Here is a 576,716-nt window from a genome sequence, read left to right on the forward strand (position 1 = left end):
GATCAAGAGGGAATCTTCTTCAAGTTAGAGGTAGGGGATGTAGTAATACAGTTTATACACAAATAGTTGTAAAAAGAACAGTTGAATACATCCCCCCAATGTGTATGGGGACACAAGAAGCTGCAGATACTGGAATCGTGAGCAAAGACAAAGTGATAGAGAAATTCAGCAGATCAGACAGCATTTGGGAAGGCAATGGACAAGACGGTGTAATTTCAGGTCAGGACCTTTCTTCCAAAGGAACAAGCATTTAGACCCAAAGTATTGTCTATCCGTTCTCTCCACTGATAGGTCCCGACCAGTCACGTCATCTGTCATTCCCTCCGCAGTTGCTGCCTGATCTGCTGAGATCCTCCAGCATTTTGTGTACTCCCTAATGTCTATTGATGCTCAGACAAGACAGAGGATCATAGACTTTTGTTAAGGAATGGTGTTAAGCAACATTGGACAAATGAAGCTCAAGGAACTTGGTGGACTATTCCTGTTTTTATTGTTCTGAGAACTTAAAGATGGAATATTTGTAATTGTCACAGCAGAAAATGTAAAGTAAGTCTTCTCTCAGGTGGTAAGTGATAGGTTGTGGGGAATGGGTGGTGGTTTGTTGCTGAGGGAGTGTAAAATAATTACAGAAGCTGATTCAGACTGGTGTAATCCAGCCTCAGGCTAAATCAAATCAGAGTTTAAAACAAAGCAGTGAAATGGCATCACTTTCTTCAGCTGACTCATTTAAATAACTCTCTCAATGAGGGTGTCTCACCATTGGAGCTTTTTAAGAACTAACCAATTAAAAGAATTAACATCAACGTTGACATCCTTTTGGGGTACCTTTTGCGTGCGTCTGAGTGTGTTTAATCTGATTTATCTTTGTTTAAACTGCAAGTGTCAATGACATAATTGGAGGATTGCTCGTAGGAGTTACCAATCTCAACTCTGAAATTTCATTAGCATTAATGAAGCTACACAACACTGGGTAATGGCAATGCCAACTGGTTTCATTAAATATCCTTACCCTCTTAAAATTAGCAATTTCAAATCATACCAACTTCCCCTTTGATGATGTTTTAATAGCATTTTTAGAATTCATTGCAACAAAGCTCATATATATTCATAAGGATTGTTTACAAAACATCACATAATCTATTACACATTGAGTCTTTAAGTTGTAACTACGTCTGAATATTCCAGGCTGTCTATACTATTATTAAGGTTGTCTATTTACTACTAAAAGTGCACACGGATTAAAAGGAAAAGATGACTGTGTGTAATAGGATAACAATATAAATAAATAAGTTGCAGAAGGAATAGCACTAAATTACAACCCAGATGTTCTTGCATGCAAACCTGCAGTGGTGCGAATAAATTCTATATGATAGATGATCTGCCTAATTGCTGATTACCCCCGACTTTCACTGCACCAAGTAATGTACTTTAAGTGATCCTCTCGATTACCACTCTAACACCTCTCCTCAGTTATTCTTGCAGCTCTGAAGGGGATCATCAATTTGATTACTTGTTATCCACAAGCCACCCATTCACGAGACTTCCATGGAGAGGAATGCTTGATTCGTAGGAACTTCAGATACATTTGGTATTTGTGCCTTAACATTTGTCAATGTACAATATGAAAAGAAAGGGAAAGCTTCCTCTTTATGTAAACAAGGCCGAAGGATTTCAGAGTTCTGTTTTTGGTAAAACTGGACATTCTGCTTAACTGATTCAATCATGCACCTTCTAGATTTTAGTTCAGAGATACAGCGTGGAAACAGGCCCTTCAGCTGACCGAGTCCGCACCGACCAGCTGTCCCTGCACACTAACACTAACCTACACACACGAGGGACAATTTTACGCATACACCGAGCCAATTAACCTACATACCTGGATGTCTTTAGAGTGTGGGAGGAAACCGAAAATCTTGGAGAAAACCTAAGCGGTCACGGGGAGAACGTACAAACTCCGTACAGACAGCACCTGTAGTCGGGATCGAACCCGGATCTCCGGCGCTGCAAACACTGTGAGGTAGCAACTCTTCCGCTGTGCCACCGTGACATCCTGTCGTATTAAAGTGTACCAGTTGGCTGATGCAAACATAGGTGGACTCTGCATGATTTTAGCACAAGTACTGCAGATAATGAGTACCTTCGCCACCTCAATCAAAGCCCAGTTGAGAATGACAAGAGTTTGTTTACTTGAAGATTTGTGAATCTTTGACAATTACTACACCAGCAAGCCATGGAGGTGTTGTTGAATATATTGAAGAACGTAGAAAAGAGACGAGTACAACAGAGGAACAGGCCATTCGGCCCACAACGTCTGTGTTGAACATGATTCTGTTAAACTAATCTCCTCTGTCTGCATGTGTTCTATATCCCTCCATTCCTTGCATATCCACGTGAAAGGCTGAGAACAACAGATTGTTTTAACTGTATGGGAATCAAGGGTTGCAGAAACAGGTTGGATGGTGGATATGAAGCTGAGATTAGGAGCATTTACAGTATTTGAATCAACACCCTGTATTTATTGACAGGTTTGAATGCTGAAATATCATTTAACAAAAGATGGCTTTTCCCAATATAATTCATTTAAAGTTAAAAGTTCATTCTAATGACATGCCTCAGTGTAAGTAACAATAATTAAACAGGTAGGCAGCTGGCCCAGATACACGTGTATTCCAAGATTCCTTCTTTTTGCCTATCTTTCATCCACAAATGTTAGCATTGAGAGTCACTTTCGACCACTGACTCCTATGAATTTTGAAAAAATGTATTGGCTTTCAGGATGAGGGCATTGTTGGAAATGTCACTAGTTATTGTTGATTTGCTCCTGGACTGAGAGGGACCAGAAAGAAGCAATCACATTGGTGGGTCTATAATCACAGGTAAGGGTAGCATACAGGGTATATCCCTCTGAAGGATATTAATAAACAAGGTGGGTTTTTATGACCATAAAGTAGTTTCCTACTTACTAAGATTAGCTTTGGTTTTGTCTTAAATCCATATTTATTTAATTACTTGAATTTAAATGACCCTGAAGTAGGCAGCTTCCACTGGAAGTAAGTTTGCAGTTGACATCAAAATAGTTGGTATCGTAGACAGTGAGGACTTTAGGACTGAAGTTAGGACTTTATTCCTGGAGCAAATAAGACTAAGCGGTGATCTTATAGTAGCGTATAAAATCATGAGTGATATAGACAGTGTGAATGTACAGAGTCGTTTTCCCAAGCTTGGGGAATGAAGAACGAGAGGGCATAGGTGTAAGATGAGAGGGGGAAAATTTAAGAGGAACTTGAAGGGCAAATATTTCACACTGAATGTGGGGATGCACACAGAATGAGCTGCCAGAAGCAGATACAATAACCATTAAAAAAATATCTGAAAAGGTACATGGATAGATAGGATTTAAAGGGATAAGGGCCAACTGCAGACAAATGGGTCTAGCTTTGATAGGCAACCTGGCTGGCATTGATGAGTTGGGTTAAGGGTCCCATTTCGTTTAGTTTAGTTTAGTTTAGTTTAGTTTAGTTTAGTTTAGTTTAGTTTAGTTTAGTTTAGTTTAGAAATACATCGCAGAAACAGGCCCTTCGGTCCACCGAGTCCGCACTAACCAGTGATCCCCGCACATTAACACACTGGGACAATTTTTACAAATATTCCAAGCCAGTTAACCTACAAACCCGTACATCTTTGGAGTGTGGGAGAAAACCAAAGTTTTTGGAGAAAACCCCACGCGTGTCATGGGGAGAACATACAAGCTCCATACAGACAAACACCCATAGCCAGGATGAAACCCGGGTCTCTGGCGAAGTAAGCACTGTGAGGCAGCAACTCTACCGCTGCACCACTGTGCTGCCCTTGCCAATTATTTTGTTTCAGCCTCCTGCATTGCAATACACAGGTATGGAAGTCAGGAGCAAACTGCTATTAGCCAGCGGTTTCCATGAGCCCGTTGAATGAGGATCCATATGATCTAAACCAATGAACGGACTTTCCTATGCTGATATTCTGTGATTACGTTCAAAGTGAGATTAATAGCCCTACTTCAACTCCAGAGTGGCTGCTGCCTGACTTCCAGAACATTGAATCTAAATGGACAGCAGATGCATGTCTTGGAAGGACTGTCTTCCATTGTGGCTTCTCCCAATGGGAGTTTGCATCCTGGGGTAATTGGCAGCAGAGCACTGTGTGGGAACCAGCATTGGGAGGAGAGACATTGATATCCTGAGGGAGGACAGCACTTCCACATTCCACACTGCTGGCAGAACTCTATCAGGATTAGGCTTTGGACCTGCAGGATTGCACCACAACTATTAAAGCCTTCTGACCGATGCTGACACTGAAGACCAAGTACAACAATCTGCCCCTCAAGAGCAATAATGTTCTTCTCTTTGCCAGTCCTGCCTTAGCTTAAAACAGTAATTAGCTACGGCTGGAAAGAGTGCCATTCCTGGGTGGCATCTCTCTGCTCTTAAACAATTTGATCTGCACCCAACTAACAGCAGAGCACACAGTGTCGGAGTAAATCAGCAGATCAGGCAATATCTCTGGAGGAAATAGATAGTACAGATAGTAGACTGATAGCAGTAGGGGAGAGAAAGCTGGAAAAGTGGTGGGGGGTGGGAGAAAGCCTGGCAAGTGATAGGTGGATACAGAGGGGTGTTTAATTGGCAGATGGTTGGAGTAATTGACAAAGACTAGAGAGGAAAAGGAGGCAAAAGGATGTTAGATAAGGAGTTATAGCGTGTCACTGAATGGTATATTATTTCCTTACCATGGCAACCTGTTCTCAGAGGACAATAAGTAGAAATGTAGAGGCACAAGGAACTGCAGTTGCTGGAATCTCGAGCAAAACCCAAAGTGCTGGAGGAACACAGATTGACTCATGCTCCACATAGGCATGAAGGCTTTAAATACTGTTGCCTGTTCCATGGAAGTAGCAACGTATACTTTCAACATAAATTCACATTGCTCTGCTAATTTTGTGAGTTTATTTTGTGAGATTTTGAGACCTCCTTTTCTTTCCCCTTCACCATCTCCACCTTTTGTTTGTGATTAGCGGGCCGAGTAAGGTGCTACATAAATTGTGTAGTATCCAGAGTGGAAATCATCATCACCATTGACGACCACTCGAAGCCGAGTACGATTGTCCTCCTGGTGGTACCTTTACGTGAGGGATGTGCAAGTGGTATGTCCCTCCTGCTGGATGCCTGTGCGTGACATCATTTAATGTAGGAAGACTAGTGTATGGACAGCCAGTACACGGTCATTTACAGATGCTGACCCTGGTCCAGTGGCAAGGACTCCACGATAGTTGGGAGTCTCCCTGCTTCAACCTTCATCTGCCTTCTGCTGTGCTGCTCCACCTGATGGCCAGAAACCATGCTCCACGTGTTCCAGCGTTGAAGTCTTCTTCTTGGGCCACGCTTTGTCAGGTACCTCAGCCCCCCCCCCCCCCCCCCCCCCAACTAGCCACCATGGGAGACCCGGCCAGAAGCATTGATCCAGATGGTTTAGCTCTCAGGATCTTAGACACAGGCAAGCTTTTTCACCACGACAAGGAAGAAGTTTTCCACCACTGACCCTCGGAGAAGGGAATGGAAATAACGCACTCCTGGCTCTGTGTGAATCTCTGTATTAGAGATGGCCTCCTGAATACTCATTGTCATCGTTAACAATCTGACAGAGAGGGAAGCATGTGATAATGCATTGCATCATTGTTCCTATGTGTGTTCCCCTACTGTGGTCCCCAACTGAGTCCTAAGGGAAAACTAATGATTAATCTTTCCTTCAAAACACATTAGTTTTCAATGTCTTTGGTCTGGCATATTACTTGGTCTGAATATAGTCCGTTATTGTCAGATGTTGTTCCATGTGAAAGTCTCTGCTAGCCTTCGCACACGTGGTTACTGAGCTGGTACCCAGTGGTGTCAAGCACACTGATGCCTTCCTAATTCTTCCTCCTCTTTCTTCTTACCATCCCTCCTTGATTGCAAGATTAAGGACATGATGCACAGAGAGTGCTGTGCTGAGTGCTAAAATAATTGCTTATTAGTTACAACTCATACAGCTCGACTTTAATCAAACAATTGGCCAGTGAAAATGTGCCAGGCCATTCACAAGGGTTGTAATGATAAATTCTGTTTGCCTGTTTCTAAATGGGGGGTGATTGCCTAGCTGTCTTTGAGTGAGTGAATGTGTGTGTTTGAGTGTGCGTGTATTTCTGCCTGCCCATCTCCATGGTTGTATGTTCTGCCTGCTTGTCTTTCAGTATGTATGTATGGGTGTCTGTTGTCTGAATGTATGTGTTTGAACGTGAGTGTGTGATAGTTGCCAGCTGTGGAAAAGTGTGAGGTTATCCACTTTGGTGGTAAGAATAAGAAGGCAGTGTATTATCTGAATGGTGTCAAGTTAGGAACAGGGGACGAACAACGAGATCTGGGTGTCCTAGTGCATCAGTCACTGAAATGTTGGCCTTCATAACAAGAGGAGTTGAGTATAGGAGCAAAGTGGTCCTTCTGCTGTTGTACAGGGCCCTAGTGAGACCGCACCTGGAGTACTGTGTGCAGTTTTGGTCTCCAAATTTGAGGAAGGATATTCTTGCTATTGAGGGCGTGCAGCGTAGGTTTACTAGGTTAATTCCCGGAATGGCGGGACTGTCATATGTTGAAAGACTGGAGCGACTAGGCTTGTATACACTGGAATTTAGTAGGATGAGAGGAGATCTTATCGAAATGTATAAGATTATTAAGGGGTTGGACACGTTAGAGGCAGGAAACATGTTCCCAGTGTTGGGGGAGTCCAGAACAAGGGGCCACAGTTTAAGAATAAGGGGTAGGCCATTTAGAACTGAGATGAGGAAAAATGTTTTCAGTCAGAGAGTTGTGAATCTGTGGAATTCTCTGCCTCAGAAGGCAATGGAGGCCAATTCTCTGAATGCATTCAAGAGAAAGCTAGATAGAGCTCTTAAGGATAGGTGGTATGGAAAGGAGGCAGGAACGGGGTACTGATTGAGAATGATCAGCCATGATCACATTGAATGGCGGTGCTGGCTCTAAGGGCCGAATGGCCTACTCCTGCACCTATTGTCTATTGTCTATTGTTTATTTATTTTGTCTTGTACCATTTAATTTATTTGAACCAATGTTATTATTCAATGGATGTGGTTTACAAGTTTACAAGTTATGCAAGCATAATTCTTCTTTTTCTGCATAACAGTTCAGTTGATTATTTTAGCTTGAGATTCCCCATGGATAGTTGCAGCATGCTGATGAATATCCCTCTTCATATATTCTCTGTACAAGGTCTCTTTGGGGAAACCAAATATGTAATTTGCATACTGAATTGGTTGAGGCACCTGCCAACTGAGTACATGTTTGTAAACCCAAAACTCTTTTAATCTTTACAAACCAGATGTTCAACTCATTTAATCAACTGGATAAAACATTTTTTTAAAGGTTTTCAATATTTTCTGAGTCAAGCCTGTATGTTTTACCTGTCCTACATTACATTATTTTTATTTAGAATTTGTAAGGACCTTGCATTAAGCTGGCAAATGTACAACAAATATTGCAGATGCATCTAACATCAGCACTTTAAATTTATATGTTGGGGCAAACTGGAGAAGAACAATATAGTTTCATTTTAAGATTTATTTACATTTTATTGTTGAGATATGTTTTTCAGTGCTCATTATAGTTAAATGTCATTATGCGAACAGGAGGGACGTGAAACTGATTTACTGATTCAAAATCTCAGTTTTAAGATTAATACTCAATCTGTCAAAGCACAAACAAAAAGGATCACAGCTCCGACATAGCACCTTGTAAGAATTTCTGGAGTGAGATTAGTCTTCGGTAATGGCACAAAACCCCACTGTGTGACAAGAACAATCACCTGCCTGTTTTACATATGGCGCTTCTTCTCCATTGCCCAAAATGAGTTATAATACAATCAGACATCATCTTAAGAGTGTAAATTCTTTCAAAGGTCAAATTTAGTATTTGTGTTAAAAAAAAAAAGAATCTTCCAATTTAAAAAAATGCATTGCTGATAACAATATTATAATATGTTTCTTTGATTATCTTTGATTATCTTAATGCAAAATTTCTAACAATTTTTTTAAATATAAACTATGTTTCCATATTCATTTTGTGCTAACTATACCCATTTCCAAATGCTGTGAAATACCTCCACAGAGGTTACTACATCCAGAGCTTCATCCTAATAATAAGTATAAAGAAGATAGTTAATAACTGCTATTTGAGGTGTACAGTGAATTAATTTAAAATATGCAGAACCAATAACCACATTCATTATTTTGGAATACTGTTTTCTGCTATAAATTAAATAGCAATTTAGCAGCTTTCGTATCTTTAATCTTCTCCAACAACTTTAAGGTCCTTTTAAAATTAAATACATTTTATTCCTGTATTTTCCAAAGTGTTTAAGATTTTTTTTAAACAGGAATAAGTCGAGCTGGTGTGCACCTTGATTAATATTAAACTTTGGTGTATATATTTTTTTAATTGTTCAAAATTCTGCGTTAAGATCATCAAAGAGGCTTTTATCTCAAATGCTCAAATTGTCAGAATATAATTCCCTGGCACCAATGCTGTGGATTTTTTAACCTGTTGTTGAGATATAATGTGGTTTTCAACCACTCGTTAAAAAAGGTTCACTTCACTTTCATTCTGTTGACTTCAACCAAATGCGAATCAAGCAGCTTGTAGAATCTCAGATTCCACAACACTAGCTTTAACACTTGGTTGAAAAGCTGGCCCAATAATTCAAAGTGTTAGTTGACTGTATAAATAAACTTTTATTTTTCAGTTCTGGTGCTGTTCTATCAATTCTGATTTTGTGTTAATTTCATAACAACTTCCACTAGTAAGGTCTTATTTAATTATACAATGTCAGTTATTAAAAAGGCAAGGAACAAATCTTTATTCCAACTAAAGCTACAAGATAATTTTCTTCTAGAACCGTTGAACTTTTGAATCTGGTAATTGATTTTATTGCAAAATGAAAAATTATTTTTTCCTCTGTGTTTTAATTACAAATAGCACAAAGATAAATTTGAAACACGATAATGTGAGCTCACCATGCTGCTGTAAACTTAGCAGACTTGATTGTTTCGGAATAGTGTTTGTTCAAGTGTATTGGATTCCCTCCAAAAAACATGCTTACTTTATCATATTTGACTGACTGCTTTTTACTTGGTATACATTTCTTTGCAATCACAAGTGTGTGTAATTATTGTATCTTAAACTCAAATAGCTTTATTTGAGTCTTTATACATAGAAAATTGTGTTGTAACATTTTCCTATTTTTCCTCTAATTGACTTTGTTTTTCTGGGCTGCAATTCTTGAAACATAGTCGCAAGTTGTCTCAGCTGGTATTATAGAATTGTCTTCTTACTTTGATATCACAGCACATTTCACGATGAAAATGATCCTAATGTCACATTGTAAGAATAATCTTAATAAATCTTGATGGAAAAATGAAGGAACCAAATTGTTACTTACGGTGCTTCATCCTACTTCAAGACTAGATTTATATGCAGGAACATGAATCAGCCACAGAAACTAAAGGGAAGCAATTTTTAGCGATATGTGCTGAGTTTGAGAAAATAAAATTTTAAAGGCTCTTAGCTTTTGAACTGAGTGACTACCTGTCAGGTATTTATACATTTAATGTAACTGCATAGGTTCTATCCCCAATTATATATCTTCAGTGTTTTCACCATATTGGCTAACATAGATTAAACAAAGATTATGCACAAAGAACAAAGGCAGCTTGTCATATCTTGTGGCTTCCTAAATGTCATTAAAGCCGGGTAAGATTTAGCTTCGAGATATTAAGAAAAAGTGTGGCTGTTATTTATCTTAGTAAAATTTCAGGACATTAAGACAAGCTGTTAGTGGAGCACAGAAGCTGTGTTTTGGCTGTAATGCCCTCTGGCTCTGCTGCCAGTCTCATCTCTCAGATCACAGCCATAAGCCAGACTGATCTCGAATACCAATCACCTAGCCCAGAACTAGTCCTTTGAGTTCTCTTTAGCATCTACTCCTTCTGCCAGTGTCCTCTTCAGCTGCTTGCTTTCCGTCTGAAGTTGACAACAAAGACATCCTTAGGGTCTTCATTGATGTAAGCCCTGCTCTTGATGTTGCTGCATGTTTTTTCTGTACCTTAAAGTTAGAGTACTTTTATATTCAACTAGCACAATATTTGCACACCACAAGTCTAAGAAAAAAGTAAAGCTTTTCATGTTAGGTTACATACTACAAGTCTCTTTATGCAGTTAAGCTTTTTTAAAGAAAAATATATTTCTCATCTATACAAAGAATAAACTTGAAAACAACTGTACAATTTGGTGACCAAGTTGTACATTGTTTACCTAAATTAGTTTGAACTGTCATTTTAAATATTAAATCATAGCTGCACAGAATAGATGAGTGTGGAATTTCATTGATCTGCAAACTTTTGAACAGTTCCTGCCCTCTGTGATAGCAAGTTTTAAAAAGGGAAATCTCCAAAGAGCTAATTAGTTCTGAAATAGAGCACAACATGAACAGAGCAGCACATATACCAGATAACTAAAAGGACCTGGCCAAAGCTGACAGATATCAAAGGCATGACTGTGCACTAGCAGTAACCTTAGGCTGCTTACTGACAGGGACAATCAAAAGATTATAAACATGGTGCTGAGTGACAGCTACTACCACAGGGTCTCAGAAGGGTATGAGACCTTTTGGCAAATGAGCTAATCTCACTATTGACAGCTGCCGTAGGACAGAGACGGGCAGTCAGTCTACACATTTGAGAAAACCTCTGTAAATAGATCAAACAGAGTGGAACAAGGTTCACACTGAAACAAAATGACAATGAATTACCGTAAAACAACATTCAAATTATCCTATTTTCTTACTACACGTGTTAAATGGATTGGTTGGACTTAACACAATCGAGCAGATCACACACCAACAGACGGATGTAAGACTGAGATTGAAGGAATGTTTTGCACCTCATAGCTTCTTTCAAACTGTTAGAAATATATAAAAATATGCAGACATTGGCAAGACTAAAAAAAGAGCTTAAAATTCTTGAATACAAAATTAGGTGAAAGATAGAAAGAGTTTGTTTTTCTGACTGCAAAAGAGTAAGCAGATGTGTTCCCCAGGAGTTGGTATTAGGTCCACTAGTAGTTTTGATCCATATTACTGTCCTGCACTGAGTGATGTAAGGCATCATTTCAACGTTAGTAGAATACATGAAAGTCAGAAATGTAGTCAACAATGTGGATGATTGGAACCATCTTAGGAGGACATTGACAGACTGGTTGGTGAATTGGGCTGGATAAGATTTAACACAGAATTGTGAAGAGTTACATTTTGGTGGGAAGAATGAGGAAGCAGCATAAACTGTATTACACTACATAAAAGAAGTACAGGAGCAGAATGAGCTGGAGGAATATTTACACATGCTTTTGAAGATGGTAGGACCAGGCTATTAAAAACACACATCTTTATTAATAAAAGCATTGGGAAACAAATGAATAATTATTGTTAAACATGTATAATATTCTGGCGCAGCCTAGCTAGAGCACTCTCTCCAGTGCTGAGTACCACAGACTAGGAAGAATGTCATGGCCATAGAAAGGGTACAAAGTAAGGTTATTATAATGGTACTAGAGAAGGGTTTCAGTTTTGTGGGGAATCTGCAGAGGCTGGGGTTGTTCTCTCATTGTCGTGGAGGTTGTAGGATATTATCGCAAATGATTATGCAAAAAGACGTATATAAAATACTTCCAGTTACAAACGAATCTGTAGCCAATTGGACCTGATTGACAAAAGAACCCAGAGGAGTCAGAAGGAGCTTTTGTTTACATAGAGAACTGCTTTGATCTGGAATGCACTGCATGAGAAGATGGTGAAAATAGATTTAATATTGATATTCTAAATTCATTTACCAAATTCTGAATGTGAAAAACTTTGTGAATTTTAGGACCGAGCAGAGGAATGAACAGAACCTGCAACTCGCAGAACAAGCATGATGTGCCAAAATTGACTCCCTTCTGCACTGTGCAATCAATGGTTCTATCTAGAAGTATAGTGTCTATGTATCATGGAAATTAATGGCTTTATTTCTTGCTATTATCATGTGTGTGTTTTCAGAAGTAGGTTGACTTTTAATGATGAGATACCATTGGCAACAGCCAAACACTCACCAGGGTATAATTTTTCAGTTTGTTCATGGTTAACATATACTATATTCTGCAGCAATACCAAAGGCTAGAGTTATCCCCTTCAAGTATAGGTATTTCGAACTGTCAATTAGATTTTAAGCTTTGGATCGTAAACATTTAAATAAACATTTTATACCAGAGTATCTATTTTCATGAGGGTGATGATGGATTCCTATCTTTATGCATCTCATTCCATATATGAAATGCACCTTGCTATTGTAGATTGAGGTCCTCTTCTGAACCTAGGACCAAGGCATATTATTGAAACCATGAATGGGGAGCTTTGCAGTGCAGACAGTTGCATTTTAGTTTATTTGAGTGTATGATGCACATATTAAATATCTAAAGGCAAAAAAAAATGCCTAGTCCAAACATTTAAAATAATTGCTTTGATGAACATGTACATTCCAATTCATCTAAATATATATATTATACTACTAAAACTCAGATCTTGTTTATAAATATATATATATATTGGGTGGGAGGGAGGGGGGGTTGGTGGTGGGGGGAAGAGAGAGTGGGGGAAAGGGGGGTGGTGGGGAAAGGGCGGGGTGGGGGAGAGTAAGAGTGGGGCTGGGGGAGGAGAGAATGGGGGGGGGTGGGAGAATGGGCCCAACTTTGTCTCGTACAAATTCAAATTCAAAATGTTTATGATAGGATGTCAGAATTTATTTTAGTGGACACAATTTTACCAAAAATAATTATGTCTCTTCATGACAATTTGATTATGTTTCAGTCTGTTAATGCTCCTGTTTCTCGTTACTTAGCTGACTATTATTCCAGAATAGATTTTTTATTTCCTATTTATTTTGATGATTCCCAAATCATGGTTGTCAAAGATTTTCTTCCAATTACAAACTCCCAGCTGTTTTCAGGCAACTGAACAGATTTCTCATCAACTAGATTGTGGTCTTAACCTCCCACTTACCTCATTGGGGACCTTTGAACTTTCTTTAATTGGACTTCACCGGACTTCAATGTTATATCTGTGCACTAAAAGTTCTTATCCTTTATCATATATCTTTGCACTGTGGACGGCTTGATTGTATTCCTGTATGGTCTTTTTTTTCTGGATAGCTTGCAAACAAAAGGTTTTCACTGTATTTCGGTACACGTGACAATGATAAACTAAAGTAAACTGATTTGCTTGATTATTTGTAATGCACAAAAATTCCCAAGTGTATAGCCACAATATTAGTTCTCAGTCTATTAAATACAACCAAGTTATTGGTTATATAATATAGAAGCTATAGAAAAATGAATGAAATTTTTCCAGAACCTTTGTCCAACAACTGCTCTAGTGTTCATTCTACATTACTGGCTATAAGTAATGAATAGTCAGTTCTATCAGATTATTGCACACAATAAAGTTCAAAACTTTATTGGCAAGTAGAAGCCCATATTCAAAGGCTGAATGTTAATAAAGAAATGAAAGGGTACATCTTACATGTAGGATCAGCCAGGTTTCAGAGAACAAATCCGGGAACATGGGTATACCTTGGGGAGGAAAAACTGCCGTTCTTGCAACTAGAGGACAGGTTCAGAATAAAGGGGTGTCCAATTAACAAGGAGTTGTCAAGGATTTTCATCGAGTGGAGAGTGTGAATCTTTGGAACTGCCACAGAGACGTGTGAAGGCAGAATAATTTAGCATATTAAGAAGGGCACAGTGGTGCTGTTGGTAAGGCTGCTACATCACAGTGCAGGAGACCTGGGTTCGATCCTGACCTCAGGTGCTGACTGTGTGGAGTTTGCATATGCTTCCTGTAACTGCATGGGTTTCCCCCAGGAGCTCCAGTTTCCTCCCACATCCCGAAGGCAAGCAAATTTGTAGGTTAATTGGCCTGTGTAAAATTGCTCCTAGTGTGTAGGGTATAGATGAAAAAGTGCGATAACATTGAACAAGTGAGATAGACACAAAATGCTGGACTAACTCAGTGGGACAAGCAGCATCTCTGGATAAAAGGAATGGATGACGTTTCGGATCGAGACCCTTCTTCAGACTGAGTCAGGTAGAACAAGTGAGAACGGGTGATCAATGAATGACATTGGCTCTGTGGTCCAAAGGGCCTATTTCCATGCTGTATTTTTAATTTTTTAAATATTGAAAGCTGATCTGGGCAATTGTTGGTCTACAGGGCAGACAAGGGTTATGGGGAACAGGCAGGAAAGTGGAGTTAAGGCCAAGATCAGATCAGCCATGATCTCATTGATTAATAGAGTGAAATCAAAGGGCTGTATGGCCTCCTCCTGTTCCTATTTCTTAAGCCTGGTCGTGCTAACAATGTGTTTGACTTCACTCACTTGGCAAGACACTCATTTGTCAAGAGTACCTTTGATTTTGCACAGTCCACCTCAATTTGACATTTAACTTTGGTAACAAAACTTTGGGACAAATAGCAAGTGAATTATATCTGTGACCAGGGTAGGTCCAAGTTTTAGTTCCAACATCTTGAACCATTAGTTTGATTGAATTCTGTATCAGGAGATAATTTGTTTTCTGAACTGGTCGAAAAGAAACCTTGGTTTCTAGACTTATTGCTCAATAGATTATGACTGTGAAATAGTGATGACTTCAGCCCCTGTGTCTACAATCCAATCAAAAATAAGGACCTTGACTAATGGAAGCCAAGCAGTAAGGAATAAAGAGGGAGAGACAGGTGCTATTGTGGGATGTGGAACGGAAAAGTATGTGGCAGGACAGGAGAAAGATGGACATTGTTATAGAACTCTTTTATCTCAGTGTGTTTCTTCTCTCTAATTGTTGACATCACAAGCAATGATGTTTTCAAGGCAATTATAGTCTCCATGCTTGCACAGACATTACCCATCCCCCTCCTCCCCACAACTTAAAACCTGTCTATTTTCTCATATTTTTCACTTTGATAAAGGGTCAGAAATTTGAAGAGTTGATTCTCTTTCCATCTCCGCTCAGATCACTTATCGAGTGTTATTGGCATTTTCCATTTTGTTGGAGAGAGACATATTCCGTTGAAAAAGATTGACCCATTTTTGGAGGGGACGAGAGAAGGGCTGCAGCATGTCAGATATGGAATTGGTGCAAGTTTGTAAAGAAATCTTAATACAGGAGAGGGAACATCAATGACTATGCTGGGAGTGTGAAACAAAGTTACAGTTTGGGACTTTCTGGGCCCATTTATTTATCCTGTGTCTCACTGTGATTAACATAAATTTGCTGCAAAAGATAACATGGAAAGATGCCTTTGTGATGCGAACTGAAACCTTGGCAGACTATTGCTCTGACTTTCATTATTAATAATCTCAGATCCAGGCACCAGACATGAATTTAATTTGAATCCATTTTAACAGTACTTATTTCAGCAGGCTACACATTATTAATCTAACAATATTAACTGTTGGTTTTAGAAGATATAATTAAGGGATTAAGATAAACCTGTCTTAAAGTCATTATTCATAATTAATGTACACCATAAATCTCATTAGTCTACAACATGTTTATTAATACAAACATGATTTGAATAAAATATACTTTGAAGGATTTACATTTATATTGTTGAATCCAGCAAAACAAAAATCTTTAAAATGTATTAGAACTCAGGGATACTTGTGATGTTTGTTGGCCTGATAGATACCAATTAAGACTCTGCAGAATGGAGAGGGGTGGAGGGGCAGTTGCAGGGTAGAGAGCAGAATAGTAAAATATTACAAAACAAAATCCTTCTACAAGTAAATCTGTTGTTGTCAATCTCTTATAAACGTTTTCAAGAAGGACACTGTTCAAAAGTATGAAAAGTTGCACCTTCATTTCAAGAATGAAGCCTGGCAGTGTTGATTGGATTCTCCACTGCAAACCACTTACATCTGATCTCGGTGCCTTTGAATCGTGAGAAGAGCATTAGGGCTATGAGGCCTGTGACTGACTTTCTGCCCGGTACTCTGCTGATGCCAGGGATTTAGATGGAAGCACTATTAGAAGTCAAGGTCAGGGAAGAGAGTATCAGCTACCGATTCTAAATTGGAGAAGTCCCACCAGTGCATCGTTCATCACTTTGTTTCCTCAGTCCGATCATTTGCACCTTTTCTTTTTATTCATACCTGATAGAGTTTTTGGCTGGTGTTCATGAACCTACAATGATATTTGGAAATGCAAAGTTAGTTCGGTCTAAAAATTTAGTTAATCCATAAAGCCAGTGAAAATTTGTGACTTAAGAAAAATAAACTGGAACTGAAATCTTTCAGCTTACATGCTCCATATTTAAATCCTTGTGGTTCTGCGTCAGACAATCAATCCCTCACCTTGTTCTTTAAAAAAAAAGCCTTCATGAATGTGATAATTACATGGATGCACAGAGTCTCTTGCCCAGAGTGGGGGAATCGAGGACAAGAGGACATAGGTTCAAGGTGAAGGGGAAAAGATTTAATAGGAATCTGAGGGGTAACTTTTTCACACAAAGGGTGGTGGGTGTATGGAACATGTTGCCAGAGGAGGTAGTTGAGGCTGGGATTATCCCAACGTTTAAGAAACAGTTAGACAGGTACATGGATCAGACAGGTTTGGAGGGATATTGACCAAACGCAGGCAGGTGGGACTAGTGTAGCTGGGACATGTGGCTGGTGTGTGCAAGTTGGGCTGAAGGGCCTGTTTCCACACTGTGTCACTCTATGACTCTATGACTTTAATTACTGAAAAGGCTCTATCTTCTAAATTATCTTAATAAGATGGTGGTGAGATGGTTTCCTCAGCCATCATAGTTCATGATGAAGCTCATGGCAGTCGTTTGTCAGTGGTTTGTCAAACATGCTTCTGTCATATTTAAGGCAGACTAAGGAAGAACATGAGACCTTAAGAAATAGGAGCAGCAGTAAATTATACAGCCCTTTAACCCTGTTCGGCCATTCAATGAGACATGATTGATCTGAATGTGTAAGAAGGAACTGCAGATGCTGGGTTAAACCGAAGATAGACACAAAAAGTTGGAGTAACTCAGCAGGACAGGAAGCATCTCTGGAGAGAAGGAATGAGTGACGTTTCGGGTCGAGACCCTTCTTCAGACTGGTTAAGGATAGGGGGAACGAGAGATATAGACGGTGATGTGGAGAGATAAAGAACAATGAATGAAAGATATGCAAAAAAGCAATGATGATAAAGGAAACAGGCTGTTTGTAGGGTGAAAATGAGAAGCTAGTGCAACTTGGGTGGGGGAGGAATAGATAGAGAGGGAATGCCAGTGCTACCTGAAGTGAAAGAAATCAATATTCATATCACTGGGCTGCAAGCTGCCCAAACCAAAAATGAGATGCTGTTCCTCAAATTTGCGTTTGGCCTCACTCTGACAATGGAGGAGATCTAGGACAGAAAGGTCTGTGTGGAAATGGGAAGGAGAATTAAAGTGTCCAGCAACCGGGAGATCAGGTTGGTTCATGTGGGCTGAGCGAAGGTGTTCTGAGAAATGATCACCCAACTGCGTTTGGTCTCGCCGATGTATAAGAGTCCACATCTTGAACAATGGATACAGTAGATGAGGTTGGAGGAGGTGCAAGTGAACCTTTGCCTAACCTGAAAGGACTGTTGGTCCTTGGCCAGAGTCGAGGGAAGAGGACGAGCAACAGGTGTTGCATCTTCTGTGGTTGCAGGGGAAGGTACCTGGGGAGGGGGTGGTTTGGGTGGGAAGGGATGAGTTAACCAGGGAGTTGCAGAGGGAACGGTCTTTGCGGAAGACGGAAAGGGGTGGAGATGGGAAAGTGTGACTAGTGGTGGGATCCCGTTGCATGTTGCGGAAATTTTGGAGGATTATGTGTTGTAAACAACGGCTGATGGGGTGGAAGGTAAGGACTAGGGGGACTCAGTCTCTGTTGCGACTAGGGGGAGGGGGAGTAAGGGCGGAGCTACGGGGTGCCGAGGAGACATGAGTGAGGGCCTCATCTATGATGGGTGAGGGGAACCCCCGTTCCCTAAAGAATGAGGACATCTCAGATGTTCTAGTATGGATCACATCATCTTGGGTGCAGATGCAGCATAGACGGAGGAATTGGGATTAGGGGATAGAATCTTTTCTGAACGTGGGCTCGTTTCCACTTTCCTGCTGGTTCCACAGACATAACCTTAGTAGATCAACAGTTGTCTATCTTAGCTTTCAATATGGTCAATGAATCTGCCTTTTAACTCTCTGGAGTAAATAATTCCAAAGTGTCACACCCGATGCCCCCTAGTTGCAGTGTGACAGCTTTTCTTCCATGAAAGATACATATAATTAGCTGGTCCCAATGTATCCTTAACTCTGCATTTTTGCAAGGCACCAGTAAACTCTCATTTTATTATTAATCAAGAATTTATCAATATCAGGGAATATCAGGCCTTAAAAATATTCAAAGACTCTTTACAAATTTATAAGTTGAGGTCCAGCACCAATCCTGTGACACGTCTTATTAACCAGAAAAAGATTCATTTATGTCTATGCCATTTATGTCTATTCATTTATGCCTTTTATCTCAAGGCCACGCTTCAATGTCTTTAATCACAGCTTCTATAATTTTCCCTACAACTAACAGTCCTGTAGTTCCTGTTTTCTGTCTCCCTTTTTGAATAAAGGAGTTGCATTTATGATTTTCCAATCCTATGGGACAGTCCCTGAGCTGGGAACTTTTGGAAAAGTAAAACCAATGTATCAACTATCTCGTTAGCCAAGATTATAGGGCAGCATGGTGGCGTAGCGGTAGAGTTGTTCCTTACAGTGCTTGCAGCGCTGGAGACCTGGGTTCGATCCCGACTATGGGTGCTGTCTGTATGGAGTTTGTACATTCTCCCCGTGACAGCATGGGTTTTCTTCGAGATCTTCAGTTTCCTCCCACACTCCAAAGATGTACAGGTATGTAGGTTAATTGGCTTGATGTATGTGTAAATTTCCCTAGTCGTAGGATAGTGTTAATGTGCGGGGATCGCTGGTCGGTGCGCTCTCCGTGGGCTGAAGGGCCTGTTTCCACGCTGTATCTCTGAAACTAAAACTAAAATAACTAAAATCAGAAACTTGTTAGCGGGCAGGTCCCTGGAGTTTGCAATTTTCCTTGGTCATTCCTTCCATCTAAATGTTGATTAATAGCTATTTCTGTAAAGTTACTCACTAGTGAAGACTGAGGCAAAAAATACTTGTTTAATTCATTGGCCATGGCCTTGTGTTCCATTATTAATTCCCCAGGCTGACTTTCTATAGGACCAGTGCTCACTTTGTTGAATCTTCCCTTTTTAAAAGTCTGCAGAACCCCTAACAACCTGTTCTATTTTTCTATCCAGCTTTATCTTGCACTCAAAATTTTCCTGTCTTATTAATCTTAGTCAATCTTTGTAGTTGTTTTTGTGTTCAATGCGGTCTTCTGACTAGTGACTTATCTATGAGATTATATATAATTTCTTTAAATTTCATATCCTAAGCATTTCCAGCATTTTAAATTTTTTATTTTTAAATTTTTTATTATAGACTTAACATATCCCAATTTTTATACCCGAGCGAGAGGTATAACAAGTAATTTTCAATTTTTAAAAAATTTAACTGAGTTGACTTAAATTTATTTAAAAAAATTATTTTGTGCTTTTTTATTTTAAGATTGATTTTTTTTGCATTGTTTTAATAATCATTAATAGCTTTATTTTTGCTATCTTTAAGGAAACTTGTGAATGTTTGTCAGCTATGATGAAATTGTGTCTGAACTCCGCTGATTTTCATCAATTAGGTGCGTGTCAGAAGCACTCGTGGAACGAGTGGGTCTTGTTGACCTGAGAGCCAGTTAATGAAAGATCAGTACAATGATTTTTGTACTTTTCGAATTTCCTTCTTTTTATGCTCAGGTAAGCTCAAAGAACATGCTTCAAATAAAATAACTCAGTTGCTGTCTTTTTTCTGAGAGCATTCATGTTGTTTTCTGAGAAAAATGTCTAATCTTTTTTCTCTTAATTGAAAGCTTCTCTATGAAGGTGCCACATACTTTGTTATCTCAAAAGATATCCTAGGATTGTGAATGCACTTTTAAGGTACGGGTAGATCGACTGGTCCTAAATGAATGTAATAGGTTGGATTGTAATGTCTTTAGCTGCTGTAGTTCTGAATGGAGTGGTTTATATTTTGCAAATCTCATCAAATAAATCATGGTTTAAAGCAGTCTGTTTACTCCTGTTCCACAAGGAGTACAACAGTAGAGCCCAGACTTGCTGGAATTCCACAGCATTACAATGGGGAATCAACTTCTCCAGTCCTAATGCAGACAGATCTGGCCCTGAATCAGAGACGCCACAGAATTCTCAGCCCAGAGAGCAAGGGGAGGCGAGTGATTTTTCAAAAAATTACTTTGGTCCAATACTGTTGTCTATATTTAGACAACATTTAGACAACATGGCTCACAATGTGACACTGCACATAACAGCTCTAAACCTCATTGAAAACTGTTCATACATCGTCTAAAATTCTTAGACTGTGCTCAAACTAGCAAAGGATGCTGTTTGGAGTTTAGCTGCCCAGAAGGAAAACTCTCTCCACTAGTCCAGTCAGGCACCACACATTGCCATCTGTGGGGCTTCTCTTCAATTCCTGCTTTCTGTCTCAATGGAGTATAGGAAGCAAATATATTTTTTAATGATACTGAAGTGTGTGCATATGTGTGCGTCCGTGTGTGCATGTTTGGAGCATTGCTCAATTGTACACTAGCTATCCTTTTCATCCTGCATCTCACTCACCGGCACATGAATTTCTTAAAGAATATTAGTAATCACCACATGTCCTTTTCAGCTCTCACTCCTCCATGGCAGCTGCTGTGTGTTGTGACTGTAGGAATCTACAGAGATAAATTAGAAATGGCCAAATAAATGTCCTGTATGTAATGTATGATCAACATGTGTCAATTCAGTGTTATACAGATCACACATTACATTTGTGTCTCTATACTGTCATGGTTTCAGCAAGCTACTTTGCTAACCAAATTGTTCATTCAATTAACATATTTCGCTGGGTAGTTAGTTAATAGTGATTAAGATAACATGGGGAGGTGTATTTTGTTGGCACCAATGGTGGGTATTCAGTTACGGCGCATGAAGTCTTCGCAGACAAGCTGGAGAGGGAAAGAGAAATCCACTTTCACACCATTCCTCCATTAGCTTCACATACTGTTCGATGCAAAACACCCTCATAATTTATAACAGTTTCTTTCACCGAGGCACCAAGATAACATTTGACAGCACTGGGCCTATACTTGCTGGGGTTTAGAAGGATGAGGGGGGACCTCATTGAAACTTACCGAATAATGAAAGGCCTCGAGAGAGTGGATGTGGAGAGGATGTTTCCACGAGTGGGAGAGTCTAGGACCAGAGGCCATAGCCTCAGAATAAAAGGACGTACATTTAGAAAGATGAGGAATTTCTTTAGTCAGAGGGTGGTGAATCTGTAGAATGTATTGCCATCGAAGGCTGTGGAGGCCAAGGCATGGATATTTTTAAGGTGGAGATTGACAGATTCTTGATTAGTATGGGCATTAGGGGTTTAGGGGAGAAGGCAGGAGAATGGGGATGAGAGGGAATGATAGATCAGCCATGATTGAATGGCGGAGTAGACTCGATGGACCGAATGGCCTAATTCTGCTCCTATCACTTATGAACATACCCAGTACATTATCACAAACTCACCTCCTGTCCTAGCACCGCATTTATAACTCACAGATTCCTTGGACTACCATCTTTTTAGCCACAACTGGCATATAGACTTTGTCTACATGGACTTCAGCAAAGCATTTGATAATGTTCCACATGGAACCAACTCTTTATCCTAGCTCTCCCTGAATCCCATGAGATGTAACTTTCCAAACAAAGTTTTTCACTGTATTTTGTCAAAGGCTCAGCCTACAAAAAGGCATGCACAAGAAAATGTCTGCTGCATTGGATGACTTACCATGAAGCCCATTAGTAATGTTAAGACACATGGGGGAATCCAGTTCCAAACATGCAGAGTTCAGAGACGTGTCTAGAGCCCATCCGCTCCAGCCTTGATGTTGTAGCTGTTCAGTCTAGGCACACAAGTACCCATCCACCTTGGAGATGCACTCTGTGAATGCTGTACCAATGCAAGACATTCCATGTCTGAACGTTGTACCTAAAGCTCACATCCCTGCCATACAAACTCTCCTGCTTCAAGCTTCTATGGGATTGGCATTCTGCGATCATATATCCAAATCATGCAAATTTCTAGCTATTTAAAATGGGTGCTGAATTCATTCCTCCTTTACCACTGAATTTCTGCTTGAAACTGCAAATGCCTGTTGAATACACAGGCAGCAGATTTGACTGAGGCAGAAATGGGGAAATTACATTTTCCATCACTAAATCATTCCGACATTTATGAGGATGTTGTCAGAACTATGTTTCTATGTTTCTATGACTTGAGGGCCTGAGCTATAGGGAAAGGTTGAGCATGTTAAGACTTTGTTCCTTGGAGTGCAGGAGGATGAGTGTTGATCCGACAGAGGTATTGTAAGATCATAAGAGGAATAGATAGGGTACATGCACAGGGTCATTTGCCCAGAGTAAGGGAATCAAGAACCAGAGGGTATAGGTTCAAGGTGAGGTGGGAAAGATTTCATAGGAAACTGAGGGAAAAATATTTATGTAAAAATATTTTACATAAAAGGTGGTAGGTAACCATGAGCTGTCAGAGGAGGAAATTGAGGCAGGTTTTATCACATTTAAAAACATTTGGACAGGGATATGGATAGGATAGGTTTAGAGGGATATGTGCCAAACACAGGCAGGTGGGACATGTTGGTTAGCATGGGCAAGTTGAGCCAAAGGGCTTGTTTCCACACTGTACGACTCTATGACTCTCACACCAATGATGCACTTCACATTCATCGCTCTCTTCACAGGATCCAGTATTGTTGATCAGCGCAGAATGAACGTTTTTTAAATTTCAATAGAAGGACCACTGCTTTCTTGTCCCATGCTTATTGTTATATCTTTATTGAAGCAGGAATCTTTTTTTTTTTTTTTAAGTTGTTAGGCCCTTTAGGCAGCAGTTGGCATCAAAATCCTACAGGAACAGCCATTGCATTCAATGTTTGCCTGATTTCCAAGTTGTGCTGCCAGCAGGCAAGCACCTCCCTGGGCAGAGTGGATTCACAAAATTACCTCCCATATGTTCCGTTCAGACATGCCAACTGCAGTATTTTAACCTGTAAATGCTGCAATGTGTAGTAACTTGTCAGTTTTTCACTGTAAAATCAACTCCTTTCATTTCATACGTGGCAACTCTGCATATGGTGTTCCTGAAGGGGATCTATTGTACAAATATATGCTATGATTTGACTGGCGAGGTTAAGCATTTCACTGTATCTCTGTACACGTGACAATAAATAAACTGAACTGAAAATCAAATTTGTCAATTTGTAAAAACATAAATTTGAATTGTTGTGATACCTGAATTTTTAACTCATTCATTTTTTAAAAAGTATTTTGTGGTACATACCTGACTAGTCTCCATGGTAGGCTTCAAAATGCTGGAGTCATGAAGAGCTACAACACCAAAGCAAGCCTTTCGGCTCACTGAGTTCGTACAGATTACTAGCTACCTACTTACTTGAATCCTCTTTATTTTTATTCTCCACTGTTCCTCATCACTTCTCACCTACTATTCACCTACATGCTTGGGACTATTTACAGTGGCCAATTAATTGACCAACCTTGGGACATAGGAGTAAACCGCAGCACTCTGGTATCATGCGAAGAATATACAGAATTCACATAGACAGTCCCCAGAGATTAGGATTGAACCCAGGTCTCTGGCACTATGAGGCAATAGTTTTCCTTGATGCATAACTGGGCTACACTAGAAGTTTGAAAGGTTGCATCAAATCCAGTATTAAAAATTTGTAGGAAGGAACTGCAGATGCTGGTTTAAACTGTAGATAGACACAAAAAGCTAGAGTAACTCAGTGGGTCAAACAGCATCTCTGGAGAAAAGGAATATGTGACGTTCCATGTCGAGACCCTTATTCAGACTGAGAGTCAGGTTAAAGGGAAACAGGAGATATAGGCATCCATCCCTTTCCCGACAATCAGGCTGAAGAAGAGTATTGACCAGAAATGACAACTATTCATTTTCTCCAGAGATGCTGACTGACCTGTTGAGTTACTCCAGCTTTTTGTGTCTATCTCCAGTATAAAAAATAATCAGCTTTCAGTTTATTCTTCAAATTTAATACAAGGTTTACTTTTTTTTAAACAATTATGCCTTTGAGGACTTTTCCTTTGTAATCTGCTGACTTCACTTTTATCAGGACTATTTGATGCATCACTCACTCCAATGATGCTTTGATGTCAAGGGCAAACATTCTTATGTTCCTTTGGAATTCACGCTTTGGTCCATGTTTGGACCAAAACGCTGTAAGGAGATTTGGAGTTGAGTGGTGCTGACCAACCCAAATTGAGCATAGATCAGTCTGCGAATAAGCTTGATTTTACTATTGGAAACACCTTCAATCCTACTGGCTGATGACTGAGATTTCTATTGATTGGGGATAATTGGCCAAATTGGATTTATCTTGCATTTTGTGAACAAGACTCATCTGGGGAATTTCCACATTGTTAGATTGCTGCCCATCTTCTAACTGTACTGCAATATCTTGGCTGGAGGTATGACCAGTCTAGCTGTTTAACAATTCAGTTCCAGAGATATTGTCTGGCCCCATAGCTTTTGCTGTATGTAGCGCTGTTAGTTACTTTTTGATTTTACATGGATTATATTGAATTGGCTGAAGACTGACTTATGATTACAGGAGGTATCTGTGGTGGATCATCCACTCCACAATTTAGTCTGAAGAAATGATAACTTAAACCTTGCATTAGCATTCACATGTTGGGCTGTAACATTTTTGAGGATAGGGATGGGATGTTCCTAGCTGTTTAATTCACGATCAGATGTGGCAGAACTGCAGAGCTTTGATCTCATCCATGGGTTCTGGGACCAGTTATTTCAATGTGTTGCATGCTAATGACAATAGAGCTGGGGAAACACCAGGCCACGAAGCTGCAGGGTGTGGTGCTGTATATTTCTTCAGCTGCTGTTGGTCCAAGGAGCCTCAAAGATGCCCAGATCGGAGATGCCAAGTCCATTCAGAGCTCTCCACATTGAAGACCATTACAACCACTGCTATTTCCTGAGTGTGCAGACAGGATTTTATCTATGAGAGGCCTAATGCTGATGGCAATGGTAAAAATGTAACATTCAGCTGTAAGATATATAGAGAACCCATACGGATGGTATTAAAAGATAACAAGCTATCTATCATTTTATTAAGTTTATGTTATGTAGAAGCATGCAGTTAAATTTGTATACAGAGAAGCCAATACATGCTTTTGTTAAAGAGTTCTAATATCTACAAATAAACTTTGAGCAAAAGTAGTGGAAGGTGAAAACAGAATGAACTGTTTCCAATGCGCACAGGATATTCACTTAATCAAACAATCGGTCTGCAATATGTTCAATGTTCACTGGCAGATCTTATAATAACTGATTAAGCTGAACAGATGGGAGATCAAAGAGTGGGAGAGCCGGAGTAATGGTTCAAGATTAAGAGTCAAGAATGTTTAATTGTCATATATACCAGGAATGGAATAATTAAATTCTTACTTACTGCAGCTTTACAGATCCATTAACGCAATACCTCAACAAATATATAAACAATAATTAAAAATACAGTAAATTAATTATTAGTAATCGGAGGCAACCAGACCACAACAGCGCAAAACTGAAATGCATAATGTATCCAAAACAAAGTCCTTTAGTAGATCATAAAATAGTAGCTAGCAAAGGCAATTAATATCATTAAGGCGCACACCACTGTGGCCATGCTTTCATCTCACTGCTACCATTGGGAAGAAGGTACAGGACTCCGGGAACCATGACCTCCAGTTTCAAGAACAGCTTCGTCCCAGGAACAATCAGGCTCTTGAACCACAATGCACAGCATCAGCCACAAACCTCCCTCAGCACTGATCTACTATGAACTTAATTTTGGTTGCACTGCATACTCTGGTTTTGCGCTCTAATGGTCTCGTTACCTGATTATTCATTAATTGTATTATTGATTCTTGCATACTTATTTGCGGTGTTATTGTGTTAATGGGCCTGTAAAGCTTCAGCAAGTAAGAATTTAATTGTTCAGTTTTCGGTGCATATCAAACTCTTGAACTCTTCAACATTTACGCTTTTATGGATACCCACATCATTCCCCTGATGGATACTATGGTTTTATCTGTCAAGGTGCTAAACCTCCCCTGCCGTCCATTAAAATGCTCCATAAAATCTATCTCTGTTCTAATATTAGTGACAGAAGGCAGAGGGTGATGGTAGAAGGGTGCTTCTGTGACTGGAGGCCGGTGTCCAGTGGGGTGCCGCAGGGATCGGTGTTGGGTCCCTTACTGTTTGTAATCTACATAAATGATCTGGATGTCAACGTACAGGGCATGATCAGCAAGTTTGCAGATGACACAAAGGTAGGGGGGGTGGTGAATAGCGAGGAAGGGATCTGCAAGCTGCAGGAAGATATAGATGAGATGGTCAGATGGGCGGAGCAGTGGCAGATGGAATTTAATCCTGAAAAGTGCGAGGTGATGCACTTTGGCAGAAATAACTTGGAGAGGGAGTACACCATGAATGGAAGGACCCTAGGGAAGACAGGGGTACAGAGGGACCTTGGAGTACAGGTACACAAGTCCTTGAAGGCAGCAGGACAGGTGGACAGGGTGGTTAAAAAGGCATATGGGTTACTGGCCTTCATTAGCCGGGGCATCGAATATAAAAGTAGGGGGGCAATGATGGAATTGTACAGAACACTGGTGAGGCCACAGCTGGAGTATTGTGTACAGTTCTGGTCACCACATTATAGAAAGGATGTGATAGCTTTGGAGAGGGTGCAGAGGAGATTCACCAGGATGCTGCCAGGGATGAAGGGCCTCGGCTATGAGGAGAGACTGAGCAGACTGGGGTTGTTTTCCCTGGAGCAGAGAAGGCTGAGAGGGGACATGATCGAGGTGTACAAGATCATGAGGGGCATAGATAAGGTAGATGGCGGGGAACTTCTTCCACTGGTGGAAGGTTCAACAACGAGGGGACATAGATACAGAGTAAGGGGAGGGAGGTTTCGGGGGGATGTGAGAAAGAACTTTTTCACCCAGAGGGTGGTTGGAGTCTGGAACTCACTGCCTGGGGTGGTGGTGGAGGCGGGAACACTCACACCGTTTTAAGAGGCATTTGGATGGGCACTTGAAATGCTACAACATTCAGGGCTACGGTCCAAATGCTGGAAAATGGGATTAAAATTAGACTGTGTTTGGTAACGGGCAGCACGGACACGATGGGCCGAAGGGCCTCTTTCTGTGCTGTAGGACTCTATGACTCTATGACTCTATGACTCCGTGGGTGTCAAGTTTTGTTTAAAAATAACAAAGCTTATAAGGGTGCGTCACCATCTCGAAGCTGCACCATGTTATCTTGGTTGTGGGACAAAAAAAGGGATGTTAATACTTTCAATTATTATTTTTATCTGCATTGCTTCTCAATTTTTCAAAGAATATTACCATCTCCAAGGTTGTTATCGTTCTTGTCGAGAAATGTTATCTAAATAATTGTTTAATTAGGAATTTCTGTTTGTTTTTTTGTCTGCTGCAAAGCAAAATTTCATTATCCTTTTAATTTTGTGCAGCAAACAATAACTGTAAATTCCCAGTGTCACTGAATATGGAATTCTATATCTACGAGGAAAAGCTTAACAAATATAATTATTTTACTGTAAGTAAATCTGAAGTTTCGAAACAAACATGAAAAAACGTGTTTTACTCCAAAATTATATTAAAAATCTTAAATAGTAATTAAAGTCAACATGAAATTGTTATGTAATTATGATATTCTCATAGCAAACAATATCAGGTAACAGAGATTATGTTATCTATTAGAAGCTATTATTCCAATCATGCTCTGGGCTAGTAGTTACGGCATCAAGAAACTAAAAAGGATGATTCAGTCTGGCAATATAAAAAATCCTCAAAGATTGGCATGTATTTTTTTAATAAGGGAAATAATTGATTGATCACAAGGTTCATTTAAGAATTGAGCTCATATTTTACGCAGTTGTACAACAAATTCTATTAATTGTATATTTTTAAAAATGAACTGACCTATATAGATCCAATTATATAAGATATACATGAACCTTTTTCAGCACAGGGTAATTACCAAACCTGTTCACAGACATTTCAGCAATGTATTGATTGTGGCCTTGGTTTTGCTTAGTTTTAAAATATTTGATGATTTCTCAAACTTCAACTCAAGTTTAGTTAAGCTTTCTGTATTGTGCGCTGGATGTGGATGGCATTATCAATTTTGAGATAAAAGACAGCTTTGAATTTCACTAGGCAGTGCGTGTTATCCAGAGATTCATTAACACACAGATGTAAATGTGCACAGAGAAGCATCATCCCCATATCTGCTGACCTATATATTATCTAATTAAACAGCTCAGTTTTTAAATTACCATCCACTATTCCGAAACACTCGAGCCTTACAACATCTTATATATCTACCAGACCCAGTTTCAATCCACTATTGACAATCAAGTCTTTAAGATCTTAGATCTTAAGCTCTAGATTTCTCTCCTTATGAGGAAATTAATATTCATTTGCAATAATTATTCTCAGCGAAGAGTTGAAATATGATGGCAAGCAATGTTGCCCTGGCATGCAGATCTTCACCACATATGGCACAAGCAACAAGAAGAGCTAAGCAGTTGCATCTTCACAGCTAAATATTTAATGGGAGTATTGGAAGAATTAATAAAGTAGATTATTGACATGGAAGTCCTAAGCATTGGACGTTTGTCTGCAGGGCTTGCTTTGGACTGACGCACCGTGGTAGTAGCAATGTGGAGTAGAATAAAGATCAGTTATTGTCACATTAGTATTGATACATTCTAGCACGTGTCATCCTGATCCATCTATATACAAAAACTCTCATTTATTTGTTTGTTTGTTCCTGAACTACAGTCAAAACGAAACAAGATAGCGTGTCAATTTTAGGCCCACCTTACTCACTGTCATCCCTTTGGTGCTAATGGAAGAAGTTTCATTGAAATCAGTGTTATATTTTTAAAGTTATTCACATTTTAAAGTTTAAATCTATCTCCTAGGGAGGGGGGGAGGGAGAGAGGGAGGAAGGGGTGTGGATGGAGGGGGGAGGAGGGGAGGGGGGAGGGAGGATAAGGGGGGCTGAGGGGGATGGAGTGGGGGGGAGGGGAAGGGGGGAGGGGGAGGGAGGAGGGAGAAGGGAGGGAGGGGAGGGGGGAGGGAGGGGGAGGGAGGGGGAGGAGGGAGGGAGGAGGGGGGAGAGGGAGGAGAGGGTGCTGCACTAATGCAGGAGGATTTGGGTCCAACGGGTCCACTTGGTCTAGTCCCAGAATAAAAGCTGAGGCCAAGTGTAACATCATTATTTCAATAAGCGACCACTGTTGTAAAATTCTAAATTAACATAAACAGTTGGAAAAAAATTGATACTGGGGCAATATTCACAGTCATCCTTTTTCAGCATGTGACTATTTATGATATTGCACCATTGTATGTGTTAACAGCTGATAGACATTTGTTTCCAATGTCTGATATTGTGATGTGTATGCCACAGGAACAGTTCATAAAATATTTTGTTGGAAAGCGTCCGCAAGAAAATAAACAGAGGGTCCTGGCACACCCTTCAAATAAGAGGTGATATCTTAGTAACAGCAATAACTCGGATTAGATAATACAGGCCCTCCCCAGGCTGTTGCAGAGTTCAGTTCCTGAGAACCGTTCATAAAGATGTTGTACTTCGTGGTCCAAGGCCGCCTGGATCCAGAGTGGCCGCCTAATCACACCAATCACTTATATACACAGGCATACAAAGTAGTCCTTGGGATACACAAAGTAGTCCCAGCAATATCACAACAAAAGACAGACACAGGGCCTCCAACAATAAATTTAGATGAAAACATTGGCCAACCATGGGTAGTGTGTAGTTAAACCAGAGAGTTTACCTCAACCATCCAAATTTCTCTGCAAGATGCAATGATATTGCCGCTAACAGCTCCAACATGGCAGAAGATGCCTATATCCCAAGCAGCTGTCAAAGCCATCTCACCACTATCTCAAACACTCGTTCATTTGTGCAGGTTGTCCATATGTTAGGTATTTAAAACCTGGGAGGACCTGTACTTTGAAATTTACTTTCATTGTTGAGCACATGATTTACCTGAGAAAAATGTTCACAATAATCAAATACATGGATAATTAAATTATAGGGTGGCACAGAGGCACAGCAGTAGAGTTGATGCCATACAGCACCAGAATCTTGGGTTCCACCCTGACTCGGGACGCTGTCTGCATGTTCTCCCTGTGGCCACATGCGCATTTTCTCCTGGTGCTCCGGTTTCCTCCTACATTCCAAAGCGGTACATGTTTGGAGGTTAATTGGCTTCTGTAAACTAGCTCCCGAAGTATGGATAGAGCCAGTGCATGGGTGATCACTGGTTGGCGCGGACTTGTTGGGCCAATCGGCCTCTTTCCGTGCTATATCTCTAAACTAAACTGAACTAGTATCTGACCCACTGTTATGTTAAAGAATACTTCTTTCTGCTTGTTCAGACACCTACAGTAATGTACAAAGCAAAGGTCCTGGGAAACTGACCTTCATCCATATATACAGCTGGTTATCCAAAGAAGTCATTTATTTACCGTGCACATTAATTGATCTCCCATAAGTTTCAACTAATTGTAAGATATTGAAGCTGGCATTTCACAGTTGCATAAATAATTACTTGGGAGGAATATAAATACAGAATAGAGATGGATCGATAATCCTCCAGGAGCTTAATTTTTAACACAATTTTAGGGTTGAAAATAGGAAAAAAAATCTGTGCTCATTTTCAGATATTTTGTTTCTGAATGCACTTTATCATAAGGTCATAAGTGATAGGAGCAGAATTAGGCCATTTGGCCCATCGTCTATTCCACCATTCAATCATGGCTGATCTATTTTTCGCTCCCAACCCTATTCTCCTGGCTTCTCCCCATAAACCCTGACACCCGTACAAATCAATAATCTATCCATCTCTGCCTTAAAAATATCCATTGACTTGGCCTCCACAGCCTTCTGTGGCAAAGAATTCCACAGATCCACCACCCTCTGACTAAAGAAATTCCTCCTCATCTCGTTCCTAAAGGAACGTTCTTTAATTCTGAGGCTATGACCTCTAGTCCTAGACTCTCCCACTAGTGGAAACATCCTCTCCGCATCCACCCTATCAAAGCCTTTCACTATTCGGTATGTTTCAATGAAGTCCCCCCTCATTCTTCTAAACTCCAGCGAGTACAGGCCCAGTGCCATCAAATGCTCATCATATGTCAACCCACTCATTCCTGGGATCTTTCTTGTAAATCTACTCTGGACCCTCTCCAGAGCCAGCACATCCTTCCTCAGATATGGTGCCCAAAATTGCTCACAATAATCCAAATGTGCCTGACCAGCACCTTATAGAGCCCCAGCATTACATCCCTGTTTTTGTATTCTAGTGCTCTTGAAATAGATGCAGGCACTGTTTACCTTCCTGACTACCAATTCGACTTGCAGATTAACTATTTGGGATTCATGCACCAGCACTCCTTTGCACCTCTGATTTCTGGATTTTCTCCCCATTTAGAAAATAGTGTATGCCTTTATTCCTACTACCAAAATGCATGACTCTACATTTTGCTACATTGTATTCCCTCTGCCACTTCTCTGCACACTCTCCCAACCTGTCCATGTCCTTCTGCAGAGTCCCTGCTTTCTCTACAATACCTGCCCCTCCACCTATTTTCGTATCATCCACAAACTTGGTCACAAAGCCTTCAATCCCCTCCTCCAAATCAGGCAATTATTTTCATTGGACCACAAACAAGAACATGGTTGCAATAATCCTGCTAGTGTATGATTCTGCTATTGTATGATCCTGTTATTGTATGATCCTGTTAGTGTATAGTCCTGTTAGTGTATGATCCTGTTAGTGTATGATCCTGTTAATGTATGATCTTGTTAGTGTATGATCTTGCTAGTGTATGATCCTGTTAGTGTATGATCTTGCCAGTGTATGATCTTGCTAGTGTATGATCTTGCTAGTGTATGATCCTGTTATTGTATGATCCTGCTCGTGTATGATCCTGTTAGTGTATGATCCTGCTCGTGTATGATCCTGTTAGTGTATGATCCTGTTAGTGTATGATCTTGTTAGTGCATGATCCTGCTGTTGCATGATTCTGCTAGTGTATGACCCTGCAAGTGTATGACCCTGCTAGTGTATGATCTTGCTAGTGTATGATTCTGCTATTATATGATCCTGCTATTATATGATCCTGCTCGTGTATGATCCTGCTAGTGTTTGAGCCTGCTAGTGCATGATCCTGTTTGTGTATGATACTCATGTTAATAGACCCATGATATTTCTCAAATCTTAAAATATACTCCTTTTTTCATTTATGCTATCAGCTAAAGACTTGCTAAAATAAATCTATGTGCCTGTGATGCTTCTGCATTAATTTACCTATTCATGTTCTCTAGAGATGCTGTCAAACCCGCTGAATTAATCCAGCACTTTGTGTCCTTTTGACCAGCATTGCACCTTATTTTCTCCATTGCTCTTCAAATGACCGGTTTTGTAGATCTGGGCCATTCCATACCACAGCTGAAATTACTGTGCTCTCTGCAACCCTTGCATGACAATTGTGCATTCAATTATTGTATTAGTTTGCAGTACATGCAGTGGGACTGTTCTGTTCCGGATCAATACAAATGCAACAGATTGCTTGGAAATGGCAGCGAGTTAAAAACCAAGGATGTGCAAGTAACACTTATTTAATGAACTCTTAGTGAAGCAAGTGTAAATTAGACCCTCAGGAAATAATACCTAATTCGTACATAAAAGGGTAGGTATTTATGTAGGTATTTAGGTATCATCATAGATCTTTAAAATGACACCTAGATGGGATTAAAAGATGAATTATATGAGGAAGGAATAATAAATAAAGAAATACCTTACAAAAATGTAAGTAAATCTCAAATAGCTGGCAAAATGAGTGAACTCTTTAATCTCATAATAATTTTATTATACTCAGGGAATAATCAAAAGTGGGATTTCACTTTTCCACTGGATTAGCTCTGCTGTTAGCTGCTTTGTATTCAGAAATCACAATTATATTGATCTTTTTACCTCATGCAAGGGGCTGAAATTAAGCTGCTTTAGTTAAATTTGTTCCATTAGCAATTGCTAATATTGATTTAAAATTATTGCTTTCCCTAAATTATTTCAAATAAGGCAGTTTTCGGTCACATCTTTTCCAGCTGCAAGTGTGAAAAATATGATGAAACAGTTTTACAGCTAATGAGTCCATCTGCTCCCTTCTGAATCAACTTGCCTATGGCCATTTCTATCTTACCTGAGGCCTTGGCAAGCCAAGTCTGATACTTGAATTCATGTGTAGCACTGTCCATTTTATTTTTGCTTCTGTGTGTTTATGGGGATCTTGGTTGACACAATTTTTGACGATGGACAATGTGAACAACATTTAACCTTTTAGAAAGATAACGGTCCTGGTGTGAAGAAATGTGATAAACCTCCACATGATAATAAGTTTCAAATGTAGGCAAAGCTGACATGAAAGATAAAACTGAATTTGTAGGAATGCAGAAACAGGTGGTAAAAAGAAACACCAAGAACAGTTATTGACCATGGTACCACTGACATGAACAAAACTGACTGCCCTGAAAGGGAATGGGCCATTTTTTACCTCCTTCTACCAATAAGGAACCTCACCAACAGAAGAACATATTAGGAAATTTATTTGCAGCAGCATTTGAATTTCTGATAGCATTTTAGTGCCAAGTTGGAAACACTTGCTTTCCAAACACCCAAATAGTTAATAAATATTAAATGGATATGTATGAGGGAGATCTACATACATGTCAGCGTAGACTCATTAGCAGTCCTCTGTCAGTAGGTGTTGGGTTCAAGCCTCATGTCAGCATTGATTCATTGGTAGAACTCAGTTGGTAGGTTCTAAGCTGAAGCCTCACTTCATATATTTGTGAACAGAAAAACAGAAAATGCTGGAAATGTTCAACTAGTCGGTAGCATTTACTGGAAAGAAAAACTGAATATTTAAGGGTGGAGGAAGGAACTGCAGATGCTGGTTTACACCGAAGATAGACACAAAATGCTGGAGTAACTCAGTGGGACAGGCAGCATCTCTGGATAGAAGGAATGGCTAACGTTTCTGGACGAGACCCTTCTTCAGACTGAAAGTCAGGGGAGAGGGAGACACAGAGATATGGAAGGGTATGGAAGGGTCAAAATGAGACATCAGAAATTGCTCAAGGAAAATGTAGAATAAATCATTGTTAGCTAGGGGAAGGTGACAATGGATCATACAAAGATAAAAATTTAATCAGGAAACAGTCAGACTGGTTGGAGAACTAGGAAAAGCAAGGGTTAATTGAAGTTAGAGAAGTCAATACTTATATCGCTGGGTTGTAAGCTGCCCAAGCGAATATGAGGTCCTCCAATTTGCATTGGGCCTCACTTCCTGATTTAATTTTATTTTTATGTTTTGTTGTCACCTAACAGCCCTTGAAGAAGCAGCTCCTGAACCTGGACATCACAGTTATACCTTCTTCCCAATGGCTGGAGTGAAATGACAGCATGGCCAGGGTGGTGTCAGTCCCTGATGATGGTGGCTTTCTGAGGTGGCAATTTCTGTAGATCCTTTCAATGGTGGGGAGGTCAGTACTTGTGATACACTGGGCAATGGTCACCACTTTTTGCAATATTCTTCATTCTTGGGCATTTGAGTTGCCGAACCAGACCATGATGCTCTCTACTGTACACCTGGAGAAGGTGAAGAGAGTATTCATTGGCATACTGAATCTCCTCAATCTTCTAAGGAAGTCAAGGCGTTGATGAGCTTTCTTTATGATTGCAACAATGTGCCGAGTCCAGGACAGGTCTTCACATATAAGCACGCACAAGAATTTGAAATTTTTGACACGGGCCACCACTGTCCCATCGATGAAGACAGGTTTGTGGTTCCTCGGCCTTCCTCTTCTAAAGTCAACAATGCCAACACATAATTCTCCAACATTTCAGCCACCTTCAACATGATCCCACCGCCAATCACATCTTCCCATACCCACCCCAATCTGCTTTCCACAGAGACCATTCCCACCATAATTCCTTGGTTGACTCATCCCTTCCCACCCAAACTAGCTTCTTCTTTGGAACTGCAGGAAATGTAACATTTGTCCTTATATCTCCTCTCTCACACCCATCCAAGAACCACAGCAACCCTTCCAGGTGAGACAGAAGTTCACATGCACCTCCTCTAACCTTATCTACTGTGTTCGGTATTCCTGATGTGGCCTCCTTTACAATGGCAAGACCAAGAGTAGATTAGCGATCATTTCTTCAAACACTTAAACTTGGTCTGCCAAGCCCTGCTGTATCTCTTGGTTGCTAAACCATTTTAAATCCACTTCCCATTCCCATACTGACCTTTCTGTCCTAGGTCTCCTCTGTTATCAGAGCGAAGTCACATGCAAACATTCACTCTTCTCTCCTTACCTTACACCCTTTGGTCTCCTTTTCATTTCTGGCGTTTGTTCACACAAGTCCCAATCAAAACCCCCCTCACCTGTATCTACCTCTCACTTGGCAGGTTTGTCCCGACTCCAGCTCTTTTCCAGCTTTCTCCCTCCTACTACAATCAGTTTGGCGAAAGGTTTCGACTGAAACATTGCCCATCCACATCCTCTGAGATACTGCTTGCTCCATTGAGTTACTCCAACACTTTGTGTATTTTTAATATAAATGCATGCCCTTTCTTTCTAATTGGAAAAGTAGAATTAAATATGCGTGTCCTTTTGTGAGAAAAAGGCCATACTACCCTACATATGAAAATATTTGCTTTACTTTACTAACTTTGGATTCTTTTCAAAATCTCCGTCAACTGCATTTTAAGCTTAGAATTCCTGTTCTGGTGAACTCCTGAGTCTAAGTTTGACACTGTAGAATATGTGCCCATGTGACCATATCACATTTTCCAGAATCAACCTCAGCTGAATATGAGCCTTCCAAATTCCTTGCCTGGGAAGAGAGTGATGGAGTATGTTGCCTCTGTTCCAAGTGTTAAAAGCATGAAAGAGAGGCAGATAGAGGGAATGCCAGCAAGATTAGTGCTGGACACAAAATTGATTGTAGGCTGCCCATGGGTCAGAAGCCCAGAATTACTGCAGAGAATTCAGACAAGGGAGGAGATATTTCCTGACACAGTGTTACAAAAACACAAGGGGAACCCAACAGGAGTGGCAGGAGCAACCAAGGTAGAAGGTAGCAATAGGTATACAGTTGAATTCAATAACGAGTTAAAAATCCTTTTGAGGGTAACTAGATAGAGCCTATGCTCTATTAAATTAAACCTTACAAATACAAAATAACTTCTCTCTCGTCAATGTTCATCTGGAATTATTTCCTTGCATATATTCATCCTACCAAACATTTCATCGGATAGGCCTGATTTTGGAAAACTTTATTAATTGGAAAATTGAACACCCAGTCAATTCGTGGAGGCCCTCATTTTCCAGTGAGTTACTTGGAACTAGATCACTAGGAATATGGCAGACTCCAGAGGCTGATTAAATAAGAATCTCACATTTGTGAGTGACGTTCTACTGGACAGGGAATCCCAAGACTTCAGATACTGAATACACCTATGAAAGGAGATGTTTGTCTTATTTTTCTACATTTGTGCAGAGACAATTCTTATTTGCTGCATGAAAGGTGTTAATGTTCAGAATGACCTGGGTTACTTGTACACAAATCACTAAAAGTTAACTTCCAGGTTCAACGAGAAATTAGTAAGGCAAATGGCATTTTGTCCTTTATTGCAAGGACGATTTGAGTATAAGAATAGAGAAGCCTTGCATCAGGTATGTAACCCCGGTGAAATGAAATCTGGAATATTATGTATATTATTGGTCCAAGGAAGTATATAATTGCAATTGAGGGTATGTATTAAATATATACTAGATTCTGGGATGGCTAGTTTATTGTATGAGGAGAGAATTCCGTTTAGAAGAATGAGAGGTGATCACATTGAAACATACAAAGTTTTTTAGGTTTGAGGGCCAGATGTAGAGGTGAGGCCATTATTAGGTACTGTATGTTACTTCTTAGTACCTTCAAGTACAGAAATAAAACTGGAAGCCTTTAAACTGATCTTTTTCAAAATAATGAATAATAAACCTACACCTACTATGGTCATTATCTTGAAATAATAAGCAAGAAAGTGACTGACCGTCTCCTCCACTAGCCGCAGGAACGTAAAATCCTGAAAGTACTAGACAGACAACTGACAAATGATCTAAAATAAAAGATACAGGGGAAATACTGGAAGTACTCAGCTAGATAGGCAATGTAAGTGAAAAGAGAAACTAAGTTCAAGGTCCTAAAACATTCACTCTATTCCTCTTTTCACTGGCACAGCCTGGCTTGTTAAGTGTTTCCAGCTTGTTCTGTTTTCATTTCAAATTTCTATCATGTGGAGTTTTTCTGTTCTCCACTGATCTGCTTCTGGGAATCCAGATGAGTTTAGATCAATTGCCACTCACCACTTCCACGTGTTTTCTAATTGCAGCATACCGAGATTCAATAAAATCATGGCTGATGTTTTACTCTGTGTCACTTTCCTGCACTAACCCATTAATTATTTTAAGATCTTGAACACACTCAATAGCGGAGTCTTCATAGTCCTGTTTGGTAGAGAACTCCAGAGATCTATTATCCTCAGGGAAATTTCTCTTCATTGTTTTGAATACGAACTTCTTACTTTGAAGCTGTGAATCTACCCTGCAAATCCCCTTACATATGTTGTCCTTTTTGAAAGCAATAGCCGTTTTCATAAACCTCTTGCATGAGTATTGAGCTGAAAACTTTGCACTCTCCAGCTGGGAAAGTGCATGGGGGGGGGGGGTCAGTAATTAACCTGTTATGATTATTATACAATGTCAATTCTAACATAATGAAACTATCCAATGTTATAAATGTAACATGGAGTGAATGCTAGAGCTCTGTAATAAAAATGCTGGAAATATTTTGCAGATCAGATAGATTGAAACAATAACTGCACCTGATATTTCGCTTGGGCAGCTTACAACCCAGTGATATGAATATTAATTTCTCAAACTACAAGTACCCCTTGGGTTTCCCTCTCTCTCCGTCCCTCCCCCTCCCTAGTTCTCTGACTATTTCTACTGTCCTCCTGATTATTACTGATTGTATACCTCATTGTCCCCTTCCTCATAGCTAACAATGAACCATTCTACATTTCCTGTTCACCATCTGCTTTGATCTGTCATTTTCACACCCTACCCTTCCATATCTCTAGACTACCTCTCCCCTGACTCTGTCTAAAGAAGGGTCTCGACCCAAAACATCACCCATTTCCTTCTCTCCAGAGATGCTGCCTGAGATGTTGAGTTACTCCAGCATTTTGTGTCTATCTTCAAAACAATTAATACTTTGGGTGGATAAGCGTTCATAAGTAGGAAAACCTCTGATAATGGAAAAAGGTATATTTTTCTTCAACTATATTAAATTTTGATGGAATAATTAGAACATTAACATTTTTTTTATCTCCACACTAGTTATGTAATTTCCTGAGGGCAATTTTAAACAGTGTTGCTTCAGGGAATGACGTCGAGTGCAGGAGTGACGACAACTACACTCGCAGTCGGGTGAACTCAATCGTATATTTTATTTACATCGGTAAGAAATTACAGAACCCCAGGGGTCCCTGTCCCTCACTGTCAGACCATGGTCTGGCGATTTTGGGCTTGGTCCAGCAGCTCAGTCCTGATTTTCAAAGGAGGAGGCGTGGCGATCTCCAGTTTCTCCCTGTAGTGCACCCTTGCCTGTCGAGGGATCACAGCAGCATTCAAGGGAGAGGAAGCTGTCACAACAGATTCTTAAATCCGTAAAAATAAAAGTTGTGAAAGCAAATATCCCCCATGAGATATGTCTTTTAAAAGGTAATGGTGGGAACTATTTGGCCTTCGACCACCAAATAACCATCTGACCCTAAAAGAATACAGAGGGGAAATGAGCTCATCTCATACATGAGGATTGCGATCATAGTGAATTACCTGCATAATCCACTATGTTCATTGGATGCATGCTTCAACAAGGAACCTAATGTTGTGGGGAATCAGAAGCTAGCCTGTTATGCTAGCAAATACCCAGATCCACTATGCCTGATCCTACAGACTGAAGGGAAATTAATATATTTTCTGCTCTTTCAGTAAGGAGCTTCAGTGATGTTCGAGCATGAGGTTGAAAATCTCGTTGCAGATGAATTTTGAATGTCGCATAACTAGTGACATCAATAAGAGGATCTGGTTGAATAGTTATTGGAAGAATGAAGATCCCACCAAGAAATGAAGAGACAAATTTCCTAGGAGGCATCCAGAGCTCCAGAGAGTGTGCAAAGCTGTCCGACTCTGTGGTAGACCAAATTCCAACAGCAGAGCAGTGATTTTAAAAAAAATGGTGTGAATACATTTCTAGTTATTTGCCTTTTTCTGAATACTGCTTCTCCTACTATTATTTTCTGTGGGTTTTTTAGTCTTTTTTTCTGAAGAAAATCCTGTGGCATTACTGATAAAACAACACATTGTATTCCCCACTATCCATACCATTGGAGCCTGCCTTAGGTATATTTTAACCTCACCACTTGTCCTTTAATAGCCATGCCTTTCAGAAGATCGGCAAGGTTGTTTTGATTTCATGCTATAATGTGAAACAGGCAAAATCAGACCCGTCAACATTAAGCATCTCTCTTAATTTTTCTTCCCATTGAAATCAATATAAATCAAATGTGGGCAGATTATTTTTGATCAGAAATCAATGATCATTTGTGTCAACAACTTAAATCTCATTATTTCAGAAATGGCAAATACTTCCATTATTTTTCCTAATTGTAACAAAATAAACTATGTATTTTAATAGCAATGGCATTAAAGACAATAAATACCCATATATATAGTGTTATTTGTATGTATCTCTGAAATGCACCAGGACCTGTTTTTCATTACGACCAAACCCACAACAGTTCTGCACTATCTCTCTGCCTTTGGTTTCCTACATGGTTACAATATAGCTTATTGTAAGGTTATGGAACACCAGATCATTTTCTAATCTGGCACATTACCGCCTTCAGGACTCAACGTGGAATTGTTTTGTATTTTGTTTGTAAGGGCAACACGGTGGCGCAGTAGAGCTGAGTCCCAGGTTCGATCCTGACTGTGGGTGCTGTCTGTACGGAGTTTGTGCGTTCTCCCGTGACCTGCGTGGGTTTTCTCCCAGTGCTCCGGTTTCCTCCCACACTCCAAAGACGTACAGGTTTGAAGGTTAATCAGCTTGGTATAAGTGTAAATTGTCCCTCGTGTGTAGGATAGTGTTAGTGTGCGGGGATCTTGGTGGGCGGAGGGGCCTGTTTTCTCGCTGTATCTCTAAACTAAACTAGATTAAAATTTCATATTTACAGAATTCTTTTTTTTGTATCTGTCCTTTTGGCATATCAGATTTCAGTCTGCTACTATTTACACCTTATTCAGATGTATTTTTTGGTATTCAGTTGCCCTCACCACAAACATTTGTGTCACTAAATCCATTTGTCTATTGTCTAATGTCTATTGTGGTCTCCATCCTATCAATGACCTTCCATTTTGGCCATTGTGCTCGTCTCCCTGTGCTGATCTGTTGAAATTACAATGGCCAAACCAGTCCCACATTGGTGCAGCACCCTCTCCTCCCCCACTCCCCTCACCCCCCCAGTTTCCCCCCACTCCATCCCATCCCATCCCCCTCTCGCCCCCCTCCCCTCGCCCCCTTCCCCTCCCTCCCCCTCTCTGTCCCCCCCCTCAGATTGCCTCTCCTGCATTGGTGGAGCACCCTCTCCTCCCCCACTCCCCCCTCCGCCCTTTCCTCTTCTCCCTCCCCCTCCCTCCTCCCCCTCCTTCACATCCTCCCCCCGTCACCTCCCCCCCTCCAACCCCCCTCCTCCACCCCCACCCTCCCACCCCTCCCCCTTCCCCCCTCCTCCTCTCCTCCACCCCCTACCTCCCCCACCCCCCACCCTCCTCCCTTGCCCCTTCCCCTCCCTCATCTCCTCCCTCCCAATCCCCCCTCCCTCTCCCTCCTCCCCCTCTCCCTCCCCCCACCCTCCTCTCACCCCCCTCCCTCCCCACTATTGCTGAGCTGTTGGACTGAGTGGCATGGGGAAGGTGCTGAGCCGGCCGGGGAGAGGAGGGGGGGATGATGGAGTTGAGGCCCAGCGCCTGGCCCAGGCCTCGGCCTCCAACCCCACCAATGCCTGACCAAACCGCCGCTGCTGCTGCTGCTGCCACCTTTCCCTTGACCCAACTCAGGCTCACGGTTATCCGGTCGCTTCCAGGCCCAGGCCCAGGCTCAGGCTGCTTCCCCCGGTACCAGGCTTGGCTCACCCGCCTCCAAGAGACAGGCGGCCGAGCCCTGCTCAACGGGCCCCAACTGCTTAGGCGCGGACACGTTCTTGTACACATGCGCGGATACTGCGGCCTTCTTACGTAAGTACCAGATCAACGGAGCCCCAACTGTGCAAGCGCGTTTTTTTAAACATTAAAATGTGAATAACTTTAAAAATGTAACACCAATTTCAATGAAACTTCTTCCATAGGACCACGGGACAACAGTGAGTAAAGTGGGCCTAGAAAAGTCGCGCTATCGTGTACCGTTTTGGCTGTAGTTCAGGAACAAGCGAACAAACAAGAATTTTAGTATATAGACTAGACCAAGTGGACCCATTGGGCCCAAACCTCTCCTGCATTGGTGCAACACCCTCTACTCCCCCCCTCCCCTTTCCCTCCCCCTCCCTTTCTCCCCCTTCCCCCCTCCCTCCCCTCCACCTTCCCCTCCCCCTCCCCCTCTCCTCTTCCCCTCCCCTTCCCCCCACTCCATCCCCCTCAACCACCCTTATCCTCCCTCCTCCCCCCTCCATCCCCCACTCCCTCCCTCCACCCCCTCCCTCCCTAGGACATAGATTTAAACTTTAAAATGTGAATAACTTTAAAAATATAACACCGATTTCAATTAAACTTCTTCCTTTAGCACCAAGGGACGACGGTGAGTAAGGTGGGCCTAAAATTGTTGTACTATCGTGTACCGTTTTGGCTGTAGTTCAGGAACAAACAAACAAACAAACAAACGAGAGTTTTAGTATATAGATGTCTGCTCTCAATCATCATTTAAGTGATGGAAGGGATTGTTAACAGTGTCTTCAAGCATCACAATCGGCATTAAGCTGTTCACTAATACCAGTTTGGAGTCTTGCCTGATCATAGCTCTAAGTGTCTCTATAATTTGGTTCATGCATGAACTAAAAGTTGAATTGTACAGGTCAAGAAGGAGCCAATGCAGCATTTCACTAAGTATTTCGAATATTTCACTCACGTTTAAACTGTAATGTTTTATCTTAATGTTTTAATGTTTTGTGTTTTATTCTTAATTGTTTACTGTTTGTTCGTGTTGTTACTTGCGAGCGGAGCACCAAGGCACATTCGTTGTATGTGTACATACTTGGCCAATAAACATTTTCATTCATGCTGTTAGTCACTCCCCTTCCTGAAACAGCAGGGATACACCTGTTCTTTAATCTATACAATTCCTGCTGTCCAGTATTCTGAACACAATTTACATATAAAGCAGTGATTTACTTGTACTCCTTTCAATTTAGAATAGATCGCTCACTGCTCTCAAGATGACTGCTCCATTTAGATTGGCTAGCAGCTTTACAGAACTGCACTGTTCAGTTCACAAACGTGACCCCAAGCTTCCCGTCACCTGTTACTTTAAATCTACATGGTCCCTTCCACACTGACCTCTCTGTCGTCTGCCTCCTACTCTGACAATGCAAGCTGAAGGTACCAACTATTCAGAATGTAGTTAAATGAAATCTATTTAGGGCTGAGTTATGTTATGATTCTTAGAACTACAATGACATAAAGTAACATTAAAGCAACAGCAAAAGCAATTGCAGACCCATGTCTCTTTGATTCTACAACAGATCAAACTCATAATTTATCTGTTAGTAGGAAGGCCAACTTGAGAAATAACTAGGGCCAACATTCTCATCCCAAAATATGGGTTCATGGGCATAACCTGATCTTTCCCTGAGAAGGGAGTCCATAGCCCTCCATAACCTGGCCCCATCCTACCTGACCGACCTCCTCCACAGGCACACTCCCACCTGCACCCTCCGCTCTGCCGCTGCCAATCTCCTATCCCCCCACATCCGGACTAAACTCAGATCCTGGGGGGACAGGGCTTTCTCCATCGCTGCTCCCACCCTATGGAACTCACTACCCCAAACCGTTAGAGACTCCCCCACACTCACCACATTCAAAACATCGCTGAAGTCTCACCTGTTCAGTACTGCCTTCAACCACTGAAGGTCACCTCACCTACTGTCTCCTTTCTCTGTTCATTTATTTATTTACTTATTTATCTATTTATTAATTTCCCTATGTTCTCAAAATCTCTGTAAAGCGTCTTTGAGTATATGAAAAGCGCTATATAAATAAAATGTATTATTATTATTATTATTATAGTTTCCTGCTGATGCCCAACCCCGGTGAATATGTCACTGAGAAATAATGAAAGAAGCTCCACTTTCCTGCTGTTTTAATACCTTGTCCTTTTAATACCAATATACTCTGAGGAGATACAGTATATATATTTTTAAAGAGCAAACATTTTTCCCTTTGTCCTTGTTGACTATAGTCAGCAGAAATAAAATTGTTCAGTATAAACAATTTGTGGGATGAATCATTATGTTTCTTATTCCAAATGTAGTTATAAAACACAGTTTATTTGTAATTTTGTTGGTGGAAGTGGTACAAATTAGAAGATGTGCAGGGATCAGAAATTTCCTCTATAACTTACATGATATCATTGAGTTAGAATGCCATTTTGCAGCAGCTTCTAGTTATGGTGTGTTAGTTGTTCAGTTTTATTATTATTATTTTGATTTGGGCTAGATTTAAATGCAGTTCATATAAATGAATGGTCCTCACTATAGGCAGTTGTTGCTGTTACTAACTATTCAACGTGCATCTCAATCAAATGTAAAAACATTAAATTGCATAATGTATCTACTTGTTCATCATAGTGTGGTTTACCTTACTTTTAAGCAATATTGAAAACATTTATCATACAATTAAGGCAAGAAAAATAAACTTAAGAGGTAATTCAAGAATGTAGTTTGCATTTATCAAACTGGTTTATCTGTCTGGCTGCTAGCATTTTTTATTCTTTTTTTTAGATGAATTTGTAGTTGAAAGATCAAAAAAAATCAGTGAAGATTTTCGTCAGTGGACATGACTCTTCAATACAAAAAATGGTATCATGTATTCATTTTATTTTAATATTTTCTAGTCTTTTTGAGTTCTTCGCTTACCTAGAGAATTATAATGAGATGGCATGAATGAGATCTACTGGGAAACCACTGGACCTTGAGACTGGAAATAAGGAAATGATTGATGGTATGAAATTACCATGAAAGTACAGCCAGCTTTAGTTTATAAAAAAGAATTATTAAGTTGGCAAAGAGATACTCTTCGATTTGTCATCCAACTGGGTATATAGAACAAGTCTATCACAAGGCAACGTACATGGCTTCTGATTTTTTTGCTAGATATAATACAATCTAGAACGGACTTCGTTTCTGTTACATTTTATGTAATTGATACCTTAAAAGCTGTTTTATTATCAAGAACCTGCAAGCCTTCAATTGTCAATCTTGAAACAAAAATAAAGAATAAATTCTCGAAGCTGAATTTTTTTTGAAAAATGTAACATTCTTGACTTCAACTTTGTAAATCATTACAATTAAAATCTATAGATTTTTAAATATGCATTCCAATATGAAATCATGCTAAAATAATTCAAGATGAAAATTTGAATAAGTGAAATGTAAACACAATTAATATTTTGGAAATGCACACTTTGAAGAATATTGAAGATAAAATTAAATATTTTGGCACTTTGTTTACAACATTGTATGTATGAATAAGGTGCAAGGTACGTGTGATCAAATTACCAGAGGTAGAAATAAAGGAAGCACAAATGATAAATATATTCAATCAAATTTCCTCAAACTCAACTGCAACAAATCTGAAATCATCATCATTGGTCCAAAAACGCTCACCAAATCCACCCAAAACTTCATCCTCAATATTAATGGTCTCCCAGTATCCACCTCCCCTCACATCCGGAATCTTGGAATCATCTTTGATCAAACCCTCTCCTTCGACAAACACATCAAACACATCACAAAGACAGCCTTCTTCCACCTCAAAAACATCGCCCGTCTCCGTCCATCCCTCTCCTCCACAGCTGCAGAAACCCTCATCCACGCCTTCATCACCTCCCGTCTGGACTACTGCAACAGCCTCCTCTATGGCTCACCCTCAAAAATCATCAGTAAACTTCAATACATTCAAAACTCCGCTGCCCGTCTACTCACCCACTCCCCGATCAGTGACCATATCACCCCCGTCCTTTACAAGCTCCACTGGCTCCCCATCCCCCAGAGAATCCAGTACAAATTCCTCCTCATGACCTACAAAGCCCTCCATAACCTGGCCCCATCCTACCTGACTGACCTCCTCCACAGGCACACTCCCACCTGCACCCTCCGCTCTGCTGCTGCCAACCTCCTGTCCCCCCCCCATCCGGACCAAACTCAGATCCTGGGGGGACAGGGCTTTCTCCATCGCTGCTCCCACCCTCTGGAACTCACTACCCCAAACCGTCAGAGACTCCTCCTCACTCACCACATTCAAAACATCACTGAAGTCTCACCTGTTCAGCACTGCCTTCAACCACTGACTGTCACCTCACCTTCTATCTCCTTTTTCTGTTTGTTTACTTATTTATCTATTTATTTTCTTCTCTATGTTCTAGTAATCCCTGTAAAGCGTCTTTGAGTGTTTGAAAAGCGCTATATAAATGTAATGCATTATTATTATTATTATTATTATATATAATTTTATCTATCTATCTATCTATCTATCTATCTATCTATCTATCTATCTATCTATCTATCTATCTATCTATCTATCTATCTATCTATCTATCTATCTATCTATCTATCTATCTATCTATCTATCTATCCCCCCTCCTCCCCCCCACTGACCCATTCCATCCCCCCTACCCCACCCCCACTTGTCCCTCCCCTGCCCCCACCCCCACTCCCCCAGCTCAGCTTCCACCCCCATTCCCCTCCCACCCCTATTCCCCCCTTCTCCTCTCCTGACCCCCACCTCCCTCCCCCACCCCCACTCTACCCTCCTCCTCACCCCCACTCTCTCTTACCCTCCATTGTCCCCCTTCCCCCCACCTCCACTGTTCCCCCCACCCCCACAGCTCCCTCCACCCTGCTGCTGGTTCTTACCCTTAACAACTTCTCCTTTGACTCCTCCCACTTCCTCCAAACCAGAGGCGTAGCTATGGGCACTCGCATGGGCCCTAGCTATGCCTGCCTCTTTGTCGGGTACGTCGAACAATCCTTGTTCCGGCCGTACACTGGCCCCATCCCCGAACTCTACCTCCGCTACATCAATGACTGTATTGGCGCTACCTCTTGATCCCATGCAGAACTCACTGACCATACACTTCACTTCCAATTTCCATTCTGCCCTTAAATATACCTGGACTATCTCCGACATCTTCCTCCCATTTCTGGACCTCACCATCTCCATCACAGGAGACAGACTAGTGACTGACATCCACTATAAACCCACTGACTCACACAGCTATCTGGACTACACTTCTTCCCACCCTGTCTCCTGCAAAACGTCTATCCCCTACTCCCAATTCCTCCGTCTACGCCGCATCTGCGCCCGGGATGAGGTGTTTCACACTAGGGCATCAGAGATGTCCTCATTCTTCAGGAAACGGGGCTTCCCCTCTTCCATTACAGATGAAGCTCTCACTAGGGTCTCTTCTACATCCCGCAGCTCCACTCTTGCTCTCCCTCCCCCCATTTGCAACAAGGACAGAATCCCCCTCGTTCTCACCGTCCACCCCACCAGCCAGCGTATCCAACAAATCATCCGCCAACATTTCCGTCACCTACAACGGGACCCCACCACTGGCTACATCTTCCCATCCCCTCCTCTTTCTGTGTTCTGCAGGGACCGTTCCCTCCGTAACTCCCTGGTCCACTCATCCCTTCCTACCCAAACCACCCCATCCCCGAGCACTTTCCCCTGCAACCAAAGGAGATGCAACACCTGTCCCTTTACCTCCCCCCTCAACTCCATCCAAGGACCCAAACAGTCTTTCCAGGTGAGACAGAGGTTTACCTGCACCTCCTCCAACCTCATCTATTGCATCCGCTGCTCTAGATGTCAACTTCTTTACATCGGCGAAACCAAAAGCAGGCCTGGTGATCATTTCACTCAACACCTTTGCTCAGTCCGCCTTAACTAACCTGATCTCCCGGTGGCCGAGCACTTCAACTCCCCCTCCCACTCCCAGTCTGACCTTTCTGTCATGGGCCTCCTCCAGTGCCATAGTGAGGCCCACCAGAAATTGGAGGAACAGCGCCCCATATTTCGCCTGGGCAGCTTGCAGCCCAGCGGTGTGGACATTGACTTCTCCAACTTTGGATAGTTCCTCTGTCCCTCTCTTCTCCTCCCGCTTCCCAGATCTCCCACTGTGTTCCTGTCTCCACCTATATCCTTCCTTTGTCCCGCCCCCCTGACATCAGTCTGAAGAAGGGTCTCGACCCGAAATGTCAACCATTCCTTCTCTCCTGAGATGCTGCCTGACCCGCTGAGTTACTCCAGCATTTTGTGAATAAATACTGTAGCGACCATAGAGAATGGTCCAGGCCGTCGAACCCTCAGATTGGCCAGCAAGGTCATGTGTGAGCGCGACCGTAGGGATTGGTCCAGAGAGCGACATCGCTGATTGGACAGCGTTGTCATGTGCGCTTTTGGCGCCCGAAATGTTCAGTTCAGAGGAGTCTTCGAAGAAGACAGTGAGTTTTTGATGGTTGTCCTTTACCTTGTTGTTTAACCTTTGTATTCGAATATTGCTGCCGCAATAAACTTCTCCTACAACCAACAAGTTTCCGGACTCGCCATATTGGTGACCCCGACGTGATCTGGACGATCACCGACTATGCAGGAACACGACGCCCCGTTGTTGGATGCCGCGCCTGGCACACCGGAGTTAAGCGCAGTAGGCGTTCACCTTCCGTTGTTTTGGACACATCAACCGCAATCTTGGTTTGTCCACACCGAAGCCCAATTTCATATAAAGAACATATCGGCCGACGCGACGAAGTATTACTATCTCGTCAGCGCTCTATCACCGGAGACGACCACACGCGTGATGCGGTTCATCGTTAATCCGCCTGCGGAAAACAAGTACGAGGCAATGAAGAAATTGTTACTGCGAACCTTCGGGTTTAATAGGCATGATCGCGCTGAAAAACTTCTGCACCTACCGGACCTCGGAGATCGACGACCGTCCGTTCTCATGGCCGAGATGATGATGCTAGCCGGTGAGCATACGGATTGCCTCATGTTCGAACAGGCATTCCGAGAGAAGCTTCCTGAGGATGTCCGACTGCTGCTCACGGATTGTTCTTTTAAGGACCCCGAAGCATATGCAGAGAAAGCGGACGCGCTCATAGCGGCTAAAAACAAGGCAAGCGGTTCGATCAACAAGGTCTCGACATCAGTGACCACGCCACAGCGACATCAAGATGGCGCCGCGTCTCCCGCCAGTTCTCCGAAAGCCCGCCAAAAAGATCCGCACAAGCGCGGCTGGTGCTATTATCACCTACGATGGGATAGAGAATCCCGCAACTGCCGCTCACCTTGTACCTTCGCGGGAAATGCCTCGGCCGATCGTACATAGGGGCAGTTGCGATTGGCCAGAACCGACGCCTCTACGTCCACGATCGATTCACGGACACAGAATTTTTGGTGGACACGGGAGCCATCGTCAGTATAGTGCCGCCGACCGACCTCGAAACCAGAACGGGTAAGACAGGTCCCACCCTCATCGCGGTTAATGGCAGCCCCATTCGCACTTTCGGTATACGGAAGATGTCCCTTGTGTTAGGCCTCCGCACGTACGAATGGCCATTCATCATAGCAGACGTCAGACAAGCGATCCTAGGCGCAGATTTTCTCTGGGCTTTTTCACTGGTCCCTGATGTCCGCGGTAACGACCTCCGACCCTCCGCCAGCGAGGAGCCCGTCGCTCTGACAATGGCCTCCCCGCCCAGCCCTACTGTCCAGGCCGTCGTCGCGGCCCCTGACTCGTATGCTGAGATCCTGGCGGAGTTTCCAGAGCTGCTCATCCAACGTTTTGACACGCCTTCGGCCAAGCACGGCGTGGTCCATCACATCCGCACCGAGGGCCCTCCCGTTTTCGCTCGGGCCAGGAGACTACCGCCAGACAAACTGGTGGTGGCACGGGCGGAATTTAGGAAGATGGAGGAAATGGGAATTGTCCGTCAGTCCGACAGCCCATGGGCCTCGCCGTTGCACATGGTCTCCAAGGCATCTGGGGGGTGGAGACCATGTGGCGATTATCGGCATCTCAATGCTGTCCCCACGGCTGATCGCTACCCCATACCGCACCTACAGGACTTTTCATCTGGGCTGGAAGGGGCGGTGGTGTTCTCCAAAATCGATTTGGTGCGAGGATACCACCAGATTCCGGTGCGGCCGGAGGACATACAGAAAACTGCCACGATTACTCCGTTCGGGTTGTTCGAATGGTTGCGTATGCCTTTCGGTTTAAAGAACGCGGCACAGGCTTTCCAACGACTGATGGACCGTGTGGGTCGGGGTTTACCCTTTTTGTTTATTTATTTAGACGACATCCTGGTCGCCAGCCCCTCAGTGCAGGAACACCAGGTCCACTTGCAGACTGTGTTCCAGCGGCTCCAAGACCACGGGCTCATTATCCAACCCTCCAAGTGTCAATTCTGCCTCCCTTCTCTTGATTTTCTAGGGCACAGAATTACCCCTGCCGGCGCCTCCCCTTTGCCCGAGAAGGTGGAGGCTATCCGGGCATTTCCCAGGCCCACCACAGTAAAAGGACTACAGGAGTTCGTAGGTATGGTTAACTTCTACCATAGGTTCGTTCCGGCAGCTGCGCGGGTCATGCGCCCGCTCTTCCAGTGCCTTGCGGGAAAACCAGTAGAGTTGATATGGTCCCCGGCCGCAGAGTCGGCTTTTATAGCAGCTAAGGCAGCTTTGGCAGACGCCACCATGTTGGTCCACCCGAGCCCCTCCGCCCCCACGGCCCTGACGGTTGACGCCTCTGACGTGGCGGTGGGCGGGGTCTTGGAGCAGCAGGTCGGTGGCCGTTGGCAGCCCTTGGCGTTTTTCAGCCGGCAACTAAATTCGGCTGAGCTGAAGTATAGCGCATTTGACCGAGAGCTTTTGGCCCTCTATTTAGCTGTTCGTCATTTCAGGTACTTCCTTGAGGGCCGCCCATTTGTGGCCTTTACGGACCACAAACCATTAACATTTGCATTTTTCAAATTGTCTGACCCATGGTCGGCCCGCCAGCAGCGGCACCTGACTGCCATCTCCGAATTTACCACCGATGTCCGTCATGTCGCGGGTAAGCTTAATGCCGTTGCTGACGCCCTGTCTAGACCTGCTTTTTCCCCTATTTCGGCGGTCGACTGCGAGGTGGATCCCCAGGAGCTTGCGGAGGCACAGCTTCTAGCGGATACCGCCTCGGCATACCAGTCCACCACTTCGGGATTGAAGTTGGCTCAGGTAGCCTGCGGGTCGGAAGGCACAAAAGTCTGGTGTGATGTTTCTCTTCCCCGTCCCAGGCCGGTAGTACCGCCCTCCCTTCAGCGCCGGGTTTTTGATGCCATTCACAGGCTGGCACACCCGTCCATCCGCTCCACCTCTGCTTTAGTAGCAGCTCGGTTTGTCTGGCATGGCCTCCGGAAACAGGTAGCGGGTTGGGCACATTCCTGCGTTCCCTGTCAGACCGCTAAAGTACAGCGCCATGTCCAGCCCCCCGTACAGGAGTTCGAGGTCCCAGCAGTTCGTTTTTTCCACATCCACGTGGATTTAGTCGGGCCTTTGCCTTCCTCCCGGGGCTACACCCACCTCCTCACGGTGGTGGATCGGTTCACCCGGTGGCCAGAGGCTTTCCCATTGTCTGATATCTCGGCAGCCTCTTGTGCCAGAACTTTGGCCCTCCATTGGGTAGCTCGTTTCGGGGTCCCGGCAGTTATTACCACTGACAGGGGGCCGCAGTTCACTTCGTCCCTCTGGGCCGCGCTAGCAGAACTGTACGGTTCCAAGTTACAACCCACTACTGCATACCACCCCCAGGCAAATGGACTTGTAGAAAGGTTCCACTGTCAACTTAAGGCGTCCCTCAGTGCAAGGCTTGAAGGCCCGGACTGGGTAGACCAACTCCCCTGGGTCCTTCTGGGCATCCGGACGGCTCCTAAGCAGGATCTCGGTGCGTCGTCCGCGGAGCTAGTATATGGCTCGCCACTTCGAGTACCCGGGGATTTGTTTCCGGACCCCTCAGACCAGCTGCCTCCAGTCCCATCAGTCTTAGCATCGCTCCGGGCACGGGTGGGTTCCCTGGCTCCAGTTCCGACTTCACGTCATGGGTGTTCCATGGTACATGAACCGCCTTCCCTGAAGGACTGTGAGTTTGTGTTTTTGCGAAAAGATTCCCATCGTGCCCCGTTGCAGAGGGTCTATCAAGGGCCGTTCCGGGTTTTGCGTAAGGGAACGGCTACCTTCACCTTAGACATGTGCGGCAGGAGTGAGCTCGTCTCGGTGTCCCGGCTTAAACCTGCACACTTGGATCCGGATCAACCAGTCCTGGTCGGCCAAACCCCATGGAGAGGCCGGCCTCCGTCAGTTCCGCTCAGTCCAGGACCCCCCGTTCCGGCAGTTCCTCCAAGTCCGGAATCCCCTGCTCCTGTGGTTCAGGCTGCCCCTCTCCGTACTCGTTATGGTCGCGAAATCCGGCTCCCTGCTAGGTTCCGTACCTCGGGTTCTGGGGGGGGTCATGTAGCGACCATAGAGAATGGTCCAGGCCGTCGAACCCTCAGATTGGCCAGCAAGGTCACGTGTGAGCGCGACCGTAGGGATTGGTCCAGAGAGCGACATCGCTGATTGGACAGCGTTGTCATGTGCGCTTTTGGCGCCCGAAATGTTCAGTTCAGAGGAGTCTTTGATGGTTGTCCTTTACCTTGTTGTTTAACCTTTGTATTCGAATATTGCTGCCGCAATAAACTTCTCCTACAACCAACAAGTTTCCGGACTCGCCATAATACCTTCGATTTGTACCAGCATCTGCAGTTATTTTCTTACACTCTGGTTCTCAGACACTTCGCTACTTCTTATTCATTCAGTTATGGTGGTATTGTTGGAAAATGTAAAGATGGTGTTAAAACTGTACCTGGCTACAGAATCTTAAGTATCGAGAGAGTAGAGCATGGGACTGAGCACAGTCTTCAGCAGTATCAGTTTGCATGTCACCATACTGTTTTTTTTTTACCAATTGCTTGACTTGCAAGTGTCTCTTTTTTCGGTCATTACAGCTGGTGTACAATCGTAGTTGTTTGAAAGAACATCTGAGGTATTAAGTTCTTTGGTTTGTTTCCATGGGTTTTGAATTGTTTTGGTTGCTTAACTTGGTCTTGGATCTGTAGGTTTTTGAAATATGACCTTTTATTTGGTAACTGAAACCTTGGCTATTCTAAGTTGACAGGCACTTAAACAATCGGAACTGACTGACCTGGTCTCGCCAGTATGCTTTGGACTCTGTTTCATAGCTTTGGACTGTGCTATATCCCAGCGACTGTGGACTACAGTTCTACCGGTTGCTTAGAATTCAGAGCAATCCTCGGGCATTCCTAGGTGCTATTTCCATTGACATAGCAATTTTAAATGTATTTTCAAATGTTAGATGATGCATGCACAACAGCTTTAATTTAATTTGTTTATCTACTCACCGCATGAAAAACACGAGGCAAGGTACAATCTAAAGGCACCAAAATTGAGGGAGTGCAGAACAGTGGAGCTCACAAAGTTAATGGGCAACTTAGATGGAAGTGCTTTCTGAGGTAAAGGGCAATGGAAAATTGAAAACTTCTCCCACAAAATGCTGAGTGTGTCCAGGCTAATTGAAAGTTAAAATTAGATTCAATATTTTTCATTAAGCAAGGGGTTTCAAGGAATATGGAACCAAGGTAAAACCTGATTAAATGTGTGGGAAGGAACTGCAGATGCTGGTTTACACCAAAGATAGACACAAAAAGTTGGAGTAACTCAGCCGGTCAGGCAGCATCCCTGGAGTAAAGGAATAGATGACGTTTTGGGTCAAAGAAGGGTCTTGACTTGAAGCATCACCTATTCAGACTGAGAGTCAACGAGAGATATAGATATCCATACCTCTCGTTTACCTTTCCTGGCACTCAGGCTGAAGAAGGATCTCAACCCGAAACGTCACCTATTCCTTTTCTCCAGAGATGCTGCCTGACCCGCTGAGTTACTCCAACTTTTTGACCTTTTGTCTGTAACTTGCGTTGATGTCTGTAGATATGGGGTCAGCAAATTGTAAAGTCATGATGGGAAGTGTCAAAAAGATTGACAAAATATATAGCAAGAAGTAAGGTTCAGAAACTGCATGTTACATGCAGAAAATCTTAATGGATCACTCAAAAATTATTCCTGGTTCTGCCTGGGATAATTAGGACAATAAAGTCAATTTCAACATAGAAGATGATGCCAGTGTTTAGCAATGTCAAAATTTCACTCCATACATCCACCTAGTGGCCACTGCCTGCAATTACATTTACAATTCGAGTGACACTGAGTCGAAAAAATCCAACTCTTTAGCTCCAAACAAATAAAAGTCTGAAATCAACAACTATGCTGCAAATCAATTAAAGATACACTGGTCCTGCACTGTAATTGTTGACCAGATCCACTCAGTTGGGGGTCATGTAATATTTGGAGACACCTGTATGGAACAGTGCGTGCATTTTTTCAGACTTCTTCAAACTTTAACACATCTGGCTGGAACAGGAATGGCGGTCATCTTCCTGAGGCAAAGCCTTACCAGACCGCTTGTTCTGACCTGGCCTTAATGTTGTTCCCTCCATCTGTATAAACTATGATTCACATGAGGCCAATTGTCACTATATGGGTGATACAATCATAGTTTGCCACACAAGCACTGAAAGCCTTCACATCCAACACATAATTCTCTGACATTTACACCACCTTCAATGTGATCCTGCTACCAGTCACATCTTTCCATCCCAACCCCATTTCGCTTTCCGTCGATACCACTCGCTCCTCAACTCTTTGGTCCACTCATCCCTTCCCACCAAAACACTGCTCCCCTCTTGAGGTACCACAGGAAATGCAACACCTGTCCCTACATCTCCCCACTTACCTCCATCCAGCGACCCAAGCAACCCTTTCAGGTGAGATAGAGGTTCACATGCTCCTCTTCAAACTTAATCTACTGCATTCTGTGCTTTGGCCTTTGATATGGCCTCCTTTACATTGGTGAGACCAAGCATAGATTGGGCAAACATTTTGCCAAACATTTGGGCTCTGTCTGTCAAGGCCTGCAGGATCTCGTGGTTGCCAATCATTTTAATCCCCTTACCCACTCCCATACCAACCTTTATGTCGTGGGCTTCCTCCATTGCCAGAATGAGGCCACATGTAAGCTGGAGGAATAGCACCTCATATTCCACTTGAGTAGCTTACAACCCAATGTTATGAACATTGAATTGTCCAATTTTAAGTAACACCCCCTACTTCCTCTTTCTTTCATGTGCCCCCATCCCTAGTGTACACTAATTTCTCCCACTTTCCAGACCCTATTCCCCCCCCCTTCCTCTTCCACCTATATCTCTCCATCAAGCTTTATATTTTGTTCCTCTTCTCTCTTTATCTAACACCTTTTTGTCTTCTTTTCACCTCTAGCCTTTATCCATCCAACTACCCTTACCTATATCCACCTAATTGCTTGACTTTGTCCTGCCCCCACCTTGTTTCCAACTTTCTCTATCCTACCACAATCGATCTGAAGGATTCTGACCCAAAATGTCGCCTATCCATTCCTTCTAGAAATGCTGGCCCACCAGCTGAGTTACACCAGCACTATTTTACTCAAGTACTTTGGGCCAAATATAATATTTGGTACTCTAGATTGTCCTTATCCTACTTGGCTCACTAGCCTTTGCTTTGAATGATTTTGTAAAGCTTATCTGAGAAATGGACAAGCATCGCACAACAATACAACTTTATCACTTGATTACCGAATACAACTTGTATTCATTTATAAAGGTATACATCTTTTATGTGCAGGAACAACAGCAAAAGATTATTATACAGCGGTGTTTAAGTGAGATTAAGAAATTGAAGGATAAACAGCATCTATAATCAGATAATCAGATAAACTAATTAGCTTCCTTCAACGTGGAGCAACAATAACTTTGATAGAATAAAATACTTGGTTACAAAGGAAATTATGACAAGCTCATCCACTTGCTGGGCAAACTCCGGACAACAACTGGTATGTCTGCAATGGCGAGCAGAGTGCCCGAAAGCCTGAGGTTGTAGGAGAGATCCAGACATCTAATAATTGTTTCTCTGCTGCAAAATGGGCCCTTACGATGGGTGCAGCAGTGCCGTCTGAATTGCTTAACTCTTGTCATAGCCTTCAGAACCTTACAAAGGCTGGCAAATTAATCAAGGGAATTTAGCTGACTGCAGCTTGTTAACAGTGCTGATGTTCTGTGCAGCAGCTATCTGGTTCAGGATAGCAGTACGCTAGAGGGTAGAAATCAGCTCCGTTAGCTGCTGTGTTTCCTTGGCAGTGCCATTTTCTGCCTTTGGCGTGAATTACTTCTAAAGTGGGAGTAAGGTTCTCCTGGCTCTGCATCAGATCGCCAGAATAAGTGGACATGGAGTGGTCCATAGTAAATCCATTTTAGGGAGACAGTGTGACAAGGCATATATTACTCCGAATGTTTTAGAGTGCTTAGCCAGAGCCTTCTCCTGAATCCTTCCCCACTGTAGCACCACCACTGGATTCAACTTTCACTCTCCTCTCAGTATGGATCACCCCACATTCAACTCATTTCAGTTCACAGAGCTAGTATGAGGGACTCCTCCAATTTAAGAATGATGTACCTAAATCCTCTTCCGACCCTGCGGATACAAGGATAGTCTTTGGTTCTGATAAGGATTGGCATTGGCGGGAATTGTAGTCAGAAGAAAGATCACCATTGCACTTCCAAAGGTGCACCCCTTGGTCTTGAGTAAAACATAAAGTGCTGGAGGAACTCAGCGGGTAAGCATCGTCTGTGGAGCGAATGGACAGATAATATTTTGGGTTGGGGCCTTTCTTCAGACCGATGTTACCTCATTTCCTCCAAAATGCTGCCTGACCTACTGAGTTCCTCCGGCATGTTGTGTTTTGCAGTTCCTTGTGCCCCACTCTTCAATCTTGCTCATTGTGGGATGTTGAGAAAATGTTATGGTTAGAAGGTACAAGCAGCAGAAACAGTAGAGGATGCCTTGGAGTATTAAACTTCCAAGTGCAGACATGGTATATGCACTTGTGTGGGTACCTCTTTATCAATTCAATGACAGAGAAAGAGTGAAAGAAAGGAAGAGAGATGTGACTTATTAGCAACAGCAATTACTTTAGGACTGCAAGTCATGCTCAAAACCACATCAATTTTAAAGTAAAAATTAAATGAAGGCAGGTATTATCAGTCTGAAACATAGTGAGACACACTGGATGTAAAGTGAAAGCACACAATGTATTTAAGTACCAGGGCAACAATTTACCAGGAAAAGAAAGAAAAAGATGACTCTTAACACATGTAAGCTTCATAGGAGCTGAGGGCATTCAAATAAGGTGCAAACAATGGATGCAGATGCTTTTCATTGTTAAGCATACTCTTGAGGTCGAAGATATTGCTGAGAATATGCAGATAATGAAAGTTGCAATGAGCGAATGAAAAAAAATGATTTTACTAACAAAAATCAGCTCTAAGGTGTACTGCACATATCATATCATATATATACAGCCGGAAACAGGCCTTTTCGGCCCTCCAAGTCCGTGCCGCCCAGCGATCCCCGTACATTAACACTATCCTACACCCACTAGGGACAATTTTTACATTTACCCACAATTAACCTACATACCTGTACGTCTTTGGAGTGTGGAAGGAAACCGAAGATCTCATAGAAAACCCACGCAGGTCACGGGGAGAACGTACAAACTCCTTACAGTGCAGCACCCGTAGTCAGGATCGAACCTGAGTCTCCGGCGCTGCATTCGCTGTAAAGCAGCAACTCTACCGCTGCGCTACCGTGCCACATGATTCCATAATTCAGCAAAAATGCCAGCAGTATGTTTTTTGCTCAATATTCCAGCATCTGCAGTCTCTTGTCTCTCCTTAGTAATTCTGCAGTATGCTAAAGATATCCCATTTTATAAAGACAGTTCAGAAATTAGAAAAACATATCAAACCATAATTATTTTAGATAATGGAGAATAAAAACACACCTGCAGAAAATGATACAGTTAATGATTATATCATTGTGTTCAAAGATAGGGCAACTTTCTGCTCAGGAAGTGCAAAAGATGAACTGCAAAATTTTGCAATCAATATAGATGACACAGAACTTACTTTATACTGCATTTTATATGTATTATAAGCAACCACATTTGAAATAATAGGTATTTAAGATCACAGTTCTGATTGATTCCAAATAATTCGGGATGGAGCTTGACACAGTATCATATTGTTCTATTATGGGATAGGGTATCTAGTAAGGAGCATGATCCGTCTCCTCGCTGGAGTTTAGAAGGTTGAGGGGGACCTCATTGAAACTTAGAAAATAATGAAAGACATAGATAGAGTGGATGTGGAAAGGATGTTTCCACTGGTGGGAGAGTCAAGGACTAGAGGTCATAGGCTCAGAATTAAAGAGCACTCTTTTAGAAAGGAGGTGAGGAGGAACTTCTTTAGTCAGAGTATAGTTAATCTGTTGAACTCATTGAAGGCCAAGTCAGTGGATATTTTTAAGGCAGAGATAGACAAATTCCTGATTAGAACTGGTGTCAAGGATTATGGGGAGAAGGCCGGGAAATGGGATTAGGAGGCAGAGATCAGCCATGATTGAATGGCGGAGTAGACTTAATGGGCCAAATGGCCTAATTCTACTCCTATAACTTGTGAACTCGTCTCACGGCTTATTCAGGAAAAGTTTTGAAGGCTATAGTGATGAAATGCATGGTATCTCACAATAGAAATCATCCTGAATTAACATCAGCTGTAGCAGGATATAGAAACATAGAAACATAGGATATATGTAGCAGGATATATCAAGCTTTTCTTCCGTCACCTCCGCCTCCGTGGCTTTTTTTATGGGAAGGAGTCCTCACCACTCAGTGATGACCGCTTCTCCCGTCTCCACCGGTCCCCCTCCTCTTGGACTACCCAGAACGGCCTTCTACCATCTCTAGACCTCTTTATTTCTAACTGCTGGCATGATAACAACCATCTCAACTTTTCCACTTCCCTTACCTACTCTAACCTCACCCTCTCTGAATGTACTGCCCTCCGCTCACTCTGCAGCAAGCCTGACATTACAATCAAACACGCCGATAAGGGAGGTACCGTGGTAGTCTGCCGCGCTGACCTCTAGCGGGCTGAGGCCAGGCGACAACTCTCAGACACCTCCTACTTATCCTTGGACCATGATCCCACAGATCAGCACCAGGCCTTAATCTCACACACCATTTCTGATTTCATCACTTCTGGCTGTTTGCCTTCCACAGCCTCCAACCTTATCGTTTTTCAACCCTGCACAGCCCGGTTTTGCCTTCTCCGCAAAATCCACAAACACAATCTCCCCTGGTCCAATCTCTCCTGACCTATGTCCAAGATACCTCACATGCCCTTCATCTCTTTAATGGCTTCTGCTTACTGAGCCCCCACTCCCTCATCTTTACAATGGACGTTCAGTCAATATACACCTCCATCCCCCACCAGGAAGGCCTTAAAGTCCTCCGTTTCTTCCTCGACAGCAGAGCCATCCAATTTCCCTCTACTAACACACTACTCTGCCTAGCGGGGCTGGTCCTCACCCTCAACAACTTCTCCTTTGACTCCTCCCACTTCCTCCAATTCCAAGGCTTAGCTATGGGCACCCGCATGGGCCCCAGCTATACCTGCCTCTTTGTAGGGTACGTTGAACAATCCCTGTTCCAGCCATACACTGGTCCTATCCCCGAACTCTATCTCCGTTACATTGATGACTGCATCGGTGCTACCTCCTGCACCCATGCAGAACTCCTGGACTTTATCAACATCACCACCAATTTTCATCCTGCACTCAAATTTACTTGGACCATCTCCAACACCTCCCTCCCCTTTCTTGATCTCACAGTCTCCATCACAGGAAATAGACTATTGACTGAAGTCTATTACAAACCCACTGACTCCCACAACTATCTCGACTACACTTCTTCCCACCCTACTTCCTGCAAAGACTCTATCCCCTACTCCCAATTCCTCTGTTTACTCCGCATCTGCACCCAAGATGAGGTGTTCCATACTAGGACATCCGAGATGTCCTCATTCTTTAGGGAATGGGGTTTCCCCTCTCCCATCATAGATGAGGCCCTCACTCGTGTATCCTCGGTACCCTGCAGCTCCGCCCTTGCTCCCCCTCACAACAGAGACAGAGTCCCACTAGTCCTTACCTTCCACCCCATCAGCCATCACATATGAAACATAATCCTCTGGAATTTCTGCCACCTCCAACAGGATCCCACCCTAGTCACATTTTCCCATCACCACCCCTTTCCGCCTTCCACAGAGACTGTTTCCTCCACAACTCCCTGGTTAACGCATCCCTTCCCACCCAAACCATCCCTTCCCCTAGTACCTTCCCACCCAGAAGATGCAACACCTGTCACTATACCTCCTCCCTCAACTCTGTCCAGGGACCCCAACTGTCCTTTCAGGTTTGGCAGAGGTTCAATTGCACCTCCAACCTCATCTACTGTATCCGTTGATCAAGATGTGGACTCTTATACATCGGCGAGACCAAACGCAGACTGGGCGATCATTTAACGGAACACCTTCACTCAGCCCACCTGAACCTACCTGATCTCCCGGTTGCTGGACACTTTAATTCTCCTTCCCATTCCTCCACAGACCTTTGTGTCCTAGGTCTCCTCCATTGTCAGAGTGAAGCCAAACGCAAATTGGAGGAACAGCATCTCATATTTCGCTTGGGCAGCTTACAGCCCAGTGGTACGAATATTGTTTTACTCACTTCAAGAAGCCCTGGCATTCCCTCTTTCTCTCTATCCCTCCCCCACCCAAGTTGCACTAGCTTCTCATTTTCACCCTACAAACAGCTAACAATGGCCTGTTTCCTTTATTATCATTACTTTTTTGCATATCTTTCATTCATTGTTCTTTATCTCTCCACATCACTGTCTATATCTCTCGTTCCCCTTATCCCTAACCAGTTTAAAGAAGGGTCTCGACCCGAAACATCACCCATTCCTTCTCTCCAGAGATGCTGCCTGTCCCACTGAGTTTGTGTCTATCTTCAGGATATATCAAATGTCTGAATCTACTAGAAAAGGATTGGGTCACAAAATTGAGACTTATTTGGAAAGCTGTATGTAGCATTCACACAGAAATGCCAACTTTTGCCCAAATACAATGCTAAAAAGATACCTCTATAAGAATCACTGGATACGTCTCATACTTTGGTTAAACCTGGTGTCAAATCAGTTTTTTCCCCAAATTATAACCACTGCATCGAACCAGGAGATGGTTTAAAAAATTGCCGAGAATTTGTGTTTTGTTCAAAGTAACATGTAGTAACGTCGCTCATCGCCACCGCTGAGAGGCTTCACCACTGCTGAGGCCCCATCACCGTGAGGTCTCACCGCCGCCACCGAGGCCTCACTGCTACCGATGCCCCACTTCATGTGTCTGTCTTGTCCATCTGTTGGTGCCATCAACAGCCGCAGCACTGATCTCTCCACAGCGCTGCCGAGTCCTCCGTGGTGCTAACCCAAGCCCCAGCCGGCTCCGTCAGCCGCGGGCTCCACTGACATAGGCTCCGACCCGCAAGGTGAAGATCCTCCGAGCAACCAAGGAGGCCCCTGCCGGGCTCTGACCCAGGCTTCTCTGCTGCCGTCCGGGAGGCCTCGAGACCATGGTGCCTCAATAAAGGCCTCCGGCTGCGTTCCCAGTCCAGGAAGCCTTCTGGCCGCGCGGCTTGAATGATTATATGTGATCAAAGTAAAATGTAATTTCTGATGTTCTGTCTGAATTATGAAACGCATCCAAGGTCTGCTTTAGGATACATTTAACTCATTCCATCCCAGACATTCCTCAGACTCCTGCCACTGGAAAATTACTGCTGTTCTTCAGCAGCATAGTCTATCAAGCACACAGTTTTGATCAAGAAGTTGAATTCTGCCATTCAAGTTGATCAGGTATATTAACATGGATTTGAAGACAGCAATGTTCATGATTTTCATAGCCTACTGAATCACTGGGCAGCTTCCAAAACATACCTCTGTAGTGCTGAGTTAATGAATAGTCTTTCAATGAGTATTGCTGCAACAAATGAAACACTGTGAAAATCTGGTTCCCTCAATGTTTCTCCACACCATTTCCGATGCGGGAGCTTGTGACTTAATGGCATCGCTGCATGCCTGCATTAAACACCAATTATCACAGGTGCACTAAGGCGTACATTACTGGGAATGCTGCATTGAATTTTACAAAACGTCGCAACTCATTGCTTTTTTTTTAGTATGGCTGTATAATAATTCGAATTTCACTGTACCTCAATGGTACATGTGACAATAAACTGACCTTGAAACCTTGAACCTTGAACTCATGCAAAACAACAGAATGTTCAGAATATAAATTCAAAAATTAGGTTAAATCATACAATACTCAAAATCAATGCGAGGTGATAGAATTTTTCAACTTTTATGTTGCAACTTTTATATACAACAAACATCGTAGACTGACATGAATTCAGCTTTTCTGGTTTATAATTATTTCTCTTTTCTTGAGAGAATATGTTTCTCCTTACCTCTTTCATTAGAGATTTTCCCTCATCTTAATCAGGATAATGGCAATAGAGAGCATAATGGTTAGATCGTTAGTCATTAAATAGATTTTCATTGGCCTCAAAGTGCCCATTCTCACAAACAGTGGCAAGGATGTGTATGCATTCTTAATAGAAAGGTGAACAGCAGAGTCTGAACAAGGCTATTTACTAGACACCCAAAAGAACCATTTCACTACGGACCAGCGTTCTCTACATGCACCAGCGCATGAAACATCAATCCCTCATTCTTGGAGACTTGCATCCGAAGCGGGAGTGTTAGCAAATATCGGAAATTTCCACATGGTCATGGAACGTGGAAACAGGACCTTTGCTCCACCAAGTTAACCACTCATTTACACAAATCTTACATTTTTAAATTCACCATATATTCCCATCAATTTCACCCAGTTTCCATCACTCATGTGCACACAAACAAAAATTTACAGTGGCCAATAAACCTACCAACTGCATGTGTTTGGGACATGAGAGGAAACCAGAACATCCGGAGGAAACCCATATGGTCGCGTAAAGAACCTGTAAACTTTACGCATCTAGCAGCTGAGGTCAGGATTGAACCCGGGTGGGTCTCTGGCACTGAGGCAGCAGCTTCACCAACTGTGTTGCTGCTCAGCTGAGATAACAGCCTCTGTATAAAGATTAGAGCCTAAAACAAATAAAGGCTTTTGGGCTCCTAATCAACTGAATTTACACATTAAATGTGAATATAAATATAACATTGTTACCATCCTTTCATAGAAACTTTTTTAGATGATGTCATGACATGAACAGTGTTAAATTTTAAAGCAGAATTGGATATACTAGGAAGAAATTCATGGAACGGATTCTTCAAACCTGGCATATTTTATCCAAACCCATAAGGACCAACAAAGCTTTGAAGTCCTGCAACATTACTACAGTTCTAATCTTGGTCTATTCTTTATTTTTGAAACAGCAACAATATTGCTGTGTTCAAAGGGTTAAGGAATACTGTATGGACAGAGGTTAAAGGTCAGTGTGCTATAAATCTCAAAGCCTTTAGGCTTTGTTCATTCTTCTGGGCTTCACTGCTGAAGAATCATCTTTGAAGCTCCAGTCTTCCTATTTCTGCTTCTGCCAGCTGTGATCTCCCTCAAACCCCACTACCACCCCCACCCCAGACCTTCAATTATGTTATTTCCCTTTGGTCACAATTTAAATTCCTTGTCTAAAGTCAGAGAGAGAAACTGGAAGATTCAGTCCATTGATGATGAAACTTCAAAGGTTAAAAAAGAATTGACTATATTATATCACCAGCTGCAGCACCAGAATAGTATAGAAGCTAACTTTCACACTTCGGCTTTACTTGGTTGTTCAAGCAGATTTGAGATTTTACACACCTGGCAAAAATAAGCACATTCTGAAAGGACATTATTAAATTTGCCATCCAGGAAACCACAAAAAAATCATTGAATTTTATGTTCTTAATAATGGTAAAAGGAAATAATGTATTATGTCATAATTTTAATAAATTGTTACATATCCTCAAAAAAAAAGCACAGTCACTTTTAATTGCTTCTCCAAACCTAGCCACTTTTCGTTTAGTGAGCAGCCTAGGTGGATACTGCACTGAAGTGGAAATTTTATTTACTGGAGGTAAAAATGTGTTACTTTGCCTATAAAACAATTTCAGTTGTTTGGTGTTCTGGAAATTTTAGTCAGTCAGGAAAATAGGTATATGGATTTCCAAGTAGGAATTGTTCTATAAAGAATAGACAATAGACAATAGAAAATAGACAATAGACAATAGGTGCAGGAGTAGGCCATTCGGCCCTTCGAGCCAGCCCCGCCATTCAATGTGATCATGGCTGATCATCCACAATCAGTACCCCGTTCCTGCCCTCTCCCCATACCCCCTGACTCCGCTATCATTAAGAGCTCTATCTAACTCTCTCTTCAAAGCATCCAGAGAATTGGCCTCCACTGCCTTCTGAGGCAGAGAATTCCACAGATTTACAACTCTCTGAGTGAAAAGGTTTTTCCTTATCTCCGTTGTAAATGGCCTACCCCTTATTCTTAAACTATGGTTTATAAGAAATAATTCTACAAAGTTGAAACTTTAATGTGCTAGTGAATATAGGTCTACTGCATAGACTTCATTAGTGGAACAGGAATTACAGTTACTTCAAAAGAACTAAAGCGACCTGAATTATTTGTGGACCTATGATGTCAAGGTTTGGCATTCATAGGTTAGAGCCATGGAGTTATACAGGACAGAAACAGGCCCTTTGGCCAAACTCATCCATGCTGACCAAGTTATCGAGTGGAGCTAGTGCCAGTGCCTATGTTTGGTCTGTCTCCCTCTAAACTTTACATGTTCAGGCACTGTCCAAACGCTTTTAGGCATTGTTTAGTTTAGTTTAGTTTAGTTTAATTTAGAGGTACAGCATGTGAACAGGCCCTTCGGCCCACTGAGTCCACGCCAACCTACGATCACCCATACACTCGTTCTATCCTTCACACTAAGGACAATTTACAGAAGCCAAATAAAAGGGTCTCGACCCGAAACGTCACCCATTCCTTCTCTCCCGAGATGCTGCCTGACCTGCTGAGTTACTCCAGCATTTTGTGAATTAACCTACAATCCTGCATACCTTTGGAATGTGGGAGGAAATTGGAGCACCTGGAGAAATCCCACATGATCACAGGGAGAATTACAAACTCCATACAGACAGCACCCATAGTCGGGGACTCGAGTGGTGCAAGACAGCAACTACCGCTGGCCACTGTGCTGTCCAGTGTAATTGTACCCATCTTTACAGCTTCAGCTCATTCCATATATCCACCACGCACTGTGTGAAAAAGTTGCCCTTCATGTCCCTTTTAAATCTTTCCTTTCTCACCTTAAAGCTGCGCCCTCTAGTTTTAGTCTCCCCAACCCAGGAAAAAGACTGTAACCATTCCTCTTAACTTTGTCCCTCATGATTGCAAATATCTTTATACGTTCAGCCCTCAGCTTCCTCAGCTCCTTGAAAAGAAATCTTCGGCTATCCGGCCTCTCATTACAACACAAGCCCTCTGGTCCTGGCAATATGCTCATGAATCTTTTCTTCATCCTTTAAAACTTAATGACACCCTTCCAAAAGCTGTGCAACCAAACCTGCACATAATACTTCATGTATGGTCTCACCAATGACTTGTAAAGTTGGAGCAGCTTCCTCTTTATTCTCACATGGTCGGGGTAATCGAACCATTCGCAGTCAGAGCGATCAAAACTCCCGCGTCGGGCGATTGAAACTCCCGCGTCGGGGCGATCAAACTCCCACGTCGGGGCGGTTGAAACTCCTGTGGTTCGGAGTCCCCGGTCAGTCTCTAACCAGAGACCGCGGGCTCCGCGATGTTAAAGTCCCGCAGGCTCCCACGGTTGGAGCCCCAAAGTCGACCCCTGACAGGCATCGCGAACTCTGTGATAGTAAATTTGCAGGCTCCCGTGATGGAGCTCCCGGTCGATCTCCAGCAAAGGCCACCAACTCCACAATGTTAGGCCGCAGTGTGAACGGAGATAAAATATGGAAAAAATCGCATCTCCGACGAAGTAAGAGATTAGAAAACGTTTACCCCAACTCCCCCCCACCACCCCCCACATAAAACAAGCTAAAGAACACTAAAAAACATATTTGGCACATACAAAACAGACATAAAGAAGGAAAGGACAGACAGATTGTTGGCGAGGCAGCCATTGCTGGCGCCACCCGGTGGATAGTTTCATGCACCCTTTCTAATTACCTGCTTGAGTTCTTTCCTGCTTCCTTTATATTTTTCAAAGGCTCCGTCTGATTTCTTCTTCCTAAAGCTTACATATGCTTTCCTTTTTCTTTTGACCAAATTTACAACCTGTATAAGTGAGTTTGGTATTACAACTGCCTCTTCTTCTTTTTCTTGCGTATGGCGTACACAGCCCAAAGTTGTAGGTCAAGGGTAGACATCCAGGCCTGGGCAGCATCAGTTGCTGGGTGGATTGCCTTGATGCCACCAGGGAAAAGCGTCAGTGAGAAGTCATTCACGATGTGTGGGATGATCTGGTCTGGATATCTGCAGTCGCAAGCAGGGCTTACAACTGCGCATGCCCAGGTCATGACGAAGGTATCACAAAAAGCTGGAGTAACTTAGCGGGTCAGGCAGCATCTCAGGAGAGAAGGAATGGATGACGTTTTGGGTCGAGACCCTTCTTCAGACTTAGCAATATGCCCAGGTCATGGTTCATTGGGATAAACATTCTCACCAACTGAGCTACTGTGTGTACACAGACCTGCGTTTCATACGTATTTTCCAGTTTTGCTTCGTTGAGGTAAGAAAATACTGTTTTCAAAACTATTAACTAGGTGTATTTATGGTTAATTTGTACAAAACTACGATGATTTTGATGGTGTGATTGGCTTTTCCTTGGTCGCTTGCTGGCTCGCTTCGGTGAGTGAGCAAGATCGTGACAATTAATAACAACCATTTTTTATTATATTTGTTTTGGGGGGGGGGGGGGGGGAAGAGAATGAAATGAAATGTATGATTTCTATAACTATCAATAGATAATTGAAAAGTATTTGTGGGGTTTTCACCTCTTACTATACTAGTCCACAGCCACGGGCTGTATGCACGTTTGTTGACTGCTGAATGAGTTCTGCATGTACGTGTGTAAATAAAGTTGTGTAGTACAAAACTTAGTCACGAGTCTCCTGACTAATCATGTCTCTTCTGATTCCCATTACATTTGATAATTTTAATCAATATTTGACATTCTAAATTTCAGTTATAATCTTGTGATGGCATAAATTAGTTCAATATACTTGCACCATTTTCTTTTGCATTGTAACTTGTACTGGTATGTAATGGACATGCTTACAGATCGTGATTTGATAAGGTCCACGCAGCCAAAATAGATCATAAATAAATGCCCAACACTGAGATGCATTCTCGACTGCACAGAGATATTTATAGAATGATTACGGCATCTACAGTTGCAGGCTTTGACATGGTCCGACTACAAGAAACACAACACTGTGAAACTATTGGTTGGAATTGCCCCAAAAAGCATGATCACATTCTTATCAAAAGCTTGGGGTGGGCGATCATCTGATACACACATTGTTAGGAAGAGTGAATTTTGGAACTTAGTTGATCCTGGGGATTGCATAATGGTGGGTAGAGGATTTTCCATTTAGGCAGAATTGATGCTTCACCAAGCCTATTTAGGGATTCCCCTTCCCAGCAGTGGTTATCAGCAAATGACCAGCGAAAAAGTACACAAAACCAAGAAGGTTGCCAATGTCCGCCTTCATGTTAAACGGACCATCGGACGTCTAAGGTGGTTTAACATCCTGAGAAACGCTTTACCAATCACTATAGTTCTGCATATTGATGATATTTTCACCGTCTGCGCAGCATTATGTAATTTACTACCTCCATTGGTGTAAATGAGATGTTGTTGCACTTTCAGATCATTTTGATCAGAGGTTCAACTTTATGTTCAACCAGATTTGACATGAACCGAAATCCAGAACTCAATCAGTAAATGTACAGAAGTTCATACAACTCTTAATTTCTTTCATTTCATTTAATCATTTATCAACCATTGTTTCAGTGTACATTAGCCATTAAGTTCACTGGCAACGCTCTTTGTTTATCCCGAATGACCTTTGTCAAATCCCATGATTCCTTGCGGTTATCGAGATACCGAAATCGCTTATTGTCATCCAAAGTTGCTTCAAGCTGATCTTGGAGGATTCTGTGGGACATGGTCTTGCAGTTAATTTTCTCTTTTGCGCTACTTGATGTACCCATGTATAGTATTATTTACCTGGTTAACACACAAAACATAATTTTTCACTATATCTTGTTTTATAGGACAGTAATACGCAAATATGAAGATCAAAACCAGGGCTTTAATTTTTTTTGTAACTGCATCATCCAGGCAAAAGCAGATGTTCAGTGACAATTCTTTAGGCGATGCTTTTAGCAGGCTTCATAAGTCTGGTCCTGCAAATTGCCATCCAAAGAACAAAGTGGCAAAGACGTCATCCATAGGGTCATCGAGCATTGATGATCAATTCTACACAAAAATCTGGACTAACTCAGCAGGTCAGACAGCATCTCTGCAGGAAATGAATCAGTGACTTTTCGAGTCGAGACCCTTCTTCAGAATGTTCCAGTAAGGAGAAGTCTTGACCTGTAACATCACCTATTCCTTTTCTCCAGAGATGCTGTCTGACCCGTTGAATTTTTCCAGCTTTTTGTGTCTATCTTCGGTGTACACCAGCTTCTGCAGTTCTTTCCTGTACAATTCTACAGATGGGCAATGTTCGTAGAGATGCAAGTGACCATTGGTGGAGCATTCCCTTCGGTTTCAAAAGTAAGGAAGGTTCTCAATCATTTAATGGGCGGCCATCTGCAACGTCAATCACTTTATTCTGTGAATTAATGCTTTACATTCTGAAACCTAACATGATACATTCATCATAAACAATTTACCACATCAGTTATATTACTCTAAACCAATTATCAAATGAATTGATTTGTTAATAAAGGCAAATTCTTACACTCATGACACAATTCTGGTAAGGTATCTGGGGAAAGGAGAGGACAAATAAAATAAGTCTATGAAAACTTTAAGAGAGTCAAGAGTCAAGAGTGTTTTATTGTCATACTAGACCAAGTGGACCCGTTGGGCCCAAACCTCTCCTGCATTGGTGCAGCACACTCTCCTCCCCCCATCCCCCTCTCCCTCCCCCCTTCCCCCCTCTCCTCCTCCACCCTCCCTCCTCTCCCTCCCCTCAAATAAGAGTTTTAATATACAGATATCCCAGATAGAACAATGAAATTCTTACTTGCAGCAGCACAACAGAATATGTAAACATAATATACTGGAAACAAACCAATAATAGTGCAATAATAACAATAATAGTCTGTGTAATTGAGAGCTTATTTGAGGTTGCAGTGTTTAATAGCCTAATGGCTGTAGGAAATAAGTTATCCCTGAACCTGGACATTAGTTTTCAGGCTCCTGCACCTTCTTCCTGATGGCAGGGGTGAAATGAGTGTGTGGCCAGAGTCGTGTGGGTCTCTGATGATGCCTTTTTGAGGCAGCGACTCCGGTAAATCCCTTTGATGGTGGGGAGGTCAGAACCCGTGATGGACTGGGCAGTGTTCACAACCTTTTGCAGTCTTCTTCGGTCCTGGGCATTCAAATTGCCGAACCAGACTGTGATGCAATTAGTCAAAATGCTCTCTACTGTACACCTGTAGAAGTTCAAGAAAATCCTCTCCGACAAACCGAATCTCCGTAACCTTCTCAGGAAGTAGAGGTGTTGATGTGCTTTCTTTATGACAAAATCTGGTAATGCACAGCATTACCACAAAGCCAATAGTCTACATATTTATTGTATCTAACTGTGGCCCATATAATGTTACAATGAAAAAAGGCTTGAAACATTCAGAAGCTGAAGCAGTTGATGACAAAGATGGTGGCAAGAGCTTCCATACGACCATCAGGGGTGGTGAACAAATGCCAGAATAGAGCCAATTTGTAGCCATAGCTTCTTGTGCAGAAATGTAAACAAATTCAATGTTAAAATGTTTCTCACTTTCAAAGCCATCTCCCTATTTCCTTCATTCATCGAAAATAGAAAACTCATACGCCACATTTCAATTCATGAAAACAGCAAGTAGGGAAAGGAATTAAATCTGAATTTATCCATAGAATGAATAGAAGTTTCAACATGAAAACAGAACATAAGGCTCAGCCAATCCATCCCAATAATGAATAAATCTTAATTCAAACTGTTATATTAAATATGCAGGCAGTTTGACCAAACTAATTATCTTTTGATCATCTTTACCTCTAACTAAGTACCTTTTGATCATCATTCTCAGGAAAACAGCCAACATAATCAAAATTAACTCATCCCTTCCCACCCATACCACCCCCTCCCCAGATACCTTCTTCTGCAACCGCAGGAGATGTTCCTATACCTCCTCCCTTGACTCCATCCAGGGACTCCGACAATCCTTTCAGGTTAGGCAGAGGTTCACTTGCATCTCCTCCAACCTCATCTACTGTATCTGTGTTGAAGGTGTGGATTCTTGTACATTGGCGAGACCAAACGTAGACTGGGCGATCGTTTTGCTGACCTTCGCTTAGCCTGCCTGGACCTACCTGATCTCCCAGTTGCTAAACACTTTAATTCCCCTTCCCATTCCCACACAGGCCTTTCTGTCCTAAGTCTCCTCCATTGTCAGAGTGAGGCTAAACACAAATTGGAGGCACAGCACCTTAGATTTTGCTTGGGCAGCTTATAACCCACGGGTATGATTATTAATTTCTCTAACTTCAAGTGACCCCTGAATTCCCGCTCTCTCCATCCCTCCCCACCCGTCACATCAGCTGTTCATTCTCACCTAGCAAACAACTAACAATTTATCATTGTTACTTTTTTGCACATCTTTCATTCATTTGTTCTACAGTAAATCTCTCTACATGATCGTCTTTATCTCTCATTTCCCTTTCCTGTGACTTGTTTCGAAGAAGGGCCTCGTCCTGAAACATCACCCTTTCCCTCTCTCCAGAGATGCTGTCTATCCCACTGAGTTACTCCAGCATTTGTGTCTATCTGCAACATAATCAAAGACTTGCCCCATCACGGTCATTCTTTCTTTTCCCTGTTCCCGTTGGGCACAAGATACAGAAGGTCGAAAGAGACTCAGCAACGGCTTCGTCCTCTCTGTTATCAGGCTTCTGAATGGTCTTTCCATAAGCTAGGGTATTGTCTGATTCATCTCTACTCCATTACTGACATCGGACATTGACAAGAAACTCAAAGCTAAGAACTAAATTATGTACTCTGCATCTACCCCTTTGCTACACCTATTGTTCTGAGATTGACTTGATTGTGTTCATGTGCAGTAGTATCTGATTTGGTTGAATAGCATGCAGAATAAAGCCTTTCACTGTACCTGACTGCAAGTGACAATAATAAACCTAAGCCTCTTTAGTTATGCAGTTCTTTCCTACATTCTTTAGTTATGATGCAGCTTTCCGGACTCAAGATCAAAATGAACAATTTCAAGAAACTCCCTCCTGTGTGTATCAGAACTGACCAGTTCTGCTGTAAGGTTAACCTTCTCTGATGTTAACTCAATATTTCTTTCGTAAATACTGGTTGATCTGTTGGGCATTCCCAGCAGCCAAAACATCCATCAACTCCGGAGATGCTGTCTAACCAGCTGAGTTATTGCAGCACTTTGTGTCTTTTTTTTGTAAACTAGCATCTGCAGTTACTTGTGTCTATGTTCTTTTTATTTCTGGTTTCAACGGCAACTTTGAGCTGCATTTCAAAGTTTTAGCAAGTCCTTATATTTCTTTTCCTTCTATTGAACTGCTCTCATTAAATTATTAATCAGAGGATTTTGCTAACAATGGAATCATTGAATTGTCTCACCCTAACAATTATGTTCTCTTTGTCCTATCCATTCCTTGGTCATTGGATCTGAAACTTAAAACTAACTGGATTTGTCACTTGCCAAGTTCTGACAAGGAATTTCCTACCTGAAATGATAACTCTGCTTTTCTGTCCTCATATTCATTTAGTTTAGAGATGCAGCATGGAAACAGGCCCTTGGGCCCACCGAGTCCTTGCCAAACAATGCTCACTCATACATTTACTCTATCCTAAACACCGGGAACAATTTACAAAAGCCAATTAACTTACAAACCTGCACATCTTTGGAATGTGGGAGGAAATCAGGGCACTCAAAGAAAACCCGCGTGGTCACAGGGAGAACGTACAAACTTCATACAGACAGGACCCGCTGTCAGGATTGTACCCGGGTCTCTGGCACTGCAACTCTATTGCTGTGCAACTGTGCTGCCCATATTCTTTGGTTGCACATGTCAAAATGAAAGGTCTCAGAAATATTCAATGGTGTTGTGTTAAAATTTGTCTTCAAACTTTTCACCCTATCCTGATGTGGTATCATATTTATAATTCATGGTGTTAGTAAAGGGCCTGTCCCACTTAAGCGATTTTTTAGGCGACTGCCGGCGACTGTCTGAGTCGTAGCAGGTCGCTGAAAAAACGGCGACTGGACCCCCCTACGACAATGTCTATGACAAGCTACAACAAGTTACCAAGTTACCTAGTCGATGTCAAGCTACGGCAAGCTACCAACAACTGGCGACCCAATCGTCGCGAGTAGGACGTCCAACTACGACCACCTACGATCACACAAGCGACAACCTACGGCGACCGAAGTCAATCTACGTCCACCCGCGATAAGCTACGACATGCTACGACCCTGTCGGCGACAACTGAAGACAATTCATGTCATTTTGGCCTCCGGTTTTGACGCCGTTAACCTGTCGCCAGTTGACGTAGGTAGTCGCCAATGGAATTCACCGAAGTCAGCACCGGCGACAACCTACGTCACCTAGCGTCAACCTATGACAGCATCTACGACAGGAGACATCAAGCCAGCGGCGATCAGAAAGACGCAGCGACTCTTTGGAGACTACTCATGACCATACAGGCGACACACCGGCGACCATGTGATGACAGCCTAGTCACCTGTTGTCGCCGAAAAAATTGCCTAAGTGGGACAAGGATTTAAGACTTTGTGTGTCTCACATGTTGCTGTTCCTACCATTATCCACAATAACCATTTATTTTCACCCACATCACCATGCAATTCTGATCTGTGTTATTTCCCAGGCTGAATGGTATTATTCACCTTCAGAAATGTTTTCATGAATTTCATATACAACAAAAATGGCTGAGTTTTCTCACAGATTTCCAGTCCCGTCACAGTCAGCAATCCATTGCCTCCCACTATCAACTCAATGCCATTGTAATGTCTACGGGTTCTTCTCTGTTACTACTTGCATAAGTAAATTATAGAGACAAAACTATTAATAGAATTCCTTTGGTGAAGAAAGTAATTTACAACTAAACAATGTACAACAATAGCATAAAAATGTATCAAGGAAAAGCACATTATACACACAGGTCATGAAATTATGCCTCCTATAAAATTCTAAGTATCTCTTGTTTTTTAAAAACTTTATTTATGATCAAAAGCTTAGAATCTATCTCTGTCAAGTTATCACCTATATATTAGTTCCTTTGTAAAACAAAATAGGGGAACATTTTTGATATACGCAGTGACCAAGAGTTGCCAACTTTGCTCTGAGCTGAACTGAACCTTCAGCATGAATAATTTCTTGAGATTCTTTTTATCTTCAAAAATTGAGGAGGGTTGGTGAGCAGCCATTTTCAGAGCAGAGCAAGCGCTTTTGAAAATTTGACGGCAGAGTTGAGAAAACAGCTGTTGCAATAACAACAAGGCTTTTTTTCCAAAATGAAGGCAAGATATTTAAAAAGCAGATGTTTGATTGGCTCAGTTGGATAGTATCACAGCTCCATAGATTTTAAGACTGTTTTGAATAGAGATAAGTCTGGACCTTGCGGCAAGATACTAAATGGAATAAAGGCAAATTAGAATGTTATTAGGTAGGAGCATGGGGAGCTGTACATTGGGAGCAGTTGTTAGATTGTTTAAAGGCTAGTTGATCAAAGTTCAGCTGTGGCATATTCTGGTAACGAGGAGTGATAAGGATGGCAACGTAAGTGACCGTCAGTTGTTGGAAGATTGGTGTGCAACCTGTTGTTTATTTGCTTGCCAAATGCATTAGGTAGCTTTCCAAACAAAATGTTTTGCCTTGCCAACGAGAGTGCGTTGCATCATTGAGAGTGTGGTATGCAATAATCTCTTTTTTCCAAGCTCTCTAATTGGCATTTTTGATTTTAGGAATATATGCTAAACACCAGGTGAGGTACTAAGGTAATATTTAAATGTACAATCACTCAGGGATTGCACAGTGTAGCTGTAAGGACGGTTTATGCACATTCATAGGTGAAGCACAGAAAGCAACTACGGAAAATAACTAGGAGTCAAATGGAATTTTGGTATTTATTTGAAGGATGAAATATAAAAATAGGGAAGAATTGCTTCAAAATACAATATTAGTGAGAAATACGTTATACTGTGTATGATTTTTGGTCTTTTTACAAAGGGATATTCCTCCACTATCGGTAGTTTAAAGAAGATTTGCGAGACTGAGCCCTGAGAAGAAGGATTTATAAGGAATAATTCAGCAGGATGGGGTCATAATTACTGGATATTAAGAAGATGAGATGTTCTCCCATTGAAACATAAGATTCCCGAGAAGATTCTCAGGAAATGAAACAGCAATTTTTGCTGCTTTCACTTTAGATACCCAGCATCTGAAATATTTTGCTTTTGTAAATTCTGATGGGTCTTAAAAGCATAGATGTTAAGAGAATGGTTCACATTGAGATGGGTATTTAGAACTAGAGGGCAGAGTTTCAGAATAAAGTGCTAACATGGTAATGAAACATAGAAACATAGAAAAATAGATCCAGGAGTGGGCCATTCGGCCCTTCAAGCCAGCACCGCCATTCAATATGATCATGGCTGATCATCTAAAATCAGTACCCCTTTCTAGATTTTTCCTCATATCCCTTGATTCCTTTAGCCCCAAGAGCTAAATCTAACTCTCTCTTGAAAACATCCAATGAATTAGCCTCCATTGCCTTCTTTGGCAGAGAATTCCACAGATTCACAGCTCTCTGGGTGAAGAAGTTTTTCCTCATCTCAGTCCTAAATTCTTAAACTGTGACCCCTGGTTCTGGACTCCCCGAACATCGGGAGCATTTTTCCTGCATCTAGCCAGTCCAATCCTTCAAGAATTTTATGTTTCTATAAGATCCTCTCTCATCCTTCTAAATTCCACTGAATACAAGCCCAGTCGACCCATTCTTTCATCATGTCAGTCCGGCCATCCCAGGAATTAACTTGGTGAAACTATGCTGTACTCCCTCAATAGCAATAATGTCCCTCCTCAAATTAGACCAAAACTACACACAATACTCCAGGTGCAGTCTCACCAGGACCCTGTACAACTGCAATAGGACCTCCTTGCTCTTAAACTCAAATCCTCTCGCAATGAAGACCAATGTGCCATTAGCTTTCGTCACTGCCTGCTGTACCTGCATGCTTACTTTCATAGACTGATGTACAAGCACACCCAGATCTCGTTGCATCTCCCCTTTTTCTAATTTAACACCATTCAGATGGAGATATGCCTTCCTGTTCTTGCCATCAAAGTGGATAACCTCACATTATATTGCATCTGCCATGCAACTGCCCATTCACCCAACCTATCCAAGTCACCCTGCAGCATCATAGCATCCTCCTCGCAGCTCACACTGCCACCCAGCTTTGTGTCATTTGCAAACTTGGAGATGTTATATTTAATTTCCTTGACTAAATTGTTAATATATATTGTAAATAACTGGGGTCCCAGCACTGAGCCTTGCGGCACCCCACTAGTCACTGCCTGCCATTCCGAGAAGGACCCGTTAATTGCTACTCTTTGCTTCCTGTCTGCCAACCAGTTCTCTATCAATACCCTACCTGCAATACCACGTGCTCTAATTTTGCACACTTATCTCTTGTGTGGGACTTTGTCAAAGGCTTTTTGAAAGTCCAGATACATCACATCCACTGGTTCTCCCTTATCCATTCTAATTGTTACATCCTCAAAAAATTCCAGAAGATTAGTCAAGCAATATCCCCTTCATAAATCCATGCTGACTTTGAACGATCCTGTCAAAGCTTTCCAAATGCACTGCTATTACATCTTTAATAATTGACTCAAGCATCTTCCCCACTACTGATGTAAGGCTAACTAGTCTATAATTCCTAGTTTTCTCTCTCCCTTCTTTCTTAAAAAGTGGAGTTACATCAGTTACCCTCCAGTCCACAGGAACTGATCCATAGTCGAGAGAAAATTGGAAAATGATCGCCAATGCATCCATGATTTCTGGGGCCACCTCCTTGAGTACTCTAGGATGCAGACCATCAGGCCCTGGGGATTTATCTGCCTTCAGTCTCAACAATCTACCTAACACCATTTCCTGACTAATGTGGATTCCCTTCACATCCTCCCTCCCACTAGATCCTTGGTCCCCTAGTATTTCTGGGAGATTGCTTGTGTCTTCCTTAGTGAGGAGAGAACCACTGATTGAGTGGTTGAGAGCTAATGTTTGAGAGCTTCATTGATGATCTACTAATCATTGGGAGCTTCAAGTTTCTTAGGTGTTTAAATATTACCAACAATTTGTCCTGGACCAACTACATTGAATCTATAGCCAAAAAAACATACCAATTACCCTATTTCCTCTGGAGACTAAGGTTCGGTATGTCTCCAACGGCTCTTACCAACTTCTACCAATGCATTATAGAAAGCAGACAACCAGGTTGCATTACAGCTTGGCTTGGGAGCAGTTCTGCCTAAGACTGCAAGAAATTACAGAGAGTTGTGGATGTAGCCTAGCCCATCACATAGATCAGCCTCCCCATCATCGACTCCATCTACACTTCATGCTGTCTCTTTTCCATCCTGGTCAGCCCCTTTTACAAAAGTGTCTGTCCCCTGATATTTTTCTCTTAGTCTCTGTTGTACTTGTGTATGGCTTGTTGTACTCATGCTTTTCACTGTATCTCAGTACGTGACAATAATAAACTAATACCAATAGCATTGTTAATATACCCACCAGTTCGTTTTTTCTCACTTTAATGTGGAGATTGACAAGCCCTCGTCACAGAAAATGTTCTAATCTCTTTAAAACAATTCAGCACATACAATTGGTAAAATGGACCAATGAATAAATCCCATGTAAACTATCTTGTAAAAAATGAACATTTACTGAATCTTCTGATTCATTTGTAAGAAATTACATAGATTAGTTATAACCATGTTCTAAAAGTAATTATTACAATGTTTATGCATAATCTTGTTAATAACATTAAAACCTGGAATTTATTGAAGTTTTAAGTCAGAACAGTATTAGCAAAGAATTGCCTGAGCTTTGAGAAGAATTTGAGAAACCTGCTGTATATGCAATAATCTTTGCAACTCCAACTTTGTGGCAAGATTTTATGAAATTAATAGATCTTTCATCTGAAAAGATCTTTAGTGGCTGGAGGCACAAGCAAGAAAGTGTAGGCTGTAATAATTGCTGTCAACCCTGGAAAGTGCTATCAAGGCTCGTACTGCAATGTTCCAAACCTGCACACGATCTAATTATTGGAAAGCTCAACACAATGTTGATGTTAATCAGTCTCCTGAAGAATTCTGTTTTAAATTTATGGCAGCTTTTCTGACTTGTATTAAATGCGATTTTTCACATGTAAGGAATCTATGTAGTGGAACACTTAAATTGAAAATTTGCCTCGTTGAATGTTTTGCTATTTTCGGAAGTAAGGATCTTAAAGCTTCCTTCAAACTAGTACTAGTGAATGTTTTGTTTTCATAATACAATAATTATAGGTGGCAAAGACTGGCTATGACTGAATACATTAATTTTAATTATAGGATGTTAAAGTCATGATGATCATCAACAACCTGCATCAATAAAGTGCTTTTAATGTAATAAAATAGCCTGACAGCATTGTCAAAAAAAATGAAGAGCTGTCTCGTTCAATTAAAATCAAGTACTGCCTCAAACAAAATTATTGTAGTAAATATGTTGACTGCACGTTCCTTTAGTCTGTCAAAGGAATGTGAATTAAATATTGTGTTATTGTGTTAAGCTGGAAAATGAAGATGGCATTAATTAATTTTTTTAAATCTATATATCACTAAATCTCCTCCCACATTTTCACTGATGACCATGAAAATGCTGTGGGAAGTGTAAGCTGATAATGTTGCTGCAGATCAAATCAGGTCTCAGCAATGTGACCAAACCTGGCAAGCAATTGTGCATTTCCTTAATCAATCAGATCGAGTAATTTCCACACAGATGGTCCAGGGGCAAATTATGGGAAGCTAGTTAAGAAAGAAAAAAGAGAGACAGGAGGAAAAGTAATTACTTAATTTATCCTTTTATATTTCAAACAGTGAAATCCTGAAGGAATGAGCCACAGTATTAGTCATAATTAAATTTCAGAGCCAGATAGTTGATATGCAGTTGATAGTAAATGTTCTTAGTTAGAAATTTTCAGACCTCAAATTATGACACTACTTTTGCAAAGTTTATATTGAAGGGCCACAAACTGAACAACATTTGGATATTAATATTTAACCCTGGGTCTCCTTACAGATGATATTTCAAACAGATTATCTAAGAATAATTGCTTTGGTGTTTGTTAGATCTTGCTGGCAATTTTTCTATTTTGAAGGTGATTACTGACCAAAATTACTTAATTGGTTATACATCGGTTATGTACAGAATGTGATGTAAATCATTCTAAAGAATTGTATGTTTTGATTGATTTATTTATTTACAATTCCTTTCTTAATGTGTGCACCTAATTTTCAGGCCTTACACTGCAAATTACAAGTCTAAGCAGTTTCAAAAAAAGTATGCGTCTTGTAGCAACCATAGGGATTGGTCCTGAGAGTCGAACCCTCGGATTGGCCAGCAAGGTCACATAGTGGTGCGACCATAGGGATTGGTCCTGAGAGTCGAACCCGCTGATTGGCCAGCAAGGTCACATGGTGGTTTTGGGGCCCAAAACCAGGCAGTGGGAAGAGAACTTCGATGTGAACAGTTTGAGTTAATGGTTGTCTGTAATCTCGTTTGTTATCCTTTGTAATTGAATATTGCTGCCGCAATAAACTTCTTTAACAAAGTACAAGCCTCCAGACTCGCCATATTGGTGACCCCGACGTGATCTAGCCGATCATCTACCATGGAGGGACAAGACGCCCCTGCTTTAGTTCTAACGCCCGGCGTACCGCAGCTAAACGCGGTCAGTGTTCATCTTCCTCCGTTTTGGGCGCATCAACCACAACTTTGGTTTACCCATGCTGAAGCTCAGTTCCACCTGAGAAACATCTCGGTGGACGAGACAAAGTATTATTACCTGGTCAGCGCTCTACTGCCTGAGACGTCCGCGCGGGTGATGCAGTTCATCACCTTCCCTCCTGCAGACGGCAAGTACGAGGCGCTGAAGGTACTCTTGCTTCGAACCTTCGGATTCAGTAGGCATGATCGAGCTGAGAGGCTTATGCACCTGCCGGATCTCAGAGATCGGCTGCCGTCCGCCCTCATGGCCGAAATGTTGGCGCTGGCAGGTGAGCACAAGGATTGCCTCATGTTCGAGCAGGCATTTCGAGAGCAACTTCCAGAAGATGTTAGGCTTATGCTCACGGATTGTTCTTTTAAGGACCACGTGGCATATGCGGAGAAAACCGATGCGCTCGTGGCGTCCAAATTGAAAAAACACAGTTCGATCAACAGGGTCTCGGCACCATTAGGCAGCCCGCAGCGGCACCAAGATGGCGCCGCGACTCCCGCCATTTCTTCAAAACCCCGCCAAAAAGATCCGCACAAGCGCGGCTGGTGTTATTATCATCTGCGATGGGGTGGAGAAGCCCGCAACTGCCGCTCACCTTGCACCTTCTCGGGAAATGCCTCGGCCGATCGTACATAGAGGTGGTTGCGATTGGCAAGAACTGACGCCTCTACGTCCGAGATCGATTCACGGACACAGAATTCTTGGTCGACACGGGAGCCATAGTCAGCATCGTGCCGTCGACCGACCTCGAAGCCCGATCGGGTAAGAGAGGGCCTACCCTCATCGCGGTTAATGGTAGCCCCATCCGCACGTATGGTACGCGGGCAATGTCTCTGGCTTTCGGCACCTGCACGTACGAATGGTCGTTTATCGTCGTGGAAGTCGGTCAGGCGATCCTGGGCGCAGATTTCCTCTGGGCCTTTTCACTAGTTCCCGATGTCCGAGGTAAAGGCCTTCGATCCTCCGCTAGCAGCAATGAGCCTGCTGCTCCACCGCCGGCCACCCCGCCCAGCCCGACTGTCCAGGCCGTCGTCGCGGCCTGCGACCCGTATGCTGCGGTCCTGGCTGAGTTTCCGGAGCTGCTTGTTCAGCGTTTCGACGCCCCTTCTGCCCGGCACGGCGTTGTCCATCACATTCCCACCGAGGGGCCCCCCGTTTTCGCTCGGGCCCGGAGGTTGCCACCGGACAAACTGGTGATGGCGTGTGCAGAATTCCAGAAGATGGAACGAATGGGCATTGTCCGTCGGTCCGACAGCCCGTGGGCCTCTCCGTTGCATATGGTCTCCAAAGCATCTGGGGGGTGGAGACCATGTGGAGATTACCGACGCCTTAACGCCGTCACCACAGCAGACCGCTACCCCATACCGCACATCCAGGACTTCTCGTCTGGGCTGGAAGGTGCCATGGTATTCTCCAAAATTGATTTGGTGCAGGGCTACCACCAGATTCCTGTGCGTCCGGAAGACATACCAAAGACTGCCACGATCACTCCGTTCGGGTTGTTCGAATGGTTGCGTATGCCTTTCGGTTTGAAGAACGCGGCACAGGCATTCCAGCGGCTTATGGACCATGTTGGTCAGGATTTGTCTTTTGTTTTCATTTATTTGGATGATATCCTGGTCGCCAGTCGCTCGGAGCAGGAACACCTGGTCCATTTGCGGACTGTGTTCCAGCGGTTTCAAGACCACGGGCTCATCATCCACCCCTCCAAGTGTCAATTTGGCCTCCACTCTATTGATTTCTTAGGACACCGGATCACCTCTGACGGCGCCACTCCTTTGCCCGAAAAAGTGGAGGCTGTCCGTGCCTTCCCGCGATCCACCACAAGCGGAAGTGGCGGCGCCTAACGGCTGCGGCTCGCTAGCAGTCTGTTCGTCTTTTTTCCTTTTTTGTTGTTGTGTGTCGGTGTTGGGATGGGTTTTTTTTTTTTTTGGTTGTGTATGTGTGGGGGGTGGTGGTGGTGGGGGTGGGGGTGTGGGTGGTGGGGGAAACCTTTCTCTTTTAGGTCTCTTCCTCACGGCGCGGGGTACGGCTCGGCCGCGGGGCCTAATATCGCCCGGTGCGGCTCGGCCGCTGGACTTAACATCGCCCGGCGCGGCTCGGCCGCTGGACTTAACAGTGCCCGTTGCGGCTTGGCCGTGGGGCCTTCCATCGCCCGGTGCGGCTCGGCCGCGGGGCATAACATCGCTGGTGCGGCTCGGCCGCTGGACTTAACAGTGCCCGGGCCGCGGGGCCTAACATCGCCCAGCGCGGCTCGGCCGCGGGACTTTTCATCGCTGGTGCGGCTCGGCCGCTGGACTTAACATCGCCCGGTGCAGCTTGGCCGCGGGGCCTTCCATCGCCCGGTGCGGCTCGGTCACTGGACTTAACATCGCCCGGTGCGGCTCGGCCGCGGGGCCTTCCATCGCCCGGTACGGCTCGGCCGCGGGGCCTAACATCGCCCGGCTCGGCTCGGCCGCGGGGCCTAACATCGCCCGGCGCGGCTCGGCCGCGGGACTTAGCTGCGCACGGCTCGGTCGCGGGGCCTTCCATCGCCCGGCTCGGCCGCGAGACGTTTCAGCGCCCGGTGCGACCCGGCCGCGGGGCCTTCCATCCCCTTGCGGGGACTGTGCGGGTCGGTCGGGGACGAGCTGTCTGTCCGTGGGCGTGGGGAAGAGAGTGGAAGTTTTGTTGCCTCCATCACAGTGAGTGGGTGTTTGGAGTCACTGTGATGGACGTTTGTGTTGGGGTCATGTGTCTTGTGTTCTTTTTTGTGTGTGACTGCTATGTAGTTTCGTTCGGTACCTTGGTACCGAATGACAAATAAAGCTCTGTTAAAGGGGCATGGTGAATTTCTACCATAGGTTCGTACCGGCAGCGGCACGGATCATGCGCCCGCTCTTCCAGTGTCTCGCAGGCAAACCTGTCGAGTTGGAGTGGTCCGCGGCCGCTGAGACGGCCTTTGAGGCAGGTAAAGTGGCTCTGGCAGACGCCACCACCCAAGCACCTCCGCCCCCACGGCCCTGACGGTCGATGCGTCGGACGCGGCGGTGGGAGGGGTTTTGGAACAGCAGGTAGATGTCAGTTGGCAGCCCTTGGCGTTTTTCAGCCGACAGCTTAATCCGGCTGAGCTGAAGTATAGCGCCTTTGACCGAGAGCTTCTGGCTCTCTATTTAGCTGTCCGCCACTTTAGGTATTTTCTAGAAGGCCGCCCATTTGTGGCCTTTACGGACCACAAACCATTGACTTTTGCTTTTTCGAAAGTGTCCGACCCATGTTCGGCCCGCCAGCAGCGGCACCTGACTACCATCTCAGAGTTTACTACCGATGTCCGACACGTCGCGGGTAAGCTTAATGCCGTTGCTGATGCCCTGTCCCGGCCAGCCATTTCCCCAATTTCAGCGGTGGAATGCGAGGTGGATTTTCAGGAGCTTGCGGAGGCACAGCACTTGGCAGACACTGCCTCAGCATACCAGTCCACCACTTCGGGGTTGAGGTTGGCCCAAGTGGCTTGCGGGCCTGCGGGTACAAATGTCTGGTGTGATGTTTCCCTTCCCCGCCCTAGGCCGGTAGTGCCGGCCGCCCTTCAGCGCCTGGTGTTTGATGCCATTCATGGGCTGGCAAACCCGTCCATCCGCTCCACCTCTGCCTTAGTGGCCGCTAGTGTGGCATGGCCTGCGGAAACAAGTAGCCGCTTGGGCCCGTTCCTGTGTTCCCTGCCAGACCGCTAAAGTTCACCGGCATGTCCAACCTCCGGTGCAGGAGTTTGCGGTCCCTGCGGTCCGTTTTTTTCATATTCACGTTGATTTAGTTGGGTTTTACCTTCCTCCAGGGGCTACACTCACCTACTCACGGTGGTTGACCGATTTACCCGTTGGCCGGAGGCCTTCCCGTTATCCGACACCTCCGCCGCCTCTTGTGCCCGGGCCCTGGCCCTCCATTGGGTGGCCCATTTCGGTGTTCCGTCCGTCATTACCACCGACCGGGGGTCCCAGTTCACCTCTGCCCTTTGGGCTACGCTTGCGGAGCTGTACGGTTCCCGGTTGCAGCAGACCACGGCGTACCACCCACAAGCTAATGGGCTCGTGGAGAGATTTCAGAGGCAACTTAAGGCGGCCCTCAGTGCGCGGCTGGACGGCCCTGACTGGGTAGACCAGCTCCCCTGGGTCCTTTTGGGCATCCGTACTGCTCCTAAGCAGGATCTCGGAACTTCGTCCGCAGAACTGGTATATGGCTCGCCACTCAGAGTGCCCGGGGATTTCCTTCCAGAGTCCTCTGGTCAGCAGCCCTCGGTTCCGTCGGTTTTAGCATCCCTCCGGGCGCGAGTGGGTTCCCTGGCTCCGGTTCCTACTTCACGTTACGGGTGTTCCATGGTGCACGAACCGCCTGCCTTGAAGGACTGTGAATTTGTGTCTGCGTAGAGATGCCCATCGTTCCCCGTTGCAGAGGGTCTATGAAGGACCGTGCCGCGTGTTGCGTAAAGGGACGGTCACCTTCACCTTGGATGTTGGGGGCAGGAGTGAGCTCGTCTCTGTGTCCAGGCTCAAACCTGCACACTTGGATCAGGACCGCCCTGTCCTGGTCGGCCAACCGCCTCGGCGGGGCCGTCCTTCTGCAATTCCACCTGATCCAGGACCCCCTGCTCCTTTGGTTCCTACAGCCCCTCTCCTTACTCGTTCTGGTCACGAAATCCGGCTCCCTGCTAGGTTCCGTACCTCGGGTTCTGGGGGGGGGGGTCATGTAGCGACCATAGGGATTGGTCCTGAGAGTCGAACCCTCGGATTGGCCAGCAAGGTCACATGGTGGTGCGACCATAGGGATTGGTCCTGAGAGTCGAACCCGCTGATTGGCCAGCAAGGTCACGTGGTGGTTTTGAGGCCCAAAACCAGGCAGTGGGAAGAGAACTTCGATGTGAACAGTGTGAGTTAATGGTTGTCTGGAATCTCGTTTGTTATCCTTTGTAATTGAAAATTGCTGCCGCAATAAACTTCTTTAACAAAGTACAAGCCTCCAGACTCGCCATAGTCTCCTGTTTTTTTTACAACTTTGTCTTAAGCTTATGTATTCTATCCATCATCTTCAGTTGGTGGGGAAAACATTTCTGATTTATGAAAATACTTTGTTAGATCTCCCATGTATTTCTCTTCCCTTTCAGCTATACAGATGCTCCCCGACCTACGATGCTTCGACTTACGATATTTCGACTTTACGATGGTGCAAAAGCAATACATATTCAGTAGAAACCGTACTTCGAATTTTGAATTTTGATCTTTTCCCGGGCTTTTCCCGGACTCACAAACCTCCCCGTAATCTCCTCAGCCCGGCCACAGGATCAACATTTACCCGTTGCCGCAGCTGCAGCAGCGTCACTCAAAAGGCCTCCTGGGCGCATGCGCCAATCCAGCGTGGAGGCTTCTGGTAGTATTAAATGCATTTTCGACTTACGGTACTTTCGGTTTATGGTGGGTTTATTGGAAAGTAACCCCATTATAAGTTAAGGAGCACCTGTAATTTTGAGCGATGTCAGCTTTCCTGATCTCTGTATATACATGCATTTAATTGTATTTAAAACTCAGATAAGATGGCAAAATAATGGATGACATGCTGTGGATGGGTTCCAGGCAGTAAAATTTAGCATAGGGGTGAAAGAATATAACCTGGAGTTCAATGGTACTTTATTGTCACATGTGCCAAGGTACAGTGAAATTCATTTTGTATACAGCTCAGTACAAGTATCACTATACATAAGCACTTAGATACATCTTAGGTAAGCATCTCAAATACAGTACAAGTGTGCGGTAATAGTCTGAAGAAGGGTCTCGTCCCGAAACGTCACCCATTCCTTCTCTCCCGAGATGCTGCCTGACCTGCTGAGTTACTCCAGCATTTTGTGAATAAATGCAGTAATAGTACATTGACTCAGTACACAGAGTTGTTGGATTTGGCGCCATTATCAAGTCCCAGTGGTTATGGGTGTAGAGTTCTTAACCTGATCAAGCAGGCCCATTGTCCTGGTGGCATTGCAGGGTCAGCCTTGCCAAGCGTGGCCATGGCTCTGTGCTGCTGCAAGCCATATCCGGTCCACGCACCAGGCCTCTTGGGCCAACTGAGCCCCAGGCTGTTGCAGGGCCTCCAGCGGCCCACTCCTACATCGAGGCCCTGCACTGCCTCCTGCAGCTGGTCTGCTTACTGGCCCTCTGCCCGACTCCCTCCTCTCCGGTCCATGAGAGAGCAGGGGCCGGGCTCAGGGTCTTCAATCTGCGGGCGTGTTCCCGATTCTGCAGTGCGCGAGCCAGGCCTGCTGTTGTGTATCGTCGTGGCACACCGGGACGACCTTCTGCCGCATGGCATGCCGGGAGTTCTTTGAAATGGTTGGAGGCAGCGGTTGAGGGCATTGGGAATTGAGTATTACAGATGGGACTCCTGAAACAGCAGAAAGCTGCAGAGATGGCATTACAAGGGGCAGTGCTGAGGATACTCAGGGGCCTGGCTAGAGGTTCAATAAATTTTTCTCTGGAAACCTTGTGAGGAAAAAACCAATTGGAATGAGCTGTGAACATTCATCAGTTTAAGGCAGCTGTTTGAGAGAAAGGAGGATATGGATGAAGGTATGGTGAAATGAGACTTCAAAGTGTGGATATTCCCAGGTGATGTAAGAGTTAAAAGCAATCTGGGTCATTCGAGTACCCTGATGTGTAAAAGCAATAGGATAGGGAGGACATAGGACTGACAGCTTATGGCGTACTGGGTACGAGGAATGAATCTTAAATTATTTAAGTAAGAGGAAAGGCAGAGTTCTATCATTTTTCAATACTGGATGTGTCAAAACTGATTCTTATAATAAACCAGTACAGGTCTATTTGCTAAAAAACAAGTTTATTCACAAAAGATAGCCTGATTCATTTTGATGCAAAAGTCTTAGAAAATTCAGTTTGTAAACAGTCAGGTAACTGAGAAGTTTATTATGTACATTTAATTACCAGATCTTAATTTTTTTCTGGTTTACATTTACATTTTGTTCTAAAGCAGACAGCTGATACAAACTCATCTCCTGAAATGTTAACTGTTTCTCCATCCACAGATGTCTTCTAACTTCCTGCCTTCTGTTTTTATTTCAGATTTTCAACAACTGTTGCACCTTGCTTTCAATTATTTTACCTTGTAATTTGTTCAAATCAAACAATCTCACTAGATCGGAGAGATTAATAATCTAGAGAAATGCACCAGTGATGGTGAGCAATAAATCAAACAAAGGGCAATCTTCAGGAGCCTTGTGTTCAGTCAGTTAACAATGCAATTTAGTGCTAGATATCTAATTTTTCTTCTTCCTAGAAATATTTGGTAAGCCTTTAGCTCAAGGGCAAAATAAATTGCAATGATCTAACCTATTTTAGGTCCAGCTAATTTATGGTTAGGTTTCTTGAAGTTAGTGACTGTTGTTGGTGCTGGTCAAGAGATAAATGTTACCAAGAACACTGGAAAATCCCCCAGCTCCACTTCAGCAGGATTAATATCTCAACGGAAAGTTGACTCAGTATCAGATTAAACTGTCAACATCAATTTATATGCTGGATTTCTAAACTGCAGTAGAATATGAGATATTTTGATGTAGAAGTGAGACTTTTCTTACTGAATGAAGGTACTTTATATTAATTAAAAGATAACACATGTTTACATTGCATTTAGGAATTTAATGATACTCCTACAACCAATTTAGGTGAGAGCACTCCATCAAAATAAGCTTGGCCACCATTTGAAATTATGCTCCATCTAAATCACAAACCACTAAATGCATTAATCCTTAGAAAAATCCTAAACCCAAAGACACAATATCAATTATGCAAAAAGTCCTTTGAAAAATGTACTACTTCCAGTAGATTGTGAGTAGCTCAGGCTGCCGACATTCTGAAAATGACAATTGCGTTATGTGACTTGCCTAAAAAGGGATAATTTCAGTAAAATCATTTATAAATATTAGCAGCTGCATCTTTTTCTTCTGAACAGTAAGCCACACAAAGTTCAATAAGTGTTTTCTTTGAATCCAATGCAGGAGAAGTTTAAAATATCCAGACATTTTTCTGGATATCTAGCTATAGAAATCCCGCATTGCTCATTTCTAACTTGTATTTCTTCTTACGTTCGTGCTGCTGGCATTGTGTTTTTAGTAATAATTACTCTAATTTGTTAAACTTTAGAATAGAGAGCACCAACTGCAAAATTCGTCCTATTGTGAGCAAAAGGTCATTAGCAAGATCCACTCGAACTGTCAAACACAGAGAATATATTTAAATTTTTTCAAGGCATAAACTTCTGCTCTACACCAGTCAAGTCAACATTCTAAAAATAAATCATCAATAAATCTGCAAGTAATCAATAGTCCCTCTAAATAGCTGAAGTGAGGAGTTTTTCTTTCCTGTTAGATCACAAAATCAACATGTTCACTGAACACAAGGTACCAGGGCCAGATTAAGCTAGTGCATATGTTGTAAAGTGGCCATAAATATGGGACAAGGTGACCTCACCCAGCCAGCAGCCACGTGCTCCCACTCCGGGCCTACAGTGTCTGGAGGTGGACACAAAATGCTGGAGTAACCCAGCGAGACAGGCAGCATCTCAGGAGAGAAGGAATGGGTGACGTTTCGGGTCGAGGCCCTTCCGAAGGGAGAAGGTCCTTCAATTTAAACCAGAATCTGCAGGGTTTTTTTCCCCTACCTTATTCGAAGTATCTCGACCCGAAACGCCGCCCATCTTCTGCTTGGACCTTCATGAGGCACTAGTCTCTTGGGGGCGGGTTTGCCGGCTCCGTAGTGGCGGGAGAGCCAGGCCTGGTGCCGGGGTAAGCAGCCGGAGCCAGGGCCTGGACGTGACCGGGTAACCGTGAGCCTGAGGTGGGCCAGGGGGAAAGGTGGCAGCAGCAGCAGCGACGGTGAGGCTGGGCGTTGGTGGTGGTGGAGGCTGAAGCCTAGGCCTGGCGCTGGGCCTGCCCTCGGCTCCCCCGTCCCCTCGCCTCCCCCCGGCTGACTCAGCGCATTCCCCAAGCTGCCCAGAGTCCAGCGGCATCGGCGCAGTGTAGTGAGTCCAGACGAGTGGTATTATCCAAATACTTTATTGGTATAAAACCCGTAACAAACGCAACAGACTTCTTTCTGGACGAACACTAACTTCACTCACTAATCTAATCTCTAATCTAACGTTTGGCGCCAAGCATTTAAATACCCCGCGCTTCCTCACCCCGTGACCATAACCCAATCCGAGGGTTCTATTACCTGGCCAATCCATATGTCCCTACATGACCCCCCCCCAGAACCCTCGAAACCATACCTCACGGGCGGCCGAACCTCCCGCCCAGAACGTGTACGGATGGGGGAAACCGATACCCCCAGCGTGACAGGAGGCGGGGTGGACGCCGCCGCTGGAGGCGATGGGGGGTCCACTGGAGCGGAGGGTGCAGGTGACGGGGGGCACTTGATGAACAACGGCAGCCCGGGACCAACCATAGGCGGCGGAGGCCCAAGAGGTGGTAAACTGGGCGCCGCTGACGGGACCAGTCGAGCAGCCACAGGCCGGCCCCGGCGCGGCGGCTGAGCCACCGACACGGGGAGGTCCTGGTCTAAATGGGCCGGCTTGAGACGGGACACTGAAACCAGCTCCTGACGATTTCCTACCTGCAAGGTGAAGGTTACAGTCCCTCTTTTGAGCACCTGGAACGGGCCCTGGTAAACCGGCTGGAGAGGGGGGCGGTGGCAATCTTTCCGAAGAAACACGAAATCACAACTCCGCAATTCCGAAGGAACGTGAACTGCTGTGCTTCCGTGACTAGAGGTGGGGACTGGAGCCAGAGAACCCACCCGTTCCCGGAGGGAGCCCAAGACTGACGTGACGGATGGCGGCAAGGCGGGAGTGGAAAGGAGAATGTCGCCCGGCACCCGCAGGGGCGAACCGTAGACGAGCTCGGCCGAAGATGTGCCCAGCTCAGCCCGCGGGGCCGTATGGATGCCGAGGAGGACCCAAGGCAGCTGGTCAGCCCAATCGTAGCCAGTCAGGCGAGCACAGAGGGACGCCTTCAGCTGCCGATGGAAACGCTCAACCATCCCGTTGGCTTGGGGATGATAGGCGGTGGTCTGCTGTAATCGAGCACCATACAGCTGCGCCAGCGCGGCCCAGAGAGACGAGGTGAACTGGGCTCCCCGATCTGTAGTGATGATAGCCGGGACCCCGAAATGAGCCACCCAATGCAACGCCAGGGCCCGTGCACAGGAGGCCGCCGAGGTGTCCGACAACGGGAGCGCCTCCGGCCAACGAGTGAACCGATCAACCACCGTCAGTAGATGAGTGTAACCCCTAGAATAGGGCAATGGACCCACCAAATCCACATGGATGTGGAAAAAACGGGCGGGGGGAACCTCGAATCTCTGGTATGGGGGCTGGACATGACGATGGACTTTGGAGGTCTGGCACGGAATGCAGGCGCGTGACCAGGCTGCCACCTGCTTTCGCAGGCCATGCCAGACAAACCGGTCAGCCACCATGGCTGAAGTCGCCCTGATGGACGGATGTGCCAGGCCATGAATGGCCTCAAAAACCTTACGCCGCAGAGCAGCAGGCACCACCGGGCGAGGGCGTGGGAGAGTAACGTCGCACCACAACTTGATACCTGTGGGGCCACACGCCACCTGCTCTAAACGCAGTCCCGAGGTTGTGGAGGCGTACACCGCGGCAGTTCCTTCCAGGCACTGAGCCTCCGCTAGCTCCTGGAAATCCACATGTTTACCAACCACGGCTACGGAGGGAATGGCCGGCCGGGACAGGGCATCAGCAACGGCATTCAGCCTACCCGCAATATGACGGACATCGGTCGTAAACTCCGAAATGAGGGTTAGGTGCCGCTGCTGGCGAGCCGACCACGGATCAGAAACCTTAGCAAAAGCGAATGTCAAAGGTTTGTGATCCGTGTAGGCCACGAAAGAACGGCCTTCTAAAAAATAACGGAAGTGGCGGACTGCTAAATAAAGGGCCAGGAGCTCTCTATCGAACGCACTGTACTTGAGCTCCGCTCGAGAGAGCTGCCTGCTGAAAAACGCCAGAGGCTGCCAATTACCGTCGACCTGCTGCTCCAAAACCCCACCCACCGCCACGTCTGAGGCGTCCACCGTCAGAGCTGTGGGGGCGGAGGTGCGCGGGTGCACCAGCATGGTGGCGTTGGCGAGAGCCTGTTTGACCGCAACAAAAGCCGTCTCCGCAGCTACGGACCATACCAACTCCGCGGGGTTACCTGCGAGACATTGAAAAAGGGGGCGCATAACCCGAGCTGCTGCAGGCACGAACCGATGATAGAAATTGACCATGCCCACGAATTCCTGCAAGCCCTTGATGGTAGTCGGGCGGGGGAAAGAGCGGACCGCGTCCACGTTAGCTGGTAAAGGAGTGGCACCGGCCGGAGTAACCCGGTGACCCAAAAAATCCACCGCGGACAGGCCGAATTGGCACTTGTCCGGATGGAGAATCAGGCCATGGTCTTGCAGCCTCTGGAACACCGTGCGGAGGTGGACCAAGTGCTCCTGGACCGAACGGCTGGCAATCAAAATATCGTCTAGATAAAAAAAGACAAACGGCAACCCTCGGCCCACCCGGTCCATCAAACGCTGGAATGCCTGAGCTGCATTTTTAAGGCCGAAAGGCATACGCAACCACTCAAACAGTCCGAACGGGGTGATGGTCGCTGTTTTCGGAATGTCCGGCGGGTGGACCGGGAGCTGATGGTATCCCCGCACCAAATCAATTTTTGAAAATATTGTCGCCCCCTCCAGGCTAGCTGAAAAGTCCTGAATGTGTGGAATCGGATAGCGGTCCGGCCGTGTTGCCGCGTTGAGTCGACGGAAGTCACCACATGGTCTCCACCCCCCAGATGCTTTGGAAACCATGTGCAAGGGGGAGGCCCACGGACTACTCGAAGGCCGAATAATTCCCAACCTCTCCAGGTTTAGGAACTCCTCTCGCGCCCTGGCCAGCTTGTCGGGTGGGAGGCGCCGTGCCCGGGCAAAAACCGGCGGCCCTTCGGTTGGAATGAAATGGACGACCCCGTGCTTCTCCGAAGGTGAATCAAAACGCTGGACGAGGAGCTGCGGGAAGTCGGCCAGGACCGCATCGAACTGACCGGGAGCCGTGGTAATGGACTGGATAACTAGGCTGGGTGGGGCGGCGCTTGCAGAAGCCTCTGGCCCAGTACCCCGAGGCCGTACATCAGCCGAGGGTTGTAGGCCCCTCCCTCGGACGTCTGCGACCAAGGAAAACGCCCATAGGAAATCTGCCCCCAATATGGCCTGGCCCACATCCGCAACGATGAATTCCCAACGGTAAGTCCTGGACTCGAAGGACAGGGACATGGTCCTTTTACCGTATGTACGGATGGTGCTACCATTCACTGCAATTAGGGGCGGGCCCTTTTCCCCCACTCGAACTTCACAGTCATAGGGGGGCACAATACTTACGACCGCTCCCGTATCCACTAGGAAAACGATCCCGGTACTCTGATCCGTAGCGTAGAGGCGGTGGTTACGGCCAACCGAGAATGCCTCTGCAGTCGATCGGCCCAGGCATTTCCCGGAAACGAACACGGGGATCTACAGCTTCGTGCCTCGCTGCCCCACCGCCGATGGAAAGAGCACCAGCCACGCCTATCCGGCTCTGTTGTTCGAGCCCGCTGCCAACGAACAGGCGCCGCCGCCCTCTCTTGGCGGGCCGGCTGCGCAATAGCGGCCGATGCGTCGCTCTCCCGGCCGCACCCCCGACTGCCGCTGGGCCTCGAGACCCGGTTAACGGAGCCGTCTCGGGCGTTGCGTTCCCTCACGAGCGTGTCGGCCTTCTCGGCGAACGCTACCGGATCTTCAAAAGGGACGTCTGCCAACACCAACCTGACGTCCCCAGGTAGCTTCTCCCGAAAGGCCGCTTCGAATATCATGCACGGCTGATGGTCGCCCGCCAAAGCCAGCATCTCGGACATCAGCTCCGACGGCAGCCGCTGCCCCAGGTCTGGCAAATGGAGGAGCTTCAGAGCCCGCTGGCTCTGGGCCCAGCCGAAGGTCCGCAGCAGGAGCTTCTTGAGCCCCACGTACTGGTCCGTTTGGGGTGGACTGGTCAGGTATCGGCTGACCCGCGCAGCCACCTCCGCCTGCAGACAGCTCACCAGCTGGTGGTACTTCTCCTGGTCTTCCTCCACCTTTTTAAGATGGAACTGTGATTCTGCCTGCACAAACCACAGGTGCGGCTGATGGGCCCAGAACGGCGGTAGATGAATTTCGCCCGCGCTCGCTCCCGCCTGCGACATGCTGCTGCTTTCTTCCTACGTTCGAGGTCACCAATGTAGTGAGTCCAGACGAGTGGTATTATCCAAATACTTTATTGGTATAAAACCCGTAACAAACGCAACAGACTTCTTTCTGGACGAACACTAACTTCACTCACTAATCTAATCTCTAATCTAACGTTTGGCGCCAAGCATTTAAATACCCCGCGCTTCCTCACCCCGTGACCGTAACCCAATCCGAGGGTTCTATTACCTGGCCAATCCATATGTCCCTACAGCAGCAACTTACTTTGGCCCCCCGAGGACCGTCAGTGGGAGCGCCGCCGCCATCTACCCAGCGCACTGAACATCCCCACACTGGGACGGGACAGGACTCTTCCTAACCCTCCCCCCGCCCCCACTCCGCTAATGGTGGCCGCCCGGGCCGGGAGGCGGGTTGCTACACAACCTCCGTTGGGCAGCGTCTGGGTACAAGCTAATTTAGCCCAAAATAAGGGATGTCCCCGCTAATACGGGACAGTTGGCAACCCTAGTTAGCCTACACTGTTTGGGCCTACAGTGTCGGGGCCTACAGTGGCTAAACGTTTCTCTTCTTATAATATTGCCTGTCTGATTGGGTGTTTACAGCATTTTTTACATTTTTATTTCATATTTCAAGCATCTGAGCTTTTAATGCATTTTAATCTCAAATTTGAATCAGTGTACAAAAAATGAGTTACAAAGCACGGCGGCTCTTCCTTTTGTCCCCCCCCACAGCGATCCCCCCAGGCAGGGTCCTCCATTGTTCTTCCCCTACGTCCCCTCATGGCGGTCCTCCACGCTCTCGTCGACCCGCGAGGCATCACCGCGGCGACGGTCCCATCGCTGCAAGGCTTCACCGCTGCCGCCGCCGAGGCCTCACCACTGTCGACGCCCCACTTCACACCTCTGTGGTGCCAACTGTGGAGTGCCGTGGGCTCCGACGATCCAGGCTTTTACACGGCTATCTGGGAGGCATCGAAACCGCAGTGTCGCATTCCCAGTCCACAGCTACGGCTCGTCGGGAAACACCGAAGATTGACACAGAATGCTGGAGGAACTCAGCAGGATCTCTGGAGAGAAGGAATGGGGATTTTTCAGATCGAGACTTTTCTTCAGACCAGAGGTGCCGGAGTGACGCTCAAGTGAGCTTCTGCAGCACTGCACCCCTGGTGTGTGTGTGTGTGGGGGGGGGGGGGGGGTGGGGGATGATGGTCTGTGTCTCAGGGTTGGCGGTTGGGTGGTGACGCGCTGGCTGCCCATTGGTCCGCGCAGCCCCGCTGCCAACACATTCTAACTGCGGCGTTGGCAACATATTCTATCCGCGGCGGTTGGGAAGCGGCACGCGCAACACAGCGCGGGGCCTTCGAAAGCGCAGGGTCCGTAGCAAATGCTACTTTTGCGACTGTGTTAATCCAGCTCTGCAAGGTACTGGCCACAACACCCTTTTTGATAGTGCTCACATCAACTCAACATCTCACATTGACAGTCACTTGTTCTGCAAATCTCTGGGATTCGATTTCAGTGCTATCTGCGACCATCTTTCCCAACATTACTGCAAGTTTAGTACAAAAGAATATACACGTAGATGCCACTTTGAAACTAAATCAGCGGTCATAGAGCCTAAAAAGTCTGCTTAATATAGCCTAATTCTGTGGCTAATGTCCCTTATAATGCAGGATACAGGAGATCAACTCTTCCTTCAAATTATTATGTTTAGGATCCTTGACAACTGTCTACCCCAGTGAGTGAGGTGCTATCTGGTCAAATAGTATTGAGTGTGTGCTGTGGGTAATCATACTTCTAAATCTTCATCTACTCATCTCATTCTTTATTGAAAGACAGGATTGGATCGATGTAGATTCATGGAGTTATACAGCACAGAAGCAAGCTGTCAGCCAAATCCGTCCCTGCCGACTAAGGTGCCAACCTGAATTAGTCCCGTTTACCTGTTTTTGGCCCACATCCCTCAACACCTTTCCTATTCATGTATCTGTCCAATTGTCAATTCATTTTGCAATTGTACTCGCCTCTGTCTCGTCATCTGGCAGTTCATCAACGCCCCTCATGATTTTTCGAGTTAAGATCATCCCCTCAGCCTCCTTCGCTCTAGAGAAAACAACCCCCATCTCTCCATTCCCTCTTCTAACACACTATTTATTCCTGGCAAATTCCTTGTGATTTTTTTCTGCACCCTATTTAACTTAATCACATCCTTCTTTTCGGTGGTAAGCAGAGCTGCACACAATACTTCAAGGGCAGTGTCACCAACAACTTGTGCAGTTGTCTCATAATGTCTCAATACTTCTAGTCAGTGACCCAGCCAATGTGGGCAAGTGTGTCATACACCTTCTTCACTACCCTGTGTTATCATTTTCAGAGAGCTATCTGCCCACACCCATAGGTCTCTTTGTCCTACGACACTTCCCAGGGCCCAGCCATTCACTCTGACCTTATATAACTTTCTAACAAGTACCAATTTGCATATGTCTGAGTTAAATTCCATCTACAATCTTTGGCCCATTTTCCCCAATTGATCTAGATCCTGTTGTAACCTTGGACAACCTACTGTACTATAAACCAAATTTGTTCTCATCCACAAACTCATTCATCAAGCCATGCACAGTCTCATTCAAATCATTGTGTGTCTTGCTGCTTTTTTTCGTATGGCTCTATGGTAATTCGCATATCACTGTACCTTAATTGGTACACATGACAATAAAAGACTTTTGAAACCTTTGAAGGAATGGGTGACATTTCGGGTGGTCCACAGATCTGTTGCACCTGGCTAGAGGCGCTGTCTGGCTCGGTTATTTTGCGTGGCTTTACCTTCTTTAAGGAAGCTCTAACTTCATTCCCAGACTTGAGATTACAGGGTCGTTAAGTGCTGTGCATGTGTGTCACTGTCTCTTTCAATGTGTTCATAAAAAGCATTGAGTTTATCTGGAAATTATACATCATTAACACTTAAACTATCCAATTTCATATTGTAGAAAATGATGGCGTTCGAGCCCTGCCAGAACCACCATGTGTTCGTCCATGATCTCAGTTTAGCCCAGAATTATCTTTTTGTGCTCTTGTTGGCCTTCAGGAGTCATACTGTGCACTGCGGCACGGTGGCGCAGCGGTAGAGTTGCTGCCTTACAGCGAATGCAGCGCCGGAGACTCAGGTTTGATCCTGACTACGGGCGCCGTCTGTACGGAGTTTGTACGTTCTCCCCGTGACCTGCGTGGGTTTTCTCCGAGATCTTCGGTTTCCTCCCACACTCCAAAGACGTACAGGTATGTAGGTTAATTGACTGGGTAAATGTAAAAATTGTCCCTAGTGTGTGTAGGATAGTGTTAATGTGTGGGGATCGCTGGGCGGCGCGGACTCGGTGGGCCGAAGGGCCTGTTTCCGCGCTGTATCTCTAAATCTAAAAAAAAATCTAAATACTTGGTTCAGATTGCAACATGATCTTTGCTGCAACCATTCAGTAGTCCCTCTTTTTACCAACAAAATTACAATAAGGGTTATTCATCCTTGGAGACAAGAAACTGCAGTAATATGCAGCAAGCAAGCAAGCAGCAGGACAGCAGCATCTCTGCCGGCAAAGAGATAGTTGATGATGCTGCTCGAGCTCCTCCAAGCGCTTTGTGTTTTGCTTTAATCACTCGAGTTTAATCACTCTGGTCTCTTGCCCAGAGTACGTGAACCGGGGACCGGAGGACACAGGTTTAAGGTGAAGGGGAAAAAAATTAATAGGAATCCGAGGGGTAACATTTTCACACAAAGGGTGGTGGGTGTATAGAACAAGCTGTCAGAGGAGGTAGTTGAGGCTGGGACTATCCCAATGTTTAAGAAACAGTTAGACATGTACATGGATAGGACATGTTTGGAAGGATATGGACCAAATGCGGGCAGGTGGGATTAGTGTAGCTGGCCAGCGTGGGCAAGTTGGGCCTGATTCCACGCTCTACTATGACTCTACCTACTATGCCACAGAAGGTAGTTGAGGCCAGTTAATTGGCTATATTTAAGAGGGAGTTAGATGTGGCCCTTGTGGCTAAAGGGATCAGGGGGTATGGAGAGAAGGCAGGTACGGGATACTGAGCTGGATGATCAGCCATGATCATATTGAATGGCGGTGCAGGCTCGAAGGGCCGAATGGCCTACTCCTGCACCTATTTTCTATGTTTCTACGAGTTGTACTTGTGTAAACTTTGCTGCGTGTCTTTTTTTTGTTCTCAACGCGTTATACTTCCACTCAAGTTGAGCGAGGTTCCCCAGGATCTGAGCTGCACTCACTTGCATCCTTGTCGCTGTCTGCCCGGTGCAGAGAGGTGGGTGACCGCCCCCCCTGTCTGTGGTCGTGGGCGACCGTTGGCCGGGCATCGCCCAGGCCTCCCTGTCGTGTCACCGCGCCGCTCCCGAGAGCGCCCGCGCGGCCGTTGTCATGGAGATGGCGGCGGCAACGGCGGCGGCGGGCCTGGTGATCCACGGCAAGCACAAGTGTCGCGGCAAAGTGGCTGCTCCCGGTCCGCACTGAACCTGTCCTCAGCGGACCCATCTCTCTCCACTCCCTCCCCACACCGGTGAGACGATGGCAACATTTTTACTTCCAGCTATTTTTTGTTTCTCTCGTCTCTGGAGAATGGGTCCAAGTGTGAACAAGTTGTTGCAGGCGCTGGAACATGGCACGGGCCCGAGGTCGGGGTGAAGGGATCATAAATTCCTCATCGGCGAGGTCGAATGTCTAACACTGTTGATCCATTCCCATCAGCAGCGATTGCATCGCTCACTTTCTTGCACCTTCAACGTGAAGCGTTAACTGTTTCTCTTACCGCAGATGCTCTCCGACCTGCTGAGTATTTCCAGCATTTTCTGTTTCATTTTAACATTGCCTAAAGTTGTCGCCGCATCTTCTTTACAATTTAATATTTAACTTTCTTTCCTAACCTTTCCTTTTAATACTCACGCATCTAATTTATTTAGTTGTACTTTTTAAATTTATTTAATTACTGTCTACCATTCAAGTGAATGGTAGGCCAGCAGTTATTTCAAGGGGAATATCAGTTATTGATATGTATGTTACCCATCAGCGCGATTTTGTGTTATATGCAGTTGGGTTTATTGTCTGTTGATAGGAATAGCGTGGCTTTCTATTAAGTGGCATTAGTTTTTGAAATCTGTCAGTGCAGTTTTGACATATGGAGTATTATAGATCCCCTGACTGATTTAACCAGCTCCTGTAAACCTTTCTGGTAATACATACCCATGTATTCAATTTACTTTTATTTATTATATGCCTTTCCATTATTCCCTAATTTCTTGCTGGTTTAATTTTCTATTTTTATTGGGTTGATTTATTTTCAGGTTGTTCCTATACACCTAGTATTTGTAGAGACGACACCGTTCCTGCCAGTTTTTCCTGACCATCCAACTTTCACCCACGTACAATTTTTCCCACAACTAATAGAGTTTCCATACCCAAGTATGTATGTACCACCACCCCCTTCTCAGGTACCTTCCCCTGCAACCGCAGAAGATGCAACTCCTGTCCCTATACCTCCTCCCTCGACTGTCCAGGGACCCCGACAGTCCTTTCAGGTTAGACAGAGGTTTGCTTGCACCTCCTCCACCTTCATCTATTATATCCGTTGTTCAAGATGTGGACTTATACATCGGCGAGACCAAACGCTGACTGGGCGATCGTTTTGGTTAACACCTTTGCTCAGTCCGCCTGAACCTATCTGATCTTCCGGTTGTTAAATACTTTAATTCTCCTTCCCATTCCTACACAGACCTTTCTGTCCTAGGTCTCCTCCATTATCAGAGTGAGGCTAAACGCAAATAGGGGAAACAGCATCTCATATTTCGCTTGGGCAGCTTATACCCCAGTGGTATGAATGTTGATTTCTCTAACTTCAAGTAGCCCCTGCATTCCCTCTCTCTCTATTCCTCCCTCACTTGTCGCACTAGCATCTCGTTTTCATCTAACAAACAGTTAACAATGGCCTGTTTCCTTAATCTCGTTACTTCTTTGCTTGTCTTTCATTCATTAATCTTTATCTCTCTACATCATCGCCTATATCTCTCGTTTCCCTTATCCCTAACCAGTCTGAAGAAGGATCTCGACCCGAAACATCACCCATTTCTTCTCTCCAGAGATGCTACCTGTCCCGCTGAGTTACTCCACATTTCTGTGCCTATCATCCATACCCAAGTAAATCTGTAAATTTCTTGTATTCTGATCTTGATAACAAGCAATAGTTTAAAAATACAGAGAATAAAGATTATTTTAACCATGGATATTTTCCCAATTGTCATGAAATATTGAAGTAGTGAACATTTTTCCAATCAGTTGAACTGACTATGTTATATTCTGTGTATTGCAGGAGTTCAGGATTTGCAGAGTTCTTAGCCTAGCTTGTCACAGTTTACAATGTCACTAGTTGAAAAGCAGTATGCAAAAAGGACACAGCCTACTCTGCAGGAACATGAACAAAAGTGTGATTTTCCACATTCTAAACAATTTCAGAGACCAACCTCTCGGTAAGTGTTCATTGAAATAACAGCCATTTTTTAATGGATTTACATGTACATGATAGTACTCTTAATCTATAAATATCTCTTGAATAAAACATGTCGAAACAGTGGTTAAGTTTTTTGTTCATGTGTTTTATCATATACCGAATGGCATGATTGCAAATTTTACCGGCAAAAGAAAATGCTTAATTCAATTGTAGGACCACAGCATGAAATAAAATATGTTTGAATGCAACAAGACACAGAGCATGTTTAAGCATGGGTTGATAAATGTCTTAGATTTGTCGAGAAACAGGTCCTTTGACTTACCATGTTTATGCCGACCATTAAGGGCCATCAAAACTAATCCCATTTCTGTGCACTTGGTCTACATTGCCTTCTTTACCTCGGAGATTCAAGTGCTCCAGATACTTTAAAGTGGCAAGTGATATTTGTGTCATATTAGTGCCATGTAATCATCATTACACAAAAACGTCCAATTTCCTACCCTTACCATTCATAGGATTACCTTTGCTGAATTCACCAGGTCCCTTTATCTACACTCTTTTAAACACACTGGGGCTTCATTCCTATGTTCCTTAAACTAATATATTATACTGCTGTGACTCTAAAAAAAGTGAATTGCAAGTGTGTTTGAGTATTAAATTAAATTTAATATCATTAAATAATCTGGAAAATCTGCCAGTCTGGCACCATCAGTGAACCCATGATGTGAGATGAAGAGGAATTCTATGTTATGAAGTGACTTAGTGTGAGGGCATCTCTTTTACAATGGATAGTTTGTTGAACGTTAACAATAGCACTCTTTCTCCAATATAGTTCACAAAGCTAGGCTGTAGAAACAGATTCACGGGATATAAAGTGAGAGACTGAGGGGAAAGAGTTGAAATGAACTTAAGAAAAATGTTGACAGAGGTATAAAAATTGAGGGTTTGAGTTGCTTTGCAAAATGATCCTGCAATAATGTCGAGTCAAGAGTGTTTTATTGTCATATATATGAAACAGAATATTGACATTCTTACTTTCAGCAGCACAAAAGGTTTGTAAACATGGTGCTTAAATGTCCATGTCCATGGTGCTTAAATGTAACGCTATCCATAGTGCAACCAAAGTAGTTCGGAGTTTAGTTGGAGTTTGTAGTGCTCAATAGCCTGATGGTTGTTGGAAAGAAGCTGTTCCTTTGAGGAGGTAAAAATGATGATTGATGAGATAGGGCAGTGGATGTTGTTTACATAGATTTTAGTAAGGCATTTGTCAAAGACCTCATGATAGATTGACCCAGAGGATTAAGGCATACTAGACTGAGGTGGATCCGTTGGGTCCAAATCTCTCCTGCGGGCCTCTGCTGGGGCAACCCTCCCCCAACTGACGATCCTGGGGGGGGGGAGGGAGCGCATCTATTATAGTTAGCGGCAGCTCGTGGGCTCAGCAGCCCCCTCCCCCTCATTTGGCCCCAAGCCTCTCCTGCATTGGTCCAGCACCCTCTCCTCCCCCACCCTCACCCACTCCATCTCCCCTCCAACCCCCTTATCCCCCCTCCTTCCCTCCCCTCCCACTCATGCACTCAATCCTCCCTCAACCCTCCCCTCCCCCTCGAGCACTCAACCACTCCAGCCCTCCTCAACCTCCCTTATCCCCCCTCCCTCACCCACCCACCCACTCCATCCCCCCTCAACCCCCCAAACCTCTCCTGCATTGTTCTAGCACCCTCCCCTCCATTTCCCCTTCCCCTCCATTCCCCCTTCCCCTCTTCTCCCGCAGTCACCCACTCCATCCCCCCTCAACCACCTTTTCCTCCCCCTCACTCACCCATTCCATCCCCCCTCAACCCCCCTTATCCCCCTCCTCCCCTCCACCCCACTCACCTAATCCATCCCCCTCAACCTCTCTCCCCGCACTCACCCACTCCACCCCCCCTCAACCCCCTTCCTCATCTCCCCTCCTCATCTTCCCCCTGCCCCTCCTCACCCACTCAACCACTCCATCCCCCCTCACGTTGCCGAGCAGTCGAAATATCGTAGATCACCCCAACTGCGCACGCGCGGAGTGACGTTGAAAACGCAGCTCGTCCTCCCGGGGGGGGGGGGGGGGGGGGGGGTTAGAGGGGGGTGAGTGGGTGAGGGAGGGGGTGCTGAAGGATAAGGGGGGGTTGAGGGGGGATAGAGTGGGTGAGGGGGGAGGTGAAGAGGGGGTTCAGGGGGGATGGTGGGGAGGGGAGGAGGGGGGTTCAGGGGGGATGGAGTGGGTGAGTTAGCAACGGCTCGTCGGCCCGGAACGGAACCCCCCCCCCCCCCCCATTGGCCGCCACACCCATCGCTCTGGCAGGTCCCATTGTGACGTCAAACGCGTCTGACGCCCAGGGACATGGAAAAGGTCTTTTTTTAACTTTAAAATGTCTCTAGCTTTAAAAATATAAGACCAATTTGAATGAAACTTGCATTAAGGTGACCTCAGACCAATGATGAGTAAGGTGGTCCTAAAATTGTCGCGCTATCGTGTGATGGGGGCACATAAATAAGGAAGGATCAAACAAACAAGATGAGAGTTTTAATAATATAATATAGATGAAATACACAGTGACTTGGTAGATTAGATTCAAAATTGGCTTGGCCCTAGAAGATAGAGGGTGGTGATGGAGGGGTGTTTCCTTGACTAGAGAGCTGTAACCAGTGATGTGAAATAGACACATTAGTGATGATTAAGAGGTATTTCGATGGGCACATGAACACACAGGGAATGTATTGATACGGATCACTTGCAGGCAGATGGTTTTTTAATTCGGCATCATGTCGACACAGATATCGTAGGGCAATGGACCTGTTTCTGTGCTGCACTGTTCTATGTTCCATGTAAGGTGAGTTGAAATGTAAATCATTGGGACATTTTGCAGACAGTCCATCTGAAAAGAGGACAATCTTTACCTGAGCATACAAATAAAGGCACTCTACCGATTTAAGAATAAGTCCGTACTTACAACAACATTCCTGTATGTTAATTAGACTCTACCGGGGTTAATTCAACACTCCTTAAAGAAAGTGCTGATGAGTCCCACAAAAACCAGTAATTTTTTTAAACAGTCTTAAGAGAGTAGATCTTTTGGATGCTTGCTTACACATCTGGGAAACCAGAAGCATTAATAAGGTTATCTTTGTGATAATCCTACTTTAAATTCATTTTCTAGAGTACCACCAAGAAAAGAACGACGAGCAGAAGCAAAACGTTTAGAAGCACGACATAAGAGTCTGAAAGTCAGCAAACAAGTCATTAATGAGTAAGTCAATTTTAATTAACAAGGTATGTTATTTGAAATATCTTTAGCATTTTTAAACAATGTTTTAATGAAAGTATGTTGAGCATTCAGAAGTAGCAATTTTGGAACCAACATTTATTGTCCATCCCCAATTACCCTTGAAAAGGTGGTGTTGAGCCACCTTCTTTATCTGCTGTAATTATCCCTATAGTGTTGATGGGTAGTTTTCCACAATATCTTATATGGATCAGTGTCAAATTTTGATCACTAGCATTCCTAAGGAGCACTTTACAAAGTTATGTTAAAGGCAATAAATATGATGATAATGATTAAAAAAATGCATATCTTAAATGGCACGACTTCTTTCCAAGTAGTTGCAAGCAATCTCTCACTTTTTGCTAAGTGACTAGATTGAACCATATTCATTAGGTTCGATACAAATCCATCTGCATAAGTCAGCAATGATATAAGGCAGGATAGCTTTAAAGATAGACACAAAATGCTGGAGTAACTCAGCGGGACAGCCAGTGTCTCTGGAGAGAAGGAATGGGTGATGTTTTGGGGTTGAGACCCTTCTTTAGACTTTGAAGTTCTTCAAAGGGATGCACTGGTGGAGCTATGTTAAATTTTATACTTCGCAGAACATCGAGCAATAATTTCCATTTATGTAATCAGTATATATATTAAAGCCATAGGTAAAAATTGTCAAAGTTATAAAATGTAATTGATCTGGTTTAAGAGGCTGGTTGGTTTAGTTTAGAGTTTAGTTTGGAGATTCAGCGTGGAAACAGGCCCTTTGGTCCACCGGGTCTGTGCCGACCAGTGATACCCGCACATTAACACTATCTACACACACTAGGGACAATTTTTACATTTACACCAAGCCAATTCACCTACATACCTGTACGTCTTTGGAGTGTGGAAGGAAACCAAAGATCTTGGAGAAAATCCACGCAGGTCACGGGGAGAACGTACAAACTCCTTACAGACAACACCCATAGTCGGGATCTAACCCGGATCTCCGGCACTGCATTCGCTGCAAGGCAGCAATGCTGTAAGGCCGCCTGCTCAACAATGTTTAGAGAGGAAAATTCCTTATCTTAAGCTTAAATAGCTGAAGAAATGCTTATGATAAGTGAGGAAATAAGGATGCAAAATCGACTAGAATTGAAGCAGGACATCTGAAATTTGACTGGAGATAAAAGAAATATGCAAGATGGTAAGATGCAGAAGGAGATACTAATACTGGCCTAGAAATTGGTGGTCCATGTGTTGCAGAGGATCTGTTTTGGGTTACACGCTCAGCTTGGTCAAATAGGATGCCTGAGATTTCACCGTGAAGTGATGGTGAAAAAAGTGGAGCATAGAAACGATGTTTGGAAATTGTCCAGGAAGTTAGTCAATGACCACTTTGACTAAATATTCCAATATTTATTCAAATAAATTTCTACTCATTCAACTCAGTTATTTAAAAAAGAATTTGCACTGCTGTAACGTACACATTCTATACAAAAACCACCATCTTCCAGAGAAGTGCAGAAATTTGCGTCATTCTCGTGATCTACATGCCATTTATATTGCTCTGTGATATGAAGAAATTACTAAGCATACAGGATACAGCTAGGATAATGTCGCATAATCACTGAAAATGTCCCATTTGCAGTACTGAAGATATGCCCTAGGGTCAGCCGCACTTCTCGCCAAGTTGTTGCAGTAAAGCTGCAAAACTGGTAATGACCTGTAAAATGAAATGCCCAGTCCACAAAAAACAATGTTGGTGGTTCATCACTGCTCCACCATTTCCCCATTAGTCCACACTCAATTATCAGCAGGATGGTCAGAAAGATCATTTAAAGCAGAGTCATTTGTTCACCAGACTAGTTACTAATGCTCAGTTTTGGTTTTGCTTGAACCACAACAATGAGCGATAGACAGCAAAAAAGAAGCACACATAAATTGACCTCCTGCCTGATCATAATCCATTTCCTTTTCCATAAATGGTAGAATCTGCAATGCTCACAAACACTGTGGTGGTTTGTTCTGCATTGTTATTTCAAAACGGTATTTTACTTTCCATGTGGTCCAACATTTCATATGTGGAATAATTTCTGCATTATCTCTTTGGACAACTGACAAGTAAAACCAATTTAACAAATTTTGTGGCAATTCACCATAAATATAAATATTCAAGTCGATGATTTGTTATTTTACTAAATCGATAATAATAAAGATCACTGATTTGATGTAATTAAAAAAATCACTTGTTCAATCATTATAACTCAGCATACTTAATTCTAAAAGGATAAAATTGCTTTGTGCAATTCTCCAAACATTGCTTTACGACTCTGGATTCTATATAATAAAATAAATAATTTGTCTTCTTAAGTTAGTGATTATAGCTGAAAGAAACATTTTGCACTATCAGACACAAATATTTGGATGCAATTGGACAGTTTCCTTTTTTTATTTGTTGTAGATATTTATTCAATAGGATTTTGAAATAATGTGACAAAGGCAGCACATATTGATTAGTTAAAGATAAAGAAATATATTTATTTTAGCTTGTTTAACTTGAAGTACCAATAGTTGTTTTATTCTTCAGGCTATGTGATTATTATTTTACTTTAAAGGAACATTCAGCCTACAAACCTAAAGTACTGTTGAGAACGTAATTTAGCCTTGATTAACATTGACAGGTTTTAGCATGCTGTTGGTATTTGTTTTCTTTTTATGGTTGTCTCTTCAGCATAATTTCAGCTGCAGTGTTTAAGCAAATGTCAGAAGCATACTGGTGGCAATAGATAATAGTGTGCAAGAATTAGGTACATTTGAAGGCAGTGTTGCAATAGGGAGTGCCAATGGGCAGAAAGCCTAAAAAAATACAGCAACCTTTGAAAAATTGAACTTGTGGAAAATTGAAAAAAGGCAAATGTAAAGAAAATAAATAAATGCTTAGCAAGTAACTCATGCAATACTCTGCCGTGATGGTATCCAACTTGGAGGTGACAGAAAATGAGCTACATGCAAGGAGGTTATCACTTTGTAACAATGCATGTTTTGTTGCCTCCATCACAGTGAGGGGGTGTTTGGAGTCACTGTGATGGACGTTTGTGTTGGGGTCGTGTGTCTTGTGTTCTTTTTTTTTTGTTTTCTTTTTTTGTGACTGCTATGTAATTTCGTTTGGTACCTTGGTACCGAATGACAAATAAAGCTCTGTATATCCATATCCATGACATCTTACCCTTAGATGAACATGCAGAATATCTAACAGGAAGTAAAATATGATTTCAGATACATATGATAGTAATTGAGTCATAGAGCTATACAGAAACTACTCATCCCTACTGGTCAAGTTGTCTCACTGAGCTGGTTCTACTTGCCCGCACCTGGTCTACATCCCTCCAAATTTCGCTTATCCATGTACCTGTCTAAATGTTTTTTAAATGTTGTAATTGTGCCTGATTGTACCACTTCCTCCGACAGCTTGCTCCGCATATGTCCCAACCTCTGTTTGAAAAATATATTCCTCACGTTCTTCTTAAATCTTTCCCCTCTCATCTTAAACCTATGCCAACTAGTTTTAGACATCCCTATCCTGGGGAAAACACTGGTTGTTCACCTTATTTATGCCCCTCATGATTTTATAAATTTTTATAAGGTCGCTCCTCAGTCTCCTGTGCTTTGGGGGGAAAAAAGATACAGTAACTCAAACCCATATAACTCAAACCCACCAGACCCAGTATTAACTCCGTAAATCATTTTTGCATGTTTCCAATTTCATGACTCTTCTTGTAGCAGACTGATCAGAACTGCACACAGTGCTCCAGATGTAATCTTACCAGCTGTAGCATGATGTCCCAATTCCTCCACTCAATACAGGAATGCATTCCTGCAATCATTGAAAGAAAGCTTGCCAAATGCCTTCTTCACCACCCTGTTTAGTTAGTTGTCACTTTTATGAAATGATGTACCTGCACCCCTGGGTTTCCCAGGGGCCTACCATTTATTCTCTCCTGGTTCATCAAACTGCAACACCTCACATTTATCTGAACTCCAAATTTATCTGAACATAAACTCGATCTGCCATTCCTCGGCTCATTGGTTCAGTTAATCTCGATCTCATTATGATCATCTTTACCTTTGTCCATGCACCTACATACCTACATTCACAACCAAGGAATGAATATAAATAATGAACCACAATGGACCCAGCAGCAATACCCTGTGGTACACCACATGTTGCAGGTCTCCAGTCTCAAAAACAACCCTGTACCACCACCTTCTGTTACCTGCATCCAAGCCATGTGACCTAAACTTTCAGACCAGCTTACCATGCAGTACCTTGTCAAAGGCCTTGCTAACATCTGCATCGACAATGATGAATATACTGCCCTCATCAATCTTCATAAAAAAACTCCATCATATTGGTGAGACATGATTTCCCATGCACAAAGTCCTGCTGGCTATCCCTTATGGCGGCGCGCACGGACGCAGCGGCTCACAGCTCTCCCTTTCGGTGCGTTTTATGTGTGTTATCTGTGTTATGTCTGTTAGTCAATTTTAGTCATGCAAACCAGGCAAATCAGGCAAATCCTACCTACAACCGAAAGGATCTTCTGATCATAGGATTCCAGTGCAATCGGGACCTTGTGCGCGAATTTCCACACCCGCGAAATATACCGGAAGAGATAGCCAGGACACCGGGCGCTCCGTGGATAGTTGTCGGCGCGAACAGGCGTCGCAGGCGGAGGAGAAACAGGAAGCAAAAGCGAGGATGCCGGTCCGGTATACTTGCCAAGCTAAAGAGACAGCCACACAAACCACCGCTACCCAGCATGTTTCTCACCAACGCCAGATCCATCATCAACAAAATGGACGAACTAAAACTACAGATATCAGCAAACAAACTCGTGGAGGACTGTTGCATTCTCTTAGTAACAGAGACATGGCTTCGTCCACTTATCCCAGGCGGAGCCATTGAGCTAGCCGGGCGTACAGCGTTTCGTTGGGACAGAAACATCGACTCCGGTAAGAGCAAGGGGGGGGGGGGGTTATGCATTTACGTGCACAACAGCTGGTGCACTAACATCCAAATCATAGATAGCCACTGTTCTCCTGATCTGGAGTCCCTAACAGTTAAATGCAGGCCTTTTTACCTTCCTCGCTAATTTACAGGGGTTATAGTAACAGCAGTCTACATCCCACCGAATGCTAACGCTAGCACAGCTTTAGGCTACCTGCTCGGTGCAATAAACTCACAACAGAGCACATATCCAGAAGCAGCCCACATCATAGCCGGGGACTTCAACCATGCAGACCTAAAGTCAGTTCTCCCGAAACTTGAACAACACATAAGATGTGCTACCAGGGGGAAAAACACACTAGACAAGGTTTACTCAAATATTAAGAAGGGTTTCAGGTCAGCACCACTACCACACCTGGGGCAGTCAGATCACCTGTCCATATTCCTAACTCCAGCATACACCCCACTCAGGAGGAAAGCTCCAGTCACCATAAAGACTGTTAAGACATGGCCTGAAGGAGCTTCCTCGCAGCTGCAGGATTGCTTCGAAAGGACCAACTGGGATATTTTTGAGGATCAGGACTTGGAGGAGTACACATCAACTGTACTTTGCTACATCCAAAACTGTGTTGACAATGTCACCGTCGACAAACGCATCCGGTTGTATCCCAATCAAAAACCCTGGATGACAAAGGATGTCAGGTCTCTCCTCAAGGACCGTAACACCGCCTTCAGGTCTAGTGATAGAGCTCTATACAGTGCTGCTAGAACCAACCTGAAGAGAGGCATCAAGGATGCCAAAGCATCCTACAAGAGGAAGATTGAGGACCACTTTTCCAACAATGACCCACGGCGGGTATGGCAAGGCATCCAGCACATCACCAACTACAAGACCAGCAACCGCACGACTGCCGACGGCGACGCCTCGCTGGCAGAGGAACTTAACTGTTTCTTTGCTCGTTTCGAGGTGAAAGCTACAGTGGCAGACATAACACCCTCTCCAGCACCTGACAGCAACACCTTCACTGTGCAGGAGTATGATGTTAAGCGCGTGCTCAGAGCAGTGAATCCCAGGAAAGCTGCAGGCCCCGTTGGTGTGACGGGCAGAGTGCTGAGGGAATGTGCAGACCAATTATCTGAGGTCTTCACAAAAATCTTCAACCTGTCCCTTTTAAAATCCACCATCCCTCCCTGCCTGAAGTCCGCCACAATCAACCCACTGCCGAAAAAGTCTGTCATCAGCGGTCTTAACGACTACCGTCCGGTAGCACTCACACCGGTCATCACAAAGTGCTTCGAGAGACTGGTCCTGCAGCACATCAAAGCCAGCCTCCCACCCACCTTCGACCCACACCAGTTTGCCTACAGAGCAAATAGGTCTACAGGGGATGCCATCGACACTGCTCTTCACACTGCACTGACCCACCTTGAACACCAGGGGAGCTATGTGAGGATGCTCTTCCTCGACTTCAGCTCTGCCTTTAACACGGTCATCCCGAGCAGACTGGTCACCAAACTTTCCGACCTTGGATTTTCCCAAACCATCTGCCAATGGATCAAGGACTTCCTGACCAACCGCCCCCAGACCGTCAAAATAGGCCCTCACCTCTCCTCCACCATTACACTGAGCACCGGCTCACCACAGGGCTGTGTGTTGAGCCCCATCCTTTACTCCCTCTACACTCACGACTGCGCCCCCACCCATCCCACCAACACCATCATCAAGTTCGCGGATGACACGACTGTGGTTGGACTCATCTCAGAAGGAGATGAGACAGCCTATAGGGATGAAATCCAAAGGCTGGCAGCATGGTGTTCAGTGAACAATCTGGTCCTGAACTCCTCCAAAACAAAGGAACTTATAATTGACTTTAGAAAAACCAGTGTAGACTACGACCCACTCTACATCAATGGGGTCTGTGTGGAAAGGGTACCAGCTTTCAGGTTCCTGGGTACGCACATCGCAGAGGATCTTACCTGGTCTACCAACACCATCACCACAGTAAAGAAGGCACAGCAGAGACTCCACTTCCTGAGGATCCTCAGGAAAACCAACCTGCAGGAGAAGCTCATGATGTCCTTCTATCGCTGCTCCATCGAGAGTGTGCTGGCATACTGTATAACCACATGGTATGCCAGCTGCTCAGAAAAGGACAGGAAGGCCCTTCAGAGGGTCATCACGACGGCCCAGAAGATCATCGGCTGCTCACTGCCCTCCCTGGAGCACCTGTTCAGCCTACGCTGCCTCAGTAGAGCAGGCAAAATAATAAAAGATCCATCCCACCCCGGCCACCGTCTGTTTGTTCATCTGCCCTCTGGTCGACGTTTCAGGTCGATCAAATCCCGAACAAACAGACTTAAGAACAGTTTTTACCCCAGGGCCATACGAGAACTGAACACTACCTTTGCACTAGGCAACACCGTTAAAAAATCTTGTACTTAATATAATTGTATTTAATTGTATTTTATGTATTTATTTGTTTTTGCATTTATTGCATATATGTTTGTACGCACCGTCAGGATTGGCTATTTTTTAATTTCGTTGTACTCGTTGCAATGACAATAAATGAATATTATTATTATTATTATTATTATTATTATTAATCAGTCCTTGTCTTTCCAAACTCTATCTCTCAGAATTCACTCCAATAACTTACCCACTACTGATGTAAGGCTCACCCGTCTGAATTTTCCTAACTCTATATCCCCATTTACCATTGAATTTATTTTTACTCCTCCAACTTGGCTAACCGCTTGATGGTGCTGCGGTCAGTTTGCTCCACAGTCAATAGACTTTATTGTCAGTCGTACCCAAATATAGTGATTTTTTTTGTTTTGCATCCAATCCTGTAAAATCATACTATACATAAGCACAATCATACATAAGTACAAGAGTGCAATGATTGGAGTGCAAAAATGCTAACTTCCTTCAATAGACAATAGGTGCAGGAGGAGGCCATTCGGCCCTTCGAGCCAGCACCGCCATTCAATGTGATCATGGCTGATCATTCTCAATCAGTACCCCGTTCCTGCCTTCTCCCCATACCCCCTGACTCTGCTATCCTTAAGCGAGGCAGTACACAGAATTGCCTGAGGCAACTCTGAGTCAGTACACAGAATTGTTACATTTCCTGTACACTTGTACCCTTCATGTGTCAAGTTCTTAAAAAGTTTGAGTCTTATTTTGGCCTTAAGCCTTAAATCCTAGTGGTGGCACAGAGTCAGTGATGTGGTGGTTGACCTGGCCAGACAATGCAGTCATCACTGCTTCGCTTCTGTGCGCCAGGTTGCCTCTTGCAGCTGAAATTGAAATCCCTAGAGTACTTCCATGGATGTATGGGGTGAGTTCACAGCCCGTTCACCAGCACCAATCATCTCCTCTGTCCCCCACTACCACCATCATGTAGTTGCTCATCCACCCAGCAATCTTTACATTTATCCACACGGGTTGCATGAAGCTCTTACCTGTTGCACGTTCAAGGGTTGAAGCTTCTCCAGGTTTTCCATAATGTCAAAAGTTTATATATGACCAGTCATTTTCAATAGAGCAGGAAAAAAATAAGTGACTGACACTGTATAAGAATTTAAATATTTCAACTTCAGTGCAGAAAACTTCATATTTTCACAGCACATCATAAATTATTCTATTTGCAGTACTCTTCTTTCAAATAAGTGACTTGGATGAAAAATTCAGATGAATACTATTAGAAAACCGCAATGCATTTTTAAGAAGATAGTATATACAGTAAAACTATAATTAGCATATTGTCATAGATGGAATCTGAGAATGCCTCATCTCGCTTTGTTAAAGGAAGAATGCAAAACAAAGTTTTACTTGAACTATCAAATAGATGTGAACAAAGAAACTGTTGTTCTTTATCCTTCTCAATGGCTAACATATTTGGGATCAGCAGCATTTCCTAACACATGTCTAGAGTCACTTCCTTGGCAGAGAAACTAATTTAAGGTAGTTAACTGTGCCAGGACTTTTCATCCAGAAAACAATAATTCTTTGGACAGCTTCTGGGAGAGCAAGGCTATGTGCTGTAGCTATTTACTGAGGAAATGAATTCAGTAATTTTGTAATTCAGTAAGTTCGCATTCTGGAGCAACAATTGAGTACAGTAATAATTGCAATGCAGGAAACATGATCAAGATTTTTGAACTGATTGGGAAATCCCATAATAATTCTTGTGTGTGGTTACAGGATCACACTTATGTGTTACGTGTCCTCGAACATTCCAATTCTGGGATCTCACGTTGTAGTTCCCAAAAAGTCATAACCTTCAATTTCATAGCAGTTAAATCAGCAGAGATATAGCACTTCTTGATCATACAATGAAATTCAAAAAACTGTATGAAGGAAAATTGATACAGATTGTGTCACTTTTGTGCTATCATCTGGACAACACATTCGTTCTTCAAACTGTAAAGGCATCATCTGTTGTAGCCCTTTTTTGGTAATCAAGTCTCAAAGCTCTTCTTCAACCCAGCATTTTTTTAACTCATTTACTGATTTTGATTATTCATCGTCCAGCTATGATGGCACAGGAGGTGGCGGCAGCGAGGCAACTGCTTGTATTGCTATAATTAATTTGTTGAAATGTCTAATATTTTGTTCAGGAGTTCCAGGCTTTTAATCCAGTGACAATGAAGAAAAATCAATACATTTCCAAACTAAGATGATGTATGCCTTGGAATTTGCAGGGGATGGTACTTACTGCCACTGACCAGAATATTAAAAAAGATTAGTTTAGAGAAATATCTGTCTGATATGGGTAAGTGTATCTGCTCCTGTCTATCACTGTTTACAGATAATTGAAGTCCTGTTGGCTGATCAAAAATACCAACTAGGCATTTACTTGGCAACAAGAAATCAGAAATTCCGTGGTTATATATTTTTACTTGGGATTGAGAGATTGCAAGGCCTTAATGTAAAATCTGACACAATACCCTTCTCTTTTTTCCTATCCATTTTTGATGCAAGCTGAGCCATAAAAAGCATTCCTGCTGCCGACTGGCCATGTAACATTTCCCTTTCTTCGGTGAATTTGTGGCTGAGAGGCCTTTTAAAATAATTCCCAAAAGGTTAATTTGCATGTTGAATCGGTGGTAAGGAAGGCAAATACAAGGTTAGTATTCATTTTGAGAGAACGAGAATATAAAAGCAGGGATGTAATGCCGAGGCTTTATAAGGCACTGGTCAGACTGCATTTGGAATATTGTGAGGAGTTTTGGGCCCATATGAATGAATGAATGAATGAATGAATGAATGAATAAGTTTATTTGCCAAGTATGTGCTCATACAAAGAATGTGCCTTGGTGCTCCGCTCACAAATGACAACACAAACATACAGTTAACAATTAAGAATAAAGCATAACCACATCAAAGCAATAAGGATACAACATTACGGTCTAAACATGTGGGTGAAAAATAAACCAGTGCAAAAAAGAGACTACATACTTTGGTTATTGAGTAGAACTGCTACTCGTGGAAAAAAGCTGTTTTTATGTCGCTGTGGCTGCTTTGACAGTCCAGAGTCGCCTTCCAGAGGGAAGTGCTTCAAAGATTTTGTGGCCAGAGTGAGAGGGGTCAGAGATGATCTTGCCCGCTCACTTCCTGGCCTTTGCAGTGTACAGTTCGTCAATGGGAGGAAGGCTGGGTAAATGTAAAAAAAAAAAATTTAAAATTGGCCCTAGTGTGTGTAGGATAGTGTTAATGTGCGGGGATCGCTGGGCGGCACGGACTTGGTGGGCCGAAAAGGCCTGTTTCCGGCTGTATATATATGATATGATATGATAAGGTTGCAGCCAACAACCTTCTCAGCTGATCAAACGATCCGTTGCAGTCTCCGGATGTCGTGCTTGGTGGCTGAGCCAAACCAGACCATGATGGAGAAGGTGAGGATGGACTCAATGATAGCAGTATAGAATTGGACCATCATTGCCTGTGGCAGATTGTTTTTCCTCAATTGCCGCAGGAAGTACATCCTCTGTTGGGCCTTTTTGACTGGAGTCGATGGTGGCCTCCATTTAAGGTCCCTGGAGATGATGGTTCCAAGGAACTTAAATGACTCCACAGATGTGACTGTGGTGTTGTTGATGGTGAGTGGGGGGAGGGGAGGGGGAGCTCTTCGAAAGTCTACAATTAGTTCCACAGTCTTAAGAGCATTGAGCTCCAGGTTGTTGCGATGGCACCAGGACGCCAGCTGTGTCGCTTCCCGTCTGTAGGCAGATTCCTCCCCATCCTGGATCAGTCCAATCAAGGTTGTGTCATCCGCATATCTGAGGAGGGATGTGCTGGTGTTGGAGAGGTCCAGAAGAAGTTTACAAAAATGATCCCAGGGATGATTGGATTAACGTATGATGAGTGTTTGACTGCTCTGAGCCTGTATTCGATGGAGTTGAGAAGGATGAGGGAGGGATCTCATTGAAACTTACCAAATAATGAAAGGCCTAGATAGAGTGAATATGGAGAGGATGTTTTCACGGGTGTGGAATTTCTAGATTCCACACTATAATTCCGCTATAGATTCCACTAGAATCTAGGACCAGAGGGCACAGAATAAAAGGACATACCTTTAGAAAGGAAATGAGGATGAATTTCTTTAGCCAGTGGGTGGTGAATTTGTGGGATATTTTGCCACAGACAGCTGTGAAGGCTAGGTCTTTGGGTATTTTAAAAGCGGAGATAAACAGGTTCTTGATTAGTAAGGGTGTTAAAAGTTATGGGGAGAAGGCAGGAGAATGGGGTTGAGGGGGAAAGATAGATCAGCCATGATTGAATGGCAAAGTAGACTTGATGGGCCAATTGGCCTAATTCTGCTCCTACGACATATGAACTGATGAACACCATGCCGTGAGCCTGCCACTTCTCAATATACAACCTCTATAATTTTCTAAAGGCAAATGGAGTTAAGGTATCCTTTGGTTAACTTAGTGAGCTGTTTTACTCCATAGTTCAACATTAAATATGATAAAAGCCACTTGATAAATGAATCTGTGCATTTTGTTCCAAAATAAATACACAGCCCTGTTATTGAACTTAAATTCACTAAAGGGAGTAGAATTGCTGCAGGCAAGTTTTATTAAATTTGAAGTCAGGGCCAAACACAAAGCTGTTAATCCGTTTAATGACCGGAGTATTACTTTACCAATAGAGCTCTGTTTTTGCCCATCTGATACAATCATCAACTACTTCTTCTCCAGTCTCCTCTTTTCAACTATTTGTACCCACATGACTATAATGCTGTGTGTTTTAGCCTTGTCTCCAAGTTAGGTGTAAGTTAATATATGTTTACGTCAGTGAGCTCATATTTGACTGCTTGCTTCCACTTGAATTATGTACTCTCATCATACCAAATACACACACCAAGTGCATTTACTGATCACCTCTATTTTTATGTCTGTCTTCATTCAGATACTGTTCTTCATTTAGTATTAATGTGGGTTTCAAAACCTCCATTTGCAATTAATGTTCAGTATTTATTTCAGCATGATTTCCAGTAGTGTTGCACCTTTTTAAAATGTTTAGAAAAACTGCTTTGGATCTATTTCCATATATTTAGCTGCATATCTGCAGACTGCAAACGCACTCATGAGGGTCATTGAAGGGAGGATGAACGGAGTTTAGGATGCGAGTAGTTTTGTTACTTTTGCCATTGAAAAAGATAGCACTTTCTTAACTACCAACTCTGTGCTACAAAGCAGCATTGCACGACTCCATGTACTCAATAGGACAGGCATACCAAAACTGTGTAAACTCTCATTTTCATCTTTGTTGTTTTGTCACCAGCATACCCCACCTTAAAGCACCATTTTCACAAATATCTATTCGCAATGCATGAAAAGCAGAAGGATGAACAAAATGATGAAGACCCAAGCCACTTCGGAGTTTTAATTGCCTTTACATGCAGACATCAACAATATATGCTGGATCCTTACCCATCCTCCTCATAGCACTGAAACTCTTCTAAAAAAACCTGCTGTTCTTCACTGCACTGCATGTGACTTGTCGAGGCTCAAGGTCCAGTAACTTAGAGGCCTTTTACCACATTTCACCCAATGTAAATCATGTAACCTAGGTGCTGAATCCAAGTTCCTTGGAAATTATTTGCAACAATGGTCTATTGTCACTAGACAACAGTAAATTTTAAGGAAATTTATTTCCATATTCAAATTTATGTTATTTTGCAGTACACTGCTGTAGGTATTTATATTTTATACATTAAAGCAATACCTCATGCAATTTATTTTTTTTGCAAACCAAAGTTACTACCACACCTTAGAATAAGATTTAAACAGATATTATTTTGAAATGATACCTGATTCAAATGAATAATTATTAAACAAAAAAATTAAGTTAACAAATTAAAATATGTTTAACTTTGTTTCTTCGACATTTTGACAAACTAACTTGTTCTCCATAAATATTTTTTAATAACAGAAATTTACTGTGAACATAATTTAATTATGGAAAAAAATGCTAATGCAGAAAATGAGCAAAAACGATCCAGAACAGTGTTTCTTAGCAGTAAATCTTAAAAGAAAGTTACCATGCCAATCTCACAAAACTTTGTTTTCTTGATTCATTTTTCTTTACAAACTAATTTAATTTACAGACACTTCAGATTATATTTAAAATTCAGTGCCCATTTCTTAAGGCCGCCTCAGATATTAATGCGTAATTAGGCTCTGCAATTGTTCTACATTTCCAGCAGGTGCTCCCAGAGATTACAGATTGTGTGGATAATGTTTGATGAACAATAAATAATTGGACTATTGGAATCTATTGGAACACTCAATTTGTTCGAAGATTCCAAAATCAATGGAAAGTTGGCGTGCCAAATACGCAGCTATGGTGTTTAAACCTCCATTGAAGTGCAATATTTCATAGTGAATAAAAATCTAAAAGCAGAAGATACTGGAAATCTGAATTGAAAACTGAAAATGCTCAAATGCTAGCAGGTCTGGCAGCCTCCATGGAAAGAGTATTAACAATATTTTTTGTTTTATTTCATGGTGCATGCTCACCTTAACTGCGCAAAATTGAAGCTTAAACTACCTCTGGAACATCTTTAGCATCTTCATCTTCCTCCGTTCACCCTCTTGCTAAATATCACATCCATGCACTGGTGAATTATCATTTCCGGAACAGCTGCAGGCTGACTAATGTATTATCTTGCTGAGGTGGTGTTGGTTCATGTATCTTGCACCACATTGATGTAGCATAGATGTCTAATGCAGTGAGGCATGGCATCAAGCTAGAGCCAATATTGTATATAAAGCATACAGAACGGAAACAGGCCCTTCGGCCCACCGAGTCCATGCCAACTAGTGATCCCCGCACACTAACATATCCTATACACACTAGGGACAATTTACAATTCTACCAATCCAATTAACCTACAGACATGTACGTCTTTGGAGCGTGGGAGGAAACCAGAGCAGCTGTAGAAAATCCACGCGGTCACAAGAAGAACATACAAATTCCATACAGACAGCACCCTTAGTCAGAATCAAACCTGGGTCTCTAGCGCTGTAAGGCAGCTTCTCTACCGCTGCATCACAGGTTTTATTTTTATTTCAGAGTTCCAGCACCTGCAGTTTTTTTAACATTTTCATATATTATTCAATTGCTGTTTAACTTCACCCAATTTAAAGATTGAGAAACAATAGAGAACAGAGAGTTAAATATATTGGGTTAATTAGAATAAAATTAGAAAAGGGAAAGAAATGTTAGATTAAGATAAAAGAGAGTTTCCTCCAGATGCTCCAGTTCCTTCCCACCTCCCAAAAATATGTAGGTTGATAGGTTAATTGCCATGTTGATTTGCCCGGATGTGTATATGAGAGGTAGAATCAAGTGAGTAGTTAATGGGTATGTAGGCAAAATAACATTGGTTAGCATAGGATTGATGTAAATTGGGTGGTTGATGGCCTATATCTTTTTATGACTATGAAATAGGAAAGACTGCTGGCCAGGGCACACATGGATCACAATTCTTGATGATTCTTATGTTTGTGATTTCAAATTTTACTTCAACATGGTGCTAAACCTCCTTTTTGAATGTATACTAAGCATAAAATATATTTATGACACAGCCTCTCTATTGCTCTTTTGACACAATACTATAATAACAGGCAGTGTACTTCTAGTGCAAGATGAGCATGCTTCTTGCCTGCCAAATTGGTTCCTTAAGCACCAGCAAATTAATAGATACATAAAGGTGTCACAAGGAACATTTCAGATATTGAGGGAAAGACAAAGTATCATGGAGGAAGCTCTTTGGGAGGAAGGTCTATAGGAATTTGGCACTGAAGACTATGTAATTTTTTTTAAAAGCTCCTGGTATAATGTAAAGAAAAGGACCAAAACAAAGCGATGACAAGAAATTGTGTTTATTTTCCTCATCCTTTGAAACATGGGTGTCAGTGGGAAGGCCAGCATTTATTGCCCATCCCTTAATAACATTTGGCAAGTGCTGGTGACCCACTTTCTTGATCCACTGTAGACCTTTTGGCATAAGTACCTCTGCAGTGTTGTTGGGTTAGAAGTGCTAGTATCTAGACCCAGCAATGATCAACAATATATTAGTGATAGAGAAAATGCTGGAATCTATAATACAGAATGTCAATATGCAATACTTTGAAAATTATAATAGAGTTGAGCAATGGTAATATGGGTCTAACGAACACAAATCATGTTTGATAAACCTGATTGACATCTTTGAGGATGTGTCTAGTAGAATGGTTATTGGGAGACCAGTGGATCTAATGCATTTCTATTTCAGAAAGTATTCAATAATGTTCTGAGTCAACCAACTACTTGACACAGTCAACATGTCAAGGGACTTCCATCACCAACAGAATGGACATACCAGTTGGGAAAATAAAATGTGGGAGATAATAGACTAGAAATCCTGAATATTGACCCAGGGCCCCATAATGTTTCATGGCAACAGGCTAAATGTCAGGAAACCTGCTGCTTACTGCCTACTATCTCATTCAGCTCATAAATCATATTTTCACAACTCATGAAGAATCACTGAGAATCACTGAGAGTAGCATGGCACTGAATATCTTTCCTGGGTGGGAGACTTTATTGTCCATCATCATGAGTGACTTGGTAGAACCACCACTGACCGAGTGTGATGTGTCTTAAAGAACATGGCTGCCAGATTGGGATTGAATAAACATGACTGATATACTTAACCCCATCTTCAACAACCCACCAGTTGTCAAAGAACCCATTTATGACAGCACTGATAGGAGTAACCACCACACAGTCTTCCTGCAGACAATGTACCATCTTCCATTGTATTGTGTCGCACTTCAGTCACACCAATGGGTAAAGAACAGGCTATTTTAAATTGGGAATTCAATTTGGTGCTGTGAGCCAACACATTCTGTAACTCATAATCCAGCACATCACTCATTTTATCACGATAATTACCAAAGGCATCAAATGTGGAATGAGCAATGCAGAAATGCTTACCTAAAAGTGCTCCAGTTTGGCAAAACATAGAATTACTATATGCTTGCAAAACAGCAAGTACAGCACACTGTAGACTTATGTAAGGACCTCCAATTACCAAAAGATTAGATCAAACTTATGCAGTCCTGACGCATCTAATCATGAATGATGAAAGGCAGTTAAATGGTTAATGGGAAGAGAGTCAAGTGTTTTATTGTCATATGTCCTAGATAGAACAATGAAATTCTTACTTGCTGCAGCACGTTGAGCACATTGAGAGAAGGCTCAAAAACAAATCTCGCTCAACATGTCGGCTCCAAATACATGTCTGAAGCATTTTTAAGTAAGGAAATCATATCTGTGCATAATACTTCAGGTGTGGCCTCAGTAAAGCCAGTATAATTGGAATAAAACTTGTTTGCTCCTATATCAAATTACAGGTCCACCACCGATTTTCCGGCACCCTTGGTTCCAGAGTCTTTCTGGATTGTGTATTTTGCCAGAGGTCACAGCCTCCGAGAGGAGTCCAACGGTACTGAACGGTTCGCCTAGGCAGCTGTGGAGCTGAGATATCGGGCTGAAAAGTCGGCCTTGGAAGTCGGCTGTGTGAACAGATCTGCCAGCTCGGGCCGGGCCGGAGTTCCAGAGCCCCGGCTGCAGGTGGCAATTTTGACGCACTGATTGGTTACGGAAGTCGGTTATGGGAACGGATCTGCCGGTTCACCAATGCTGGACCACCATTTGTCGGAAAATTGGTGGTAGACCTGTATCTTGTAATAAATGCTAACATACCATTTGCTCTCTTAACTGATTAACATATTGGTCGTCAGATACTTGCATGGAAGCAGACCTGAGTCCCTTTGAACATTTATCAAACTCTGACTATTTAACATATGCTCCAATATTTTATTAAATATATTTTATTTTCTGCATGATATTTCAACTACCATATTCACAGACGTTCACTCAGCTTGTCCATACATTCTTGAAGCCTTTCTACATTCTCCTTTGTACTCACATTCCCACTTCGTTGGGTATAGTGAACAAACGTAGAAGTAAGACATTTGATACCCTCAGTCAAATTATTGATACAAAATCTTAAAATCTGTCGCGAGCATGAATCCCTGCAGTTCTCTACTAATTACATCATGCTGACCTGAGAATGATCTACTGATTCTGACATTTTGCATTCTGTCTAATAGCCAATTCTTAATTTATTATTCGGAATACCACATCATCCACTTAGAATCGTTAATAAAATGTTGTGTTCAAACTCGGAAGTTATACCAGATTAAATGTAGTGAAAGCCTGAAATGAGCCAATCTTCATTTTAATCGTCGAAAAAGACAACTTTGTAATGTATTACTGCACAGAAGTAATTTAAACTTTTTTTTAACAAAAAATACTAGATTGCATTGCTGTATCTTTTGCTCTTTTTTCTAATTGGGCATCATGATGTCGTGATTAGGAAGTAGATTGGTAGGTGATATTTCTTATGATGTATGAGGAAGGAAACAAAAGAAAAAAGAGGCAGAAATAGTGTCCAATAAGATTGTGGCTCTCTGAAGAAGGGTCTCGACCCAAAACTTCACCCATTCCTTTTTTCCAGAGATGCTGCCTGACCTGCTGAGTTACTCCAGCATTTTGTGTCTATCTTCATAGTCTCCTGTTCTTCAGACTCATTTTTGAACCTTCTGATCATTAGATTTTTTAAATATTCTAAAAATAAAATGTTCCCACTCAAGAATATAATAGAAACAGGCATTGACCATGCATTTTCCCAAGCTTGCTTCATCTTTTTGGTAAAATTGTGCTCATCTAGTTTTGTCTAATATCATTTTCTCTATGGACATCTGACTCATTTGCACCAGAATTTGAAAGTCTGTATTTTGCATATATAGGTTTCCTGCACTCAAGATTCTATTTTCTTTATTTACTTAAACAGAATGAAAAAGTAAAGAACATATTTTGGGCTAAGGAGCTGCTGATCTCCCATTAATCAAGAACCACCTGCTTCTGTCATTGCCTTAGTTATTAGTTAGGACATTACATCACCACAATGGACTGACTAGAATGATGTTATAAAGGACTACAGCACGGAAACATGCCCTTCAACCCAACTTCATACTGACCAAGATACCCGATTTACGCTAGTCCCACCTGCCTGCGTTTGGCCTATATTTGTCTAAATCTTTCCTATCCATGTACCTATTCAAATGTCTTTTAAATGTTGTTATAGTACCTGCCTCAACTATTTCCTCAATACCCATATTCCCACCATGCTCTGCATGAAAACGTTACCCCTCAGGTTCCTGTTAACTCTTTTTCCTCCCACCTTAAACATATGTCCCCTGGCTTTTGATCCCCCTACACTTAGTAAAATCTCTGTGCATTCACCCTAACTATTCCCCCTCTTAATTTTTTTGCACCTCTTTATGATCACCCTTCAGCTTCCTGCGCTCCAAGGAAGAAAGTCCTAGCCTGCCCACCCTGTAGCTCAGCCCCTCAAGTCCTGACAACATCTTTGTAAATCTTCTCTGCACTCTTTCCATCTTATAACATCCTTCCTATAGCATGGTGTTATGGTGAACACAATACTCCAAATGCAGCCTCACCATCGGTAACATAACATCCGAACTTTGACTGATAAAGGCCAATGATGGTGACCAGAAGCCTTCTTGACCATCTAATCTAGCTTGCCCTTTAGTTTCGCGAATCAAGAGAGAAATGTTAGGCGGTGAGAGGGTAGAGAGCCCACGGTGACCAAGCACATCCAGTTGATGGCAGCAGCCTGGGGAAAGCTCGGTCCCAGGGGGTACAGTGTGAGCTGCAACAACAGCTGCGTCAACTGGACCATGTGGTGGGTAAAAAAGGGATCGCCGATGCACCTTCCGAGCTGGGGGTGGCGTAGGAGGAAGGGTGGCATAGGCAGGTCTGTCCGCTATAACCAAAATTAAGTAGTTAAAATGAGGGTTTACAGTACAATTCACCTATATTTTTTAACTGGCTTTCTGTTCAAATGTTACATTAATACTGAATGGTTTTACTGTTGGAGAATATTTATTTTGCCTAACCAAGGCCATTTACAGGGAATTACACAACCTTCTGGCTTTGTATTGTGCAAAGTGTAATTTTCAAAAAATGTACCAAATGGGGAGCTGGTTCCTGGATGGGTGCTTCACAGAAGGCTATGTGAAATGCAACTGGCATTGCAATTTAAAGTCATTGGTGTCAAGCCGGTCATTGGAATAAAAAAGTAACCTCATATCAATTGACGTTAAAGGAACCATTTGGAGCCAATCCCATCAAAATAATTTCCCCTTTTATTTCCCTGTAGTGTATTCTCTCAATATTTTGTTTTTCACCATTCCTTCTACTGGTCACCTACATTGAAGCAATTCTTCATTAGTAGCCTAGCCAATTACTCTCCCAACCTGAAATTAATAATACATTTCTGCAATGTCTGATAATGAAATAACTGATTTATATCTTAAACTACAATATTATATGAAAAAAAATCTATTGGATTCCTCGTGCTAAACTTTTTTTTCCTCTCTGCCTGTTCCAGTTACAGGAATTCATACAGACACAACATTTGCATAGACATGCTGCAGCAAGGTTATCACAAGTCTTTTTCAGAGTTCACCACTCTGATCCTATATTGGAATGCTGTAAGGGAAAATACAGGGCCTGGGTCAGACATATGGACGGAAGACCCGTTGAACAAACAGCTAAACAAACTGGATCATCTTCAGCATTTCCTTACTAGGGCTGAGGCAGCCCAAAGAGCAGGTAAGTGAGATCATACTGGTATTGGTTTATTATGGTCATGTCTACTGAGAAACAGTAATAAACGTTGTTGTGTGCTATCCAGCCAGATGGCATCCAGTTAGATGCTTTCTACGGCGTATCATGATAAATATATCAAGGTAGTGCAAAAGGGGAAAAAGATTCAGAATGCAGAATATAGTGTTACAGTGACAGAGTAAGTGCAGATAAAAAAAACTGCAAGGGCTGGCTGCAATGAGCTTCATTGGGAGATCAGGAATTGATTGTTTACATATGAGATATCGTCAAGAGTCTGGTAACAGCCGGAAAGAATCTGGTCCAATGTGCTTTCAAGCTTTTGTATCTTTTGTTTGACAGGAGAGTGGAGAAAAAAGAATGACCAAGGAGTGAGTGGGCTTTGATTATGTTGGTTGCTTTCGTAAGGCAGTAAGAAGTATCGATGGAGTCAATGGGACCGGAGACTGATTTGCATGATGGGCTTGGCTGCATTCGCAACTCTCTACAATTTCATGTACTCTTGGGCAGAGCAATTGCCAATATGAGTTATTGTGCATCTCACTAGGATGCTTTCTATGGCGCATCTGTGGAAATTGTTAAGAGTCTTTTGAGACATAACAAATTTCCTTTGTCTTCTGAGGAAGAAGAGGTATTGATTTCAGTTCAGTGTAGTTTATTGTCATGTGTACCGAGGAACAGTGAAAAGTTTTTGTTGTATGTTAACCAGTCAGCGGAAAGGCAACACATGATTACAATTGAGCCATTCACAGTGTACAGATACAGGATAAGGGAATAATGTTGCGTGCAAGATAAAGCCAGTGAAGTCTGCTCAAAGATAGACTGAGGGTCTCCAATGAGGTAAATAATAGTTCAGAACTGCACTGTAGTCGTAGTAGGATGGTTCAGTTGCCTGATAATAGCTGGGAAGAAACTCCCTGAATCTGGAGGTATGCATTTTCACACTTCTTTTCTTTATTTCCCATTGGGAGAGGGGAGAAGAGGGAGTGGCCAGGGTGTGACTCGTCCTCGATTATGCTGCTGACCTTGCCAAGGCAGCATGAGGTATAAATGGAGGCACTGGAAGGGAGGTTGGTTTGTGTGATGCTCTGGTGAATCTACAATTGATGGCTTTGCAAATTTCTTGTGGTCTTGGATGGAGCTAAACCTATATGGTGGTGTCATCTTTAAATATGTAAATGGAGTTAGAGCAGAATTTGGACACACTTATGAGTATATAGGGATTAGTAAGGGGCCGAGTACACAGCCATGAGGGACACATGTGTTGACAATGATCAAGTAGGAGGTATTGCCGCCCATCCTTATTGATTCTGGTCTATGGGTCAGGAAGTCAAGGATCCAGTTGCAGAGTGGGGTGTTGAATCTTAGATCCAGGCTTTTGAAAATGAGTTTGAATGGAATTATGGTGTTGAAGGCAGAGACATGATCAAAAAATATGTCTGACGTGGGTGTCCTTGATATCCATATGTTTCAGGGATCAGTGTAGGGAGATGCCATGTGCCATGGACCTGTTGCAGTGGCGGGCGAATTGCAGTGGATTCTGACTTTCTGGCAGGTTGGAGTTAATGTGCACCATGACCAGCCTCTCAAACCACTTCATGATGTGAACCTAAGAATCTGAACCTGAAGATGGTTTACAAAGTTGGCTGTGCAAAGATGTACTTAAATTTCCTGTACAGGTCGGACGCATCTGACTTGAATGCCTCAAACCTGGAATTCAAGAGGAAGTGGATCTCACTTTTCAACTAAGGTTTCTGGTTGGGGAACACTCAGATGGACTTATTTGGCACACACGGAATCCCAGCAGTCACATAGGAGCTTATCTGGTTCAGCATGAATTGGCAGCAGCAGTGCGAGGCTGAAGGGGGACGAATATAATTTTAGGAACAATTAATATTTCTGAAAATGTGCGCATGAAAGCTTCATTTCAACAAGCTGATAGATATGATATAATGCAATAAATAAGCCTCTGAAAGTATGAAAACATAATGATATTTTGGTGTTGACCATTTTACCTTTACTTTTATGGAATTTCAATTCTGTATCATTAATAACATGCATAAAAATAGAAAGGGGTCATATCTCTGAAAGCATATTGGAGAGCATTTTTATTTCACTTAGATGAGTTATTCACCTTCTAGTTTATATATGCATAGCATTGGATATGTCGCAGTGACTGTCTGATCGTGTATGTAGCCATCTCCTTAAGCAAGAAGATATCAAAGCTGAATAAATGTTGTACTCATTTACTGTTAACATGAAATATATGAGATGACTCTGCATGTATGTTGGAGGGGGATCAGGGCCGTCCAGCCGCGCACTGAAGGCTGACTTAAGTTGGCGGTGAAACCGCTCCACGAGCCCATTAGCCTGTGGGTGATACGCCGTTATCTGCTGCAACCTGGAACCATACAGCTCCGCTAGTGTAGCCCAAAGGGCAGAGGTGAACTGGGACCCCTGGTCGGTGGTGATAACTGACGGAACACCGAAACGGGCCACCCAATGCAGGGCCAGGGCCCGGGCACAAGAGGCGGCGGAGGTGTCGGACAATGGGAAGGCCTCAGGCCAACGGGTAAACCGGTCAACCACTGTGAGTAGGTGAGTGTAGCCCCTAGAGGAAGGTAAAGGACCAACTAAATCCACGTGAATGTGGAAAAAACGGACATCAGGAACCACAAACTCCTGTACAGGAGGTTGGACATGCCGGTGAACCTTCGAGGTCTGGCAGGGAACACATGATCGGGCCCAAGCGGCTACTTGCTTCCGCAGGCAATGCCAAACAAATCTAGCGGCTACTAAGGCGGAGGTGGAGCGAATGGACGGGTGCGCCAGCCCATGAATGGCATCAAACACCCGACGCTGAAGGGCGGCCGGCACCACCGGCCTGGGGCGGGAGAGGGAAATATCACACCAGACTTTTGTACCCGCGGGCCCACAAGCCACTTGGGCCAACTTTAACCCCGAAGTGGTGGAGTGATATGCTGAGGCAGTGTCTGCCAGGCGCTGTGCCTCCGCAAGCTCCTGAAAATCAACCTCGCACTCCACCGCTGAAATTGGGGGAACGGCTGGCCTGGACAGGGCATCAGCAACGGCATTAAGCTTACCAGTGACGTGGCGAACATCCGTGGTAAACTCTGAGATGGAAGTCAGTGGTTTATGATCCTGAAAATCAACCTCGCACTCCACCGCTGAAATTGGGGGGACGGCTGGCCTGGACAGGGCATCAGCAACGGCATTAAGCTTACCAGTGACGTGGCGAACATCCGTGGTAAACTCTGAGATGTAAGTCAGGTGCCGCTGCTGATGCTGATGGGTCAGACACTTTAGAAAAAGCGAAAGTCAGTGGTTTATGATCAGTAAAGGCCACGAACGGGCGGCCTTCTAAAAAGTACCCAAAGTGGCGGACAGCTAAATATAGAGCCAGAAGCTTCCGGTCAAAAGCGCTATATTTCAGCTCAGCCTGATTAAGCTGTCGGCTGAAAAACGGCAAGGGCTGCCAACTGCCATCAACATGCTGATCCAAGACCCCTCCCACCGCCACATCCGACGCATCGACCGTCAGGGCCGTGGGGGCCGAGGTGCTCGGGTGGGCGAGCATGGTGGCGTCTGCCAGAGCCATTTTAGCTGCCTCAAAGGCCGTCTTGGCTGCAGCGGACCACTCTAACTCGACAGGTTTGCCCGTGAGACATTGGAAGAGCGGACGCATGATCCGTGCTGCTGCAGGCACGAACCTGTGGTAGAAATTCACCATCCCTACAAACTCCTGCAACCCCTTTACCGTGGTGGGCCATGGAAAGGCACGAACTGCCTCCACTTTTTCCGGCAAAGGAGTGGCACCGGCTGAGGTGATCCAGTGACCGAGGAAATCAATAGAGGAAAGACCAAATTGACACTTTGAGGGGTGAATGATTAGCCCGTGATCTTGAAGCCGCTGGAACACAGTCCGTAAATGGACCAGGTGTTTATGCTCCGAGCGACTGGCGACCAGGATATCATCCAAATAAATAAAAACAAAAGACAACTCCCGACCGACATTGTCCATAAGCCTCTGGAACGCCTGCGTCGCGTTTTTCAAACCGAAAGGCATACGCAACCATTTGAACAACCCGAACGGAGTGATCGTGGCGTTCTTTGGTACGTCTTCCGGATGCACAGGAATTTGGTGGTACCCCCGTACCAAATCAATTTTGGAAAACACTGTAGCACCTTCCAGATTAGACGAGAAGTCCTGGATGTACGGTATGGGGTAGCGGTCGGCAGTGGTGACGGCGTTAAGACGCCAGTAATCTCCACAGGGTCTCCACCCCCCAGATGCTTTGGAGACCATATGCAACGGGGAGGCCCACGGGCTGTCGGAACGACGGACAATGCCCAGTTGTTCCATCTTCAGGAATTCTTCACGCGCAACCATCAGTTTGTCCGGCGGCATTCTCCGGGCCCGAGCGAAAACGGGGGGGCCCTCGGTGGGAATAGAATGGACAACGCCGTGCTTTGCAGATGGAGCGTCAAAACGCTGAATGAGCAGCTCCGGAAACTCAGCCAGGACCGCAGCATACGGGCCGGAGGCCGCGACTACGGCCTGGACAGTCGGGCCGGGCAGGGTGGCAGGCGGTGGAGCAGCGGGCTCATCGCTGCTAGCGGAGGATCGAAGGCCTTTACCTCGGACATCGGCCTCTAGCGAAAAGGCCCAGAGAAAATCTGCACCCAGAATCGCCTGTCCGACTTCTGCGATGATAAACGACCATTCGTAAGTACGGGTACCGAAAGACAGAGACATTGCCCGCGTACCATACGTGCGGATGGCGCTACCGTTGACTGCGATGAGGGTAGGCCCTCTCTTACCCGATCGAGCTTCGAGATCGGTCGGCGGTATGATGCTTACTATGGCTCCCGTATCGACTAAGAACTCTGTGTCTGTGAATCAATCCACGACGTAGAGGCGGCGGCTTTGGCCAATCGCAACTGCCTCTATGTACGATCGGCCGAGGCATTTCCCGAGAAAGTGCAAGGTGAGCGGCAGTTGCGGGCTTCTCCACCTCATCGCAGATGATAATAACACCAGCCGCGCTTGTGCGGATCCTTTCGGCGGGGTTTTGGAGAAATGGCGGGAGTCGCGGCACCATCTTGGTGTCGCGGCAGGCTGCCCGATGGTGCCGAGACTCTGTTGATCGAACTGTACTTTCGCGATTTCGATGCCATGAGCGCATCGGCTTTCTCCACGTATGCCACGGGTTCCTCGAAAGAACAATCCGTGAGCATAAGCTTAACGTTCTCTGGGAGTTGCTCCCGGTATGCCTGCTCAAACATGAGGCAATCCTTGTGCCCGCCTGCCAGCGCCAACATTTCGGCCATGAGGACGGACGTCAGCCGATCTCCGAGTTCTGGCAGATGCATAACCCTCTCGGCTCGCTCGTGCCTACTAAACCCGAAGGTTCGAAGCATGATTACCTTCAGCGCTTCGTACTTGCCGTCTGCAGGAGGAGAGGTGATGAACTGCATCACACGTACGGACGTCTCAGGCGGTAGGGCACTGACCAAGTAGTAATATTTCGTCTCATCCACCGAGATGCCTCTTAGATGGAACTGCGCTTCAGCATGGGCAAACCAAAGGTGTGGTTGGTGCGCCCAAAACGGATGAAGATGTACGCTGACCGCGCTTAGCTGCGGTACGCCGGGCGTTAGAACCGGAGCAGGGATGTCGTGCCCCTGCATGGTGGGTGATCGGCTAGATCACGTCGGGGTCACCAATATGGCGAGTCTGAAGACTTGTAACTTTGCCAAAGAGGTTTATTGTGGTAGCAATATTCAATTACAAAGATAACAACCGAGATCGCAGACGACCATTAAACTCAAACTATTCCCATCGAAGTCCTCTTCCCACTGACTGGTTTTGGGCGCCAAAACCACCACGTGACCTTGCTGGCCAATCCGAGGGTTCGACTCTCAGGACCAATCCCTATGGTCGCTACAATACACAAATTATTTGTAGATAGCTGAATTTATATTTCATAAATTGAATTTCGTGATGCCATAATTAATGTTAATTGTACTTCACTTTCTTATTATAATGCCTTTGTGAAACTGAAACCTGTTGAATTTTAGTAATAAGAATGTAAGCAATGCTGTCACTGGCATTGCGACATATTTTGTGTGAATAAGTGTGTATTGGTGACTTGTTGCCCATATCTAAAATATTACTCTTTTTTTTAAAAGGTTTGTTTGAGGAAGTCTATAATAATCAACTTTCACTGGCGTGTTACTTTAAAAAGGTTGACGACAAGCTACTTTCAGATCACTTCTTTGAATCATGCCTCTCCACCAGTAAAATGATCGTACCATTAGGGGGACAGAAAATGGCAGAAGCAAATGCCAATATAGGCACGGCCTATGAGGAGAAAGGTACTTCAAATTCATTTACGTTATTGTATGCAATAACAACTCGGACAAATCAAATAAATTTAGTATTAATCACAATTTCCTCAATAGAGGGCAAATTAAATAACAAACTGACAATGGGTATTATTTATTCTTATACATTTTCAGTGTTCTTGTTGTTTAGTGATTTGATCTGATATTACATTTGGATCTTGAGTTTTTAAAACCATATTCCTCAAATTTGCAGAACCAGAAAACTCATTCTATATATCCCTCTGTGAATAGCAAAACATTTTCCATATTTCCTTATGATATAGAAGGAGGCAATTTAGACTATCAAGTCCAAACAGGCTCTCGACAGAATCTCATCAATCCATTCACCCAACTTTTTTTTCCCTTTCATCTATTACCATACCCATTAAAAAGCCTTTGATTCTCTCAGATCATTAGTGATAGGAATAGAATTAGGCTATTTGGCCCATCAAGTCTACTACGCCATTCAATCATGGCTAATCTACCTCTCCCTCCTAACCCCATTATCTTGCCTCCTCCACATAACCTTTGTCACCCGTACTAATCAAGAATCTGTCTCTGCCTTAAATATATCCACTAACTTTGCCTCCACAACCTTCTGTGACAAAGAATTCCACAGATTCACCACCCTCTGAGTAAACATATTCCTCCTCATTTCCTTCCTAAAAGAACGTCCTTTAATTCTGAGGCTATGACCCCTAGTCCTAGACTCTCCCATTAGTGAAAACATCCTCTCCACATCCACTCTATCCAAGCCTTTCACTATTCTGTATGTTTCAATTAGGTCCCCCGTCATTCTTCTAAACTCCAGCGAATATAGGCCCAGTACCGTCAAACGCTTATCATATATTAATGATGAACTCTGCCCTCAATTCAAGTAGCCAATCAACCAAACACCCAGAATGACAAAGGGATGTAGGACGAGTTGAAATGAATCCATAATATACCATACAAATACATATATTAATAGCATGTAGATTCTAATTTGGCCAATTTTGATCAAACGTTAAAAGTACTTCTTGCTAAATCTATCTGCATATGAAATGAAATAATATATGTTGACCCATTTGTCTATTTGTGCAATGGATTAGTTCCAATCCAGCGGGAAACTTTTTGGAGATGAGATACAGTGATGCAGTGAAAAACATTGAGGACAGACAGTGTTGTGGCTTTGATGCAACCTTGTTTTACACCAATTTGCACTGGGAATATGAATATTGTCAACCTGTTTGCTTAAGATCATGGTTTGCATGCTTTGATGTAGTGAACATTAGATGAAGACAAATTTTAAAGGACAGTCAAAATTTAGAAAGATGCTCCACAATTTCCTTCGAGTGATGAAGTAAAAGACTTGAAAAGATAGTAAAGTAGGAGCGTGGCACTGATTGTTCGCTATGGTAGACAGCGGAGACATCCTCTATAATGATCACAATTGCATTTGTGTCCTGCCTTTTTGTAGCATCCCTCCTAACCACCCCTGCATGTCCTTCTCTGCTCAGTTACAGGAGGAGGGGCTGTGGTTTTGTGACTAAGGATATTCTCTGCCAAGATTTAGAACATTTTGAGAGATACAGTTTCTTTTGAGGTCTGTTTTTCAGTTTTCATGTGTCCCCGACCGCAGGAGAACAAAGAAGGGAAGAAGATTGAACTTTTTTTCGCCTTCTATCACAGTGAGAAATGTGGAGGAGTCACTGTGGTGGATGTTTATGTTAAAATGTATTTTGTCTGTTCTGTTGCTTTTTATTGGTATGACTCTATGGCAAAACAAATTCCTCGTATGTTGCAAAACATACTTGGTTAATAAAGTATGATTATGATGATTAGTTGCCTTTCAGTTCCTCAGCAATCTTCCCTGGCCTCAACCCCCTTAGATTTCCCAACTGATGTCTGCCTTGTCTCTGCATAAACTAGATTCCCAAATTTCTTCTAGAAACCAACCAGCCTAGTGCTGCAGATTATGATATGCTCATCCTCAGCCTTTCAAGCGACTAGTGAGGCATTGGCAGCACTAATAGCCAAGAAAGTGCAATCATGATTAATATATGAGAATTGATTTTCCTCTACAGTGTCCTTGTATAGTAGCAGAAAATGGGCTAAAATGGTTGCAATAATTCTCACAATTCTTTCCTCTCAGGCTTAATTATTTTTACGGACAATTTAAGAAGTGGCCTTTGCCCATCCACTACTTACAAATGCTGGTATGGTGATGCATTTTGGGGGCCCAAGGATGTTTTTTGCCACTTGCAACAGCTTCACCTCTTAACAATGGCACAGTGAAATTAGTAGAGCTGTTACCTCACAACACTAGTGATCAGGGTTGAATCTTTATCTCAGGTGATGTCTGTGTGGAGTTTGCTTCTTCGTCTTTATTACTGTGCAGGCTTCCTCGGGTACTTCAATTTTCACAGATTGAGTGGTAGATTCTGGAGGTGGGGTGGGGTTGCAGATAAAATGGGTTTAGTGTTGAATTATTGTAAATGGGTGCATGATGGTCAGTGAGGACTTGGTAAGCCAAGGGTCTCTTTTCATCGAAGATAGACAGAAAATGCTAGAGTAAATCAACGGGACAGGTAGCATCACAGGAGAGAAGGGATGGGTGATGTTTTGGGTCGAGATCCTTCTTCGGTCTCTTTTTATGCTGTGTTACTCTATTATTATGACTTCTCGGGAGCCCCAGGAGAATCTTGTTCATGTAGGAGCAATAAGGATCTAAAACTAAAAGGTGGAAGGAAAAGTGCTGTGCATTGTTTTCACCTCTACAATCTGATCCCTTCACTTAGCATTTTGGGCATCTGTTTTGCTTGATGCCCACACAGATGGTTTTGATCCCTGGACTCATTCTTTTAGAAATTATATATCCTTGTATTCTCAATATCACACAAGAGAATACCGTTTTAAATTGTGTAGAAATTTATTTTAGAACATAGAACATGGAACATTGAACAGTGTAGCACAGGAATAGGCCCTTCTGCCCATGAAGATCGTGCCGAATATGATTCTAAGTTAAACTACTCTTCTCTGCCTCCATGTGTAATTGAATATTAGCAGGTTTCAAGGATTTAGATTAATGATGGAAGGAAAACACTCAGATAATATAAAATTTAAAGCAAAAGCATTTATTAAAGAACCATTAAAGCACAAACAACCAACAAGAAGAGAGCAATAGAATAGCAATACAACTTTGTGTAAAGCAACTATAAAAACACAAATCAACTACAATATAAATGGCAGCATAAAATGACAAATAAACACTTGAGTCCTGCAGCCCCGAAGGCTGTTACTTCAGAAGCATGTCAGGAACTCTGTTTAGTAGCCTGGACTGGAGATAGTTCAAATTTTCTTTTGAAGAACCTGTGTTCCTGGCACCACTCCGGAGGCTCTGCTTGAGGTGTCTGGTGAGCTCATGTGTAACAGGCATTTTTATACATAAATGCTTATTCATCCACACTAATCTGAGAATAGCAGTAGACTATGTATTAAAACTGGCTATCCTCCTGAGTATTAAAAATAAGAGTTGTTTGTTGCATCAGGTTCTGAGCTAGTATTGGATGTCTCTGAGAAGGTAAAAGTTTAGCTTCTTACCCTGGCAGCTATGTAATCAGAGACCTTATGATTTCTTGATTCTTTTACATTAGCCCAAACTTTCTCTAATTCATCTAAATTATTCAGTTTCTTTGACAAATTATGCTATTGATTTAGCTGAGAAGCTTGCATATATATGGCTGTTAGATGACAACTCTATTTTAGTTAATACAATATGCTTATCTTTACATTACAGCATGGGATCCTTATCCCACAATGCCTGAAATTCGTTCATAGAGCTCCAAAAGACTTGTTTTACTGTCCAAAGTCATTTGATGTTCATTTCTGGCTATATTAGTATCTGTGGGAAAATGAATTAATTTTTCAGCAGGGTTTTTGTTTTCACTTAAACTTTTTGCTCTGGCATAAACCATCCAGAATAGTGGGGCGGCACTGTGGCACAGCGGTAGTAGAATCGTTGCCTTACAGCACGAGAAACCCGGGTTTGATCCTGACTATTGGTGCTGTTTGTACGGAGTTTGTACATTCACCCTGTGACCGTGTGGGTTTTTCCACGCACCAAAGACATCCACGTTTGTTGGTTAATTGGCTTCGGTAATAATTGTAATTTGTTCCTAGTGCGTAGGATCGTGCTCGTGTACGGGGATCGCTGGTCGGCACGGACTCAGTTTGCCGAAGGGCCTGTTTCCATGCTGTATCACTAACCTAAACTAAATTAAACTAATCTAAACTAGTGCAATGTTCAACATTTTTCTCTTTACTAAGATTTTCAACATCACAGGTCTGAAAAATAACAATTGCTAACTACTCACAGAATGGCTGAGTTTTACACTTCCGCTGTCAGCTTTAAACATACTGGTTAAAAGGCCATGATGCATACCACAATCTTTACTCCTGCAATCTCAAGTACAATCTGTTGTCTGTGAAATGACTATGGACTGCAGGGTCATGGTTATTCTTTTTTTAATCTTTGGGATAATTTCAGGCTACTGCTGCTGACGTCTGTTATGTCTCAGTTTGCTGCTTACGGCTGCATTAGGAAGGTCAGGAAAGGAGAGACTTCCACTTTCTTTTCAGCCCAAAGCACCAGGCAGGGTGGACATTATTCTCTTGTCCCTACAGAGATCTCCTTGGCCCCATCCTAACATAAGTGCATGTTTGTAGCCCTGGATGTTCTCTCTACCCTTCTTGTACAAAGAACATTCCTTCAATCCATCCATTGCCCTTGAACTCCTTTGGATACCCTTGTATTTTGCAACATCAGCACCCCCATCTCCATCCTTTCTTTTGCTGGATTCATTCAGTAGCAACATTTCACTCAGGTTGGAAGGGTTTTGCTTGTATTGCGGTGTTTTCCTTTAAGATCTGGCTGTAAAGGTAGCACCTGCTGGGCTACATGGTGACAACCGAGAACTTGCAATACATCAATGGGGAGTGCTGCACCAACAATAGACAATAGACAATAGACAATAGGTGCATTCAGCCCTTCGAGCCAGCCATTCAATGCGATCATGGCTGATCACTCTCAATCAGTACCCCGTTCCTGCCTTCTCCCCATACCCCCTCACTCCGCTATCCTTAAGAGCTCTATCCAGCTCTCTCTTGAAAGCATCCAACGAACTGGCCTCCACTGCCTTCTGAGGCAGAGAATTCCACACCTTCACCACTCTCTGACTGAAAAAGTTCTTCCTCATCTCCGTTCTAAATGGCCTACCCCTTATTCTTAAACTGTGGCCCCTTCTTCTGGACTCCCCCAACATTGGGAACATGTTTCCTGCCTCTAATGTGTCCAATCCCCTAATTATCTTATATGTTTCAATAAGATCCCCCCTCATCCTTCTAAATTCCAGTGTATACAAGCCCAATCGCTCCAGCCTTTCAACATACGACAGTCCCGCCATTCCGGGAATTAACCTAGTGAACCTACGCTGCACGCCCTCCATAGCAAGAATATCCTTCCTTAAATTTGGAGACCAAAACTGCACACAGTACTCCAGGTGCGGTCTCACCAGGGCCCGGTACAACTGTAGAAGGACCTCTTTGCTCCTATACTCAACTCCTCTTGTTACGAAGGCGAACATTCCAAACATCACAACATAACTGACAATTCTGCCTGTGAACCTTCATGATGTTTTTTTAATGTTTAAACAACTTTCACAAACAGCGTTAGGATATTCTGCAACACAGTTTTAATGCCGAAGAATGTGGTGTTCAGTGATTTCCCAATCATGTAACTGAAAGGAAATTATTGCTTTTAAGTTGGAAAATTGGCTAATCCGTAATAGATGGAGAGTAAGGATATTGAGCAATAGTTAAAATGAGTTCAATGTAACTAGTGATGTTGTACAATACTGGTGACCCCTGCGTTACGATCACTCAGATAACAAATATTCTTCCTCACAGAACTCACAAATCTACCCAAATATTTGAGATACATAATAGAATTCACTCATAATTTATATGAGAGAAAGCAAATAAATAAATGCGTAATGTAGAGGTCGCCTGTAATCTATATTGGAGGTGCAATTATTTACCTTAAAATCAGAGATAGACAAACAATGCTGGAGTTACCCAGTGGGACAGGCAGCACCTCTGGAGAGAAGGAACAGGTGACTTTTCGGGTCTGGACCCTTCTTCAGATGGTTTATAATCAAACTTGCTGATAAGAAACAAAGTTGCATATCAAATTTTGTCAATGACGCAAAGTATAGATAGCATTGTTAACAGTACAGATGAAAAGATTAACTTTAAAATGTAACTAAAAATGTTGGCCTGTCCCACTTAGGCGATTTTTTAGGCGACTGCCGGCGACTGTCAAAGTCGTAGCAGATCGCCGAAAAAATTAACCCTACGACAATGTCTACGACAATGGACGCAACAAGCTAAGACAACCTACCACATAGGCGATGGCAAGCTGACGACAACCGGCGACTCAGTCTTCGCTACCTAGGACGTCCACTACGACAGGGACCACGGCAAACAAGAAAACCAATGAAAACCTGCACTTATGTGGAGGTGTCACAAGCACAACTCACACGTGAACAAACCGACAGCAAGGTCCGTCCAGTGAAATTTCTAGGTATATTTTGCATTCGTGTGAAGTGTCCATTAAAAAAAAAAAAGATTTTGGCATGCAGTTACCCATCTTTCATAGGAATATATTGTTTTTGAATAAAGTTGATTTTGGTGATTTTTAAAAATGTAGGTACTTTATCATGACATCTCATTCAAAGATTTTAGTCGCATTCCTTTTTAGGCCATAGACAGGCACTACTGTAGTGTCTGTCTATGTGTGAGCTTTAGCCTTTAATAAACGTAGTGAAATGCCTGTGTATGTGCTAGCCTCATTGATCTAAATAAATGAATGAAGAATGTTCTCATAGCGCAGCACGTGTGTCAGCGTTTGATTTTAATGGTCAAAATGAATGCGACTAGAATCTTTGAATGACATGTCATGATAAAGTACTTAGAAATTCAATAAATTCCGACACCTATTTTTAAAAAAATCACCAAAATCAACTTTTTTCAAAAAGTCTTTGAATGAGATGTCACGATAAAGTACAGGCGACAACCTTGCAAAATTAGGGACAGCATGCGACAGCGCCCGCAATAAGCAACGATACCTGCCGACAAGCCAGCTGTCGCCGAGAAATTTCATACCGGATGATTTCACAGCGACGCGCCGAGATCCACTACGATTCTTTGAAGACTCCTCACGATCATGCCCGCGACACCCCAGCGAACTGTCGGCGACAGCCTAATCGCCGGCAGTCGCCTTAAAATCGCCCAAGTGGGACAGGCCCTTAAGTAAAATGGAAATTAGATTTAAATTAAAACCAGAGCATCTTCTTTGAATGTAAAAAGCATTGAAGGGACTACCTTTTAAATGGTTAAGAATGAGGAGCCATGGATATATAGATCCATAGATCACTGAGGCATATTAGTTTTAGTTTAGTTTATTATTGTCACGTGTACCGAGATACTGTGAGAAGCTTTGTTTGTGTGCTATCAAGTCAAAGAAAAGACTATAGATGATTACAATCAAGCCTTCGGCAGTGTAAAGAAAAAAGGATAAAGGGTACAAACTTTAGTGCAAGATAAAGTCTAATAAAGTCCAATTAAAGAGAGGACGATTCAGTTGCCTGATAACAGCTGGGAAGAAACTGTCCCTGAATTTGGAGGAATGGATTTTCAACCCTCTTGCCTAATGGAAGAGGGAAGAAGAGTGTGTGACCAGGGAGAGACTGGTCCTTGATTATACTGGTGGCCTTGCTGGTGCAGCATGAAGTGTAGATGGAATCAATTGAGTTAATTAAAAACATGATAGGCTAGTGAAAATATTCTGTTTGGCCAGTGGAATGCTAGGGAACTTGAATGGAATGCCTGGCGGGATAACCCTATTTGCTGTGGTTAATTTGAAACAAAATATAACAAAGAAGAGGTATATAGCCTGGAGGATAGACTTTCAAGATAGAGAAACAATTCTTTCCATGCTGACTTCGACCTATTTTATTATGTGCTTCCAACTACCGTAAAACCTCACCCTTGATGATGATATCTAAAATCTTATCAACTACTGAGGTCACCACCGGCCTGCAGTTTCCCCTCTTTTACCTTGCTCCCATCTTGAACAGTGGAGTTACATGTGTGATTTTCCAGTCCTCTAGAACCATTCTTGACCCTAGTGATTCTTGAAAAATCACTACGAATGCCTCAATAATCTCTACTGCTACGTCTTTCAGAACCCTGGAGCACAGTCCTTTTGGTCCAGGTGACTTACCCAACCTCAGACCTTTTAACTTCCCAAGCACCTTCTCCGTGGCAACAGCGACTGCACTCACTTCTGGTACTGACGCTCTTGAATTTCTCGCATGTTCTGGTGTCTTCCACTGTGAAGACTGATGAAAATAACATTTTGTCCTCTATTTCTTTGTTCCTATTTCTGTTCCTATTTATGCAGCCCGATTAGTTGCCTTCATGATTCAAGTAAGATTGGAAATTTTATTCATTTTTCATCCCCATATATATTGGGTATATTCATTGGATATGAAATCAAGAATGTAAATAAAGGAACATTTCCAGGTAATGAGCACTGACCCATCACTATCCTTAACTTCTATTCAAATTATTGAAAATTAAAATGATAGCAAGTATCAAAAAATGTGGCAACAAATAACTTACCTGACATTATGTGGTGATTGAATCTTTAGTACAAGTAAATGATTTTGTATTGAGTGATAGAACTGGAAATGCCTGTTTTTGTCATCATTTCATAGCCTTGGCACCATCAGAATTTTTGACCCTTACAAGAGAACATTGATCAATGTTCAACACACCAGGACAGCTTTTCCCAGGGAAAAGTCAGATTAGAAATTATTAACATTACATTTTTGTTTCAGCATAGAAGGAGGCCAGTCAGCCCATCAAATCCATTTTGATTTCCAGCAGAGCAACCCCATCAGTCGTTTTTCCCTTCTATTTTTCACTGTAGCTCTGTGGTTTATTGTCTCACATGCCCATCAATTCCTCTTTGGTTTTTATGCTATTCATCTACAGTGGAATAATTTACCTTTGGGGTATGGGAGGAAACCAAAACATCCTATTGAAGCCCATACGGTAACAGAGGCAAACTCCACACAGATGGCACTGGAGGTCAGAATTGAACCTGGGTCCCAGGAATGGTGAGGCAGCAGCACTAACTGCTGCACTGCTGCTCGCCTTTTAAGTGAATTATGTACCTTCATCCTTTACGTCTTCCACCATCACATGCCCCATCAGTATTCAATCATTGGTAGTCATTTCATCTTTCATGCATCAATACCCCAAGCCACATCACATGCCCAATCAGACCTGTGCCTGCCAGTCATTCTGAGTTCTGTTTTCTAGTGGTGTACGAGGTGGCATATTTTTGGTTAAAATGGTTTAACACCGAGTTAAGCCTTGGACCCTGAATACAACTAAAATTTGCAAAGTCATGACTAGTTTAGGTGATGTAATCATTTTTGCATTCTATTGTTCTGACACTCTGCTGACTAGGGTGTGTCAACGGCAATGCTTTGCAAGGTATACTTAGGATCAATGCAGACCATTTAGCTGGTGTAATTTTTGTTAGTAATTACAAGGTAAATGTTGATTCTTTGGTGGTCTACAATTCACCAGTAAATGATAGGTAACTTGGAATATTACAAAGCTGAAATTTGGAATTAGGGTATGAAAATTCAGAAGTTTTCATCCCCCAAAACTCAGAAGTTTTCATCAAAGAAACTGATCAATAAATGGAATGACCTTCAAGGAAAAGTAGTGTGGTCAAAATCTTTTATTTCAATGAGAAAACTAACTGCTGCAAAGTAGAAAGCCTATGATTTTTCTGCATGAATGCTTTTGTTATTTCCTCCTGAGATTTTAACTTTTCTCCTACATGCCTCATAACGGCCAATTTCAGCAAGCTTTAATTCTGTTTTTCTTTACTCACATGCTGCCTAACTGGCTGACATTTCCGGCATTTTCTGTTCTTGGTAAACTTGATTTCAGTAAACTTAACCTCATCAAAAATTCATCTATATTTTTACTTATGTCAGGTTCTATAGATCCATTGCCCCTGTATATGCCGATCTCTCTTGACTCTTGATCAGCATCTCAGTTTTAGACATTTTCACTCCTGGGTACATATTTTGCTGTGGTCTCATCCCACTCGATCTGTAATCTCCTCCTTGCCCTTAACAAACAAGAGCTGTGTTTACTTGCTTATTATGTCTGCATATTCGAAGTTTTATTCATTAAGTCTCTCTCGTACGCCACCTCTATTTCATCCTTTAATAAATCTCTTAATATCTGCCTTTGACCAAGCGTTTCATGTTTTATTTGATAACCACTTGTAAAGCAAATTGAGATGCTTTGCAATGTTAATAGTGCAATGTGAATGTAATTTGTTGTTCGATGAATGCATCTGAATGCTCCTTTCATCTATTATTTACCTAAAGATATTCAGTTGTCTCCAGCAATACTGAAATGAGCATAGATTAACTTTTATGGCAAATTACTGGAATAATTCAGGTGACGTTTCAGGGCTAGACACTACTGGTGACTGATGAAGTGTCCCGACCCACAACTTCACCTACCCAGGTCCTTCACAGATGCTGCCTGACCCATGGTGTCACTCCAGCACTTTGTATTTTATGCAAGATTCCAGCATGTGGTTCATTGTGTCCACCTTTTCAGAGCAGTTGAACAGATTCACCATCAACCAATCCGTGGCTTTCTAAGACCCCATGGAATTTTGCCTAATGGAAAGTTCAGACAGAATGTGTTTGGTGGCCCAAATAAATCTATTAATGACGTCCTGCTGTTCCTGATTTTCTTAGCTACAGACAACACTGGAAGCAATTCTTGTCTTACCATGCACCAAATAATATTATTCAGAAAAGTAATCTTGTCCTGCTAAATCTGCACTAGAAAGAAGCTGAATCAGCTCCAGCAACATGAATTAGGTTTTGTATTGTTGTTGTGGAAAATCAATGTCTTATATCTGACAGTTAACAAGCAATTATTCGGGCAATAATCATATTAATTCATTCAAGACCACCATAGTTTGCTTCAGCATACCTCTGCCACTTTTAAAACCATGCTAAGGATGACAAAGAATGTCAGTCTATATTAGCAGCCAAAAGGGAAGCCACTCACCCGGCCCTGTGTGGCCATCGCGGCGGCCAGCAGTAGGAGAGCGACCGCAAGGCGCTGCCCCATGTTCGTCTTGCCGGCAGTCATCTTCTTTGACTTTCTCTCTGCCACCGCGCTGCACCACGGGAGGAAGGTCAGGCACGGGGCAAACCAGGATGGGCACCAGTCCTCCCGGCGCTGCTGTGCAGGCACGCCGCCGCTGGACCTGGCAACCCTCCCCCAACTGCGCACGTGCGGATACCGGGCCCGGCAACCCTTCCCCAACTACACAGGCGCGGCTGCTGGGCCCAGCAAGTGGGAGCGCAGTGCGCTATAAAATTATTAAAGTTTATAAAGTGAATTACTTTAAAAATATAATTAAACCTGATACTGCACACCGCAGGCGAGTAAGGTGCCCCTAAAATTGTTGCGCTATTGTGTACCGTTTTGACTGTATTTCGGGAACAAACATACATTCATATATACAAGATGAGAGTTAGTAATATATATATATAGATGGCATTAAGATTTTTTGAGGCAAAGAAATTATGCAACATGCTGAATCTGAGGAAAATAAGAACGGTGACACGGGCTCGTTTGTGAAGGTGAGCATGTTCACCACCATCTCAGCATATGTATTGAGGCCGCAAAAATGTCAGCAAACATCTTACTGGACTTAACTCCAATTTTCTCCCACTTCTGAAGAGAAGCAGTACAACAAAAACATCTGCTGCTAATTCAGGAAATATGTATGTAATAAATATAATATGGATGTAAACAATCTATATACTAAAACTCTCGTTTGTTTGTTCCTGAACTACAGCCAAAACGGTACACGATAGCGCGACAATTTAAGGCCCACCTTATTCACCGTCATCCCTTTGGTGCTAATGGAAGACGTTTCATTGAAATTGGTGTTATATTTTTAACGTTATTCACATTTTAAAGTTATTCACATCTAGGGAGGGAGGGAGGGGGAGGAGGTAGGATAAAGGGGGTTAAGGGGAATGGAGTGGGGGGGGGAGATGGAGTGGGGAAGGAGGGGAGGGGGAGGAGGGAGGGAGGAAGGGGGAGAGGTGAGGGGGGTGGGGGGAGAGAGGGGAGGGGGAGGGGGGGAGCAGAGGGTGCTGTACCAATGCAGGAGAGGTTTGGGTCCAACAGGTCCACTTGGTCTAGTTTTATTTTAAAACATAATGAGAGACTATCTGCAAGATAGCAGACATCTTAAAGACCATCGCAACTAAAAGATAAGCTTAATTTTTTTTTGTTGTAATAATACCAAGATAATATAAAATGAAGTAGGTTTTTTTCATTTAGGGCCAGATTTAGTATTTTTAGTTTATTGTTGTCATGTAGTGAGATACGGTGAAAAGCTTGTTTTGCATGCTATCAAGTCAAATCCCACTATACATGATTACAATCAACTCGTCCTAGGCACCAATCCAGGTCCTAAGTTCATGTGATTTCTCTACAGTGCTCTTTGCATCGAAATAAGCATAGTTCAGCCCATCAGCATCACCATATTCCTTCACCTCTCCCAGCCTGTCCTTTGACACTTACTGTTCCTAACCTCTACCTTCCCATCACTCCTTTCAATTTCTGAAGCCTTTATCATTGAAGCATTGTTAAAGTAAACACTCAAAAAGGCAGATTAATGCTTTCATATCTACCCTTGAATCATAAAAGTATTTATGCAATCTATGCCCAATAACCTCATTATATGAAGCACCTGCTGTTTGGTGTGTGGAACTGTTGATATCTCTCAACCTCTGGGAATCTAATGTCTCCACAATCTCTGAAGCTACCTCTTTCAGAACCTCGGGGTGTAGTCCATCTGGTCCAGGTGATTTATCCATCTTCAGAGCTTTCAGCTTCCCAAGTATCTTCTCCTTAACAATAGCACCTTCACTAACCTCTGCTCCCTGACTCTCTTGAATTTCTGACATCTTAGTGGTGTCTTTCACTGTGGAGACTGAATCAAAAATCCTATTCAATTTGTGTGCCACTTTTTTATTCACCATTACTACTTCTCCAGTGTCATTCTCCAGCGGTCCAATGTCAATTCTTGCTTCTCTTTTACTCTTTATATATCTACAAAAAAAACTTTAGGTATCCTCTTTTATATTATTAGCGAGCTTACCTTCATATTTTATCTTTTCCTCCTTATTGCCTTTTTAATTGCCTTCAATTAGGTTTTGAAAACTTCCCAGTCCTCTAGCTTCCCGCTAATCATTGCAATATTATACGCCTTTTCTTTTACTTTTTAGCAACTTTTGACTTCACTTGTCAGCCACGGTCGCCTCATTCTCCCCTTAGAATCTTCCTAGCGTAATCATAAATATTCGTGTTTATGTTAATGAGTGTTCAATATGAGCAGGGTAATAAAAATGCTTATGATACCGGCAACTAATGTGTGAGTCTAGTTCTTCATTCTGCCGTCCGGAATACAACAAAGTAAGCGATGAGGATGGGATTGTATAGGATTTGAGACTTTTTTTTTCGGGTCGAGTTCCTCAAGCTAATATAGCCTTTGTACAGCTCAGTTTTAGGTGAATTGCTACATCAGAACAGACAGGAAATCAGGGTTGTTGAGTGGACTTTCCTCATCCTTTTTTTAAATAAAGAGACGGACAAGACGGACAGGCTATATCGGAAACCTTGGCACTTTCGACAAAAGTAGAAAGCTGTTCAGCTCCTATATGGAAAGAGCGAACATGTTCTTCACGGCAAACAATATAATGGAGATTAGCGGTGAAGGAGAGGTAGCGACTGCAACAAATAAGGCAGTTCGTGAACGCATGAAAGCGGTTCTGCTCATAGAGATCGGTCCTGAAGTGTACGGCGCACTCGTGAATCTCCTTGCACCCATAAAGGCAAAAGACGTGCCATTAAATGACATTATGAAGAAGTTGGAGGAGCACTTCAACCCAAAACCACTGGAAATTACAAAAAGCTATAAATTTGGCACTAGAAACCAGAAGCAGAATGAGACAATCAGTGAGTACATTGTTGCCTTGAAAAACTTAACTTTGCATTGTAACTTTGGAACCTTTCTCGAAAGCGCACTATGCGACAGATTTGTTTGTGGTCTAGTGGATGAACAAATTCAGTCCAAACTCATGAACACTCCAGATCTTACATTCGAGAAAGCATGCAAGATTGCTACAATGGAGATGGCATCAAAGAATGCTCGCGAGTTTCGTCCACCGCAGACTACAGTGGCTGTTTACAGTCACAAAGCAGTAGCTAGGGCCAAACCAAAGTATGGCGGGGTGCCGAGTTCAGCCAGTTGTTATCGTGGCAACGGTAATCACTCATCCCAATTTTGTCAGTTCAAAACAGCCAAGTGCTATAACTGCCAGAGGAAAGGCCATATTGCCTCAGCATGTTGGGCCAAGCTTAAAGCAAGAAACAAACAACCTGCGGGAAACAAGCGACAACACCAGAAAGGAGTTCGCAACTTGGAGATGAACCCAGATGGAAATGAACTTGGGTTGTACACCATTTATGCAACCGATTTTGATAAGCATACAACCAGCCAAGGCAAGGACTTTCAAACTAAACTATTGATTAATGAACAGTTACAGAATACAGAATACAGAGCCTTTATTTGTCATTCGGTACCGAGGTACCGAACGAAATTACGTTACCAGCAGTCACACAAAAAAAGAAACACAAGACACATAACCCCAACATAAACATCCATCACAGTGACTCCAAACACCCCCTCACTGTGATGGAGGCAACAAAACTTCCGCTCTCTTCCCCACGCCCAAGTCCCCGCGGCCGAGCCGCACCGGGCGCTGAAACATCCCGCCGCCGAGCCGGGCGATGGAAGGCCCCGCGGCCGTACCGTGCGCAGCTAAGTCCCGCAGCCGAGCCGCACCAGCGATGTAAAGTCCCGCGGCCGAGCCGCGACGGGCGATGTTAGCGGCCGCGGCCGCGCCGGGCGATGGAAGACCCCGCGGCCGAGCCGCACCAGTGATGTAAAGTCCCGCGGCCGAGCCGCGCCGGGCGATAGAAGGCCCCGCGGCCGAGCCGCACCTGGCGCTGAACCGTCCCGCGGCCGTACCGGGCGATGGAAGGCCCCGCGGCCGAGCCGCACCGGGCACTGTTAAGTCCAGCGGCCGAGCCGCACCGGGCGATAGAAGACCCCGCGGCAGAGCCGCACCAGTGATGTAAAGTCCAGCGGCCGAGCCGCGCCGGGCGATGGAAGGCCCCGCGGGCGATGGTAGGCCCCGCGTTTTTTTTCCAGCGCAAACGGAGATAGGACCCGGAAAAGGTCGCATATCCGTTGAGGAAGAGATTTTTAAAGGTTTCCACCACCCCCCACATATACACAGCTAAAGATAGACTATTTCGTACATCTTTAATTGATATTAATTAAATTTATATTAATTGATATGTGTATTGACACGGCAGCAGATTGTTCAGTCATGGGCAAAGACCTGTACGAAACAAAGTTCCCATAGACACCATTGTCTCAGAGTAAGGTCAAGCTGAGAACCTACTTGGGCGAAGTTTTGGAGACATGCGGACAAATGAACTGTAGAGTTCAGCTTAATGGTCAGTCAGTAACACTGTCCATCATAGTAGCCAGGTACAGGAATAAATCAACCCTCCTTGGAAAGGATTGGCTGAGTAGAATAAAGTTAGAATGGAAGAACATTTTCAGTGTTGATATGTCCAAATCACGTCTTGAAAAAGACATAAGCAAATATGCAGAAATAGTTGCCGACAGTTACACGGGAATAACGGGGTACTCTGCACACATTCGACCTAAACCAGATGTGAGACCTATGTATTGTCGACTAAGACCTGTACCATATGCGCTAAAGCAACAAGTGGAGGAGGAACTCGACACGTTGGAGCGGAATGGAGTACTCGTGAAGACAAACCAGAGCAACTGGGCAACGCCAATTGTGGCTGTACCCAAGGTCGACAAAACTGTTCGACTATGCTTATCTTATCTTATCTTACTACCCATTATGCCTCCTGGCATGTAGGGCAACAACGAAGGTCCTCCACTCCTGTCTGTTCTGGGCTAGTTTCTGGACATTACCCCAGGTCAATTCCATAGTTTTCATTTCCTCCTCTACAGTTCGACGCCATGTGGTTTTGGGTCTCCCTCTTTTCCTTTTCCCTTCTGGTGTCCAGTGCAGGGCTATTCTTGGGATGCTGTCTGGTTCTCTTCTCAGTATATGGCCAATCCAGTTCCAGCGCTTTCTCATGATGATGGTATCCATACTCTCTTGCTGGCATTGAGCAAGGAGATCTTGGTTGGATATGGTGTTTGGCCAAAATATTCTAAGGATTCTTCTCAGGTTCTTAGTATGGAAGACTGACAGCTGGTTGATGTCACTCGCTATCATTCTCCAGCATTCCGAGCCAGATAAGAGGGTGGAGAGGTCACAGCTCCCGTATATCTTCAGTTCGGTCTTGGTGCTGTATTGCTGGGACCTCCATACATTATTTAGCATTCTGAAAACATTCCTAGCCTTGTTTAGCCGGTTCTTAATGTCATTTTGTGCTCCGCCATCATATCTGACTTTACTCCTCAGTTATGGGAAGGTCATTTCCATTCACTTGAATTGGTAAGGGGTTTTGGATGTTTAGTGTCATTAATTCAGATTTTTTTCTGGTTTATCTTCAAGCCAATTTGTTGTGCAAAGTCACTAAGACGGGGGTTTTTTTCCTGCATGTGTTTGTGAGTGTGGGAGACCAGAGCTATGTCATCAGCAAAATCAAGATCTTCCAATGATGAGAAGCGGGTCCATCGTATGCCTCTTGCTTGATCTTCGGTTGTTTGATGCATCACCCAGTCAATAGCAATATTGAAGAGTAGCGCTGACATCACACACCCTTGTCCAACTCCTGTCTTCACCTGGAATGTGTGGTTACTATTCCCTACTCTGCAAGAGAAGTTGGCGTAAAAGCTCTTAATTAATTCGACTATGTGCTGTGGGATGCCATACATTCGTAATATGCCCCAGAGACTGTCCCGGTGGATGCTGTCAAATGCTTTCTCGAAATCAACAAAGTTGATGTATATCTGTCTCTGCCACTCTGTGCACTGTTCTATAATGTTTCGCAGGGCAAATATCTGGTCAATGCATCCCCTCCCACAACGAAATCCTGCCTGCTCTTTCCTGAGCTGTTTGTCTACTGCTTCTGAGGTACGTTGTATTATAATCTTTGCCAGAATCTTGTTTGGAATTGATAGAAGAGTGACCCCTCTCCAATTGTTACACTCTCTTAAGTTGCCTTTCTTTGGTATCCTAATGATGACTCCTGACCAGTCGTCAGGTATCTCCTTTCTTTCCCAAATAGCTGTGAAAAGTGGTACAAATACTTTGGCTGCAAGTTCTGGGTCCGCCTTAAACAATTCTGCATTGAGGTTATCTTGGCCTGGGGCTGTTCCACTTTTAAGGGACTTAATGACTATAACAATTTCCTCCTTAGTTGGTGATTCTGGGCTAATATCTAAGTCATCCTCTGCTTGTTGGGTGATAGCCTCTATTATGGGCGGTGTTCTATTCTATAGTTCATTAAAGTGTTCCACCCAGCGGGCTTCTTGTTCTGTTTCTGTTGTTAGGAGTCGGCCCATTTTGTCTACAATTGGTGTCTCAGTGGTTTGACGATGTTTGCCACAGATTATTTTGGTTATCTTGTAGACCTTCTCTTGCTCTCCTTTCTTATTTGCATCTTCCGCTTGATTGGCTAGATCGTCCAGGTATGCCTGTTTGTCAGCTCTGGCTTTCCTCTGAACTGCTTTGTTTGCTTCTTGAGATTGCGTCTTGTATCTTTCTTGCAGCCGTTTGGATTTTGTTTCATTTATTTGCTTCTTTAATTTTCTCCTATTTTTAATGGTTTGCCATGTGTCTTCAGTTATCCATTCCTTCTTTATCTTCTGCTTGAACTCCAGGCAGGCTTCACAGGTTTTCACATAAGCTATTTTGGTTTGTTCCCACATAGTATTAATATTAATATTATTGGCATTTGACTCTGTGTGATCATTCATATCTACCTACTAGTGCCTGAAACCTGTTCCTTAATTGTAGCACGAAAGAACTTTTCACTTTTGGGACATGTAGTTTCTCAACGACATATTGTTGCCTGCCTGTCTTTTTGCTCCCTGTTTTCCTCAGTTTAACTTTGAGAACAGCCAGGACAAGGTGATGGTCGCTACCAACATCAGCTCCCCGTTTAACCTTAACATCAAGTAATCAGCGTCTCCATGTGCCGTTTATCATCAGGTGGTCTATCTGGTTCTTATCCCTTCCATTTGGAGAGTACCATGTTAGTTTGTGGATGTCTCTGTGCAGAAAGAGGGTCCCTCCAATTACTAGATTGTAATTGGTGCAGAGTTCTATTAGGCTCTCACCGTTCTCATTTATAAAACCACAGCCCTCTTTGCCCATGGCTCTGCCCTGGTCTGTGTTGTTGTTTCCAACCTTTGCATTTTAGGTCCCCCATCACAATCTTCATGTCATGTCTTGGTGTGTTTTCTAACTCAGCCTGTAGTTGCTCAAAGAATTCATCCTTAACACTATCATCACTATTGTTTATACAACACTGGGTGCTGGTTGTATTAATTTGCTTCCCCTTCATTCTGATTTTCATGAGTCTACTATTGACAGGTTTCCACTCTATCAAACTATTTTCTACTCCTTTCTTTGAAAGGATGGCTACTCCTCTATGATTCTTGTCATCCCTTCCTGAGTACAACTGTCTCCCCTGTGCTGGTCCTAAGTCTCCCTGATCCCGTCCACCTGGTTTCGCTTACTCCAAGAATGTCTAGGTTGTAGCGTCTCATCTCTGATGTCACTTGTGCTAGTTTCCCTGTGTCGTACATTGTTCGTACATTCCAAAATCCTACCTAGTCTTATGTTTGGCATTAAGAACTTCCACCTTCCTGCCAGTGGCTTCCTTTCGGCTTTCGCCATTGACATTCATCCTGGTGTCTGTCGATAGCCCTGGAAGTCCGTCACGCCCAGTAGTGTTGATTCCTTCAGTTGCTGTTACCGTAACATATTTGTTTTACGAGGCGGGGTTGTTAGCCCTGTGCTCAACCCCCAACCTGGAGGACCAGTGGATCGCTCTTCATCTCGTCTCTACCCTTCGACCTGGCCAGCATGGGAAACCCTAACAGGAGACGAATCTCCCGCTAGCATAGCTCTAGGGGTCACTGAGACACACAAGCTCCCCGACCACAACAAGGTTGCAATCCAACGGGGAGGTTCGACTATGTGGTGACTACAAATTCACAATTAACCAAGCCATTGACGACAAATAATACTCGTTACCAACCTCGCAAGATCTGTACGCAGAACTTAGCGGAGCAAGGGTCTTCATTAAACTGGATTTGTCTCACCCTTACGCCCAACTCAATATCCACCAGGAAAGTCAGCAGTACTTGACTATCAACACACATAAAGGCTTGTATTCATATACAAAGCTGCCCTATGGCGTGAAATCCTCCCTGAAAACTTTCCAGTCTGTCATGGACAAAATGTTGCAAGGCATTCTGCACTGTGTGTGCAACCAGGATGACCTACTCATATTCACAGAGGGCATGGAAGAACATCTGGAAATCCTTGAGCAAGTCCTCATACGACTGCCACAACGTCAAACTGCGACAAAGTAAATGTGCATTTGCGCAGTCAGAGGTGGTCTACCTTGGACTCAAAGTAGATGCCAACGGACTGCGCCCTGCGAAGGCGAAAGTTGAAGCAATAATGAATGCTCCAAAACCCAACAATGTGTCAGAGCTACGATCATTCCTTGGCATGGTGCAGTTCTATGCACGATTTCTTCCAGATTTAGCAACCATGATTTAGCCACTACATCATTTGCTACAAAAAGATGGGAAATAAATGTGGGTAAAGGAACAGCAACGTGCATATGACATCTGCAAGAAAAACTTGACAGGTGACAAACTCCTTGTTCACTATGACACTTGCTGAGATGAAACTTGCTTGTGATGCTTCAAGTTATGGTGTAGGTGCAGTGATCTGCCACGTAATGGATGATGGACAGGAAAAGCCTATTGCTTTTGCGTCCCACACCCTATCACCGAGTGAACACAATTATGCACAGATAGAAAAGGAAGCACTCCGCATCATGTTCTGAATCAAGAAATTCCACCAGTTTCTTCTCAGCAGACCATTCACTCTAGTGACTGATCACAAGCCACTACTGGTGATATTTGGTCCCAAGTCAGCGATACCTTCCATGGCAGCATCAAGGATGCAGCACTGGGAAATTCTGCTGTCCCAGTATGACTACAAGGTTGAGGACAGAAGCTCCAAGTGCAACGCAGTTACAGATGCGTTGTTCCGGCTGCCCCATGAGAACTCTTGACATGGGAAGCGAGAACTCAATCTACACACTTCAAGTTGTAGATGAAGATTTTCTAGTGACTGCAACAGAAATTGCAGCAGAAACAGAGAAAGACACTGCTGAAGAGTGTCTATGAACAGACATTGAACAGTTGGACTGAAATCGATAGTGGATTGAACTCAGAACTGAAGCCTTTCCATAATCAACGCCATGAATTATGAGCAGGAATGCATTAAGTGGGGTTACAGAGTGGTTGTACCAGAGTCTTTGAGAAACAAGATTATGGATGAACTCCATGCCGAACATCCTGGCATAGTAAGCATGATGTCAATTGCCAGAAGTTTTGTGTATTGGCCTGGTATTGACAGTGACATCAAGTCACTGGTGAGTAAATGTAGCGTGTGCTAAAATTGCCAGAGTAAACTACCAAAAACAGGGTCTGCAACCCTGGTTATGCCCAAGTCGACCTTTTCAGAGAGTTCACGTAGATTTTTGTGAAAAGGGTAATGATCGCTTTCTGGTACTAGTAGATAGTCATTCCAAATGGATTGAGGTTAAGCATATGGGGTCAAGCACTACTGCTGAATGTACCATAGATGATTTGAGATCAATTTTTGCATGCCATAGTTTGCCAGAAGAACCTGTTTCTGATAACAGGCCTCAGTTTCGTTCAGAACGGTTCAGAGTTCATACAGCGGAATGGTGTAAAACACACACTTGTTCCCCCATACCATCCAGCCTTCAATGGGGTGGCGGAAAGGTCTGTTAGACTTGTCAAAGATGCTCTCAAGAAACAGGCTTTGCAGGGTAGTTCAAAGCTCAGCATGAAGCATCCTTTGGCTAGTTTCTTGCTGAAGTACAGAACCACACCACACACAACAACGGGTTACTCACCTGCAGAACTGTTGATGAAGAGAAGGTTAAGAATACGCCTAAGTTTAGTTCAACCCAATTTGGCCTTGAGAGTTGAGCAAAAACAGTTAAGTCAAAAACGCCACTTTGACTCCCACAAAAAGGAGAGGAACTTCAAGTTAGATGAGCAAGTTTGTGTTCTCAGTCCTCCCAACAAGTCCAGTCGAGACAAATGGGATGTTGGGAAAATAGTGGAATGTGTGGAACAAAAAGATACTGAGTTGAAGTTGGAGATAAGATCAAAAGTGTTCATGCTGATCAAATGATTCTTGCCAAAGATGAACCAAAAACTGAGCATGAATTCCTAATCCCTGAGTATTTATCTGAAAGTGAGTTTGAAAAGACCACTGTGGTTGAAACACAAAATTCAGTTAGTACAGACAAAGAAACAGATTCCTCTGGTCAAAGTGTACTAAAACAGAGCCAAACAGTTGAGTCACCTAAACCTGTTACATCTGTTGCTGTTAGACGATCAGGCAGGATCCGTAAACCAGTAGTTAAGTTAGATTTGTAAGTTAGATAACTCAACGCACAAGTAAAACAAAAATGTGTAGATATGCAAAATAAATATTATGTCTGTCATTTAAAATTTTATAAATACAGGATAAACAATACTGGTTTAAATCAAGTATCACAACAACAAAATTGTAACCGAGTACTTAGATTTAATACTTTAAAAAAAAAGGAGAGCAGTGTAACGTATTCATACATATTCACGTTTTATGTTAATGAGTGTTCAATATAAGCAGGGATTGCTGGGTAATAAAAAGGCTCGTGATATCGGCAACTAATGTGTGAGTCTAGCTCTTCATTCTGCCGTCCGGAATATAACACACTTTGGGATAAAAAGATCCTGCTTCCTCTGAAATACTCCAAGAAACTCCTGCCATTGCTGCTCCATTGTCATTTCTGCTCCATTGTCATTTCTGCTGGGATCCCTTTCCAAGCAATTTCAACCAGCTCCTCCCGTTATACCTCTGTAATTCCCTTTACTCACTTTAAACCAACACTTCTGATTTTAACTTCTCCCTTTCAAACTGCAGTTTGAATTTTATCATATTACTAGACGACCCATGGATTCTTTGTTGAACTAAATTAAGGTGCATGTTGCAATCAAAACCGCTTGAACAATTGGTTGGGCAGAAAGCAGCCAAAACGGTACACAATCGCGCAACAATTTGAACAAAACATGACCCGTGGACCCATTGGGTTCCCGTTGTGATAGCCCTGGGGCCAGGAGCAGGCGAGGGGGGAGAGGAAAGGGGAGAGGGAGCCACTCACCCCAGCCCTGGGCGGCCATCGCGGCAGCCAGCAGCAGGAGAGCGGCTGCAAGGCGCTGCCCCATGTTCGTCCTACCGGCGGCCATCTTCTTTGACCTTCTCCCTGCCACCGCGCTGCAGCATGGAAAGAAGGTCAGGTGCGGGGCATGCCAGGACGGGTGCCGTTCGTCCCGACGCTGGGCCTGACAACCCTCCCCCAACTGCGCATATGCGGATACCGGGCCCGGCAACCCACCCCAACTGCGCAGGCACGGCTGCCGGGCCCAGTCACAGTCTAAAGTTTATTAAAGTTTATTAAATAAATTACTTTTAAAATATAACAAAACTTTATACTGCACACCGCAAGCGAATGATGAGTAAGGAGGCCCTAACATTGTTGCACTGTCGTGTACCGTTTTAGCTGTATTTTGGGAACATAGATACATATCCCCCACTCCCTCCTCCCCCCTCCACTCTCCCCCCCTCTCCTCCCCATCCCTCCACCCCCCACCCCTCTTCCCTACGCTCCTCCCCCCCTCCTGCTCTGAAACCATAGTGTATTTCTCTGCTCCCACAGAGGAGAGATAAGATCACAGTTGACATATCCATACTCATGTGGGAGGGCAATCGGTTTAGAGGTGCCATCTAAGAGGGTGATTTACAGACTTGCAGCATGGATGTTTTGTTTGCAGAAACATCTCTGGCTATTCATGCATTGGATCGTTTTGTCTATGAATAACAGCAAACTGCATTTCTCTGAGGAAAGCAACTTTCTACTCACAGGTGGCTGGAATTCAAATTCCAATCACAGTACTCAATTTGAACAGCAATCTGCAGAGGTGATATTTTCCTGTTCAGTGAGATTGACATGGTAATTATGGGTGGTATCTAGCTGTTTCTGAAGAGGTTCCATCAGCTACTTGGTAGCTGTTTCCAGAACTGAAATAGTGCAACCTTGCATACAAGCAATAAGTAATTAAATGCCCAATACCTATGCACCATGGCAGCTACACCTCACCCGGTATGTATGGAGTGTCATTGACCCTTGTCACTGAAGGATGATCTTCTGGTTTCTCATGACATCTTGTGAGATGTGGGAGATGAACTCCACCATGTTTCTTGTCATCTCCTGCATTAGGTCAGTCAGCCGCACCCACTTTAGTATTCTTCCTCAGAGTGATCTCGTGAAAGTCTATCAGTTTTAGCCCTGACTTCTCTGGAGCAGAAAGGGTGCGTGAAACAATCCCCCCAACCTCCAGTGAGCCCACAAATCTGATTCTCTACACATCCTGTCTGTTTGCAGCCCTCTGGTGCCAGATTGCCCTCCCCATACAATATTCCCCTTTTAGGTAGCCTTTTCTTCCCTCACTCCACAAATATTTGATGTGTTCCTAAAGAGTATTAGGCAGAAGACGTGCTCATCTTGAGTGTCATTATACTCCTGCACTACTTCCTCCTGCTCCTTCTGACAGCTTCTCTTCCATTTTCGCATCTCCTCCATTTCTTCGAAACCTGGAGACAAGAGAGTGGCACACAATAAGCAGCAACATTGAAACAGCACACATGCTGGTATAGTTATTTATATCAAATCAACATGAAGTAGACACATTTGTGAAAGTTTTAACGTGAATGGTCTGCAGATTTAGTAGCCAGTGTTCACAACTGTGTTCGGCCCTCAATTACACCTTTGCTCATGAGGAAAAGAAGCCTCTCCTCCAACCTGAGGGGATCAGCTCTCCCATTCGGGTAGCCTCCCTCCTATTTTTGGTAGTCTTCATCTAAAATAAGAAGATAAAGCATCAGGCCAATGGCAGTTTATGATTCCTAGGTTTATAGGGTGGATCCTTGTTAAAGTGGGGACGTGGGGTTTAACCTGTGTGGAAGAGTGGATTGTGAGAGTGTTTTGGACTAATCTGTAGGTGCCAATGAATGGCAATGCTAATGAGCAATACTTATTGTCTATGGCACACAATGATAGACCTATTAAAGTCATTTTTCTTCCTACATTAGCCTGTTATATGGCGAGTGCAACTTCTGGACTCAGCGGCCATTTCTTGCCAAATTATTCTAATGACATCCCTAGCAGGTCTTTTGGGCTCCACTTAATTCAGTGGATACCTTTCTTGACGTGTATCTCCCTAACCAACTTGACATTGTTTCTCTCGGAGGATTTCGGGGGGGTGGGGGGGGGGTTCTTCTCTGGCCCTGCAGTCTCTCTTCTTCCATGGTAGCTATTTTCTGCAATGCTACTATACAGTATTGCTGTTAAGAGGAGCAAGCATTTAAGGACAGAAACCTTGCAGTGATTACTATGCCACAAACTGCTGGCAGCTGAATGAAAATTCACAGCTTTTCTGTCGGGACCCTTGCTGCTTGACATTTAATGCAGTGCTAATGTCAAAAACAAGAAGCACTGTTCCACGCCTACTTTAGCCAATATCGTGTTTTCGTTTCACAAGGACCTGATTTGGCACAGGCAAACTACATCACAATGTATTCACACTTCAAAAATGATGAAAAACAATTTCTAGATAATTGTGCCTCACAAATCATTTGCTGATAATGACTGTGAACAGTTTTTAAAAAATCAGCATTCATGTGAAAAGAACTTGGACCTTCTGTAAATGATCTGAGGAACAGAACAACTTCCAAAAATAGTTTCCTATTTCTTCATAATTCACCATTCCTGATGACCATGATCCTTTCAACCTGTTTTAAAATATCAGCTGTCTGTAGAAATCACCTCAAGGCAGTCCCAAAGGCAGTCATTAAAGACAAGTTTCAGTACTTCATTATATTTTATAGAAATGCTCAACAAGATATATGGTTTTGGAAATTCTGAAAGATAGTTCATAAACTTCTTAGTACATTGCATAAAATGAAGTTCTGTGAATCAATGTAAATCGATCCTTACTTTGTAGGTAATGCAAAAATTCCTTTGACTGAGTATTTGGATATAATGAGACTGAAAGTTAGGAACTTAATGAAGTGTCTTGTATTAAAGTATTCATATATTCAGAATAATTCTGTTTGAGCTTTTGGATGGAACCAAAGCCTTATTCTTTGTGCAAAATCATAATTACAGCACAACCCTGTGGCCAAAGGTTCTCTTTAACACTATAGACATATTTCAATTTCAAATCAGCTACTTTTATAATAAATTAATATTTGCTAAAATATTACATTCACTTTTTCATGTGTATCTTTATAGTTTAACTGACTTTTCAATATGTTCTTATCATTGTACCTTTGATCATGTTCTTTTGTAACATTATAAATAATATAGATATAAAGTTTGCTTTATTAAGTAAGTTTTTCTAGAAAATTAACCAGTTAAAATTGTTGAACTTCATTTTCTTGCAGTTTTATTGGCAAAGTCTCCCAGCTAAATAAAAAATAATTAGCTATTCCCAGTGTTGCTGAAGTCCACAGCCAAGTAAGGCAGGTCAGTCAGTGCATCCCAGTTTCTGACATTTCAAATTACCTGAATAATACCTGCAGCAATCTCCAGACCTAATTAACACTCCATGCAATTATGGCCGGGTCTAAATGTACAACTTGTTTGAAGGAGCTTGAGATGGCTTAGATTTTTTTTCAGAAAACCCAGCATTCCTCTCTGACTTCTTATGTAAAATTGTTGTGTCTTCCGATATTTTTGTCTTGGCGGAATAAGATCTTTCCATCAAATAATCAATGCACTGCCGAATGAGTTCATTTTAATGCACTCAATCATGCCTCTAATGTTCATTGCTTACGGGCGTAGGCATCAGTAATGCAGGAATGTTATATAGTTTCAGTTTGGCCATTTCATAAAATATTCATGGAATCAAAAATGTGCATCAAAATAGCGGCTGGGTGAATTACATTTATGTGGTTGCTGTTATGGCAGCAAATGGTTGCCCCTGTCAGTGTCAATAATTTGTAGGTATTTTTAACAGTTCAAAATTAAACTGCATATAACCTTTATTTTACATATTATTAAATTGTTTAATATTTGCATGATGAAGAGTTGTTTTAGTTACAAAAGAAAAATGCATGCAAATGATGCCTCAGAATTTTATATCCATTAATATAAACATTTTAATGGCGGCTGTTGAAACATATTGATGTTCCTTCTACTAGGTTTTGATGATGTTTATCTGCCTCACATCCTGAATTTAGTCTTTCCACAGTTGATCTTTATATGTCAATTGATTCAAGCCTTTACCATAAATTATACTTATTTCAGGAAATGCACCTACAATGTATCAGAATCAGCTCGTATTTTTTAAGTCTACAGTTTACAAGCTTAAATATGGTGGTTGAGCTTTCTGCGCCTTTGTTTGTCAGTTGTGATGTTTGTCCTGTTATGATGATATGGAGAGAATTCTTCACAGAAAATCTTGCTCGTTTATTTTCAGTCTTGGTTATGAAATTTCAGTATCAATTAAAAGAATTATAGTTTCTCAGTTTTTGCATTTTTTTAAAATATCTAAGTATAGCATTTATTGATGTGATGAATATTGTGGTGGATACCAAATAACCACATTAATACTCAATTCTCTTGACATGGACAATTGGGTCATTTAGGATGATGAATAAGAATCAAAATGTTTCTTCATATAGTTGATATTTTTTTTATAATGCAATTTATCTGAAAGAGCTGAAATGAAACCCGAAGAGATTTTATTTTCCTTTGTTAAATAAAGGAATTAACATATTGAGTACCAGTGACCACCATACAATGAAATCATTACATTAAGTAGCCTGTAATTTAAGTTGCTTATTTTGCATTGACGTGCACTGAAAAAACTAGACATTCATATAAAATGGCAGAGTAAGTGCACCCATAAAGCCCTATACAAACACTGCTTGTAATAAAAACTTGGAATAACTGCCACTTTAAAATTATGGACAAGGACAATAACAATAGCAACAGCTAAAATCTTCCATTGCTGTGCAGGTATTTACCTCTCTATCCATGCAGAAATTCAAACTCCAGTACGTCCGGAAAGGCTGAACATCTGGATAGCATATTGCTTTGGATTTCCTGATTATGCTCAGATGTTGGGATTTCTCTGATTGCCGAGTGAAAGGGAGAAACAATCTACAGTTTCCCAACATTTTATACTGGGAAACTATTTCAATGAATTAGTGTCAAATGTGACCAATCTTGGAACAATAAACGCTTCCATTGAATAGAAAAGACTGGTTTAAGGAAGAGGGCGAATATAGATTATTTGCCATGCTTTTCCTTTAATAGGGTTAATTTAAATTGATTTAACTCAAATATTTTCTATTAAACGATTTACTTTAGTTTACTTTAGTTTAAAGAAACAGCGTGGAAACAGGCCCTTCAGCCCATCGAGTCCACGCGGATCATGATCACCCGTGTACAGAAAATAGACTATCGTCTGATGTCAATTCTAAACCTACCGACTCCTACAACTATCTAGATTACACGTCTTTCCACCCTCCTTCCTGCAAAGACCATCCCCAACTCCCAATTCCTTCGTCTGTGCTGCATCTGCGCCCAAGATGAGGTGTTTCATACCAGGACATCCGAGATGTCCTCATTCTTTAGGGAACAGGGATTCCCTTCTTCGATCATAGATGAGGCCCTCACACATGTCTCCACAACTCTGCTCTTGCTCCCTCTCCCCCTAGTCACAACAGGGACAGAGTCCCCCTAGTCACAAGTTATAGGAGTAGAATTAGACCATTGAGTCTACTCCGTCATTCAATAATGGCTGATCTCTGGCTTGTAATCCCATTTTCCTGCCTTCTCCCCATAACCCTTGACACCCGTTCTAATCAAGAATTTGTCTATCTTTGCCTTAAAAATATCCACTGACGGCCTTCACAGCCCTCTGTGGCAATGAGTTCCACAGATTAACTACCGTCTGACTAAAGAAGTTCCTCTTCACCTCCTTCCTAAAAGAGCATCCTTTAATTCTGAGCCTATGACCTCTGGTCCTAGACTTCCCCACCAGTGGAAACATCCTTTCCACATCCACTATCTACGCCTTTCATTATTCTGTAAGTTTCAATGAGGTCCCCCCTCAACCTTCTAAACTCCAGCGAGTAGAGAGAGGCCCAGTGTTGTCCAACGCTCATCATATGCTAACCCATTTATTCCTGGAATCATTCTTGTAAACCTCTTCTGGACCCACTCCAGAGCCAACACATCCTCAGATATGGGGCCCAAATTTGCTCACAGTACTTCAAATGCGGCCTGACCAGCGTCTGACAGCCTCAGTATTACATCTCTTTTTGCCTTTCATCCCATGAGCCATCGTATACAAAACATAATCCTCTGACATTTTCGCCATCTCCAACATAATCTCATCACTAGTCACTTCTTCCTATCTGCACCCCTTTCCGCCTTCCACTGAGACCATTCCCTGGTTAACTCATCCCTTCCCAACCAAAACATTCCCTCCCCAGGTACCTTCCCCTTGCAGGTGATGCAACACCTCATATTTTGCTTGTGCAGCTTACAACCCTGGTAAAAATATTGATTTATTTAACTTCAAGTAACCCTTGCATCCCCTCTCTCACCGTCCCTCCCCAACCCGAGTCATTGTATTAGCTTCAAAATCGTCTTGTTGAGTCTTGTTGTCACCAAACCCACAGCTAACAATGGCCCGTTTCCTTTATTAACATTACATTTTTGCATATCCTTTATATGTTCTTTATCTCTCCACGTCACCGTCTATATCTCTCATTTCTCTTTCCCTTGACTCTGTCTGAAGAAGGGTCTTGACCCGAAACGTCATCTATTCCTTTTCCCCAGAGATGCTGTCGGACCGGCTGAGTTATTCCAGGTTTTTATGTCTACGGTTTAAACCAGCATCTGCAGTTCCTTCCTACATACTAGTTTTATTTTACACACCAGGGACAATTTACAGAGACCAATTAACCTGCAAGCCTGCACGTCTTTGGAATATGGTGGAAACCAGAGCACCTGGAGAAAACGCACGCAGTGACATGGAGAATGTATACACTCTGTACAGACAGCACCCATAATCAGGATTGAACCCAGGTCTCTGGCGCTGTAAGGCAGCAACTCTACTGCTGTGCCACTGAGCTGCCCTAAACTTATTAAATGATTTATGGCATTTATTAATTGATGCCATTAAAATTATATCATCATTATTTTATTTAAATCATGCTGTTTGCAAATGTTTTCCCTATTGGCTTTAACCGTTTGCTCAGCCTGGATACTGAATTAACCAGTTTTCAATACATGATTTGTGCTGTGCAAGACCTCACTAATCAGGTCTGTGTTGCTGCACCTACCTGGTTAAAGTACAAACATAAGAGCAAATTTAATAAGCAAGGTATTAGCAAGATCATGTGGCTCACCGGTTTACGAAGGTTTGGGGCAGTATTAGACTATATACAGAGGTGCCTTTTTGTTTCATGTCGTGACCCACATCCCATATCTACCTGTATTTATAACATATTGTGTAAAAATATTATAGAAATTATATCTGAAACTCGTCAAGAACAAAACCTGCACATATTTTTAAAATATGGAAAAAAACTCAAATCTTGACAATTTTCCGAGTAATAATTGTCCAATCAAAGCACGTTTGTCATTGAGTCAGACGCCAATTAAACAATCACGCGCTTTGTTTCAGGCTAGCTAGGCAGGGAGCCCACAGGTTAGGGGCTAGTAATCTTGCAGCAAGCAGGGTGGCATGGTGGCATAGCAGTAGAGTTGCTGCCTTACAGCACTTGCACTGCCAGAGACCCAGGTTCAATCCCGACTACAGGTACTGTCTGTACGGGGTTTGTACATTCTCCCCGTGACCTGCGTAGGTTTTCTCTGAGATCCTTGGTTCCTTCTCACACTCCAAAGACGTACAGGTTTGTAGGTTAATTGGCTTGGTATAAATGTAAATTGTCCCTAGTGTGTGTAGGATAGTGTTAATGGTTTGGTATAATTATAAATGTAAATTGTCTCTCGTGTGTGTAGCATGGTGTTGAGGAGCGGGGATCGCTGGTCGGTGCGGACTCGGTGGGCCGAAGAGTCTGTATCCACACTGTATCTCTAAACTAAACTAAACTAAACTAAAGCAAGCAACTCCCCTCCTAACTCCTCAAAACCTGTCCCCATTGACAAAGCTCAAGTCAGGAGTGTGATGGAATACTCTCCATTTGTCCAGATGAGCACATCTTCAACAATACTCAAGAGCCTTAATACCAAACAGGACACAGTGGTTCTCTTAATTGACACCCATTCACATTCATCCACTCACCCCACCCCTGACACAGAGTGGCAGCAGATTGCACCATCTACAGGATGCTCTGGAGCAAGTCATTTAAACTCTTGAGGAGGCACCTTCCAAATCCATAAGAAGGACAAGGGTAGCCAAAGAATGGGGGCACCACCACCTGGAAGTTGCCCTGCTAGCCAGACACCATCCCCACTTGGAAACGTGTCGCTATTCCTTCACTATTGATGGGTCAAAGTTCTGGAACTCACTCACTCATGAAAAACACAAGGATTGCAGCGATTCAAGAAGGCAGCTCACCTGCACCTTCTCAAGAGCATCTAGAGATGAGTAATTCAATGCTGGCACAGCCTGTGATGCTCACATCCCTTGAATGAATGTTTTAAATAAAGAGTGCATTCACCAATTCCAATTTAAGAATGCAAATTCACAGATTAAGAAGTTCTGTCAAATTTAGTTTTCATATCAACACAAACAGAATATCTCTGCAGTAAATCCTGGCTAAACCCTGCAGTACGTGTTCAGAATTCTCTCTCTGAGCCCCCGGAAAGCCGCGGAGAAGCCGGGACCGGAACAGGCCAGAGCGGGGTCTCGCGGATTGACAAAGCCCGCGGCTGACTTTTTCTAACTAACTTAATTAATTAGTGTGCAACCTTTTGCACTGACGAGTTATGAATTCCTTATCAATGATTTTTTATCTAAATCTGTGCCAAATTTTAAGTAGATACCAGAGATGGGCCACGAACATCAAAATCTAGACACATTGTCGATGTTCAGAGCAAAATAGAACATAGAATTACTAAAGCTTTGTTTGATATTTATCAGCAGTTTTATTTCTGCAGTATAGGTAGATTTGACAGGAATATTTGTTTTATGTTGGATATCTGATGTACAAAAGATCTGGATAATTACTGGTTCTCAAATCATGCAATGGTCAGAAAATTGAGCAACAAATATCACAGATTATACTTGGAATAGAATGTGATCTTCGTTCCAAAGAGAGTTTTTTTCTGGAACGGGGCTGCAGCAAGGAAGTTCTAAAGTAATACAGTTTTTGTATTCTATTCAAGAAACGTAGAAAAGCAATGGAAGATAAATTCCAGGCAGAGAAAAAAACTGAATTGTCTTTATTTAAATATAAATTGGAACTTAATAAGAGAAGATACAAAGTGCTAGAGTAACTCAGCAGGTCAGGCAGCATCTCTGGAAGACATGGATAGGTGACATTTTGGATAGGAACCCTTCTTCAGACTGATTGTAGAAGGAGGGAAAAAGCCAGAAGAGAGATGGGGTGGGACAAAGCGTGTGTTATGTGACACTTGTAATCACAAGTATTCATCATTGCACGTCAGAAATGTTTAAGTGTCCAAAAGAACTAACGGATCTCCATCTTTTACATAAAGAATATGGAATAAATTCAGTACAAGATCTGTAATTATTTGATTCTGAAAGAAGATTCAACTTCCATGAATGTGCAAGGAAAAAAATTGCTTCCATTCTATAGTACTAAAACATGCACATCAGAAGAAATTTACATTCTCCACAGTAAGAAGCAGGAGGGCAGATTATTAATGAGTCACTAACATAGGAGTTGTGACAAATAAGAACAAGAAATAAACATACTTCAAATACATTTCATGAAGTATTTAATTGAGAGGACACCAATGACAAACAACCAAAATTAAACATAAGTTGGGTGTCAGGATTTTGATGTTCGCAAAGCAGTGCCTTAGGACGATTTAAACCATTAAATGTCAAGCAACAAACCCCAAGCATTTAGTGATTCAAGGGTTCAGATTTGTAAATTACTGATGATCTTATTAATGGAATCAATCGTCTCTGATGAAATGTCAGAAGTTTAAATGTAGTTCTATATTGAAAAAAGGGACCAGACAATGCTCGGCAGCTGCATCAATCTCATGTCAATAATTAAAACAAGTTATTGTAGGTCTTTAAATATACATTAATGTTGTCAGTGGTTGAGAATTCTGAATATGTAGGTCAACTTACTTTCCTATCCATTCTAGTAATTGGTAGAAATCACTTGTAAAGTGTGTGCAAGCTGTGACACATAAAACTATAGCACCAGAATGGGGAGCAAACAATTAGAAAAGGAGCAGTAATTGGCTTGTTCGCTTGGCTCTTAGGTAATTTCCTTTAAATTCTTTTTAGCATACTTTGAAAATAAATTGTAAAGCATGACTGGTGCAAGCAGCCAAATAAGGTAGCAAGACATATAAAAAGAGAGATGTGGTTTTTATTATCTGATGATTCAACGGTGGCGGCACGGTAGCGCAGCGGTAGAGTTGCTGCTTTACAGCGAATGCAGCGCCGGAGACTCAGGTTCGATCCTGACTACGGGTGCTGCACTGTAAGGAGTTTGTACGTTCTCCCCGTGACCTGCGTGGGTTTTCTCCGAGATCTTCGGTTTCCTCCCACACTCCAAAGACGTACAGGTATGTAGGTTAATTGGCTGGGTAAATGTAAAAAATTGTCCCTAGTGGGTGTAGGATAATGTTAATGTGCGGGGATCGCTGGGCGGCACGGACTTGGAGGGCCGAAAAGGCCTGTTTCCGGCTGTATATATATGATGATATGATGATGAAGGGTTAACATTTTAAAGTTTGGGCATCAGTATTATGGGAGTCTCAATGCAAAGTGTGGTTATGATCCAAATAAGATACCTAAGCATGTTACCTAAGCATATAGGAAGGACACATATTTGAATCTAAAGCCAAATGATGTAATGCACTTTGGCTTTTAATAAAGTGTTAGATGAAAAAATAGTTTATAATTTAAGAAGTATTTATCAAGAGTTCACAAATGAGTAAAAGAAAGGAAGCAGGAGACATAAGACATATACATGGATATACATGAAGAGGTCCATAGATCGGATAGGTTTAGAAGAATATGAGCCAAACACAGGAAGGTATCACAAAATGCTGGAGTAACTCAGCAGGTCAGGCAGCATTTAGGAGAGAGGGAATGGGTGACGTTTCGGGTCGAGACCCTTCTTCAGACTGATGTCAGGGGGGCGGGACAAAGAAAGGATATAGGTGGAGACAGGAAGACTGGGAGAACTGGGAAGGGGAAGGGGGGAGGGGGGGAGGGGGGGAAAGAGAGACAGAGGAACTATCTAAAGTTGGAGAAGTCAATGTTCATACCGTTGGGCTGCAAGCTGCCCAAGTGAAATATGAGGTGCTGTTCCTCCAATTTCCGGTGGGCCTCACTATAGCACTGGAGGAGGCACATGATAGAAAGGTCAGACTGGGAGGGGGAGTTGAAGTGCTCAGCCACCGGGAGATCAGGTTGGTTAAGGCGGACTGAGCGAAGGTGTTGAGCGAAACGATCGCCAAGCCTGCGTTTGGTGTCGCCGATGTAGAGAACTCACCGATGTCAAACACTGCGGCGTACCTGCAGTCCGTCTGTCTTTGTGTTTTTATGTCGTTTTTTTGGCTTGATTGTAGTGTAAATGTGATGTAGTTTTTTGGGGTTGTGTACAATGGGGGGGGGGACCTGTAAATGTAAAGTTGTCTCTTCCGAACGGAGACGCGACCTTTTGTTCTGGGTCGTGTCCCCGTTCTCGCTGCGGCCTACCATCAGCCATGCACCTGGAGCTGGCGGCCTCCACCTGGGACTCGCCTATGGAGGCTTCGGCCACGGGGACATCGGAAGCTCGCAGCCCCCTGGGTGGGGGCCGACATCGGGAGCTCCGGCAGCGGCAGCGTCTTCACCCACCCCGGATCGCAGGGCTTGGGTCGGCCCGCCGTGGACATTTCACCGTCCGGCGCGGCCTGAAATAGGCCGCGGGATTTTCTCTGCCCGGCAGGAGCTTCAATGTCGACAGCCCCAACGTGCAGCGGCAGCGGCAGCGTCTTCGCCCGGCCCGGATCGCGGGGCTTGGGTCGGCCCGCTGCAAACCTTTCATCGCCGGCGCGGCCTGGAACGTGGCAACTCCAACAGCCTGACCGCAGAAGACGGCAGGGGAAGAGAAAATACATTCTGGCCTTCCATCACAGTGAGGAGGTGACTGGAGGAGACTCACTGTGATGGATGTTTCTTTTTGTTTGATTGTGTGTGTTATTGCTTATTTTTATTGCTCTTGTTGTTGGACTGTTGGGTAATATTTCATTTCACTGCACATTTATGTGTATGTGACAAATAAACTTGACTTGACTTGTGTAAATGGGGCACGTTGGTTGGCATGGGCCTGTTGCCATGTTGTATGACTCTATAATAGACAATAGACAATAGGTGCAGGAGTAGGCCATTCAGCCCTTCGAGCCAGCACCGCCATTCAATCCGATCATGGCTGATCACTCTCAATTAGTACCCCGTTCCTGCCTTCTCCCCATACCCCCTCACTCCGCTATCCTTAAGAGCTCTATCCAGCTCTCTCTTGAAAGCATCCAACGAACTGGCCTCCACTGCCTTCTGAGGCAGAGAATTCCACACCTTCACCACCCTCTGACTGAAAAAGTTCTTCCTCATCTCCGTTCTAAATGGCCTACCCCTTATTCTTAAACCGTGGCCCCTTGTTCTGGACTCCCCCAACATTGGGAACGTTATCTGCCTCTAATGTGTCCAATCCCCTAATTATCTTATATGTTTCAATAAGATCCCCCCTCATCCTTCTAAATTCCAGTGTATACAAGCCCAATCGCTCCAGCCTTTCAACATACTTTGGAAGATTTTGCATGGTTTTCTCTTGTCATCCAAGACTCATATTTCCATTTGTACAAAATTAAAGAATGTGGAGAGAGATTGCATATGGTTTACTTATTTACCTCAGATTATTTTGTGCCTGATCTGAGATGCAAAGCTTATGCTTTCACATAAATGGAATTAGTATATCTTCCTTATTTTGCAGATCTTGTGCAAAATGTGAATCCTTAATTGTGAATGAAAGAATAGAATTATATATTCTAGATGACAGGGTTGAATCACATCTATCATATGTGGAGCATGCTGTCTGCCACAGACATATGCCCGCAAATCTGAATATTTCTCCAGCCACACACATTTGAATATTTTGGTGGACGATTCATTTCAAAATTAAGGTATCAAAATCGAACAGCATTATTGCATGGCTGCCCATTTTTATTCTGTTTGAAACAGTTTGTTAAATATTTAATAAATTGATGCCTGGCCTTTGTAACTGATTATTGAATAATCAATTACAGAAGCGCTTAGTTATCTTGGTACCCTTGGCACCTGTGGCAAACTGGGTGCCAAGAATTAACAGGCATCCCAAGTATCCAGCATTTTATCTTTGTTAATTTAATAGACCCACATACAAATGAAGGGGGAATTGTCAAGTACCTATAAATCCCAGTATGGGTGGAAGTCAAAGGAGATCTAAAGTCTTTGCACATAATGTATGTATGGAAGAGCACAAATAAAGTTAGCTGAAAATTATGCTGATATTTTTGAAACAGATGAGACAATGGTGTAGAAACAAGGAACTGCAGATGCCGGCTGCAAAAAAAGACACAGAGTGCTGGAATAACTCATCTCTGGAGAACATGAATAGGGGACGTTTCAGGTCGGGATACTTCTTTAGACTGATTGTGGTGGGGGTGGGGGGGGGGGTGAAGAAAGCTGGAAGAGAAGGTTGGCAGGACAAAGCCTGGCAAGTGATAGGTGGATATCGGTGTGCTGAGTCTTGGACAGTCAGATGGCTGGACAATGGCCAGAGATGAAAAGACTAAAGGTGTGAAATAAAGATAGAAAAGTTGTGAATTGTGAAGCCAGAGAAAGGAATGTAGGTGGAAGCAGGGGAGAAGAGAAGAGAAATGGGTGCAAGTTCAGGTGGAGCAAAGGAAAGAGAGGGGGGAAGGAAATGGATAAGGGAGGAGTTTTGGAAAGTTACCTAAAATTGGAGAATTCAATGTTCATATCGTTGGGATGTACCTTATCGAAGCAGAATATGAAGTACAGTTCCTCCAGTTTGTGTGTGGCCTCACTTTGGAAATGGAGAAGATTCAGAACAGAGAGGTTAGAATGGAAATAGGAATAGGTGTTAAGATGGTCCGCAACTGGGAGATCCAGTAGACCTTGGTGGACTGAGCGCAATTGTTTGGCAAAACGGTCAACAAGTCTATGCTTGGTATCGCCAATGTAAAAGAGGCCACATCTTGATGCAGTCGATGAGATCAGAGGTGCACACAACCGCTGTCATCTGGAAGGACTGCTGTGCCCCTGGCTGAATTGGAAGGAGGAAGCATAAGGACAGGTATTATATCTCCTGCGACTGGAAGAGAAAGTACCTGGGGAGGGGGTGGTTTGGGTGGGAAGGGATGAATGAACTGAGGAGTTGTGGAGAGGACGGTCTCTGAGGAAGGAGGAAAGGGGTGGAGATGGGATGATGTGACTGGTGTTGGGATCACGTTGATGGTGGCAGAAAAGTCGAGAATGATATGTTGGAAGGTGAAAGGTATGGACCAGAGTAACTTTCCTTGTTTCATCACGGGGGACAGATAGCGAGAGCAGAACTATAATACAGGGGAGACACGCAAGACAGCAGGGGGAAACCGTATTTATGAAAGAAAGAGGACATCTCGGATGTCCAAGAATGGAAAGCGTCATCTTGGGAGCAGACGTGGCTAAGACAGAGATATTGAGAATAGGGGATAGCATCTTTGCAGGAGGCAGAGTGGGAGGAGATGCAGTCTCGGTAACTGTAGGAGTCAGTGGGTTTGTCATAGATGTCATTTGATAGACTGTCTCCTATGAAGGAGAAAGAGAGATCCAGAAAGAGGAGAGGTGTCAGCGATGGAAAAAAGAGAGGTGTTGGATGTTTATTTTCCACTCTTCATCTATCTATATAGCCATATTCCACACAATTAAATGTGCCATACTGAATTTTTGTGGCATCTTATTAAAATGCATTGTCAGGCTCAATGTTTAAACATCCTTTTTAACCAATCTTCCAGTTTTTAAAGAATACCTTAGGATTTATCAGGCATAGGCAGTCATGCCCATGTAATATGTTTACAGACGATTTGCTATGAATCTGTTTGATAAATTTCCAGTATGTGGTTATCACAGGCATGCACACCATTTTATCTAGAGCCCACACGAAAATGGTCTTCAACCATCTTTTTGAATCATGTAGTGTTTCGTAATTTCTTACTAAGAACACAGATTCACAGCAGCCACTTGCTATTCAGCACATCATGTCTATGCTGCTTTAGACTAGTGCAAACTAGTGCAAATTATTTTAACTCAAGTGCAAAACCACTTCCCTGTTGAAAGTCTTGATTGAATGTTACCAACACAATTACATGCATTGAGTTCCAGATCATAACAACACTCTGCAAAAGGATTTTCTCACATTCCCTTAACATTGCTGACCAAACTTTAAAATTGTAACCCTTGATGTTGAATAATCTGATTATGAGAAGCACATCTCTCTTTTTAAATAATCTAAAATATTTGCCTTTATTCATGCTGTTGTGCTGTTCAAAAAGTCGGATGTCCAGGTCCACCACCGATTTTCCGGCATCCTTGGTCCAGATTATCTGTTTTGCTGGAACAACAGAGGTCACGTAGTAATGATACAACAATAAAATTCTGACCCAGTAATTATACCCCTTCCATGTCTAAAGCACCATGGACTGCTAGAAACTTAAATAAAACAAGTATTAAATATAAATTTGCGGCAACACTCGCATTTGTTGAATGGACAGCCAGGGCGCTGGTGAACGAGCTGCCCTCGGAAGTCCCGATGAGGGTCGGATCGGCGGCCCCCGACGTAGCCGAGGTGCCGCTTTCCCATCATGACTATTGGGTTGACCTCGTTGGCCAAGTCTGCTGATAATGCAGTGGGGCAGGTGCACCCCGCTGTGGGCCTCAGAGAGGAGTCGAACGGTACCGGAACAGTCTGCCTCGGTCACCGGGGGGCCGAGATACCGAACTGCAAAGTCAGGCTCGGAAGTCGGCTATGGGAACGGATCCACTGGCTCCAACCAGGCCAGAGTTCCAGAGCCCTGGCCGCCTGGGGCGAATTTGATCCGCCAATGCGAAGTTCGGCCAAAGAAGTCGGCTATGAGAATGAATCCGTCGGATTCGGCTAAGCCGAAGTTCCAGAGTCCTGGCCGCTGGGAGCAAATACGACCCGCCAATCGGCCGCGGAAGTCCCGATGAGGTCAAAATCACCCGTAGACACAAAATGCTGAAGTAACTCAGCGGGTCAGGCAGCATCTCGGGAGAGAAGGAATGGGTGATGTTTTGGGTCGAGACCCTTCTTCAGATCACCCGCCTCGTCGGGCCTTTGTGCGCATTTTTAGGGGGACTTCAAGTGCACTCTCATAATTCTGTCCAGATTAAAGCAAGTGCCGGACCATCAGTTGGAGCATTATAATGAAAGGATTTTAAATTGTTTAAAATTTACAGACAAATTTTCACCAGTATGATGCCTGGATCAGGGGATATTATCTATAGAGAGGAATTGGACAGACTTGGAATGTTTTCCTCTGGAATTCCAGTTGTGGGGAGAGCTGATAGAAGTATATAAAATGATGAGAGGCAAAGATGGGGTAGACAGTAAGAATTATTTTCCTAGGATAGAAAAATCAAATACTTTTAAGGTGAGAGGGGCAAAGTTTAAAGAAGATGTGCAGGAAAACATTTTTTACACAGAAGGTAGTGAGTGCCTGGAACACACTGTCGGGTGTGTTGGTTGAAGCAGATAGGCATATGAATATGCAGGGAAAGAAGTACAGGTAGATAAAGTGATGGTCTTGACATCATGTTCGGTACAGACATTGTGGCCTGAAGGACCTGTTCCTGTGGTCTAATGTTCTATGTTCTAAGTGGGTATCTGTACTTGCAGTATAGTGATCCATAATTGCATGCCTTCCTCAGAGGCAGCTACTACACAAGAACTAGAACCAGGAATAGTCCATTTGGGTCCCCTATTCAGTAAGATCATGGCAACAGTTTCTAAATGCATTTCCTTTAATATCTAAAAATCTGAGAATCTTTTAACTTGAATGTGTTTAGTGCCTGACTTTTCATGGCCCGCTTGGAGTGGGAATATGAAAGAGTCATTATCATCTTGGCCAAGAAATGTCTTCCTATGGCTGGACCATTACTTGGAGTCTATGACCTCTGGTTTCAGTCATGCAAGCCAGGAGGAATATCAAGCAGTCAAGAGCTGAAAGAATTGTTCAATTGTGCAGTTCAATTAAATTACTTTTTCCCCTCTGAACACCCACATTTCAATCTTTCACCATTTACTGAATATTCTACCTCATACTCTACCTTTCTCTTTTTGATCAAAGAGAATTAGCTTACATTTCTCCATATTATATTTCAGCTTCTTACCTGCATCTTTTTGAAGCCTCCCTGCATCTTCCTCACACGGATGAAATTCAGCATGTCTCCAGTGACTGACAAAACTTATATAGGTATCACAAAATGCTGGAGTAACTCAGCGGGTCAGGCAGCATCTCTGGAGAGAAGGAATGGGTGACTTTTTGGGTCGAGACCCTTCTTCCTCCAACAAAACATATAAATGCATCATAGAAAGCATGTAGCGGGGTTACATCACAGCTTGGTTTGGGAACAGCTCTGCTCAAGATCACAAGAAATTGCAAGAGATTTGTAGATGTAGCCCAGTCCATCATACAAACCAGATTTCCCACCATTTATTCAATCTACACTTCACACTGCTTCAGAAAAGCAGCTAACACAATCAACGACTTGTCCCACTCATTCCTTTTCTCTGCTTCTGTCCGGCAAAAGATGCTGAAGCTTGAAAGTACGCATCACCAGTCTCAGGAATAGCTTCTTTCCCTTGATTATCCGGAATATGAACGTTTTTTTTCTATAAGCTAGGGTATTGTTTGATGCACCTCTACCCCATTGAGGATATTGGACATTTGTCTAAGGAACTGGTGTGCTACAATGTGACACAATGCTAAGAACTATATTCTGCACTCTATATCTTCCTCTTTGCTCCATGTATTGCACGTGAGTTTGAACTGATTGTATTGATATATGATCTGTTTGGATAGCATGCAAAACAAAGTTTTTCACTGAACCTCATCGCACGTGACAATAGGAACCTAAACCTAAAAAACCCCACCTAAATCCAATACATTTTGGCTGTTCTCAAATTTTTTAATTTTATATTAACCAGCCCCAACAGTAATTCCAATAGCATCGACTTATAATGGCCTTCCATCCCAAAAGTGGCCTATTTATTCCTGTTCTCTATTTTCATTCTGATAGCCAATCCTCAGGTCACAGCACTATCTTATTCCCAATCCCAGATGTTCTAATTTCTTGTCAAACCCTTTACTAGGAATGTTCAAATGCACCACATCCACTGGTTCCTCCAATTTTTGCTGGTTACAATCTCTAAAAACTCCAATAGATCTGACAAATAGGATTTTATAAATCATGATGATTCAGCCCAATCCTATTGGTATTTTCTAATCTATAAAAGTGATCATATTCTAACCTCACTTCCATAACGTCTCCTTAACTCCAGATTATTAATGCCATTATCATTTGCACTTGAATTCAAGTACAATGGTGTGAAGGTTTTCCTTCCCCCTTGTTTATGATACAAAATGAAATGTCTGACTAGCATTGGAGAATGACTAACGTGATGCAGCAGGTGATTTTTCTTTTTTTAGGACATTATCTAATCCCTTCCTCAGATCTTGGAAGCGAGCAATGTACTCCGAATAAAAGCTGCTTAGTTACTCCGAGATTGCTCAATGTAATTTAATTCCATTGAAAAACAAACATATCTTTTAAACTGTCTATGTGCAGCTTCTATTTTTTCTGCACCTTCAACGCTGCTTGCTCTTTGCCACAGGATTTTAGTTCGTAGTATTCTGAAAAGCGATGGCATCAGCCAATGAGATTTCCTAAGATATAAATGTTGTTGTTCCTGAAGAATCCATATTGAAGGTGAGCATTTCGAAGGTTTTGCAAAGTGATCTTCCTGAAGCAGTTTTTCGAAAGATAGGGAATCAAATCCTCTTTAATGAGGCCATATTTGCTCTATTTTGATAAAATACAGTAATGAAAATTTACAGGCTGCAGTCACGATGGATCAGGTGACATATTGCAGTCAGATTAACTAAAGGATGAGTCATTCCTCTGTAAATATGTAGATTCAAGTCAATGATGTAACAGGAGCATCGAAAACAGGAGCATGAATCGGTAGATTGGCTCTGCAGACTTGCTCTGTTATTCAATAGATCATGGCTGTTCATCCACTTCTGTACTGTTGACCCACCTTCTCTCCATATCCTTTTATCCCATTAGCATTAAGTAATAGATATATCTTCTTAAATATATTTAAAGACTTTGCCTTCATTGCATTCTGTGGTAAAGAATCTGAAAACCTCTGGATGAAAGAAATTCAGCTGATCATGGTTCTAAAGGCATATTCCGTATCCTGAGGATGAGACCCCTGGTTCTGGACTTTCCAGGCATTAGAAACACCCTCCCTGTATCCACTCTTCAAGTCCTGTTAGAATTGTATTGCTTTATTTACGATCTTGTTTTATTCTTTTTCTATACTTACAAATGTTGGCTGACAGCAATTTTTTTAACTAATTGGAGCACTGTGGCATGATGATTATGTTCTGGAAACACATAGCAAAGGCAATGATCAGTGATCTAGAGATCAAAATTCAAATCCTATCCATGTCGGCTGGGAAAATTAAATTCAGTTAGTCAATTGAATAAATATCTATTACAAAAAAGTATCAGTAATGGTGCCCATGAAACTCACTGTAAAACCTTTTTTGGGGAAGGAACTCGGCTATCCTTCAGTCTACAGAGTTATGAGTCTGGACCCATAATAGTAAAATGGTTGGCACTTAAATGCTGTTTGATATGCATAACAAGCCACTCAAATATCATCGCTGTAGTAGTTACTGGTCACACCAACATCTCATGGGTATTAAATACTAGCTTTGCTAGCAACACACACACCCGATGAATGAATTACTAAAATAAATTCTGATGGCTTGAACAGTAGTGGCATCAGTGCCATGTCAAATCCAGATCTATGCCAAAAGTGGACTAAGTAAAATAATTTTATTAAGGACTAGAAAACAATAGGATGCTCTCTCTACCTTCGATTTAAACCAGCATCTGCAGTTCTTTCTTACACATACCATTTTCAAATTATGGGTCTGTGTTCTACCTCTCCTTTTACCTTTATGATATTTCCACTCTCTTGCATTTCTCAATCATTTGTGGCTGTTTGAAGCTGGAATTGGCATGCTGTGTCCATTGTAAGAGCTAACAGTCCTAAAACGTTTTAACCTGGACACCAAAATTCTCATCTCATGTAATACGCTGGAGAGAAATCCCTGAATTTGCAATGAGTCTTAGCAACCTAGTGGAATCTCAATGGATTTCTCGAGCCATCAAACAATCCTTAGAAAATCTACTTTTAGCTATATATTATCTGTGGATATCAGGATGTTATTACTATAAAGTCAAATTCTAAAATTATCAGATGTATCCAGATGTGGAGTTTTGTCAGATCACTAAATCTGATCTGATTGGATAGCATGCAAAACAAAGCTATTCACTGTACCTTGGTACATATCCAATAATAAACCTAGACCTAAATCTGAAAAAAAACCTGAACCTAATACACTTTGGCCTTCATCAAAAGTGTTAATTATATATTAACCAGTCCCAACACTTATTCCTGCAGCATCCGATTTATCTTCCAAAAGTGACCTCAATCTTTATCCTTGTTCTCTATTTTCATTCTGATAACCAATCCTCAGGTCAAATCCTAATATTATCAGATGAGTCCAAGTGTGATGTTTTGTTTGGGTCACTAGATAACAATTGGCAGCTGAGAACCCAATATTGTAACTCCACTACTGGGCACCTATTGGGACCAGATTCCACTTGATCATTTGAAACACAAATAAATCAGAGACTTTTTTTGGATTGTTGCAGGTCGAATTTGCCATGGAATCTTCCACTCAACTACCGTAACTGCAGACATATTTATTTAGTGTTTCTGCCAAATCTTTGCTTTGCCGGAATATGCCCCAACGCTCACTACTGACAAACTACACCAGAATTTGCAACGAAAATCAGTTGTGCATTTGATGTTTCAGGTTGTGCACTCTCCACTGCCAGTAAAACATAAAGCATTTGGAGACATTATATAATCTTCATGCATTCCCTCCACTTCAACACATCTTCTGTCCCCAAACAGAACAAAGATAGAGTTCACTTTCATTCACCAGCCTCCTCATCCAGCACATGATCTTTCATCACATCTCCCAGCCACATGGTTGAACGGAGGGCAGCATGGTGGCACAGCGGTAAAGTTGCTGCCTTATAGGGCCAGAGACCCAGATTTGATCCTGACTATGGGTGCTGTTTGTACGAAGTTTGTACGTTCTCCCCGTGACCTGCGCGGGTTTAGTCCAGGTGCTCCAGTTTCCTCCCACATTCCAAGGTTAATTGGCTTGGTAAAATTGTAAATTATCCCTAGTGTGCATTAAAGTTTGACAAGCAAGTCAACGCTGTGATAAAAGCCAGCATCTTCCAGCTTCGTACCATAGCTAAAATCAAACCATTCCTCAATTTGACGACATTGAAAAAATCATTCACGCATTCATTTCCTCCTGCCTAGACTACTGCAACTCCCTATACACTGGGATCAGCCAATTATCCCTGTTCCACCTGCAATTGGTCCAAAACGCCGCAGCGAGACTCCTGACGGGTACCCGCAAAAGGGACCACATCACTCCGATTATGGCCTCTCTCCACTGGCTCCCAGTATGGTACAGAATCAACTTCAAGCTCCTCCTATTCACATACAAAGCCCTAAACGGGCTTGCCCACCCCCATATCAAAAATCTTCTAACCCACCACACTATCTCCAGGTCCCTCAGGTCGGCCGATTTGAGGCTACTGACTAGGCTTAAGCCCAGGGGTAACCGCACTTTTGCGGTTGCAGCTCCTAGACTGTGGAACAGCATCCCTCTCCCCATCAGAACTGTCCCCTCCATCGACTCCTTTAAGTCCAGGCTCAAAACCTATTTCTACTCCCTAGCATTTGAGGCCCTCTGAGGGGGCGCTGTGAACTGTTTATGTACGTGCTGTTATGTTTGTGTGCCATTGTATGTTCGTTTCTTAGTACCTGAACTGATGTACAGCACTTTGGTCAACGTGGGTTGTTTTTAAATGTGCTATACAAATAAAATTGACTTGACTTGACTTGACTAGTGTGTGCAGGATAGTGTCAATGTGGGGGAATCGCTAGTTGGCACGGACTCGGTGGGCCGAAGGGCCCGTTTCCGTGCTGTATTTCGAAACTAATCTATGAGGTCCAAATCTGCAGCTTTCGGGTCAAATGAACGTGAGCAGCATATCAAATCTATATATGACCTCATAAAGTCATGAAGGATGTCACGAGGGAATTCCGGACCAAGCTAGAGTCCCAGAAGAGACACACGGCCAACCATCAATTGTGCCAAAAACGGCATGTTATAATGAGCTATCAAGTGAAGTCGGGCAGAACAACTGGTAACAACAGGTCTCTAGTTCATCATCTCAATGTATTCTCAGCTGCTTCGAGCACAAGATGGGTTTAATAACGTTCTCTGCCCCGAAGGTCTTGGGTGGACCTGTCAAATTGAACTTCCTGAGAGTAAACGCATGGAAAGCAACTAGCCCAGATGAAGTTTCCAGTGGCATCCTCAGGACCTGCACAGATTAGCCCTATAATCTTATAAGGCTATATAGGGTATATTTGTCCCTATACCACCATGAGCCAGAGGCTAAACAGCTTTTCCAAGTGAAGTAGAGATTCACACACACCTCCACCAACCTCATCTATTGCATTTGGTGCTTGTTATGTGGCCTCCACTACACTTGCGAGACCAATCGTAAATGAGGCGACAGTTTTGCAAATACCTGCCCTCTGTCCACAAGGGCCATCCTTAGATTTCAGTTGCACGTCATCTAATTGTTCCCACAGTAATGTTTCTGTCCTTGGACTTCACTACTGTTAGGGTAAGGCCAAATAGAAACTAAAACAACACCTGATATTCTGTAGGAATCTTGCAGCCCAATGGCATAATCATTAAATTTTACAATTTCAGATCACCAAACCTATGTTCCTTCATCATTCTCACCAGTACTCCTAGGGTCTCCCCCTCGCTGTTCACCTTTTCCATTCCTCTCCACCTCATTACCTAAACTCATCACCTTTCTCCACCTGGTTCCATTTGCCCCTCCCCCTCATACCTATCTACCTGGGTTTAGCTCCATTGGTTTATCTTCCTGTCCCCTTCCATACTTGGTTCTGTATGCCCATCATCCCTCCCTTATGTGTTTCTACCTATCACCTATCAGGCTCTTTCGCACCCCCTCCTTCTTACTTTTATATACTGGCTGACTTCCCTCTGCACCCTCAGTCCTCATGTAGGGTCTTGACTCGAAATGTTGATCATCCCTTTGCTTCCACAGGTGTTGCTCACCCCGCTGAGTTCGTCCAGCATTTCTTGTTATGCAATCTTCACTGTTCACTCTATGAGAGACTAGGACCACATTGTTTATCTTAATCTTTCAAAATATTTTGTGAAAACCGGACCTTCGGACCACCGAGTCCTTGCCGACCAGCAATCACCCATACACTAGTTCTACCCTACACACTAGGGACAATTTACAGAGGCCAATTAACCTACAAACCTGCATGTCTTTGGGATGTGGGATGAAATTGGAGCACGCAAAGAAAACCCATGGAGTCACTGGGACAACATGTAAACCGTACAGATAGTATCGTAATCAGGATCGAACCAAGGTCTCTGGCGGTATAAGGCAGCAACACTACTACTGCACCACTGTTATCGGTGTTCTGTAGGTGCTGGTATGTATCCCTTAGATTATCATAACAAGACCACAATTGCTATTAGTATTATTGGGCATTACTGTTTTATAAAGCACACGTATAATGCATCATGCTTGAAACCCAATTTCTGGCAAAGATACTTCCTTTCAGTATGTGAAGTAAAATTGTGTAGAGATCAGAAATGAGACTGCAATTAAAGGGTCTGAATTGTCATATTAATGTCTTGCACACAGCAACTGCTGGCCTCAGTTTTCAATGTCCAGCAGCATAGTAACTGATTCTGTGGTGCTCTCTTCACTGATCATAACCTTTTTATTCAAGTCGATTTGGGATGCTTATTGTAATCACTAGCCATTTGATCAGCCTGCATTTCAAAATTGCTAGGGCCATTCATGTTAAGTAAATCAATCAGCCTGGACAATCAAATGATATGTACTCACATGGAAGAACTCCAAATCTCACCTCTTCTACATTTTTGTTCCCTCCATGTCAGTCTTTTTTGCTGCTGCATGTTGGCTGCTATTTGGAGAGTTCTGTAGGTGCTGAAGCGCATCCATGAGATTACTATAGCTACAGCACAATTGCAGTGGGCATTAATGTTATATTAAGCACATATGCATAATGCACCAAATGCTTGAAAAAATAATTCTGGCAAAGATACTTCCTTTTAGTATAGAAACATAGAAAATAGGTGCAGGAGGCCATTTGGCCCTTCGAGCCAGCACCGCCATTCATTGTGATCATGGCATGTGCCTACCTTCTCCCCAGATCTCTTGATTCCACTATCCCCTAGAGCTCTATCTAACTCTCTTTTAAATTCATCCAGTGAATTGGCCTCCACTACCTTCTGTGGCAGAGTATTCCATAAATTCCATAAATTCACAACTCTCTGGGTGAAAAAGTTTCTTCTCACCTCAGTTTTAAATGGCCTCCCCTTTATTCTTGGACTGTGGCCCCGGGTTCTGGACTCCCCTAACATTGGGAAGATTTTTCCTGCGTCTAGCTTGTCCAGTCCTCTTATAATTTTATACGTCTCTATAAGATCCCCTCTCATCCTTCTAAACTCCAGTGAATACAAGCCCAGTCTTTCCAATCATTCCTCATATGACAGTCCCTCCATCCCAGAGATTAACCTTGTGAACCTACGCTGCACTGCCTCAATAGCAAAGACGTCCTTCCTCAAATTAGGAGACCAAAATTGCTCACAATAATCCAGATGTGGTTTCACCAGGGCTCTATACAACTGCAGAAGGACCTCTTTGCTCCTATACTCAGATCATGTCCAAGTCACCCTGCAACCTCCTAACATCCTCTTCACAGTTCACACTACCACCCAGCTTTGTGTCATCTGCAAACTTGCGAGTGTTACTTCTAATTCCATCATCCAAATCATTAATATATATTGTAAATAGTTACCTTGCGGCACTCCAATCGCCACTGCCTGCCATTCTGAAAAGGACCCGTTTATTCCTACTCTTTGTTTCCTGTCTGCCAACCAATTCTCTATCCATGTCAATACCCTTCCCCCCCAATACCGTGTGCTTTAATTTTGCTCACCAACCCTCCCGTGTGGGACCTTATCAAAGGCTTTCTGAAAGACTTGATACACTACATCCACTGGCTCCCCTTCATCCATTTTACTTGTCACATCCTCAAAAATTTCCAGAAGATTAGTCAAGCAGGATTTCCCCTTCAGAAATCCATGCTGACTTCGACCAATCCTTTTACTGCTATCCAAATGCGCCGTTATTACCTCTTTAATAATTGACCAGCATCTTCCCCACCACCGATGTCAGGCTAGCTGGTCTATAATTCCCCATTTTCTTTCTCGCTCCTTTCTTCAAAAGTGGGATAACATTAGCTACCCTCCAATCCACAGGAATCTATTGAACATTGGAAAATGATCACCAATGCAATGATCAGCCCCTACTGCCCTTTTTGTTACCTTCTGTTGTCCTTTGAAAGTTACCCAATCCTCTGGCTTCCCGCTACTCTTTGCTATGTTACACATCTTTTATTTTAGTTTTATTCCACCCCTAACTTCCCTTGTCAGCCACGGTTGCCCCTTACTCCACTTAGAATCTTTCTTCCTCTTTGGAATGAAATGATCCTGCATCTTCTGGATTATGTCTGGAAATTCCTGCCATTGCTGTTCCACCGTCATTCCTGCTAGGATCCTTTTCCAGCCAATCTTGGCCAGCTCCTCTCTCATACCTTCATATTCCCCTTTGTTCAACTGCAACACTGACACTTCTGATTTAACCTTCTCCATCTCAAATTGCAGATTAAAACTAATCATATTATGGTCACTACCTCCAAGCAGTTCCTTTACCTTGAGTTCCCTTATTAAATCTGGTTCATTAGACAAAACTCACTCCAGAATTGCCTTCTCTCTGGTAGGCTCCAGTACAAGCTGCTCTAAGAATCCATCTCGGAGACACTCTACAAACTCCCTATCTTGGGGTCCAGTCTACCTGCATATTAAAATCCCCCATAATTACAGTGGCATTACCTTTGTTACATGCCAGTTTTAACTCCTGCTACAACTTACACCCTATATCCTGGCTACTGTTTGGGGGCCTGTAGATAACCTCCATTAATGTCTTCTTACCTTTACAATTCTCAACTCTATCCACAGTGACTCTACGTCGTCAGTCCCTATGTCACCCCTCGTAAGGGACAGTATTTCATCCCTCACCATCAGAGCTACCCCACCTCCTCTGCCCACCTACCTGTCCTTCCTATAGGACGTATAACCCTGAATATTCAGTTCCCAGTCCCGATCCTCCTGCAGCCACGTCTCTGTAATCCCCACAATGTCATATCTACCAATCTCTAACTGAGCCTCAAGCTCATCCACTTTATTTCTTATACTTCGCACATTCATATAATACTTTTAATCCATTACTCACCATACCTTTCACATCGATTCCTATTACACTTGGCCATATTCTCCGATCCCTTCGTGAGCTTTCTGTCCCCTTAAGTTAAGAAACTTTTTCTATACTCTATTTCCCTTTAATTCCATCCTTGTCTGTCCCATTTGACCCCCCCCAACTATTTAGTTTAAAACCACCCGTGTAGCAGAGTCAAACCTGCCTGCCAGATTGCTGGTCCCCTGCCTGTTGAGGTGCAAACCATCCCTTTTGTATAATTCACCATTACCCCAAAACAGATCCCAGGGTCTAAGAATTTAAATCCCTGCCCCCTGCACCAGCTCCTCAGCCATACATTCAGATCCCCTATCTCCCTGTTCCTGCCCTCACCAGCACGAGGAACTGGAAGCAAACTGGAGATAACTACCCTGGAGGTCCTGCTTTTCAGCCTTCTTCCGAGCTCTCCAAAGTCACTCTGCAGAATATCTTTCCTCTTCTTCCCAACGTTGTTTGTGCCGACATGCACTACCACTTCCGGCTGCTCACCTTAACCCTTGAGGATGCTCTGCACTCGGCCCGTGACGTCCCGGCACCAGGGAGGCAACATACCATCCTTGAATCCCACTTGTTGCCGCAGAAATCCCTGTCTGTACCTCTCACGATAGAATCCCCTACTATCGTGGCTCTGCCTGACGTCGGTCTCTTCCGCTTTGCCTCAGCGCCATGTTTTGCCTCGCAGACTTGTCCGCCGCTCAGACTGGCAGTGTCTTCTGTCCCGACAGCTTCCAAGAGGGTGAACCTGTTTTCAAGAGGTAGAACCCCCGGGGTCTCTTGTACTCCAAGCATCCTTCCTTCCTTTCCTTACCGTCACCCACCTTCTCTCTTCCGGTACCTTCGGTGTAACAATCTCGCTGCAGGTCTTGTCCAGGAACATCTCGTTTTCTCGGATGATCCTGAGGTCATCCAGTTCCCTCTCCAGTTCCCCAACACGGTCTTTCAGGTGCTGAACTTGAACACACTTTCCACATCTGTAGCAGCCAGAGTCACCAGCAGTGTCCCTGACCTCCCACATCCTGCAAATATCACACTGACTCAGCTTACCTGTCATTTCCTTAGTGTCTCACCCTCTCCAACTTTTGGCGTAGTCTCCTCCCTTAGCCTCCTCGCCAAAGACTCGCACTTTTCTTGACAGGCCACTCCCCGAGAGCAAGCCTTGCTTATATTAGCTGTTAAATTGACTAGTTAGCTAACTTACCAATTTGCTAATTTAGTTGCTCAGCCAATCCCCGCATTCACTCCTTCACCTGCCGCTCCTCTGACGACCTTGAAGGCATGTGTTGTCGGCTGGTCCTGACCAGTTTTTAAATCCCCCGCTCCTGTAAAACAAAAACATTGAAAACTCTTGAGAGATTACCTGCTCAGCCAATCCCCACACTCACTTCTTCACGTGCAGCTCCTCTGACGACCTTGAAAGCATGTATTGTAGGCTGGTCCTGACCAGTTTTTAAATCCCCCTCTCCTGTAAAACAAAAACTGAAAACTCTGAGAGATTACCTGCTCAGCTAATCCCCACACTCACTTCTTCACATGACACTCCTCTGACGACCTTGAAGGTATGTGAAAGTAAATTGAATAGTGGTGCTCAGAAATTGGAGTTTGTTACAATTTTGGTGCACTAAATGGCTGCTATATGTAATGCTCACACCCAGTTGAGTGACCGCTGAAGAAATTAAGGAAATTGCTGAAAAATCCAGTTTAAAATATTGGCATCATCCTGTATCATTAGCAGGACACTCTCACTGCGCCTTCCTCAAAGATAACTGCTTATCATTGACGCATCTACTAGTTAGAAGACAGTTATTCTTTAAAGAACACAAATTGACATGGCAGCACATGGCAGCCACAGTAAATAGCTATTATGGAGGTGAAGAAAAAGTAGGTAGGGAGAACTTGGTACTCATGGTATGCACTCTCATACATGATGGACTAGCTCAATTGATCAAAAAGTGGTGAGTGATCCAAAGCCAGTGCAAGGTGCAGGCTAATTGTGAGTTAGTGACTGTACACGTTAAATGGTGATACGTAATATGGCGATGCAATATTTATCAGTGATGCTTGCAAGTGGAGCATGGAAAAATGATTCTGGCAGAGGCTGTGGACAAAACATAAATGTTCTAACTTTTCTAATTTGCTGCATGGTTTGTACCTTTTTTTAATCCATTAATTTCTGTCTGTAAATGTGAAAATTACCACTGCCCCATGTTCTCCAGAGATTCTGCCTGACCTGCTGAGTTACTCCAGAACTTTGCATTCTTTTGTGCAGTAACCAAAATCTGCATTTCCTCACTTCGCCATCCTAATTTTTAGGTTCTGGTATTTTATCATTTATCTCATCTCACTTCAGCCTAGTGTAGAAACTGAGTGAGCACTGTACTGTCAGAGGTTCCAATTTTGTACTAAAGGCTAAATTAAAACTCTTTTCAGTTGGATATAAGAGATTATTTAAAGCTATCTGAAGTCAAATGAAGTTCCAATTAATTCCAATTCACAAAACAGATTATGGTTATTTTATTTCATTGCTTTTTGTTGAATATTGCTATGCCAGGTTTAGCTACCATCTTGCTCTCCTATCAAATATGTATATTTTTATATAATAAATGAGTGCATCTCCCAGCCCCACGGGGAACCCTGAGGCCTCAAGCTTCCCTGCTTCTATGGATATCACCGATCCATTACATGCCCTTTGCCCTCTGTTGAAATTGAGACTTATAGTTCAGTCTTTCAGCACTAATTGTTACAATTAGAGTCAGTATTTGTAATTTCAGTGGTACAATACCTTCATGTATTCAAGTCTTAGTGAAAAGATTAAATGTCATTCTAGCATCAAATGTGTTTAATATTACCTTAATTTAACCTCTGTAAAATGAGATAGAAGAGGAGTAACTGGTTAGTCAAGGATTGGTATTTAACGACAAAACAATTTAATTTCCCTAATATGTGTTCCCCTTCCACCAATTAAACTTTGCATAAAATGTTCACAAAAAATAAAAAAATGAACATAAAATTACACAGTACGAAATAAAGACTAGATGAACTTGCTGATCGCTTATTCTACATCAGTTATGCTTATTCCACATATTCAACAGCACATTATTTTGGTAATACTTTTGGTAAGAAAGTGCCAATGATGACCATATTTTAAACTATGTAATGTATTGTTAAAAGTTTATACTCAATTCTTCAAAACATAGTATACATTTGAGGCTCAAATATTTTATCTGAGCCTTTATTTTCAGATTCTATTTTAAGAACCAAATTACCTGGGATTGTCAGAAATCAAACTTGTTTGAAAGCTAGAATTTGTCATTGTGTTGAATTAACGTTTATCAATTGTATGTTGCAGGAGAACTGGATAAAGCTGCTGAGCATTATGAGATATTCCATCAACTCACTATAGGAAAGACTTGGCAAGATGAAAACTGCTGCCTCCACTTTGCACATGCATGTACGAACCTCTGGAGGATTTACACATCACTGGCAGACGAAAAGCTTGAAAGTGCACAATACAAAGAGGCGAGAGAATTCCTCAGAAAAGCTTATGACATAGCCAAGGAAGGTGAGTGCAAAGTAACATTTTCAGTTCCTGTGTTTTATATTGGAAGCCTCTCACTGGACAGAAAATCACAGTAAATAGAATAAGGTGATTACAAAAATATTAAATATGGACAGAAAATGCAGACGTAGTGAGAAATTGTATCAACTGGGTTTTTAGGGTGTTTATTTGTTCTTGAATGCTTAATTTTCACTAAATTCACTCCTGTAGGTTTCCCTGTAAAATGAACTGATTTAAAACTGAAAAAATATCTTACAGCCATTTAGAGATTAATGAAAATTCCCTACATATTGTTATTTGTCCAAAATAACAAATGTATTTTGATATATTTGTTTCAAGAATATATTTTTAGATATTAAAAATATCTAATAAGATAGTTTGGGATATTTTCCAAAATACGTAACAAAGAGACATCCTTTATTATTACCTGAAGCAGCAGTAGACCACTTGTATTTGTGAATAGTCTACTACATGCTTCATTTCTGCCCAGTCAGTGATTTGTCATAGTCCCCCATTCTGGACAATAGTCCCCAGAAATAATTTATGACTGATTATAATTAGTAGCTATTTTAAATATTGCCACCACTATCAGTTGTATGATTTCTGATTTCCAGTACCTCTTGAATTTTCCTGCTCAATCCAAACTTCCAGCCTCCTTTAATCTTCCGCTCTGACCACCAGTCACTATATAAACCTACTCAGCAATTCTCCTCTGACCAAGGATTGTGATCTCCCTCAACTCCAAATGAATCTCTACTGAGCCAATGCACTCCTACACCATGCCAGGTCCTAGTCATGATCCCTTCATCCTGACCTGATCTAACCCCTATCCTCAAAGCAATAAATCATTTACTGGCAGGCTGCAACATTAACTGCAGCCCATCTTGCAGTGCTTATCTTCATTGCCTCTTACAGCATGCTGATTTTGTTTACATTAGTGAGGACCTTCAACATTTTCTTTCTTTTTAATTCTTTAATGATGTCAAGAACAGTTAGTCATTGTGTAAGGTTTTTTCTTCTTTTGTTTAGTGCTCCTGCTTCTTCATTTTCTTTAAAATATAGCATGCCTTCTGAGCAACAGTGTTAAAGACAACATATTAAACATGCTGTAGGTATAAATTCTTTGAACTAATTGAAGTTTTGACAGATAGAATTGCATCTACAGTTAAAAGTGTTCTGATACACGGCACTACATTTCTGAACATCATTTTATTTTCTAAAATTGAATGGGATTGCAAAGATTTTTGGGTAAAATTATGCCTCACTGGAAATGTAACCAGGCAATTCTAATTGCAAATCAGTCTTTTGCCAAATGAATCAATTCTGTGTGCCCAGTTCTAAATAGTGTTGCAACCACTGCAGGTACTTGATTTAAAGGGGGCCTCTCTCAGCAGGTTTGACCCCAGTATTGGAAACTGGATTCAATTTTGTTTTATTTTACTTCCATCTTTATCTCCCTCATTCCCAGGCACTGTACCAATACAACTAACACCAGCAAATCTCTCAGCCCAGAAGTGATTCCCTCACATGTCCCAATCCTCCAACTCCAAGCCCTGTTCGTCTGATATGGTATCAACTTAAAGTGGCCTCTTCCAGGCCGTACTTAACAGCCACGTCTTTGAACTTGTATTTCACATGATTCTTTAAACAAGAAAAATAACAAGACATGAATATGTGATTTGCAGCAAAAATGAAATTTAGGGAAACATAGAAAATGAAAGCAGAATTAACCCATATATTACCTCAACCCAGTTCTGTTATTCAATAAAAAGATAGCTGAATTCCCAATTTATCGACTTTCCTGCATGATTCCAAAAAGCTTGATTCCCATAGGATTTTTAGCTTCCTGGAATAGAGAATTCTCAGGCCTCATAGGCCTGTGAGATCCAAATTTACAAGTTCTGAATAAATTTTAATTCACCTATTACTGATTGTACCAATCAGTTGTTGGCTCTTTATGTGCAGATATTCACCTCTGTAATAGTGGTTGGATAATGGGTAGATGGCGGTCCCCTTTACTTATTAAACCTGCTCTTCTGATTTTGTTACTTTATTGGATCCTGCTTTATTGTACACCTCATTAAACTGAACCCCTTGTGGAAATGTCTTCTGATAAAGAAAACTGAATTATAACTCCTGTAACTGTGGATTTGAGAAGAGTTAGAAAGAAACAACACATGGATGGATAAGGCAAATGAACTCAAAGTGTGGATAAGTATGTGCAACTAGGGAAATATAATTTTTACAGAAACCTGCTCAGGGAGGGACTGGACAGGCCTGGCAGCTTAATGTTCCAGGCTACTGTGCTACTGGCAAGATAGAGTTGAGGGTAAAAGAGGAGGGGGAGTTGGTTTACTGATTAAGGAGAACGTCCTAGCAGTAGTCCGAGATGACTTTACTGACGGTTCATCCAGTGAAAATATATGGATGCAGCAGAGTAATAAAAAGGGGGTGATCACTTTGTTGACAGAGTACAAAAGGTCTCTAAATAGTCAACAGGAATTAGATGAACAAATATGCTGGGAGATTGCAGGCAGCTGCAGGACTAATAGTATTGTCATAGTAGGGGATTTTAACTTTCCCAATATAGATCGGGACTGCCATATTGTCAAGGGCTTAGATAGGTGGAATTTATCAAATATGTTTTGAATAGAAGGGCAGACATCAATAGCACCTGCCCAACCAGCGTTAATTTATGGTTAATGTGGATGTAAGATCGGCTTTGCTGAGAGTGAATTGATGGAAAACACCTGGAGCGGATAAAGTCCTTCGCTGTGTCCTCGGGACGTGTGGATCAGCTGCCAGAGATATTCACAGACATCTTTAACCTCTTACTACTCCATTCTGAAGTCCCCACCTGTTTCAAGCAGACCTCTATCATCCCGGTGCCAAAGGATAGTAAGATAGCGTGCCTTAATGACTACCATCCAATGGCTCTGACATCCACTATCACAAAGTGCTTTGAGAGACTGGTGATGGCGCACATTAACTCCAGTCTCCCAGCCAGCCTTGATCCACTGCCAGTTTTCTTACCGCAGCCAACAGGTCCACAGCAGCTGCCCTGGCTATAAACTCATCCCTGGAACACCTAGATAGCAAGGACTCCAACATTATACTCCTATTTATCGACTAAAGCTCCACCCTCAACACCATAATCACATCCAAACTCATCTCCAAACTTCTGGGCAGAGGAATCAGCAGCTACCTCTGCCACTGGATCCTCAACATTCTGATCCACAGGCCACAATCTGTGAGGATAGATGACAACACCCCCTCCACAATAATTCTCAACACCGGAGCCCCGCAAAGATGCGTTCTCATTCCCCGACTATATTCTCAATACAATCATGATCAATCACAAATTCAGCATTAACTCCTTCTACAAGTCTGCAGGTTATATCGTTATGGTGGGCCAAATCACGAACAATGATGAGACAGAATACAGGAAGGAGATAGAAAACTTAGTGACATGGTTCAGGACAGCAAGACGAAGTAGCTAGATATCAACTTTAGGAAGACTGGTGGAGTACATGCCCTAATCAGTTTAATTGGTGCCAAAGTGGAAATGGTTGAGAGCCTCCACAGCCTTCCAGTGCTGACTCCAACCCAGGGAACAGGCTCACAAAGTCCACATTCTGCCATCTAGTGGAGAAATGGGTTAGGCGCACTGGACTGAAAGTAAGGCCTATGGGGAAACAATGGGGTTTTAAGACCCCCCCCCCCCACCTAGCATACTACTGGCTAATATGCAATCCATGGAAAATAAGCTAGATGAACTTAAAGCTAGAATGACTTACCTGAAATAAGTTAGAGATTGCTATGTGTTCTGTTTCACAGAGACATGGCTCACCCCTGAATATCTGATTGTGAAGTGCTGTCCCTACCACCTGTCAAGGGAATTCACCTCAGCTATCCTGACGGCAGTCTACATCATCCCCCCCCCCCCCCCCCCCCCAATGCAGACATCAAGCTTGCTCTGAATGAACGGTGTGTTGTCAGACCCTAATTGGACTCCCTATAAAATCATGTCTATGTGCCCAAATTCTGCTCTAGCTCCATTTACAAGTTTGCAGACGACACCACCGTAATAGCTTGGATCTTGAACAATGGTGAGACAGTACAGGAATGAGATAGATGGCTTAGTAACATGGATTCAAAACTACAACCATACCCTCAATGCCAGCAAGGTGAAGGAGCTAGTTATTGACTTCAGGAAACAAGGTTGGGTACACATCCCAATCAGCATCAATGGTGCCGAAGTGAAGATGGTTGAGAGATGGTTCAAGTTTCTAGACGTAAATATTATTAGCAATTTGTCCTGGAACAACCACACTGAAGCTGCAGCAAGACATCACACCAATGCCTCTACTTTCTTAGAAAATTAAGGAAATTCAGCATTTATCCAACAGTTCTTACCAATTTCTGCAGATGGACTGTAGAATACATCCTATCGTGTGCATCACAGCTTTGCTTGGCAACTGCTCTGCCCAAGATTGCAAGAAATTGCAGAGCTTTGGATGTAGCCAAATTCTTCACCTGCACAACCATTCCCACATCGTCTCCATCTACACAACATAGTTTTGTGGTGCTAGATGGGCAGATTTTCCAGGCTATTGAATATTATTCCTATTAATGCCGCAACATGCTTTTTTTTCACTAATTTTAAATGCTGCACAATATTATAACAAATTATCCAGTGAACCTAATAAGATTAAAGAGAGAGAGAGACACACAAAATGCTGACGTTATTCAGTGGGACAGGCAGCATCTCTGGAGAGAAGGAATGGGTGACGTTTCGGGTTAAGACCCTTCTTCAGACTGATTCAGACCATTCCCACTGATTCAGACCGGTCCCACTGAGTTACACCAGCATTTTGTGTCTATCTTCAATTTAAACCAGCATCTGCAGTTCTTTCCTATACAAGTTTAAAGAGAGCTTGGGAACCAGGGTCCTGGTCAGTATCAAGAGAGCACTGAATCAGAGTCCCAATGAGTTAAGAAAGAAATGCGTTCTCTTGAGTTGAAAGGGTGACCACAAATTGAAGTTTCCTTGAGTTGAAAGGGAGCATAGGCACAGGGCTCTTGGTAAATTGAAAGGTGCACAGTGAGTTGAAAGGGAACATGGGAATCCAGATCCCAGAGAGTTGAAATGGAGCATCAGAAAGGGCCCCATTTAGTTGTAAGGAAAAACAGGAATCAGAAGCCTTGTGAGTTGAAAGGAAATATGGGAATCAGGACCCTGGAAGGTTGAAAGGGAGCACAGGAATCAAGACACCAGTGAGTTGAAAGGGAGAGCCAGAACCCGGGGAACAATGAAATGAAAAGGTGCACTGGAACTGGTCCCTTGTGAGGTGAAAGGAAACATAGGAACCTGGACCCCAGTGAGTTAAAAGAGAGTACCCTTTTCAATTGAAAGGAATCACAGGAACCAGGGTCCTGGTGAGTTGCAAAAAGCACGGGAAGCAGGATTTTGGTGAGGTGAAAGGAAGGAAGCGAGCCAGATGATGAGCCATCAGCATTTCTAAATAGTTGGATAAAAGTTCACAAGACTTAATATACGTCAAGTTGCATGATAAGAAACCTAATAACAAAAATAGGCATTATGGAATGTATAGGCCATATTTCAGATAGTAACATTTCATTCTGAAATGTTTAAATCTGTATGATTTTTTCAAAATGTTGCAGAAAATATATATGAAAGCATGTGAAAAGAGACTTTTGTATAATGTGTTATTTCTTGAAACGTAACTGAATCAAGGCAATAACAATTACATTAATACTGTCTGCAAACTGGACATTAGATTTACCTGAAAGCAATTAGCCTCCAAAGGACCTCTGTATAAATATAATTACAGCACTTGTTCAGAGGAAGACAATGGTCATGCGGAAAATCAGATAATGGTTTGGCCACTTAAAACAGAGTTCCATTTAGCAGTTAGCTTTTTTGCTGTTTCATCTGATGCAGCAAATAGAAGAAAATCAGTCTCTGAAAATTAGTCGAATCCTCTGCCATTGTATATCCATATTTCCTTCTCAGTTGAGGTAAAGTTTGAGAGGGTGACATGCATAGGAACAATGAAAGGTGTGACATAGTCTCTGTTTAACATGAGTGTTATCCCAGTAACTACACATCTTACTATGGGAGAATTGTATTATTTGCAAAAGGGTTGGTAGAAGGATTATAGAGAGTAAAGTTGAGGGCAGTTATTCAGAGCTGGGATCAAGATAGCGGGGCATTTTATTTTACAAAGTCAAGATACTTACATTTTGCCACATTATACTTCATCTGGCAACCTCTTTCCCATTCACTTAATCTACCTATATTCCCTTGCAGACTTTTTAATTGTCTCTTCCCATTGTAGCCTCTTGTATATCGGTGAGACCAAATGTATACTTGACGACCACTTTGACGCACACTTACACTCGATCTGTCAAGGCCTGTGGGATCTCTCGGTTACTAACCATTTTAACTCCCCTTCCCATTCCCATGCTGACCTTTCTGTCCTAGGCCTCCTCCATTGCCAGAGTGAAGCCATACCCAAACTGGAGGAACAGCACCTCATATTCTGCTTGGGTAGCTTACAGCCCAGCGTTATGAACATTGAATTGTCATGAAGTACTTCAAGATGTTGGTTCTGATGCAAATCAACTTCTGCCTTGGTAATAATCTGGACCATTTCAATTTGCCTATCAATACAACACATTGACAGCAGATGTGATCTTGTTGGCTCTCCGCACTGCACTGGACCACGTGCACATGAGAAACAAGTATCTCAAGCTGTTGTGCATCGACGACAGCTCATTGTTCAATGCCCCTTCTAAATCCATCATCAAACTCAGGGAACTGGGCCTCTGCTCGTCACTATGCAACTGGACCATCGACTTCCTCTCAGCAGGCCTCAATCAGTACAAATTGGCAGCAATACCTCCTCTTTGCTAACCATCAGCTAAAAGGCACCTCAAAGCTGTGTGCTCATTCCCCCACTTTATTGTCTCTATACCCATGACTGCGGCCAGACACAGCACCAGTGTCACTTTTAAATTTACCAATGATACCACTGTTGGATGGATAATGGGTTATGATGTATCAGAGTACAAGAGAGTGATAAATCATCTGGTTGATTGGTGCCAAAATAATAATTTGCCCTTAACATTATGAAAACCAAGGAGCGGATTGATGATTTTAGATTTTTTTTAGATTTAGAGATACAGCACAGAAACAGGCCCTTCGGCCCACCGGGTCCGCGCCGCCCAGCGATCCCCGCACATTAACACTATCCTACACCCACTAGGGACATTTTTTACATTTGCCCAGCCAAGTAACCTACAAACCTGTACGTCTTTGGAGTGTGGGAGGAAACTGAAGATCTCGGAGAAAACCCACGCAGGTCACGGGGAGAATGTACAAACTCCGTACAGACAGCACCCGTATTCAGGATCGAACCTGAGTCGACGGCGCTGCATTCGTTGTAAGGCAGCAACTCTACCACTGTGCCACCGTGCTGCCCGTATTTCAGGAAGGGAAAGCTGAGGGACTATGCATCTGCCTTTGTCAGCAAGACGGTGGTGGAGAGAGTCAACAGCTTCAAGTTCCTAGTGTGCACATCTCTAATGATCCAACCCAGGACCAGCACATTCATCAATTACGAAGAAAGCTCACCAACACCTCCACCTCCTTGGTAGTTTGAGGAGATTCGGCATGTCACTAAATATTGTATTAAAAGTATAGGTGTACAGTAGATAGCATACGACTGGTTACATCACAGCCTGTTCTGGTAACATGATTGCCCAAGAATATGTTTGTGCAGTAAGGTCTATCCGAACAGATTTGTGCCTTTAATAAGCATTGGCATGCAAAGTGTAAAGTGCAAGGTTTCTAATGTAAGCACCAGCTTACTCCAGCTTTAAATAATGATGTTGTTGCCTCTTCCAGAGCGCTGGACCACCCAGTGAATCACTGGAGAAACAATTATTTCTAATGCCAATACCTTTGTAAGGTTATGTGATCATTAGAGTGATTTAAAAGGTTATATAATCATTAGAGTGGATAGAAATGTCAATGACCACAGATCAAACATAAAGCAGATGCAGATCTTGTCCACATGGGCATTTGGTATTGTAACAGAGGTGCATATGAATCAGTCTCAAGTAACAGGAATCCATTGGAGTCAATCGTCATTCCTTTTCTAATATCCGTTGACTGGCCAGTGTGGTTTATTCGGCCAGTGCTTCTCCGCGTCCGGAGGTCGTTATTTCTTTGGACGCGGAGAAGGCGTTTGATCGAGTGGAGTGGCCATACTTGTTTAGAGTCTTGGAGAGGTTTGGACTTGGCAAAAAATTTGCAGCCTGGGTCAAGCTATTATATCACTCACCTTTAGCATGTATACAGACAAATTATTCACGATCTGAGTATTTTCCATTAACACGGGGCACTCGCCAAGGCTGCCCACTGTCTCCACTTCTTTTTGCGATTGCAATTGAGCCTCTTTCTATTGCACTTAGATCAACCACAATATTTCAGGGCATTAGGAGAGGAAACATGGAACATCGTGTGTCTCTATATGCCGATGACCTCCTTCTTTATGTGAGAGACCCTGCAGCTAGCATCCCTGCTATTGTGTCATTGTTAGATCAGTTTGGAACTTTCTCTGGCTATAAACTAAACCTCCAAAAAAGTGAATGCTTCCCCATCAACCCAGCCCTACAGATCCGACAGGAATCCTTGCCTTTTCCCTTATCTCAAGATGGTTTTGTATATCTAGGAATACGCATTACCCGCTCTTTTACATTTCTGTTTGAAGCTAATTATACGCCTCAAGTTAGCCAAATGAAGGCTGACTTTGAGAGATGGCGTAGTCTACCACTTACTATGGCTGGGAGAGTACAGTCGGTGAAGATGACTGTATTTCCCAGATTTCTTTATTTGTTCCAGTGTTTGCCGGTCTTCCTATCCAAGTCATTTTTTAACAAAGTTAACCAATCTATAACCTCCTTTATATGGGGGCAATAAGGTTCCAAGGGTTAATAAGTGTACTCTCCAAAGAGGTCGTGAAGTAGGTGGACTGGGCCTTCCCAGTTTTATTCATTATTATTGGGCATCTAATATCCAAAAGATATTATTCTGGCTCCACCGACCAGATGCAGACTGGTGTCTGCTTGAGTCACAGTCTTGTTACTCCTCGTCACTTCCAGCTTTAGTATATTCCTCCCTGCCATTGAAATCCTCTCGATTCACATCCAATCCTGTCGTACTATCCACCCTCAAAATTTTTAATCAATTTCGCTGTCACTATAAGTTCACATCAGCTTCAGTTCTGGGTCCCGTTCACAGTAACCATTTATTCCCCCCCTCTACACTTGACTCAACCTTTAGACAATGGGGTTTGAATGGTCTTAAGTGCATTAAGGATTTATACACTGACAACATATTTGATAGTTTTGATAACCTGTGCAGAAAATATGACCTCCCACATAATCATTTCTTTAAATATCTTCAGATCCGCCACTTTGCCATGAAAACATTTCCTTCTTTTCCTGATCTCCCGTCTGTCACAGGGTTGGATAAACTCACTCTTACCTTTGCAAATAAAGGACTGATCTCTGCATTATATTCTCAATTGATGTCTTTAGGGGATCAAAACCTGAACAAAATTAAAATTAGGTGGGAGGATGACCTTGGTATGGATCTGTCTGAGGAATGCTGGACAGAAGCACTGAAAAGAGTTAATTCCTCGTCATCATGTGCAAGATTGGGGCTCATACAATTCAAAGTTTTACACAGGGCTCATTTAAGCAAAGCTAGGCTTGCCGACATACATCCGGCGACAGACGCTGGCTGTGACAGGTGCTCCTTCTCTTCAGCCAATCTAGCTCACGCATTCTGGTCATGCCCCAAACTTGGGGACTACTGGACAGTGGTTTTTAAAACCATCAGTGAAGTCCTTGGGGTGACAGTGAGGCTTTGCCCACTTGTAGCTGTATTCGGCGTAACAGATGGAACTTTGGGTTTAAATGCAAACCAATCTGACATCATTGCATTCACATCACTTTTGGCCCGTTGGAGAATTTTGCTGGTCTGGAAATCTACAACTCCTCCATCTGCTGCCGCTTGGCTAGAGGACGTAATGTTTTTTCTAAAACTAGAAAAGATCAAATTTACACTGAGGGGGTCTGTGAAAAAGTTTTATTCAGAATGGGAACCTTTTCTGTCATACTTTGAGAATCTAAAAGAACTACCCACTGACTGAGGGCACTTGATTGCAGTTGGGGATCTGCCTTTAATTATGTTTTACTTTTATTTATTTACTTATTTTTGTTTACACAAGTGCCGATTACCTCACAGGATGGCTGATGCATAATGAATGAGAGAATCCTGAACCATCTGACATGTTGTAGATATGTATGGGCCTGCGCCTTGGAAGAATGTAGAGGTTTTGCTGTCAAATTGTGCATTTGTATTTGTGATATGATATATTGTGAACACATCAGCTGCAAAGGGGTGTCCAGGGAGGGTGGGTGAGGGTTATTTTTGTTGTTATATATAAAGAACAAAATGGAGGGGAATGTAATGCATTACGTTTTTTCGTATTGTATCTTTCCTTCAATAAAAATAAATATTTTTTTTAAATAGTAGTTTCAAAATTACCCTTTGCCACATGCACAGCTGTATAATGTCTAAGTCATTGCAAGCCAATGTACAAAGTAGTGTAAGAATGCTGGCCAGTGATCATGCTATCAAGTAAGTAAGGACAAAGCAATGATTGGTCAAATGTTTGTCAATAAATCAATTTTACAGATAACACCAACTTCTGTGGGATTCCATATAACCCAGTGAACTGGCTGTGTTGTTTCCTTAGGAGTCTGAGTAGTGAGTGTGATTCAGTACTTTTGGGAATAAGATCAGGAGGAGGCAGGTTACAGAAGACCACAACTAACAGGAGTTGTTTCTGGAAAGTTGTGTAAGTCTAGTTTAGCACATTTTAATTGCGCACTAGTTTAGTCTGCCTTTACTAGAATTATATGGAGTGATTGAGTGATTAACACATTCTGAGGTCATATCATCAAGCCAGCATAATCACAATTACAGTAATATTTGTTGGCAAGAAAGTAGTTCCATTTGCTACCTAAGAAGCCAGCTTCCTGATGATGTAAGTGTGCAGAGGTGACTTCATGATAAACAGTCTGGTTTCTACCTTGGCTAAATTGACATTTTCTAGTGATGTATAGAGAACCAATTTAGTTCTAATTATGTCCCGGTTATGTTTTATGGGGATATTTCAGCGGGTGTCTGAAATCATTGCTATGGCTTCAGAAATCATAAAGTCCACGTTTGGGATACACCCTAAACAGCATGAACATGTTGCAAAGGTTGCAAATTTAGTCAGTGAGGCAATTGGTACAAAAGGAGTCTTATTCTAAACTTTAGTTAAGTTTTGCATTTAAAATATGACTTTAGTTTGTTTCTTTTACTATGTTAACTAAAACTAAACAAGCTGCCTTTCAGTGGCAGTTAACAGATAAGAACAAATAATCAGCTAAAACTGATCAACCTGAATAGGTCCTTTCAGCAGAGGCAGACTGAGCAATTGGGGAAATTGAGTGACTGAGTAAACATTTGCCAACGCTCAGAGTGACTGCAGCTTGAACAGTGTGACAGTTGCAAATGTTGTCGGCATGGGAACATAGTGCGAAGAAGGCAACATGTTGCTTGGTATTTAAAATACGAATAAATAAGTATAAATTAGGATGAAAATAACAAGTGATGAGTGCTGACCTAGGAGATTTCCTGGATTTTTAGTTCTTGTTCTGAAAATAGAATCAGAGTATTTACACAGTCCTGTGGAATCCGCATACTGTGTGATGTGGGAAATCCATAATGCCTCCTAGATGTAGGAAGTGATATGTGGAAGAGCGGTCTATATTTTGGACTATGAACAACAATTGGTGTGACTACAGTGGCTACAAAACGATCTGTAGAGAGAGGATAGCAAAATGCCAAGATCTATATTGGTATCAATGTCAATAGCAGGAATAATGATGATTACAAGAAGTTAGTGCAGGACCTACAGATGGCAGTTTCCAATGACCACCAATGTCACGCATCATTATGGAAATTGATGGATAATATGGCGGAAGATGTGGTATAAGAAGGAGGGCTTTAGATTATTGGGGCATTAGTGTTGAGTGTCTGAGGGTGGCTCTGGGAGAGAGGTGGATACATATAAGCTTAAGGATTTAGTAGATAAATATAAAAGGTAGGCAGTGAAGTGATGTGAAAGGCAGACGAAGTAAAGGCTGGAATAAAGGAAACAAAGGAAGTTTGAAGTCAAGGGGTGCTTAATTTGAGAGGGCTTAAAATACGCGGGAGTGTGATGTCTTGGGCATTGCTAAAATGTGGGTTATACCAGGAGAGGATAACAGCTGAAATTCCTTAACAGGATTTTCAGATGAGGGAGGGTAAAGAAAGGAGATGGACAACAATATTAATTTATGGAGGTGATTGTTACTTTGAGGACAAATGCTAGAACAAAGCATGTAAGTAGATGTAATGAAGAATAACCCAATGATTTTACTGGGTTTGTGAAAAAAAAGAACTGAAAAACAGAAGAGGGAAATGACATTGTTGGATGTGTACTAAGGGCCCCAAATAGTCAAATGAAAATAGAAGGGCAATGTGGAGGCTTCTGACAAATCCTAAATTAAACAATAGTAGGCAATTTTAACCACCCTAAAAGCACAGACGGAGAGTAAAGAGTTTAGAAGCTACATATTTCTTAAGTCATATTCAAGGGAACTCTTTTTTGAATCAGTGCCTATCAACCATAAAAAGGAGATATAGTACAGGACATAAATTTTAGAATCTAGTCTGATGGGTGTTCAGACCAAATATCTGCACAATAAATTCAAAATCAAACTCCCAAAGTTAAACCCTATGGAACCCCCAAGCAAAAAAGCAAATATGAGAAGTGGGGAACCTTGTCACACAGCAGAAGCCTTGAGCTATTGGAGGTGCAAACGTGAAATAAAGACAGATATTAGAAAGAAGAGTGTGCAAGAAAAAAACATTAGCAGATGCAATCAAGAAACATGCTAAGATTTTACTTAAGAATGGAAAAAGAGAATAAATAAAATTTCAGAGGAGTCCCAGAGCTATCTTCTCGTACCTGTGTACAGTCTAGTAAGTCTGCCTTGCCAGTGGGACAGAACATACCTAGGAATTGTCATGTAGACATATTACATGTTGACTTTAAGATAAGATTCTGTCAGGCAGTTGCTTGATTAGATTGGGGACAGTATTCCCAATTTAAATACCCTTTTCTAGATGTTTGCGAGAAGCACTTTGCAAGGATGACGGGACTGGGAGTGACTTTGCCATGTGTGAATATGGTGCCAATGTCAATGTTGAGTGATGGATCTGGTTTTATCTTTTATTTTCCTTTAGAAATAACAGTTATGATATAACTAATATCATTATCTAAAGGGTGGCACAGTAACACAATGGCAGAGTTGCTACCCAAGACCCAGGTTCAATCCTGACCGTGGGAGTCTGTACGGAGTTTGTATCTTTTCTCTGTGACCTTGTGAGTTTTTCTCCGGATGCTCAGTTTCCTCACACATTCCAAAGACGTACAGGTTTGCAAATTAGCTGGCTTCCGTAAATAGTCCCGAGCATGTCGGATGCGAAACTGGGATAATGGGTGATCGCTAGTCAACATGGACTCAGTAGGCCGAAGGGCCTATTTCCATACTGTATCTCTAAACTAAAATAAACTAAACTAATTGGCTTGCTGAATCATTTCAAGGGTGGTTAGAACAATTCTAAATCAATAATTGTATTTAAACCCCTCAGTTGCCTAAATGGGGTTTGAACTCGCACCTCTGAAATGTTAGTTCAGGCCTCTGGGTTACTTTCCAAGTAAGTTTAGCCATGTATCCTCAACATCCCCAATTTCTGACCAATGAACTGTACTGAAGAGATGAAAAACAAAAACCTGTTCAGTGTTTCTGGTGTGATTTTTATTTGAGAAAGGGATGAAGTCTCCATACCTTGAATAGAGATTATCAGTAACTTCTCTAATGCTGCAGTGAGCTGCAAACAAAATACACGGCATCAATCAGCCTCAATTGCCTAGAATGATCCAAAGGCTAAGAGGATCAGGATGATAAAGACCTTTATTTCTACCAGCAGACCTGCAGGTGTTTGAAGCTCTGTCTGAAGGCTGTGGGGTCATCACTACCTATTATTTTTTTATCACCAGATATGCCACTCTTCGTAGATACAGTCAGGGGTTTAGCTTTATATATTCCCTTCAATGATGTATGATCTGTGTGTTTGAATCCTACTTTCTCTCCTTTTTAGTGTCTCTAGCTATATATACCCATCCAATCTCTCTTCTAGCTTCCATTTTACACCGCACCTAGAAAGACCATGACTGAAGCAATGTGGCAAATGATTGTACACTTCGCTCATAGCTTTAGCAACTTGGACTCTTTCCTGTGGTTGCCTGCAGCTGCCAGACTTCAATATAATTGAAAAAGGAAAAGTGACTTTTTAATGGAGCTGTGAAAGGGGAGCTATATAATACCGATTTCCGGTGACTAACCTATCTGTTTCCAAATCGGGAAAAGAAAAATTAAAATTGAGTGGAGTAGATTCCAACTGAATATCGCAAAAGGTGTGCATTCTCAACATGATGAATCTGTGGGTCAATAGGTGCAAAGCATTCATGAAAGTGCCAGGTACTGTTCTGCTGCTGTGCACTGGATGCAATTCAGAGAGAGTTCCCCAGGTTGATTCGTAGGATGAAGGGGTTGCATTATGAGAACATTAGTGTACATTGGATCTATATGCATTGGAGATTAGATAAATGAGAAATAATCTTTGTGAAGCATGTAAGATGCCATGGGAGTTGTAGATGCCGAGAGGATGCTGCAAGGATGTTGTCAGGACACAAGAACCTGAATGAGGACCATGAGAAGTTGGGAAGGCGAGGACTTTATTCCTTCAAGTGCAGGAAGCTGAGGGATGATCATCCAGACATGTACAAAATCCTAAGGGGAATAAATAGGGAGAATGCACAGTCTTCCCGGGGTATGAGAATCAAGAATTAGAGGGCATAGGTTTAAGGTGAGAATGGAAAGATTTAATAGGAACCTGAGGGACAACCTTTTCATGCAAATGCTGGTGTGTATATGGAACGAAAAGTCAGAGGAAGTAGCTGAGGCAAATACAACTTTTAAAATAAAATAAAATTGAAAATATCTTTAAAAGTTATTTGGACAAGTACATGGATAGGAAAGATTTAGAAGAATATGGGTCAAATACAGGTTAATGGAACTGGCTTAGATGGTCGGATGACTTGGTCCAAAAGCCCTGTTTTCGTGCTTTATAACTATGCCTATGAGGATGTTATTTTTCCTGGAGATATATAGAATTATGGAGATTCAGAATAAGGAGCCACTAATTTAGTTTTTAGATTAGTTTTAAAGATACAGCAAGGAAACAAACCCTTCGGCCCACCGAGTCCACGCCAACCATTATTCACATCTACACCAGTTCTATATTATCCCACTTTCGCATCCTACACATTAGGGCAATTTAAGGAAGCCAATTAAGCTATCAACCTGTCTTTGTAATGTGCAAGGAAACAGGAGTACCCGGTGAAAACCTACGTGGTCACAGGGAGAACGTGCAAACTCCACACGGACAGCACCCGAAGTCAGGATCTAACCCAGGACTCTGGCACTGTGAGGCAGCAGCTCTACAGCTGCTCCACTCTGCCACCCTGTTGAAGGATAATTTCTTGTCTGAGTCAAAAATCTTTGGAATTGTGAGAAACTGAATCAATTAATTTATTCAAAGCTGTGATAGATTTTTGGGATATAGACAAGTCAAGAATAATGCAAAAGCGACAGGAAAGTGAGGTCAAGGTTAAAATCAGAACATTGAACGATGGAACAAGCACGAGAGGCCAGATAACCTCTTCTGCATCTATTTCTTCTGTATTATGATTATAAATTAAACAGAAATCCTTTTCATTTCACCTTCACAATGCACTAAAATATTGTGGATTGTAAATAAATTTCTAGTTTAATATATTTGGTTCTAAGCTTAAGAAATTTAGATTCTGTGGACAAAAATACATTTAAATCTAAATTTGCTTCCACCAGGGGGCGATAAGAAGATGGAACTAGCAGCTCTGTATCGAGTGGCTTTAGGTTACCTTAGTACTGGAGATCCAGAGAGAGCAATTACTGTAAGTACAATGTTGGTATTTGGTTCTTTGCATTTTATCCCTAGATTGTTTTAATTCAACGCATTAACACTTGAGAAATGTACTGACTTTGCAACCCTTAAAACATGAACATGTTTTTTGTCCAATAAACATTTTAAATGAGGGTTCATGTTAAAATGGTGCTCTGATTTCCCATTAACGTAAAAATATACTCAATTTCTAGCATTTCTGGAAATTGATCTAGAAATCATTGGAGCTACCTTCCACTCTAAAAATAACTCATTTTCATTGGCACGATGCTGGAAAGAAAAACATTGCTGCCATTTGTACGAATTTCCAGGCCAAAATTTATGTAGTTGCAGTAAATTACAATAACTTAGTATTTTGAAGTTATGTCACAATATTATTCTAAAATGAAAAACAAACTAAAATTGGTATTGTTGAGAGAGGTCTATTGATTATGTTTCATTTTTTCATTTTTTTACTGTACTTTATTGTGATAATATAATCTTCATAGCTCCTTTTAATTGCATTTAGTATATCTTTATTTTTTTCAGAGACCTTTTTGAAGTAGGAAAAGAATAGGGAAGAAAGAGATCTATTAACGAGTGTAAACAGAGCAAGTGTGTAAAACTCCCAAAGGAAATATATGTTATTAAGGATAGGATGAAGAGCAGTTGAGATAGACTATGCCGCAAAGGCAAAAGGAAAGATGTAGTGGAGTATGCTTAGGAGGTACCACTTCTTTTCCCTGGTATCTCAAGCCCTCAGCTCTCTCCTATCCAAAATAGCAGCCTCAGAGTCTGTGTTTTATTGCTGAGATGTGTTGGGAGCAGTTTCCTGGTGGCCTCTGAAGTGCGAACCCTTCTATTTCCCTTCTGCATGGTTCACCATCATAGCTAATTATGGGTTGAGAACCCTCTCCAACTTGGTAAATTTTGGTTGTGATCTTGCTATGCTACCCTGGTTTTTAAAAATGATAACAAACTGGTCAAACTTTATAAAGGAACGTTTATGCCCTGGAAATTCAGAGAAAATGTAGGAGATAAATATAAAGGGAGAGAAAAGAGACAAAATCAGGAATTGATATGCAGCTCTCTAAGATTTTGGAGTATTGAGTGCAGTTGTGGTCGCTTCGTTACAGGAGAGATGTAGAAGCTCTGGAGAGGATGCAGAAGAGGTTAGGGAGAATGCTTCCTGGATTAGGTGGTATTAACTATAAGGAGAGTTTGGACAAACTTGGATTGTTTTCTCTGGAATGCGGCGATTGAGAGGAGACCTGATTCGAGGCGTAGATTGAGTAGACAGTCAGAACCTTTCTCCAAGTGTGAAACTGTCAAAGACTAGAGGGCATGCCTTTAAAGTGAGAGGGGCAAAGTTTAAAGGAGATGTGCACGGCAAGTTTTTTTACACACAGGGTGATAGGTGCCTGGAACACACTACCAAGGGTGATGGCAGAGGCAGATACAATAGTGTAACGGATTTTAGATAAGCACAAAAATATGCAGGAAAGGGAGGGATATGAATCATATGAGGCAGTTTAGTTTAGTTTAAAGATACAGTGCGGAAACAGGCCCTTCAGCCCACCGTGTCCATGCCAACCAGTGATCCCCGCACATTAACATTATCCTACACCCACTAGGGACAATTTATACGTACAAGAAGCCAATTAACCTACATACCTGTACGTCTTTGGAGTATGGGAGGAAACCAAAGATCTCGGAGAAAACCCACGCGGGGATGTCACGGGGAGAACACACAAACTCCACACAGACAGCACCTGTAGTCGGGATCGAACCCGGGACTCTGATGCTGCAAACACAGTAAGACAGCAACACTACTGCTGTGCCACCATGCCACCCATGAGAGTTAAGATTAGTTTATCTTAGCATCATATTCAGCACAGACATTGTGGGCCGAAAGGCCCTGACCTGTGACATCTCATTCAATGTTGTCTGTGCCAGAAAAAGTATGGAATGAGGAGAAATGGAGGAAAGAATTAGAGGCAGAGATAGATGTAAACAGAAATTAGAATCAAGCTGCACAAAGGGAGAAAAATAGAACGGAAATATAAGATTTAAATATTTAACTTAAAAATCAGCAATGTTGCCCGCATGCCAAGAAAAGTTCATCTTAAATAATATAATGTTTAAATTTTTTGATTATTTCATAGTTCCTAGCTCTGTGTTAGTGGCATTAGTTGTTATTATACTGCATAAAATTATTTTATTGAAGTCTGCGCTGCACAATTTTGCCTTTGAATACTTAAAATAGAATATAGATGCCGACTGTGTCAATAAGAAAAAAGGCAAATGTTTTCTTTTTAAGAGCCATTGTGTACAATTTACATTTATATTTTATTATATTAATCATTTCTCCATCTGAGTGGAGCTCAGATGTATACAGGCCTTAGATCATAATTCCCTCCTCCCCTAGGACATCTGATTATCATTATACTGAGCATGCTAGCTTTCTACTTTGCCTTGTGGTAATATGCTGTTCATTGCCAGGCCAGGCCTGGGAGAAATGCTAAAGAGGTCCTGCCACACAGCTCAAGACTCCTGGGGTCTGTGCTCTGGGGTCTCTGTGGTTGTTTCCCTGCTTTTCCATCAGAGTTTTCATCTCCGTTATCCTGTTGTAATGTGCCCACCTCGGGCTGTCTTTCTACGGAAGGCTACGGTCAGGATCTAACAGCAACAGCTGGTGTAAAAGACAACCATTTCCTCCCACTGTTACCTCATTAGTGTTTTCTCATTCAAGTACAAAAACATAGCTCCTATTGAAAATTAAAGGAACAATATTTCAAGATATTTTTCATGAAATAGAGAATTAACAGTGTTTGGTTTGTTTAAAATCATCATTGTGTTGGTTTTTAAAAAAATGATTGCATTATTTTTACCTTATGGCTCATCATTTCGATATGTAAACAAAACCGGCGACAGATGTAGTAATTTATGAAATGCATATTATACCTGTATCTGTGCTGTTAAATCCATTATTTAACTCAATTGGATCAATTTACCTGAAGCATGAAATCTGTGATCAGCATCTGTGATTTGCTTTTCAAACATTTACATACATTAAAATATTTACACTTATACCTTTTCTTTATCTATGAACTTTTGCATGAAATATTTCATTCCAATGCTTTGCGAACATACCATTGGATATAGTCAATTGCATTGTAAGATTCAGCAATTAAAACATTTTGTTAAGTCCAGATCAAAATGCATGGTAGGTAAACCAATATTACATTTACCTTACTATTCTTACTTTAATACAACATGCAAAGGAAAGAGCTTTCAGTGAAAAAAATGACTATGTTCCCCAAATTGATAAGTTTATTTTTTATTTTACCAAAGCCTAGCTGAATCAGAGAACCATTCAAAACTCTACACAATTTACCTAATCAGAGGGTCCAAATTACACCAGTAAAATGAAATGTGGATAAAATGAGAAGGTATCGAACATTTTTTGGAACCACAAATGTAATATCTGATATGAAATAGACCACATGCTTAATACTGTAATTGCATTTATTTATATGACAGAAAAATTCCATTGCCGGTTGTTTTCATTTTATATGATAAGAACAGAACTTGCAGTCGAAAAGGTGAGATTTGTGTTATATGATATGTGATAGAAGCTTTTCAGGAATTGAAAAGCCATTTGGATTTTCTTTACTGTGAGTCTCATTATAATTCTTCGAGCCTAGCATTTCGAAGTATTCCCTGTTTTAAGAAATGCACTCCATTCATTACCATAATTACAAATAAAAGAATTTCAAAATAAATTAACAAAATGTGTGAGGCTTTAATCCTTATATTGCTTTAAACAACCTGCCAAGTACTTCAGATTTGAACGTTTCTCAATCATAGTGGATGCACAGAAGATGCCGTTGGAATTTAATTTTAGTGCAAAATGTGGTCAAAGTAATGTGATTTTTCACTGCTTTTTTAATATAAAATTCTATGCAGTATTAAAAAAACTTTCTGATGTGTGAGAATAAAGGTATTTCCTAAAGAGCAGCTCACAGTGGTTTAGTTCGAGGTACTTGTTGGTGCCGAAGCATGTAGTTGCATATACTATGATTTCGATGTCTTGGGAGGATATTGGAACTTGACAGCAAGGTATATTACTATTGACATAACTGTAAGATAACAGCAACCCGACAACCAGGCCATAGCACTATATTCAAAAGAGAACTTTGAATATTCTTTGCAAATGCACTCACCAGTCACTTGCTCTCAGCAGCTCCTTCGTTTTCTCGTTGGTAGGTTATGCTCCTTGCATCATTCACCTTCCCTACGACTCTCATTTCCTCCATATCATCACTGGCATCCAAGCCAAACTGTATATATATGTCCAAGATTCTCCATTTGACACGCTGTACTCCCCCTTCCATTACTGCTCTTGTGTGGCTGCTGGTTTCATGTATGTCTTCGTTCAGCAGCGCACAGCTTGTTTTGTCAATAACCATTTATTTGTTGCTGAAATAGAAGCAGCCATTACATCTGACCTCTCTGTTTCATCAATTATGGATAGATTATTGGATATGAACATCTGCAAAAGCTAGCAGTTAGAATCACCATCTGGCTTGCATGAGGTAAAGTATAATACTGGTGTTTATTGTCAGACCAAACCCTAGTGGAATGACTGAACTATTCAAGGAACAGAAAATTCCCAATGGCAGGCATCTAAACCTGCTTAGAGCTTTTATGTGCAGTTGCAACAGCAATAATTTCTTCTTTTAATCTTGTCATGCGCTGAATTCTGGAACGCCTCCATGAAAATGGATAAACTCTAGTCCATAACACAATGGAATCAAAGTACAAAACCAAACTAGCCGCAGAACGGAGTACATATGAACCTACGGCTTGAATATGGGAACCACTTTCCCATTCCACAAACCCCCACCCCAAGTCATGCTAAAGATACCATAAAAACAACAATGTTGGAACAATTTTAGGAATGTGTACCCCTGTGGTTTACCATATTTAAGCCAACAAATAAATGAAGGTTACACAATACAAAATAATCCATTCAACCCAAGCAGTCTCAAAACCAAGCTAAATCACATTCTTCGACCGGTTGCCTTTTTCGTTCATTTCCTTCTCTTTCATCTGCCTTTTCAAACTAAGTATGAATGTTGAAATAATTTCTAATACAGACATTGGAATTCAATTCCACAGCTCCTCTCTAATTTTATATCACTGTTCCTTGACGTCACTATTCTCAACCTCATACATTTAGAACCATATAGGTCTTATTTTTGACCTCTCAGCTTCACCTGCAATGCGCAGTTTGTCTCCATCCACTTGAACAGTGATTTCTTGATTAGAATTGAGGAAATTAAAAATAGGCCACACATATCTTGCAAATCTAATGATTTTGTCATACAGGAGTCCACTGGAATGGCCATAAACCTGATTAGACGTGAGGGCTGCAAAGCCTAGCAGTAAAAGGATTGGTCCAAGTCAGCATGGATTTATGAAGGCCAGATCCTGCTTGACGAATCTTCTGGAATTTTTTGAGGATGTGACAAGTAAAATGGATGAAGGAGGGCCAATGGATGTAGAGTATCTAGTCTTTCAGAAAGCCTTTGATAAGGTCCCACACGGGAGGTTGTTGAGCAAAATTAGAGCACATGGTATTGGGGGTAGGGTATTGACATGGATAGAGAATTGGTTGGCAGACAGGAAGCAAAGAGTAGGAATAAACGGGTCCTTTTCAGAATGGCAGGTAGTGGCGAGTGGAGTGCCGCAAGCCTCGGTGCTGGGGCCGCAACTATTTACAATATATATTAATGATTTGGATGATGGAATTAGAAGTAACACTGGCAAGTTTGCAGATGACACAAAGCTGGGTGGCAGTGTAAACTGCGAAGAGGATGTTAGGAGGTTACAGGGTGACTTCGACAGGTTGAGTGAGTGGGCAGATGCATGGTAGATGCAGTATAATGTAGATAAATGTGAGGTTATCCACTTTAGCGGCAAAAACAAGGAGGTATTATCTCAATGGTGTCAAATTAGGTAAAGGGTAAATGCAATGAGACCTGGGTGTCCTTGCACACCAGTCACTGAAAGTAAGCGTGCAGGTACAGCAGGCAGTGAAGAAAGCTAATGGCATGTTGGCCTTCGTAACGAGAGGATTTGAGTATAGGAGCAAGGAGGTCCCTCTGCAGTTGTATAGGGCCCTGGTGAGACCACATCTGGAGTATTGTGTGCAGTTTTGGTCTCCTAATTTGAGGAAGAACGTCCTTGCTATTGAAGCAGTGCAGCGTAGGTTCATGAGGTTAATCCCTGGGATGGTGGGAATGTCCTATGAGGAAAGATTGGAAAGACTGGACTTGTATTCACTTGAGTTTAGAAGGATGAGAGGGGATCTTATCGAGATGTACAAAATTATAAAAGGACTGGACAAGCTGGATGCAGGAAAAATGTTCCCAATATTGGGGGAGTCCAGAACCAGGGGCCACAGTCTAAGAATAAATGGGAGACCATTTAAAACTGAGGTGAGAAGAAACTTTTTCACCCAGAGAGTTGTGAATTTGTGGAATTCTCTGCCACAGAAGGCAGTTAAGGCCAATTCACTGGATGAATTTGAAAGAGTTAGATAGAGCTCTAGGGGCTAGTGGAATCAAGGGATATGGGGAGAAGGCAGGCACAGGTTACTGATTGTGGATGATCAGCCATGATCACAATGAATGGCGATGCTGGCTCGAAGGGCCAAATGGCCTCCTTCTGCACATATTTTCTATGTTTCTATGTTTCAAGAATGACTTTGTCAGGGCAGAAACTATATTCTGCCATTACAAGGCTTTCGCATAACGAGGTATGGCTGCAGTGAGAGGGACATGATTAAGGCTGAGATCTGCAAAATAAATATAACACCATTTAAAAGTGGTCTTCTGACACAAACAAACCTTTAAGAAAATGATTATCACTTAAACAAGTACGTTGTATTTTGAAACTGAATTATCATGTTCAATTCTTTTGGAGGGAGCTTTAAAAGCTGACAGCATGCCTCAGTATTTTGTGGGGACAGCAAGTGCATTCATGCACTGTCAGACTTGATAAAGATTTATCTGAAAGTTCCAGGCTGTCCCTGCAGGATATCTTTTCAGGATAACAAGTTGGGCTGCTCAGGAAAGTTTGCAAATAGGCTTATACAAACAATTTACTGTCCTGATCGTAGTGTGTTAGTAGCTTCTACCTTGGGCCTTTTCAGGACACTTCAAATAGGGCTTAGGTAAACAAAAGGGCACCCTAGAATATTCCTCTGATTTCTCCCTGTTGGGTGATTGACTCAGGTTAGAAACATCAGCATATGGCAGTCCTCTTTTATTTCTGATGTTATTTTTTCTGACAGCTGTGACATTTTGCAATCAAATATTTAAGGCAAATAGCTGAAACAACACTGTGGGTTCCTGCATCAATTACTTAGTGTCTGGTTTACATAGAGCTTCTTGGATTTTGGGTTCAGCAAACGTACATAACTTGGTCTAAAGGGAAGTAGGAGAAGTTTACAAATTCTTCCAAAGCAGTTGTTTTCTATGAGCTACGGCATAGAATTGAGTAGGATTAAGATACTGGATTTCTCAGCCGAGCAGAGGAAATGCAATTGGAAGATGATTAAAACATGGACAGAGTTGTACTTGGTCGAAATCTATACAGTTCTAAGTAACTTGGAGAAGTTTTTTTCACTGTGTATTTATCCAGTTCCTTCTTGAAAGCCACAATGGAATCTGCCTCCCTTACGTCTGCAGGAAATAAATTCCAGATTCCAATCACACATTGAATAAAAAAAGCTTTTCCTCATATCACTGTAAATTGTCTTCCCCTTTACTTTATACCCATGCCTTCTAGTCCTCAATCTCACCACCATTGGGAACAGCCTCCCACTACTCACTCCGTCCAGATTCCTCATTATTTTGATCTCAACTCAGCCTTCTCTAAAGAAAACAGTCCCAGCCTTTCTATCCTAATAACTGTTGGCCCTCATTCCAGGAACAATTCTTGTAGATTGAACCCTCTCCATTGCCTTCACATCCTTCTTTTAAAAATGCAACCAGAACTGAACACAATACTCCAGTGAAGGTCCAGTAGTTCACAAAACTTCATCAAACTTCCCATGCCTTTGTTGATAAAATCCAGAATTATTAAGTAAGCTTTATTAACCACATTCTCTATCTCCCCTCCCACTCTCAGTGACATGTGCACCCAACCTCCAATATCCTTTTGTTCTTGCCATGCTTTTAAAACAATAACTTTAATTCTATTCTATCTCTCTGCAGTCTTGCTAACAAAATGCTTTATTTCACATACCAGTGCATTAAACTGCACCCTCCATGGTTCTGCCCAATCTACCAACCTGTTTGTATACTGTTATAATTTATTACTGTCTGTGCAGTTCACAAAAAGTCATGTTTTATACTATCCACAAATTTAGAATTGTGGCTTGTCCACTGCCTAAGTCAGAAATATAGATTAAAAAAAAGCAATGACACTTCTACCACTTATCTCTGGGCGCTCTATGGGAGTGTCCCGGGGAGCCGCACAGGCCCGATCCACCCGCCGAACAACCGTGGCGCCGACCGGAATGCGCCCCAGTAGGGTCAACTCGCCCCACAGGCCTGCCAAGGGACTGCGGAGAAGCCAGGCGGCGAGGCCTGCCTGGGCCGAAGGAGCCTCAGAGAGGCGACGATGGGAGCCTTGGCGGCACCAGCAGGTGGCTCGGTGGCAATGGGTGCCTCGGCGGCAGCGTGAGCCTCAACGGCAACAGGAACTCCAACGGTGGTGGGGCCTCGGCGGCCGCGGGAGCCTCTGCTGCAGCGGGAGCCTCTGCTGCAGCGGGGGGCTCAGCGGCTGCAGGAGCCTCGGCGCCAACAGGAGCATCAGCCGCAGCGGGAACCTCAGCGGCAGCAGGAAACTCAGCGGTGGTGGGGCCTCGCAATCGACCCGCGATCAACAGTCGATGAGCATGAGGGGGGGAGGGGAAGACAAGGGAGGACCCGGTGTGGGGAGACCGCCATGAAGACAATGGTGACCCGGCGTGGGGGGACCGCTGTGAGGGACAGTGGAAGAACAATGGGGGAAACGGTGTGGGGGGGGGGGGAAGAGGGGGGATACTCTAGTTTAGAATTCTCTGTCCAGGGCATAAGTGTGTGTTGTTTGTTCGTTCATTTGTTCCAGTGAATGCGCAGAGCAGCCAGCCAACAGTCACTTGTCTTTTTCTTTTTCTTTTTACTTTTAATTTCAAGTTTTTTGTGTACCTTGTGTGCTGTGACTGTTGGCAGACCAATTCTCCTCTGGGGATGAATAAAGTTTTATCATATCGTAGAATGCCATGATTCACATTCCTCTTGTCTGAAAAACAAGCATTTACCAAAATAGCAATGAAGATTGGTAAAAATATTGTCAATGTTCTCCAATGACTTGTGTTTGAATACAGCAAAGTGACAACATTCTACGTAACCTTGACCTTTCAAAAATCCATTATTTGTATCTGCTGTTAGACCAGTCTAATTAGATGACCTGATCAAAAGACTATTTGCTCTGTTGGTTTCACAAAACAATAATTTATCAATCAAATTGTCCTTAGTGCTTTCGACTGAATTGTAGATTTGTGTCTTTAATAAATGCATGATTGGAATTAAATGCTAAAAATTGTCAAATGTCAATGAATTTGGGCTGTGACTTTTATTGCCTATCAGTACAGTTTACTCCAAATTTAACATCAAAATGTAAAATCATTTCTCTCATATCTTGAAAGGTTGACAAAAATCTACAGGGATAATTTTCATATGAAAATGAAATCATCCTTGAGGCTACAAATTATTAAATGCCATAGAGGTGGAATGCCATAAAATTTTTAACCATATATGGTTGTTGACCATTAATGTATGTCTCAGATTGTCTGATTTATAGATTTGAAGTTCTTTCAAGTGGGGTGTAAATTGTACTATTTGAAATGAAGATTGTTAAAATGAATTAGTAGTAGAACACATGTAGCAAGTGTGTAATTTATATTGGATAGAAGAGGAAGATTGCATTCACCATTTATACAGCCTAACATATTTGTAGAAATGTTAAAGATAATTTTTCAAGACCTTCTTATATGAAGGAACCTTTCTGTCACTGATATATAAAAATGAACCACAGATGTATGTAGAATTCCCTCTGCACATGTTTTAAGAGTAAGTACTTACGTTGCAGTGCTGGCCTCAGCTGGCCTGAAGCCCAGTGCAGGTCTTATTGAAATCATTTATTAATGCAAATCTCTGTCCCTCAAACTGAAATAGCATTCATTTTGGGCCACATGAGGTCTCTTTAACCATTGCTGGCGACACTATGGTTCCAATACTATGATGCGTAAAGTTGCAATTAAAATCTAGTGCTGAAACCGATATTATGTTCGGAAAATCATTATGAATGCCAAATTTTGTATCATATACTAATGTGCTTGGCAGCTACAATTGTAAAACAACACGAACAAACGATTAATATTTATCCTGATATCAGTAGTAATTTGAAGGTTATTGGATCATAAATTTTCTTATGCTATAAAGCTCATGCCTTTTAAAATCTTCTTACAAGCCCAATGAAAATAACTTCCAATTGCTCAAAGCTCAGTTTTATACGCAACACTGCAAGGGCAGTGGAGGGTATTTGAAATAAATGCAATGACCTGAAGAGACAAGCCAAAGATAAGCTGGGCTGACTCTCTGGAGTGCCAGATCTACAGGTTGAGGAACCATCAGTGGAGGAGTGGCTGTTCTCAAGGGAGGAACATATTTGTTTAATCAATAAACTCTGAAGTCATTGGGGTGGATAAATATAGCTAGATGGATTGGCATTTTTTAGTCCTGTGCAACATTAAGAAAACAACAGTTACAGTTATTTTCAGAATTAATCTTTTTACCTTTGTGTTGCTTATCTTTTATATTGATTCAGCTTTTAGCACCACTATTTCCATATTTAAGTTTGCTGTTATAAACTATGAATGCCAAATTATAGCAATTTTGTTAAAGGTTTTTCCAATCACAGATGATGAAGAGAGTCATGTTATTTTACAGTCATGAGCAGTTTTTTATAATTGTTTTCTTTTCAGTATTAGAGGTTCTTCCATTACAAAAATACAATATTACAAAAGTAAAAGTAGTAGCATCGAATAATCCTGTACATATGCTCCCAAGCAACTTGAGAAAAAGTAGAGGGAAAATATTGAGCTAATAGTTCATCTTAAAAGAAAAATCAAATAGGCGATTCGTGTTCTTGATAAACAACAACAAACCCATGAGCAGGTCTTGGGAAGCCACAAAAACGACATCCTATCCTATCAGTACAATTTTTATTGTACTGATGTAAATGTCACCAAGTGCACATGAAAATACTGCGAATTTGACTAAAGGGTTACTTTTAGGATCTGCTTGAGGCCACAGGAAGAGCTGGGCCTGATGTAAATGCACTGGATTCCTACTGAAGGAAATCCTGATCTCTCACCTCTAAAGTACATCTATTTCCCTTGGTAAGTTCAAAGAATACAAGTAAATAATTTGAAATTTTAATTTTCCTTACTTTGATTTTCCTTTTAAATATTCTGCATTTGCTCAGCTTTATTTTTCTCAAGCATTTTCTGTAGTACCAATGGTTTTCTCAAAGAAAATTCTGCAATATGGTATTTGGAAGGGAACAAAGATCAATGAAGAGATATCAGACAGACAATGTTTATCCCAATCTTCCAATTTCTATTTAACCATAATTGTAATAGTTGTGACCAAACGTCGCTTTACCTGGTATAGAGACCTTTCCCGTCCATTCAAAGGTCAGGGTTATTATTGGGAACTCCTATATACATCATTACAAGGATGTGCTAATGTTCTCTGGTTTGTTTCATGTGGGGTTGGGGGAGGGGGTCGGGGAAAGTTTTCTTCAATCTCTTACCTTGCCGGAGATGCGATTGTTTTCCGGATCATATCTCCGGTCGCTCTGCGGCCTAACATCATGGAGCTGGCGGCCTTGCTCGAGACTAACTTTGAGCCTCACCACGGGACCATGGACTTACCATCAGAGCCTGCGATCCCTTGCCTGGGATCGACGCTCCAACCATGGCCTGCGGATTTCAACATCGAGGAGCTCGCAGTCTCAGCTAGAGACTGATGTCGGGAAGCTCCAAAGTCGCAAGAGGTTCGACCAGCCCCGACCCGGGATCTGATCGCCCGGCACGGGGGAGCTGAGATTCCCCCAATGCGGGAGCTTGATCGCCCCGATGCAGAGGGGTCTGACTGCCGGCTACGAGCCAAGATCGTCCCATCAACGGAAGGCTCGAGGCCCCCGACCGCGGCAAGACAAAGAAGGGAAGAGATTTAACTTTTTTTTCACCTTCCATCACAGTGAGGAATGTGGAGGAGTCACTGTGGTGGATGTTTATGTTAAAATGTATTTTGTGCATTTTGTTGCTTTTTATTGGTATGACTGTATGGCAAATCAAATTCCTCGTATGTTGCAAAATATACTTGGCTAATAAAGTATGATTATGATTACAGTCAATTGCTGGTTAGACTTGCGGTTAGCCAGAAATCTCAATGTCTTGAGATGTCGCTAATTCTTGATTGAAACCAAAGTACAGTAAAACACTAAACATATGGTATCAGATTGTTTCGAAATCCTTATGATCTGCTATCTGTCTTATTCATTAGTTCAGATTGTAAGATGGGATATCCTCTCACCTTAAACCTCTGCCCTCTAGTTCTTAGTTCCCCAGCCCCGAGAAAACACTTTATGCACTCACCCTATCTATTCCCTTCATTATATATGATCATCCATAAGATCATTGGTCTCCAAATTTGAGGAAGGATATTCTTGCTATTGAGGGCGTGCAGCGTAGGTTTACTAGGTTAATTCCCGGAATGGCGGACTGTCATATGTTGAAAGACTGGAGTGACTAGGCTTGTATACACTGGAATTTAGAAGGATGAGAGGAGATCTTATCGAAACGCATAAGATTATTAAGGGGTTGGACACATTAGAGGCAGGAAACATGTTCCCGATGTTGGGGGAGTCCAGAACAAGGGGCCACAGTTTAAGAATAAGGGGTAGGCCATTTAGAACATGAGATGAGGAAAAACTTTTTCAGTCAGAGAGTTGTGAATCTGTGGAATTCTCTGCCTCAGAAGGCAGTGGAGGCTAATTCTCTGAATGCATTCAAGGGAGAGCTAGATAGAGCTCTTAAGGAGAGCGGAGTCAGGGGGTATGGGAAGGCAGGAACGGGGTACTGATTGAGAATGATCAGCCATGATCACATTGAATGGCGGTGCTGGCTCGAAGGGCCGAATGGCCTCCTCCTGCACCTATTGTCTATTGTCTATTTCTCGGTCTCCTGCACTCCAAGAAATAAAGTCCTAGCCTGCTGAACCTCTCCCCATATCCCCATAATCCTGGCAACATCCTTGTAAATCTTCTCTGTACTCTTTCCAGCTTAATGGCATGTTTCCTATAGCAGGGTGACCAAAATGGAACACAATACCTCAGGTGCAGCCTCACCAACATCTCGTACAACTGTAACATAATGTCCCGACTTGTAACCTGAAAAATCTGTTATTTAAGCCCCACCAAAGTCCCAATGGTGTTGGATTTTTGGGGTTTCACTGTAGATGGATTTTCTTTTGTGAATGCTTCTCAGATGGTAGAAAACAATCTCAGATGGTAGAAAACTGTGAGATAGAGCAGAGATCTCTACAGTCTACCATCATAACACTGAGAGTCAATTTGACCTTGGTCTCGATGGAAAGCAATACAGGAATGAGAGCTTGGCGGAAAATCTTCTCACAGCATGTCGCATATCCAATAGTAATAGACTTAGAAACCTGAATCTGTGAAGATATTGCGCACCAGAGACTTCTAGGTAGGAAGTTCAGGCACTGAAAACTTGATGGGAGCAGTAGGTTCTTTGACGATAGGCATGTTTTTGTCTTGCTTCACGAATCCTGATCCACTGGGCTAGGCAAGGCCACAACAATGTTTCCAGCAACGGAGGCTTCCCAGCAGTGTAACCACTGAGGCACTCATGGAATGGGATTGCCAGCACCAAGAAGCTGGAAAAAACCTTCCCTGTCAGTGGTTGTACATCGAACTTTGGAAGGTGTTTGACTGGTCTTCTGTCATTTCTGATCCGTACTATGTCAGGCATTTCAGTGTCGACAAAAAAAGCAACAAACTAGTGTGATAAACCCCGCGCCGCAGACCAGAACCTGCCCGGTAGGCCCAGCTCGCCTGCCGCAGACCGGGGACTCACCCACCATTGACAGAGGGCCTGCTCCATGGACTGGAACCCTCCCGGAAGGCCCGGCTCGTCCGATGCGGATTGAGGACCAACGGCAACCCCGGTAAGTGGACTGGCTGCGGGATGGAACGCACGGCCTCGACAGGGGAGTGGGCTGCTGGAGGCAGGAGGCAGGAGGCAGGAGGTCATGCAACAACCTGGGGCTTGGCTGGACCGGACGCCACTCCAAGAGGCCGGGCACATGGACCAGACGTGGTCTACAGCGGGGGAGCAGAGGCGGAGTACACCATGGCTATGCTTAGCCTGGCTGACCCTGTAACACCGCCAAGACAACGGGCCTTCATGATCAGGTCAAGAATCCTGCACTTACAACAACTGCGACTTGAAAATGGCGCCAAACAGGTGACTCTATATACTGTCTCAGTGTGCTACTGCTAAACACTTGTACTGTATCTGAGATGTTTATTTAATATGTATCTAAGTGCTTATGTATAGTGATACTCCTACTGAACTGTATACAAAAATGAATTTCACTGTACCTCGGTGAGCATTTTTAGGCCCCATATCTAGTAAAGATGTGCTGACTGACTTTGGAAAGGGTCCAGAGGAGGTTTACGAGTAAGATCCTGGGGACGATTGGGTTAAGGTATGAGAAGCGTTTGAAGGCGTTGGACCAGGTACTCGCTGGAGTTTAGAAGGACGAGGGGGGATCTCATTGAAGCGTATTGGATAATGTAAGGCCTAGATAGAGTGGATAGAATGTTTCCAGTAAGGGAGAGTCTAGGGCCAGAGACACAGCCTCAGAATGAAAGGACGTACCTTCAAAATTGAGATGAGGAGTCATTTCTTTAGCCAGAGGGTTGTGAATCTGCAGAGTTAATTGCCACAGATGGTTATGGAGACCAAGATATTGGGTATTTTATAGGCTGAGACTGATAGGTTCTGAGTAGGAAGGGGGCCAAAGGTTAAAGGGAGACCGCAGGAGAATAGGTTGAGAGGGAAAAATAGATCAGCCATGATCGTATGGTGGAATAGACTCAATGGGCTGAGTGCCTTAATTCTGCTCCTATGTCTATGGTCCTATGATCTTATGTCAATTATAGTGCAATGCCTACTGCACACACAGGTGGTAGGTAGTCTAATCTTACAATTGATACAATTTCATCTGTAAATGATCACCAATGCAAAATGATCTCCAGTTTGTTTACTTTTCAATGCCAGCACACTCTATTCTACATACCAGCAAAATTGGACCCGATAATAGTAACTTATAAAAAAGGGTGCTACATAATTTTAATTCCAAGCCCTGGAAGAAAATATGTACAAAGTGTTTGACTGTGCAAATAACATTAAAGTTGATAATACAATGCAGGAAAATACAAAAAGCTAAATTGTGCAGATGCCAGAAATCTGAAATCAGAGTATTTTGCTCATCAGTCAGCATCAATACAAAGAGAAAACCAAAGATGACATTTTAGATGAGTGACGTTTTGACTGAACGAGTGCGGTTAAACTGATTCAGCTACCATTAATCAGCTACCCAATGTTAAAACACTGGGATCAAATAATGTTCCTACAATTAACCACTGTAAATTAGTAGATACTGAGTTTATCATGTTTGTTATTTTTATTGGGAATTAAGGAGATCATAGGGTTAACCAAAACATGTTTAATTTACTAACGATCATTACACTTCATATACTTTCTTATACCTTTTTGGTCATGGAACAAATTTTTTGTGACATTAAGTGCTGCATCTAAAGGTGTCTAGCCACTAATTCACCATATCACCACCTGCTCTTCATAACCCAGTGAGCTGGCTCCACTGCATCATAACATGCCAATGCTTAGACTAGTTGCAATCCATGTTACTTGTGGCACTTGTCATGAATCATTAGGCTGTGATGTGTTTGATTGATCTGGTAATTGATTGGCTGAGTCATGTAAATCCACTGTGCTCACAGATTCAAAAGGCATGCAATATCAAAAAAATCATTCAACTTGTGAGTGCAACCTGAATGTAGCAATTTGTTAGCTTTACAAAATTTGAGCAAGCAGTTAGCTGTGATGAACTTAATTTATAACAATAAAAAATGTTACGGCAGAAGACATGTTTTGCATTCCCTACTAATGATAACCCACTTACATTAAAAATGAATATTGCTTTTGTTCAATGGACATTATATCTGAATGTCCCAAGATTGAATAGGCAATTGGTCCTGAAATTTTGCATCCATTCTGGTAGTTTTCCAATGTCAGTTTAATTGGGCGTCTGCTATAATGATTGCAAATGTGGCTGAGACAAGGATATGCTCGTTTACAGCCTCGATTCATGGGTATTGTGGGAATGCATAAGGATCGGGTACTCTGGCTAACTCTACTGTGCAAAAAACATGACATTAGTGCAAAAGCATCATTTTTTAAAAAAAAGTGTGTCCTTGGTAGTGCAAGAAGTGGATCGTAGTATTCCATTGTCAAGGTAGGGTTTGCACGTTGTTTCCGTGAATCCACCATCCCCGAGTCCCCAGAATCCCTTTGTTCCCAAACAGCCATGTACATCCCTACATGTTATTTCATCTTAAGAGGTATGCTGAGGGAACAGTTCCAGGGGTTCAACCAAGTAAAAAAAAGGACTGACTGTATTTACTATTTAATTTGATGGAGTCAATAATAGTAAATGTGGGAAGTTTCATCCCAGTATTGAGGAAAAGCTGGTTACACTCTGCTGCGCAGCCAAAAATGCAGAGGGAGAACAGTCTTAATGGTCTTAATATTGTAATGTGTAATTTTTCCTGTTTCCCTGTGTACGGGCTAGTTTGTCTCTCTATTGTGGGAAATGAGTAATGATGTTTTGGACTATAATCCAAATTTTGAAAAGGAAGTCCTAGCATTCTTAAAGAATATCAAGGTAGATAAATTCCCAGGGGCTGACAAGGGTGTCCTTTGAGGGAGGTTCTGGAGGAAATTTCTAGGGCCCTGACAGAGGTGTTTACATAATCTCTAACCATGGGGGAGATACTAGAAGACTGAAGGGTGACCAATGTTGTGCCTTTAATTAAAACGGGCTGCAAGAACAATCCAGGGAACTACAGCCCAGTGAGTCTGGTGTCAGAAGTTACTGGAGGGGATCCTGAGGGACAGAATCAATGCGCATTTGTATGGGCAAGGTCTATTTAAGCATAGTGTGTATGGCTTAGTGCTTGAGAAGTTATGTCTCACATTTTTTGAAAAGTTCACCAAGAGGATTGACAAAGGCGGGGTGGAGCATATTGTTTACATGAACTCAAGCAAGGCCTTTGACAACGTCTCGTATGAGAGGCTAGACCAGAAGGTTAGGTCATATGGGATCCTGGGTGAGATCAGTTGGATTCACAATTGGCTTGATGGAAAGAGTCAGAATATGGTTGTGGAGGGTTGTTTTTCACTCAACATCAGTAGAATTCAGAAACCTCAGTTCTTGTTTGTTGTCTTACAACTTCTGGCAAAATTAATCTAAACAAAATTTAATTTCAATTACCTGGAAAGCCAGTCCATAGTTAATTTGTTTACATTGTTTTTGCTTTCATAATGTATGGTATAGGCTAAGAGAAGATTAGCTTAGTTTTAGTTTAGAGATACAACATGGAAACAGGCCCTTCGGTCCACTGAGTCCATGTCTACCATCAATCACATGTACACTAATTCGATGTTATCCAACTTTTGCACCATACACACTAGGGGTACAGGCATCTTTGAAAAGTGGAAATTGAGAAGTTGAGAAATTGAGAGGTTGAAAAATTATTAGACAGATATCATGCCAAATTAGAATGAAAGTGAAAAAGTATAGTAAATATAAGTTGAAAAAATATTGCAACAGGTCAAGCAGATTTTTTAAAAATAATTAAATAATTTCATAAAGGCCACATGTTTACTCCACCAAGAAAGAGGCAGAAGGGCTTGGAAGAAAAATGAACATATTGGGTCCAACTGAGGATAGCGTTCTTTTCAATTTTTAAAACTTTAGATCCACTCTCCCATTATACATCTAATAATGTAGAGGAGCAGAAGAAGAATCTGAAGAAGGTTCTCGACCTGAAACGTCATCCATTCCTTCTCTCCAGAGAAGCTGTCTTTCCCGCTGAGTTACTCCAGCATTTTGTGTCTACCTTCTAATTATGTAGAGATGGCCACCCAGATTAGATTCCCCATATTGGGATTTGCACTTCAATGCTCATTTGACAGTTCTGTATGAGTACCAGCCTCCAAGGAGCAAAAAGTGGACTGCAGTCTGAGGAAACATAATCTGCAACCTTAATGATGAGAAATCTATATTTCGCTCAAGTGAAGAAATAACAGATTATTAATGGGATCTAATTAAAGGAGCGGCTTGGTGGCACAGCGGTAGAGTTGCTGCCTTTCAGTGCCAGAAACCCGGTTTGATCTTGCATAGGGGTGCTGTCTGTAGAGAGTTTGTACTTTCTCCCCGTGATCTACGGGGGTTTTCTCTGGGAGCTCCAGTCTCCTCCGACACTCCAAAGACGCACTGGTTTGTAGGTTAATTGGCTTGGTAAAATTGTAAGTTTTCCCTAGTGTGTGTTAGATAGCATTGGTGTACGGGGTGATCGCTGTTCCGCGTGGACTCGGTGGGCCGAAGGGCCTGTTTCCACGCTGTATCTCTATTTTGCAAAATCTTGACTTCTGGACTTCGCAGTCCCCTGGCAGATTTGGAAGGCTGCTTCATGTACCAGGTATTTTTTTGTGTATATTCAGAAGTATTCTTTGGTATCTGTACTTCATTGCGAGATGATTTGAGTTTAGGAGCAAGGAGGTCCCACTGCAGTTATACAGGGCCCTGGTGAGACCCTACCTGGAGTATTGTGTGCAATCTTGGTCTCCTAATTTGATGAAGAACATTATTGCTATTGAGGGAGTGCAGCGTAGGTTCATCAGGTTAATTCCCGGGATGGCGGGACTCACATATGATGAAAGAATGGGTCAACTGGGCTTGTATTCACTGGAATTTAGAAGGATGAGAGGAGATCTTATAGAAACATTTAAAATTCTTAAAGGATTGGACAGGCTAGATGCAGGAAAAATGGTCCTGAAGTTGGAGAGTCCAGAACTAGGGGTCACAGTTTAAGAATAAGGGGTAGGCCATTTAGGACTGAGATGAGGAAAAAATTCTTCCCCAAAGTTTTGAATCTGTGGAATTCTGTGGAAGGCAGTGGAAGCCGATTCACTGGATGTTTTCGAGAAAGTTAGATTTAGCTCTTAGGGCTAAAGGAATCAAGGGATATGGGGAAAAAGCAGGAACGGGGTACTGATTTTAGATAATCAGCCATGATCATATTGAATGGCGGTGCAGGCTCAAAGGGCCGAATGGCCTACTCCTGCACCTATTTTTCTATGTTTCCATGTTTCTGCAACAAGAATTTAAGTTGTGAAAAGGTCATCACATGCAGCAATTCCTGCAGCAGTAGTCATAGCCTTTGACCTGGCACTTCCCATAAGGAACAAGCTTTTGTCTTCAGGTAATTAGAAGATTGACAGTTAGGCTATTCCTACTTTTGTGGCTTTCTGTTGCCTTATATTGTGTTCAATCTTCAATCACAATAAATAAATCTGTATGTTAACGAGAGTCATATGAGAGAAGGTATTTATTCAGTCTGAAGAATGGTCTCAGCCTGAAACGTCACCCATTCCTTCTCTCCTGAGATGCTGCCTGATCGGCTGAGTTACTCCAGCATTTTGTAAATAAATACCTTCGATTTGTACCAGCATCTGCAGTTATTTTCCTACACTACGTCACATGAGAGAATGTTGCTGTCTTAAAGAACAGCAGTGTAGGTTTAAAAATGGTGACTCAGTGAAGGTCCAATAATTGCTATGTGTGAGAGAAGAAAAAGGAGATTTAATTAAGTGCTTTATGGTGATTGCAACAGCACTGGATTTTCAGGGAGGCTGTGTTGAGAATGCTGTAGATAATGAGACTGAATGGTGTAACTGTAATGAGTGAGTATTCTGGCCCTTTACTTGCCTTAACTGTAGAGCTATATATTTTTTCTCTCTCTTCTTATGGCAGTGTTTTTGTTATTACTGAACTTTCTATAGGTGCTGTGGGATGGAGAAGTGGGGTAGGGGAGGAGTGATGTAGGTGGGATGTTGGGGATTGATACTTAAAGCAATTTGGGAGTAAAGAGTAGACTGATCCAGTGCCTCAACCAAAGATCCTAACGCAGTGAACCCTGGTGTCCATTCACTCTCCTGTAATTATTTCTCCTTTAACTTTTTCTATGGTGTTTACAGGACATGAAAAAATGTTTTCGGGGGTTATTGATCCCAATCGCAGAAGTATGTTGGAATTCTGATGCATAAGCAATATCCACACAAACATGCCAAAAGGGTGTGTTGGAGACCCACCTTGTTGAATTCCTCATCTGCTTTCATAATTGTTTCAATCTCAATGTATTTTGTCTGATCTGTTATTGAGAACTTGAAAGTTGCACTACACTTCACAAATAAGTGGTAGTACCGGGAATATTAACCTCCTTACAATCCCAGACGAAGTGCAGTATTAAAAAAGGAAGAAGGATTCAATACCAGTTTAAAATGTTCTTTTCATAGCTTCTACTACATTATCTAGATCATAATAATGTTAATTCAGCATTGTTAATATCACAAAAAAATGTGCATTCAAAGATCAAATATAATTAAATGATTGTTAACTTTGTTGGCCATTTATAATATTTTTGTCCTTCAGCACTGGGGGCTCACTTCAAAAACAAACGAATCATGCTTGTTATCTTTCTTTCTTAAGATACCATTAAATATCAAATAGCAAAATTTGAAAATAGTATAATCTTAAAAATAATTTATTTTACTTGCATTTTTTACTCCAATATTTTTCTAAATGATTTGTCTCTTTCTCTCTTCCTTAGTACTTACAGACATATTTGGAGCTGTCTAGTTCCATAGATGATGATGATGCTGGTTTAGGCAAAGCCTATGAAGCTCTGGCAATGGCCTTACTAAGGTAGGTTGTATTTTGCTACCTCAAACTTGTTCAGCAGTGAAATGCAAAATTGTTAGAAGTGTGTTCCCAAATATTACAAACTTATTCAATCTGAAGCATTTCTCATTGATCTACAAAAATATTAAACATTGAACATAGCAAACATCTAACTATTATCTTTGTTCCAGCCAGTGTATTTTAAGTTTAAAGTTAAGCATCAAAATTTTCCAAACTCCCAAAATATTTTCTTATTTAACCTTTATAAATGTGCGTTAAGTTAAAACAAATTTTTCATTACCTTATCATTCTGTCTATTTTTTAGTCAGGTTGAGATGATTAAATGTATTCCCAGTGGCAGCAGGTGTGTTTTTTTGTTGCAAATGCTTCCACAGTATCACAACTCCACCATTAAACATACTGCATTTATATTAAATGCAATTCAACAGTCCAGTAAGCATCCAAATTTATTAAATTAAACTGGTTCTATCCTTGATTAAAATTTAGAAATGACCAAAGAAAAAAATATAATTGAAAGTGTTTACATTAATTCATGAAATGAAGGAAGTCGTTTAAATTTCCACCTGTCACCAATCCCATTTTCTTCTTGCTAAAAGCTTTCCTCCTCAAACTTGGTGGCACAATTGGCAACCCCCCTGAGTGACTGTTTTCATCTCTGCTATATTTGATTTCTCCACACTGAACAAATGATTAAGTTTTCATGCATTGGTTCAGCCAAAATCTGTGTTCACTCAACCATATCCTTTATTGATTACTTCTTCAGCAAACAGTAGGCCGTGTGTGATGTACATAATTGGACAGTTGTCAGGGGATAAGGGTGTTAAGAGTCCTGTTTCTCCAGCTGGAAATTGGAAACACCTTGATATACAAATAGAGTATGTCCCATCTCTCCTCAGCCCTGAGATGAAGGAAATCTGTTTTCTGAGAAAATAAATTAACTATTTAAGGCCTCCAATGGAAGCATCTTAAAGCAAAGAATTTCTTCCTCAAAATGTTCAGTGCTGCATGGTAAAGGAAAGTTGATATTATAAAGCCAAGCTTTATTAGAAATTGCCATGGAATGGTGCATTAAGTGCCTAGATGGATTATAATGTACAAATAAGTTTCATTTTTGTAATTTGTGCACTTTATGAAAAATCAAGACATCCATTTGTATCTGTGAATGAGGAAGATTAATAACTTGCTTCTTTCAGCAACACAGCACTGTTAAAAGCATGGTTACCTTTCTTATATTTGAAATTATTTTGTCTTCTTAAGTACATAGAAAATACATCTTGGATAAATATTTGGACACTAGCAGCTACATTGATTGTGTAAATATATTTTAGAAATAATAACACCACATTGCCAGGAATGGTACCTTGGAGATTACAGTGAACAATGTTAATCAAAATCCCTGTCTTTCTATTTTTTATTAGAAAAAATATACTATTTATATTAAATGGTTAAAATCTCTACATGTTCAACATTTGTGAAGTTATATTAATCATTGCACTTTCTAGGTTGCTGATACTTATGCAAGGAAAGGATTTTCTGTCTTGGTGGGAAGGATATCGATCCATCATTTGGATTTTTCCATTACTCTGACAATATTTCATGTACAATGTTCTCTGTATTTTTAGACAAATTCCTTGATAATAAAGAGGAAGAAACTTAGAATAATATGTTCCAAAAGGCTGGGCAACATAAAAGAATGTGAAATGTTTAAAAAACACACAAGAAAGTGGGAGCAGGAATAGGCTACCAGCCCTCTCATGTCTGCCCCACTCTTCAACATGATCATGATTGGTTTATGTTGGCCTCTGCTCCTGCCATGTTTCAGTTCCCCATAATCCTTCGTTCCATGTTCTTTCAAGTATTTATTTCCATGTTAAATACTGTATATCTAATGATCTGACAACCACCCTTGGAGGCAAAGAATTCCAGAGATTCTCCTCCGAGAGAAGACATTTCTACAGACCTGAGTTTCAAAAATTACTCTTATTTGTAGTTTTGCTCGCAATTCTCCCAATTGTGAAAACATCTCAATATTTACCCTGTAAAGTCCCCTTGAGATCTTGCATGTTTGAATCAGATTGCCCTTAATTCTTGTAAACTCCAAGGAGTACAGATCCAAACTGTCTCACCTCTCTTGATAGGCCAACTCTCTTGTCCCAAGAAGTAACATGTTGAATCTCCTTTAGTCTGTCTACACTGTACAATATACTTTTTTAGGTGAGGGGACCAAAACTGTGCATGATGTTCTAGGTGCGGGTCACCAACACCCTGTACACTTGTAACAATAGCTCCCAATTCTTAAACCGGAAACCCTTCACAATCAAGGTCAACGTGCCAAAACTAATCAAAAACTAATTGATGTACCTGCCTGCTAACTCTTTGTAGTTCATGCACTGGAGAACCCAGATCCCTCTGAACTTCACACGTTTGTAGTTTCTCTCCATTTAGACAATGATCTGCCATCTGATTCTTTATATGGAAACATAGGAAACATGGACATCCCCATATTAAATTCCAGATTTTCACCTATTCACACATTCTTTTGCAGACATAAGATGTCATCACAACATACCCTTCCACCAATATTCATACAATGAACAATCTTGGAAACTTTTCATTTAGTTACTTGCTCAAGACTATTAATTAAATGGGAAACATCTGTGGGCTAAGAATCAATCCCTGAGGTAGTCTACTCGTTATATCCACCACCCTGAAAGAACATATTTATTCCAACTATGTGTTTGTTATGTGGCAGGCAGTTTTCAATCCATAACTTTGCACTTCCTCTAATATTATGTCTTCAACCTCTTATGTAGTACCTTATCAACAGCCTTCTGAAATTCTGAATACACTCCATCTAAAGATATCATCTTTAAAAGTTAAATGACTTTTGTGCCATTCTTAGTAATACTGAACTACAGGAAGATTAGAAAGGGGAAAAAGCCATTCAGATTTGGAACACTGCTCTGCCTTTTAATTAGATCTGCATCTCAGTTAATTTTACCCAATTGCTACTTGATGCTATTAACAGTATCTACAGTCAATAGATATTGCTAATCTAAATTAAAATCAAGAAATTGCAGGTGCTGAATTTCGGAAATGAAAATGAACACTGCTGGAAAAACTCAGGAGCTCTCACAGCATCTGGAAACAGATGGAAACAACATTCTCTCTCTCTCTCTCTCTCTCTCTCTCTCTCTCTCTCTCTCTCTCTCTCTCTCTCTCTTTCTCTGTCTCTCTCTCTCTCTTGCTCTCTCTCTCTCTTTCTCTCCCTCACTGTCCTCACTAACATGTCAACCAGCCATTTATCACTGGGGAGAGATCTCACCTTATCAGCAATATTTCCCTTTGATTAATCCAACCCTATTCCTAACTTGAACTTGCTTTTTTTCTCACTTTTCCAGCATTGACGAAGGGCCTTTGACATAAGGCTGATGAATGCGTGGACAGGGGATTGATGCAGGAGGGAGAGATTCGGGTTATTGGACCAGTGACATCTCTTCAGAGAAGAGGTGACCTGTACAAGAGGGATGAGTTGCATTTGAACGAGGGGGGGCAATATACTGGTGGACAGAGTTGCTGGAACTGCTCAGGAGGGTTTCCTAAACAGCTCTAGCAAATCTATCCAGTGGGTTGGGACCCAAAGTTGTAGTGTGGTAGGTGAGAAAGTTGAAGCAAATGTAGAAGTTATAACAAGTTAGAACAGTAGCCAGGACAGATATGGGCAAGAGGAGAGAGGAAGTTCTGATAAGCTAAACGGCATTTATTTTAAAGCAAGAAGCCTGACAGGTAAGGCTGTTCAACTCAGGGCATTGATAAGCACGTGGAATTATGATATAGCTATACACAATGTAGCTATACATAAACATGGTTGAGGGATGGGCAGGACTGGAAGCTCAATGTTCCGTGGTACAGATGTTGCAGGCATGATAAAATTGGAGGCAAGAGAAGAGAGAGAATATAATTGTACTATAGGTCCCCCAAAGGTTAGCGGAAATAAGCAGGGCAAATATGTAGGGAATTCAAAGATAGATGTAGGAATAGCAAGATTGCAATGGTAGGCAGTTTTAACGTCTTAATATTGACTAGGACTTGGGTTTAGCTTTAAGTTTATTATTGTCACGTATACCAAGGTACTGTGAAAGGCTATACAAACAGATTTGATTACAATTAAGTCAAACTCAAGTACAAAGGAGAAGACAGAGTCCAGAATATAGTTCTCAGCATTATAGCACATCAGTTCCATAGACAAAGTCCAACGTCTACAATGGAGTAAATGTGAATTGGACAGTACCCTAGCATATGGAAAGATCGTTCAGAAACCTGACAACAGAGAGGAAGAAGTTGTTCCTGAGTCTGCTGGTGCAAGGAGAAGAAGGAGCAACAAGTCTTTGATTATGTTGGCTGCTTTTCAGAACCGGCATGAAGTGTAGATGGAATGGTGGAAGGTCTGGACTGTGTGATGGACTGGGCTACATCTATAAGTACATGTGACATGGTTAAACAAGATATTGAAGAAGGCCTATGGCATGCTTGCCTTCATCGAGCAGTGCTCAGAGTAGAGGAATTGGGATGTCATGTTACAGGTGGCTGGATGTTGGTGAGACTGCACCTGGAATACTGTGTGTTCTGGTCGGTATACTATGCGACGATTTGTGATTAATCACAGAGAAGAGTCATGAGGATGTTGCTGGGATTGGAGTGCTTGGGTTATAAGGAGAGATTGGATATGGCTAGAACTGTTTACTCTGAAGCAAAGGAAGCTGAAGAGTGACCATAAATTATGAAATCATGAGGGATTTAGAAAAAATAGTTGGTCACGGACTTTTTTCCCTGGTCTAAAAACTAGAGGGCATTGGTTTAAGGTAAGAGGGGAAAGATTTAAAGGGGGCCCATGGGGCATGTTTTTTTACACAGATGGTGGTGGCTATATGAATTGAGCTGCTAGAGGAAGTGGTAGAGGTGAGTATGATCAGCATTTAAAAGGCATTTGGCAGCTTCATGGATAGGAAAGGTTTAGAGAGATTGGTATCGATGGTGGGAGGTCTGGTGTGTGTGATGGGATAGGCTGCATCTACAACTCTGTAATTTCTTGCAGTCTTGAGCATTGCTGTTCCCAAACCAAGCTGTAATGCAACCCCATAATATACTTTCTATGGGGCATCTTTCAGACTTTATTTTAAACTGTAGAGATACAGTGTGGAAACAGGCCCTTCAACCCACCAAGTCCACACTGACCAGTGATCACCCAATACACTAACACTGCACACGAGGGGCAATTTACAATTTTACCGAAGTCAATTAATCTACAAACCCTTACACCATTGGAGTGTGGGAGGAAACAAGAGCACCCGGAGAAAACCCATGTGGTCACAGGGAGAATGTACAGTACAATCTCTGTACAGACAGCACCCACAGTCACGATCAAACCCGGGTGTTTGGCACTGTAAGGCAGCAGTTCTATCGCTGCGCCACCATGCTGCCCAAACTGGTTTAGAAGTTTAAAACTATTAGGTTTTTAAGAGTCATTGGGGACATGCCGAATTTTCTCAGTCACCTCAGGAAGCAAAGGCATTGGTGTGCCTTTTTGACTGATGCAGCAATGTGGTTGGTCCACTACAGATCATCGGTAATATGAATACACAGTTTATACAGTGCTGCGTTCGCTTTTTAAAAATCCCGAATGACCTTTGACAAATTCCATGATTCCTTGCGTTTATCGAGATACCGAACTCGCTTATTAGAGTGTTAACCATCAGGGTTCCCTAATTCCGCCAGCCTTGCCCTTCACTCTAACTCCTGTTAGAGTGAAGCACAAGGCTGGCAGAATTAGGGAACCCTGGCTGTTGAGGAATATTGAGACTGTAGTCTGGAAAAAGGAGACATAATTCTGGAACAGGCAGCCAGGGAATGACAAGCCAGACAGCTAAAAGTCAGTGGGGGGTGGGGGGGGGTATGCTAATGAAGGGGGTTCCGTGGGCAGGATCAATCTGCAGTGGAAAAGCAAGGATTGATTAAGGATAGTTAACTGAGATTTTTTGACCAAGATAGTTGGCAAAGGCAAGGTAATAGATGCAATTCACAAATGCAAAATATTTCATCAGCCATCTGATGTGCTTTGCGAATGAAGGAAAGACTTTCAGTTAGGAATTGAATTGCCTACCACAGAATGTCCAAACACCAGCCTGCTCCTGTAGTCACAATATTAATAGACAATAGACAATAAGTGCAGGAGTAGGCCATTCAGCCCTTCGAGCCAGCACCGCCATTCAATGCGATCATGGCTGATCACTCTCAATCAGTACCCCGTTCCTGCCTTCTCCCCATACCCCCTCACTCCGCTATCCTTAAGAGCTCTATCCAGCTCTCTCTTGAAAGCATCCAACGAACTGGCCTCCACTGCCTTCTGAGGCAGAGAATTCCACACCTTCACCACTCTCTGACTGAAAAAGTTCTTTCTCATCTCCGTTCTAAATGGCCTACCACTTATTCTTAAACTGTGGCCCCTTGTTCTGGACTCCCCCAACATTGGGAACATGTTTCCTGCCTCTAATGTGTCCAATCCCCTAATTATCTTATATATTTCAATAAGATCCCCCCTCATCCTTCTAAATTCCTGTGTATACAAGCCTAATTGCTCCAGCCTTTCAACATACGACAGTCCCGCCATTCCGGGAATTAACCTAGTGAACCTACGCTGCACGCCCTCAATAGCAAGAATATCTTTCCTCAAATTTGGAGACCAAAACTGCATACAGTACTCCAGGTGCGGTCTCACCAGGGCCCGGTACAACTGTAGAAGGACCTCTTTGCTCCTATACTCAACTCCTCTTGTTATGAAGGCCAACATTCCATTGGCTTTCTTCACTGCCTGCTGTACCTGCGTGCTTCCTTTCAGTGACTGATGCACTAGGACACCCAGATCTCGTTGAACATCCCCTCTTCCTAACTTGACACCATTCAGATAATAATCTGCCTTTCTATTCTTACTTCCAAAGTGAATAACCTCACACTTATCTACATTAAACTGCATCTGCCATGTATCCGCCCACTCACACAACCTGTCCAAGTCACCCTGCAGCCTTATTGCATCTTCCTCACAATTCACACTACCCCCCAGCTTAGTATCATCTGCAAATTTGCTAATGGTACTTTTAATCCCTTCATCTAAGTCATTAATGTATATCGTAAATAGCTGGGGTCCCAGCACCGAACCTTGCGGTACCCCACTGGTCACTGCCTGCCATTCCGAAAGGGACCCATTTATCCCCACTCTTTGCTTTCTGTCTGTCAACCAATTTTCTATCCATGTCAGTACCCTACTCCCAATACCATGTGCTCTAATTTTGCCCACTAATCTCCTATGTGGGACCTTGTCGAAGGCTTTCTGAAAGTCGAGGTACACCACATCCACTGACTCTCCCCTGTCAATTTTCCTAGTTACTTCCTCAAAAAATTCCAGTAGATTTGTCAAGCATGATTTCCCCTTCGTAAATCCATGCTGACTCGGAATGATCCTGTTACTGCTATCCAAATGCTCAGCAATTTCGTCTTTTATAATTGACTCCAGCATCTTCCCCACCACTGATGTCAGACTAACTGGTCTATAATTACCCGTTTTCTCTCTCCCTCCTTTCTTAAAAAGTGGGATAACATTTGCTATCCTCCAATCCACAGGAACTGATCCTGAATCTATAGAACATTGAAAAATGATCGCCAATGCTTCCACTATTTCTAGAGCCACCTCCTTAAGTACCCTGGGATGCAGACCATCAGGCCCTGGGGATTTATCAGCCTTCAGTCCCATCAGTCTACCCAAAACCATTTCCTGCCTAATGTGGTTTTCCTTCAGTTCCTCCATCACCCTAGGTTCTCCGGCCCCTAGAACATTTGGGAGATTGTGTGTATCTTCCTCAGTGAAGACAGATCCAAAGTAACGGTTTAACTCATCTGCCATTTCTTTGTTCCCCATAATAAATTCCCCTGCTTCTGTCTTCAAGGGACCCACATTTGCCTTGACTATCTTTTTCCTCTTCACGTACCTAAAAAAACTTTTGCTATCCTCCTTTATATTATTGGCTAGTTTACCCTCGTACCTCATCTTTTCTCCCCGTATTGCCTTTTTAGTTAACTTTTGTTGCTCTTTAAAAGAGTCCCAATCCTCTGTCTTCCCACTCTTCTTTGCTATGTTATACTTCCTCTCCTTAATTTTTATGCTGTCCTTGACTTCCCTTGTCAGCCACAGGTGTCTCTTACTCCCCTTAGAGTCTTTCCGCCTCTTTGGGATAAATTGATCCTGCAACCTCTGCATTATTCCCAGGAATACCTGCCATTGCTGTTCTACCGTCTTCCCTGCTAGGGCCACCTTCCAGTCAATTTTGGCCAGCTCCTGCCTCATGCCTCTGTAATCCCCTTTGCTATACTGTAATACTGACACTTCCGATTTTCCCTTCTGCCTTTCCATTTGCAGAGTAAAACTTATCATGTTGTGATCACTGCCTCCTAATGGCTCTTTTACCTCTAGTCCCCTTATCAGATCAGGATCATTACACAACACTAAATCCAGAATTGCCTTCTCCCTGGTAGGCTCCAGTACAAGAATCCATCTCGAAGGCACTCTACAAACTCTCTTTCCTGGGGTCCATTTCCAACCTGATTTTCCCAGTCTACCTGCATGTTGAAATCTCCCATAACCACCGTAGCATTACATTTGTGACACGCCAATTTTATCTCCTGATTCAACTTGCACCCTATGTCGAGGCTACTATAGATAACTCCTATCAGGGTCTTTTTACCCTTACAATTCCTCATTTCTATCCATACTGATTCAACATCTCCTGATTCTATGTCACCCCTTGCAAGGGAATGAATATCATTCCTTACCAGCAGAGCAACCCCACCCCCTCTGCCCACCTGTCTGTCTTTTCTATACGTTGTGTACCCCTGAATATTCAGTTCCCAGCCCTGGTCCTCTTGTAGCCATGTCTCAGTGATCCCTACAGCATCATACTTGCCCATGACTAACTGAGCCTCAAGCTCATCCACTTTATTTTTTATACTACGTGCATTTAAGTACAACACTTTAACTTCTGTATTTACCTCCCCTCTCACATCGGTCACAAATGGCCCTGCCCTTACTCTCTTTTCCCCTCTAGAACTTCTGTTCCCATTCTTCCGAGAGTCTTCTGCAATATCTCCTGTATTCCCTTTAACCTCATCTTCATATTCACAATTTGTTAACCCCTCCCCCCCACTACTTAGTTTAAAGCCACAGGTGTCGCACTAGCAAACCTGCCTGCCAGAATGTTTGTCCCCCTGCTGTTAATGTTACTTGAGCAATTGAAGTTTTGAGTGATGGAACACGAGATAAAAGTTATGCCATTGAATGTCATAGTGAAGTGGGGAAAATCTCACTTGATGAGGAAGTTGACGACATAGGTTGTCCACAAGTTCGATGGGGCTTATTAACCCAAATAGAAATCTTTGTCAGTTAGTGCTCTGCACAGCCATGGATTACTTTATTATATGATGAACTGTGAATGAAGTCCAGAACTGCAGATATCTCTCCTAACCTTATGGAAGGAAGATTATGGACAAAACAGCTGAAGGCAAGTGACTCCCTGGTTCACTCGTCCCTTCCTACCCAAACCACCCCCTCCCCGGGCACTTTCCCCTGCAACCGCAGGAGATGCAACACCTGTCCCTTTACCTCCCCCCTCAACTCCATCCAAGGATCCAAACAGTCTTTCCAGGTGAGACAGAGGTTCACCTGCACCTCCTCTATTGTATCCGCTGCTCTAGATGTCAACTTCTCTACATCGGCGAGACCAAACGCAGGCTCGGCGATTGTTTTGCTCAACACCTTCGCTCAGTCCGCCTTAACCAACCTGATCTCCCGGTGGCTGAGCATTTCAAATCCCCCTCCCACTCCTAGTCTGACCTTTTTGTCATGGGCCTCCTCCAGTGCCATAGTGAGCCCCACTGGAAATTGGAGGAATAGCATCTCATATTTCGCTTGGGCAGCTTGCAGCCCAGCGGTATGAACATTGACTTCTCCAACTTTAGATAGTTCCTCTGTCCCTCTCTTCCCCTCCCCCTTCCCAGTTCTCCCTCTGTCTTCCTGTCTCCACCTATATCCTTTCTTTGGCCCACCCCCCTGACATCAGTCTGAAGAAGGGTCTCGACCCAAAACGTCACCCATTCCTTCTCTCCTGAGATGCTGCCTGACATGCTGAGTTACTCCATTATTTTGTGAATAAATACCTTCAATTTGTACCAGCATCTGCAGTTATTTTCCTACACTGCATTGAACAAAGGATTGGTTATCGTGGCATTTTACAATAACATTCCCATACCCCAATAATGTAGCATGGCGACTAAGATATAGCCATAATCAACCATGACTGAAAGTGTCAGTCCTTTTCAATAAATGTTATAACATACAATACCATTTGTTCCATCAGTAGATTCAGTTCAATGCAAGCGTCTGTTTTGGTGCTGGCACCATCTTAATAGTTGCCATTTATATAGTATAAAGTTGGTTATTAATCACCACTCCATTTCTTTCATGCAATGCTCTTGAAAAAATGAAGAATTGCAAATAGGGCGACAAAGCAAGAATCAAACCAAAAAGGCATTTACATTAGAGCCTAAAAGGAAAATCTGCATCCACAATGATAAGAGAATTAAAGTACCATTATTATCTATATACTAAAACTCTCGATGGTTTGTTTGTTCCGGAACTATATCCAAAACAGTACACGATAGCGCGACAATTTTAGGCCCAACTTACTCACTGCTGTCCCCTTTGGTGCTAATGGAAGAAGTTTCATTGAAATTGGTGTTATATTTGTAAAGTTATTCACATTTTAAAGTTTAAATCTATCTCCTAAGGAGGGAGGAAAGGTGGAAGGAGGGAGGGGGGGAGGGAGTGGGGCAGGAGGGAGGGGGACAAGGAGTGTTGAGGGGAATGGAGTGGGGGGAAGGGGGGAGGGGAAGTGGGGAGGGGAGAGGAGGGGAATGGGGGAGGGATGGGGGTGGAGGGAGGGTGGTGAGAGCAGGGGGGATAAAGGGGGTTGAGGGGATGGGAGGGGGGAGGGGAGGCGGGTGGAGGGAGAGGGTAGGGCAGGAGGGGGGAGGGGAGGGGAGGATGGGCGCAGAGGGAGAGGGAGGGGGAGGAGGGGGGATAAGGGGGGTTGAGGGGGATGGAGTGGGGGGAGGGAGGGTTGAGGGAGATGGGGGGGTGGGGGGGAAGGGAGAGGGGTGGGGAAGGGAGAGGGGTGGGGGGAAGGGAGAGGGGTGGGGGAGGCAGGGGAGGAGGGGGGAGGAGGTGGGGGGAAGGGAGAGGGGTGGGGGAGGGGGGGAAGAGAGGGTGCTGCATCAATGCAGGAGAGGTTTAGGCTCAACGGGTCCACTTGGTCTAGCATTTTATATATTTTTATAATTGACAAATCCATCTTCGCATCATCATACATGTACAATGTCATTAACTCCATGGTTATACATTAATTGTGATATCTTAATGTTGTTAATGTGTTCTGAAACGCAATTGCAAAACAAATGTAATTGCAAGTAAATTCTCAATAGATTATAAAAAATGAAAAACAAAATATTTACACTTTAGAACTGTTTTTAAGACCTCTGTACATCCAATCATGCTTCAGTTTTTTAATTAATTAATTGAAGTATTTTGATCTGCAGTTGCTTTATAAACGACTATATATTAGCATAGCTAACAAAAAAAGTGTTCCTGCTTGTTTTCAAATTATTTCCGTTTATTTTGGGACTTATCTATTCTCTTCTTTCCTGTATCTTACTCATTTTAAATCAATATCCTTATAATGTTTAATTCTTCCACAGCACAGGAAATTCTTCTGAAGCTCTTGAATACCTGAAAACATTTTTGGGCCTGGCAGAGAAAAGCGGTGATAAATTGAGTTTGACCGATGCTTGCAGATTCCTTGGAATCATGTATAATAATCTAGTAGGTATCATTTTGTATATATATTGATAGAAATTGGATCTCATCTAGAGTTGAACATTAGTAACAAGACCCAATTTAATGAGCATCACACCATTCATGGACACCTGAAAATCACCTGTCCCCATATTAAGCCATGTTAAGGGTCCATAGTGGCTGCCTAAAACAAGAATTAGGTCTCTTAAATGTATAAATTAAGGATTTACTAAACCGGATCATGCTCGTCCCAGCCAGCACCTCACATTTGTGGTCTTGTTCCAATGGACGTACCATAAAGTGGAATAATCCACAAACAGTGACCAGGTGTCAGATGAAAATAATAATTTGAAAACATTTTAACTGATTTAAATTCATTAAAAAACATTAATAACTAAAGTTTTTAAAACAATGTCACTGCCCTTCCCCAGCCAGATTGACAACTCCTTCAAGCAAATGGGGCTGTGAAACTTTTACCAACCCCACAGGTGGCATAAAGTTGAGAAGTCTGATAGGAAATGTATCTATCTTCTCAATTTCTCCTCGAGATTTGTGTTGGGTTTAACCTTCTGCACAGGCCTAACTTCCTGCAGCAGTGCTCAGACACAGAAGTCAGGAACACAATGAACTGGACTTTTCCTCTGATTCTCTTCAACACCACGAGTATTCCCTTAACTCAGTGGGACAGGCAGCATGTCTGGAGAGAAGGAATGGGTGACGTTTCAGGTCGAGACCCTTCTTCAGACCATCGTGAAACATCACCCACTTTTTCTCTCCACAGATGCATAAGTTCACAAGGTTAATTCCCGGGATGGTGGGACTGACATATGATGAAAGAATGGGTCAACTGGGCTTGTATTCACTGAAAGTTAGAAGGATGAGAGGGGATCTTATAGAAACATATAAAATTCTTAAAGAATTGGATAGGCTAGATGCAAGGAAAATGTTCCCGATGTTAGGGGAGACCAGAACCAGGGGTCACAGTTGAAGAATAAGGGGTTAGGACTAAGATGAGGAAAAAAAATTCACCCAGAGAGTTGTGAATCTGTGAAACTCTCTGCCACAGAAGGCAGTGGAGGCCAATTCACTGGATATTTTCAAGAGAGAGTTAGATTTAGCTCTTAGGGCTAAAGGAATCAAGGGATATGGGGGAACAGCAGGAATGGGGTACTGATTTTGGATGATCATATTGAATGGCGGTCCTGGCTCAAAGGGCCAAATGGCCTACTCCTGCACCTATTTTTTAATGTTTCTCCGCTGCCTGAGCTGCTGGGTTACTCTAGCTTTTTGTGTCTATGTTTGGTTTAAACCAGCATCTGCATTTCCTTCCTCCACTAGTTTTGCCTTCTTTGTTTCAGGTTCCCTAAAAAAACTATGATTCAGGATTCTTCACAATTATTGTGGCTTAAGTAATAACTGCCATTGTGGGTAATGTCAAGCAGCTCTGGGCCTGGATGAGTGTCTGTCAACAGACTAAATCTTTTTTTCAGAATGACACAGGATAGTCAGAATCATCTGATTATTTAACACCATCAATAGAATATGTGGAATGGTGGAGCAATGATACCCTCACCCCGCACTCTTATTGCTCTACTTGCAAATAGAGTGTAGAATTGAAATAATGTTATCAAAGTACCCTTTGGGTGTGTGAACTGCATAGTAACCATATAATTTTTTAAACCTATCATTATAGGTCCTATTAGTTGTGCTGGGTGAAGCTGGCAACACTTCCTGCTGGTCAGAATGGTCTCCTTATACTGTGTAAGGTTTCGTCACAACTTGGAATTGAAACCTCCATGATCCATGATATTGTGTGCAATGTTGTCCAGCATGTTATTTAAGACAAGAAGCATTTCCTGACACACTTTAGTCTGCAGTGACCTGAGCATCTAATTCCGCCACTTCAATACCAATGTCTGAGCTCCTCAGCTGACCCCTGTGGCATCCAGTTCTCCTGACCAAGGTACTGGGCAGAGAATCATCACATGCCAAGGTCTCCTCTAATCTAAGTAAGGACATGCTATGATCATGCATGAAACTGGCACTTTAACTGAACAATAGCATTTTTATGGACATTTGCAGGATCACCAGAATTTCCATTCCAATATGCCATAAGATAAATTGCAACCTAGGATGAAGGAATTATGTCGAAACATGGAAAGAATGAAGCAGACAACATTTGCATTTGGAAATATCTAGATGTGAATACCTATTATTTTGAGTTGTTAAAGACCAGTGAGGGTTTCACAAAAGCAATAGATATATTTCAGAATATGCATTGAAAAGGGAATGGGTGAAATACAGAATATTGTGATCGCATCTCTCCAATACATTCTAAAATAATCTTTGAAAATCACCCAGTTATGTTCATTTTATTCCATCTTTTAAGACAAAATGTTCTCAGATCATTAAATAATAACTTTCTGTTAACAGTGGTAACCAGATTTCGGCTTCTTATGTTTTTTATTATTTTTTTTAGATGCTGACTGACCTGCTTTCAATTTATATCATTTACAATAATCACTTAAGAATTGCGGCATTCATTTTTCTCTTTGTCATGATATCCACGTTCATTTGATATTGTCATTGAGCTCTCTTTTGCATTCCCATTAAATTACCAGAATTAGAGATAGAAATGTAACGAATATATATACTTACACCATCCATGGAAAGTTGCGCTTAAGTAATATATTTACATATGCTTTTGAAGTCATTTTCTTAAGATAAGCAATAGTAAAAATAGATTATAAAATAAATAAAATGCTGTTTTCTGTGAACTATCTGCCAATGTAAAATAGGATTTTAGAGATTATTCCTGGAACAATCATTGACATGAATTCATTGAATTAATACGTGGACAGTAACAGTTTTTATGAGTTCACTACAAGTGCTGCTTCCTACTGGAAGTTCCCAATTGTAGAATTACTGCAGTAAAAATGCTAGTAAATCATTGAGGAATATAATATTACAGGCAATGTTAGTTGCTTCTACTGCCAGCTAGAAGCATTAAAAGAAAATTGAAGAATGTTATGTGAAAGGAAGTGAGAGATTACAAACTGTAATCAAAATAGTTTTAGGAAACTAAAACTGTTCTGACCTCATCTTTGTTTGGCAGACAGGTTGATTGGCAACAACAATGAATGATGTCAGTTGAGAGTTTCACTCTGAAACAATGTCACTGTGTTTAAGGCTGAAGAACCACCTTTCGCTTAAATGCTCTACTTCACAAGTAGGACCTAATTTGCAAACATAACTAGAAAGGCATATGAGCTACAATTTTTTGACAATAGCAGTGACATTGACAATGACCTTGTCAAAAGCACTTTCCATCTCCTTTGAGCATACTTTGAGATATTACTTATGTAATATTACATGTAGCATACCAAACAAAAATGTATGTGTGTCATGATTGTCTATATTCTTTTCATCCTCCGCTTTCCTTCTCAAAGAGGATTTTTTTAATTCTTTGAAAATATGTGCAAAAATGTATTATTTAAATGTAATGTTAAAAAGTGTGAAGTTGTTTAGAAAATTCATTGATTATAAATTGTTTTGAGGTAATTGTGATGTGATCATTGCATACTTATACATTCTGACCAATTAATATTTAAAGAAGACTGCAAAATATATCAAAACCACATATTAGTACTTGAGACCATTTTTTTCAATATTTTAAGTTTGATAGATTTGGGGATTAGAGCAAATTTACACATGTGCAAAAAGAAACATATGGCTTAATACAGTGGGGAATGTTCTTAATTCTTAGTATTCTTTGCTAACATAATGAGAAGAGATGTGAAAAGATCATCATACTTCTCAGATTAGGTTCAATGCTAAGATTTGCACCTGCTCACGTTTCACTGTTGACTTAATATATGCCTTCATGCACAGCCTAGAATTTCAAATTGCAGCAATATTTTTTCACTTTAATGTATTTTAACAAGAGGTGAATTCCCAACACAGAAAGATTACTGATCTGTTTTTGTTGCTCAAGCAATGAGACACGGATTTTGTCATAACCTTTGTGATACCCAAGGGCATGTGTATTAAGAAGTAACCGCTGACTGCTCTGTTTTTGTTCCATAATGCAAAAAATAGTGAGATAAGTGGCATTTTCTAACCCAAAATCATCTTTGCCTCACTGACCTTATTTGTAACATTTCATGACAGGGTCAGTATGATGTAGCCTGCGAGTATATTTGGCGAGGATATGAGATTGCAATGACCTTGGGTGATATCCATTTAGTAGAGATAATGCAAGTTCACCACGGAATCTACAAGGCTCACATGATGATGACCTCATATTGTCACCACGTTGAGGCTGCTGGACATGTGAATCTTGAGCACTTGGTGACATGGAAGGATAGTAGATTAGACATGTTCAGTGTCTCCAAAGCAGAAGGTAAGGTGTTGATACAGAGCGTGTTAATGGATCTGCATTGTTAATGGATGGCTCATGATGTATTCACCCTAATTGTTTTTCACATCAATCATTGTTTTATTTCCTTACTTCATTTGATTTTAAGATTACATTCTTTCTATCGGGAAACATGGCTAGATGTTTGTAAACGTAATGCAGCTAATAGGCCATCCAGTGTGACTGATTACATGATTAATATGTTCATTGATATTAGCAGTTGGAGCCTGTTTGCTTGAAAATGTCGAAGATAGACACAAAATGCTGGAGTAACACAGCGCGACAAGCAGCATCTCTGGAGAGAAGGAATGGGTGACGTTTCGGATCGAGACCCTTTTTCAGACTGAGCAGAGCAGTCGGTGGGTCATTCTGAAGAAGGGTCTCGACCCAAAACGTCACCCATTCCTTCTCTCCCGAGATGCTGCCTGTCCCATTGAGTTACTCCAGCATTTTGTGACTATCTTCGATTTAAACCTGCATCTGCAGTTCCTTCCTACACATTTCGCTTGAAAATATCTTTCTGCCATCACAGTAAAAGGCTGAATAAAATGATGGTTAGTCTCTCCTAATCATCTGGAGTGTGAGCAATCTTGTTCATCACCCATGCACGTTCCACACATATTTCCGCAGCTGCAGTGCCATAGCCTTTCTACAAGCAGAGTGATCCATGAGTAGCAAGCATGCCTCAGGTGGCATATCAACTGTTTTTAAAGTGTTTCTGATATTTTTAAATATTTAAGCAATTGACAGCACTAAAAAATTTTTTTTAACTAGGTTTACGTAAAAAATATCTTTATGTGCCTCAACATAAATATTTTGAAATTAAGAAAAATAAAGAAAGAAATCACAAATCTACATTAATCTTTACAATCATGGTTGACAATCCCATTCAAATGAATGGGGTTACACTACATACACCAGCTATCCCTGATATAAAGCTCAGTCAGAATTACAGTACATTCAGACCTTGAAGCTCAATGATTTGTGTTCCAGAAATGGACTCAAATTCTGATTCAATTAGTGCATCAGTACGTAACCTTAAAATTTATTCCTGACCTCTAAATTGCAATGAGTAAGCACACTTATCGGAGTAGTATAGTACAGAGTAGCACTGACTCACACACTGCTGTGAGATGGTAGTTCTTTATAGAACAGAACCGTCAGCTGAAGAACAGCACAAGTTGGTCCTTTGAGGTTTGTTTTGGTCAGTGTAAGGATGCTGGTTAGGTAAACAAGATCATGTGGAATAATCAAGAAACAAACAGAAGATGATTATGTGCACTTCATTCTTTATTAACTTAAGGATAATGTTTTATTTTTTTGTACAATTAACTTTTATGAAAGGCATTTTACAACATTGGATGCAAGGTGAGAGTAAATTATATTTTCCGTGATTTCTTGTATATTGTATTGCTCTTGGTTTATTGTTGCCATAACATACTGAGTGAGATACAGTGTAAAACTTTGTTTGCATGCTAACCAATCAAATCATTCTATACATGAGTACAATCATGCTATAAACATGTACAACAGGTAGCTCAAAAGTAAAAGATACCAGAATACAGAATATAGTGTCACATTGTTGTAGTGTTGCAGCCGCATAGAAAGTGCAGATGAAAAAATTCCAAGGGCTATAATTAGGTAGGATGGGAGGTCAGGATTTAGGGGAAAACCATTGTCTGAATTCAGAGAGGAATAAGGTGTGTCCTAAATCTGGTGGTATTGCTTTGGTGACAGTGTAGAGTAAGGGGTTATTCCTTTTTTTTAAAATATGCAACTTTATAAATATATATTCTTTAATATCTAAAATGTATTTATTTCACTTACATTTAAGAATGATGGTTAAGTATGATTTTCCAATGTAAATATTTGCTTTAAATCATTGATGTGACTAAACTTATGCAGAAAATCATTAAGACCTGAATATTTTTTCTAAAGAAATTTCAGGTGGTGCCATTTCAAAATGTTCTTGTTCTTCTCAGTGGTAATGGTTGAGACTTTGTTCTGTTCATGGTAGGTAATATAGCCACGGTTTTTGATGTCAAGATTCATGAGTATAGTTTCCTTGGTGTCATACAGTACTCCATCACAATCCTACATTGTGTCTTCCGGAAAGACTTTGTGGCATCAGTTTTTGCCCTCTCCCCACAAAAAAATGTTGCTGGTGAAGGACATTTGCAAAGTAAATGCCATTGCCTATCAAGGAGCATTTATTAGCATCTCCCTGGAAATGGTCGTTGTCTGATGTTTATGTGTCACAATATATTAAAGTTCAATACAATTATATTTTAAGTCTTTTTAAATTGATTTAACACTATTAGTAGTTTTTATTTATAATGTTCCTTAAATAGTGCAAATAAACAGTATGTTTTATTATTGGAAATGGTATTGAATATTCAGTGCACTGAATACCATCATATTGACAGAATCTCACACATGCAACAAATAAAAAAAACAATTAATTGTCACATACAGCTCAAGCTGAATTTTGAACTGACATTGATTTGTTTGCACTCAGATACTTTACGATAGTCCACAATTCTTTTAACCATGAACAGTTGAACATTATATTAAGCAGTAACATTTATAGGGATCGTGGACTATTTACGTTATAGAAGTTGTATTATTTCTTTGGCTGCTGGAGCATTTCCGCATTTGATGATTTATCATATTTGCTCATTTGCAGCATTTCACACTTGTGAAGGGATCATGATTTGTTTATTCCACATTCTTCCATGAAGGGGGAGGGGAAGAACAATGGAGGACCCAGCGTGGGGAGACCGCCGTGAGAGGGGGGAGGGGAAGAACAACGGAGGACCCTGCGTGGGGGGACCACCGTGAGGGGAGAGGGGAAGAACAACGGAGGACCTGGCGTGGGGGGGACCGCTGTGAGGGGGGTGGGGGGAGAACAGTGGACAATAGGGGGGAAGGGGACAAAGGACAATGGGGACCCAGCGTGGGGGAACTGTTGGTGGGGGTGGGGGACAAAAGAGGGAGCCGGTGTGCTTTATAACTTTGTCAGAGCCGTAGTAAATACATTGTGTATGCAAGCAAAGAATTTCACTGTGCCTAGTCACATGTGACAATAAAGTATTCCTTCCTTCCTCTTCCTCTGCACAAGCTACATTTACCCATCATAGCAAATTAATGTCCGAAGAAGGATCTTGACCCGAAACGTCACCCATTCCTTCTCTCCAAAGATGCTGCCTGTTCCGCTGAGTTACTCCGGTTTTTTATCGCAAATGAATGGTTTCTGAACCATAAAGCTTGTGAAATGTCTCGTGACTCTGCACTAGAAACCATGCTGCTAGAAAGTAAAGCAGGGAACACATTACTATTATTATCAAGCAATGCTTCCGCTAACAGAAATACTTTGGAAGGACTTTGCAGTATGTAGCTGAGTAGATTAACAAGATTTGCAAATGAGAAATCCTGAATATTTTTAGAGAACATCCTTTCTATCACCTATCGGGGGAGGAGTAAGGGGAGGTGTAGGGAAAATGAAAAGGAGGAAGTAAAACAGGAAGAGAAAGGAAAGACCGTGGGAATACAGTTCCTTTACTCCTGAAATCTACATGGATAAGTAATTCATGTGCAAAACTAATAATAACCACTATTGCCCATTCATCTTAAGTCCAAAACTCCGTACCAATGTCAGTTATAACTTGTATTTTCCAGCAAAACCAGCCAGCAAAGCATTGAGGGTTGGTATCGGTGCCATGATAAGAACAACCTGAGTTTTCTTGCAGCAACCTTAACTTATATGGTCACAGTCTGAGCTTGGATGATGGCAATTCAGAAATTGTACAGAACAAGCTGCAGTAGTCCAGCACTCGCATCTTTAGCACAATTTATGCTGCAGTGGAAGCTAAGTTTTTATCCATTGGGTGCCAAGTCATGCTACATTCCACAAGTATGCGAACAGCGATGTCTACCCACTCCCTTATTCCATGTTGATAAGGTTTGTTCAAGATTCAGTGCAATTTCTGGGCCAACTTCCTGGGTATTCTTATTTGGCCATTGACATTCTGATCTGAGTTGCCTTCAGGAGACAAATGTTAGATGTATGTGCTGGTAGAGGGGAGAAGAGGGAGTGTCTGGAGTGAAACTCGTCCTTGATTATGCTTCTGGCCTGCCGATTAATGTGAAGTGAAGATGGAGTCAATGGAAGGGAGGATTAGTTTGTGTGATGATCTGGTCTGCATCCACAATTCTCTGCAATTTCTCGTGGCCTTGGATGAAGCTCCCAACAAGTTGTGATGCATCCCGATTAAATGTTGGTGAGAGATGTTGGGGTCATGCCGAACTTCATAAGCATTCTAAGGAAGTAGATGCGTTAGTGTGCTTTCTTGGCCATTGCTTCGATATGGTTAGTCCAGGACAAGTTGCTGGTGATATTTACTCTTAGGAAGTTGAAGCTTTCAACCAGCTACACTTAAGTTCCGTCAATATATACCAGGATATGTGTACCGCTTCGCTTCCTGAAGTCAATCACTATCTCCTTTGTCTTACTAACATTGAAAGAAAGGTTGTTGTAGTGAAACCAAGTTATGAAGTTCTTAATATTTTGTGGTGCATGAGTCTATGACAATTATTTAATGGTGAATACATAGTTACTATCAATATAAATACAATCTATAGGAGAATTAGTGCTTCATGGAGTTTCCATATATATTTAAGACGAGGATTATATTCAACGGCTAGTGTCAATTGCTGCACAATTTTAACATTGGTTTACAAGGGGCTGTTGGTTATTTTAAAAGAACAAATCACTTTCTGCATTTTAATAAAGCAGCTTTAACAAGCAGTGCCTTTACAAGGTTATATTTTGTTTAATGTCATCATCCCTTTCAGCTAGGCAAACAATTGTCAACGTACACAGAGGGTTAAAATTAGGCTGTTTTTTTGGAACATTCAGATTGGCGGCTGCCAGGGAGATACTAAACTATCATGGCTAATGACATGTAGGTACTGAAACTTCAGACCTCTCAGGTGGCTCCAGCCAACCAGATCCTTCAGTATGATGAAAAGGTTGAGATAAAATAAACTGACAGTTGCTAGTCAGTGCAGGCAGCAGACTGCACCCAGGCAGCTGAGACCCCAGGAGTCCTATTTTACAAAGGCTTTCACTGCTATAAGCAAAAACTCTGGAACAGGCCAGATTGGCAGCTGGTGGTCGGTAGGGGGGAGGGGGTGGGGGTTAAGGGAAACTGGATTACCCAGGAATTGTTGACTAATTAGAAGCCATTCCCACCTACTTAAAACTAGGCCATTAAGGAAAAATACAATTCTCATTCTGCTATCACCACAGCACATGACATTGTACTCCAATCAATAGCCTCCCACTGACTGCCTCAGCATCTACAAATAAATACACTGCAGTTCAAGTATGCAATGATTGAGTTGATACAGCAAAACTGCAAATTACTCAACAAAAAAATCTTTCAACATAAAGATAATACGGCAGCACTTTGTACTGTGGAGATGAAATAAAGAAATCAGTTCCTTGGTATTGACAGTTGTAAGAATGAAGAACTCCAGAAATGAGAGATCAATAACTGTTGCATTTTATCTTGTAATTCCCCAGCATTACAAGTGAGAATTTATGGTTCTTCTATTTCAAGTCATCTTTCATTTAAGTAAAAGGTACAGTTGGGAACCTGAATTTTCAAAACCAGCCCCATATCTATCATGAAGGGGAGGGGTGCAGTGGACATTACAAAGCTTTAAAAGCAATGCCACTAGCATGTGTGCCACTAATTGACTTGAGAATGACTTTCAGTCTCAGGTGTCAAATGCAATAATTCTACTATGGACTCTATTCCAAAATATAGATTTTTAGATAATTGGAAACACAGCCCAACCATTCTATATTTTTCTAGTGCAATGCTGGAGATTGGAAGATCAACTCGAATTGAGTTTTGTTATTTCTGCTCTATTTTTATGCTAAGAATATGTGATTAAAAAACAGGTTTTCTGTATTATTTCAAATACTTGAAGGACAAGCAATTTCCTTCTTTGGAAATCGTGTGTTCAAAGCAAAATTATGCACTAAAAAACTGAACTGAAATTGAATTATATTGGGAGTGAATTTCCTCATCTTAACCATTAAAAGCCAATGGTGCACACCCTGTAGGTCAGCATAGTAGTGCAGCAGAGACTCGGGTTCGATCCTAACTACGGGTGCTGTCTGTATGGAGTTTGTATGTTCTCCCTGTGAACGTGTAGGTTTTCTCCGGGTGCTCCGGTTTCCACCCACATTCCAAAGACATGCGAGTTTGTAAGTTAATTGGCCTCTATAAATTGCCCCTAGTGTATAGGATAGAACTATTGTACGAGTGATTATGGTCTGTGGACTTTGAGGCCAAAAATAAACTGTAAGCCTATTTGGATTTTTTTTTAAATTGGTTTCCTTTCCCAACGATAGAACACATTCCAAGAATAAATGACAACCATGCAGGATGTAATTTTTGTAGAAACAAGGAACTGCAGATGCTGGTTAATACACAAAAGGTATACAAAAGTGCTAGAGTAACTCAACAGGTCAGGCAACATCTCTGGAGAACATGGATAGGTGATGTTTCAGGGTGAGACCCTTCTTCAAATAATCCATGTCCTCCAGAGATGCTGCCTGACCTGACTTACTCCAGCACTTTGTTTCCTTTTGAGGATATACTTTTTATTTTAAGAACGTTGCATTTAATTTTCAATTATGCAGAGTTAGTGGTGACCAATCCTATTTCTCTCGTATTGTCTAGTCAATCCCTGAAATTATATATATAAATAACCCGGTCATAAATGTAAATGAGTTGGTAAGTAAGTTTGCTGAAAACACCAAAATTGGAAGAGTTGCAGACAGTGAGGAATGCTGTCAGAAGATACAGTGAGATATAGATCAGCTGCACAAATGGGCGGAGAAAGGGCAGATGGAGTTTAACCCGAGCAAGTGTGAGGTGTTGTACTTTGGGAGGTTGAATGTAAGGAGCAATTATACAGTTAATGGCAAGACACCTAACAGCATTGATGTGCAGAGGGATTTTGGAGTCCAAGTTCATTGAAGGTTGCAGCACAAATAGCTAGGGTGATAAAGAAGCCATATGGTATGCTTGTCATTGTTAGGGGCATTGAATATAAGGATCAAGAAATCATGAGGCTCTATAAGACTTTGGTTGGGCTGCATTTGGAGTATTGCGTGCAGTTCTGGTCACCCCATTACAAGAAAGACGTGGAGGCTTTGGAAAGGTTGCAGAGGAGGTTTACCAGAATTCTGCCTGGATTAGAGGATTTCAGCTACAGGGAGAGGTTTGATAGACTTGTATTGCTTTTCCTGGAATTTCAGAGATTGATAGAGATATAAAAAATCATGAGTGGCATCAATAAAGTAGAGAGTCAAAATATTTTTCCCAGGGTGGAAATGTCCAACACTAGAGGGCATAGCTCTAGGGTGAGATAGGCGAAGTTTAATGGAGATGTGTGGGGCAAGTGTTTTACACAGAGGGTGGTGAGGACTGGAACGCATTGCCAAGGGTGGTGGTGGAGGCAGATGTGATAGTGGCTTCTAAGAGAATTTTAGGTGGGCACATGGAAGTGCAGGGAACCGAGGGATATGGATCATGTACAGACAGATGAGTTCACTTTAACTAGGCCTCATATTTGGCACAAACATTGTCGGCCGATGGGTCCACTTCTGTGTTGTACTGTTCCAGGTTCTCTCAAAGAAATACAAATGGAAAAAAACAAAAGTTGAAAGTGATAATATGGAACAAAATAAACATTTTACCAAAGAAATAATTAAGGAAAAGCCAGAACTAGTCTATAAATATTGAAAAATTGTTCTTTCTGTGGTTACTTGTGAGACCACGTGTTGGATTACAGAGGGGAGTCTTGCAGTCAGGGATGATGTTTAATCAACCGGATAGACTTCTTAGTGAGCCATTTCACAAAAAAAACCTCCTGCAGTGAAACCTCTATCACACCCCACCAGTTTACAGCAGTAGTTACCAAAAGTTTCAAACATTAATTGCAACATAATGCAAGCAAAGCAAATAATAAAAAGGTATTGCCCTTAATAAAATCAAAATAATACCAGAAGAAGACTGTATTCTTTAATGATGAGAACAAAAATGAGAGGAATACTGTAATGGCTGAAATGGAAATTGTCTAAATATGGAATTTCTTCTCAAGCAACAATCTTGAAAAAGTCTTCATCTCAGTCAAAACAAAATCATGCGTTAATGAGGTACTGTATGTTGGCACATTGATTCTGCAGGCTACATGGTGAACTGCTTGTGAGTTGAAAACTACTTAAGTGCCTGTCCCACTTAGGTGATTTTTTTTGGCGACTGCCGGCGACTGTCAATGTAAGAAAATAACTGCATATGCTGGTACAAATCGAAGGTATTTATTCACAAAAAGCTGGAGTAACTTAGCAGAGGACCTGCTGAGTTACTCCAGCTTTTTGTGAATAAATGCCGGCGACTGTCAAAATCATAGCAGATCGCCGAAATTTTCCTTTACCCGATGACAATGACCACGACAATGCAGAGTCAGGTCGAGATTACAGCGTCTTCTGAAACATCGCGAAAATTCCCACGCTCTCAATGATTTTCGCTGAAATCATTGACAAGTTGGTAAGTACTTGAAAGTTTTGAACTATAACACCTTGTATGGGTTACTTAAAAACCAAGCTTCACTGTAACAAGGAATAAACTGGATTTACTTCCAGTTTACTAATAGCTGTATTAAAAATATATATATTTAAGTGCTTAAGTGGATTTTTGTGAAAAGTGTGTGGGAGATGCATATCTGGTTTCTGAGTTGCATATCTGGGTTTGGAGCCCACTTTAAATGTAATGGCTGAGGCCAAAAACATTGCGAAAATTCCCACGTTTACCTGACCGTCAAACTGTCGCCTCCAATCTACCTGTCAAATGTCCTGACGGTAAATGAATTGGTTAAACACAAGCATTTTATGGTATTTTGAAATGACTTTACTTATTTTAATATTATGTGCTTCTAAATGCACCTAAGAGAACCTATCAAACCTGGGGACTGCATGCGACAGCGCCCGCAATAAGCAACGATACCTGGCGACAAGCCAGCTGTCGCCGAGAAATTTCAAACCGGATGATTTCTCAGTGACGCACCGAGATCCACTACGATTTTTGGAAGACTCCTCACGATCATGCCCATGACACCCCGGCGAACTGTCGGCGACAGCCTAGTCGCCGGCAGTTGCCTTAAAATCGCCTAAATGGGACAGGCCCTTTATTCAAATGTTTACGAAATAACCCATACAGGACATATGTTAGTTAGACAAGATGATAAAGGCTATTGGTAACACTGCTTTAGTTCAAGAGATGGTGACTTTCATCACTAATATGGGTGCTTTATTAAAACATGAATTAAAGCTGAAGAAATACCACTTTGGGATCTGCTAGCAAATGGTTTTAGCACCAAAGGTGATTCAAGCTCCATAATATCTCAATAGTTTATTTCATTCAGGCTGTTAGATGCCTGGTTGAATACTGGAGACCATTCAGTAAACCTTGGCTGGATGACACAGCTTCTGAATTGATATCTTTCAGGTTCAACAACTTAATCAGTTCAGAATAAAAAAATGTGCCTTTTATTTTGCCAGCTGAAGTTTGTGACAGAGAAGCCAACACTGATAAAATCAGTTGAAGCCCTTGAAACTGAAGCAACTCATGTTTACCAAGTTTATGAAATTACTTGACTGAGTTATAACCTATCTTCAAAAAAAAAAGTCTGAGGATTCTTTGGTGATTTTTGGCCTGAAATCTGCAGTCCTCTGAACTCCTAGTCAATGAACATATGTGAGGATCTGGAAGCATTTTTATGATATTTCTCTCTCCAACATTTGTCAAGTGGCAGGAAACAATGGGGCACACAGAAAAGTAACTGCAATTTCAGAGTGAAGATTTGTTTTAAGTTAATGTGCAAGTCATTTACACACCATGCAATGATGAATTCCTATGAGTCCTTGTTGATTATAGCTTAATTTGTAATTGTGTGCATGGGAACATGATCAAAAAGTGCAGCAGAATCAATTCATGGGGTACATGATAACTGCTAGCAGCTACGGTGTTTGTGTACTATGGATCAGGAGTGGGTAGAATGCACAGTGGCTTGAATTAACCAACATTGTTTGTTATGTGTTGGCAGTACCCATAGCTATTATATATGTGGCGCATTTGTTCTTTCAGTTTCATGTCATCAACGACTGCAAGGAAAGAGCATCATTGTCTGCAGACTCATTAAATATGAATGCCATGATTTACTACAATGGATTTACTGAGTCTCTATCTTGTATTTGGGCACCTGCACTTAAAAACCTGTTTTTGTGTCTTTATCTAGATATACATATTATTATGTATTTATTTAAAATATCGTCTTGTAAGCATTTTTGTAGAAAAATGTGAGTACGCATACACATGTTATTTCAGTTTAGTTGTACATGTTAAGGTTGCAAGAGATTGAAAGTTGATAAGCATATTTTGGCTGGAGTTTATCAACAGTCAAAGTCAATTGATTTTAGCAAATATTAATGAAAAACCAAAGAAAATGAATATAAACCAAAAAGATCACTGAAAAATGCAAGAATTACTTATCTTTATTATTGTACCTTGAATTAATGCCTTAGTGACTAAAAGGAAGTAGATTTTCATGTGCAAATGTTCAACATTGAATATCTGATCCCAGCATAGTTGTGATAAAGAGCTTAAAGTAATACCTCCTCTTACATATAGTTGTTGAGCAGCAGGTTAAAGTTTTACATCAAGGTTGTGGATCCATTTAATGGTTTCAGTTGGTAGGTTTGTATATCATTGCTAAATTATTATTTACAGTACAACTGTACATTGACAATTAGTCACATCTCCAGAAGGTGCTCTTCTTTTCTTATTTTCTTCATGTCTGTCGGCTTACAGACGGAGATTGAAGCACGAGGAGTGTAATACAACAGTAATCTGGGGAGGCTGAAGGTTTACTTCAGGACTGTCTAGACTCAGTGGACTGGAACATATTTTTAATTTAGTTTGGAGATACAGCATGGAAACAGTCCCTTCAGCCCGTCAAGTCTGCGCCAACCAATGATCACCCATACATTAGTTGTATCCCACACATTGGGGCAATTTACTGAAGCCAATTAACTTACAGACCTGCACGTCTTTGGAAAGTAGGAGGAAACCGGAGCGCCGGGAGAAAATCCATTCGGTCACAAGGAAGAACTTACAAACACCATACAAACACCACCCATAGTCAGGATCGAACCCAGATCTCTGAGACGATAAGGAGCAGCACTCCCGCTGTGCCACTGTGCTGCCCCTGGATCCTGTTCAAGACCTCTTTGGCCAGCCTGAAGAAGTAAAATCAGTTGTCACCAATTTCTTCAAGGAAAGTGTTGATGACCATGTTATGACAAAGAAAATTATGGCCTATCCTAACCAGAAACATGGGATAACAGCGGTATGAACACTGACCTCCAACTTCAAAAAGCCCTTGCTTTCCCTCTCTCTCCATCCCCTCCCCTTCCCAGTTCTCCCACCAGACTGTCTTACTGTCTCTGACTACATACTATCTCTGTACCGCCCACTCCCCTGACATCAGTCTGAAGAAGAGTCTCGACCCAAAACATCACCCATTCCTTCTGTCCAGAGATGCTACTTGTCCCGCCGAGTTACTCCAGCATTTTGTGTCTATCTTCAATTTAAACCAGCATCTGCAGTTCTTTCCAACACAGGAAGATTCACTCTCTGCTTAAGTCCAGATCTGAGGCTTTCAAGAAGGATGACCTTGTTCTATATAAGAAGGCCAAGAATGATCTCCATAAGGCTATCTGGGGTTCTGAGAAAGAATTCTAGAACAAGCTGGACGAGTGGCCCTTAAATACAGGAGAGGTGCCGGAAGACTGGAGGGTGGCAAATGTTGTGCTTCTTTTCAAGAAGGGCTGCAGGGAAAATGCTGGGAACTTTTGGCCAGTGAACTTAACATCTGTAGTTGGTAAGTTACTGGAGAGTATTCTGAGGCATAGATTAAATAGGCAAGGGCTGATTAGGGATAGTCAGCTTGGTTTTGTACGTGTGAGGTCGTGTCTAACAAATCTAATTGATTTTTTTGAAGACGTGACCAAAAAGGTTGATGAGGGCAGAGCGGTAGATGTTGTGTACACGGACTTCAGTAAGGCGTTCGACAACGTTCCACATGGTAGGCTGCTCTGGAAGGTTAGATGGCATGGGATCTAAGGAGAGATAGCTGAATGGATAGCAAATTGGCCCCATGGAAGGAAGCAGAAGGTGATGGTGGAAGGTTGCTTCTCAGACTGGAGGCCTGTGACAAGTGGTGTGCCTCAGGATTCGCTGCTGGGCCCTTTACTGTTTGTCGTCTACATCAATGATTTGGATGAGAACAGCAAGTTTGCTGATGATACAAAAGTTAGTGGTTTTGCAGATAGTGAAGATGGTTGTGAAAGATTGTTGCAGGATCTGGATTGATTGGCCAGGTGGGCGGAGGAATGGTTGTTTGGAATTTAATACAGAAAAGTATGAGGTGTTGCATTTTGGGATGTCGAACAAGGGTAGGACCTACACAGTAAATGGTAGGCCTCTAGGTAGTGTTGTAGAGCAGAGGGATCTAGGACTACAGGTGCATGGTTCCTTGAAGGTCGAGTCGCAGATAGATAAGGTGGTCAAAAAGGCTTTTGGCACTTTGGCCTTCATCAGTCAGAGTATTGAGTGTAGAAGTTGGAAGGTCATGTTGCAGTTGGAAAGATGTTGGTGAGACCGCATTTAGAATATTGTGTTCAGTTCTGGGCACCATGTTATAGGAAAGATATTGTCAAGCTTGAAAGGGTTCAGAAAAGATTTACAAGGATGTTGCCAGGACTAGAGGGTGCGAGCTGTAGGGAGAGGTTGAGTAGGCTGGGTCTCTATTCCATGGAGCGCAGGAGGATGAGGGGAGATCTTATAGAGGTATACAAAATCATGAAAGGAATAGATCAGGTAGATACACAGTCTTTTTGCCCAGAGTAGGGGAATCGAGGACCAGAGGACATAGGTTCAAGGTGAAGGGGAAAACAATTTAATAGGAATCCGAGGGGTAACTTTTTCACACAAAGGGTGGTGGGTGTATGGGGCAAGCTGCCAGAGGAGGTAGTTGAGGCTGGGCCTATCCCATTGTTTAAGAAACAATTAGACAGGTACATGGATAGGACAGGTTTGGAGGGATATGGACCAAGCGCAGGCAACTGGGACTAGTGTAGCTGGGACATTGTTGGCCAGTGTGGGTGCGTTGGGCCAAAGGGCCTGTTTCCACACTGCATCACTCTATGACTCTATCAATGCATTTGAGTGGATGCCAGGTGAATAGGGCAGGGCCTGAATACCATCACAGGATGGAAACCGAAATCAGGGCGATCTCCGGCAACAACACATCTTTATCGGATGAGCTCAAGACCTTTTATGCCTATTTCACCAAGACTCATTCACCCCACATCTTCCACTGGCTCTGTCCCATACATCTTGGTGGAAGAAGCTTGATCTACTATCATAAAGGTAAACTCTCAGAAAGCAGCTAGTCCAGATGGAGACTCTGGACAGTCACTGAAATGATGCACTAATCAACTGGCCATCATCTTCACCAACATCTTCAACGTCTTATTCAACAGTTGACTGTCCCCATCTTCTTCAAGGAAACCCCCATCATCCCATTAGCTCTAAAATCAACCATAATGAAGTGCTTTGAAAGATTAGTAATGTCCCACATCTGCACCAAACTTTTAGACAATTTAGATTTGCATACAGGTAAAATAGGTCTACAGAGGTTGTCATCTCCCTTGAACGACGTTCAGCTCTGGATCAACTTGACAATAAGAACACATGTCAGGTTGGGATTTATTAACTACAGCTGAGCCTTCAAAACCATAACACCAAATGTTTATCTCTAAACTCCTGGATCCTGGGTTTGGGACCTCCATCTGCACTGGCTTCAGGACTTCTTGATTGGCAGATCCCAGTCAATTAGTATTGGCCATAACATTTCCTTCATTCCGACCCTCAATACTGGTGCTCCTCAAGGTTGCATGCTCCGTCTCCTGTCCAACTCATTGTACACCCATGGCAGTGTGGCAACGTATAATGTCAACACGATATTTAAATTTATCGATGATAACACTGTTGTTAGCTGGATCAACAATAATGATGAGATGGAGTATAGGAAATAGATTGGAACCATGTGGCATCGTGTCAGAATAACAAGTTTTGATTTGTACTGCTTCAGGTTACACTACATTTTTTACATCATTCTGCTACTTTGCAATTCTCCTTTTACTCATTGTTGTATCTATCATTATAACTTATATTGTGCACTATGAGCTTCATGCAAACAAGGAATTTCATTGCAGCTTGATGTGTATAATTATGAACTAACCTTATTCCAAACTAACCTCGGAATAAAGAGACGGACCTTTAGAAAGGGGCTGAGGAGGAATTTTTTTAGTCAGAGGATGGTGAATCTGTGGAAATAATTGCAACTGAGGCCATCAATGGATATTTTTAAGGTGGAGATTGATAGATTCTTGATCAGTACGTGTGTCAGGGGTTATGGGGGAAGGCAGGAGTATGGGGTTGAGGGGGAAAGATTGATCAGCCATGATTGAATGGCGGAGTAGATTTGATGGACCGAATGGCCTAATTCTGCTCCTATAACTTGTGAACGTGACGTTCCACTCCATTTATGCATTTTCTTGTCACTTCAACAGTCAGGAAAGTATCTAGGTGATTGTCATGCAATCTGTTGAGTAATACGACGTAGTTGAATAGCGGACAAGCAGAGCATATAAATTTATACTTTTGTGGCCTCTTCTGCCTGGTGCTGCACAATGTGCATCTAACCTTTCTTCTAAAGTAAGCTATGTGTCAGGTTGAGTGAGAAGGTACCATCATTCTTGCTGGTTTGCTGCTCAGCTGCAGGCAAATGGGAGTTCCTGGTTATCCAAAGAAAAGGCAAAAAGTTGGGTAGAGTGAGCGTTTTACAAACTATTGGTGGCATAATTGAACACATCTGATCAGTGATGCAGTTTGAACATCACTTTTGGCTGTGTTTTGAAAGAAAATGCATTGTGCGAAAAAAGTTCAGTTGTGAACAGGCTGTCATCTTTGATGGCCTCAACACCGGCATTAGCTACCTGTGACAAAAATATTTCCTCCAATGGAGATGAATATGCTCTAAGTAGTCTGCTGATGTAGGCACTGATTAAGAAATGATTTTAACTGCAGTAGAGAGTAAATTGTGTTAAGAGAATGATTTTCAATGCTTATGGATAACATATCTGTTATATTTGAATAGATGGCCATGTTTTGAAATAGTGAGATATGTATCAGTTATAGAGTAGATTTAGATTTTTAGATTTAGAGATACAGCGCAGAAACAGGCCCTTCGGCCCACCGGGTCCGTGCCGCCCAGCGATCCCCGCACACTAACACTATCCCACACCAACTAGGGACAATTTTTACTTTTGCCCAGCCAATTAACCTACATTCCTGTACGTCTTTGGAGTGTGGGAGGAAACCGAAGATCTTGGAGAAAACCCACACAGGTCACGGGGAGAACGTACAAACACCGTACAGACGGCGCCCGTAGTCAGGATTGAACCTGAGTCTCCGGCGCTACATTCGCTGTAAGGCAGCAACTCTACCGCTGCGCCACCGTGGGAAAAGTGTGAGGATTTCTGGGAATACTTGAATGTTCTAATTGATTTTGTTGTTAAATGAGTCATAGGGATGCAGAGCAGAGAATGAAATGTAAAGTTAGTGGTACAATTTGATAGGAGAGAGATTTCATGATGTTTTCATCAACTTAACCATATATGTGAGATCATTAAAACATTTTGCTCAGTCTTCATATCCTTGAAACTTAATTCCTAATGTTGATCCTGATTATGACTCAAACTTCTGTTTGATTATTTATTTGGAGGGCTGAATGGGCAATGCTGGTGGTGAATTTCTTTTAAAGGTGTCAAACTTTGCACTTTGACAACCAAGGTGTCCAAGTGTAGGAAAAAAAACTGCAGATGTTGGTTTAAATCGAAGGCAGACACAAAATGCTGGAGTAACTCAGCGGGTCAGGCAGCATCTCGGGAGAGAAGGAACAGGTGATGTTTCGGGTCGAGACACCCCAGCGGTATGAACATTAACTTCTCTAACTTCAGGTAGTCCCTGCTTCCCCTCTCTATCCCCTCCCCCTTCCCAGATCTACCATTAGTCTTCCTGTCTCCGACTGCATCCTATCTTTGTCCCACCCCCTCCCCTGACATCAGTCTGAAGAAGGGTCTCGACCCGAAACATCACCCATTCCTTCTCTCCCAAGATGCTGCCTGACCTGCTGAGTTACTCCACCATTTTGTGTCTACCAAGGTGTCCAAAGTCATTTCTGAAAATCAGGGCCAACTTTAATCCATTCTCTGCCATGGTTTCCTCCATGCATCCAAAACCTAAAAAATAGTTTATCCGCCAGTTTCAGGCAATAAGCGCATCATTTTTATGAGATGCAAGCATTGCTTCAATCAACACCTTATAATAACAACTGGTGCTGGACACTCATTAATTTGGACCCTATGAATATATGCTAATGCAATAAACTTAATGGTTTGCATTCTTAGAAGCTGAAATCTCAAGAGTAAGGTAGGAGCATGAATTTTGAGTATATCGTGTGTTGGGGCAAACAGGCCCGGGATAATCTAACATCATAATCCGAGTACAGACACAAAAAGCCAGAGTAACTCAGCGGGGCAGGCAGCATCTCTGGAGAGAAGGAATGGGTGATGTTTCTGGTCGAGACCCTTCTTCAGATCATAATCCGAGCTCACATTTTACAGCACCATCCAATTTCTCCCTCTCAAAGTTCACAGCTTCTGCTTTTTCAAATAATTGAGATCGATTCACGCAAGATGTTGCAAAGTCTCGCAACAGCCAGTTGCAAGACAAACTGAGCCTTCAGACATTAACATCACCTATTCCAGCTTCCAAACCTTCTTTTCTGCAATGCACTTCACATAAGAGATTGTGTAAGAAAATAACTGCAGATGCTAGTGCAAATCAAAGGTATTTATTTCATAAAATGCTGGAGTAACTCAGCAGGTCAGGCAGCATCTCAGGAGAGAAGGAATGGGTAACGTTTCCCATTCCTTCTCTCCTGAGATGCTGCCTGACCTGCTGTGTTACTCCAACATTTTGTCACATAAGAGATTTGTTTCTTTCTGAAGTCCTACTACCATTGTACATTTTATTTATTAAGATTGAATATAAGCCATTTGTTTTTATACTTGATTTTCCTCCTTTTGATTTTATCATGTACCTTAGGTACATGCCCAACCTTTATTTGATAAACTCAGATTTTGGGTGTACATAGCTGACCAATCTGAACTGTTGACCTAAGCATGCTATTTATTTGCATTTCCAGATTTATTGAGGAACATTTGTGCCTTTTTTCTTTCTCAATTGCAACTGATGTATAGTCCGATAATGGCATTTAATCCTGGAATTTAACAGTATTTTTGCTACATATAAATCCTCACACCAACTGCCTAATTAAGCCTCAAAGTAGGCAACAAATGTGCAATCAACCCCTGAGGCTACAGATGATGTTACCAGATGATTCCACTTATACCCTGATTTTGCATATATCACTTTTGCAGCTCTTTGTTCTTCTGAGAATTCTATAACACCCATGAAAATTAAAGGAATGACTCAGATGCTACACTTCATGGGCATTAAAACTTCAAAGAACATGCTGTGTGACAAAAAGGGGTGCTGTCTGGATGATCACTGATCATAGTGCTTTGACCAAGATAAATGTGTACCATATTCATTTGGTAACTCCCAGATTACAATATCTATTTTATAGCGCCTGCATGCCATTTGTGCTATTGTACTGCAAACTTCACAGGCCTAGCCAAAAAAAACAAAGTAACTGACACTCAAATACACATTGTTTAATTCTTCTTTAATTCTACTGCTTCTTAGGCTGCTCATTTGGAAGGCTTCCTGGGCCCCATGAAACTAATGATATACTAATGCATTGTCCTGTGGAGTGTCTGGAAATTGGTAAACATCTGTGATTCTCCACACGGTGAACTTCCAGCCTTATTTGTGTCTCAAAAGAGAAGGGAAAGATAATCAGAAGTGACAATTTATGTTGTTCTTGCGAACTTTTCACATTTCTATCAGAGGATAGCAAAGGATGCCTGTTTGTCTATTCACTCAACATGGCTCCCTTGAATAGCAGGGCGACATTTGATATTGAGAAATGCAGGGGAAATCAGAACTGATATCTCTGTAGCAACGTCCTAAGCCATTAGGCTATAAGGCATCAAGGCTATGGGATCTGTCAAATCAGTCCCATTAAACTTTGTATCCCATTAAAATTCTAATTTATTTAACTTCTTAATGCTTATTACATCCTTGTTATTAATGAAATTATTTTTTGTGTCCTTTATTGTAATTATTTGTTTAACGATGTTTAATTTGTTTAATATTAATTAATAGTCAATTCTGTGTGTCCAAATTCCCGTAATTGCTCGCATCTTCCTGTAAGGGAAGCATTATCACTTTTTACAAATCTTTCTTATCATTTTTTCTTGCATACCACAAGAATATTATATATTCCATATTTGCATCTTTTGCAAGTTAACTTCATTTCTTTTCACTTTCCATCAATTTCTTCATTAACCTGCTGAATTCAAGTAATTCACATGCTCATTGTTCTTTTTGGCATATTTGTAACCTCTTTTAATCACATACTATCTTTAACTTTTTTCTTAGTTAAAAGGGGAACACTCTACCGATGGGAGTTTTATTCCTCAGGGGAATATATATTCATTGTGAATAATGAATTATTTATTTGAATGGTTGCCTTTGCTTATCTACTGGTATATCATTTAATTTAGTTCCCAATCTACCTAGTTTGCAAATTTAAGATCCTCTTTTCATTCTCAACTAAATCACTCTCAAAGTCAATCTAAAATTCTATCATAAACATTCTCCACATTTTTAAAAACAACAAGGTTATTAATAACAGTACCATTGCCCTGTTGACTAGTCAGTCTCTTGAGACCCTGATTTGGGTAACATTTTGAATATATTCAGTAAATTTGCGTTGCACACAATTGCTTCAAATTTGGTTTGCCCAATGTAAAGGATTAAAGTCTCCCAGGATTATTTATTTTAGACACACTCCTCTAATCTCATTTATTTATACCATGCCCAGTACCACAGCTACTATTAAGTAGCCTATAAACTAATTCCATCAGAGTATTCTGCTGCTTATTTCTTAATTCTAACCAAACTGATTATTAATTTTCTAGGTTTTTGATCGTTTATTTCTACCATCTTCATCCTCCATTGTCATTGGGCAACCCCAGCCCTCTTTTTGATTTTCCCAAAGCGTTCTAAAAGTCAAGTACCCTGAAATAGTTTATTTCTAACCTTGCTCATAGCAAATATATCTCCATGTTTGCTCTTTGATCAAGAGGGTTTATTTTCAATTGTGCAATTAGGTGGTCTTTGTTTTGAATGTGTTATATCCTTGTATATATTGTGTTAACTGTATTACTTTCCCTTGATACAAAAGCAAAATACTGCAAACGTTGGAAATCTGAAAGAAAAGTTCCATTCAATGGGCAAGGCAGCACTTATGTAGAAGGAACTCGTTCAAATATCAGCTCATTGACTTTTTATCAGAACTAAGAAAGGGCATAGGTTGAAGGTGAGAGGGATAGTTTTAATAGAAACCTGAGGGGTAAGTTTTTCATACAGAGTCCGGAGAGTATATGGAACAAGCAGCCAGAAGAAGTGGTGAAGGTGGTAACGATTCCAAACTTTAAAATAAATTTGGACAAGTTAATGGATGGGAACGAACTGACGTGACAGTGATATTCCATGGCACTGAAGGGTTATGGCTCTGGCTTTTTTTCAGATCAATGCCAAAGTTAAAAGGTACATTTGCAATTTGCAGTGAGTGCTGCAGTGTTATAGGAAGGGTTGGATGCTCTTTGTTCAAGGAGAATGTTTATTACCTCTTCGTGCTAGGTAAAGATCAACAGGTAACATGAACTTGGGAATTTTCAATGATAGCAAACTTTGCAATAGTACAAGAAATGCTCAGGAAACAAAATAAGTATCATCAACTCATTTTAACACTTGCTATTTGCAAAGGTTTTTTTGATAGCAGCTCCCAGATCTCCAATCTCTACCACCTAAAAGGGAAAGTCAGCATGCACTTGGGGACACCTCTATGTGCTGGTTCACCTCCAAGTCACACATCATCCTGATTTGGAAGAACACCAGCGTTATCACTGGATCAAAATCCTGGAATTCTTAACTGAGTGTCTTCATTACAGGGGCTGCAGTGACTCAGGAAAATATTTCCCTATTCAAAAGCAAATGACACAGGTAGTAAATGGTATCCTTGCCAGTGACACCCTCATGCCAGGACTGAATAAAAATCAGTTCTGTCATCAGATAGTTGTGAATCTCAAGTGGTTATTCCTGGTTAAATCCAAGTCCTCACTCCCTGCAGGTATAGTAACTGAAATACTGGAGGGCCCTCTCTGATTACCTATCTCTTCTTTGTTTCTATTCTTTTACCTAAAATCACATAAAAACTAAAGTGCAGAAAAGATGTAATTGGCCTAATTGGTTCATGGCAATAATTATACTGCGCAAGAGCATCCTCAGTATAGGAGCAAAGAGGTCCTTCTGCAGTTATACAGGGCCCTGGTGAGACCACACTTGGAGTGTTGTGTGCAGTTTTGGTCTCCAAACTTGAGAAAGGACATTCTTGCTATTGAGGGAGTGCACGTAGGTTCACGAGGTTAATTCCTGGGATGGCGGGATTGTCATATGATGAAAGAAAGGAGCGACTGGGCTTGTATTCACTGGAATTTAGAAGGAGCGACTGGGCTTGTATTCACTGGAATTTAGAAGGATGAGAGGGGATCTTATAGAAACATATAAAATTATTAAGGGATTGGACATGCTAGATGCAGGAAACATGTTCCAGATTTTGGGGGAGTCCAGAACCAGGGGCCACAGTTTAAGAATAAGGGGTAGGCCATTTAGAACTGAGAGGAGGAAAAACCTTTTCACACAGAGAATTGTGAATTTGTGGAATTCTCTGCCTCAGAAGGCAGTGGCTGATTCGCTGGATGCATTCAAAAGAGAGTTAGATCGAGTTAGATCATAACTAGTGGAATCAAGGGGTATGGGGAGAAGGCAGGAATGGGGTACTGATTGTGAATGATCAGCCATGATCACATTGAATGGCGGTGCTGGATCGAAGGGCCGAATGGCCTACTCTTGCACCGATTGTCTATGTATCTATGTACTTCATTAAACTGTTTCAGCTTGTCCGTCTAAGTCATTATACTTGGCCCCCATGTTTATTTTACACCAATGCAGTTCTCAAAATAATAAAAAATATCTTCATATCCTGGTACAGGAGAATCTTGGCCTGCAGATGAAACACAGAATCTTAAAGATTAGACTGGATCTATACAGTCAGTTGCAGTACAATATAACAGGAAAACCCAATCAACAAAAATTCTCTTAATTTAAATAACATCACTGTTTTTTGATCCTGGATAATGAAAGGCCCTTTGGTAGACATATTATGCACAATTGAACAAAGCTATCAAAAGAAAATGATGGGTTCCAATTCTTGCTAACAGATTCATAACTGAAGTCCCTTTCAGGACAGATCTTGTCTGCATGAAATTTACAGTCACCTCTTTCTGGGCCACACTATTTCTTCTGCTGGGACTCTGAGCAGACTACAGTTGGGATCCTAGTCTCCCAGCACTTTGGCATTGCGGCTACACTCACAGAGTAGCTTTGACAACTAATCAGGCACAACCCTCAAGTTCACTGTTGTTCAAAACTGTCATTGTTAGTGAATGTTCTGATATCATAGAAACATAGAAACATAGAAAACATATCATTGGTACTCAATGACATGCGCAACATTCAGTTACATTTAGGATATATCAAAAATTAAAATATTGTACAAGAGACATTAAAGTTACTACACATACACACTTAAAATACTTAGAGATTTAAAGTGACTAAATCGCTAAAAAAATACTTGACTTATTCTTCTATAACCCTACTTCTCCCATCCATTTTGATGGGAACACAATACATTTGCCAGGTACAACCTGGCACAAGTTAAGGACAGAAAAGCATAGTGGCATGGGCAAGTTTGGGACATGGGCAAGTCAATGCTGAGAAATGGACATCCGTGGAGAAACAAGTGTAAGAAAATAACTGCAGATGCTGGTACAAATCGAAGGTATTTGTTCACAAAATGCTGGAGTAACTCAGCAGGTCAGGCAGCATCTCAGGAGAGAAGGAATGGGTGATGTTTCGGATCAAGACCCTTCTTCAGACACAAGGGTTAGTCCCAACATGCACATTGGTGTGGATCAGAAGATCTGATCTATTACTTCCATTAACTATTTCCAAGTCGGTGGCAGCTCCATAGATCAATGCAAGAAGGGAATAAAGATTGAGATCATTGATACATGTTGAATGGATAGATGATAAACATTTGGTGGGGATGATGAAGAGGGAGAGCAGGACTTCGCATTAATGTGAATTTGAAATTAAATCATGGCTAGACGTGATAATGCGAGAAAATCTATATACAGGAAGCAGTGGTTTATCTATAACATGTGCTGATGTGAAGAATAATATATTGATGTAGGTGTAAGCATCCCAAACAAAATGATTCACGCGTGTGTTTATAGGTGAATATGCCACTAGGGTCACATCTCCTGATGAGAACATTAAACTGCTTGAGGTACTGAATCAAGAAGCTTATTTATGTTTCTGGCAGGCTTCTTCCTCAACGAATATGATATTACTACATATTAATCCCTCTTCAGCAAGATGTTGAGTGATACACCGATCAGTCAAAACATTATGACCACTGACAGGCGAAGTGAATAACATTGATTATCTTGTAACAATGGCACCTGTCAAGGGGTGAGATATATTAGGCAGCAAGTGAACAGTCAGTATTTGAAGTTGATGTGTTGGATGCAGGAGAAATGGGCAGGAGTAAAGGCCTGAGCGACTTTGACAAGGGCCAAATTGTTATGGCCAGACGACTGGGTCAGAGCATCTCTGAAACAGCAAGGCTTGTGGGGTGCTCCCAGTCAGCAGTGGTGAGTACCTACCGACAGTGATCCGAGGAGGGACAAACCACAAACCGGCGACAGGGTGTTGAGCGCCCAAGGCTCATCGATGCGCGAGGGCAACGAAGGCTATCCCGTCTGGTCCAAACTGACAGAAGGTCTACCATGGCACAAGTCACAGAAAATGTTAATAGTGGTCACGGGAGAAATGTGTCACAATATACAGTGCATTGCACCCTGCTGTGTATGGGGCTGCACATGGGAGACCAACAGCATATTAGGCAGGTGGTCATAATGTTTTGGCTCATCAGGTCATAATGTTTTGGCTGATCGATGTATATTAAACTGAAGGACAGCTAGTTCATTTACACATGAGTCAAAGAGTCATACAGTGCAGAACCAGATGCTATTGCCCACCGTGCTCTTATCCCCTCCGTGTACATCAAATCCAGAATTGGTCAAATATTTCAAATGCCCTTTTAAAGAATGTTGTTGAAATGAAGTAATATGCATATTGTCAGTCTACTCACTTAGCCTTTGGTCTGCTGACATCGGTGATATTATGCCCAATTTAATATACAATACTCAATGTAGTTTCCTCTACATGGGGATACCCTTTGGATGTATAAAAAAACAAGAACATTCAGACTTTTGTTGCTTTTTTTCTATCTGTGGAACTCTCCGTGATATAATGCCTCTTTTTCTACCTCAGGTTCTTAAAATGTTTATAAACCTACATGTAATTTTTATCACATTTGCTCTGAGCAATCACTGTCAAGAACTGCTAGTAAAAACCTCAGTGTATAGTACATATGTGGACATTTTTCTCACCAAATCATTTTCAGAATGTAATGAATTGTGATGAAAATTGCCGACAGAAGTGTATAAATGAGTAATTCAAGATATTTGTATGTTATTTAAAGAATTGTTCATTTTCAGCAGCTGCCAGTTTTCATTTGCTAAAATCATGCAGATTGTCAAGGTATATTTTCCCTGACAATATAGATAAATTATGTTACGATTTGTAATGTTACTTCCTTAAGTAAATTAGAATGGATTAGAATTGTGACCTTGAATTAAATTAAGGGATACTTGTGTACATGCTTAACCTACTCAACTAAAATTACATTCATTATTTTTGAAATATTAATTTATTTAAGGTGTTTAAATTCACTAACATGGTAGTGAACATAGATTTCTAAGTTTTTCTTGGTATATATCCAGGTCCTATATTCTTTATTATATAATTTATTCATAATATTAAATGGATAAAATTCTGATGTGATATAAAATTTTGAGATTAAATAATTGAGTTTCACGTGTAATAATTGCAGAGAATGAACAATTAAATTTCAGTAGGGAAAACAACAAATTATTAGAGTTCCCTATCGCAATAATCCAGATATTTATAGTGAAATATAATTTGATAACAGTGGTGAATCTTATGTTTTAATACATTTGACATTTGTAAAAAGTGTTTCATACTTATGTTTGGGGCTACTTAAGATTCATATTTGTGTGCCATGCCAAAAGAGTCAGCTCTTTGAAAGTAAATACCAGTGGAGGTTACCTCATGGATCAAGGCTAAGATTATTGGGATGCCTGTTTCATCCATTTTCTGTCCTATTGCAGATTTTTCTTGTTATTCATTCCTCCTTTTCTACTACTTTGCTTTTTTTTTTAATCTAAAATTTCCTACTCTCAATTCCTGTACTCTGTACTCAATTCCACAGATACAGCCTGACCTATTAATTCTTACCACCAGTTCAGCTTTTTTCAGCTTTCTAGTGTCCATCATCCTATATTTTGTATTCATGTCTTCAAATTGTCACACTGACACACATTTCATTGGCCACTGCATCAATGACCTATGACTCTTAGTCTCCTTATTGCTCCTCATCCCGCAACCTTTCAAAGGTTCCTAAAATCATAACTCTTAATCTCTGCAATCCATCCATGTTCCTTTGCTTCCCAATCTTTATAAATATGCTCAATTGATTTATTTTCCTAAACCTGATCTTCCTGACCCTTCGATAAATACCGTCCACTTTTCATTTTCTTAGCACCCCAATGATGTTATCCCTGCTTGATGTTATCCCTGCTTGATGTTATCCCTGCTTCATGTTATCCTTGCACTCCTCTCCCTTCTTTTCCCTATCATCCCAGGAATAAACTGGTAACATAGTCGACCTATTCCAATAGTTAACCATTCCTCTAATATTGGGATTGGTTTATTATTGTCACAAAATACGGTGAAAAACATTGTTTTGCTTGCTACCCAGGCAGATCATGCCATACATAAGTGAAAACATGCCATACTTGACTATAACATGTAGTGCAAAAAGAGATAGGAAATTGAGTGCTGAATATAGTGTTACAACTACAGAGAAAGTACAAATGTGACAAAATTGCATCTCCACTTTAGCACCATTAATGCAGGTCGTGGTGTGTACTCTAATCCACTTCCTTATGTCGATGACCAGCTCCTTCCTTTTGCTGATATTGAGGGAGAGATTTTTGATTTGACACTACTACTAAGCTCTCTAATTTCTTCCTGTACTTCATCTCATCATTGTTCGAGATCCGGCCCACTAAGTAAGTGTCATCTGTAAACTTGTAAATGGAGTTAGAGCAGAAATTGCATGCAAAGTCTCGAGTGTGCAGGGGGTATAGTATTGAGTTGAGGATGCAGCCTTGTGGGGCACTGGTGTTGGGAATTATCGTGGAAGATGTTTTGTCATTTATCCTTACTGATTGCAGTCTACCAATCAGGCAGTCAAAGATTCAAATGTGGAGCGAGGTTTTGAGGTCTAGGTTCAGTAGTTCGCAAATTAGTTTGATTACAATAGACAATAGACAATAGATGCAGGAGTAGGCCATTCGGCCCTTCGAGCCAGCACCGCCATTTAATGTGATCATTCTCAATCAGTACTCCGTTCCTGCCTTCTGCCCATACCCCTTGACGCCGCTATCCTTAAGAGCTCTATCTAGCTCTCTCTTGAATGCATTCAGAGAATTGGCATCCACTGCCTTCTGAGGCAGAGAATTCCACAGATTCACAACTCTCTTACTGAAAAAGTTTTTCCTCATCTCCGTTCTAAATGGCCTACCCCTTATTCTTAAACTGTGGCTCCTGGTTCTGGACTCCCCCAACATTGGGAACATGTTTCCTGCCTCTAATGTGTCCAACCCCTTAATAATCTTATACGTTTTGATAAGATCCCCTCTCATCCTTCTAAATTCCAGTTTATACAAGCCTAGTCGCTCCAGTCTTTCAACATATGACATTCCCGCCATTAGAATTATAGTGTTGAAGACAGTTATAATCAATAAATAGGAGTCTGATGTAGGTGTCCTCGTTATCCAGATATTCCAGGGGTGAGGGCCAGGGAGATGATGTCTATCGTGGACTAGTTGCGGCAGTAGGTGCATTGCAGTAGATCTAGGCTGTCTGAGAACTGGAGTTAATGTGCACAATGACCAGCCTCTTGAAGCACTTCTTGATGGTGGATGGTTGTCATTATTGGCATGCTACCTTATTTTCCGTTGGTACTAGGATGTTGGTAATCTTCTTAAATCATGGCATAAGGGCCTTAGTGATCTTCTTAAAGCAAAGACAATCAGTAATCAGGCTTTATTGTTAAAACAATGGTGCTTGAAAGAAATCCATTTTTCTGCATTCCCTTAACACGAAGCTTTCACTGCAACTTTTCCCTCCCCATTCTCACATTCATATCAGGCCCAGTTTTCTAAATTTTCGCATTATCTTGGTAACGAATGGAAAATAAATTAGGATTTTCTATACAAATTTGAAAAATTGATTTTAATGCTACTTTCGTCTTTTCAATCAATATTTTTGATCTGATCATCAATATTCCACCCCTACTTCAATAAAATGATTTGCAGGACTGTATTTGTTTATAAAAATGTAGTCTGTTGAGGAATTCCTCTGATTGGTCTTGCAATGTAATATTGGATAGTGCCTCACCGACACACAGCGATAAAGTCTTTGTTAGTTTAGTTGAAAACATTCATGCCTCAGACAGAAGGTAGTGGTTCAAGTCTTCTCCCAAGTAGAAATTAAGAATCTCAGTGAAGTCCAAGTAAATTTCAGCTTGTCCGGGCCAATATTTACCTATCAGTTTCGTCTATATTTGTCCATTAAAATACTGTTTTAACATAATTTTTGTAAAAACTTTTAAAGTCAAAATGCACAAAATGGATATAATTGTGATAAAGTTCTGACCAAATAATTTCCTTAAACATTATGTCTTAAAACAAGACATCTACTGATTAAAATTGTAATTTCTGTGAATCTGACGAGGCAAACATTGATCTAATTATCATTTTTTAATAGCTTTTCACTGCCCAACTCTATTCCTAAGGTTCAGCAGATGCTATTAAATTTCACCTCATAGATATACTGTTATGACATGTAATAACTACTTGAATATAAAGGGGATTAATAATTTAAAAGGAGTTAACAAATTAGACCCATCATTAAAAAAGAGGCTTCAAACCATTCACATAAAACTCAGTCGAAGGTAATGCTCTGTTCTTATGATAAAGAATTACTGCATTAATTCTGCAAAGTGAACTTATTGCTCCTATTCATCTCTTAAATCCCTGGAGCATGTGAAGACAAGAAGACTGGAAATGATAATGGCAATATTTAAAGCATCATGGTTTGAATATTTGTAGCTCATAAACAATTTCACATTTGAGCTCTTCCTAATAATTTCACCACAAATAAGATTAATGAGAATTCTCTTACTTATTTGTTAGTTCGAACATTATATTTAATACTGCCCTGTAATTAGCAGAGGATGGAATGGAATGGTCATTTCTGTTTCTTAACACGCTCTGAAAATGTTGCAGAAGTGGCTCAGTAGTAGAGTTGCTGTCTTACAGCGCTAGAGACTCGGGTTCGATCCTGACCATGTGGGCTGTCTATATGGAGTTTGTACATTTTTCCTATGACTGCGTGGGTTTTCTCCGGAGCTCTGGTTTCGTCCCACATTCCAAAGACATGCGGGTTTTTAAGTTAATTGGTTTCTGTAAATTGTCTCTAGTGTGTAGGATTGAACTAGTATATGGGTGATTGCTAGTCGGCATAGACCAAGAGGACTGAAGGGCCTGATTTCATGCTGTATCTCAAAACAAAAGTGTTCTTCACATTCCTAATATTGTGCAGCCTATCTCTGATACCTAACTATGAAACAAGGAACTGCCTGCTCTGCCTCAACTCTTGCGGATCTCTTGAATGCTGTGGGATTTTTATGTTTTGTTTTAACCCTGTGAAGCAAAGCATAAAAACATGTAACTGTAAAGGCAGGCCATTATGTAAGAGGGTTTTTGCTTATTATCTGTAACAATGTTATCAAATTACTTTAAACTATGTGTCTTTCATGCTGATTCAAAGTCAATTGATTATGGCAATTAGTTTAGTTAGTTCATTTAGTTTATTGGCACGTGCACTAAGGTACAGTGAAAAGCTTTTTTGTTGTGTCCTATCCAGTCTGCGGAAAGACTATACATGAGTATAATCAAGCAACCCACAGTGTATCGATACCGGATAAAGGGAATAATGTTTAGCGCAAGATAACGTCTAGAAAAGTACTATTAAAGATAGTCCAAGGGTCTCCAATGAAGTAGATGGTAGCTAACCACTTTCTAGCTGGTGATAGGATGGTTCAGTTGCCTGATAACATCTGGGAAGAAACTGTCCCTGAATCTGGAGGTGTGCATTTTCACACTTCTGTATCTCTTGCCTGATGGGAGAGCTGAGAAGAGGGAGTGTCTGGGGAAGACTCATCTTGATTATGCTGCTGGCCTTGCCGAGGCAGTGTAAAGTATAGATGGAGTCAATGGAAGGGAGATTGATTTGTAAAATGGTCTGGACTGAATCCACAATTATTTGCAATTTCTTGCGGTGATGCATCCCAATAAAATGCTTTCTATGGTACATCTGTAGAGGTTGGTGAGAGTTGCTGGGGACGGGTGGCACAATTGCGCAGCGGTAGAGTTGCTGTCTTACAGCGCCAGACACACAGGTTTGATTCTGACTACAGGTGCTTGGCTGTACAGAGTTTATACGTTCTCTCCGTGACCTGCATGGGATTTTGTCTGGATGCTCCAGTTTCCTCCCATTCTCCAATGACATACTGGTTTGTGGGCGAATAGGCTTGGTATAATTATAAATTATCTCTAGTATGTGTAGGATAGTGTATATGTGCAGTGATTGCAGGTCAGCACAGACTCAGTGGGCTGAAGGGCATGTTTCCATGATGTATCTCTAAACTAAATCAAAGTAAACTAAACAAGCTGAGCTTCCTAAGCTCTCTTAGAAAGTAGAGGCATGGTGTGCTCTCTTGGCCATAGCTTTGATTTGGCTAGTCCAGGACAGGTTGCTGATTATATTTACTCCTACAAACTTGAAGCTTTCGACCATCTCTACTTCAGCATCGTCGATGTATACTGGGGTATGTGCACCGCTTTGTTTCCTGAAGTCACTCTCTCTGTCTTGCCGACATGAGAGAAAGGTTGTTGTTCTGACACTAGATTACGAGGTTCACGATCTCCTTCCTGTACTCTGTCTCATCATTATTTGATACCAACTACGGTGGTATCTTCTGCAAATTTATGACCTCAAACTGTAAGAATGGAAAGTCACCTCAAATGAATATATTTTAATATATAATAAATGTATCAAGTTAAATTTTCCAATGTGCACAAGCCATGTCAAAATCTCACAGACTTCTTTCAGGAATATGTTTCATTTCATAATATCTCATGCAGCAGAAATCTTTTATCATGCTCTACAATCTAAGATTCATTAAGATTGTAATTATTACAAATTTAAACTTTGTACTTACCGGAGAATAAATTAGATCCTTTTTAAATAACTCCACTGTGTCTCTGCAGACTACTGAATCGGACTGTAATATTATTCATGATCTTTCAATTGGACATACTTCCAAACACCAACATTGATTAATTCAGTCTCCTCTGTATTGCATGCCACCTAACCTTGCTAGTTCTGAAATCTTATTCAAGTTTTAATCATCTCCAGATTTTTTCAAAGTGAAGCGTGTTTTCCATCTCCAACATTTTCAGAATTCAAATGCCCATGTCTAATCTAATATTAAATTCGATTCACCCATCAATTCCATTCTCACAGGAGGGGGGGGGAGGAGATTTCTACCTTAGTTGGGGATTTTTTGTTGGATGGTATATAATTAGTAATATTATTTTGCCAGTTTAACAAACCACTTTAATAGGACCCAGGAAATACAGATCTGTTGTCATGGCTTGCTGATATCAACAATGGTGAGGGAAGGGGTTTTAATAAGGCTTTTAATGATAGCCCTAGTTTCTACAATACTTCCCTGTGCATGGATTAACACAGGCTGCACGATAGCTGATAAATGGAGGAAAGGAGAGACCAGAACAGATGGGAAGAGCAGGGATGGTTGAAAGAAGGAGTAGCAGAGAGAATGGGGATAGGAAGTCTGAGACTGGGGTTGGGTATGAAAGAGAAAAGGCAATAGAGAGAGGGGAGAGTGAGGAGTAATTATGAAGCAGAATGGGGAAGGGTGAGGGCAAGAACAAAAAGTGGAGGAAAGCTGGCAGTGGAGACATGAGAAAGTAAGCATTTATGGACTACCTTCCATTAATTCAGTTCATCTATTGCACTTCTGAGCTCGAGGAATACCTTAAAAATGTGGCTACGATTGAAATACAAATTATTCACAGCAAACTCCTATAAATCTGTGATAGTACTATTTGTTGCTTGGCAATTCATATCCATGTCATGAGGAGAATGACCGTATGCTTCTATGGATACTTCCATGGAACTAATTGTTAGTTGAGAAGACAGAAAAGGCAAAAGCCAAAATTTGTGACAATTCAGAATTCCCTAATATCTGCAATGGAAAAAGCCTGGGGTAATACCATGGAGGCAAAAAGAAGAATATGAAGAAGGAGAGTAAGTACTTGGCCTGAAGGGAAAATAGGGCAGGAAAAGGGGAATGAGAACAAGTGCAGAAATAAGAAAGTGACCTGATCCTTAACACCTTTTTTGATGTAGTTACACAAGGGAATAGACAAATGATGTTTTAAAATTGCCATAATGAACCTATGTTTTGCAGATGGGATGGGTGCTGAAGCAGTATTAGAGAGTTTGCAATGCATTTTTAATACCAGGTAAAGGCTGTGCAGGTGAATTTTTACGCCTTTATCTTTAAAGAAAATTTTATTTCAACTTAAGGAAAGCACTGAATAAATTTTAAGTTATGAGCAATTGGCCAGAAGAGCCAATAATAAATGCCCGTGTAAGAGTAGTTCTGGTACATGTTGGGGGTCATGTTACAGATATATAAGACGTTGGTGAGGCCACATTTAGAGTATAGTGTTCAGTTTTGGGCACCATGTTATAGGAAAGATGTGGTCAAGCTGGAAAGGATGCAGAGAAGATTTATGAGGATGTTGCCAGGACTCGAAGGCCTGAGCTTTAAGGTAGTTGAGTAGGCTGGGACTATTCCTTGGAGTGCTGGAGGATGAGGGGTGATCTTATAGAAGTGTACAAAATCGTGAGAGGGATAGATTGAGTAAACGCATAGAGTCTCTTGCCCAGAGTAGGGGAATCAAGAACCAGAGGACATTGATTTAAGGTGAGAGGGATAGATTTAAAAGGAACCTGAGGGATAACTTTTTTACACAAAGAGTGGTGGGTATATGGAACAAGCTGTCAGAGAAGGTAGTAGAGGCAGGTACTATTGCAACTTTTTTGAGAAACATTTAGACAGGTACATGGAAAGGATAGGTTTAGAGGGATATGGGCCAGACACATGCAGATGGGACATGTTGGTCGGTGTGGAGAAGTTGGGTCGATAAGCCTATTTTCACCCTGTATAGAAACATAGAAAAATAGGTGCAGGAATAGGCCATACGGCCCTTCGAGCTAGCACCGCCATTCAATATGGTCATAGCTGATCATCTAAAATTAGTACCCTGTTCCTGCTTTTTCCACATAACCCTTGATTCCTTTAGCCCGGAGCATGTTTTGCAGTGTAAAATATAGCAACGGTGCCTGGCTCCTTCAAAATGACTGACTCATTTAAGAACAAAGCATAGCAATCATCAAAACAAGTCCATACAGATTTTCAAAAACACTCGTGAGTATTTGTGGAAGCAGCAGAATTTCTTCCAGTCGATGGTAAAGAATGACATTGCGATTAAAAAACCTCTTCTTCTTGCCTCTCTTCAAATAGCATATGTGCTCATGAAACAAAACAAAAAACATACACAGAGGCTGAGAAAGTTGTCAAACCATCTTTGAAAATCGTTGCCAATCTACTACATGGTGGAAAGCAAGCAGTAGATAAAGTAGTGCAAATTCCTTTGTCCAATGACACAATGAAACTTCGATCTACTATGACTGCTGAAGATCTGAAGCATCAGCTGATGGCGAAACTGTCGGAAGCACCATTTTTCACTCTGCAGTTTGATGAAACTGCAGACATTAAAAACGATGCACAACTCATTGTGTAGTGTCTTTTCCCAGATCAAAGCTTGGGAAAAATTGTCGAGCAATATCTCTTTTGCTTGCCAGTCGGAGAGCAACCTAGAGGTGAATTTATTTTCTCCAAGCTTGACAAATTCATGGAAAATGAAAAATTATCTTGGAGCAAATGTGTTGCTGTGACTACAGACGGTGCTGCAGCCATGATGGGGAAACATAAAGGAGCCACCGCTCGCATCAAAGAAAAATCCCATAATTGTACCTTTTTGCATTGTTGTTTACATTGGGAAGCACTGAAAGCCAAGAAACTGAACACGTTGCAATGACCAGAAAAATGAGCTGGAAGAATTGTTGCAAGATGTGGTGAAAATTGTCAATGCTATTCGCCCACAAGCAAAGAAATGGCGGCTGTTTTCAGAGCTATGCAAGAATATGTCTGCAGATCACATGATTCTCCTCCTGCACTCTGAGGTTTGATGGTTGTCATGTGGAAGTGTCGTTGAAAGCGTACTGTCCCTGCAGAATGAGCTGTCTACTTTTTACTGAGCAAGGTGAGGTGAAAGCAATGCATTTCAACAATGATTTGTGGCTGGCCAAAATGACTCCTATTTTTGAACATTTGAATCGGCTCAACTTGTCACTTCAAGGTAAAGGTGGTGACATCTTCGATGTCCTTGGGAAAATAGAAGCCATGAAAATGAAGATCATCATGTGGCATATTAACATTCGTAAAGGCAATTTCTCAAATTTCCCACATTTGGAAAGCTTCCTCAAAGAGTGTGAGTGGGAAGAAAAGTAACCTGATCTGGAGAAAACACTGAAGGACATCATTTCCGACCATCTGCAGTTGCTGTCTAAAAATGTTGAAACATATTTTCCTCAGAAGCATCTGCAGGACTTGGAAAATCAGATGTGTATAGTTAATCGTTTTATCACCAGCCACATCAAGCGAGCAGATTTTGGGGAAATGTCAGAAGTGTTGATGGAACTTCATTATGACTTCACTCAAAAATCATCTTTTGAGATGTACTCCTACTATGGAGACTATTGGATTGGATTACTTCCTTTCCCTGAATACAAATCAATTGCCTTGAAGCCCCTTCAACCACTAGTAATGATGAGAACAACTTTCCTGTTTGAACAAGGATTTTCGACCTTGGTAGAATTGAAATCCAAAAAAAGCAATTCACTTCAGTATGTTGATTCGGTAATGTTGGTTTGTTGGTTTGGAGAAGGAAATTGAACCTCGGTTTGAGAAGCTTGTCACAGGAGTACAGGAACATCCAAGCCATTGATGATATGTGTAGAAGTATACTGCTTGTCATTTATTTGTGGTAAACATACACACTAAGAAAATATTGTTTCTACAAATCTAATTCTAAGTTCTAAGACAGTTGTTTACTAACTTTACTTGATGTAACCAAGAAAAATTCTAATAATTTTTCTGTTCTTAATTTTTTTGTCACTCCTAGTTGGGAGAATGGGAGTGTGCCAGATATTCAGATCTGAGCAACAGACAATGTTGTGATGATGTTTTGTGCATGCATGTGACGTATACATGTCAGTACACATGCACAACTTAAAAAATATATTTGGATTTGGAAGAGCCAGCTTCTGGAAGAAGTATACCAAAAATGGCAAACACAAAATGCTGGAGTAATTCAGCAGGTCAGGCAGCATCTCAGGAGAGAAGGAATGGGTGACGTTTCGGGTCGAGACCCTTCTTCAGACTGATGTCAGGGGAGGGGATGGGACAAAGAAAGGATGTAGCAGGAGACAGGAAGACAGTGGGAGAACTGGGAAGGGGGAGGGGAAAGAGAGGGACAGAGGAACTATCTGAAGTTAAAGAAGTCAATGTTCATACCACTGGGGTGTAAACTGCCCAAGCGAAATATGATATGCTGTTCCTCCAATTTGCGCTGAGCCTCACTATGACAATGGAGGAGGCCCATGACAGAAAGGTCAGACTGGGAGTGGTAGTGGGAAGGGGAGTTGAAGTGCTCGGCCACCGGGAGATCAGGTTGGTTAAGGCGGACTGAGCGAAGATGTTGAGCGAAACGATCGCCGAGCCTGCGTTTGGTCTCGCCGATGTAGAGAAGTCGACATCTACAGCAGCGGATACAATAGATGAGGTTGGAGGAGGTGCAGGTGAACCTCTGTTTCACCTGGAAAGAATGTATGGGTCCTTGGATGGAGTCGAGGCGGGAGGTAAAGGGACAGGTGTTGCATCTCCTGCGGTTGCACGGGAAAGTACCTGGGGAGGGGGTGGTTTGGGTAGGAAGGGACGAGTGGACCAGGGAGTTATGGAGGGAATGGTCTCAGCGGAAAGCAGAAAGGGTGGAGATGGGAAGATGTGGCCAGTAGTGGGATCCCGTTGGAGGTGACGGAAATGTTGGAGATAATTTGTTGTATACGACGGCTAATGGGGTGGAAGGTGAGGACAAGGGGGACTCTATCCTTGTTACGAATGGGGAGAGGGGGAGCAAGAGCGGAGCTGAAGGATATAGAGGAGACCCTAGTGAGAGCCTCATCGATAATGGAAGAGGGGAACCCCCGTTTCCTAAAGAATGAGGACATCGCTGATGCCCTCGTATGAAACAACTCATCCTAGGTGCAGATGCGGCGTAGACGGAGGAATTGGGAGTAGGGGATAGTTTTTACAGGAAACAGGGTGGGAACAAGTGTAGTCAAGATGGCAAGTTGATATTTGGTGGTATTGTGAGCTTTCGTCAGGGAGAGTTATAGAAAGTTATATTAGTTGGATACTAATATATTAAATCACATATTCCATTTTTTGAGCTAGTTTTCCATGAAAAGATTACTTTTCCAAGGAATCAAAGCCCGAAAGGGTAGGATGGGGCTGAAGCCCAGTGTTTAGACTTTGGAATGTTTTTTTATCATTCTAATAGAATGATTTTCCAACTCCAGTGGTAATTAAACTTATTTTTTATCACTCCTAGTTTTCTTTACATATTTTTAGGATGTTCAAAAAGTTGAATAAAATAAACACATAAGAAATTAGTTGATTTTTGTTGTTTGCTCATGTGACAAAATAAATTATATATAAAATTATACACAATTATACATAAGACGAAAATTACCAAAAACATAAGAAAATTTAGTGGAGGGTGAATGAAATTTTGTGATAAAGACTCAAGGGTGAATGACACTGAAATAGTTTAAGAAGCACTGGCTTGTACATTGAGAAGTTAACAACCCTTTATGTTTATGCGAAGTTCAGTTAATAGCAGCCTGAACCAGATGAAGATTGCAATGCTGGTAAATTATTCCATTTGGAATATCCTCTCCTGACTGAAATCAATGTAAGTGAATTCCTTAACAAAAGAGCTTGAGTAACCTCTCTAATGTGATGAGCTGCAAAGTGTGATATGTATGCAGAACAACAGATGTTTTCCGGCAATTACAGTGCCCTCCATAATATTTGGGACGAAGAACCATCATTTATTTATTTGCCTCTGTACTCCACAATTTGAGATTTGTAATAGAAAAAAATCACATGTGGTCAAAGTGCCCATTGTCTGATTTTAATAAAGGCCATTTTTATACATTTTGGTTTCACCATGTAGAAATTACAGCTGTGTAATTAGTCCCCCCATTTCAGGACATCATAATGGTTGGGACACATGGCAATTACAAACACCTGTGAAGCCATGTGTCCCAACTGTTTGGAACATCATTAAGAAGAAAGAGAGCACTGGTGAGCTTACTAATCGCACAAGGACTGGCAGGCCAAGGAAGATCTCCACAGCTGATGACAGAAGAATTCTCACAATAATAAAGAAAAATCCCCAAACACCTGTCCGACAGATTAGAAACACTCTTCAGGAGTCAGGTGTGGATTTGTCAATGACCACTGTCCGCAGAATACTTCATGAACAGAAATACAGAGATGACATTGCAAGATGTAAACCATTGGTTAGCTGCAAAAATAGGATGGCCAGGTTACAGTTTGCCAAGAAGCACTGCAAAGAGCAACCACTGTTCTGGAAAAAGGTCTTGTGGACAGATGAGATGAAGATTAATTTATATCAGAGTGATGACAAGAGCAAAGTATGGAGGAGAGAAGGAACTGCCCAATATCCAAAGCATACCACCTCATCTGTGAAACACGATGGTGGGAGTGTTATAGCCTGGGTATGTATGGGTGCTGACGGTACTGGCTCACTGATCTTCATTGATGATACAACTGCTGATGGTAGTAGCATAATCAATTCTGAAGTGTATAGACACATCCTATCTTCTCAAGTTCAAACAAATGCCTCAAAACTCGTTGGCCTGCGGTTCATTCCACAGCAAGACAATGATCCCAAACATACTGCTAAAGCAACAAAGGAGTTTGTCAAAGTTAAAAAATGGTCAATTCTTGAAGTGGCCATTTCAATCACCCGATCTGAACCCAATTGAGCATGTGTTTTATATGCTAAAGAGAAAACTGAAGGGAACTAGCCCCCAAAACAAGCATAAGCTAAAAATCGCTGCAATACAGGCCTGGCAGAGCATCACCGGAGAAGTCACCCAGCAACTGGTGATGTCCATGAATCACAGACTTCAAGCAGTCATTGCATGCAAAGGATATGCAACAAAATACTAAACATGACTACTTTCATTTACATGACATTGCTGTGTCCCAAACATTAGGGTGCCCTGAAATGGGGGGACTATGTATAAACACTGCTGTAATTTCTACATGGTGAAACCAAAATTTATTAAAATGGCCTTTCTTAAAATCTGACCATGTGCACTTTAACCACATATGTTTTTTTCTGTTACAAATCTCAAATTGTGGAGTACAGAGGCAAATAAATAAATGATGGATGGGTCTTTGTCCCAAACATTATGGAGGGCACTGTATCTTCAGGCTAGGAAATTGAGAGTGGCAATGACCTTAAAGTTCTCACTAAGAACAATTCAGGTAAACGTGTGTGTGATTGGAAGGCCTCACAGAACGGCGCTGGGAAAATGAGAGATATACACACGTGTATCCCAATGTTAACACATCAGAGATGACAGGTTTGGAAAACCTGTGATAGCAGAAATAATAAACAGAACACTGGAAGTACTTAGCAGGTCAAACAGCGTCTGCGGAGGCAATAAGTGTAAGTCAGCGATTCATAAGGTCATATGGAATAGGAGTAGAATTAGGCCATTCGGCCCATCAAGTCTACTCCACCATTCAATCATGGCTGATCTATCTCTCCCTCCTAACCCCATTCTCCTGCTTTCTCCCCAACCCCTGACACCTGTACTAATCAAGAATCTATCTATGCCTTAAAAATATCGACTGACTTGGCCTCCACAGCCTTCTGTGACAAAGAATTCCGCAGATTCACCACCCACTGACTAAAGACATTTCTCCTCATGTCCTTCCTAAAAGAAACAGAAAGCAACTTGTACATTGCATGGGTGCAGACTCAGAAAATGGATTGAGAGGGTTTCTGGTCGATGTATGCCTCCACGAATAAAGGCTTGTAAGCAATTAATTACTTGGCTATTAGTTCTTTCACCACCTGGTTCTCTGCGTTTGGGTTCTGAGGCAATGATCTCTTGTCCTAGACTCTCCCACTAGTGGAAACATCCTCTCCACATCCACTCTATCTAAGCCTTTCACTATTCCATATGTTTCAATAAGTTCCCCCCTCATTCTTCTAAACTCCAGCGAGTAGAGGCCCAGTGCCAACAAATGCTCATCAAAGGTTAACTTACTCATTCCAGGAATCATTCTTGTAAACCTTCTCTGGACCCTCTCCAGAGCCAGCCCTTCCTCAAATATGGTGCCCAAAATTACTCACACTATTCCAAATGCGGCCTTACCAGCGCCTTATAGAGCCTCAACATTACATCCAAGGTTTCAGGTCGAAACCTTGCATCAGGATTCCAATCCTGATGTAGAGACCCAATCTGAAACATTGACTCAGATCTTTAGCCTCCACAGATGCTGCTTGATCTGTTGAATTCTTCTAGTGTTTTGTATTTTTTTCCAGATTCCAGCATCGGCAATCTCTTTTTGTCTAGATAGCAGAAACATTTTCCTTTGGAGAACCATCTCTGTGGAATCTCCAAGGTAGGATCCTCACACAATAATACTCCTGTGCCTTCTCCTGCAAGGCTCCTAACCTTTCATTAGTCATTTGCAACAGTTAACTAGCTATCAACCAAGATGTTCTGCCACTGTGTAACAACAAATGCCCTTTAAATTAGTTACTGAGGAAAGTATCCAGCGAAATAGCACCTAATATAGTTTTATCAAATTCTGAGTATTTTGTAAAATATCTTGTGAATTCCTCTGGATACCATTCATTCCAGACACATCTTCCAAATCCAGAAGCATTTTTATAAGTAGGCATCTTTGGTTCAAACATAATAGTGCCAATGCTTGCCAAAGACAAGGAAATTGATCTGTTCCCAACGTCATGAAGTTGTTCAGGATCTGAATATTCTGAGTTTGATGCAGCTTATCTCTCAAGATCCGGTTCACCATCTGAAAGGCAAGGCATTCAGTTTTGGAAATTTTTAAATGGTTGTTTTGCTTCTGAGAGTAAAATGGCTATGACAATAATGCTGTAATAACCAGCATGAAAGACATTCCAATTTAACTGTACAAAATATTGGATAAATGTCATAATAACTATAAAAAAATAAAGTTTGTGAATGTAATCTGATAACCGATTCAAAGATACCATATCATGAAATATGGTAATTTTTTTATTTTTTTTGAGGCCAAACAGATTTCAATTTTCTTGTCTTATGTTAAAGAATGCACTGTTTTATCTTACTCCACCAACCAGTGTTTTTGTGGTTTTAGAGCCCTTAATCACATTATCCATTGATTGTAAATGCAAAAAAACTTTGCAACCACCCTGTACTAAACATGGAAAGCAATCAAGGGAAATATAAACTTGCACTTTGACAATCCAGTCATTCTAGCATATCTATATACTAAAGCTCACGTTTGTTTGTTCCTGAACAACAGCCAAAACGGTACACAATAGCGCAACAATTTTAGGCCCACCTTACTCACCGTCGTCCCTTTGGTGCTAATGGAAGAAGTTTCATTGAAATCGGTCTTATTTTTTTTAAGTTATTCACATTTTAAAGTTTAAATCTATCTTCTAGGGAGGGAGGAGGTGGAGGGAGGGAGGGGGATGAGGGAGGATAAGGGTGTTTGAGGGGGATGGAGTAGGGGGTAGGGGGAGGGGAGCGGGAGGGAGGTTGGGGGGGAGGAGAGGAGAGGGTGCTGCACCAATGCGGGAGAGGTTTGGGCCCAATGGGTCCACTTGGTCTAGTTCACAATAAAATTATCTTGAAGGCCTCCAGGAACTGTCAGAAGTCATTCCAGGACCCAGTTATGCTTGGAAAAGAGCAATAACACCTTGTGCCAGGATTTTGTTTTATTTAGTCCCTAACCATCAGAAGTTGAGAGTCATATTTGTGTGTCAAGTCGGGAAGAATATGTAAAGCACCTTCTCATGATGAGGACCATGCGTGGCTACAACCCAAAGCACATCTGCTAAGCCTGTGGTCAGAACAACGAAAAGGTGCACAAGCGAGGGCATTGAAAAACTACAGTCCTGCTTTGACTGCACTGATTGGAATGTGTTCAGTGAAGCAACCACAAGCCTCGATGAGTATACAGACACTGTGACATCCTATGTCAACTTTTGCGAGGACAGTTTGCATTCCCACTAAGACCTGGATCTGGTTCAACAACGACAAACCCTGGTTCACAGCAGAACTCAGACAGCTCCGCTGGTCAAAGGATGAGGCCTACAGGAGCGGGGATGCAGACCTCTACAGGCAGGCCAAATATAAGCTGAGAAGAAGAATCAGAGCTGCCAAGGAAAGGTACTCTGAGAAGCTGAGGAGCAAATTCACAGCTAATGACTCTTCTTCAGTTTGGAAGGGCTTGCAAGAAATCACCTGCTACAAGAGGAAAACCCCTTGCTCCTTGGACAATCGTCAGCTGACCAACGACCTGAACGGATTCTACTACAGGTTTGAGAATCAGAAACATAACCTTGGGACCCCCCTCCCCCACCTCCCAATCGCCACTTCACACCGACTCACAGCCTGACTCCGTTCTGCAAAGACTGGACCCTTCCCGACCCACTCCTCCCCAAACACCATTTCACACCTACTCACAGACTGACTCCAGTTTGCGAAGACTGGCCCCTTCCCCCCCACCCCTCTGCAATCACCACTTCATACCCATTTATTGCCTGACTCCAGTCTGCAAAGACTGGGCCCTTGTCCACTACCCACCCCCTCCTTGCTGCCCAACATCAGTCTGCCACTTCTCCATCTCCAACAATAGAAATTGAGGAGGTGGAGAGGCGATTCAGGAGACAGAAAAGCCAGAAATCTCCAGGACCGGACAATGTTTCCCCCTCTACCCTCAAGCTCTGTGCCTGTCTGCTTCAAAGTCTCTGCTATTGTCCTTGTACCCCAAAAGACAAGGATCAGTGGTCTTAATGACTGCAGGCCTGTCACACTGACCTCTGAAATCATAAAGACCTTTGAAAGACATGCTGACCCAGCTGAAAAACATCGCAAACCCCCTGCTGGACCCTCTGCATACAGGGTCAATAGATCGGTGGATGACGCAGTCAACCTAGGCCTGCCATCCTCCAGCACCTAGACCGCAAAGGGACCTATGCCAGGATTTTGTTTGTGGACATTAGCTCTGCATTTAACACCATTGTGCCAGAGCTACTATTCTCCAAACTCTCTCGGTTGACTGTGCCCTCAGCATAGGAGCACCGCAAGGCTGCATACTCTCCCCTCTCCTTTACTCTCTCTACACCAACGACTGCACCTCCACAGACTCCTCTGTCAAGCTTCACAAGTTTGAGGATGATACAACCCTGATTGGACTGATCCAGGATGGGGAGGAATCTGGCGTCCTGGTGCCATTGAGCTCAATGCTCAAAGACAATGGAGTGAATGTAGACTTTAGGAGAGCTCCCCCTCCCCTCCCCTCCCCCCACTCACCATCAACACACCACAGTCACATCTGTGGAGTCATTTAAGTTCCTTGGAAACATCATCTCCAGGGACGTTAAATGGGGGGCCACCATCGACTCCACAGTCAAAAAGGTCCAGCAGAGGATGTACTTCCTGCGGCAGCTGAGGAAACACAATCTGACACAGGCAATGATGGTCCAATTCTATACTGCCATCGTAGAGTCCGTCCTCACCTTCTCCATTATGGTCTTGTTGGCTGCAACCTTCCCCCCCATTGACGAACTGTACATTGCAAGGGCCAGGAAGCGAGCGGGTAAGATCATCTCTGACCTCTCCCACCCTGGCTACAAACTCTTTGAAGCACTTCCCTCTGGAAGGCGTCTCCAGACTGTCAAAGCAGCCACAGCCAGACATAAAAACTGGGTTTTTTCCGCGAGTAGTAGCTCTGCTCAATAAGCAAAAGTCTGCAGTCTCTTTTCGCACTGATTTATTTCATTCACATGTTTAAACCGTAATGTGTATTCTTAATGCTTTCATGTTTTATGCTTTATTCTTAATTGTTTACTATATGTTCGTGTTGTTAATTGCGAGCGGAGCACCAAGGCACATTCCTTGTATGTGCACATACATTGGCCAATAAACTTATTCATTCATTCATTCATTCATTCATTCATTCATCTGCCAATTTAACTGGTATTTTCATAAAATAGTTATCTTAGGTACAACCATAACAGTATTAACGCTTTCCAATGTCAAAGAAATTAGAGAAACTTTCCGACTGTCAGAAAGATCATCAAAATCTAAATATTCTTTGAGGCTCATGCAGATTAAATCTCAAAGTTTGGTTACATACTTTGAGGGGTTAGGTAACTTCTTTATTTCTCTTTTTTTTCCACTCATCACTACGTGAATTATTAATCTGAAGCAATCATTCATCAAAGTCTGTCTTCTAAAACTCAGGAATTTTAACTTTGACCTGAGGTAAAATATTCAGTTTTTGATTTAATGGTGTAGCTCCATAACAATGCATAAGGTCATCATTGATAAACTTAGCAACGCTTTTCTGATGGGGTGGATATACCTATAGTAATGCCAAATAGATGAATAGTCTCCTTATACCTGTAAATTATGTTAATATTTTACCAATCTTTCCACCAATCATTACACCAATTCTTTTAGAAATATTTTTGAGAGCAATGTAATGTCAAATTAAGATTTTTATTAAATTTTAGAACCTTGCAGAATTAAATCTACGGTACGTTCAAATAGAAGCCTTTAATCAGAAAACAATAGCAGGTCATTTCTAAGAGACATTCAGTTTTCTCTTGCAGGCAACCATGGGAAGGAGATATCTTTAAGGAGTCTCTTTATGAAATCAGCATAATTATAATCAGAATTCTTACAACGTACAGAGATTCCTGAAGGCTAATAGCTCCACTCAATTGAGTAACTCAGATAAATTATCATTAATTAGCTAATAAACGTCAGCAGGTGGTTTTCAGCCCTGAGACATTCCCGTGTTATTTAAATTATGTATATTAAACCACAGCTATAGTAAAGTAAATGAAAGGGAAACAACAGATATAAGTCTATGAAAACCCTATGCAGGCTAATGCTTCAGTGAAATCTCCCCCAAATCATAGATCATCCCAAAGGAATACAAGGCAGCTTTGACCCCCGTTTAAATAATATAATCCATGAATTAAGAAAGCCGTGTGCAGCTTAAAGTTAAACACTGATTATGCATGCAGTGAACAAGCTTGAGAGCAGCTCTCCTCTGAGGACCATTTTTGTGTTTGTTTTAGAAAAATTACTAATGATAACTGGTAGAATCAGATTTTATCGAATTCTGTTTTAAGATCATAAGGTCTGGCAAAGAGTATGCTTTGATTACTGACAAGAACCTGATGTATGGTAAATAATGTTTGTTTGCCCGATCATGATTTATTCATAGTAATGTTATATATGAAGACATACTGTAATTTGTGTAATTGATGGGTTAGTTGCTATTTGATCTAAATTTCATTATATCTCTCCTTCCAGGATTTTAAATTTGAAAGATGTAGCAAATATCTGTACGCAAGATTTGCCTTTACTGGGAGACCAATCTAAAATTTCAAGGCTTTCAATGACCTACTTAGATGATATACATTTCCCTATATCTCACTCTGTGTATGTTTTTATTATTTATAAATATATAAATTATATAGTTTTATATGGAATTGTAGATATAAAAATCAGAATACCAGATATCCATCTGTTATCCTATCCATATTCAGGAAGTTGCAGTGGATCTTGTATGCTTTTCTATATTCCTGGTGAAAAATGCTAACGATTTGTTTAATTTTTATTTTCTCCCACCTTCGGGTAAATCTGTTGCAGTCATAAAGAATAGGAAAGATTGTATCATTGGTTTGTAATCATTCAAAAATGCAATTTGCATTTATAAAACAGCTATAACATAGTAAAACATCCCAAGATGTCTCCCAGAGACATGTCTTCAAGAAGAGAGTACAACTGCAAAAAGAATTTAGGGAATGTGAAGAGAGAACAGAAATGAAATGAAGTAAAGTAGCTTCTGTAGTTCCGTGTTTCTACATACTGAAATAAAGTGGTTAGGGGAAGTGAATTGTACAAACTAGAACCTAAATGACATAGCCATTGATTGTGTGCTGAAAAGAGGTGGAAAAGTTTTTTAAAAGGCCAAAGTTAAATCATAGAAACCGAAAGGAGGAAGAGTCGCAAGGGTGAAGGAGATGCTTTTTAAAACATGCTTCCTCTGTTATTTGCTATGCACAATATTGACCACATAATATTAATGCTAATTTTATGTCTTTTATTAAGTATTTTAATTATATTTTATTTATTAATGTTCATGACGTACGGGTATGTAGGTTAATTGGCTGGGTAAATGTAAAAATTGTCCCTAGTGGGTGTAGGATAGTGTTAATGTACGGGGATCACTGGGCGGCACGGACTTGGAGGGCCGAAAAGGCCTGTTTCCGGCTGTATATATATGATATGATATGATATGTTTACTGGTATATCCATTGCAGTAAATAGTTAAATAATCATATAATATAGATTCAGGGATAGTTTCTTCCCAGCTGTTATCAGCCAACTGAACCATCCTATCACCAACTAGAGAGTAGTCCTGACTTAACATCTACCATTGGAGACCCTTGAACTATCTTTAATCGGACTTTACTGGACTTTATCTTGCACTAAACCTTTCCTTTATTCTGTACCTATACACTGTGGATGGCTTGATTGTAACCACCACACTTTTTAACTAGTTTATTACAAGTGACAATAAACTAAACTAAACTAAACTACAGACAGTTACTGGCTTTGCAATGTGGGTGGGTGATGGGTGGAGCAATCATTTTACTTTCTCTGGTATGGGAATTTGCAAAATGTTCTAGTTTAGAGCAAAGCCTTGAGGGAGTGCTATGATGTACACTTATCAACTTGTGTGCATTTGAATTAGCATTCTCAGGCTTTATGTGTAAGAGTCAGGATTGCAAATTCAAAGTTATTGTGCACTATGGCATGTGTTTTTAAAGCAGCAATTTCAAACTGGAAACACAAGGAACTGCAGCTGCTGGAAATTTTCACAGAACACAAAGTGCTGAAGTAACATAGTGGGTCAGGCAGCATCTCTGGAGGACATTCTGGTTGGGACCCTTCTTTCAAAAAAGTCCAGTGTGACAGTGTGAAGGAGGGTACAAAGTGGTAGAAACTCTTGAAGTCGTGTTTCTTAACAGATGCCTCAGGTGACAAAGCCAAGGGGAGCCTAGACATGACATCCTTCCAGCCATCCCTGGCCCCCAACCCGACTGCAATAGTGATTATCAGTTGGACACCAAAGACGCCCTGAAATCCATCAAAAACAAAGGAAATAGGAACTTGCCTAAAGAAATAATAAACTAAATCATCAAATCTTCACTATTGGATTCCCCAAGTAGGGTCTGCTCTCACACCTGTGGCCTGCATCATTCAAGTATCATGTTTTTGTGGTCGAAAGTCACATGAATGGCATCCATTATATTGGATTGCTGCAACATGGTCAATGGCTTCCTTATATATGGACGATGGGCCTTAATAAAATAAAATGAAATGATGGTTCCCAGTCTTAGACAATCAAGTTTGTCTCCCATATTTCGGGAGTGACATTACCTCAATGGCTCTATTGAGCAATAAAAACTATCCATCATTCTTTGACATTTCTCTTTTGTCAGCATTCCCGTGACAAGCTACAATGAAAACAACAAGACTACCGAGTGGAAAATGTCATCCGCCACCACAATGATGCATTCCGCTGTCTGTGCTACTCCAGTATGCAACAGATCGGATAATTATACATTGCCATTATCTATTGCATCTTGCAGACGCTAGACGACATAAGAGTTGAGCCATTACCCGAAGGCCTTCGGCAAGAGGGGGAAAAAGGAAAGAAAGTGTAGGAAGATCATCACCATGCACAATGGGTGCCAGAGGATGTGGGTCTTGGAGCTGCTAAAAGGATGTAAAAAAACACCCCTTATGTGTTTTCAGACAATCTGATTGGCCACTGATTATCCTGAACACTATTGCACATATTCCAATCTTAATCATGCATCAACATCCAGTGCCAATAAAAAGGGGTCATACATACAATTGCTATTTATTATCATTTGGTAAGAGTCGATAGCAAGATGTCACTCCACTCTAGAGGGCCTCATACAAAAGAGCATAGGAAACACTTTATTCTTGTCAGCAGGAAGAACACTTCAGCAGGGAACATGAGTAATGGAGAGTTTCTGTTCATGAATCTGATATTAATGAATTAATGAATGCAAAGAGAACCCCAAGATTTGGGTTCATAAGGATATGCCTCACCTTTAGTTGTGTCTGTTCCTCAAGGGACTAATCTATAAAGTTCATCATACTAATTGAGCTCAAGACCACATCAATCTTCTTTCATTGTTCCTGTATTATGGATATCCCTCAGCTAACAAGGAGCAAAATTTCAACATTATCATTTGTTTTCATAAAGAAAGCTTTAAAATGTCAATTGAATGTAATAATTAAAGAGCCCTTGAAGGCACACCCCTTGATAGATTGCCGAAAAGATAGACTATGATATTTCTTTAAAGTACAGTAGTTTTTCAATTACTGTCATCTCTAACTATAATGGCCAACTGCTCAGCCATTTAATTGGGCAATTTTCACACTGACTATGGTTGATACAATGATCAGTGATACCTTTTGGCCTGTGCTTCCATGGAAGCAGAAATCGGATCTCAGTGATCAGTATGGACATGGTGGGACAAGAGACCTACTACAGTCCATTAATCTCTACAACTATGAATTTGAAATTCTACCAAGCTATGATAATTCCTTCTCAGATAATCTTTTATTTATGGACTGCAGGTGTTGTGTGTCTGGCTGTGCATTCATACCCAAGTGTGGTTGGATATGGACACTCGTCCGTGGCTTTTGCCATCTCTGTCAAGTAGGTTGAATATTTAGTAATGTGTACACATTTGCTTTCACATACGTGTATCCTGCTGTAACCTTGTCCAAGTCACAAGGGAGTGTCACTGCAGGGTGATTATCCCCCTGACCTAGCTTCATGATCTACCTTCTAAGCTGATCTCTTCTGCATTTGCAGAGCCAAGATCAGAGCTATCAGAACTGGTGCTTAGCAATGCAGTTCACTTTACCTTCTCTGATCTTCCTCCACTGCGGTCTCCTCCTTCCCTCTTATCCTTACTTTATTCTCTGGTGTCTTTGTTGTTGGAGGTCATAAGTGGGAAGATGTCTAGATCTTTCGGGAGACATTGCAATGACAGAGACAAAATAAATCACATGGATATGCCGCATGGATGGGCTTCTCTGTGAACTTCATCACAAATGTTGTCAAGACAGTGATTTGAAAAAGAAATAGAGGGTGAGAGTGTCAATTGACACTTTCTTACCAGATAGCATGAGATTTTCCTCATCTGTGTCTGAAGCATGAGGCTCAATTGCTCCAGTGTCCATCAGGAAGAGGACCCTCTTCTCCAGCCTGGTCAGGCACTGAAGCCAAGACAGTTTACTAGAAATGAAGACAATTCCTTGTAACTTTAGCCCAGATGGTAAATGGAACATTCTTTACAGGATTAAAGTACTTAATTTTGCTGTATCCACCTGCCTCTCCATTGGATAGGGGTGAGTGCCTGTTTGCCTCATCTTGGTATTCTGCATCTTCCTGTCTATTTCTTTGTGGGATTGTGTGCTTCCTGAGGTGTGCTTACTGACCTCTAGTAAGGCTGTGCCTGCCTACCTTTAGGTGTGGTAGTGTGTTGAATTATATTCTGAGAGGCCAAAAAATTACAACCAAAAGCAACATATTTGAGTTGCAGATTACAGTTTTAGACCTCTTACTTACACACACCTTGTTAGCTGGTCTTTCTGACTTTTATCCGTGTATCAGAAAATTTCAATGGTATAATTATTTTTATGCCACTTGCTGACAGACTCTTCTGTATGTGGTGGATCTCCTGATCTCTCCAGCCCAAAGGGCATCCCTTCAGGAATGCACATCATTCAGCAGGATCCCCTAGTATAAAATCCAGCAGAAACCCTTGTTTCCCTCTCCTGTGCCAGATGTATAATGTTACCATCAATTGCAGCAGTCCATGGCTTTGTGGAGAGGGGCTCTTTAGGGACATGAGAACCAACTAGTTCTGAGAGGCCAAAAAATTACTTTGTGACCTGTACAAAAGTGACGGCCTATCCCACAGGACTTTTACAGTGAATAGTAGGGTTCTGGGTAATGTTGTAGAGCAGAGTGATTCAGGAGTACAAGTACATAGTTCTCTAAAAGTGGTGTCATAGGTAGATAGGTGGTAAAGAGGACCTTTTGGCACTCTGGCCTTAATCATTCAGCGAATTAAGCATAGAAATTTGAACGTTATGTTCTAGTTGTACAAAGGCGCTGATGAGGCCACACCTGAAGTATTCAGTTTTGATCATCTTGTTATAGGAAAGGTTGCATTAAGTTAGAAAGAGTGCAGAGAAGATTTACAAGGATGTACACATGTACAGGTAAAATTATGAATATATTGTAAAAGTTACATAACACTACAGCAAGGAAAGGGTTACTGTTGCTCTCACTATTGTAACTATTTTAGTTGTACACAAAGTCACTACTGGGAAATCATAAAAGGCATCTTCTGAGAAATAATTGCTGTTATTACGTAAATGTTACAATAGATTTTATTGTCTCTACAGAAATTTAAAATGTAAAGTAAACAATTATACTGGTGGAATTAGATCAGAATAATTTGAAAATGTATCAATATTTGGATGTCTGGTATTTTCTGTAACCTTATCAGATCAAGTCAGCTCCACTGTTTATGAACAGTCACAATAATTTTTTTTTTAAAGAAATTGTTTTATTTCCCGGCTACAGTTTTTGTCTTTTTACTTATTGACAATAATATGTTTTCAGGGAATATTCTTTTCCATAATTTTATTTCCTTCAGTATTTGCCAGGTCTTTCTCTAATTGTCATGTGATATCAGCCATGGTCCCATTGATTTGCTCAACACGTGTTGTCATTCTAAATAATTGAAAAATAATTATTTTTTTCCTTATATTCAATAGAAGGAGCAAATTATTGTTAGTAATCAATTGTCTGGAGGGTAATGGATGGCTGTTTTTGTACACCGGGTTGTACTTCATGTGAAAAAATAAATGGAATGATGGAGATAATATGATACAGTGATCAATTCATTCAATCATCGGGTATAAAAACATTAGCCCTGGGAAAAGAGCTGCCACTGAGAGTATTAGCCACTGGTCTCAGTAGTATGCATCTAAGTGATTTGCATTCTCAGACAAATTTCATGACCAGCCTTGGTTCTGATGAAAATGTGAATAAATTGCTTTTCTTCTCTTATTTATTTATATATATATATATATATATATATACACACACACATATATATATAATCAGACTGTGTGTAGCAGAATCCATTAGGGGCTAAGTCTGAGTGTAATGAAATGAAGGCAATAACTGACATGATGGAAACCCTGGATTAGTTTTCAGACTAGCCTGAGCTCAGCTATCATGCCCTCTATGTCAAGTTAAAGATCCTGTGGGAGACCTGGAATGCCTCTGGATACTATCCTCACTGCTAGGATGGAAAACATCTCCCAAGTTGCGAGAAATATTTTAATAAAAGTAGCATAGATTGTTGATATTGAAACAGTTTAAACAGTTTAAACAGTTTAAACAGTTTAAACAGTTTAAACAGCCCATAACATTCTTAAAATCACATCCTCCCAACAGCTGCTTCAAATATAGCTCCGGAAAGCTCAGATAGAATATGTAATAATTAAGCATGCCAGTGCAAAGTAAACAAATTTATTTCAAGTAGAGTTGCTTCACTCCCAGAAATGAAGAGACTTGCAATGTAATTAATTAACTACTTCCATAACATGTACAAAGTTGATAGGATGATTGAAATGTGGTTAGACATGAAGCAAAGTTAGCTAAATTGGTGTGTCGAACTACAGAAGCATGGAACATTAGTTGGGCCCTTATATTTCTTATATGATTAAATTCCTGATCTTATCTGAAGTGGTTTGGAGAGGTGATTGCCCTAAGGGTGGAAAATTATATGCCATGCTATTAAATTGATGAAAATGCCTCCAAGGAGTTGACTCACAGCTACTTTGGCAAACACTTATCAAGTCTGAAGAAGGGTCTTGACCCAAAATGTCACCCATTCCTTCTATCCAGAGAAGCTGCCAGTCCCACTGAGTTGCTCCAGCATTTTGCTTCTATCTTTGATGAGTTTGGGTCCAGGATGAGCTGGAAGATCAGATTGTCGTTTTGAAACAGGTGACAAAAAGCTTGTGAAACCGGAGATATAAATAAATATTTTAAAGGGCACATCATTTTCAAATCATTTGCTCTCCGTCTACTTTTGTTTTAGTTAAAGAAGGTAGTTGGAGGTGCAATTTTGTTGTAACATCATTATTATACAAAGTTGTACTTTCACAGAGCTGTTCTGCAAAACAAATCATTAAAATTTTGTGATATCAGTTTAAACAGGACCCTTCGGGGCACAGATGTACAGAGGGATCTTGCTGTGCAAGTCCATACCTCGCTGAAAATGACAACATACTGTAAATGGATAGTGTGGTATAAAAGGCGTACTTCATTCATGCCTTCATTAGTTTGGGCATTGAATATAAAAGCCAGGAAGTCATGTTGCAGGCGGATAATATTTTGGTTAAGTCACATTTGGAGAATTGTGTGCAGTTCTGGCCAGCACAATCCAAAAGGGTGTAGAAACTTTGGATAGGATGCAGATGAGGTTCACCAGGATGTTGGCTGATTTGAAGAGTATTCTATATGCATTATATAATGAATATGTAGTCCATGAGAAATGTTATGCAAAGACTAATTCTACCTTCCTCTCTCTTAGAGGCACTCTGGCTGATCATTATCTCATTATGCCATGTTCTCCATTAGTCATGCATGTACTATTCCCACTCACTTTCCCCATCTGATCTTTGTTATTTGTGCAAAGTTGACCCATACTTGTTTAGTTCATTTTTGCTAAGGATTTTTGATATTGAAAATAAAGTTAATTTTCCCAGCAGCAATATCAATATATCTGATTCTAATGCAAGAGTAAATCTGCTCATTGGTTATACAACAAATTTGAAGGCAGTGAATGAAAATAAGTTAAGTTATATACATTTTCAATGTTCAAATAATTGAAGTTTTCACCTTGTCATCTCTCATTCTTTGGACACATTACAATGAAAATAATGTTATCCCAAAACCACTTTAAGCACAATATGTTAATAAAGCCCTTTTCTAAGAACATAGCTAATTGATCTGGAACAGTTGTAACATAACAAAATATCCAATTGTTTCTTAAATGGTTCCAATGTTTTTGAGTTCATTAGCATGTGGGACTTATTCCACCAAATGAGCACTCTGTCCAAAGAATAAATCCCTGTTAGCATTTCTTAAATTAACTTTTACAAGTTTAATCTCACATTCCTTACCCAATTTACAAGTTTGATCTAAGATGGTATTCCAGGTTATTTTTTACTGAACATTGACAGATCTGGGGGATTCAAATTGGCTAAATAGTTGTGCAGCAATTGATTATTGGGGTAAGATTGGTAGTAAATGTCATGCCATAGTAGTCCAAAACATGAGGTTAGTAGTCAACGGGTGGATTTAATTAGCCGAGGGTTGCAATCAGTGATTAGTAATTGGATTGGTATTAGAACAAGTTGACAGATCTGTAAATTCAGATTTCAGATTAGTTTATTGAGATATATACCAAGGTGCAATGAAACTCCTTGTTCACATGAAGGTCAGCAAGTAAACAGAATACAGGAATGATAGTTGCAAACTAAATACAACAACAAATGTGAAACAGCACAATGATGCAAAGAGTTCAATCTGAAGTAGGGCAAAAAAATCTATGAAAGAACAATAACAAAATAATCAAATGAGACAGAGTTAAGAGTAAGAGTGGCAGCACCTTCGGAAAAGGGATTGGTGATTTGTTTAAAAGACCAATACCTGATGGGAAGAAACTGTTCTTAACTCTGGACTTTCAAGCTTTCAAGCTCCTGTATCTTCTCCCTGAAGGAGAGGAGAAGAAAGGGGATGGCTGTGGTGGCAGCCATTCTTGAAGATACTTCCAGCCTTCCGGAGGCCATGCACCATGAAAGGGGACTGGATTGGATTGTGGACATGCCGAATCTGGCGAAGATGTGGGCCATCACCAATCCTTCAAAGCACTTCATTATGGTTCATGTTAGAGCTACTGGGCAGCAGTCATTTAAACAGGTCACTTTAGTTTCTTATGGACTGGAATGATGGTGTATTCTTGAAGCAGATGAGAGAAGTAAGCTGTTGAAATGAGAGGTTGATGTCAGCATAGACTAACCAATTGATTGGCAATTTCAGAACCCATCCAGGGACTCCATCTGGGCCAGCCACTTTCCGAGAATTTACACTTGTGAAAGGCACCATGAAGTATAGGACAGTCCAGCAGGGAGAGGGGTGATGGGTATTAGCTGTTCCAAGGACAATCAGAGAATTGCTTGGAGGCTTTTCAGGTTAGTTGACAGGTCAGTGGTGGGTTAGACAAGGTAGTGTTAATGAATGTACTGTAAACAGTTGGAGGCAACTCTGCATGTCTGGGTCGTGTGTTTCTCAGATCCACGGAGAACTCAAGAATGAAAATCATGAACTATGCAACTTCCATGAAGCCTTAAATATTCAATTCCATTTGATCTTTCATTGAACTTGGAACACGTAGCATACAAAAACTGATCCAATTTTCATGTTCACATTTTTTTTAGTTATCCCGTCCTGTTTTAACATGATTCATGGAGTTTGTGTGTCATTATTTTCTTGTTTCTTTATCTGGTGTTTATACTTCTGCATTCATTTTCATCTGCCATAGCACTGCCACTTCTGTATGTTCTAAAATTCACTCTGAGCTATCTCTTTCAGTTCCACTGCCCTTTTCATGTCCAGACTCTGGTGCAAAACAAGCTCAATGTCTAATGTTATCTATGACATTGGCCTGGATAGCACAGCTGATATATCTGAAATGCCCAGCATCTGCAGTGTTTTCCTTTACAGATGGCTGAAGGAGTTTTGGGAAGATCATTTAATTTTCTTAGCTAACATGGCCTTTGAGTTCAGATTCTTGTTGGGAATCTTTTCAATAACTTGTTTGCACAAAATACAACAGCCATTGCATTGTAAATATATAGAAAACAAAGAGACAAGGGTCAAATTTGCTGCACTGTGGGTTGGGGGGTACTTTCACCTGGCAATCTGATTCTGATCTGACCCCCATTTTTTCAGCTCAGTTCTCTGTGTAAAACAACCACACATCAGATGTCTGCCACTGTTCAAGAATAGACTGCTACACAAAACCCATTCCAACTTTAGAAGACAGGGCATATTTGATAAGAGGGACAAAGGAACTGCAAAAAGAGTTTTATTAAAAGTTAAAGAATGCAAAGTAGAATTCAGGTAGGCAGAGCATGAAACTTAAGGGCCTGACCCACTTAGGCGATTTTTTAGGCGACTGCCGGCGACTGTCAAAGTCGTGGCAGAGCGCCAAAATTTTCTTTTACCCTACGACAATGACCACGACAATGCCGAGTCAGGTCGAGATTACACCGTCTTCGCAAACATCGCAAAATTCCCACGCTTATCAATGCTTCTCCGGCGTCCTAATTTTTGCTAAAATCACTGACAAGTCTGTAATGACTTGAGAGTTTTGAAATATAACATTTTGCCCGGGTTACTTGAAAGCCAAGCTTCACGGTAACAATGTATAAACTGGATTGACTTCCAGAAAATTAAGAAATTTCATTTTAAACGTGGTTAAATGGATTTTTGTGCAGAGTGTGGGCATTCTTTGAAAATGTACGGGAGATGCATATCTGGTTTCTGAGTTGCATATCTGCGTTGGGAACTTACTTTAAAAGTAATCGCTGATGGCCATAACCATCACGAAAATTCCCACGCTTACCTGACCATCAAACTGTCGCCTCCAATCTACCTGTCAAATGTCCTCACGGTAAATAAATTGGTTAAACACAAGTATTTTATGGTTTCTTCAAATTATTTTACTTAATTTAATATTACGTGCTTCTAAATGCATCTAAGACAACCTAGCAATCCTGGGGACAGCATGCGACAGCGCCCGCAATAAGCAACGATACCTGGCGACAAGCCAGCTGTCGCTGAGAAATTTCAATACGGTTGATTTCTCAGCGACGTGCCGAGATCCACTACGATTCTTTGAAGACTCCTCACGATCATGCCCGCGACACCCCGGCGAACTGTCGGCGACAGCCTAGTTGCCGGCAGTCGCCTTAAAATCGCCTAATTGGGGCAGGCCCTTTACACTGGCCTAATTTATGTATGCAATATTTTAACTACTGAACTTCGTGAAAAAGTCATCAAATTTCCTTCCAAAACAAGCAGGAAGAGGACAAGGTTGACTACCTAAAGTTTTGTTCCAACATTCAGTTCATTTTTAGGAAGGTTATTTTGAGTAGGTCTTGTGAATGCCAGGAGGCATTGACAAGATGTTTATATTACCTTAAGGCCCTCATCTCTTTGAATATCACAATGATGCAGCAGAGTCTCTGCTCAGGCTCAGATTAAACTGGCATTATAGTCCCACTGATGTTTTAGAATCGCGACCATCATTCAACAAAGAGGTTAATCTGACCCACCACCAAAATAAGTTCAGTTCATATAGTAAATCTGCAAATGGATCATTGGAAATGAAACTGTTTGTTCATTTAGTTCCTATCCAGTCAGAGGAGTCAACATTCATCAAAATACATTCATATAATGATCAGTCAGGTTCACAATCCATAAAAAGTGAGAGCATCAATGTTTATTTTTCTTTTGTGATTATTATTATTATTATAAACAGTAGGGTAATTTTATAAATTAGCTGTTCTGACACTGAGCATCGTAGAAGAGGGAGATATGGAGGAGTCACTGTGGTGGATGTTTATGTTGCAATGTATTTTGTGTGTTCTGTTGCTTTTAATTGGTATGACTGTAATGGCTAAACAAATTCCTTGTATGTTGCAAAATATGCTTGGCTAATAAAGAATGGATTATGATTATGATATTTTTAAAAATTGCATGACAAATTTACATTTAAATTTCCAGTGCCTATTTACATCATGGGAAGTTATAACCTCAATTTTAACTTTGCATAGAGACTGAGCAGGAGGGATGGTGCTAAATAACCAAGCTTTGGTCATTCTTAAACACAAAGTGCTGGAGTAACTCAGCACGTCAGGCAGGAACCCTGAAGAAAATCGGTGACATTTCAGGTCAGGATCATTCTTCAGACTGATCAATTTTCACCCACCCCCCAAGCTCACAAATTTTGCCGAACCTGCCTATCATATCATATGAAAACTAGACTGGGGAAATCAAGTAGGTGCTGGACCCCAAGAAAGGGAATTTGTAGAGTGCCTCCGAGATGGTTTCTTGGAGCAGCTTGTAGTGGAGCCTACCAGGGAAAAGACAATTATGGATTTAGTGTTGCGTAATGAACCAGATTTGATAAGGGAACTCAAGGTAAAGGAACCACTAGGAGGTAGCGACCACAACATGATAAGATTTAACCTGCAACTTGAAAGGGAGAAGATGAAATCTGGTATGTCGGTATCACAGCCGAGCAAAGGGGACGAGAGGGAGGCATGAGGGAGGAGCTGGCCAAAGTTGACTGGAAAGGAACACTAGCAGGAATGACAGTGGAACAGCAATGGCAGGTATTTCTGGGAATAATTCAGAGGATGCAGGGTCTTCTCATTCCAAAGAGGAAGAAAGATTCTAGAGGGAGAATGTGGTGACCGTGGCTGACAATAGAAGTCAAGGACAATACAAAACTAAAAGAGAAGGCATATAACATTGCAAAGATTAGTGGGAAGCCAGAGGATTGGGAAGCTTTTGAAGAACAACAGAAGGTAACTAAAAAGGCAATACGGGGAGAAAAGATTAAATGCGAAGGAAAGCAGGCCAATAATATAAAAGAAGATAACAATTTTTTTCAGTTATATAAAGAGTACGAAAGAGGCAAAATTGGATGTTGGACCGCTGGAAAATGATGCAGGAGAAGTGAGAATAGGGAATAAAGGAATGGCAGAGGAATTGAATCACTTTTTTGCATCAGTCTTCACAGTGGAAGACACCAGCAATGTGCCTGAAATTCAAGAGAGTCGGGGGGTGGATGTTAGTGGAGTAGCTACTAGCACTGAGTAGTCTGACTTCAGTAGTTGGTAACATTTTTGAGTCCATTATAAAGGATGAGAATACGGAGTACTTAGAAGTTCATGATAAAATAGGCCAGTCAGCGTGGGTTTGTGAAGGGGAGACGAATCTGCTGGAATTCTTTGAAGAAGTAAATAGCAGGAGAGTCAGTGGATGTTGTTTACTTAGATTTTCAGAAAGCCTTTGATAAGGTGCCACATGTGAGGCTGCCAAGGAAGATGAGAGCCCATAGTATCAAAGGGTAGATACTAGCATGGATAGCAGGTTGGCTGGAAGCCAGAAGGCAAAGAGTGGCAATAAAGGGAGCTTTTTCTGGTTTGTTGCCAGTGACTAGCGGAGTTCCGCAGGGGGTCGGTGCTGGGGCCGCTACTCTTCACGTTGCATATTAATAATTTGGATGAGATGATTGAAGACTTTGTGGCCAAGTTTGCAGATGATATGAAAATCAATGGAGGGAGAGGTAGTGTGGAGAAAGCAGGGAATCTGCAGTAGGACCTGGACAGGTTGGGAGAGTGTGCACAGAAGTGGCAGATGGGATATAGTGTAGCAAAGTGTGGAGTTGTGCATTTTGATAGTAGGAATAATGGCATAGACTATTTTCTAAATGAGGAGAGAATTTAGAAATCTGAAGCGCAAATGGACTGAAGGGCAGGGTCTGGATTCGGTAGCAAGGAAGGCATACGCAATGCTAGCATATGTTTTAGGAGGGCTAGAATACAAAAACAGGGATGTAATGCTGAGGCTCTATAAGGTGCTGGTCAGGCCACATTTAAGGTACTGTGAGCAAATCTGGGCACCATATTTGAGGAAGGATGTGCTGGCTCTGGAGAGTGTCCAGAGGAGGTTTACAAGTGATCCCAGGAATGAGTGTGATAACATACGACGAGCCTTGAAATGAGACCTCATTGAAACTTACCGAATAGTGAAAGGCTTGGATAGAGGGGATGTGGAGAGGATGTTTCTACTAGTGGGAGGGTCTAGGACTGAAGGTCATAGCCTCAGAATTAGAGGTGGTAGCCTCAGAATTAAAGGATGTTCCTTTAGGAAGGAGCTGAGGAGGACGGTAGACACAAAATGCTGGAGTAACTCAACGGGACAGGCAGCATCTCTGGAGAGAAGGAATGGGTGACGTTTCGGGTCGAGACCCTTCTTCAGACTGATGTCAGGGAAGTGGGCGGGGCAGAGATACACAAAATGCTGGAGATGAGGAGGAATTTCTTTAGTCAGAGGGTGGTGAATCTATGGAATTATTTGCCACAGAAGGCTGTGGAGACCAAGTTTCATGGATATTTTTAAGGCAGAGATAGATAGATTCTTGATTAGTACAAGTGTCAGAGGTTATGGAGAGAAGGCAGGAGAATGGATTTAGGATTGAGAGATAGATCAGCCATCATTGAATGGTGGAGTAGACTTGATGGGACCAATGGCCTAATTCTGCTCCTATCACTTATGACCTTATGATCATGACTGATCTGCTAACTAACCTGACAGCCGTCCAATTTTTGATCTTCCAACCAGTGATGATACCCATCCAATTACTGACTCAGGATACCAAATCGCAAATCAACTCCCGAACTACAAACCTTATCCTTTATCATCAATTGAACTTTCAGTTACTAATCTCAACCTTTTCATACAATCCTTCACCCTCACTATCAGTGCAATCATTAATTACCAACCTTAACTTCTCCCAAATAACAATCCCACGCCAATCATGAATGCTAATCTCACCCCATGACAATCCTGTGCCGTGACTATCAATCTTCCTCCCAATAATCAATTGTTGCACTCAGCGCAAGAGCTAAAGTGGGTTGACTTATTTTATTTTAAATCACAAAGTTGATCAAAGAGAAGTTTGAAATTATGATTGAATGTTTTACAGCCACAATAAAGTTTTAAAATATAGCCTATGCGGAACAAGGGTTTAAAACAACAGCTGGCCCGTGAAATGGGAAAATATTATAGGCAGTAGAAATTTACCATAGTGAATAAAGGAATAGGCAAGTCATTTTAAAAAGGGTCTCATAATTGCGAGTAGAGGAAGCTTTGTCCATTGCAAGGCTACATTTTCCTCACAGACCCAGTAGAAATCAAAGTATTTTTGCTCATTTTAATTCCAGCATTAATAATAACTCCTTGCAGTAATTTTTTCTAATTATCACTTTGCTCAGAAACATAATTTAACTTTATGCCAAAATGAAACCATAAATTATTTGCAAAATGATCATATGATGTGCATTTTACATTGTCATTGAATTTCGACAAATAATCAGTTATTCGCTTATTTTTAATGCAAATTTATAATCAAATAGCAACATCTCTTTATGAACCCCATGTATTCAACCTGGAATAGTTGATGCATTAGTACTATCCCAAAGAAGCCTTTTTGAATCTATTTAATAGCTTGTGTAGAGTAAACAGTTTGTTTAAAATCGATTTTTTAAATTTCAGTTTAATAGGAAACCTTCCAGTGTTTTTAATGGTCTAATGGAATTTTAGTGCATCCATTTCTCCAACTGAATCAGTACTTACACAGGTCTCCCACTGAGTTTTGAGCATTCCCATCCAAAGCAGAAAGCTATTTAAGGTGTGGATTGGCACCCTATTCTGATTTGAACTTTCAAACAGAGCCCCAATTGGTGATCCTGAAAACAATAAGACATTTAAAAATAAAATACAAATAAATAATTTGTACCTAGGAGGACCAAATATGCTCTTCGGTTGCCATCTTTAAAACATCTGCTAAGAAAGTAAGCAAAAATATTAATTGAATATTGGCTTTTATATTTAGGAGATTTGAGTGCAAGACAATATACATTTGCCATAACTTTAAAGCCCTGATTAGACCAAGCATGGGGCATAGACACACATGCTTACCATGGTATCATTGAACCATACAGAACCAATCAACTGATTTTGCACCTGAAAGATCAGCAAGATGCAATGTATCACAAAATGCTGGAGTAACTCAGCGGGTCAGGCAGCATCTCAGGAGAGATGGAATGGGTGACGTGTCGGGTCGAGACCTTTCTTCAGACTAATGTCAGGGGAGGGGGTGGGACAAAGATAGGATATAGAAGGAGACAGGAAGACTATAGGGGAGAACTGGGAAGGGAGAGGGGAAAGAGAACTTCAGATAGTTCCTCTGTCCCTCTCTTTCCCCTCCCCCTTCCCAGTTCTTCCACTGTCTTCCTGTCTCCTACTACATCCTATCTTTGTCCCGCCCCCTCCCCTGACATCAGTCTGAAGAAGGGTCTCGACCCGAAACGTCACCCATTCCTTCTCTCCTGAGATGCTGCCTGACCCGCTGAGTTACTCCAGCATTTTGTGATACCTTTGATTTGTACCAGCATCTGCAGTTATTTTCCTAAGCAAGATGCAATGAGTATCCATTAAAGAATTAATAAGGTCCAAATGTGAATGTAACCATAGTGAGTATAATATACAAAGTAATTTAGATTGCTGATGTAGCATTCATTCATTGATCAGTTTGGAACTCCAGACAATTGGATTTCTTGTTCCCTCATTTATTTTATGAGTGATGTGGGAATGTTCGTCATCTCAACATTTTCTTTTTTTTAAATAGTTTTTTTAATAAAGGGCCCACTATCTACAAATACCCTGGTCATGTGCTTTTAAGAGATAAAATATACATTGTCAATTGTACCTGAAATACTTAGCTATATAGGCAAATCAAATTTCAACTTGCAAACTCAGAATCTTACACTCAAATTTGCTAATAATATTCATTAAATAGGAAGTCTTGGTATGCATGGAATAAAATACCTTATTTAAGGGTATACTTCAAAATAGGACATGACTATGAGCTTGAATTATATTGATACACTATGATTTTTTCTCTCATCTTTATCTGTACTACAATGAGCATAGATTATCCAGAATTCAGTTCTTACAGTATTAAATGCACACACATGCCATGTCAACGTGGTTACATTTGGCTTGCTAATAATAATTTATCAATATGTACTAAATCATAATAAAAATATAAACAGGTGGAAATTCATCTCAGGTGATAACACAATATATGGAATAGAGGTACAGCAAATGCAGTGCCTGATATTTCAAGGCATCGGAGTTAAATACGTGCATTGATAAGTAGTTGATGCAATACCACATGTTTTGCACCAACAGCTGAGATGAATCTATATATCTAAAATAGAAAATGAGTTAGATGTGGTATGCATTTTTATAATATTCGTTGTGCAGGATAATAGAAAGAGGAATTTCATTTCTGCCATTAAAAAAAACCTAAAATACCATTTCAGCATTTAATGACTTTCAACTTAGGAAAGTAAAATTTTGCAAATTAGCATTACACGCTGAAATGTCCTTTTTAATTCATTTGGTGGAGGTTAACAGAAAGCTGTCATTACAAAATCGCATGACTAGTTTTTGACAGTAAATGGCCTGAATACCTAATGTAATAATAGCCTTCAGCATCAAGCTAAATGACATATGAATATAATCAACCTTTTTGATGACTATTCATAAGTAATCCCTTCAGCTTTCAACCATAGCAGATCTTTTTGCAAAGCAAACTATACTAATAATATGTCTCAAGATTCTCTCTGCATATGAACTCATAACAATGGGACTAAAACTCTGGGTTCATTATGGAGCAGCTGGAATTAAATCTTGTTTTGCAAAACAAAAAATGCAACAAAAATATTACAACTGTAGTGTATTTATAGGGAATCTTTTGAACTGGTTTCTAGAGCTGAGTATCACCATCACTCATTTACTCAAGACACCGACTCCAAGTACATAAAACCTTTATTTATGGTAACTAACCTGCAGTGGAATTTCATGGCTGGATCTAACCATCAGACACACTTAACGTAATAACAACAAACCAGTTTTGAGGTAACAGCTAATCAAAATAAAGCATACTACTTCCTCTTTAAAAAGAAATAACTCAACAGTACTGTGCAACCAGATTATCTGGTCGTGGACACTGGTAAATTAAAGGGTTCTGCACACTGGTAAATTAAAGATTTACCAGGGTTCTGCACACTGGTAAATTAAAGATTAATTTAAAATGTATATGTTTAGTTACATTCCAGTAACTCATATACACAATTAATATAGTAACATTTAGATACTGGACACAAGTAACATTCTTCCATTCATGAACTTACCATACATGATAATATATTTACAGTAGTACCTATGTTTGTAACAAACTGTATTCCACTGGTATTCAGTACAGGCAACCTCCAGCTGTGGCAGTTTAGGTAACAGAAATTCGCTCTTACAGAATTCACACACCACGACCAAAATATCTGTGATACTGGTTAAAAATTAATTGCTACCAAATTTACATGCAAAAGTACAGAAATAAACATCACTTCTTTCAACTCTAATTTCTTGAACATGGACGGATGACACTTCATGTTGTGGAGAATCATGATGCAGGGTGTTTTCTAGGAATGCAACCCTCCTGCATTCAGGGATTACCTCTGTATTTAACATATTTGTAAAAGAAACATTATAAATTTAACCTCAAATAGTATACACATGCAGATTAAACATAACCCAAATTGCACAATCGCATATCTGGCATATAATTGCAAATAGGAAAATTGAATTTTCTTTGGGAAAAAAAGCACATCCCCATATTCAAGCCCTTCTCTGTCTGTCTCTGTGCCACCTTTTTATCTGGCTTCCATATGTCTCCAATTGTTGTGCCCCTCCTCTTCTCTTCTTCCTTTTTGAGCATTTGCCATTCATTCATGCTCTTGATCATTTTGTATTGTTGGTTTCATTTTCACTAGATTATGCATAGCCTGTCTTTCCTAATTCTACCCACTAATAGTATGCAAATACAATTAGTGCCATGCCATGTAGACGTGTATATTATAAAGCGGATCTTATTCTGGCATGAAAATCCAAATTCACTTTCATATTAGTGTACAATCCAACCTCCAACTTAGCCAACTAGTTGCATCACTTCCCAACAATAATTAAGAATCTGGCAAGCAATAGGCTGCTTTTGAGTCAGTGGCTCCATTTGCACTGTCCTCACCAATTGTCACTGTTTGATTGCGACTGAGTCTGTTGGGATTTTTTTGTGTTTTATGAGACATTGGCTTCTTACACTCAGTGTCCACCACAGATTGCTTTGAGAAGCAGTCTACTATTGACAAAGCTGGTAAATAACTCCAATAAAATCTTGGCTTCAAATCAATTTCCTCAAACTAAACTGTGACAAATCCGAAATCGTCATCATCGGACCAAAAACGCACACCAAATCCACCCACATCTTCACCCTCAACATCGACGGTTTCTCAGTATCCACCTCCCCTCACATCCGGAATCTTGGCCTCATTTTTGATCAAACCCTCTCCTTCGACAAACACACTAAACACATCACCAAGACAACCTTCTTCCACCTCAAAAACATCGCCCGTCTCCGTCCATCCCATTCCTCCACAGCTGCAGAAACCCTCATCCACGCCTTCATCAGCTCCCGTCTGGACTACTGTAACAGCCTCCTCTATGGTTCACCCTCAAAAATCATCAATAAACTCCAATAAATCCAGAACTCCGCTGCCCGTCTACTCACCCACTCCCCGACCCATGACCATATCACCCCCGTCCTCTACAAGCTCCACTGGCTCCCCATCCCCCAGAGAATCCAGTACAAAATCCTCCTCATGACCTACAAAGCCCTCCATAACCTGGCCCCATCCTACCTGACTGACCTCCTCCACAGACACACTCCCACCTGCACCCTCCGCTCTGCTGCTGCTAACCTCCTGTCCCCCCCCATCCGGACCAAACTCAGATCCTGGGGGGGACAGGGCTTTCTCCATCGCTGCTCCCACCCTCTGGAACTCACTACCCCAAACCGTCAGAGACTCCTCCTCACTCACCACATTTAAAACATCACTGAAGTCTCACTTGTTCAACACCGCCTTCAATCATTGACCGTCGCTCCACCTTATTCATCCTTTTCTGTTCGTTTATTTATTTATCTTTATGTTAGATCTAACATGTAAAGCGTCTTTGGGTTTCTAGAAAAACGCTATATAAATGTAATGCATTATTATTATTATTATTATCTTTTAATTTTGCCAGTTCGCTGGCAAGCTAATACATTAACGATGGGCTTCCAGTCATGGAATCTGCTTCTAGTAATTTTACGTTGCTACCCTTGTTTCCTGTTTGCCCACTCAATGTTACATCAGTTATCATGAGCACTCATCTAAGCATCCTACCACTGTACTGTACTTCATTTATTAATACTCTCTGGCTTCACATTATAGTTGGCAGAGCCATTATCACTAGCATTTCTGGTACCTGGTGCTGCTAAGTCCTCTGCCTTCAAAGAATGATCTTAATACTTCTTTCAAATCTCCACACCTGTATCCCTTATTCAGTTTATCAACTCTCACTGTGGATACGAAGATCCTTCAAAGAAAATTGAATCAGGTTTTGAGGCACACAATATATTCATATTTTAAACTCACTATTTAACTCACCAGTGAAGGAGCTTATATTCAATTGCTTAGCGACAATATTCCGTAACCATCACCAAGTTTCATTTGGCAGAATTTGGTTTCATTTTTATGTGGTGCCAATGCTTTGTCTACTGCACCATCTTCATCAAGTTTTCCCATTATTTCTGTAGCATCCTCTGTGTCTGCTGCTGTTTATGTAAAATATGACAGATCAGGTTAAAGGTTTTACTGGGAATTTCCCCTATCTACTGCAACTTCTGTAAATCTCTACCATGAGACCACCTGATCCCATTCCTACCTCCCTGGTCGACTTGGTCATAAGCTTTGGATTGCTCTTAGAAACAGAGAAAAATAGAAAATAGGTGCAGGAGTAGGCCATTCGGCCCTTCGAGCCAGCACCACCATTCAATATGATCATGGCTGATCATCCAAAATTAGTACCCCATTCCTGCTTTCTTCCCATATCCCTTGATTCTGTTAGCCCTCAGAGCTATATCTAACTCTCTCTTGAAAACATCCAGTGAATTGGCCTCCACTGACTTTTGTGGCAGAGAATTCCGCAGATTCATAACTCTCTGGGTGAAAAAGTTTTTCCTCATCTCAGTCCTAAATGGCCTATCCCTTATTCATACACTGTGACCCCTGGTTCTGGACGCCCAGAACCAGGGAACAGTCTCTGCAGAATGCAGAAAGGGGAGGAGATGGGAAGATGTGGCCAGTAGTGGAATCCCATTGGAGGTGATGGAAATGTTGGAGGGTGATTTGTTGGATACGGTGGCTGATGGGATGGAAGGTGTGGATTCTGTCCTTGTTACGAATGGGGGGAGGGGGAGCAAGAACGGAGCTGCGGGATATAGAGAATGCCCTAGTGAGAGCCTCATCTATAATGGGAGAGGGGAAGCCCCGTTTCCTGAAGAATGAGGACATCTCTGATGCCCTAGTGTGGAACACTTCATCCCGGGCGCAGATGCGGCATAGACGGAGGAATTGGGAGTAGGGGATAGACTTTTTGCAGGAGTCAGGGTGGGAAGAGGTGTAGTCCAGATAGCTGTGGGAGTCAATGGGTTTGTAGTAGATGTCAGCCATTAATCTGTCTCCTGTGATGGAGATGGTGAGGTCCAGAAATGGTAGGAAGATGTCAGAGATAGTCCAAGTATATTTAAGGGCAGGATGGAAATTGGTGGTGAAATGTATGAAGTCAGTGAATTCTGCAAGGGTACAAGAGGTAGCACCAATGCAGTCGTCACTGTAGCGGAGGTAGAGTTCGGGGGTGGGGCCGGTGTACGTCTGGAACAGGGATTGTTCGACGTACCCAACAAAGAGGCCCATGCGAGTGCCCACAGCTACGCCTCTGGTTTGGAGGAAGTGGGAGGAGTCAAAGGAGAAGTTGTTAAGGGTAAGAACCAGCTCTGCTAGGCGGAGGAGAGTGTTAGTAGATGGGGATTGGCTGATTCTACGGTCGAGGAAGAAACGGAGGGCTTCAAGACCATCCTTGTGGGGGATGGAAGTGTAGAGTGACTGGACATCCATGGTAAAGATGAGGGAGTGGTGGCCTGAAAACTTGCCAAGCCCTCTGCTTGATCACTCGCTCAGCCTTGCCTTAATACAATGAACTGCATTAGTGCATCTGCTGGACCGAGAATACCTCGCATTTTGTTCTCCAGTAATTGTCAAGGTGAAGTTGCCCAGTCAGTTTCTGCCCCAGTTTGCTTTGTGATTAGATGGAAACATACTCACTCCTTCAGAGTTTCCTAATCCAATCTAATCCTAATACACTTGGCTTCTGGATATTCAGAGTTTATGGATATGCATGTTCAAAGGCAACTGCTTCCCAATTACCTTTATGTACCTCCTTTCTGCTTATATTTGTAATGCATTTCTGCAAATAACATGTGCTGGCTCTTTATAGAAACATAGAAAACAGGTGCAGGAGTAGGTCTTTCGAGTCAGCACTGCCATTCAATATGATCATGGCTGATCATCAAAAATCAGTACCCCATTCCTGCTTTTTCCCCATATCCCTTTACTCTGATAGCCCTAAGAGCTAAATCTAACTCTCTCCTGAAAACATCCAGTGAATTGGCTTCCACTGCCTTCTGTGGCAGAGAATTCCACAGATTCACAACTCTCTGGGTGAAAAGGTTTTTCCTCATCTCAGTCCAAAATGGCCTAACCCTTATTCTTAAACTGTGACCCTTGGTTCTGGACTCCCCCCAACGCAGGGCGGCACGATGGCGCAGCGGTAGAGTTGCTGCCTTACAGCGAATGCAGTGCCGGAGATTCAGGTTCGATCCTGACTACGGGCGCCGTCTGTACGGAGTTTGTACGTTCTCCCCGTGACCTGCGTGGGTTTTCTCCGAGATCTTCAGTTTCCTCCCACACTCCAAAGATGTACAGGTATGTAGGTTAATTGACTGGGTAAATGTAAAAATTGTCCCTAGTGTGTGCAGGATAGTGTTAATGTGCGGGGATCGCTGGGCGGCGCGGACTCGGTGGACCGAAGGGCCTGTTTCCACGCTGTATATCTAAATCTAAAAAAAAATAGAAACATAGAAACATAGAAAATAGGTGCAGGAGGAGGCCATTCGGCCCTTTGAGCCAGCACCGCCATTCTTGTGATCATGGCTGATCGTCCGCAATCAATAACCCGTGCCTGCCTTCTCCCCTTATCCCTTGATTCCACTAGCCCCTAGAGCTCTATCTAACTCTCTCTTAAATCCATCCAGTGATTTGGCCTCCACTGCCCTCTGTGGCAGAGAATTTCACAAATTCACAACTCTCTTGGTGAAAAAGTTCCTTCTCGCCTCAGCTTTAAGAGGAACATTTTTCCTGCATCTAGCCTGTCCAATCCCGTAAGAATTTTATATGTTTCTATAAGATCCCCTCTCATCCTTTAACAGGACTAATCCAAAGTAAGGCCCTGCAGTACCCTCCTTCATTGGAGTGCCCTGGCTATTTTAACAGTAGCTGTGAACTCACTGCAGTCTTTTGTTATTTGTGCCATGAATACCATTTTTATTGTTAATTTAAATAGTACAGAGCACTTTTCTGGTGTGTTTGGCAAGGATACACTGTTGCCTCCACGCTAACTGTATATTGCAGTTTTGTGTGGCTCGGTTCTGCTTCCCTTTATAAACTGGTGATAGATGTCCATTTTTTCCCCAGGCTGTCCATAGATCCCATTGGTACCATTTCTGTCATCAGGCCTCGGGCTCCACTTTTGCAAGGGCTAATCTTATTGTAGTTTGGAAGAACGTCATTTTTTTAACCAACACTTCATTAATTTGGAAGAACGTCATTTTTTTAACCAACACTTCATTAATTTGAGAAGTTTACATTCCGAGATTTTGACGCATCCTTTGCCTTGTGGCATGTGTAGTGTCCTTGTGGGGGTTATTCTGAACTGTTCTATAGAGCTGAATAACATTGTTACCCATTCACTTAATCCTTCAAATAAACCTTTATTTGTGGTAGTCATTCAGAAACTGAACAGCAGGCATTGTACAAACAAGTTAAAAGCAAAATAGAAGGCATATAAAATGAATAAAAGAAAATGAGAAGGCATGATATGGATAAAAGCAGATAATATGGCAAAGATTAGTGGGAAGCTAGAGGATTGGGAAGCTCTTCAAAACCAACTGAAGGCAACTAAAAAGTAACAAGGAGAGAAAAGATGAAATATGAATGTAAGATAGCCGGTAATATAAAAGAGGATACCAAAAGGTTTTTTTCAGATATATAAAGTAAAGGATAGATAAGAGGACATTCTACAGCTGGAAAATGAGTAGTAATAATGGGGAACAAAGAAATGGTGGATGAACTGAACAAGTTTTTTGCATCAGTCTTCACAGTGAAAAACACCAGCAATGTGCCAGAAATTCAAAGTGTCAGGGGGGCTGAAGTGAGTGCAGTTGCTATTACAAAGGAGGAGGGCCTAAAGGTGGATAGGTCATCTGGACTTGATGGTTTCCGAAAGAGGAAGCTATAGAGATTGTGGAGTGATCTTTCAAGAAAAACTAGGCAGGAATGGTTCTAGAAGATTGGAAAATCACAAATGTATCTCCACTGCCTAAGAAGGGAGCAAGGCAAAAGAAAGGAATTATATGCCAGGTAGTCTGACTTCAGTCGTTGATAGGACTTTAAGTCCATTATTAAAGATGAGGTTTCAGGGCACTTGGAAGTACATGATAAAATAGGCCAGTCAGCATAGTTTTGTTGAGGGGAGATCTTACCTGCCAAATCTGTTGGAATTCTTTAAGAAAGTAACAAGCAGGATAGCCAAGGGAGAGTCAATGAATGTTCTTTACTTGGATTCTCAGAAGGGCTTTGATAAGCTCACGTTATAGGGGTAGAATTAGGCCATTCAGCCTGTCAAGTCTACACCACTCAATCATGGCTGATCTCTGCCACCTAATCCCTTTTTCCTGTCTTCTTCCCATAACCCTTGACTGCTGTTCTAATCAAGAACTTGTCTATCACTGCCTTTAAAATATCCACTGATGGCCTCCACAGCCATCTGTGGCAAAGAGTTCCACAGATTAACTACCCTCCGGCTAAAGAAGTTCCTCCTCACCTCCTGTTTAAAAGAGTACCACATGTGAGGCTGCTAAGCAAGATAAGACCCCTTAATTTTAGAGGCAAGGTACTGGCATGGATAGAAGATTGGCTGACTGGCAGAAGGCAAAGAATGGGAATAGAGGGGGCCTTTTCTGGTTGGTTGCTGGTGGCCATTTTTGCAGACAGTACGAAGATAGGTGGAGGGACAGGTAGTGTTGAGGAAGCAGGGATCTGCAGAAGGGATGGGTTGGGAGAGTGGGAGAGATATTGAAATCTAAAAGAACCCACCTAACAGTGGCATTTCTGACATTGCAGCTGGATATTTTACATTTGCACTATTATTGAAGTATCTATACACCCATTAAGTGCATTATTTATGACTAGGCTTGTTGACCCTAAGTCCCCTAAACATATCAAGATTTTCAGGGTTGCTATCTTCATTGGAAGTTTTCTTTTTTTTCCCATTGCACAAGCTATTTTCAGGAAACAGTTTTCTCGATCATGCATAAACACATTTCCATTCGTAAATCGACACAGCTGTGAATTTATTTGTGGAACTCCAAAAAAGAACACTGCTATTGAAAATTGGGTTAACCTGGAGTGGAACAATACAGTGTGTATTTCTGGGTAGCTTAACACCTGTCAAGAAATTCATCTGTTCATTTCTTGGGAACGGTGGAGGCATTTCCTTCTCTCAAGTATTATTTTCTGGTATTAATCATCCCTACATTATGTCAATAAAATTAATTTGCAATGAGATTTTCAATTTCACTGATCTGAAAAATAACACCAGATTTTACAAAACCCATTTTCTCTGACACTGCTATAAAAAGGCCAACACTCAAACCACATTCTACTTCCTTACTAAGCTCAAGGTTCACTTATGTTCTTAGATACAGTGCCCTCCATAATGTTTGGGACAAAGACCCATCATTTATTTATTTGCCTCTGTACTCCACAATTTGAGATTTGTAATAGAAACAATCACATGTGGTTAAAGTGCACATTGTTAGATTTTATTAAAGGGTATTTTTAAACATTCACCATGCAGAAATTGCAGCTATGTCTATACATAGTGCCCCCATTTCAGGGCAACATAATGTTTGGGACACATGGCTTCACAGGCGTTTGTAATTGCTCAGGTGTGTTTAATTGCCTCCTTAATGCAGATATAAGAGAGCTCTCACCACCTCGTCTTTCCTCCAGTCTTTCCATCACCTTTGGAAACTTTTATTGCTGTTCATCAACACGAGGACCAAAGTTGTACCAATGAAAGTCAAAGAAGCCAATATAAGACTGAGAAACAAGAATAAAACTGTTAGAGACATCAGCCAAACCTTAGGCTTACCAAATCAACTGTTTGGAACATCATTAAGAAGAAAGAGAGCACTGGTGAGCTTACTAATCACAAAGGGACTGGCAGGCCAAGGAAGACCTGCACAGCTGATGACAGAAGAATTCTATTTATATTAAAGAAAAATCCCCAAATACCTGTCCGACAGACCAGAAACACTCTTCAGGAGTCAGGTGTGGATTTGTCAATGACCACTGTCTGCAGAAGACTTCATGAACAGAAATACAGAGGCTACACTGCAAGATGCAAACCACTGGTTAGCCACAAAAATAGGATGGCCGGGTTACAGTTTGCCAAGAAGTACTTAAAAGAGCATCCACAGTTCTGGAAAAAGGTCCAGTGGACAGATGAGACGAATATTAACTTATATCAGAGTGATGGCAAGAGCAAAATATGGAGGAGAGAAGGAACTGCCCAAGATCCACAGCATACCACAGTAAAACACAGTGGTGGGGTGTTATGGCCTGGGCATGTATGACTGCTGAAGGTACTGGCTCACTTATTGATGATTCAACAGCTGATGGTATGTGCATAATGAATTATGAAGTGTATAGACACATCCTATCTGCTCAAGTTCAAACAAATGCCTGAAAACTCATTGGTCAGCAGTTCATTCTACAGCAAGACAATGATCCCAAACATACTGCTAAAGGAGGTTTTCAAAGCTAAAAAATGGTCAATTCTTGAGTAGCCGAGTCAATCACCCAATCTGAACCCAATTGAGCATGCCTTTTATATGCTGAAGAAAAATCTGAAGGGGACTAGCCCCCAAACAAGCATAAGCTAAAGATGGCTGCAATACAGGCCTGGTAGAGCATCATCAGAGAAGACACCCAGCAACTGGTGATGTCCATGAATCGCAGACTTCAAGCAGTCATTGCATGCAAAGGATGTGCAACAAAATACTAAACATGTCTACTTTCATTTACATGACATTGCTGTGTCCCAAACAATATGATGACCTGAAACAGTGTATAAACACTGCTGTAATTTCTACATGGTGAAACCAAAATGTATAAAAATGGCCTTTATTAAAATCTGACAATGTGCACTTTAACCACATGTGATTTTTTTCAATTACAAATCTCAAATTGTGGAGTACAGAACCAAATAAATAAATGATGCGTCTTTGTCCCAAACATCTTGGAGGGCACTGTACCACCCTGTATGCACGGAATGCATCGCCCCCATCAAGATCAGGATCATTATCAGCTTCCTTGTCACAGTACCTTTCCAAACTACTGTTGCTGCCGATGTCTTCCTTGCCTCGCAGTTTCTTGTTCACTTGCATTAGGGAGATCATCCAAGTCTATTCACGAAGTCTTCTCCTACAAAGGAAGAGAAAAGTTTATGATTGGTCTTGGGTGACCTCCCTCATCATCTACTTACTTTCTGTCCATTGGAGTAAGCAGAATGAACACAAGCTTTTGCTGCTTCCAAGTTTTCCGAAATTACAGCATGAATACACAATATTCTCCTGTCAGAGAATTTTCTCACTGGCAGTTTCCTGCTCAGTCAGCTTGGTTATAGCTTGTAGCGTCTCTATGACCTCCTTGCCCAAGGAGCGTATCTCCAGCAGACACTGTTCTCCAACATCTTCTCCAGGTCCTTCTGATGTCCTGGGAACACTTTACCACTATCAACCACACGTTGCTGTATCTATTAGCAATACCTCCCTGTAGCTGGATGGGATGCTGCTTACATTGTAGTTATGTCCCTTTAAGAATTTCCTGCAAGGATTCCACCTGTCGGGTTAAAAGAGCATTTGCCAAGGATTAATTGGGAGTGTGGCCATCATTTTCACTTTCTGTGAAATGTTACACAGGGAAACCGGACAATGCCCTTCTATTATCCACACAGTTGAAGTTCTTTCATGGTGGAATGATGTTCAGTAATTTTTTTTAATGCCACCAAAAAATAGGTTGGAGCAATTTATGGGATGCATTGTTGTACGGTTTTAAGTAATGTCCACCTCTCTGGGAGACTTTGCTTACACTTCTGGATGAAAATACAAGAAAGGATGTTGAAAAGCAAAAAAACTACTAGAAATCTGAAATCGAATATGAAAATACTGGCTATTTGCAGCAAGTTAAATTGCACCTGTGGAGAGAGTCATCTGATATTAATCCTTATTTTGCCTCAAGTTTATCTTGCTCCCTGTGTTTTTTAAATCTTAAAACACCGGTCATGTTTCTACCAGTTTCTGTTAAACTCCAACTATTCTATCTCGGCCAACTTGCACCTCCCTACATTCTCACTGTCTGGAAACCATGAATCATTTTGCAATATCCCTCTCTGTTTTTCACCATTATTGCATTGTGTTGGAACCATTTACTCTAATCTATACTCTGAAAGTGAATGCGATTTAGTCACAGGAAAGTGGTTCCACCTAGCCTCACATCACCTTCCTGATCTCACAACTGTTACATTTGTAAAGTTATTCATCCAGCATTCAGTACAGATATGCAGGAATTTCCTCAGTTAAATATTGTTTTTTATTCCACTCTCTTAAAGGTATATTCGTTTATGTATCCAGTGTTTGGTTTATCTAGTTTGGTCACAATTACCTATTGTAAATTCTGTAACATCAATTCCCTTAATACTGAAAAAATTCAATTGTATCTCTATTTAACCTTTTAAGTCAAGAGTGTTCAACCTAAGTTTGTGTAATTTAAATCCTTGTAATTTAATCCTTATAATTTAGATATAATTCTGATAAATCTAATTACTACCTCCAAAGCTAATGTTTGCATTGTAAGATGGCCCTGAACTAGTACTGTTTGCAGTACTCTATGCTTGGTCTAATCTGGGTTTTATGGTTTTGGCGAACTTGTATTGGCACGCACTTCAATCCCCTAAATGTAAAAGCCAATATTCAATTTATCTTTTTGCATATTTTCTGTAACGGGTATTTTAATGATCCATACGGACACTAAATATTTTTGAATCTGCACTGTTGATATCAATGTCAATGACATCACAATTGGTTGTACTGAAATTGCTTTGGCATAGCTGTGCCCATTCACTCAAGCATTTAATATCCTCTCTGTAACTTAATACTTATATCTACATAGCATTTGCATGTAATCATCATTGCTGTTAAGGAGTAATAATTTGATAATTATTGGCATTGTGATGTTTGTGGTTCTCAAAATGTTCATGGAATATGATTGCATAGGTCACTTTAAACCACTGATATAAATTGTTCAATTTCTTCATTCCAGTCCATTTAATGCTAATTGTGCAAAACTAAAGCAGGGAGACTTATTGCGTAGAGAGACTACATCCTAGCTTTGTCACCCTGGGAGGTTGCATATGGCAGGAAAGCTATCATTAAACTGTGCCACATTTTAGAAGGAGAACTATTATCTAGAAATAATATTAGAACCATTAATACAGTTTGGGTTATCACTGCTTTAATTGGTCAATCATTGAACTATAGTTCATAGAGTCCTGCTGTCTGTTAATTGCTGCTGGCTATATTTGTCTGCAAAGCAATTGTCTGGCTATGAAGTTTAGCTCCATATCCCTGTAGAAACAGATTTTCTGTATTGTCAGGGTTCACACACTTTCAGTACACTTCATGTTAATCACATATTGGTAAAAATAGTGTGTACTCTCACTGTGTCAAATTATGCTGAGTAGGTGCGTCACACGGAGTAGGTCATAACATAGAAAACATACAGCATAGAACAGTACCACACAGGAACAGGGCCTTTGGCCCAAAATGTTTGTGCTGAACATAATATAAGACTAACTCTTATCTGCCTGCACAAAATCCATATCTCTCCATTCCCTCTAACTAATGTGAGTTTAGTACAGAACTTTACCAATTCCGATGGAGGATTCCTGCCATGCATCCGCCCACTCACACAACCTGTCCAAGTCACCCTGCAACCTCATAGCATCTTCCTCACAGTTCACACTACCACCCAGCTTTGTATCATCTGCAAATTTGCTAATGGTACTTTTAATCCCTTCATCCAAGTCATTGATGTATATTGTAAATAGCTGCGGTCCCAGCACCGAGCCTTGCGGTACCCCACTAGTCACTGCCTGCCATTCTGAAAGGGACCTATTTACCCCCACTCTTTGCTTTCTGTGTGTCAACCAATTTTCTATCCATGTCAGTACCCTACCTCCAATACCATGCGCTCTAATTTTGCCCACCAATCTCCTATGTGGGACCTTGTCGAAGGCTTTCTGAAAGTCGAGGTACACCACATACACCGGCTCTCCCCAGTCAATTTTCCTAGTAACATCCTCAAAAAATTCCAGAAGATTAATCAAGCATGATTTCCCCTTCGTAAATCCATGCTGACTCGGAACGATCCTGTTACTGCTATTCAAATGCTCCGCAATTTCGTCTTTTATAATTGACTCCAGCATCTTCGCCACCACTGATGTCAGACCAACTAGTGTATAATTTCCTGTTTTCTCTTTCCCTCCTTTCTTAAAAACTGGGATAACATTGGCTACCCTCCAATCCACAGGAACTGACCCTGAATCTATAGAACATTGGAAAATGATCACCAATGCCTCCACAATTTCTAGAGCCACCTCCTTAAGTACCCTGGGATGCAGACCATCAGGCCCTGGGGATTTATCAGCCTTCAGTCCCATCAGTCTACCCAAAACTTTTTCCTGCCTAATGTGGATTTCCTCCAGTTCCTCCGTCACCCTAGGATCTCTGGCCACTAGAACATCTGGGAGATTGTTTGTATCTTCCTTAGTGAAGACAGATCCAAAGTACCGGTAATAAATTCCCCTGCTTCTGTCTTCAAGGGACCCACATTTGCCTTGACTATTTTGGAAGTTTCCCACTTTTAATTTGATTATCTGATTTAATATTGCTATGAAAGATATGAAGGTAAAAATGATTGATGTAGAAAACAAATATATCAAAAAATGGACTATTTAAGCATCTCAGTCTACAGAACTTACACTTCCATTCATGTGAAACTGCTTTCCTTTACATCTAGGACATTTGATTTTCTACTACTGGTTTATAATGTATGTCCTTTACATGAATACAAAAAATATTAAATTCTTACAACATAATTCATTTTGAAATTTAGTTTAATTGTTTCAATGAAGATGCATTTAGATTATACCAATCTGAAATAGTTTTGTGTGTGGTCTCTTTATTTCGTAGACAGCAATGGCTCCTAGTGAAGAGCAGATGCGATAATGTTATTCTTTGTTATGTACATGAAGTCATTAGTGAACTGTGTGATACTGTATAATGAAAATGTGCTTCATTACTATTTATTTATAATCAAATACGTCTCCATCCTGGCCATTCCTTCTTCTCCCTGGTCCTATCTGGTAGAAGCTACATAGAAACATAGAAACATAGAAAATAGGTGCAGGAGTAGGCCATTCAGCCCTTCGAGCATGCACCGCCATTCAATATGATCATGGCTGATCATCCAGCTCAGTAACCTGTACCTGCCTTCTCTCCATACCCCCTGATCCCTCTAGCCATAAGGGCCACATCTAACTCCCTCTTAAATATAGCCAATGAACTGGCCTCAACTACCTTTTGTGGCAGAGAATTCCACTGACTTCTTCCCCTCTGTTATGAGACATCTGAACAATCCTTCCACAAGCTAATTATATGGAACTACTGGGCGATGATGCTGAGAACTATATTCTGCACACTACATCTTCATTGTAACTCCAGATCTCTTCCGCCCTCCCCCTACTTTCAGTCTGAAGAAGGGGTCCAATCCAAAACATCACCTGTTCCTTTTCTCCAGAGAGTTGTTTCTTCCCCTTTGCTCTATCTATTGCACTTGAGTTTGACTAGATTGTATTTATGTATATTATATGATCTGTTGGGGTAGCATGCAAAGCAAAGATTTTCACTGAACCTTGACAATAATAAACCTTTACCTATATCTTGATAATATTTTAAGCTGTATTTTTTTGGCACATTTTCGTTGAGTTGTATTTTATACTATACGTGGAAGTAACTGAAAAGCTGTGGATCCTGAAGACTTTAAAAATTATTTCAACACTTTGCACCAGCTATGTGTCAGCAGCCAACTCTGATACATCACAATTTTGTAGCTTCAGATTGATTTAATTGTCATTAAATTCTCATCAAAGAAGAGTGTGTCCTTCAGTGGTTATTTTAAAGTATATTAATCCTGACACATAGTACAAAGAAATTATTCTTATTTGAATGATATTACTTTGCAATGAGTCGCAATGATAATAAAAAAAAATTAGATACATTCCTTCATAAAATGGATACGAGTGCTTTAGTGCCTTGGTTTTTTTTCAGGCTTTTAGCAAGTAGGGGTTTCTGTTGAGCTGCAGTTCACAAGTACATTGATGAATGGGAATACAGCTTAACCCATTTATTAGCCACTTTCTCCCTGTGGGAAATGTGAGATTGGATTTCACCATGCAGTGCCTGAGGCAGGATACAATAGAAACCAAATAAATGCTGCCAAAGGCCCAAAAGGGAGAAGTTGAGTGGAATTTGGAATAATCTTTACTTTATAAATTTCATTTGCAATATTTAATTCCAATGTTTTAGTTAAAATATTATTTGCATGTATGCATATATCTGTGTGATACATTAAACATAATGCCTAAGAAATTAATAGAAAAGCTATATAATATAGAACTTTCAATAGCTTTTTTGTTTGTCTGCAACATACATCTTTTTTAATAGGTTGCTGCATATAAAGAATTGTGGCCTTGAATGTTACACAGGTGGGTTGTTATCAGAGAAAGAGACTGATGCTGGGGTGCCTGGTAACCATTAACAAACCCAGTCAGGTCAAGGCTGTGGAAATGCTGGTATATTTTACAAGAAGCCCCCCTTTAGATTAGCATATGCAGAGTCCTACCTAATAATTGGATGTATTGCATGGCCAGGGGACCAGAGTAACATTTTGATGGCAAGAGGAACAGTTCAGAACAATTTTAAACATTCTCCATGTTTTGGGAGCGTAGACACATAGAGAAGGTCAGAACGTTCCTGCTGCATCGTTAAGATTTATCAAGATAAAACTTTAATGAAAGCATTAAACAGGAATAAATCATAAAATTATTACACCATTGAAGGACATCATTAGGCCCTTCAAGCCTATCATGGCTCATGGTAGAGTAATCCAGGCATTCCCATTCTCCATGGCCCTGTAAATTATTCTCTCTCAAATGATGACCCATTTTTTGTAGATATTGATTGGTTTTGTTCCCACTACCCATACATGGAGTGAATTCCAGATTGCAATACTCTCTGAACAAATAAGCTTTTTTTTACCTCGCATGTTTCTGTTTTTGAAGAAAGTCATAATCCTAGAAGGTAATCTTGCAGACTACCAACTTATTCTCTGCATATCATGCATGCCAATACATGCATCCGAAACCCACTTTTGTGTTTCTTGAAACTTTTCTTCGTCTTCTTCCGTGAGATATGGTACTACTCTTTATTGTTATTTAATATTCCCACCTACTACTCTGCAGTGCAGTATAAACCTTCCCCAACCACCCGAGGCTATTGATTGCAGTGCTGTCAAAGTACAAAGTACAAACCTACCTTGAAACAGATCATTTGTGCCTGAAAATTGGTCCAGATCTCCGCAAAATCTGAAGCTCTCCCGATACCATGTCATTATCACACATCAATATACACAGGTTTTCTATTTGTATTCTCACTAACGCACAACACTGGGATTAATTTAGATAGTACTACTTCATGGCCCTAATTTTTAAACGTTCACACCCTAAAATTCCATCCTCTTTTTCTCCCTGTGCCACTGGTTCCAAAGTGAACCATTATTTATGGGTCCTTTCCCTTTCAGAATGCTCTGCACTCTGTCTTTCATCATGGCACCAGGTAGGCAACACGCCATGTCAAGCTCACGTTGTTGGTTATAAAAAACCCTGTTGGCTGCCTGATTATGGAATTACTTGATATTGCAGCATTTCTAACCTTCTCTGTTGCCCCTGTGTGGTCCTTTGTCCTATGATTCTAGGTTTCATTTCTTTATGGTGTGATTTACTTCACCAGCCTCAAATGCTGAATATCAGTTTGGGAGAGTCACACACAGCAAAATGATTCCTGCAAATACAACTTCTTCCAGATAGCCACCATTTCTATCCTGAGCTGTGAGGTTGCAGGGTGGATACCAGAAACATAAGATCCAGGAATTCTCAGCTTTTCTTGTAGTCTATAATGACTTGAGCTGCAACTCAAACTTCGAGGCATAAAATTATTAAACAAGTGAATCTCTGTACACCATGTCCCTCATAAAATATTTCGATATGCTGAACATTTTTCATCTCAGACTATTTCAAAAGCACCTGTCTATATTCTTTATCACATCTTTCCACAAGAAAATCAAAATGCTCTTTTAGGGGAATTCGGAACACAAAGGAAATAATCTTAAATTTGCTAATAATAATAAATAAAAACAATGATGACAGCAATTATAAAAAAGTTTCTTCCAAATCACAGACCAGGTAGTTACATTGGCATATTTGGTAACACTTCAAATATACGGGAACCCAAAGTTTGCCCATTTTATGCACCGATGACACCTGACTGGAATGGCAAAGGTAACTACATTCTATGCATTTAAGCTGATTAGTAAACTCTTTACTAAAACAAAAATTGGGATTGAGCTAGACAAGACAGCAAAAATGTACTTCCTTTTAATTCCAGTAATTTGCAAAAGTCTGCTATAGTTACAGGTGTGTTGGGGATTTAGAACGGGGGATAAATGACCATAAGCCCCAGCAGTGCACAAGTAAAAGATCAGAGATCCTGGGAGTGGCTGACATGAAATTTGAGACTCTGAAAAAACTTAAATGAAAGCCAGAGAACCCACGAGCAGCATGTTCAGTGAGCAGAGTCTCACAATCTGGCCCGTTATGGTTGAGGTCTGATATTGAAGGATCCATAATTTAAGTATCATTTATCAATGAGGCGAAACACGGATCTCTTGAATGCTAAGTGGGTAAGGGATAGGAACTTGATGAAGGCATGATCTTGAGATAAGGCTGGAACAAGTGTCGGAAAACTCGTGCTGTCTGCACAAGTTTTAACTCCATGGGAAATGCGGATGACCAGTTACGAATCTGGAAGACAAATAAAATCAAAAGTTTGAAACTTTATTATATTATTTACCATATGAGCATGATTATTCTGATCCCCACATCCTCTAATAAATCCAGATGGATTGGAAACATTTGAGACTTTACATCGACTCTGACACAGAATCAGCAGCATTGTGGGGTAAAACGTACCCCAAGTTGTACTATGTTCATCTTTGTCAATGATAGTGCTATGAAGCTATTCTAAACTCTATTGATTCTCCCAACAGATGCTGCAGCAGGCAGACTATTTGACAAACGACCAATCGTGGAAACAAAGATAGCTTTTGAAGAAACTGCGGATTAAGAAAGGCAAATGCTGGAAAAATGTAAAGCAAGTTCACAAAGTTCCTAATGGTGGCACTTTTGTCAATCTAATTCAGATGGTATCAGTTCAATCACTAATTAAAATAACAAATGATCACAAATAATCTTTTATTTTTTAACAGTTTTATTCATTAATTGCGCCCAAATTTTGCTTTATATTTCAATGTTTTCACCATACAGGGGTCAGATAATGATTATTAAACTGGTCTGTTTACTAATTTGCATTTACTAATTTACTGTTTACTAAGTTGTGCACTAATTTTCACCATGGTTTATTTTTGTTGTTAGCGTGCAAACATTATTATGTGGAGTATTTCATCATCAATATAGATTATTTCCTACATAACTATCAAATTTATCATCGTGCAGCACTGTCATCCATTCACATGTTAGTGGGTTTCTCCGAACTAATTTTAATTTGGGTGACATAAAATAGAGAGAACCTATTCTTTTTTAATGGATAGATTCTTGTTTACATAACCAGAGTTAATAAACAGTTTAGGAATGTATACTTCAGTGACTATTTATCAAAAACTGAATTATATTTGTTCTTACCCTGTTGGAGTATTTAATTATCCATAAGCATTTTTAAATATCAATTTTCAAACCAGTTTATAATTTGAAGTACTTCAACATTTCTAATAACATAATGTTCCTTTTTAATCAGCCGAGGCCTTAAACAATAAAGTAAAATCTGAAAAAGAACTTTCAATAGAAATCTATAAAGTTAAATAACTTGCTTGATGTGGATTTATGTGGATTTAGATGTGTTTGGCTTGGTTGCAAATGCAGATATAATTTCTACCATGCCTTCATCCTTTGGTGCAGTAGATGTTGTGAATCTGGGTAGAGGACGTACTCTGGTTTTGTTATTATTTGTGCAAGTGCATTTGAACACTATGTTTTTCTTAATTTCTTATTGCCATGTCACAAGGCATTGAATTCCCTTTGCACCTCTTCTATCTAATTGCCCAGTCCATTGGTATCCTCCTGCAGCATGATAGCACAGCCAATTATCTCCAAATCATTATTGGATTGATCTGCACAATGATGAAGGGTGGTATACCTTATTCAAGATTCAAGATTCAAGATATCTTTATTTGTCATCCAAAAAACAAGTTTTTTGGACGAAATTTAGTCCAATAATAAAAGCAATAAAACAAGCAAATTACACAACCCCAACCAACACACAAAAAAAAAAAAAACATCCCATCACAGTGAGTCTCCTCCAGTCCCCTCCTCACTGTGATGGAAGGCCAGAATGTCTTTTCCCTTCCCCTGCCGTCTTCTCCCGCGGTCAGGCTGGTGTCGTTGCCACGTTCCAGGCCGCGCCAGACGGTGAAAGGTCCGCAGCGGGCCGACCCAAGCCCCGCGATCCGGGGCGGGCGAACACGCTGTCGCTGCCACTGCCGCTGTTGCTGCACGTCGGGGCGGTCGTGGCTCCCGACACTGAAGCCCCCGCCGAGCAGAGAAAAATCCCGCGGCCTATTTCAGGCTGCGCCGGACGGTGAAATATGTGAAATTGTAGCAAAGTTCTTGCCAGAGTTCCATATCTCAACAAACAGCATGACTAGACATTCATCCTCTGCATTAGTCAATGAAGTGAATTTCAGAGGCAGGACAATGCAGTGATGTATGTGAAAACATGTTGGCTGCTTCCAATGGGGATGAACTTCCAATCATGTGAATCTTAACACCGAGATGTCTATTCCTAAAGGGCAAATATAAAACAAGAATATATTTTTGCCCAGCAACCGCACACTTTATCAATATGATGCAGGGTTGGAGTCAACGGTGGTCTAGATAATATTGGGATAACAAACTCCAACGTAATATCAAATGCACCTTTATGGCAACTAAATAATGAACAAAATAATTTTCTGGTGCTAGCTCACGACAAAAAGATTTTTGAATTTAATTTCAAATCTTGCCTTGAGCTCAGTCATAGATCATAGAACGTAGAAAATAGGTTCAGGAGGAAGCCATTTGGCCCTTCCATTCATTGTGACCATGACTGATTATCCACAATCAGTAACCTGTGCCTACCTTCTCCCCATATCCCTTGATTCCGCTAGCCCCTAGAGCTCTATCTAACTCTCTTTTAAATTCATCCAGTGAATTGGCCTCTACTGTCTTCTGTGGCAGAGAATTCCACAAATTCACAACTCTCTGGGTGAAAAAGTTTTATCTCATCTCAGTTTTAAATGGCCTCCCCTTTATTCTCAGACTGTGGCCCCTGGTTCTGGACTCCCCCAACATTGGGAACATTTTCCTGCATCTAACTTGTCCAGACCTTTTATAATTTTATACGTTTCTATAAGATCCCCTCTCATCCTTCTAAATTCCAGTGAAAACAAGCCGAGTCTTTCCAATCTTTCCTCATATGACAGTTCCGCCATCCCGGGGATTAATCTCGTGAACGTACACTGCACTGCCTCAATAGCAAGGATGCCCTTCCTCAAATTAGGAGACTAAAACTGCACACAATACTCCAGATGTGGTCTCACCAGGGGCCTGTACAACTGCAGAAGGATCTCTTTACTCCTATATTCAAATCCTCTCGTTATGAAGGCCCACATGCCATTAGCTTTCTTCACTGCCTGCTGTACCTGCATTGTTAATAACAGTGACTGGTGTACAAGGACACCCAGGCCTCGTTGCACTTCTCTGTTTCCTACTCTGACACCATTGAAATAATAATCTGCCTCCTTGTTCTACCGCCAAAGTGGATAACCTCACATTTATATACATTATACTGCATCTGCCATGCATCTGCCCACTCACTCAATCTGTCCCAGCCTCCTAGCATCTTCTTCGCAGTTCACACTGCCACCCAGTTTTGTGTCCCAGATTTGCTAGTGTTACTGTTAATTCCATCATATAAATCATTAATATATATTGTAAATAGTTGCAGCCCCAGCACCGAGCCTTGGGGCACTCCACTCGCCACTGCCTGCCATTCTGACAGGGACCCGCTTATTCCTACTCATTGTTTCCTATCTGCCAACCAATTCTCTATCTATGTCAATAACCGACCCCCAATACCATGTGCTCTAATTTTAGAAACATAGAAACATAGAAAATAGGCGCAGGAGGAGGCCATTCGGCCCTTTGAGCCAGCACTGCCATTCATTGTGATCATGGCTGATCGTCCCCATCAAAACCCGTGCCTGCCTTCTCCCCATATCCGTTCATTCCACTAGCCCCAAGACCTCTATCTAACTCTCTCTTAAATCCATCCAGTGATTTGGCTTCCACTGCCCTCTGGCAGAGAATTCCACAAATTCACAACTCTCTGGGTGAAAAAGTTCCTTCTCACCTCAGTTTTAAATGGCCTCCCCTTTATTCTAAGACTGTGGCCCCTGGTTCTGGACTCAACCAACATTGGGAACATTTTTCCTGCATCTAGCTTGTCCAGTCCTTTTATAATTTTATATGTTTCAATAAGATCCCCTCTCATCCTTCTAAACTTCAATGAATATAAGCCTAGTCTTTTCAATCTTTCCTCATATGACAGTCCCACCATCCCAGGGATCAATCTCGTGAACCTACCCTGCACTGCCTCAATTATAAGGATGTCCTTCCTCAAGTTAGACAATAGACAATAGACAATAGGTGCAGGAGTAGGCCATTCAGCCCTTCGAGCCAGCACCGCCATTCAATGCGATCATGGCTGATCACTCTCAATCAGTACCCCGTTCCTGCCTTCTCCCCATACCCCATCACTCCGCTATCCTTAAGAGCTCTATCCAGCTCTCTCTTGAAAGCATCCAACGAACTGGCCTCCACTGCCTTCTGAGGCAGAGAATTCCACACCTTCACCACTCTCTGACTGAAAAAGTTCTTCCTCATCTCCGTTCTAAATGGCCTACCCCTTATTCTTAAACTGTGGCCCCTTGTTCTGGACTCCCCCAACATTGGAAACATGTTTCCTGCCTCTAATGTGTCCAATCCCCTAATTATCTTATATGTTTCAATAAGATCCCCCATCATCCTTCTAAATTCCAGTGTATACAAGCCCAATCGCTCCAGCCTTTCAACATACGACAGTCCTGCCATTCCGGGAATTAACCTAGTGAACCTACACTGTACGCCCTCCATAGCAAGAATATCCTTCCTCAAATTTGGAGAGCAAAACTGTACACAATACTCTAAATATGGTTTTACCAGGGCCCTATACAACTGCAGAAGAACGTCTTTACTCCTATACTGAAATCCTCTTGTTATGAAGGCCAACATTCCATTATCTTTCTTCACCGCCTGCTGTACCTGCACGCCAACTTTCAGTGACTGGTGTACAAGGACACCCAGGTCTCGCTGCACCTCCCCCTTACTTAACCTAACACCATTGAGATAATAATCTGCCTCCTTGTTTTTGCCGCCAAAGTGGATAACGTCACATTTATCTATATTATACTACATCTGCCACGCATCTGCCCACTCACTCAACCTGTCCAGGTCACCCTGCAACCTCCTAACATCCTCTTCACAGTTTACACTGCCACCCAGCTTTGTGTCATCCGCAAACTTGCTAGTGCTGCTTCTAATTCCCTCTTCCAAAACATTAATATATATGGTAAACAGTTGCAGCCCCAACACCGAGCCTTGCGGCACTCCAGTCGCCACTGCCTGCCATTCTGAAAAGGACCCGTTTACTCCTACTCTTTGCTTCCTGCCTGCCAACCAATTTTCTATCCATGTCAACACCCTATGTCAATACCATGTGCTCTAATTTTAATCATCAATCTCCCGTGCGGGACCTTATCAAACGCTTTCTGAAAGTATCTGAAATTCTTTCTGAATGGGCTTGTACTCGCTGGAATTTAGAAGGCTGAGGGGGGATCTTATAGAAACATATAAAATTCTTAAGGGGTTGGAGAGGCTAGATGCGGGAAGATTGTTCCCGATGTTGGGGGAGTCCAGAACCAGGGGTCACAGCTTAAGGATAAGGGGGAAGTCTTTTAGGACCGAGATGAGAAAACATTTCTTCACACAGAGTGGTGAGTCTGTGCAATTCTCTGCCACAGAAGGTAGTTGAGGCCAGTTCATTGGCTATATTTAAGAGGGAGTTAGATGTGGCCCTTTTTGCTAAAGGGATCAGGGGGTATGGAGAGAAGGCAGGTACAGGCTACTGAGCTGGATGATCAGCCATGATCATATTGAATGGCGGTGCAGGCTCGAAGGGCCGAATAGCTTACTCCTGCACCTATTTTCTATGTTTCTATGTTTCTAGATACACTACATCCACTGGCTCCCCTTCATCCATTTTACTTGTCACATCCTCAAAAAATTCCAGAAGATTAGTCAAGCATGATTTCCCTTTCATAAATCCATGCTGACTTGGACTTATCCTTTTACTGCTATCCAAATGCACCGTTATTACCTCTTTAATAATTGACTCCAGCATCTTTTCCACCACCGAAGTCAGGCTAACTGGTCTGTAATTCCCCGTTTTCTCTCTCGCTCCTTTCTTGAAAAGTGGGATAACATTAGCAATCCTCCAATCCACAGGAACTGATCCTGAATCTATTGAACATTGGAAAATGATCACCAATGCGTCCGCTATTTCTAGAGCCACCTCCCTGAGGACCCTGGGATGCAGACAATCAGGCCCAGGGGATTTATCATCCTTCCGTCCCATTAGTCTACCCAATACTATTTCTCGCCTAATGAAAATTTATTTCAATTCCTCTACCCCCCTGGATCCTCTGTCCTCCAGTACATCTGGGAGATTGTTTGTGTCTTCCTTAGTGAAGACAGATCCGAAGTACCTGTTCAACTCTTCTGCCATTTTCTTTTCACCCATAATAATTTCATCCATGTCTGCCTTCAAGGGACCCACATTTGACTTTGCTACTGTTTTTCTCTTAACATATCTAAAGAAGCTTTTACTGTCCTTTATATTCTCAGCCAGCTTCCCCTCGGACTTCATCTTTTCAGCCCGTATTGCCCGTTTTGTTACCTTCTGTTGTCCTATGAAAGTTTCCCAATCCTCTGGCTTCCGGCTATTCTTTGCTGTTATACATCTTTTCTTTTAGTTTTATTCCATCCCTAACTTCTCTTGTCAGCCACGGTTGCCTCCAACTCCCCTTAGAATCTTTCTTCCTTTTTGGAATGAAATTATCCTGCGTCTTCCGGATTATGCCCAGAAATTACTGCCATTGCTGTTCCACCGTCATTCCTGCTAGGATCCCTTTCCAGTCAACCTTGGCCAGCTCCTCTCTCATGCCTTCATAGTCCCCTTTGTTCAACTGCAACACTGACACTTCCGATTTAACCTTCTCCTTCTCAAATTGCAGATTAAAACTAATCATATTATGATCACTACCTCCAAGCGGTTCCTTTACCTCGAGTTCTCTTATCAAATCTGGTTAATTGGACAACACTAAATCCAGAATTGCCTTTTCTCTGGTAGGCTCCATTACAAGCTGCTCTAAGAATCCATCTCGGAGGCACTCTATAAACTCTCTTTCTTGGAGTCCAGAACCAACCTGATTTTCCCAGTCTACCTGCATATTGAAATCGCCCATCACCACAGTGGCATTACCTTTCTTACATGCCAGTTTTAACTCCTGCTGCAACTTACACCCTACATCCGGGCTACTATTTGGGGGTCTGTACATAACACCAATTAGTGTCTTCCTGCCTTTATAATTCCTCAACTCAATCCATAGTGACTCTACCTCGTCAGTCCCTATGTCTTCCCTCGTAAGGGAATGAATTTCATCCCTCACCAGCAGAGCTACCCCACCTCCTCTGCCCACCTGCCTGTCCTTTCTATAGGATGTATAACCCTGAATATTAAGTTCCCAGGCCCAACCTTCCTGCAGCCACGTCTCTGTAATCCCCACAATGTCATATCTACCAACCTCTAACTGAGCCTCAAGCTCATCTACTTTATTTCTTATACTCTGCGCATTCATATTCAATACTTTTAATTCCTTACTCATCTCGCCCTTCACATCGATCCCTATTACACTTGGCCATACTCTCCTATCCCTTTGTGAGCTTTCTTTCCGTTAATTCTGGGGTCATTAACTATCCCTTTACTCTCTTTCCCTTTAACTCCATCCTTGACTATCCCATTTGACACCCCCTCCCCCTTATTTAGTTTAAAACCACCCATGTTTGTCCACTAATCTCCTATGTGGGACCTTATCAAAGGCTTTCTGAAAGTCTAGATACTCTACATCCACAGGCTCTCCTTCATCCATTTTACTTGTCACATCCTCAAAAAATTCTAGAAGATGTCAAGCAGGATTCCCCTTCATAAATCCATGCTGACTTGGACCAATCCTTTTACCGCTATCCAAATGCGCCATTATTACATCTTTAATAATTGACTCCAGCATCTTCCCCACCACCGACATCAGGCTAACTGGTCTATAATTCCCCATTTTCTCTCTCGCTCCATTCTTGAAAGGTGGGATAACATTAGCTACCCTCCAATCCACAGGAACTGATCCTGAATCTATAGAACATTGGAAAATGATCACCAATGTGTCCACGATTTCTAGAGCCACCTCCTTGAGTACCCTGGGATGCAGATCATCAGGCCCTGTGGATTTATCAGCCTTCAATCCCATCGGTCTACCCAATACTATTTCTCACCTAATGCAAATTTCTTTCAGTTCCTCTGTCTCCCTAGATTCTCTGTCCTCTAGTACATCTGGGAGATTGTTTGTGTCTTCCTTAGTGAAGACAGAACTACAGTACCTGTTCAACTCTTCTGCCATTTCCTTGAATTTCACCTGTTTCTGCCTTCAAGGGACCCGCATTTTCTTTACTAATCTTTTTATCTTAACATACCTAAAGAAGCTTTTACTATCCTTCTTTATATTCTTGGCCAGCTTACCCTCGTATTTCATCTTTTCAGCCCGTATTGCCCTTTTTGTTACCTTCTGTTGTCCTTTGAAAGTTCCCCAATCCTCTGGCTTCCTGCTACTCTTTCCTATGTTATACACCTTTTTCTTTAGTTTTATTCCATCCCTAACTTCCTTTGTCAGCCACGGTTGCCTCTTACTCCCTTAGAATCTTTCTTCCTCTTTGGAATGAAATGATCCTGCGTTTTCCGGATTATGCCCAGAAGTACCTGATATTGCTGTATCACCGTCATTCCTGCAAGGATCCTTTTCCAGTCGACCTTGGCCAGCCCCTCTCTCATGCCTTCATAGTCCCCTTTGTTCAACTGCAACACTGACACTGCTGATTTAACCTTCTCCCTTTCAAATTGCAGATTAAAACTTATATTATGGTCACTACCTCCTAGCAGTTACTTTACCTGGAGTTCCCTTATTAAATCTGGTTCATTGGACAGCACGAAATCCAGATTTGCCTTCTCTCTGGTAGGCTCCAGTACAAGCTGCTCTAAGAATCCATCCTGGAGGCACTCTACAAACTCCCTTTCTTGGGGTCCAGAACCAACCTGATTTTCCCAGTCTATCTGCATATTGAAATCTCCCATAACCACAGTGGCATTACCTCTGTTACATGCCAGTTTTAACTCCTGCTGCAACTTGCACCCTATCTCCAGGCTACTGTTTGGGGGCCTGTAGATAACACCCATTCGTGACTTCTTGCCTTTACAATTCCTCAATTCTTTCCACAGCGACCCTACATGATCACTCCCTATGTCACCCCTCGCAAGGGACTGAATTTCATCCCTCACCAACAGAGCTACCCCATCTCCTCTGCCCACCTGCCTGTCCTTTCTGTCGGACAAATAACCCTCAATATTTAGTTACCAGTCCCGATCCTCCTGCAGCCATGTCTCTGTAATCCCCACAATGTCAAATCTACCAATCTCCAACTGAGCCTCGTTCATCCACTTTACTTTTTATACTTCGAGCATTCAAATATAATACTTTTAATCCATTACTCACCTCACCGTTCACATTGATTCCTATTTCACTTGGTCATACTCTCCTATCCCTTCGTGAGCTTTCTGTCCCGTTAATTCTGGTGTCTTTCTTAACTTTTCCTATACCCTCTTTCCCTTTAACTCCATCTTTGTATTTCCAATTCCCCCCCCCCCCCCCCCCCCTCCCCACCACTATTTAGTTTAAAGCCACCCGTGTAGCAGTGGCAAACCTGCCTGCCAGAATGCTGGTCCCCTGCCTGTTAAAGTGCAACCCTTTTGTACAATTCACCCTTACCTCAAAACAGATCCCAGTGGTCTAAGAATCTAAATCCCTGCCCCCTGCACCAGCGCCTCAGCCACACATTCAGATCCCCTATCTCGCTGTTCCTGTCCTCCCCTGCACGAGGAACTGGAAACAAACTGGAGATAACCACCCTGGAGGTCCTGCTTTTCAGCCTTCTTCCGAGCTCTCTAAAGTCACGCTGCAGAATCTCTTTCCTCTTCTTCCCGACGTCGTTTGTGCCGACATGCACTACCACTTCCGGCCGCTCACTTTCCCCCTTGAGGATGCCCTGCAATCGGTCCGTGACGTCCTGGATCCTGGCACCAGGGAGGCAACACACCATCCTTAAATCCCGCCTATTGCCGCAGAAACCCCTGTCTCTACCTCTTACTATAGAGTCCCCAACTACCATGGCTCTGCCTGACGTCGGTCTCTTCGGCTTTGCCTCAGTGCCTCGTTTTGACTCACAGACCTGTCCTCCGCTCAGGCTGGTAGTGTCTTCTGTCCCGAGAGCTTCCAAGAGGGTGAACCTGTTTTCAAGAGGGATATCCCCTGGGGTCTCCTGTACTCCAAGCTTCCTTCCCTTCCTCATCGTCACTCACTTTCTCTCTTCCGGTATCTTCGGTGTAATGATCTCACTGTAGGTCCTGTCCTGGAAACTCTGGTTTTCCCGGATGATCCTGAGGTCATCCATTTGCCTCTCCGGTGCCCCAACACGGTCCTTTAAGGGCCTGTCCCACTTAGGCGATTTTATAGGCGACTGCCGGCAACTGTCAAAGTCGTAGCAGATCGCCAAGATTCTCTTTTACACGACGACAATGACCACGACAATGCCGAGTCAGGTCGAGATTACACTGTCTCCGGAAACATCGCGAAACTCCCACACTGTCAATGCTTCTCCGGCGTCCTAATTTTCACTGAAATCACTGATAAGTAGGTAAGTGCGTGAGAGTTTTGAACTATAACATCTTGTATGGGTTACTTAAAAACCAAACTTCACGGTAACAAGGCATAAACTGGATTGACTTCCAGTTTACTAATGGCAGTATTAAGACATTTAATTTAAAAAGTGGTTAAATGGATTTTTGTGAAAAGTATGTGGGCATTCTTTGAAAATGTATGGGTGATGCATATCTGGTTTCTGGGTTGCATATCTGGGTTGGGAGCCTACTTTAAATGTGATCGCTGAGGGCCATAAACATCGCGAAAATTCCCATGCTTACCTGACCGTGGCCAAAGTCCAGCAGCAAGAAAGAGTGGGCAACAATCGACGCAGATCTGAGTATGATCCCAGACGAACTTAAAGGAACAGTGGAGAAGAAACTGGAGAAAATGAGTGATCTAATCTACTTCTACGGGGCAGAAAGGTTCGGAACCCAAAATAAGGAAACAACAACCAAGAAGGAAACAACAACCCATCCCAAGCTCAGAAGGCAGCGAGAAATCGAGCGTCTACTCAAAGAGAGAAGGGACCTGAGGAAACGGTGGAGGAAATCCTCAGTGGAGGAAAGAGTGGCCATCAACCTCCTGCAAGCAAATCTAAAGGAACGCCTGGGAAGACCGGAGAGCAGAAAACCTCAGAACTCAACGGTAAAAGGAGAGGGCAAGAACATCGTTCTACAAGGATCCCTTCAAATTTGTGAAAGGACTCTTCACAAAGGAAAAGAGCGGGACACTTAAGGTGTCAAAGAGGGAGTTGGAGGACCACCCGAAATCAACGCACAGAGACATCCAAAGATTTGAGCAGAGGGGGATACCTCCAGACATGCCACCGTTGGTAAATAATTTGGTAAATAAATTGGTTAAACACAAGTATTTTATGGTATCTTAAAATGACTTTACTTATTTTAATATTACGTGCTTCTAAATGCATCTAAGAGAAACTAGCAAATCTGGGGACAGCATGCTACAGCGCCCGCAATAAGCAACGATACCTGGCGACAAGCCAGCTGTCGCCGAGAAATTTCACTCCGGATGATTTCTCAGCGATGCGCTGAGATCCACTATGATTCTTGGAAGACTCCTCACGATCATGCCCGCGACACCCCGGCGAACTGTCGGCGACAGCCTAGTTGCCGGCAGTCGCCTGAAAAATTGCCTAAGTGGGACAGGCCCTTAAGGAGCTGAACCTCGACACACTTTCCGCAGTTGTAGCAGCCAGAGGCACCAGCAGTGTCCCTGACCTCTCACATCCTGCAAGCATCACACTGAATCCGTTTCCCTGTCATTTCTTCACTGCGTCTCGCCCTCTCCAACTTTTGGCATTGTCTCCTCCCTCAGCCTCCTCGCCGAAGACTCTCGAGCCAAAGACTCGCACTTCCCTCGACAAGACCACTTCCCTTCTCAGCCATTCCCCGCATTCACTCTTTCACCTGCCGCTCCTCTGCCGACCTTGAAGGTATGTGTTACAGGATGGCCCCGACCGGTTTTTAAACCACCCGCTCCTGAAAAAACACTGAAAATCTCCCCAAGAGTTTACCTTCCCAGCCAATCCTCGCACTCACTCCTTCACCTGTCGTTCCTGTGCCGACCTTGAAGGTATGTGTCTTCAGGTACTGGCCCAATACAATAACCACAGATGTGATGATCATCCATGCAGCAAGTCTATGTTATCCATGGTTTGCCTATGCTTGTACTGTGTACAGACAAAATATTTTATTGCAGGAGGCATAAAATAATTTAACAAGTGAATCTGGGTAAGCCATGTCCCTCTTTTTAAATCTTTCGATATTTTTCATCTCTGACTATTTCAAAAGCACCTCTCTATTTTCTTTCCACAAGAAAATCAAAATGCTCTTATGGGGGAATTCGGAACACAGAGGACATAACTTTAAAATTATTGCGTCATAAGTTCGAAGTCACAAGAGCAGAATTAGGCGATTCGGCCCATCGAGTCTACTCCGGCCTTCACTCATGGCTGATCCATCTTTCCCTCTCAACCCCATTCTCCTGACTTCTCCCCATAACCCTTGACACCCCTACTAATCAAGAATCAGTCAATCTCTGCCAAAAAATAACAGATGACAGCCTACACAATGAGGCAATGAATTCAACTGATTCACCACCCTCAGAATAAAGAAATTCCTCCTCATCTTTCTAAAGCTATATTCTTTTATTCTGAAGCTGTGAGCTCCGGTCCTAGACTCTCCCACTGGTGGAAACATCCTCTCCACATCCACTGTATCCAGGGCTTTCACTATTCGGTAAGTTTCAATAAGGTCCTCCTCTCGTCCTTCTCAACTCCAGTGAGTACAGGCCCAGTGCCATCAAACGCACAACATGTGTTAACCCAATCATCTCCAGGATTATTCTCATAAACCTCCCCGGGACCCTCTCCAACGCCAGCACATCCTTTCTCAGATATGGGATCCAAAACTGCTCACAATACTTCAAATGTGGTCTGACCAGTGACTTATAAACCCTCAGCATTGCATCCCAGTGCATTTTAGAAATAGGGATGCACGTTTCCTCACAAAGGAGAATGGAAATCTGAATTCTTTTTTGGATGTTGGGTCTCCTGAAATTTCCAAGTCTCACATATTGTTGGCAAAATGTTTAAAAGCATGCAGAACAAACAAGGATGAGGCAAGTTAAGCTGCTATAATTCCACGGTGCCAAATTAATTAGGATGGGTAGGATTCTATGTTATATATCTTATAACATCCTACATTATTTTTTATTGTATACTGTTTACTGTTGCTTTATGATGCTTTTATAGTATTCAGAAATGGAACAGGACCCTCATTGCATATTCTTGTTTTATATTTGCCTTTTTAGAACAGACATCAGTGTGTTAAGATGCACATGCTTGGTAGTTTATCCCCATCGGAAGCAGCAAACAAGCTTGACAGTTGCATTAGCATGTTGCCCTGACTCTGAAATTCATTCAATTGACTTAACAGAGGATGAATTTCTTGTCATGCTTTTTGTTGAGAGATGTAACTGGCAAGAAACGTGTTATGATTTCACATTCCACAAAGTATACCATCCTTCATCATTATGCAGATCAATCCAATAATGATCCGAAGATGATACAACAATTGACCATGTTGTTGGCAGTTTCAGGTTGCAGGAGGATACCCATGGAATGAACCGTTGCATAGAAGAGTGGCAAAGGGAATTCAATCAGAGATGTAATTTTAGGGAATGGTAATCAGACTAGGGAATATTCAATAAATAGGATGATAGTGAAAGGTGTGGAGAAACAGAAGGGCCTTGGAGTATATGTCCACCGATCCAAACTAACAGGGGAGAAGGTAAGATAATTAAAAACGCACATGGAATGCATTATTAGCCAAGGCATAGAATTTAAGAACAGGGAGGATATGCTGGAACTCTACAGAACATGATTTAGACCACAGTTTCAGTAGTGTAGACAGTTCTGGTTACAATTTTATCGGGAAAAAAATGATTGCATTGGCGAGGGTGCAACGGAGATTTAGGAGGATGTTGATAAACCTATATATTTGTAGTTACGAGGAAAGATTAGATAAGCTGGGAGGGGGTTCAGAATAGACACTGAGAACAGATTTGACTTGGGTGAACAAAATTACGTGTATCCTACATGAAGTAAATAGGACGATAGTGAGGACCCAATTCTAACTAACTAGTAGAAATGGAGGGGAATCGAGAAAAAAAAATCACCCAGAAAGTGGTAGGGATCTGAAACTTTTTGCATGTAATTCTGCTCAGGCCAAAAGCCCTTGTTACATTTAATAATTATTCAAAGATACACTTGAAGAGCCATGACTTACAAAGCTGCAGGTGCAGTGTTGAACAGTAAAATTTGGCTGGATAGCTTACTGTTGCCCAGCAAAGACATGGATCAAATTGCTTCCTTCAGTGTTGTAAATGTTCTACGTTTCTATGAATTCCCATTAAATATTAGATTCAATATTAGATTTCTGTAGGGAATATGATTTACTTCTTATTGGGCTATTCCACTCACTGAAGGTTGACTATATCCAACCCTATTCGCCTGGGGGAAAACTTTTCTTGAAGGTCTGCAGATTTGTTTCATCTTTGTATTTATCACTTGTTTCTCATTCAAACCCCTTACAACCATATATTCAGGCTTTGATTGGCCTACTTTCAATAGGTTGATTTTTTTAGTTCCATTTCTTATTGTTTTTGTTGACACTGTGAGCTGGTCGTACAGTAGAAATGCAAGTAGCCAATCTTAATTAGATAATTTTAGATTAAGAATGGAAAGCTGTTCAATATGAAAATGTTGTGCAATCAGCCAGAATACAACTTGCTGGAAAGATACCACTGAAGATGCTCCATGTTAGAACAATCCATTAGTGACGAGGTATCTGCATTTATTTTTATTTGCATTGAAACCTATCTTATCATCATATAAAGCTCCACTATGCCCAACAGAACATATCATATCATATCATATATATACAGCCGGAAACAGGCCTTTTCGGCCCTCCAAGTCCGTGCCGCCCAGTGATCCCCGTACATTAACACTATCCTACACCCACTAGGGACAATTTTTACATTTACCCAGCCAATTAACCTACATACCTGTACGTCTTTGGAGTGTGGGAGGAAACCGAAGATCTCGGAGAAAACCCACGCAGGTCACGGGGAGAACGTACAAACTCCTTACAGTGCAGCACCCGTAGTCAGGATCGAACCTGAGTCTCCGGCGCTGCATTCGCTGTAAAGCAGCAACTCTACCGCTGCGCTACCGTGCGCCCATTGCCCATTTCCCAGCCTTTCTTATATTCCTTGTTCCCAAGTAACAGTCCAAATTTAAGCTGGGACAATGGGTGCGCAGTCAGATCCCAACAAAGACCCATGGAACAAACTTCCTAATTTGCATGGGCTGTATAGACCTTCATTGTGCTCCTAGGAGTCTGGACAACCAGAAGTCTGGTTCCAATTACATTATCAGAACCTAATATCCAAATTTGGAAAAGCTTCCAAATGCTGCTCCACCTATCACTTAGGAGAATTGGTTCAGAATAAAATGAGGAAAGGTAGCAAGAATCCTTCTAGTCATTGGCTGATTTTAACTGCCTGCCCAATTTTTGCCAAGTAGGTAAGATGTCCGTGGCAATTTTCAACAGAGGAATACCCAGCTTAAGCTGTCAATATCTACACATTATTATGTGCAGTACTCCGACAACTTATGTATACCATTAAAACACACACACAAATATATTAGGGGTTATATTTACATAATGCAGACCATTTTAATTTATTTATTCACAATGTGGACATTATTGACAAGATCAGCATTTGTTGTCCATCCTTGATTTGTTCCACGTCCATTTCTGCAGACAGTTAAGAATCAACTAGATTGATGAGTCTGAAGTTACATGCAAGCCAGACTGGGAAAGGATGGCAGATTTTCTTTCCTTCAGGATATCAGTAAACAAGTTTCAAGATCACCATTTCTAAAAAATAGTTTTATTTAATAATTTCAATTCGGATTCCAAAGCTGACTGTGGGATTCAAACCCATGCCTCGAGATTAACCTGAGATATTAACATACTCTCCACAGAGGCCACCCGATATGGTGAGGATGTAATGCTATCTTTAAATCCCTACCATCATATCACAAAAAAAATATTCTATGCAATTTTCTTAATTGCCCTTCATTATATTGTATGAGATTGGTTTCATTAAGTTCATATATGCAGGTTTACATTGTTTATCGCTAACAATACATTGTTTAAACCTTTCATAGCTACACATTTTATATTCTCACAGAAAATCTACTTTGCTTAGGTGAAATGCTATAAAATTTTGGGCTACAAGTCAAGAGAGTCAAGATTGTTTTATTGTCATATGTCCCAGAATTAACATGAAGCAATACAATTAACAGAAATAACCAATAGTTTGCATGCAGAGGATAAGGAGGAACATTGATGGGTTAAAGGTACCAAGACTGTAAAGCCCCTTTTGGGTTGGCCATCAAACCTCATTTTGAGTCAAGCAATTCAGGAGAACAGTTTAAAATACGCATTAGTCACTATTGATGGAAGTTCCTAACTAATGTAATCGATTCTCACATTCTTCACACCAACAAATATGATTACTCGGCCAGATCCCTGGTGAAGCAACCAGTATTAAGTTTTAACAAGTTGATCTGTTCATTGAGCTGAGAGGCAACAAAACTACACTGACATGGGGCTTAGGAAGTGTACTGGGTACTGCGCCAGTATTGTTCCCAACCCCTCTAAATCCCTCCTGCACACAGTGTAATTTCAAGACTTTAAGGAACACATCCCACAGATTTGTGATGGAATTATCAACTGGAAATCAGAGATCTTATTATAAGTGTCAGAATTACATAGAAGGATGTTGAACAGCATGGTCTATTGCAAACATACTAGCGGAGGGATAGTGCAGCAAGCTATTGCAACAGCATATTTCAATAAAGAAATGTTGAAACATGGAACTGCAGATTCTAGATTACAAAAAAAGATACAATGCTGGAATAACTCGGTGGATTAGGCAGCATTTCTAGAGAACATGGATAGGTGATGTTTTGGGTCGGGACCCTTCTGTAGACCGAGAACGCTGGTGTGGCTTCTTAGGCCTCCCTCGTCCCTGATGTTCTTGCAACCTCAGTTAGTGAGGTCGATATCAGAAGATCCTTCAGGAGGGTGAATCCTCGGAAAGTGTCTAGAACTAAAAGTGTACCTGGTCACGTTCTCAAAACCAGCTGGTAGGAGTTTTTGTGGACATCTTCAACCTCTCATTGCTGAGGATTTAGGTTCCCTCCTGCTTCAAAAGGGCATCAATAATACCGGTGCCCAAGAAGAGTAAGGTGACATGCCTCAATGACGACAAACCAGTGGCACTAACATCCGTGGTGAAGTGCTTTGAGAGGTTGGTTATGGCACTATCAACTCCTACTGAAGTTAGATAGAGTACTAGAGTTAGAACTCCTAACTAGAGTTAGATATAGCTCTGAGCTCTGAGGGCTAACGGAATCAAGAGAATAGGGAAAAAGCAGGAACAGGGTACTGATTCTGGATGATCAGCCTTGATCATATTGAATGGTGGCGCTGGCACGAAGGGCCGAATGGCCTACTCCTGCACCTACTTTCTATGTTTACTTCAGCAAGAACCTGGACCCACCATAGTTTGCCTACTGCCGAAAAGATCAAGGAGGATGCAATCACACTGGCTCTCCACTCTGCAGTGGACCACTTGAACAATAAAAACACATCCCTTTGCAATAGGATCCTCGACTTTCTCATCAGTTTAATTTAGTTTAATTTAGAGATACAGCACGGAAACAGACCCTCCCACCTCTGCGCCACCGTGCACCAGAACACAATCAATACGAATTGGCAACAACTCTTTCTCCTCGATAACCATCAGCGCAGGAGCACCTCAGAGCTGTGTGCTCAGTCCCCCGATGTACTCACTCTATACCCTTGACTTTGTAGCCAGACACAGTTGCAACTCATCTTTAAATATGCCAATGACATCACTGTTGTTGGAAGAATTATGGATAATGATGAGTCAGAGTAGAGGAGTGAGGTTGATCATCTGATTGAATGTTACCAGAACAACAACCTTGCTCTCAACGTCAGTAAGACCAAGGAGTTGATTGTTGACTTTAGAAGAGGAAGGCCGAGGAACCACAAACCTATCCTCATGAATGGGTCTCTGGTGGAGAGAATCAACAATATCAAGTTCCTGGGCGTGCATATCTCTGAAAATCTGGCCTGGTCCCAGCATGTGGATGCAATCATAAAGAAAGCCCATCAATACCACAACTTCCTTAGAAGAATAATGAGATTCTGCATATCAATGAATACTCTCTTGAACTTCTACAGGTGTATAGTAGAGACCATTGACTGGTTGCATTAAGGCCTGCTTCAGGTACTTGAACACCCAGGAACTAAGGAGTGAACACTCCCCAGTCCATCACAGATACCGACCTTCCCATCATTCAATAGGAGGCACCTCAAAAATGCAGCCAGCATCATTAAGGACCCACACAACCCTGGCCATACTCTCTTATTACTCCTGCCATCGGGAAGAAGATATCTGGAAAAAGGAATCCGAAAAATGTGACCTCTAGGTTCAGGAACAGTTTCTTCCCAACAACCATTGGGCTATTAAACACTACAAACTCCAACTAGACTCCGAACTATGAACTGCCTTGGTTACACTAAAGACTTTTGACTTTGTTTTGTTTTGCATTATATTGAGTTTTTACATATTGAACTTTTTTTGTTTGTTTATTGCATTATCTACTAAGTACTGTGTTTACAAACCTATTATGCTATTTGCAAGTAAGAATTTCATAGTTCTGTTTTGGAACATATGACAATTAAACATATGACAATTTAACTCTTGATTCTTGGCTCTTGATCTTCAGACTAGCTTCTTCCAATCATTATTTTCTATCCTTTCTGACCTGGAGGCAATTGGGTTTTAGTCCAAGCATCTGTCATCTGAGGAAGTGAGGAAGGCCAAAGTATCCAGGAATGCCACTGTTTTAAAAAGCACTACGGTGTTGAAAATCTATGGCTCCGTTGAGTTCCCAATAATATCCTATATGGAGATCCATTCTCTGCTTTCTGGAATTAGCTCATGAAATCATGAAATCACAACACTTGGCTTTGCATGATGAATACAGCAAAACAATGATCACCATAATATCCTTCCATAAACCAATTTAATGCGATGACGTCTGCGAATGCTTTAGAAGCACTGTTCACCTATAGAATCCTGCAAATTAAAACCTGATGTGGGAAGGAAGTGTCACATGCTGAGTGTCTAAGTTTGCTAACTCATGTTTTTACCTTCTTATCCCTGTATCTATACAGTCAATCAACAGTTGCCATTTGACTGCTACTTCAATATGTTATGCATACTCGCTGACAATTTAAATATTTTCCAATACTGCATTATACTTCCAAAAATAAAACTCCCTTTCTCTGCCAATAATGCAACTGTGGCCTATGGTTGGAAGCAACTAATCATTATTAAGCCACGAGGGAGAATATCCAATCGTCAATTTGAACTTAAAATGTGCCATTGAGCTGAAAGAGAAAGATATTCTGATTCCCAGCTGCAATCATTCATCACCAGGAGGAGTACAAAACAATACTTAAACCATCAGTGCACAATTACCTCGGCAGATGACATGGAATCACAAGGTAACACTGCCAGTTTTCTCACTGCTTGTTTAGAAAGATATGCAATTAAACCACAACTTGTGGATTAGACCTAATTCATGTTTGCCAGTGTTATTTAAACAATGGATCATTGTCATATGCTATCAATATAATTTATCCCCCACAATGCAAAATATTTTGAAATAGAGATGTCAAATTCCAACACTGTGGAAGACATTTATGTTTTCAAATACACAGGACGTGATGTTAAAATCCAAAGTGCCAATTCTTAACTTGCTCCCGGTGGTGATGGAAAGCTGAAGCACTCACCTATGCTCCTCCGATGTTGAGAAAGGCTGGGCAGACACGTCATTGGGGTTATCAAGTGGGCGCCTACTTTCATCAACGTAATATTAGTCTGCACTTCCCTATTCTGCAAACCATTTATTTCACATCTCCGCACCGTCAACAACTACCATTCAGAAAATCCATTGAACAGGCAACATTGACACCAGTCATGATGGCCCCCAGAGTTGAACAGGCTGAGAGGATTCATTGTTAGAATTGCCCAATATGCAAATGTTACTAAAGGTCTACTGACCCTGAGTCTCCTTAGAAACATCCGCACAACTCTCATATCGAACTCTCATTCAAACTGGAATGAACCTAGTATACTAACATGTACAATTGCCATACAAAGTTACATAGTGCTACGTATAAATGAATGCTTAATCATTAGAATGCTATTCATTTTGAGATCTATGTCCCACAATTTTTTTTTTTTACAGTGCTTATAAATAATCCTTAATGAAAATGTGGGCATAGATTTGATGACACATTTTTGAATATATCTGGGCTGACAGAAACATTTTTCATTTTCAATGGCAAAGTAAACATTTTGCCAACACAAATATTGTGTTTTCAAAATATATGAACTTAAAGCTGGTAAAGAAATATTAGAATTTGTATGCAATCCGATTCACAATTTGACCAGTTCCAGTGTTGTAAAACCTTTGGGATTATCTTTCATAAAGCACATTGCTTTACCTGCTAGCTTTTTGTTCAAAGGTCTAAACACAGTTATCATCATGTCTGAACCATGTATATTAGTGGGCACCAATCCCAAATTTCTTCTAATTGCTGATTCTCAGGTAGGTGTAAGAATTTTCATGCATTATTTACGCAGCCCATTTTCCATACCATAAATGTGGTTTGTATAACTCCACTTGTTATATGACAGGGTTGACATAACAGCAATAAAATAGTTTGCTTTTACTGTTGCTTGAATATTCCATTTCCTTTATGTTTCCTCCATTATATTCTCTCTTTCCATCCCCAGTCCAGTTCCTGCTTCATTTGGATCCAACATACAGACCTACATATAGTAAGAGGTTCGTCACATCTTTTTTGCATGATTCTCAAGTTTAAATATAGATGTGACCAATATTTTGTATGCACGCACTTCATTGGGCCTCTAAACACCAGCAAAAATGACATTGGGTATTGGGATTCTTTAAAATATTCGGTGAAGTTCTTTTTGGAATAGTGTGGATATTAAAATCTGGCAAGAAATATTGAAGGAGTTTAATAAATGAAATATAGACAATCCTGGCTAAATAATAAAATGTGACGTTAAGAAGACAAATGGGACTTCCGGTGGCGCCATGTTGGACTAGACAATCTAAAAAGTTAGCTCTCAAAGAAACCAATTAAAACTAGCTCTTTTAAACATTAGTAACAACAGGAAGCGGGCCAATCGCAAGTTATATCGACAACGAAAGTTAACGATAAATAAAAATATGGAGACAAGGTTAAACAAAAAGGATAATGCGGATACTAAAGCTACGGACTCGGCAAAGAGAGCCACGCCAGATAAGGGAACCAGCTGTGGGGAACAAGACTCCGTAATATTGGCGGAGCTACGCAAGTTAAGACAAGAGCACACAGAAGCGGTAAATGACAACAAAAAAGCTCTGGTGAGACTAGAAACTAATTTAAAGGAGCTTTTGGAGAGAACCGCTTCACTGGAGCGACGAACAGTGAACATAGAAGAAAGGTTGGGGGAGACGGAAGACAGGGCAGCGCGGCTGGAAAGATCAGTCGCCTTTCTTCTTCAAAGAGAGGCGGCGTTAGCCGCAAAATGTGACGACTTGGAAGCAAGAGCGAGACGTAATAACATACGGATACATGGGATCCCGGAGGGCGCTGAGAAAGGCGACACCATAGGATTTGTGACTGATTTCATCCGAACAACATTACAAATCTCGGCGGCCGTCGATATCCGCATCGAAAGAGCGCACCGCTCGCTGACTACCAAACCGAAAGAGAGTGCGGCTCCCCCGCGAGCCATCATCGCCCGCTTCATTGACCACCAGGTGAAAGACCGCATCATACAACAAGCATGGAAACAAAAAATAACATATGAGGAACGGACCATTTACTTCAACCATGACTACACTACCGAGATACAGAAGAAGCGGAAACAAGTGCGGGATGTAATAAAAAAGTTGAAGGAGAAAAACATAAAGGCACAGTCCCCATATCCTGCAAGACTGAAGGTGTTTCTGGGAACAGAGACGAAGACATTCAATACACTGATGGAGGCTGCCCCCATGCTGAAGGACATGGGGATCCATGTGGAGGAGGACGAGTGGGAGAAACTACAGAGAGTGAGGATGGAGGGCAGCTGGACTACGGGGACAGGACAGAAGGGAAAGAGGAGACAGCCACCCATCACAGAGGCGGACATACAAGCCCTCGGTCTGTGAACTCTGAGGTTCACAGTGGTAAGGACTAAAAAAAAAAAAAAAACAGCCTGGAACTAAGGGTAAAAAAATAATGACAATCCTGAAGTATATATAATGCGGACAATCTGAATTTATGTTTAATGTTCAAAGAATTGAAAAGGAGCTAGTTATGGGATTTAAGTAACACTTATACTGAATAATGTCAAAATTGGTTGAAGGAGCAAAGCTGGATCTCAATTTGAGCAAGGAGCAACTTAATTCTGAGAAGTTGCAGGTGCACATTGTGCTATTTCCCCAGAGAGATTGCCACACTCTCTGATGACGGGACTTTTGGGAGTCACATGTTATTTTTGTATAGTAGTTCAGAGGGAGATGTGTATTGTTTGTTTGTTTTTTCGCTGTGTATCGTTTTGCACAGTTGTTTTGATTTATAGGAGGAACCGAGTTTATGGCCTACATCTTAAAATGTCATGAATAAGTTGAACCTTGTTTCTTATAATGTGCACGGTCTAAATCACCCTATTAAGAGAAAGAAAATATTGAGTCAGTTGAAGAAACTACAATGTGCCATTGCACTAATCCAAGAAACTCACTTGAGTGAAAATGAACATAAAAAACTGAAAAGGGAATGGGTAAACCAAGTATTCCATGCTTCATATGGCAAGAAAAGGGGGGTGGCCATACTAATTAATAAATCCCTACCATTTTCTGTAGAGAAAGTGATTGAAGGTGATATGGGAAGATATATCATGGTGGTTGGCACAATAGGAGATATGAGTATTTCAATATTAAACATCTATGCCCCAAATGAAGAAAATGAAACATTCTTTAAAAACATAGCCAATATACTTACCAGTAACGGACGAGGGATGATAATTTTGGGAGGGGATTTTAATACCATACAGAATGGTAACTTAGACAGGTTGCCATCTGAGAGGGGACCAAAAACAAAAAAATCCAGAGTCCTAAATAATGTTATAAAAGAATTAGGTCTGGTTGATCCATGGAGACATAATAATCCTAAAGGAAGAGATTTTACCTTTTATTCTAACCCACATGGGAGTTATTCGAGAATAGACTTTTTTTGTGTGTCAAAACAACAGATACATACAGTCAGGGACTGCAGTATAGAATCCATAACTATAAGTGACCACGCCCCTGTCATACTATCCATTGAGCTGGGCAGGGAATCCTTCTTTAAGTACTGGAGACTTAATGTGTCAATCCTATCAGATGAAAAGGTTGTCAAAGAACTAAAACTAAACTTAAAGGAATATTTTCAAATAAATGACAATGGCGAGGTCTCACCATCGACATTATGGGAGGGAGGAAAAGCAGTCATGAGAGGGAAAATAATAGAGATAACTTCCAGATTGAAAAAAACCCGAATGGAAAGGCAAGGAAAGCTAGAAAGTAAAATCAGAGAGTTGGAGTTAGAACATAAAAGAACAAGAAACAACTCTATTCTCGTCGAATTAAAAAAAATGAGACAAGAGTTAGACGAACTTTTAACATATAAAGCAGAAGGAGCTCTTTGTTTTATAAATCAAAGATATTATGAGATGGGTAACAGAGCAAGCCGGTTACTGGCATTCCAACTGCGAAAAGCTCAAACAAATAGAATAGTTACAAAAATAAGACATCCCACTTCCAATTTTATTATGGCTAAGCCAAAAGAGATAGCAAAGGCCTTTGCAGAATATTATAAAAACTTATACAGTGACTCAGAATCTAATCTCACTGAGACCAAAACACAAGAATTTTTCAAAAAACTACATTTACCAGCATTAAAGGTAGAAGAAGCATCTGAAATGATAAAACCAATTTCGTCACAAGAAATAGCCGATACTATAAAAACCCTTAAAAGTAACAAATCCCCAGGTACAGATGGCTTCTCAGGGGAGTATTATAAATGTTTTGCAGAAGACATAACACCAGAATTATGTAAAGTTTTTAATTATGCGCTATCAACAGGAAACCGCCCAGATACTTGGTCAGAAGCCATAATTTCCGTATTACATAAGGAGAGCAAAGATCCGACTTCATGTGAGGGATATAGACCGGTCAGCTTGCTCTGTAATGATTTAAAAATATTAACAAGCATACTAGCACAGAGAATGCAACAACATATAACTAAATTAATCAAGCCAGATCAAACGGGGTTTATCCCGGGGAGACAGGGGGCTAACAATATCAGGAGAACACTAAATCTTATATCATGTGCTAAAAATAATCCCAGACCTACCATGCTGCTTAGCCTAGATGCACAAAAAGCGTTTGACCGTGTGAAATGGAACTTTTTATATCAAACATTGAAGGTTTTTGGGTTTCACTCAACGTTTATAGACTGGGTAAGAATTGTTTATAAAAATCCCAAATCACGGATCAGAATTAATGGCTGCTGCTCAGACTTCTTCTACCTCAAAAGAGGAGTCAGGCAAGGAGATTGCCTGAGCCCGCTACTGTTTGCTGCAAGTATTGAACCGTTAGCAGAGTCAATAAGACAAAATAAAAACATTAAAGGAATAAAAGATGAAGGGGGCATAGAACACAAGACGTCATTATTTGCGGACGATTTATTAACATACATAGTGGAGCCCTCCACGTCTATACCAGCTCTACTAGATAACCTAAAAGAATATGTTGAAATATCAGGATATTTGACAAATGAAGCCAAATCAATAGCAATGATGCTCTCAGGAGATTGTCCAGTGGAACTTAAAGAAAAAGTCCATTTTAAATGGACCAAAAAAGGGTTTAGATACCTTGGTATAATTATCACTTCGAATACAGCACAGCTATTTGAAGCTAATTATGGGAAACTGATATCTGAGATAAAGGATGATTTGGCTGGATGGGAGATTTTACCGTTGACTCTGGTGGGAAGAGTAGAAACAGTCAGAATGAATATATTGCCAAGACTGTTGTTTTTGTTCCAATCGTTGCCTATTATGATCTCGGGAGCTTTTCTAAAAAAACTGGATAAAATTATATCAAAATTCTTATGGCAAAGTAAAAAAGCAAGAATTAAATACAAGACGCTTCTTAGCAAAAAAGAAAAGGGAGGGTTGAACTTGCCTAATTTAAGAAATTATTATTGGGCAACGCAACTCAGAGCCTTAATCATGTGGACCACTAAAGAGAAAGATTCAATGTGGGTGGAGATGGAGCAAAACGCTTGTAAAAATTTGCCTTTAGAATCACTCCCATTTTTAAACGAGAAGGCCCTGAAGAGGCTCAGGATGGGCAACGAGTGGATTAGGGTAATAATGAAAATCTGGTCAGCAGTAAGAAAGAAGCTGAAGCTGTCAAATTCGGTAAGCAGGGCTACTAGAATAGCAAAAAACCCAGACTTTGTACCATCTACCATGGACTCAGGATTTGACAGATGGGCTGACAAAGGGCTAATATACATAGATCAAATGTTTCAGGGACAAACAATGAAAATATTCACACAACTTCAAAAAGAATTCAATTTACCTGCTCATGACTTTTACAAATTCTTACAGCTAAGAGATTACCTACAGAAACATCAGGAATGGGAGAACATCTGCAAGACTCCATCTAAATTAGAGGAAGTGTTGTGGGGGTTCTCGGAAGACAAGTCAAAAAAAGGGATTATATCAAAAATTTATGAAGCACTACAACATGAATCCAAAGAGAACAACTTACATATCAAAGAAAAATGGGAACTGGAAGCGAATATCATAATATCAGAAGAAGGGTGGGAGGAATCATTTAAAGAGGGACATAAACTAACTAAGAGCCCAACATGGAGGGAATTTGACTGGAAAGTTAAAATGCGTTACTTTTATACTCCATTCATTACATTGAAATATAGTAATACAACTGATTTATGTTGGAGGGAGTGTGGAGAAGTTGGGGACTCCACTCATATATTCTGGGATTGCCCAAAAATACAGGATTTCTGGAAGAATATTCAAAAGGAAATTAAACAGATTATGGGCATTAACTTCCCTCTGGAACCAGCACTTTACATTTTGGGTATAATTCCTGACAGTATGACAGATAAGAGTTCGAAACATTTACTGACAATCCTGCTGCTGATAGCAAAGAAGACGATAACAACTTCGTGGTTGAAACCACAGCCTCCAAGCATAATGCAATGGAGAGATAGGGTAAAAAATGTGTATATAATGGAAAAAATCACAGCAAGGTTACAGTTGACAACAGACATGTTTGATAAAAGATGGTCATTATTAATACAGGCAATGCCGGGACTCGAGTCTCTTCCATTTTTGGGAACTTAAAGTAAGGGTATTTACATTCAATATGCATCTCCTATGTTTGTTTAGTTTGTGTTTGTATGTATGTAAAAAAAAAAATAATAAAAATAAAGTAAAAAAAAAAAAAAGAAGACAAATGGAAAAAGAAGAGTTTTTTTCTGCATTAAAACTGGACACTCAGAGTTTATTTATTCCACTTTGTGAAGTAAGATTTAATCTCGTACCTTCACATTTTTAAGAAATCTTCATTATTGTAATTAACATTCCCGCCGAGCCGCACGGCAGAAGACTTCCCGCCGGGCCGCGGCTGCAGACCACGAACGCCGCCGGAGGCCTTTATCAAGGTGCCGCGGTCTCCATGCCTCCCAGATGACCGCGGAGAAGCCAGGGCCGGAGCCGCGCGGGTTGGAGCCAGTGGCCGATGGAGCCTGGGTCGATGGAGCCCGCGGCTGAGGCCTGGGTCAACGCCATGGAGATCTCAGGAGGGGACCTGGCAGTGATAGTGGAGAGGTTGGTGTGGCGGTCAAAGATGGCGCCAACGGACGTAGAGTAAGGATGCCGCTGCCTGGGGAATGAACAAAGGAGGACCCGGCGTGGGGGGACTGCCGTGAGGGAGGGGGGGGAAGAACAAAGGTAGACCTGGCGCGGGATACTTTGTAACTTTGTAAACGGTATTTACGTGGCAACTATTTGCATACCTTGGATATGCAAGCATAGAATTTCACTGTGGCTTGTCACATGTGACAATAAAGCATTCATTCGTTCATACAGTGGAGTAAATGTACAACAGCAGTTCTATTTTTTTAAGATATAGTGTTGTGAAACATTGTGATTATAGTAATTTACCTTCCTTGGGATTATATGGTAAATCAGAGAAGATGCTTTCTTGTTTTTACATTCTTTTTTGTTTCTGAGAAAGCTTATCATGGAGAGAATGGTCATTCATCCTGTGAAAGACAGAGAATTGCCCAATGATATCATGTGGGCACCAATTAACAATGCTTGATTCGTGAATATAAGATGACTAACCCTGCATTTTCTGTATTCAGAAAAATGAAAGATCACAGATCATCCATATTCTGTATAATCCTCAGTGACTCTTCTTAAGGACCACTGGTCAGCTAAACAATACTGATAAACGCTACAACATTTGAATCGATATCAATGATATTGAAATGGCTTCTTGCCTATAAAGAGGTGGAACTCTGTCAATCTCAGAAACAAACCGTGATAATCACAAAATAGCAGAGTAACTAGACCAATCAATATCCCAATACCATGTTTAGCAAAAAAACAAAGTGCTAAAGGAACTCAGGGGGCAGGCAGTATCTGTGAGGGGAATGGACAGATGACCTTTCATGTCAGTATCTTTCTTGAAAATGATTGGAGTAGGGGAGAAAACCTGCCAAAGAGATGTGGGGGTAGGACAAAGCCCGGCAATTGCTAGGTGAGTTCTGATGGGGGAGGGGGAGGGAGGCGATTGGCAAATGGCTGGAGTAAGTGATTATTCCATTAACCTACGATACGATACGATAAAACTTTATTCATCCCCAGAGGGAAATTGGTCTGCCAACAATCACAACACATAACAAGGTACACAAAAACTTGAAATTAAAAGTGAGAAAGAAAACGAAGGAAAAAAAAACTCCTGTTCAAAATAAATATAGATTGCATTGAGTCTGATGGAGAGCGATGGGTTATTGCCAGCAATTCTGAATAACTTTGCTTTGGAGCCTGTTATAGCTCGCAATTGATGGGTGTATGTGGGGTTAATCCGGTACTCTAGCTTAATCTGGAATTGTCTCTTGGCATCCCTGATGGTTTTACGGAATTCATATCTAGATTCCCTGTACAGGTTGGAATCACCCAACTTGAACACAACAGATATGGTCTTCACTAGGAAGTGGATCTCAAGGTTCATCTCTATTTTCTGTTGGGGGAACACTCAAATTGATTTCTCAGGCACGCTGTCCTCAACACACTGACTGATGAATGTTGGTTACTGCGTCCTTGGCGGCCCAATCCACCAAGTCTAAATAGTCACTTAGGAGATCATCTGTTTACCTAGACTAACGCAGTATGATTTTCTGTACTGGATCATCACTTTCTGCTTGTTAACAGGGAGTAGGAGCTTTTCTGATACTCAGATTTTCCAAAATACAGTGATGGGAGTGGAGCACTAGTCATTTTTGGTGGTTGTGTAGCAGTGCTCAAGGGTATTTGAGCCTCTGGTGGGACAGGAGACCTGTTGAAAGTATTTTGGTTGCAGTGTTTTGACTTTGGCTGACTGACGTCCCCGGCAATGATGAAAAATGCCTCTGGAACATGCTGGTTCTGAGCTTCGATCAAATGCCCTTTAAACGACTCCAACATCTCATATGCGGACATTCAAAATTAGTACTCCCAGTGTACTGTCCCGAGTACCTGCCCAATAATGCTGTAGTTTGCACTGTTCCAATTTAGTACCTTTCTCAAGGTCCAGCCTTCTCCTTATTCAAAACAATCTTAACACTTATGGTAGATAGACAAAATGCTGGAGTAACTCAGCAGGTCAGGCAGCATCTCTGAAGAAAAGGAATAGGTGATGTTTCAGCTAGGAACCCTTCTTCAGACAGGGAGAAAGCTGATGGAGTTGTGATCACTATCTCCAAAATGCTTTCGAATGTCACACTAGTCAGCTGGCCAGACTCATCTCCCCACACAAGGTCCAGCATGTTCCTTTCACAGATTGGACTATCCACACACTTTCAAGAAACCCCTTTGGATTTATCTCACAAATTCTGCCCCATCTAAGCTTTTAGCACTAAGCAAGTCCTAGTCCATATTGCGGAAGTTAAAGTTCATTAATATGACCTTTATGCTTTGGCATCTTTCCGTAATCTGTCTACATATCTGTTCTTCTATCTCCCGCTTGCTTTTGAGGTGTCTGTGGTACAATGCCATTAGAGTGCTTGCACCTTTCTTATTTTTAAGCTCTACTCATTTTATCCTCACTGAGCCACTATGAAATCTCCCTGATTCATAGTGCAACTCTGCCATCTCATTTGCGTCCCTCTTGATCATATCTGAAACATTGAAACCCCAGACGGACATTGAGCTGCCAGTCGTGACCTTTTTAGCAACCACATTTCTGCAAAGGCCACAATATCGTAGTTGATCCGTTCATCTGCTTTCTCCATAATACTCCTTGCATTGGAATGAACACACTTCAGTCCATCAGCATCATCATATTCCTTCACTTCTCCCTGACTGTCCATTCTTTGAGACTTACTGGTCCTAACCTCTATCTTCTCATCACTCCTTCCAATTTCTAACCACCTATTTTGGTTCCCACCCCCCTGCCTCTGTAGTTGGAGTTGGGCCAAAGGGCTTATTTCTGTGCTGGGTAACTCTGCAGCTCTATGAATAGGGATTAATGGGATATGGCCGAATGAGGTGAAGGCACATCCAAAGGATGGTAAAATGAATGGTGTAGGAAGTGAATAGGACATTATTAGCAGATAAAGGAGTGTGAATGGGGAGTGGATGGAAATACATTTGATGTTCTGAGGGGTTTGTAGGGTATGCAGATGATGACAGAATAAGTGGCACATTGCAGGACTGATGATGAAGTGAATGAAACATGGTGACCCATGGCAGGAAAATTAATGGAATAGCACAAAGCATGGGGTGGGAATACGAAATTGCAGAACTAGAGAGAAGAAAGTGAAGTGAGCAACATGGAATATTGTAAGGCATGAAATGGGTGTGAATGCTAATCATGAGGGGCGGGGCAAAGTTATGGGATATTTGAGGATTGGCTTTGAACGTGCATTTGGCGAGGGACTGAATGGGTCACCATAGATGGTGGAGGAGGGGTGAATGGGACACAGGTGGCAGACGTTAGAGGGAGAGCTGAGCTTTGTTAAGTTGAATGAATTATAGAAGAGGCTGGGGGATCATCAAAGGGTTATCATGAAGAGGTGGGTTTTTAATGGGGCATTGTGAGTAGTGAAGAGCAAGTGAAGGGATCATTCCAAGGGAGTAAATGGGGATTTGTAAGGGTTGGCGACATGACACAGCAAGGGTGTTAATGTGGGAGTTGTGAGAAAAAATGCAATGCTTCAGGGAGCAGACAAATGAATAGCATGCCGCATGAAGTGGCAGGTGTATGTGAATGAACATTGGAGGGGTGGAAAGGAGAGTGACTTGGCTATGGTGACGGGTGGAAAGAAAGTGAATGGATATAGCGGTGAGTGCAGGGAGAATGAATGGCATATAATGGTGGAATGAATAGGATATAGTGGTGGGAGAAAGGGATATCAAGGCGAGGAAGGGAGTGAATAAGACATCAAAGTAGAGTGAAAGGAAACAAATCAGACATTGCAAAGGGATAAATCAGTTGACAAAATCGTGTATATATAGCACACTTAACATAGCCAACTATAACAAGGCAGTTCACAGGATCCTGGCAAAAAAGGAAACTGCTGTAATTGTATCTGCCTCCACCACCTCCTCTGGCAGCTCGCTCCAAATATTCACCACCCAGTGTGAAAAACGTACTCCTCAGGTCTCCTTTAAATTTCCTACTTCTCAACCTAAACTTATGCCCTCTAGTTTCACACCGCCATCCGCAGACGAAAGACTTTTATCTATCCTACATCCCTCAGAATTTCACAAATCTCTATAAAATCACACCTCAGGCTCCTACATTCCAGTGAGAATAAAGCCAGCTTTATCCAAGCTTTCCTCATAAGTATCATAAGGAACCTCAGATGGCAGCTTACGAAAAAAAAAAGACAGAAAGTGCTGGAGTAAATCAGAGGATGAGGCAGCATCTCTGGAGAACATGAATAGATGATGTTTCAGATCTGGACACTTCTTCAGACAGATTTTGTTCGTGGGGTAGAAACCTGGTAGAGAGTGTCTTTTCTTCTTTACATCTCTGGCCTTTATCCAATCATCTGCCAATCAAAAAAACCCTCACCTATATCCACCTGTCACTTCCCAAGCTTTGTCCTGCCCCCACATCACGTCTAACCTTTTCACCCTCTCACCGCATCAGTCTGAAGAAGGGTCCCGACCCGAAACATCACCTGTTCCTGTTCTTCAGAGATGCTGCTAGACCTGCTGAGTTGCTCCAGTACATTGTGTCTTTTTTTTCTCATAATTAAATCTCACCATTCCAAACAACATCTGGCTGCACTCTTTCTAATGTTACAACCTTCCTGTAGTGTGGTGACCCGAACTGTGCACAATACTCCAAGTACAACCTGAACAAAGCTTTGTACAGCTGATCTACCCCAAGCCTCCACTCCTTTTTTGTGCCAGTTCTGCATTTTTTTTAATGTATCTGTCTCTACTTTAAATATATATAATGATCTGGCTTCCACAATTTCTGGCATTACAGAGATTCACCACAATCTGCAAAAAGAAATGTCTATTCACTTTGGCTTTAAATGGCCCACCACTTATTATGATACTAAATTCCCTTCTTTGAGATTTTCCAAGTAGTGGAAATATTGTGTGGCTTGGAGTCACGTGGAGGCCAGACCAGGTAAGTACAGATCTTAAGTAAGTAAGATAATTCCCTGAAATACATTAGTGAATCCAGTAGTTTAAAATTTCTCTAATTGAAGCTATTTTAAAGTGCAGATGTATTTAATTTCCCAGCTGTCATGGTAAGATTCAAAATCATATCTCTGGATTAATGATCCAGAACTTTGGCTGCTAGTCAATGAATCATTATGCTATCACACCACAAGTGGTTCAAGAACCTCATATGAATTTCTTGCTCCAGCATGAAACATAATCAATAACAGGAAATAGAAGCAGGAACATGCCACATGTCTCTTCAAATATGTTTTGTCATTCAATCAAGGTAATGGCTGATTCTTTGCTCAAATTTACCTTCCTGCATTATTACCTTATCTCCTGATTCTCCTAGATGAAGTCTATTAGATCTCAAAGAGCCATAAAGTAAATAACAGGCCCCTCAGCCTAAGTCATTCCTGACGACCAAGATACCACGAATGGCTAGGTCCATATGCCTGCCTTTGGCCCATATCCCTCCAAATCTTTCCTATGCAAGTGTGTTTTAAATGCTCTTATTGTACCTGCCTCAACTACCTCTTCTAGTGCTCATTCTATATTCCCACCCTCTGAGTGAAAAAAATAGCCCAAGAGGTTCCTATTAATTTTTTTCCCCTCTCACTTTAAACCTACGTCCTCTGGTTCTTGGTTCCTCTACCCTTGGTAAAAGACTCTGTGCACTCACCCTATCAATTCCCCTCATGATTTTATACACCTTTATAAGATCATTTCTCAGCCTTATGCGCTCCAAGGAATAAAGTCCTAGCTTGCCAAACCTCTCCCAATAGTTCAGGCCCTTGAGTCCTGGCAACATTCTCATCAATTTTCTCCACTCTCTCCAACTAATGACATTGTTCCATCCATGTCGGGATAATTGAATATCCTCAACAGTTGAACATCCACATCTTTGGGGTAGAGAATTCAATGATGTATTCCATGATTCTATATGTAAACAAATTTTTATTTTAGTCTGAAAGTCTAAATTGTAATGCACAAACTATACCTTTCAAATGTAAACTCTCTATTGAAACCAGGTCAGGTTTGTCACACTTTACTAGTTTCAATTAAATGACCTCTCATTCTTCTAAACTTCCGTGCATAACTTTTACAATGGCTCTTCAGTGGAACCTCCATCACTCTCTCCCGTCCTTTCACCCATCACCTTTTGCAGGTAGACTTGGACATTCTGGCAGATAAGCTAGACAAGGAGGGGATCAAATTTAATGAAGAAGTATGAAGCAAGATCTTTTAACAGAATAGACGAGGAGACAAAAAACAACCGGTTTTGTTCTAAGATGTCTGCAGGAACAACAGTGCCTAAGTTTTTTATATGCATTAATTCTTGAAAGTAGGTGTAAATCCTCAAGTCATCTAATAACTTTAATGACCCACACCACCGTGGCCATGCTCTCATCCCACTGCTTCCATTGGGAAGAAATTACAGGTAACTGAGAACAGTTACCTCCAAGATTAAGAACAGCTACTTCTCATCAATCACCAGTCTCTTGAGCCACACTGCACAAGCCTAACCCTAAACCTACCTCAGCCACAAATTACTATGGATATAGTATAGATGGTACTACATACTTTGGCTTGCACTATTATGGGGTATAACTGATAATTTATTGTATGATTGTTTCTTGCATATTTATTTGTGGTTTACATTAATATGCCTGTAAAGCTGCAGCAAATAAGAATGTCATTGTTCCTTTCCTGGTGCAATTGACTATTAAACACTATCGAATCTTGACTCTCGAAAGTCATAAATCAGGTTGAAAGAGTGGTTGACAAACCATATGCAAACTTAGTCTTCATAAGATACATTGAAAAGCAAAGCGGGAAATTGTGGTCATCATGCACTGAACATTGAATATGCCATAGCTGGAGCATTGCATCCAAATCCAGTCACACAACTTTGGGAAAGATGCGAGTGTTCTCGAGAATACAGAAAAAAAATACTAGAATGGTTTCAAGGATGAGGATTTCCAGCTCTAAAGTTAGACTGTAGAACCTGTGGCTGTATTCCTTGAAGTAAAAAGAGATAGCGAGAAGATTTGGATGGAAATCATGATTAGCATTGGTTACATAAAGAGGGAGACAGTTCCCTTTAGGAGAGAACAAGGAGCAATGGACACAGATTTAAAGTTATAGGCAAAGGATGAAAGAGGTAATAAGAAATATATATTTTACTCAGGTTATAATTACAAACTAAACTTATTGCTGGTAGTGGGAACAGCTTGTGGTGAAAACAGGATTAAATAGTGCCTTTGAGATATAGAGTAATTTAAAAGGCTGTGGGAAAAGAATAAATTGATAGAACTGAGAAGATAGGTTGGTTAGATTATATCATCTTTAGCATTGTAACAACTCTTTATTTCAATTCTGTGTTTTCCTTATCCCAGGAATCAATCATAAATAAACGCTGCCTTAACCCCAAAGCTACAGTAGTTTATCCTTTGTCAGATGCAGAGGCCAGAACTGCCTGCTGTACTCCAAATTTGGTTGCACCAGAGCCCCGTACAATCTAAACAAGATTGCCTTAGAGTTTATTCCAGCCCACTTGCAATTAAGGCCATCACAGCCATTTGCCTTCTTCATTTAGACTTGGATTGTTTTCTCTGAAACGTCACAGGTTGAACGGAGACTTGATAGAAGTGTATAAAATTATCAGAGGGTAAATTGGGTAGACAACCAGAACCATTTTCCCAGGGTGGAAATGTCCAACACAAGAGGGCATAGATACTGTATAAAGTGAGAGTGGGAAAGTTTAATAGAAATATGCGAGGCAGGTTTTTTACCAAGGTGGTGGGGGCCTGGAACCTATTGCCAGGTTAGTGGTGCAGACAGAAATGTTAGTGACATTTAAAAGGCTTTTAGATAGGCACATGGATGTGCAGGGAATAAAGGGATATAGATCATTTGCTGGCAGATGAGATCTGTTCAGCTAGGCGTTGCATTCCGAATGGACATTATGGGCTGAAGGGCCCATTGCTGTGCAGAACTGTTCTATATTTCTATGTTCTATATTCTATTGCTTGACAGACCTGCATTTTTACCTTCTGTACTTTCTAAATCAGCAAACCCAAGTGCATTGTTTTACTTATTTTTGCCATTTTCTCAATATTTTAAAATATATTCTGCTTTATCGTTCTTGTCAAATTCCCCCTCATCATTTTCACATAATATACTTTGTCATCTCCATGCACACTCATGTAATTTCTATTTGACTATTCACATTGCTAATTTTCCCACCTATCTTCCAATCTAAAGGTCATAAGTAATAGGAGCAGAATTAGGCCATTTGGCCCATCAAGTCTACTCCGCCATTCAATCATGGCTGATCTATCTCTCCCTCCTAGCCCCATTCTCCTGCCTTCTCTCCATAACCCCTGACACCCATACTAATGAAGAATCTATCTATCTCTGCTTTAAAAATATCCTTTCACCTGGCCTCCACAGCCTCCTGTGGCACAGAATTCCACAAATTCGCCACTCTCTGACTAAAGAAATTCCTTCTCATTTCCTCCCTAAAGGAGCGTTCTTTCATTCTGAGCCTCTGACCTCTAGTCCCAGACTCTCCCATTAACGGAAACATCCTCTCCACATCCACTCTATCCAAGCCTTTCACTATTCGGTACGTTTCAATGAGGTCCCCCCTCATTCTTCTAAACTCCAGCGAGTATAATAATAATAATAATAATAATGCATTACATTTATATAGCGCTTTTCTAGAAACCCAAAGACGCAGTGTCCCAGTGCCATCAAATGCTCATCATAAGTTAACCCATTCATTCCTGGGATGATTCTTGTAAACCTCCTCTGGACCTTCTCCAGGACCAGCACATCCTTCCACAGATATGGTGCCCAAAACTGTTCACAATAAATCTGGATACATTACATTTTACCTTTTCATCTATGAGTCCTGAACAGCTGATGTTCAGTATTCATCCCCATTGCAGCCACAAGTAACAGAAACTGAAAAATATTTGTTAGTTTCTCCTCTTTGTTACCTTTTAATTTACCATCCTCACATTCTATTGTGACACTGACAACCTTGTGGGAGGGGAACATGGACATGGTAGAGGGGGCGGTGTTTTATTCATGCAACAGATTTTTATATTATTTTTATGTTTTTATATAACTGAACTAACTGAATGCAAATTGTGATTTTTTTTTTTAATACTACATAAATCTCTATTTCAGACCTGCTAAATGTGTCTTTATGAGGAAAATAAGAGATGGAAGAGATTTAGAATGCATGTTGAAAGAATGCAGGAATGTAGTTAGCAAATGCTGTGTTGCCTGGTCATTTTTAGGCACATATGTAGCAGCCTCCTTACAGTTTGCTCATTCACAAGCAAGGATGTTAAAGTGAAGATAGACACAAAAAGCTGGAGTAACTCAGCAGGGCAGGTAGCATTTCTGGAGAGTAGGAATGGGCGATGTTTCGGGTTGAGACCCTTCTTCAGAAAGTCATGAGTTAGGCACCTATAATACATTTTAGGCACTTTACATCACAAGACATGTCTCTTGTATGCCTTTATTAACATTCATGAACAAGAGAAGAGTAAGTATCCAGCCTGTCCCATTCACAAATCTTCAGGAGCTCTTTCCACCAGCAACTACCTGCAAGACAAACAGAAATGATTTGTTTCTTGGAGTTGCGAACAGACCAGAGGTCATAGCCTCAGAATTAATGGACCTTCCTTTAGGAAGGAGATGAGGAGGAATTTCTTTAGTCAGACAGTGGTGAATCTGTGGAATTATTTGCCAAAGAAGGCGGTGGAGGCTGTCAATTGATATTTTTAAGGCAGAGATAGATAGATTCTTGATTAGTATGGGTGTCGAGTTATGGGGAAAAAGTAGGAGAATGGGGTTAGGAGAGAGAGATAGATCAGCCATGATTGAATGGTGGAGTAGACTTGATGAGCCGAATGGCCTAATTCTGCTCCTATCACGTATGACCTTATGACTTTCGTGGGCCACTCTGATTCCTGTGACAGGACTTACTTAAGTACATCTACCAGTGAGACACATGGCTTACTGATGTGAAGGCCGGTGAAATCTAGAGTCCAGTTTTACACAACATTTTTGGTCAGAGAAAAGGTGTTCAGGCAGTACTGAGTTTAGATCAGGAAACAGGTTCAGACTGAAACTAAAGCCCCAATGACTGAACTGGGTATTCAGAATGAAATTATGAACATACAAAACCAATGATAGAGAGGTAGCTGTTCCATCACATGTGCCCAAGAGTCATGAAGTTACTTGCATCTTTCACTGAAAGTGTGGACATTGTAATTCATCGTATTTAAAAATTAACACCATGTGGCAGACATTGAACAAATGAACCCAATGCAAATGTAGGATGTGAAACTCTTTCATGAGTTTAGGACACTGTAATGCATTTTACTGCCAGTCAGTTATCTTTGAAGTGTTTTAATGGTTGCAATGTTGGGGAAATAGTACTAATAACCATAAAGTTCCACAGATTGCCAAGTGATAATGATTGTTTTTGTTCATTTGGTTAAAGAATATGTTTTGGCCAGGAGACTAGAAAAGTTACCCTGCTCTCCTCCAATACCAGACTCCTGTATATTTTGCATCTACCTTAAATGGCAGGTAGGACATGGCAATGTCAATTCTAAAAGATAGCACCTCTGCCACTGCAGTGCAAGCCCAGATTGCCTGATGATGGCTAGAAAGGGACTTGGACTGATAATTCTATGACATTGAACAAACTTGAGTCAAGCCTGATGCATTTATATTTCAATGTAGTATAATCTTTGAGAGAGTAGTCAATAAATGTGCAAACCTTCCAGCCTTTACGCTGAGACCCCAGAGGACAAGGATCGGGAGTGTGGGATCTCTGTGGTGTACTTGCCTGGAATAACCTTTCACCCCGATCCAAGCAAATTGTTTGGAAGCGCTGCTTGCCAAATATAGACGCATACATAGTCGATAGAACTAAGATGAGGCCTAACAATCATGAGGCTACCAGGTTCATTCCTGCCTGAATTAGTTTATGCATAGGCCCATTGTTTTGGATTACATTTTTTTTACTATCCAAGTAGAACCTTTGGACAGTACAGTGGTGCAGCTGGTGGAGCTGCTGGTTAGATCCTGACCTCAGGTGCTGTCTGTGTGGAGTTTGCACGTTCTCCTCTGGTCGCGTGGGTTTCCTCTGCGCTCCGTTATCCTCCCACATCCTGAAGATGTGCAAGTTTGTCGGCTTATTGGCTTCAGTAAAATTGTTCCTTATGTGTGGAGAGTGGATGTGAAGGTGGGATAACATAGAACTAGTGTGAATTGATAGTGTGAGTGGTAGGTATCACAAAATGCTGGAGTAACTCAGCAGGTCAGGCAACATCTAGGAGAGAAGGAATGGGTGACGTTTCGGGTCGAGTGGGGGTCGAGTGGTAGGTGTCGACTCTTTGAGCCCAAGAGCCTGTTTCCACGTTGTACGTCTAAACCCGGGAATAGAGTTCGTACACCTAGACGTCGGTACTCTTATGTCTCACGGCAATGCAGAGCAACAACCATATGCGTTCAAAAAGCAAAGCGTTGGAGCAACTCAACGGGTCAGGCAGTATCTGAGGAGGGAATGGAAGGACCATTCATCAGGCTGTGGAGGGAGGGGTACAGCCCGAAGCGCCGCCTGATTATTTTCTCTCCAGAGATGCTGCCTGGCCCGCTGAGTTCAATGGTTCAATAGTGCTTTTATTGCCACATATACGAAGAGCTAACAAAGTGAAATCCGTATTCTTACAAACAGTCCAGTGGAGTATTGCCTCCAGCACGTTGTGTTTTGTTCAAGATGCCAGTATCTGTGCCCAGCTCCCTGTGTCAAAAACATATGCGTTCAATTGGTTTGGATGCTGCATGTTCTATGGACCTGCGGACAGATGGAGACATTTATACCCTGGAGACCACGACAATCGTCTAAACTACACACATGTCATTAACCCAGCCGCTCGAGGCCAAACAAAAACGATCTGCATAAATATATACGGAGAATATAATGTTTGGAAACGGCCAACAATTACGAGACGTACAGGGCAAAACGATTTAAAGTGAAAAGAAAAAAAGACCAGACCGTGATCCGACATCTTCTTCCGACCACTGGACCAGTGCAGGAACCAGTCCTTGTCAGAATACCAAAAACACCAGCCTCCAAGAGGAACGCGTAAGGCAGTATGGAGAGACACAAAGTGCTGGAGTAACTCGGCGGGTCAGGCAGCTTCTCTGGAGAAAAAGGATGGGTGACCTGTCGGGTCAAAACCATTCTTCAGACTGGAAGATGGGTCCCGACCCGAAACATCACCCATCCATTTTCTCCAGAGATGCTGCCTGACCCGCTGAGTTTCTCCAGCACTTTGTGTCTATCTTCGGTATAAACCAGCGTTTGTAGTTCCTCCCTACACATGTTGTAAGGCACTGGTTTGAAAGTGAAGACTCCCATTTATATCATTAGGCCATTCAACAGTCATGATTCAAGAGTGTTTCATTGCCAACTGCATAGGGGAGAAATTCTTATTTTCTGTAATTTTTACAAGCACATTAACGCAACACAACAAACAAATAATGTCATAATTACATAAGTTCATAAGTTATAGGAGCAGAATTAGTCCATTCGGCCCAAGAAGTCTACTCTGCCATTCAATCATGGTTGATCTATCTTTCCCTCTCAACCCCATTCTCCTGCTCATAACCCCTGACACCCGGACTGATCAAGAATCTATCAATCTCCGCCTTAAATAAATAGACAATAAACATTAATACAATAATTTTTCCGTTATACTAGGTTGCCAGACCTAGTCTGCCACTTGTTTTAAACCTTTCGGATGTGATATTATGCCTGTGTAATGTTTGTTTGGTCTTGGGTATATGACAGTGATAACTGCGGAAAGAACAAAAACACTTTCTCGTGTGAACACTTGAAACAACTTCAACGTTGTTTCTGATTATCGTTTAACTTTTATTCAACGTTCAACCTCAATATTTCCTGCTTTTAACATTCCAGATGCTGGTTTATACCGCCAATTATTTCACCCTTTTCATTTCCCGACCTTTCTTTTCCTTTCATGTCTTCCCTCTCACGGCTTCAGAAATTCATCCTTATTTTTCTTTCAGCTATTTCTGCCATTGTCATATTTCCGTCATTGTCATATTTCCGTCATTGTCTTGCCCTCCTGCCTTCTATCACTCGGACAGTGTCTCAATGGGTTGTGTCTTGCTGCGGGGTGATCATGTATAAAGTTTAGCAAAGGGAATTTTAAGTTTCATGAATGGTATTCGGCAATTATTTCATCCTTTCACCGTGAACTCCTCTTTTCGACTTGCATCGTTGACTTTTGCAAGTGTAGTTCTTTCGCCGTTTACATCAAACCTAGATAAAGATTGTCGCACCAAACTGCTAGGGCCAGTTTATTTTCAAAACTCGAGTGTGATTGTATGAAGAATTGTGATCAGGGTTCAGCTGAATATAAAATCACCAAATTGTTCTACTGCCTTTACTGCTGGGTGTTTTCGCATGAATTTCAAGATGTTTCATATCTACAAGGTCACGTATTCTCCTCTGTGCTCGGAGGGGGAGGGGTTGTTCTGTTTAAAAAGTATTGACCGGCCGCGGGCTCCAGGCTACAATCTTTTAACCCTGTCAAACGCGGCATACTGCAGGAAATTAAGATGTTTTAAATGTATATAAAATTAGAAGACTTTGTCAGCAATTTCTTCTCATTAAATTATTTTATAGCGAACGGTTTAGAATTGATAGATTAAATTTGTTTCAATTTAATATGCGATTAGATGCCGTAAAACCGCGGAGGAATTTAATAAATCGCGAAATTGTCAATTGCAAACAACTCCAAACCGTGATGTCCAAATGCATCGTCCTTATTTTTTTAATAAAGATGGTTATTGATAGCTGGAGGTAGCGATGGGAAAGTTATGTCTAAAGGGCGCTAATTGTAGTCAGGCATTTTAATATCAGCTGTTAACAGCCGGTCGAGCTGCCAGTTCTTTCAGGAGACCTATCCACTGAAATGCTCAAGTTTTGACGATGTGATTATGATGATATTTTATTGTCACGTGTACCTAGGTAAAGTGAAATGCTTTGTTTTGCATGCAATCGGGTAAAATCATGCGGCAGACTTCACCTAGGCAGTACACAAGTACACAGTACACACGTTTCTGACGCAGACAAAGTTTAAAAGTTTATCCCGATATTCCATTCATTGTTCCAACTATTACCAATTGCCCCAGTTGACAGATGATTACAGCGAAATGCGGAGAGCGCTCTTATTATCCCTCATGTTGTATTTAACTGCTAAAAATGTTCATATTCTAGAGAGCGACAGATAAGACAGATAAGATAAGAAATAAGTTATCTTGGTTATCTTGAAAACCTCATGATTTGAAAAAGTGCAGGGATCGTGCAATCCCTTACAATCCCTTACATCTTGTTATCCGTTAATTTGCTGCCATAGACAATAGACAATAGACAGTAGGTGCAGGAGGAGGCCATTCGGCCCCCTCGAGCCAGCACCAACATTCAATGTGTCATGGCTGATCATTCTCAATCAGTACCCCATTCCTGCCTTCTCCCTATACCCCCTCACGCGATCTTATTTGAGATCCACTGAATTTTTTACGCAGTTTGCTCGCTGATAACAATTCTAGCAACTTGCAGCTCTCGTTATGCCAAATCAAGGGTTACAGGCGCGATTGAACTTCCAGAATTTAAAAGCAATGTTAGATTATACATTCCTTGTCACTTTAATAGAGCGTGAAATGAGAATTTAGAATTCGTGCCCTAATGGTGTGTGTAGGATCAAGAAAGACTTTTTAAAAAGGTTAAATCTGAGTATATTTTACCAAGGTTAGGACTGTGCCAACTTTTGCAAGAAACCAAGATAAAACCCGTACTATGTGTAAGAAAAACTGCAGATGATGGTTTAAACCGAAGATAGACACAAAAACCTGGAGTAACTCAGCGGGACAGGCAGCATCTCTGGGGAGAAGTAATGGGTGACGTTTCGGGTCGAGACCCTTCTTCAAAACCCGTACTAGTTCTTCTAGCTGTTGCACGTTTCTGAGGGGACAGTTACAAGATCAGAAAATGTTAGGATCACGCACATGCAGATTTAAAATGAACACCATGCCTACAGCACTTAGTGTGTGACAAAAAGCATAATCTTGAAGAATTTCATAGCACGTCATGATGGGATATTTGATTATCTTATAAACGTGCTCTTAGTGTCAGCTACTGTTATACAGAGTAGGAAGGAACTGCAGATGCTGGTTTAAACCGAAGGTTGACACAAAATGCTGGAGTAACTCAGCGAGACAAGCAACATATCTGGAGAGAAGGAATGGGTGACGTTTCGGGTCGCGACCCTTCTTCAGACTGTTATACAGAAGTAAACTTAAAAAAACAGATTAGGGATCCCAGCAAATTCTTTCATTTGTATTGGTGACTGATTTAAAAGTATATTTCCAAAAAGCATCGATTTGTTATCACAGTTGCATGGAATGTTTGCATTATTTTTTGAAGTAAGTTGTCTTAGCTTTTGATCAATATCGGGAGTGGTTGTTGGCAGGATCACCATGTCCTGGTATAATCCGTCTCCTCCGTGCTTTCTTTTTAGCTGCCAGCATACAAAGGATTAGTGCAAGAATGATACGTCCACTTGTGTCTACAAAAAACTATTTGGAACACTTATGTAAGAGTTAACTTCTAGAACACGCGTCAACTTTTTAAAGGGAAATAAACGGTTGGCGTTTTGTTCATCAACATGAAGTCTGATGGACCAGCTAGATCAAGGATCTTGTCGATGCTGGAATCTTCAGCAAATAAAAAGCCAAGTGCTGCCCCTCCTCTCTTCCAACTTTCTCCCCCATCCCACCACAATCCGTCTCAAGAAGGGTCCCGATCCGAAGCGTCACATTTCCCTTGTTCCCCAGAGATGCTGCCTGTCCCGCTGAGTTATTCCAGCACTTTTGCGTCTTTTTTTACGTGCTGGAGAAACTCAGCGGGCAACCAGCATCTGCGGAGGGAAAGGAACACTCGATGTTTCGAGTCAGACCCTGTCTGCCCCACTAAATTCCTCCAGCACTTTGTTCTTTTATTGTGTTTTGGATTAAGAATGTCGATTTTCGTAAAATATATCAATGATGTAGCGGCTAAACTATTAAACGTGGGTAGAATAGTCTGTGTCTTGTACTTCAATCTAATTATATCAATCTCTGATCGCTTAAAATATTGTTTCTTGGTACTGCCAGGGTTGCATTTAAGTGGGGTGGTTCTATCTGAAAATCAGCGAAAATATTTTAGTAAAATGATTATAAAGCGAAATTTTTTTAAATTAGTAAAACTAACATAATAGAACTGTGCGTATCTGGAACACCGTCAACCTGAGGGAAGGATAACGAATAATTACATCTTGTGACGAGAATTGATATTGAAGCATGATCGCGCATGAATACACAATGTCCAGTAAAAGTATAAATAGCACAAAGGGTGCTTAACAGAGGGGTACAAAATAATTGGGGTTCTAATTAAATAATTATAAAGATAGCGAGGCAATACTAGCGATGAATCTAGATTAAGAGAAATCATCACAAAAAATAACATAGCCTTTACAGACATATTTTTTGAACCAACTAGAGTGAGAAAGGGGAATGTGCGTTACTGGAGGTGAATACTCTGTCAAAATAATAAATGACACTACACCGCCCGCATGTGACCGTGTCTGGTTGCGCTTCTGCCTGCTATTCAGATGCGATGACATTTTGATGTAATTATTGCCTAAAAAGCCCTGCCCAGTATCTCTCTCCCCTCCCCTTCCCTGTCCTTTGTTTTTGCCCAAGGCCATTGGCATGGAGAGGATCATTTGCTACCAACTGGGCTGTTTGATGAGGGCCTGACCTAGCGACTCATCCATCAGCACAGCCTACTTTCTTTTATTTACATCTGTCTTTAGCATTCTAATTACTCTGTTTATTACTATAGCCTAAAGGAACCCGTAAAAACAAGGGACTAGAGATTTCCATAACAATAAAGGTTCTCATATTTGCTACCTTCCAGTGTTTGCTGCTGTAATGACCTATAGGTGTCCTTTCAAGAAATTAGCCATTAGAAGTCAGATTGTGCCGTTAGGTTATTGACTACGCGTGAAATTATACCAAGAAGGGGTACCCAATTTAATTGAAGGAGGATCTCCTTATAACTAACTATTATAACTAACTATCTCGCTATCCATTGCAGATTGTTTGGCTGCAGCTTCACCTTTAATGAGAGTATTTTATCTCTTGCGGCGTTCACGTTTTCTCTGCATCATTTTTGCTGTAGAGGAAGGTTTAATATATGAAAGTTGGGGTTTTTTTGTGCATAATTGTTTAGAGTTAATAGAAACAGAGAAACATAGAAAACAGGTGCAGGAGTAGGCCATTCGGCCCTTCGAGCCAGCACCGCCATACAATCTGATCATGGCTGATCATCCAAAATCAGTACCCCTCTCCGGCTTTCTCCCCATATCCCTTGATTCCGCTCGCCCTAAGAGTTATATCTAACTCTCTCTTGAATACATCAAGTACCAAGTGCATTTTACTTAACGTGGTATACAGTTTAATCTTCGCACGTTTTTCGTTTAATGAGGCACAATTCATCTCCAGAAAGGTCCTATCTCTGCGTCTTGTTGGCAAATCTTAAATGGATTAAAAAAGGAACATAATTACGATTTAACTACGACGGTTTACAGAGAAAACATTTCCCCGCTCCGCCATTCCCATGAGATCAGTGTATGGTTACAAAATATCGTCCGTAGCTTATTTTTTTATTCTTGAAGGTCATGGGAGTAAAGTAAATAAATAAAGGCCAGTTTATTTATATGTTGGATTAACATGGGGGGCGAGGGAGTGGGCAACAGAATAAGTACATTTTTCCAATGTTGTTAATAACTCTATGTCCACCACTTAACTCTTTTTGGTTGCACTACACATCAAATTGTAACTGAGTAAAAATCTCTAAAGTTATTCAATCTCCAGGAATCGACGGTTACTTTCAGATACTTTCCGCAAGATGTTTTAGGAATCAATCATACTCAATCAGTTGGTTTAGTTTTTTTTAATGGATATAATATATCTTCTAGACGAATTTTAATTGTGTTGTCATCGACACATGTCGGTATTCATCGTGTCCATTTTGGCTGTTCTGCGGACTTGTGTCTGTGAACATGTATCTATCTTAATGCCAGTAAATGCGAGGATACATGATTGTCCTGGTAGGATAATGTGTATCTGTCAGTAATTCAGTATGCTGTGTAATGGCATCAGGGTTCAATTTAATGTACGAATTCTTTCCAATTTTTGGCGATAATTTATTGTCCTTTGTGTTGCCATATGAGCAACTGATAGATAATGCAATAATGCCGACGTAATTAAGCGAGCGCAACTTAATCATCAAATGAGAGCAGTTTCGCTGTCCGTCACGCAGCTCTCTGTGCTGCTCCGCGTTGAGTAATCGCTGAGCAACCAACAAACATCGAGGGACAATTTCCCAGTTACAACCAGCAAGAGCCCCGCTGCGGCACATTACCAAAATGGGCGGGACAACTGGAAATAACAAAGGGAGCATGGGAAAGCGGGAGCTGTGTCCTCACAAATATTAACACTTCCCAATCGGGCGAAGTAGAAATTGTGATTCAGATAAACCTGGAAGATTAAATTCAAACCAAATGGACTCGTGGGTTGTTTATTTTTGATAAATTAACGTGGATAATTCTATTGTGAGCAGTTAATTACACTTTCCAGAATCTACTAAGGTACCAGGAAGGAATGCTCCAGCTAACTAATCCATTGATTTATATATGCAGTCTATGGCCACGATATAAACCACCAAATGGACTTGTTTCCGTTTTTAGTATTCCATTCTTTAAAGTTCTAGCTCGATAGAAATCAAAGCGAACAGGTAATAACAACTGCTAATTATTTGAACATATAGAATTCATTCAGCTTGGGTGCCAATACCTGTTGCGGGAAGGTGAGCCTTTTGTACAAAAAAAACCAAAATGTAGATGAAAGAAAAGAACGTACTAATGTCGTTTAAAAATCACTTTTTGAATCTCGCAGCAATTTTCCACAATTAGTTACGCTCCTGCCTGTGAACTCTATATGCAATGGAGATTCAAGAAAAGACAATGCACCGAGTAAATCGTCCAAACTCTCGTCTGAATGACATCAATAATGGGGCCCACACTTTAATGAGCTCTCAAGTTTAAAGACTTGAAGGATATTAACAAGCGACTTGACAAATGGTGCTTAGAACCACATTAAAGACAGTGCTAATGGAGCGCATAATGATGGCTAATTTTCGATCAGATATAAATTAGAGCCCCAACAGTTATTTGCCTAAAGGACTTTATGTAAATGATTCCGTTCTGTATAAACTGAGGAGCGAGTAAAGCGCTGACATTCTGGCACTCCTTGTGGGAATGATTAATAGATCTGCGGCAGAATGTGGCTGACAAGGAACTACACAATATACAGAAAATACGTCCATACACAAATCAAATCCTAATTCAAATTATGTTGATCCCTTGCTCTTTTTAAAGACAATCCCAAGTAGCCCTGTCTTAAGCTTTCAAAATACATGTTGTGGAACATTATAGTAATCCTGGCGGTGTTTGCTTATTGCTTGCTATTAGAGTATACGTCTTTATGCGTACAATTAGGAATCGCTGTATATTTCAGGCATGAAAGACTCCTTCCTGCGGTACATCTTGATCTGGAACAACATTAACGTGTTAGATGTTATTAATTCTGTAGAAAAGTCCGGGATGGAAGATTAAAGGTTAGTGGATTTAGTAACTGGGGTATAAGTAATGGCGGTTCCACGTTTTATAAAATTATTTCTCTTATCGCATTGTGCATTGATTATATATTTCGCACAACGTAGCGAAAGGAACATATGAATTAAAAGCGCGGAGATTTCATCACTTCAAATATAAATGCGTTGGATATCAGGCATTACTTCCGCCGTTGGATTGATTTTTTTTGTCAGACTATTGTAACGGATTTCCATTGATGCATCGGGACATTTCAGGAAATGTGCACTGTTCAGTCATTCTGACGTATGGAGGAAGTAGTGCATTGTTACCAGCGATGTTCGTGTTGGTTTATGATCTATTTTTTTCGGCGCAATTTTAAAAGCACAATTTTTACAGGTAAGCATCGTCCAATTGGAATCTAACATTCCAACTGGGTTCAGTGGCGGCGTCCTTTTGAAATTAAAAATCTACTTAACATTGGGTTCGCCTATTGAAATGCAGACTTCAGCTGTACTGGATCATCATCAGAAATGACGAGAATCTAAATCGTGACGGACTTGTTGATCATAGAGTGTTTATAAAGCTAAATATTGAATGTGACTTTGATGAGATCATCGAAGAAATTGGAACCAACAGCGTTGCTTATTTTCCTAAAAACAAATTGCTGGAGAAACTCAGCAGGACAGACAGCATCCATGGAGGCAACGAGACGACGCAGCGGGTCGGGACCCTACTTCAGATTGATGGATAGCGAAGGGGCTGGGGGGCGGGAGGGTGTTGGTTTACGGTGCGGCAAGAACTGTCAATTGATAGGTGGACTCAGGGGTGATGGTTTACGATCGGTCAAGAGCTGGCAATTGGTAGGTGGTCCCAGTTAAGGAGGGATGGGTTGGCAAATGGGTCATGCGGGGAAGAGAATAGTGGAGATAACAACCGGAGCTGGAAATGAAGCAGAGAAGAAACAAGGGTGCAAATAATGAACCCCGGTCAGAAAGGAAGCGGGAGTGGAATGTAGAACTAGTGGGCGAGATGGTGGGGAAAAAGGAAACGGGTGAAGTGAAGAATGAAAAACATGTGAGAAATAGGGAAGAATTGATGTCGAGCGGGTGGAGGAAGAGGAAGGAACTGGGCGATGGGAACCGGCAAAGTGTAAAGTAAAGTGTGCTCGATGGGGGGTGTGGCTTGGAAGCTGGGAAGATAAAAAGGGAAGGGGAGGAATCTGAAATTGGAGAAATTAATGTTCGTGCCATTGGGTTGTAGGCTACCCACGCGGAATATGAAGTGCTGTTCTTCTAGTTTGCGTGTGGTCTAGCTGCTTCCTTTACAGCTCATCAGCACTTGTTCCCAATTAATTCCCCGATTTAAATTGGACCAGGCAACAATGATGGTGTATTGCGCTTTAAACGCAATTGCAAACTTGTCGTTGTCCCACGTTTTAACACGTAAATATTTATTGTAGCCCGTGGAATGTAAATTAGTGTTTAATCGAGGAATCTGTGATCCTAAATACTGAATTAGAAAACATCTCGGAGTGCAGCCATCAATACCATTGGAGTTTAAGGATAGCAGCTCAGGTTAAGCCCCCCCCCCCCCCCCACACACACACACACACACACACACACACATGCACACACACAATAAAATAATAAAATAAAAATATTTGTTTAAACATAATTTGGGGGGGGGGGGGGGGGTCCACATTTTTCTATTTGACTGTGCTGATCTTACTGAAAATGTTCTTTCGCTCTCCTTCCCAGGTTGACAGTGGTACATTTTACTTTCAATAACTACAACATTCAATTCTTTATGTACATTAGTACACAGAATCATTAAAGATCGAAACGCTAAGGCAGCTTTTATGGTATGAACTTCCAGATGATTTTAAATATATACTTAGCAATATTTACGTGCTGACAGGCATTAAACCCACCGCTATATTTGTTAACTTCTCCAGAATGTCCAAAAATGGTGGTGCGGTTAGATTAACTGACGTGAATCGCGTGGCAAAAAAAGGGGGGGAGGGGGGCTGCGTTATTGTCTCATAAGTTGAGTATCATAAGACAACATGGAAGATATTGTAAAAAGGACACATGGACGCAGTGTGGAAAATGCACAGGGGAGAAGCTAAGAAAGGCATAAAGGTGCACTGCAGTTGCACGTCCGTCTCAGCAAAGGAAGTGGCAGTAATGAAAGAATGAATAGATAGACAGACAGTCTGATAAATAGGTAGACTCACACAGACAGATGAGGATATACTGGACAATCTTTGGGGAAAATATGGGAATGGGTTAATCAAGCAAATATTACACATTATAGCAGTTGACAAACTAAAGCAATCATGAGAAGGGTCTTTTTTTTTGGAATATGTGATTATTTATATTAGGCTACAATTTAGAAATAAATGTTTTGGGAAATTCCCCAGAAGCTAAAATATAGTACTGAAACAAGCAGTTCTTCGAACACTGTGAACACTGATATAAGATTAACGCGAGGCTGTGTACTTGCTGTGTATCGTCTCCATATTAACTGGAACAACATCCAATACGCTTGTTTTCTCAAATGGTAAAAAATACTAACATTGAACAAGGAACACTTTCACAACTCCAATTATTTATTACAAATGTATTCTAGTTATCGGAATCGTTAATTAACAATCGCATACTCGGTTAAACAAAACAAATACTGCATGAAATCATAGAATTAGGATGGGCGTGATATTCCTGGAAATTATGATTTAGATGTTTGTTATTTTGCCTCTTGCAACATCGTTGTCATAATTTAATCGTGTTAAGGCGACTGTGTTTCAATTGCGTGACCGAGAAGGTGTTCAGTGCGCTATGTTATAGATTTTGCATAAAATAGCTATTCAAAGCGTACAACCTGTCAGTTTAAATATCCACTGGTTGGGCTGCAATATTAGTTGTCTTCCCATTCATTCGTATTCACTACTAATAGATAAGTATAATCTTGAAGGACGATTCCTGTTTATTCCCAGAACATTAAACCCATTATTTCATGCGTATATGGAAAAAGTGGGACACAATACCATTAAATACCGCCGCGATGCTTCCACACCAATCCTTTTGTATTAAAAAGTACAGAATATTTTCATCTACTCACCGCGAAACCATTGTTTAAAATACAATGACACAATGGACGTTTAATTCTTCTTCACTCGTGTCCCGTGCCCGTTGATTTCTGGTTGGGAAAAAAACACCACACATTCTTATACCACTACAACCAATTAATATTGCATTAACCGTATTTTTTTTTACTTACAAAAGCACGATATAATGCCACCTCTATACCAAACCCATTTATTATTAACGAAAAGGTAATTGGAGACCTAATGTGTGGTGGTTTCGAGCTGCTGAAGGACCAACACTCCGAAATGGGCTCTCGGTTTTATTTGAAAAGATAACGTATTTGAGAGGCCTGGGAAATTTCAACTTTTATTCTATAGTTCTGTTAATTCAAGATTAAAAGCAATCACGTCTTTGAAGGCAGCCGGTTATTGTAAATGTACAGTTAAAATATTCTCGCTCTCCCAAGGCAGTGTTCCACCGATCCCAGACTTCATTAAAATTTTATCAGTTCCAAAGAATATCGTCAAATTTATTTATTTATTTATTTTTAAATCCTTCGTTCTTGAAGAAGCAATACCTTCCCTAATTAAGGGTTGACGAGATCACAGAAATTGTCACCAGGAGTGGACGTTATATTTTCATGCGTGAATAGTATAAATCAAGAACAACATATTATAAGTGACATTGAAAACACCGGGAATTCAGCATACAACGTAATAACATGATGTTACTCGTTCTTAATTTAACGTCTTCGGAATGTCTTATTTAATATAAAGGAGTGTACTGTTGAAATGGAAATTTGCAATTGTAATCTTTATATTTCATTAAAATGATAAATAAACGTAGACATACGTTGATAAAAATATCTAATCAAATGTTAGAAATGAAAACATGAAGGAAACTGAATTCAATCCCAGTTCGCAGTACTCTCATTCAGATTCCTCCTCCCCTCTTAAATTAACGGATAAGTTTCTCACTCGGGAGCTGACATGTGACTAGATTGAGGATGTCAAGCAGAGGCGCGCACTATGCAAAGTTAATTTTAATTCCCGGTGAGGATTTCAAATTCCAACTCTCTGTGACCCAGAGTAATTAGCTCAGATAACTAATGATTACTTACTTATTCGTTGTAATTATCTGGATTTCGCTTTTCGCTGTGTAATTTATTAATTCCCGTAATAGCCTTTTAGTGAATGACTCATTTAGAGGGCGAGGTAAAATTTAGATTCTTCTCCTGCTTCCTGTTCAGTGGTTAATTTGACATAAACTACATCCCCACCTCCAACCCCCATCCTCAAGATGATACTTGTATTTATCTGATTAATTTGTAATATTTTATTGGCATTTCGATCGCTATTGCTGCATTCAGACGGGTAATTTCAGACGCCTTAGATCAATAATTATTAAGCATTATTTCTAAGTTTTAAGTATTTACAAACTCAATCAGTGTTAACAAGCCTGTCTTTTAAATGGAGGTCCTACTTACTCCTCCCAATCCCCAAACAAAAATAGGCACGATGATATAATTAGTCGAATGTGAAAAATGAAAATACCCAATGAGGAAAAATATATAGTGACAGTACCATCTAAAAATAGTTGCTAACGCAACTAAGTTTCCAATTGTAACTCTTTTATTCGATTTCAGAGGACACACAACCATTCTAATTGTAGTAATTTTGCGTTTATTACACCCAGCCTCTCAAGGTCGAGTATGAAATGAGCACGTTACAGACAAGGTTAGGAAGTCAACTACAACTACACTTGGATCACCCAAAGAAGAGGTTTTAAATAATTTCTACCTTATACCATAAGGTTAAAAACATGATGGGTAAGTTTCATGGCTCTTCCAAGTGTTCTAAAGATAGTCACCTAATCAGTGTATTGAGGCGTTCTTTAGACAGCTGTATTCAGAATTATTAGCAGTAGGTATTAATCATTGTTGCACAAGTCTTTTCCTTGTGGAAAATTGATTATTCCATGATAATTGGAGATATCCAACTCACTTTAATGAATATTAGAAGGATAATGGGAAATGCATATTTTCGGGTTGTGTTCTTTAAGCAGGAACTTTGCAGCGTTTATACAATGTATTTTCCTCTAAATTACCAAGATACGGAGCCACTGTACTGTCAATAGCTGTCACTTGTTTGGCCTGTATGCATTGTGAGTATTATTCATTATATTTAGCTGATAATCACTCGTGGGCTTCAGTCAAAACAGGAAAAGTAGTAGTTTTACAACTTTAGATGAAATAATCGGAAGGTTCTTTCCAGAATGGCTAATGGGTCGTTTTGTGTCATGTCTTTTATCAGCAGACAGGGCATATGAGAATATTTAACAGTCACATCCGAAACAGCTTTGTAATGCAAACAGAAAAAGAGCCCAAGCGTAATATGAGGTGCTATTCCTCCAATTTGTGTTTGGCCTCACTCTGACATTGGAGGAGGCCCAGGACAGAAAGTCTGAAGAAGGGTCTCGACCCGAAACGTCACCTGTTCCTTCTCTCCAAAGATGCTCCCTGTCCCGCTGAGTTACTGCAGCATTTTGTGTCTATCTTCAAGATGAATACATATAGCCCCCTCCCCTCCCTTTTATGTGCTTGTATATTGGAGAAGCATGCCACAGTGTGGAACTTAAAAACAATTCTTCATTTCGTTTAATCAAATTGATGCACGTTTTTAAAGGACGTTATATGTCGACTTTATAAAATGTGATCACCATTTGTTTATTTTCACAACTCTTCTCTCATCAGTCAACACCATCGAGTGCGTATAACTCCTAACATGAGGAACGTGACCCGAAATGCATAGCATTGCTCTTTATTAATGTAATCGAAATGAAATACAGCATTATCGAGCGATTGTGAAATAATTTGTGGCTGTTTATAGTTATATATCACCAGACCCGTTAAAGACTCGATGATCAAGTTCAATTTCACTGAGCAGTAAAACTTTGGCGAACATGTAAATACTCTGATTGTAGAAACTGATAAAGCAATCTGGTAAATGTGCACTGCTTCCTGTGTTAAGGTCTGGTGATGTTTGCTTAACTCATATGCCCTGTCTGCTGATAATAGAATATGCGACAGCATCATCTATTGGCATGAGGAACATTAATTCTTAAAATCTTCTAAGGCACATTCGAATTGAAATAATATTGACTTTGGGGACCGCCTCCCTACATTCGTTCACTATCCGTAAGCTTCGGTCAATTCTGCTGTCGCTCGAATAACTATTTTACGCTCCATTCAAAACATTTTTTAAAACCCATGACCTGAAGAAAGCTGCTTAGACTTAAATAATGGGGACTCATTTTTGACTCCTAATTCTATGAAGATAATAGATTTACAGGTACCAACATAGTCTTGCTATGGGGAATACAGTGCTTTGGTGTAGTTCAATGTTTAATTAGTCTACAGGGGAATAAAGGGTAAATAAAGTAATTCCGAACTGAACGCACCAATCCAATTATCATTCGGTATCATTTGAAACCATCCAACATGAAGAGTGATATTATTAATAAAAGCTCTATTCTCATAAACAGCTATTATGATTGCCAACTGTTTTTTAAAAGCCTTAGTTCTGCAAAATTTAATCTACACATCGGATAAGTGTAAGTGGAGCACAGTATTCAAAACTATAATATAACAGATTGCCCACTGAAAATTTGACGGGTTGTTTGATTTGGGAGAATTACGTTGCTTTTTTTAGTTAAGACAAACTCAAAGCGTTTCGAAACCGACTCTCTGTGGCATTGATTCCCTAGTCTCCGGATACGGCTCTAACAAATTGCCACATTTAAATGATTCAAATTGCATAACCATACACTAGTTTCATTTTTATTTGCTTTCACTAGTTTTATTGTACGATCGTCGGGCAATAGATGGACCGCAAAACAGGTTATATGTATACCCTGATACAGACTCCTGGCTGACAGTGTGAGAGCGCCGAGCTTTGACATCTGGCAGCCTGGAGCTCCTGGGACAGATCGTAGTCTCCACAGACTCTCTGATTGGAGTCTAATAGAATATTTGCAATCTCTCCGAGGTACCTTTTACCCGTTACTGGCAATACAGGCATTAAGTGCCAAAGCATTAGCAACAGAATCATGTTTCCTTCACCACGCCGCAAAACAGCACTGATCGGTAGTCTATAAAACGCGTTTATTCGATATTTGTAAAATAGTGGGAACCTTTGTTTTTAGCCCAACCAATACTTTCATTTCGATCTTTTAACCGCTTTTTACAGGTTATAAAATATGTTTATGTTTAGATTAAAACCGCATTATAGCGAATGAAACCACATATAGGATGTATTGTAAACCTTTAGCGTAGGGTCACATAACAACAAAAGATCAACAATGAGGTCAATAGATTACCTTTTATTTTAAAGATGTGCATAATCTTACATGATAAGGTAAAGTAAAAAGTACAATGATTTTGTTTGAGTTTATGAAAGCTGTATTTTTTAGGTGAGGAGCCGATGGGTTTTAATTCAAAAACACGATGTTTACATGCTAAGAAGTAAAAACCCATCCTGATAAAACTAACTACATCCAAAGAGATAGTTAAACAAATACCCAAGAACACTACTGCAATGAAAACATACAACATATAAGTCATATTCTACTAAAAGGATTCAACTTCGAAAGAATGTTAAAGGGATTTGCAGAATGAAATGAATCATTTTAATAACCAGAATGTCAATAAATTAACATTAAATCACAATAATAAATAAACTGGTAAATCTTTCTAGAACAAACAAGGAACAGAATGTTTAAGGGACCAAATACCATACAGAAACCGTGCGCTTGTCACGTAAAAATGTTTATGCTATAACTGCAACACGTCAAAATCTGTAAGAATATATCTATATGTTCATTGTCCACTGAATGATATTTACAATATACAGGTACAGTCCCATGTACCTTTCTTTTAATATTTTAAAAAGATAGGCCAGTACCAAACAACAAGGTATAACAGTGCATCAATCGTTAATTTTCATTAAATTGTGCAGCTTGCTTTCAACATTGATAAATGCACCTCTACAATCTTTCCCCTCCACTCGAGCAACAAAGCATTTAGGTAAAAATAAACTCCATTCAAAATCAAAACAGACCCAAGACAGTGGCAACTATGTTGCATTTTTAATAGTCGATCGACATAGATTAGTTTCCAAGATTAAAATCTTTACAGCCGCTGTATTAACCCATTTTGTGCACTGTGGCAGAATTTATGAGGGGGTTCCCAGACCAAAATTTAATGAAATCATGTTTTGATATTCATACACAAAAAAATACCGGGTGAGTCCTATGCAATTGTTATTTTTTTTAATAGAAAACGCTATCCACGGTCTGCTCAAATGTATTTTCTATAAAAATCGCCGCCTATTTTTCCCGACCACTTTTTTTCTTATATTCTATCAACCAACATACTGTATTAAATATTAAATAATTTAATAATCCTTTTATTTGCCCTGCTGTTATCACAACTTGAATTAAACAGGCGGAATTAATTCGAGTGAACACGAAATTAACTTTGTAGACGGTTTGAATGAATAATTCAAGCTCAGGCTGTTTTGGCAGTAATCTAATAATAGCCTTCAGACACAGGGAGAGGCTTCGAGCTTGTTCCGAGCAGCTATTTCCGTCCATGCTGGGAGGGGAGGCGGGGGCGGTGAATGGGGTTTCAAAGCGAAATTTAGAAGAAAAATCGGGCCATCAACCACAGGTTTCTAATGAAACGGTAGCCTAAGCGGGAGATTACTGATTGCTTAGCAGAGTTATGACTTCCCAATAAAGCGGAGACAAAATTGTGGGCTCCTCCGATGGCAGAAGAGCTCGGTGGGTAGAGTATTGGGGGCATACCTCAAGCAATCAATATCTGGAGATTGCACGGGACGGTCCATCAAATGGTCAGCTACAAGTGCTGCACTTACTGGAGCTGAACCTCTCCCGCCTGTGTCTGTGCTAGGCGCAGAGGGGAAATAGTTATGCAAGAGGTGATGTTTGGAAGAGGAAACAAAAACCAATGCAACCCAAAACATAATCCTCAAACTATACAGCAAATTCGCGATACACTGTCATTTCAAGTCAGCGGGTCCTTGACTCCGTTTTGTGTAAACGATTTATAAACAATGATGTCATTTGTTGATCTGTAAACTGCAACTCTCGGCTCGCACCAAGTGACTGTCGGGGTTTTGATGTGTCCTCTTTCGGTGGCAGTGGGTGGCATTAGACAAAACAAAACAAAACCTGTCTTACTTGTTGGCGGCCCACGGCAAGGTCGTGACAGATTGAGACCGAGGACGGGCGAGAGGAGTTGCAGTCCGCCTTTCTCGCTCTCTCCTGCCCCGGGGAGTGGCACTAATGGCCCGCGGAGTATTTCATCCGTTTCTGTTTCTGTCTCTGGTTGCAAAACCAAACCCGCACCACGTTCTTCTTCAGGTCGAGTTTCTCGGCGATGGCGGCGATTTTCTCGGACGACGGCCTGGGCTGGATGGCGAAGTAGGCTTCGAGGGAGCGTTTCTCGGGCGCGGCGATGGACGTGCGCTTCCGCTTCTTGTCGGCGCCGTTGAAGAGCTCGGGCTTGTTGAGCTTGTCGCGGTGAGACTTCTCGGCCTCCTCCAGCCACGCCTGCAGGATGGGCTTCAGTGCGATCATGTTGTTGTGCGACAGCGTCAGCGACTCGAAGCGGCAGATGGTGCTCTGGCTGAGCGAGCCCACGCCCGGGATCTTCAAGTTGGCGAGGGCCGAGCCCACGTCGGCCTGGGTCACTCCGAGCTTGATCCGCCGCTGCTTGAAGCGCTCGGCGAACGCTTCCAGGTCGCGGGGGTCCGCGTCCACCTCGCCCATGCAGCCCAGGGCGCCGTGCGATGCGGCCAGCCCGTGGCCCACCATGCTCATGGCCTGGTGCATGTGGGCCAGGCCGCCCAGGTGAGGCGGCCCCGCCGGCGGAGACACCACGCTGCCGTCGGGCGCCGCCATGGAGCCCAGCCCCAGGCCAGGGGACAGGTGCTCGAGCAGCTCGCCCTCCAGGCTCTGGTGAGGCGGCGGCTGTTGCTGCTGCTGCTGGTGCTGCTGCTGGTGCTGCTGGTGGTGCTGTTGGTGGTGGTGGTGATGGTGGTGGTGGTGCTGGTGCGAGCCCAGCGCGGAGGGGTGAGATATGGGGCCAGAGGAAGAGCTGGAGGTGCACGGTATGCTGTTCATGGTGTGGTAGGTGGCGTCCAGCTTGAACGGGTGGCTCTTGGTGCTCTGCGGTACAATGTCCACAGCCGCCAGAGCTTCGGCGCGGGCCACCAAACTTTCATCCAGCCCGCCGAATATATTGCTCTGCAATTGCAAATAGAATGCACACATTCCTGTCAGCTGGGAATTCGCTCGACTCCAGGATTAAAACATTTCCAGAATGTTAAAAAAAAAGCCTTTAAACACACATACACATACACCACCCAGGTCATAAAAATTAATATGAACGGCAAGCCAGTCTGAATACATAAGTTGAAAGTAGCCGAGGTGTTGGGTGATGCGCTGTACAGACATGAAAAAAACATCAAGCAAAGGGAAAAAAAAGAGGGGGCTGTCAAAATGTGCCCCTAAGCGGTGATTATGCATATACGTACCGGTGGGGTTGGGAGACAGGCTCGGCACATCGTCTCTGCGCTGTTGCTGCTGGATTGAGTGGACGATGAGTTGGAAGCAGAGGACGTGTGCAGGCTCGAGTACTTGGGCTCGGGGAGGTTGGACGAGTGCGGCGGCGGCATGCCGAACGCCTGCTTCCCGTTCATCGACATCATCATCATCATCTTGCAGCGGTGGAGCTCTGCCGGCGGGCGCCCGGTGCCGGTGCGTAGCGCTGGAGGGAGCCGGGTGCTGGTTTGGGGAGCGGTGCGGAGCGCTGGCGGACTCCTAGTGCGGAGCGCGGGCGGGAGCAGGAGCCCGGGACCGGTGCTGGTGCTAGTGCGGAGCGCGGGCGGGGGGCTGGGCTCGGGGCTCGCGCCGCGGCGGCGGCGGCGGCGGCGGCCGGGCCGGTGTTCGGATTGGAATGTTGCCCGGGAGTGACCGAGTCTCGCGCCGCTGCTGCACACCTTGCCCGAGCAGGTAGCTCGTGGAAAGACATGAAGGGACTTTCGGTGTGTCAAGGATGTGTGTGCGGTTCTCTGCCTGTCCGAGTGAGTGTGTGTGTGTGTGCGTGTCTCTCTCTGCCTGTGCGTGTGTGTGTGTTTGTGTACTGGATGTGTGCTGATCCTGAGAGCTTATTGGTCGCGGGCTGGCTCGGCTGCTCGTGGTTCGCAGGCGGAAAGCTGCTCGTGCTGCAGTCTATCGCGTTTCACCTGGTGGGAAAAGATGGGGGGGGGACTCAGGTTCCACTTCTGAGGATTTTTATCCATTAGCATGCGAAGTGCAAGTGGGATAGCACGCATGCGGGATGTCCTCCTTCCTTTCAAATTATCCACACGCGCGTTATGGTTAACAGTCCCGAAATAAAGCTTTACGATTACCCCTTATCAGCTTTACAGCCACCCCACCTCTGGGAGGATTATGGATCTGTAGATACGGTCACCACTTAATAGGCTGTTATCACAAGGAACATTGGTCGCACAGTTTATAGTTTATTTTGGCAAACAGCATAATATTGTTCTGCTTTTATATGCCGCTGGTCGGAAAACTGTTTCATTAATGCTCATTTTTCAAATGATGACAGCAAGGGAAATTCTCCGTGAATTTCAAACAAGGGAATTGTTTTACACATTTATTAAAATGTGTGTAATATTTAGATTTTCAACTCCAATAGTCCTCCAGTGATGTATACGTAATATTGCATCTTGTTGCCGTTTTGCTTATTAAATCGCTGACTGTTTTCATTATTTTTTTAATACTATTTCTCTTTGCAGTTTCAGGAAGAAATCAAGAAATTATATTACACTACTTGCTCCACCATTCTTCTCATAGCACGGTGGAAGAAAATAAATCAAACTTAAAAGCCTGACTCTCATTTAATTATCGTGCGAATAGGGCTTTCATTGCTCCCGAAAAGAAGTCAAGCAGCATCTCTAAGCAAATTATGACCAGGCCAGAAAGGAATTATTGGATTGAAATTTCATTTAAACTCGAGAGGCACGGGACTTCAATATGTAATCTGCTGTGCCTCATCTGATTTGTATGCGTAATTCCCGTTGACAAATTTATTAGTTTTCATAATAGTGAAAAAATTGAGAAGCAGCGGGCTAATATCGTGTATCATTAAATTGTACATGTGTCACTCGTGAAGGCTAGTCTACACGGTCTAATATTGATGGCAATTTGAAGTGGGTATCCCTTCCCCAAATTTAGTACCTGATAAAGAACCATATAATGTACCATGCAGCCGGAGCAGAAGATTATTAATACGAACTTAATTGTCATGTTTCTACATCATCAGAGATATAATTAGATCCCGGAATTGCGTTCTAATTAACAAGGATTGTTCAATTTGTTTAACCTATTATACAATTTCAACGGATCTGATTTATTCTTATCTGGAATTGTTCACACTCATTTCAGTAGGCAATGCATAAGTTCTGAGGAACAGATGTTGCATTTGTGTTGTTAACCGACCACTCTGGAGTCCAGAACACACTGCTGGTATCCTTGCAGAACATCATATCACACACTGCGTTGAGTTAGACAGCTCAAAATATGCTTTTGGCACCACTTCTCTATTTCTAGTTAAATTCTTATGGATTAATACTAAACAGAGCATTTTATTTTATGTTCTGCCAGGCAGATGTGCATTAATTCCTTTATTTATTTCCATACAAGAGCGGATTAAGCGAGGGACTCTAACTTACTGTCCCTAAATAAAGTTGGCTCTGGGTTGAAGAAGAGTCCCGACCCGCAACGTCACCCATTCCTTCTCTCCAGGGATGCTGCCTGTTTCGCTGAGTTACTCCAGCATTTTGTGTCCATCTTTGGCTCTGGGTTAATTGTTAGTTGATAAGTGTTATTCGTACTTCAGTGCAAAACTCTCATCGGTGAATCAGTGTTCAAACTTCACCCAAGAAACTTGAAAACAAACATCACGGTTGACCTTCCAGTGTCTACTGAGAGAGTGTTACATTCTTGAAGTTGCTGACTTTTGGAAAAGACTGAGCTCGCGGGTGAATGTAAAGGGTCTATTGACACCGCTACTCAAAACTAGCGTATTTTTAGCGTATTTCTATTTTTGAAGGCGCGAAATGCACGCTGCAAATGCAGATTAATCTTTTCGTTGATACTTTCTGTCGTTTCTTATTTCATTTTAGTTCTTGTTTTAATACGTGATGATGGCAGAATCTTTTACGTGGATAAGATTCTTTGAAAGCACTCATTTTAAATCCGGAATGATTTAATGACTTAATCCCCATTCCTTCCCATCCGCGCAAGCACTTGCCCACTCGAGACAAGTCGAGCTATGTTTATTTCAACACACAAATTCACATAACGCTCCGCATTGTGCACTGCCATTACAATTGACAACAAACTTTAAAAATAAAATCCAGTTATGGGCGTGCTTATCAATATTACACAACCCAGTTATATATCCAGCTAATGTACATCAGACGGCAGGGATATGGCAGATGGTTTTCTCTTGTGAAAACGTGCGCAAAAGAGTAATGCAATTTCACGATATTCTGAATCGATGGTGGAAAACAACAATAAAATATGTTGTGTTTGATTGAGTATTTTAGACGATAGATCGTGCTAACCAGGAGTCCTTGGTCATGTAGAGGATACAGTTATGCTCATGCGTTTCAAGTCTGGGGGAAAGTGTATAATATGGAGATGCGATTACTGATTGAATCTCTGGATAGAAATAACCGACTCAAGTCGCTTTTTCTCGGTGTGTCATAGGGTTTGCTGGAAACACACGCAACAGGTGTCAAACCGAAGTAAACAAGAACGCATTAAAGAGGCGCACATCGTTCTACAAACCGAAACGGTGAGGAAAAAGTTGATTAATTTGAAGATATGACTGTGAACATGTCTGGGAAATCTTGTGAAGAGAATCTTGATTCAATAATGTATGCAATATGAAAATATCTGGCTCTGTACACTGCTTACCAAAGACAAATAGTTTAGTCGTACCCGATCAATATAAATGATAATAGACAATAGACAATAGGTGCAGGAGTTGGCCATTCGGCCCTACGAGTCAGCACCACCATTCAATGTGATCATGGCTGATCATTCTCAATCAGTACCCCGTTCATGCCTTCTCTCCATACCCCCTGACTCCGCTATCTTTAAGAGCTCTATCTAGCCCTCTCTTGAAAGCATCCAGAGAATTGGCCTCCACTGCCTTCTGAGGCAGAGAATTCCACAGATTTACAACTCTGACTGAAAAAGTTTTTCCTCATCTCCGTTCTAAATGGCCTACTCCTTATTCTTAAAATGTGGCCCCTGGTTCTGGACTCCCCCAACATTGGGAACATGCTTCCTGCCTCTAACGTGTCCAATCCCTTAATAATCATATGTTTCAATAAGATCCTCTCTCATCCTTCTAAATTCCAGTGTATACAAGCCTAGTCGATCCAGTCTTTCAACATACGACAGTCCCGCCATTCCGGGAATTAACCTAGTGAACCTACGCTGCACGCCCTCAATAGCAAGAATATCCTTTCTCAAATTTGGAGACCAAAATACTTTACTTTATACTTTAAACATTCTCTATACATTCAGCACTACGTTCGCTACTTCTACTGTCGTTTGCTATTTGTAGGAGCCTGCTCGGTTCTGCCACAGCAGTTCCGAAATTGGAGTGAGAGAGAAATTAAGCAAAAGTATTTGAACTTATGGGCTAGGCGTCTGAGGCTGTAAGGTTGATACGTGAATAAAGATCAAATGAAGATTATATACCAAAAAGGTGAAACGTCTAAGAACATATAAAGAACAAGGTAAATAGTAAGTCCAGAAAGGAACTGCAAATGCTGGTTTATACCGACGATAGACACAAAGTGCTGGAGTAACTCAGCTGATCACGCAGCATCTCTGGAGAAAAAAGGATGGGTGTCGTTTCGGGTTTGAGGAAGTGTCCCGACCCGAAACGTCACCCATCCTTTTTCTCGAGAGGTGCTGCCTGACCCGTTTAGTTACTCCAGTATTTTGTATGCCTAGCAACGTGAATAGTAAGAAAGCGGGTCCAACTGAAACTGGGGCAGAGGCCTTTACTAGTAAATGAAATATGCTGAGGACGTGGGGACTAGGTAGAAGTCAGTGGAGCGAGAAATTATGGATGTAAAAGAGCCGTAAATTGGAAATAGACGATAAAATATAAGAACCTTAGCAGTTGAATGAGTATCAATGATCAAGAGTGGTGGGCAAGCAAATATACAAACGGACCGTCACAGGGTGGTGAGCAAAATGGCCGTCCATCTATATTCATAATCAAATGCAGAATACAATAAATGGGGGAACGGTGAGGACAAGTTAAATAGTTTCAGAGGAAACAGAATAACAATGATGGCGATGGGGCATGAAATGAAGAAGAGGGATGGGTTAGTGCGGAGTGCATATCAAGATGGTCAAGTCAACCTCTTTGTTTGGTAATAGTTTCTGTCACCTCTCCATATGTGGATGCACCGAGACCTTTTCTAATGTCCCAAAGCAATGGCAAACTGCGAGCAGAAGTGTAGTGCATTCACATATCATGCAAAATGCCATCAGTCTTCACCCAGCTTTAGCGCACAAATGGACTGCTTCATATTTGAACAGCCTTCATAATCCAAGTCCACAGTCCAAGAGGGAAATCACTGTCTCCTCGCATAGATGCATGTTCTGATTTATGATAAAAGTTTAACGAAATCATTCATATTTCAGAGTCTAAATCGCCGCATAAATGTTTTATCATGGTGACATATATGTTAAAGGAAAATGTAACTTTTCCATTATCAGATTATATATTTTTCAAAACCTCTCCGAGGGCTCCGTAGTCCTCGATTAAAGTTCTACTAAGGTAACACGCCAAAAACATTTACTTTATAATATATATAATTTATTTGTGCTTACTACCAAACCATAAGAGCACGAAATATAAATACAAATAGTGGCCCAAGAAAGTTCCAGCTAGAACTAGTTATTTTGAAAATACTTTAGTATTAATTGTAAAAACACGAGGAAGTTCAAGTTTTGTGTCTCTCTAGAGTTGGGAACTGGAAAAACCTTTATTACGTGGAATTGCAAATATTTTAGCATTATTCTAAATATTTTATTGCCCGTCTAAATCTTTTATTGTCAATATATGTCATTGGGACCTGGTGTTATTTTGTTTTCTTATACCGTACTTGACATTTGAATAAAAAGTAAATTCCATTTCCTGTGTGTAAGAAATTATTTGTTCACATAATCTAAAATATTGTCTGATTATACAGTCATGATTTACAGACAAATTACGCCAAACGGTTTCTTTATTTTTTTCCCAGTAATTAAGTTTCGATTTGTGGAGTTTATTTTTGTGCCGATAAACATTTCCTGCAATACATTTTGAGGGTAATCTGTATTCCTTAGGGATTAAAATTTTGATTCTGTGATATTATTCCATATGTTATGAAAATGCAAATACACCAGTTTCAGATAAATGAATTTCCACCCATGCGAACTGCCTTAACTCACTCAGTTACGGCACCACCTAAACGCAACAGTACAATTAAATTTAACACTAACCTATTTATTTGTGCAACTCTATGACGAAGCAACATGTCCCAAAGTCCTTTACACGACCCGCGTAAGTAAATACTAAAGTAATTTGCACAAAGCTTAGAGGTGTTTTAAGGGATGTCTAACAAGAGGGTTGAGAGGACCGACTGAGATTGTTTCAAAGTTTAGGGCTTTTGTAATAAAACTAAATTTAATTGTGATTAAGCGGCCAGAATGATAAGAGGTGTAGGAAAAAAACCCTGCAGATGCTGGTATAAATCGAAGGTAGACACAAAATGCTGGAGTAACTCAGCGGGTCAGGTAGCATCTCAGGAGAGAAGGAATGGGTGATGTTTCGGGTCGAGGCCCTTCTTCAGACTGATGTCAGGGGAGAGGGCAGGGCAAAGCCCGCCCCCTCCCTTGACGACATCAGTCTGAAGAAGGGTCTCGACCCGAAACGTCACCATTCCTTCTCTCCAGAGATGCTGCCTGTCCCGCTGAGTTACTCCAGCATTTTGAGTCTACCCCAGAATGGTAAGAGGTTTGGTATTAGGTTGGACTGTCAGATTGACGGAGATTTCGAAATGTGAATGAGAATTTTAAAACTAGGTGTTGTTTAACTGGGGATTATTTTAAGACAGTAAAAGCTCAAAAAAACCGAAGCTTTATCTGAGGTCCATAATTGACAGAATTGACAGAAGCAAGGAAGGCAAACAATAATGTCAGGTAAAGATTAGGATTTCGATAGAATACGAAGGAAGGGTGGGGGTGAGAATGAATGACGGGATGAGTACCTTCACACTCACAAATGTCACCCAGGGAGTCTGTTTCCATTTCAGACAGTCCAAAAGAGGATCAAAATTTGTAACAGGGACGGAAAGTCCAAACGTTTTAAACAAACATTTGTAACGGAACTTTTCTTTGGCTGACAACAACAAGGATAGTAAAAAATACCGCGCTTCTCACCAGGCATACACCCGATCGGTGTTTTCGTCTTCTGGTTCGCACACTTCTGTGAGTAACAAATATTAACTCCCGCCCTAAGTATCCGCAACCCGTGCAAACCGCAGCCTTTCTCATATCTTGGTTGAATTAAATGTGTTACTTTATGAACGTTAACATCAAGAACTACTCTGCATGGTTAGCTCCCGGATCTAGACAATAAATCTTCTGTGACCTCAGAAAACTTTTAAAAAACTGTTATTTTACCCCTTTGATTTTAAGGCATCAGGAAAACGTGGGGCTGTGACTGCCTACTCCGTGTACTAAGCTGGTTCTGAGAGATCGTTTTGAGTATGAGGATCCAACGACGTTTGAGCTTTGTTCGGGGTTAATTTGATTTTTGTAAAGACGTGCTGAAGTTATTTAACCGGCCAGGTAGACACTAGATGCTGGAGTAACTCAGCGGAACAGGCAGCATCTCTGGAGAGAAGGAATGGGTGACGTTTCGGGTCGAGATCCTTCTTCAGATTGTCAGGGGATGGGGCGGGACAAAGATAGGATGTAGTCGGAGACAGGAAGACTGGTGGGAGAACTGGGAAGGGGAGGAGATAGAGAGGGAAAGCAGGGACAAAGATAGTCCCTGCTTTCCCTCTCTTTCCTCTCCCCCTTCCCAATTCCCCCACCAGTCTTCCTGTCTCCGACTAAATCCTATCTTTGTCCCGCCCCATCCCCTGAAATCAGTCTGAAGCAAAGATGATAGAGCAAAAGGGTCTCGACCCGAAATGTTACCAATTCCTTCTCTCCAGAGATGTTGCCCGACCCGCTGAGCTACTCCAGCTTCTGAGGTCCCTGACAAGATGCGAGCCAAGTGCCGGAAGAAGCATATGCGCAGATTGAAGACGAAAGATGAGGCAGAGGTCCAGGTGAACTGCTGATGATGATGCAGTGCTAGCAGATCAGATTATGTTGAATCTTCCTTGGCAAATTGACTCTGGATATTTCTGCTTATAATTGTTCCTCTAAGATCAACAATTTATATAGGTGTTTTGGATGCCGGTCATGAAAGATCCAGAACATTGGACTGTTGTAGTACTGTGCCATGATGTATATTAGTTACAAATTAAAGTGTAAACTAGTGTTAATTTAATTTTTTTTTTTTAATCTTGTGTCTACCTTCGATTTAAACCAGCAACTGCAGTTTTCTTTCCTACACATTATTTAACCGGCCAGTTTGACTTCCCAGGCTTCTTATGAACTTATGCTCATGTCTTAAAGAAACAAGCTAAGCTGCAGAGCACTCTTATTTCCCCCTCAGGTCAAATGGTGTAACTTGGGATTCTGTTATCCAGATTCAATTCCATATCAATGGAAGGAACCAAACGTTTATGTGGTATCTATGGTTTTAGAGGCATTTAAGCAGACACGTGAACAGGCAGAGAATGGAGGGAGATAGACCTGTGCTGGCGGATGTGTTGTTTTCATTGATATCATGGCAAGTACATGCATAATGGGCCGAAGGGTCTGTTCCTCTGCTCTATTGTTCGATGTCTCCGTACCTCAGAGATCCAGGTCCGATCCTGACCTCGGGTGCTATCTACGTGGAGTTTGCACGTTCTCCCTGTGACCGCGTGGGTTTTCTCCGGGGGCTCCGTTTTCCTCACACATCCCAAAGACGTGTGGGTTTGCAGGTTAATTGGCCTGTGTAAATTGTCCCTAGAGTGCAGAGAGTGGCTGCAAAAGTGGGATAACACCATTATTAAAACACAAAGTACGTGATATAACACCAGGATAAGCGCTGAACCAAGAAAACCAACCCAAAGCCAAAGGAAAACTGATTATACACACTAATACTGCAGGACAATAACTAACTCCATATGTAATAATAAGTTATCCATCCGTTAACAACCACATAGAAACTGATCGTGTAGATGCAAGTAGATCATTGGAGTTAGCAAGTGGGCACCTCCCTTCACTGGTGTTTCGTTGAGTTAGGCCCAGAACACCTCAGGAAGGCTCAACCATTGGTTCCGGCATCCCAGAATATCTGGTCTCACAACCTATGCTACCAGCACCTACTAACTAAAGGAAACTTTAATTCACTCAAACATATGCTAAACACTCGCATCATGTCTTACACTTATCCTAACCCATCATTAAACAATCGTAGTGCCACAAATGTCAACCTTGTATATAGAACCGGGATACACTTACACGGAATACAAGTACAAGGAAATACACATACCGCGCTTTATACGTTTCCTTTCTGCCTCCAACTGACATTCTTTCTTCTCGACCGAATTCACCTAGTGCCTTGCTCGGCTGCTTCTGACATTGCTTTTACGGTCTGATGTAAACTCTGGCCACAAATTCCTAGCTCTCCAAATAGCGACCGCGCAATGAAACCTCTACAACCCACCTCTACCGGATGTACTTATGCTCCATCCTCGCTGCTCAACCTCTGCTGCCAAATCTACATATCTAAGCCTTTTCCTTTCATAAGTCTCATCTACTCCGTTCTCCTCAGGCACGGTCGGTTCCATAAAATATGCTATCCGCTGACTAACTGACCATAACACTATATCAGGTCTCAAACTAGTACTAATTATTTCCTGCAGAACAATGCTTTCCTCCCCATGACTGGCCTGACTCATGTCTATCTGCAAACTTCCCTCCTCTACTTTTCCCTCCCTCACAGACAAAATGAATAGCTGCACTCTCAGTCCTGACACCTACTGAATTCACCTGTGTTCTCCCCCTCTCAATTGCTGCAGCTATACACTTCAAGATCTAGTTATGCCGCCAAGTACATCAACCCAGAGAAAGGCTTGTCTTACATCCTGACAAAATATGCCTAACGTTGCCACCTCTGAACACAGAGGATACGCCGGGTCCGCACCGACCCACTGTTTGAGATTGTGCACTGAAGGCAGCACATGATAAATAGCCCATAGGAGGAAACTTACATGATCTGCCTCCATGCACCGCAGCTCCTCCATCAAACCTCCTCTTTTTACACTTTCCCAATTCATACACTGCCCTTATAGATCTCACTGCTTCCTTCTGACGATGTACCTGCTCTGCAACCAATTTCTCAAGCCTCAAGGTATGCCTACTTTGAAGTTCTCCTCTTCTCTCCGATGAGAATTCTGCAACACCCTCTCTCGCTTGTTTTCACACCATACCTTCCATATCGCTATGTCTCCCTCTTCCCCGAGTCTGAAGAAGCATCTCGACCCAAAACATCACCCATTCCCTCTCTCCAGAGATGTTGCCTGTCCCGCTGAGTTACTCCAGCATTTTGTGTCTTTCTCCTCTCTGGTTTCCTTGTGCTAATTCCTAGGCCTCCTTTCCCTTGCTGCACTCTACCAACAATGTTTGTATGCCTCAGAGCTGCCTGTGCTTCTTGTACTGCCTACTTTGAGTTCCACTTCCACCCTCTAGTAACATTTGGCACCAGATTACTAACTAAGATATCCTTGCTCCCTGATAAATGCAACTCGAACCTCATTTTGGCACACTTAAAGTCCTCTGTTAGGTTAGACAATGGTAAATGGCGAATACCTTTCCCTTATAAAGCCACGTTACTAAGACATCGTAGAACTCCTAACCATTTCGTAATATGTGAACTTACCAATCTCTCAACACTTCCCACCTTAGATACTGGCACTTTATATACTATTAATGGCCATATCAACCTAGGGAAAAGTCCAAACTGCAAACATTGCAGTTCAACTTGTCAAGTGGCCCTAACTAATCCATCCTTTCTCACTCATCAATAACATATTTCCTAAGTTGCTGAATCTGTTCGGTGTCATCCAACTTCCTGTTATACCATCTAACCACGTTTTTAACTGGCTTTTCCATTATAGGCAGGATTTCTTCCTCATCTACATAAAACCTTTTATCTACAACCTTTCATCGAGCCAAAGAGATACTCCATGATTTATTAGGTTTAATCTTCAATCTAGCCCATTTAAGATTGTAATTTACTTTCTCTAATAGCCTTCTTCTACAAGTTATTGTTCTGGTCACCGAGGTCATATCGTCCATATAGGCCCTGATTGGAGCGATACGCAACCCGCCCTGCTGCCCCACCTCGCTGATGACCCACCGCGATGCTCTAATCACGAGCTCCATCCTGTATTGTAAAACCTAACGGGGAAATAATACACCCTGCCATAATGCCTATCTCTTGTCTCTGCCATGCGGTTGTGAAGTTTACTGTACTCAAACACATTTGAACAACTTGGAAATATGTCACTAAATTTACTATCGATCCTGGAACTCAAAAGCACTCCAAATAAGACTATTTGGTACAGAGCCAAACACATTTCCCAGGTCCAAAAACATTACATGTAAATCTCTTCTCTCGAGCTTGGCTGTCTGAATCTGGTGCCATTTTACACTAATGTGTTCTAAGCAACCTGCAAAACCCAGGATTCCTGTTTTCTGCACTGTGGAGTCTATTAACATGTTCCTTTCTAAATAACTGCCAGCTTCTGTTGCACTGTACTAAAGAAGATGTTGGCTTCTACATTTAGCAGACATATAGACCTAAACTGACTTAACTCTGAAGGCTCTTTCACCTTTGGAAAGTTACTCCCAATCTATTCGCAGGAGCCTTCATAAGAATCCTTAATAATAGTATGAACGGGTGATCGATGGTCGGCGTGGACTCAGTGAGCCGAAGGGCCCGTTTCCATCCTGTATCTCTGCAAAGATGACAAGTGGTCCTCGGATCTCAGAAATGCTCTATCAATAGGCTTGTGACTCACATTGAAATTACGGATTTCAGAACTGCTCAGATGAACATGTGTGGAGCTATTTTCTGAATTAAGAAATTGGAACAATATAACACTCTTGAAGCCATTTTGAAAGGTTTGACACCAACATTCAATCCTCCCCATTATGAGCGCATTAAAAACGAGCTTTTAAACTGCCCTGAAAATCGAACTGGTCTCACTCGTCTTCTGTTTGGACTAGAGGCACAGAATTTATGCATGGTTTTGGCTTTCCAATTTATAATCCTGGCGTGTACTTTATGGGTGGTTACCTCTCACCCCCTTTTCTAACGTAAGGAATTTTACTTGTCCTGCAATAAGTTTCGGCGTGAACCAAGGACTGAGTTACTCCCGAAATTGTCCGATTGAAAGCGTCTTCTGAAAAGTATAAGCAGTAAATTGCAGTCGAAATTTGACGAATCAAGGATATTGATCAATACGTTATAGCGACCTGTAGAAGTGGCAAGCATAACTTATCGAGTCAGATCGAAATTCGGGTTCATTTAAAATCCCATTTGTTGATGTAATATACTTTATTTCTTACATTTCACAAAGCACTCTATCTATGTCAAAATAAATTCAATAAATGTGCACAGGTAACACCCTTTTTGGCAAGATTGATCCAGAATCGCTTGAGATCTATTTGCTTTCACAGTTAATGTGACATTTGGCCGCGTATCTAGCCATGAATGTTTCAAATTCTTTGGCAACATGTAAATAATCCTAAAACTCACAGTCGACGGTAAATTTATGGCCGGAGCGTGACATTACATTGTGACACGAGCACATTAGAGCAAATAATACATTATAATTTTGATATTGCTTTAATGAATAAAAAACAAAGTTTTAGAAAGACCACTAAAGTATTAGTGTTGTATTGATCTGAAAATACCTAATCCTCTTACAGGTCATGCTGTTAGGCAAAATTTTGCAAGCCTCATGTTTTTGTAGCACGTTGAGTAAAATATTTTATACCATGAGTAGAAATGGATCGAACACAATGCGTAATGCAAGACGAAGATACATTTCACAATGAAATTCATTGGCCCTTCCGTTACAGCCAGAATATTGACTTCATATGATTTACTTGCAACCGACTTTTTCCCCTCCTTACTCGTGCGCTGCAAAGAGCAGTTCGCTGATAGCAGCATTTTCACTCTCATCTACGAGGTGGATACGTTTTAAAAACGTTTACAAAAAACATCGAGTTTTATGTGCAAAGGAAATAACCCGGCTGCTTTAAGAGAGTGTACACCCGTGCAGAAAGTGTTGTCTGTCACTGCGCCGAGGTGGAAACAAAGCTTCATTTTAGCTTTTTGCAACATGGTTGTTGGGTAGGTGATCTCCATGGAATGTGAAACTTCTTTGGAAAACGCTTTTGTATTTGAACCTTCACGCCAACTGCGCACACCAAACACAAAACATGCACCAGATGCACTGAGTTTTACTTTTCCTTAAACGTTTTTAACAACGTATTCCCAAGAACGTGTCAGTGTTTCCCAATCGAAAGTGAACAAAAATCGGACAGAACCGTGCGTAATTGTAATTTTCTTATGGCCTTGCGTACCGATCCCCCAGTTATCCAGTATTATTCGTGTGTGTCCCACTCAGGTTAAAGAAGGACAACTTTCTCGCCGAGCGCCGGTGAAGCACGTGTCATCTCTCCGATCTTCTCAGCCCTAATTGGGAAATTCTCTGATCCTGAATAAAGTCAACTGATCACAGCAGCAAGAATGGGGAGATTCATTGAGAACACCTACTTTAAAAATACCACGAGGCCCTGGCGTGGAAAGGATTGGTAAAAAAAAAGAACATGAGATGGTAGCTCTGTTAACGAAAGATGGATTCACCTCAGAAGCGAGAAATGATATTAGCTTTTAAAGATCATAACAATGAAACAGCAAAGGGAAAAGTCACTGGCAGGAATAATCTACAAGCAACTGTCACACTGGAGGGTAGACCATAAATAACCGGGTACTTGCAAGAAAGGCACTGCAATAATCATAGGTGATTAATCTTCATGCTGATTAGGCAAATCAAGTAGGCACAGTAGGACCAGTTTAAACAAAATCTGAAGAAGGGTCTCGACCCGAAACGTCACCCATTCCTTTGCTCCAGAGATGATGCCTGACCCGCTGAGTTACTCCAGCATTTTGTGCCTGCACACAATGTTCAAGGCAGTTTCTTGAAAAACATTGCGTTGTTGAGTCAATTAGGGAAGAGTCTATTCAGGATCTGGCTGTGTAACATTTATGAATGGTCGCATAGTAAACAACATCTGGAGAAGAGTCATCATACACATAACATTCTTTATTCAATTTGGGATTGAGAAATTAAGTTTGAAACTCATGCTTTACACTCGTTGAAGGAATATTACAAAGGTATAAAGGCGGAGTTGGCCAAAGTTTACTGAGAAAGTAGGTGAAATGGGAAGACACAGTGGAGGACAATTTCCAATAAAGAAATATTCCACTGAGAAATAATGACCAGAAGAAAAATAATCCATTTATTTTCTGGACTACTACTAGGCTTCACAACATTGTGAGCCTTCCTTTTCAATTTGATACTCCCCTCGGTCGTTGACCAACATAAGAGGGCAGTATCATGTTGAAAGATAAGGCCCACAGTGTTGTGAAGCCTGGTGGTAGAGCAGAAGGTAGCAAGATAATACTTCCCATGAGTAGGAAGGAACTGGAGATGCTGGTTTAAACAGAAGATAGATATAAAAAGCTGGGGTAACTCAGCGGGTCAGGCAGCATCACTGAACAAAAGGAATAGGTGATGTTTTGGGTCAAGACCCTTCTTCAGACTGTGAGTCAGGGGAAAGGGTAACTGCCCCAGCACAATATTGGGCGCTGTTCCTCCAATTTGTGTTTGGCCTCACTCTGACATTTGGAGGAAGCCCAGGCCAGAAAGATCAGTGTGGGAATGGGAAGGGGAGTTAAAGTGTTTTGCAGACTGGAGATCATGTAGGCCAAGGCAGACTGAGCAAAGGTGTTCAGCGAACCAAGTCCACACCTGGAACAGTGGATACAGTAGATGAGGTTAGAGGAAGTGCAAGTGAATCTCTGCCTAAGGACTGGAGGGACCCTGAACAGAATCGAAGGGGGGAGATTTGGAACATGTGTTGCATCTCCTGCGGTTGCAGGGAAAGGGGTAGTTTGGGTGGGTAGGGATGAGTTAACCAGCGAGTTATGGAGGGAACAGTCTCTGCGGAAAGCATAAAGGAGTGGAGATGGGAAGATGTGACCAGTGGTGGGATCCTATTGGAGGTGGCGAAAATATCGGAGGATTATATGTTTTATGCGACGGCTGATGGGGTGAAAGGTGAGAACTAGGGGGACTCTGTCCCTGTTGCGACTAGGAGGAGAGGGAGCATGAGCGGAGCTGTGGGGCATCGAGAAGACATGTGCATGATAGAAGAGGGGAACCCCAATTCTCTGAAGAATGAAGACATCTCGGATGTCCTGGTATGGAACACCTCATCGTGGGCGCAGATGTGGCATAGACGGAGGAATTGGGAGTGGGGGATAGTCTTTGCAGGAGGCAGGTTGGGAAGAAGTGTAGTCTAGATAGTTGTGGGAATCAGTAAGTTTGGCCATGTTCTTTTCTGCTCACCCTATGCTAGAAAAACCAATATCATTTTGGTCCTTTGATCTTGAAGGTACTTCCTGGCATTGATATCACTGAAACGGGCTTCAGGAGGTGGTGAGAAATTGCCTAGAATGAATTTGTTTTCACTTCTTCTTTGGGAGATCTATCAGTAAATAACCTTATATAATGTCTGTTCTAAATTTAACAGGGAAGGAAAACTGTTGTCTTTATATGGTTTCGCGTATATATGACCGGACTCAAAGTAATGACTTTTAACTGCCCTCCAAAGTGGTCTTGACAGCTACTCAGTTATACCAAATCACAAGTTCATATCCTGAAGCAATATGGATCATGACATAGACCTAGGCAATGGACTTGGGCACGAATGTACTAATGCAATGACTTTACTCATCCTGTTCATGGGGACGCCCAAACTCTAGGACCGATTCATCAAGCAACCGTTTGACTTCAAAGGGTTTGACCACTCATTTGCTTGCTGCGTGTCACTCTTGCAACCTCTGGCAATGGTAGTGTTGCTGCCTTACAGCACCAGAGACCCGAGTTTGTTCCGGAATACAGGTGCTGTCTGTACGGAGTTTACGTTCTGCGTCAGACTCACAAAATCAGCTGAAGTTACAATTCCCCGCATCACCATTTCTGTACATGTTCTGTCCCACGTAGAGGCCAATCAGTCAGAGTTTAGCTTAGTTTGGAGATACAGCGTGGAAACTGACCCTTCGGCCCACCGAGTCTTTGCTGAGCAGCAATCACCCATACACTAGTTCTCGTCCGACACACTAAGGGCAATTTACAGAAAGCAGTTAACCCACAAACCTGCATGCCCGGGTTTCTGGCGCTTTAAGGCAGCAACTCTACCACTGCGCCACTGTGCAGCTCCACAATTTACAGTTTTTTCCCCCAGAGCCAATTAACCTACAAACCTGTACGTCTGTGGAATCTGGAAGGAAACCGGAGCACTCGGAGAAAACCCGCAGGGTCACAAGGAGAACGTACAAACTCTGTACTGACAGCACCTGTATTCCTGAACGAACCCATGTCTCTGGTGCTGTAAGGCAGCAACACTACCACAGCTAGAGGATGCAAGAGTGGCATGCAGTAAGGAAAGGACTGGTCAAACCCTTTGAAGTCTCATAGAATCAATCAATCAATCAAGGACGACAATTAATGTACTTACAAATTTCTCACTCCCACGGGACTTAGTAAATTAATTTGGAAAAGGCAACTGGGTGCAGAACATGCTCCGAGTGATGGTCTTTACAATCTATCATGTTGAGTAGTTTGATAGCATTGCTACTGACTGAGTTAGCTGAGGTGGGCTCAGCTGCCAGATTGGATTTGGGCACGATGATGAGAGAATGAACTTAAAGAATATACTTGTTTTGGAGGCAGTTCAGGAAAGATTCACAAGCTTGATTCTTGAGATGAAAGGGCTGATTTACAAGGAAAGCTTGAAGCAGTTGGGCCATTATTCATTGCACCTACACCTTTTGCTCCATCCAACGACCATTGATTTCTTGAATTCATGTGGAGTACAAAGAATTGTCTGAGAACCAGCTGTTTGAAGGTAGATGCCGCAAGCAGAGTGTGATCATTCATTTTCGATTTCCGGTAAACTGTAGTTACAAATGGTCCAACTTGGTCTTTTGAATTCATCTATTTAAGGATGTTGTAGTGGGTCTGGACGCGGTCCGAATAAGGCAAGACGTCAGGTAACTACTAACAGTAATTTAATCAAGCAACAGAACATCCACGCTCTCCTGAGTCTAACGCAAGAGTGTCTCTAACTAGCCCCTTCGAGCAAACCCTGTAGCAACAGCCCCCCCCCCCCCCCCCCCCAGCCCTGCCCAACCAGTGACGAGGGGGATGGTCCAGGGAGGGGCCTAACCCCGTTATTCATCAAACCCACTTCTCCAGTTTAATAGCGCACCCCTATCTACCCATGATCGTGGCAGCATTGCATGGGTTTAATATGATCCATTGGTCATGGGACAGTTTAACAGCATGCTACTTCTTTTGTTTAGCATGCATGTTTTCCAAGCTAGAACTTTTTTTCAGATAAAACCTAATTCTGCTCATCATGAACATCCTGCAACTTCTCCCCTTACAAAGCTATGGCAATACTCCCATCACAAAGCAGTGATTCAAGAACCCAGGTCATTATCGCTTCCTCGCGATAGGCATCAGTTGCTGATCTTACCAGTTTGGCCATATCCCGCAAATAAAAAATCTCCCCTACTTAGCATTTTATTAGTAGCTTTACCCCATGATGAAACATCATTTTGAAAATGATATGGTCTCTGAAGTGTAGAAGATACATTTCCAGATGGGAGAAAAAAGGAGAATGAGTCAGAATTAACTGAATAAATGGGTTTTGTCATCCAACCTTGACATTTAAATGCTTCTGAGCAGTGCATGGTTAAACATGATTGGTATTTTAAACATGAACACCTACTGACCCATGCTTGCACCCCCACCCCTTCATGCCTCCACCCCCCCCTAAACCCATGCCCCCCCCCCACCCCTTCATGCCCCCCCCCCCCCCCCAAACAACCAAACAACCACTACTCCCTTTTTCAACATTACAAATCTTCATGTTCCTTGGATAAGGTCAAAAGAAAAAAGTTCCAATTCCTGTGCTTGTGAAGTCAGATGCGTTTTCAGAACAGAAATGAAAAAGGATGGCAGTTTAAATTACTGGAAGTGGGTGCCCCATATCCTGGGAACCATGAAGGAAGAAATTCAATGTCCTCACTCACTTTAACAATGTGTGTCTGCTGACCCTTAAAATTGTAAATCACAAATGCAGCCTCGAAATGGACATAATCCACAGTGGCAGCACTCACACATTTCACAGCTCGGTTCACACACACATACATAGACAGATGTCCCACTATGGAAAGCATATTGTTTGCTGCCTAATGCACTTCCCTCTTCCTCAGAATTTCTTGACTGAAACACTTCCAACCACACATCACACACAGTGCAGGAAGTGAACTGTGATAATCAGGCAATTGTAGCACCTTGATTCTTAATTGTTAACTGTATGTTTGTGTTGTCATTTGTGAGCGGAGCACCAAGGCACATTCCTTCTATATGCACATACTTGGCCAATAAACCTATTCATTCATTCATGTGAACTTCCCACTCCTTCAAGTATAGCCTGGGACCCAGGAACCATTTCATCAGTTAGGAGGGGAGACCCCCATTCTCAAAGGTTGACCAGGCTAGACAGGACAGTCCATTGGTGTTATCCATGCTGTGACCCTGGTGAAACTGAGAAAACCATGGGTGATACTATACATTTCCATGGGAACTTTAACTTGCCTCCTTCCTCAGAGCAATTGACATTTAGTGACTGTGTGTGAGACTGTGAGGCAGTTCTATAAACAGCATCTTGTCCTTACTGATGAAATGGTTGGCATTATTTCTTTTTGCCTTTATCATTGCAAAGTCACAGCAGTTATCACCACCCAAACAACAAACTTCACTGTTCCGGTGTGAGATCAGATACAGCAGAGAAGGTTGAGGAAGAAAAGGACACTCTGACATTGGATCTAACAACAAAAATCTCCAGCTCATTGACCAGCACCCTGAGGGCTAAGCAGGGACAGGGACATGCATTTCCTGGAGGTGAAACACATCCTTGGGAAATGAAAAACCGAACTAATATTATGGCCAGATGAACTTACTTCAGAACTGGCCAGGTATGATACTAACAGGAAAGCATTGGTATCTGAAATCATTGAGTTCAATATTGAGTCCAAAGTGCTGCAGTGTATCTAGATGGAAGAAGAGTGACTATTCACTGAAGGTTACATTCAACATTGTTGGAGCAGTGTAAGAGGACACATACAGAGAGCCCAGGGTGCAGGTGGAGTGGGAAATCGATTGTAACCACCCTCTTGTAGACTGAATGGAAGTGTTCTGCAAAGCAGTCATCCAATGTCCCCTTGGCTTCTCTGGTGTAAGTTGGAAGAGGTGCAATTGAATTGCTGCTTCACCTGAGAGGAGTGTTTGGGTCCCTGGATTCTGGGGAGAACAGGTCTTGATTCTTTTGCGGTTATATGGACAAGTACTGTGAGAGGGGGAATGGTTGTTGGTGGAAATGATAGAGAGAACCAAAAGAATCACAGACGGAAATATATGGAATGCTGAAAGATGAGGAAAGAGGGACAGATTGAGTCTAGTGATGACAAATGATTGAAGATGGTAAAAAATATGAAAGATTACCTGTTGAATGTAAAGACTAGTGGAGTAAAAAGTGAGGAGAAGAATTAACCCATTCATTCCCTGGGTGGGAGGAAAGGTGTGAGAGCACAAATGGGGAAATGATGCAGACCTGATTGAGAGCCTTGTCTATTGTGTAGAGGGGAAGAACCCATCAAGAAGGAAAGGAAGACATCTCAGAATCATGGTGTAGAATGTCTCATCGTCAGAACACATGGAACTGAAGAAACCAGGGGAATGGAATGGGGTATTTATAGCATGCAGGGTGGGAGGGAGCAGAGTCAAGATAATTGTTGGAATCTGTAGGCTTCCAATAGATATTGGGTTGGAAACCTATTCATAAAAACATAGAAACATAGAAAATAGGTGCAGGAGGAGGCCATTTGGCCCTTCGAGCCAGCACCGCCATTCATTGTGATCATGGCAGATCATCTACAATCAGTAACCTGTGCCTCCCTTCGCCCCATATTTCTTGATTCCACCAGCCCCTAGAGCTCTATCTAACTCTCTTTTAGATTCATCCAGCGAATTGGCCTCCACTGCCTTCTGTGCAGAGAATTCCACAAATTCACAACTCTCTGGGTGAAAACGTTTCTTCTCATCTCAGTTTTAAATTGCTTCCCCTTTTTTCTTTGACTGTGTCCTCTGGTTCTGGACTTCCCCCAACATTGGGAACATTTTTCCTGCAACTAGCTTATCTAGTCCTTTTATAATTTTATACATCGCTATAAGATCCCCTCTCATCCTTCTGAACTCCAGTGAACACAAGCCCAGTCTTTCCAATCTTTCCTCACATGACAGTCCCTCCATCCCAGGGATTAACCTCGTGATCCTTGAGTTTAAGACAGAAATATCAAGAAAATATTAACCATGTGAAAGTGACATCAGGCTGGGAATTTAAAGGCATCTCTGAGTTCTGCTTGAATACTAGTTGTCAAGAGATACCAGTATGAGAGGAGAGGGGGATGGTCTGAGTAGGACTAAAACAAACACTGTTCCATTTATACCTCTCAAGGAGTAGAGAGAAATGGACCAATTTGAGTTTCCATTTCTGCACCTTTGATTTGGAGCAAGTGAGTGTTCGTCTCTCTGTTCAAAGAAGTTAAGGGCTTTCAGATCATTCTGATGTGGGATGAACTTATGGACATATGGAGTGATTGGATATCCATGATGATGGTCAGGCAATACGAATCAGGAAATATCTGGATGGTGGACAATATCAAATGCATCACAGATGTAAGTGGGAAGGGATTGGATAATGGGTGAAAGAATAAGAGGGTAGGTAAGAAGAGATAAGTTATATTGGAGTAGGCCAGACTAAATCAAAGCATCTACAAAGACAGTACTCGTGTGGATCTTGGAGAAGCTACTGTTAGGGTAGGGAAGTTAGAGTGCCTGCTCTTTCCCCAGAGAGAGAGGGTTTCAGATCTGACCTGCAACACTGGATACAGTTGAAGACAAATTCTGCAGAGGCATATCGAACGTGCGTGGCCAAAATTGTGAAGTGGATCGATTCAACACCAACGTGATATCAATAGGTTTCACTCTGCAACTAATCAATTTTCATTTCTGTAGGATGGAAGAAAAAGTGCTGACAGCAACATATTTCCGAGCAATGATAATTCTTGATTTGACTTATCACAAATCCACTTTTAGCAAGAGACTGTTATCAGATTGCGGTACATAAGGTACCAACAAAACCCTCAAAAATATAAAGAAATAAAAACACTCTAAGATGAAATTTCATTCAGTTCTGGAAGACGGGAAATATAACAGTGTTGTTCAAAGGAGACAGAGAAAAGATACAGAACCGCAGACCATTTAACCCATCATTAGTTACATCTACATTATAGATGTCATTACAAGGGCACTTAAAATGATAATTAGAAGATTTGGCACAGTCAATTAATTAGACATGAAGATAGACACAAAAAGCTGGAGTAACTCAGCGGGACAGGCAGCATCTCTAGAGAGAAGGAATGGGTGACGTTTCGGGTCGAGACCTTTCTTCAGACCGGTTAGGGATAAGGGAAACGAGAGACAAAGATGGTGATGTGGAGCGATAAATAACAATGAATGAAAGTTATGCAAAAAAGTAACGATGATAAAGGAAACAGGCCATTGTAAGCAGTTGGGTGAAAATGAGAAGCTAGTGCGACTTGGGTGGGGGAGGAATAGAGAGAGAGGGAAATTGGATATTATTGGAATGATTGGACATCCATGGTGAATTGGGATCTGGAAAATATCAGAGTGCTGAAGGACACCAGATGTGTCACAGTGGGAAGAGCTTGGACAATGGAGAAAGAATAAGAGTACAGGTAAGAAGGTAGAGAAAATAGAGTCAAAATAAAAGGGTCATTTTGAAGTATTCCGTTGTTTATGAGATTCCACAAAGATACCACAAAGGAGGGGAGGGGGGAAGGGGGGAGGGGGAAGGGGGGGGGGAGGAGAGGGTGCTGTACCAATGCAGGAGAGGTTTGGGCCCAATGGGTCCACTTGGTCTAGTTTTGGAATAAAATCTCTGTTTTGGGAAGATCTTAATGGATGTTGTTGTTCAGAGGGTATTGTTGTGCCTCAGCCACAGAAATCTAATACATAAGTAAAGTATCTAGAAATGCAAATGCAATTTTCACATCTAAAGTACAGAGTTTGGATAAGAAGAGCAAGGACGTTTTGGTGCCATTGTGTAGGGCTTTTGCGATATGGAAACACTATGTCTCGTGTTGGTCTCTATGTACAAGGAAAGATTAACCTGCCTTGGTGATGCTGATTCACCAGAAACACCACCTAGTTTGTAGAACACACACACCTACTCAACTGTTTCAAGTTGACTATCAAGTACTAATCAGTAACCTTGGGCCTGCCAAATCTTAAAAAATGTTCCTTTGACAAAGAAACTGACTTTGTAGAACAATCATATTTCTAAGCCTATTTATATATTTTTAAAGTTATTTTCAGTTGTTTAACATCACAGATGGTGCACTGGGCACATTAAAGATGATCATTTTCAGCTTTATAAACCAAACTTATCCAAGGAACCATACTTAAATATATCGATGATTGTGTTTTTAAATATTTGGGGACAAAAATATTTTTTATTTTTGTATCTAAGTCCTGTAGATACAACCAATAAAACATCAACTTTGCTCTGTGAAGCCTGTATTTGTGGCTGGTGTTAAAACAGCTACAGACAAGTAATTTCTACTCTGTAAGATGAGGTTTGGATTCGGAATATCAGGATCCTCGGACCAAGACCAAATGACCAAAATGTTGCCCTGCTAAAGATGTACAGTGAAGATGAATGCAAGCAAGGATGTGATATACCCCCAATACTTTTCTCAATCTTTCTCTCCACAATGTTGCACCTCACCTCCAACAAACATCCCATGGGAGTGGAGCTAATCTTCAAAACAAATGAGAAGTTGTTCAACCTACACGGTAGTGACTCCAAAACCAAAGTCATCCCAACGCAGATGAGCTGCAATCTAGCAACAGCACTTGCATTTGGACACACTCAGAGGCTGATTTCCAAACCATAACCAACTCATTCACTGAGGCATACTCGTATGGCATTGCATTCACAAGCCCCTCACCAACCTGCCTCCAGTGCACCACAGTACTTTCTGATAATAAATTGTAAATTTCCCCGGTGTGGGACGAATAAAGGAATATATTATTATTAAAGTTCAGGACGAGAACCTGGAAACAATGACCACCTCATGGTAAAGGCAGACATTGATGATAAAATTCACCGCCATTTTTATGGTATTTGATTGAGCGAAGAAAAGTTTAGACTTGTTTTCATGGAGGTGGTTTTGGAATGCATCTAAATGGATTTTGAACATTGTAGAAGTGATGATGTCACCTCCAGTTGAAGTATGGTACAGTGACACTACTCCAGGAACTGCCTCTTATTTAGATGGTGAAGTTTTCGATTGTCTTGCAGAAAATATGGATGAATGAGTTGAGCTCCATTAAGTTTTAAAATCAGCTGTCTACTTTTGCTGAATTTTTGGACTGCAGTTATACATGCAACTGTTATATTTATATTTCTTCATGCCTCAATTATTTAGGAAGTTACAGGATACTTTCTTTTGGTAGATTATTTTTTTAAGATGCTAAAATATGAGCAGGAATTTGCCTTGTGGGCTGAGCACCGAGGCAAATTCCTTGTATGTGTACATATTTGGCCAATAATAATTGATGCAATATGATGAGGGGGTGCAGAGAGGGCTTCCAACACAATCCCAAGAACAACATGGATGAAAAATAAGTAAAGATTGCAAAAGACTTAAGCCTTACAGTCTAAGAGAAAGTTGATATGCTTGCATTGTTGCATTCAAAGGAATGTCTAAAATGTAGGATGCCAAGATCAGTAGAAGTATGTTTACAGATCTGACCTCCAGGTTTGAAATGAATGGCTGGTGCCTGATTCATTCCCACACTCCTGATGGAGAAAGAACTCTGGACCTCCTCCCCTTCTGGTAGTTATTGAGAGCCCTACTTAGGGTGGGTTTCTGGGATGAGGCATGAATGTGAGGAATTTGGGATGGAAAGAGAATTCCTGCTTCTCTTTGGTCCATGGAAGGGTGTTCATGCAAGATTTTAAAAATAATCTACTTTCCTAGGAGCAACCAGGCTCCAATCAAACTATTTTAACAGGTGTTCCTTCACTGGTATGAAGTTATTCATTACACAAGTTATTCATTTATCATGTACCTGTACACTGTGAATTGCTCGATTGTAATCATGGATCGTCTTTCCTTGCAACAAAAGCTTTTCACTGTACCTCGGTACATGTGACAATAAACTAAACTGAAAAAGGACAAAACCCCAATTTTAGTTAGGGCAGCACAGTGGTGTGGCGGTAGAGTTGCTGCCTTATAGTGCCAGAGACCCGGGTTTGATCCTGACTATGGGTGCTGTCTGTATGGAGTCTGTACGTTCTCCCTATGACCGCATGATTTTCCTCCAGGATCTCCGGTTTAATCCCACATTCCAAAGACGTGCATGTTTGTAGGTTAATTGGTTTCTGTAAATTGTCCCTAGTGTGTAGGATAGAACTAGAGCACGGGTGACCATTGTTCGGCGTGGACTCCATGGGTCGAAAGGCCTGTTTCCACACTATATCTCTAAAACTAAAACTAAAACAAAAGTAATTTAGTTAGCTACAAGAAAGTCCTAAAAATAATTATTTGGTTCAGCAGTGGCCCATTATTTCACTTCCAGTCAATGCCATGCTAAGTTGTCACATTATATTAGCTCCAGGTTATACTGTGCCAGATGTCTTATTAGTCTAATGCTGGGGATTTAATTATTTACAAACTTCATCTGTGACAAGAATTAAATGTGTCTGATCAAATTGTTTATATCTCTTTTCTGGCTGAAGGACTAAAATGAAATGAAATTTCTCTAAACCACAGTGTCAGGAAGTACTTGTGTATCCTGTTGGTAAATTAATTAAATTCCCCTGACATGTAATTAGGTTGTTGCAAATAGTTGCACTTGTGTATAACTCTTCAACAATTTAGACCCAGTGAATATTGTTTTGTCGGAACTTCATGCAACTGTGCTAGCTGAGCAGTTAAACACTTAAGTGATTTAAGCCTTCCAGAGCCACTCAGTAATGGTTTAAGTATTTGTGATGATCAGTGTGTAATTGCAGCAAATTCAATCACACCATTGATTTTAAAGGAAGAAGTGGAGCCACGATAATTAGTTGTTCACATTTTTACTGAGTGCTACCACTGAGTCGTACAAAGTACCAGCAATTAATAAGGTATGGTATAAGAAATGTTCTCTACTATTAGTTCCTAGAATTTATAATATTTCCATAATTCCTACAGCATAGAAGGAGGCAATTCAAAACCTCAGGTCTACACTGAATCACAGAGTAACTCCCATTCCTCCATTAATTTTCTCTGTAACGTATTCTCCCTGCACCACACCAGTTGCCAATTAGCCTAACAGGACAACCACCCATTCACAAAAAGAATGTGCAAGTTTCACACATAGACAGCACCAGAAGTCAGGATTGAACCTGCCAACTCTACCAGTCCACAACTCTACAGTCCACAACAATATCCATTTCTCTAGATGAATATGACATTCAGACCCTAGTATAAAATCTAAAGATATTAATGATTATATAGTTTATATTAAAGTTAATTACTCGAGTCGAGTATTGCGTACACTTTTGGGCATTGCTATGAAATCTGTGCTCTGTTCTTCTAGCCCTTTTCTCATCTTTCAAGAAAAGTTTGATAAACAATTCAATATTCCTTTAAGTTCACAGGCAGCTTTAAATGTTAGCGATATTGAGGATACCAATTATTACAACGTAGGTCAAGCTCAAGGCACAGGCTCTGCTGTGAATAAGGAATGATTCATGATCTCAATCAGAAGCAGGGTTACATAAATATACGATTACACAAAAAGCTGGAGTAACTCAGCAAGTGAGGCAGCATCTCTGGAGAAAAGGAATATGTGATGTTTCGGTCAAGACCCTTCTTCAGACTGAGAATCATGGGAAAGGGAAACGAGAGATTATAGATAGTGATATAAACATATTTATTTCAATCAAACAGAGCAGAACAGGTTGGTTTTGGATTGTTCTGGGTTTTCATAGTCAGATTTGACATTGTATCTTTACTGAATCAGTGTGGTGTTTTAAAACAAATAATGTTTTGGGACATTTCTCTAGAGGCACCATTGATTTCCCATTGAAGTTTCAGAAAGTGATTGGGAGAATCCCCAAGGATTATAAGGGCATTGTGGTTAAATACACAGAAGCAAACATTTTATTTATTACTTTCCTCTAGGAAAATTATGGTTTAGATAGAGCATTTAACTTTGATGCTCGAGAGAAACCTCTATTATTAAGGGTCTAATTATCTGCCCTTCCAATTATTTACCAGAATTTATTTTGGGGAAAAAATCCACATTCATGCCACTGCCTCGTTGCACAGGCTGTCAGCATCAGTCCCCCGACACTCAACCTCATTGGTCATGAGTGATTCAATTCAATTTATGTTATTTGAATTGCACTTGTCTCCATTCCATGCCTGCAGTACTGCTGCATCACATGTGTAAGAACCACATTTTGGGACATATGATTACACAACATGACCTGGGATCTTGCCCCACCAATGGAATCAGCAATACAGGAATTCTCTTTGCTGACAGGTCAAGTCCTTAACCCTGTCGAGATTCCACTGATGGAGATCGATGCTAAAACAAAAAGGGAACTTTGGCTTGTTTTAAGAATTTGCCTTGTGCATCAAAAATGAAATAAAAAGCAAAATGAAGTGTAATTCATGGGTGACTATGCAATCATTATGTGTAATGCATTTCTTTTGGCATTAGAGGGGAAGAATGCATTATATGAAACTTCCCTGCTTTATATTTAAATGGAATATGCAACTATTGAAGATTTACAATGAAAGTAGTATAGCTTGAATGATCATTTTCAAAAACTAGTGATAAGAATATTTTCATAACTTTCTGCTTAATGATCCATCATTAATATTGCATTAATCTTTGATGCGATTTAATTTTGAAGAATATTTCCTTTCCTCACTTCAGTGTTTCACAATTAATGCACAGTACACTGCCAGTCATTTTCCACACATTCACACAAATCCAATTTTAAAAAAATGGTAAACGGTAGAAAGAAATGAGAGGGCTTCTGAAGTTAGAGCACTTGATTATTACCTGCTGCAATGTCCCACAATTATTACACTCCCAAAGCTAGTCTTACAGTTTACACCCATTAGGTGATCTAGCAAACATAACTGGACCAGTTTCCTCTCTTAATGCCTTTGCCTTTCATGTCTTTAGCTGAACGCAGATATCAGCAGTAGCAGCAGCAGCAAGCAGCAGTAGCAGCAGCAGCAATCAGCAGTAGCAGCAGCAGCAAGCAGCAGTAGCAAGCAGCACCTAGCTGTGTTGCTTGGGAAGTAGTGTGTGGGGATTGTGTGGGGATAGTAAGGAGTAAGACCTGTGTGATCTCCCGGACTAGTTTCGATCGCCTAGCTTGGGGTCGGAGAGGAATTTCCCGGATTTTTTCCCAAATTGGCCTGGGTTTTTTATCCGGTTTTTCGCCTCTCCCAGGAGATCACTCAGTTCTTTTGGGTGGGCGGTTGGAGCGGTTGGAGTAGCGGCCGGGCGGTAGGTTTAGTAACCGAGCGCGGGGCTTTGTTTGGAGAGTATGACTGCCAGGGCAGTTTTTTGTTCTGGGTGTCAGATGTGGGGAATCTGGGAGTCTGATAGTCTTCCAGACATCCACATCTGCGCCAGGTGTGACGAGATGGGGCTCCTAAGGGACCGTATTAGGAACCTGGAGCGGCAGATTGATGACCTCCGTCTGATCAGGGAGAGTGAGGAGGTTATAGATAGGAGTTACAGGGAGGTGGTCACTCCTAGACCACGGGAGGTAGACAAGTGGGTCACTGTTAGGGGGGGCAAGGAACAGAGGCAGGGACTAGGGAGTACCCCGGTGGCTGTACCCCTTGGAAATAAGTACTCCTGTTTAAGTACTGTTGGGGGGGACAGCCTACCTGGGGGCAACGACGGTGCCCGGGCCTCTGGCAAGGAGTCCGGCCCTGTTGCTCAGAAGGGTAGGGAAAGGAAGAGGAGAGCAGTAGTAATAGGGGACTCTATAGTGAGGGGGTCAGATAGGTGTTTCTGTGGACGCAGTCGGGAGACCCGGATGGTGGTTTGCCTCCCTGGTGCCGGTGTCCGGGATGTGTCTGAGCGTGTCCAGGATATCCTGAAAGGGGAGGGAGAGGAGCCAGAGGTCGTGGTACATATAGGTACCAACAATATAGGTAGGATAAGGGAAGAGGTCCTGAAAGGAGAATTCAGGGGGCTAGGAAGAGAGTTAAAAAAAAGGACTTCCAAAGTAATAATCTCAGGCTTACTGCCTGTGCCACGCGATAGTGAGAATAGGAATGGAGTGAGGTGGAGGATAAATACGTGGCTGAGGAACTGGTGCAGGGAGCAGGGTTTCAAGTTTCTGGATCATTGGGACCTCTTCTGGGGGAAGTATGACCTGTACAAAAAGGACGGGTTGCATCTGAACTCGAGGGGAACCAATATCCTGGCGGGGAGATTTGCTAAAATAACTGCGGAGACTTTAAACTAGTACGGTTGGGGGGAGGGACTCAAACACAGATAGCTAATAGGCAGTGTGTGAGGCAGGAGGCAGAAAAGGGAAACACTCAGACCCAATATGTAGGAGAGAAAGAAGGGAAAAGAAATAAACTGAGAATAAGAAATGATGGGTCCCTTAAATGTGTATATTTTAATGCTAGGAGCATTGTAAGAAAGGTGGATGAGCTTAGAGCCTGGATTGACATCTGGAAGTATGATGTTGTGGCGATCAGTGAAACATGGTTGCAGGAGGGTTGCGATTGGCAATTAAATATTCCAGGATTTCATTGTTTCAGATGTGATAGAATCGGAGGGGCAAGAGGTGGGGGTGTTGCATTGCTTGTCAGGGAGGATATCACAGCAGTGCTTTGGCAGGACAGACTAGAAGGCTCGATTAAGGAGGCTGTTTGGGTGGAACTCAGAAATGAGAAAGGTTTAGCAACACTTATAGGGGTGTATTATAGACCGCCAAATAGGGAACGAGAATTGGAAGAGCAAATATGTAAGGAGATAGCAGATATTAGTAGTAAGCACAGAGTGGTGATTGTGGGTGATTTCAATTTTCCGTATATAGACTGGGAATCACATTCTGTTAAAGGGCTGGATGGTTTGGAGTTTGTAAAATGTGTGCAGGATAGTTTTTTGCAGCAATACGTAGAGGTGCCTACCAGAGAAGGGGCAGTGTTGGACCTCCTGTTAGGAAATGAGATGGGTCAGGTGACGGAGGTATGTGTTGAGGAGCACTTTGGGTCTAGTGATCATAATGCCATTAGTTTCAATATCATTATGGAGAAGGTCAAATCTGGACCAAGGGTTGAGATTTTGGATTGGAGAAAGGCTAATTTTGAGGAGATGAGAAAGGATTTAAAAGGAGTGAAATGGAAATTGTTGTTTTATGAAAAGGATATAATAGAGAAATGGAGGATATTTAAAGGTGAAATTTTGAGAGTACAGAGTCTTTATGTCCCTGTTCGGTGGAAAGGAAAGAATAATAATTTGAAAGAGCCATGGTTTTCCAGGGAAATTGGACACTTGGTTCGGAAAAAGAGGGAGATATACAATAAATATAAGCGGCAGGGAGTAAATGAGGTTCTTGAGGAATATAAAGAATGTAAAAGGAATCTTAAAAAGGAAATTAGAAAAGCGAAAAAAAGATATGAGGCTGCTTTGGCAAGTAATGTAAAAGTAAACCCCAAGGGGTTCTACAGATATGTCAATAGCAAAAGGATAGTGAGGGATAAAATTGGTCCATTAGAGAGTCAGAGTGGACAGCTATGTGCTGAGCCGGAAGAAATGGGGGAGATATTAAACAATTTCTTTTCTTCGGTATTTACCGAGGAGAAGGATATTGAATTATGTGAGGTAAGCGAAACAAGTAGAGTAGTGATGGAAATTAGGAGGATTAAAGAAGAGGAGGTACGGACACTTTTGAAGAATATAAAAGTGGATAAGTCTCCAGGTCCTGATAGGATATTCCCTAGGACATTGAGGGAAGTTAGTGCAGAAATAGCAGGGGCTATGACGGAAATATTTCAAACGTCATTAGAAACAGGGATGGTGCCGGAAGATTGGCGCATTGCGCATGTTGTGCCTTTGTTTAAAAAAGGTTCTAAAAGTAAACCTAGCAATTATAGACCTATTAGTTTGACGTCTGTGGTGGGAAAATTAATGGAAAAGATACTTAGGGACAATATATATAATTATTTGGATAATCAAGGCCTGATTAGAAACAGTCAACATGGATTTGTGCCTGGAAGGTCATGTTTGACTAATCTTCTTGAATTTTTTGAAGAGGTTACCAGGGAAATTGATAAGGGCAAGGCTGTGGATGTTGTCTATATGGACTTCAGTAAGGCATTTGACAAGGTTCCACATGGAAGGTTGATTAAGAAGGTTAAATCGTTGGGTATTAATAGTGAGGTTGCAAGATGGATTCAACAATGGCTGAATGGGAGATACCAGAGGGTAACGGTTGACAATTGTATGTCAGGTTGGAGGCCAGTGTCTAGTGGAGTGCCCCAAGGATCTGTGTTGGGTCCACTGTTGTTTGTCATTTACATTAATGATCTGGATGATGGTGTGGCAAATTGGATTAGTAAATATGCAGATGATACTAAGATAGGTGGAGTAGTTGATAGTGAGGTAGATTTTCAAAGTCTACAGAGAGACTTGGGCCTTTTGGAAGGGTGGGCTGAAAGATGGCAGATGGAGTTTAATGCTGATAAGTGTGAGGTGCTGCATTTTGGTAGGACAAATCAAAATAGGACGTACAGGGTAAATGGTAGGCAATTGAGGAATGCAGTGGAACAGAGGGATCTGGGAATAACTGTGCATTGTTCCCTGAAGGTGGAATCTCATGTGGATAGGGTGGTGAAGAAGGCGTTTGGTATGCTTGCCTTTATAAATCAGAGCATCGAGTATAGAAGTTGGGATGTAATGTTGAAATTGTACAGGGCATTGGTGAGGCCAAATCTGGAGTATGGTGTGCAGTTCTGGTCGCCAAATTATAGGAAGGATGTCGACAAAATGGAGAGGGTACAGAGGAGATTTACTAGAATGTTGCCTGGGTTTCAGCACTTAGGCTACGGAGAGAGGTTGAACAGGTTGGGTCTTTATTCTTTGGAGCGTAGAAGGTTGAGGGGGGACTTGATAGAGGTTTTTAAAATTTTGAGAGGGACGGACAGAGTTGACGTGGGTAGGCTTTTCCCTTTGAGAGTGGGGAAGATTCCAACAAGGGGACATAGCTTCAGAATTGAGGGTTACTCAGAGGGTTGTGGCTGTATGGAATGGGCTTCCGGTGGAAGTGGTGGAGGCTGGCTCGATTTTATTATTTAAGAGTAAATTGGATAGGTATATGGATAGGAGGGGATTGGAGGGTTATGGTCTGAGTGCAGGTAGATGAGACTAGGTCAGGGAGAATGGTCGGCGTGGACTGGTAGGGCCGGACAGGCCTGTTTCCATGCTGTAGTTGTTATATGTGTTATATGTTATATGTGTAAAGCAACATTGTTGACAGCTGAGTTTCAACAACCCCAGTAATCAGTGGGGTTAAAATGCATGTGATTGCCTAATTTTTTGCCCGATTAAACTTTACTGTTCAATTCTAATGAAAAGCATGATTTGATTTAAAGCTAAAAAATAAGATTCCTTGGAAGAACTGCAGATGCTGGAATGTTGAGCAAAGCATGATGTGCTGGAGGAACTCAGCCAGACAGGCAGTCTCAGGCAGCATCCAGAGATGAGTTCCCCCAGCACTATGTGTTTTCAATCAAAAAGTTTGTTGCTTTTTGTAGAGAATTTGGGAACAATAAATTATGATATAACATACTGCCAAAAATTGCACTGGAAGTTATAATGCAAGTGCAGCAACCAATTGGGAAGACAAATTATATATTTGTCTTAATTGATTTGAGAATTTGAGTATACGAATAGACATCTTGTTTCAGATATATAGATAGATCCCTGGTGAGACTGCATCTGGAATATTGTGTACATAGTTGGTCTTTATAATAAAGAATGAATAGACATGATACTTCTAGATGCAGCCCGAACAGCTGTCACACAGCATCCCATGGCATGGCCTGTGCCGAAAGGTCACACAACTGCCTGTGCACCCCTCAGGGGGAAGGTGATGTCCATGAGCTGATGCTGTAGGTAACAGGCACAGGCCACATGGAGAATGGGAGAGGGGTGATGGCATTGCAGACGACAATCACCAATAAGATTCGATCTCTGATCTCAAAACGTTTGTGCTTGTTCCCCAATATGTTTGTTTTGTTTAGAATATAGAATAGTACAACACAGGAGCAGACCCTCTGGCCCACCACGATTGTGTCGAACATGATTCCAAGACCAACTCTTATCCGCCTGTAATAGAACATAAAATAGTGAAGGGACTGTCCCACTTAGGCGATTTCAAGGCAACTGCCGGCGGCTAGGCTGTCGCCGACAGTTCGCCGGGTGTCGCGGGCATGATCGTGAGGAGTCTTCAAAGAATCCTAGTGGATCTCGGCGAGTGGCTGAGAAATTTTCCGGATAGAAATTTCTCAGCGACAGCTGGCTTGTCGCCAGGTATCGTTGCTTACTGCGGGCGCTGTCGCATGCTGTCCCCAGCTTTGCTAGGTTGTCGCAAATGCATTTAGAAGCACGTAATATTAAATTAAGTAAAGTCAATTGAAGATACCATTAAATACTTGTGTTTAACCAATTTATTTACCGTCAGGACATTTGACAGGTAGATTGGAGGCGACAGTTTGACGGTCAGGTAAGCGTGGGAATTTCGCGATGTTTATGGCCTTTAGCGATTAGTTTTAAAGTGGGCTCCCAACCCAGATACACAACCCAGAAACCAGATATGCATCTCCCGTACATTTTCGAAGAATGCCCACACTCCGCACAAAAATCCATTTAACCACGTTTAAAATTAAATTTCTTAATACTGCTATTAGTAAACTGGAAGTCAATCCAGTTTATGCATTGTTACCGTGAAGCTTGGTTTTCAAGTAACCCGGGCAAGATGTTATATTTCAAAACTCACAAGTAATTACAGACTTGTCAGTGATTTCAGCGAAAATTAGGACGCCGGAGAAGCATTGATAAGCGTGGGAATTTCGTGATGTCTCTTAGCCAGGTGCTAGTTTTACAAAAAAAGTAATTTGTATCGACCTGACTCGGCATTGTCGTGGTCATTGTTGTAGGGTAAAAGAAAATTTCGGCGATCTGCTACAACTTTGACAGTCGCCGGCAGTGGCCTAAAAAATCGCCTAAGTGGGACAGTCCCTTAAAAGAACATAGAACAGTATAAAATACTTTAAAGACTGTTGTAAGAAATGTAATTGGACAGTAACATCTTGCAAAACCTCATTTGTTTGTATCAGTATGAAAGCTGAGAAGACACCATTCTAAGCAAAATAAATGTAACTTTTGAGTCAATAATTGTAAATTCAATACCTGCCCTTAAATGCCTGGCAATCAATGCATTGTTATACTCATCTCAAATGCATGAACAACACAATTGATAATAAGACAGTATGAAATTCAATGTTGGGTCGCAGTTTAAATATTCCTTATTCCTTATAATTAAGCTTTCACTCATCATCAGCACAACTGCCAAAAGTCCTGCATTCTTCAATGGTGGAGGTACAAGCCCCACTTAATCTTGCTCCAGTGATATTTTGCACCACGAGAGGATCTCACAAGATCAGGGCCACTGTTTAACGCTGTTAGCTGTTTGATTGAATGTTAGTATTATTTCTACTTTAGGAGATAAGCAATCCATTTGATCTTCTTTCATGTGTCTGAAAACTATATACTGTACTTGCTGAAAAATAATAGGAATAAAAACAGCACCACCTCATTACTGAAGACAGTTCCTTGACTTGTATCTGAGGTTCATGTCTCTTCAATTTTTCCTGTTGCTTCTGAAGGAAAAGCTCCTTGCATTTCAAAGACTGTCTCCGTCACTAAGGTCCCTTGAGAGAGTTTTTGACAAGGTGCCTAATAGTTTCATAGTCAATAGCAATAGAACTACATACATACTTTCAGAACAATGAAGATACTTAATGGGTTTCATTTTTTCCAGAATTGAGGAAGACTCCAAAATCTAAATGTGACAAAGGCATAAGTGACTTTTATACTTTCTCACAAGTGGAATAAAATGATTTCATTATTTGTGATGTTGCCGTTTGTTTGTATTCCTTGTGAAAGCTGGGGCTCTTGAACATGCAAATAACACCATGTTTCATATTTGAATAAGAAGAAATTTTAGACAAATATCATAAGATGTTTTTAATGAGCAAGAGCTGAGCAGTGAGTCCAACCTGTCAAGACTAAATCTATTTTAGTGCTATGTAAAGAGTCAGAGTAAACCCTTTTAAACTGAAAAATGACACTTAATTCCTGTTGCTCTCTTGGTGTATTGGATGGGAAGCTAAAGTTCCCAGGCATCGTGGGAGATATTTATCCAATTAGCAAACTCCCTTACAGATTTACAGTATTTTGCATAAGAAATTTGTCGCAGTTTTTTTATTAACATAAATCTCCAGGCACTAAAATAACAGAACTTAATTCATATCTCCTCCAGCCAATATATTATACGATCTATTATTTAAATTTCCCATCCCAATTTCTTTTCCTTAATAATAAGGACATTTGCTCCTCGCCTTTGATTCACTTCACATAGCTAAATTCTATTGGCAAATTAATCAATCATTTCCTTTCATGAAATTATTCCTTCTTTAGACAAAATGTCTCATTTTGTCACTACCTCAGAGAATCAGTCAGAGATGCAGCACAAAAACAGAACCTTTAGCATATCGAGTTTACTGCCCATTTACACAACATCTTACGTTAATCCATTTTTTAAAGATTCACCCCACATTCATTATTACAATTCAAACTTATTTCTTTTGATTGGTTGATATGCGTTGTCATTATTTCTGATTCAGATAGGGAAATACAATTAAGTCATACAAATATCTTAGCAAGAAAATGGCAAACTAAGCAATGCAATAAAATCATACATGGTGGTATGTGTATGGCATATGCAGCTGTCTTGAAGGTGTGGCCAGTTTTGTAGACACGGTTGCTTTGGTAAAGGATCTTCAAACCAGAATAAAAGGTTTCGTAAATGAGTTTAAAGTGGTGAACTGCACAAAACTGCTTAAAATGCTGTGATCTTTTGCTGTGGTTTATCCCATTAGTCCATCTATTCTCTGCTGCCTGGATGAAAATTGCATGGAAATTCCAGGTCATTGCATACGTCAAACCTAGTTGGTATTTGTAATGAGCATTTTGCTCTGCTGCATCTCTCAGAACGATCATCGATTTAATCCTATTCCTCTGGCAGCTTGAAAGTGGGAAGAATAAGAAACGCATTGTTCTTAAAAATCTAGGACTTCAAAATCAAGTATTTATTCACAAAATGCTGGAGTAACTCAGCAGGTCAGGCAGCATCTCAGGAGAGAAGGAATGGGTGACGTTTCGGGTCGAGACCCTTCTTCAGACTCAAAATCAAAATCAAAATCAAGTGGTAAGAGCAACTTTATTTCCATTATACAGAACCAAAACTTTGACATGAAGAGCTTTATTTGTTTGAAGCACTTTTTTTCCAGGAACAGATGCCTCTATTTAAGAACTATGCTCAAATCCTTAGAAATATGAACACTGTGCTCCCACGCCATTTTGAGCAAATCATCTGTTGATACTCAGAACATGGCAATATGGAATGACAGCTTCTAATCATGAAAATACAGGCAGAGGACATTCAAAGACTTTGCACCTCAGTGGATTCTCAACTCCCCATGGAGGATTGATATCTTGTTGGAATGAACTGCCCCTACAGAGATGCAACTACTTCACTATTTCTTTTCACCTTTTCCAAATCCCAGTTCTGAATTTGCTCTTCAAATGGTGTCAGATCATGTACTTGAAAAACAAAAAGCTGCAGATCTTGAAAATGTGAAATAGAAACAGATAATTCTGGAGACATTCAAAGCATTTGTGGAGAGAGAAGCAGGGTTAGCATTTAAGCTTGATATTTCCCAGAACATACACTGCAATTTTGACTGCTCATAGTTAGTTGCTGTTGTGCATTGATTTGTCCTACAAAAGGAGCAAGGAATTATCCACTCCTCAAGTGTGAGGATTGACCCTATAAATACTGGAAAGGCAGATAAACACAGCATTCTATGGTGATAACAAGAGTTAGGCAGTTGGTTGCTTTGGGCAATTGGTGGGTTGTGCTTAGAGTAATGGGATTTGCACAATGGGGTGACGTGATTTGAGCTGCAGGTGGTAATTCTTACCATTAAATTATGGAATCAACATGGCGCAGAAGATCATTCTACACCTGAGTGTGTCCATTTGGAGCAATCCCATTAATCCCACTAACCGCTGTTTCCCCACATTTTGTAAAGTGAATATTCAAAATGATCATCAAAATGAATAAAAATAGTTTCCTTGCATCTCCCTTGTATTTTTTTCTCATAATTTCAGATCTGCTCTCTTTTAACCATTGACTAGTGGGAATGGTTCCTCTCCATTTAAACCCATAATGATCTTGTACACTGAGATAACATTTAATAAGGCTGAAAATACTGAGTGGGGCCAGACAATTTTGGAGGTAGCCTTCCATTAGTTTTCCAGTGTCTGCAGTATTTTGCTTTTGGGGATCTAGGACACCTCTGCAAAAAAATCTATTCACAATCTTCTTTGTTCAAGGTAAAAAACTCCTGCTTTTTCAGAGTCTGAAGAAAGTCTCGACCTGAAATGTCACCTATCCATGTTCATCTGACTGGCTGAGTTACTCCAGAACTTTGTGTCTTTTATTTGTAAAGATGCAGTTCCTTATTTCCCCAGTTTCTTCCTAACCTCGTAGCTAAAAGCCCTCAACCCAGGTTTTTTCCCCTATATCGTCTCCAAGATCCTTCCTAAGTAAGTGAAATTTGAAGCTGTCCCTACATTCATTACCCTTACAAGGCAGTTTGTGGATTTAATTGTTTGCAAACACAAATCCTGGATATTTTTCTTGGAACTAATTCTCTCAGTCATCACAGCCACGTGCTTCCAACAACTGACTTGAAACTCTTAAAACAAAAAAGCTAAAAACAACACTTCTCTGTTTCACTAATAGGAAGCTCTCTATGCTGTCAAAATATTGCAGCCCAACTTATCCCTGAGCAATTATTGTGCACAAAATATAGTCTGTAACAGAAATAGACATCCTAAATCACTGTAATGAATGCACACCAAACACTGCGTCTTCAAGTCCTGTAGCAAAAATGTAATCCACTCTAGCACATCCCTCTTGCAGACGCTATTCTCCATTAATCTTGAGCCCTCTCACAAATCCTCACAAATAGAAATTTCTCATATGTTCTATATCAAATGTCCACAGCTGCAAGATTCTGATTGAAAAACATTTCCTTTGATCTTGCACACTGTGCAAAGTTTGCACTTTTAGTATTTTAATAATGTAATTCCATGGAATATAGACAGCTACCACTTGCATGCAGGCCAGACTTAGTTTATCACTTTGAATATCAAACATGGTTTTAGCCCTATTTGCTCTGTCTACCAAATTTGGATATTTGCTTACTCAGAGAATCGGCCCTCACAACACTAATATTGGATATCTGGGTGCACCATAGAAAGCATTCTTATCTGAATGGTAATCACAGCTTGGTATGACAACTGCTCTGCCCAAAACTGCAAGAAATGGCAGAGAATTGTGAATGCAACCCATTCCATTAGACAAACCAGCCTCAAACCCCTCAACTCCGTCTTTACTTCACACTGCCTCAGGAAGACAGCCATCATAATCAAGGACCACTTACATCCTGGTCATTCTTTCGTCTCCCCCTTCCTGTCAGGCAGAAAATACAAAAGCTTCAAAGCACTAACCATCAGATTCAAGAACAGCTTCTTCCCCATTCTATTCCGACCTTTGAATGGATCTCTCATATGCTAGAGATGAATTCTCAATCTTCCAGTCTACATCATTGTAGCTCATATACTTTCCCTTCAAATGCACTTTCTCTGCAGTTCTTCTGCACTATATTTTGTTCATTTTCTCTTTTGCACTAGCTGTTGTACTCCTACACTATCTTAATGTTATGATTTGCCTGGAGAGTACGCAAAATAACTTTCACTGTATCTCTGTACTTGAGATAACAATAAACCAATACAAATACCAACAGCCTGCATTGACATTGCTCCTCAGACCAGTATAAAATGAGCATGGGTCTTTGACTAACATTGCCAGCCCACTCGGAAGGTTTGGTGGTCAGTGAGACCTTGCCCGAAGGCTCGGTAGTCAATGGGACCGGGAATCTGCCTGAAGGCTCGTCTGGGCCCACTCAAAAGCTTGACAGATGGCGAGAGCGGTAACCCACCTGAGGGCCCGTTGGTCATCGTAACCGGAGGGAGTGGGAGACGTCGGGTGCTAGGAGTGGGCCGGTAGGAGGACGAACGTGGTAATGCCTCCAGAGACATCATGGTCAGCTGCAGGAGACGCCCGGGATGCACAGATGGCCAGGAGAGGAGAGGGACGTCGGTTTGCGGGAATTGCTCCAGTACTTTGAGCGCATGGGCCGACCGGACTTTGAATAATGGCACAAAATATGGCAGTGCCTGTATGCACACAATATCCAAAAAGAATATCACTGTGCAGTTGCATATGTGACAAATAAAGCACTATTGACCCTGTTGTAAATTATGGATGAATAAAGTCTTGGTTGGTCCTTCCTGTACCTCTTCTCACATGGCTGTATGGTTGCCAAATATGCCTCCAAACCTTATGGACCACCTCCATGCCTTGCAGCAAAAAAGGTGTAAAAAATTGAGATGTTGGAATTTGTGATCGCAGAAAAGTAGTTGAAGTATTAAGGGAGGTGGGACAATAGTGTGAAAACGGTGTGGAGTAAATAGTAACCCTTCAGCTTGATGAAGGATAAATTATAAATGTTAACTTTTAAAATAGTATAATCTCAGGCAATCTAGCATTATTCAAAGCTGGTTGGATGAGAGTAAACAAGAACTATTTGAAAACTGGGTGTTACATTATTGGGTAAGTTGTTGGTGGAAGGTCCTGCAAGGCACTAAGAGAATCCATGTGGATGCAACTTTGCTCTACTCCCGACTACGCTTATTTTCCATGCAAATTACTGTTTCTTGCAGCACTGTAATTCATTATCTGAAAAGTAATATAGTGCAACCTTTCCTCAATTTTACAGACTGAAGTGTTATAATAATAATAATAATATTAATAACTTTATTTGTTTAGCATTTTTCATACAATTCAATGCTTTCCACAAAAACACAGATCTAAACAAAAATACAATTTAAAACAGTCAGGACAAAGACGGTTAATAGCACAGATTTATATAAAAATATAAAATAAAAAATGAGAGTTATATAAAAATATAAAATAAAAAATATTTTACAGACTGAAGTGTTATAATAATAACATTAATAACTTTATTTGTATAGCACTTTTCATACAATTCAATGCTTTCCACAAAAACACAGATCTAAACAAAAATACAATTTAAAACAGTCAGGACAAAAACGGTTAATAGCTCAGATTTATATAAAAATATAAAATAAAATATGAGGACAAAAAACAAAAACACTGAAGTCAAATACAGAGTCCCATATACAAAAAGCACACAAGCTGCTGAAGGGTTTGCTGAGATAAATACAAGACAATAAAGGCAATTTTTACAATGTCATCGGAAGTAAAGTCAGTTAAAAGCTTGATTGAAAAGATAAGTTTTTAGCTGCCATTTAAAAATGTCAACCGAGTGGGCGTCTCTCATAGCCCTGGGTAGGGTATTCCACAGCTTGGGGGTATAATTGAAAAAGACTGCTTCACCAATTTTCTTATTGCTGCTGCAGCATTGAGAGGCTAACAGGCCAGCATCAGAAGACCTGAGCGCTCGAGTAAGGGCATAGGGTAGGAGGGACTGTAAAATATGCTGCTCCTAAGCCATTTAGGGATTTATAGACAAGAAGGAGGACTTTATAGTCTATCCTGGATCTCACAGGGAGCCAATGAAGGGAGTATAATACTGGGGTGATATGTTCCCTTTTCTTGGTATTTGTTAAAAGCCGGGCTGCGGCATTTTGAATGAGCTGTAACTTGTTGGTGGAATTTGAAGGCAGACCGGTAAATAAGGCATTACAGTAATCAAGTCTGCTTGATATGAAAGCATGTATGAGTTTTTACAGTCATGTTGGGTTAAGAAAGGCCGTACTTTAGCAATATTACTGTGGTGATAGAAAGCACACTTTGTTATCTTATTTATGTGAAATTTAAAATTAAGATCGTTGTCAATTTTTACCCCCAGGCTTGTGACTTTGTGTTTGACATAGGCAGTCAAATTTCTCAGTTTACCGAGTAACATCTCTCTCTTGGGTTTTGGTCCAAGTAATAAAATTTCAGTCTTGTCATCGTTGAGTTTAAGACAGTTAGCATTCATCCATTTTTTCATGGAAAATAGGCGGGAGGTCAAATTTAAGGCATTTGCAACAGAGTGGTATAACTGAGTGTCATCGGCATAACTTAGAAAATTTACATTATGCTGTCTGATAACTCCTCCTAGCGGCAGCATATACAAGGAAAAGAGTAACGGGCCAAGGTAGCTACCTTGTGCTGCACCAAAGGGTATATCATGCTGCTGTGACACAGTCCCCAAGGCTAACAAAGTACTTCCTTCCACTTATATATGATTGGAACCAACTTAGTACCTGATCTGACCGGCCGACTCAGTTTTATAGGCGATCTATAAGAATACTGTGATCTATGGTTTCAAAAGCTACTGTGAGGTCTAAGAGGATCAGCACTGAGACTTTGTCCTCATCAGTGCTAACTCTAAGGTCGCTGACTATTTTTATCAGGGCAGTCTCAGTGCTGTAATTTGCTCTAAAACCAGATTGAAATTTCTCTAAACTGTAATTTTGATTCAGAAAGTGTTGTATTTGGTTGAATACTGCTTTCTCCAGTACCTTGCCAATAAAGGGTAGATTTAATATGGGTCTGTAATTACTCAGTAGCCCACTGTCTAAATTTGATTTCTTTAACAGAGGCTTTACAACAGGGGTTTTATAAGCATCCGGGAAAATTCCAGTCTCAAGGGAGATGTTTATAATTGTAAGAACAAAACTGGATAAACTGTTAAAAACATTCTTTAAAAACTTTGTAGGAACCGTGTCAAAATGACAGGTAGAGGATTTGCTCTCAGCCACAATTTTACAAAGTTCTGAGGTAGTAAATACTTAAGAAACTGCTCATTTTTGCCTGCGCCTTACAAGGTCAGCAAAAGGACAGTAGAATCTAAAGGGATACCAGCCCTGATAATCTGAACCTTATCAAAGATTATAACCTTATGTCACCCTAATAGGACCAGAACTCACAATCTTATAATAATAATAATAATAAGCATTTATTTTATATAGCGCCTTATCGGGTGCTCAAAGAGCTTTACAAAAACAATCAACATAAAAACAAACAGACAAACTATCCTAACGGAAAAGCGGCGAATAAACAGCGCCAGCGTCCTCTCACGTCAGGGTCCGGCAGTAGACAACAAAAAAGCACAGGACACACAGATACAATTTTTACACAAACAGCCATCACAGTGATTGCTCTAGGCATACCCTCACTGTGATGGAAGGCAAAGTCTTATCTCCTCCTCATTCTTCTCCCGTGGTGCCACGAAGTGATCGAGGCTCCCAACTTTTTGAAGCCCCCACCGGGCGATGGAAAGTCCCAGGGCCGAGCCGAGCAGGCCGATGAAAGTCCTGAGCCCCCACTGGGCGATGGAAAGTCCCAGGGCCGAGCCGAGCCGAGCAGGCCGATGAAAGTCCTGAGCCCCCACCGGGCGATGGAAAGTGCTGCGGCCGGGCCACGCAGGGCAATGAAGGGCCTGCGAGCGGGTCGATCGTACCTCGCGCTTCGGGGCGGTCGAAGCTGCTATGGCTGGAGCTCCCAAAAACCGGTCGCCAGCCAGGGACCTGCGAACTCCCGATGTTGCGGTCTGCAGGGCCCACGGCCGAAGCCTCCGAGATGGTAAGTCCAGGCCCTGCGACCGGAGTCTTCAAGGTCGATCCCAGCTGGAGGCCGCCGACTCCACGATGTTAGGCCGTAGCGCGAACGGAGATACGACACGGTAAAGGTCGCATCTCCGTTGAGGAAGAGATTAGAAAAAAGGTTTCCCCCAACCCCCCCACCACCCCCCCACATATACAGTTAAAAATAGAACAAAACGTACATTAAACGATGACAATAGACAAAAAACCAAAAAAAAGACAGAGAGACTGCCGGTGAGCCGCAGCTGCAGAACACAGCCACGCCCCTTTTCAAACCTTGATTCAACCATAAAGGATAATTGCACTGCACTAATGCTAATATGTTTAGTTTAGTTTAGTTTTGTTTATTGTCACGTGTACTGAGGTATAGTGGAAAGATTTTATTGCATGCTAACCATTCAATGGAAAGACAACATATGATTATAATCGAGCCATCCACAGTGTACAGATAAAGGAAATAACATTTAGTGCAAGATAATGTCCAGTAAATTCCAATTAAGATAGATTACAATTATTTATATTCAGGGACTTTCAAATGTTTGGCTCCCATCACTCGGGCTAGATTCATGTTTTACTGGGCCTTTAAGCAGGAGAATATTTACATATGTATGTTTTAACTCAGGGCAGCAATAGGCCTGATCCTCACCTTGACTACAGAACCCAAAGTGATAACCGCGAGTGAGAACCTAAAGCTGTTCAATTGCAATTTCACCATTCATGAAGTTATTCCATTTTATAACTAAATTACTAATGTCATTTCATAATTGAATTACTCTTTTTCATTCTACAAAAAATATTACTTCACAAGTGTGTTTATTTAAAATACTGCTACTAGTCATCTTAAATTGGAGGTCCAACTTACCACCACTGAATCTAAGAGTCAATTTTATAATTAAGTTACACACTCATTTTTATAATTAAATTATTAACTGAATGTTATAATTCACAACACTGATCTCTATATTTAATGATTAAATTACATACCAAATTGAATTAACTTGCTCACTGAAATTCATAATTACAGATTATAAATAATTAATTTCCCCTCCACAATAATTAGTTAACCTACTATCAGCATTTAATAATAAATTTCATCACAAATTTTAAGATAGTCCATATATACTCTGAACATATTGCATAATTCAACAAATTTTACATTACAGATAATGATAATATTTTAACTGAACCTATTAAGTGAAAGTTTCATCTAGACATTACAAGCCCATTCAATCTTAATGATCAGCAGAACCATTGTGGATTAGTTACATTGTACCCTACAAGCTAATAGCCTTACCATTGCTCATTGTGATTAGGAGATTTTACAAGAATATGATAACATTAGCCTGGGATTGGATTTAGGATATGCGGAAATTGGAAATGGGTTTAGGTTCTTGCACTACATGCATGGAGTCTTGAGAGTAGTTAACATAACATTGGAGGCAATGGAGATGATTTTAACTTTAGGTAGCTGCCTTATATTGTTTGTTTCCGTTAGTGTAGACCATGAACGGGTGTGATTCGGATGGCGCAGTTGTATTTCCATATGACAGGTGATCTGAGATGCCACTGGTTGGGGAGGGGAGTGGAAATGCCTCTTCTGCCTCAGAAATGTCAGCAAGCTGTAACTGAGGGTGTGGCATTGGGATGCCAATCCAAGTTGGGTCTGGGCCAACAGCAGCCTGCAGTAATTTTGGAAGAGCAGGAGAAGATTTCTTACTGGCTTCACACAAAAAATAAAGTGGGAGTACCAATGGTTAATGTGTCCTTAAGATCTGCCTAAACGTCATTTAAGATTGTTTAGTTTAGTTTAGAGATACAGTGTGGAAACAGGCCCTTCGGCCCACTGAGTCCATGCCGACCAGTGATCCCCACACATTGATACTATCCGACAAACACGAGGGACAATTTTTACACTTATGACAAGCCAATTAACCTACAAACCTGTATGTTTTTGGAGTGTGGGAGGAAACCAAAGATCTTGGAGAAAACCCATGAGGTCACGGGGAGAACGTACAAACTCCGTACAGACAGCACCCGTAGCCGCGATCGAACCCTGTTCTCTAGCGTTTTGTAAGCACTGTAAGGCAGCAACTCTACTGCTACGCCACCGTTGAATACTTTATTGTTTGGATTGAACAATATGGATTATTTTAGTAATCTCGACTACATCTTTAGGATGAAGGATGGAGATCTGTTGCATCTTTTGATTCAATGCTTCAGTCACCTTGCAGGAGATCCTTTTCAAACTGGTGAAACTCAACAAACAAAAACTGCAGACGCTGGGTATTTAAAACAAAACCATAAAGTGAAGAATTTACTCAGCAGGTCAGTTCATATCAGAGAAACAAAATCAACATCGCATCTTTTGAAATGTTGACTGTTTCCCAGACAAAACCTGAGTATTTCAAATTGTTTCATCTTCTTTGTCAATAAACATTGCATCTTTTGAAATGTTGACTGTTTCCCAGCCAAAACCTGAGTATTTCAAATTGTTTCATCTTCTTTGTCAATATTAATGGAGTAAGAAAGCTACTGATTCCAATCTGAGGCCATTACTGGTTCATTAACACTTGATCCTGGTAAGTATTATTTACATTGTAAGTTTTCAGGCAGTATTGTTAGGTTTATCATTTGTTCTTCAACATGATGTCAATTAAGACTTGGATGTTTGGAGCATAATATATAATTATTTTAATTAACCAAAATAGGAGGTTGGCATGATAGTCATGTATCTTCAGGTGCACATAGATTATCAGACTGGGGAGATGGGTAATTTCTCGTAGATTTTTTAATCTGCAATTTTGGCTTCGTTTTTCTCTCTCTGTTAGAACAGCCCAACCTGCTGAGAATATCCCACAGTCCTGCGATAAGCAATACACAAAGGGTGACCCTCTGACTCAGATGCCCTAAATGTTAACTTTGTTTCTTATTTTATAGATATTGCCCAAGTCACTGAATTTTCCCAGCATTTTCTGTATTTATTTCAGATTTCCAACATTTGCAGTCTTTGTAATTCTCTTCATGATTGTATCTCTTGCACACAGGAAGCACAAAGGAAATGCAGAAAACTGTGTTAAACCTCGATAAAACTGAAAGTTAGGACATGGATTGTTGCTATGATCTGTTGAAATAAAACACCCTGCCGCAACAACCAAATCACCAGTATTTAAGCCTGGACATCAGGCCATCGTTGACAACAAAAATGTCATGCTAAAAAAATGCATTAATCTTTTACCTTTGTTTGCCCCTGTCGACCACCATCTCAAATATACCCCTTAATAAGATACAAAGAATGATATTATTATGACATTTCTTCCAAGTAAAAAGAACAGAAAACAAATCTCTTGTTTGCAGCCTTCCAGTTAGAACATTTTGCACTTATGAAGCTATCCCAAAGGTTTTTGGGTTATTTATGTGCTGGAAAAGAAACAAATAAAATATGCTTCTTTGTGTTTCAGTTTGCAACAACATATCTTCTGGGCATTCTTGGATATTTATACAAAAAAATCTCAGTGAAAACAATCAAACACATTTTGAATTCACTTATGCTGACGGTACAGCAAGAAAACAAGTCTTTAACTGCAGGGAATCCTGTCTGATGTGTCATTTGCTGTGAGAGCATTTTGCAGCAGTTGTAGAATGTGAAGCAGGAGAAATTGAGATATTTTTTCTCTTCTTTATTTCTTATCGACTTTGAATGACCCCCTTGCTACCCTCTTTAAGAAGACAGGTATATCTCTTAGTATCAAGCCTACCATTATAGAATCCCAAAATATTCAATGTAATAGTTTATTCATTTTCTTTATCCTCCACATGGAATTTTCATGGAACCTAATGTACATTTGGAACTTGGTATGTGGGAATGGAAAATTTATGTTTTTTTGGTTTAATTTACCAAAATAGTTCTCATTCTTTCACCCAATTTCAGATATCACTGGACATGAAAGAGCCAAAATTAGTTAGGTAAAGCATGCATGCAAACTGCATATCTCTAAATTTTGGTGGAAGTAAAAATAATGATTCTACAGTGTAAGTAAAGCTTATATTTTGTATATAAATGACATTGATGTGGGTTTTGAATCCCCCAAAAGTTACATTTTTGTTGCATGTGTCATATATGCTTTATCTGCTCAGGAGACTCAGGTCCTTTGGAGCGCAGGAGGCACTCCTAAGGACCTTTTACAACACGGTGGTTGCATCAGCCATTTTCTATGGAGTGGTCTGCTGGAGCAGCAGCATCTCAGCGGCGGAAGGGAAGAGACTCGACAAGCTGGTCAGGAAGGCTAACTCTGCCCTGGGTTGCCCCCTCGACTCAGTGCAGGTGGTGGGAGAGAGGAGGATGATGGCAAAGCTAACATCGCTGCTGGACAACAACTCCCACCCCATGCAGGACACTGTCACTGCACTGAGTAGCTCCTTCAGTGACAGACTCCTTCACCCCAAGTGCGTGAAGGAGAGATATAGGAGGTCCTTCCTTCCCGCTGCTGTGAGATTGCACAACCAGCACTGCTCCTAGCAGACGAGTCAACAATAACAGCTAAGAACACACAGAAAACTGATGACAATTTATGTATCTTTTATTTATAATGAATGATCTCTTGCTCTCTTGCTATCCACTGTGCTGCTGTAACACTGTAAATTTCCCCGGTGTGGGACGAATAAACGAATATATTATACTATATCTTCAATATGTTTTATGGCACACGTAAAAATTCGGAGCAGATTTAGGCCGCTCAATGCCTCAGGCCATGTGTAGTTTCCAGATATCATCACATCAAGCTTTAAATAACTGAAGTACCATCGTATTTTTGTCTTCAGTTCCTCTTCCAATAAATGCTAATATTCTATTCATTTTGCTATATCCCTTTTCTAGTCTTTTGCAATCTTGCACCATTTCGATAATGTGTTTCTTTTTTCATTGTTTTTCTTAAAATGGATGTCATATTTTCCCACAATGCGGGTCGAGACCCTTCTTCAGACTGGGTCTCGACCCGAAACGTCACCCATTCCTTCTCTCCCGAGATGCTGCCTGAACTGCTGAGTTACTCCAGCGTTTTGTGAATAAATCGATTTGTACCAGCATCTGCAGTTATTTTCTTATATATCATATTTTCCCACATTGTCTCCCATTCATCAGATCTTTGCCCACTCATGCAAGCTACATATGTCACTTTGTAGCCTTCTTTTTCCATCCATACTGTAGATTTGAAATATAGTAATATTTTTAAATTGTAAACTGTAAGTTCTTCATGTAAAATATCCTATTTGTCACTGCTGAGTGTAGAAATTCACCAACCATACCTCAAAGCAAAACATTAAAATGAAAAAAAACAGAAATTTGGATACAATAATAATAGAATAATCATGTTAACACCAAACAATGTTAACTACATAAAATTATTCACAGGAGGTGCAATGATGTGCAATATACACTTGTAAAATTTATGTTCCTCTTCAATGTTAATTCAAAACTGTTGCAGCATTTAAATTTATTGCATGTTAAGTTTCATTTACCAAGCTACCTACTGTAGTTATTGGATATATATTTTGTTCTGTCATTCAGAAACCTATTAACTATTAATTCTTCAACATTTATTTTATGAAAACGATTAAAGTCTGTAAATGGTTATGAAAGTAGGCATTGCAATTGAATAGAATAATTTTCTATTTTACTATCTGAGAAGGCATATTGGTAGCACAGCAGTTAATTTACCAGAATGATATCCAGAGGCCTGAACTAATTATTAAGAGTCATGAGTTTGAATCCTTCCTTGGCAGCTCTGGAGTTATAAATTTTGTTAATTAAATAAATCTGGAGTTAAGTGATTGTAGTTTAGAAAATCACTGATATAAGACGAGGCATGCTAATGAGTTACTGCATAGTGTATCAACAATAATTTTGATTATGGGGTTGCTGTAGCAAAATCTGGTAGCCTCTTTTGTTGTTTCCCCTTTGTGGAATGTGTGGAAAAGTATCAGGAAAGTCAAGGTGCAGGCCAGGACTTCAGGCACAAGGGAAAGACTGCTCAGCAGTCAGAGGTGGAGTAAGGCATTGGAGCAGGACCAGCAATGGATGTTGTGGTGCCACGAGTGAATGAATGGGGAGGAACGAGTGAGATTGGTAGGTAGGAGTGAGGAGTTAATACAATATTGTTGGGGTTAGGGTGATTTTGGTGGAGTGCAGAAAGTGCCAGTGGAGCAGAAAGCAGTAAAGGAGCCGATGTGAGTGAACCTCAACTTCATGCTGGGACCTACTCAGAAGCATTACTATTAAACTAAAATTGTTCTGTGATTGCATACTGGTAGATTACATTGCAACTTTGACCAAAGCTGCCCCATGGAAGCTCCAAAGGAGAGTTGTACAAGGAATTAAATTGACATGCGAGTCTAACACAGAAATTCTATCATCTGCATGGGTGCAATACACAGCTGGTGCACAACAGGCTGGGGCAGCAAACAAATAAGTTGACCAATGGTACATTAACCTTTATTATGAGTGAATTTGAACACAGAAGCTTATTTTAATTGTATAAGCCCTCACCTGTGTGCACCTGTAGCATTGTGTACATCTTCAGGCTGCTTACCTAATAAAGGATGTAGGTGCCACAGAATTAGTGCAATGCAAATTCACCAGATTGGTTTCAAGGGTGGTGGGTTTATCACCCGAAGAGAGTTTGATTAGACCGGGCCATTATTCTCCATTGTCTAGAAAAATTACTGGAGTTCTTATTGAAACCTGAAATTCTTAAAAGTATAGAGGGTTACAGAGATGATGAGAGGGGGGGGGGGGGGGGGGGGTGGGGGGGGTGGAGTGGCACAGTTTCAAAATGGGGAGTATTTCTCTGTTTTCTTTCATTCAGCCTTTTTGTGTATGCCTGGTGCCAGACTCCTAACACAGACACTTTATCCTGAGATCTGCCATGGGAGGAGATAATAAGATGGATAAAGAAAACTATTTGGTGTTGTGCTCAAAACTTCCTTGAAGAAGTGCAACCTTCCTTCTGGTTTCTCAGAATTCCCCAGCCCACGACTGCACATGGTGATGAAGGGGCATTCTGGATGCCAATGATAACTTCAAAACACAGTATACAGAAATCTTGCTAAAGGAGTGTACCCTATCACAAATTACTCACAGCCCACCACACCAGTCACCCCCCTACCCCACCTGTGGAAGAGTTTACCATTCTCATACGGGCATCATTAGCTACCTCAGAACACACAAAACCATTGCGTAAGCAAGATGTCCTTAATCCTGAGGGATGGCATAGGAGAAGAAGAAGAAGAGGAAGAAGGAAGGAAGAAGGAAGGAAGAAGGAAGGAAGAAGGAAGGAAGAAGGAAGGAAGATGGAAGGAAGAAGGAAGGAAGAAGGAAGGAAGATGGAAGGAAGAAGGAAGGAAGGGGGAAAAAGAAAAAGAAGGAGGGGAGGGGGGAGGAGGAGGAGGAGGAGGAGGAGGAGGAGGAGGAGGAGGAGGAGGAGGAGGAGGAGGAGGAGGAGGAGGAGGAGGAGGAGGAGGAGGAGGAGGAGGAGGAGGAGGAGGAGGAGGAGGAGGAGGAGGAGGAGGAGGAGGAGGAGGAGGAGGAGGAGGAGGAGGAGGAGGAGGAGGAGGAGGAGGAGGAGGAGGAGGAGGAGGAGGAGGAGGAGGAGAAGGAGAAGAAAAAGGAGGAGAAGTGGAGGAATAGGAAGAAAAAGAAAAAGAAGAAGGGGAAGAAGAAGAAGAACCCTATCATAGTCATAGACAATAGACAATAGGTGCAGGAGTAGGCCATTCGGCCCTTCGAGCCAGCACCGCCATTCAATGTGATCATGGCTGATCATTCTCAATCAGTACCCCGTTCCTGCTTTCTCCCCATACCCCCTGACTCCGCTATCCTTAAGAGCTCTATCTAGCTCTCTCTTGAATGTATTCAGAGAATTGGCCTCCACTGCCCTCTGAGGCAGAGAATTCCACAGATTCACAACTCTCTGACTGAAAAAGTTTTTCCTCATCTCTGTTCTAAATGGCCTACCCCTTATTCTTAAACTGTGGCCATATAGCCATAATGGAGTCATATAGCATGGAAACAGGCTCTTCAGCCCCTCGTCCATGTTAACCAGGATGCCCGATCCAAGCTAGTCCCATATGCCCGCATTTCGCCCATATCCCTTTCAACTTTTCCTATCCATATACCTGTCAAGTAAAAATTCTTGCTTATGCATGCCCATGGCTCGATGAGCAATGTATTAAAAACCTCTTTACATTTTTAGTGAAGAGTAACATAAATTGTTAATGTCCCTGAGAGAGACAGGGATAACCCTGGCAAGTAAAAGCTCTTTCTGTAGTCAAATCCTGTTAGATTCCTAAGACTTCCCAAAAGTCCAGGGTGTCACATATATCACGAGAGGAACATTTATATGTACTCCAGAGATTTCTACTCCAGCAAATTGCAGATTATTTGTGACCTTATGGCAGATAAATGCCAATTACATGAGACCTTTACTTTAAGGAATTAAGCATGCAAAGTTTATTTAAATAATAAAGAGAGACCTTAAAATACTCTGATTCAACTGTGGTAAAATATGCAAACATTTATAGACACCAGGTTTCCTTATTAAATAATTATAAACAATTTGAAGCAGTGCTAAAATCCTGGACAAGTCAGAGAGAATATTAAAATCAAGTCGCGAGTCTTCAGGATAATTATGTTTGCTCCATGTCACAAAGGAGAGATAACAATGAACAGAGTACTCACATCCAACCAATATTTTGAATGATGCTTCTTATTCATGTTTTTTCCCTTCTCTTTTCTGCCATCATTTATTTCCCTCTATTTACATCTTTCCCAGGCTGATCTGGTGCAAAAAAACAACCCATCACTATCCTCTCTCAGTCAGCACCACAACCAATGTCATCCATCTCTCCTGATCTCCACCATATCACAGATATTTCCTTCGTTCTTTCCTCTGTTCTCCTTTTCTGCAACTTTAAATACGTATTGTTTCTAACTTTTCTTAATTCTAATGAAAGGTCATTAACTTCAACCCTTACCTTCTACCTCACAGAGGGTGGTGGGTGCATGGAACAAGCTGCCAGAGGAGGTAGTTGAGGCAGGGACTATCACAATGTTAAAATACAATACAATAGATCTTTATTTATTCCAGGAGGGAAATTGATCTGCCAACAGTCATAAAACACAAAATACATGAAAAGTTTTTAAAATGTTGAGAGGGACGGACAGAGTTGACGTGGGTAGGCTTTTCCCTTTGAGAGTGGGGAAGATTCCAACAAGGGGACATAGCTTCAGAATTGAGGGACAAAGGTTTAGGGGTAACATGAGGGGGAACTTCTTTACTCAGAGGGTTGTGGCTGTATGGAATGGGCTTCCGGTGGAAGTGGTGGAGGCTGGCTCGATTTTATTATTTAAGAGTAAATTGGATAGGTATATGGATAAGAGGGGATTAGAGGGTTATGGTCTGAGTGCAGGTAGATGAGACTAGGTCAGGGAGAATGGTCGGCGTGGACTGGTAGGGCCGGACAGGCCTGTTTCCATGCTGTAGTTGTTATACGTTATATGTTATATGTTATGAAACATGAAGTTAAAGTGACAAGTGGAAAGGATTGGGGATGAGCAAAGATTGGGGGGGGCGGCAGGAAGGGGAGGGGAGTCATTCTACCCCGCGGCAGAAGGGGGAGGAGTTGTACAGTTTGATAGCCACAGGGAAGAAAGATCTCCTGTGGTGTTCTATACTGCATGTTGGTGGAACAGTGTGTTGCTGAAGGTACTCCTCAGGTTGACAAGTGTGTCATCGAAGGGGTGAGCTGTATTGTTCAAGATGCTTCGCAGTTTGAGGAGCATCCTTCCCTCCAAGACCACCTCCCATGAATCCAATTCCAGGACCTAGGACAAAGCCAGCCTTTTTGATGAGCTTGTTAATCCTATCGGCGTCCGTGGCCATCGCCCTGCTGCCCCAGCACATGACAACGAAGAAGATGGTGTAGATGGTGAACAGGAAGGGAGAGAGGACCATCCCGTGGGGTCATAGAGTCATAGAGTCATAGAGTGATACAGTGTGGAAACAGGCCCTTCGGCCCAACTTGCCCACACCGGCCAACACGTCCCAGTTACACTAGTCCCACCTGCCTGTTGGAACCAGTTCTGGGAGAGGTGGGACCAGTACAAACAGGACGGTCTGCACCTGAGCTGGAATGGAACCAATGTCCTAGGGAGAGTGTTTGCTAGTGCTGTCGGGGAGGATTTAAACTAATGTGGCAGGGGGATGGGAGCAGGAGCAGAAAGACAGAGTGGTGTAAAATGAGGGTAGAAGCAACAGGTAGCAAGGTGAAAAGTAAAAGTGGCAGGCAGACAAATCCAGGGCAAAAATCAAAAAGGGCCACTTTTCAACATAATTGTATAAGGGGTAAGAGAGTTGTAAAAACAAGCCTGAAGGCTTTGTGTCTCAATGCAAGGAGTATACGTAATAAGGTGGATGAATTAAATGTGGAGATAGTTAATAATGATTATGATATAGTTGGGATTACGGAGACATGGCTCCAGGGTGACCAAGGCTGGGAGCTCAACATCCAGGGATATTCTATATTCAGGCGGGATAGACAGAAAGGAAAAGGAGGTGGGGTAGCGTTACTGGTTAGAGAGGAGATTAAAGCAGTGGAAAGGAAGGACATTAGCTTGGAGGAAGTGGAATCGATATGGGTAGAGCTACGAAACACTAAGGGGCAGAAAACGCTAGTGGGAGTTGTGTACAGGCCACCTAACAGCAGTAGTGAGGTTGGGGATGGCATCAAGCAGGAAATTAGAAATGCGTGCACTAAAGGTGCAGCAGTTATAATGGGTGACTTCAATCTACAAATAGATTGGGTGAACCAAACTGGCAGGGGTGCTGAGGAAGAGGATTTCTTGGAATGTTTGAGAGATGGTTTTCTAAACCAACATGTCGAGGAACCAACGAGAGAACAGGCCATTCTAGACTGGGTATTGAGTAATGAGGAAGGGTTAGTTAGCAGTCTTGTTGTGCGAGGCCCCTTGGGCAAGAGTGATCATAATATGGTAGAGTTCTTCATTAGGATGGAGAGTGACAAAGTCAATACAGAAACAAGTGTTCTGAACTTAAAGAAAGGTAACTGAGGGTATGAGGCGTGAATTGTCCAAGATAGACTGGCGATTGATGCTGAAAGGGTTGACGGTGGACATGCAATGGAAGGCATTTAAAGGTCGCATGGATGAACTACAACAAGTGTTCATCCCAGTTTGGCAAAAGAACAAACCAGGAAAGGTAGTGCACCCGTGGCTAACAAGGGAAATCAAGGATAGTATTAAAACAAAAGATGAAGCATACAGATTAGCCAGAAAAAGTAGCATACCAGAGGACTGGGAGAAATTCAGAGTCCAGCAGAGGAGGACAAAGGGCTTAATTAGGAAAGGGAAAATAGATTATGAGGGAAAACTGGCAAAGAACATAAAAACTGACTGCAAAAGCTTTTATAGATATGTCAAGAGAAAAAGATTAGTTAAGACAAATGTAGGTCCCTTGCAGTCGGAAACAGGTGAATTGATCATAGGGAACAAGGAGATGGCAGACCAATTGAACAAATACTTTGGTTCTGTCTTCACTAAGGAAGACATAAACCGTCTGCCGGAAATAGCGGGGGACCGGGGGTCTAATGAGATGGAGGAACTGAGGGAAATCCAGGTTAGTCGGGAAGTGGTGTTAGGTAAATTAAATGGATTAAAGGCAGATAAATCCCCAGGGCTAGATAGGCTGCATCCCAGAGTGCTTAAGGAAGTAGCCTCAGAAATAGTGGATGCATTAGTGATAATTTTTCAAAACTCTTTAGATTCTGGAGTAGTTCCTGAGGACTGGAGGGTAGCTAATGCAACCCCACTTTTTAAAAAGGGAGGGAGAGAGAAAACGGGGAATTATAGACCAGTTAGCCTAACATCGGTAGTGGGGAAAATGTTAGAGTCAGTTATTAAAGATGTGGTAGCATCACATTTGGAAAGTGGTGAAATCATCGGACAAAGTCAGCATGGATTTACCAAAGGCAAATCATGTCTGACGAATCTTATAGAATTTTTCGAGGATGTAACTAGTAGAGTGGATAAGGGAGAACCAGTCGATGTGTTATATCTGGACTTTCAGAAGGCCTTCGACAAGGTCCCACATAGGAGATTGGTGTACAAACTTAAAGCACACGGTATTGAGGGATCAGTGTTGAGGTGGATAGAAAATTGGTTGGCGGACAGGAAGCAAAGAGTAGGAATAAACGGGTCCTTTTCGGAATGGCAGGCAGTGACTAGTGGGGTACCGCAAGGCTCAGTGCTGGGACCCCAGTTATTTACAGTGTATATTAATGATTTGGACGAGGGAATTGAATGCAACATCTCTAAGTTTGCGGATGACACGAAGCTGGGTGGCAGTGTTAGCTGCGAGGAGGATGCTAGGAGGCTGCAGAGTGACTTGGATAGATTAGGCGAGTGGGCAAATGCATGGCAGATGCAATATAATGTGGATAAATGTGAGGTTATCCAATTTGGTGGCAAGAACAGGAAAGCAGAGTATTACCTGAATGGTGACCGATTGGGAGAAGGGGAGATGCAACGTGACCTGGGTGTCATGGTGCACCAGTCATTGAAAGCAAGCATGCAGGTGCAGCAGGCAGTGAAGAAAGCGAATGGTATGTTGGCATTCATAGCAAGAGGATTTGAGTTTAGGAGCAGGGAGGTTCTGCTGCAGTTGTACAGGGCCTTGGTGAGACCGCACCTGGAGTATTGTGTGCAGTTTTTGTCTCCTAACCTGAGGAAAGACGTTCTTGCCTTAGAGGGAGTACAGAGAAGGTTCACCAGATTGATCCTTGGGATGGCGGGACTTTCATATGAGGAAAGACTGGATAGACTGGGCTTGTACTCGCTGGAATTTAGAAGACTGAGGGGGGATCTTATAGAAACATATAAAATTCTTAAGGGGTTGGAGAGGCTAGATGCGGGAAGATTGTTCCCGATGTTGGGGGAGTCCAGAACCAGGGGTCACAGCTTAAGGATAAGGGGGAAGTCTTTTAGGACCGAGATGAGAAAACATTTCTTCACACAGAGAGTGGTGAGTCTGTGGAATTCTCTGCCACAGAAGGTAGTTGAGGCCAGTTCATTGGCTATATTTAAGAGGGAGTTAGATGTGGCCCTTTCTGCTAAAGGGATCAGGGGGTATGGAGAGAAGGCAGGTACAGGCTACTGAGCTGGATGATCAGCCATGATCATATTGAATGGCGGAGCAGGCTCAAAGGGCCGAATGGCCTACTCCTGCACCTATTTTCTATGTTTCTATGTTTCTATGCCTGCGCCTGGTCCATATCCCTCAAAACCTGTCCTTCCCTGTGTTGCTCACTACCATGACCGCGACACAGTTCTGTAGCCTAACATACTGTGGTCGTCCAGTCAGGTAGTCGGTGATCCAGGACACCAATGGAGCATCCACCGTCGGTTTGCTCCGTAGTAGTGCAGGCCAGATGGTGTTAAAGGCACTGGAGAAGTCGAAAGGTTTAAGAAGCAGGTAGACAGGTGCATGGATCGGACAGGTTTGAGGGATATGGACCAAATGCAGGCAGGTGGGACTAGTGTAGCTGGGACATGTTGGCCAGTGTGAGCAAGTTGGGCCGAAGGGCCTGTTTCCACATTGTATCACTCTATGACTCTATGTACAACTGACATGATAAATATTCCAGATGAAATGATTGGAGGGTGGGCACCAATCTTTGCCCAAGTCTACTCCAATTCCATTGCAACACAACACTTGACTCTTGATCCACTCCAAAATCAGCAACCCTATCCTCATGCACAGCACTGCCCTAGATGAGGTAGAAACATTCACATACCTAGGCAGTGTTGTGGACACCACTGGAGGGGCAGATGCAAACATAAAAAGCAGAATCAATAAGGCTAGGGTGGTGTTTAACATGCTCAGGAAGATCTGGAGCTCAAAACATATCTCAATCAACACCAAAATACGCATCTTTAACTTAAATGTGAAGCAGATGATGCTGTATGGATCAGAGACATGGAAAACAACAAAACACACAACAAACAGGCTGCAAACATTCATTAACACCTGCCTCAGGAAAATATTAAACATCTGGTGGAGAGACAAAGTAAACAATGTGGACCTGTGGAAAAGAACAAGCCAGGATCCCATTGACTTACAAATTCGAAGGAGAAAATGGAGTTGGATTGGACACACCATCAGAAAACCTGCCACAAACATCAGGCAAGCCCTGAAATGGAACCCCCAAGGAAAAAGGAAAAGAGGTCGCCCCAGGAACAGCTGGAGAAGAGGTGTCCAGGCAGAAATGTCCGGGAATGGGCTCAACTGGGCAGATCGCGAAAGAACCGCCAACAACCGAGTGAGGTGGAGGACATTTGTCAATGGCCTATGCTCCCGAGAGGAGCCAAGGGCTTAAGAAGAAGACCACACTTGACAGTATGGAATGCAGGATAAGTCCTAATACCTAAATTGAATGTGATTTTATTGAGCATATATTGCAAGGTTTGTCCCTCCCTTGCAGGACATTTGCTACAACAGTCTGGAGAAGGATCCCAACCCGAAAAATTGCCAGTTCATTTCCCTCCACAGATGTTGCCTGACCTACTGAGTCCTTTCAGCAGTTTGTTTTTTTGCTCAAGATTCCATCATGTGCAGTCTTTAGAGCTTCCTTGCTACATTTGCTACCCTGTTTCATCACCAGCAATGGCAGGCAGCACAATGCCCACCTGATTAGTGGACTGAATGAAACAGCCATTATTGAAGGAACCGTCACAGTGCTACTGGATAGTGGCAACACAATGATAGCAGAAGACATGTCTTGTCCAATCTGCCTTCTCACAGCCCATGCCATTTCATCTATGCTCTAAGGGTAGCACAGTAACCTAGTGGCCAGGCTCTGTTGCAGCCATTCAGACACGACATCGAATTCGCCAACTTCAAATAACTCGCTTTTTCTCTTTGTATCAGAGTTGGTCTTTTCCATCTCTTTTTTGAAGTAACTTCCACCTTCTCAAAAGACCGAGTTAAGATTGCCACCAACAGTAAGGTACGAAGGTTACATGATATATTTCAACTGTTCAATTTCCTCTTTTATGCAGTTTGAAATAGCAGTTCATATACTGTGCCACAGCCTAATTGATATTAAAGCCTGAAGATGTGGAGGAAATTGTAGACACTCTCCATAATCATTCATGAAATGTTAGCAATCTCCATAAAGAATATATTAGCAATTTCTTTAAAGAGTTATGTAGCTATGGATAATTTACCATTTTCATTGACTTCCTTAAAAAAATCATTGGATGTCACCATGATAAATATGAAGGACATGCATCTTGTTTTAGTTTGAGAAAATATATCATATTTTAAGAAGCTATTTTTAGCCTGAATCTATCTTTTAACATACAGTGCAAGTATTTATTTGGCTTTCCCATAGATGGTTCTAACATGATACCCAATTACATAGATTCTATTACTAATAAAGATATGTCTGGAAGCTTGCTGTTTTCTGAATTAGTTTGATGGAAATCTTAGATTGAGAAAATTAAACTCCCAGAGCATGTAACGTGACAATAGGAGAGATGTGTCTATGCCAGTTGTTTAGAATAATACAGGTTTATATTTAATTCCCAGTCTCTTATTTAACCTCATGAAAAAGCTGGATCATGGTATTCCCATATTTTATTTATATTGTTTTTGATGGATATATGTTTGTTTTTTATTTGGTTAACTTAAACTTGAATATAATGCAATTTATTAAAAATTCAGGATAGATCTTGTGAAAGAAAAATAAGTTTAGTGGTTAAAATTAGTAATTACCCTGTTTACCTTTACACTTTCCTGAGCACATTATCGGACATCAAATATTTTATTTGGTTAGCAGTGAAGAGTTTCCCAAGGAAAAAAGAGTCACTGAGGATTCTTACATTCACGTCTTTCCACATCATTGGAGATTAGTCTCAAGGATGGTTCTTACCTTCATGATATTAAATCAATACAAAGCATAATATCCATGCAATTAATTTAATAATAAGCAAATAAATATATAGACTCAGAGTTAGTTTAACTGTATTATTTTCATGTGGTGAATGGTAGGGGCCTAGAATTCATTGACTGAAAAGAGTGAGAGCAGGAAATAATGCATTAAAAAAGTTCCTGAATGATTCTTCATGCACTATATCCAAACGTTTGCACAACAAGAGCTGAGAAACAGGACTGGGATGGCAGGCATAAACATGGTAGGCTGTTAATTCCTACGATGCCAAAGGACATTTAAATATGTTTCTAAGCTTTTTGGAGTCCATGCGTGTAAACTGTTCAAGAAGAGATAGAGTTAATTGAGGACTTAGCTCCACACTATCTCCTCAGCGCAGCAGATAATATCATACAAGGATTCCTTAAAAATTGTCTGTCAGTCCAGGCATCTGGAGGTACCAGAAGAAGAAACTGTATGTTATGCAGTTAATATTGAAAGAATCCAGTTTTCCCTCCACATCATTTGCAGCTTAATGCAATTTCCACAACAGAGGTGTGGTTTTATCACATCATGTAGCAGTAATGTAGCCATAATGCAAAATATATGCAGATCTCCTTTTCGTCTTCCCTTTTACAGAGCCTGGTGAATCTTCCCTGATAGCCGTATCCTTACTAAACTGTTGTGGCTCAAAAGCTATAAATGTCAAAGTACTTAGCTGGAGCAGAGACTTGCATCAAAGAGTGTAACCATAGCTTACACTGTGAATTGAATGGATCATGAAAAGTTGTCATGTACAACATTTATGGATGTGATGTTTTGGAATTAGGAATTCATTGACAAGGGGAAGAAAGTGCTCATTTTGCCTTGTAGTGGTTTATGCAAGGTTTGTAACAAAATGTACTTTAAATTTGTTCAATATTTAATAGCTTTGCATGATATACAATAAAAATCTTAAAACATGAAAAGTTAATTGCAAATGACTAAATATCCTCGAGGATGAGAGGGTGCTCAGAAATAATATACTGAAATACTGGAAAAAATGTTGAGATTTCCCAGGGCTACATTCAGCTGGGTCAACTGAGTGTCAAACCCTGTGATGTTACAAGACATTGGGCTGGCGATTGATGGTTGATATTAGATTGCTTTGTGGGGTTCTTTGCTTTTGGATGAAAATGTAATAACTTTTATTTTCCTTTAAATAAAAATAAGCTTATATAACTTTATTTAGACCATCTAAGTTTGGAGATGGCAGGGTGATGTGTCAGTACGAAGTGCATGGACAATGATGGCTCAGTTCCCCAGAGCTACAAGGAATATTTTCACATGAAGCAGTCATTTTCATATGCCCTACATTTAAATTTAGTATATTGGATTCGGTATTCGCTCTGTGGCTTCTTCTGGAATGATCAAAAAGATCTCGAAAGATACTGGATCACATTCATGGAACAACTCTCGTCAAACTGTAAGCCTGATTTCCAGTTTCAACTTGTTTGTTGCTTTAATTCTTTATTTCACCCCCATTCAAACTGTTATTGTGTAACAAAGCTCTACATGAGCTTAACAAATGTACTTTATTTCCATTAAAACCTTCAGGACTCAACATCGAGTTCACACATTTGAGATGATGAGCATCTCTTGCATTTTCATTTCAAAATGCTAGCATTTCATTTACATTCCTTTGGTAAGTTTGGATAATTATTCTGCATTTATGCCTCTATGAGAATTTAATCACCTTGCACTAACCAAATTGCTTGGTGCCTGCACAGATGCTTCTCTACCAGTTGGAATGGTCTTGGGCTAAGGATTTCCATTAGTCGATGAAGATGTAATTCAGTCTGAGGAAGGGTCTACCTGAAATGCTACCTGTCCATGTTCTGCACGGATGCTGCCTGACCCAATGAGCTATTCCAGCAATTTGTGTCTTTCCTTGGTAAGCCAACATCTGCAGTTCCTCGTTTCTCCATGTTATTTAGTTGGTTGATTTTTATTGTCGCCTATGCAGAGATACAGTTAAATGCTTGTTTAGTATGCTAACCAGTCAAATCAAACCTTACATGAGCACAATAGGTCCTCTTCTGCAACACGGCGCAGACTCGCAACATTATGGCACCATCTTACGACTTCTAATTCTCTGAAAAGTCAGATCTTGGCCCAAGGAGATATCCAATTTATTATTTTCCCCCTTTCAGGTTTGATGACCAGGTGGCACTGGGTCGACGAAGGGAGGGTTGGACTGGTGCAGCATAACGCTAGCTCCTTCTACTGCCACTCTGTGCAATTACCATAGGCTACTCGCGATCCACTTGTTCTCTCAGCTCCAGAAGGCCATCCTCGGACATTTGTTCAGGGAGGCTTTGGGGATGTCCTTGAAATATTTTCTGTAAGTTCTTGGAAATCTCCTGCTGTTTTGAAGCCTGGAGCAGAGCGATTGATTTGGGAGTCTTGAGTCAAATCAAATTTATTGTCCTTGGCACAAATATCGGGAGGTGAGGTGCAGGTACAATGAAAATCTTGCTTGAAGCAGCATCATAGCCACATAGACTCAGACAACTCACACCAAACATAAAATGCACATAAATTCTACGACAGTGAAAAGAAAACGATTGGAAAAACAAAATATTTGTGTAAAAATACTGAATTAGAAAACAAGTTCATGATAGTGCAAGAGGCAGTCCATCGTGATCTGTTGTCAAAGTGGGAATAGGGTTTTGCAAATCAGTTCAAGAGCCTGATACTTGCCCCCTAAAAACTAGTTGAACATGAGAAGAGCATCAACTTGGGGGGGGGTTATAGAGGACACTGATATTGGTCTGCCTGTCCTGCCAATGGATTTTGAAAGATTTTGTGGATTCATCCTTGTTGGTACCTCTCCAGAGCTTGGAAGCACATTCCATAGGTGCCTCTGAGGTTTACTGGAAAGTGACTGTGGCTCAGCATAACCTTGCTAGACCCCAGTCTGCAGTGGGATTAGACCTACAATGAACACTTTGGTTGGGATTACCAAATTTGAGTAAGATCCTCTGGTTGAAAGAGTGAAAACAAATTTGTGAAGTCAAAAGACCCATCAACAGCAACTGATGCTGCTTCCCACACTTTTCTTGGATTACCATAGGGTTAAGATTGCATGAGTTGTATATCTTGATGGGTGGAATCTGCATTGCATCTTTGTGAGGAACTAGGGCCACTGGGCCACAATTTCAAATACAGGTTTAGTTTACTCTGGTTTAGAGATACAGCATGGAAAAAGGCCCGTTGGCCCACCGTGTGCAATATGTGCAATCCCTGCATATTAAACTATTTTACAAACACTAGGGCGTTAATAGGGCATATTAGCACTATTCTACACACACAATTTACACTTATACCAAGCCAATTTACCTACATTGGAGTATGTCTTTGGAGTGCGGGAGGAAACCAAAGATCTCGGAGAAAACCCACGCGGTCACGAGGAAAATGTACAAACTCCGTAAAGACAGCATCTGTAGTCGGAATCGAACCCGGGTCTCCGGCACTGCAAGCGCTGTAAGTCAACAACTCTGCCGCTGAGCCACCGTGCTGCCCAAATGCAGATTTTCCGGCACCCTTGGTTCCAGAGCCTTTCTGCATTATATGTTTTCCCACACCAACAGAGGTCACGTGATAATGATACAATACACCCCTGGCCCGCTACAACATGAGCCGCAACAGCCGTGTGAACCGGTGAAAGATGGGCTCGCTGGTGCAGACAAGCGGAATTGGCACCTAGTTTTTAAGTGAAACGACACAAAGTGCTGGAGTAACTCAGCCTAGTTTGAGGAAGGGTCCCAAAGTCACCTATCTGAATTCTCCAGAGACCCAGACCTGCTGAATTAATCCCGCACTTTGTGTCCTTTCAATGGGTGAAAAGGGGCTCGCTGGTGCACCTTGCGAGTGGGGTCGAAAACTGGGGCTCTAAACGGCCAGGGAGATGGTGCGAGCTGGGGATGGGGATGGGTCGGCAGGTCCGTCCATTATATCCGACATAGTAGGGATATATAAAGGGGTCGTTAAAACGAGGGTTTACTGTATTGTCTTTGCAAAACAGTTAGGAGAGAAGATTGAGTGCATAGCTGATTCTTTCATGATGGAGGGACATGATTGGAAAGAGCACTCGCCTCTCGCAATGACATCTGTGGCCGCTCAGGGAATTTCAACTGAACTCTCATAATTTTATCTGGATTATAGGAGTGGGCGGACCGTCGTTTGCCGGAAAATCAGTGTTCAACGTGCAATATGGAAAATAATCCCATATTTTGGGATTAGTTAATAATTTCTTGAAGAAAACTGTAACACCATAGGATTGTAAATATTATAATTATATCTAAAAAGATGGTTATATGTCCATGGAATAACATACCAGTTAGCCTGACAACAGTGATGAAAAGAATAATAGAATTGCTGTTAAAGGCAAAATAGAAAAAAATCTAGAAATTTAAAAATAAGACCAGTCAGATTTCAATCGGGAAAAGCTTTCACAAACCAGTGAATTCCATGTCAAGATAACAGAAAGAATAAACAAGAGTGATGCAGTCGTAAAATCAATTTGGATGGACTTTTGCATCCATCCATAAAAATCACATAACTTTTCTTTGACATGAATACTACAAAACCCATGAGTTCACCTTGACAAGATTCTGAATCTTTCATCGACTGTCCTTGAGCAGTAAACAGACTAAAAGATGAAGACCAGTGAACCTCTCGCCTCAGTTACAAAACTCGGGTGTTGTATGTTATCCTGTTTTAACATGTTGATTCTCGACAGGCCAGCTTATGTGTAGAGGTAGTTTAGAACAATCCAGATGATTAATTTCTCCTTTACCCTCAGGCAGTTGGTTGCTCACCATAAAGTTCATGCTGTTGGGTGGTTGCAGTGGAAGTACTGGCTACGTGTGCTATCACATGCTGATGTGTGCTGTCACATGCTGATGTGCTGATGAAGCTTTTGTGCATTTTTTTTCTGCAGCAGCATTATAATGTTGAGGACGTCTGGCATCTTTGTTGCTTTCTTTCTCCTTGGCTGACCATATCACTCTTGGATTTTTTCTCGTGAGGATGCACAAACATTTGAAATTCATTGGCTTAAAGCTACCAATGTCTTTCAAACGGGGTCTTTTGTTTTACATGAACGTGATATTTCCACACCAGGCATGCATTCGCAGCACTAATGCAAAATGGAACAATAGTGAGATTCCAGTTGTGGTTAGGTGTGCCCTCTTTTCAAACTTGAAAGCATATGGATGGTATTGCTTTGCCACTGACTACTTTTCAACTTCTCAATGTGGCCCCTTATGGAATGTGCAGTCCAGGGTTACTGCAAGGTTCAAATGGATTTGTTCAATGAGTGGACACTGTTCTAATTAATGTTTAATTCTTTATTTGCAGGTGGAAGAAACTGATTTATGATTTTCTTAATTGATTAGCAGCATTGTAATCTGTCAGCCTATGTAGTGCATCCTCATAGTATGCTCAATCTGGCCAATTTCACTGCTTTGCTATTCTCAATGTATGGATGAAGCTAGGTGCCTTTAAATGAATTAGTTGTTCATTCATGTGAAAAGTATAGAGCCAAAGTATCAATACACTTCCATGGGGTAGACCATATTGCTCTGGTAAATCTTCTCTGCCTCTACACCCTTTTTATAATATAGTGACCAGACCATACACATTACTTGAAATGTGATTTAACTAAGGTACAATACAAATTTTGCATTGTTCCTTTCAGGAATAAATTATTTTTTTGAATTTCCAAAAATTAACTTTATAAAAATAAAAACAAGAACAGTGCGAAAACTCTTCTGACATTCTCAGCATCTGTATATTCATTTGTGTCATATTTAGCAGTGTTTGCAACTGTCCATTAACCAGGCACCCTTGCTAATCTTGTGGCCCCTACGGTGATATTCCTTCCAATACTTGAGGGCTATCCCACCGGAATCCCGCAGTGGAAAGACCCTAGACTGCGGTCCTCCCCAAAGAGCCTTGGGATTGCTTGCACCATTTCAGCACATCCCTTAGCACGTACTCCTAGTTTGGAATGGGCAAGTCGGCAGCATTTCCTGATGGATATCTCACTCTGCTGGGAAGTCAACAAGTTGTGGGCAGACCAAAGAACATCTTTCACCGAGCCCAAATGCCCAATAATTTGGCTAATTTGTGCACAACTTTCAGCCTTTGTACTCTGAGGTCCTCTACTCCACCTACATATATCCATTATAAGTAATAAATTACCTTTCTGTTCTTCCTACTTCAACGCTTATGTGCTGAACTTTGCCAATTATTCATTTATTTGAAGTTGTTTATGCCCCTGTGAGTTGTTGGAATCATCATCTTTGACCTTCGCTGGAAATTTGGCTTCATATATGTAAATTTAGAACACAGTTTTTGATTCCAGTGCCTAAATCAGATGGAAGACCACAACCCACTTTCTTCCACTGTGAATAGGGATGTTTCACTATTACTTTTTGTTCTGCATTCTGGTCAGCTATAATAAATCTATTCTCCTTGCTGCTTTTTCTGACCTTATTTCACTTGTCTTTAAGGGATATCTTATAAAAGACCTTTTGAAAACCTAAATAAATTACATCTACCGTGTAATCGTTGTCCATATTCTCTGCTTCCATCTCAAAAAATTCAATAAGGTTGGCAAACAATATTTTCCACTATGATAACCAGGCTTTCCTGATTTATTTTTCATTTCTAAATATTCTTTATTGTCTCCATTAATATGGTTTTCTTTATGTTCCTGGCACCCATGTTAAGCTGACTAGGGTATAATTCCCTGGACTTTTTGTACTGCCTTTTTAAATATAGGTAATTTGTTAACTAACTGCCAGCCCATAGATACTATAGTTTTTTTAAATGAATTATTAAGTATGTGTAGTAATGCATCTGATATCTCTTCACTAGAGTATTTCAAAATGTGCAAAGGAATCCACTGGATTAGTATTATTCTCTTTGATGTTAACCATTTAATATATATCCTTCTTCAATTTCAAATGCATTCATCATCTCACCTTCGTCATCATCATTGTTCCTCATCTCATCATCCAAAGTAATGTCAACTCATTCCTTGTTAAATGGCAAAATGGAATGATTTAATATTTCTTCCACCTTCCTATAATTACCTGTGGTGTGGTTTCCTATCTATGCCTTGGGGTGGGAGCTGCTTTACATCCTTGTTGTCCACCCTGAATAGTTCTACGGAACTGGCAAAATTTGCAGCAAAGCGTCAACTACGGTACTCTGAAGCACCATTGCCACTTTTGATTGTTATAGTTGATATACGAAAGAAGATCTATGCCTTAATGGCCCTATAGGCCTTACTTTTTCATTGTTGTGTCTGTAACTTAAGACATTGCAGCAATAATTGCCCAAATTCAAGCAAAATATGCTGTAATAAATTATAGAGCTTGTAGAACAAGAAATCAACTCTAGAATAAAAGGTATTGTTCCCATGTATACTGATATATTTCAATAATCACCCACATGTGCAATTCCCCCATATAAAATTGTTGTATATTAGCAAAATGACCATGGTCTGTTTCAGTATCTATTCAGTATCCATTGTTCCTCATATTGACTGAATGCTGAATTCAGCAGCTTTTATATCAGTATTTCACTCAATGTGGATAAAGCATCTTTGCTAAAGCTATTCAGCTTATTGAGAGACCCTTTGTTTGGGTTTTAGCAGTTACTGCTGTAATGATTAGAGATCACGTCTGCTACGATCAATATCCAAAGTGATGTTTCCATTCCATGTCACACTTACCTGGGTACGTCACAGGAGATCTTTCTTCAATGCTGCTTCACTGCTGAAGTGGTGACAGGGCAATACAACCTGCTGCAGGCTTATTTATACACTTCAAGGATTTGGATTGCTCCTACTGTGGCTCTAAATCTGATCTGAATCAGAATCAGAAACCCATTCTGACATTAAACTTTTATGCAAAAGATCCTACAGACAATTCTCCAGTTGCATCTGCCAGTGAAGCCAATCTGTAGTTCATTTCACTATAAATCAAATGACCATTACTGCGTTTGCCAGATGTGTTTACCTCTTTAATCACATTTCTAGCAGAAAACCAATGGGAAAAAACAGAACCGTTGCTGCCTAGTAGTTTATTCAAAAATTCAGTACTTTTAGATGTTATACTGAAGGTTTTTAGAGGTCCACATCAATCAATATGAAGATACCTATAAAAAGAAAGCATATTGATAATTGTGTAGGTGGTTTCAAACCACAAATAGGTGTTCTCATGTATTATTGCCATTATCGTGGGAGCAATTATCATGCTCATTCTTCAACTTCAGTATTTGATACTTGACTGAATGGATGGATGGAATAGAACTAGCCATTACATTATTCTGGTTAGGATGATCGTGCCCTTTAGAAATATCCTCATATTAGACGAAGATGGATATAATGGGGCTCAGACCAGCATCAGAGTTATATAAGAAGATAACTGCAGATGCTGGTACAAATCGAAGGTATTTATTCACAAAATGCTGGAGTAACTCAGCAGGTCAGGCAGCATCTCGGGAGAGAAGGAATGGGTGACGTTTCGGGTCGAGACCCTTCTTCAGACTGATGTCAGGGGGGCGGGACAAAGGAAGGATATAGGTGGAGACAGGAAGATAGAGGGAGATCTGGGAAGGAGGAGGGGACGGGAGGGACAGAGGAACTATCAGAGTTAGTATGGAATGTACCACTGGAATACTGAAGGAAAGATCCTTTTGTATGGAGCATTCGAGGAGGAGTGTTGGTGATGAAAATTTTTAATTGTCATCAGCAGCAGCTACCTGTACAATTCTGCCAGACAAGTCATTGAGAAAATAGAATGGTGCAGCATTTCAACGCCATTTTTTGATTAACAAAAATTGATCTACCTCAGCTTTGAAAGTTAAATTCTGTTTTTGAAGAAGAGAATTTCAAATTTATTTTGTTTGGTTTGTGAGAAAGTAGGTTCTCGATGTACTCCTGAATGCCTCAACTCTAATTTTAAAGTTAAATCCCCATTCTTTTTGATTGATCAAGAGGAAAGAGTTTCTTCATTACTAGCACATAATTTATTTTAGAAACCTTAATTAAGTCAGCTCCCTTTCTTGGATACTCAACTATAATAGAAGGTTGTTGAACCACTGTCCCAATTTAGCACAAATTATTCTGATAGATCTAACTGGCCCAGTAATTTGATAGGAGCAATCAGATTGGACAAATTATTCCAACCGTTGATTTGCCATCTGCGGTACTAACAATCTGTGAGAACAGACTGAAAAATATATCTGTTACAGAGAAAGTCCAATGTCACTGCTCTTTGGACACCTCCAAGTCTGTTAAAATCCAACAACAAAAGATTTATTTAACTGAATGTCCAAAGTTTTAATTTTTTTTCTTCAATTTTTGGGATGTGAGTGTTGCTGTGAAGACCAACATTTATTACTGCTGGAGTTTTGCCCTCTTGATCAGCTATAATTCTTCTGTGAAAGATACTGATTAGGGATGTAGACCCACCTCCTCCTGGATTGATTATAAGGGTCGAATGGGAGATATACTGGACCATAGAGCGATAGTTTGTTTTGGAATGCATTCCTTTGTCTCTGATGGTTCACAATATCTCCATGATATGCAGTATTTGAACAGCTAGATATGTTCTGAGTTAATCTATTTAGTGTGATGATAATGCCAGAATACATTATGGAGAGTAGCTTTTGTGTTTAAATGAAATTTGTCCCCATGAGGACTCTGTGATGTTCGTTCCTCTCGACATTTTGATGGATTGATGAATCTGCAAAAGGTGGATAGTAATCGACAAGGTCAAATCAGTTTTCTTCCTTGCCTTTGTTCATTCACCACCTGCTGCAGTCTATCTTTGACAGTTGTGTTCTTTTCTTGGTCATGGCTAATGAAGTTCATTCTGTAGTACTGCCACTTGCAGTGATTTGTTATATTCAGTAATGAATAGCAATGATTCATCAGCAGCAGGAAAACGGTAGGTTGTAATCAGAATGTCCATGTTTAACCTTATGCCTTGAGTCTTCATGGGGTCAATGCTGAGAGGTCCCAGTGCTATTCCTAGATATAATGTACATCTTTGGTGCTTTGTACTACTGCAGAGAGGATGTACTCAGGAAGCTTCACAAGTGACTCTCGCACATTGTCTCGAAGGTGTGGTTGTTTGAGTATATCTAGCAGCAACTTGATTAGTTTGTGGGACAGTTTTCCCCCTTTGCACCTCCGTTCATGGGGGGAGCTTTGCAGACTTATTGGGGTCTGTATTTGGTTCTGCAGGCAATGGTAGGTGGCCTGTTCAGTTTTATCCCTTTTCTGCTTTAATGTGGTGATTTGATACAACTGAATGACTTCCTAGGCTATTTCAGAGGAAAATTAAAAATTAACCATGTTGGAGTTACATAAAGTCCAGGTAACAGTGATAGATTTCTAGCTTTGAAGAACATCCATGAACCCAGTGTTTTGCAGACATTCCGGTAGTTCCCTGACCCTGCTTATGTAAACATTCAATTAATTCTGGTCTGGCTTCAGTGCATTTGTACTTCAGGCTTGACCTTCTACGAAAGCACTTGAGCAACATGTTAAGTCTCACAAAATTTTCATAGCAATGCCAATAATAAACATAGCTTTTTCTGGAACAGTCACTGACCAAAAGCAAGGATCTACCTTTTAAATATATTTCCATAATCTCCTATCAAGCTGTAATCCATATTTATAAGCATTTGCTCATTTTGCCTAAATCCTTATAATTTTCCAAACAAAATTTTAAATGGATATTGATAAAACTTTTTAAGCATTTACCAACCAAGCATTAACCGTGAGAGGGGAGATCCACATCTGTCTTACCCAAAGGGAAATTATTAATATATCTTCTCTTGTATGGACCTGATTGTTTACCTAAGATTGTTATTTCCATAACCTTGGTTTAAATACCAAGTTTGCATTTTGCACTTCTCACTTTAAATACCCAAATCATGTATCACTTGGAATTTCTCCCAGCAATAAAAGTAATTACCCTATTTTTAATCAATCTTTTGTGAAGAGATTTATAGTCTTTACCCTGAACTTGCTTCACGCAATAGAGACAAATACTATTTTTCAATAAATAAAAAGGTCATACAGCGTTGAGGACTGGCAATATTTTTATTGAAGTCTTCATGGGGTCAATGCTGAGAGGTCATTGCAGTTACATTATTTTACAGAATAATGTAGCCTTATATTTTCCCCCAATTTTATTTATTTCAAATTAAAATGAGTAGAAGCCGAATGTAATTGGCAATAAGAAACGCGAGTTAATATTGCAGCCTCACATCGGCATCAGATATTTTCAAATAAACCTTTACAAATTGAAATGAAAATTTTATTTCCACTGTGTGCCTCACACAGAAAATATTCTGTTCTGTGGCATTTCCCAAACCATTCATCCAATATTAGCGAGACTGTCAAAAAGGATTGCTGGGTCTTTCGAGATACGGGGCTTAACTATTTCCAGAGGTATAGTTTCAAACACATAGTTTGCAGTTACCGAGGAGACTTTCCATTCACTTGTTCGGGCTGGATGACACATTGGTTGAGAAGCCAGCATCTACCTCGATATGTATTCATTCCTCGCTCTATGTCATCCGTTTTTTAAGTTCGATAACTATTTTTTTGACAATATACACTACTAAAAAACATTTAAAAACATTATCAATAAGTAACTCTAATATAATTCAACACAGATGCGTGGAAGCACAACAGAAAGATCTTGTTTGGATCTACATTGAAAATAGGACTCAACGCAATTCATTGCGCCCACGCTCGGCGGCTATGCAGATTGCACGGTTCGATTTAAAAAAAAGAAATAAACAAACACATTTGGAAGCAGCATTAATTAGTCTGCACTAATTAGTGACATGGCTTTCCTGCAACCTCTCGGTGCACATTAGTGCGGTCGCGCGTCCAGGGCCCAGCCGCGAGCCGCGGCCGTTGGATCCTTCGTTCAAAAACGGATCCAGGGCCAACGATCGATCGAGCGAGCGCGCGCCCGCCCGCCCGCCCGCAGGCCAGCGTCTGCAACGCCAGACTGTTGCTGCACATGGAAGCAGCAGCCATCCTGTGAGAGATGTTTCCTCCCCTCGCTGTCGCTCCGCCCCGGTCCCGCCTGCTGACGCTGACGCCTGTCCGGCCGTGAAGCCGAAATCGCGGTGTGGAGGCGCGGGGAGACGTGCACACGCCGAGGCGGCGGCGGCGGAGGAGGAGGAGGACGACCGGCGCTGCTCTCTTGCCCGGAGATGGGGCTGTTGGAGCTCGTGAGGAGGCAGTGGTTCCTGATAGGCATCGTGCTGGTGATCACCGCGGCCAAACTGCACCCATCGGTGGGCATGCATGGAGGTGAGTCTCGATGATGGCTGTGGGAATAGTGTCAGACGGGAGTAGATGCTGAGCTGTCCAAGGCAGAAGGTGAACCGGCACAGGCCCTTCCTTGTGTGTGTGTGTGTGTGAACATCGTTCAGGGACTAACTTATTCTCGCAGACAAGCCCGGGACTGCCCTCGATAGCCGGCAGAAAGGGAGCATTGCTTGAATTTGGCTCTGCATGCGCATTGTACACATCACAAACGCTGAGGTACACGGCGCTTTAAAACACGATTCTGAAAAGGATCTCTAATCACAGTGTGCCCATCCATCATGGCGTTGATAATATTTTTTATTGTCTTACAAGGAATGAAGATTACCTTTAAATATGGTCCTGAGTATTCTCAACAATCGTGAACTGTATTTATATAGCACTTTTCTGTGGCCATCCCAAACCACTTCGTGCGTTGAAATGTACTTGCTGTTACAATGAGGCAAACGGGTCAGCCAATTTCCCCAATGTCAATATCCATTTTTTTAAAACGTGTTAGTTTGGGGATAATTATTTTTCTGTGGTACTGGGGCTAACGTCCTTTGAGGTGGTGGGAAAGGTCTAAAATAACTCTTGGATTAAATGTCTCGTACAAGAGGTGGCACTTCTCCCTCAATAATATTAGAATGACAATTTTTAAAATGTTGTCAAGTCTCTGGAGTGTAATTTGAATATGCAACTATCCAACTTGGAGAATGTCACTCATGCCAGTATAAAATACTCCTTAACCTGACTGAAACTGACTGACTAATGAGCTTAAAGTGACTGAAACTTAAAAAAAACATTTTTTAATTACATGCTGTTCATCCTCTTTTTTGTATGGGGTTAAAGAGAATGTATTGTCTTGATATTGATTTTATTTGACTATATACTTGTATTGATTTAATAATTAAAGTTAGAATGTTCTTATTCCAGCTTATTGTGGAAATATTCTGTGCTGTTGATTAGCATGATAGATATATTTTAACTTTGGCTACCTTTCCTTGGGTAAACATTTTGGCCAGAATAAGGTAACAAGGCTTCCTGGTGTGTTGATCAGATGTTGGCCTTTGGGAATTATTATCTCAACAAACTGACCAGCTCTGATCACTTTTAATCCTTTACAATTTCTATACTTGCCCCTTTCAGAATTTTGAGTATGCAACTTGACAACTAGTGAACGTTAATTTATTACGTTATAAATGAAGTCAAAATGTACTAGCCATTTGATAACATTCATTTGTATGTTCATTGCACTATTGTAAAATAAAAGTATCTTGGCCAATGCCTTCTTCAAACAACATTATTAAGAACACAAATATATTGTAAACTATAAACTCTTATGTTTATGTATTCTAAGCATAAAATATTATATGTTTATAATATATTATAAACATAAATTATTATTAAATACTTTGCAAACTTTTGCAAGCATTGATTGAAATTTACCTAATTTAAGCTAAGATCAGGCTGCACAGCAGGTATCATAATAATAAAGCTATAAACTAACCAAATAGAAACTATGAAGCATTTTTACTTTTGAAGATATCTGATGTTTCACTTCAATATTTTGCTTAAATGTTCTGTGTTTCATAGTATTTGAATTTAACAAAAAGATTGTTTTGTAAACCTGGTCTTTTTAAGTTATCGATAGGTAAACAATGCCATTTAAAACCAAAATATATCTATCATTTGCCTGGAAATTGCAACACTTCATTAATTAGCTCTTTTACATTTGAGGTCTGATTTTTGTTTTGTATATATAATATTTTTAAAATATATTTGGGCTTGATGTTTATCTACATATGCCACAAATGCAGAAAGGCTACAAAATGGCTATTTTACTTTTTAATAGGGCCATTGAAACCAGAAATCACGATAACTTATGTTGCTGTTTCAACGATATTTTTCAACAGTGGGCTCTCATTAAAGACTGAGGTAAGCTTTCATAATTCAGAAGTAATGGAGTCAAAGTACAACATTCTAATCTGGAGTATTAACAAACACCAAAAATAATCCCGCAATATTTAAGCCGCTGTTTCATTTCAATAAGTTGTATGATGTGTCAAAAGATAATTATAATTTTGTCTTCTATATCCAGAATATTAGAACAAAAATATATCCAAAAAATTAATTCTGGATCCCGAGATATGTATAGAAACATTTGACAACATTCAACAGTTGCATATTAGAGGTGCCATGGAAAACATTATTTTGGTTCCAATGAAAGTTAAAAAAAAAAAAATCCCATTCTATTTGTCTCACCGTGGAATTTCTGCATATCTTGTTATTTTGTAGCATTTTGTGGTTTTGTATTTAAAAGTGCTTTTTAAAAAAAATTGACTCGTTTCAATATTCTGTTTACTACTTTGAAATATTTGGAACAAATTGCAGTAACGTTTTGCGTTAGAAAATCTAAAGTCTACTTCAAGAAATTAGTAAACATTATCTGCTGAGCTCCATGTATTCAAAGTTATTTTCCAATAATATAAGAACAATTTATTTGTTCAAAGGAAGATTAATTTTATCCTGTATGCAATCCTTGAGTGAGTTGCAGCATATGTTTACATTTCAACCAGGAAGTCATAGATCGAGTATTAATCCAAACTCTTCTTGATTAATTCTGTCTTTTGGACAACTACTAAATCGTGTCCTCGCATAATGATTTGGTAAGGCAGTAATGATTTTGTGGAACAACTTGAAGAAAGGTAGAAGTGTCCCCTTAGTCTCCATATATCTCAACCAACATCACTAAATCACATTATAAGGTTATGTTTGGTTGCCCTTTATGATAAATTGCTTTGAGGCTACATTTTATACCACATTTCAAAAGTTATTTCATTGGATCTGTTCATACACATGCAAGCTTAGATATTTCCCCATTTATTTTTTTTACTTTGTACAGTATGGACTATACTTTAGCTGCCAGGGGATGCAGGAAGATAGCTTTGAGTTACAGTTGTTTCTTGTTTGCTTATCCTCTCCCATAAAGAAGTGCTTGATTTGTGTTTGGTTGCCATGAAGATTCTTTGGTTAAATACCATGATGATAGAAAAGAAACATTGGTTACCCGCAGACAAAAAAGTGCACAGTGACAGTGCCTAGGAAATCTGTTAGGTTTTCTACTAACTTTGTCAGGGTCATATGTGGTGACTATTTGCATACCTTGGGTATGCACACAGAGAATTTCACTGTGCCTTGACACATGTGACAATAAGTATTCCATTCCATCTAGCTCCCAAGCAATCGGAGTAATTTTTCCTTGTTGCATTGCCACATTAAAATCATCGCACGGAATTGAAAAGTGCCCTATTTTTGTTTTTGTAAAGGAATGGTAGTCTGAATTTTATTGGTTGTAAATTAAGCATATAACTTGGAGTAGTTGTAAGTCTTCTAAATATCATGGAAAACTTTTCCAGATTTGAATTACTGTTAATTAAGTGAGAATACAATTAGCAGATGTCAGTCTGAATTGCCAAGTTATGGGTGCCAACATATCTGTCACTCTTTTCTGTCTGTCACAGGACAGAGTTCAATGGCAGAGCTGTGTCCTGCTAGGGCTTTCCAGCAGGATAATTTATCTTGGCACACCTAAACCAGCTAGACCTGATATTCTGTGTAAATGTATTGTCATTTGTGCGCAGCATAATCACAGAATGAGCAATGAAGTAAAAATAGCTTATTTTTGTAATGTTGGCAGAAGATGAAGTTAAACCTATGCATTTAAAAAAAAGATAACACGACTTTCACTTCTTCACACTTATTTTGAAAAGCCCTCAATGGAAACACCTCAATGGTGGAACAATATGTAAGACTAAATTGTGTGCTCATGTGTCTGCCCTATAACTTGTGTCCCTGGATCTTTGACTGAGAAATTAGAATATTGTCACTGAGCCAAGATTAAACTGTTTATAATATTTGGTTGAACAACAGATTAAATGTATGCAAAAATTCTTGGTTATTTGTGATAGTGCCCTGATTTTTTAATATCTATGGCTTTATAGATTTTGGATATTAAATATTCTAACTCAAAGGAACAATTTTTGTGTTTTTTCATCACTATGAGGTTTGTTTGGAAAATAAATGAGCGTTAAAAAATTAACAAAAAATGTTTTTGTGTAAAATTCTGTTATTTTAAGATTTATTCAAGTATTGTTTTTCTCTCTTGTGTTTCAGGAGCTGACTAATGCTTTGATGCATGTCAAACTCCACATGTTTGTACAGACCTTTACCCTTGCATTTTTCCCGAGTGCTATTTGGTTTTTTCTTAAATTATTAGCTTTGACATCAATAAACCCATGGCTTTTAAAAGGGTAAGGCTTTTACTTCTACATTTGCTTTTATTATGTGCCAATGTCTGATGTTTTAAAATTAAATATTAGTTTGTTATACATTTTCCAATGCAGAAGGTTCGAGAGTGATTGCAATCTTGTAAAATGTTCATCTATATGATTGTTAGTTTGCTGTGAAGATTCATGCAATATTTCCACCTAACGAACGTAATTAGAAATGGAAGAATGAGAAAATATTGGCAAAGAAAATATTGAACATCTTCCAATTTGGCTTGGAAACTTAATGAGAATTTAATAGTGGGTGTAAAATTTTATCTATTTAGTTAAAGTCAATACATTTATTTTCTTTGGAAGGAAACATTTACTGGACTCTGAGTACAGTGTTGTCTCAGTTGCAGATATTGAGAAATACAACCTTTCCCCCTGCCCCTCTTCCCCCCCCCCTCCCCCAGGCATTGACCTGTGTGTGTAAAACAGACCTGACATTATGTCTGTATACATCTCCAGCAACTGGAGATCTCTAAAGTAACATTCACGTTTAATATCTGCACAAGAGTCACATTGTGGACTCCTGTTTTTTGTGTGGAATAATTACAAAAACTGCTCATTACTTCACAAAAGGCTAGTATTTCCATTAGAAATTCGAGAGTGAGTAATAATTTGAAGATATAGAGACAAATGGATTACAGCGGGGTAAATGAGTGTTATTGTTAGTGCAAAAAAAAAAGCAATGTCCGCGAAAGATTAACTGCACTGTTGCAATACAACTTTACCTGGCCAGAAGATTCAGGTGCAATAGTCAATTCTGGCCTGTTAATCTATTTAATTTAGTGTTTGTGAATGTCCAAAAAGTTGGTACAAATTGTAATTAATTTATTGTAATTAATTTATTAGCCAAGTATGTAAAAACATACAATGAATTTGATTTGCCGTACAGTCATACCAAAACAGCAACAAGCCACACAACTACATAAAGATTAGCATAAACATCCACCACAGGGCACTGTGATGGAAGGCAATAACGTATTATCATCTTCCCTCCTTTTCTCCCGTGGTCAGGGCAGTCGAACCGTCCGCAGTCGGGGCGATCGAAGCTCACGCAGCTGGCGATCGAAGCTCCCGCGTTGGGGTGATTGAAGCTCCCACGATCGGGGCGGTCGAAGCTCCTGCGGTTGGAGCTCCAGTCGACTCCCAGCAAAGTCAACACCCAGCAAAGAGACCGCCAGGTCCACAATGTTAGGCCGCAGTGCGGATAGAGATACGATACGGAAAGAGTCTAATCTCCGTTGAGGAAAGAGATAGAAAATGTTCACCCCCCCCCCCAACCCCCCACATAATACAAAATTAACGATACACTAAAACATACATTTAGCAACAGACTAAAAACGGCAAAAGAAAAAGATGAGACAGACTGTTGGCGAGGCTGCCATCGTATGGCGCCACCCGTATATCCTTGGATCTCAGAAAAATATGCAAGCCAGCTTTACGTTTATACCAAGAGCATGACATTATTCTTACACTGAATGAGTGCAAAATTGCCTTACGGAGCATGCATCAAATAGCAATGTTCTTGCAAAATAGAGCACTGCTTTCAAATGAAGCCCTCTTTTATGTGGAAATGTAAACGGGTAGCTAGCCCAGTTCATTTTTTATTTTTTATTTAAAATTTTGCCAAATTTAGAAATCAAAACTAATACTGGTAATCACAGATAATGGACATCTCAGGTAATAAAATAGCTTGGGTATGACCCTGATTTATAATGAGGCTTGTGTCACAGAAGAGATGTTAGGAAGAGTTTCCATCATTTCTGCATCTTTTTACTTCAGAATTAAATTATACATTAAGTACAGATTTTGGAAATCCATATATTTCAACTTGAAACTTAACATTACAAACATTTTAAAACTGTACAACTGGCTGCTTGTGCAGGGTGGGACAAGGTATCAATTACGTCATGCTGTTGATATCTCATTGTTGAAGTCTTGCTTGATGTTTTTTTTAACACTAATGTAAAACATGATCACAAATTTTGATCTTCAGCTTCCTTCAGAGACTTTCAAGACCGGGTATTCAGTAATTATAACAACAGATAATGTAAAACATTAAGAAAGCATTTTATTCTATTTGGGTTCAAAGCATTAAATTGTTTTTGATAATAAACCACTAAATATTTAAATTAGCTTAACTAATGTCACTGATGAATCAAGAGTCAAGAGTGTTTTATTGTCATATGTCCCAGATAGAACAATGAAATTCTTACTTGCTGCAGCACAGCAGAATATGTAAGCATAGTACACTGTAAACAATATGATAAACGAGAGAAAAAAAAGTTCAGTGTGTGTATGCACGGTAGCGCAGCGGTAGAGTTGCTGCTTTACAGCGAATGCAGCGCCGGAGACACAGGTTCGATCCTGACTACGGGTGCTGCACTGTAAGGAGTTTGTACGTTCTCCCCGTGTCCTGCGTGGGTTTTCTCCGAGATCTTCGGTTTCCTCCCACGCTCCAAAGACGTACAGGTATGTAGGTTAATTGGCTGGGTAAATGTAAAAATTGTCCCTAGTGGGTGTAGGATAGTGTTAATGTGCGGGGATCACTGGGCGGCACGGACTTGGAGGGCCGAAAAGGCCTGTTTCCGGCTGTAGATATATGATGATATGATATGATATATACACATGCTCACAAGTACACACACACACACTCTCAAAAAACAAACAATAGTAGTGCAATAATAATAATAATCTGTTGTAGTTCAGAGCTTATTTGAGAATGTAGTGTTTAATAGCCTGATGGCTGCAGGGAAGAAGCTGTTCCCGAACCTGGACGTTACAGTTTTCAGGCTCCTGTACCTTCTTCCCGATGGCAGGGGTGAAATGAGTGTGTGGCCAGGATGGTGTGAGTCTCTGATGATGCTTGCTGCCTTTTTGAGGCAGCGACTCTGATAGTGTCCCCAACGCTTTGCAGTCTTTTCCGCTCCTGGGCGTTCAAGTTGCCAAACCAGGGCATGATGCAACCAGTCAATATGCTCTCTACTGTACACTGTACTGGAATTAGATGTTTGTCGATTACGATGTAATTCTGTGACACCTCTTAAGAGGTTACATTTGTGCAAGACAATATCTTTTGTTGTAATTAGAAAATACTTCCCATGTAACTGTGTATTTGGGCTTCTGTTCCAGTTTGCAGACTGTTGGCTGTATGCCGCCCCCAGTGTCATCTGCAGTAATCCTAACTAAAGCAGTTGGTGGAAATGAGGTGAGTGTGACTTATGTTTGGGTTATTGTAAATGTATTGGAGATGAGTTCCTGCAAAATGATTATATTTCCTTTTAATTATTTTGTGGTTTAATTTGTGTGTTCTATTTGGGATCGTAGCATTATCATTTTTTATTAATAATCCACTAGATAATTAAAGCTGCTTGAATAATGTCACTGATGAATAGTATTGGAATTAGATGTTTGCCGAATACAAGTGAAATTAACTTGTAATTTTATTTAAGGTTGGATTAATTTTAGTTGTGCTTTTTGATTTCCAGGAGACAAAAGGAATGTAACAACATTTCAGTCCATCCTTTGCCACCTATGTAACTATTAAATTAGTTTCCCTTGTTGAACTCCCCTTTACAATATTCCTATTTTCTAACTCATGGGAAATATTGCATGTGTACTTTGTTAATGTATCCATATAGTGGAATAAAGTGTCTAATTGCTCTTGTTAGTGATTAGCCTCGTTCTGGAGGAGGTGAATCCATGGTGTTGTTGGGCAGGAATTTTTAAAATTTAGAGCGAGCAACAAGGGAGGTCTGATGCTATACTTCCAATATGTATATGGCTGTAAAGGACAAGCAGGAATTAGCACCCCTCCCAAGCCTTCCGAATTTGGCGGAAAGTTTCCGCTTTCTTATTTCATTTCCGCCATTCCGATTTCACCTCACATTTTTCCGCAAAACAGTCGGTAATTGCAATATGTTAATTCGGCTGCTAGGGGTTCCGCGAGAAATACCCCTCGCCCTGGAGGTCTCCCCGAAAATGAGGCACCTTGGCTGGGCAAGGCAGCCAATCTCGACCTCATCGGGACTTCCATGGCCAATTTGTCAACTCGGCTGCTAGAGGTCGCTGGGGGTTTTGAGAGAAATCCCCCCGCCCTGGAAGTCTCCCCGAAAATGTGGCATCCAGGCTGGGCAAGGCAGCCAATCTCGACGCACGGTAGCGCAGCAGTAGAGTTGTTGCTTTACAGCGAATGCAGCGCCGGAGACTCAGGTTCGATCCTGACTACGGGTGCTGCACTGTAAGGAGTTTGTACGTTCTCCCCGTGACCTGCGTGGGTTTTCTCCGAGATCTTCGGTTTCCTCCCACACTCCAAAGACGTACAGGTATGTAGGTTAATTGGCTGGGTAAATGTAAAAATTGTCCCTAGTGGGTGCAGGATAGTGTTAATGTACGGGGATCACTAGGCGGCACGGACTTGGAGGGCCGAAAAGGCCTGTTTCCGGCTGTATATATATGATGATGATGACCTCATTGCGACTTCCATGGCCGATCGGTGGGTTGAATTTGCAACCTGCGGCCAGGGCTCTGGAAGTCCAGCCCAGCTGGAGTCAGCACAATCATCCCCAGAGCCGACTTCCTTGACCTGCTGGATAAACCAGCAAAGCGTTGGAACCAAGAGTGCCAGAAAATCAGTGGTGGAACTGTAATGAGTAAATATTAAATTTAAGTGCAAGATTATATAACTACATTAATTAATTAAGACCGGGTTAAAATATAAAACACAGCAGAAAAGCCAATGACCACCTTTTTGGGCTGATTGTCAAATAATATGTGAATTTACTTCAACAAGTACTTCCGTATGCTTGGTCAAGTCACATATCAAATCTTTCTTCATAGCTTAGTCATACATTTTATGACCATTGTTCTTTTATCCAATACCAAGAGAATTGGGATGTGTAAGGAAAAAGAAAAAACAAAACAAAACAGTTTTTACTTTGTGTTGCAAAAAGTATCTCTGTTCATTAACCTTTCTATAAATAGCAGAATACACTCGTGATAGGCCTGATATTGTACATGTAGTCAAAGAACTACAGACTGTTGGAAATAATAGTAGTTTTTCACACATGAATGTAGCACAACGCGTATGCGTATTTGGCATGCATCCCTTTTTTGCTGGAAAGTTACGTGCCATATTATGAATTTTTATGTAAAATTCTGAATTTTGGACATCAAAATTATGAATTTGTAAAATCAAATGTTGGTAGGTCTGAATTAGCATTCACCAACTTTTGCTATCCTTGTACTTCTCGGTGAAATAGGTCACAGATATAGGAGCTAATATTGCAATAAGCTAGGCAAGTAACTGTAGTTTATTTTGTAGATGGTACACACGGCAGTCACATTGTGCTGTTAATGGATGTCGACATTTAAGGGATGAAAGGGGTGCTGATCAAGTGGCTGGCTTTGCCCTAGATAGTGGTGAGTTTCTTGAATGTTGTTGCTATACTTATCCACACAAGTAGATGGTATCCTGTTACACTTCTGACACTTGCGCTGTAGATGATATCGAGAGGTGAGCTATTCACTTTAGGATGATGTATTCTAGGCATAATGTTTGCATGTCTGGTCAGTTGAGTGTTGGCACAGTCTTGAAAATCAAGATGTTGATGGTGTGGTATTTGACAGTGCTAATATAGTTAAACATCAAGAATTAGTAGTTAGATTTACTTTTGCTGAAGATGGTCATTGCTTGATGCTTGCACGGTACAAATGCTATTTACCATTTATTAACCCATGCTTGAATGTTGTTTGGCACATAGGCATGGACTGCATCATTTTCATATGAGTTTTATTTTTTAATGAAATTGAACAAACTGTGTTTGTTATTACAGCAGTAGCATGTAGATGGAAAATAAAGCAGAGGTTTTCAGAACATGCTGTTGCCAGTGTGGGGCTTCTTTATTTTACAAAAGTACACTGTTCTCGTTGGCTTGCATTCGCATTGAGCATTGTATTGTCAGTAAGCTTGGTTACATTGGACTTTTCATCTGAACGTTAATATGAATTGCAAATAGTTGAAGGCCTAAAGCTGATCCACTTGGCAGCAGCTGCAATATTAAACATGTTGTTAACGTAGTTAACATGCAAAAAGTTTGCTAAGCAGGTAATACTGCTGTCAGCTCAGTGCCGTCACATTTTCCAGATCATTATTTGCTTTGAATAGTCTTCCTAACACCCCACAGTGAGGTATATGAATCAACAAGGCCCTTTTCCGCAGTCTACATTCTGGTCTTTTCTTGCTTTAGCTCAGATGGTCCAGTGTAGTTCAGTGTTGAAACCATTAATTCAAAATCAATAGTTCAGTGAATTTTTTTTTTCCTGGGATTCTTGTCCATCTAGATCAGAGGTGTCAGTCATTTTATGTCACGGGCCAGAATGGGCGAAATGCAACATGCGGGCCGGATCAGTTGTGCACGCGCAAACGCACACGTGAATGCACGCGGGCGTGCGCCCACATCTTTTGTTGCCTTTGTTTGTTTCAACCTGCTCTCATGTGTCTCGGTCTCTGCTATAACTACAAAGTGTTTCACTTTACAAATTATGTTTCTTATGAAGAAGATTGCCTAGCAAGCATTATTTTTATGATAGGTATCTAGATGTGGAAATAATGTTTCTAGTCATTGGAGAGTCTAGGACCAGAGGTCACAGCATCAGAATAAAAGGTCATACATTCAAAATGGAGATGAGGAGGAATGGGTGGTGAATCTGTGGAATTCATTGCTACAGATAGCAGTGGAGGCCAAGACATTGGGTATTTTTGAGGCAGAGATTGATAGGTCTTGATTAGGTTGCAGGGAGAAAGAAGACAATAGAATGTGGTTGAGAGAGAAAATAGATCAGCCATGGTTGAATGGCAAAGTAGACTTGATGGGCTAAAGGGCCTAATTCTGTTCCGCTGAATAATAGGCTTCCTACAGTGTTTATGTTTTGCCCTCAATGGGCTGGTTGGGTGGTGAGCAGCCAAACATCAGCTACCTGGCATGGTGAAAGATGGTCTGTCCATCATCTCACCTGAAGGCCCCGCTCCCCATAGAAACATAGAAAATAGGTGCAGGAGGAGGCCATTCGGACCTTCGAGCCAGCACCGCCATTCATTATGATCTTGGCTGATCATCCACAATCCGTAACCTGTGCCCAACTTCTCCCCATATCCCTTGATTTCACTAGCCCCCAGAGCTCTATTTAACTCTCTCCTAAATTCATCCAGTGATTTGGCCTCCACTGCCCTCTGTGGCAGAGAATTCCACAAATTCACAATTCTCTGGGTGAAAAGGTTCCTTCTCACCTCAGTTTTAAATGGCTTCCCATTTATTCTAAGATTGTGGCCCCTGGTTCTGGACTCCTCCAACATTGGGAACATTTTTCCTGCATCTAGCTTGTCCAGTCGTTTTATAATTTTATATGTCTCTATAAGATCCCCTCTCATCCTTCTAAACTCCAGTGAAGACAAGCCTAGTCTTTTCAATCTTTCCTCATATGACAGTCCCGCCATCCCAGGGATCAATCTCGTGAACCTACGCTGCATTGCCTCAATTACAAGGATGTCCTTCCTCAAATTAGGAGACCAAAACTGTACACAATTCTCCAGATGTGGTCTTACCAGGGCCTTATACAACTGCAGAAGAACCTCTTTACTCATATACTGAAATCCTCTCGTTATGAAGGTCAACATGCCATTAGCTTTCTTCACTGCCTGCTGTACCTGCACGCCAACTTTCAGTGCAAGGACACCCAGGTCTCGCTGCACTTCCCCCTTACCTAACCTGACACCATTGAGATAATCCTTCTCCTTATGTCTTTCTTCCTTCCCCTCACATCCTCTCCCTTCACCTCTCATATCCTTCTCTACCCTCACCTTCTCCCTCACCTGCCCTCTCCCTTTCCTCAGCCTATCCCCCCTCTCATCCCCATACCTTTCTTTCCAACTACTCCCCCACTCCCCTCCCTTACTTCATCCTCTCCCTTTCCTTACCTTGACCCTAAATCCCCTCCCTTCCCTCATCCCTAAATAGCATTCCTTCTTTCATCTGCTCCCTTCCTCACCCCCTCCCTCCCTAGATCCTTTCTTTACCACCTACACCCCTCCCTCACCACCCTCTCTTTCCTTCCTCATCCCTAAAAACCCTCCCTTCCCTCATCTGCTCCCCCTCCCCTTCCGTTACCACCACCTTCTCCCTTCTGTTCCCTATTCCCGCATCGCTACCAGCACGTCCTCACATCCCACCTAACTTTAACCCGGAGCCCCCACCCTGGAGAGCAGCTCAGATTTTGGATCGCTGGCTGCGGCCCCATTCACAGTGCGGCGACTTCCCACCAGCCTCTATCCACACACTCACCTGGGTCTCAGGTACATGGTGGCAGTCTCTGTGGCGGCAGCCCAGGCACTTCCCAGTGTCCACAACAACGCTGGGACTCCCCACCTTCCCCAGCGCCTGCCCGTTCCCGCCCGCGTCACCGCATGGCTGTATATGGGCATAGCTTCCACTCACCCCCGGAAGCCGGGGAGTGGGGGAGGTGACAGCTGTAGACCGGACTTGCATTTTCCTTCTGCGCAAAATTCATATCCCCTGCGAGTTCAAGCAGTCATGTAGCTCACTTTCTGTGTATAATCTAACAGTGCTTCCCCCCCCCCCCCCATATCATCCCGCGGGCCGGATTGGACCCGGTAGTTTGACACCCCTAATCTAGATTCTATTTTATTGATGCAAAAATTGTGTAAATCAAATTTAATCCATTTTAAATGATAATAATAGGTGCCTATTATACTTTTAGTTGACACCAACAAGAAAAATTACCTTTGGAGAATCCTATGACTCCTTAATAATGTATTATAAATAAGCCGTCAGATATCTGCAATGTTCCTTTCAAAACTGGTTGACATGGTGTAACGATGGAAGTTGTTTTTATTGGCTGAAAGCAGCACTTTTTATCCTTATGGGGCAGTTTATTTCCATTCATTAAAGTGTGTTTAATACAGGATTGTATACTGTACACTAATTGTTAGATAAACGTTTCAATTGATACTTCTTACAACTGAAACTACCTGGTACTTAAAAATTTTGCAACAATCATTTATGAGTGAACTACTAGGATACTGTTGGTAGCAGAGTGATCCTTAACTTGGTGTTAATTCAGAAAGGTTGTACACTTTCATCTACATCTTCTTGCAAAAGATGTTCATGATGGAGATTTTTTAATTCAAAAAGATTGGGCGGTTTGTTAATTTTCTTTCTTTCATCAAAAGGTCAGAAGTAGGAATGTTCAGTAATGATTGCACAATTTCAAATCCAACAGGAATTCTTCAGAAAATGAGGCAGGCCATTTCTGTACCCAACATGGGATGAAAAGTAACAAATGACACTCATTTCACAGAAGTTTGATGCCAAGGCCATCATACACAGGAGAAAATCTTGCACGTGATGTTTAGTGTCATTATCTTGTTGAAGTGTTCATCAATGTGCTCGGTTCAGGACAGATCTTCAGAGATATGCATGCTCAGTAATTTAAAGTTTTTGCCTCTTTCCACCACCATCCCGTCGTTGAAGACAGGTCTGTGGATCCTCGACCTTCCTCTTAAAAACTCCACATCAGTTCCTTGGTTTTATTGATATTGAGAGCTAGGTTGTTTTTCTGGCACTATTCAGTCAGTCGATCAATTTTCCTCGTATATTCTGGCTCATCGTCATCTGTAACTCGTCCAACAATGGTGGTGTCCTAGGCGTATTTGAAGATGGAGTTGGAACTGTATCTGCTTACACGCTCATGAGTATAGAGCCAGTTGTGCAGGGGGTTCAGATGCAGACTTGAGGTGCTCCTTTGCTAATGGTTATCAAGGAGGAGGTGTTGCTGCCAATTCATAGAGGTTGTGGTGTGTTGATGAGGAAGTCAAGGATCCTGTTGCAGAGGGATGTGCCGAGACACAGTTCTGTGTGGAGGGGATGATGGTGTTAAACCCGGAACTGCAGTCTATGAACAACAGCCTGACGTATGTGTTTTTATTATCCAAATGGTTCCGTGTAGAGTGAAGAGCCAGTGAGATCACATCCTCCATTGACCTGTTGTGGTGGTATACAAATAATAATGGGTCCAGGTTCTTATTGAGGTAGGAGTTAATATGCTCCATAACCAACCTCTCGAAGCACCACACCAGCACAGTGATTTCAGGTGAAACCTCTGACTATTAAAGTATCCTTAATAGAAAATCCAAAATTATTTTCTCTTTTGTGGAGACGATTTTACTGTACAGCATTGGTTGACCTCATGCTCCCGTTCTTTGTCCTGGGGCTCATTGTCAACTTCCTCTTTGGTTAGGAAGGAACTACAAATGCTCGTTTACACTGAAGATTGACACAAAATGCTGGAGTAACTCAACGGACGGGCAGCTTCTCTGAATAGAAGGAATGGATTGCGGCTTTAGGTTGAGACTTTTCTTCAGACCTCTTTGGGTGGTTCCTTAATTCCTCATTGTCTTGCTTTGCGTATAACTGAGTGCTATTAATAACCACAACATGCAAGGTACAGCATATGACAGCATTTTGTTGCTTAGTAGAAAAACTGGAAAAACAACATAAATGGTATGTTGGCCTTTATTGTAAAAGGGTTTGAAAAGAAGTGAATATTTCTTGCTCCAATTATACAACTACACCTAGGATATTATTTTCAGGCCTCGTTCCCCATCCTGATTGAATATCCTTGCAATAAAGAGAATGTAGCAAAGGTTCACTATATTAATTCCTGAGATAATGAATGTTGTATGAGGAGTGATCAAGCAAACCAGGCCTGTGCTCACTTGAATTTACAAGAATAAGTAGCCATGACAAGGTATGTAGTGGCAATATTTTCACTAGCTCGGCTGTCTATAAGCAGGCCTCAAAGCATCAAAGTAAGGAATTGGCCATTCAAGACATGACAAAAAAAAATGTCTTCATTGTCAAGGAAGTGGATCTTTGGAATTCTTTATTTAAGAGAAGTTTGAAGGCTCTTTTGATTTGTACATTTAAGAAAAGGATTGATGCATTTAGATATTAAGTGAATAATGAGATTCTAGGATTAGTGCAGGAAGGTGTTGAGGTAATATGTCACCCATGATCATACTAAATGGCACAACAGGCAAGATTGACCTACACCTGCTTTTACCTATAATCATAAGTCACACAAGCAAGTGAGTGAAAGCCTATAGAGGGCAATTATCACAGTCCCAGGGTGCCCACATGTGATGTCATAAGCTCAATCATATCCATCTGCTCCTTCAATGATCTTTCTTTCATCAAAAGGTCAGAAGTAGGAATGTTCAGTAATGATTGCACAATTTCAATTCCAACAGGAATTCTTCAGAATATGAGGCAGGCTATTTCTTTACCCAACATGGGATGAAAAGTGGCAAATGACACTCATTTCACAGAAGTTTGATGCAAAGGCCATCATAAACAGGAGAAAATCTTGCACGTGATGTTTATCATGTCATTATCTTGTTGAATCCTCCATCATTAATATCCTAAGTGTCATCATTGACCAGAAACTTAGAGTGGAAATTTAAAATCGCATCTCCGTCAAGATAAGAGATTAAAAATAGTTTTTCCCACCCCGTCCTCCCTTCCCGCCCCCCACATAAAACAAGCTAAAGAACACTAAAACATACATTTAACACATACTAAAAAAAACAACAAAGGAAGGGACGACAGTGTGTGTGCGCAGTGTTTGAAGAAGCTCCTTGAAGCATTGCTTCTTGTCCTGATAGTGACAATAAAGGAATAATAACATACATAGTGACAATAAAGGAATAATAACATACATCCAAGTGAATATTGTGCCAAAATTAGATGGGCCAGATATGAAAAATCAGGATCTTTGCCTCTGGGTCAGTCTGTTTCTTTCATTTTTGAAATTGGGACCAATTGTTTGCTTCAGAAGGCATTTTATGAGACAAGTAATTTGGACACTGGAGCCGCATAGCAGCTGGGAAACAGATAATATGAAGTTTCCTTTCCTGCAGGATTTTAGTGAACGAGCTAGGCTTTCATAACTATTCAAAAACCTTCATAGATATTTCATTCTTTAGATTTGCTGAATCCGAATTCATTACCTTGTGGTAACTATCATAGTGGGTAATATCTCAGTGGTTTATTTTAGTGTTTTAAATATTAAGATAAAGTTCTTTGAATTAAGCAACTGACCGAAATATCGCAATGTAAATAGAACAAATATTTTTTAGAATTGAATTTCTAAACTTCAAATTTGGCTTCTCAGAGGTAGCAGATTGAAATTGACATTTGATATATTGTGGTTAACCCAATTTATACTGCTTTGCTCAAACTGCAAAGTCACCAATTGTAAATTAAGTTTTCTGTCTCAATGTAAATTGTTATAAACACTGCCCAATTATTTGGTTCTTGGCATGTTGTTATATAATGTATTAGTATGCAGATTTCAGGAATTTAAAAACTTCAGATTGAGCAAGCAATTGACTTTTTCACTTAAGAGGGGAAACTTCCTTGTTGTTCCTTCTAAGTTGGATAAGCAAAGAAATGTCTGATAGTCATAGAATACAGCACGAAAACAGGCCCTTTGGCCCAACTCGTCAATAGACAATAGATGCAGGAGGAGGCCATTCGGCCCTTCGAGCCAGCACCGCCATTCAATGTGATCATGGCTGATCATTCTCAATCAGTACCCCGTTCCTGCCTTCTCCCCATACCCCCTGACTCCGCTATCCTTAAGAGCTCTATCTAGCTCTCTCTTGAATGCATTCAGAGAATTGGCCTCCACTGACTTCTGAGGCAGAGAATTCCACAGATTCACAACTCTCTGACTGAAAATGTTTTTCCTCATCTCAGTTCTAAGTGGCCTACCCCTTATTCTTAAACTGTGGCCCTTGTTCTGGACTCCCCCGACATTGGGAACATGTTTCCTGCCTCTAACGTGTCCAACCCCTTAATAATCTTATACGTTTCGATAAGATCCCCTCTCATCCTTCTAAATTCCAGTGTATACAAGCCTAGTCGCTCCAGTCTTTCAACATGTGACAGTCCCGCCATTCCGGGAATTATATGTTGCCTACACTACACGCCTTCAATAGTAAACCTACGCTGCACGCCCTCAATAGCAAGAATATCCTTCCTCAAATTTGGAGACCAAAACTGAACACAGTACTCCAGGTGCGGTCTCACTAGGGCCCTGTACAACCGCAGAAGGACCTCTTTGCTCCTATATTCAACTCCCCTTGTTATGAAGGCCAACATTCCATTGGCTTTCTTCACTGCCTACTGTACCTGCATGCTTCCTTTCAGTGACTGATGCACTAGGACACCCAGATCTCGTTGTACGTCCCCTTTTCCTAACTTGACACCATTCAGATAATACTCTGCCTTCCTATTCTTACCACCAAAATGGATAACCTCACACTTATCCACATTAAACTGCATCTACCATGCATCTGCCCACTCACACAGCCTGTCCAAGTCACCCTGCAACCTCATAGCATCTTATCATATCATATCATATATATACAGCCGGAAACAGGCCTTTTCGGCCCACCAAGTCCGTGCCGCCCAGCGATCCCCGTACATCAACACTATCCTACACCCACTAGGGACAATTTTTACATTTTACCCAGCCAATTAACCTACATACCTGTACGTCTTCCTCACAGTTCACACTACCACCCAGCTTTGTATCATCTGCAAATTTGCTAATGGTACTTTTAATCCCTTCATCCAAGTCATTAATGTATATTGTAAATAGCTGCGGTCCCAGCACCGAGCCTTGCGGTACCCCACTAGTTACTGCCTGCCATTCTGAAAGGGACCCATTTATCCCCACTCTTTGCTTTCTGTCTGTCAACCAATTTTCTATCCATGTCAGTACCCTACCTCCAATACCATGTGCTCTAATTTTGCCCATTAATCTCCTATGTGGAACCTTGTCGAAGGCTTTCTGAAAGTCGAGGTACACCACATACACCGGCTCTCCCCTGTCAATTTTCCTAGCTACATCCTCAAAGAATTCCAGAAGATTAGTCAAGCATGATTTCCCCTTCGTAAATCCATGCTGACTTGGAACGATCCTGTTACTGCTATCCAAATGCTCCGCAATTTCGTCTTTTATAATTGACTCCAGCATCTTCCCCACCACTGATGTAAGACTAATTGGTCTATAATTTCCCGTTTTCTCTCTCCCTCCTTTCTTAAAAATTGGCAACATTAGCTATCCACCAATCCACAGGAACTGATCCTGAATCTATAGAACGTTGGAAAATGATCACCAATGCGTCCACAATTTCTAGTGCAACCTTCTTAAGTACCCTGGGATGCAGACCATCAGGCCCTGGGGATTTATCAGCATTCAGTCCCATCAGTCTATCCAACACCATTTCCTGCCTAATGTGGATTTCCTTCAGTTCCTCCGTCACCCTAGGATCTCTTGCCACTAGAACATCTGGGAGATTGTTTGTATCCTCCTTAGTGAAGACAGATCCAAAGTACCGGTTCAACTCGTCTGCATTTCCTTGTTCCCCATAATAATTTCCCCTGCTTCTGTCTTCAAAAGAGCAATCATATCTAAAAAGGTATTACGTGCAGGAATATTTTATCTTTTAAAGTAGACTTCCTTAAGCACAGACATTTCTTTAACTATTTAACTGCCATTTTTCAGGTTTTTCTGTTCTTCCCAATTGCAAGAAGAAAATGTTACTCATTTAGCGTGCTTTGAATTAAAGTACATCTTTTTATATATTCTGGGTATGGGAGGAAAAACCTTGTACTATTTTTTTGTGACTTGCTTAATAAGGCAGATTAGTGTTAGTGCAGTGATTTTAGTTTGGAATTCAAATAGAAAAACAAATATTTAACATTACAATTAAAATTTCAGTCAATATTGTTATTATAGAAAGCAGTAGTTGATTTTTTTTAATGATGAAACAGCTGTGCTTTACATTTTCACTGATCTTTGAGTTATTGTTGTTACTTCTGTCTGAATGCGAATTGAAAGATGAGCAACATACAATATGCCCCAAAGAAATGCTCAAAAATCTTTGATCTTCAGCCCACAGCAAATGCTGTTGTGTATCATTGGTTGGCCTTTGGGATTCCTGATAAACCTGACATCTGGCTGTTTGGTTGTTTTAGGTTGATTTCATCTCATGAGAGCACATGTAGTGACACTAGACAGGGAGTGTCCTTGCATTAAAAAAATGGCTTGTGCATTTCAATGGATTACAGTTTAAAAATTGTCTTCATTTGGCTTCAGGGGGCCTTGCAGCTTTTCATCTCTGGGGATGCAATGATTTCAACATATCATGATACTGCAGTTCAGAGCCTACATTAAATGAGTATTTTAGAAGATATAAACATTCTGAACATTTCTGTTGTATATTAATTCTGAACATAAAACTAAAAAATAGGTTTTCTTCAAAATTATATACTCTTTTTGGACACATTTATAAAGCAAGGGTAATAAAATTATCGGATATTCGCAGTGCACACATTACAAAATCAAGTTGAAACATATAATCTTAATGTAAAGACTAGGATTAAAAGGCAATCATTTTACTGATTTGTGAACAAAAAGCTGCCGTTCAAATATTTGCATATTTTGCTCATAAAGACTGAGAAATATTCTGGAAAATCATCTAGGAGTAATAAATGCAAGAAGCCACTAATTTTCTCTGAAAGCAACTATTATAAATACCCGTCTTACTAGAGTGTTAATATTTAATAAGACAAAATGTTTTACATATATAGTACTTCAATAAATATTAAGAATGAATACTGTTTTATTAAATAGTCAGGAATTATTGCAAATATGATTACTTAATCATAGATAAAAGTTCACGATCTTCAGTAATCTGCAAAGTGGTTGTAAAGAAAGCATATCATTCAAAAATAAAACCATTGAGTGATTTCCAATAACATTTTAACCAGCTTTGTCAGTAGGATGCAAATGTAAACTATTATGGAAACGAGACCTTAGCTGTAGTAAATATATTTCAAAACCAATATTCCTGGTTTGAATGCAGGTCAAAATTCAATTCTGTGCAATATCATTTAGAGCGTGGGAGATCTTGGATAGTATATTAATAGTACCTTCAGATCTGGCTAGGTTCCTGAGACATATCTTCAACAAGCAGATGATTTGTTTAATTGTGCATATGATGGGCTCGTCACATTCATTGTGTTGCTGCTGGACCTCATTGGGCTTTGAGAGAAGGCAAAATTAAGTTTTTAAATTGCCATTCCATGAATGAACTGTGAGCTTGATAACTTGTTCAATGTAAGAAGAGATAAAGGAGAATGAATGTCTCTGAATGAAGCAGCCCATTTACTTTATGAATTTGAATAATTTTTGTTTAGATGTTGCACATCAGATGCACATTGATGGAGCACCTTCTCGAGCAGGTCAACAGTCCTAGCTATGAGGGTTTTAATTGCCACATTTGCAATCTAAGTTTCTGTTCTTGTTTAGAGCCAGATATAATCAGGAATACAAATGTCTGCCCTGTGGCGTTTAATCTGAAGTTAGCATAATTTCATAATTTCAGACAAAGCAACAGAAGTTAGGCATCATATATGCGTGTGCTGCTGACTACTAATAGTGGAAACAGTTAAATTTGGCAGCTGGTCTTTTTCCAGTGACTGCAAAAGTCTTTCACCATCTCATGCAAAGTAATAAAGCAGCTCAAGATGGGTGTTCCAATATATCAATAAAGACTGCTCCTTGCCCATGGACCATGTGTGCCTGATACAGCCTCCAATAGGCTGTGCCCTTCTGCTGATTTCCCAACCCTCTCTCGTGAGGGTGTGTAAGACTATGCTGGTGTTATTTTTGCTGCACATCATGATAATCTTGGTCTGATTTGAATACCATAGTGTAAGCTTCACCAATACTGATCTGACAGTTCAGACATGAAAAGTGCAGATCCTTAGCATCTCAAAATTGCATTATATAACTTCAGCAGTACTCTGAACAAAGCTTTTCAAGCAAGTTACAAAACACATTTGTTAAACTCCATGTTGGGAAATATCCTGGTGGACTCTTCAGTTCATTCAGTGTTTTGGACTTGCTGTCAATGACAAGTTTTATTTTGACTTTTTGCCAATAAATTGCAAGCATCACACCATTGCATAATTGTATTGTTGATATATTTAGACTAACAGCCTGCCCCTCAAGGCAGAAGTTATCCCACAGATTAATGTGCAGTAATAAAATGGGACCATCAACTGGATGGAGCCAACTCTCTATTGTTATTGTAATTTTACATGATTTTGCCCTGCACCCATATCTAACCCCAAAGCAATACCATAAAGGTAATAGAAACAGCACTCTCTCAGCTCCCTCCGTTTGCCCCAAAAGTCACCATTGGATTATTTTGCAAAAGATCCTGTAAAGAATCGTGGCACATTTGCTGCTGTGGGCATTATGCAAAGTTATGCTCTGAGTTCAGTCCCCTGATATCTCTAGCTTCCGTGCCCTTCTCCGCAGTAAATACAAATGGGAAGCATTCATTGAAGACCACATTTCCTGTGGTTCTACACATCGATTCCAATACAGATCCTTAGTCTCTGCCAGCTACCCTGTTCCTCTTAATATATTTACAGAATCTTTTAGGGTTTTATTTTATTTTTTGTTTATCTCATGAGGCCTTTTTGCCCTCCTAATTATCTCCTTAAGTGTATTTCTATATCAACTTATACTCCTCAAGTGATTGATTCCAGCTACATGACATATGCCTCTTCCGTTTTCCTGACCAGATCCTTAATGTCGCTCATCAACTGAAGTTCCCTTATCACTCTCGTTCACTCTAAAAGGAACATGTTGGCCCTGAACTGTTGCTATCTTTGTTACGAAAGGTTCCACTTGCTGCTTCACCTTTTCCCTTCAAACAGCCTCTCCCAATCAACATTTGCGAGGTCTTGTCAGGTCCCATTGAAATTGGTTTTCTTTCGATTCAGGACCTCGATTGAGGTCCAGCACTATCTTTATCCACAACTATTTTGAAACGAATAAGATTATGGTGATTGATCACAAAAGTGTTCTCCCTGTCACACAGCAACAACCTGCGAGCCTTATTTCCGAAGAGGAAATTGAGTGTAGCAAATCATTTGCATATTGATGCCCAGGAAACTCTCCTGGACACACATATTAAATACATTTTCCCTAAGCACTAAGGGATCTTGAAGAACAACAATCTAGTCCCAGAGAATAAAAAAATAAATGGATCAGCCTGAGTCTGAATGGTGTGCCTACATAAAATTGCAGTTCTACACGTACACTTCTTATAAATATACCTGTTGGAATGTGGGTCAAGAAAAGTGAATGTGGAAACAGAGGGATAAAGAGTTGTCTAGAAATCCAGTTTTTATGTTTAGAGTGTTTATATGGAAACGGTGAACAAAGGAAAAGAGACCGTGCTTGGACTAGTAGGAGTCGGAAAGGAACATTGCAGAATGGGTAACCTGAAATTGGAAAATTCAATATTCATGTCATTGTGCTGTAGACTACGCAAATGGAATAATAGGTGCTGTTTTACTAGATTATTCTTGGCCTCATCATAGCAGTGGAATAGCCCAAGGACTGACAGGTTGCTTATGGAAATAAAGTTGAAATGATATGCAATTGGAAGTGCAGGATGGCTGCTGTGGACAGAGCACACGAGCCCTGCAAAACATTTGCCTCGTCTGCATTTAACTTCATCAAGGTAGCAGAGGCCATATTGCGAGCACCGAATACAACAAACTAAGGAGGAATTGGAAGCTCAGGATTTACCAGGAAAGGCTGTTCAATCTTGTTATTATATTCTAACTCGTTGATACCGTTATTCATCCAACAATGATGATATCGTTGTTGAATTTAAAGATGTTGGACTGCATGTGGTGACAGTCATGGGTATTTGGAGAGTACAACAGAGCATAACTTTGCAGAACGCCCACAGCAGATGTACTTATCGTAAGAAGGTTTCATTTGTGGAAAAGACTGATGAATTAATTTGTTTTTGTAGACTTTATGAACAAGTGTCCAAATTAGCAGTTCATTTACAGAGTATTCCATAGCATGCTGCAAAATTTTGAGCAAAATAGATGAATTGTTCATTAACTTGCATTTCTTTTCACCAAAGAATTCTGGGGTTTTTTCAGCAAATTATTCTATTTCTGGCTGATTAGGAACAATATGACATAATTTCTCCAGCAGTGTTTCAGAGATTGACATTGTTGCATCTGTATCCTATATTTCCCTAAGCATGTATCATGGCAGGAAGCCCCAGACAAATTTCTGTAGTTTTGTGATTCTGCAAAATTCTCTTAAGTATCAGTGCCAGTGGCATTGAAAATCCCAACACATTGTGATTTCTAGGCATTTCATTTTTAAAACACAGTATTAAAATATTTTTTTCCCACATGCTTACTGTGAGAAACTGGTTGTAAGCAAACATGAATCTGAATTACTCTACACTCGGCATTGAAAATGATAGTTATAGATCTTACTTTAATTTAAAAAATACTGTGTACATATATTGAACCAAAACTCATTAACTTGTTTTTTTCATACGGTATAGTAGATATCTCTCCATCTGATTTGCTGAATGGACAAAATAATCAGATTCTAAATGTAGTTGTGACAGTGAAAGGGTGATTAGTTTGTAGTATTTCATCAAAAACTATTTCATATTTTTTTGCTATCTCTGTCATTTGAGACTCTTTTCTAATATTTGATTTAAGCAAGGCATTTGGGGGATTGTTGGCAAAGTACAGTCAGTCATATGGATAAAACCATGAGAGGTATAGATAGGGTCGGCAGTCAAATACTCGAGGGCATAACTGCAGGTGAGAGGAGCAAAGTTTAAAGGAGATTAGACCAATTGGACCCGTTGGGCTCAAACCTCTCCTGCATTGGTGCAGCACCTTCTCCTCCCCAACTCCCTCCCCCTTCCCCTCCCCCTCCCCCTCCCCTTCCCCTCCCCCCCTTCCCCCCACTACATCACCCTCAACCCCCCTTATCTTCCTCGCTCCCCCCTCTCTCCCTAGGAGATAGATTGAAACTTTTAAAATGTGAATAACTTTAAAAATATAACACCGATTTCAATAAAACTACTTGCATTATCACTAAAGTGACAATGGTGAGTAAGGTGGGCCTAAAATTGTCACGCTATCGTGTACCGTTTTGGCTGAAGTTCAGTCACAAACAAGATAACAAACGAGGGTATTAGTATATAGATGGAGCAAGTTTTTTTTTTACAGAGATGGTGGCGAGTGCCTAGTACGCGTTGCCAGGGATGATGGTTGGACCAGATATGTTAGTGGCATTTAAAAGACTTTTGAATAGGCATATGGATATGCGGGGAATGGAGCAGGTTATTTGCAGGTAGATAAGTGATGGTCATATTCAGCATCGACGTGGGCCAAAGGGCCTGTTTTTGTACTGTACTGTTCTATGTTCTAAACTCCGAGACATGATCTACTGCACACAGAACCATGTTGCCTATTCCTAATCAACCCCTATTCTTTCCAAATGCATTCTATGTTCTATTGTACACATAGGCTGGACTAATGTTGTACATAGTTTCACATTTGAATTAGTTCTCTCTCCGGTTGTAAATGTAGGAAGTTTTACTCATCTACTGATATTAAGACTGTAGAAATAAAAGTCGTAATTCTTTTTAAACCGTTTATAAAATACTTATTTCAGGGGCCATAAATAGTAATATATATCAATATACATGCCGACTATGTTTATCAAGATTTTGGTCCTAATCAATGGGTTGATTGATACTGGGACAGCCCACTACCCAGACACTCCATTTGCAGTCTCCAGCTGCCCATCTGCACTTATTTTAGATGTGGAGAACCAAATAAACAGATCCTGGGAGTAGGTCACAAGTTTATTATCCTGGAGACATTCCTTGGTATAATACAAAATATTAAAATACAACAAGTCAAACAATTACCTCCATTTACCTTTCCCCCCAGTCTTCAGTAGTGTAGAATTGATATAATGTGTAGACCATCTCTTGAGGGAGTCACTATTCTAGCATTGGTCTCCAGCAATAGAGTTGCACCAACAGCCAGATACACCAGCACAATAGGCCCCAGTAGGTTTTTTCAGGAGGGTTGAGATGCTATTTGTAAGTATTGTAGAGTCAGTTCTAAGTACTATTCTTCTTGGCATGATATTAAAAGAATGGTTTTGAAATTGATCATTTGGATAAGATTGACGTTTAGGCAGAAATAACTTCTATCCTTCTCGATCCAGTGTTTATAAAGGGGTCTAGTGAAGGAATCGGGTCTGTTGTTTGGCAATCTAATGGGACGAGGAATTGATTTTGATTGGTCGGAAAAAATAAGAGCATCTGCAAATGAACCACCACAAAGCAGGCACAGATTTATTGCAGTAATCAGGCTGAAAAGAAGAGATGCTGTCTGGGCTGCCTCATGACCATCTAGAGGCTAACCATAAGACACACACCCAGGTCTGATCACCCTGCGGTGGGCCTGCCTCGACTGAGGGTGTCTTGTGATATAAGGCCGAAACACCCAGTGACGTTGGTACACAACTGAAGATGTGTCTGAATGGTTGCAACATCACCTAGTGGTCACCCCCAAGAACAACACCAGTCCATTGGAGTGCAAACCTTAGGGATTGTAACATCCAGTCCTGCTAATCAATCTTCTCATGCTGTATAATTGAATGAAAGAGGAGGTACTAAACAGCACCACAGTATTTACTGGTTCAGCATTTTTGTGAAAGAATTACTGATCAGGTGGGCAGTACATATCAAAAGAATGTTTGATGATAACACACTTTATGGAGATCTGATTGGGGGCAAATGAGCACATGGTGGACAGAAGAAGAGATTCAAAGATTCTCTGAAAACATGCCTGAAGAGTTTCAACATTGACACTCCAGCATCTCTTTACCTCTGTCACTTATGTGAAAGGATCTTTCAACCCATGATTGTTCTCAGTAGCCACCTCCATAAGCAGCACAACACTATAAACTGGATGGAAACACAAGAAACTGCAGATGCTGGAATCTTAAACAAAAACCAAAGTGCTGGAGGAACTCAGCGGGCCAGGCAGCATTCTTAGAGGGAATGCACAGATTAAGTTTTGGGTCGGAACCCTGCTTCAGACTAACAGGAATGAAACAAACATTGAATTCACCGATTTCAACTATTACTCTCTCCCCTAATTCGTCCCCTCCCCACCCCTGTGCACACACATTTCTGGCATCATCTCGGTCACTCTGCTCTTTTCCCATCTCCCATCCCTGAGTCGCGTATTTCCACTTTGTCCCCCTCTTTCCCCTCCCTGTCCCTTTAACCCATTTCCCTCCCTCTGGCTTTATATTTTATTCCTTTTTTTCCCTCCTCTGTCACCCGTTTGTCTCTTTATCACCTCTAGCCTTTGTTAATTACCCCACCTATTGGCTAGTCACCTTTCACCTGTATCCATCTATCACTTGCCAGGATTTGTTCATCTCCACCTCTTTTCCAGTTTTCTCTCCCATACTCTAATCAGCCTGAAGAATGGCCCCAACCTGAAATGTCATCTGTCCATTCTCTCCTCACATGCTGCCTGACATGCTCAGTTCCTTCAGCACTTTGATTTTTTTTTAACCATAAACTAGATGTCATGGTCTTACTCAAGAATGAGTGACAAACAGCAACAAGAACGCCCTCAGTGTGGAGATAGTTCAATGGCATTTAATGGGCATGTAATTCCATTTGACTGAGGATCAAGCAAATGGATTCTGACCCAAGGAGATACTGATTTTGTAAATGGTTCTTCTGAAGAAAGTATAGGAGGAAGAAGAGTGTAGAATCTAAACAACTAGAATTGAGCTATCAGTGCTTATAAAAATACGAGTTCTTGACAACACTCCAGGTGTTATGCAAATTTACTTAGCAGAACTTCACTAATCATATTATGTGTAATCAGATAGAACTTATAATGAATATTCAATGTAATCAGACATATATAGTTTCATTTCTCTAGCTAAATATACTGTACATGCATTTTAATTAATTTTAAAACCATAGACTAGTTTGAATAAACTAAATGCCAATGCCGTTCAATAATTATCCTTTATATTAAAAAATGGCATCATAGCAGTCCACATTTACTTTTCAGACACTCCATTATAGGAAACCTATTTTTAGAAATGGGGAAGAGTGCTTTGTATTTGGAGATGTAATGATACGATGTAAACTAGAAATGAGGAAGCAAACAATATTGTAAAAAGCTCTTGTTTAATTACTCAGCAATTTCAGTGTATTGCTACCAGTAGCCTGTGATCACTTTTTGTTATTGTTAATGAAGTGCAGGAGGATGTATTCATATTATTAGCACACTGATTGGAGATCATGATATTGAATCATCTGATGCCTTTGGGTAGGCTGTAAATGCTATAGGTTGACAGGAAGGTGATGAGGCAGCTCCAGCCAGGGCGGGCACAGGAGGGCGAGCTAATATGCTGTCTGCCCTGAGGGCTTATGGGAGCACAGTTGGATTATTATGTTAATGTATGAGCCTGCTGCCCTCTTCCTTTCCCAGCTGGGTTCCCTGTTGTTAGGAACTGCTTTGTGGTGACAGAGGAGTAATATGCTTCATGATTGAAAGGGCAAAAGAGCTTAAAAATAAAGAAGAGATATGTACAGATATGCAAATTTAATAAGAAGAATGCAGGAAGGTTTTAATGGATGATTTTCTACAAAGTTCAACAGGAAATCAATCCCATTAGTCAATGTATTGAATGAAATGTTTTAAAGTTCTGAATGTCAGTAATTTGCATTCAGTTAATACCTAACAACATTATGATATTTACATGTTTTGTGCCAGCAATCATAAAACAGTGTTTTATAGCTTCATTACTGTTGGGCAGCTGATGTGTTTATATCTGTTTGCGGTAAAGAACTATCGCTCAATTTTGATAAGTTTGTAGTTGCAAAATTTGGAAGAGGATCAATACATATTAGTTTTCATATTTTCATATTTCAGATACAGCGCACAAAACAGGTCTTTTCGGCCCACCAAGTCCGCGCCGCCCAGCGATCCCCGCACACTAACACTATCCTACACACACTAGGGACAATTTTTACATTTACCCAGTCAATTAACGTGCACAAATAATTTAGAAAGTTAATATAAATGTACTAAATATAAATGTACTATTTATAAATATTAACTTAAAAGCTCAGTATATGAATCACTTGTGCTATCTAGGAATGTAAACTAAATGTAGCAAGTGCAACAGCTTGGTGCATACTGCGTAAAGAACAGTGAATACAGAATGAATGGTTTGATTTACTGTTTGGAAATTAAAGTAATCAGGAAGATATTTTCCTGCTGTGTGGTTAAATAGTAAGATTAAGTAACATATTTCTTCTCATAATATGTATTACATACGTAATATGTATTTAATAGGAGGAGATTGGTGGGCCAATGGTAGCCTCCTAAGCTGCCATAATTCTATGACATAAATGTACCAAATGTACCATCATCATCTTGTTGCATCATTGTCAATGTTTCATTTAAGGATCAAATTGAATTTTGAATTGAGCTCGGTTAATGTTGAAAACAACATCCTGGTGAACTTCTACTGCTTATTTGTGAAAGATGCGAGTGAAGTGGAGAGACTGGAGAGGAGATGGACTGTATAGGTGTTGGACCGGAAAATTAAAGTTACGAAGACAGAATGAATAAAACAGTAAAACTATGGGGAACCTTGATAGAGTAAAAAGGAAGAGCCTATTCCCAATAGCTGATGGGTCAAAACCAGGAGACATAGTTTTAAGGTAACTAGTGGAAGGTAAAGTGAAAAAAAATTAACCCGAGGGTGCTAACGGTCAGGAAGCTACTCTCTGAAAAGGTTGCAAAGATAAAAACTTGATTCGCATTTAAAAGGCACTGGATGCGTACTTGAAGAACCTGACATACAGGTCTCCAGACCAAGTGATGGGAGGCAAGATTAGGCCGGGGATTGTTTTGTCTGCCACAGATACGATGGGCTGAATGATTTCTTTCACTTTCATAACTTTTCTATGATGGTATGAAAATAAGCTAAATACATCAAGCTAATGCCATCTTTGCAGATGATGCAAGAATAATCTTGATAAGGGAAATTAGCTTTAAAAAAAAAAGTGAATGACAACAATGGCTTAATTTTTAATTATTTAATTAATTGTTTCTTTGCTCTTCAACTTTATCTTTAGATTTTGCTATCAGTCATGAAATTAGTAAGCAGAAGTAATTTTCATTGGGGTCTGCTTTCACATTTTTCTTCTATACTCTCAAAATATGTTTGATGCCTTGTGATCTTATTTATCAATCGTTAATTGATTATTTTCATATGAACCTTGATTATGATTATTCTCAAATTAGGTGGCTTGGTGTGTTTTGATTGACAATAGACAATAGACAATAGACAATAGGTGCAGGAGTAGGCCATTCAGCCCTTCGAGCCAGCACCGCCATTCAATGCGATCATGGCTGATCACTCTCAATCAGTACCCCGTTCCTGCCTTCTCCCCATACCCCCTCACTCCGCTATCCTTAAGAGCTCTATCCAGCTCTCTCTTGAAAGCATCCAACGAACTGGCCTCCACTGCCTTCTGAGGCAGAGAATTCCACACCTTCACCACTGACTGAAAAAGTTCTTCCTCATCTCCGTTCTAAATGGCCTACCCCTTATTCTTAAACTGTGGCCCCTTGTTCTGGACTCCCCCAACATTGGGAACATGTTTCCTGCCTCTAATGTGTCCAATCCCCTAATTATCTTATATGTTTCAATAAGATCCCCCCTCATCCTTCTAAATTCCAGTGTATACAAGCCTAATTGCTCCAGCCTTTCAACATACGACAGTCCCGCCATTCCGGGAATTAACCTAGTGAACCTACGCTGACCCTGATATTGCCTCTGTATTTTTCCTTCATCATTTCTTTCCCTCCTCATTTACTTTACCCTATTTGTTTGTTTGTCTGTCTTTCTCTCTCTTGCTCTTCCTCTGTTTATGTGTGCCTGCACTTCAGTGTGCCTCCGCCTCTGTGTCCACATCTGTTTATCTAGATCTCAGTCTCTGCTTCAATTGCTGTCATACGTTACTGCTCTTGTCTTTGTCTCTGCCTCTCTCTCCCTCTCTCCCTCTCTCCCTCTCTCCCTCTCTCCCTCTCTCCCTCTCTCCCTCTCTCCCTCTCTCCCTCTCTCCCTCTCTCCCTCTCTCCCTCTCTCCCTCTCTCCCTCTCTCCCTCTCTCCCTCTCTCCCTCTCTCCCTCTCTCCCTCTCCCCCTCTCCCTCCCTCTCTCTCCCCCTCACTCTCTTTTCACTCCTTCTCCCTCCCTCTCCCTCAATCCTGCCTCTCGGCTTCTCCTCTCTCCCCCATTCTCTGTTCTCTCCCCTCCTCTCTCCCTGCTCTTCCTCCTCTCTCCCCTATATGCCTCTCTCCCCTCTACGCCTCTCCCCTCTGTTCTCTCCCCTCTGTTCCCTCTGTTCTCTCCCCTCTGCTTTCTCCCCTCTGCTTTCTCCCCTCTGCTTTCTCCCCTCTGCTTTCTCCCCTCTGCTTTCTCCCCTCTGCTTTCTCCCCTCTGCTTTCTCCCCTCTGCTTTCTCCCCTCTGCTTTCTCCCCTCTGCTTTCTCCCCTCTGCTTTCTCCCCTCTGCTCTCTCCCCTCTGCTCTCTCCCCTCTACTCTCTCCCCTCTACGCCTCTCTCTACCTCTCTCTCCTCACCCCTCTCTCCTCTACTCCTCTTTCCCCTCTGCTCTCTCCTCTACGCCTCTCTACCCTCTGCTCTCTCCCCTATGCCACTCTCTCCTCTGCTCCTCTATGCCTCTCTCCTCCGCCTCTCTCCCCTCCACCTCTCTCCCCTCCGCCTCTCTCCTCTCCGCCTCTCTCCCCTCCGCCTCTCTCCCCTCCACCTCTCTCCCCCTCCGCCTCTCTCCCCTCCGCCTCTCTCCCCTCCGCCTCTCTCCCCTCCGCCGCTCTCCCCCTCCGCCGCTCTCCCCCTCCGCCTCTCTCCCTGCCGCCTCTCCCCTCCGCCTCTCTCCCCTCCGCCTCCCCTCCGCCTCCCCTCCGCCTCTCTCCCCGCCGCCCTCCCCCCTCCGCCGCCCTCCCCCCTCCGACGCCCTCCCCCCTCCGCCGCCCTCCCCCCCTCCGCCGCCCTCCCTCTCTCCGCCGCCCTCCCTCTCCCCGCCGCTCTCGCTCCGCGCCCCCTCTCTCCGCCCCCCTCTCTCCGCCCCCCTCTCTCCGCCCCCCTCTCTCCGCCCCCCTCTCTCCGCCCCCCTCTCTCCGCCCCTCTCTCTCCCTGCCCCTATCTCTCTCTCCCTGCCCTATCTCTCTCTCCCTGCCCCTATCTCTCTCCCTGCCCCTATCTCTCTCTCTGCCCCTATCTCTCTCTGCCCCTCTCTCTCTCTCTCTCTGCCCCTCTCTCTCTCTCTCTCTCTCTGCCCCTCTCTCTCTCTCTCTCTGCCCCTCTCTCTCTCTCTGCCCCTCTCTCTCTCTCTGCCCCCTCTCTCTCTCTCTGCCCCTCTCTCTCTCTCTGCCCCTCTCTCTCTCTCTGCCCCTCTCTCTCTCTCTGCCCCTCTCACTCTCTCTGCCCCTCTCACTCTCTCTGCCCCTCTCTCTTTCTCTCTCTGCCCCTCTCTCTCTCTCTCTCTCTCTCTCTCTCTGCCCCTCTCTCTCTCTTTCTGCCCCTCTCTCTCTTTTTCTGCCCCTCTCTCTCTCTGCCCCTATCTCTCTCTCTCTGCCCCTCTCTCTCTCTCTCTCTCTCTCTCTCTGCCCCCCTCTCTCTCTCTGCCCCTCTCTCTCTCTGCCCCTCTCTCTCTCTCTCTCTCTCTCTGCCCCGCTCTCTTTCTCTGCCCCGCTCTCTTTCTCTGCCCCGCTCTCTCTCTCTGCCCCGCTCTCTCTCTCTCTCTGCCCCGCTCTCTCTCTCTCTGCTCCACTCTCTCTCTGCCCCACTCTCTCTCTCTGCCTCTCTCGCTCTCTCTGCCTCTCTCGCTCTCTCTGCCCCTCTCTCTCTCTCTGCCCCTCTCTCTCTCTGCCCCCCTCTCTCTCTTTCTGCCCCTCTCTCTCTGCCTCCCTCATTGATTTTGCTTTCAGTTGACCTTTTACCTTCATCCCTCCTCACACAATCCTCTCCCAACCCTTTGATCCCCAGGCCACTACCACCATCACGATCTGTAATAATAAAGATCTTTAACTGTGTCATTTGTAATAATAACTGCTGGTCCAAACTGAGATGGCTGATTAATTGCAAATCTTTGGCATTGTTGCAACTGTGAAGGTCTTCTCATTGCTTCATAATACCAAACATTTATTATTTCAGATGAAGGGAAAGCTATAGATTTAAAGAAGAATTCAAAGCAGTAGAGCAAATTAGAAATTTGGATAATTGTAAGCAAAGTATGCAGACAGCGATAGAAAGTTTAATGCTGTTAGTGCACAAATTCATATTGAAGAGAAATGAAACAAAAATGGTGTAATTAGATAGATGAATTATTGGCACAAATAGAGATAAATGAGTTTAATCAAATAGTCATTGCAGGGACTCGATGTGATCAAAGTTGGGAATTACATTTTTAGGGCACTTGACATTTGGAAAGAGCACAAAGTGGAAAATAAAAGCAAGTCTCAGGTGGGGTTGAGTGTGCTAGTCCCAAGAGAGAGGGGCAGAGAAAGAGAGAGAGGCGCGGAGAGAGAGAGCGGCAGAGAGAGAGAGAGAGAGGGGCAGAGAGAGATCGGGTCAGAGAGAGAGAGATATGGGGGAGAGAGAGAGATATGGGGGAGAGAGAGATAGGGGCAGGGAGAGAGAGATAGGTGGCAGAGAGAAGGGGGCGGAGCGAGGGGGGCGGAGCGAGAGCGGCGGGGAGAGGGAGAGCGGCGGAGAGGGGGAGAGCAGCGGAGGGGGGAGAGGCGGAGGGGGGAGAGGCGGAGGGGAGAGAGGCGGCGGGGAGAGAGGCGGAGGGGAGAGGCGTAGAGGAGCAGAGGGGAGAGGGGCGTAGAGGAGAGAGCAGAGGGTAGAGAGGCGTAGAGGAGAGAGCAGAGGGGAAAGAGGAGTAGAGGAGAGAGGGGTGATGAGAGAGAGGTAGAGGAGAGAGGCGTAAAGGGGAGAGAGCAGAGGGGAGAGGCGTAGAGGGGAGAGGCGTAGAGGGGAGAGGCGCAGAGGGGAGAGAGCAGAGGGGAGAGAGCAAAATTTGATTCTTGAAGTTAGAATCAGGAACTCAGTGGTCACGCAGCATAGTTGAGGGTAAAGGACTGACGATATTTTGGATCGGAACCCTTCTTCAGATTGTTCTTTTCCTTTGCAGATGCCACCTGACCTGCTGAGTTCCTTGACCAGTTTGTTTTATATTCAAGATTCTAGCATCTGTAGGTACTCGTACCTTCAAAATAATACCAGGCTTGGTGTTCGAGAGGGATCTTGGGGATGAAGTGTTGTCTTTGTCTAAAACTGCTTGAAGACTGAAGCGTGCAGTTACGTAGGGTGTTGTAATACCATTTTCTCTAAGTTTAAAAAAAATCTCATTACATACAATAATAAGTTGTTACTATTATTATTATTCAGTCAAGTGCTGTTGATAACCACACACTTTGAGAATAATTGTGCAATTTCTGAGTATGAGATGAATCTTCCAATTTAAATGTTAAACTTAATTTGTATAAGAGAAATCATAACTAACATTTAAACAATTTGGCAGTTTGTTCATTAATTGGCATAGAACTGGTAAAATGGAGTTGTGGAAAGAAAGGTACACGAGAATCGCACAGATCAAGAAATATGAGCCAGTACTTAGTGTCAAAATGTCCACCAGAACGTGTCTTATGTTTGGAACATTCGGCTGAAACCAAGTCACAATTTTCTAATATTGAAAGATGGTTGACCATTCTCAGTGAACTGAATTTTCATAGTGCTTCATTCACTGCAGCTGTGCTATTCAGAGGGCTATTCACCTACTTGTCAGTTATCTCTGGAGGCAACTCCTGAGACAGGCTGGGATTTAGAATGCTTTTACAGTCACACAATGATTTGAATGATTTCCACTGTGGAAGAAGTGTACATTAAAATCTTCTACTTCTAGTCTTTCAGTAAAATCTGAACAGGTTGCTGTTAGTCCGTATGCTTTGCTAATTTCTTGAGTCTGAAGCATGGGCCTTAATTGTTTTTTTTAGATTTTATCCTGGTTTGACCCTCAGTTCATGTTAAAACTAGCAATTTTTTATCAGCAATCATTTCTGAATCATTTTCTGTTAAGGATATGTAAAGGTTATTAAACCGACTTTAGTTGTGATTCTTAATTATTTGCCAATATATTGAGGTGGAATATTTGTTTTAACGTGTGAGTCGTTAATTATTAGTATTGAATTTATAGTGAGTGATCATAAACTAAGCCTAATTAATGTCTGAAAAAAACCCCCATTTATAACTGGAAACATTAGATGTGAGCATATTTGAAATAAGGTAAACAATCTATACTGTAAACAAAATCGATGTGTTATTCTCTGCAGGATAATACATACTTAAATTATGCGCAATACCTAAATTTAGGATTGATGTCCATAATGTACTTTAAGGTAGTGTGTGAAAAGTATTTAATAAGAATGAAACACTGAGATATTGTCCTGCTTAAATGTTCTTTTGAGTGTTGATCTCATTCATCAATGTCGGCAGACCCTGTTCTCATTAAATCCAATTTAACAAAAAAGACTTAATTTCCTTAAGAGGACAAGACACTTGATTCATTTTAATACATGCTGCTGAGAAGTTTAATCTATTGCTTTCATCTGTGAAGACCTTTACTGGATTGAGAGACACTTTTCAGCATGTCTTTTTACAATTAGAAGTATAAATTGCTGCTCAGTTTTTAATTTTCATTTACTTAGAGTATTTTTTCACTCAAATACCAAATAATAACATTGTTATTACAAAGCTTTGAAAAGTATTTTATGCACCCCAGCATTGTTGTAAATAAAATGTTGATTGGCAATTTTGATATGAGACATTCCTTCACAAATTAATTTATTTCCTTTTCTTTTGTGGAAGGGCTGTTTCCTAAATTGCATGCTGAGAACCCAAAGATCATTGCATTTCACATTTTGCACCACCGATCACCTGGGTTACTAATTTCTCATTCCTGATGTATTTAAGAATGAATTCTTCAACAAACATGTAGGGCATGCGTAGAAGATATAACAAAAGCTTCTACTTTTCAAATGTCTTTTTCCATTCTGAATACAGTTTAGTTAAAAAAAAAAAAATCAATCTGTTGCAAGAAACAATGGCACAGTGGCACAGCGGTAAAGATGATGCCTTACAACACTTATAGCACCAGAGCTCCAGGTTCAATCCCGACAACGGGTGCTATCTGTATGGAGTTTGTACATTTTCCCTGTGACCACGTGGGTTTTTTCCGAGATCTGCGGTTTCATCCCACACTTCAAAGACATGCAGGTCTGTAGGTTAATTGACTTGATATGAATGTAATATTGTCCCCAGTGTGTGTAGGATAGTGTTAATGTGCGGGGATTGCTGGTCGGTGGGGTGAAGGACCGCGCTGTATCTCTCAAATAAACAAAACGGTGTGCCTATTATGCCTAATTGGAATTTTAAGCAGAAAAAATGATTTTGGAATAACGTTAACATTATAAATAAAATATAGCAAATAATGTAAAAATAAAATCAGGAAAAGATAGAAAAGTAAAAGGAGTCGAACAACATCAATAGTTTCCAGTTTTGGTGTTTCTTTTACATGGTGTACTGTGTGGTAATACTTGATATTCCAGTTGGAACTGTGAACCAGAGTCATACTTTGCATATGTTATCTTCTGGATTTTATCCTGTTTATCTTTCATTTATAAACTTAACTCATGGGATTAATTTCCGGGTTTACCACAAAAATAAGATTTTAAGAATTATTGACAGTGCAATCATTCACTATGTTAAGAGGCTTTTTTTCAAGTGTTTTGCCCTACTAAAAACGACACAGCATTTTAAATGATTGCAGCATTTTTCTATAAGAGAACATCCCCTCCAATATTTTATCTGGAATCGCATCAATTAACCAAAATCCACGTAATCAAATTAAAGTTGTTTGACCTATATCCAATAATGTACACTTTCTGAAGATAGACATAAAAAGCTGGAGTAACGCAGCAGGACAGGCAGCATATCTAGAGAGAAGGAATGGGTGATGTTCTGGTTCGAGACTCTTCTTTAGACTGGTTAGGGATAAGGGAAACGAGGGATATAAACGATACGGAGAGATAAAGAACAATGAATGAAAGATATGCAAAAAAGTAACGATGATAAAGGAAATAGGCCATTGTAAGATGTTTGCAGGGTGAAAATGAGAAGCTACTGCGACTTGGGTGGGGGAGGGATAGAGAGAGAGGGAATGCCGGGGCTACCTGAAGTGAGAGAAATCAATATTTATACCACTGGGCTGTAAGCTGCCCAAGCGAAATATGAGAGACTGTTCGTCCAATTTGTGTTTAGACTCACTCTGACAATGGAGGCGACTGAGGACAGAAAGGAGTATGTAGGAATGGGAAGGAGAATTAAAGTGTCTAGCAACCGGGAGATCAGGTTGATTCAGGCGGGTTGAGCGAAGGTGTTCCGCGAAACGATCGGCCAGTCTGCGTTTGGTGTCGCCGATGTATAAGAGTACACATCTTGATCAACGGATACAGTAGATGAGGTTGGAGGTGCAAGTGAATCTCTGCCTAACCTGAAAGGACTGTCAGGGTCCCTGGGCAGAGTCGAGGGAGGAGGTACAGTGACAGGTGTTGCATCTTCTGCGGTTGCAGGGGAATGTACCTGTGGAGTGGGTGGTTTGGGTGGGGAGGGGGTGGTTTGGGTAGGAAGGGATGAATTGACCAGGGAGTTGCGGAGGGAACGGTCTCTGCGGAAGGCGGAAATGGGTGGAGATGGGAAAATATGGCTCGTGGTGGGATCCCCTTGGAGGTGATGGAAATTTCGGAGGATTATGTGTTGTATGCGATGGATGATGGAGTGGAAGGTAAGGACCAGGGGGACTCAGTCTCTGTTGCGACTAGGGGGAGGGGGTGCAAAGCAGAGCTGTGGGGTAAATGCATATTTTCTGGTTACAATGCTTGTTCTGAGGGAAGCAAAAACAGTTAAATATCTCATTGCAAAGTGTCATTTGCGAATAAGCGAGATTTTAAGGAAAATCTTAATTTAGATGTATTATGCATATATAAGTCCAACATTTAGTAGCTGTCGTTTCTGATTTTTTCTTACTATTCCTTTATAGGATTGGGCACTTCTGCCAAGAGCAGCATTTATTAACCACTAGAACAGGGTGGACCCGTTGGGCCCAAAGCTCTCCTGAGGGAGCCACTCACCCCGTCCCCGGGCGGCCATCGAAGCCTCTCCTGCAAAGGTTCGTTAGTAGCTGAGCAGCAGGCAGGTCCCGCCTCTTCTGCTCTCCTCACCCCCCCCCCCCCCCCCTCATTGGCCGCCACTCCCGTAACACGGGAATGGGGGGGGGTCCTGCCTCCCTCCAAGCTCCCATTGGTCAGATCCTGTCCTGCCCTCGACCCTTACTGGTCGGGCGGCTGTTGAGTTCCCATTGTGATGTCGAACACGGCTGATGGGCAGGGCAAGTGGTAAAGGAATTTATTAAAGTTTAAAAAGTGATTTTTAAAGTTTAAAAAGTGAAATATAACAACCATTTGAACCGCAGGACAATGATGAGTAAGGTGGGCCTACAATTGTCACGCTATCGTGTACCGTTTTGGCTGTATTTCGGGTACGTACAAACTAACAAAGCGACAAACAAACAAGATGAGAGTTTTAGTAATATATTAATATAGATTCCAAATTGCCTCTGTGAAAGTAATGGTGAGTTGTACCTTGACCCGTGTGACTTAAACAAGATATCATATCATATCATATCATATCATATCATATCATATCATATACATACAGCCGGAAACAGGCCTTTTCGGCCCACCAAGTCCGTGCCGCCCAGCGATCCCCGTACATTAACACTATCCTACACCCACTAGGGACAATTTTTACATTTACCCAGCCAATTAACCTACATACCTGTACGTCTTTGGAGTGTGGGAGGAAACCGAAGATCTCGGAGAAAACCCACGCAGGTCACGGGGAGAATGTACAAACTCCTTACAGTGCAGCACCCGTAGTCAGGATCGAACCTGAGTCTCCGGCGCTGCATTCGCTGTAAAGCAGCAACTCTACCGCTGCGCTACCGTGCCGCCTGGAGGAATTCTGGAGGAATTCCGATTTATGATGATTCAATAAAGAGGAGAGAGGAGGCATAGCAATGAAGGATTCGAAAATTATATCCAAGTTAGTGCGAGTTATGATTTAGCATGGGACCTGACTTTCTTAAGTATCTACTGCTTTTATTCTTCTAAATAGTAGGACTTGTGGATTTGTGCTGAACGGACACTGGGGACTTACTGTTAGATGGAGTAGACTATAGTTTTATTGTGCTGGTAGAGAATGTTGATGATAATGGATGGAGTATTGATTAAATAAACTGCTTTGTTCTAATTAGAGTTGAACTTCTTAAATGCTGTGGGTACAGTAATCATCCAGAGAAGTGGCTTGTTTTCGAAAACAGTCCTGAATTGTACCTTGCAAATTACGGAAAGATTCTGGAGGTCAAGACATGAGTTACTATAGTAAAATACAGAGCTTGTACAGCTTTTGATTGATAAAGGGTGGGCATAAGGAGTGCAAAGCTATATTATTCTACTATTTTGGATTCCAAACCCAGTAGATTCCTAACCTAGTAGATTAGCCTGTAATCCACAAATATTAATACATTGATTTCATCATTATGGTGAAGGGATTCAGGGAAGGAACATATATGATACTACTCCACTCTTCAGAAATGAGCGCAGGATTCAGATGGCTTAGTTTTAGAACCTGTGAAAAGTTGGGGGATTGCTGACCATGATGATATAATTGATTCATTTGATAATACAATTGCAGTGTTCTTATTACTGGACCTGGTAGGAACCTATAGTAACATGTAAGTGCTAATGGGTGTGTTTTGGAAAGGGGGTTGATGGTTTGAAGTGCTTCAAGTTTGTACCTGGAGATGGAGGGCAATCAGAATCAAATCTGAATCGATTAGGCTCTTTATTTGTGTTAATGCTCACTTCATATGTGAATTGAGGATGCGTCTTTTTGCACTTTACCAAGATAGTATTGAGTGCAATCCAGAGACATGTGCGTGTGTTTATCTGCTACCATTTTCATTCCCAATCAAATTATTTCACATCCCATTGGAACTTACTTTATTAAGATATTAAAAATGGTCTTTTGTGGCAAGAAACACCAAATGTTATCCTTGACAGTGAACAAAGGTTATTTGTATGTTCTGCAGTATTCTAGGCGTTGTATTCCATTGCTATCATTTATTGATGTCTCAAGAAATCTACATAAGAAAACTAAATACTGAATATCCATAATACTAGATTGCATTTTCTATCTATTTGTCATTTCCTCTTTGGGAATAGTACATAGGTTTATTTTAGTCTTTTGAATATGGTTTTGATTTTTGTGTAAGAAGGAACTGTAGATGCTGGTTTAAACCAAAGATAGACACAAAAAGCTAGAGTAACTTCAGCGGGACAGGCAGCATTTTTGGAGAGAAGGAATTCATTTTTGTGTCTATCTGTGGTCTTGAATTTGTTTGGTACCTGTTATGTTTGTGGCAAATAGTGCTAAAGTCTGATATGTTATACATACATTTCTTGATGGAATTGTATGACTCTGCTTTGTTTCATTGTTGTCGAATGACCTCAGTGGATCCACTGAGTGTTTTGACCTCATTACCTGTTATTTCTTGACTGTTCAAGGTTCTTATCTTGTTTCATTGCTGGTATTTTGGTAGCTCGAGCAAAAGCCATTTTTTATTTTGCTGTATTAGTTTATACATTGGTTTATAAGGTATGTTGAAATTGTTGCCTGAAAAATTTAGACCAATTTTATATTCAGTATTTGTTAATGCCTTAGTTGCATGTGAAGAAGAACAATCTTATGTCTGAAATCTGAAGAACAATCTTATGTCTGAAATCAAAGATGTGTACGTACTATGCTGCATTTATTTTAGCAGATGAATTTTAGTTAGTTAAAAAGCAATGCACCATAACTGATGAGTTAAAATAATCCAAATATCATTCTGCAGTGAGAAGTATTTATGATGAAAGAAATGCTGATGCCCTTCCATTAATAATTGATTTTGTTTTACAGGCAGCTGCTATTTTCAATTCTGCTTTTGGAAGTTTTCTGGTAAGAACCAAAGCATTTAATAATTATAATACAAGATTTATTTTTGTTATTTAAATTGCAGTGATTATTTATTATTGAGTTACTTAATAAACAAATTCGAGATTTCTCGGATGGTTTATATTAGGAACATCTTTAAAAAAGTAACTATTTAAAATTATGGTTATCTTTTAACTTTGCAATCTGTCCTAAAATTGCTGATAAATGAAATGAAGATTTTAATAAGTCTTTTCTTTTTCTCTTGTTTTATTTTGTAAGATTATTTCCAGTTCATAACTTTAGAACCACTTTTTACAGATAGTTTGTTGGTATTATTGAATTTGAAGATGACTAAATATTAATATTTGCATACTGCTCTGAATTGTGGCTACAAATTCATGATGCTAATGCAACAAAAAATAGTTTTTCTGTAATTATTTAAATTATTTTTACAGAGCAGTACATTCTGCTTCTGGCTGCTAATCCTAACGAATGGAATTCTAAAATTTCTCATTTACTCGTTAATATTTACAAAGTGTATTTCAATATTATTCTTATAGTGAACCTCCACTACGTTTATAAACATATTTTTGGATGGGATACCAATTGGTTATATTTTTGAAAGGACTCTGTTGAAGCATGTATTGACATTTTTATGAAGATCATCAAATAAATATTTGTTACAGAAGGATTTATATCAGGATGCTAAATTAAAGTACATGGATGTTGCCGAAGAGGATAATTTAATTTGTAGCTGTATTTCGTTTATGTTTATATTTTTGCTTTCTACTTATACCAAGTTGTCAATTCTTACTCACGATCAAGAGATTTATCATACAAATCTTTTTTTAAACTGATACATGTTTAATTACAGTTAAACAAAGGATTTTAGAAGCTTTGGTATTGTTTTAGTTTAGTGTCCTGTTTATATTTGATAGATTAATACAATTTACATAAATCTCGGACTCTTTTTGCATTGTGCCACAGAGAATTGCTCTCAGTTAGAGGTATAATTTCATTATCTTCTATCCATTTTATACATGCTGTTTTACAATAAAATAGATTGGAGTAAATGATTTGATTTCCCTCCTTGATGTGCAGTAATAATATTTGATGGCAAATCAATTATAGTCTGCTGAATAGCCAGCTAATAAAATTTGTCTGTGCTGTTATCAGTCTAAATTATGAACATTTTCTACATTTTAAAATATTTTTCTAACTGTTGTAATTATTGGAATTTGCATCTGTGTTGTGAATATTACTGTAATTTGTAATGATTTGAGGCAGTACAAGGTATATAAGGAATAAATGCCGATGTGAACATTTAAAATTCCAGATACACCTATTTGTCAGTAAAAGAAACCTTGAAACATTTTTAGTCCCTAATCAGAAGAAATAATTTGTTTAACAATTAATATTACTTTGTTATTTATAACTGATGCATTGGCTTTAAAAATGTGTCTTGGTAAAATATATTTATTCAAAATTATTAATTTCATTATTAGTGCTTAAGCTGATATTTTCTCACTCAAATGTGTATCTGTAAATACCAGCTTCACACAGTGTTTGCAATGATGTCAATTTAATTGAGGAGTATGTAAATATAGCAGTCATTTCATTTTTCTTGCAAATTTATAATAGAAATTTAATTGGTGATGACTAGAAGTTCCAACTTTATTTTATTTTAACCAAGTTGATTTTTAAGACCGTGATTTACTTTATTCTATGTGAAATGTACATGCTCCTAATAATATCGAACTTGGACAAGTGATATTTTCAATTGGGAATGGGGGTTGCATTGTAGGAGGATAAGCAACCTCGAAATATTTTACAAATAATTATGCCAAACGTGTGAAGGATTCGATTGCAATCTACAGAATTTGAAGAAAAAAAAGAAAGAACCTTTTATAATGTACTAGCTGCTGTGGACCCGTTGGGTCCAAACCTCTCCTGCATTGGTCTAGCACCCCCTCCACTCACCCACTCCATCCCCCCTCAACCCCCCTTAGCCTCCCATCCTCCCCACCCCCACATCCCTCACCCACTCCATCCCCCTCAACCCCCCTTATCCCATCCTCCCCACCCCCACATCCCTCACCCACTCCAACCCCCCTTATTCCCCCTCTTCCCATCCCCTCTCACCTACTCACCCACTCCATCCCCCCTCAATCCCCCTTAAAACTCCCCCAAACCTCTCCTGCATTTGTCTAGCACCCTCCACTCCCCCTCTCCACCCCCCACTCACCCATTTCATTCCCCCACAACCCCCCTTTTCCCCCCGCTCCTCTCCTCCCCCCTCACCCACTCCAACCCCCCTTATTCCCCTCCCCCCTCCACTTTTAGAGGTTCTCCGGTGGTGCCGCCATTCCCGCCCCGCGGTTCCTCGCTTCATTATGGGGGGCGGGAACCTCCCCCTCTGCCTCCTTACGGTCCCGCCTCTTCCGCTCCACTCCCCCACCCCTCATTGGCTGCCGCTTCCGTCACTTGTGCGGATCCCGGCCCCTCCCCTCCTTCCGGCCCCGCTTCTTCCGCTCTCTTCCCCCCTCATTGGCTGCCACTGCTGCCAATCAAATGGCGATCTCATATCACCCGTTGGGTTCCCATTGTAACGTCGAACACGGAGGTATTACTGCATAGACGCGGCTGACGGGCACGTCAAGTGGAAAAGGATTTATTAAAGTTTAAAATGTCAATAACTTCTAAAATATAACAACAATTTGAACGAAACTTGCTACTGCACAATGCAGGCCAATGGTGAGTAAGGTGGGCCTAAAATTGTTGGGCTATCGTGTACCATTTTGGCTGTATTTCGAAAACATATATATACATACAAACATACATACAAACATACAAGATGAGAGTTTTAGTAACATACTAGAAAAGGGTGGGCTCGTTGGGCCCAAACCTCTCCTGCATTGATCTCGCACTCCCCTCTCCCATTCCCCACCCCCCTCCCCCCACTCACTCTAACCCCCCTTATCCCCCCCTCACACCCCTCACCCACTCCATCCCCCCTCAACCCCCTTTATCCCCCCCTCCTCCCCTCACCCCCCCCTCACCCACTCCATCCCCCCTTATCCCCCCTTCCACCCCCACACTCACCCACTCCAACCCCCCCCAAACCCCCGTGGATTGCGCGCACGGATCGAACACCATCGGTTCATTAAGAACTGCTGTGTTCTGGTGTTCAGAGGGACATGGCTGGAGACCAGCGTACCCGACTGTGCCGTCACTCCGGAGAGTTTTTTCGTATACCGACAAGACAGAACGAAGGACTCAGGCAAGTAGAGAGGAGGGGGAGTGTGCTTTATGGTTAACTCTTCGTGGGCCATGGATGTCTGCGTTTTAACTATACACTGCCCCCTGGTTCTGGAGCTGTTGACCATTAAAGCTAGACCTTCCTATCTCCCCAGAGAGTTCAGTTCAGTCCTCCTTGCTGCTGCTTACACCCCCCCACAGGCTGACAAATCTCTAGCCCTGGACGAACTGTATGGGATTGTAAATGAGCTGGAGAACTCCCATCCTGAGGCTGCGTTCATTGTTCTGGAAGACTTCAACAGAGCCAATATGAAGAAGGTTCTCCCAAAATACTTCCAACACGTCACTTTTCCCACTAAGGGAGAGCAGACCCTGGACCATTGTTACACCCCATTCAGAGACTGTTATAAGCCCCTCCCTCGCCCTGCTTTTGGTAAGGCAGATCACTGTTCCATTCTACTGCTGCCTGCATACAGGCAGAAACTAAAACAGGAAAAAACGGTTTCCAGGGTCATATATAAATAGAACAATGAGGTTGATGAGGCCTTACAGGACTGCTTTGATACAACCGACTGGCAGATGTTTGAAGACGCAGCAGAAGGCAATATCAACGAATACACAGACTCTGTCTGAGGCTACATAAGTAAGTGCATCGATGATGTGGTTCCATAAGCCACCATCTGCACTTACCCAAATCAGAAACCCTGTCGGACGGGAAATCCGTGCTAAACTTAAAGCACGGACTACTGCCTTCAACTCAGGCAACCTCAACGCCTACAAGGTAGCCAAATATGACCTCCGGAAGTCCATCAGGAAAGCCAAGAGAGTCTACAGAAACAAAGTGGAATCTAACTACTACAGCTCAGACTCCAGACGCATGTGGAGTGGATTACGCTGCGTCACAGACTACAAAGGGAAAAACAGGAGCACTGTTCAGCCTACCGCATCGCCCGGGATGAGGTGTTTCACACTAGGGCATCAGAGATGTCCTCATTCTTCAGAAAACGGGGCTTCCCCTCTTCCATTATAGATGAGGCTCTCACTAGGGTTTCTTCTATGGTCGCGAGGGGGCCCCGCGGTGGGGGTCCCTCTACGCAGGGATTCTGCCCCTCTCCATCGGGGACCTGGGGTGGAGGGTATTGCACCGAGGAGTCCCCTGCAACCTGTTCCTCGCGCGGTTCATAGACTCGCCAGCCGTCTGCCACTTTTGCGGGTTGGAAGAGTCTGTGTACCACGTGTACATGGAGTGTGTGAGGTTGCAGCCCCTGTTCCAATATCTAAAGGGGCTGCTCCTTGCTTTTTGGCTGCACTTTTCACCCACCATCCTCATCTTTGGACACCCTGTGCGTAGGGGAGAGGGTAGGGCTGAGGATGTCCTGGTTGGGTTGTTCCTGGGCCTGGCCAAACTGACCATCTGCGACTCACGGCGCCAGGCGGAAGAGGGCTCTGCCCGAGCCAGCTGCCTACCCCTTTTCCGGGGTTACATCCGCGCCCGGGTGGTGTTGGAGAGAGACTACGCACTGTCCACGGGCACCCTGGAGGATTTCCGGGACCGCTGGGCACCGCGGGGGATTGGATGTATCCTGGATGGGGATTGTAATATAATTATATAATAGTTTCAATTGGTATATTTGTTTGTATAGTATTCTGGTGGTGGGTTCTGTTTTGGTTTTATTGTATTGTATATATTTTAATATTTGAATAAATATTTTTGATTTAAAATTTTAAAAAATAAATTTTAAAAAAGGGTTTCTTCCACATCCCGCAGCTCCGTTCTTGCTCCCCCTCACCTCATTCTCACCTTCCACCCCACCAGCCAGCGTATCCAACAAATCATCCGCCAACATTTCCGTCACCTACAAAGGGACCCCACCACTGGCCACATCTTCCCATCCCCTCCCCTTTCTGCGTTCCGCAGAGACCGCTCCCTCCATAACTCCCTGGTCCACTCGTCCCTTCCTACCCAAACCACCCCATCCCCAGGCACTTTCCCCTGCAACCGCAGGAGATGCAACACCTGTCCCTTTACCTTCCCCCTCAACTCCATCCAAGGACCCAAACAGTCTTTCCAGGTGAGACAGATGTTCACCTGCACCTCCTCCAACCTCATTTATTGCATCCGCTGCTCTAGGTGTCAACTTCTTTACATCGGTGAAACCAAACACAGGCTCGGTGATCGTTTCGCTCAAAACCTTCGCTCAGTCCGCCTTAACCAACCTGATCTCTCGGTGGCTGAGCACTTCATCTCCCCTTCCCACTCCCAGTCTGACCTTTCTGTCATGGGCTTCCTCCAGTGCCATAGTGAGGCCCACCGGAAATTGGAGGAACAGCACGTCATATTTCGCTTGGGCAGCTTGCAGCCCAGCGGTATGAACATTGACTTCTCCAACTTTAGATAGTTCCTCTGTCCCTCTCTTCCCCTCCCCCATCCCAGTTCTCCCTCTATCTTCCTGTCTCCACCTATATCCTTCCTTTGTCCCGCCCCCCTGACATCAGTCTGACAAGTGGACCCATTGGGCCCAAACCTTTCCTGCATAGGTGCAGCACCCTCTCCTTCTCCCCCTCCCCTCTCCCCCCTGCACCCTTCCCCTCCCCACTCCCCTCTCCCTCCCTCCCCTCTCCCCTCTACCTCCCTCTCTTCCCCCCCTCCCCACCGCTGTCCCCCCTGACCCCCCCTCCCTCCCCTCTCCCCCACTCATCCCCCTCAACCCCCCTTATCCTACCCCCTCCCTCCCTCCATTCCCCTCCCTCCCCCCTCCCTCCCTAGGAGATAGATTTAAACTTTAAAATGTGAATAACTTAAAAAATATAACACCAATTTCAATGAAACCTCTTCCATTAGCACCAAAGGGACGACGGTGAGTAAGGTGGGCCCAAAATTGTTGCACTATCGTGTACCGTTTTGGCTGTAGTTCAGGAACAAACAAACAAACGAGAGTTTTAGTACATAGATACTAGCTGCTGTGGTCCTTTTGGGTCCAAACTTCCTGCATTGGTCTAGCACCCTCCCCTCCCCCGCTCACCCCTTCCCCTCCCCCTCACTCACCCACTCCATCTCCCCTCAACAAACAAACATATACAAACAAACATACAAGATGAGAGGTTTAGTAATATATACAGATAGATAGATGTAGGGAATGTACTTATTCATAATATTGTACATAAAAAGGGGTGATTACGTAGTTGGGTGTGTGCTGCAGGCTCCTGAATAGTCAACAGGAATTAAAGAACAACTATGCTAGGAGATTGCAGGCAGCTGCAAGACTAGTAAGGATGTCATACTATATTAGTACGGTTGTTATAGTGTCTCTCAGAGACCAAAGCGGTCGTCTATATGTGGAGCTGCGGGAGATGGCAAGGTCCTCAATGAGTAATTCTCCTCTGCTCTTACTGTTGATGAAAGCATGAAGGCTGGGAACTTGGGACAGTTATTGGGAATGTTTTGAGGACAATCCATATTACTGTCAAAGACGTACAGGACGTCCCAAGACATGGGAAGGTAGATAAATCTCCAGGGCCTGTTCAGATATATCTGAGAACACTGTGGGAAGCTAGAGAAGAAACTGGAGGCGCTTTGGCTGGGATATATAAATTATCATTAGACACAGGTTCAAAGCTTTTGATGAGGTTCCACACGATAAGTTGCTCTGGAAGGTTAAAGGAGAGCTAGCCAACTGGATAGAAAATTGGCTTCATGGAAGAAAGCAGAGGGTGATGTTGGAAGGTTGCTTTTCGGACTGGAGGCCTGTGACTAGTGGGATGCCTTGGGTCAATGCTGAGCCCATTATTGTGTGTGGTTTAGAACAATCATGGAGATGAAAATGTGGAAGGCATGTTTAGCAAGTTTGCAGGTGACACAAAAGTGGGTGGTATTGTGGATAGTGAAGATAGTTATCAAAAATTACAGCAGGATCTTGAATAGTTGGGTAAGTGAACGGAAGAATGGTTAATGGATTTTAATGTAGATAAGTTAAAATCTGCAGTAGCAGCAATCAGCAGCAGCAGCAGCAGCAGCAGCAGCAGCAGCAGCAGCAGCAGCAGTAGCAGTAGCAGCTTGGGAAGTATTGTGTGGAGATAGTAAGGAGTAAGACCTGTGTGATCTCCCGGACAAGTTTCGATCTCCTAGCTTGGGGTCGGAGAGGAATTTCCCGGATTTTTTTTCCCAAATTGGCCTGGGTTTTTTATCCGGTTTTTCGCCTCTCCCAGGAGATCACTCAGTTCTTTTGGGTGGGCGGTTGGAGCGGGTGGAGTAGCGGCCGGGCGGTAGGTTTAGTAACCGAGCATGGGGCTTTGTTTGGAGAGTATGAGTGCCAGGGCAGTTTATTGTTCTGGGTGTCGGATGTGGGGAATCTGGGAGTCTGATAGTCTTCCAGACATCCACATCTGCGCCAGGTGCGATGAGATGGGGCTCCTAAGGGACCGTATTAGGAACCTGGAGCGGCAGATTGATGACCTCCGTCTGGTTAGGGAGAGTGAGGAGGTTATAGAGAGGAGTTATAAAGAGGTGGTCACTCCAAGACCACGGGAGGTAGACAAGTAGGTCACGGTTAGGGGGGGCAAGGAGCAGAGGCAGGGACGAGAGAGTACACCAGTGGATATACCCCTTGGTAATAAATACTCCTGTTTAGGTGTTGTTGGGGAGTATAGCCTACCTGGGGGCAGCGACGGCGCCCGGGCCTCTGGCACGGAGTCCGGCCCTGTTGCTCAGAAGGGTAGGGAAAGGAAGAGGAGAGCGATAGTAATAGGGGACTCTATAGTGAGGGGGTCAGATAGGCGATTCTGTGGACGCAGTCGGGAGACCCGGATGGTGGTTTGCCTCCCTGGTGCCGGTGTCCGGGATGTGTCTGAGCGTGTCCAGGATATCCTGAAAGGGGAGGGAGAGGAGCCAGAGGTCGTGGTACATATAGGTACCAACAATATAGGTAGGATAAGGGAAGAGGTCCTGAAAGGAGAATTTAGGGGGCTAGGAAGAGAGTTAAAAAAAGGACTAGGTAGAGGATTGAAGTGTAGGACATCTAAGGTTGTAATCTCTGGATTATTCCCTGTGCCACGAGCTAGTGAGTATAGAAATAGGAGGATAGAGCAGGGGGGAGGGATTAGTTTTTCTGGATAATTGGGCCTGTTTCTGGGAACTGTATAGGCCGGACGGTCTCCACCTTAACCAGAGGGGGACCAATATCCTGGCGGGGAGGTTTGCTAGCACTGTTGGGGAGGGTTTAAACTAATTTGGCAGGGGGTTGGGATACAGCATGGAGCTAGTATAGGGGAGAAGGAAAATATAGAGGAAATAACTGGTCAGATTGGGAGGCGGAACAAGAATGCTCCAGCACAATGGGGTAGGGCAAGTCTGAACGGCATTTATTTTAATGCAAGGAGTATTGGAAGCAAGGGGGATGAATTGAAGGTGTTACTGAACACATGGGAGTACGACATTGTTGCCATTACGGAAACATGGTTGAAGGAAGGGCAGGACTGGCAGCTCAATATTCCAGGATATAGAATCTTCAGGAGAGACAGAGAGCAGGGAAAAAGGGGAGGGGGTGTTGCAGTATTAATCAAAGAATCTATTTCTGCTGTAAGAAGGGATGACATATTAGCGGGTTCCTCAAATGAGGCTATTTGGGTGGAATTGAGAAATAGAAAAGGGGCATGCACCTTACTGGGTGTATACTACAGACCCCCAAACAGTCAGAGGGAAATAGAAGAACATATTTGTAGGCAAATCTCGGGGGTGTGTGAAAACAACAGGGTAGTAATAGCAGGGGATTTCAACTTCCCGAATATTGATTGGGATAGCCAAAGTGTCAAGGGCCCTGAGGGTGCAGAGTTCCTAAGGGTCATCCAGGAGGGCTTTTTGAGCCAATATGTTGAAAGTCCAACAAGGGAGGGGGCGGTATTGGACTTAATCTTGGGAAATGAGGCCGGACAGGTGGCTGAAGTGTCAGTAGCAGAGCATTTTGGTGACAGTGATCACAATTCAGTGATATTTAAGGTGGTAATGGAAAAGGATAAAGAGGGACCAGAGGAAAGAGGAAAATTTCTAAATTGGGGCAAGGCCGATTTTAATCTGATAAAGCAGAAGTTGGCCCTGGTGGACTGGGATCAGCTTCTCGTGGGGAGGACCGCATCAGAACAGTGGGAGTCATTCAAAGGAATAATTGAAAAAGTACAGAGGAAGCATGTTCCCCTAAAGTTTAAGGGTGGGACAAACAAGTCCAAAGAACCTTGGATGTCGAACGATATAGTAGGATTGATTCGAAAAAAAAGGGGGGCTTTTGGAAGGCATAAAGAACTTAAGGCACAGACATCATTAGAGGAATACAGAAGGTGTAGGGCGGTTCTTAAAAAGGAAATTAGGAGAGCAAAAAGGGGCCATGAGATAGCACTAGCGGGCAAAATAAAAGAAAATCCCAAAGTGTTCTATAAGTATATCAAGGGTAAGAGGATAACGAGAGAAAGAGTGGGGCCCATCAGGGACCATAGTGGAAAGCTGTGTGTGGAGCCAGAGGATGTAGGAGATGTTTTAAATGATTTTTTTGCATCTGTTTTTACGAGGGAGGAGGGCGATGCGGACTTAGAAATGGAGCAGGAGGGTTGTGATGTTCTTGAGCATATTGCTATTGACAGGGAGGCGGTGCTGGAGGCTCTGGCAGGCTTAAAAGTAGATAAGTCTCCGGGCCCTGACGAGATGTATCCCAGGATGCTGAGAGAGGCAAGGGAGAAGATTGCGGGGGCTCTGGCACAAATTTTCAGAGCCTCTCTTGCAACAGGGGATGTACCGGAGGACTGGAGGATAGCTAATGTGGTGCCATTATTTAAAAAGGGCAGTAGGGATAAACCTGGGAACTACAGGCCGGTGAGTCTGACATCGGTGGTGGGGAAGCTGAGGGACAGAATCAGTCTTCACTTGGAGGATCGAGGGTTAATTAAGGATAGTCAACATGGCTTTGTTAAGGGAAGGTCGTGTCTGACTAACTTGATTGAATTTTTTGAAGGGGTGACCAAGGAGGTAGATGGGGGTAGTGCAGTGGATGTGGTATACATGGATTTCAGTAAGGCTTTTGACAAGGTCCCACACAGGAGACTAGTCAAGAAGGTAAGAGCCCATGGGATCCAGGGCACCTTGGCAAAATGGATAAAAAACTGGCTTAGTGACAGAAGGCAGAGGGTGATGGTAGAAGGTTGCTTCTGTGACTGGAGGCCGGTGTCCAGTGAGGTGCCGCAGGGATCGGTGTTGGGTCCCTTACTGTTTGTAATCTACATAAATGATCTGGATGTTAACGTACAGGGCATGATCAGCAAGTTTGCAGATGACACAAAGGTAGGGGGGGTGGTGAATAGCGAGGAAGGGATCTGCAAGCTGCAGGAAGATATAGATGAGATGGTCAGATGGGCGGAGCAGTGGCAGATGGAATTTAATCCTGAAAAGTGCGAGGTGATGCACTTTGGCAGAAATAACTTGGAGAGGGAGTACACCATGAATGGAAGGACCCTAGGGAAGACAGGGGTACAGAGGGACCTTGGAGTACAGGTACACAAGTCCTTGAAGGCAGCAGGACAGGTGGACAGGGTGGTCAAAAAGGCATATGGGTTACTGGCTTTCATGAGCCGGGGCATCGAATATAAAAGTAGGGGGGTAATGATGGAATTGTACAGAACACTGGTGAGGCCACAGCTGGAGTATTGTGTACAGTTCTGGTCACCACATTATAGAAAGGATGTGATAGCTTTGGAGAGGGTGCAGAGGAGATTCACCAGGATGCTGCTAGGGATGAAGGGCCTCGGCTATGAGGAGAGACTGAGCAGACTGGGGTTGTTTTCCCTGGAGCAGAGAAGGCTGAGAGGGGACATGATCGAGGTGTACAAGATCATGAGGGGCATAGATAATGTAGATGGCGGGGAACTTCTTCCACTGGTGGAAGGTTCAACAACGAGGGGATATAGATACAGGGTAAGGGGAGGGAGGTTTCGGGGGGATGTGAGAAAGAACTTTTTCACCCAGAGGGTGGTTGGAGTCTGGAACACACTGCCTGGGTGGTGGTGGAGGCGGGAACACTCACAACGTTTAAGAGGCATTTGGATGGGCACTTGAAATGCTACAACATTCAGGGCTACGGTCCAAATGCGGGAAAATGGGATTAAAATTAGACTGTGTTTGGTAACGGGCGGCGCGGACACGATGGGCCGAAGGGCCTCTTTCTGTGCTGTAGGACTCTATGACTCTATGACTCTCTAAGTGCAAGGTGTTGCATTTTGGGTAGTCAAACCGAGCAGCACCTTCACAGTAGATGGCAGAGCCCTGAGGAGTGTTGCAGAGCAGGGAGATCTCGGAGTACATAGTTCTTTGAAAGTGGTGTCACAGGTTGATAGGTACATTTGTTTTTATCAGTCTGGTAATGAGTATAGAAGTTGGGATATTGTGTTACTCTTGTACAACATGTTGGTGAGGCTACATTTGGAGTATTGTGTTTAGTTTTGGGCACCCTTCTACAGAAAAGATGTTGTTAAGCTGAAAAGAGTGCATAGAAGTTTTACAAGGATGTTGCTAGGACCTGAAGACCTGAGTTATAGGGAGTGGCTGGGCACGGTAGGACTTTATTCCTTGGTGTGCAGGAGGCTGAGGGGCGATCTTATAGACATGTATAAGATCATGAGTGGAATAGACAGGATGAATGCACGGAGTCTTTTACCCAGAGTAGAGGAATCAAAAACTAGAGAACATAAATTTAAGAAGCGGAGAAAGTTTTAATAGGAACCTGAGGGGAAACTTTTTCACACTGAAGCTGGTGGGTACATGGAACAAACTGCCAGAGGAGGCACTGAAAGTAAATATAACAACATTTAAAAGACATTTGGATAGTTACATGGATCGGAATGGTTTAGAAGAATATGGGTGAAATGTAGGCAGATGTGACTAGTGTAGATGGAGCTTCTTGATCGGTGTGGACAAGTTGGGCTGAAGGGCCTGTTTCCGTGCTGCTATGACTATGTTATCAATTTTCATAATAATAATAATAATAATAAACATTTATTTTATATAGCGCTTTTCCAAGTGCTCAAAGACGCTTTACAAAAACAGTCATGACATAAAAACAAACAGACGGACTATCCTGACGGAGAAGCGGCGAACAAATACGCCAGCGTCCTCTCACGTCAGGGTCCGGCAGTAGACAATAAAGAACACAAGACACACAATTACAATTTTAACACAAACAGCCATCACAGTGATTGCTCCAGGCACACCCTCACTGTGATGGAAGGCAAAGAAAAGTCTTATCTCCTCCTCATTTTTCTCCCGTGGTGCCACGAGGCGATCGAGGCTCCCGACTTTTGAATCCCCCACCGGGCGATGGAAAGTCCCAGGGCCGAGCCGAGCAGGCCGATGAAGGTCCTGAGCCCCCACCGGGCGATGGAAAGTGCCGCGGCCAGGCCACGCAGGGCGATGAAGGGCCTGCGAGCGGGTCGATCAAACCTCGCGCTCCGGGGCGGTCGAAGCTGCTACGGCTGGAGCTCCCGAAAGCCGGTCGCCAGCCAGGGACCTGCGAACTCCAGATGTTGCGGTCTGCAGGGCCCACGGCCGAAGCCTCCGAGATGGTAAGTCGAGGCCCTGCGACCGGAGTCGTCAAGGTCGATCCCAGCTGGAGGCCGCCGACTCCACGGTTGAGCCGTAGCTCGAACGGAGATACGACACGGTAAAGGTCGCATCTCCGTTGAGGAGGAGATTGAAAAAAAGGTTTCTCCCACCCCCCCCAACCACCCCCCACATAAACAGAATTAAAAATAGATCAAAACGTACATTTAAACGATGACAATAGACCAAAAAAAAAAAAGACAGAGAGACTGCCGGTGAGCCACAGCTGCAGAACGCAGCCACGCAACCTAAAAAGGTTATCATCTCTTTCCTTTTTCCATCCTAGGGTGTTGCAAGGCCAATAACAGTTTAACTAGCTTTATGATGTTTTTGAATCGAGGGAGTTATAGTAGGTATAAAGGTGATAAGGTGGTTGCACTGTGAATTTTACAATAAGGATCTTCTGGGCAGAAGTGTGAACTGCTAGGGTTGAATCACCTGCTTCCTCCTTCAGATGATCTAAATCGGACATGAGCTCTTCACCTTGTTCATCCTGTAGGGTTTAAGCATTGCGTCTGTGCAGAGTAAAAAGCATTTTGTTGTCTGTTTAGTGTATTCTGAAGTACACATTCAAATTTATTCAGGCACCTGAAACATAACTGCTCAGTCACATATCTGGTGGTAATATGGCACTTCTTGTAAACAAATTGAACTTCACTGTTAATCTATCTGACATCCACCGTCCGCTGAGTTTGCAATGGGTGTTCTTTGTTGCTTGGCAACTATCCCATTATTCTATTTTCAGGGCAGAAGAAATGTGCAGCAGGACCAAAGCCTGACAGCAGCTGCCCTAGACTTTGTGTGCAACAGTCGAACGATTCTATTGCAATTACTCACCAGTGTGGCACCTTGTTGGAATGGAAGGCCTTCCAGTTGTTCAGTACCTTCATTTATTCTGTGGTGCAATCAATGATGACCTATACCTAACGGAATCCAACTACAGTAGCAAAGATAACTTCTATCATTTGGACTGGCATCAAGGGTGACATAGTTGTTATCTATATACTAAAACTCTCGTTTGTTATCTTGTTTGTGACTGAACTTCAGCCAAAACGGTATATGATAGCGTGACAATTTTAGGCCCACCTTACTCACCATTGTCACTTTAGTGATAATGCAAGTAGTTTTATTGAAATCGGAGTTATATTTTTTAAGTTATTCACATTTTTAAGTTTAAAAGGAGGGGGAGGGGGGAGGGAGGAGGGGAAGGGGGGACTGGGGGAGGGGGGGAAGGGGGGACTGGGGAGGGGGGGTTGAGGAGAGAGGGGAGGGGGGAGGGAGGGGAGGACAGGTTGCTGCACCAATGCAGGAGAGGTTTGTGCCCAACGGGTCCACTTGGTCTAGTTTATGATAAAATCAGATCTGTTACATGCATTCATGGGCTGTTGTGTGAGAAATCTGATGGGAGACTGCCAATACCATTATAAGATCTCACATTATTGTGTGTGTTGATGTCTTTAACAACAGCAAATAGCAAGCCACCTAGGAAGTTCCACATTTTTACCATCATCTGATATAGCTTTGTGTAGGAAAGAACTGCAAATGCTAGTTTACACCAAAGATAGACACAAAATGCTGGAGTAACTCAGCGGGACAGGCAGCATCTCTGGTGACGTTTCAGGTTGAGACCCTTCTTCAGACTGAGGGTCAAGGGAGAGGGAGTCTAGAGATATGCAAGGGTAAGATGTGAAAACGATAGATCAGAGCAGATGATGATAAGGAAATGTAGAATGGTTCGTTATTAGCTGAGGGGAAGGTGACAACATGGCGTACAATCAGTAATATTTAATCAGGAGAACAGTAGAACTATTCAGTGAACTAGGATCCTAGTTAACTAACAATGAACTATTCTACATTTCCTTATCATCATCTGCCCTGATCTGTCGTATTCTGTGTTATTAACTTCATGGTGCCCTTTGTCATATTCTGGATGGATGGCTTTATGACAATTGTTGTGACAGTCTCTTGCTGTTTTTGAAACACCAACTGGAGGGAGAAGCTATACGTGAAGCAGATGTCCTTGTCAGATCAACTGGTGATTTTTTTTTTTAACAAAGCATAAAAGATTGAATATAGTGAATGCAGAAGGCTACTGTAAGTTGAATGACTCTAGCAAGCTGCCTAATGTCTTGTGTTCACTATAAGTATCTTATGTTGGTGGTCATGTGCATCTGGTCTTGGAGGCTATAAAAATCTTCACTTCTTTTAGTGTTCTACTTTGGATGTTGGAATCTGTAACTTGCATATCTTGGGGAAGCCTCGATTGTGGGACACCCAAATCCCCTGTATCATCTCTTTGCTGCTCTCTCTCCAAGAGGGGGAGATACATATACCCCTCATTGAATGCTGGGTGGGAATGAGTAAGGGACAACCAACCATCAGGAGACAGTAATAATGTTTCCAGCTGCAGTCTGAAATGAACCTGAAATGAAAATTATAGGGCACTGATTTTCATAGCCACGTGCATCGTCATGTGAGCCTGCAACTCCAATTGCAGCATATGGAAAATTCCTGTAATCGACGATTTGAAGGATCTAAATCTCTGAACACACTGCTGCTTTGAGCTACACCTGATATGTTCTCTCGACACTCCAGCAGCAAGGCCAATCAGGTCAGAGATCTCGTCTCTTACCATCCCACTCCTTCCAGCAACTTGGACATCTCTTTGAACACTTTAACTCCCTATCATGGCAAAGGCTCAGCAAAAGAACAATGAAGTCCCCATTTGTGGCAATGAAATGACTAATTCTTTATTACATTATGAAGTAATTTGCTGCATTTTGAGATGTGTTTTGGAGAAAGATGCTCTGTAACTCTTAAGTTTTTATTTACCAAAAACATTTCAATTAATTGATTACAAAAATAATGACATATCAAAAAATTATCATTGCGCTATGCTTCATGTTTAGTTTAGTTTAGAGATACAGCACAGAAACAGGCCCTTCGGCCCAGCGAGCCCGCACGGACAAGCGATCCCCGCACATTAACACCATCTTACTACTAGGGACAATTTACACATACACCAAGCCAATTAACCTCCATAGCTGTACATCTTTGGAGTGTGGGAGGAATCCGAAGATCTCGGAGAAAACCCATGCGGTCACGGGGAGAATGTATAAACTCCGTACAGACAGCACTTGAAGTCGGGATCGAACCCGGGACTCCGGCGCTGCAAGCGCTGTCAGGCAGCCACTCTACTGCAGTCCCACCATGCCATGTGTGCTCGACAAGAAAACTGATCAGCCAAAACATTATGACCACTGATAGGTCAAGTGAATAACATTGATTATCTTGTTACAATGGCACCTGTCAAGGGGTGGGATATATTAGGCAGCAAATGACCAGTCAGTTCTTGATGTTGATGTGTTGGATGCAGGAGAAATGGTCAGGAGTAAAGACCTGAGCGACTTTGACAAGGGCCAAATTGTTATGGCTAGACGACTGGGTCAGAGCATCTCTGAAAAGGCATGGCTTTTGGTGTGCTCCCAGTTAGCAGTGGTGAGTACCGACCGACAGTGGTCCGAGGAGGGACAAACCACAAACCGGCGACAGGGTGTTGGGCACCCAAGGCTCATCGATGCGCAAGGGTAACGAAGGCTATCCCATCTGGTTGAGTCACAGAAAATTTTATTGGTGGTTACGGGAGGAATGTGTCACAATACACAGTGCATCGCACCCTACTGTGAATGGGGCTGCACACGGAGGACCAACAGCATATAGGCAGGTGGTCATAATGTTTTGGCTCATCAGGTCATAATGTTTTGGCTGATCGGTGTATGTGCATTGGTTAACAGAAAATATTTTAACACAAAAATTTTTTTGAATTCAAGTAGATTTTGGGCATTTTTACTTCTGATTTGTTTTCCTTCATCGATTTGTTTTATTCTTATAACTATCACCTGCCTCAATTATGTTTCAACCATGTTGCTATGAACAGTGTATCCTTGTTAATTTCTTAATAGACGTTTACCAGAAAAATATGACTCGAGAGAGAGAGAGAGAACCATCTATGAAGTAATATTGATCAAGGGTTCAAAGTGTTGTTGCATTCGAAGGGAATAATGCTGAAATGCTTTTTTTTATTCTAGGGAAAAGCACTAAAAATCCGCGAAAAGATAAATAGGTCTCAATTTTTCTTATGATGTTTTAAAATGTAAAATGTACCACACCAATATTTTAACTCCAGAAAGGAATAATAAAATGACTAACAAACCATTTTATTATTCTGCAAAAGAATGTTATTAAACAGCATTTTACTTGAAACAATCAGCAAATCATGCCACTGCACAGTATGCACATAGTAAAACTTTTCGATTGACCTGGGCAAAGCTTGGAAAGTGATAGACCTACCTTTTCCAGTAATTTTTGTTCTTTATTTCCAATATTCAACCACTGCAGTTAAAGGAAACTACAAGCAGTACATTTTCTTCACGGTGAGACATTGAGCAATACAGCTGATATTACCAGTTAACATCTATACATTTATTTTAATTGCTCTCCCTCCAGGCTCAGTTGAACTGATTTCCATATGGTGGCATCAGTTTTTTTTTGTTGCTTATTGAATTATAGGAAGGATGTCGACAAAATGGAGAGGGTACAGAGGAGATTTACTAGAATGTTGCCTGGGTTTCAGCACTTAGGCTACAGAGAGAGGTTGAACAGGTTGGGTCTTTATTCTTTGGAGCGTAGAAGGTTGAGGGGGGACTTGATAGAGGTTTTTAAAATTTTGAGAGGGACGGACAGAGTTGACGTGGGTAGGCTTTTCCCTTTGAGAGTGGGGAAGATTCCAACAAGGGGACATAGCTTCAGAATTGAGGGACAAAGGTTTAGGGGTAACATGAGGGGGAATTTCTTTACTCAGAGGGTTGTGGCTGTATGGAATGGACTTCCGGTGGAAGTGGTGGAGGCTGGCTCGATTTTATTATTTAAGAGTAAATTGGATAGGTATATGGATAGGAGGGGATTGGAGGGTTATGGTCTGAGTGCAGGTAGATGAGACTAGGTCAGGGAGAATGGTCGGCGTGGACTGGTAGGGCCGGACAGGCCTGTTTCCATGCTGTAGTTGTTATATGTTATATGTTATATGTTAAAGGATATGGAAACAACTGCATAGAATACCACATGGAATATTTTTTTCCCCTCGTTCAACACCTGAACCAAGGATTCAACTATGTTCAAGCAAAGAATATCAGTGAGTTAACGTAACTGAACCAAATGGGGTGGAAACAGAGCAGTCGAACAGAGAGCATTGCATATAAATTGGTTATTTGGCCTATTTCGACCTTGTCAAATTTGTGTTTGCATCTCTTTTCAACATTAACCCACTTTTGTCATCTCCTATTTTCACCTAATTTCTTCCTAAATACATTAATGCAGTTTCCAATATCTACTTCTGGTTGTGAGTTTCACATTTTGACATCACTGGATAAATGTTACTTTTTTTCTGAATTACTTATTTTTTTATGTGTCACTTTTTAATGTTCAAGGTTCCTTATTTTAATCTTCCCCTACAGTAGAAACATTTCAAATTTCCACGTGCATCTGAACAAAACCTCTCTTCATTCATTGCTTTACCTTCTCTTTCCTGCAAAAAACTCCTGTATCAGGGTGAGAGCTTGTGGCTTAATCTTGTACATTTGGCACATATCCCTCTACACCTTTCCTGATCCAATTACCTATCCAAATGTATTTTAAATGTTCTTATTGTACCTGCCTCAACTACTTCCCTCAGCAGCTCAATCCATATACCCACCACCCTCAGTGTGAAAAGGTTGCTCCTTGGGTTCCTATTAATTCTTTCCCCTCTCTTAAAACCAATCCCTTCTAGTTCTTCATTCTCCTACCTTATAGCATTCACATTACAGGCATTCCCCGATTTACATAATAGGCAACTTATATAAACTTGTATTTAAGTAAGCAATTCTTTAAGCACACTACTTTTCTTTCTGAGTTGCATGTTTCGGTAGTCTTGTTAGCTACTGCCATTGCATGCAGCCGTTTCCACAAGCCTACCAACTGCTCTCGTGGACGCTCCCATGTGATCTCTGCATCAGAGCTTCCACGTGGTCTCCACGTCGAATAGGAAATTTGCATGGCACTTCTGACATGCAAGGACTGCCGCATCTAACTTGGGCAAGGGTCCGCGGGACATAACCCTTACGTAAGTCGAGAAGCGGCTACGTCTATTCCCCTTGTGATTTAATGCACCTTTATAAGCTCATCCCCTCAGCTTCCTGCGCTACAAGGAAAAAAATCCTAGCCTGCCTAATCACTCCCTATAGCTCATGCTCTTATGTCCTGGCAAAATCTCTGCACCCTTTTCAGCTTAATGACCTTCCTTTAGCAGAGTGACCAAAATGAATACTCCATGTGCAGCCTCAGAACAGGAGGCACAGGAATCACACATGAAGAACTCATCCCCAGAGATTTCTCAGAAACATAAGATCCTAACTTGCAGTCTCTAGACAACTGAGTACTTTCAAGGACAATCCGTTTGATGTGATATTTGACAGGGTGACTTCCATCCATGCATATGGGCCTAGACAGTGGAGTTCACTAAATCTGGCAGCCTCAGAATCATACTAGTAGTGGCCACTGATCTCTGCCAAATATAACAGATTGGTGCCCACTGCCAAATTACAGATCTCATTGAGATCTATGTTCAAAGAGGATTATGTTCATGTACTTTGAATTCCATGCGGAGACGGAATTCTGCATTAATAAGTTAAATCAATAAATAATTATATTCTTGACTGACTGGCTTTTTGTCTGTTTATAGAAAATTGTTTGTTCAGCAGAAGTCAGTGTTACAACTATATATAAAAGAAAGTTCAAATGCACCGTGAGGTGAGGTGTAAGATTTAGGATACATACTTAACCTATGAGAGGTCTGTGCAAGAGTCTGAGGACAGTGAGGAAGAAGCTGTTCTTGAATCTAGTGGTAGGTGCATTCAAACATTTGTATATTCTGCCTTAAGAGAGAGGGTAGAAGAAGGAATGACCACGGTGTGAGTGGTCCTTGATTATGTTGATTGCTTTCCCGAGGTAGTATGAAGTGTGGATGAAGTTGATTGAGGGAGGCTAGTTTCCGTGATGCCCAAGGCTGCATCCACGACTCTCTTCAGTTCCTTGTGGTCTTGGATAGAGCATCACCACACCAAGCTGTGATGCATCCATCTAGGATGCTTTCCATGGTGTATCTCTAGGAATTGATAAGAGTCACTGGGGACATGCTGCATTACTTATGAGGAAGTAGTGGCTGTTTCGTCGATTTGGTTGTAGCAGGCCAAATTATTGGTGATATTTATACCTAAGAACTTGATGATCTCGACGATGCAGATTGGGATGTGTACTCCCCCTGCCCCTCCCTTCCGCCATGTTTTGCAAGAGTTTTACCTTCTCTGAATAGATGAGGCCCTCACTCGTGTCTCCTCGGTACCCCGCAGCTCCGCCCTTGCTCCCCCTCCCCCTCGTCGCAACACACAGGGTCCCCTTAGTCATTACCTTTCACCCCATCAGCCGTCGCATACAACACATAATCCTCTTAAATTTTCACCACCTCCAACAGGATCCCAACACTAGTCACATCTTCCCATCTCCACCCCTTTCCACGTTCCGCAGAGACCGTTCCCTCCACACTCCCTAGTTAAATCATCCCTTCCCACCCAAACCACCCCCTCTCCAGGTACCTTCCCCTGCAACTACGGAAGATGCAACATCTGTCCCTATACCTCCTCCACTCTGTCCAGGGACCCCGACAGTCCTTTCAGGTCACTTGCACCTCCTCCAACCTCACCTACTGTATCTGTTGTTCAAGATGTGGACCCTTGTACATCGGAGAGACCAAACATAGACTGGGCGATCGTTTCGCTGAACATCTTTGTTCAGTCCGCCTGAAACTACCTGATCTCCCGGTTGCTAAACACTTTAATTCTCCTTCCCATTCACACACAGACCTTTCCGTCCTAGGTCTCCTCCATTGTCATAGTGAGGTTAAATGCAAATTGGAGGAACAGCATCTCATATTTCGCTTGGGCAGCTTACACCCCCTGCCTCCGCTATCTTTAAGAGCTCTATCTAGCTCTCTCTTGAAAGCATCCAGAGAATTGGCCTCCACTGCCTTCTGAGGCAGAGAATTCCACAGATTTACAACTCTCTCACTGAAAACGTTTTTCCTCATCTCTGTTCTAAATGGCCTACCCCTTATTCTTAAACTGTGGCCCCTGGTTCTGGACTCCCCCAACATTGGGAACATGTTTCCTGCCTCTAATGTGTCCAATCCCTTAATAATCATATATGTTTCAATAAGATCCCATTTCATCCTTCTAAATTCCAGCGTATACAAGCCTAGTCACTCTAGTCTTTCAACATACGACAGTCCCGCCATTCCGGCAATTAACCTAGTGAACCTACGCTGCACGCCCTCAATAGCAAGAAAATCCTTCCTCAAATTTGGAGACCAAAACTGCACACAGTACTCCAGGTGCGGTCTCACTAGGGCCCTGTACAACTGCAGAAGGACCTCTTTGCTCCTATACTCAACTCCTCTTGTCATAAAGGCCAACATGCCATTAGCTTTCTCCACTGCCTGCTGTACCTGCATGCTAACTTTAAGTGACTGATGAACAAGGACAACCAGATCTCTTTGTACTCCCCCATTTCCTAACTTGACACCATTCAGATAATAATCTGCCTTCCTGTTCTTTCCACCAAAGTGGATAACCTCACATTTATCCACATTAAACTGCATCTGCCATGCATATGCCCACTCACACAACCTGTCCAAGTCACCCTGCATCCTCATAGCATCCTCCTCACAGTTCACACTGCCACCCAGCTTTGTGTCATCCGCAAATTTGCTAATGTTACTTTTAATCCCTTCATCTAAGTCATTAATGTATATTGTAAATAGCTGCTGTCCCAGCACCGAGCCTTGCAGTACCCCACTAGTCACTGCCTGTCATTCTGAAAGGGACCCGTTAATCCCTACTCTTTGTTTCCTGTCTGCCAACCAATTTTCTATCCATGTTAGCACCCTACCCCCAACACCATGTGCTCTAATCTTGCTCACTAATCTCCTATGTGGGACCTTATCAAAGGCTTTCTGAAAGTCGAGGTACACTACATCCACTGGCTCTCCCTTGTCTATTTTCCTAGTTACGGCCTCAAAACATTCCAGAAGATTAGTCAAGCATGATTTCCCCTTCATAAATCCATGCTGACTCGGAACGATCCTGTTACCGCGATCCAAATGTTCTGCAATTTCTTCTTCTATAATTGACTCCCGCATCTTCCCCACAGGAAGCCACAAAACTGGATGTTAAAACATGTATGTCACATGAGTAGCCAGTGATTATGATTTGTCCTGAATAAATCTGTGTTGGCCTACCCTAATTAATCCATTTTCCTCCAGACATGAATTCTTTTTTAGGGCAATAGTTCAAAAAACTGACTTAGGTTAAACTGCCAGGCCAGTAATTCCTTAGCGTTTCCTTTACTACATTTTTTGAACCAGGGAATAACCTTCACACTCTCCAGTCCTCGGGTACAAAGAGCAATGATAGATCATAATCAGAACATTTTCACTTTGGGAACATAGATACATAAAGGATAACTATACTAGACTAATCAGAAGAAAATAGCGTCTGAACTGACCTGATTCATCTTAGATTGAGTTACAGAGAGGGTTGATAAGAGTAGGAAGTAGATATTCTATTCTAAAAAAATGATAAGATGCTACATTACAGAACATAATATTAAAGGAACAAAATTAATTTGAATATGTGATGGGTAGACTGTGATAGTGAAAAGAAGTGATTGGAAATGATACTGAAATAGATAACTTCTATCTGTAAATGTCCTCAGAGTATGTGATAAATTGGTATCAATCTTGACAACATAGTAAATAGTGAATGCATTTAGATGTGAGATTTGATCTTTTGTTAGTACAAATCTACTCTGGGATCAATGAATTAACCTGACACTAAAATGTTTAGAACATGAAGATAGAAGAGTACAGCACAAGCACAGTCTCTGCCGAAGATGATGCGAAAATCAACTGCCTGCACATAATCCATATCCCTCCGTTCCCTGCATATCCATGTCCCTATCCAAAAGTCTCTTAAATGCCACTATCATATCAGCCTCAACCACCACCCCCTGTAGCACGTTCCAGGCACTCACCACCCTCTGTGTAAAAAAACCTTGCCTCACGCTTCTCCTTTAAATTTTCCTCCTCTTATCTTAAAGCCGTATCCTCTGGTCTTTGTTTTTTCTCATGAAAGGTTCTGACTACTCTATCTATTCCTCTCTTCATTTTATAATTTTATATCTATCAGCAGATGGAAGCTGCCAGCAGATTCATGTTGACGCACATTTTGTATCATTTTTGTTCTCACTGGCACTGCAAAGGGACGATTATTGATGGATTCATATTTGTTGCTAAAGTTTCTGTTTGTCATTAATGGTGCATGATAGGAATTATCTTTTTCTCTTGTTCATGGGCTTTGGAGAAGTCAGTATGCAATTTGCTATTTTATAACAGTTTTAAATCAGACGGTCCAATTGGTCACGATTTCTGATTATTTTAAGCCTTGTGTTACATCCCAGGAATGCCCTGTTAAGTTTCTGTCTATTCTCTAATTTTAGAATTGTCCAATTTATTACATATTGCACTGACAGTTTTTTTAAATCAAAATTCAATGTAATTGCTCCCATTGTGTTAATTGATATGCAGAAAACACCCAGACTGCTCACCTGTCAGTATTTTTTAATTTAACTTTTAATCATAACCTGGTCATTTCCTGCGACTTCAGTTGAATTCCTTCTTGATATCATTTGTCTTGAAAATAACAAATAACTCTGAATGAGTTAAGTTCAAGCTTGTTATTGACAAAGTTTTAACTCCAATTCATTGCTATGTTGAATCATTTGATGACTAGACAAATCTTAAATTATCAAAGCTGCTATAGTATATCAATATTCTTATGGTTCAGTTAGAGCCAATGTGTATAATCCTTTAAGAGGTTAATTTGTCAATTCAACATTTCCTTGTATCAGTATTGGGAACTGTTAACTTGCAATTAAGACACTTGGATTTAATAATTATGATCATTATTAATTTTTATTTAATGTACTTAAGTGGTCAACTAGGAACAAATTAAAGAGCTTTCGACAGACAGCTAAGTTCTTTGAAGGCATATTAAAGATCAGCAGATGCATAAAACCATTTCAAGTAAATTAAGAAATCTATCCAGAATTGTAGAGCTTTCTGACAATTAATCTCATTTAGACATTCAATCTGTTGTTAGAGAAATTAAATTACCATTTTTATTGTTAAAAAAGTAGTTACTTTTATCAAGAGATAACCCGTGGTACATCTGAAGCATCTTGTGATAGATAAGGTGAGGAAAGAACTGCAGATGCTGGTTTAAATCGAAGGTAAACACAAAATGCTGGAGTAACCCTGCGGGACAGGCAGTGTCTCTGGAGAGAAGGAATGGGTGACGTTTCGGGTCGAGACTGAAGAAGGATCTTGTCAGTCTGAAGAAGGATCTTGACCCGAAACATCACCCATTCCTTCTCTCCAGGGATGCTGCCTGTCCCGCTGAGTTACTCCAGCATTTTGTGTGTACCTTGCAATAAGGTGTGTTCTTTGTGATCGTGTGTGAAATCAATCATATTATCAATAAACTCATTAGAAGTATGTTAACCAATTGAATGGGTTGCTTGAATAGAGATAATAGATCCAGACAGATTGGGTGTCTTGCTGCTGATAACAAGAAGATGCAACACTGTTCAGTGAATATTGTAATAAAAATCGTATTTCTTTTTTACCCAGATAACTGCTTGAACAAATTAATTAGCAATTCTATGGAAAAACATTAATTAATCTAATTTATACCCCAAATTGGCGATTAAATAATTTACAGCAATAATGTCGTCATTCTGTTTTGTATGTTTTACAAAATTACTTCACTAAAAGCAAAATATTAAGGCAGTTTGTGTGTGTGTGCGCGTGCGTGCATGTGTGTGTATTAACCTCTCCACGTGGAAATAATCCGGGTATTTTCAAACAGAAATGCAGAAGATGCAAGTATTAATGCTGTCAAACACAAATATTGAACTGGAGAGGAAGAACAGGAATTAGTGAAGCCAGGTACTCTCACAAAAGTATCCAGACAACCACTTAAATTGCCAAGGAATGAGGGCTACAGATGCTGTTAAATAGGATTAGCAGAAAGGATATTTGATGGTCAGCATGGATATCTTGTGCCAAATGGTTTGTCTCTGTTCTGTTACTTTCTAGTATTCATTTAGTATATTGATGCCAGAACAAAAAAAAAGTGGCATTGGTGTGAACATTTAATGCATTCATTAGAATCATAAAAGAGTAAATCCTTTCATAAAATGTAGGATATTAGTCATACTAATACTAATTATGCAAATCGCATCTAATTTATGAGTGTACATTTTATTAGAAAAGCCTTTCATTATCAACATTTCAAGGTATCATTTAGTTAGGAACAATTATGTTAATTGGATTTAATTTACATGTACAAATTAAGTTGATCACAAAAATAGGCTTCTTCTATAACTCATTTTTGTGAGAATTTCTTAGAAATGCTTGGAATATTTTTGTATGTTTTATTACATGCATATGAATAAAAGAAGTCCTGAATGATACTCTTTTTCAATTCTTCAGGCGCTTAAGGTGAAGAATGGAAATATTATGCTTTGGACATGTGTCGGCATAAAACATGCTCAGGTCATGTGTTGAAAAGTGCTTGTACTTGATTTTGTGTTGTGACTTAAGTATGTGAAGTATAATTTTTATTCAAATTGAGTATGGCTAGTAATTTACAGTATTTCCTCGAAATCATTAAAGCAAACAAATAATGGCATCAAAAATACAAAATGTGGATATTATTATTTGTTTGCAAATCCCTGTTTAATGCTGTCGAGAAAATACAGTAAATAAATCATAATTTTAGGAAATTCATAAAGCCATTTAATCGCATACTCAAAATCATGGATAAGATGGCATATTTATTTATAATATAACGGTTTATTATATAACTGATGTTATACATCATAAATTATACTAATTTTCTTGAACAAAATATAGGCATGGTGCCATTACATTGTGAATAGGACAACATATTCAAAAAGAGGATCAAATTGGTCACAGACAACTTTAAAACCAATAGTTTTCCCTCAGTTATGTATAAAGTAATGGATTTGAAATTGTTCCATGCCTGGAAATACATAATAAAGTGGTGAACCTGCACATACACCTCATTAAATCTCACCGATTGTATTTGGTTTTCCTGATGTAGCCTTTTTTACATCAGCAGGACCTAACATTCACCTGGTGACTATTTTGCACTGTGCATCCAAGGCATGCTGAATCTCCTGATTGTTAACCATTTTAACTCCCCTTCCTCTTAACATACTGACCTTTTTGTTCTTGGCCTTTTCCATTACCACGGTGACGCCACATCCAAGCTCGAGGAACAGCATCTACTTGGTAGCATACAACCCTGCTGTATGAACATTGAATTCTAAAATTTTAGCTGCACCCTCTCTCTTTCCTGCAAGTCTCGCCCAACACCCCACCCCACACACCAGCATGCACCTATTTATCCCACGATCTCCTCTAGTCACCCTGGTCTTTTCCCTTTCTTTGTACATTCATCTCCCAACTCCGTCCCTCATTTCCCCTACCCCCCCGTCTCATTCCAACTATATCCCATCCTCTGGTTTTACATTTCATTCCTCTCCTCATCTGACATCCTTTGTCTCCTTTTCATCTCCAGCCTTTGTTACTTACTCCATCTATCTGGCAATCAAACCCCCCTTACCCGGATCCACCTATCACTTGCCAGGCTTTGTCTTGCCCCCGTCTCTCTTTTACAGCTTTCACCCCACTACTATAATCCGTCTGAAGAAGGGTCCTGACCCAAAACATCACCTGTCCATTCCCTCCACAGACGTTATCTGACCCACTGAGTTCCTCTAGCACTTTCCTTTTTACATTAAACGCTGTTCAGTTCAATTCACATTCAAGTAGTGTAAATTTAACTACCAGAGAGAGTATTTGATTTTTTTCCACCCAGAGAGGGATTTAAATCTGGAATGCACTTCCTTGCTAGATGAGGTAGGTACTCATCTAACATTTAAGAAGTATTTTGGGGAGCACTTTGAAAGTCGTGGCATGAAAGTCATGGCCAGTGCTAGAAAATGGAATTAGTGTGGGTAGATAATTGATGGCCACGAGTGAAATGCAGGCCCAAGGGCCTGTTTTAGTATTGTACAAATTTATGACCATGATTCTGACTTTAATAAGCATTGCCCTCTGTAGTCACCTGTAAAGAGACTCAAGTTGATTTTTTTGATTTTCAATCCTGGGATCATATATTTTACAGCAATAATTAAAAGAAAAACCCTCATAAAGGAGCTTATCTCCCACAGATATGAGAATCCCCACTCAGTGGAGCAATACACAAATAAAGCTTGACATGCTCACAAAGATTGTTATAGAATCATGGAATAATATAGCATAGAAACAGGCGCTTTTAGCCTAGCCTCAAACGTTCCAACCACAATGCCTATTTACACAAATCCTATTAGCCTGCATTAGTGTCATATCCCTCTGTGCCTTTCCTATCTAATTATATGTCCAAACACCTTTTAAACATATCAATTGTACCTCTCGCTATCAACTTCAGTGGCAGCTCATTCCAAATATTCACCCTCTCTGTGAAAAGCCTACCCCTCAGATCTATCTATATATATATATACACACTACTAAAACTCAGATCTTGTATATATATATATATTTGTATGTATCTATATCTCTCTGAGATTTTGAAATTTAGTTGTGGACATGTGGACCTGCAGCCAAAACGGTCAACCATAGCGCCACAATTTTAGCGCCACCTTAATCATTCCTCCCCTCTCCGGAGGGGAGAGGAGAGAGTGGGGAAGGAGGGGGTGGAGGAGGAGAGAGTGGGAGTGAGGGGGAAAAGGGGGGTGGGGAGAATGGGGGTGGGGGGGAGAGTGGAGCTGGGGAGAAGGGCAGGCTGGGGTGAGGAGGAGGGAAGAGTGGGGATGGGGAGAAGGGCAGGCTAGGGTGGGGAGGAGGGAAGAGTGGGGATGGGGAGAGTGGCGGTGAGGAGGAGGAGGAGGGGTGTGGGGAAGGGGACAGTGGGGGTGGGGGCAGGGAGAGTGGGGTGGAGGGGGTGGGGGAGGAGAGAGTGGGGGTGGGGAGGAGAGAGGTGGGCTGGGAGAAGGGGGGGTGGGGAGGAAAAGGGGGGTGGGCGAGAGTGAGAGTGGGGGGTGGAGGGGGAGGGTAGGGGAGGAGAGGGTGGGGGTGGGAGGGAGAGTAGGCCTGGGGAGGAGAGGGTAGGGGTGGGAGGGAGTGTAGGCCTGGGGAGGAGGGGGAGGGTAGGGAAGGAGTGGGGGTAGGAGGAAGAGTAGGGCTTGGGAGGAGGGCAGGGTGGGGTGGGGGGGGAGGAGGGCAGGGGAGGGAATGGGGGTGGGGAGGAGGGCAGGGTGGGGTGGGGAGGAGGGAAGAGTGGGGGTGGGGAGGAAGATTGGGGTGGGGGGGAGAGTGGGGTGCGGGCCGGGAGAGTGGGGGTGGGGGAGGGGAGGGAGGTGGGGGTGAGGGGAGGGGGAGGGGGGAATAGGTGTGGGGAGGGGGGAAGGGGGGTGGAGGCAGGGCTGGGGGGAGTGGGGTTGGGGGCAGAGGAGGTGCAAGTGGGGGTGGATTAGGGGGGGTGGAGTGGGTCAATGGGGGGAGGAGAGGGGGATTGAGTGGAGGCTTCAGGGTGCTACACCAATACAGGAGAGGCTTTGGTTCCAGGGCTCACTCACTGACACCCTCTCCCCTTCCCTCTACCCTCTACCCCCTCTACGAGGAATGGGCCCAACGGGTCCACTTGGTCTAGCCTCCTTTAAAATTCTCCCTTCTCATCTTAAGCCAGTACCTTCTAGTTCCAGAATTCCCTGTCCTGGGAAAAAGATTCTGACCATCCTATCTATGATTTTCTAAACCTTTTTAAAAGCTCATGCTTTAGCCTCCTACAGTTCCAATGAGAATACACCAAACCTACCCGATCTTTCCTTATAACCAGTCCTTCATGCCATGCAAGATCTTGGTGAATCTCTTCTGCACATTATCTTTTGATAACACACCCTTGCTATAGATAGGCAACCAGACTTGTACACAATACTCTAACCAATGTTTTGTGCAGATACAACATGATGTCCCAATTCTTATACGCAATGGCTCAGCCTACCTCAAGAATGTCAAGAATATTTAATTGTCTTTTGTACTGATATTGGAACAATTAAATTCTTACCTGCTGCAGTTTAACAGACCCATTTATGTAATAACACTCAAATATATATATATATAACAGTAAAAAATACAATAAATTAATAACCTTAAGACCAGGTAAAACATAATAGTGCAGACCAAAGTCCATCGTGCAAGCAAAGACACAGTATATAGAATATCATAGTTTTGGGAGGAGTTGGCTGCGCCTAACGGCTGCGGCTCTCTGGCAGTCTGTTGTCTTTTTTTCTTTTTTTTTGTTTGTGTCGGTGTTGGGATGGTTTTTGTTTCTGTTTTTGGCTGTGTATGTGTGGTGGGGGTGTGTGGTGGGGGTGTGGGGTGGGGTGGGGGGGTGGGGCGGGGGGAAACCTTTATTTTATTAGGTCTCTTCCCCGGGGCGCGGCTCGGCTGCGGGCCTTAACATTGCCGGCGCAGCTCGGCTGCGGGACGTTTCAGTGCCCGGTGCGGCTCGGCTGCGGGCCTTAACATTGCCGGCGCAGCTCGGCTGCGGGACGTTTCAGTGCCCGGTGCGGCTCGGCTGCGGGCCTTAACATTGCCGGCGCAGCTCGGCCGCGGGACGTTTCAGTGCCCGGTGCGGCTCGGCCGCTGGACTTAACATCGCCCGGTGCGGCCGCGGGACGTTTCAGTGCCCGGTGCGGCTCGGCCGCGGGACGTTTCAGTGCCCGGTGCGGCTCGGCCGCTGGACTTAACATCGCCCGGTGTGGCCGCGGGACGTTTCAGTGCCCGGTGTGGCCGCGGGACGTTTCAGTGCCCGGTGCGGCTCGGCCGCGGGACGTTTCAATGCCCGGTGCGGCTTGGCCGCTGGACTTAACATCGCCCGGTGTGGCCGCGGGACGTTTCAGTGCCCGGCGCGGCTTGGCCGCTGGACTTAACATCGTCAGCGCTGTTCGGCCGCGGGACGTTTCAGTGCCCGGTGCGGCTCGGCCGTTGGACTTAACATCGCCCGGTGTGGCCGCGGGACGTTTCGGTGCCCGGGGCGGCTCGGCCGGGGGGCCTTCCATCCCCTTGCGGGGGCTGTGCGTGTCGTTTGCCTCGGTAGGGGTCGAGCTGCCTGTCCGTGGGTGCGGGGGGAAGAGAGGGGAAGTTTTGTTGCCTCCATCACAGTGAGGGGGTGTTTGGAGTCACTGTGATGGATGTTTGTGTTGGGGTCGGGTGTCCTGTGTTCTTTTCTTTTTGCTGTATTTTGTGTGACTGCTGAAATTTCGCTCGGTGTTGTGCCGAGTGACAATAAAGTGTTGTTATGTTATGTTATGTTATGTTTTGAAGTAAGTGCTGTGTAGTGTTCAAGAGCCTAATAGTTGCAGGGAAGAACCTGTTCTTCAACCTGATGGGCACGGTTTTCAGTCCTCTGAAGTTTCTTCTCGAAGGTAGTAGCAAAATAGGAGTGTGGCCTGGGTAGTGTGCATCGTCGATGATATTGGCTTTCTTTTTGAGGCAGTACTTCCTCTAGATTCCTTTGATGATGGGGAGATCAGTATCCATGATGGACCAGTAGTCTCCTTCATTCCTGGGCATTTGAGTTGTCAAAAGTTTGAGTTGCCTAGTTATCAAACTAGGCTGTGACGCAACCAATCAGTAGGCTCTCTATCATCTCTAGAAGTTCAACTTGTTGAAAAATCCTCAATCTTCTAAGGAATAGAGGCTTGATTAGCTTTCGTTGTGATCTGCACTCAGGACAGTTCTTCAGAAACATGCACGCCTGGGATCTTGAAGTTGTTTACACTCTCCACACCTTCCTGTCGATGAAGATAGGTTTGTGGATCCCTGACTTTTCTCTTCTGAAGTCAACAATTAGCTCCTTGGTCCTGCTAATGTTGAGAGCAAGATTATTGTTCTGGCACCATTCAGCTGCCCTCCTGTACTCTGACACTTCATTACCTATTATTGGACTAATAAAGGTAATGATGGACTAATAATCAGCCTTCCTACATGAAAGCCTTTTGATTCATCGCCCATACAATGGATCGGGAAAACTTAAGAGGGGTGAGTCTGGAAAGCTGTGGGTGAGCCATGTCTTTGTGAAACAGAGTACACAGCATTCTATCAACTTCTTATGGGCAAATAGAGGTTTGCAATGAAGTGCTGACCTTGCTGTTTCTGACTACATACCAAAAGTGAATACATTTGGATGCACTGTAATCATGACAGTGAAGATGTTTAAGTGGTCCAATGTTTATAAATATCAAAATGATGTGTGAACTTGGAGCTGATAGTGCTTCCTTGCATTTACTGTCTTTGTCTTTCTTCATAGTGGATATCTTAACATTTAAATTGAGCTGACTGGCTCCCTTTTTACGTATGATTAGTTTGTGCTAAATCAGACTCAATTTCACCCATTTCAAAACTCAAACAGACACCATTCTGTGCACCATTCACATGGCCATATCTGATATTTTTTCAGCGTGTTGCAGTGCACCTATTAACACATTTTTTGGAACCAAGTCTATGGATATAAACGATAGCATTATATGGTGGTCAGTCCAGTTGGTTCCTATCATGGTGGAGGAAATGGTGGGCTAGATTAATTTTGGAGATACAAGCACAATTCTTTGAATAGACTTGTCTTGAACAATGGGGCTTCAATGTAGTATTTGATGAATTGGATTATAAAAATAATTGGGGTGTGCTGATATATGGTTATGTTTCCTTTATTTTTGACTGTTTTATTCTTTTTTATCTTCAAGCAAGTGAATGTTTTGACAATAGAATTTAATGGTATAACTTGGTAAGTGCACGCTGTTGTTGAGGCATCAACTTTGAATGATTTGGGCTAACTTGCAACTTTCTGTCTTGATCATTGAAACATTATTAAAAAGTGCAGGGTACCATTGATGAATTGTGGTTATATTAAATTGTGCTTATATTAAAGTAATTCTTCTTTTGAAAAAAAAGCTAGTCCAAGTCTTTTTGTAGTTTGGAGGATTTATCTATCATTAAGACATTTAAAATGTGGATTGGAAAACGATAGTAAAATTCTTTTAATTATGGCAAAAAATACCAAGGATGTGGGGAAAAACACATAGTTTTAACTGGCATTTTATTGGATTGTTCACCAAACTTAGAGCCTGTGGAAATTATGCACTCATGGGAAACAATTTGGATTCCATCAGAATCACATAATTTTACTGTGCTAGAAGCAGGCGTTTTCATTCATTCCCTTAGCAAGTAGGGAAGCTTTTTTCGTGTTCACAGTACAGGAGCTTTTTTCAATCGGCCGATTGTATATCTCATGCCTGAGAGCTACGACACTCCATGTTCTGTGAATGGAATAATTACCACCAGACTATAATATTACCAAAGATTATCTTTAATTCCTATCATGCTAATTCTCCAATCCATTAAAAATCATTTAGCCCATTTCTCTCAGGCAGAGTCTAGAAGCTGTGAACGTAGAAGGTAGAACAATACAGCACAGGAACGGTTCCTTTGGCCCACAATGTTTATGCCAATCCTGATGCCGAGCTGAACTGATCTCATGTGCTTGCACATGATCCATATTCCCTGCATTTCCATGTGCCTATCCAAATGTCTCAAATGCCACTATTCTATCATCCGCAACCACCACCCCCAGCAGCACATTCCAGGTATTCTCCACCCTCTGTGCAGAAAAATCTTGTCTCGCACATCTCCTTTAAATTTTACCTCCACTACCACCTCTAGCAATGTGTTTCAGGCCCCCACCATCCTCTGTGTTAAAAACTTGCTCCACACATCTCCATTAAACTTCCCCCTCTCACCTTATAGCTATGCCCTCTAGTGTTGAACATTTCCTCCATGGGAAATAGGTTCTGGCTGTCTACGCTAGTCATGCCTCTCATAATTGTATATACTTCTATCAAGATGATTTGGTACCTATGGTTTGTTTATGGAAAGCCAATGTTAAAATTAAATGTGTCTCACACCTGCTTGTATTTGATAAGCTGTGTAATTCAGCTCCCTATTCAGGACTCTGTAACGTACCCATGAAACTACTTGTTTACCACTCATTTTGTAGCCAAACAACTAGTCAAATATCCGGTCTCTCACCTTGCTCCATCTGTGCGTTCATTAGTGACTAGTCAAACTAAGAAATAAAATATGTTCCTATCTCACTGGGCTTGAACTCCAGATTACTAATTTCATGAAATTCGCTTGAAATAAGTATTTATAGCACGTGTTAAAACCTCTGTTGTCTCTGGCTGATATGATGGGCAGAATTTTAATCTGCATTCCGGTGTGTTGTAGCATTTGAATATGAACTAATTTTAACTTAATGGTGGTATCTTAATGTAAATAACCTGAAGTTAGATTTAGGTTAAATAATTAAAGATCCTGCAACATAGCACATAAATCATGCATCATTTTATAAGCACCTAAAGCCAAGTTTCATTGATTTACAGATTCCATAGCAAGTTTGTTTCCAGAACTGAATGCTGATATGGGGAAGATTAAATACATTCCATCTTAACCAATTATAAAACCAAATTTTTAGCATTTGACATGGAATGGAGCAATAGTATTGTGCAAATCATGTATGTCAGCATTATAATGAATTGAAATTTCATTCACTAAATCTTAATAATAAAATTAGCATGCACTTGTCTACTATACGTTAATGACCACATTGGTGCTGCTCCCTGCACTTAGAATTTGAAAATGTCATTACCTTTGCTGCCATTTTCCACCCAGCTATAACACTCACAAAGTCCATTTCTAATTATTTTTTCCCTTTTCTGAATCTCTTTGTCACCATCTCTATAGATATGCAAACCCACACACTTCTACAGCTATCTTAGTTTCTCCCATACTGCCTCCTGTAACACCTCCATTCCATTCTCCCAGTTCCTCTATATCCTTTGCATTTGTTCCAGTGATGAGACTTTCTACATAGATACCTCTGAAATTTCTTTCTTCTTCCCTTTGGTTCCCTTTGGCATGGCTTCCCTTTCTGCCAAAGTGGACAAAATCATTAACCACAATTTTTCTTTTTGTGACAGCTGTCTCCGAGACAGAACAAGAACAAAGTTCCGCTGGTCCTCACCTTCACATTCAATGGACCATCCTTCTCAATTTCTGGTAGCTCCAACAAAATTTCACTGCCAGCCACATATTCTTCTCCCATCCCCTTTCAGCATGTCAAAGGGGTCATTCCCTTCTTCCTTCCCCAAAACTGGTGCTCCTTCCTATGGCACTTTCCCATGCAAAGAAATGCAATGATTATCCTTTCGACTCATCTCTTCACAATATCTAGAGACACAAATGGTCTTTCTAGATGAAGCAACAATTCAATTGCACATTCTCCAATATGTATTTGGTGTTCACAATATTGTCTCCCCTACATCAGATAAACCAAACTCAGATTGGCTCTGTGCAATCCTCGGGAGCGGCCTTGACCTACGAATTTCCAGCCACTATAATTCTTCATCCCACACTTACTCTGTTCTATCCGTCTGTCCTCCTATACTGTTACAATGAGGCCAATACAAATTTGAAAAATAGGTCTTCATCTTCTGCCTGTTAACAATGCACCCGTCCAAACTCGGTATTGAATTTTCCGGCTGAGTGAATATTTGGCATGCTTCAAACTAGCTATTTACGGAGCTTATACAGATTCTACCTTCGATTAAAGTGACTGAAGTAGTTTCATTGTTCACTTTTTAAGGAATTAAAATTCACAATTGTAATAAGCACCCACACCTCTTTTATCTGTGCAATTGATTATTATATGTAAAAATAGTTGAGAATAAGAAACTTAATACTAGACCAGAATGTTCTCACTGTTGATGGAGGGGGAATTTTAAACAGGGAGACTATTTCCTCAGACTTTCCATTCTATTGCAGCTTTGACAATTCTCTAAAGTAAGTTGCAAAGAGTTAAAGAGGAACTGCTTCCTCTTACAAATTGACCTATTTTGCCATCTAGTGGCAAGTCCATCGAGCTATATTTTCTTGTTGAGGGAATGTATGAATGAAATATATCTGATGGTGGAAAACCGTTCGAAAATTTTGTGTGTGAAATGAGTGAATGTAGCATTAAAACATATTCCGAATTCTTGGCAGGTGATATTACATGCGCACAGTAAAGGGACCAGAGCTTTGGATGGTTTCCTTTCATTCTGTGGCGTTTTTAACTTCACAGCATGGATTTTCTTTTCATTTTGAGAGGATTTCTACCTGGCAGTCAAATCGATCTACCAGCCGAGCTTCTGCCCTGACAGGGTACAGACTGTAACTTGTGCTAGTGGGCAAGTAGTGTAACAAAATCCAATGCCAAGTTGCAAGCCCAGGTGACATCCTGGTGAATCTCTTCTGCACTCTTTTCAACATATTGACATCCTTCTAGACCATAACTGCACATTGTACTCTTAAATGTGGCCTCACCAACAACCAAACCAATGAAGGCAAGCATGCAAAATGCCACCTTCACCACACAGTCCACCTGGCTTTTCAGGAACTATGAACCTCTACTCTCAGATCTCTCTATTCTGCAGCACTCTCCTCCACCTCAATTCCTTAGCTTCCAAGATCTTATCCTCAGTAAAAAAACATGAGAAATATTAATTTAATATAGTTCCCATCTTCTTCATGACCAACTACACAGAGATGGTCATGCTAATCTTCGAGGACCTATTCTTTCCCTAGCTACCCTTTTACTCTTAGCACTCCAATAGAGTTGACATTTGTCACTGAAATTCTATTACATTCTTTGAAAAATGTTCATAGTTCAAATAATATGAAGTATTCACTTCACATCTTGTGTTCTGAGTTAATTCTCCTTAACTCTCTGTTTGCCAATTTCATCAACAATTGCACATTCTGTGGCAAATAAACTGCAAGCTGCTGCTGTCATTCTCTACAACAAAACATCTGATCTATCGTTAAGATTAAAGAATTAAATTAAGTACATACCACATAGTTGCTTTCATTGTTGATGTTGCAGGTTTTTGCCACTAGAGTGAGCATGTTACAAATGTTTGAACTCTTGCAGCTGAAAGCCATTATTGACTGATGCAGAACTTGAAGATTTTGACCCTTTTAACTACTTGAATTTTAAGTAAAATCTGTTGTTTAATTATTATACTTCCAAAAAATGTGACATTTTTCTTGGAACAACGTTCCACTAACACCATCTGGCTCATTCCACCACCTTTCAGCAAACTAATTTTGATTCCAAGCAACAGCTCACCCTGGATCCCATGTGATTTAACTTTACAAACAAGTCTATCATGCAGCACCTCATCAAAGACCTTGCTGAATTACACATAGACAATGTCTACCACTCTGCCCTTGTCAATACTCTTGGTCATTTACTTAAATAACAATGAACTATGTGAGTCAGGATTTTCCACGCACAAAGCCATGCTGACCATCCTTGATTATGCTTGTAGCCTTGCAGAGCCAGCATGGTTTTGTGTAGATGGAGTCAGTGGAAGGGAGGTTGGTTTGCAGGGTGGTCTGGGCTGCGCCCACTTCTCTGCAACTTCTTGCAGTCTTGGTTGGAGCTGTTCCCAAACCATGTTCTGGTGTATCCCAACAACATGCTTTCCACGGCACATCTGCACAAGTTTAGTTTCTAGTTTATTTTAGTTTTTAGTTTTACTTAAACTTTTAGGGATACAACGTGGAAACAGGCCTTTCGGTGAACAGAGTCTGCACTTTTCTTATCCGGGTGTTCCATGGATGTGGGTAGGATTAGGGAGATGGCATCAGCCTGTTGTGACGGTAGACGAACCACAATGGATCAAGGATGCTTGGTAGACTGGATTTAATGCGGCCCAGAACCAGCCTCTTGAAGCACTTCATGATGGTGGATGTCAAGGCCACTGGACAATCATTGCTGAGATCTTGCTTTTGTTTGGCACTTGGATGACAGTAGTCTTCCTGGGGCAGGTGGGTAACCCAGAATAGACTAGGGAGAGATTAAAGATGTGCATGAACACTTCCGCTAGTTGGACTGCGCAGTTCCTGTGGACTCCATCTTGAGCTGGTTGCTTTCCATGGGTTCACCCTCAGGAAAGCCGATCTAAGTTATGCAGCAGTGACCCTGGGATAAGGCAGTACCTACACTGTGATTTAAAGCTTGTTATAGAACTGTGTTGGAGCATTAACTTCCCTGTTGTTGCAAGCCCATTACTCCTGGCTGCACTAACCTGTGTTGGTGAATCCTGGTCAGCAGGAATAGCGGGAGATAGGTAATGGGCTCCAGGCATTCATTAGAGAAAACCTTTTCCTGGCATCTGGCTTCATAAAGCACTTGGTGTAAGAAAGAATCTACATAGCAGATTGAAAACGTGGCACGACCAGCTCTAAATGCAGCTCTCATTTTTTGCAGCTTCTGCCTTTAAGGTTCAGGTGTCAGGCAGACTCATGGAGAGACTGTCCTTCATCAATCAGGACATTGGTTGTGATGACCAATGATCACCCGTACACCCCTACACACAAGGGACAATTTACAGAAGCCAATTAACCTGCAAACCTGCATGTTTACTTTAGTTTAGTTGAGGGATACAGTGCGGAAACAGGCCCTTCGGCCCACCAAGTCGATGCCGACCAGTGACCCCCACACACATATGCTATCGGACACACACTGGGGATAATTTACAATTTAGCCAAAGATAGTACAGGTCTCTTGGCACTGTAAGGCAGTAACTCTACCACTGCGCCACTACCGCTCAAACATGGAGGTTGGTGAGGTCTTTTGGAGACATGTCAAACTTCCTAAGCCTTCTAAGGAAGTAGAGGCATTGGTGTGCCTTTTTGGCCATAGCTTCGATGTGGATGGTCCAGGACAAATTGCTGGTGATATTTATCTTCATCTCTGTTCTTCATCTGCCCAGGTCTCTCACTGTTGGGAGCAATTTTCCAACCGTTCACATCATTGCAGCATCCACTCATTCAGTGCCAATGTATTGTGGTATACCCTTTTATGAACTGGATGCAGAGACTGCACCAGTGAGGCTAAATGCCTGCAGCCACAAGAACATCAATATATTCAATAGTGAACATTGCACATTATTATTGAAATTGTCCACATGATCATTTCTTTGGATTAAGAGTATCAGGAATGACTGCAATGCTTACTTTAATGAAAAAAACAGAGTAAATTAGTTGGTAACTAAACACTATTCATTACATACCTTGATTGTTGGTTGTCTGGGCTCTAGATAAGAGGAAATATCAAAGGTAGACAAAATTAATTTATTTCATAACTTTTCCAAGGTTATTCTAGTGAGATTTTGAAAATACAAATTGAAATCCCTCCTGTACAATGCATAACTTTGTTGCTGTTCGTCACTCGTTCTTGAGTAAGACATGACATCTAATCTAGTGTTGTGATGTGCAAAAAGATGGCTGATTAGACCAATCTGGACTTGAAAGCATTCCACACAGATGGCAAATGCTGTAGCATCAGAGATTCTTGACTTTTGAGATTTGCTTTACCTCTTTGCTTCTTCATTCAAGCTTCCTCATCACCTGAGGTGATGAGTGAACCCCGATTTTTATGCAGATTCACCAAAAAGGACAATCCAATGCTTGTATCCCAGTGGTGTGTACCCTTTGGATTGAAAGTTTGAAAGATACAAGCATGGATACAGCATGGAAACAGACCCTTCAGCCAACCAGGTCCACACCAACCATCGATCACTCCCCATACTCTCGGGGCAATTAAGAGTCCAATTAACATACAAACCTGCATGTGTTTGGGATATGGAAGGAAACCAAATCTCCCGGAGTAAACCCAATGCGGTCACAAGGAGAACGTGTAAATTTCACACAGGCAGCACCCTGTCAATATTGAACATGAGTTTTTAGCGCTGCGAGGCAGCAACTTTACCAGATGCGTCACTGGGCCGCCCCAATGTTGAAACTCTTCAGGGATTTTCTAAAATACTCTGAATCACGTTTTTGTCCAATGCATGATTGTTTGCATTGTTCAACATAAAAGTAGCTACTTTGGTCTTCTGTCACCAAACATTCTTCTGACATGACCAAATCTGTGACGTTTTGTTGCAAATGAAGTTTGTCTGGGACAGAATGTATGTGTCTGGAATCTTGCCTTGCCACTTGATATGAAGTTTTCTACATAGATTAATCATGAGCAAGTGGTTAAGCAGACTGACATATCTCCTGTATACTGTTCATGTCTCATAAACACTGAGCGAGGTGAGTATGACAACAGTGTAATATACCCTGAACTTGCTTTTTAGGCTGATTCATTTTCATTCCCACACTTCAATTCTTAGGCTTCCAAAGATAAACTGGCTATTGTATGGTCTGGCTTTTGCCATCAATGTTGACTAATTTTGAGAGAGTGCTGCCAAGGTATGTGAATTTGTCCACTCCTGAAACCCTCTGACGATGCAAAGGATGTTTGATTCAGTTTGGTGCAGGTTGGTGCGTAGTTTCTGTTTTGTTTGTGCTAATTGTCAGGCCAACGTTATCGTAGGCATTGGCAAATTTTCTTAGCTTTCATGCAGCTAGAAATTTGCAAATTGCAAGCAAAGTATAATTGTGGATGATAGATATGGGGTGCAGAGAAAGCGTGAGAATAGATGTTTCAAGCAAGGAGTGTAACATGTGGTCCAAGTGGAAAAAGAATTTAAGAGTATTTAAGAGTATACGTTGAATTTAAGAGTATTTTCTAAATCTAACAAATGAAAAATCAATATTTTATTTATATAGGGAAAATATACTTTTCTCTTTCTTTTGCACAAACGTCAAGGCTACTATAGTGGAGCAAATTCTGAAGAACATCTGCACCATGTATTTCAAACCTAGGTGGTATACATTGTCACTAAACATTAACAAATTGTGGCCAATGCAAAGGCCATATTAACATGTACATGGAATGCCTAATAGGTGCATGAAATAAAATCAAATTATTGATATTAGTCACTTTATCAAATAAACATCAAACTGCATCCGCACTTGAAATTCACAGATTAATAATGGCACAGTGTCTGATGGTAGAGGAAAATTCGCCTTGTGCATGTACAGTTTTACGGATGTTTTTCTGCCTATAACATTATATGAAATATTGGCTGATAACAGGTTTTTTCAGGGAAACACCAAGCATCTTGGAGAACAATGGGAGAATATATCTTCATAAACAATAAGATGAGAAGGTTGAGAGATAATAGAAAGGATAAAGTATGGTATCACAAAAAGCTGGAGTAACTCAGCGGATGCTGCCTGACCCGCTGAGTTACTCCAGCTTTTTGTGATATCTTCGATTTGTACCAGCATCTGCAGTTATTTTCCTACACAAAAGGACAAAGTATGGTGGTTTGAAGTGGTTGAATCCAATAAGAAATCAATACTGAAAGAGAAATGTATAGGATAAGTTATGATTAGGGAGAAGAGTGAAAGGAGAGCGAGAAAAAAATGGTAATACAAGAAAAAAATGAAGTCTTACATGTTAAAAAACCTCCAAGAACAATTTTCAATCTGAAGGAATATAACAATTGTATGGTTTCTGAGAAGGCAGTTGATTGCTAGTGAATAATAACTGGCAGGCCACTTAAAGGCTAAGTAAGCAGTCATTTTAGACATTTAACTTTCTGTGAGCAATTAATGTGTAAATGAAAAAACTTCATGAAAATTATTGAGCTAATTGAGTAAATTGTGACTTCACAATTCATAGGCATCTCTTCCTTGCCACAAGCTGATGACAGGTTCACATTAATATGCTGTGTATCATTCACACACTATTTTTCTCTTATTCTGAACTCAGTTTCAAAGGTAGACACAAAAAGCTGGAGCAACTCAGCAGGTCAGGCAGCATCTCGGGAGAGAAGGAATGGGTGACGTTTCGGGTCGAGACCCTTCTTCAGACTGATGTCAGGGGAGGGGACGGGACAAAGATGGGATATAGTCGGAGACAGGAAGACTAGTGGGAGAACTCAGTTTCAAAGAGTCATATTGCCAACCTCACTTAATAAATTGATTTTAATTGTAGAATGTGTGTTTTACTAATCACCTAACTAAAATAATGCTTTTGCTTCATTTGAGAGTGAGCTTACTGTTTTGCTCGTATTTCTTATTGCCAGTTTGAATTAGGCTGACTGAAATGAAAAATTAACGACGGTGCATTCTTTGTCTTTGTACATGAAAATGTCTCTGTAGCATTGAATAGTTCAACCATTAGTGCAAAATTATTAATTATCAAGATAGGGATGTGATGCATTTTTGTCAGCTTAAAAATCTTATCTGCTGAGTTATTTTTAATTTAATATCTATACGAAATTATGGAACTCCTGGTATCATGAAGTATGATTTGCATATACGCCCTAACTTGCATCTGCACCTCATCTCTGTGCTTGATGATCTATAGAGACTCTCAAATTTAAAATATTCATAATTGCTTTAAAATCTTTCTGTTGTCTCACTTCACCCTTTCTCTGTATTTTCCCTTCAACTGATTTGTGACTTTTTCCCCCCTTAACATCTTCCCTCCCCCTCCACCCCAGAATCTCGCCAAATTTATCAGAGATAATTGTTATGTAGAGGAAGGCTTCCTCTTTCTCTGAGGCAGCTTTCGCAGAGCAGAATCGGTTTTGGTTAAATATTTTAAATACTTAAATATTTTGGTTTCTGATATTCAGCTAAGGTTTCTGTAAAGTAGTTGTTATATGGTGAATAATACTGATGCATGCAGAGGCAAGTGTTGGCAGTGTTTGAATGTGAATCTAAAGATATCAATATTCCCATATGCTTATATTCACCAACCCAATATAACCTGCAGAAAATGAAAGGTGTTTTAAAAAAAGATGTTGGTAATATTTCTTGCAATGAGAGATATACACAATGGAACAGACAAGTGGGGACATGTTCTACGCAGGTCAGATGTAAAGTGAACGCTTTCTTCTCTCATCTTTTCTTTTCCTTTCCCTTATTGTGTTTTTAAAACTATTTCCATATTTATTTTCCTTTTGCACTGACTAGAAGACCTCTATCCTTCTTCATCGCCTCTGAATAACTTATCTTTCTCCTTTATTATCACTCCACTATGCCCCACAGACCTATAATTTGCTTGTCATTATTTGATATTCTACATCAGAAACAGTACTGTTTAAATAATTATCAATGGACTCTTTCCCATGTATTTATTGATGTTGGTCTGGTGAAACAGAATTCCAGAGTAGTAACTGATTTGGGTCCAGGATGCACAAGAGACTGCACATTGTGTAGCAAGAAAAGGAGAACAGCTCAAGGAACTCTGCGCATCAGGCAGAATTTGTAGAGGAAATTGAATAGTGAATGGATTGAGCTAGACTGAAGGGTCTCAATCTGAAACGTCGAATGTCCATTTCCCTTCGCAGATGTTGCCCATTGTCTATTGTCACTCACTGAATTCCTTTAGCAACTCCTGTTTTCAACTGATTTGGGTCATGTGGCCCCTTAATTGGCAGCTGCTTCAGCATCTTTGAGTTGGGATTTGAAAGATACAGCAAGGTTATACAACTGCTTAATTTTCTTTGAAGAACACCACTCAAAAAGTTAAATTAACTTTTTTTTCCTTTGAGGAGCAGCTAACAATGTAATACTTTTTCTTTCAGGGGATTATCATCACACCATTATTACTACTGTTGTTTGTGAGTACCTACCATTTCATATATTTGCAATGTTCCAAAAATGTACGATGAAACTGTAATGCCCACAAGGTAATACTATTTTTTGTCTAAGCAGTGTAAGTACTTGGTCTGGAGCAGAGCTCACATCTTTTTTTCTTGCTGTTCCTATAGTTTGTTTACATAATCTTTATTTGATTTTTATTACTTTGTATTTAAATTAAATAAAGTAGTTGAAAATATCATAATATATAAAATATGCTAATTAAAAAGTTTATATTTAAAAAATTCTCAACTACAAATGCTAAACAAAATGTTTTGTTCATCATATAAAATATGTGAGATCTGCATTTTCCAGTTATTTCTTATCAGCCATTCACTATCATAAAATCTTTTTGGTTAGCCTTAATAAAAGCAAAATTAATTATACTAATAACTTTTATTGTGCTAATTATAAAAGCTAATACATCTTGCAACTAAATTCCAATTTATCAAGGGTTGAGAACAGTGGAATACGTTCAAGGATTTGCACCTGCTCTTTTGAATGTATTTTAAGTGCTAAATTTCTCAGTGTTGAAAGAACAAATTCTGAAAAAAAAGGACAAAGATTTTTTTTAACTGTTGAAAAGGGAAGATTTTGGAATTTATATTCAGATGGTGTGACTATCAAAGCAGAGGATTTTGTAGACCATGCAAAATAAAGGTTAAATTACAACCATTTGGCCCTTTTATGAGGTTGGGGAGAGAGGGAGGAGGGGAAGGCATAACTTAGCACTGGTGCAAATGGATTGTAGATTTGTCAGGATGCTGCCAAGACTGGACAATTGTAAATAATGACAAATGATTAGGAGCTATGAGAACTGTAATTTCTTAACTTTCATTAGTTAAGAAAAGACTTAATGAAAGACTTGATAAAATAAATAGATTGTGGTGATGTTATCTCTATTGCTCGAGGAATATATAAGGTTTGTGAAAAATCAGGAAAGTTAGTTGGGGAAAAAAAGGAACAAATTAGGCTATGCTAACTAACACAGCTGACTGATATTAACTTCTCTTTTGAGTAAGACCTGACAGGCAGGAAATGACCAGGTCTTGATGGTTCTTGGGTGCCTTCAGTCATAGGGCCTGAAAGGGTGCAAACCTCTGGAAATGTATGGTTGCCAAGCAGAGTAAGAAAAGCTGTCTCCAACACGCCCCTCCTCCGATGAAATACTTGAAACATGATTTATCAAAAGTTATTTGTCATATGTATCATAACTAAACTAACAATGAAATTCTTACTGCAGTTTTCCAGGTACATTAAATGCAGTAACAACAACAAAAAAACAATACAATAAATCATCAATTATTCTAAGTAAACCAGACTATGTCGGAGTAAAAACAAAAATATGTAGAGCAATCATTGTTGTGCAAACTCCGTAGTGGTTTGTTGCTGATGAACGTAATTTCCTGTGCTCCTCTAAAAGTAACATTGCATATGGAACAATGTCCTGCTGTGTAAGGACTTGTATGGAAAGAACATGGTCGACGTGTGTTCAGTCAAACGTCTGGACTGCAAAGAAACCACCAGTAAACGGTCATTTCTTTATTTTACTCTGAACAAAATCAAGTCCCCCCCTTTCCTGTGCCCCAGCCTGAAACACACCCATTTCTCCCGCTATCTTTCCATCAGCTCCCTTCCTTGCCCATCCACCTACATCCCTTCCTCTGGTTTCACATGTTGCTCCTCATTCTACTTATTTCACAACCTTTTGTCTTCTTTTCACCTCAGATCTTTGTCTACCCTTCTGGCAATCAAATCCCCCTCACCTCTATCCATCTATCACGTGCTAGGCTTTGTCCCTCCCCCAACACTCCTCCAGCTTTCTCCCCTCCCCACCCCCCCCGCCCCCCACTACAATCAGTCTATAGCCTCCCGACCCAAAACATCACCTTTCCATGTTCATGTTCTCCAGAGATGTTGCCTGACCCAGTGAGTTAGTTACTCCAGCATTTGTGCCTTTTTTTGTAAACCAGTATTTGCAATTCCTTGTGTACACCTAGAATGTATGCAAGTGTAATATACTGAAGTTATTTAGTTGCCACCTATTAAATGTACAAAACCTGGTAAATCAAAAAGAAATTAGCTTAATTTCTTGCATGCCGATTTCCATTTTTGATATATAAACAAAATACGGGTAATGTAAAATACTTCGCTCTGAAATTCAAGAGTAACCAGAGTGTCAAATGATAAAAATTTAGATGCTGAAATTAAATATGTTGATGCAGTAATTTGTCATTTTATAAGAATTGTTATACAGCACATATACTCTCCTTATTAATTACTCTAGTTTGTAAAATATATTTGTGTGTAATTTTATGTTTGAATGCATGTGTTTATACTAATGGCGCCATGGCTCTTAAAGAATCTACTTCATAAAGAAGGTAGTGAGTTTCTTTTTTTTCTGATCTTTACGTAATTACTAGATAGGTGGGTGTACAAATTGAGGATAGTGTGTTTTGATTGTTTGCATGTATAGTTTTTATTTTCATTTTTTGTGATTTTTTTATTTTTTGATTGTGCAGCTGGGATCTTCATCTGCAGTGCCATTTTCTTCCATTTTCTCTCAGCTGTTCATGACTGTTGTAGTTCCACTCTTTATAGGGCAGGTAAGCACAATTACAGGTATATTTGTTTTCCCTGTGTGGCAGCTTCTCTAGTAATGATGTTGTTTCTCCAAATCTGAAATGTGAATGTAGAGATGTGTTGTGCAACAAATCAAGCAGAAATAAAGTTACTGGTTTAAGTAAAGGTTTACCTCATTTTTTCTAGATTTTAATAAATATGTTCTAAACCAATTTCAGCTTGAGGAAATCAAACATCCCATTTAAGAACTCCAAATAACTATTTAAGTCATGGTAATCTTTCTATAAGTATAATTATTTTTTGATTGAAATATACAGCATGGAAACAGGCCCTTCAGTCTACCAAGGTCATGCTGAACATCAATCACCCTTTCACACTTATTCAATGTTATCTTGCACTTGCATCCATTCCGTACACACTCGGTACAATTTACAATGGCCAATTAACCTCCAATTCCGCATGTCTTTGGGACTTGGGAGGAAATCGGAGCACCTGGAAGAAACCCATGTGGCCACAGGGAAAACCTGCAGACTCCACGCAGGCAGCACCAAAACTCAGGATCGAACCTGAGTCTCTGACATTGTGAGGCAGCTGCTCTACCAGCTACCCCTAAATTATAATTAGCACAAAATATATAATTATTTCAGAAATATACTGTGTACCAATTTTTAACTAATCATTAAACCAAAAGTTAAATAAAAAAGGCCAAAAAACGCTGAAGCATCATGGACAGGTATTTAATAATGAGCTGCATCACGCTGATGACTAGCCAAACAAGATCCTTGGGAAATACCTGCATGCTGCAGTGTGTCTGTCAGCATGTTCTAGACTTCTGATCCTGTGCAGTACAGCATGGAATGACCTGGAGATCAGATGCTGGTTATTTTGACATTGCGACCCCCTAGTTCGTGTCACTTTAGTTAAGTGAAACATCATCCATAAGTTTGTCTTTTCTACTGTAGCTCTGTAGGAATGTTTTATATTCATTGAAATCATTTCATTCTTCTATATTCTTTGACCAGATTGCCTATTTTTTCCTCGCTAGAAAGTACCCCTAGTCCATGGAATAGCCTTATGTTGTACTTCAATGGCCCTGGGTAAAGCTGTGCTTCAGCAGGGAGACCAGACCTTTACACAATATCCCAGGAGCAGTTTCACCAAGACCCTGTTTTGTGCAGTAGGATATCTTTGTTCCTGCAATAAAAAAACAACATGTGTATGTTATGTAACTGTATGTCATCTTTAAACATAAAAGTACACGCAGGACAACAACCCTTTTCTGATTCTCATAATTTATAAAAATACAGCCCATTTTTCTTAACAAAGCCGATGACCTCAAAATTTTCCATGTTATATATCTGCCACGCCTTTATCGCTTCATAAACGTGTCTATATCCCTGGTCCCTACATCCTCTTCACAAGCTTCCACTGCCACCCAGAATGTCATCAGCAACAAGGGTTATATTGTGCTTAACGTTCTCATCCAATCAATCGATATAGTTAGTCAACAGCTTGGGCGCATCACTAAATTGGAAAAAATGCATGTGAATTGCTGCTCCACCTGGAAGACACAAATGTTGGTGATGTCGTTTAGGAGAGAGGACTGAATTTTTTTTCTTAATCTAGTCTGAGAACATGGAGGAGAGTAAGTGGAATGAGGTGAATGAGATCAGCAGAGACAAATAGTAAGCATTGCTGCAACAATGAGGTGCAGAATATAACAATTGCTGGAAATGTGTAAATAAAAAGAGAATATTGGGGAAATGCAGGAGACGTTTAACTAGGATGTCAGAAATTATGAGGCAGGGTAGACAGGGTGAATAGGAACAATCTTTATTCCTGACAGAGGGGATATAAGGAATTATTGTAAGGATTATAAATATTTTCATCCAAAAAGTGTGTGGAGGTAGAAACCTTCATCATATCCAAAAGATACCTTGAACAGCTTTCACTGTTCTACAGTCCAAGAGCTAGAAGTAAGCTAAATAGTTAAATTTTTAGCCAGGCTGGACACATTCTGTGCTAAGAAAAATGGTATGGTATCATTCTGGTATCATATCAAGAAAAATGGCATGGTATCATTCTGTGCTAAGAAAAATTCTATGATCACCGAGTTGTTGCCCTTTAATTGAAGGTTTTTTGAAGGGTCTGATTGAGAGATGTGGAGGATGTTCAAGGCAGGTAGAAGTGAATCTGAGTTTTTCATATGTATCAAAATAGTGTAAAAAAAGATTTAGTTTTTTTTAGGGAAATATAAATATATACATGCAACATCTTAAAACAACTCATACATTAATTAATAAAATGCAGTGGTAGCCAATTATATCATGATGACATTAATTTCATATTTTATTTATTCTTATTTGTGCAATTTCACTTCCTTTGGTTTGTGTGACAGCTTGCTTTTAATTTATTTTTCGAATGACTTCATGACATAACAAGAAGAGATCTGAATTATCTTTGGGGTGTTCCACATCTCTAAAATAATTAGATTAGTATTCAAAGCAGTCCTTAGCCATTTCCTATTTCATAGAGAAACTTAATTTCTTTCAATCTTTAAAGGACAAAATAGAAATTCACACATATAAGCTTCAATAGGGATTATAAGAGATATTTGTAGACTGCAGCACATGTCTTTGTTCAATTTTCCAGAATATATAAGACATAAAAATAATTTACATTTATCTTCTTATTCCTCTGTAATCCTGAGTAAAGATCTTATGATGGATTTGTTTGCAATAAGCAACTATTAGTACAGTTACAGGGTATTTTCCAATATTTACAGATGAGCTTGTTCTCGCAAGCCTATAAAAATTGCAGCACTTTTTTTAATACTGGTTAATATTTGGGGATCACACCTTCAGGGATTAAGTGTTTGTTGGCCAAAATAAATATCTGTTTGAAGTAAGGGCTTATCTCTGCAGCAAGAGTAAGTCATAGAATCATATGGCATGGTAAAGGCCTTTCAGCCCAACTCATTCATGCGACCAACGTGTCCATCTAAGCTAGTCCGATTTGCCCATATTTGACCCATATGTCTCTAAACCTTTCCTGTACAAATGACTTTTAAATGTTGTTATTGTATCTGCCTCAATCACTTATTCTGACAGTTCTTCCATATCCCACTTTGTGGAAAAAGTTGCTCCTTAAGTTCCTATTAAATTTCCCCCCCTCTCACCTTAAACCTATGCCCTGCAATTCATGAATCCCAACCCTGGGTAAAAGACTGTGCATTCATCTATCTATGCCACTCATGATTTTATGCATCTTTACAAGATCACTCCCTCAGTCTCTTATGCTCCAAGGAACAAAATCCCAGTATGTCTAATTTCTCCCCATTATTCAGTCCCTCGAGTCCTGGTAACATCCTCGAAAATCTTATCTGCACTCTTTCCAGCTTCATGGCATCTTTCCTTTAGGCAGGGTGACCTACACTGGAATACAATATTTCTTGTGTGGCCTCACCAACAGCGTAACCAACTGCAACATAACATCCCAACATCTACACTCAATGCTTTGACTGATCAAAGCCAATGTGCCAAAAGCCACCTTCAACATCCTTTCCACCTGTCATGGCACTTTCAGGGAAGCATGTATTTGTACTTCTAGATCCCTCTGTTCTACAAAAGTCCCCATGGCCCCACTGTAAAAATCCTACCCTGGTTTGACTTTACAAAATTCATCACCACGCATTTATCTGAATTAAATTCCATTTGTCATTCTTCAGCCCACTTACCCAGCCATCTACATATCGCCTAAGGAAACTTTCCTGAACATACTGACAAATTCCACCCCATCTAAGTCCTTTGCACTACCAGTCCCAATCAATATTAGAAAAGTTAAGATCCCCCTAATAAACAACCTTATTAGTCTTTCAACTGTCTTCAATCTAACGGCATATTTGTTCCTCTAATTCCCATTGACTATTTAGGGCCCATAGTACAATCCCAATAAGGTGATCATCCCCTTTTTGCTTCTCAGCTCCACCAACACAGTCTCACTGGAAATCCTTCAGCAACGTCATCACAGACTACTGCCATTATGCCTGCCTCTATCTCAACTGTGCCCTGGAACATTAAGCTGCCAATCTTAGTCAGATTTCTGTAATGGCGTTAATGCCATAGGGATAGGAGATTCCAGTCACAACTCTTTTCCCAGGATGGAAATGTCAAGGACTAGAGCATAGCTTCAAGGTGAGAGGAACAAAGTTTAAAGGAGATGTGCAGGGCAAGATTTTGATTCCAAAGTCTATATCATTAGCACAAGCTGTGAGTCGTAGTGGACCAAGCACTAATCCCATTTCCAAGCCTCTGACACTTCAGCGGCTATCCTTTTACCCTGCTGAAGCACTTTATCCCTTTAAGTCATTTGGCTACCATTCTGCTATCTCCTCTAGTTCTACATTCTCTGAAATTATTGATTCATTTTATTTGTATTTATTCACAGGGCATTTTTGGCAGTTAATGCCCATTCCTATTTGCCCTTGAGAAGGTAGAGAAGAGTTGCTGCCATGAACCATTCACTCCTCATGGTAAGGCACTTCCACTGTGCAGTAAAAGTTTAAAAATCCAGGATTTTGATCCAGTGCCAATATTCTCTTTTCCCCTTCATGCCCTATAATTGCAAATTGTTTATTTGAATTCCTGATAGTTAAATCTCAGTATCTAATATTGGAGATCTCTAATTTTGTTCGGCCCGCAAGTTAAAACAGTTGCATTGTTCTTATGTGCCAGTAATGCTTGCTCTTCTAGGTGGTAGAGATCATAACTATGTGTGGTTGGAAGGCCTTTGGAAGTTGTTGTTGTGCGTCTTGTAAATTAACTGATGGCTTTTTACTACTTGCATTATAACCCAAGTAATTCGGGATTGATTGCCTAGCCAAAATCGTTAATTCTCCGAGTTTCAAATTTGAAAACTTTAGAACCACACTTAAGTTGCTATGTTCTTCCCAAAGAATCTGTGAAAGTTCTGGTGAGCATGAGAGTAAAGGGCAGGAAGTGGCTAGCAGATTTGTTTACCAACATTACAATCTTGCATCAATTCAAGATTGTTTAGCCAGGGAAATTATTTGATTATCCATGCAGCTGCTGTCCTGACACCATGCTCTCAATGAAATCTAATGCTTGGAATGACCCCATTTAAGCAGACTGAGCCCCAGCCTAAAAACAGTCATTCCTTCTCAACAGATTTTCACACAGGTATAGCTGCTTCAAGTAGGTACTGTCACTGCCATCTTGAGGCCAGATTTTAAGATGGCTTGAAGACAGAAGCCATCTACGTTGACTTCTGTGATGCCACTGACAATGTGGCCCAAAGCGTGCTGCTGAAATCTCAAAAAAACATTTGTTGTGTGAAGATCCTGCAACCGAATAATTGCATAATTGGCAACTGGCAATTCTGTATGCACTTCAACCATCCAAACATATTAAATATAATAAATATAATATTAATTGATCAGCAACGATAAATTCTGATACTGGCCTCTTCAACATATATACAAGGAACCATGTTTGACAGGTGTTTAAACAAATAAAAGAGTACTACTGCTCAACCTTCCTCAGGAACTAGCACACAAATCTGATCAACCAGATGACCTGTACCACCTGGAAAGGCAAAATAGTAGGCACCTGAAAACACCCAGGTACCGAATAACATGCCATCTTGTCTTTATTATTGCTGAATCAAAATCCAGGAATTTCCTATCTTGCCGCACTGGGAGTACCCTCACCAGAAAGATTGCAGTTCGAGAGGTTGGCTCTATTCCCCTTCCTAAAGGGCCATAAATGCTGGCTCTCCAGATATGATTACATACTATGAATGCGACAGATAAAGCATCCTGAGTCATTTGTTCTCCCGTCACTCCTCCTTGGGCTCCCAGTCTGACAAAACCTCAGTTTTGAATTTTCAATTATTTCTAATCCTAGTTCTTTACCTGGTCATGGCTTTTAATCTCTTCCAGCTCTGCTTACACCAGAGATCTTAGAAACATAGAAAAATAGGTGCAGGAGTAGGCCATTCGGCCATTCAAGTCAATATGATCATGGCTGATCATCTAAAATCCTGTCCCTGCTTTTTCCCCATATCCCTTGATTCCTTTAGCCCCAAGAGCTAAATCTAATTCTCTCTTGCTGTTGCAATTTCTGTCCTCATGCAACCATGGTTTTATTCTATGCACCATTGTTGGAAACGGTTGCCTGCTGAGGTGCTCGGCTCCAGAAGTCCCTCTCTTAATCTCTGTTTAAATCTATCTTGTCTCTCTTAAGATACTCTTTAAAATCTGTATTTGACCAAAGAGAGGTAATCCCTTCAAGAGATCAGTGCCAAATTTTCTTCAGGAATGGCTCCTGTGAAACAGCTTGAGATGTCAAATACATACCTATGTTAGCCCAGAAATGAAATATTGGTGCAATTTTAGAAGGACATATCAGCAATTTTCCTTGCAATTACGGACATTTTTCGGCATAACTCGGCAATTTTGGATTTTCCACACAGATGTAGAAAGAAACTCTGACTCATTAAGTTGATGTGCAACACGTTGTTCTCTGTTGAATGTTGATGAGAATTTCTAATAATGTAAAATATATATATATAAGCCAATATGAGAGCATAGTTGTAAACATTTTATACATCTTGAGAGTGTGTCTGCTCTTTTCATGTATTAATCATCTTTTTTTTGGTGTGTTGCCTTTCATGCATTTTTAAATTACCACAGTGTTATATTAAATCTTAATTAAGAATGAAACGTGGCAGAAGTGGAGTAAGATGAATGGAATTTAAATTTAAATATAGTTGGCATTAACATATAAACTAAACCAAATTGTATGGTCAAACTGCATTCTTTTTCAGACTGTTACACAGCACCATGCAGCCTCATTGTTTAGTTCACAGACAGTTCACACTTGATAATGAATCTTTCATGAATATTGTGACACTGGAAACTTAACTTCAATGGGTTGGTGTTTAGATTGAATACTCCTTATGCTAGACAATTCGCGTAGGGCTCGCTGGTGTGCTTTACGACTTGGGGGTGGCGTCGGAAGCTGGGGCTGGGATGGTGGTGTGAGGCAGGGTGACGCCGGCAGGTTCATCCGCTATACCTGAAGTTTGTTATAAAGGGTTATAAGGTATATATGGTGCCATAACCTCCTTAAAATGAGGGTTTACTGTACATTAGAGTTTTATATTTCCCAGCCTAATGCCCCAGCATTTTTGCAAGTAAAGAATACAACTTTAAGACCAGCTCAATGGATATATTTCTGTGGCAACTGGTAAAGAGCATTTGCTATAATTAAGAATGGGTTTAAATGTCGTTTATAATGTACTCAGAATTCCCCTGCACCCATAAGAACAGTTGTATGGCTTGAAAGTTTTGAAATCCATTGTATTCACCAGTGGAATTGGTCCATATCCTTCATGCCATTCTACTCTCATATTTATTTTGTGATGCCCAACTTGACTTGTCTACCCAACAACAACATAATCTGCTAATTTCCTTTTCCATAGATTGTTCGACAATACATCAAGGATTGGCTGGAACGAAATAAACCACCATTTGGTGCAATTAGTAGCTGTGTGCTCCTTATGATCATATATTCAACATTTTGTGACACATTCTCCACTCCGAAAATTGACCTAGATACATTTAGTCTTATATTAATTGTTTTTATAAGTAAGTAAATTATAAGATTGAGCAATAATTTATATTATTCATTCATTTCTGCTGGCAAATAAATTATTGCTTGGAGTTATCCAAGATTAAATTATGCAATAAAGCGATGTAATGTATGGCCTGTATATATGGTGCCATAACCTCCGTATTGTTGTGTCACCTTCTTAGAGCATAGCTGTTAGCTGTAATGTTTAAAAAATCAGAGAAGACATTTTTTCAGATGTTAATCTTATTTTGCTTATAAAAGGCTAACAATGGAGATGATATTTTCTTTCCAATATGCAGAAAACCCTAGGAATGGGTGACATTTCGGGTTGAAACCCTTCTTCAATCTGAGAGTCAGGGGCGAGGGAGTCTAGAGATATGAACGGTTGAGGTGTGAAAATGACAGATCAAAGCAGACGATTATAAGGAAATGTAGAATGGTTCAGTGTTAGCTGAGGGGAAGGTGACAAGGAGGCATACAATCAATAAAATGAATCAGAAGGACAGTGAAACTAATCAGAGAACAGAGGGAGAAGGGAGGGAGAGAGAGGAAAAGCAAGGGTTACTTAAAGTGAACCACTGCCTCACTTGAAAGGACTGTCGAGGTCCTTGGATGGAGTGGAGGGAGGAGGTATCGGGACTATAAAAATTCTGAACTCATTCTGAATAAAAATGTCTGGAAGTAATTTGTGATTAGGGGGTTACAATAACATGTCAGAAACAACAGTTTTCAAATATATATATTTTCCAATGATTTTTTTTAAAAAAAGTATTCTGTAACATAGGATTTTTGTTTTAAATTGGCTTCATTTTATCGTACAAATTTCTTGCAAATGTAATAATTTGTTGTGAGACTTCTGTTATAAATTACTTGAAATGCCGGGCAGTACACAGTTTAAGGAAAATAAAAGAAATGGATGTTGAGTATAGTGGTGGTACAGATTAATTGCCAGATAAGGTTTTTTTAAATAAACTATTTTATATGACTGTTTCATTTTTTTACTTTAATAACTTTCATTGTAAAATCATATAAATATGTTTGAAAATGTAGAGTGGATTATTATAATGATGTTTAATATTCACATAGAGAACCCACAATAATGGCAATAAAATGCAAATAACAATTAATATTGACATCGTAACGTTGTGCTTGAAAATTATACTTAAAGATTTGATAATTACAAGCTTAAAATACCGGAAATATTGAACAAACCTGTATAAGGTGGTTATCTCAACTTCTCAATCTAATTGGATTATAAATTATATGCACTGTGAAAACAATTCTGTATTTTTGAATAAAATTAAATATTATTCTCATTTTTCTTTCAGTATTTTCCCTTCAGCTGAGTTTCATGTTTTTAACTTTTTTCATCTCTACAAGGTGGGTGATTGTATTTTATGACTGTATATTTATCCTTTCCTATCAACTATCGCACATATGCTCGCTTTCTGGATTTTATGCAAAATTATCTCTAAATCATGTTGCACTTTTTTTCGAATTAATAGTATTATTTTGCTTTTTTCTTCTTCACATTTTCATATATAATACTATGTCAACTTTTTGCCTTATTTAACCTATCAATATCTCTCCAAGCTCAAAGAAATATTGGAACCATTCAACAGGTCAGGCAGCATCTGTACAAAGAGAGAGTTACTGTTTTAGGTCAAAGCTCATTCTTTCTGATGAAGAATCTTTTAGCCCATACATCCACTCCAGTTGAGGGCACCTCAAAAAAACTGCAATACATTGATCAGACATAATCTCTCCTCATGAAGGTTAATTGGCTGGGTAAATGTAAAAATTGTCCCTAGTGGGTGTAGGATAGTGTTAATGTGCGGGGATCGCTGGGCGGCACGGACTTGGAGGGCCGAATAGGCCTGTTTCCGGCTGTATAGATATGATATGATATGATAAGCCATCCTAATTCTGCTTGATTAGATCAAGATTTTCAAATGTGCTTCTATTAATTCCATGATAATTTATTCTGGTTTTTCCAACAATAGATATTGATAATCGCCCGCTTTTTGTTTCTCTTCTTTTTCTAATCGGGTTGTCACGTTAGCAGTTTTCCATTCTCCTGATACTTCTCCACAATCCGAAGACTTTTTTGAGGATTATAACTAATGCATCCACTATCTTCATGGCCACTTCTTTTGGGATCCTAGGATGTAAGCATTTGGGTTGAGAAGATTATTAGCCCTGCGCCCCATTAGTTTATCTCTTAGTTTATTTTAGTTTAACTATTTCTCCAGTGATAGTGATGATATTTCATTCCTCCTGGCATTATTCAGTATTAATGTGTTGTTTGTATTATCTTCTAATATATTGACAAATACACCAGAACTGTTTAACACCTCAGCCACCACTTTGATCCGCATATTTATTTCCCCATCTTCATTGTCAAAAGGCTCATGTATATCTGGACCTCTATCTTCCTTGAAAACATTTCAATAAACTCTTATAGTCTGTTTTAATACTCATTTGTTGCCCTCGTGGTTTCTTTTCTTTTTATCTTGTTTTCCTACTTTGCTAGATCTTGAATTTATTCCAGTCTTCGGATGTACCACTAACTTCTACTTCATTTTGTTTTCTCTTTCAACTGAACACCTTCCTTAACTTCCTTGGCTAGTAATGGTTGATTTATCCGTTCCTTAAAATCTGTCCACCTTGCTAGGATATATCTCCTCAAAATTCTGCTGCTTTCTTCCTGTCTTTCCTGCTAACTTATCTGCCCAGTCATCTTTGGCCAACACTACTGTTATTCTTTTATTGTGTGAGGAAGAGTCTCGACCCGAAACGTCACCCATTCCTTCTCTCCAGAGATGCTGCCTGTCCCGCTGAGTTACTCCAGCATTTTGTTTCTTCGATTTAAACCAGCATCTGCAGTTCTTTCCTACATTCTACTGTTATTCTATTGTTATTAAATTTTATTTAAGTTAAACATAATTACCTCAGACCCAATTTTCTTACTCTGAAAATGAATACAAACTGAAGACTTAGTAGGTGATTTCCTTCAGAATACAAGAATAGGTCAAGATAGAACAGTATAAAACATGACAAAGATATTGCATACGATCACAATATCTCAAGAAGAACCTGAAAGCGCAAAAGTGTGAACTGAAAAGATTCTGCAGGAATTTTCCAGGAATTTCCTATGTGGAAAGATTAGCCAAGGAGGAATTCTCTCTTGAAGAGATGTCTGGGGAAGGTTTAATTGTGGTATGTCAATGTATGAGATGCCATAAAAGAGTGGATATAAAGGCCCTTTTCTTTAAAAGCCAGGTGCTCAGAACATATAGATTTGGTTAGGAAAATTAGAGGGAAATAAGGAGAAATGCGTTAATCCAGACGATAATGGCAATTTTGATCTCATTACCTGATATGATATAGACCACGTTGCCCTTAACATATGTAAAAAAAAACCTGAATGAACACTTGATATATTATTTAGATATAAGACTACAAAACAAATGTGAAATTTGCTGTTGTAGCTCTTACATTGGATAGCATGGGTATGATAGGCCAAATTAACTTATTTACTGCATATTTCAATGCTTCTGTGATATTTACATTAAAAATACTGTAACAGTTTGTTAAAATAAATATATATACAACTTCTCTTTCAGAAAAATGTCAGGTTTTACAGCTGCAGACACAGTTGCCATTATATTCTGTTCCACGCATAAATCACTGACTCTTGGTAAGTAAATCTAATTTAAGGAAAGGCAATGTCAGCAATACAATCTGTTCTTAAATATAGTACTTATTTCTATAATTCAAAATCATTGATAATATCCAATTCAGTGTGCACAATTATTTTTAAACAATGTAGAATAACAAAGTACACTGGTGATTTTGAAATCTGTCCATGTTACCTGGACTAATTATTGATTAGTATTAGGCACTTATATTGAATATTATATGTTCTGATTTGGTTGCTCAAACATTGTAACTGATATTCTTTTGAGGAAATCTTCTTGAGTATGAATCTTTCCTTGGAACGCACTCTAATTTCCTCTCAAATCCCAGAGTCACGTTCATTATGTGATATGGACTTGTAAACGTGCCATTCTCATTGGAAGACCAAAACAAATGATCTGATCATTAGCTGTTATGGTTAAGCATCCTGTAAGCGAATTGACAGGCACAACTTCACACATTTGAGCTGTAGCTCAGAAATATTTAATTGACCACAAATTATCTTGAGAGTTCTGTGGTTATGAAAGGTTAAATAGTGGTCTCTTACGCTACTTTCAAGTAATGAAAAAGAGATGGGGAAGCAATTGTCAGCAAAGGCGATGTATTGACAGAATAAGTGAATTCCTGTAGAGCGGATGTGATGAATTTATCCTCATTTTGAAAATATTCATAACATTTCAACTAAATAATTTAAATTGTAACTTACCAACTTATTATAAAGTCAATAAATAGCGAGCAATGAGGTATTCTCTTTATTTTCACTTCATTGGTACAAAACATGTTATATGTGGAAATTATAGAAATGTTATAGTATGGAAGAAGGTAATTCAACACAGATCCTTACAGTGAAATATTACCCAATCTAACACTCTTTCCGCTTAGCCCTGCAAATTATTCTCAGTTGTACCAACCAAGTTTCCTTTCGAAAGCCATGATTAAATTTTTGCATCAGTTCGGTAAGCAACAAATTCTAGATCATAAATAATTCCTGATTAAATAAGTTTTACTTCACATCCTCTATAAATCCTCTGCCAAAAACTTTCAATCTATATTAGATATGGGTCCAGATGAAACAATAATGGCATGCTGATACTATTTGTGAATTGTAGATTCACAATTCTGTTTTAGAACTGATAATTGCACATTATTTTGAAAGTTGAGCACAAAGGACAAACATAAAGTGTAACAGCTTAAAGGAACACTTAAAACGTTTGTTTTCAGTAGGAAATTCCTCATCAAGCAGTGGGGCAGATTTAAAGAAGCTTTTGCTTTGAGCAATGGGTTGGTATTGGGAGTGGGCACCTTGCTTCCCTGAACAATGGGACATTGTAACATTGAAGAAGGGTACCTGAGGCCCAACCTCTCCCTAACCACAACCTAAAGAAAGTAGGTCTTACCTGAAACACGGAAGATATCCAGTCCATCACTCAAACAGCTCAGATCAAGATGGAGCTTCTGATTGCATTTTAGTAGATATTTTCTTCCTCATTAAGGCCTGGGAATATATTGACCAACCACCAGGACAGAACCCAGAAATGACAACGTAGAGGTATGCACTCAAGAGGAAGTACTCGGAGTTCTCAAAAGTAACATTCATCCTCAAACCTTCCACTCAGACATCGGCAAAGGACATGTTGATTGTCACCTATCAAGCTTTCCAAATCAGTATGAATGCATGTTGATGACTATTTAGGAGAAGAGCTAAGAGTGGCACCATAACAATGAACTTTGGGTGAGGGGTCTGTAATGTCCATCGCCATGAATGTCTCAAACTATTACCTGAGCTGGCCAAGATCAAACTATGCCTGCAGCAGGTGGTATGAGGCTCAATGTGAGAAAAAGTCTACTTGTCATCATCCACACCAATCTGTCACCAGTGTATCTGTCTATGAAATTATTGATAAAAGTAATCACTGCTCTAACCTTGTGAAGCCAAAATCTCGTATTCATACTCTTCATCATGCTATGTGATACCACTGCCACTAAATGAGAGATTTAGAATGGACGTAGCTGCCCAAAAGTGGACAAAAAGGCAGTAAAGATCATCATTATCAGCAGAATTCTACTCCACATAAACCAGTAAACTCAACGCCTTGTAATTACTGGCTTCAACGGTTATCGCCGAGACAGAAGACCAATCTTGATTCAGTGAAGAGTGTAGGAGAGCTCACTGAATCATTACCAGCCATACCTAAAATAGGTCATTGAGCTCCAATGTAAGATTGCACGCATGCTACGGGTGGCGCAGTGGTAGAGTTGCTGCCTTACAACACGTGCAGCGGCAGAGACCCGGGTTCGATCCCGACTACGGGTGCTGTTCTATACGGAGTTGGTACGTTCTCCCCATGACCACGTGGGATCCTCCAAGATCTTCCGTTTCCTCCCACACTCCAAAGACATACAGATTTGTAGGTTAATTGGCTTTGGTATAAGTGTAAATTGGCCCTAGTGTGTGTAGGATAGTGTTAATGCGCGGGGATCGCTGGTCGGTGCGGACTTGGTGGGCCGGAGGGCCTGTTTCCGCACTGTATCTCTAAACTAAACTAAATTAAACTAAGCTAAGTAACAGAAGAAGCATTCAAAAGACAAGTTAAGTGATTCTACAATCAATTGTTCAGGTGAAAGCTTTGCTTTTCTGACATAATCGTGATCGCTGATGAACTGTCAGGCACTGTTAGGAGGAGGAAGTTTCTTCTCCAAAGGTTATTGATGGGGTGCCAATCATATGGGCTGCTGTGGCCTGAATGGTGGTCAAAGTTCTTGAGAGATGTTAATGCATCACATAAACAGGCAACTGCAAAGTACCCTGACCATGCCTTGGAGTCATTTGCTGCAGAATACCCATTCCGTGATCTGTTGTTATAGCCACAGTATTTACGTGGCAGATCTACTTGAGATCAGGTCAATCATAAGCCCCCTGCTGCCCACCCCCTTTCTACCCAAGGATGGTGATGGTGAGAGACTCAGTATTGATGGTGGTACAGTAGATTGTCACAGGTGGGTAGTTGGACTTTTTCTTGTTGGAGAGGGACTTTGCCTGTGTAAATGTTACTTGAAACTTCAAGCCTGAATATTGCCTAATTCAGACTTGAGCTGTTTCATTTGCCGAGGAGCTGTAAATGGTACTGAACATTGTGCAATTATTTGCAAACATCCGCTTCTGATTTATGGTAACAAGGTCATTCTGAGAAATGATGGCACTGTTATTTACCACTCCATCATTTTTTTTTGATAACCTCAGAGGAAACCAGCAGGCTAGAAACTGATCAAAAATGAATAAGTCTTGCACATTTGTTGTACAGTGTACCTAGGAACCATTTCACATTTGTTAATAGATGTCAGCTTCTAGAATACAGAGGAATAATGTCTCAGAGTTTACTATCCTTGTCACTGTTCAACCTATTGTCCATTAGTCAGCTTCCCAAGGAGGAGCGAGAGCTAAATATAACAAAAAGTCTGAAGAAGGGTCCCGGCCCAAAATGTCACCTATCCATTTCCTCCAGAGATGCTGATTTACTCCAGCATTTTGTGTCTATTTTAAATAAATGCCTTTTTTGATATTCACTGAGATTGTCTCTTTTTCAATGAAAATCTTAGCTCAGCAGGACATGTTCCTGGTTTATCAACAGATCTCTTTTGGAATATGATTGGTGGCATAACCAGTTATGTAGCAAGAAAACATGGATACTGAAATAGTAATTGGATAAGAAAATTAGAGGAAAAATAATTACGAGGATTTACTATGATCTTTTAAAAACCCAGTGCATGATAGCAGTTGGTCACTGGTTGCAAATGACATCATTTAGATAATTGGATATGTCATAATCACTGTAATTGTATGAAAAATTATTTTTCACTTAATTAGACTAATATGAAAGCCAGTTCATCTATAAGCAAGCAGGCATTTTCTGTTTCGAAACACTTTTAACTTGAAGTGTTAGAGAAAGCTAATTTAAATGCAACATATTCATCTGTAATCTGCTGTATTTAGTTTCTATGTAAATTTGTAGTGAATATCAACACCATGGAGCATAAAATCACTTTAATGATTTTTTTTAAGTGAAATTCAGTTTGATTCATTGCCTTCATTAGATTATTTGCCAGATTACATTTTCATTGATTGATAGCGGATGAGGTGACAATTTGACCCTTAATCATAGAATGTCGCATTGAACCTGACATTGAGCTATGGCTTGACATTGTTCGGTTGGAAATCCTACTTGTTTAAGCTCCCAAGAGTTTGTTGAACAAGAGGAGGGTGTCCTAATGGGAATATGTAGTGTTCATTGTAGCTCAGTTAATATTGTGGCACTGGGTTTTTCAGTTCCAACCTCATAAATATCCATTCACAATATGAAATTACTTTGTAGAGGGCAGTTGTGTAGATAGAGGTCAGTGATGTTTCTGGGGACTTCAAATGTCCTAAGCACTTGAATTCTGTTAAAATCAAATGATGATGCTGCTTTATTTAAAAATGGTGGAGTTTTCCCCTGTGACTGCCTCTCTGTTCAGTTCAGTCAGTGCTCAGTATAGAAATTACTTAAAAAAAATAATGTAAAATGAAAAAGTCATAAATTGTTGTGATATATGACATATTTCCACACAGTATTTCAGAGGGATTTTTTAACTAAAATCATTCTGAAGGAATGGTCATATTTGTACCCATTTCAGAATATAATATAATTACATTATAAAATTATATTACTTTATTTACTTTATCATAACATTATTAAGTGTATCTTTTGTTTTACTCAGGAATGGTTTGATTGTGTTAGTGAAAACACAGACATTACAAGTATGGTGCCTCTGTTTTACCAGACATAATTAAAGGCATGATCACTTGGTCCAAAACAAATACAGTGCGAATTACATAATTAGATCAGCATGTTTTGGAGATGGCTGATTTGCTTCGGGAGTAAAATACATTGATAGAGAACCAATTAAAATGAAGTATAAGAAAATAACTGCAGATGCTGGTACAAATCGAAGGTATTTATTCACAAAATGCTGGAGTAACTCAGCAGGTCAGGCAGCATCTCGGGAGAGAAGGAATGGGTGACGTTTCCGGTCGAGACCCTTCCTCAGTCTGAATTTTGTGAATAAATACCTCCAATTAAAATGAAGATACAAAAATGTATTTATATGTTATACAAAAATTCTAATCTCAGTCTCAATGAAGGTAAAGGTATTGAATTAGAACAGTTAAATTTTATTTATGTCCTAATATCATGTTGCCCTATTTTCTCAACACTTTACTATAAAGATGAGAGAATTTTGTTTTATATGTTTAAACAGCTCAGTATACACAGACTTCTATAGACTGTGTATAACTCAGGTTTAATGTCTATATTGGTGTTTTTATTTCGTACAGTCAACCTGCTGCTATTCACTGGAAGTAACACCATACAAGATAATTCCATGTTTGTAAAAATGGGAACACCAATCATCTTGTGTGCCAACTCAGTAATTCACACATAATTTAAATTTAAATAATTTTAGATTTTTCTTTACTTTGTAAGACATTGAGCACTTCCAAAAGTCATTAAATTAATGCATTACATTAATTTTCTGCTTAAAAAGCAACTGTTCTTTCGACTTAACCATCTCACCTATTCAATCTGCTGGTTGCCCTTAAAAATGGGAGTTGAAGATCATGTAGGAAGTCTAGTTATTTCCAGAGGAGCATCTTCCTTCCCAGCGAATTTAAATGTTTTCGTAGACGTTCACCAAATCCTGCTCCTATCGATTTAGTAAATGAATTTCCAATTGTACGGCAGCAGGTTGATAGGTAAGTGTGATGAATACCAGGGACTAGATGAGTAGATGAATGTCAGATGAGCTTGGGTTCAGCTGGAATGCTATCACAAGTACTCTAATGAATATGATTTAACATGATAAATACTAGATTCAAACGACCCTTTAACCTATCTGTGAAACGTCCTTTACTTAACGATTCTGTAAATGACTCGTATCTAACCCAAAATAACACTTGTCCAATCTTCTCCAACATTTATGATATAATTGAGTATGTTTAACTTCTGTTTCCAGAGCTAAATTGTTATCCATAGTTTGTTCCCCTCTGTAGTCCTAGCCTTGAATGCCAGCTACATTTTTAATCAACTCTCTAAAACCCTTCCAATTTATCTTTTTGGGATGAACTGAGAATTAATTATGATGATGCTGAATAGGAAAATAGATGAATCATATTTACTTTACATTTTGCATCAGCTCCATACTTATCCATACTTATTAAAACCCTCAGAGAGAGAATTAATGATCAGATTTGCATATTGGGTACACAACCTGTAACATAGGTGGAAAAATGAACACCTACATTTCTGAAGAGATATTCCAAACTTCATCTACAACAGTTACCATAAAAAACTGGTTTTCAGATACAATGATTCCTGGATTAACAACACCTCACTCACAGTTTTTTTCCGATCACATCATTTTGTTGTGATTATAAATTATGGATTTTACAATATTGGATATCCCAATAGCTCAAGCCATTAATAAGAATATGGTTTTCTTTATCATCTACAATAAAGCTTAGCTTATGCTTAGTTTTAAGTAAGGCTTATGAAGTTTGGTGTGCCCCCAACTACTCTCACCAACGTCTACAGATACACCGTAGAGAGCTTTTTATCGAGCTGCATCACAGCATGGTTTGGGAACAGCTCCATCCAAGACTGCAAGAAATCAGAGAACTGTGGATACAGGCCAGGCCATCACACAAACTAACGTCCATTCCATTAACTCCATCTTAACTCCACGCTGCCTCGAAAAGGCCATCAGCATAATCAAGAACGAAACTCACCACGGACACTCCCTTTTTTCCTCTGTCCCATCAAGCAAGTTGTACAGAAGTGTGAAAACGCATACCTCCAGATTCAGGGACAGTTTCATCCCATCTGTTATCAGGCAACTGAACCATCCTATCACCAACTAAAGAGTGGTCCTGACCTACCATCCACCAAATTGGCGACCCTCAGACTATCTTTAATCAGACTTTACTGGAATTTATCTTGCACTAAACATTATTCCCTTTATCCTGTATCTATACACTATGGACGCCTTGATTATAATCAGGTATAGTCTTTCCGCTGACTAGATAGGACATGAAAAACTTTTCACTGTACCAGTCACTTACATTTTTCTTTTCAGTGTACTAATTATTCACTATATTTTTTTAATTGATTAATAATGATTCCTCCTATTGTTTTAAACTATTAAGTGTCATTATCTAAGTATGAACCTGTTGAAGCATTGTAATAAGTAAATTAAACATTTTACTGAATTTCCCAATCTTTCCAAATTATGTTCATGATCAGAGTAGATCGAAAGCAATGGAAACTAACTATTCTTCCACAAGAAGGGAAAGGTTGTTATTGATCACTTATATTTTATCAGTATTCTGAAAATAATGGCATGAAATTCCCACTGCTTGTTGTTCATGATTACCAGTAATCTACCCACTAAACAGACACCCATCTGGAGTGAATCTCTTGGCACAAACTTGCAGAGTTCAGAAATTCTCTGGTGGATCAGCACATCATGCTCAGTATAGGATTTTCTAATCATAAATGGCAAATCCACCCACAAAATTGCTGTGAGGCTTTACCTCCAGGAGATACGTGATTGTAGGTGTTGGGATCTAGAGCAAAACACAAACTGCTGGAAGAAGTCAGTGGGTCGAACAGCATCTGAGTGGGGAAAAGAAATGTTGATGTTTCGGGTCAAGATCCTGCATTAGGAATGCATCATAAGCATTTGGGCTTAGCTCTAGAATATTATCGCTATGCCTTCCTCAGATATTATATCACCCAGTAACTACACTGCCATAATTTTAAGATTTTGGTCCCATTTGTTAGATTCTGCCATCAGAAGAAACAGTTTTTATCCATCCGGGCAATCAAATTCTTTAAGCACCTCAGTTAGATCAGCTTTTAGTCTTCTATAATACAGATAATATAAGTCTAGGTAATGCCTGTACTCATTTCAGCAACAGTATTGATTTAACATTTCTGCTCACCCGTTCAGGTTATTAAATCTTTTCCGAGGTGCAAAATCCAGAGTTGAACAAGTTACTCTGGATGTAGTCAAACCAGAATTTTATACAATCAATGCATAAATTTGTCTTCTAGTCCTTTGTGATGAAGATTAAAGTCAATTTACTTTAGTTTATTTAGTTTAGTTTAGAGATACATTGTACCACTGGCATGGTGTCTCAGTAACGCTAATAATTCAATAGACTGATGTTTATGAACAGTTGTGAGATCCTGTAAGCCCTGTTGCACACAAATCCACAAGGGCATTTGTCTAAGCTTCCACTTGCAGGACTAGCTGATCTTTGTGCTGCTGTGAACATTGTGACATCTGTCATCAGATGTTGCATCTTCATTGGATTGCAATAGAACAATAGGAGTTTGTCACTGTCTCCATGATGAAGAGGATGTGTTCCAAGCTCTCCTGTGTTAGTATCAGGCTCCTTTGTTATCCTTGATTTTTGTTTTGGCGTTTTGCATCTACCAACCATCTTATTGTGCATGCTGTTTCTGTGGACTGTCTAATCATCGTCTTCATCTCTGGAGAAGACGTTGTTCATGATCTTGTTTTCTGATGAGTTGATACCTGTGTAATCCTGCCTGATTCTAAACTGCAGGCCACTCATGCCTTATGTTTCACCATATGCCTATCCTCTAATTTGGATTGTAAAATGGTGTGAAATTATATTACCCTATGTTTGCACATCACAGCCTTCTTCCTCTTGCACTTTCTGGAACATTGTTTTTTCTTAGAAATTAAATTTGTAAAGACACAAGGATAAGGATATAATAAGAGAAGTTGGGTAGGTGTTGGATAATGTGCAGTATAAGAGGTAATTATACGCTTACCCAATCTGCATCTTATGTGAAAACAAATATGGATTGGTCCAAGTGCTCAATTGTTATCATATGTACCGAGGCACAGTGAAATTCTATTTTTGCATGCAGTTCCATAAATTATCACTATACATAAGCACAATCCCAGATTAAGTACAAAGTGTATTGAAATAGTCAACTCAGACCAAGAGTCACCGGGTTTTGGTGCCAATTTAAAAATCCAAGTTGCTTTAAATGCAGTTGGCCATAAAGGCCTGTTGTGCTGGCGGCATTGTAGGGTCAGCCTGGCCCAGTGAAACTGCAGACGTGTGAAGAAGAAGTATTATGCAGAGGATACCTTTACCTTTGATGGTTTCGGCCCGACTACTGGTTACATTCCTTTGGAGATGGAATTAATTTTAAGAAAAGACATAGGTTGAGTTGATGCTGGATAGTTATTATATTGGAGGTACGCTTAAATATACACGTGACAGAATTCCACAATTAGTGCGCACAAAGAACAGTACAATTAGGCTGCAAACCTCCTAATCAGACCACGTACAAAGTCATCAGATCATTTATATATACAACAAACAGCAGAGGTCCCAGCACTGATCGGTGTAAAACACCACTGGTCTCAGATCTCCTGTAAGAGAAACGGCCCTCCATCTTCATTCTCTGTCTTCTGTCATCATGTCGGCTGCGTGTTATCTGCAATACACCGGGCATATATTATCCTGGAAATTATAAAATGTAATCCCTTTGCCACTTTGTGACCTTTGCATTGTACTCTACCTTCACATTTTATCTAATCTGCATTGAATGGTGTAACCCAAAATGCCCAGTTGAATAGAAATAATCTGAACTATACCATCACTGTAGTCTTGTGCTTACAGATACTTTAGGTCTTACATTGCCATTGGATTACCCTGTCTTTTCTATACATTGTCTGGCATTTAATCCAAAATATGCCCAATGATATTTCATGATATAATTTCTGCTTTTGAAGCATCTGTTTTTATATGTCAGCCATCCAATTCCCTGAATACCTAAAAACCATACTTGTGTCATTGTTTCCCTAGACCGTCAGTTTTTGGTTGTGGAAAGAGAAAAACTCAGGAGACTCTACACTGCCTTATATAAATGAGAGAGCATTTGTCAGGTTATCGTACTTTTGTAGGCCTTCTTCATTTGCAGTAGCTATTTTGTTTTTAATCTTCTTTTCCACAGTGAAAGTAAATGTGAATTTGCACGGGTGACACAATAACAAAACACCTTAAATCTTGCAATTATCTCTCATTCTAAAAATACCCTATCCAACGTATGCATAAATGTGGGTTGTCAAAATTGCAGTGTTCCAATAGTGGGCTTTCATCTGTGGACACAAGGAACTGCAAATGCTGAAATTTTGCCTAACCTGCTGAGTTACTCCAACACTTTGCATTATACATGGGGTTGCCATTGTTATGCACAAATCTTGAACCAACTTCAGCTGTGCCAATTTCTATTTTTGACATGTTACAGGCTTTTTGAAACTAATTCCAAACATACATAATCACTTTATTTGAATGAACGTCAGAGGTCTAACTCATAGAAAATCTTCAGCAAAACCTTTTGGTGTTCACTCCACAGAAGAGTAGCCAACATAATCTGAAGAAGGGTCCCAACCTGAAACGTCACCTATCCATGTTCTCAGGGATGGTGCCTGACCCGCTGGGCTACTCCAGCACTGTGTCAAGTCAAACTCCATGCAATAGGTAGAGCAAAGGAGAAAATACACGGCGCAGAATATGTTTCTCAGCATAGTAACACGTCAATTCCATCGACAAAGTCCAATGTCTGCAATGGGGTAGAGGTGAATCTCACAGTACACTAGTTTATGGAAGTACTGTTTAGAAGCCTGATCATAGAGGAAAAGAAGCTGTTCCTTAGTCTGGTGGTGTGCACTTTCAAGCTTCTATAACTTCTGCCGAATCAGAGTGGGGAGAAGAAGGAATGACTGGGGTGGGACCACTAATGTTGAAACATAGAAACAAGGAACAGCAGATGCTGGTTTACAACAAAAAAAAGCCACTTTATTTGGAAACACTTCATTGGGCTTGATATGAATAGTAGGTTAGATTATGTGCTAATATCTTGGAAAAAGGCTTAATGCAGCAGTCTGATTTGAACAACCAAATGAGCCAAATTGCTGGGAAAGTGCTCACCTTATGTAAGAAATAACAAAAGTGTGGAAGTAGAATCAATTTAGCCAAACTGAAATTCACGCAAAGATTGCCAGGAGCAAAATCTAGAACAATGTGTTTATTTTTAAAATGTAATAAAAACATAGAAAAATAGGTGCAGGAGTAGGTCATTCAGCCCTTTGAGCCATTTAGCCCGATGATCCTTCGATCATTTGATATGATCATGGCTGATCATCTAAAATCAGTACCCCGTTCCTGCTTTTTCCCCATATCCCTTGATTCCTTTAGCCTGTAGAGCTAAATCTAACCCTGTCTTGAAAACATCCAGTGAATTGGCCTCCACTGCCTTCTGTGGCAGAGAATTCCACAGATTCACAACTCTCTGGGTGAAAAAATGTTTCCTCATCTCAGTCCTAAATGGCCTACCCCTTATTCTTAAACTGTGGTTCTGGACTCCGCCAACATCGGGAACATTTTTCCTGCATCTTGCCTGTCCAAACCCTTAAGAATTTAAATGTTTCTATAAGATACCCTCTCATCCTTCTAAATTCCATTGAATACAAGCCCAGCCGACCCATTCTTTCACCATATGTCAGTCCCGCCATCCCGGGAATTAACCTGGTGAACCTACGCTGCACTCCCTTAATAACAATAATGTCCTTCCTCAGATTAGTAGCCCAAAATTGCACAAATACTCCAGGTGCTGTCTCACCAGGGCCCTGTACAACTGTAGTAGAACCTAAACTCAAATCCTCTCGCAATGAAGGCCAACATGCCATTAGCTTACTTCACTGCCTGCTGTACCTGCATGCTTACTTTCAGTGACTGATGTACAAGCACACCCAGGTCTAGTTCCACCTCCCCTTTTCCTAATCTGACATCATTCAGATAATTATCTGCCTTCCTGTTCTTGCCACCAAAGTGGATAATCTCACATTTATCCACATTATACTGCATTTGCCATGCATCTGCCCACTCACCCAACCTATCCAAGTCAGCTTGCAGCCTCATTGTATCCTCATCGCAGCTCACACTGCCTCCCAGCTTTGTGTCATCCGTAAACTTGGAGATGTCACGTTTAATTCCCTCATCTAAATCGTTTAATATATATTGTGAATAACTGGGGTCCCAGCACCAAGCCTTGCGGCATCCCACTCGTCACTGCCTGCCATTCTGAAAATGAGCCGTTAATTCCTACTCTTTGCTTCCTATCTGCCAACCAGTTCTCTATCCATTTCAATACCCTATCCCAAATACCATGTGCTCTAATTTTGCACACTAATCACATGTGGGACCTTGCCAAAGGCTTTTTGAAAGTCCAGATACAACACATCCACTGGCTCTCTGTTATCGATTCTACTTGTTATATCCTCTACTTGTTACATCCTCAAAAAATTCCAGAAGGTTAGTCAAGCATGATTTCCCCTTCATAAATCCACGCTGACTGACCAATCCTAATAATCTAAATTGCATATTTTAGATTACAATGGAGTACCTAGGAACATATTTAGTATTTTTTTAAATGATCAAATGAGAGTATAAGACAATTATGCTCAATAATCATTGGGCATTTCCTGTGGATATTTGTCTTGATTTTAGCTGAAGAGTTCTGGATTTTATAGAAGGATTTAAGGAAGAGATTGGGGACTTAGACATGTTCAATATACCTATAAAACAAGAACAATTGTATTTTAGCTTTGTTTAATCATGGATGATCAGCCATGATCATACTGAATGGCAGTGCTGACTCGAAAGGCCGAATGGCCTCCTCCTGCACCTATTTTCTATGTTTCTAATCATTATACCATTTATTTGATGACTTGGGCTTGTAATGTATCCCAGAGGTAATGCTAACATTATGTATTGTTTTAATCTCTACAGTTTTGAATCATCATTAAAGTTTTTGAAAATACATTATTCCATTTAAAATTTTAATAACATCAAGTGCATGAGGAATAAATTACTACTTTATGTTTACTTAGTCTTCTCACAGAATGCTACATTTCGGCTAAAGATTGATGGCAAATGTGCTTTGAAAATGTTCCTTATGGAATATACCGGAACGTCAGCTTCGGTTTGCCCACTTTTAGAAGAGTGAACCATGCGTGACATAGAAATATTACATGTTGTACATTAGTCATTTCCCATTGGAGAATAATGTTCTGAGAAAGTGCTCTATATCAGCCCACACTTGGTACTTGTCTAAAAAAGCTCTTGCTAGAAATTACATCAAAAATGAAGAATCCATTTAAAGTACATTTCCATCACTTGCTTTACAGGAACAAGAGTCAAGCGTGGTTTATTGTCATATGTCCCAGATAGAACAATGAAATTCTTACTTGCTGCAGCACAACAGAATATATATAATAGAACACTAAACAATATAATAAACGAGAGAGAAAAATAAGTTAATTGTGTATCTATACACATACTCACAAGTACACATATATATATATACGGACACACATACGTACATACACAAAAAAACAATAGAAGTGCAATAATAATAATAACAATAATAGTCTATTGTAGTTCAGAGCTTATTTGAGGTTGTAATGTTTAATAGCCTGATGGCTGTAGGGAAGAAGCTGTTCCTGAACCTGGAAATTACAGTTTTCTGGCTCCTGCACCTTCTTCCCGATGGCAGGGGTGAAATGAGTGTGTGGCCAGGATGGTGTGGGTCTCTGATGATGCTGGCATCAAAAACTGTTTGATTAATCTATCTATATATCTATATACGAAAACTCTTGTTTGTTTGTTTGTTTGTTTGTTCCTGAACTACAGCCAAAACAATAGCGCGACAATTTTAGGCCCACCTTACTCACCGTTGTCCCTTTGGTGCTAATGGAAGATGTTTCATTGAAATTGGTGTTATATTTTTTAAGTTATTCACATTTTAAAGTTTAAATCTCTCCTAGGGAGGGGGAGGGAGGGAGGGGGAGGAGGAAGGATAAGGGGGGTTGAGGGGGATTATGGGGGGGGAGGAGAGAGGGGAGGGGGAGGAGGGGGGGGGGAGGGGGGAGAGGGGAGGGGGAAGAGAGGAGGGGGAAGAGAGGGGGGGGAGGAGAGGGTGCTGCACCAATGCAGCAGTTGGGGCCCGTTAATCTAATACAGATGCTCCCCGACTTACGATGCTTCGACTTACGATATTTCAACTTTGCGATGGTGCAAACGGAGGGGAGGAGGGGGGATGGAGTGGGGGGGGGAAGAGGGAGGGAGGTTGAGGGGGGATGGAGTGGGTGAAGGGGGGTTGAGGGGAGGAAGGGGGTTGAGGGGGAATGGACTGGGTGAGTGGTGGTGGAGGAGGGGTTGGCACGGAGGGTTGCCAGGCCCGCAGGGGAGATTTGGACCCAATGGGTCCACACCCGTTTCGTCTATTATAAATACTTGCAATGTACAGTGCCCTCCATAATGTTTGGGACAAAGACCAAACATTTATTTATTTGCCTCTGTACTCCACAATTTGAGATTTGGAATAGAAAAAATCCCATGTGATTAAAGTGCACATTGTCAGATTTTATTATAGGATATTTTTATACATTTTGGTATCACCATGTAGAAATTACAGTTGTGTTTATACAAGACATAATGATTTGGATCAGAATGTAAATGGTGTGATTAATAAGTTTGCAGATGACACGAAAATTGGTACTGTCATAGGTCGTGAAGGAGATTGTCTAAGGATCCAGCAGGGCATAGATCTACTGGAAAATTGTGCAGCAGCATATTGAATTTAGTCCAGGCATATGAGGTAATGCACTCTGGGAGGTCAAATTCTGTTAGTATGTCGAGAATAAATGACAGTTGTCATAGGACCATTGTTATACAGAGGGACCCTGAGGAGGAAGTTTATTTCACTCTGAAAGTGCTGACATAGGTGGATAGGGTAGTGACAAAACATGATATGGTTGCCTTTATAGGCAGAGGCATTAAGTATAAAAGTCGGGATGTCTTATTGGAGCTGGTTAGATCGCATTTAAAGTTTTGTACAATTCTGATTGCCATACTACAGAAAGGATGTGGAGGCTGCAGAAAGAGTGCAGAAGAGATTGACCAGAATGTTGCTGCAATGAAGAGATGTGGTTATAAAGAGGACCAGAGCCTAGCAGAGCTATACTAACACTCTCCTCCGCCTAGCAGAGCTGGTTCTTACCCTCAACAACTTCTCCTTTGATTCCTCCCACTTCCTCCAAACACGAGGCGCAGCTATGGGCACTCACAAGGGCCCTAGCTTTGCCTGCCTCTTTGTCGGGTACGTCGAACAATCCCTGTTCCAGACGTACACTGGTCCCATCCCCGAACTCTACCTCCATTACATTGATGATTGCATTGGTGCTACCTCCTGTACTCATGCAGAACTCACTGACTTCATACATTTCACCACTAATTTCCATCCTGCTCTTAAATATACTTGGACCATCTCCGACATTTCCCTACCGTTTCTGGATCTCACCATCTTCATCACAGGAGACAGACTAGTGATCGAATCTACTACAAACCCAGTGATTCCCACAGCTATCTGGATTACACTTCTTCCCACCCTGTCTCCTGCAAAAAGTCTATCCCCTACTCCCAATTCCTCCGTCTACACCGCATCTGCGCCCAGGATGAGGTGTTTCACACTAGGGCATCAGAGATGTCCTCATTCTTTAGGAAACGGGGCTTCCGCTCTTCCATTATAGATGAGGCTCTCACTTTGGCCTCCTCTATATCTCGCAACTCCGCTCTTGCTCCCCCTCCCCCCATTTGTAACAAGGACAGAGTCCACCTTGTCCTCACCTTCAACCCCATCAGCCAGCATATCCAACAAATTATCCTCCAACATTTCCATCACCTCCAACGGGATTCCACTACTGGCCACATCTTCCCATCTCCTCCCCTTTCTGCTTTCTGCAGAGACCGTTTCCTCCGTAACTCCCTAGTCCACTCGTCCCTTCCTACCCAAACCACCCCCTCCCCAGGCACTTTCCCCTGCAACCGCAGGAGATGCAACACCTGTCCCTTTACCTCCCCCCTCGACTCCATCCAAGGACCCAAACAGTCTTTCCAGGTGAGGCAGAGTTTCACCTGCACCTCCTCCAAACCTCATCTATTGTATCCGCTGTTCCAGATGTCAACTTCTCTACATCGGCGAGACCAAACGCAGGCTCGGCGATCGTTTCGCTCAACACCTTCGCTCAGTCTGCCTTAACCAACCTGATCTCCCAGTGGCTGAGCACTTCAACTCCCCCTCCCACTCCCAGTCTGACCTTTCTGTCATGAGCCTCTTCCAGCGTCATAGTGAGGCCCACCGCAAATTGGAGCAACAGCACCTCATATTTCACTTCGGCAGCTTACAGCCCAGCAGTATGAGCATTGACTTCTCTAACTTTAGATAGCTCCTCTGTCCCTCCCTTCCCCTCCTCCTTCCCAGTTCTCCCTCGTCACCCATTCCTTCTCTCCAGAGATGCTGCCTGACCCGCTGAGTTACTCCAGCATTTTGGTTATAAAGAAAAATTGTATAGGTTGGATTTAATCTCACTGGAATGTAGAGACTGAGGGATGACCATACAGAGGAATGGTGGTTATGAAGACTCCAAGGCACAGGTACTCCTTAGCTGTCTTTGCAGTTGATTTTCATGATGCAAGGTAGTAAGTACAAATTGATGGAGTCACATCATCTTAGGTCAAGGATCTGAAGTAGGAGATAATGAAGAAAGCTGTCCATTCCATTTAATACCTTCCATTTAAGATCCTAACTGTCCAAAATGAATAATTGTGTTTCAATTGAGAAGAGATTTTCAATATTTACTCAGCATAATTTAAATGACTAAAACTCTCATCTTGTATATTTGTGGGTTTGTGGATATATTTGTTCCCAAAATACAGCAAAAACGGTACACTATAGTGCAACAATTTTAGACCCACCTTACTCACCATTGGCATGCGGTTCAAATGGTTGTTATATTTTAAAAGTTATTCACTTTTTAAACTTTAAAAATCACTTTTTAATCTTTAATAAATCCCTTTTCCACTTGCCCTGCCCATCAGTCGCTTGCGCAGTGATACCTCCATCCTCAACGTCGCAATGGGAACCCAATGGGTCCGCGCCTGCGCAGTTGGGGCCCTTTGATCTAATAGTAAGATGGCCGCCCGATCCCCGCGTGCGCAGATCTTTAGATTTCCTCATGCATAATGTCAGGTCCAAATGAAAAACATTACAACAGGATCCTCTTAAACTATTTTCATCTCATTTTGCACCGTTAAGTAAGAATTCAGCCTTTTTCCAATCTGCTTTTAAGCCGTCCACTTGAAGGTCCAAATCAAATGGCAACGTTTATTTGGAAAAGTAGTTTTTGGTGTTGAGTTGCCATTTTTGTACTAATGATTTGTTCCCATTCGGTGGAGAAATCAAAGTCATTCTGTTTGTTTTCAATGCTGTGAATATGAAACTGGAACAAAAGTGTTTGCCTATTTAGTCTGGGATTAAGAATCAAAAGCTTGAAAGAATGCTAACAATTTTGCATCTGTTTTCTGTTTACAGGAATTCCAATGTTGAAGATAGTATTTTCAGGGTATGAACATTTATCCCTCATCTCTGTTCCATTACTCATCTATCACCCCACCCAGATTCTGCTAGGAGGTCTATTAGTTGGAACAATGAAATCATGGATGGTCACCCGACAAAAAGTAAGGCCTACTAAGACAAATAAGTAACCTGGAATAACTAGACTCGTTTATTAGGTTTATTAGATTCTTTTTTTTTAACTACAAACTTGATTACTGAAAACATTAACCTGCCTTTGCTTTGTTTCACTTCAGCATAGTTCTGATGGCTGGAATACATTTCTGATTGTTTGATGTAACTTATATTAACTTTGAAACCTTTCCACTATTTCAAAGATTCCATAAATGTCACCAACTAAAATGTAGTTGATTGGGTGGATCGGACGCATGCGGCAGGAGTGGCCCAGGGAGCCACGCGGCCCCGATCCACCCACCAAACAGCTGCGGCGCTGACCGGAACGCGCCCCAGTAGGCCTGACTCGCCCCACAGGTTTCCCAGGGGACTGCAGAGAAGCCGGGCGGCAAGGCCTGTCTGGGCCGATGGAGCCTCAGCTGAGGTAACGATGGGAGCCTCGGCGGCGGCAGAGTGAGCCTCAATGGCAACAGGAGCCCCGGCGGTGGTGGGGCCTTGGCGGCAACGGGAACCTCAGCGACAGCGGGGGCCTCGATGGCAGCGGGAGGCACGACCGCGGCCGGAACATCGGCGGCGGTGGGGCCTCGTGATCGACCCGCGATCAACGTTCGATGAGTGTGGGGGGGGGAGGGAAGACAAGGGAGGATCCGGTGTGGGGAGAACGCTATGAAGAACAATGGGGACCTGGCGTGGGGGGACCGCCATGAAGACAACGGGGACCTGACGTGGGGGCACTCTCGTTTAGAACCCTCTGCCCAGGGGATAAGCCTGTGTTCGTTTGTTTGTTTATTCATTTGTTCCGGTGAAGGCGCTGTGCACACGGCAGGCAGCCAGCCAACCAACAGTCGCTTGTCGTTTTCTTTTTGTTTTCACTATTAATTTCAAGTTTTTCGTGTACCTTGTGTGTTATGATTGTTGGCAGACCAATTTCCCTCCGGGGATGAATAATGTTTTATCATATCGTATCGTATCGTGTTTGTTCCCATTGCCACAGTGCCTCTGAGCCCATTCACTTTGTTTTAAATTCAGATGTCAAAACTGCATACTGCGATACACCATCAATAAATCTGAAAGAATAGTTAGGATAATACCAGCTATAAGTTTTTGTTGAACATAGAAACTGCATCTGCTGGAAATGTGAGGTAAAAACCGAAAATGTTGGGCATACTCAGTAGGTTAGGCGTCATCTATGGAAACAGACTTAAATCTTTAGTTCAAAGGCCTCTGTTGAACAAAAAGCCAAACTAGCAGTTCCCTCATTTTCTATCACAGTTGCTTTGGGTCTTTTATATGTAATTTGATATGCATATTAAAAGATCTCACAGCCTTGTGTTCAATCCACATAGCAGGAGGGTCATTTGAGTTTTGGACAAGCTGGATCACCAAGGGGAAAGGATTGGAAAGCCATTATTAGACCAAGGTATTGAATACATCAAGTGGCCTTAAGCAAAGGATGCAAAAACAGAATACCCTTAAATGCCATTATCATATCTGCCTCCATCAACACTCCCAGTAGCGCATTTCAAGCATTCACCAGCCTCTGTGTAAAATAAAATCTTACCAATAGACAATAGGTGCAGGAGTAGGCCATTCGACCCTTCGAGCCAGCACCGCCATTCACCGTGATCATGGCTGATCATCCACACTCAGTATCCCATTCCTGCCTTCTCCCCATATCCCTTGACTCCGCTATCATTACGAGCTCTATCTAACTCTCTCTTGAAAGCATCCAGGGTATTGGCTTCCACTGCCTTCTGAGGCAGAGAGTTCCACAGCTTCACAACTCTCTGAATGAAAAAGTTTTTCCTCATCTCTGCTCTAAATGACCTACCCCTTATTCTTAAACTGTGGCCCCTGGTTCGGGACTCCCCAACATCGGGAACATGTTTCCTGCCTCTAGCGTGCCCAGTCCCTTAATAATCTTACATGTTTCAATAAGATCCCCTCTCATCCTTCTAAATTCCAGAGTATACAAGCCCAGTCGCTCCAGCCTTTCAACATACAACAGTCCTGCCATTCCAGGAATTAACCTCATTAACCTACGCTGCATTCCCTCAATAGTAAGAATGTCCTTCCTCAAATTTGGAGACCAAAACTGCACACAATACTCCAGGTGTGGTCTTACTAGTCTCACTGTACAACTGCAGAAGGACCTCTTTGCTCCTATACTCAACTCCCCTTGTTATGAAGGCCAACATTCCATTACCTTTCTTGTCCTGCTCATCTCTTTTAAACATTGTCCCTTTCACCTTAATGCTGTGCCCTCTAGTATGTGATATTTTAATCCGGGGAAAAAGGTTCTGACTGTCCATGTCTCTCATAATTTTATATACTTCTGTCAGGGCTCTCCACAACCTTTGGTGTACCAGGGAAAATAATGTTCAACTCCCTGTAACTAATACCCCCTAATCCAGGCATCATTCTGGTAAACAACCTCTACTAAAATAATAGCGTGGTTGGGGTAATGTTGATGTTGAAAGGAACGTAGGCGTCCCTGTGCATAAGTCACTGAAACCCAAGATATAAAAGGATTTGAGTACAGCAATTGATAATTATTACTGCTGCTGTATAGGGCATTGGTATGACTGCACCTGGAATATTGTTCAGTTTTGTTCTCCCTACTAAAAAGATTACATATGCTTTGTCATAGAGTGGATGCAGTAAGGATATAATCTACTGGTTCCAGGGATGGCAGGTTTAGGAATAGACAAGGCCTCAAGCATTTCAATGAAAGAAAATGTCATTGATGCAGACAAATGCTTACAGGCCTTGATGGGCTGGTTGCAGGGAGAATATTTCCCCGGATAGAGGACTCTAAAATCAGGAATACAGTCTCATAATAAGGGTGTTTATTTGGGACTGATGTGAGGAGAAATTTCCTCACGCACAAAAAGTTGGGAATCTTTTTGAATTTGGAAGCTCAATCACCAAGTTAATTCAGAACAGAGATCAGTAGATTTATCAAATCATTTTGGTTAGAATAGACATGGTGAGCCGAGGGACCTGTTTCTGTGCAGTGACTCTCATGTTGGGAACTGTGTGGGAAAATAGCATCAAGCTGAGGGATCAGCCATGATCTTGATAAATGACAGAGGAGGCTCATAAGAATGGCCTACTCCAGCTCCTGGTTCCTATGATAGACATAAAGTGCTGGAGTAACTCAGCGGGCCAGGCAGCAACTCCTTTTATTTCTCCAGAGATTCTGCCTGACCCGCTGAGTTACTCCAGCACTTTGTGTCTGTCTTCGGAATAATCCAACATCTGCAGTTCCTTTCTACACGTTTTGTCCTGTTTCCTCTGATTCAATTGTGGTGCAAATTTCGTACATATTCCCACCTAACAATTTTTGTAAAGCTGTAACCCATCTCAATTTTAACAATGACTTTGAAACACTGTGGTTTTCACAATGTCTTCGTATGCTTACAAGCTTGATAAATCTAAATTCTGGTCATCTAAACCAAATTTTATAAGAAAAGTTTTTTGCTGTGGTCAGTTTTGACAGATCAAGTCAAGTCAACTTTATTTGTCACATACATATACAAGATGTGCAGTGAAATTAAAGTGGCAACGCTTGCGGATTGTGCTAAAACTACAAAACAGAATAGAAAAAAAAAATTTAACACAAAAAATAAATTAATACAGTAAATTAAATGAGTCCCTGGTGATATGAGAGTTAACAATCCTGATGGCCTGCGAGAAGGAACTCCATCTCATTCTCTCTGTTTTCACAGCGTGACAGCGGAGGCGTTTGCCTGACCGTAGCAACTGGAACAGTCCATTGCTGGGGTGGTAGGGGTCCCCCATAATGTTGCTGGCTCTGGATCTGCACCTCCTGATGTATAGGTCCTGCAGGGGGGCAAGTGTAGTTCCCATAGTGCGTTCAGCCGAACGCACTACTCTCCGCAGAGCCTTCCTGTCCTGGGCACAGCTATTCCCAAACCAGATTGTGATGTTTCCAGACAAGATGCTTTCTACAGCCCCAGAGTAGAAGATTGGTATCGTTGAAAGATATATGAAGCTGATTCGCTGTTTGATTAAACAAATGGATTTTTCTCATTCACAGGCACTGAACCTCGCAAGACAGGTGAAGATTCCTGTATAACATCGGTGGAATATTTTATTTTATATGAATGTACATACATATCCTGCAATGTACAATATGTGGAACATAGAAAATGTTTAAGTGGACTTTTATGCCTAAGATGTTTGCATATATGTTTAATTTTGAAACTGCACATTATTAAGTGCCTTAAGAGTACAGCTGAATTTCTCAGACTGTTTTCTGCGTGCACAGCTGTGCATGAATAAGAGGGGAATATTTCACCAATTTATTCAGAATATGAATGACTTTAAATTGCAAAAAAAAGACTAAATCAACACATGATATTAATCACAGATTATAGCATTTAGTTTTTCAAAATTCTGTTCAGCTGTCAAATTTAAAGGGTCTTCTGTATGTTTATACCCCATTTTTCAAATAAATTTGACTGTCATATTGGCCATTTTCAACTATGTTTCCCTATGCGTTAAAAAAACCCACAATAACACTTTATCTATAATGTTATAACATCAGTTGCCCTCTTTCTGTATTAAATTTGCCAAGCTTTTTGTGTTTCATCCCATGAGAATTCCACAGTATGCTTAAGTGCTGTTCTGGCGGGCAATGGACAGAAATTAACTCTGTTATGTCTGTTCCCATTAAAACTGTACTGCTTGACATTAATTGAATTGAGGGTTAGTGGATATTTTAAAGTGGTTTTTTTTGTTGCCAGATTGACGGTGGACAAGGCAATTAATGGAAGGCCTCCAATCAAATTGCATCACTATCCTTAAATCAGTCAGTTTAATGTATTCAAATGAGGCATAATTAAAATCAGAGTAGATATTATTGTTTAACAGTTACTGAATGTTCTACATTCAGCTTTACTCATCCAGCTTTATGCAAACTCTGCTGGAAACTATTTGGCTGTTTTAGTGCGTACATTTCTACTGTTTCATAATGGTGTGCCTGAATTTAAATTTGATGAGACAAAATTATGTTTGTTGATGTGTTGGTTGGTGGAGAATTTCTCCAATGTTAACTGCCATGTAAATGAATTATTAACTATGAAAAGGGTCCAAGTTCTGAAAGTTTCCATGTACCAAATTAATGTAATGTGAGGACCAACATTATTTTAATTTACATACACATATTAAGATAACTTAATGTGTGATGTTACAACCTGAACTAAAATAGACTTTGGGAATTCATACTAAATAAGTATAAACGATATGGGTACAATTCTTTTAGATAATTATATATACATTTATTCAATGTAATGTTGGAATACTTTTTTATGATCACTTTACTTTATAAATTCTCACATATTCTTTTTGAAATAATGGGGCCATTAATGACAAACAAATTAGTGTTAGAGCAAATTAGATGAACTCTTCTTTGTATCCGGCTTTACGTGCTCAAGTCTCTGTTGACAAATCTTTGGTTTCATTGTCCTATGCTGAATTGTTTTTGTGGTTTGCAATTGTTTCTTGACCTCTCTACTTTATATTTGCTTTTGGGCAAGATAGGTCACAGGTGAAATACTCTATTGTGTAAGGGTTGGGTAAGCAAATGAAAGTTATTGGCTGTGAACATTTTCTATTAAGAAGTTTCAACTTAAAAGAATGTCTAGTAACAAATTATTATGAGAACCAATTTATTTTAAGTCACTTATTTTTATTTTTGTGAGACTTATCAATAAACTAAACTGATTCAACAGCACATACCGACTCTGTAGAAGTGCTCAAATTTGTTTTATAAATTGCCTTTGTTAACTGAGCCTTGTCTTCTCAGAGTTCACATTCTGAGCCAGTTTTGGATAAGCAAACTTGGATATTCCATTTTCTGTGACATTGTAAATGCCCACAGTGTAATTTGTGGCCGTTGGTGAAACATTTACACTCACCACTGGTCTCTGAAGAATGTACAAAATTACCCAGTCCAGTCTCTCCATATGCAACATGCACAAGAAGCTGGCTCCATGCAATGAAAGGGCCTTGGGCAACACATCAAGTATTCAAATAGGGAAGTAGAAATTAGAAGAATGTGAGAACAGGACTCACCCACAAAATATCTGAAATCACACTGATTTTGAGCTAAACTACACCACTAGATATATATAAATATAAAATTATGAGAGGCAAAGAAAGACAGTCAGAACCTTTTTCCCAGGATAGAAATATCAAGCACTGGAGGGCACAGCTTCAACGTAAGAGGGGCAAGTTTAAAGGAGAAGTGTGGGGCACATTTTTTTACACAAAGGGTGGTGAGTGCCTGCTGTGTGCAGCTGGGGATGGTGGTAGAGGCAGATACGATAGTGGCATTTGAGAGACGTTTGGAAAAGCACATGGATCTGAAGGGAATGTAGGAATATGGATTATGTGCAGGCAGGTAAGGGTTGGTCTTGGCATCGTGTCAGCACATTGTAGGCTGATGGGCCTGTTCTATGTTCTGTTCTGTGTTTTAGATTCAGCCAGCAATGAAAGTTGTCAAGAACTGAATGCTTCTGGCATTCAGAAACAACAAATATTTAAACTCTTAATATTAAAATTATTTTAACAACTAGAAAACTTAAAAGGATGCACTCAAACATGCATTTTAAATCTAAAGGTGCTAATATTTCCTTAGCTCTGCAGCTATTCTCCTTAATCAAGGAAAATGAAATCAGTGGAGAAGCTGTTTATGGCATATATTGTTCAAAGCAATTCACCACTAATAGCACTGAAACATCAAACTGCTTCTCTTTGATTATTGCAGAGCAATTGTAAAGAGGTAAAAACTTTGCGAAATGCCTATCTCAACTTCAATTATATTTTATCAATTTGTGGCATATTTTTATCAATTTGTGGCAAAGATCATGGTTGATTTTTGACATTAATCCATATAGTCATCTCTGCCTCAAATCACTTAATAGTTTATTGTCACATGTACAGAGCGAGGTACATAGAAAAGCTTTTTGTTGCGTGCTAACCAGTCAGTGAAAACACAATACATGATTTCAATCGACCCATTCATAGTGTACAGATACATGATAAAGGGAATAACATGAATAACGTTTAGTGCAAGATAAAGCCAGTAAAGACCGATCGAAGATAGTCCGAGGGTCTCCAATAAGGTAGATAATAGTTCAGGACTGCTCTCAAGTTGTGGTAGAATGGTTCAGTTGCCTGATAACAGCTGGGAAGAAACTGTCCCTGAATCTGGAGGTGTGCGTTTTCACATTTTTATACCTTTTGCCCCATGAGAGCGGGGAGAAGAGGGAGTAGCCAGGGTGCAACTCATCCTTAATTATGTTGGTGGCCTCGCCGAGCAAGTGTGAGGTGTAAATGGAGTGAATAGAAGGGAGGTTGGTTTGTGTGATGGTATGGCCTGCATCCACAATTCTCTGCAATTTCTTGCGGTCTTGGATGGAGCTGTTCCCAAACCATGCTGTGATGCATCCTGACAAAATGCATTCTATGGCGCAACTGTCGAAGTTGGTGAAAGTTGTAGGGGACATGCCGAACCTCGGAAGCCTTCTAAGAAAGTAGAGGCATTGGTGTGCTTCCTTTGCCATTGCTTCAATATGGGTGGTCCAGGAGATGTTGTTGGTGATATTTACTCCTAGGAATTTGAAGTTTTCAACAATTTCTACTTCAGCACCATATGTGTACTGCTTCGCTTCCTGAAGTCATTCACTATCTCCTTTGTCTTGCTGACATTGAGAGAAAGGTTGTCTCGTCACCAGGACACGAGGTTCTCAATCTCCTTCCTGTACTCCGTCTTATCATTATATTGTTGACAAAATTCAGTCTATCTTGCAATTTAAATTTTCAATTGACCTGGTATTAAAGCCATTGGCAGATAAAAGACAAACCTATCACTCTTTATCCGTACAGGTCTTTCCCTTATTTTCACTTCTGAATGGACTTAATTTTGAGACTCTTTCACCTCACTTCCCTAGCTTAACATCACCCTCCACCCATAATTAGTAGAGTCTGATTAGGAAAGAAATGGATGTGAATCCAGGTAGGGTGCAGGGAAGGGGAGAGAGGAGGAGGAGAAGGTATGAGGTTGTTTTTTGTAGGTTAGTTACATCAAAGAGGAGAATTCAATGTTCATACCATTAGGTTGTGAACTACCTAAGCAGAATATGAGATGCTGTTCTTCCAGCCTGTGTGTGACCTCACTTTGGCAATGGAGGAAGCTCCAGGCAGAAAAGTCAGTATGAGAATGGGAAGGGGAGTTAAAATGGTTAGCAACCAGGGGATCCAGCAGGCCTTGGTGGACCGAGTGACATGTTCGATGAAACAGTCTATGTTCGGTCTCGCAATGTAAAGTAGGCCACATCGGGAACAACGTATGCAGTTGATGAGGTTAGAGAAGGTGCATGTGAACTTCTGTCGCACCTGAAGGACTACTTGGGACCCTAGATGAATGTGAGGGAGGAGGTATAGGGACGGGTGTTAAATCTGCGGTTGCCGGAGGTCTGTACCTGGGGAAGGGGTGTGGATTGGGTGGGAAAGGATGGGAACCAAGGAGCTGCAGAAGGTCCAATCTCTGCAGAAGGCAGAAATTAGTGGGGTTAGAAAGCTGTGACTGATGGTGGGATCACGTTGTAGGTGGGGGAAATGTCAGAGAATAATGAAGAAATATTCAGAGTATGAAGAAGGGCCCCTACCCAAAACCCACCTATCTTTGTTCTCCAGGCATGCTGCTTGACCTGCTGAGTTACTCCGCACTTTTTTATCTTTTTTCGGAGACTGATGTGTTGGTTGCTGAGGCTGGTGAGAGAAATGTAAGGACGATGGTAACGCTATTCCTGTTCCATCTGGGGGAAGGGGGGAGCGAGAGCAGAACTATAGGACATAAAGGCGACGTGGGTGAGCGATTCACCAACGACAGAATGGGGAAAATCATGTTTTCGAGAGAAAAAAGGACATCTTGAATATCCTAGAATGGAAAGTCTCACCTCGGGGGCGGGGCGGTATGGTGGCACAGCGGCAGAGTTGCTGCCATACAACGCCAGAGGCACGGGTTCGATCCTGACTACTGGTGCTGTCTGTACAGAGTTTGTACGTTCTCCCCCGTGACCTGCGTGGGTTTACTACGGGAGCTCCGGTTTCCTTCTACAGTCCAAAGACGCACAGGTCTGTACGCTAATTGGCTTGATAAAATAGTAAATTGTCCACAGTGTGTGTATGATAGTGTTAACATGCGGGTTTCGCCGGTTGACGGGACTCGGTGGGCCGAAGGGCCTGTTTCTGTGCTGTATTTCTAATCTAAACTCAATGTGGTAGAGTCAGCTTTAACTCCCCTTCCCATTCCCATGGTGATCTTTCTTGCCGTGACCCCATTGCCAGAGTGCGTCTACACACAAACGAGAGAAACAGCACCTCATAGTCTACTTGGTTAGCTTACAAGCAAACATTTGAACACTGAATTCTGCAATTTTAGGTAACTAACCTACAAACACCCCCCCCCCCCCCCCCCCACACACACACATCTTACCTCCCTCTTACCTGCGCTAGATTAAGAGATGGTATTATTTAGAATTCCGTCTTCTTTCCTGCAATTTCAAAACTTTTGTTGCAACTTACTGCAAATGTGAATTGTTGTGAAGTCAAAGTGGCGTGACTATGTTTCCCATTCACCAATGATATTTAGGAATGGGTAAGATTGGCTATAGTGCAACTGCAGTCCCTTGTGTCTCCGTTTTCACACAGAATATTATTCATTTTCTTAACCCTAACACATTGTCAGTTACCATCCATTTATAAACATCAATGAAATATTTGATGGGATTAATTAATGTGCATTGGAAGGAGGCCCTTAAATTGTGATCCCCCATCAAGCACCATTGTTCTGTGTATTGCATGTTATTTAATATACTATGCTTAGAACAATGATAGATTAAAATGCGGTTCTTGCAGTCCAGGATGCACTCCAACTCATGCGGTGCCCGTCCGTCCCACAAGGCTTCTAGCGGAGCCAAGTCTCTGTCGCTCGCCCATGGGAGAATGCCGTTTCCATCAGCGCCCTTCTTTGAGTCAATCTGCCGCTGCTTGGATCTCTGTGCAGTGCCGAACCTATCCCACACCTGCCCCTCCTCCAACCTCATCTACCTTTCAGGGTAGTCAGAGGTTCACTTGCACCTCCTCCAATCTCATCTCCTGTACATTTCAGGTGAGGCAGAAGTTCCCTTGTACCTCCTCCAATATCATCCGTTGCTCCAGACGTGAACGCTAAGAAAATCGTCGAGACGAAATGTAGACCGGGCGATGGTTGCGCTGAACACCTTCGCTCAGCCTGCCTGGGCCTACGCGATCTCCCGGTTACTAAACACTTTAACTCCCCTTCTCATTCCCACACTGACCTTTCTGTCCTGGGCCTCCTTCATTGTCAGTGTGAGGCCAAACGAAAATTGGAGGGACAGCACCTCATATTTTGTTTGGGCCGCTGACAACCCAGCGGTATGAATATTGATTTCTCTAACTTCAAGTACCCCTTGCATTCCCTCTCTCTCCGTCCCACCCACACCCTCGTCGTTCTACTAGTTTCACTGGCATCCTGGTGAGTTCCATCGTCTATATCACTAGTTTTCACCTAACCCTCAACTAACAATGGACTGCTTCCTTATTCACAAAATGCTGGAGTAACTCAGCAGGTCAGGCAGCATCTCAGGAGAGAGGAATGGGTGACGTTTCGGGTCGAGACCCTTCTTCAGTCTGAAGAAGGACTGCTTCCTTGATCATCATTACATTTTTGCATATCTTTTATTTCTTTGTTCTACATCTCTCTACATCACCGTCTATATCTCTTGTCTCCCTCCCCCCTGACTCTCAGCCCGAAGAAGGGTCTCGACCCGAAATGTCACCCATTCCTTCTCTCCGGAGATGCTGCCTGACCCGCTGAGTTACTCCAGCATTTTGTGTCTACCTTCGGTGTAAACCAGCATCTGCAGTTCCTTCCTGCACTATCCCACGACAAGTGCCTGGCGCTGCTCCCGAATGCCTCTGACAGTCTTGTTGAATGTGGGAGAAACAGCTGCCCCTCTGGTAACCGAGACTACAGTCGCCACCCTTCACTGCACGAATATCATCTCACGTTTAATGAAATGGACGGACTACCTACATTTATCCATTATTTTAAAATAAAAATATTTTTTAAATACACAAACTAAAGGAGGTTCTGGACACTGTGGGCTCTGAAAAGTACTCGGTTTGCCCGACAATTGTGACGGCCCACTCATACTCGGAGCTGGTCAGCTACTGTGGCCCAGTTAGCTGCAGTGTTGCGGTTGGTGAAAGGTGCTGGGATCAAGAGGGTCGGGCTGGCGGCCATCCGTGGGTGCATTGCTCCGGGGAGCTGCACTTTGCAGCCGTGCCAATGCAGGGCCGATCAGATCGGCAAGACGTGCCTTCGCCCATTTGCCTGCCTTCTGATAAGAAAACCAGTAAATACCCGCAGGCCTTCGGAAGTCGGGCTGGATGTGAGCCACCGGCAAACTTGCAATATAAGGTGCACAGCGGAGAGCAAGTGTCTACAACAAGCTCAACACTGCCGCCACCAGTTACTCCATGATAGTGCAGCTGTTTGGCAGAGCAAGTATAATTAATAACTTTATGTAAAGTTGCCCGAGGCTCTAATGGGATATAGATCAGATGGAAATTAGTGTTAACAGATGGAATTTAATCCCGGCAAGTGCGAGGTGAAGCATTTTTGGAAATCAAATATTGCTAGGACTAACAGGTTCTCCCAATCGTGGGAACGCCCGACTTATGAACAGCCTTTACTTGCCACGGGGCTGCAGGCATCTTCTGCCATGTGGGATCCTGGTTCATGGTTGTAATTCTGACTTACTAACTTATGGGGGTACGATCAGTTCTGAAGAATGGAGCTGTGCTGTTACGGGAAGGGTCTGTAGGGTGCTAAGGAATGTTGATGAACAGAAGATCATTCGGGTTCAAGTCCATAGTTCTCAGAAAGTAGCAATACAGGTAGATAGGGTGTTGAAGAAGGCACATGGCATGCTTGCCTTCATAGATTTGGGTATATAATTGTAGTGTTTATAATGATAACTGTAAGGACTGAGTACCAGAATGGTGTGATTTGTGTCATGATATATTCAATATCTAATCAATCTCGTGAATATGTGTGAGAATGCACAGTGTACATTTGTAAAATAAAGAGGACCCACACAGGCAACAGCGTGTATTGAAAACCTGTGCTTTGTTTTCTATCTGCATGCTACTGCCGTAATATCTTACAAGAATATAAAAGCTGGGCCACTTTGTTGCATGTTGACAAAGCACTGGTATCAAGGCTGATTATGAGTATTCCATGCCTTTTTGTCACCACACTATAAGGATGTGATTGTGCTGGAGAGAGTGCAAAAAGGATTCACCAGGTTGCTGCCTAGATTGGAGGACTTCATTATGAGAAGCGATCGACCAGTTTGAGTTTGTTTTCCCTGGCAAGATCGAGGTATATAAAATTATGAGGCACTATTAGGTACCCAGAATATTTTCTCCATGATAGGGATATCAAATACAAGGGGCATAGGTTTAATGGTGTGAGGCAGAAATATGTGAGGCAGAGAATAAGGTCATAAGTAATAGGAGCAGAATTAGGGCATTCGGCCTATCAAGTCTACTCCGCCATTTAATCATGGCTGATCTATCTCTCCCTCCTAATCCCATTCTCCTGCTTTCGCCCCATAACCTCTGACACCCAGAATGGTTGATATCTGGAACTCACCGCCAAAGATACAATTATTCTATTGATGAGACAATTAGAAAGACACTTAAATAGGCAAGGCGTTGAAGGCTACAGATCTCATATGAGCAGGAGGGACAGAATGGGTGTGGTGGGCCCAATGGCCTATTTCTGTGCTGTACAACCTTGTGATTTTCTGACTATACCATTTCGGATAATAAAATACAAAAGCACAATACTGTAGGTTCTGAAAATGTAAAATAACAAATGAAGATGCTCTGATTTTCAGCAGATTGGTTGCATTTGTGAAGATGGAAACACAATTAACATTTAAATCCTTAATCTTTTATCAGATCTGGAAAATGTTAGGAATAAATAAACCCGCTGTTGTAAATTAATAACATTTTATCAAATTATCCATTGTACTGATCCTGAGAATTGTTTCTAATTTCAGGTGAAACAAATGGTTAGACATATAGAAGCAAAAACACTTACTTTCTATACACTGTTACTTTAGCATGATATTCAAAAATTCTCATTGGATTACTTCTGCGATTTCCCAGCCACTGCAAACTTTGACTAGTTTTTATGTCTTTCCATTTAAATACAGGAAAGAACCGTTTTGAAAAAAACCTGTAAACACAGGATGACTCGTTCCACCATTGTTTTGCTGGGCGGTAAATAACCCAGTGGTGTGTGCGGATTTCTCCAATTTCAAGTAACCCCTGTATTCCTTCTTTCTCTTCCCCTCCCCAACCCTATCCGCCATGTCTGTTCTATTGTTCACATCTATATATCCCTTCATTATCACCTCTTCCACAGCCAACAATAAACCATTGTGGGCTACCTTGGTCATTCGTGCCGGCTGTGATTTGTTCTGAACCTTTTTATACCACTGGTTTCCCTCACCCCTGACTCTCACTCTGAAGAAGGGTATCGACCCAAAATGTCACCTATTCCTTTTCTCCAGAGATGCTGCCTGACCTGCTGAGTCACTCCTGCATTTTGTGCCTATCTTCGATGTAAACCAGCATCTGCAGTTCCTTTCTACACATTTAGTCCACCAATGTTTACTTTTATTATAAAAGAACTAATACTTATTTCAGATGTTTAAAGTTCATGCTGTTATGTAGAATTTACTTTTTAGCTAAACATACACTGCTTTGTAATAGATAATATACTTGCAAAATAACAATTTTCGTGCTGTAGAAGTAATCACAATGCAATGTATTGCACTGCAAAAAGGCTTTTTATTAAACACAGGATCAACTACTGCTTTATGGCAAGGTGCAGAATTTATCAAATATGTTGTTTAGATGGTGTAATACTATTTAATGAGAAATATCCCAGCAAAGATCAGATAGAATTAAAACAACACATAACACATATTAATCTATTCCAAAAAATGATAAAGCTTCCTCATGGGAATTGTTTACAAGCGATGGTTCATTTACAAAAATATTAATACACTAATTACAGAAAGATCTAATTTAAGCAGTTCTAATTACAAACCACAAGCTCTGTGCTCAGTAATATTCTCCACCCTCAGTAGAATGCAGTCTCTGAAGGCAAATATTTTGCATGTATTAAACACAATAAATTGCAAAGATTTTGCGACCTTGAAGATGGGAAGTTATTGTTAATGAAGGTTAAAATCTGTTTCCATTAAGCATAAGAATATATGACTTTTGTATGGTATTTATTCACAAAATGCTGGAGTAACTCAGCAGGTCAGGCAGCATCTCAGGAGAGAAGGAATGGGTGACGTTTCAGGTCGAGACCCTTCTTCAGTCTGAAGAAGGGTCTCGACCCGAAACATCACCCATTCCTTCTCTCCTGAGATGCTGCCTGACCTGCTGAGTTACTCCAGCATTTTGTGAATAAATACCTTCGATTTGTACCAGCATCTGTAGTTCGATTTGTACCAGCATCTCTTGTATGGGATGATCTGAAAATATGTCTGTGAACAATATATTTAAAATCATGTGATTTTAGTACTGGGAAATAACACTCCTGTTAACTGCCTTGATGAGGCAAGAAACTATTTTACTCTCCATTCCTTCTCTCCAGAGATGCTGCCTGTCCCGCTGAGTTACTCCAGCATTTTGTGTCTACATTCAATTTAAACCAGCACCTGCAGTTCCTTCCTAAACTATTCTACAACTGTAGTTATATATTGAAAATGATGATAGTGTGTGGCCATGCTTCATAAAGTGGACGGTCTAGTGAGCGAAGCCCATGACTTGTATTTTACTTACAGGAATATCCTCCTGTGACCAATAATGTTAGACTGCTGCCACTTTCAACTGTTTTGGTATAAAATCAATTTGCAAACCTCACAGCAATCTGTGGTTCATGCATACAGTTATTGTTTGTAAGTGCTAAGAGGCAAACTCAGCAGAAGGACCAAGGTTTAGTTCCTGCACTGTAAAATGCCTATTCACAACCTGCTCATGCAAAGGAATCAATAAAAGCGGAAAACACAGGGATTGCAAATATCTCTCCTTTGTTCACACCAAAGTTAATGAAGTGTTACAACAGGACTCATCGTAATAAGGGTGTGTTATATGATCAATAAAAATGAACCTCGTGCATCTCAAACTAAATTACTTTCCAACAGTGATTGGTGGATTGATCACATTGTATTCAGCCTGAACAAGCACAAAGCTATTTTCACGTATCTTTCTGACGTGAACCAGCTCACCGTTGTCTCCCACACCCATGATGCTGCTATCAGTATCTCGGAAGGACACCTCTGTGCGTTTGCGACAGTGTTGGGAGAAGAAATGGCGCATCCCCATTGCCAACGCCATACCGAGCGCAGCAGAGCAACCAAGCAGGATACCCAGTTGAGGAATGCCCAGCTGTGCTCCTTTTGTAGGGCTATCTCCATGACCTGGGCCATTATCTTCCTGCCCAGGCTCTGTCACCCTGACCGATGTGTTTCGGACTATTTTACCCAGATTAACTTTGGAACCTGAATTTTTGGAAGACTGCAGAAAGGTTGCTGAAGCACGGTGTGACATCAGCTGCTTGGCTGTGTTGGTTGGGTTTACATCCTTTATGTTTGGGATGCGTCCTTGGCTCGGAATTGTTGGTGTTTCTCCTTCTCGGCTTTTGTACTCTTCCATATCTGAAGGCACCAATCCCTTTTCCTGACCTGTCGTGAAGCTAACAGGCCGGAAGGTCGAATAATCTTGTTTGGAAATTACAGCAGAACTTGAATCAAAAACTTTAGAAGTGGTCCATGTTTTGACCTTTAAAATAAAATAATGAAAACAGTTAAAAGTCACAACAGTCAAGTTAATTGTGTCTGCTGACTATTAAAAGGTAAAGATAAAGTCCTCAATCACCACAACTCACAAAAGGCTAGGCAAACAAGATTAAAAGTTAAAACAGTAGAATATTTTGTCTATCAGTTACATGGAAACATAGAAAATAGGTGCAGGAGTAGGCCATTCGCCCCTTCGAGCCAGCACCGCCATTCAATATGATCATGGCTGATCATCCAAAATCAGTACCCCTTTCCTGCTTTCTCCCCATATCCCTTGATTCCTTTAGCCCTAAAGAGTTAAATCTAACTCTTGCTTGAACATATCCAGTGCCTTCTGTGGCAGAGAATTCCACAGATTCACAACTCTCTGGGTGAAAAAGTTTTTCCCCATCTCAGTCCTAAATGGCCTACCCCTTATTCTTAAGTTAGTGCGTCAATTGACAACAATTGGAAAGGAACACAATTGCAAATGTGTATGCTCAAATAATTTGTGTAATTTCAAAATTTTAAAGTGACTTCACAGAATTATTTAACAGCAAAATCAAAGACCGCAATAACGACTGAGCAATAAATAATAAATAAGAACAAATAATACATGGAACAATGAACAATAAATTTAACGACATTAAGCTCAAATCCTGAACCCACACAGGTGTTTCCATCTGAGTAACTGAGCAGGATGCAGTGGGTATGGATTCAGTGCAAATGCTAAGAATATTCTTTCCTAGCACGTTCCTTGCATTCAGGAACATGGATGCCTGAAGCAACCAGGTGTCTGGTAGCATAACAATTGTTAATGAACAACACTTCAGTACTATGAGTTTTATTCTCTCCAGTTAGGCACGCCCATTAAAGTAGGCCTTGCCAATAATATCCATAATCTACTGAAGAAAAATATCCCTCTGAGGGGAATTGCAGACAGACTGGCTTGTGGCGGCCGTATGCAATGGATGGAGAGCTGCTGGCTACAGTTCAGGAGGACAGTGCCCACACCTGTGTGTTTGGTACAAAACCTGCAGATAAGCAACGTCTGGCTCTGGCACCCACACATTTCCTGCCCGTGACCTTTCTCATACCATGTTTAGAATTCTGAATATTTGTACCCCTGTACAATGACAATAAAGATATATTGTATTGTATTGTATTGTACATCCAACAATTTAGTACCAGAGGGTTTTGCACATTAAGTTACTAAATGTATAATCTACAAAATAAAATGATTGCTACAAAACCAGTGTGAAAATTAATTATATACATACTTGTTCAATATTACTGCAACTAATGCAAGATGGAGAGGGTTGGTCAAATTCGCTCTCACTGTTCAGAATATTCTTGCTACAATATAAAATGATGAGAAAACAATTACTCTTCAGTATAAAATGAAAATGAGTAATGAGTAAAATAATATGTTCAATTGCATAGAAAAGCCCCAAACTGCATATTCTCTCTTTATGAGTCTAGCTCCATTGTTCTGCTACAGAGAAAAATCACATCACATATCCTTTAACTGTACACAGTTCTTTTCTCAGTGCAATTTGCTTCAACCATGACTTAGACTTCCACAAATGGTCCAATGTAGACAAAACTTCTTGCAATACAGTGATCTACATTCTCTGCTGAATATTCTAAGCTGATGATAACCAAGATTTG

At 41.6% G+C, this 576,716-nt stretch overlaps 4 protein-coding genes and 1 long non-coding RNA gene across 10 annotated transcripts in view; 2 read left to right on the plus strand and 3 right to left on the minus strand.

The window, feature by feature from the left end:
- The first annotated feature begins 97,213 nt into the window (after positions 1-97,213).
- On the plus strand, positions 97,214-334,862 carry ttc29 (tetratricopeptide repeat domain 29). Of its 3 annotated transcripts, XM_078406097.1 has the most exons (12): positions 97,214-97,396; positions 99,200-99,356; positions 102,532-102,621; positions 122,668-122,891; positions 129,117-129,302; positions 182,390-182,602; positions 198,770-198,855; positions 220,035-220,129; positions 231,983-232,106; positions 236,250-236,481; positions 315,792-315,890; positions 334,841-334,862. In XM_078406097.1, the coding sequence occupies exons 2-11, from the start codon at positions 99,247-99,249 to the stop codon at positions 315,866-315,868; spliced, it is 1,437 nt and encodes a 478-aa protein (XP_078262223.1). In that variant the 5' UTR covers positions 97,214-97,396; positions 99,200-99,246; the 3' UTR covers positions 315,869-315,890; positions 334,841-334,862. The 3 variants fall into 3 exon arrangements, with proteins under 3 accessions (XP_078262223.1, XP_078262213.1, XP_078262233.1); XM_078406087.1 differs by lacking the exon at positions 334,841-334,862 and having other exon boundaries at positions 97,215-97,396; positions 315,792-316,386; XM_078406107.1 differs by lacking the exons at positions 97,214-97,396; positions 99,200-99,356; positions 334,841-334,862 and having other exon boundaries at positions 102,532-102,644; positions 315,792-316,386.
- LOC144597159 (uncharacterized) lies at positions 300,628-365,722 on the minus strand. Its single transcript, XR_013547702.1, has 3 exons — positions 365,642-365,722; positions 307,674-307,772; positions 300,628-300,721 (listed from the first exon to the last, which is right to left on the minus strand). It is a non-coding gene; the product is annotated as an uncharacterized LOC144597159 (long non-coding RNA).
- A 4,283-nt stretch (positions 365,723-370,005) lies between these two features.
- Positions 370,006-373,810, minus strand: pou4f2 (POU class 4 homeobox 2). Its single transcript, XM_078406129.1, has 2 exons — positions 373,227-373,810; positions 370,006-372,936 (listed from the first exon to the last, which is right to left on the minus strand). Exons 1-2 carry the CDS (start codon positions 373,407-373,409, stop codon positions 371,971-371,973), a joined length of 1,149 nt encoding a protein of 382 aa, XP_078262255.1. The 5' UTR covers positions 373,410-373,810; the 3' UTR covers positions 370,006-371,970.
- A 69,955-nt stretch (positions 373,811-443,765) lies between these two features.
- On the plus strand, positions 443,766-564,809 carry slc10a7 (solute carrier family 10 member 7). 4 transcript variants are annotated; one of them, XM_078406143.1, is made up of 12 exons: positions 443,766-443,967; positions 445,817-445,899; positions 448,138-448,274; positions 451,431-451,506; positions 484,534-484,572; positions 527,336-527,371; positions 529,913-529,996; positions 537,477-537,642; positions 538,957-539,008; positions 541,255-541,328; positions 558,901-559,046; positions 563,120-564,809. In XM_078406143.1, the coding sequence occupies exons 1-12, from the start codon at positions 443,868-443,870 to the stop codon at positions 563,156-563,158; spliced, it is 1,032 nt and encodes a 343-aa protein (XP_078262269.1). In that variant the 5' UTR covers positions 443,766-443,867; the 3' UTR covers positions 563,159-564,809. The 4 variants fall into 4 exon arrangements, 2 of the variants coding, with proteins under 2 accessions (XP_078262269.1, XP_078262279.1); XM_078406153.1 differs by lacking the exon at positions 445,817-445,899 and having other exon boundaries at positions 443,835-443,967; XR_013547707.1 differs by lacking the exons at positions 538,957-539,008; positions 541,255-541,328; positions 558,901-559,046; positions 563,120-564,809 and adding an exon at positions 534,420-534,504 and having other exon boundaries at positions 537,477-537,531.
- An 8,887-nt stretch (positions 564,810-573,696) lies between these two features.
- LOC144593152 (reelin domain-containing protein 1-like) overlaps positions 573,697-576,716 on the minus strand; it is a gene marked incomplete at its 5' end in the record, with an annotated part of 19,080 nt that continues 16,060 nt past the window's right edge. Inside the window, 2 exons of the mRNA XM_078398668.1 lie at positions 573,697-575,049; positions 576,326-576,401. Coding sequence (XP_078254794.1) covers positions 574,399-575,049; positions 576,326-576,401 — 727 coding nt within the window. The remainder of the gene's footprint in view (positions 575,050-576,325; positions 576,402-576,716) is intronic.

This window comes from Rhinoraja longicauda, chromosome 1, assembly GCF_053455715.1.
Source record: "Rhinoraja longicauda isolate Sanriku21f chromosome 1, sRhiLon1.1, whole genome shotgun sequence".
Lineage (NCBI taxonomy): Eukaryota > Metazoa > Chordata > Chondrichthyes > Rajiformes > Arhynchobatidae > Rhinoraja > Rhinoraja longicauda.

Coding starts and splice junctions, on each gene's coding strand:
- slc10a7 (XM_078406143.1), top strand. CDS start 443,868: ATGGGGCTGTTGGAGCTCGTGAGGAGGCAGTGGTTCCTGATAGGCATC. Junction 448,275..451,430: donor AACCCATGGCTTTTAAAAGG/GTAAGGCTTTTA, acceptor CTTCTGTTCCAG/TTTGCAGACTGTTGGCTGTA. Junction 451,507..484,533: donor AAGCAGTTGGTGGAAATGAG/GTGAGTGTGACT, acceptor TTTGTTTTACAG/GCAGCTGCTATTTTCAATTC.
- ttc29 (XM_078406097.1), top strand. CDS start 99,247: ATGTCACTAGTTGAAAAGCAGTATGCAAAAAGGACACAGCCTACTCTG. Junction 102,622..122,667: donor AGCAAACAAGTCATTAATGA/GTAAGTCAATTT, acceptor TGCCTGTTCCAG/TTACAGGAATTCATACAGAC. Junction 198,856..220,034: donor ATCCAGAGAGAGCAATTACT/GTAAGTACAATG, acceptor TCTCTTCCTTAG/TACTTACAGACATATTTGGA.
- pou4f2 (XM_078406129.1), bottom strand. CDS start 373,409: ATGATGATGATGATGTCGATGAACGGGAAGCAGGCGTTCGGCATGCCG. Junction 372,937..373,226: donor CCTGTCTCCCAACCCCACCG/GTACGTATATGC, acceptor TTGCAATTGCAG/AGCAATATATTCGGCGGGCT.